Source organism: Giraffa tippelskirchi, chromosome 1 (genome assembly GCF_054371585.1).
Source record: "Giraffa tippelskirchi isolate mGirTip1 chromosome 1, T2T-mGirTip1v1.2.pri, whole genome shotgun sequence".
NCBI lineage: Eukaryota > Metazoa > Chordata > Mammalia > Artiodactyla > Giraffidae > Giraffa > Giraffa tippelskirchi.
In genome coordinates, this window is record NC_137275.1 from 84,925,501 (window position 1) to 85,502,216 (window position 576,716).

The 576,716-nt window shown below is 39.4% G+C and overlaps 9 protein-coding genes, 4 long non-coding RNA genes and 1 other non-coding gene across 44 annotated transcripts; 7 read left to right on the forward strand and 7 right to left on the reverse strand.

The window, feature by feature from the left end:
• Positions 1–819: 819 nt before the first annotated feature.
• Positions 820–24,023, forward strand: C1H4orf17 (chromosome 1 C4orf17 homolog). 2 transcript variants are annotated; one of them, XM_081596799.1, is made up of 9 exons: positions 820–1,077; positions 5,631–5,849; positions 7,286–7,495; positions 10,142–10,206; positions 15,309–15,452; positions 18,049–18,130; positions 19,735–19,924; positions 20,950–21,039; positions 23,655–24,023. In XM_081596799.1, the coding sequence occupies exons 2-8, from the start codon at positions 5,741–5,743 to the stop codon at positions 20,996–20,998; spliced, it is 849 nt and encodes a 282-aa protein (XP_081452925.1). In that variant the 5' UTR covers positions 820–1,077; positions 5,631–5,740; the 3' UTR covers positions 20,999–21,039; positions 23,655–24,023. The 2 variants fall into 2 exon arrangements, with proteins under 2 accessions (XP_081452925.1, XP_081452915.1); XM_081596789.1 differs by having other exon boundaries at positions 20,950–20,993.
• A 13,600-nt stretch (positions 24,024–37,623) lies between these two features.
• On the reverse strand, positions 37,624–65,014 carry TRMT10A (tRNA methyltransferase 10A). Of its 9 annotated transcripts, none has more exons than XM_081596740.1 (10): positions 64,404–64,609; positions 61,467–62,573; positions 58,068–58,264; positions 51,183–51,345; positions 46,738–46,809; positions 45,617–45,691; positions 43,246–43,395; positions 40,944–41,049; positions 39,536–39,780; positions 37,624–38,596 (listed from the first exon to the last, which is right to left on the reverse strand). In XM_081596740.1, the coding sequence occupies exons 3-10, from the start codon at positions 58,250–58,252 to the stop codon at positions 38,570–38,572; spliced, it is 1,023 nt and encodes a 340-aa protein (XP_081452866.1). In that variant the 5' UTR covers positions 58,253–58,264; positions 61,467–62,573; positions 64,404–64,609; the 3' UTR covers positions 37,624–38,569. The 9 variants fall into 9 exon arrangements, with proteins under 9 accessions (XP_081452866.1, XP_081452831.1, XP_081452860.1 ...); XM_081596705.1 differs by lacking the exon at positions 61,467–62,573 and adding an exon at positions 58,707–59,473 and having other exon boundaries at positions 64,390–64,609; XM_081596734.1 differs by having other exon boundaries at positions 64,390–64,609.
• On the forward strand, positions 56,171–63,763 carry LOC145547433 (uncharacterized). Its single transcript, XR_014083833.1, has 2 exons — positions 56,171–56,799; positions 60,158–63,763. It is a non-coding gene; the product is annotated as an uncharacterized LOC145547433 (long non-coding RNA).
• MTTP (microsomal triglyceride transfer protein) lies at positions 64,794–133,240 on the forward strand. Of its 14 annotated transcripts, none has more exons than XM_081596530.1 (21): positions 64,794–65,045; positions 66,528–66,626; positions 66,881–66,935; positions 67,474–67,599; positions 81,621–81,808; positions 85,723–85,866; positions 92,104–92,211; positions 94,591–94,707; positions 94,998–95,137; positions 97,155–97,305; positions 99,646–99,803; positions 104,136–104,304; positions 105,278–105,385; positions 108,609–108,821; positions 111,433–111,644; positions 115,368–115,465; positions 115,567–115,688; positions 117,040–117,267; positions 126,912–127,036; positions 129,811–129,981; positions 131,753–133,240. In XM_081596530.1, exons 6-21 carry the CDS (start codon positions 85,723–85,725, stop codon positions 131,922–131,924), a joined length of 2,436 nt encoding a protein of 811 aa, XP_081452656.1. In that variant the 5' UTR covers positions 64,794–65,045; positions 66,528–66,626; positions 66,881–66,935; positions 67,474–67,599; positions 81,621–81,808; the 3' UTR covers positions 131,925–133,240. The 14 variants fall into 14 exon arrangements, with proteins under 14 accessions (XP_081452656.1, XP_081452679.1, XP_081452634.1 ...); XM_081596553.1 differs by having other exon boundaries at positions 66,538–66,626; XM_081596508.1 differs by having other exon boundaries at positions 64,794–64,973; positions 66,499–66,626.
• Positions 133,241–142,432: 9,192 nt separating this feature from the next.
• On the reverse strand, positions 142,433–163,286 carry C1H4orf54 (chromosome 1 C4orf54 homolog). The gene is made up of 2 exons (XM_081596452.1): positions 154,961–163,286; positions 142,433–147,101 (listed from the first exon to the last, which is right to left on the reverse strand). Exon 1 carries the CDS (start codon positions 160,377–160,379, stop codon positions 154,998–155,000), a length of 5,382 nt encoding a protein of 1,793 aa, XP_081452578.1. The 5' UTR covers positions 160,380–163,286; the 3' UTR covers positions 142,433–147,101; positions 154,961–154,997.
• On the forward strand, positions 151,359–179,975 carry LOC145547431 (uncharacterized). The gene is made up of 4 exons (XR_014083832.1): positions 151,359–151,425; positions 173,352–173,438; positions 174,270–174,482; positions 176,297–179,975. It is a non-coding gene; the product is annotated as an uncharacterized LOC145547431 (long non-coding RNA).
• LOC145547419 (uncharacterized) lies at positions 158,544–166,252 on the forward strand. Its single transcript, XR_014083822.1, has 6 exons — positions 158,544–158,597; positions 159,107–159,272; positions 159,552–159,741; positions 159,957–160,167; positions 160,273–160,419; positions 163,319–166,252. It is a non-coding gene; the product is annotated as an uncharacterized LOC145547419 (long non-coding RNA).
• A 5,001-nt stretch (positions 179,976–184,976) lies between the features above and the next one.
• LOC145547424 (uncharacterized) lies at positions 184,977–279,208 on the reverse strand. Its single transcript, XR_014083831.1, has 6 exons — positions 279,014–279,208; positions 275,552–275,655; positions 210,784–210,911; positions 189,749–189,988; positions 186,106–186,212; positions 184,977–185,326 (listed from the first exon to the last, which is right to left on the reverse strand). It is a non-coding gene; the product is annotated as an uncharacterized LOC145547424 (long non-coding RNA).
• DAPP1 (dual adaptor of phosphotyrosine and 3-phosphoinositides 1) lies at positions 253,559–374,399 on the forward strand. 6 transcript variants are annotated; one of them, XM_081596856.1, is made up of 9 exons: positions 253,559–253,774; positions 275,383–275,505; positions 277,883–278,016; positions 295,878–296,008; positions 300,731–300,778; positions 302,341–302,403; positions 303,082–303,167; positions 306,275–306,362; positions 374,299–374,399. In XM_081596856.1, the coding sequence occupies exons 1-9, from the start codon at positions 253,674–253,676 to the stop codon at positions 374,326–374,328; spliced, it is 804 nt and encodes a 267-aa protein (XP_081452982.1). In that variant the 5' UTR covers positions 253,559–253,673; the 3' UTR covers positions 374,329–374,399. The 6 variants fall into 6 exon arrangements, with proteins under 6 accessions (XP_081452982.1, XP_081452955.1, XP_081452991.1 ...); XM_081596829.1 differs by lacking the exon at positions 374,299–374,399 and adding an exon at positions 350,068–350,278; XM_081596865.1 differs by lacking the exon at positions 374,299–374,399 and adding an exon at positions 307,664–308,314.
• On the reverse strand, positions 313,484–324,537 carry LAMTOR3 (late endosomal/lysosomal adaptor, MAPK and MTOR activator 3). Its single transcript, XM_081596919.1, has 7 exons — positions 324,430–324,537; positions 324,082–324,127; positions 321,421–321,455; positions 319,100–319,158; positions 317,431–317,564; positions 316,107–316,170; positions 313,484–314,497 (listed from the first exon to the last, which is right to left on the reverse strand). Exons 2-7 carry the CDS (start codon positions 324,088–324,090, stop codon positions 314,424–314,426), a joined length of 375 nt encoding a protein of 124 aa, XP_081453045.1. The 5' UTR covers positions 324,091–324,127; positions 324,430–324,537; the 3' UTR covers positions 313,484–314,423.
• DNAJB14 (DnaJ heat shock protein family (Hsp40) member B14) lies at positions 334,203–375,618 on the reverse strand. 4 transcript variants are annotated; one of them, XR_014083753.1, is made up of 9 exons: positions 375,462–375,618; positions 357,041–357,212; positions 351,754–351,899; positions 350,011–350,118; positions 344,066–344,251; positions 342,418–342,512; positions 340,742–340,851; positions 339,727–339,899; positions 334,203–334,775 (listed from the first exon to the last, which is right to left on the reverse strand). XR_014083753.1 is itself a non-coding variant. In XM_081596619.1 (8 exons), exons 1-8 carry the CDS (start codon positions 375,592–375,594, stop codon positions 334,651–334,653), a joined length of 1,140 nt encoding a protein of 379 aa, XP_081452745.1. In that variant the 5' UTR covers positions 375,595–375,618; the 3' UTR covers positions 334,203–334,650. The 4 variants fall into 4 exon arrangements, 3 of the variants coding, with proteins under 3 accessions (XP_081452745.1, XP_081452753.1, XP_081452761.1); XM_081596619.1 differs by lacking the exon at positions 350,011–350,118; XM_081596627.1 differs by lacking the exons at positions 350,011–350,118; positions 375,462–375,618 and adding an exon at positions 374,024–374,086.
• A 1,399-nt stretch (positions 375,619–377,017) lies between these two features.
• On the reverse strand, positions 377,018–379,408 carry H2AZ1 (H2A.Z variant histone 1). Its single transcript, XM_081596909.1, has 5 exons — positions 379,301–379,408; positions 378,784–378,861; positions 378,386–378,499; positions 377,905–378,034; positions 377,018–377,650 (listed from the first exon to the last, which is right to left on the reverse strand). The coding sequence occupies exons 1-5, from the start codon at positions 379,301–379,303 to the stop codon at positions 377,589–377,591; spliced, it is 387 nt and encodes a 128-aa protein (XP_081453035.1). The 5' UTR covers positions 379,304–379,408; the 3' UTR covers positions 377,018–377,588.
• A 19,655-nt stretch (positions 379,409–399,063) lies between these two features.
• Positions 399,064–399,136, reverse strand: TRNAG-ACC (transfer RNA glycine (anticodon ACC)). The gene has a single exon. It is a non-coding gene; the product is annotated as a tRNA-Gly (tRNA).
• Positions 399,137–418,597: 19,461 nt separating this feature from the next.
• LOC145547441 (uncharacterized) lies at positions 418,598–439,402 on the forward strand. Its single transcript, XM_081596968.1, has 5 exons — positions 418,598–419,430; positions 434,251–434,392; positions 434,553–434,598; positions 437,914–438,000; positions 439,248–439,402. Exons 1-5 carry the CDS (start codon positions 419,308–419,310, stop codon positions 439,378–439,380), a joined length of 531 nt encoding a protein of 176 aa, XP_081453094.1. The 5' UTR covers positions 418,598–419,307; the 3' UTR covers positions 439,381–439,402.
• The last annotated feature ends 137,314 nt before the right edge of the window (positions 439,403–576,716 follow it).

Here is a 576,716-nt window from a genome sequence, read left to right on the forward strand (position 1 = left end):
TAACTGGTAGAAAGTATAGAAAGAAAATCTCAAAATGCAGAAATGATCTTGGAAAATCCTTTAAACCCCCCATAAATAATATCTAAGTCCTGAATGGGTTATAGGTGCAGAGAGATGCTGAGCCTTTAATTCTTGGGGCCAGTCAAGAAAATAAGATTGTATTAAATTCTATCCTTGTATTGTTGTAAATTAAGTGTTTGCCCTTCAGGAATTAGCCACATTGCTTTCAGAGACAGTAAGTCAGCTATCAAAAGTCATGTGTGGTCTGAAAAGAAAAATACTGGGAAACACCAGTATATATAATCCTGACAGTTGACATCAACATATATGTTTGTACATTTGTGTGTGTGCATGGTAATTCCATCTTTAATTTTCATAGAGAACTTTATGACTTTAATTGTATTACTTAACATATAGCTTTATGATTTTTAACTAATATTTCAATTCTTTTTCAAGGTTGTTGAAGTCATCAGCATGGTCATCCTGATTACTGGAGCAGGATGACTGGGATTCTTTAAAGTCATTCACACTTTCTCCCTACGTTTTTGATGAGCTAAGTTTGATTACATCTGCATGGCACATGTTCTTTAAGCAAAATTTTGCAGAGAATTATGTACATGATTGAAATTCTTCCCTTCACTCTCTGTTGTTCTTTCTCTTGCATTTGATTCAGCTCTATTTTAAATTCAAAGATGAGAAAAGTCACTGCTGCCGAGTGGCTCGGTCAAGCTGTGGGTAGGTAGAGCTCTAAGAAGAATGACAAGTGGAGAGGTTCTGGAACTCAGATCTCCCCAAGGAATGTTACCATGTTGCTAAGCTATATAGAATATCTTAACAACCAGGGAGCCACATAGGGCTCCTTGGAGCAAGAGTGGGGAGACACTGGAGGGAGACAGTTACATTCATTTGGAAGCCTTAGACATTAGGCTGTCTCTGCCAATTAAGGATTCCCAGCTCAAGTACAAAGATTTCAGGAAATCAATGACAACTCAAGATAGACCCATTACAAGGCTTGAAGGGTATCACAAGCCTTGAGTTCCTGTCAGCCAGATCACCTTCCTTTAAAATTGACCTCAGGTATAATTTTAAATTCATCATTAAAATAATTTTTTAAAGTTTTAGGTTTGATTTAGTTGATGGACCACAGTTAAGTTGACCTTTTCAAGACTACATAAAAACCAATTAACTCTGTTTTGAGGAAATGGGGCATTACCTTTTAAAGTAAACCTCCTATTTTTGAGAGATCAACAAATAAAAAATGCTGAATTTGTGGGATAAGAACATTTATTCTTTGAAAAGGTTTACTTAATAAATATTTATTGAGCATAAACTATGTGACAGGTAGAAAACTGGACTAGATGCCTGCCTGCTTGATACATCCTATTGAGAGAAGCAAAAGATAAACACAGAAATGTAAAAAGTCAGAGTGACATACATTATGAGTTATGAAAACAGGTTAAAGAGGGTTGAGGGAAAGAGAATGGGATGATGGTGAAAACGACTTTGGAGAGAGGCAGGAAGCCCTTGGAGAAGGAAATGGCAACCCATTCCAGTATTCTTGCCTGGAAAATTCCATGGACAAAGGAGCCTGATGGGCTACAGTCCATGGGGTTGCAAAGAGTTGGACATGACTGAGCACACACACATACACAGGAAGCCTTTTGGAGAAAGTGTTACTAGACAAAGCCATGAACAAGGTGAGGGAGGAAGCGATGGGAAGATCTGAGTGGCCAGGGGCTCTGCAAATGTAAAATGGTTCTACATTTATCACCTAAATAACAGTCTTCACATCTCAAGGAATTCATAGTAACTTAGCTGCTCATTGATCAGCTATTGTCTCCTTTTGTAAGCATACATTTTGCCTATGTGCTATTTCGGACTAAATTAAATCTGTATTTAATACACATCTGCATGGTATTTTCCAAGTAAACAGCCAGGACTAGATTGATTAATAATGTTTTTAAAACTACCTATTCTGAGGATTTTGTCATGTGGTCTAGATAAAATTCAATAATTTACTAATATATAGATAGATTTTAGAGGCTTTAGAAAAGGAAATATTTTTCCTAGTACTTACATGATTCTGAGTGGTGAATGGTAATTTTAATTAGATTTTCCCACAGAGTTACCTGTATACAGGTTTTTCTTCTGTTCTTCAGGATGAAAGCACAGTTTTAGCATTACAGTTAAAATAGAATTATAAACAGAACTTGGCTACTTTGACTCAGCAAATCTTTTGGATGTATCCTCTTAGGACATTTCAGCCTAGGTTTTATAATAAGTCAGTCAGGCTAGTGGTGATGGAATTCCTGTTGAGGTGAAGGAAGTCCAGTTGAGCTGTTTCAAATCCTAAATGATGATGCTGTGGAAGTGCTGCGCTCAATATGCCAGCAAATTTGGAAAACTCAGCAGTGGCCACAGGACTGGAAAAGGTCAGTTTTCATTGCAATCCCAAAGAAAGGCAATGCCAAAGAATGCTCAAACTACCGCATAATTGCACTCATCTCACACACTAGTAAAGCAATGCTCAAAATTCTCCAAGCCAGGCTTCAACAGTATACGAACCATGAAACTTCCAGATGTTCAAGCTGGTTTTAGAAAAGGCAGAGGAACCAGAGATCAAATTGCCAACATCTGCTGGATCATTGAAAAAGCTAGAGAGTTCCAGAAAAACATCTACTTCTGCTTTATTGACAATGCCAAAGCCTTTGACTGTGTGGATCATAACAAACTGTGGGAAATTCTGGAGTGGGTAGCCTATCCCTTCTCCAGTGGATCTTCCCAACCCAGGAATTTGATCCCTAGTAAATAATCCATGGCAAATTTGTAGAAGTAACTATAGCTGATTGAATCCATCCATCATATATATGTTTTCCATTGATGGATTTCTCTAATACTGGTTTAGGGAAACTTTTAGTCACTTCATCACAAAATCACTGAGATTTCTGTTTCTCTAATAAAGATAATATTTATGAGTAACTAAGTTATATATTTCCTGGTCTCTACATCTATTAATTCCTTACTTTAGTAATATATTCTTCTCATATTTCTCCTGTTTTGGGGTGAAAAGACTCGACCCTTTATGAGAATGAATGATCGTTTCTTCTGGATTTATGTCTTAAAAAGTTACAGTCCAAAATCAATACTTGTTATAATGAGAAATCTTTAATAGATAAATATTATTCCAAGCCAATTAATGAACTTGAAAGCTATCCGTTAAAATCACTGAGCAATGAATTATCAGTCAATTAAAAAGTGCTGAAATCAATATAGGCAATAGGAGGGAGAGTAAGATGTGGACCATTATTAATAGCAACAAAATGTCACTAGTTTGAAGTGGTGGTGGTTTAGTCACTAAGTCATGTCTGACTGTGAGTGACCCTATGGACTATAGCCTGCCAGGCTCCTCTGTCCATGGGAATCTCCAGGCAAGTGTACTGGAGTGGGTTGCCTTTTCCTTCTTCAGGGGACCTTCCTGACTCAGGGATTGAACCTGCATCTCTTGGGTCTCCTGCACTGCAGGCAGATTCTTTTTTTTTTTTTTTTCCTTTACAACATTGTATTGGTTTTTATCATACATTAACATGAATCCACCATGGGTGTACATGTGTTTGCAGATTCTTTACCGACTGATCCACCAGGGAAGCTCTAGTGAGGTAGTTGTTTTTCAATTGCTAATATTTTTAGAGCAGTTTTTAAGCTTATGGAAAAACTGAGCAGAAAGTACAGGGAGTTCCATATCCCTCTGCCCAGCTTCTCCTATTATTAATCTTGCAGTAGTGTGGTACAACTGATGAACCAATACTGTACATTAACTAAAGTCTATAGTTTAGAGTTCACTCTCTGTTGTATAGTTCTATGGGTTTTGACAAAATACATAACATCATGTATCCATTATCATGGTATTGAACAGTATAGAGGTTTCACTGCTCCCCAAATCCCCTATGCTCTACCTATTCATTATTCCTCCACTTCCCCTCTGGAACCCCTGGGAACTGCTGATCTTTTTATAATCTCTAGTTATTCTTTTTCTGGAATGTAACATATTTAAAATTACACAGTATGTGGCATTTTCAAATTGGTCTCACTTAGTAATATGTGCTTGCTGTGCTGTGCTTAGTAGCTCAGTTGTGTCCAACTCTCTGAGACTCCATGGACCGTAGTCCACCAGGCTCCTCTGTCCATGGGGATTCTCCAGGGAAGAATACTGGAGTCAGTAGGCTATCCCTTCTCCAGGGGGAACTTCCCAACCCAGAAATTGAACCGGGGTCTCCTGCATTGTAGGTGGATTCTTAACCAACTGATCTACCTGGGAAGCCTGTTTAAGTTTCCTTAAACATGTCTTTCAGGGCTTGAAAACTCATTTATTTTTAGCACTGAATAGTGTTCCAATGCATGGAGGTACACACTTTGTTTATCCATTCCTACTGAAGGATACCTTAATTACTTCCAATTTTTGGCAATTATGAATAAACATTATTTGTAGGTTTCTGTGTGGATGTGTTTTCAACTCTCTGAGTAAACTTGGAATGCTATTGCTGGATCCTGTGGTAAGAGTATATTTAGCTTTGTAAGAAACTTCTAAACTGTTGTCTAAAGTGGCTGAATCATTTTGCATTCCCATCAATGATGAATGGGCATTCCTGTTGCTCTACATCCTCACCAGCATTTGCTGTTGTCAATGTTTGGATTCTAGCCATTTTTAATAGGTGTAGCAGTATCATATTGTTGTTTCAACTTGCAATTCTCTAATGACAAATGATGTTGAGTATCTTTTCATATGAATGCTTATTTGCCATCTGATAATCTTTGATGGGCTTTCCTGGTGGCTCAGATGGTAAAGAATCTGCCTGCAATGAAGGAGACCTAGGTTTGATCCCCGGGTCGGGAAGACCCCTGAAGAAAGGAATGGCAACCCACTCTCCTTGCCTGGAGAATCCCATGGACAGAATCTTATTTGATGAGGTGTTCAGATCTTTTGCCCAGTTTTTAATTGGGCTATTTATTTATCTTTTACCTCTTAGGCCTATGACACCGGGTCTAATAAACAACTGTTGAGTGGTTGAAGAAAAATCATTAAATATTACTGAATACACAAATAACAACATGCCCCAAACTCTCCAGTTTATTATCTGTAGATGTAATATCTTTTGCTATTGGATTTTTTTTTCTCCTTCAAGTTTTACCATCCTCTCAGAAGATACAAATTTAAGATGCTGGTTTTCTTAAGAGTACAATATGAAAAGTCCTCATTTAAAGAAAACTGAATGTAAAGCACATTTGTGGGTGTTGTATTTTAAAGCTAACATTTTATGTCAAAATTGATTGATAACCATGTCATATATTTTATGTTGGTAATGTTTAACGTTTCTCATAAGTGCTTTGATTTTTCCAGGGAAAAATTTTTATCTGTTCCACTTATGTCTATCTTGATTTTAATGTTTACAAAACTTTGGTCTTAAAGTAAAATTAGCCTCACATTAACAAATAACATTCTTATCATTTATTTGTTGTCTCTCTTCTGACATGAGGGACAACTCAGGGCAAAAAAAAGACAATGGAGAAACGTTTGATGTGCAAGAAAATGTCTAGAACCCCTTGTCTGAATGACTGTCATGCTGTGATTTCAGGGTCTGAGCACCTCTGGAAGTGAGGTTAACAAGGTACACTCCGAGACCTTTTGTGGCAAGAGTGGAGAGGAGGAAACCAATACTCCGTGAACACGAGCCTCAAATCCCCGATGTCTGCTCCTCAGTTTGAGAGCAAAGGCAGCCATGTTTCAGCTAGAAACGGAAGCTGTTTTCTAGTCAGGCACACTCCTCATCCCAGAAGGGTCTGCCACATCAAAGGTGAGGTAACTCAGAGTCCTAGAATGTCTCTCTCTCCTCTATGTTTGGACTACTTGATGATTCTAGTGGGTAAACACAGGGGTGTTATTCAAAATATTGAACCACTGGTGAGGCACAGGCACTGACTGTTGGGACCAGATGCCAGCACTGGAGCTAGGGCAGAAGAGGCCTGCAGACAACCCCTGTGCAGGCACTTACCCCTGGATTACTTGATTGATAGGAAAGGGTCCTGGAGAGGTGCCAAAGGGGCTACTCAGGAAGCTCAGGGTAGCAACTGACCCAGTGGTATGAAAGTATCTCAGTTTTTAACAACCTGTACAGTCGTCCTAACATCTACATGTTAAATACCAGCCTGGAGAACAATGCATGTCATTCACTCTTTCATTCTCTCTCAATCCTCTCTTCTTCCTCCTCTCCCTCCCTTTCCCCCTTTCCTTCCTCTCTCCACCTTTCCCTCTCTTTCTTCCTCTCTCATTTGAAAATTTAGTTTTGGTCACACCATATACTCCTAAAATTTTTTCCCTATTCCTGTAGTTTCTTTTTTTTTTTTTTTTTTTAATTCTGCAGGAAATGTTGGAATCCCTTCACAGGTAAGTCCTTGGCCATTTTCTCTTTTTAGTCTATACCATAATCCTAGTCAAATTTACTAATTCCCACTGCAAAACATTATCCAGAAGCTTCTTGTGCAATTTCTTGGGAAACAAAGCAGCCATCTATTACTGTCTCTCATAATTCACTTATTAACAGAGCTGTGTCCTGCACACATACGCTTCCTAAGCTGCCCAGTTTTATATAACACAGCATTGATACTAAAAAGAGGGCTTGGATATAATTCAATATTTGAGCCAAAAGCAAATAGCTATTATAGGAGAATGAATGAACCCAGAAGGCTCTGAGGAAGGAGGTTCCTTTTTTCTAGGTTTTCCTTCCTTCCTTCCCATACAACTTACCTTGTCTTGCCTCCTGTTTCTCACTCTAATGATTCTTTCTCTTCTGCTAGCACAGAAGAGCCAATGTACGTCTTTTACCGTGCCTTGTTACGTTGAGACATTCTGGATCCTTTCAAAAATCTAAACCTGATATTCCTGAAGAGGGCTAACATAGTCCCTCTTAGTCATTATTAAGACATGGGAAATGAGAGGTCTGGGATAGCAGCAGATCTACTCCACTTAACTCCCAGACCAAAGATCAAAGATGTGGGCCTTGGTTCTCAAAGCTAACAAGATGGCAGGACATTTTAAGAAGGGATGTGTTGCAAACATAATTTGCTATACTGACTTTTAAAGATTGTCCAACCAGCACTGGTTCATAAAATCTGAAGTCTGACATCTTTACATACATTTTATAATATCTGGTTGGAAAATTGCTGAGCATTCAAAGAAAACCTGCCAAAAACCTAATCTGGTGGTTTGTTCTTCTCATCTGTACTCACTTAGGTTTGAATAACATTCCAATCTGTAATGTGAATGATGATGATAACTCATTCAGAACATTGTGGGGTGTTGGCCAGTCCCACCACTCACAGAAAGATGAGATACCATATGCCAGATGCAGCTACCCACCCAGTGCTGTAGCCGTGGACAGCCCTGTCAGAGGAGTCTCGCCAGTCCTTAACGGGGTCAAAGTGCCCCCACGGCCTCATTCTGGTGAGTTCCTCTCAATTCATGAAATCTTTCCTGAGGCTTCCTGCCAACTATCAAGAGGGAAAATATCTATATAATTGCTCACATAGCTGCAGTCATTTTCAAATAGTCATGAAATTTTCCCACTGTGAAATAGTTATTCATTATAAAAATTTCCACTCACCTAATCTCAATTCAGTTCAATACTATTAATAAATATGATTTAAAATTATCATTATTATTAATTGTGCCCAAGCCAAATTTGGCATGGTTCTAGTCTCTAAGCCCTACTAAGTAGCTAAGAGAGATCAAAAATGAATGTTAGCCAACATTGGTAGAGAAACTACTCCAGACCATAACTGAGTCAGGGAAATGCAGTAAGGATGGAATGTTGTGTTTACCTTTTCCTCACTGGACGGTCACCTCCTTAAAGTCAGGGCCCAGTTTTACTTTCTCCCAGGTCCTAGAACAGGACCTGATCTTTAGCAAACATTTAATTCAATTAATTAATGCTTATTAAGTTAAATTTAAAATGATTACTCAAAAGTACAGCATGATGACTGTAGTTAGTAATACTAGATCATATATTTGAAAGTTAACACAGTAGATTTTAAAATTTCTCATTACAAGAAAAAATATCCAACTAAAAATATCCAACTAAAAAAAATATGTCAACTAAATGATAATCATTTTACAATATACATATATCAAATCATTATGTCATACAAGGAGTTCTAGATGGTAGAAATTATATCCAGTACTTTTCCCTCTGCCCTTTATAATTACAAACTATTACTAACATTTTCAGGGCACATGACAATTATTTTGGTATAATGTGGTAAAACACCTATATCTTCTAAAAGGTAACAGTAAGAGGAATAGATTTCATTCTAGAGTCTTCACATGAGTTAACTCATTTCATCCTTTTCACCAGCAATGAAGCATTAAAACCCACTTATTCCACCATCTTTCTAGTGTCCCTTCTTGTACTGTAGAACCTAGAAACCTACAAATTACTTTTGCAAGAGTCCCTTGATGAGAATGAGTCTTACCAGTTGCCATCTGGTAAGACTTATACTGCAGACGTAGGGCTAAAGTCATCTTTTTGGCTGCTGTCTGCTATCAAGTGTGGCTGGAGACATGGATTTTTCCTAAGACAGCCTCTCAGTGTTCAGATACTGGCTTTCTGGGTGTTAAAAGGCAAAATCAGCAGATGTGGTGACTTTCTGATTGTAACAGTGATCCAATGCCTAAGATTTAGCTTCATGGATATTGTGACAGCAATTGACATGGCCATGGCCTCCCGAGTCTCCTTCCTCCAATTGTGATAAAGACTGTGCCTGCCTTGGTGGGTCAGGTGCATGATGTTGTTCTTGAACTGATTTGTGAAGATCAAGACAGAGTTCACTTTCACCTTCCCCCGCTGTGTCCATAAGTCTATTCTCTACTAGCATGGACATATATACACTATTATGTGTAAAACAGATAGTGAGAAGTTGCTATATAACACAGGGAGCCCAGCCTGGTGCTTTGTGCTGACCTAAAGGGGTGGGAAGTGGGGAGGGGAGGGAGGCTCAAGAAGAAGGGGATATACATATATAATAATTTATATATATAATATATAATATGTATATATATTAATATGACCATGCTGTTGTGACTACATGGGGATATATATATTTATATAAAAGGGGATATATATAATTTTTATATATGTAATAATTTATATGTATATAATTATGACAATTCACATTGTTGTACAGCAGAAACCAACACAATGTTGTAAAGCAATTTTCCACCAATTAAGAAAAATCTATATAAAAAGAGTTCACTGCTCCAACTCTTCTAATGATATTACAAACAGCTAAATTCTATGTATTATTTACATTTTTGCTTAAAATAAATGAGTGATTTCTGTTTCCCACAAGTGGATACTAAGCAGAATCACTACCCATAACTTCCTTCTCACTACTTGGAGAGAGGTAACTTTACACTTAAAAAAAAAAATCTTTCCTCAGCTAGAACTAATGAATTCAGTTACTACTGTATATATGCACAAAATCTTTTCAGCTTTTAAAAAATTGTTTTGTTAACTATCGCTTCAGTGAGGAAAAAAAAACAACAGCATCACACAGAATGTATCTTTAAATGAATGCAAAAGGAAATTAAGCAAATATTTAAGTGTAATTAAGGGTAATTTAATTAGATAGCTATGTGAAATTGGCAGGGTTGCAAGACAGATGAAGTACGTAGAATAAAGAATGTAATTATAACTCAACACACATCTCTTTTTGTCTACAAGGCAAAGAGTACACATGTAATTTTAGTTAGAGAAAGTGACGGTCATATGGACGGAAAACAAAGAAAACACGTCTTAAACTGAAATACATAGTTTTTAAGAACCAGTTTGCCCAGATCAAGGGAGCTCTTGTAGTATTTCTTTATCTCTTCTTCCTGGGCATAGAATTAGTTTTATAAATTCACTTTTATTATGTTGTTAAAGTACAATTCTACCTGCAGGTTTTCTAGTATTTATAAACAGATCCCTGAGTTGACTTTAACTGAAATTCAGATGTATTCTCATCCATTTCAGCAAGTGACGAATGTATCATGTGGTAGAAATTATTTTTCAGTTTTATCTAAATAAATATATTTTTCCTGTCATTTCAGAGCCCTGTCGAAAAGTCAAGGAGTGCTTCAAAACTTCCAGTGATAATCCCTTAGTAATTAAAAAGGTAAAGAAACAACTATTTACAGCTACCTATTTGGTTTTGACTTCTATCATTTCCTCTCCTTTTCTTCACATATCTTTCTGGAAAAGAGTTTTTCACAGTTTTTTTTTTTTTTTTTTTTACAGCTTTAAGTATAATTAACATGATATAAAATGCACATTTTTAAAGAGTTCAGTTTGATGAATTTTGACATATATATTCACAGACTGAAATCAAGAGAATAAAAACTCCCCGAAGTTTTCTCATGACCCTGGCCCTCCCACAGGCAAACATTTATCTGCTGTCACTAAAGATTACCATGCATTTTTTAGGATTTTAGATAAATGAAATTTACATTGATCTTTTAAAAAACTTGGTTTCTTTAACTCAGCATGTTTAAGACTCATTCATCTTGTTATGTATATCATTCCTTTTTTTATTGCTGAGTAGTATTCAATTACATTGGTATCTCACAATTTGTTTATATGTTCATTTGTTGATGGATTTACATTGTTTCATTTTTAACAAAGCTGATATGAACGTTTGTGTACCAGTCTTTGTATGGATATGTATTTTCTTTTCTCTTGGGTACATAAGTAGGAGTGGAATGACTGGGTCTTACAGTAGTGTGTGTGTGTTAGTCACTCAGTCGTGTCTGACTCTTTGCAATCCCATGGACCGTAGTCCGCCAGGCTCCCCTGTCCAGAGGATTCTCCAGGCAAGAATACCGGAGTGGATTGCCATTTCCTCCTCCAGGGGATCTTCCCAACCCGGGGATCAAACCCGGGTCTCCTGCATTGCAGGCAGATTCTTTACCGTCTGAACCACCAGGGAGGCCGGGTCTTATAGCAAATGTATGTTTAAATTTTTAAGAAACTGCCAAAGTTTCCAAAGTGGTTGTAGGATTTTACATTCTCACCAGTTATAATGGTTTCCTTTCCTGCATATCCTGTTAAAACTTAATATGACCAATATTTTTAATTTTGGCCAATCTAGTAGGTGTGCAACGGTATCTCACTGTGGTCTTACTTTACATTTGTCCAATGACATGTTTTCATGTTCTTATTCACCATCCATGTATTTTTTTATGTAAGTATATGTTCAAATATTTTGTCAGTTTTTTCAATTGGGGTGTTGGTCTCTTTACCATGAAGTTTTAAACATTTGTTATATATTCTAGATACAATTCTTTTGTCACACATACATTTTGCAAATGTTTTCTTCCAATTGAGGCTTTTTTTTTTTTTTGGTAAGTGTCTTTTGAAGAATCAAAATGTACAATTTTTATAAATTCCAAATTAAAAATTTTTCTCCTATAGTTTCAAATGCACATGTTGTTTATCTGTTTCTTGTGCCTTACTGCAATGGCTAACCTCTAGCACAATGTTGAGTTAAAGTGAGGACAGCAGACATTCTTGCCTTGTACCTAATCACAGGGGGAAAACATTCAGACTTTTACCATTGTGATATTAGTTTACTTTATCCAAAGGTGCCCTTTACATGGCTGAAGAAGTTTCTATTTCCAGTGTTCTGAGAGTTTTTATCAGAAATGGGGGTAGGATTTTGCCAAATGCTTTTTCAGCATCTATTTGAAATGATCATGTGATTTTTCTGTTTTAGTCTGTTAATAATGGTGAATTGCATTGGTTAACCAAATGTTAAACTAGACTGCACTGCTGGGAGAAAACTCCACTTGATTATGATGTATTATTCTTTTTATATATTTAATTTCATAAAACAGTGTTTACCATTTTTGTGTCTATGTTCATAAGGGATATTTGTAGTTTACTGGTAATGAATGTCTTTCCTGGTTTTGGTAAATGGCTTCATAAAATCAGTTGGAAACTTCTTAATAGTCTAGGAAATTTTATGTAGAATTAGTATTATTTTTTTTTTTAAAGTTTAGTAGAATTCTTCAGTGAAGCCATCTGAAGCTGGGGTTTTCTTTAAATCAAGGTTTTGGTTATGTTGTTCAAAAAATTTGTCCATTTCATCTAAGTTGTTGAATTTACTGATAAGAAGCCATTCATAAAATATTCTTTAAATTATTATATAATCTGCAGATGGTCCGTCTCTCATTCTTGATATCAGCATGTAACTTGTCTTTTTTTTCCTGATGCTTCTAGTTAGAGGTTTATTAGTTTTATTGATTCTTAAAGAATCGGCTTTTCATTTCATTGATGATCTCTATCTTCTGTTTCTATTTCATTGACTTGGGTTTTCACGTCTTTATATAAGATGAAAACTTATGTGCTGAACTGAGACATTTTCCCTTTCTAATATAGACATATATTACTATAATTTTTCTACAAACACTGCTTTGGCTGCATCCTCCAAATTTTACTTGCTGAGTTTTCCTTTTCATTCTGCTCAACATACTACTACCTGGAGAAGGAAATGGCAACCCACTCCAGTGTTCTTGCCTGGAGAATCCCAGGGATGGCGGAGCCTGGTGGGCTGCTGTCTATGGGTGTCACACAGAGTCGGACACAACTGAAGCAACTTAGCAGCAGCAGCAGCAGCAACATACTACCTAATTTCTTTTAAACATCTTGACTCATGGGTTACTTAAAATTACATTAATTTCCAAATATTTGGGGATTTTAAAGTTATCTTTATGTGATTGATTTCCAATTTAACTCCATTATGGTCAGAGAACATCCTTTACTTTGAAACTTTTTATTTATTGAGATGTTATATGGTCCAGAATATGCCCAACCTCGATAAATTTTCCATATGTCTATAAAAAGAATGTTCATTCTGTTGGTTCTTGGGAGAGTGTTATATAAATATCAATTAGGTCAGGTTGGTTAATAATGTCACTCAAGTCTTTGATAACTTTACTGATTTGCTTTTTTCCAACACATTATGGTTTTTATTTTTTAAATTTACTTTTTAATTGGAGTATAATTCCTTTACAATGTTGTGTTAGTTTCTGCTGTAAAACAACATGAATCAGCTATAAGTGTAATAACCTCACCCTCTTAACCCTCCCTCCCATTGAGCCCCTCCCCCTACACACACACGATCCCACCCACCCTTCTAGGCTGTCTCCTTTTTCTATCAGTTATTGCTTTTTTCCCTGGGTCCTGATGCACACTAGACCTTGTATGTACCCTCCAAGAGTAGATTTTCTGTTTTCCCCAGTCCTGTGGAATTTTTGCAATCAAATACCACTGGCCTTCCAAGCCAGATTCTCTGGAGCCTTCTCCTACTGTTGCCAGAACCCCAGGCTGGGAAGCCTGATGTGGGGCTCAGGACTTTCACTCTTGTGGGAGAACTTCTGTGGTATAATTATTTTCCAGTTTGTGGATGATCCACCTTGTGGATATGAGATTTGGTTTTATCGCATGTGTCCCTCCTACCGTATTGTTGTGGTTTCTTCTTCTTTGTCTTTACGTATAGGGTATCTTTTTTGGTACATCCTACTTTTTTTTTTTCTTCTTTTTTGATAGTTGTTCAGCAGTTAGTTGTGATTCTGGTGTTTTTGTAAGAAGGAGCCATCTTGATGACAAGTCCTTTTTCTAACTCATATTATAATTTCTTCTTTGACTCATGATTTAATTGTTAGACATTATGTGTGAAAATCATTTGTAGGAATCTGAAGATCATGATAAACGCACTTTCTTCCAGAGAATTGGTGTTTGCTTCTGTAGGAACCCTGAGGCCCTACCAGCCTCGACCAATTTACCCAAGTTCAAGCCTTGATCTAAGGCTATATTTCTTCAAGGACTTTGCATTTCTAGGTCACCTTGACCTTGAGGGTGTATACCTTTGTTGGCCTTTACTTGGGTCCTGTCTTTCAGGAACTTTAAGACTGTCAAAAGGAAAGTTTTCATTTTCTGGAGTAAAACAATGATCTCAGGGAAAAAATGGCTACTGTACACCCTACACCTCAAGTGTCTCATTTCTATTTTATTTTTTGACCCATTAATTCCTAAGTTATTCATGCCTCGACAGTTTAAACTTAAAAAATATTTTAATCTACCATTTTAGTTGTGTTCAGTGGCAGGGTTGATCATAAATATATACATGCACACACACACATATATACATTATGTAAATATGTGTGGGTATATATATATATATACACACACACACACACATATATATATGTTGCTATTCCCCTAAATAAGAAGTCTGCATAATAAACCTTAACAGAAGAGTGCATATATAATATGTATATATAATACAGCTTTATTTTCTCTTGTGTTGTTGTTTAATTGCTCAATCATGTCCAACTCTTTTGTGACCCTGTGGACTGTAGCCCATCAGGCTCCTCTGTCCATGGGATTTTCTAGGCAAGAATACTGGAATGGGTTGCCGTTTCCTTCTCCAGGGGATCTTCCCAACTCATGGATCAAATCTATGTCTCCTGCTTGGCAGATGGATTTTTTTTTTTACCACTGAGCCACCTGGGAAGCCCTTATTTTCATTAAACATCAACAATTAAATACTGTTCTAGAGATTGTAATCATTGCAGTCCCTGGCTGACACACACAGCTACCAGCTTCTGTGTACCTTTATGTATCGCTCACTTCTGAAGATTAAAAAGCCTTTCCTGGAATAGACAATACAATTTTTTTTAAAAAACTGCAAACAGTATATTCACCTCCCAGAACAAAAAATAGCCTTTCTATTTCCTTTTCCAACTAACCAAGGGAAGTAACTGAGTTTACTCCTCTAATTCTCCAGCTCTTAGCTATCATTTAGCAGAGCCAGGAAGCAGTGGTTCATACCATGTAGTTTCTTCACAGATAGCATAAAAACTTTTGACTGACTTTCTCCAGTCATAAAAGAAAAATCTCAATAGAAAATCTCAGGTGTCATGAGTTGGCTGTTACCAGAAGCAGCAAGATAAATGACAGCTGCACATTAAACATTATAGAATTATCTTTTAAACCAAAGGTTTAAAATGGTTTAATAAAAAGTAAATAACATATCACTAATTTGTTCCTTCAAATGTAAATATTTGATAATGAGCTTTTTTAATGGAGGATTAAAACTAACCTCTTCTTACTTTCATGTATGTGTCTCAGTTACAACATTTCTCATTCATTTTACATTCAATTTTCATAGAAAATATAAGTGGATGCAAATGCATACTGATTATACCTATGATTTAGGATGAAATGAAGGTAAAAAATCCACCATCGACTCCAAAGCCATGCTCTACTGCTGGTTCTTCTTCTTCAGAGGTGACGAGTACCAAGACTGCCATCAAAGAGGACACCATCTGCATACCAAACTATCTGGATCAGGAAATCAAAGTAAGAGGAAGGTTTATTAAATCCATAACTTGGGAACAGCATGAATATACAAAAAAATCACATCACTAGCATTCTTAAAACTCTTTAATGGTTCCCACTGACAACTGAATTGAGTTAAAACTACTCAGCCTGAAATCCAAGGCCTGCTCTTGTTTTTTACTTGCAGATTTCTTCCTGGGACACATTCCTAAATCACGGCACAGAGAAGTGGAGGCCAAAAAGGGAGTAAGAGCTTCACTAGGTAGAGAGAAGAGAGTTTAGAGTTTGGGGATGCTGAAGTGGCTGGAATTTGCAAGTTAAGATACTGAAGAAGTACCTGTGCAGAGAATGAGCTTCAGAAATCTGTGCAAGGTTGCCTGAGTCTCTAGCCCAATACAGACTGCACCTGCATAGGATGGGAGTCTGAGGCCTGCCAGAAGAGAGCTAATGGGAGGGAGCATGCTGCTTAAAGATACTGGAGTTGTGATCTGCTAGAGTGGAGAGACCTTGCTGAACATACCAAGGATACAGCTGAGACACCAGAAAGGTCACACCTTAGAAAAAGAATAGGGGGCTCTGGCCCACAGTTGTGGCTACTCTAGATCTACAACTCTCAAATCTGAAAATCAAATTTCAGTACATCAAACTCACCCACTTTATTTATCATCACTTATTATAACTGCTTTCCAGAATAAAAATGAAGAGAAAGCAGGGTTCTGAGGAAGGCATCTATTTTCTTTCACTGAAATGATTAATTACATTCTTTCAGAGCTGATCAGTAAATGACCTATGAGTTAGAAGAAGCCGGGGGTGATGTGCAATCACTATATTGATGACAAAACCATGAGAGACAGAGTGGCCTGGAGAATACCACAGGGCTATTCTACTTTGCCATTTCCATTGATGTGTCATGAAATTAGAAACAAATTTAACATGTTTTCTTCTAGGATAAGGCATCAAGGACAGGAATCTTAATAAAAAAAACAAAGCTGAATACAGGACAGCGGATTTTTCTGCTCTTTAAATTCTGTATCTCCAGCACCTAAATCAATGATAGACACAAATATTGATATCTGTTGAATTAATAGTATTTTAATAAAAGTTTTCAGGCAGAAAGTCTAGGAAAAAATATGTTTCAGTAGCTCAAGCAAGAATTGATGATGGTTTACACTGTGTCAAGCAAGGCTGTGGGGATAAAGAGAAATGGAGATTTGAGACATATTTACAAGAAAGAATTTACTGAACTTGTTTGGCAGTATGACATAGAAGAAGACAAGGGAGTCATTTAGGGTGAATCCCAGGGTCTTGCTTGGACATACATTCAACGTATGCAGGTGCCGTCCACTGAGATGGGGAACCAGGAGGGACAGCAAGTTTGGAGCAGGTTTTATAAAGAAAAAGATGGGTGCAGTTTTAGGTATTTAGGGTTCAAATTACCTATAGTATGTCCATGGTCACAGATGGACTGAAGTTCAGGAGACAGGTTTAAATTTCAGGTTATGTCTAAATTCCAAAAGCAGATACAATTTAGGGTAAATCTAGAAACATTACATGTGCTTAATATTTTGGACTTTTAATATTATAGTCCATTTTTGGAGAAGGCAATGGCAACCCACTCCAGTACTCTTACCTGGAAAATCCCATGGACAGAGGAGCCTGGTAGGTTGCAGTCCATGGGGTCTCGAAGAGTCGGACACGACTGAGTGACTTCACTTTCACTTTTCACTTTCATGCACTGGAGAAGGAAATGGCAACCCACTCCAGTGTTCTTGCCTGGAGAATCCCAGGGACGGGGGAGCCTGGTGGGCTGCCGTCTATGGGGTCGCACAGAGTTGGACACAACTGAAGCAACTTAGCAGCAGCAGCAGCAGTCCATTTGTATTAATTTATTTCCTCTATCACCAACACAGCAGTTAGCTTCCAAATGAAAAGAGTCAATGAAGGATTCTGATTGACTAAAGAGAATTATATTCCCATCCAATTGTGCCAATCACTGTGTTCTGGGGCCTGCGGAACAATGATGAATCCAGGTAGGTTCACTCACTACAGAGAGGAGCAAAACGGATGGGGCAGTTGTGTGACCAGAGAATCCCATGGTGCAGTAGGAAAGGATCAGTTCCCAAAGAGAAGAAAAGTGAATCACTCCTCCATAAGATGTTGGTACTGAACAGACAAAACAAGAGAAAACTGCATGGCTTAACCCAAACTATTGCAGTTGATCCTTGAACAATACGAGTTTGAACTGCATGGATCCACTTATACATGAATTTTTTTCAGTAGTAACTATGACAGTGCTACATGATCCATGGTTGGTTGCATCCATGGATGTGGAATTTAGAATATGGGGGAGCCACCTATACAGACGGCTGACACCAAGTTATAGTTGGGTTTTTGACTGCCTGGAGGGTTGGCAGTAGACTAACCTTGCCTTGTTCAGGAGTCAACTGTATTTGTACTGAATATGTTTTTTTCCTATCTGAAATCTGGCTTCCAAGTTAAAATCCCAGTTGACTTGAATACTATGTACAGAGTGACATTTGGGAAGACAAGATTGTGGAGAGAGTAAAGGAAACCTTATATACTTTGCTCACTATGTAACTCTAATATTCTCTGTCAGATTCTGGAAAAGCTCTGTAACATTTTACGCACTGATTCTCTGGCAGAAGTTCTACAGTGGCTGCTTCATGCAAGTTCAAAAGGTGAGAGTACGTATTTGTGAACACTGAGCTCAGTTTATGGCCAGAAACTAGGAAATGTGCCAATGTCTGAAGTTTTCTACTTTGGATTTGCAAAGACAATGTTGCAATTTTATTTCCCTAGTGTCTAGCATCAGAGTCCTGTACATCCAACTGCACACAAGCTGGTCATGTCCCAAACTGAACTTCTGTAGGTGATGTGAAACACTTGTGTCCAGAGCTGGTTTGTGCTTCTCCTCCCGAGCCCATGCACCCAGGCTCTCCCTGAGCATATCTCTGGCCTACTGGGAGACCTCAACACAGCCTGTTTCCCCTCTTCAATGTGGATGGCAGGAGCACAGCCTTCCAAGTTCCAGTTTCTAACACCTCTGCCAGTTCTTCACTAAAACCATCAAGTCAGTCATCTCCCAGCCTCCTTTAGGCTCTTTCTGGTCTGTTCCATGAAAAATATATGCCAGTCCCAAGTGGGATAACCATAAATAACACAGAGCAGCTATCCTCAAACCTAGCTGGTCATCTGACTGAGGCAAAACTTCTGAGGTGGGTGGGGCCTGAAATACGCGTTTCTAACAAGTTCCCAGGTGATGCTGATAAGCCTGGTCTCGGGAGCACCCTTTGAAAATCACTGTAGTAATCAGAATTAGGAGATACCCATGTGTTAGGGACAGATTAATAATTTTAAATGGAGAGCATTTGGAATACCTTACCTCAGGAATTCAAGATTACTTGGCAGGCAACTGAGAAATATTTGGGGGTAAGGAGTTTTTACTTTTTTTTTTCCTTTTTAAGAATATAACTTTTAAAAATTTACATAAACAATGAGTGCTTACTGTTGGGCAAAAAAAAGGTGAGCCAGACCAAAAAAAAGAACAAAAATAAAATTATCACAGACATCATTTTAGTAATGCTTTGATATGTATCTTTTCAGAGATGCTTATAACTATTTAAATATTAGTTTTAATTTTCATGAGCTCATACTGTACTTGGTATTTTTTATAGTTATCTTTGTTTTTATTTGGCACTGGCCTGTAACGCTGGATTCTGTACTCAATATTTAAAATCTATTCCACTGCCACTCCGGAGAAGGCAATGGCACCCCACTCCAGTACTCTTGCCTGGAAAATCCCATGGATGGAGGAGCCTGGTAGGCTGCAGTCCATGGGGTCTCGAAGAGTCAGACATGACTGAGCAACTTCACTTTCACTTATCACTTTCATGCATTGGAGAAGGAAATGGCAACCCACTCCAGTGTTCTTGCCTGGAGAATCCCAGGGACGGGGGAGCCTGGTGGGCTGCCGTCTATGGGGTCGCACAGAGTCGGACATGACTGAAGTGACTTAGCAGCAGCAGCAGCAGCAGCAGCCACTGCCACTTAGGGACAAGTATTCCCATGAGTTAATTATTCTGAGTAGTCTGCAATATCACAGGTGGACAGAAACTAGGTTGCTGTGAACCACCTTTTCTACACAAACCTTAACTTACACAAAGGTGCCTACCTAGAAAACAGGTTACCTTTCACACTGGAGTGCTGGGTAAAAGAACTAATCCTGTGTTTCTAGCCAACGTGATAAGTACAACCTTCATGACCCCTCTCTTTTTTAAATCAGAAAAGGAGTGGGTCTCAGCTTTGATTCATGCTGAACTGGCCGAGATAAACTTGTTACCTCGCCTCAGAAGAAACACCTCAGCTGAACCAGCAGCAGAGACTGAGAGGCCACCCAAAGTTAAGTCACCCTCAAATTCATCAGCAAAATCAAAGGTGCTAACCAGTTCTAGGGAAGGACATCAACAGAGGAGGTAATTAGGCCTGATGGCCAGTTACAGGGCATGTGGTTCATAAAGACTTTGAATTCCCTTTTGGTTATCTTTCAAAACACTAAAATTGCTGAAGTTTTAAGTATCCTCCTTATTCAGTAAATGACAACAATGTACTTGTTTTCTCATATTACATTTATGAAAATGAAAGAAATCATTCTAAATTCTACTATTTAGAGCATGTTGGCAGAGGCCATGTCTTCCTTACCCAACGATCTATCTATCTTTTTGAGAAAAGTTCCCTTTCCACTCAGAGGAGCCACCCAGAAATCTAAGAAACTGTAGTGGTTCTCAGTTTACTGGAAAACAGAAGCAATAAAGAAAACCAAAACGTCATTGTTATTGTATACTTTGCAAGAATACATATCATATAGTTATCGCTTTTTCTTTCTGTCTAGAACAATGCAAGATTAAAATAAATTGCTTAACCTAATTTCCCCTGACAAATGCCTGGGGGCTACCAGAGGGTAAAACAACTATTAAGGGAATTAGCAATTATTTCAGCAGAAACTTTTCTCGAGCCTTGTAATTTTAATGACAGAATAAAATACATATTTATGTGTAACATCATAGTGAAAGAACGTGGTAAGATGTTATTTAAGCTGGGAGAGAAAATCATTTTACTTTAAAAGCAAAAATTGGGTAAATCTTAAATTTGGAGAAAATAAATATTCAAAACAAGTAATATGTCACTTTAAAAAGCATTAAGATGGAGGAGAATTTTACATTGCAAATGTAAAGTTGCCACCTTGAAGTTTCCATACAACTGGAGACTGGGAGATAGGGTCAGTTTCTCTACCCTAGTGAGTAATATCTGATGTACTGTTCATATGTTTACTCCAAGTCAGAAGAATTTTTCATCAGAAAGTACATTTAATGCTATCTGCATCAAAAAACAAAGATGCTTATTTAAGAAACATACGTTTCTTAGCTTGTTGATGATAGTTCAGTCTATAGAAAATATTTGTATCTGTGAATTTCATTTTCTCTTTCTCCAATTGATTTAGAGAGTCAAGTCAAGGATCTGAAGAAAATAAGGAAGTACTGAAAGGTTAAGTACAGTTTGTGATAAATACTGAATTGATATAAGGAAACCAGTAAGTATCTAACTAGTTGGAGACACAGGTATTACGGATCTATGGTTTTAAAGGGAGTATAATGCAATAGTGATTTACACCTACTCTTAAGGGACAGCATCTGCTGAATTTCTCGTAGAGATAAATCTGACCTACATTTGACTTTGTTTTGAAAGGCAAAGTGCCTCATCACACTATTTGAGAAGCAAGACAGCAGGAACTCTAGGTTCGGTCATTTCAATCCAGTGACCGGAGAAGACCTGCACTGACCTAACAAAAAAAACAAGGATATCAGTTTTGTTTTTTCACAGCTTAACTGTCATTGAACTAAATGATTTTCACTTGAAACAAAGTCAGCCCAAGAAAACAGTACCATTCTGGTAATCAGCCACAACATATGCCCGAGACACAGCTTGAATACAGTGGCAGTAGAGTAGCAGCTTTGTGTCCCTGTCAGAAGTCCAGCCCCAGCCTGCGATTGGGACCAAGACATATCAAGAATTGTGGAAAGCCATAGTTTGGTCCAAAACAGCCCACTAGGAACATCCCTGTGGGTTTGGCAACTCCTAGCTTTAAAACAAACACAGCAACAATGACTACAGAGCAGCCACTATGAAGCAAGTCTGCTGCTGCTGCTGCTGCTAAGTCGCTTCAGTCGTGTCCGACTCTGTGCGACCCCATAGACGGTAGCCCACCAGGCTCCGCCGTCCCTGGGATTCTCCAGGCAAGAATACTGGAGTGGGTTGCCAGTTCCTTCTCCAGTGCATGAAAGGGAAAAGTGAAAGTGATGTCGCTCAGTCGTGTCCGACTCTTAGCGACCCCATGGACTGTAGCCTACCAGGCTCCTCCGTCCATGGTATTTTCCAGGCAAGAGTACTGGAGTGGGGTGCCATTGCCTTCTCCGTGAAGCAAGTCTACAAGCCTCAAATTGTCTTCCAAGGTCTCTTACACCGGAATGATACAGCAATCAATTAAGAGATCCATGAGGTCACTCTAGACCCCAACGGTTTCTGTTGGGGTTAATCAAACCCAAAAGAAGTGCTATTTGCTAATATGAGGCAATAATAAATATAGTTTAGAAATTAGAAAACATTCGCTTATTCTGACACTCCAAGGATGGTCTATTGTATCTGACTCCTCCAAAAAACATTCTTTACCCTAGGACCATAAAATCCTCACAGTGATGACTTTTATTATTCAATTTTATGTCTTATCTGTAGGTCTCAAATATATTTTACCCTGTCTAGATACTTATATACAAACCCCCAAATCATACCCCTTAGTCTTTGGTGTAGGTATTCAGTTCAGCCGCTCAGTCGTGTCCAACTGTTTGCGACCCCATGAACTGCAGCATGCCAGGCTTCCCTATCACCAACTCCCGGAGTTTACTCAAACTCATGTCCATTGAGTTGGTGATGCCATCCAACCATCTCATCCTCTGTCGTCCCCTTCTCCCACCTTCAATCTTTCCCAGCATCAGGGTCTTTTCAAACGAGTCAGTTCTTCACATCAGGTGGCCAAAGTATTGGAGTTTCAGCTTCAGTACTTCCAATGAATATTCAGGAGTGATTTCCTCTAGGATGGACTGGTTGGATCTACTTGCAGTCCAAGGGACTCTCAAGAGTCTTCTCCAGCACCGCAGTTCAAAAGCATCAATTCTTTGGTGCTCAGCTTTCTTTACAGTCCAACTCTCACATCCATACATGACTACGGAAAAACTACAGCTTTGATGAGACGGACCTTTGTTGGCAAAGTAATGTCTCTGTTTTTTAATAAGCTGTCTAGGTTGGTCATAACTTTTCTTCCAAGGAGTAAACGTCTTTTAATTTCATGGCTGCAGTCACCATCTGCAGTGATTTTGGAGTCTCAAAAAATAAAGTCACTGTTTCCACTGTTTCCCCATCTATTTCCCATGAAGTGATGGGACCACACGCCATGATCTTAGTTTTCTGAATGTTGAGCTTTAAGCCAACTTGTTCACTCTCCTCTTTCACTTTCATCAAGAGGCTCTTTCGTTCTTCTTTGCTGTCTGCCATAAGGGTGGTGTCATCTGCATATCTGAGGTTATTGATATTGCTCCTGGCAATCCTGATTCCAGCTTGTGCTTCATCCAGTCCAGCATTTCTCATGATGTACTCTGCATATAAGTTAAATAAGCAGGGTGACAACATACAGCCTTGATGTACTCCTTTCCCAATCTGGTATTCAGTGTCTCCCCAAATCCTTCTTTCTGCTTGGGTGTAGCTAATGCAGGCCTTGGGAAGGTCTTATCAGTGCAGTTGTTTTAACGTGCTTGTCTACTTTTTTTTTTTTGTCTGTCAGGACTGTAGATCCTTCACCTTTCTCTCACTGGTCCCATCCTTTGCCCATCACCAGCTCTAAATGGTTCCTACCAAAATAATGTTTGACTCTAAGACTGAAAGAACATATCCTGCATGTTGGAGTACAAATAGCTCATTAAAGATGAGCAGGTGGTAATAAAAATGAGAATAAATAATTTTATGAATTTTGGGTGTATGTGAATCACCTAAACTTCATATAGTTTTTTTTGTATGTCATTTACTACTAAGACATGGCAGACGCTACTATATTTGGATGTCTCAACTATGGTCTTATTGAGACTTTTTCTATTTCAGAGGGCAAGCCTCCATTGTTTATCAGAAGAAATCACATGAAAATACCTGTTGCAGAATATTTCAGCAAGCCAAAATCTCCTCCCAGGCCTAAAACTCAGGAGAGCACATCAACAAAGCCAGTGTCAGCAAGGAGTATACAACAAGGATACAATCTCTCTGCCCAAAGAGCATTTTATCCTGTAACATACCAAAGGTAGAAATGGTAGACTGAGCTAAACCTTTCAGAAACACGAGTTTCACTTTGTTATGACATCAATTACGAAAAACACATTTTTGGTATGGAGGAATCAACAGCTCCTCTATATGGTGGTACATGTAAATCTCAAAGCAACTGTATATAAAGCTACTAAATAAATATTAATGGAAAAATTTCTATTTGTAGTTAATTAGTACCTTGTGTAAAAGAAATATTTGTTTATATACTACATTTCTAGTCTTGGGCTACTATTAATATTAATACATAAGCATTGGACTCTGATACTAGAAAAATCATCCATAATCAGAATTTAGGCAATTTCAATTCAACACTACCCCAAACTCTGATAGAAAATCAATGACAATAATAAACAAACTGAATTTTAACATGAGCTACTTCTTGCAATGTACTGTGTTCAATAATGTAGGACTATTGAAAAAAGACTCTGATGCTGGGAAGGATTGGAGGCAGGAGGAGAAGGGGACGACAGAGGATGAGATGGCTGGATGGCATCGTCGACTTGATGGACATGAGTTTGGGTAAACTCCGGGAATTGGTGATGGACAGGGAGGCCTGGAGTGCTGCGATTCATAGGGTCACAAAGAGTCGGACACAACTGAGCGACTGAACTGAACTGATTGAAAAAACCATTTGTTAAACAGTTGTAACAAATGTCATAAATTAGGAATAATTTTTCTTTTTGTGAGGAGGTGAGCATTTTTCTGTAGACCAACTTATGAGTCAGAAAGGAACTACTGCTGCTAGCTCCTTTCTATTCACTGCTAATTGTGAATGATATTAACATGTTTCCTAATATTGAACTTTTGGTATTTTTAAAATAAACCACTCTAGGGCCATGCTGACCTGCCTCTTGAGAAATCTATATGCAGGTCAAGAAGCAACAGTTAGAACTGGACATGGAACAACAGACTGGTTCCAAATAGGAAAACGAGTAAAAAAAAAAAAAAAAAAAAATAGAAAACGAGTACATCAAGGCTGTATATTGTCACCCTGCTTATTTAACTTATATGCAGAGTATATCATGAGAAACGCTAGGCTGGAAGAAGCACAAGCTGGAATCAAGATTGCCGGGAGAAATATCAATAACCTCAGATATGCAGATGACACCACCCTTACGGCAGAAAGTGAAGAGGAATTAAAAAGCCTCTTGATGAAAGTGAGAGAAGAGAGTGAACAAGTTGGCTTAAAGCTCAACATTCAGAAAACTAAGATCATGGCATGTGGTCCCATCACTTCATGGGAAATAGATGGGGAAACAGTGGAAAGAGTGGCTGACTTTATTTTTTGGGGCTCCAAAATCACTGCAGATGGTGACTGCAGCCATAAAATTAAAAGATGCTTAACTCCTTGAAAGGATAGTTATGACCAACCTAGACAGCATATTAAAAAGCAGAGACATTACTTTGCCAACAAAGGTCCGTGTAGTCAAGGCTATGGTTTTTCCAGTAGTCACATATGGATGTGAGAGTTGGACTATAAAGAAAGCGGAGTGCCAAAGAATTGATGCTTTTGAACTGTGGTGTTGGAGAAGACTCTTGAGGGTCCCTTGGACTGCAAGGAGATCCAACCCGTCCATCCTAAAGGAGATCAGTCCTGGGTGTTCACTGGAAGGACTGATGAAGCTGAAACTCCAATACTTTGGCCACTTGATGCAAAGAGCAGAGGCATTTGAAAAGACTGTGATGCTGGGAAAGATTGAGGGCAGGAGGAAAAGGGGACAACAGAGGATGAGATGGTTGGATGGACTCACTGACTCAATGGACATGGGTTTGGATAAATTCCAGGAGCTGGTGATGGACAGGGAGGCCTGGTGTGCTGCAGTCCATGGGGTCACAAAGAGTCAGACATGAGCAACTGAACTGAGGGCCATGCTATATTCTTCTTTCAGTGTATTGCTGAATTCTACCTACCAATTAGCCAATCTTTTGTTCAGAATGTTTGCAGTGATATTTAAAACAAAAAATATTCTTACAAATTTTGTGTGTGTATGCGTGCATGCACACAATCTTAATACTAAGCCATACCACACTTACTGTGTGTCAGGAATCATTCTAAACACTTTAGTTATAGTAACTTATTTAATTTTCACAGTAACTATTTGAGGTAGCTATTATTGATATCCTCACTTTTTTTTTTTTTTTTTAAAGAAAACTAAGGCTCTGAGAGTTGTACTTACTGGGATGAGACAGAACAGTTGTAACAAATGTCATCATTCAAATACAACAGAGGTTTTTTTGCACATAAGTGTCTGACATGTGTGTTTTCAACCAGCAGATGACTTCACTTGACTTGGTGATTCACAGGCCCTTGATCCTTCCATCCTGTGGCCCTACCATCATCAACGTTTCACTGGTAACTTCACCTTCCTGGCAGGAGAGGAAAAAGTAAAAATGGAAGAAAGTATTAACTTCCAATAGCTGCTATAACAAATTACCACAAATTTAACTGGCTTAAGCCAACACATATTTAAATTCTTAAAATTCCTGGGTTGAGGTCCAAAATAAATCTCCTTGGACTAAAACCAAGGTGTTGGCAGGGCTTCACTTCTTTTGGAGGCTTTAGGGGGGAATCTGTTTCCTTGCTTTTTCCAACCTCTAGGGGGTACCCACACTCTTTGGCTCATGACTCCCTCTGTCTTTGAAGCCAGCAGGGGCTGGTTGAGTCTTTCTAGTAACACATCACTGATACTGACTCTTCAGCCCCTCCCTTTTCCACTGTTAAGGATCCTATGATTACACAGAGCCTGTCTGCTATCCAGGTTATCCAAGATAATCTTAAGGTCAAATGATTAGCAATTTAATTCCCCTTTACCATGTAACACCATAGGTTCTAGGAATTAGGATCTTTGGGGGAACATTATTCTGCTTCCACAGGGAGGGGACATCTGCTTCAAGTCTTGGTCTTGAAGTGGGAATTGTCATTTCTAGTCACCTTCAATGGTTGAGACTTAGTCTAGCTGAAAGGAGGCTGAGAAATTATTAAGCAGGAATTGTATTTCTAGCTACAACTAACTCTGACACAAAAGTGACTGGTTTAAAGTGTAGCTGGAATCTATTTGCTTAACCACTAGGCAGTACTAATAAGTATCAAGACTATGCTCCTTCATTAAATTCGTTTTAAAGCTTGCTCTCTCTCTCTCTTTTTCCTATCAGGGAGAGGTTGCAATAGCATTGTAGATTCCTTTTCCTTGCAAACTTAAGTAAAATTCGGGCTTCCCTGGTGGCTCAGAGGGTAAAGAATCTGCCTGCAATGTAGATGTGGGTTCGATCCCTCAGTCAAGAAGATCCTCTGGAGGAGGAAATGGCAACCCACTACAGTATTCTTACCTGGAGAATTCCATGGACAGAAGAGCCTGGTGGGCTACAGCCCATGGGGTCACAAAGAAGCAGACACAACTTAGTGAGTAATACTTTCACACTTTAGTAAAATTCACCTATCAGACCATGTAGGTTTGGTGTCTTGGGAGTGGTAGTCCTTTGATAATTTTATTTCTTCTGTGATAACTGGTCAGTTTATATTTTCTGTATTTTGGAGAATCAATGTAATACAGCACATTAACAAAATCAAGGACAAAAATCATACCATTATTTCAATCAACGCAGAAAAAAATCTAACAAAATTCAACACCTTTTCATGATCAAAACATGCAACAAGCAAGGAATTCAAGGAAAGCTACCTCAACATAACAGAAGCCATATGTGAAAAGCCCATAGCTAACAGGGAATTCAACAAGGGAAAGACTGACAGCTTTTCCTTGAAGATCAGGACCAAAGCAAAGATGTCCATTCTCACTACTTCTATTCAACACAGTCCTGGAAAATTCTAACCAGAGCAATCCAGACAAGAGGTAAAAGGTATACAAATTGGAAAAGAAGAAGGGGAAGAATACAATTAAAATGATTTATTTGCAGATGATATGGTCTTATATGTAAAAAACCTTAAAGATTCCACATACAAAAAAATCCCCTTTAGAATTAACAAATTCAGTAAAGTTGAAGATTCAAAATCAACACTTAAAAATCAGTTGCATTCTGATACACTATAATGCCCAAATCAAAAAGAAAATTAAGGGAAAAAAATCCCACGTCCTGTAGCATTAGAAAGGATAAAATACTTAGAAAAAAAATTAACCAAGGCGGTGAAAGACATACACTGAAAGCTAAAAGACAATGCTAGGAGAGATTAAAGAAGAAAGGAAAAAATGGAAAGACATTCCACATGCATTGACTGAAAGACAATAATGTTAAACTGTCCGTACTACTCAAAGAGATCAACAGATTCAGTGCAATTTCTATCAAACTCTCAATGACACTTCTTATAGAAATAGAAGAAAAATTGTAAAATTCATATGGAATTTTAAAGGACCCCGAATAACCAGAACAATCTTACAAAAAAAAAGGCAGCAAGCCTCACACTCTTTGATTTCAAAACATATTACAAAGCCACAGTAGTTAAAACTGAGTAATAATGGCATAAAGACAGGCATACAGACCAATAGAAAAGTATAGAGGGCCCAGAAATAAACTTTTGCATACATGGCCAAATGATTTTCACAAAGGTGCTGAGACTATACAATGGGGAGAGGACATTCAACAAATGATGTTGGGGAAAACCAGATATCTATATGCAAAGGTATAAAGTTACCTTATACTTTATAAAAAATTAACTCATTTAATTAAAGACCTAAATGTTAGACCTAAAACTACTAAGCTCCTAGAAGAAAACAGGGGAAAAACTTTAGGACATTCAATTCAGCAGTGACTTCTTGGATATGATACATAAAACATAGGCAATAAAATTAAAGATAAATGGGACTCCATCAAATTTTAGAACTCCATGGCACAAGAACAACATAGTGAAAAGGCAACCTATGGGATGGGAGAAAATATTTCCAAATAATATATTTGATAAGGGATCAATATCTAGAAAATGTAAGGAAATTTTATCACTCAATGAGAGAAAACAAACCAATTTTAAAATAAGCAAAGGACCTGATTAGACATTTCTCTAAATAAGATTTTACAAATGGCCAATAAGTATGTGAAAAAATGTTCAACATCACTAATGATTAGAGATGATCACAATGAGATATCCCTTCATACCCATCAGGATGGCCACTATCAGAAGAACAGAAAATAAGTTTTGGTGGGATACAGAGAAGTTGGAATGCTTACACATTGTTGATGGGAATGTAAAATGGTATGGCTATCATGGAAAACAGCATAGATTCCTCGAAAAATGGAATTAACATACAGTTCACTAATCCCATTTGTGGGCATATATGGAAAAGAAATGAAAGCAGGATTCAAAGAGACAGATGTACACTCATGTTCATCACAGCATTATTCAAAATAGCCAAGAGGTGGAAGCAATCCAAATATTCATGAACAGATGAATGATAAAGAAAATGTAGTACAATGGAATACTGGGCAGCCTAAGAAAGAAATTCTGTCACATACTATAACTTGCATGAACCTTGAGGACATTATGCTAAGTGAAGTAACCAGTCATAAAAGGACAATATTGTATGATTCTACCATATGAAGTATCTAAAGTAGTCAAAATAATAGAAAGATAGTTACCAAGGACTGGTGGGAAGGAGGAAGGGAAATCTATGTTTAATGAGTATAGAGTTTCAGTGTTGCATGATGAATATGTTCTAGAAAGCTGTTTCCCAACAATGTGACTGTACTGGGTTGGCCAAAAAGCTCACTAGGGTTTTTCTATACAATCTCACTAAACCATACACTTAAAAATAGTTCAGAAGGTAAATTCAATGTTATGTATTTATCATAACAAAAACCAAAAGTGGAAAATGTATGACTTGAACAGCATAGTTAACAAACTTCATAAAATGAGTGTTCCCTCATTTTTAGTTCTCTACAAAGAATCTGTGTAAAATAAGTATTTGCTTTGGTATGTCTCACAGATACGCCCATAAAACATTTGGTCCTAGATTTTAAAATACAAAATCAAATTACTTAGAATTATAAAATTCTTTGGGGTACTAAATATCTTTTGGTGATTTTAATTTTTATAAGTCATTTCACATAAACTTTCATATGTATTGACACAAAGTAATTTATAATTCCCATTTGTTTACAATTTAATATCTCCATCATTTCTATATTATCTTGTCTCCTTAAAGTTTTCTTCTTTAAAAGACTATTATTTTTTTCAAAGAATTGTTGCCTTCAGCCTCTTAACTATGTTTGTTTTATTTTTAATGCTGATTTTATCTTCATTGTTTCCCTCTTTCAACTTTGAATTTTATTCTGTTCTTTTTTAACTTGTTAAATTAAATGCATGGCTCAATGCTAGTCCTTCTTTTTCTAACTTAATGGGCTATAAATTTTCCTCTAAACTGTTTTACTACATTCTACAAGTTTTAATACAATTGTTTCATTAAATTTACTTCTAAATATTTTCTAATTTTTTTCTTCTGTAACCCATAAGCTGTTTTGATAATCCTTTTCAAAAAAATTTTCCCAAACATATGCTTTTTAAACTTGTTGTATTTTTTAAATGATTTATAATTTAATTGCATTGTGATCAAATAATGTGATAGGCAAAAATGATCCACAATAATTTTCTTGTGGGTAGTTTTGAGGGTTAGATATGGTGAATTTTATAAATGTTTCATATGACTTAAAAATAATGTGAATTTTAAAGTTGTTAGACACACAGGTATATCCATTAAACCAAGCTTGTTAATTGTGCTGTTCAAATCTTACATATCCCATCTAATTTTTCCCTTCATGCTTATTTTCTAACTATTATGGTAGATGATGTAGCTCTGTGGTCTTTGTAATTTTGTTCACTTTGACTCACGTATTTTGAAATTATGTGTAAATGTACTTGAGAATTTTATAATTAAGTTATAAGAAACTATCTCTAATATTGTTTTTTATGGTTCTAGGTTCAAGCCTTTCCTCTTGTCCCACAAGTTTATTTTCTACTTTTATTGTTATTAGAGAAGTTGCCTATATTATTTCTACTTTTTTTTTTTTATTTCTACTTTTAAATTACTTTCCTTTGTGATTTAACAGATACTTTTATGAATGTCCCTTATGCACTGGAAAACTTTTCACCTATAGAACTGGATATATATCAATTATATCTCTTATTAATTCTAGCATTTACATCTTCCATAAATTTATCCTTTGTCCACCTTAGCTATCATGTATTGAAAAGAATGAATTAAATTCTCCTTATACTACTGCATTTCTTAGTATTTCATATAATTCTCAGTTTTCTTTCAATGAATTTGAATACTACACTACCTGGTGCACAGATATTCGTAACTATGATATGTTTACTAAGGATTACATTCTTGCACACTACAACATGTCTTTCTTTTCCTTGTTTCACTGTAAAGTATCGAACCTTGCCCCCAATGTTAAAACTGTGAATTCTGTCTTCCTTTTTATTATTAGCCTGATACACTTCTATTTTAACATTGCTGAGTAAACTTACTTAAATACAGCATAAGTTTAGGTTTTGAGTTTTTAAATCTAATCTGAGTAACTTTAGACTATATCTGGTGATAGGACAGACAGATATTGTCTTGTGTGGTCACTGTTTTATGTTAGTACTGTTTGTTCAATATTTCCTAAAGGAACTCTGATTTCCATACTTTGATAAATGTTCATTCTAATAATTTAGAAAGTTTGAATATTTAGAATCTTATCTAATTCACAATCCTTAAAGCAAAGCCTAAAACAAACGGTTATAAATTATTCCTTTTGGGGGGCAGGCAATGTCAAAAAGGAAGAGTGAGAAATGAAGAAAATGAGACAAGAAATGAAGGAATGTCAATATGAGAAAGTAGTATCAAGTTAGCTGCTGTTTGGTTTCAAACCAGTTGACTGCTCAACCCTAAGGGATAGGCTAAATGGGATAACATTCCCATTTTATAAATGAGGACTCTTCAGGTATGACCTAAATCAAATCCCTTATAATTATACAGTGGAAGTGACAAATAGATTTAAGGGACTAGATCTGATAGACAGAGTGCCTGATGAACTATGGACGGAGGTTCGTGACATTGTACAGGAGACAGAGATCAAGACCATCCCCAAGAAAAAGAAATGCAAAAAAGCAAAATGGCTGTCTGAGAAGGCCTTACAAATAGCTGTGAAAAGAAGAGAAGCAAAAAGCAAAGGAGAAAAGGAAAGATAGTCCCATCTGAATGCAGAGTTCCAAAGAATAGCAAGGAGAGATAAGAAAGCCTTCCTCAGCGATCAATGCAAAGAAATAAGAGGAAAACAGTAGAATAGGAAAGACTAGAGATCTCTTCAAAAAAATTAGAGCTACCAAGGGAACATTTCATGCAAAGATGGGCTCGATAAAGGACAGAAATGGTAGGGACCTAACAGAAGCAGAAGATATTAAGAAGAGGTGGCAAGAATACACAGGAGAACTGTACAAAAAAGATCTTCACGACCCAGATAATCACGATGCTGTGATCACTCACCTAGAGCCAGACATCTTGGAATGTGAAGTCCAGTGGGCCTTAGAAAGCATCACTACAAACAAAGCTAGTGGAGGTGATGGAATTCCAGTTGAGCTATTTCAAGTCCTGAATGATGCTGTGAAAGTGCTGCACTCGATATGCCAGCAAATTTGGAAAACTCAGCAGTGGCCACAGGACTGGAAAAGGTCAGTTTTCATTCCAATCCCAAAAGAAGGAAATGCCAAAGAATGCTCAAACTACTGCACAATTGCACTCATCTCATATGCTAGTAAAGTAATGCTCAAAATTCTCCAAGCCAGTCTTCAGCAATATGTGAACCATGAACTTCCAGATGTTCAAGCTGGTTTTAGAAAAGGCAGAGGAACCAGAGATCAAATTGCCAATATCCGCTGGATCATCGAAAAAGCAAGAGAGTTCCAGAAAAACATCTATTTCTGCTTTATTGACTATGCCAAAGCCTTTGACTGTATGGATCACAATAAACTGTGGAAAATTTTGAAAGAGATGGGAATACCAGACCACCTGACCTGTCTCTGAGAAACCTGTATGCAGGTCAAGAAGCAAGTTAGAACTGGACATGGAACAACAGACTGGTTCCAAATAGGAAAACGAGTACATCAAGGCTGTATATTGTCACCCTGCTTATTTAACTTATATGCAGAGTACATCATGAGAAATGCTGGGCTGGAAGAAGCACAAGCTGAAATCAAGATTGCCGGGAGAAATATCAATAACCTCAGATATGCAGATGACACCACCCTTACGGCAGAAAGTGAAGAGGAACTACAAGGCCTCTTGATGAAAGTGAAAGAGGAGAGTGAAAAAGTTGGCTTAAAGCTCAACATTCAGAAAACTAAGATCATGGCAGCTGGTCCCATCACTTCATGGGAAATAGATGGGGAAACAGTGGAAACAGTGTCAGACGTTATTTTGCGGGGCTCCAAAATCACTGCAGATGGTGATTGCAGCCATGAAATTAAAAGACGCTTACTTCTTGGAAGGAAAGTTATGACCAACCTAGACAGCATATTAAAAAGCAGAGACATTACTTTGCCAACAAAGGTCCGTGTAGTCAAGGCTATGGTTTTTCCAGTAGCCAAGTATGGATGTGAGAGTTGGACTATAAAGAAAGCTGAGTGCCGAAGAATTGATGCTTTTGAACTGTGGTGTTGGAGAAGACTCTTGAGAGTCCTTTGGACTGCAAGCACATCCAACCAGTCCATCCTAAAGGAGATCAGCCCTGGGTGTTCGTTGGAAGGACTGATGTTGAAGCTGAAATTCCAATACTTTGCCCACCTGATGCGAGGAGTTGACTCGTTGGAAAAGACCCTGATGCTGGAAAGGATTGGGGGCAGGAGGAGAAGCGGACGACAGAGGATGAGATGGCTGGATGGTATCACCGACTCGATGGACATAAGTTTGGGTAAGCTCCGGGAGTTGGTGATGGACAGGGAGGCCTGGTGTGCTGTAATTTATGGGGTCGCAAAGAGTCGGACACATTTGAGCGACTGAACTAAACTGAGACCTAAAAAGGTTGAATAACTCGTCCAGAGTCACACAACTATCATGTGGCAGTAGGGAGATTTAAACCAACTCTTTCCACTAACTGTATTATGTCTTGATTCTGTCACTGGTTCTCCCCTTCCTATTTAAGTGCCTACTGTATGTGTCTAGCAAGAAGTCAAGAAACCAGAGATAAACATCTCTATGCTAACTGCAAGAAATTTCAATGAGTGTTCTAGAACACTGCTGTCATTAATTCTAATTCCTGCCATTCTTTTTTCTTTTTATTCACTTTTTACAACAGTTGTCTGTACTATTCTTGGCGCTCTATGGACAATTCTTGCCTTCTATCTATATCATCTCAGTGACCTTTCCCAACTATAAGGTGAAATAATACATCATTTTACCTTCCTATTATAGTTGGTGGGTTTCATAATTGTTCATTCACCTCATAAAGTATTCCTAAAAGGAATTTTCAGAATTGCTTCCTTTTGGCTTTTCCAAGTATTTTCAAATTCTCCAGAGTGCAAACACTCTGATCTCTGGAGAAACAGTCTCAACAATGTCCTTTCCTTTAAAAAGGAGCTTGCTTTATAAAGACCATGTGTTTTTAAAGAAATGAAATGAGAAAGCAGCCAAGATGGCAGAGTAGAAAGACCTTGAGCTCACCTCTTCTTAGGAGCACACCAAAATCACATCTACAGAACAGTCACTGATGAAAAAGACTGAAAGCTACCAGAACTAAAAACATCAAGAAGGAACCACAAGAGGGGCAGAAGGCGCAGACTCACAATATAATCAAATCCCATACCCCCCAGGTGGGTGACCCACAAACTGGAGAATAATTAGGCTGTAGAGGTTCTCACACAGGAGTGAGAGTTCTGAGCCCCACATCAGACTCCTCAGCCTGGGGTCTGGCACTGGGAAGGTGAGTTCCCTGAACATCTGGCTTTGAAGAACGAGCAGGGCATACTGTCAAGAGCCTCATAGGACTGGGGGAAACAGAGACTTTACTCCTAAAAGGCAGATACAAAGTCTTAAGTACACTGGGACCCAGAGCAAAAGCAGCAATTTGATAGGAGCCTGGGCCAGACCAACCTGCTGGTTTCAGACAGTCTCCCGGAGAGGCAGGGGTGGCTGTGGCTCACACTGGGGGCACAGACACTGGTGATGGACACACTGGGGAACATCCAGCCTGGTGAACACTGTTGCTGTTGATGGTTAACATCTTGGCTCATTAGCATCAAGACCATCAGACCCATCCAACAGCCTATGGACTTCAGTGCTAAGATGCCTCAGGTCAAACAACAAACTGGGCAGGGACACAGCCCCACCCATCACAAATCGGCTGCTTAGAGAATAGTGAGCCCAAGCCTCTGGACTCACCTGTTGACACTGCCCAGCCCACCAGAGGGCCAAGACAAATCAAAATCAAACAAAAAACACCCAGTCAAAAATGTACTGCTGTCGCTGCTGCTAAGTTACTTCAGTCATGTCCAACTCTGTGCGACTCCATAGACGGCAGCCCACCAGGCTCCCCTGTCCCTGGGATTCTCCAGGCAAGAACATTGGAGTGGGTTGCCATTTCCTTCTCCAATGCATGAAAGGGAAAAGTGAAAGTGAAGTCACTCAGTCGTGTCTGACTCTTCACAACCCCATAGACTGCAGCCTACCAGGCTCCTCCGTTCATGGGATTCTCCAGGCAAGAGTACTGGAGTGGGGTGCCATCACCTTCTCCGCAAAAATGTACAGATGTCTAAATAAACATGTCTCCAAAGAATATATACAACGGCCAATAGGCACGTGAAGAGATGTTCACATTGCTAATTATTAGAGAAAAGCAGATCAAAACTACAATAAGCTATCACCTCACATCAGGCAAAATGGCCATCATCAAAAAGTCAACAAATAAACGCTGGAGAGCATGTGGAGAAAAGAGAACCCTCCTACACTGTAGCTGGGAATGTAAATTGGTGCAGCTCACTATGGAGAACAGTATGGAGGTTTCTTAAAAAACTAAAAATAGTTACCTTAGAACTCACCAATCACACTCCTGGGCATATTTCCAGAAAAGACGAAAACTCTTAATTCAAAAAGATACACGCACTCCAGTGTTCGCTACAGCACTGTTTACAACAGTTAGTACACACATGCAACCTACATGACCACTGACAAATGAACAAAGAAAATGTGGGGTGTGTATATATACACACTGCTGCTGCTGCTGCTAAGTCGCTTCAGTCGTGTCCGACTCTGTGCGACCCCATTGACGGCAGCCCACCAGGCTCCTCCATCCATGGGATTTTCCAGGCAAGAGTACTGGAGTGGGGTGCCATTGCCTTCTCTGATATATACACACACAATGGAATGTTAAGGAAGAATGAAACAATGCCGTTTGTAGCAACACTGATGGACTCAGAGATTACCATACTAAGTCAAGTAAATTAGATAAAGACAAATATCACATCACTTACATGTGAAATCTATAAAAAGTTATACAAATGAATTTATTTATGAAACAGAAACAGACACACAGACACAGAAAGCAAACTTAAGTTACCAAAGGGCAAAGTGGGGGATGAGATACATTAGGAATTTGAGATTAACAGATACACACTACTCCATACAAAATAGATAAACAAGGACTTACTATGTAGCATAGGGAACGATATTCAGTATCTTCTAATCACCTATAATGGAAAAGAACCTGAAAAAGAATAAATATATATTTTATAAATATAGTGTGTATGCATAACCAGATCACTTTGTGATACACCCAAAATCTTATAAATCAACTAAACTTCAATAAACTTTTAAAAATTAAAAAAAAAATGAGAGAAAATCCTATTATTTCAGCAGACGTATCTCCTTTTGATGCATTTAAGTACTAACTAAATTCTCCAGCTTTACTATGTTCCAATACAAGTGACTTTAATATTACTTAAGTTTTTAAATAAGGTACTTCTGATAAACCAAAACAATTTTCAGAACATAGTAAAATAAGAAAAAAATTACAATTATTTAAAGAAAAACAAAATTTTAAATACCTCAGAAATTAGTCATTTCTAGTTGTCATCTTCGCCTTCTTGTCATCAGCAATCCAAATTAGACATGGACTTGGAGTGAATAGGATTGTATCCACCCAAACGGTATGTTCAAGTCCTAATATATGGTACCTGTGGATGTGAACTTATTTGAAAATAGTCTTTGTAGATAAAATCAAGTTAAAATAAAGTCACAGTGGATAATGGTGAACCCTAATCCAATCATTGGTATCCTTAAAAGGACACAATACAAGCACAAAAGACAGAGGGCAGAAGTCCATGTGATGACAAAGATTAAAGTGATGCAGTTTCAAGCCAAGGAACGCCAAGGATTGCTGGCATCCACCGACAGCTAGAAGAAGCCAGGAAGGAATCTTCACTAGCCTTCTGAGGGAGTATGAGCCGACCAACACCCTGATTCTGGACTATCAGTCTCCAGAACTATAAGAGTACATTTCTGTTGTTTTGAGAATAAACTTCTGTTGTTTTAAACTACTGGTTTGCAGTATTTTGTTATGGCAGCCCTGGAAACAAATATAGGGCTTATATAATTAGTGAAAATTAAACTACATGGTGCTTGTAATGACCTTTCCCCACTTTTCAATATTAAACTGAGCTTTATTCCATATGGAATGATTTAAATAAAAAGCCTAACATTCCATGCTACTAACTATACTTACTCAGAAAAACCTGTAACTTTGAAAAACACAACTTAAAACACAAGCTCTGTTCTTCTACAACTGTGGGGGCTTTTCTTTATTTACTTACGTTGCTCACAGACCTTTAAATGGATAACTGTAATAGATTACTAAGAATAAAGCAACAAAAGAGACAGTGAACATCAATATTAAATTCAGTGAATTTTCGATCAAATATGTATATAATCTGAGATGCCAATAAGTAAAAAGAACAGAAACTTTACTTATCCAAATTTAGTAACTAAGGCTTCTGAAATGTTACTTTAGCTGTGACAAAGAATAATCACATTAAATATAACTGCTCTACATTTACTGGCAGGAACTAAAACATCTACTAGCTCCACCATCCTTTGCCAATGCCCTCATATAAATGTTTAGTTATGGATTTTTACATTTTACGAAATTTAAATTCCTTAGTGTTTTTCAGCACATTCACACAAATAATATAGACATGGCAACTCAATCCTATTATCAATAACAGAATCATACATGATGTGGACAGACATATATACAATTATATGCATATTTTCATACATGCTTATATTATTTACAGAAACATATTTACATTAGCTTAAATATTATTATACAATAGACAGATGCACATATAAAGTTAACTTTATTTGCTTAAGAACAAACAGTATTTTAAAGAAGTACATATGGAAAGAAAAGGATAGCTGCTAAGGGCTACTTTTTTAAGAGCTGTTTCTTTTAAAATTTGGGTAATGATAAAAATGGATCCGTCTACACCTTTTTTAAAAATAAGTTTATTTATTTATATTTGATCCGGCTGGGTCTTCATTGCTGCGTGTGGTCTTTCTCTAGTTGCTGTGCATGGGTTTCTCATTGCAGTGGCTTCTCTTATGGAGCACAGGCTCTAGACCACGTGGGCTTCAGCAGCTGCAGCTTGAGGGCTCTGGAGCGCAGGCACAGTAGTCATAGTGCATATGCTTAGTCACCCCACGGCATGTGGAATTTTCTCAGACCAGGGATCGAACCTGTGTCTCCTGCATTGGAAGGTGGATTCTTAACCACTGGACCACCAGGGAAATCCCTCAACAGCTTTTTAAAATAATCTAGCCTGAAAAATGGGCTTCCCTGGTGGCTGAAAAATTAATTTTGTAATCAAAATAATTTACCATCATTATTTAAATTAAGAAAATATATTATAGTCTTAAGTTCTCAGCGCTTGCCTTAGAACCACAAAGGCATCACATACACACAAAAAAGAGGATAGAGATGGGTCCATAGTCCAAAAGACATCAATTTTTGAATTTATCAATCCAATCCAAGAATACTGGAATGGGTTGCCTTTTCCTTCTCCGGGTATCTTCCTGACCCAGGGATTGAACTCATGTCTTCTGCATTGGCAGGTGGATTCTTTACCACTGAGCCACCACAGAAACCCCTTATCAATCCAATACGTCTTTCTTCCTAAAATCACTATATTCCTTTGAAATAATGAAACTGAATATAAAAGCTGCAAATAGAAGGTAACCTCCCATTCAGAAAATTTTGTTAGACTTAAAGGAGATTTAGGATACTTGCCTCCATAAATCAGCAGGCAATAAATTGGAAAGATACTGATATAAACATACAGTAATAAAACTGAAAGTTCAGAAGGCACATTCTGAAGAACACAATCTTGTAAATAAAAGAATACAGATTTACTAATAGGGTAATATTCTCAAGTAATGCTTATTTGAGGCTAAGAAAATTATTTTTCATTTTACGTATTTAACTCTTATGTAAAAACAAAAAATGCTTTCTTATGAGTACTTTTTATCACTTAGTTCTAAAAAAAAAAGTTTAAAAAAATTCACAACAGAAATGAAAATGAAATTTCCTTCTAATTCAACTATTCTATGAAACACCTCACTTTCTCCTGATTTTTCCTTAAACTTAAGAAAAAAAAAAAGATGATATTAGTGTGGTACAGAGCTCACTGTAGATTCGGCGCTATTTTCTTTATCCTGCTTTTCTTCCTCCAGTGGTGAATCTAGTTCATGCCTATTTTCCTCCTCACTGGAATCACTGTTTAATCCACCTTCAACTCTGGCGAATTTCTTGTCATGTGAACAACTTTCACAGGCTTGGTCTGTGGGAACAGCACCTTTCCTTTGGGGTAAAATAGTGAAAAATGCTTCTTGCCAGTCTCTTGTCTCCAGGTATTCCAGAATAATCTCAAACACTGCAACAAAGACAAACTCCATGTGTTTCTTAGCCTAGCTCATCACAATGCTGTATACTTTAAAATACATTGCTTTTGTGTTAAGAGTGCTAGTATGTCCTAATAACTGCTTTGTTCTTATTACTTTCTTCTCCTGTATTAGCTGTCAGAGCTAATATGTCCCAAGGCTCTCAAGGCTGCTACTTTGTAGCTTTTCCTCATATCCTTTCTTAGGTACTCAGAGGTTCACCATTATCCATTGTCAATTATAATTAATAGACAGAGGACCCTTCTTTTGTTTCCTTCTTATTCTTTATTCCTTCCACATCTTTATCCTAGATATGCTAACAAAAAACCAAAAAAAAAAAGGGGGGGGAGCTACCATTAATTTAAATTTCTTCTAGCTTTCCACTCACTCTGGGGAGTGTCTTGCCTCCTTTTTTTTTTAAATACTGTCCCGCCAAGTTCCTCTCACTTTAACACACTGATGAAAGGGTAAATTGGATTACTTTATGATAGAAAAGGAATCCATTATATATCAAAAGTCTTGGAAGAGGTTCATTCCTTGAATCAATAAATTCATTTCTATAACTCCCCAGAGCCTGTACAGAGAAATTTAAAAAACCCAATTAATAATTGTGTACTAACAAAAATCTACTAAAAACAAATTTCAAAAAGCAAAACACCAGGCAAAGACTTAAGCCTGAGGATATCTATTATAATATTTACAATACTAAAAAGAAAAACATATCAACAACAGAAGAATGGCTGTATTACTGTATTGATATATTCAGATGAAGAAAAAGTTACACAGCCATTAACAATGATTCAATAAATATAAATGGAGGGAAAACACCCCACATATATAACATTTTATGTAATAGAGTAAGAATCCAATTATATAATAAAGGATATGTATGCATAGGAAAAGAACTTGGAGAAACACCAAAAAGTTACTATGAAGTATTTCTGGGTAGTGAAATAACACCTACTTATTTTTATTTATACTTTTTTATACCTTCAAAACTTTCTAAAGTATGCATGTATCAGTCAAACAAATCATAAATGACTACATTTTAATTTTCCAAAGGTATATATTTTCTACTTTTCCAAAATGTAAATAGAAGGTTATTTTTCACAGTGTTCACTCAGGTAAATTTTTAGCTTATAAGCTTATAGCTTACCATGATTAACTGCCAAAACTTTTCTACTATTCATCTTCACAAAATTCCCAAGGGGAAGCTGTGCATGATCAATTCCATGATCTGATGCTTGTTTATATGTGAGTCCCTAAAACAAAGACATCATCACCTAGATTAGAACATTACATTATATTTATGTAAGGTAATGACAGAATGAATAATTGACAGAATAAATATGACAGAATAAATAATTTTTAGGAAAGACTTTAGTTCAGAGAATATAATCTGAATTTGTGTCTGTATATTTAACAGCTAATTTGAAAACATTCTCTTGATAATAAGTATAGTCAGAATGTTGCTGGTATTATTTTAACCAAACGAGGAAACCAAAGACATTATGCTCTCTATTCTGTCACAAAGTTCGTCAGTGGCAGAACCAAAGGAAAAACCCGGCTCATGCCTCCTGACACAAGCAGCTTCTCATCACTCCACACTGCCTTTTTCTCAGCTTAAAGTATTCCAACTGAATTCTTATAGAAGCATCATCACTCTTCTCATGAATCTGAAAGACAGAACTGTTTCAATTATATAGCACTAAGAGGCACAAGTGGCAAAAACTAATGAAATACAAACCTGAATGAAAAAAATATCCTATTGTCCATAAATTTTATTTTTCCATTTCTGTCAATTAAAGGAATGCTGAATTATGGGAAAAAAACCCAAACCCAAAACCCAACCTTAGCATGGTAGAATAAAAAGCTTTAGAAAGGAAACTACTACAATATTGTAAAGTAATTAGCCCCCAACTAAAACAAATAAATTAAAAAAAAAAAAAAAAAGGAAATCAACTTAAATTTTGTCTTAGGACTTTGCTTTAATGAAATGTAAACATTTTAGAAATTCTATTCATGTTACACTTAATTTATGTGTGAGAAACACAAAAATAAACAAATAATACAACTTTCAGTGGAATAATACTTATTGGATGCATGAATTTCAACTTAAAAAAAAAGAATGCTGAATATGAATTTTCTTCTCAAAATTAAAATCCTTAAAGCCTGGGTCTAATCAGGACTAAAAGAGCCCAAAGACAAAACACAGGAGGAAAAAGAGCTAAATTTCTTAACTAATAGTTTGTGTTTTCAAAAAATAATTATTCATCTATTGGCCACTCCACGCTGCACAGCTTGTGGGATCTTATAGTTCCCCAAACACAGATTAAACCCAGGCCCTCGGCAGCAAGAGCACAGAGTCCTAACCACAGGACTGCCAGAGGAATTACCAATAGTCTGCATATTTTAGAGGCCAATATTTGATAATAGATCAAGTCAGGTCTTTTTGAAAACAAAATTGTTTTAGTTCAGAGAAACATACAACATGAAAGAAAAAAACTAGTTCTACAGAAATAAGAAAATAGAATTTTTCTACTAAGAAAAAAATAAAAAGGCTAAAGATCATTCTGATAAAATTCCCTATGATGCTATAGAGCTGTACTGTCCAACTGTAGCCACATGTGACTACCCAAACTTATAATTTTTAAAAACTCAATTTCTCAACCATACTATGTACAACTCCTGTGCTCAACAACCAATGGGTTACCATATTGAACACGATGATATAAATACTTCCAACAATGCAAAAAATTCTCCTGCACAGTGGTGCTATATGAAAATAATGAATTACTGTGTATTATTCTGCTGACAACATTTCAGCAAATACTTAACTAAATAAGCTGAGCTTCATTTAGCACAATACAACATAGCTGGCAAAACACAAAATAATGTTTTCTTTTAGAAAGTATATTTGTGTAATTTTTCATTTGAATGAGGGTAAGGAGGTGGGAAGAGACAAAAGTACAAATTAAAGATAGAAAACACATCCCATATAATCACATATTTGAAAATGGGCATAAGTTTACCAGTTTGGATATAAATTTTGCTATAAATTAATATAAATTTTACCAGCAGGCTAGAAATTGATTAGCAGAAGCAGCATTTATCAGTACAGAAAATCATCTAAGCACATGGGCTCCAGAGCAATCTGGAGTTTCAAGTGTCTACTACCTATTATTATTGATTTTAGATTTAATTATGTGCCTCTGGTTCCTCATCTGTAAACTGTGCATACTAACAGCACTGACTTCACTGGGTCGCAGTAAGGATAAAGCAAACTAACATATGTGAAATGCTTTGCTTAGCCAGAAAGGTGACTGAAATATCGCGGTCCTCAGTGAACACAAGCTCTCAGTATTTACTATCAAGAAAATTAACATTACTATCAAGAACACTGGTACAGCAATTTTAAGTATGAGCAAAAGCAAAAATAAAAACTTAATAGTATGTACCTTGTGATGGTTGTGATCTACTAATCCTCCAATCACATAGGCTTTTGATTCATCTAATTCCTTTAATACATTAGGTGAATCTGATGTAAGATAAATCAGGTCTTCTTTCTGTATGAATTCACTATAGTGCTCTGGTTTGATGTGGATATCCTTTAAAACACAAAGGGAAAGATGCTATTAATTAATAGGATTTTGTGAAAATTGGCTAAAAATGATTATTTTCTTTTCCCTAGACAAACCTACCCAAAAAATATATGACAGGAAGTCTGAAAAAATATTATAACAATGTATTATTTAGAACCTATCACTTCAACATCTTTTCACCTCACATCTCAATTATTTAAGTAGCCTCCTGATGCTATTTCCGCCTCTAGCCTCAGAGCCCTCCAATTTACTTCCTCACATGGCTGGGGGACTCGTTTTCTGAAAACACTACTCTCAATGTTTCATATTTATCTGTAGGTTAAAATTCAAGCTCCTTAATTTAGTAACTCTCACCTAAATACAGCACCAATTTATCTTTCTAACTTTCTGTTCCAACAAAACAAATGCATTTTTATTATATATTTGTTCACACTGTTCTCCAGCCAAAGAATGCCTTCTCAATTACTTCCTTCTCCATTTACATGAATCATCAAAAAGAAAGGGCTTACAGATTTAATAATTTTCATGTATCTACTTCCACAAAAATAGACATTTGAAATCTTCTTTACCAAAACTATTAGGTCAGAGGTACAAGGCTGAACAACAGTAGGCAGAATTTTGCAAATTGCACCAAAAGAAAAAAGGAAGATACATCACAAGGTTTAGATGGCACTTCTCAATAATTTTTGTGGAAATAAAAAAATGAAGCAGGAGACCTCTCACCTAAGTGTATATAGCCTATTGATTAATAAGCAGCCATTTTTCTGGAAAATGATATATGATAAATATGATGTCTATGCTTAATAAAGGCCCCAAGAGGAATGTGCATAATTAGAAACTAGTGAACTCATATGTCTGTGGAAAACTGGTGGTATAAAATAATAAATTTTACAAGCCATTAAATAACCTAAAGTATGCCTACTCTAACTCATTACAGTATTTCTCAGGAAAACAGGCATGAACATAAAACTTGGTAAATATACTATACTTTAAAACTTAAAAAGACTTTTGAAAATGTTTTATGCTATAGACTATTAATAAAATAAAAAATGCAGTCATTATAGGATTAATGAGTGAGACAGGGAAAGTGTGTCACAGTGAGAACTGGCTTAGAGAAAGGGAAAAAGTGTAAGAATAACCCACCACTTCTCTGAATAGAATAGGATTAAGGTTCCTTAGGGATTGGTACTAAAGCCAATCTATTAGTTATCTTTGCAAATGACAGAGTAGTTTAGTTCAACAGAAAAAAAAAAAAAATGTGAGCCACATACGTAATTTGAATCCTTCTAGTAGCCACATTAAAAAACAAATGACAAGGGGCTTCCCTGGTGGTCCCATGGTTAAGAATCCACCTTGCGATGCAGGGTACATAAGTTTGATCCCTGGTCTGGGAAGATCCCACATGCTGTGGAACAGCTAAGCCCATGCACCATGACTATTGAGCCCCAAAGCTGCAACTACCAAAGCCCTAGTGCCTAGAGCCTGTGCTCTGCAACAAGAGAAGCCACTGTAATGAGAAGCCTGCACACTGCAACTAGAGAGGAGCCCCCGCTCACCACAACTAGAGAAAGTCCGGGCACAGCAACGAAGACTCAGCACAGCCAAAAATAAATAAATAAAAAAATTTAAAAAGTGACAAGAAATGGGTGAAATTAATTTTAACAATACATTGTATTCAACACAAAATACCTTAAATGTTATCATTTCAACTTATAATAAATGTCTTTTTTTCATTTTAAGCAGATCTTTTACATTCTTTCTCTTTTTTGTACTATCTTTGAAATGCAATGTTTATTTGACATTTATAGCACATCTCAAATCAGACCAGTCACACTTCAAGAGTTCAATAGCCATGTGTGGATAGTGGACATCAGAGGATATAGGACAGATTTAGAAGAAAACAAGCACATTTCCAAATTTTAGAGTGACTTCACTCTTATAAATAATGTGTAGCCAGTATTCTGGGTTGAGATTGCATATAGACTGTTAAATTCTTTCCTTTTTTAAAAAATATGTTTTAAAGTTGGCAGTAAAATAGCAAGTGAGATTTCATGCGTGTCTCAAGTAGCTTCTCTCCTTGGTAAACTTAGACTTAGGTACAGTGATACATAGGGTTTGGAGCTGCTAACTCATATTTATTAGCACTATGTAGAACTCGGGTAAAAAAGGTAGACCTTTAAGCCTAAAAATACCTTGTATTACACAAGAGTTAAGCGATTTTAGTTACCTTCCAGTTGACCCATCCTTTGTCATTTTCATCCATGTTCTTTTTCAGCTGGCCTCCATGGCTTGTCAAATAAAACTGATAAAGAGATTGGCAGGCATAGAAAGAGAGACTGAAAGACTATTAAAGTCAATATTTTATTTCCTCACACACTAATTTGACTATCAATGAAACACAAAATATTTTCATTCTGGAAAAAAATTAATTTATGATATGCTTTAAACATGAAAAGATTTATCTTTGGTAGAAATGTGTATTTTTGTCCATCTCCTAACCCACTAACTTCTGTATTCCACCTACATTTTAATTCCATTTTCTAAGCAGCTATAATCTGCCTCTTATTTAATGATCACTTTTCTATAAAATTCCTGCTTCCACGTCAAGTTTCCCTTCCCCTTCTTTTGCAACTACTGTTATTTTTTACTAGTCCAAAGTCTTCATAACTTTGTTTTGACTTTAAACCCTGAAACCTATTTGAAATCTAATCAAGGGTGAAAACAATATCAAATGTAAAAATACGATATTACTATCACTTGATAAAAAGAAAATATCTAACCAAAATTTTAACAAGATTTTCTAGTTTTTAACATCAGTGAGCCAGAGTTAATTTTTAGGCCACTTACAGTTAAAACAATAAGGAAAATGACCCTACTCTTAAGAATCCAGGCAACTAGTCTCACAAATCACTTCCTCAATCCTTCAAAATTATCAGTGACTCAAAATCCTTTAAGTAGAGAAAATCTGGCCAACAGGCACAATGGCACGTATCAGCCTGGGGCAGTTCCCCTACTCCCCAGAAAGGAAGGATTGAGAGCTGAGAAACTGGTATGAAAATATGCTTGTGTCCTTTAATGAAGATGTTCAACTACACAACAATGAACAGGTCAAGGTGTATAGGACTGATGATGACTGGGTATAGTGTGTCTGAGAATAATGTATGAAAAATGTTTAAAATATTCTACTTTTGTAGAAAAATAGAACATTTTCCCAAAGAGACATTTAGCTCATTAAAAAAGATTACCTGTAAGACTCCTTCTTGTAAAGGCAATCAGAATTATCTATGCCTTTTCTGAAGGAAGATATAAAAGGAAACTGGATGTTTGTTTTAAACTCCTCAAACATACCTGCACAGGATGCAGTGCTCGTCGGTTTTCTGCATAACATCGTTGAATCTGCTTATGAAGTTTCTTAATGTCCTATAAAAGAGTGCAATTTTTAAAGCAATATTTTCAAAATTACCTATGGCCATTTCATAATCTGAGTGGAACAGAATAAGCAGGAAGGATAACTAGACAGGTACATTTCTTCTTTAGAAATACAAGTCCTTTCTGATTAATTTCCATTCAATTTCCTTACATACTATTTAAATAATTAATAAAGTCAATACTCTGTAAGTGACCCATGATTTCATATTTTGTATCCACTTAAAATATAAATTCATGAAAACTCTCACTCTTCTTAGGAGAAAACAAAAGAAAAAAATAAAATTCTTAGAGACATAGTATTAAAATTTTCACAACTTACAAAAGTTTAGAAAGTAATTAAAACATAGTAGCATTGTTTAAACAACCAAGTTTCTCAAACTATTAAATAATCCTCTTAAGCCAATCATATTTTTTTCCCCTCCTTTCAGTTAGGATTAATAACAAAACCCCCACAGCTCTTTATGATTAATATGCAGTTACTGAGTTTCATAACCTATTACAATACTTGTCTTTCCTTCTGTCTATACATATACATATAAATAAAAGCAACTTATTAGCTATTTAATATTTTAATTTAGGGCCACAGATTTTGAAAAGCTTAATTTAGGATGCATTTTTTTTCAGGAAAAAATTTTTTTAATTTTTAAAACAATCTAAAATTTATTATTTTTTTCTGGCCACTCTATGCAGCATGTGGGACCTTAGCTCCCTGAGCAGGGATCAAACCTGTCCCCCCCGCATTGGAAGTGAGGAGTTTTAACTACTGGACCACCAGGGAAGTCCCAACTTAGGATGCATTAAAGCTAGTTTGGTGGTGCTGACTTCTCTTAGCTTTTGATGTCTGTAAAGCTTTTGATTTCTCTGCTGAATCTGAATGAGAGCCTTACTGAGTAGAATACACATTCCTATACTCTAACAACAGAAGATGAGAAAGAGAAATCAAGGAAACAGTTCCATTTACCATCTCATCAAAAAGAATAAAATACCAGGAATTAACCTACCCAAGGAGGCAAAAGACCTGGATGCAGAAAATGAGAAGATACTGATGACAGAAATCAAAGATGTGTGACACAAACAGATGAAGAGATAATATACCATGTTCTTTGATTGGAAGAATCCATACTGTGAAAATGACTACACTCCCCAAAGTAATCTACAAATTCAGTGCAATCCCTATCAAATTATCAATGGCATTTTTCACAGAATTACCACCAAAAAGTTTTACAATTTGTATGGAAAAACAAAAGATTGTGGAGAGCCAAAACAATCTTGAGAAGGAAAAACAGAGCTGGTGGAATCAGGCTCCCTGACTTCAGGTTATACTACAAAGGTACAGTCATCAAAACAGTATACTGCTGCTGCTGCTGCTGCTGCTAAGCTGCTTCAGTCGTGTCTGACTCTGTGTGACCCCATAGACGGAAGCCCACCAGGCTCCCCCGTCCCTGGGATTCTCCAGGCAAGAACACTGGAGTGGGTTGCCATTTCCTTCTTCAATGCATGAAAGTGAAAAGTGAAAGTGAAGTCACTCAGTCGTTTCCAACTCTTTGCGACCCCATGGACTGCAGCCTACCAGACTCCTCCATCCATGGGATTTTCCAGGCAAGAGTACTAGAGTGGGTTGCCATTGCCTTCTCCGCAAAACAGTATGACACTGGCACAAAGACAGACATAGTGATCAATGGGACAGGACAGAAAGCCCATAAATAAACCCATGCACCTATCATCAATTCATCTATGACAAAGGAAGCAAGAGTGTATGATGGAGGAAAGACAGTCCCTTCAATATGTGGTGCTGGGAAAACTGAATAGCTACAAGAAAAAGAATGAAATAGAACACTTCCTAAAAACATACACAAAAATAAACTCAAAATGGATTAAAGATCTAAATGTAAGGCCAGGTAGTATAAAACTCCTAGAGGAAAATATTGACAGAACACTCTTTGACATAAATCACAGCAAGATCTTTTCCAATCCACCTCCTGGAGTAATGAAAATAGAAACAAAAATAAACAAACAGGACCTAAGCAAACTTAAATGCTTTTGCACAGCAAAGGAAACCATAAACAAAACAGGCAACCCTCAGAATGGGAGAAAATATTTGCAAAAGAAGCAATTGACGAGGGATTAATCTCCAAAAAAATACAACAGCTCTTGCAGCTCAATATCAAAACAAAGAACTCAAAAGATGGGCAGAAGATCTAAGACATTTTTCCAAAAAAGACATACAGATGGCTAAAAAGCACATGAAAAGATGCTCAACATCACTAATTATTAGAGAAATGCAAATCAAAACTACAAAGAGGTATCATCTCACATCTGTCAGAATGGCCATCATCAAAAAATCTACAAACAATAAATGCTGGAGAGGATGTAGAGAAAAAGAAATCCTCCTACACTGTTGGTGGGAATGTAAAATGGAATAGCTACTATGGAGAATAGCATGGAGGTTCCTTAAAAAACTAAAAATAGAATTACCATATGATCCAGCAATCCCATTCCTGGGCATACATTCAGAGAAAACCATAATTCAAAAATATACATGCATCCCAATGTTCACTGCAGCACTATTTACAATAGGACATGCAAGCAACATAAATGGATAAAGAAGTGTGGTACATACATACAATGGAATGTTACTCAGCCATAATAGGAAAGAAATTGGGTCATCTGTAGTGATGTGGATGAACCTAGAGTGTCATACAGAGTGAAGTAAGAGAAAGAGAAAAACAAATATTGTATGTTAATGCATATATATGGAATCTAGAAAAATAGCACTGATGAACCTATCTGCAGGGCAGGAGTAGAAGACACAGATATAAAAACTGGACTTGTGGACACAGGGGGACGGAGAGGGTGGGACAAACTAAAAGAGTAGCACTGACATATACACACTACCACATGTAAAATGGATACCTAGTGGGAAGCTGTTGTGTAACAAAGGGAGCTCAGCCTGGTGTTCTGTGATGACCTAGACAGGTGGGATGGACGGTTCAAGAGGGAGGGGATATACATATACATATAGCTAATTCACACTGTTGTACAGTAGAAACTAACACATTTTAAAGCAATTATACTCCAGTTTAGAAAAAAAAGAAGACATCGTATATTTATATAATGGAATACTACTCAGTCATAAAAAAGAAATAATGCTATTTACAGCAGCATGGATGGGCTTAAGAGATTATCATATTAAGTGAAGTGAGTCAGAAAGACAAATGTGTGTTACTTATATGTGAATCTAAAAATATGACATAAATGGACTTATCCACAAAACAGAAACAGACTGACAGAGAATAGACTTGTGGTTGCCAAGAGGTGAGAGAGAGGTAATTGGGAATCTGGGATTTAGCACATGCAAACTACTACACATAGAATGGATAACAAGGTACAACTGTATAGCACAGGTAACTATATTCAATATCTTGTAATAAATCATAATGGAAAAGAATATGAAAAAGGATAAAAGTGTACGTGTATATATATATACACATATATATATATAAATGCACAACTGAGTCACTTTACTGTACAACAGAAACTAACACAACACTGTAAATCAACTAGACTTCAATAAAATAGTTTAAAAAACACACACACAAGAAACCAACAAAATAGCCTAGAGATGGAAGCAACATAAATGTCCACTGACAAAAGATGAATGAATAAACAAGAAGTGGTCTATATATACACTAAAATAGTATTCAACCTTAAAACATAAGGGAATTCTGACACACACTACAATGCAGGGGCTTCTTAAGTAGTGCAGTGGTAAAGAATCTGCCAGTCAATGTGGGAGACATGGGTTCCATCCTCGGGTCAGGAAGATCCCCTGGAGTAAGAAATGGCCACCCACTCCATTATTCTTGCCTGGGAAATCCCACGGACAGAGGAGCCTGGTGGGCTACAGTCCACGGGGTTACGGAGAGTTAGACATGACTGAACAACTGAGCACAGCACAGTGAAGACATAATGCTCAGTGAAAAAAATCTGTCACAAAAGTAGGATTCCACTTATATAAGATACATAGAGTAGTCAAATTCACAGAGACAGAAAGTAGAATGGTGATGCCAAGGGCTGGGGGAGGGAGAAGGGACATGGTTGTTCAATGGGTATAGAGTTTTAGTTTTGCAAGATGAAAAAGAGTTCTGGAAATTGGCTGCACAATATAAATGTACTTAGCACTATTGAACTGTACACTTAAAAATGGTTAAGATGGTAAACTTTGTTATGTACATTAAAACCACAGTTAAAAAGAAAAAAGATGCATTTTAGTACAAATTATATCAAAGTAATATTACATATTAAAGCAAGAATTATCCATCCTAGTTCAGCTACAGGCTTTTTCTGACAATGATTCATGATACCTTTAATACCATCAAGCTGTCAAAACTGCAGTCAATGATAAGGCGGAGTGGGCTGTGAACAACGTCTCTTCGAACACGTTTTCTGTCACTTCCATCTGAATTTGACTCAGGTTGACATTGTCGCTCTAATTGCTTTCTCTTGCGTTTTTCCTTCCGCTTTTGTCTAAAATTAGTAATTGAAAACAACTTTTTGTTATTTGGATATTTACAAAACTTTTCTAAACAAAGAAAAAATTATTTTAAAATCAGTAGGCTAAATCATAAAAAACTGCCACTTCTGTGGATCAAAAATTGTCAAATACCAGCAATTTTACATACATAAAAGCTTAACATAATAAATGAGTTTGCAAAAGCAAAATATTTTTTACACAGATCTGAACTATAAGTTCATTTATTATTGGTAGTATGTTATATGGGGCTTCCCTGGTAACTCAGCTGGTAAAGAATCCACCTGCAATGCAGGAGACCCTGGTTCAATGACTGGGTCAGAAAGATCCCACTGAGATGGGATAGGCTACCCAGTCCAGTATTCATGGGCTTCCCTAATGATTCAGATGGTAAAGAATCCGCCTGCAATGTGGGAGACCTGGGTTCAAAGTTCGATCCCTAGGCTGGGAAGATCCCCTGAAGGAGGGCATGGCAACCCACTCTAGTATTCTTGTCTGGAAAGTTCCAATGTCAGAGGAGCCTGGTGGGCTACAGTTCATGGGGTCACAAAGAGTCAGACACAACTGAGTGACTAAGTACAGCATAGCACACAGCCAATTGTATGTACTTAGAAAACTTTAAAAATACTGAGTTTGAGAGTTATAAAAAATTTTACTTTTATCATTCCCCTACATGATTTTCAAGGAACAATTATAACCATATATTAAAAAAAGTAAAATTGTTATTCAACATAGATTCGGACATCCTAGCCACAGCAGGCAGAAAGAAAAAGAAATAAAATGAATCCAAATTGGAAAAGAAGTAAACTGTCATTGTTTGCAGATAACACAATGTTGTATACAGAAAATCCTAAGGATGCTAAAAGAAAATTACTAGAGCTCAACAATGAATTTGGTAAAGTTGTAGGATACAAAATTAATACACAAGAAATCTATTGCATTTCTACACACAACAAAATATCAAAAAGAGAAATTAAGGAAACAGTCCCATTTACCATCTCATCAAAAAGAATAAAATGCCAGGAATAAACCAACCTAAGGAGACAAAAGACCTATACTCTGAAAACTATAAAACACTGGTGAAAGAAATTGAAGGTAACACAAACAGATGCAAAGATATACTGTGTTCTTGAATTAGAAGAATTAATATTGTGAAAATGACCATATTATGCAAGCAATCTACAGATTCGGTGCAATTCCTACCAAAATATCAATGGCATTTTTCAAAGAACTAGAACAAAACTTTTTGAAGCTTGTATGGAAACACAGAAGACCCTGAATAGCCAAATAATCCTGAGAAAAAAGGATGAAACTGGAGGAATCATCTTCCCTGACTCCAGACTATATTACAAAGCTAAGTCATCAAAATAGTATCACACTGGCACAAAAACAGAGGCACATATATCAATGAAACAGATAGAAAGCCCAGAAACATATCAATTAATTAATATCAATTCATCTATGACAAAGGAAGAAAAGAATACAGGAAGGAGGAAAGACAGTCGCTTCAGTAAGTGGTCTTGGGAAAACCGAATAGCTACAAGGAAAAGAATGAAACTAGAACATTCCCTAACACCATATACAAATATAAATTCAAAATGGATTAAAGACCTAAATGGAAGGCCAGACACTATAAAGCTCTTAGAGAAAAATATAGGCAGAATACTCTGACATACATCACAGCAAGATCTTTTCTGATCCACCTCCTAGAGTAACAAAAGTAAAAACAAAAATAAAAGCTTTTGCACAGGAAAAGAAACCATCAACAAAATTAAAATACAACATATGGACAGGGAGTAAATATTTGCAAATGATGTAACTAACAAGGATTTGCTTCCAAAATAAACAAAAAGCTCATACAGCTTAATATTAAAACAAAACAAAACTGAACCACCCAAACGAAAACTGAGCAGAAGACCTAAACAGACATTTCTCCAAAGAAAACATACAGATGGCCAATAGGCACATGAAAGGAGCTCAATGTTGCTTTGGAGAAATGCAAATCAAAACTACAATGAACTATCTTATCACCTCACACTAGTCAGTATGGCCATCATCAAAATGTCTATGAATAACAACTGCTGGAGAGGATGAAGAGAAAAGGGAGCCATCCTACATTGCTGGTGAGAATGTGAATTTGTGCAGCCACTATAGAAAACAGTACAGAGATTCCTTAAAAAACTGAAAACAGAGTTACCATATGGTCTAGCAATCCCACTGCTGGGCATACAGCCAGAGAAAACTCTAATTAAAAAAGATACATACACCCCAACATTCACAGAAGCACTGTTTACAAAAACCAAGACACAGAAGAACCTAAATATTCACTGACAAATGAATGGAGAAAGAAGATGTGGTATATATACACAATGCAATGTTACTCAGCTATAAGCAACAATGAAATAATGCCATTTGCAGCAGCATGGATGGATCTAGAGATTATCATAGTAAATGAAGTAACTCAGACAAATATGATATCACTGTACATGTGGAATCTAAAAAAAAGTGATATAAATAAAGTTATTTACAAAACAGCAGTAGACACACAGACACAGAAAAGAAACTTACGGTTACAAGAGTGGATAGTAAGGGAGTGGGAAGATAAGTTAGGAGTCTGGGATTAACATACACATTCTGGGCTCAGTCACTTCAGTTGTGTCCAACTCATTGCAACCCTAAGGACTGTAGCCCGCCAGGCTCCTCTGTCCATGGGATTCTTCAGGCAAGAATACTGGAGCGGGTTTCCATGCCCTTCTCCAGGGGATCTTCCCAACCAAGGGATCAAACCCGTGTCTTTTACATGTTTTGCATTAGCAGGAGGGCTCTTTACCACTAGTGCCATCAACAAGGACCTACTGTATCACACAGGGAACCATATTCAATGTTGTGAAATCATCTATAATGAAAAAGAATCTGAAAAAGTATGTCAGTTCAGTTCAGTCGCTCAGAAGTGTCCGACTCTTTGCGACCCCATGAATCGCAGCATGCCAGGCCTTCCTGTCCATCACCAACTCTCGGAGTTTACCAAACCCATGTCCATCGAGTCGGTGATGCCATCCAACCATCTCATCCTCTGTCGTCCCCTTCTCCTCCTGCCCTCAATCCTTCCCAGCATTAGGGTCTTTTCCAATGAGTCGACTCTTCATATGAGGTGGTCAAAGTATTGGAGTTTCAGCTTCAACATCAGTCCTTCCAATGAACACCCAGGATTGATCTCCTTTAGGATGGACTGGTTGGATCTCCTTGCAGGCCAAGGGACTCTCAAGAGTCTTCTCTGACACCACAGTTCAAAAGCATCAATTCTTTGGTGCTCAGCTTTCTTCACCGTCCAACTCTCATATTCATACATGACCACTGAAAAAACCATACCCTTGACTAGACGGACCTTTGTTGGCAAAGTAATGTCTCTGCTTTTCAATATGCTATCTAGGTTGCTCAAAACCTTCCTTCCAAAGAGTAAGCGTCTTTTAATTTCATGGCTGCAATCACCATCTGCAGTGATTTTGGAGCCCCCCAAAATAAAGTCAGCCACTGTTTCCACTGTTTCCCCATCTATTTCCCATGAAGTGATGGGACCAGATGCCATGATCTTCGTTTTCTGAACGTTGAGCTTTAAGCCAACTTTTTCACTTTCCTCTTTCACTTTCTTCAAGAGGCTCTTTAGTTCTTCTTTGCTTTTTGCCATAAACGTGGTGTCATCCGCATATCTGAGGTTATTGATATTTCTCCCAGCAATCTGGATTTTAGCTTGTGTTTCTTTCAGCCCAGCGTTTCTCATGATGTACTCTGCATATAAGTTAAATAAGCAGGGTGACAATATACAGCCTTGACGTACTCCTTTTCCTGTTTGGAACCAGTCTCTTGTTCCATGTCCAATTCTAACTGTAGCTTCCTGACCTGCGTACAGGTTTCTCAAGAGACAGGTCAGGTGGTCTGGTATTCCCAACTCTTTCAGAATTTTCCACAGTTTATTGTGATCCACACAGTCAAAGGCTTTGGCATAGTCAATAAAGGAGAAGTAGATGTTTTTCTGAAACTCTCTTGCTTTTTCAATGATCAACCGGATGTTGGCAATTTGATCTCTGGTTCCTCTGCCTTTTCTAAAACCAGCTTGAACATCTGGAAGTTCATGGTTCACATACTGCTGAAGCCTGGCTTGGAGAATTTTGAGCATTACTTTACTAGCATGTGAGATGAGTGCAATTGTGCAGTAGTTTGAGCATTCTTTGGCATTGCCTTTCTTTGGGATTGGAACGAAAACTGACCTTTTCCAGTCCTGTGGCCACTGCTGAGTTTTCCAGATTTGCTGGCATATTGAGTGCAGCACTTTCACAGCATCATCTTTCAGGATTTGAAATAGCTCAACTGGAATTCCATCACTTCCACTAGCTTTGTTCGTAGTGATGCTTTCCAAGGCCCACTTGACTTCACATTCCAGGATGTCTGGCTCTAGGTGAGTGCTCACACCATCGTGATTATCTGGGTCGTCAAGATCTTTTTTGTACAGTTCTTCTGTGTATTCTTGCCACCTCTTCTTAATATCTTCTGCTTCTGTTAGGTTCATACCATTTCTGTCCTTTATCGAGCCCATCTTTGCATGAAATGTTCCCTTGGTATCTCTAATTTTCTTGAAGAGATCTCTAGTCTTTCCCATTCTGTTGTTTTCCTCTATTTCTTCGCACTGATCGCTGAGGAAGGCTTTCTTATCTTTCCTTGCTATTCTTTGGAACTCTGCATTCAGATGGGAATATGTTTCCTTTTCTCCTTTGCTTTTTGCTTCTCTTCTTTTCACAGCTATTTGTAAGGTCTCCTCAGACAGCCATTTTGCTTTTTTGCATTTCTTTTCCATGGGGATGGTCTTGATCCCTGTCTCCTGTACAATGTCACGAACCTCTGTCCATAGTTCATCAGGCACTCTGTCTATCAGATCTAGTCCCTTAAATCTATTTGTCACTTCCACTGTAAAATCATAAGAGATTTGATTTAGGTCATACCTGAATGGTCTAGTGGTTTTCCCTACTTTCTTCATTTTAAGTCTGAATTTGGCAATAAGGAGCTCATGATCTGAGCCACAGTCTGCTACCGGTCTTGTTTTTGCTGACTGTATAGAGCTTCTCCATCTTTGGCTGCAAAGAATATAATCAATCTGATTTCGGTGTTGACCATCTGGTGATGTCCATGTGTAGAGTCTTCTCTTGTGTTGTTGGAAGAGGGTGTTTGCTATGACCAGTGTATTCTCTTGGCAAAACTCTATTAGCCTTTGCCCTGCTTCATTCTGTACTCCAAGGCCAAATTTGCCTGTTACGCCTGGCATTTCCTGACTTCCTACTTTTGCATTCCAGTCCCCTGTTCTGAAAAGGACATCTTTTTTGGGTGTTAGTTCTAGAAGGTCTTGAAGGTCTTCATAGAACTGTTCTAGTATATATGGGGCTTCCCTGGTGGCTCAGATGGTAAAGAATCTGCCCACAATATGGGAGACCCAGGTTTGATCCCTGGGTCGGGAAGATCCCCTGGATAAGGAAATGCAACTCACTCCAGTACTCTTGCCTGGAGAATTCCATGGACAGAGGAGCCTGGCGGACTACAGTCCACAGGGTTGCAGAGTTGGATACAACTGAGCAACTAACATTTTCACTTTCACATATACATACATATATGACTGAATCACTCCCGTACACCTAAAACTAACACAACATTGTGAATTAACTATGAAACATAAAGTGTTAGTTGCTCAGTCATGTCTGACTCTTTGTGACCCCACAGACTGTAGTGTGCCAGGTTTCTCTGTTCGTCGAATTCCTCCAGTCAAGAATACTAGAGTGGGTAGCCATTCCCTCCTTCAGGGGCTTTTCCTAACCCAGGGATCAAACCCAGGTCTCCTGCATTGCAGGTGGATTCTTTACCCTCTGAGCTACCAGGGAAGCCCATAAAAATAAAATGAAGAAAAAAGTGTCAGTTACTCAGTAGTGTCTGACTCTTTGCAACCCCATGGACTGCAGCCCACCAGACTCCTCTGTCCATGGAATTCTCCAGGCAAGAACACTGGAGTGGGTAGCCATTCCCTTCTCCAGGGAATCTTCCCAACCCAGGGATCAAACCCAGGTCTCCCCCATTGCAGGCAGATTCTTTATCATCTGAGCCACCAGGGAAGCCCTTCAATAAAAATAAAAGTTCTTTTTAAAGAAAAAGCTGCTCCCATTTTTTTTTAAGTAAAATTATGAAAAAAAACCCTCACATTTTTCTCTCATCTACATCAACAATTAATTTTCTAATAAATTTTGTCTTTCTACAATAACAGCTTAAGCCTAACTGCTCTTACCAAAACCTGCAATAGTTCTAGCAAAATCAATGTTAGGCCCAAATTTGACCTTTCTGAGATGATTATTTTTGTTCCATATCTAGGACATGGATGCTAATTATATCCTTTTTATAAATAACTTATTTTAGAAATTGAGGTGCTACTCACTCACAATAGGTGTGGGTGAGAAAAGTGTACTGTGTAAATTCAGCAACACTGCTTAAAAAAAAAAAACTTAAAATAGTTTTAGTAGTCAACTGACAAAGTGAGCTAACAATATGTACAGTCCCAATTTAATTAACATAATTACTATTGCATAATTATGTAATTGCATAATTACTATTAACATAATCACTATACAGAAGGTCCAACATTCCATATCTCTAAATAGGGGTAGAATATATACATTTTGATACATACTTGCGGAGTTCTCGTTGTTCTTCCCATTGTTTCTGTTTCATTAGCTTCTTCATTTGCCGTTTAGATATTGGTTGAAACCTTTCACTTGATCCTGGCTTCTGATTTTCCTCTCCGTCTTCACTTAAGTCTTGCTGTCTTTCAACATTACAAGTCTCACTAAATGCTGGTAACATTTCTGATGACATTATTTGATGCCTCTGAAAAATTGAAAAGCAATTCTTACCTGAACAGATGATTTAAAACCGAAAAAAAAAAAGTAAAAAAAAAAAGATCAAGGGATGTGATTAAAATGAAACCATATTAGTAATGAAAAAAGTGCAAATTTAGGCAATCAATCGTCATTTCCTGGCAAAGATCATTTGATGAAATGGGATATTTTCTATTATTTATTTTAGTTGGAGGCTAATTACAATATTGTAGTGGTTTTTGCCATACATTGACATGAATCAGCCATGGGTTTACATGTGTTCCCCATCCTGAACCCCCCTCCCACCTCCCTCCCCATCCCATCCCTCTGGGTCATCCCATTGCACCAGCCCTGAGCACTTGTCTCATGCATCGAACCTAGACTGGTGTTCTGTTTCACATATGATAATATACACGTTTCAATGCTATTCTCTCAGATTGTCCCACCCTCACCTTCTCCCAAAGAGTCCATAAGACTGTTCTATGCATCTGTGTCTCTTATTCTGTCTCACATACAGGGTTATCGTTACCATCTTTCAAATTCCATATATATGCATTAGAATACTGTATTGGTGTTTTTCTTTCTGGCTTACTTCACCCTGTATAATGGGCTCCAGTTTCATCCATCTAAATATAACAGATTCAAATGTATTCTTTTTAATGGCTGAGTAATATTCCATTGTGTATATGTACCACAGCTTCCTTATCCATCCATCTGCTGATGGACATCTAGGTTGCTTCCTTGTCCTGGCTATTATAAACAGTGCCGCGATGAACATTGGGGTACATGTATCTCTTTCAATTCTGGTTTCCTCGGTGTGTATGCCCAGCAGTGGGATTGCTGGGTCATATGGCAGTTCTATTTCCAGTTTTTTAAGGAATCTCCACACTGTTCTCCATAGTGGCTGTACTAGTTTGCATTCCCACCAACAGTGTAAGAGGGTTCCCTTTTCTCCACACCCTCTCCAGCATTTATTGCTTGTAGACGTTTGGATAGCAGCCATTCTGACTGGTGTGAAATGGTACCTCATTGTGGTTTTGATTTGCATTTCTGTAATAATGAGTGATGTTGAGCATCTTTTCATGTGTTGAAATGGGATATTTTCATACACTATTGGCAGCATAGCACAACTTTCCCAGAAGGCTACTCAGACCTTTATGTTTGAAGAAATTTAAAATGTTGATACTCTTTCTTACAATAATTTATTTCCTTAGAACTCCTGTAAATTAATTAGAAATATAAACAAAATTAATGGGAAAGAATACATGTATTACTGCTATTTTTAACAATAAAAAATTAGAATGTCAGCAAATGGGGACTAAATATTAATTACAGTTCATCTATAACACTGGATTGGAATACTAAGCAGCTAAGAAAAATTTCTCAATATTATTTAGTGATAAAGGGAAATAATTTTGTTAAATAAGAAAATCAAAACAAAAAATGTTCAATTTTGTTTTGAAATATATATGTATACAAACATTTTAATTCTGACCCACCCATGGTTTTCTGCATTTTCCAAATTTTATATAATGAAAATATAGTTTTATAAAAGAAAAACACATTATTTTTTAAAGAGATGGAAAGCACCTTTTTGTACTTGTCTTTAATATTGTCATACAGGAAAAGTTCTAATTTCACTATCTGGGTGGACACTCAACAATTTTTGATAAAAGGTATGCTATACATTTCTACATTTTGGACAGTACAGAAAACAAATTGAGTTGCTCCTCAACGTATTTCATTATAAATATGTAATTATTAATTTTTCACTTAAGTCACAGCTGAAAAATAAAATATGTAAACTGACTCTGTAATCAGTTGTGGAATACTCAGGGCCATCTAAAACATCTTATTTAGATTTAACCACCCACATCGTTAAGGGTCTTCTCTGGTAACTCAGTTGGTAAAGAATCTACCTGCAGTGCAGGAGACTCAGGTTTGATCTGTGTGTCGGGAAGAGACCCTGGAGATGGAAATGGCAACCCACTCCAGTATTCTTGCCTGGAAAGTCCCACAGACAGAGGATTCTGGCAGGCCACAGTCCATGGGGTCGCAAGAGTCAGACACGACTTAGCAACTAAACCACAACCCACATCTTTATCCACTGTCTAGAGCTAAACTAGCCTTTAGAGCAGGGAAAAGGATAGAAATACTGAGATATCTTTTCTCTTTAATTATCAACACCATACATAGCTTATGAATATGTGTTCTTTATCTCTATCAAAGACTAAGCATGAAATCTGCAAATATTCTATCGGTCTTACACAAAAATGTGTAATTCTTCCCTTTCACAGAGATAGCTAACAAGTCTGTGCAGAGAAGCCAACATCTAAAAGGAAAAAGAACAATCCCCACCAATTCAGAGAATGGAAAGAAAAAAACTTCACAGAACATAATTTGAGCAGCGGTTTTATTATATGGCTCTTGCCTTCTTTAAACATGCAATGATGTAATAGCACATATGGGGTACCTAAGAAAACTTAGAAAGTTTACCAAATCTTGACTGCAAGACAAGAAATTTTAAGATGCATGATTTAGGGGCTAGAGCAAAGCCCTAACATTTTACTACACTGCAAAATTACTAAGAGGGGAAAGAATCATCTAGTAATACAAGTAAGTTCACAAGTTTTCTTTATGCCACCAACCAAACACTTCTTTTAAGGGAGAACATCTCCTAGAAATGACAACTCAACTTTGACTCTCCACTGGAAACTCCACTGGGCGGGGCTAATGTCTTCTTCTGCCCAACATTACATTGGCAACACTAACACAGTGCCGAGCACTTAGTAGATACTTATTAGGTATTGGTAGAACAAATAGATGAGCGAATATGATATTATAAAGGACTTCTAAAAGTAATGAAAATTGTAACATCAAACATTTATTAATTCTTACTATAGTTAATAAAAAAGTTATTATCTAATTTACTCTTAAAAAATCCTAAGGGGTAGTAATATATGCCTACTTTGCAAAGGAAGAGGTACAAAGATTACTTGCCCAAAGTTACAAAGCTATTATATAATTCCTAAGAAACAAGGCACCTACAGCAAATGTTGCACAAAGTAGCTCCTCAAAATACTTGTTGAATGAAGTAATGCAGCGAAGAATCAAACCCACATCCAACTCTACTGTCTTCTAGAAATCCAAAGTCTTACTTAGAAAATGGGTATTTCCAAAGAATGTTAAAGAGCTGTGTTGCTTTCACCCACCTGCTGTTGAAAGGCCTGGAGAAGACCTGTGTCACCAAAAGATAACAGAGGGAAAAAATCCTTTGTTCCTACTTGTATGCCAATGCACCAAAAAAAAAAAAAAAAATTGGGAAACTTCCTAGAGATCACTGCCAAAAGTTTATGTCTGTGACATCCTGCCTTCCAAGCTTGCAACACAAGACAATGGCAGATAAAATATTAAAAGAGGAAACAAAAAAGGTATAGCCTTTCTCAAAATCAAAATTAAGAACAGGGTCTGGTGTGTAAAGACAGCTGAGAGTTTTCCTATCTTTAAAGAGAAAAATAATAATACAAGACAGAAGACGGGTGATAGATGGGAGGCAGTTTAAGACGAACCCCTAAACTGGTGTTAGGGGTGAGACTCCTCTTTCCAAGAAAAAAGCCTAACAACAGGTAAAATTAAAGATAGCTTTTACAAAGCTGACTACTTGGAGGAAACAGACATCAGCCTCTTGGCTACAACCTGGGCCCAGCTATGAGGTGATGTATGAATGTACAATAATATGACTGAAATTCTCAACCACATACATAGGCTCTGCTATTGGTCTGAAGCACTGAAAAGGGTCATGGGTGGAAGAAACCACAAAATCAGTAGTAGACAGGTAGTTTGGAAAGGAAAGCTACTATTCCATTCCAGATGAGAAGCAAAATTATAAAAGGACAGAAATGGGGGGGGGAGTTAATGAAGAGTAATAACCATAAAAGCAAAAATTGGGAAATTGGGACACAAAAACAGGCATAAAAATAGCAAAACAAGAATTCATTAAAAAAACAAAAAAGAACCAATTTGGAAACCAGGGAGTGAAGTCATAAAAATTTCAACATATGAGGCAAACTCCAGATTACCTGGAGGCCAAGAGGTAATTGATGACAACCTCACAATCTGATTCAGACAGAAAAATAAAATGAAAAAATCGTATGTCTGAGTATTTCAAAAATGTGAGTAACAGCTTGAGAGAAACATAGGCCAAAAAGGTAACTGGAGGTAAATGTAGAACCTTGAGTTTTTTCATTAATTTTTTTTAATCTAGAAAATAAGGTTACTATTCAATTTAAGAAACAGGAGACAGAGGAAACACAGTAAGCCTGAAAAGATAAGAAAAATTTTAAACAAACATTCTGATTCCTAGGATCACTTTTATTTCCTTTCCATAAATAAACACATGAATAAAAATTAGCAATGAATATATCCAAAACAATATAGAAAACATAAGCTAAACCTGCCCATTAAGCTAAATGTGCGGGCTTCCCAGGTGGCGCTAGTGGTAAAAAAAAAAAACCTGCCGGCCAATGCACGTGGGTTCCACCCCTGGGTCAGGAAGATTCCCTAAAGCAGTGCATGGCAACCCACTCCAGTATCCTTGCCTGGAGAATCTTCATACAGAGGAAAACTGGGCTACAGTCCACAGGGTTGAAAATTGTCGGACATAACTGAAGCGACTTGGCATGCAGGAACGCAAGCCAAACGTGCAGACTTTAAGGCACAATTAAAAATCAGAGGAAACAAATTACTCTCTTCATGAAATTGATTAATATTCTAGGAGAGAATATTTCTATCATCAGTGGCATCGTTTTTCACTAGTTTCCTACGATGGTCAAAAGAGCAACTGTTGATTGGCTCTAGACTGTGAAAATTTTAATATAACAAAAGTACAGCAAAATTTTACAACTCATGCACACCAGGGGGAGCTTTCACCTTTCCCAACAAGTCCAAGTTAAATTTAATTTGCTTATCATTGCATACTAATATTTTTTAAAAGCTTATCAAATACAAAGAAAGGTCATGAGCTTGTCAGTGCCATTATCACTGCTATTTTAAAAGTTATTTCCAATTAAGAAAAAGGAATGTAATAAAAGAAAATTTTTAAAGCTTTGAATAAGCTAGATACATTGCACGGAATGATGCAATGATCAAGCATCAAACGATGCTAGATTGAGATCCTTTCATTACTGCTTTCAACACACTTTACAAAGACATGTACCAATTCCTACTGCCTGTAACATACAGTAAGCATTTAACTATGCACTAGTTTGTTCAGATTAACCTGTTAAGCAAAACATAAACACCATGGCAGAGTTTGCATTCGTCCCTCACATGCAGTGCTATTCACAACACATTTTAATTCATTCACCAGGTTCAACCAACTTTGTAGCAGTTACAGAAATAATTGTGCCAAATTTAGTTTACTTGAGCACCGAGTTTTTTTTAAATGGTTCGTTTAGTTAGATATAGATTATCTAGTGGTCTTATGAAACCAACTATGGATAAAGATGACTAAGGCAATTTGGTGTGGGACAGATAAATAAAAAAATTGTATCTCCATTATCCTTGTAGTTCCACTTCTTAGCACAACCCCTGGCAGGGAGAACACACATCATGAGTGTGACTGGCCAAAAGTTAAAAACAAAAAATTCATGGCTTATACTGATTGGGCTAAAGTCTTAATAATTTATAACAGCCTCCCTTCCAGAAACATCCAAAGGAATGTCGAAGTAAGCGCAGAACGGAATTAAATGACCTAACGGTGGTAAAGAAGGAATATCCTTTTTTAAAACGCGCGGGCCAGATTTGCAATAACGACTCGGTTCAGCTGTGAGGTCCCTTAGGGAGAGGCCTGGGCCATGATGGGGAAAGGCGGAGAATTTATAACAAACAAAAAAGCGAGAAATATGCCGTTGCTATCCTCTGTGTAGCTCTAGAAAAAATTCTGAATTTTAACACAAAATGTTTCAGGGAAATTCAGTAACACCTCGGACTTCTTTAAATAGTCCTCAGCTCACCACGGTGGGGACTAACAGCACCGGCAGCAACTTTCCCCTGGCCTCTCCCCACATTTCACAGTGCTCAGAGACAACAGCCCTCGTAAGAAAAAATGAGGTTTAAAGACGAAAAGCGACTTGCCCACGGTCACTTGCCAAGAAGTGGCAGAACCACAACTCGTTTTCCGGCCCTTCAGAGTCCAGATTTCCCTCTCCCTTCATTCTTGGGAAGCGAACACACGTCACATACTAGAACCCGTATCTCGACCCCCAAACAAAAGTCGACAGCAAGAGGATCTATACTAGTGGGCAGAGCCGAGCCCGAGTCTCGCCTCCATGTCACCCACGCGCGGACGCACTCCAGAGGCGGGGTTAATTTGCAGCCGACGAATCAGAAAGCTGTTTGGCGAGCCGAAGGGGGCGCGCTGTCTCTGACGTCACTTCCTTCCGGAGCTGGGTCTTTGCTACCCTTTTCCATTATCCCACTTCTCTCTCCCCCGGAAGCCCTATTGCTAGCGGAAGGCGGGACCGGCACGCGCTCCCTTTGCTCCAGGATTATATCAAAGGGTAGACGAGCGCTAGCCTCCGCGCCAAGAGACTTACCGAACAGAGGAGTTGTCGGGGAATCTGAGAACTTCTCAGAAAGCTTTTCGTAGTGGTCTTTCCCACTCGAGAAGGTCCTCTTTCGGAAACTTCAACTCCCAGAGGCAGAGCCGGTAGCTACACGTAGGAGGCTACGGAGGTTACGTCTTTCGTCAGCCCACTGCGCCAACTCCGGACCCGCAGTGGGGGAAAGGGGTGGGGTTTGTGTGGGGCGGGGTCTGGGGTTAGAGTTTCTGGAGTGGGAGGTGTTTGAGTAATACTTGTTTTTCCGATTCAAGGCAGGCGTACCCCTCTAGGCATTTATTCATATATCCTCGTGGGGATGGCGAGGGATGTTAAGACATTGCTCCTCTTAAAAATGACTAACACTAATAAAGGGCTTATAATTCTTCCGTGTTTGAGATGAAAGCATCTCTTGCCTAAATTATTTGTATTTATAATAGAGGAGGTTTTCAGTATCACATAATTTTACACAACTCAAGTGGGAAATTAGATTTTAAAAGTGAATCAAGCTCCCAATAAGATGTAATTAAATCTAGAATGTTGACGCCTTTTCTTCCTTAGAACCATAGGTCTTACTCTCCATTCATTCCTTGAGCTATTTTTCGTATACTGTTTTGTAAGACATCGGGTGACGTTTCATTTTTTATAATGCCTGACTTTACTATGTAACCTTTTTGCTATATATAGATCAAGTCACCTGAGGGAGAGCTGTAACATAATCCGGTTGATGGTCATTTTCTATTTAGTTTTTAATTTGGTCCTACTTCTAATAAGTGATTATTGCAGAATTCGAAGATAAGAATGATTTTGAATCAGTGAATAGAAGACTGCGCTCTCAGTATGGAAGGAATTCTGGAGTGATTTATACTTGATATTTGAAAACATTCTAACATGTTTAAAGGTTTCTGTGACTAGGAAATTAAATTCCAGATTTGACTTTTCTGAAAGAATTGAAATTTCTGTAAATTTAGTTACAAAACTGAAGTCACTCTTGCTTTAAACCGTCGAATTTTACTTGAAAAACTGTCACTGCAACATGGTTGTAGGCCACTCTCTGTTTCCTCATTATGTCAAGTCCAAAAGATCTTTTAACTAAGAATTGGCAAGAAAGTCTGGATCCACTTCTGATCTGTTAGTAGGGCATCTTTTTTCAGCTACCTCCATATCAGGCCAAAGAGTAGCTGAGGGAGGATTAGTAATTGGATATTTAGCCCTTCACATGTAGGTCATTAAGCTCAGGCTGGCATAGTGATGCGCCAAAACTTTCAACAGCTGTTCAGTTGCCCCTCAGGGATCTGTTTTATGAATAATTATATATTTTTCAGTGCTAATACCTAATACCCTTATTAAAACAAAAATTTTAAGTTACTTTAAAAACTCTCATATGTTTTCTTTTGACGTAGCCATTTAACTTTATAGTCATAGGGTGTGAAATTTAAAATGATTCTAGTATCATCCAAAGCAAGCACTAGCAAAAAATGGACAATTTAACCAAAGATATAGAAAGCATATAGAAAATACAGGAAGGCAAAAACCATGATATGAAACAGTATTGTTTTCATTAATTTGTAAAACTCATGTATTTATTTATTTGACATACTTACTGGGTCCCATTTTTTTTTGTCTTAATATTGTTGATACAAAGATAACTAAATCGTGATCTTTGTTCTTGAGGAATCCTTAGTCTAGTGGGACAGCTGATGTTAAATATCATACAACATAATGTACTTGAGATGCCTATACATGGAAAGGAGCAACTAAATGTTCCTGGAGGTGAGTGACATAGTTTCAGAAATTGAATAATTTGTTCTACCTTGGAAAGTAAATAGAAGTTCTCCAGATATCAAGAAGGAAAAAGTATTTTAAATATTGGAAACAGTGAAAGCAAAGGCATGGCATAGTTTGGGACATGACTGATAAGCTGTGGGTAGGATGAGAAAAGAGAAGGAAAGACTGACCCTAAGGGTTTTTCTAATTTGGACAACTGTATTAGCCACTCAGTCATGTCTGACTCTTTGTGACCCCAGGGACTGCAGCCTGCCAGGATCCTCTGCCCTTGGGATTTTCCAGGAAAGAATATCGGTGGGTTGCCATTTCCTTTTCCAGGGGGTTTTCCCATGCAGGGATTGAACCTGGGTCTCCTGCACTGCAGGCAGATTCTTTACCATCTGAGTTCTAATTTGGACAACTGTAGGAATGTAATTCTGTTAACTGAATCATTTGGCAAATAGTAGAAGAAAATTTAGGTTTTGAAAAGATTAGTTTGGTTTTGAATATGTGGGTTCTGGGGAGTCTGCAGAACATCTAAGTAGAAACAGAGATCTAGAAGTTATCAGCACATATTTGGTATTTTAAGCCAACATCAGAGGTTGAAATCAGAGATGCTAGACCATAGGTTACAAACCTATAATGTCTATTATGACTAGAAGGTAAATGGCACAAGCTGTCTAGAAGAAAAGTGCCACAAACCTGAGAGCATATTCTCTGTTTAATCAAGGAACAAGTTCCAAGTAGTGAGCCTAATGCCATCAGAGCTCAATTTTTTAAGAGCAGCCAGAGGTCTGGTTTTCTATGTGAAATCTCATTTTTAAGTGCTGGCAACTATTTTGTTTGTTTTTAGGTACTAAGCAAAGCATGTCTTGGACCACATTTAGACAGCAGCCAGTTTGTTAAATTGGACTGTAGATCACGGGTCACCAACTCTCAGGGCCATGGACCAGTTAGGAACCAGGCTGCACAGCAGGAGGTGAGTGGTGTTAGCAAGCAAAGCTCATGTACGGCGCCCAGTGGCTCACATTACCACCTGAACCAGTTCCCCCTCAGCCCCCTCCCACCACCGCCATCCATGGAAAACTGGTCTTCCATGAAACTGGTCTTTGGCACCAAATAGGTTGGAGACTGCTGCTATAGATTGTAGAGAAGAGGGGTACAGATAAAATCAGAATGTTAGGACACAAATATGGTAATAAATAAAGTGATGAGCTCCTCCAAGATGCTTGGCCTGAAAACATAGGGCAGTCATCACAAATAATTTTAAGCCTAGTTCTGATGTTTTATAAGTATGAAAGTACTCTTCAGCAAGTTGGGGAGGTATGGGAATCGAGTTACACTTGTAGGTATATTAATTTGAGGCTAAGCAAAAAAAAGCCTAATTTATTTTAAATGACATGAAATGTATCTAAAAGGCAGAATCAACCTATCATCTATAATCATTTCAACTTGCATTTGGACTGCCTTCAAAAATATAGAAAAAGCTTGTAAAAATGTTTTTAAAAATACCTTATCCCCCACCAGCCTGAGTAATATGTGAATATTGAAGACTCTAGGAAGATGACTGTGGAGACAGTGTAGTCTGAATCTCCTCAGAAAACAGATAGAGCATCTAGGATAGCAAAACGACAGTAATTCCAAGAACAAATCATGGCTACAACAAGAAAGAATCCTTTTAAACTTCAAAATGTGAACAGATGGGAGCAAACCTCCAACTTAATTTCAGAATCTGCGTAAGAGGAAATAGTGGGAAGACAACAGAGCAGCTAAACGCCGTGAGAACCTCTGACTGCCAACAGGTATTTGCTGAAAAGCAAGGGAGATCAATATGAAATTAGCAGCAAAACTGACAGACTCTTTATTTCAGAGTGAATACAGATGGGTGAGGAGGAAGGTCTGAAGGTGCTCAAGGGGTGTGGGGTCTATGAATTCTCAAAACTTAATAAGCCTGAGCTCCCTTCTTGGAAAAGAGCCCAACACTAAGGGGAAACTTCTGGGAGTAGAATTCCAAATTAGATTAGAGACAATGCTGCTGCTAAGCTGCTAAGTCACTTCAGTCGTGTCCAACTCTGTGTGACCTCATAGACAGCAGCCCACCAGGCTCCCCTGTCCCTGGGATTTTCCAGGCAAGAACACTGGAGTGGGTTGCCATTTCCTTCTCCAATGCATGAAAGTGAAAAGTGAAAGTGAAGTCGCTCAGTACTGTCCGACTCTTCATGACCGCATGGACTGCAGCCTACCAGGCTCCTCCGTCCATGGTATTTTCCAGGCAAGAGTACTGGAGTGGGGTGCCATTGCCTTCTCCGTTAGAGACAACAGAAGCAGAGGAAAAAAGTCCAGATGAAAGTGGGAGAAGAGAAGACAGAGCTAAGAAATGACCAGGATATAAAAGCGTCATTTTATGAAAACATCAGAAAAGGAAGCTCTGGAAGCTAGAAAATCTATTCTACAAACGTCTGTCTCTTAAAAGTATAGAATAGCTTATTTAAACTAAAAACGTACCGTGAAAAGAATTATAGTTGAATTCTATGTAAAGCTGTTATAATAAAAATATGAAACAGCAAAAAAGATGAAAACTGTAACCCAGTATTTCAAAACAAGGGAAATTTTTTAAATGATAGAAGATAGAACAACATAAACCAGAAAAACTCAGAAATAATGTGATTGGAGAAAAGATTTGAAGAGGAGTAACAACTCAGAAAATATGAAATATGAAAAGTACATAACATACTGAAAGTGCGAACAAATATAATAAGAAAAGGAAATAGAAGTAAAACTGTTCTCAGGTGACCTGATTGTCTATGAAAAACATCCCCCCAAAACAAAAACTACTCATGGAATTAATAATTGATTATAGCAAGGTCACAGATGATGAGGTTAATTTGGGAAAGTTCCTGTCTACCAGCGATGAACAATTGGAACTTAAAATTCAAGAAAACATTAGCACCAAAACAAAGGTATGCATCTAACAAAATATACAGGATCTATATGAGTGAAACTACAAAACTCTGATGAAAGAAAGATCTAAATAAATATAAGATTCTGAGTACATGGATTAAAAGACAATATTGTAGGGACAAGCTCAGGTCTTGCTTTCCCATGCCATTTTTCAATAAAAGGGACCAGAGCTCCTTGGAGAGAGGGCTGATTCTAGGATTGGGGTAAAAACATACAACATGAGCTTGGAGCATTTTGTAGGACCAGAAATGAAATGCTTGAACACGCACACACATACAAAGATGAGATATGTCAAAGGAACATAGGAGCCAACTGAATGAGCTCCCGATGGCTAAAGCTGGAACAATTTTAGAAATAAATTTAAAAGCCATATTGGATTATAACCCCAAATATAAAATAGTTGTGCTTATGCTGTTATAAATCATAAATAAATAGGGAAGAAGAGATAAATCTCTCATGCAGAGAAACTCCAAATAATTTATATAGATGCTCCATCCTCAAAGAGGAGGAATATAACTCCTTAATCTTTAGATATGAGCTGCCCATAGCACTTGTTCCAGAGAGTACAGTATGGAAGAGAAGGTTTTAAAAAAGGTAACTTTACAGTGGAGAAGTCTGACAACATTTGTCAGCCAGATGATGAAAGTCAACATCAACAGTGATAAATCATACCTTTGATATAGTGTGATGAAAATGGCACCTCTGTGGTTTTCCTCTAAACCTACAAGCCCACTCGTCATAAGAAAAAATATTCCATGAAACTAATAAAGGAGCATTTTATAAAACACCTGGCCTGATCCTGCAAAACACGTCAAAGCTGTCAATGCCATCAAAAATGGGGGAAATTATTATATGTGGAATCAAAAAAAGAAACGGGGCAAAGGAACTTACCTATAAAATAGAATTAGGGTTACAGATAGAGAAAACAAACATATGGTTACTAGGGGGTGAGGGGGACAGGGAAAAACTGGAGGATTGGGATTGACGTGCACACTATTATATATAAAATAAAGAACTAACAAGGACCAGCTGTGTAGCACCGGGAACTCAACTCAGTACTCTGTAATGGTCTATTTGGGAAGAGAATCTGAAAAAGACTGGATACATGTGTAACAGACTCACTTTGCTATGCACTGGAAACTAACACAACATTGTAAATGCTATAGTCCAATAAGTTTTTTTTTTTTTTAAACTGAAGAAAATTAGAGAAACTCATAGCTAAGAAGTACCTAAAGGTACATGACAACTAATTTTAATGTAACCTGGATAGATTCTTGGAATAGAAAAAAGCATTAGATTAAAACTAAGGAAATCTAAATAGAGTATGGACTTTAGTTACTATGTCAATTAATAATAAATACACCAGGCAATGGCACCCCACTCCAGTACTCTTGCCTGGAAAATCCCATGGACGGAGGAGCCTGGTAGGCTTCAGTCCATGGGGTTGCTAAGAGTCGGACACGACTGAGCAACTTCATTTTCACTTTTCCCTTTCATGCACTGGAGAAGGAAATGGCAACCCACTCCAGTATTCTTGCCTGGAGAATCCCAGGGACAGCGGAGCCTGGTGGGCTGCCGTCTATGGGGTCGCACAGAGTCGGACACGACTGAAGCAACTTAGCGGCAGCGGCGACACCACATTAGTGTAAGATATTAATAATGACAACTGGGTACAGTGTATATGGGAAATCTCTGAAATGTCTTAGTAAATAAAATGATTCTGATCAAAATTTAAGCTTTGTTTTCTTTACAATAGTTCATTGAAAGAAAGCCATCAGTTTTCTTCCTAAATGCTAGAAATTCGGTTTTGTGCCACCAAAAATAAAGTTAGACTCCTCTTAGGGTGAGTATTATTGACCCACAAGGAGTTTTTGGTTGTTGTCAAATACGTGTGTGTGGAGGTGTGGGACGTAGAGGTAAAGTTTGGTTAATAACTCCATTATGCGAAAATGATTATCCTTTTTGGCGAGTCTTAGATTCCATATATTTCAAACCTGTCTCATTTATTCTTTTTAAGGAAAAGCATTTTCCTTAGTGCATTTTTCTTTTCTCAAGGAGAATTCTTAAACAATACCTTTAAAAATAGTGTATGTATTCTTATATAATTTTTGCTTAGTATAAAAGAGAACATCACTTTATGAGAATATAGTCCCTAAATTAGGACTGGAATTGACATATAAACATTACTATATATAAAATAGTTAGCTAATAAGGACCTACTGTATAAAACAGAATTCTACTCAATAATCTATAATGGTCTATATGGGAGAAAGGTCTAAAAAAGAGTAGATATGTGTATATGTGTAACTGATTCACTTTGATGTACACCTGAAATTACAATGTTGTAAATCAACACTACTCCAATAAAAATTTATAAACAGACAAATTGAGAAAGTGTTAACTGACAAAAGGCAAAGACAAAAACTACAGTCCTCTCTCAGTATCTGTGTGGGATTGGTTCCAGGATCCCCACAGTCAGCAAACTCTGTAGATGTTCAAGTCCCTTACAGTTGTCCCTCCTGGGTATGCCCTGGTTCCTCATGTGCTGATGCAAATGGTGGACTGTATTCCTTACCTACCAAGAATATTTTTTGCAGGATTCCTTGAGAATGTTAATTCCCTCATTGAATTGAAAATACTAGTAGAATGTGTTATGACTACTGTGGAGAAGGCAATGGCACCCCACTCCAGTACTCTTGCCTGGGAAACCCCATGGATGGAGGAGCCTGGTAGGCTGCAGTCCATGGGGTCGGGAAGAGTCGGACACGGCTGAGCAACTTCACTTTCACTTTTCCCTTTCATGCACTGGAGAAGGAAATGGCAACCCACTCCAGTATTCTTGCCTGTAGAATCCCAGGGACGGAGGAGCTTGGTGGGCTGCCATCTATGGGGTTGCACAGAGTCGGACATGACTGACGCGACTTAACAGTAGCAGCAGCAGCAGCAGGGATAACTTGAAGAGTCCCTCTAAAAAGTTTTTTTCGTTAGTGTCTTGCTTCTTTCTAGGACAGAGTAAAGTGTTCTGACGTCATAATGCCTTTATTCCCTCCATAGATAGCTATCATACATTCTGACTTAACTATATCTAGAAGGGTAATACATTTCCTTCCAGCCTTTAGTGGGGTGAAGTTCATTCATCTTCTAATCTAGGAAGTGAGTTAATTCCTAGCAACCTCTGATACTTAACAGAAACACAACTGTACTTTGGAATTAGTTAGCCGTCTTTATTTCATAGTCTCTTATTATCACTGCCAAATAGAATAGCAGATATTCCACAGTGCCATGTACTTACAAATGGATTTCATTGCAATAGCATTGTTTAAAAATCTATTACTTGATTGTGACCTGACTAGCACAGATCTGTTTTTTCCCTGGAACAATCTGTTCAATCTGGAACATCTAACCACAGCAATTAAGCTACCTGTTAGCCTTCACACAAAAGTGTGATGGACTTATTAAAAGACAGTCCGAATTGATAATTCTATGTCATACCTAAAAAATCCATTTTTTCCACTTCCTATCTCTAATATTGTTGAAGTAAAGGAGAATATTGGATCTAGGTTTCAATGTTTGTTTTTCTATGATCCTTAAATCATTTTACTAAATTGATCTGAATGTCATTTTGCTAACATGTGAAATAATGGTTGTTAGGCTAAACTACAAAATGTTCAGTGCCTAGCATAGTGTATTAACCTAGTAATTGTACCATATATGGCAAGCTCTTATTTTTGTATCATGCTGTGCTTCTGTATTGCTTCATATGCTGTGTTTACACATCATAAGATTTGGAGGTATCTCCCACATTATTGTAAAATGTCACTTTGCTTGGTCAACAAAGTAACCAAGGAGAATGCCTCTCCTTTGGTACACAGAATTCACTGGATATGAAAAGGCTTTGGCATTCTTATTTCATCTCTGAAACTATCTTAAGAAGTCTTTCAAATATCTTTGTAAAAAGTTAAGGATGTTGGTTTTTATTACCAATAGAAGTAGCCTTATTTGAACATCCTATACTTAAATGACTACTTAATACAATGACTCATAGGTGCTTTCTAGTGGAAAGCAAATGCTCAAATGAAACAGATTTTGTTAGGCAATAGTGATATGCTTTTTATTGGTTAGACTCTGGTAAACACCTGACAACGAATAGTAGTTTAACAGAATAGACACGTATCATGCACCACATAGTCGAACCACAAGCATGTAGCTGTAAACCTCAAATGAAAACAAAAGGCAGTTCTCATAAAATTTAAAATAGTCTTTAATCTAAACAAAAAAGTTTGTAAAGTTTAAGTGACTATAGTGGCTTCATATCACTATGTATGCAATGCAGAAATTGTGGGACTACATTGAAATCTATTCAAATGTAAAGCAATAAAGCACTTTCACATTATCTTGTATTTATAATACCTACCTTGTTTTTAATTCATAAAAACTTAACTTCTTCAACAGTTATTTTTCTAAGAGGACAACTTACTATTTTCTATTTACCCCAGGACAACTTATTATTTATAACTTTAAAGTGAAAGTAATAACCAAATATTTTATTTTTGTATAGGTACTTTAGCCATGATTTATATATAAAACTTGATAGCAAATGAAGTTCTAATCTCAATAGATGATAAAGACAAACAATTTTCACATTTCAGTTCTTTATAAAAATATACATATTTCAAAAGGAAGTATGCTTAACTTTGAGATTTTATATTTTATATTTCATCTTGTGGCCCTGTCTATCAAGCTGACTATCTTTTACCTGTGTTGTCGAGAAGATTCAAGCTTAAGGTTAGGATTCTAGAAAAGGGTTTGGAGAGAGATCAGGTTAGATTTAAGAACCCGTTATGCTTAAACATGGCCATACTGCTGCTGTTTAGTTGCTGAGTCATGTCTGATTCTGTGACCCCATAGACTGTAGCCCATCAGGCTCCTCTGTCCATGAAATTTCCCAGGCAAGAATACTGGAATGGGTTGCCATTTCCTTCTCCAGGGGATCTTTCTGACCCAGGGATTGAACCCAGGTCTCTGGCTTGGCCAAGAGGTGATTTCTTTACCATTGAGCCTGCAGGGAAGCCCCAAACATGGCCATAAGTATTTTCGATTTTATTTGAAAAATCCCTTTACCAACACATTATTCCTTCCTTTGCCAAAGCATCCCCACATGGTTTGCAAATCACCTCATTTTAGTAGGTTTTATTCATAGCAAGTTTTTCTTGCAGAAGTTTACAATGGCAGAGCTGGTTTAGTTAGTGTAGTCTTAGCCATTCTAGGGTATTCACTTTAATTCTAGAGAAGTGTCCTAATTAATTTTCTGTTGCAAAAGTGGTAAGGACTGGAATCCCCTTTCTGAATTTCTGCCTAGAACTGGGATTCAGAAAGCACAGGGAAATCCAGCCAGCCAGTCTGAGGATCCAGACAATTGTTTATTGTCATAGCTATAGCTAGAAGTCTACTATGATAAACTCAGTTGTCTGCTAGTGTGTTAATGGTAGGCAATGCTGATTCACACATAAGAAGAATCATCTAGTTTTCGGAAATGAATGTTGTATCTATTCTAACATTATTTTGAAGTGATTGGTGGTGGTACAAGTTAAAATTTTAAAATTCAAATTCTAAAATTCAGAGTGATTTTTTAATAATAGCATACACATGGTATAAAAAATTTCAGATGACCATACAAGAGAATAAAATTCCATTAAGTTTACCTGAGTTCGCAAATCGTCACCACCCTCCCACATCAAATGGTAAATGTGAAGACAGGCATTTAATGTTATAGGCATGTTGATGATCATGTGCTGAGCAGAGAAGTATCATCCCCAGTTTTCCTTGATTGCCCCTCTGTACTTCTGAATTTACAGGATGGTAACTTGTTTAGTTTAGTGCTCAAAAGTGAAAATTTTCTTAATTTTTCTTATTGAGTAAAAAAGTAAAAGAGTGAGAGACTGAAAACTATAGCCCACCTAAGTTTAATCATTAATAGTGAGCCCTTCTGTGAACTTAGGTCCTGATTTTGGAGTTTGGAATCTGACCTTTCTCCCAAAGATAAACACTGTTGCAGGTTCTGAGAAGGGTCACTCCCTTGCTGCCATTGAACGAGTCCACTTCTCAGTGACTTCTAGCTGGGAACTGGATGCATTAGAGGGTAGATTAATCAATATGATTCTTCTCGCTGTGCTTTTTCTCTGCTTCATTTCCTCATATTCAGCTTCTGTTAAAGGTAAGTTTGTGTTGCCTTCTGCTAAACTTTAATTTTAATCGTTGAGGGGGAAAAGTGAGTGTATGTGTACTGAAAGAATTCTTAACTAAGTGATCTTCAAACCCATGTAACTTTAGAATGCTGGTGAAGGCATGACTGGGTTGGAATGAAAACTAAATTCGAATTCCTACATACATTAAGAAAACAGAGGTTCCTTTTAGTTTCAGTCCTTCAGACTAGCATGCTTCTTGCTTCATTCTCTCATTCATGGTTTATTTTTAAAAGTGAGAAAAAAGATGCCAGCTATTGTTACTCGCTGCTGTTGGTCACTCAATGAATGCAGCTCCTTCATTTGAATTGTAAAAGTAGATTTAAAAAAAAACAGTTCTTAAATTTCCTTCTAGTTGCCTAGCAATGTGACATCAAAAAGAATTAGACTCAATGAAAAAGGCATTTAACTTACCAAAGGATTATGAATGAAATGGTAAAGCCTGTATTTAATTCTATCACCATTCAAAAAAGATAAGATTATCATAGTTGGTACATTATAGAAAATAAAACTACATGACATAGATTTAAGAGATAACATTTATCTTTGTAAAATTAGTGTTGCTCATTATAGTTTCTATTTTAAGATAATATCGATTTAAAAACATATGAATTGATAACTTTCAGAGCAAACAATGATTTCAAAAAGCTGTATGAAATATATTAATATGTAATCTTGTTTTAAATCAGCTAATTTATGCATGCCTTGAATTTCTAAATATTGCACCTGTAAAATGATCGCTTTTTAGAATCTCTTAAGAGGACTCGCCGTCAAAGTCAGTTGACCTATTATAAAACCACATGATAGTGTCCAATTTTAATAACTGTGTACTCTAAGCAATTGATATAAAACAATTCACTTGTAAGCTTCTAAAATCCTCTTGGGATAACTGTGGCTTTTTTTTAATAAGGTAAAGTTTGTCTCAAAATTTTTTGCATGGAAAATTTCCACATGAAGAAAAGAGACAATTTTTGCCATTGGAACAATAAATGGGGAGGGGTACTAAATTATTTCACCTAAGCAAATTACACTTCAGATTCTTGAACTAAAGATTATATATATATTTATATGCATATATATATATATTAACATTTTCTAAAATGTTTGGTAAAGATACAGCCCTTACTTGGATGAAAGAAAATTTTAATGAGAAAAAATAAAGGTTTGTGGATTATATCTGACAGAGAATTGTGAAAGAGCTTGCATTTCATCTGTCAAATACTGCTAAATATTCATAATATGACCGATTCACACCCCATGAGATCAAACCTAATACCATGATTATTTTGAGAAAAATAATTGAGATATTGTGGGCTTCTATTTTTTCCTTTTCCTACATAGAATATTGGATAACTTGATGTTTTCAAATCATGCATTTGTAAAGATTTAAATACTCATATATACACACACAGAAATGACATACAGGGAAATATGACTGAGAACATAATAGATAGCTAGAGTTTGTTGTAAGTTCAGTGACAAGTCCAGGATTTTAGACACTGAAGCTTATACAATTTAGGGTCCATTTTTGAGGGAAGAAAAAAATCTGCATTTTCACAAAAAATATCTTACTTTTGCAAATATTACTGAAAAAAGATATGACATGTATGCATAACACTAGGGTCCCCTTCTAAGATCTTGGAAAAGGCCTGGGCAAGTAGGGGCTTCAAAGCTTAAATGTTATTAGTGTTGTGATATAAGCTGCTTGTGCCAAATATCATGAATAAAAAATATAGGACTTGGCAACTTTCTCTTACCTAGGTGGGGTAACTTATATTATGGTGCTTTGTTTACTCAGTTGTGTCTGATTCTTTGCAACCCCATAGACTGTAGCCCACCAGGCACCTCTGTCCATGGGATTTCCCAGGCAAGGAAACTGCAGTGGGGTACCATTACCTTTTCCAGGGGATCTTCCCGACCTAGGAATTGAACTCTAGTCTCTTGTGTCTCCTGCACTGGCAGGTGGATTTTTTACCACTAGCACCACCTGGGAACCCATGTATTACAGTATCATGGTTTAATCATAGATTCCTTGTCCTTTGAAATGACTGACATTTAATAAGCGAACTAGTTGTGAAGAGTTTACTTTAAAATCAGGCCATTATAAATTTGGGATGTTATGCATCAGTTCAAAACTTATCTCAAAGTTAATTAGCAATGCCATTATTTAGCAAATCTCCAGATCTTGGTGGATGTTGAGAGCAGATTGGACTGTAAAGAGAATGGAGAAGGAGTTAGTATAGAGAAGAGAGATGCTGGCTCAATGTTTGGGAGACTCATGTTTCCTCTACTTTTTCTAAATCATATTTTGTAATGGTGGGTCTATTCTCAGTGCCTTCTTTGGGTTTTCTTCATAATGCTTTTCCTTTCAATAATCCACCCATACGTGTACTTTCTATTTAATCTTGTTACCTCTAAACCTCTTGTTTCACTGGTGTGAACTGTTCCTTCACACCAGTCTTTCTTTCATTTTCTGGCTTGACTATACTTTTCAGTCCATTCACAACAAACATCTTCCATTTTTTCCCTCCCTTATCCTTCATCCTACTCTTTTCCTTCCAGCCTTCTGGGTTTCTGTTGGATTCCTAAGTCCCCTTATCTTTCATCCTTATCATCACTGCACCTCTCTTCAAGCCTCACCTTTACTAGCTTATTTCTATTTTGTCTTTTTGCTTAAGTAAATTAACTATTATATTGATCTGAGTTTAATAAAAGAATATTTTAAAATATTTTTTAAAAAGTTCAAAATTAAAAGCTTTTTTTCTTTTGTGGTAGTAAAAAAAAAATCCCTCAAAGGAACACATTGAAAAGGTACAAACTCCTTTGGGGGCAAAAATTGATTTGCTCATTTAATCTACCATCAATTCCTGTTGCCCTTCTGCATACTCTACAGAGCAACACCCGAAGACAGAAATTTAGTCAAGATATATAAATGGAACATGCCCCCACTTGTCAGTATTGCAAGTGGATCTCTGAGTAACATAAACAGAGAAATACTTATCAAAGAGGAAGGGACAGCAGGGACAACACTTCGGCACCATCCACTTATTTAAAGGATGTATCTTTAAATCCTTTTTAGGATGTATCTCCTATTGAAAGAGGTGGGAAAAGTTGTAGAACAAAGCCCTTCTTTCCTCTACTTTATCACTTCCAAGTCATCATCGGGAACTGAAATATATTGTCCCTTTTCACGTTCTTTTGACCAGTCAAGTAAAACCAAACAAACAAACAAAAAACCCCAACATGACAGTTTGGAAGGCTTTGGCATTAAAGAGAAACTTTTCCTAGTTATTTTAATCAGAAGCCACCTTCAGGTTGTCCACAAAACTTGAATTTTAGTATATTCCGACATCAAATTCTGCATTGTATCTGCTACATTGAATTAAATGTGGAGTCAGCTTTTCTCTACTGTCCTATACTGCTTACTTATCAGAATTGCTGTGAGGGTTAGATAAGGCAAAAAGTATTTCCTTTTTGCCCTTTGTGGAATTTGATAGGTGTCATAAAAAACAAGGCCTCTTTAACCAAAATATCTTCCTGGTCAGAAAGCCGGTGTTTGAACCTGCAGCAGTATCCCCAATTTGGGGAGGCTGGAGGAACCCACAGACTTTGTCTCCTTCAAGGTTTATCCTGCCTTTGTCTGCCTTCCTTATCTCATACCTGAGGTTCTGCCTGACTTGGTGTTTGGACACAGCCTATTTTCATGTACACATTTGGGTACCCACTCCATTACTTCCTTCTTCTGGCTTTTCTTGATTCCTGTTAAAATCCTCATCCCCTTTCATTGAAGTTTTGTCAGATCATGTAACTTCACCACCCAAAACTCTTCAGCAGTTTTTCATCTCACTCATCGAATTCTAAGTCTATGCAGATACCTTCCCCCCTCACCCACCATCTCCCAGCCACTCATGGGTGCCTATTTGACCTCATCTTTCTCAGCTTTGTATTTCACCCAATCCCAGAGTCTTTGGCCTCTCTGTTGTTCCTCCATTACTCCTCTGGGAACTCTCCTCAGGGTCTTTGAACTTGTTCTCCCTTCTGTGGAGGGATGGAGGAGAGTGTGGTGGTGGGGAATGGGAGGAAGGAGGGGTAGGGAGTGTCCTCTCCACAGATACCCAAGTGACTAGCCTAAAATCCTTGCCTAGAATATTGCCTTCTCATAAAGATTTTTCCCTCAGCATCCCCATTTCCTTTCCTATTTCATTTTTCTTCATTAGAACTTCTAATATTCTTTATAATTTACTTATGTACTCCTTGCTTTTTTATTGCCCATCCCCCCTCATTTAAATGTAAATGCCACAAAGGTAGATATGTTGTCTGCTTGTTAACTGGTATAGCCCCAGAACCTAGAAAAGTGCTGACTACCCAGTAGTTGCTCAGTACATCCTTGTAGAATGAATGAATGAATTCCTAGCTCACTCCCCAGGAATGGAAGAGGTCAACCTAAAGGTTTATATGTGTATAGTGTAGGTAAGAACATGGTCTCTGGATCCAGAGAGGGTGTTAGAGGCTTCACCACTAATTTCCTGAGTGATCTTAGGTAAATTGTATAATCTCTGTGTCTCTTGATTTCCTCATCTATAAAATCAAGCTAATAATAGTACCTACCCCATTAGATTTTTGTGAGGATTAAATAAGTTAATACATATGAAACACTTAGAACAGATAGTAAGGAAGTTTTCTTAATTTTTGACCTTTCACGTAATTTTACTTCCTTTCTCAGCAGCCTCACTTCTCTCCTAGTCATCTCAGCCTCCTTTTCTGTCCCTCCCCCATATGCATATTTCCTGTGGGGGAAAAAAGACATGGTTGCCTGTTATAGTTAACTAGGCAATTCTGCCCTGTTAGCCCTGAGGAAAAATGCATACTGAAATCTTTTTTTACTCTCTCCTGAGAGCTATGAATAGAAGATATATCAAAAGACTTTGTATGACTATAAACTTCAGTTCATCTTTGGGAAAGACTTGATGCTACTCTTTTATGTATTCTTTGGGTTAAGATATACTGACTGAAAAGTGTATGAACTCCATATATCATTTTTTTTTTTGGTTATGATGCTGACTTGCATACTATTTGACATTAAGCATTAAATTGTCCCTTCCAAATTAAAACCTGTGCTGGATTTTATATAGGAAAACATTTTATTCAGGAACAGCTAATTTAAATTTACATATATGTTGCCTTGAAATGTACTCTCATACTGTAAGTTTGCTAATTTAGTTAATAGGATAAATTACCTTAGAGGGATATTGTTTAAATGTTCAAAATATCCAATGTAAGGGACTACCACCTAACTGCTGAAATTACTTTGGCTTTGACCTGTTGTATTTTAAATATGTTAATTGCAAATTATCAAGCAATCTCTGGCTGAACTTCTACTTGAAATCAAATTGTATTATTTGATTTTAAAGAAAGTTGGGCAGGGAGAGGGGAAGAAATAATATACATGTAAGTTAAAGCAATACAATGATATTTATTTTAAAATATTCTATAGTTCAACTAAGGCAATGTTTAGATAATCTGATTATTATTTAAAGATACAAACTAAGCTTTCTGAAGTGGAAGCTTATTTCTTTGTTAGTTGTTGCTTTTGTTGTTGTTCAACCAATAATTTCAGCGGATGAAGAAGCAGAACCGTGTTTCACTTAGCAAAGATTTACTCCCGTTAGCAAATATAAGCTCCCACTGGATACCACTGTGCTGGGAGAAGGAATGCATTGATGGCAAGATAGCATAGTCCCTGGCCTGCTGGGTGCCTTATAACTAAGACTTGACTTGTATCACTGTCTTTTTACAGGTCACACAACTGGTCTCTCATTAAATAATGACCGACTATACAAACTCACATACTCCACTGAAGTTTTTCTTGATCGGGGCAAAGGAAACCTCCAAGACAGTGTGGGCTACCGAATTTCATCCAATGTGGATGTCGTCTTACTGTGGAGGAGTCCTGATGGTGATGATAACCAACTGATCCAAATTACGGTGGGTATTTTCTACCAGAGAGATGCAAATATTAGATGTTAGCAAAGTCTTTGAGAAGTGTACCATTCAATAGCACTTGTTTGTGCTGTTGGTCATATGTTCATTGAGTGTTATCCATCACTAAATTAAGTAGATATACAGTTTTGAAGTTTTTGGTAATCAAAAATTATCTGATCTTTCCAAATTATTGAAGCAGACAAATGAAGGTGTCTACTGATAACTGAAGTATTATGTTCAGTTCTATATGTCATATTTTGTTGTTGTTCAGTAGCTCAGTTGTGTCTGACTGTGATCCCATGGAATGCAGCATGCCAGGCTATTAATATGTCATGTTAATAGGTAGAATAAACTAGAATCCATTTGAAATGTTCTGCATGTAAGGAGTGTGGAATCCATGTCATATGAAAAGCAATTGAAACCACTCTAAGTGAAGGAGGAGATAAATTGTGACCTTCTAGCTTTCCTGAGTTCCTTGATCTGACAGGTGGAATCACCAATGAGGGAGTAACCTATTCTGCATTCTTCCTGAGGACAGAACCAGGTGCTTCCTTGAATGGCAGTGTTTGGTCAGTTATGATGCTTTAGATTTATGTGTTGACAAAGAAGGTCAAATTAGATGGCCTTTGGGACCTGTTCCAACTTTAATATATGATTCCACATTTGCTTTTCAAGGACCTAAAAGCAATAGATTTCTTTAGTAAAGTCAGTTCCCCTACATGTCAGTGTGAAACAGGTACCAGGACCAAGATTTTCCTCATTGTAACTGGTAAGTAGTTGGTAATATACTTTATAATGAGGTATCATTGCAATACATTTATCAAGTGATCTTTACTTCTTTGGTTGTCTCTAATAGCTGTGTGTGTTTTCCAAGTTGGATCAAAACTTTATCTTCCAGCTCCCCATTTCTCAGTAGAACAGTATTCTGCAGAAAACATTCTGTACCTCTTTGTTCAGTAATCAGATTGTTAATCCTTAATTTTGTATGTATAGATGAGGTACAATGGGGCAGGATACATATCAAACAGATGGTACAGAAAGTGAAGAGAGCAGGCAGACAGCAACAGTTCAAAACAAATGAAGAGAGTGAAACGACATTAAAGAGCCATATTCCAGCCACAGTTACTGTAAAGCTGAAGTCACAGATTCCTTTAATGTCAGTATTTTTCAGTTCAGTTCAGTCGCTCAGTCATGTCCGACTCTTTGCGACGCCATGAATTGCAGCACACCAGGCCTCCCTGTCCATCACCAACTCCCGGAGTTTACCCAAACCCATGTCCATCGAGTCAGTGATGCCATCCAACCATCTCATCCTCTGTCTTCCCCTTCTCCTCCTGCCCCCAATCCTACCCAGCATCAGGGTTTTTTCCAATGAGTCAACTCTTCACATGAGGTGGCCAAAGTATTGGAGTTTCAGCTTCAACATCAGTCCTTCCAATGAACACCCAGGACTGATTTCCTTTAGGATGGATTGATTGGATCTCTTTGCAGTCCAAGGGACTCTCAAGAGTCTTCTCCAACACCACAGTTCAAAAGCATCAATTCTGCAGCCCTCAGCTTTGTTCACCGTCCAACTCACATATACATGACCACTGGAAAAACCATAGCCTTGACTAGACGGACTTTTGTTGGCAAAGTAATGTCTCTGCTTTTCAATATGCTATCTAGGTTGGCCATAACCTTCCTTCCAAGGAGTAAGTGTCTTTTAATTTCATGTCTGCAATCACCATCAGCAGTGATTTTGGAGCCCCCAAAAATAAAGTCAGCCACTGTTTCCACTGTTTCCCCATCTATTTCCCATGAAGTGATGGGACCAGATGCCATGATCTTAGTTTTCTGAACGTTGAGCTTTTTTTTTTTTTTTTTGAATCTCGTTCATCCATGAACGTTGAGCTTTAAGCCAACTTTTTCGCTCTCCTCTTTCACTTTCATCAAGAGGCTCTTTAGTTCTTCTTCACTTTCTGCCATAAGGGTGGTGTCAATAATGGTGGTGACCATCTATGGTGGTCTCATATCTGAGGTGATTGATATTTCTCCCAGCAATCTTGATTCCAGCTTGTGTTTCTTCCAGCCCAGTGTTTCTCATGATGTACTCTGCATATAAGTTAAATAAGCCGGGTGACAATATACAGCCTTGACGTACTCCTTTTCCTATTTGGAACCAGTCTGTTGTGCCATGTCCAGTTCTAACTGTTGCTTCCTGACCTGCATACAGGTTTTTCAAGAGACAGGTCATATGGTCTGGTGTTCCCATCTCTTTCAGAATTTTCCACAGTTTATTGTGATCCACACAGTCAAAGGCTTTGGCATAGTCAATAAAGCAGAAATAGATGTTTTTCTGGAACTCTCTTGCTTTTTCGATGGTCCAGCGGATATTGGCAATTTGATCTCTGGTTCCTCTGCCTTTTCTAAAACCAGCTTGAACATCTGGAAGTTCACAGTTCACGTATTGCTGAAGCATGGCTTGGAGAATTTTGAGCACTACTTTACTAGCATGTGAGATGAGTGCAATTGTGTGGTAGTTTGAGCATTCTTTGGCATTGCCTTTCTTTGGGATTGGAATGAAAACTGACCTTTTCCAGTCCTGTGGCCACTGCTGAGTTTTCCAGATTTGCTGGCATATCGAGTGCAGCACTTTCATAGCAACATCTTTCTTTCTTATCTCTCCTTGCTATTCTTTGGAACTCTGCATTCAGATGGGAATATCTTTCCTTTTCTCCTTTGCTTTTAGCTTCTCTTCTCTTCCCAGCTATCTGTAAGACCTCCTCAGGCAGCCATTTTGCTTTTTTGCATTTCTTTTCCATGGGGATTGTCTTGATCCCTGTCTCCCGTACAATGTCACGAACCTCTGTCCATAGTTCATCAGGCACTCTGTCTATCAGATCTAGTCCCTTAAATCTATTTGTCACTTCTACTGTATACTCATAAGGGATTTGATCTAGGTCATACCTGAATGGACTAGTGGTTTTCCCTACTTTCTTCAATTTAAGTCTGAATTTGGCAATAAGGAGTTCATGATCTGAGCCACAGTCTGCTCCCGGTCTTGTTTTTGCTGACTGTATAGAGCTTCTCCATCTTTGGCTGCAAAGAATATAATCAATCTGATTTCTGTGTTGACCATCTGGTGATGTCTACGTGTAGAGTCTTCTCTTGTGTTGTTGGAAGAGGGTGTTTGCTATGACCAGTGCGTTCTCTTGGCAAAACTCTATTAGCCTTTGCCCTGCTTCATTCTGTACTCCAAGGCCAAATTTGCCTGTTACGCCAGGTGTTTCCTGACTTCCTACTTTTGTATTCCAGTCCCCTATGATGAAAAGGACATCTTTTTTGGGTGTTAGTCCTAGAAGGTCTTGTAGGTCTTCATAGAACCGTTCAACTTCAGCTTCTTCTGCGTTACTGGTCGGGGCATAGACTTGGATTACTGTGATATTGAGTGGTTTGCCTTGGAAACGAACAGAGATCATTCTATCGTTTTTGAGGTTACATCCAAGTACTGCATTTCGGACTCTTTTTGTTGACCATGATGGCTACTACACTAAGGGATTCTTGCCGACAGTAGTAGATATAATGGCCATCTGAGTTAAATTCACCCATTCCAGTCCATCTTAGCTCGCTGATTCCTAGAATGTCGACGTTCACTCTTGCCATCTCCTGTTTGACCACTTCCAATTTGCCTTGATTCATGGACCTAGCATTCCAGGTTCCTATGCAATATTGCTCTTACCTAATTCAAAAATCTAATTTTTGAATACCTTCTCCTTTCTTTTAAAGATGATGGCTAGGTACTGTGAATCATATATTGAATGACAGAAGAAATTATGGCCAACCCTGTTTTTTGCTTTACCATTTGATTTTCTAGGAAACTCTGATGGAAACAGATATAGGAAGTTTTTCTAATAGGTTTCTTTCCATTATTCCAGATGAAAGATGTAAATGTTGAAAATGTGAATCAACAGAGAGGAGAGAAGAGCATTTTCAAAGGAAAAAAGTCATCTCAAATCATAAGAAAGGAAAACTTGGAAGCAATGCAAAGACCTGTGCTCCTTCATCTAATTCATGGAAAGGTAAAAGAGATTTTTGGAGTTCCATGTCTTTTTTTCCCCCAACTTCATATTTTTATTCCTTGGGTAGAAATTAATATTATTTTAGGTGATCATGGTGTCACTACTTTTGTGAAAAGTGGAGCTTTTTTTAAAGAACTAATAAATAGAAATCACAAATTAAATGTTTCAGAAGTAAATCAAGGCATTGGATTCACTTATATTACTTAGCCATTTATGTTCCCTATTTTTATGAAAAATCTTTATAGTAAAATCAAGTATTTGTTTATTGATGAGAGGCAGTATTAAAAGGTACATTCCTCATTAAATTAGAAAAGATTAAAAAGCTACTGTAACACAATAGGTCATCATGGATGAATGGATAAATTCAGGAAAGTAGACAAATTATAAGAATGAAATGATCTAAATTAGATAAGTGATATAAACTTGTCATAAGAGTATCAATAACTGGCTCAAGTACAAAACTGAAGCTTTTGAAGGGACATGGCATTTCTAAGATAGAGTTGATTTAAAAAGAATTTAGAGATTATTTTAAAGTTATGACTTTGAAAAGCATTTTATATACTAAAGTAATGAATGAGCTCTATATGTTGGAAATTTGCTCTGAAAATTCTGTAAATGTGATTACTTATAATTTGAGTCTCATCTCTTAAAATGGTCTTAGTATGTTTGGAATTGAAACACAATTGTGATCTGTGAATTTTCAGGCATTAAATATATGGATTTATGAAGAGTATAGATGTTACATTGACATGTAAAAAACATACTATATTAGTAAAGATGAAAGCTTACGTTCAGGAATTAATGTAGAAAAACAGAAAGGGATCATTAAAACTTCAAATCTCTAAAATTTCTCTAGATCAAAAATTTCTAGATTCAAACTAAAAATGAAAACAAATACTTTAAAATATAAATTTAAGACATGTAATATGTTGCTATTCCTGATGCTCATTTTTAGTAAAGTACTAAAAAGGGATTCTCAAGAAGGATTATTGTATCATCACTTTCTTACAACCAAATATGAATCACCATTTCAGGAATGCTTCTCTCCCTTCTCTACTTGTGAAAATATTAATACTTACTCTGCTTCAAGCTTTGCTTACAGGCCCTTTCTTTTGTAAAGTTCACACTCTTTTAACCAGCTGGAAATAACTATCCCTCTTTAGAACCTTCTTAGCACATTATAGCTCACTCATAGCCCTTATCACTTTCCTTTTGGTCATTTGCGTTTATTGCTAGATGATGCGTTTTGGTGAAGAAAATTGTTCTTCCCCTTTATATTCTAGCCCTTCTACTCTCTTCCTGCGCAAAACAGTCAGAACCAAGTCTTGCACTGACTGATTCAGTATTCTGGAAGCCTTTCCTAAACCCCATGCTCCCCTGAGCCTACCCAGGTATTGCCAGTGGTAAAGAACCTGCCTGTTAATGCAGGAGACATAAGTGGGTTCGATCCCTGTGTCAGGAAGATCCCCTGGAGGACAGCATGGCAACCCACTCCAGTATTCTTGCCTGGGTAATTTTATGGACAGAGGAGCCTGACAGGCTACAGTCCATGGGGTCACAAAAGAGTCAGATACAATTTAGCTAAAACATACTTAATGCTTAATACTTGCACTGACTGAAGGTATTACATGAATTCTCTCTTCTATCTCCATAACAGCCCTGGGAAGCAGGTGCTGCTTTTTCATCCTCTTGTAATAGATGAGGAAACCAAAGTTAAGAGAAGGAAAGAAACTTGCCTAGGGTCACACAATTAGCAAGTGGCGGAGCTGGGACTTAAAAGAGAGGGTGTGTGGAAACTTCTATGTTTTTACTGTCTTTTCTAGCTGGAAAGCATTTGGTGGGGGGGGAACCATGTCTCTGGTTGCTTTGCAGTCTTCTTGTCATTCTTCACTGTATCTATTAACTCAGTTGATTTTCATGTGGCCCAACTTTGTAAACAACAGGAAATACTGTTATTTTTTCCTTTGGCATTCCACTGTGGCAACATGCTTGAGCCATAACATATTAATTGCATTTATAATCTAAGTGTGAAATGTTAGTCACTCAGTTGTGTCCAATTCTTTGTGACCCCATGGATTGTAGCCCACCAGGCTCCTCTGTCAATGGAATTCTCCAGGCAAGAATCCTGGAGTGGGTAGCTGTTCCCTTCTCAAGGGGTTTTTCTCAACCAGATCAAACCCAAGACTCCCACTTTGCAGGTGATTCTTTACCATCTGAGCCACCAGGGAAGCCCAAACCAGTCAGTACTAAAGGAAAGCAACCTTTCCTTTCATTGAAAGGACTGATGCTGAAGCTGAAGCTCCAATACTTGGGCTAAACCACAACCAATCATTTTATAGCCCTGTGGGTGGCAGTTGAGTACAAAGTCTTTGGTTACACATACAAAAGAACTCAGTGTCCTCCCTGTACAAAGGCTGGGATGGAGCTGCCACATCATTATTTCAGTGACCCCAACGTGTTGTTTCTGCGGGAGCTGTTTCTTGTGATGATTTACCGTAGTCACAAGTTAAAGTACATTGTGGTATCTTTCATTTATGTGATAAAGTACTTGTTGGAAAAAACATGACCCTGGAGATAAAGAAGCCACGTGGAATTTTCAGCCACTTCACTGTCAGAAATACCATTATTTTAACTATCACATCATCTTACTATGGGAGAAATTATAAAAGGAAAGTCTGTACTGCTGATTGGCAGTTTTCTCAGAGAGTATTTTCTATCCCAGACTCAATTTAAGTTTTACTCCCTGAAATTTCTGTGATCTCAAGGATACTCACCAGCATGTATTTTTGTCTTCTCAGAGTCCAAATTTACATTATAAAAGATATCCCATGAATATACATAGATGCATGTTTATTGCACATATGTTTTTTTCATCTCCCCCTACTTAAATGTTTGGGTATGATTAATTTATTTACAAATTCACGAATTAAGTTGGAAACATGACAGTTTTCTACTTAAGACTGACATGAAAAAGATGCCTCGTTACCACATGGATTCTTTTTTGGCCTGAAATGCTAATCCAACTAACTGGAATATTACTAGATTTCTATTTCTGGTTTTCACTCAGTATTGATTGAATTAATCATGTGGCTGCTGAGTCTGCCCTTTCATTTTGTTGTCCCTAGGCATTGATTTGCTCTCTGAATCTGGCAGCGTGGCTCCTGTACCCACACCCTACCTCCAAAAGAAAAGTGACACCTTGAAAGCCTCCTAATTCTTTGTGTATTTCTTCACTTGTCTGTTTTACAAGGTACCATTTCCTAGCTATGCTCTTTCTTAGGTACATATGAAAGAGACATACAAAGCTTCAGCTAAGTAGACTAAAGAAAGTGACTATCATCTGTTTGCTGTGATCCTGTTTGTTTAGTTTTGATCTTTGGCCAGTTAATGAAATTTTGCTTTCTCTTTTTCATAATGAATGTGTAAATTGAGGGAATGTATAGAAGCATTTTTTTCTTTAAAAAATATGAATAATCCCTACTGATTTCTAGGGGAAATTGGCCCTCAAAATTTGGTCAGAAGAAGCACTGCATCTCCTTCGTCACAACCCACACTTATCCCTCCGTGTTTCGTTTCTTTGGGTTGACAGCTTACTTTGTGACTAGGCTATGCCGCTCTTTGGAAGCTTCAGGGACTGTGAGTTTAGATAAGAGTCCTGTGCTCTTGGATATTCAGAGCTCATTTCAAAACTGAATGAAGTAATCAGGTTTATGGCCTGAATATAATAAAACTTACTCAGTTCCTGTTGTGAAATAATGAATTTAAGATTGTGTTAGCCACGTGGATTAAACTTCAAAGTTCTGATTTTATTATTTTCTTAATTATCAAAAGTCCACTTTATTCTAACAGTTTTGACATTTAGCTAGTATGGACACAAGTGCTGTCTTCCCTCTGGGTCTCAGTGGTCTGCAACTAAAGGGAGGGAATTTAGGCCCCAAAGGTTAGCAGGCATACAAAAGGAAAAAGAGACTTGTCCACTTTTCTAGTTCTATGGAGACAATAAAAACTAATAAGAGGAATGAAAAAGAATTTTCTGTCTCACAGTTTGTGTTGTTCAGCCTGCCAGAAAAAAAAATTTGTCACACCGTTTTCTTAGGGATATAACAGTCAAGATCAGAAGAAGAAGTAAGAGGAGAATATTTAACCTTATATATGAAAATTAAATCTGTCAACTGGGTTTATTAAATTTTAGGTAAAAATTTGTAAGCAATTCAGGCATATTTTATAGCTCGGAAAAAAAGTGAGGGTACTGATCTGATGATAGTACAAGTATTTTTCCTACTTAATGGATCCTCTCACTTTCTGAGGTATTTAAGGCTCAAGCCATAAATGTCCCAGACCGTAGGCATGTGCATATTGCTACCAAGTGAGCCCTTCTGACCATGTATGGGCTCAAGAAATCCAGTTAGGAGCCTTTAATAGTCCTGATATTTGGAGATTAAGTTCTCCCAAATATTTGCAAGGAAAGTTACACTCTAATTCCTCAAAGGTAAGAAGACCTAGTTTACAAAATAGAACATCAGAAACTCAACCTTAGTTCTGAGAAATTGTCAGTGATTTGTTTGAGAATATGATACCGTGGATTTCCAGACGTTGAGGTCACTATTCCAGTTCCCTTTTAACCTGGACAAACACAATCCCAACATTTATAGGTTCATCCAGTGTAATGACTAAAATTGATTGCCAGATAAAGTACCCAGTAAATCTGTCCCTAGGCAGAATATATGTAGAAAATAAAAATAGAAAATTTGAGGTACTTTGAATTATCAGGCAAAGTATTTTCATCTAAGGTATCAGGGAGTTTTCATGTACACTAAATTGTTCAGATTGGCATTAATTGAATTTATTGCACAATGACTGAGCTTTCAGTTTTACTTGAGAAGTCATGGTTGGTTTTAAAGAGAAATAGGAAGGCATTCAGGATATTTCTGGTAGACATGCATCTATAATTACCATAAACCTTGGGAATTTTTATAGGGAAGCTATATCCATCCTCTCCATTTCTAAATCATGTGATGTGTTTGAAGTCAATACAGGGTAAGAAATGACAGCCTGCTTTCCAGAAAATTCTTTGTATTTTTATCCTTGTTTCTTAAACATGAGCTAAATGGTCAAAATGGTATGAGACATAGTTATCATCTCTGTGCCTGTAAATGTCAAGGATGAAACAAAGCTAAGATAAGCCATTTACTATTGCAGCCAAATCACAGTCCCCTTCCTCATTCTAGCCTTTTACCTGCTTTCTGAAGAGAAACTCAAAGCAGTGCCTGTGGCAGGCCATGCAGTGTTAACACCCTAAACCTCAAATCTTCCAACCTTCTGTGTCTCCTCATACCCAAGGCCAACAGGAATGCTCTGGAGGGCCAAAGAACATCAGTCTTGTGGAATTTTGTCCATGGGCATTTTGGCCGCGTGTGGGCCCTTATCATAGCCCTTAGAGGCCGTGCTGTCTCGGGATTCTCAAGCATGATGACTGCCATTCTCTACAAGAATCTATTTCTGTGATGTTACTTTGAAACTTGATTAGTTTTTTAAAATTCTACTTATATATTGTTGACCGTGATGAAGACTTGATTTTTGTCTTCACTGCTGTGTGCGGGAATTCTCTAGTTGCAGGGGCTCTTCTTCCTTGAGGTCCAGGTTCCTCATTATGGTGGCTTCTCTTGCTGCGGAGCACGGGCTTTAGGGGCACAGGTTTCAATAGTTGTAGCATGTGAGCTCAGTAGTTGTGGCACTCCAGCTTAGTTATTCTGTGGCATGTGGGATCTTCTTGGACCAGGAATCAAACCCATGTCCCCTGCATTGGCAGGCAGGTTCTTAACCACTGGACCACCAGGGAAGTCCAAACACTGGTTAATTTTTGTTCCAAGCAGAATTACAGGTAGGGAATATATCGACATGCTTGAAGAGAATGTTCCTGATTTCTCTTTCTTGGGCAATCCTTGTTTTCACAGAAACCCCATCCTGTATCAGTGCTCTTTTTCCTTTCCTATGTTATTCCCATCACGTCCAAAGCCTTCATTATCAGCCTCCTGAAATGTCATATTTTGGTGGTCTAGCTTTTTGAAATGTAAATGGCTTCTTTTCACAAAAAAATAAGTCCCAGCTTTGAACTAACAGATCTCTTTCTCCCAGGATTGATAGGGGTGAGAATCTAACCTTTCCTGCTATTTATTTAACCAAGTCTTGTAAATGATCCATTTCTGCTCTATTTATGTTTGTTCTTTTTTCACCTAGATCAAAGAGTTCTACTCATATCAAAATGAACCAGCAGCCATATTAAATCTCAAGAGAGGCCTGGCTAGCCTATTTCAGATGCAGTTAAGCTCCGGAACTACCAATGAGGTACTTAGTAATATTATTAAGCATCTAAAATCTTATTTGTTAATATAGTTACTAAAATTGTTTATATGGGTTTCTATTTGGAGAGATTCAGTAAAAAAAAAAAAAAAAAAAAAATTTACTCCTATGGTAATGATTAGAAAAAGTGAGTTGGGTAGTTGTCTTATTTACATATGAAACAAATTGTCCTTTACCCCAATTTGTATTTGAATACAGGGGAAAGGAAATTAGAATCAGTTATACTAAGGAGACCTATAAAAGGACTGAATGATCAGTTCAGTTCAGTCGCTCAGTCATGTCTGACTCTTTGCGACCCCATGGACTGCAGCATGCCAGGCTTCCCTGTCCATCACCAACTCCTGGAGATTACTCAAACTCATGTCCATTGAGTTGGTGATGCCATCCAACCATCTCATCCTCTGTCGTCCCCTTCTCCTCCCGCCTTCAATCTTTCCCAGCATCATGGTCCCCTTCTCCTCCCGCCTTCAATCTTTCCCAGCATCAGGGTCTTTTCAAATGAGTCAGTTCTTCACATCAGGTGGCCAAAGTATTACAGTTTCAGCTTCAGCATCAGTCCTTCCAATGAATATTCAGGACTGATTTCCTTTAGGATGGACTGATTGGATCTCCTTGCTGTCCAAGGGACTCTTAAGAGTCTTCTCCAACACCACAGTTCAGAAGCATCAATTCTTCAGCGCTCAGTTTTCTTTGTAGTCCAACTCTCACATGCATACATGACTACTGGAAAAGCCTTAGCTTTGAGTGGACAGACCTTTGTTGGCAAATTAATGTCTCTGCTTTTTAATATGCTGTCTGGATTAGTCATAACTTTTCTTCCAAGGAGCAAGCATCTTTTAATTTCATGATTGAATGATAGAGACCCAAAAAACCTTGGAAAACATTCCAGTGACCTCACTGTGCATCCCTATGCCATAGGGAGGTTATAAAAATAAAGATTCCCTGGAGTCACTGCAGAGATTCTGGTTCAGTAGATTAGCATCTGTATTTTAATAGTTTTCTCAGCTAATGTAGTTGCATTGTCAGTTTGAGGAACCACTGGTCTATATGAACCCTTCCATTTAATAGATGAAAACTATGGTTGAACGACAGAGTTTAGTGGCTTCGCAAGTATTATATCTAAAGCAGAGCTGAGGACAAGTTTTCTTGTCTGAATTCAGCCAGTTCATGAGCTGGTAAGAAAATCTGATGGCAAGGCTGGGCCAAGGGAATGCTGGTTAGCTTGCTGGAAAGACTGAGGGTAGAAAGACTGGCTTGTAGAGGCCAAAGGGACACCTCAGAGAAGCTATACAGAGTCAGCATTGAGATGTATTTGCCTACATTCAAATTACTGATGTGCCTTATGGGGAGATGAATTAATCCCACAGGTTTTAAAGGATTTAGCTCATCAAAGCATATGTGTGTTTGCATGTACACACACACACACACACAGCCTATACAAAGTATTAAAAGTCAACTCCCCTCACCCCATAATTACCCATTTGAGAGATATGGATTATGACTAGGTCATTTTTTTGGGTTCCAAAATCACTGCAGATGGTGACTGCAGCCATGAAATTAAAAGACACTTGCTTCTTGGAAGAAAAGTTATGACCAACCTAGAGCATATTAAAAAGCAGAGACATTACTTTGCCAACAAGGTATGTCTAGCCAAAGCTATGATTTTTTCCAGTAGTCATGTATGGATGTGAGAGTTGGGCTGTAAAGAAAGCTGAGCATCGAAGAATTGATGCTTTTGAACTGTGGTGTAGGAGAAGACTCTTAAGAGTCCCTTGGACAGCAAGGAGATCCAACCAGTCCATCCTAGAGGAAGTCAGTCCTGGATATTCATTGGAAGGACTGCTGAAACTGTAACACTTCGGCCACCTGATGCGAAGAACTGACTCATTTGAAAAGACCCTGATGCTGGGAAAGATTGAAGGCGGGAGGATAAGGGGATGACAGAGGATGAGATGGTTGGATGGCATCACCATCTCAATGGACATGAGTCTGAGTAACCTTCAGGAGTTGGTGATGGACAGGGAAGCCTGGTGTGCTGCAGTCCATGGGGTTGCAAAGAGTTGAATATGACTGAGCGACTGAACTGAACTGAACTGAGGCCATTTGTCCAATTCCTATTAGGCATTAGAGAGAAGTAGGAAATCATCCTGGGACAATAAGAATGTGCTCATAAGACTCGAAGAAGATGGAAAGGAATCCACATGCTGTAGGAAACACTGAATTCTTCTGTCTTCCTAGCTTGTTAGAGAAAGGAGTCCTGCATGATGTATTAGAACCCCAATTTTTAAGCTACTTGCCACTGGAATTCAAATGGTTCATGTGAGAATCCCATCTGAAACATTGTATTTTGGCTTTTCTTTTTAGGTAGACATCTCTGGAGATTGTAAAGTGACCTACCAGGCTCATCAAGACCAAGTGACCAAAATTAAGGCTTTGGATTCATGCAAAATAGAGAGGCCTGGATTTACAACCCCACATCAGGTATGCTCACTATCACTTTCTTTGAGGCAATCAAGTTCTTCTTGTAGAAACGATTCAAAAGTAATAGGTGAAAAAAGTAGCAATATAATTTGGGAACACTTGTAATTTTTAGTTTAGGGTATAGTATTATATAATATCAAATGAATGGATTTATTTTAATATATTGTAGGTTTGTGTGTTGAAGGAATATGAAGGGGGTGTTCTTGTGAAGATGAAAAGATAATTTTCTATTTGGCTTGATTCAAAGATAAAAAGCTGATTGCTTGTTACAACCACATTGATTTATTTAGGTCTTGGGTGTCACTTCGAAAGCCACATCTGTCACTACCTATAAGATAGAAGATAGCTTTGTTGTAGCTGTGCTCTCAGAAGAGATACATGCTTTGAGGCTGAATTTTCTACAATCAATAGCAGGCAAAATAGTATCAAGGTAAGATAATGCTTAAATTTTCTTTACTGTTCTTTAATATATTATTAAAATTAAAAAATATATATGCATATATATATACATGCACATGAATTAATATATTTATTGCTTCCTCATTTTGACTGTGAGCTCCTTTAAAACAATGATTATGCCTTGTTCATCTTGATTTTTCATATTATCTATAATATGTGGCATGAAATAAATACTTAATGTTTTAAAATAGGACTTAATAAAAAACAAATTGTTTATTGAATAGAATTTAAATTTTAAAAAGGCAAACACCTTGATTCATTCTTATTTATTTTCTGATTTCTCTATCAAATACTTTTAATGTTAAGATAAAAAAAGTGGCATTTGTGTGTTCTCAAGATTATTTTTTTGTCATTGTTGTTAATAAACACAAAAATGTTCCATAGTAAAGCGATATGACAGAATTTTTGCTGTGATTTATAGTACTTACATATTCCAGACTGTTATTTCAATTTGAGAAAATTTCTCTGGTCAGAATAGTTCTCACAGGCCAAAGGACTAGAATTTCAAATATAAGAGTATGTCTTATTTTCAGATTTTAATTTAGAATAACACATCCTAGCATGAAATGTAAGTTATATCTTCTGCTATTATTTCTCAAATATTTCTTCTGAAGTAACCCTAATGTCAAAGGTAAATGGTTGCCAAATCTTGGTAGAAATGCCTCAAACCACAAATGCTTGAAATTTTATTGAAGTCTCCTCTGGATTAGAACCTTGCATTCTACTTTGTACTACATCTGTTTTGTTTTCATATAAAATTAATATTTTAAATTTAGGTTTATCAAGATTCCATTGTTCTATAACACACCACTCCAAAATTAGTAGTATAAAAAGCAGCAATCACTTTATTGTTTTCTCTCATAATCGTGACGCTTGCCTTGATCCTGCTAGGCACGCCTTGCTTGGTGTGTGTTGTGCAGTTGCAGAGCTGGTTCACAGGCTGTTCCCTCACCTATCTAGTATCTGGGCTGGAGATTCACACTACTTAGGCTCCTCATGCATCTCTCTTTATCTCCATGTGGCCTCTCAACATGGTAGCTTCAGTAGCCAGACTTCTTACATGGTAGGAAGGTATATACTGCTAGCATGCCAGATGAAAGCTGAATTCCCTTTTGTGACTTAGCCTTGTTGTTGTTGTTCAGTCACCCAGTCGTGTCCGACTCTTTGCAACCCCATTGACTGCAGTGCACCAGGCCCCTCTGTCCCTCACCATCTCCCGAAGTTTGCCCAAGTTCATGTCCATTGCATCAGTGATGCCATCCAGCTATCTCATCCTCTGACGCCCTCTTCTCCTTCTGGCCTCAATCTTTCTCAGCATCAGGGACTTTAGGGATGAATCAGCTGTTCACACAGATGACCAAAATACTGGAGTTTCAGCTTCAGCATCTATCTTTCCAATGAGTATTCAGGGTTGATTTTCCTTAAGATTGACTGGTTTGATCTTGCAATCCAAGGAACTCTCAGGAGTCTTCTCTAACATAAAAGGACTTAGCCTTACAAGCCATATATTGAAACTTCTACTGTTTTCTACAAGTCCTGGCAGTCACAGAGTCCTGCCCAGGTTTAAGGAGAGGGATATAGACTCCACTTTTTGAAGGGAGAGAGGCAAGCTACTGAAAGAGCATATCAGATTATTGAGGCCATGTTTGGAAAACAAGATTTCCTAATTGTCTTAGTAAGTGACATGTGGTTGTCCTGAAGATATCATTTTTCAGGGAGCTGGGCTAAAGCTCAAAGAGGTGATATCATATATCTTGCTCAGCATCCAGGCAAATTTTCTTTCCTGTAATCTTTTGTCATAATATTTTGAAATCCCAGACTTAAACTTTGAAACCTTTGAATAAAATTGTTGCTCCAGAAAATTTTCATAATTATCTTGAGGTTTCTGTTACTTCTGGAGATCTTGTTTGCCAAAAGAGTGACAATTAATAGCTTGTTCACTCAGAAGAAGGCCGCTGATGTGGTATGTCTCTTCCTTGGTTATGCAGGCAGAAACTGGAGCTGAAAACCACAGAAGCAGGCCTGAGACTGAAGCCGGGAAAGCAGGTTGCAGCCATCATTAAAGCAGTCGATTCGAAGTACACGGCCATTCCCATTGTGGGTCAGATCTTCCAGAGCAAGTGCAAAGGATGCCCTTCTGTAAGTGTGAGCCACAGCGTTGTGTGGCCAAATCATGGAATAATCATGGCCTACAATTCTGTTTTCCTTTTGTCTCCAATGGAAGCTTCAGTTAATTTATAAGGAAAGTTTACAAAGAACTTCCAGCCACCACTGAGTTATAATGGCAGTAGCCTAATAATATGCAATAATAATTAACAAATGACTACCACATCCACTTATTTCAAATAAAAAATGTTATGACTTGAAGGCAACTTCCTCAAAGCAGACCTCAGAATGCAGTGGGGATAAGGGCCTGATGAAGTTAGGGGAAGCATACAGCATTGAGAGCATAGACAGTGGCCTGAATCCTAAAAGTTCTGCCTCTTGGGAGTAATATGTCCAGACTTCCCAGGTGGCTCAGTGGGTAAAGGATCCACCTGCAATACAGAAGATGCAAGAGATATGAGTTGGATCACTGGGTCCGGAAGATCCCTTGGAGGAGGACATGGCAACCCACTCCAGTATTCATGCCTGGGAAATCCCACGGAGAGAGAAGCCTGGTAGACAAAAGTCCATGGGGTTGCAAAGAGTAGGACACAACTGAGCACACACACAGTAATACGTCCACAGGTGAAATGTTTTACTGAGCTCAGAGTCCTGAGAGCTGCTAGGAGGACTAGAAATGGATACCAAGCGCTTCACCTCAATCGGGAACAATTATTTACCACACCCCAACCTCCCCTACTGTTACAGCCAGAAATGAGCACACCCCCAAGGCTAAGTGTGTGAGTGTGTGTGTGTGTGTGCATGTTTGAGCATATCTGTATGTATCTGCGAGTGTGTAATATTTTTAATCTAATAAAGAATAATTTCTTTTGTTGCATAAATCAGTTGTGATGTATGGCCACAGATATGAGTCTGGGTTCCAGCATTTCCTAATACTTAACCCTTGGCTTCAGGCTCTGTTTGTAGCTACCAGAAGATGCCCTTCCCCTGGCCATTATTAGTGTTCAGAAAAGTGGAATCATCAAGAACCAATACCAGAATTTGCTTGAAGTGCAAGGCACTAATTACTTATTAGTTTCTCAAATATATCAAAATTGAGTGAAGGGGAAAACAAAATGAGACAAAAATAATTGTTCTCCAGCCTTGTTTCTTTTTTTTCCCCATAAATTATCTAATGTTCCAGTGTCATTTCTAATGTCATATGAGATGGAAATTATTTAGAAAGGTGACTAATGAAACCAATGATCTTTTCTTATTCTGTCAATTTCTCTCCCCATAGTTATCAAATATTATGAGCCATCTAAGTTTTCTCAAAACTATTTCTTCATTATTATAGGAAAGGTTTATATCTTTGGAATTTGCTTATTCAATGTCAGTATAATGTCACCATTGCAACTCTTTAAAGAAAAAAATTCTGACTTAACACTGATATGATCTCTGCCCTCAGAAATGACCCAGTAAATCTTTAGCTAAGTACAACTGGAATATTTTTTTGGACTATCCTCTTAAGATTAGATAACCAAAAGGGATTTGAAGAAGAGCAAAATATATATCTGTTGTTATTGGAAGGAATGAATAATTTAAAAACTGGTAGTATGCAGATTATGCAGAGTTAAGAGAGAAGTCACTAATGGGATTTAACACATTTTTTTACAACTAGGGGAGGTGTGGGAAACTATGAAAAATAAGGTTTTGGAGTTTTTTCTAAGCCAAAAGATGTTATTTATTAGAACTATTTATGATTTTTAAAACCACAGCAGCATAACAGTAGTGTATATGAGGATTACCTTTATCTAAATACTACTCTACTTAACACGGATATATGAAATGAACAGTTCAGATCTCAGCAAGATGTTTTACTATTACCAGTATTTCATACAAACCGTAAAATAAAGAGAATAGGGAGATCAAATTATTATAAAAACTGGTTTTCAATAAGGTTTCAGTTCATAAGAAACATGACACAATTCTTCAGCAGTTCTGATGATGCTTCCCCTCCAAAATATCCTGTTGTTAATGAAAATTCGACATAATTTTACTATGGTAGTCAAAGCCTGGCCTCAGATGTAATTCCCTTGTATAACCATGGAATGACCTATATGCCCAGAATCTTGAGGTCATTTGAGCTAAGTACTAATCGACAAAAACTGTCCTCTTGAGGAGGACTTATGCACTGGTCAGCAAGCCTCTGTATTTGCCCCTGAGAGTCACAAGAACGTGATAGGGGCAGGGGCAATCAGGTATATTGAGGTAAGATACAAAGAGCTTCTTTTGCTTGTCAGATACAAGGAAAAATTTATTTCTGGAGAGAACATTCTTTGTAAACACAGATGTGTTATGAGTGTGGTTTGGGCCTGCGGCCGTGTTTTGCAGCTCTCAGAGCACTGGCAGTCCATCCGAAAGCACCTGCAGCCTGACAGCCTCTCCAAAGCTGAGGCTGTCAGAAGCTTCCTGGCCTTCATCAAGCACCTCAGGACTGCAAAGAAAGAAGAGATCCTCCAAATTCTAAAGGCAGAAAACAAGGAAGTACTGTAAGTTCTCTGAACATTTCCTGGGGTTGTCTATAAGAAAGTGTTTCTGGGTTGCTGTTTATTAAGCAGGTAAGATCCCTTTTTAATCAACTGCCTCACCTTCAAATCAGTTGTTTTGCTATTTCGCATTTGCATTGAACAGTTATACCTCAGGGCAGTAACTCAATGGTTAATTGGCCAGAAATACAAGTTTTCAGCAGTGACTCAGGGTGAACATTTTATTTTGAACATTTTGTTCATGAGTGTAAATCAGATCTAGATTGGTACATAGATAGGAGGACGGTAGGACTTTGATGTGATACCATGGTGCAGGCGCTGCCACACTCTGGTGAAATTGTGTTCCCAGAGCTATTAATTTACACTCAAAAAGAGTTCAGAATTCATTATAAAAACAAACAAAAAAAAAACCAGTATGATTTTTTCTGTTGAAAATGAGCTTTCATTAAAGATACAATGATGATCCTCATCGAAGCCTTGTTTTGAAAAGAAAACTGAGAACTGAGATAAACGGCCAAAAGAACCCAGAGAAAAGAAATAAGTACATCATTTGAGTAGTCAGTGGAAGAGTGACTTATTTTACATCCACAATAAAGAGAGATGACAATTCTCAAACTTACTTTGTAAATACCAATACAAATATACTTTCTAAATAGAAGTGTTTTGGTCTGTAAAACAAAATTTATCTACAACTACAAATTCAACTGTTTAACACTAATTATCCTAATTGATGATATAGAACTTGGCTCAATTAGCTTGACAAACAGTGGAAACTAGCCATTAAGATAGTCAAAAGTATAAAATGTTACACCCCTTCCCACACACACCCCTTCCCACACACACACAACACACACAGCAACAGTGGTCACTGAGTTCAAAGGACTTGATTACTCAAGAATAAGAGAATTTAGCTTTTTTCCTAAGAAGATTGTTTATTCTTGATTGTATTGTTATTGACTTGACTTAGGGCATTAAAAAATTGATATGAATTCCATACGACTAACTACAAGTTAGTTGGATACTGTCTTCAAAAATAAATATTTAAACTGAGTTAAATATATGCAAAATTATAAATTCTCAGACTGTTTTAATCATAGAACTTAAGGATATATTTTAGAGTGACTTATCTTTTTGTCAAAAAAAAATACTGACAGAAACAGTGCAAAATTTGGCTGTTAACTTAGAACAGAGATTACATTAAACCTTAGCTTTATTTGTATCCTAAAAATCTTATTGTGGCAATAATTTGTATGATTGCATAATGTATTTTCTAAACCAGGTTATTTACCTGATAATATTTTCAATATTGTATCATATGATAGGAAATAGACATGTAACATAGTATAGTAGAAAAGACGTTAGGATGAACTAAAATCAGAAGACCTAGTTTTAAATTCTGACTTCCAACATTATGTAACCGTTAAGTAAGTCATTTACATTTAGTCTTCCTGAGCCTCATTTTCAACATTCATAAAATACAGAGAATTCCTTCTGTTTATTGTAGTATAGTGAAAGTCAGGATGGTGGAACATAACATTTCCCAGCTTTATTATGTGTATCCTATGACTTTCAGGTTATTAACCAAGTATGCCAAGAGGAAAGGCTCCTGTGAGCAACTGAGTTTGAAAAACTCTGGGAAAAACCAAGTCAAATAGTTCTCTTTATTGTGGAAATATCTGGCATCTTTCATCTGATAATATTACATATAAGTTTCCTTAAATATATTCCAAACTTACATGACCTTGAAAATCCCTCTTCTTAAAGCATTTTGTAGGATTAGTATTACATGAAAACACTTTAGAAAACACTGTAATTAAGACCCATGTATTCCAGAGTCAGAAAAAACTGAGTTCCAATCCTAGCTCTATTTTTACTAGCTATGGGACCTTGAACAAATAATTTGATATTTCTGAGTCTGTTTCCTTATGTATATGGAGAATATTAGTATTAAACTGATAGAGATGTTCAGTGAGCTGATGGTATTAATAACAACATATATTTATTGAGCATTTACAATGTGCCAAGCACTATTCTTAGTGTTTTACATAGATCATGTGATTTAATCCTCCTGACAACCCTAAAATAACTGCTCTTTATAGCCCCACGTTACAGATGAAGAAGTTAAAGCAAAAAGAGGTTCAGTTCAATTCAATCGCTCAGTCATGTCTGACTCTTTGCGACCCCATGGACTGCTGCATGCCAGGCTTCCCTGTCCTTCACCATCTACCAGAGCTTGCTCAAACTCATGTCCACTGAGTTGATGATGCCATCCGCCATCCAACCATCTCATTCTCTGTCATCCCCTTCTCTTCCTGCCTTCAATCTTTCCCAGCATCAGAGTCTTTTCCAAGGAGTCAGTTCTTCTGGAATTTCCAGGTGGCCAAAGTATTGGAGTTTCAGCTTCAGCATCAGTCCTTCCAATGAATATTCAGGAGCGATTTCCTTTAGGATGTACTGGTTGGATCTCCTTGCAGTCCAAGGGACTCTCACGAGTCTTCTCCAATACCACAATTCAAAAGCATCAATTTTTCAGCGCTCAGCTTTCTTTATGGTCCAACTCTCACATCCGTAGACGACTACTGGAAAAGCCATAGCTTTGACTAGATGGACCTTTGTTGACAAAGTAATGTTTCTGCTTTTTAATATGCTATTTAGGTTGGTCATAGCTTTTCTTCCAAGGGGCAAGAGTCTTTTAATTTCATAACTGCACTCACCATCTGCAGTGATTTTGGAGCCCCCCAAAATAAAGTCGGTTACTGTTTCCATTGCTTCCCCATCTGTTTGCCATGAAGTGATGGGACCAGATGCCATGATCTCAGTTTTTTGAATGTCAAGTTCTAAGCCAACTTTTTTACTATCCTCTTTCACTTTCATCAAGAGGCTCTTTAGTTCTTCTTCGCTGTCTGCCATAAGGGTGGTGTCATCTGCATATCTGAGGTTATTGATATTTCTCCCAGTAATCTTGATTCCAGCTTGTGCTTCATCCAGCCCAGCATTTCTCATGATGTACTCTGCATATAAGTTAAACAAGCAGGTTGACAATATACAGCCTCGATGTACTCCTTTTCCAATTTGGAAAAGAGGTTGCATACCTAAAATTTCTAGTGCAGTGTTTGCAGTAATAACACTTAATTATCTCTCTCTCAGTCTGCTTCATTCCATGAGGTTTTGTTAGGACCAAAATGGTGTAGTACAAGAATATCTTTTTTAAAGTATGTATATATATATATAATGCATTAAATACATGTATGGTATGTTATGTAGATGTGGATTGAAATATATACAGACATCTTATGTTCATTAGTATGGCAACTAGTTTCAGAAATTTTATCATCCCAAGATTCAACTAGTCAGAGATTCTTGATGGGTAGAATATGTAATTAGCACTTTCGTGCAGGAGTTTCACTCTGCTCACAACTAATTGTTGTGATTGAACTTGAACTATGCTTGCTAAGTCACCTCAGTCGTGTCCAACTCTTAGCGACCCCATGGACTGCAGCCTACCAGGCTCCTCCATCCATGGGATTTTCCAGGCAAGAGTACTGGAGTGGGATGCCATTGGCTTCTCCGGAACTATGCTTGTGTGCATGCTAAGTCACTTGTTGTGTCTGACACTTTGTGATTCTGTGGACCATGGCCCACCACGCTCCTCTGTCCATGGGATTCTCCAGGCAGAAATGCTGGGGTGAGTTGCCATACCCTCCTCCAGGGGATCTTCCTGAACCAAGGATTGAACACGCCTCTCTTACTTCCTGCATTGGCAGGCAGCTTCTTTACCACTAGCACCACCTGGGAAGTCTGAACTTGAACTATACAATGGTGCTTTTTATTTTTTAAAAAAATCAGCCGAAATTTCTTTCTTGGATATAAATGAAAGTTAAAAGAATGTCCTATCTTTCCACTGAATGATACTACCTTAGTTATGCATTTAAGAAATGTAGATAGTTGCAAAGCTAATTAGAAAAATAATTGATTTGGGAGACCACAGCTTTTATATATTACTTATGGAGAAAAGAATTTGAACCTAATTTGTAATATTATTTATATAATTTTATTTAAAAACCTCCAAATTATACTTGGCTTAGAGTAATACAGTAAAATTAATCTGTATATTCTGAGGGTACATTAAGTGAGAAAGAAGGGAGTTAAGAGAGAGGCTTAAAATAAAATGGGGTAGTGTCTTTCAGAGAAAGCCATCACTTTTCTTTTGTTTAAATAAAAAATTTTCACTTCTTTAGGAAACTCAAACCAATGGGGTCTATGAGTGGTAGAAATTCAAAATAATTTATTAAGCACCCTAAACTTTGATATCTATGACTGTATTTTCTGTTGTAGACCCCAGCTAGTGGATGCCGTCACCTCTGCTCAGACACCAGACTCATTAGATGCCATTTTGGACTTTCTGGATTTCAAAAGCGCCAAGAGCGTTATCCTCCAGGAAAGGTTTCTCTATGCCTGTGCATTTGCCTCACATCCTGATGAAGAACTCCTGAGAGCCCTCATTGTAAGTCAGATGGACACTGCCAAAATTAAAGCTCTCAGCTAATCTTTGGAATCTAAGCAGTAATTAAATGTTGCCAGCATCAGAATAAAGGCTGAAACTAGAGCCTTCTGATTATTCATATTCAAATTCTGTTAGAGTGTTTTCTTTTCATTAATCATTAACTGTACAGTAGATTATTTCACAAAGTAGAATATTTCACACTGTCTTCTTTGCAATTCCTCTAGATAACTTAAGCTATGTTTTATGGAAATTTAAAGATTATATTCACCTATCATGTAATGTGACATAGGACAAAATTTCAATTTCAATCTTGGTTATGCTTCACAATTTGACTCTAAAAGATTTATTTTGACTTCAAAAATCTTCATGCTATTTAATGTACAGTACATTGTATAACATATAATCATTATATGGATGCATTGGGTTGGCCAAAAAGTTCCTTTGGGATTTTCAATACATTATTACTGAAAAACCCTAATGAACTGTTTCACCAACCCAATACATATAATTCTTCTGATACTGAAAAATTATATTCGAAACAAAAGCTAGAGTTCTCTTGGACCCAAGGTTTAAAAACAGAAAGTGCACTTACTTATGATTTAGGGGAATAACTCATAATCTTTTTGGAAAATGGGCTTGTTTGAAAATCTGATAGCATCAGTGAAGCCCCTCATTACCCACACATACAATTTTACAGACCATATTTTGGATTCACTGACACAGTGAATATAATCCATAAACCTCTCAGGAATTCACAGATCTATGTTAAAATTACCTAGAAAGACTCTACCAACTCTTCAGTTCAAAGCTAGATAGTGAATTTATGTGTTCCCAAAGCAAAATTCAGAGTTTGCAATCTAGAAATATGGAAACAGTTTCTTTAGGCTTTGGCTACTTTGTTTCTTACTGAAAAATATTCCATGGAAATGTTTAAATGTTTTGGTAATCTATTTTACCCCTGTTTGGCTAATAGAGTAAGTTCAAAGGTTCTTTTGGAAGCAATGACATCAGAGAATCTGTTATGATCATCATCGGGGCCCTTGTCAGGAAGTTGTGTCAGAACGAAGGCTGCAAACTGAAAGTAAGTTCAAATCCAATCTCAGTCACTGCATATATAGCTCCAAACCATCCTATTTAACACTCACGTACTGTCCACGACTGGTGTTCCTAATTCCCTTCACCCTACTCTATTTTCACTACTTGCATGGCAATTATTGCTGTTGAACATACTTTATAATTCAGTTGTTTATTACATGGATTATTTATTCTGTCTCCCACTGAAATATAAGTTCACTGCAGAAATGGATCTCTGTTTATTCCACACCAGTTGCTTAAAATGGTGCCTGGTACATAGGTAATGTTCAATAAACGCTTGCTGAAAGTGAATAGTCCAAGAATCCCCCATCAAGATATATTTATTGAGTACCCACTGTCTACTGTACTTAACTTTGAATGATGTATATATGTGTATATGGTGAAGTTCTTGTTCTTCGATATTAGACTCTAGGGCTACCTCCTAGAGCAGACTATTATCTATAATAAGTATGGTTTGCAGTTTTTGAGTTTTTATGGTAGAAATTTAGTTACTTCTAACTACTTTAGAACTTTATATTTTATTTTTAATTTCAGTTCCTCAAAGCTTCTCCACTGGCCTGAGTGGACTATCAATTTTAGCATCTTTCTCATTAAATTATAACAAAACACTCACTTTTAAGCACAACTAAATATGGAAAATCTAAATGAATTAATATCCAACACAACTCATCTTTCTGTAAGGTAAATAGGTTAAAGATATTAAATATATACAAATATAGTCTTTTTTCCATCCATGTTTATTATATAACCAGCTTTCAGTCAGCATGTTACTTCTATTTCCGTTTCCTATTAATATTTGTTTTTGCTTACATTTTTATCTCACTGCATCCTAATCTTTTTCTCCCCCAAATTTATATTTGGAAAAAAATTCAGACCTATGGAAAAGTTGTGAGAGTAGCACAATTCCATGAATATTTGTATACCTGATTCATCTAGATTTGACAGTTGTTAATGTATTGTCCTATTTGCATTATCTTATTTCATTTTATATTATTTTGGTTGAACCCTTTGAGAGTAAGATGCACGCATCTGACATTTTACCCCTAAAGACTTGTACTTCTCATTACTTGAAGGCCATTGCATCTAGGTTCTTACAACGGACAAAATACATGTATTTATATTTATTAAACTGTGAGTTCATACTGCTACCTCTAATTCTAATCCAGTTCTATAGGATTCTTTCTCTCCTTCCATCATTCCATAATTATATCTCCCTTCTCCCATAGTGAGAACCTTGGTTCTCAAGAACATCGATACTGTGATTCATTTGCTCAGTCCTAAAACATGCACAAAATAGCTTTGGAATTGTTACACAAATATCACTACAAAAAACAAAGTAAAGTTCAAGTAAAGTTCAAGACTTCACAATCTTTTTGTCTTTAGAATATATTACACTAAAGGTATACAGAGTACTATGCTCAAACATTACTTGGATTAATTCTTTTTTATTCTCTTTTGTTTAGTTATGTTATTAATCTGATACTTATTGATGTTCATTAGATTTTGTTTGAATTCAATTTTAGCATCCTTTCATCCTTGTTAACTTCATTTTATTTCTTGAATATATGAAATAGGAACATGATTTGAAAGTCAAAACTTGATTTTAAAAATATTCTCAAACAGGTCTCATTCCCTTTCCTACCCTTCCACCCATTCTTACCTACTTTTTCTATGTAAGCATTATCATTAGTTTTGGGTTCTCTTTCTTGTTTCTTTTTGCAACAGTAAGCAGGTGTACACACACATTCTTATCCCTTTTTTCTTACACAAACTATAAACTTCTGTATACCTTTTCTTGTATCTTATTTTTTCCACTTAACAACATGTTCTGGAAATCAGCCCATACTGGTTCACAGAGCTCTTTCCCCTTCCTTTTACAGGTGCCAAGTACTCCATTGTGTGTTAAACTGAGGCACCACAGTTTTTTCTCCCATGTATGGTCATTAGGTGATGTCCAGTATTTTTGCTGTTACAAATAATATTTAAATGGATAATCTTGGGCACATTTTCTCTTATTTTTGGAGCTATAGCTTCAGGGCTAGGGTACTGGATCAAAATGCAGATCTGTTAGCTTTTGCCAAATTATCTTCCATGGGAATTGTAACATTTTAGGCTCCCACTAGGATGCCTATTTCCCAATAGGCTCAATAACAATGTGTGTTATCAAACTTTTGGATTTTTAAAGTTCAGTCTGATAGTTGAGAAATAGAACTTCTTCATTACATTTTAACTTTAGCATCTTTATTCTATTTGAGGGTCTTTTATGTCTTCACTACCCCCATCTCTCCCACTGTGTGTATGTGTGTGTGTGTGTGTGTGTGTGTGTGTGTACCTGAAGCCCCTAAAACATACCTAGTAACAAAGGTAAAATAGAGCCTATTTCTAATTTACTTTTCCATTAAACTATTAACTTACTAGTTACTAGTTTCTAGGCCAGAAAACAAAAGGCCTTTCCTCATTAAAGAATATGTTTGCAAAGTACCTGCTATACAGAAGGCATTCAAGAAAAGTTTTTTGAACAGTATGTCAGCATTAATGAAATTTGGAATTGAGTGGAAATGAGCACTCTTTTTTTTTGTTTTGTTTTGTTTGTTTGTTTGTTTTTTATAAATTTATTTATTTTAGTTGGGGGCTAATTACTTTACAATATTGTAATAGTTTTTGCCATACATTGACATGAATCAGCCATGGGTTTACATGTGTTCCCCTTCCTGGACCCCCCACCCACCTCCCTCCCCATCCCATCCTTCTGGAGCACTCTTTAAACATTAAGAACAAGACCTTACAGTTAAGTCCTAAGTGCTTTCACCATAGTTATTACAAAAGAAAAGGTGAGTACCACCAGTTAGGTACCTTCTAACCATTATTTTAGAATTTCAATGAATGGGTAATCCTAGGAATAATCGATCACAAGGGAATTTTAAAAATGACTTTATACATTCAGGATGTGTTCAAAAGTAAATATGCCCATTGTTCATTATACTCATTGCTTCTCGCAGATATGTTAATATATGTATTTAAAAAATAACAACAATACCTTTATCAAGCTTTACTTTTTCATTTTCATTGCGTGCCTCAGTCAAGCAACCAGTGCAAAAAGTTGTGAAACTTTAGGCTATTGTCTTGGACACAAGAGTGAAGCCGATCTTACCCAAGCTTTGTTTCATGTATGGTTACACATAAGTCTGTTGTAGAATGTGTTCTTTTAGGGAGTGATAGAAGCCAAGAAGTTAATTTTGGGAGGACTTGAAAAAGCAGAGAAAAAAGAGGACATCATGATGTACCTGCTGGCTCTGAAGAATGCCCGGCTTCCAGAAGGCATCCCACTCCTTCTGAAGTACACAGAGACTGGAGAAGGGCCCATCAGCCACCTCGCCGCCACCACACTCCAGAGATATGATGTCCCTTTCATAACTGATGAGGTAAGTTCTCCAAGAATATTCACAACCTTCATAAAAGGAAAAAAAAAAAGCATGCCTAATCATGAGTCAAATGCAAACTTCTCTGAAGTCACCCTATTTCCCCCCCCAAACTAAGAATCTCCTTTTCCTGTTTAGAAATAACTTGAATTGGATTTAAGGCTGTTCTGAAGTAGCCTCACATTTTGAGTAGAAAATGTCCTATATCCTGAAGCATAAATATTGAAGCACCTTCTCTTACTTTAAGAAACAAATTCTTCTCTGAAATATCTTTATTTCCCTGGTGGCTCAGACAGTAAAGAATCTGCCTGCAATGCAGGAGACCCAGGTTCGATCCCTGGGTAGGGAAGATCCCCCTGGAGAAGGAAATGGCTACCCACTCCAGTCGTCTTGCCTGGGAAATCTCACAGACAGAGGAACCTGATGGGCTACAGTCCATGGGGTCACATAATCAGACATGACTGAGTGATTAACACACACACACACACACACACACACACACACCTCACAAGTTTTAAGATGCTCTTAGATTGTTTGACATGGGAATAACCTGGCTTAAGTGTGACCATTCAGGAAGTCATCCAAATTAAAAGAATTTTTAGGACAAAAAAATGTTTACAAAGTATAAGATAAACAGCCTGCCGAGAATGATGTTCTCAGTTTGCAGCTACGTTTTCTATCAAAGTTAATAGGCTGTGAAGTGTGATAATTAGGGTTATGAGTTTTTGAGACAGACAGACTTAGAGATAGATTCTTTAGATTCTGGCTCAGTCTCTTCTTAGTTGTTTTTCTTTTGATGAGTTTCTTAATTCCTATATACCTGAGAACAAGGTCAACATTTGAGAGAGAGAACAAGGCAGAGGAGAGTAGAATTGAAAGAAATATTTATAAATACCTAGTTTAGAACCCAAAACATTGCCTATTGTTAGGCGAAGCTAGTGACTAATAAATTAGTTGTTGCCACAGAATGTAATTATTTTGATGAATTTTCTTCAGTATTCAGTTCAGTTCAGTCATTCAGTCGTGTCCGACTCTTTGCGACCCCATGAATTGCAGCACACCAGGCCTCCCTGTCCATCACCAACTCCCGGAGTCTGCCCAAACCCATGTCCATCGAGTCAGTGATGCCATCCAACCATCTCATCCTCTGTCATCCCCTTCTCCTCCTGCCCCCAATCCTACCCAGCATTAGGGTCTTTTCCAATGAGTCAACTCTTCACATGAGGTGGCCAAAGTATTGGAGTTTCAGCTTCAACATCAGTCCTTCCAATGAACACCCAGGACTGATCTCCTTTAGGATGGATTGATTGGATCTCCTTGCAGTCCAAGGGACTCTCAAGAGTCTTCTCCAACACCACAGTTCAAAAGCATCAATTCTGCAGCTCTCAGCTTTCTTCACCATCCAACTCTCACAATCATACATGACCACTGGAAAAACCATAGCCTTGACTAGACGGACTTTTGTTGGCAAAGTAATGTCTCTGCTTTTAAATATGCTATCTAGGTTGGCCATAACCTTCCTTCCAAGGAGTAAGCATCTTTTAATTTCATGGCTGCAATCACCATCAGCAGTGATTTTGGAGCCCAAAAAAATAAAGTCTGACACTGTTTCCACTGTTTCCCCATCTATTTCCCATGAAGTGATGGGACCAGATGCCATGATCTTAGTTTTCTGAACGTTGAGCTTTAAGCCAACTTTTTCACTCTCCTCTTTCACTTTCATCAAGAGGCTCTTTAGTTCTTCTTCACTTTCTGCCATAAGGGTGGTATCATCCGCATATCTGATGTTATTGATATTTCTCCTGGCAATCTTGATTCCAGCTTGTGTTTCTTCCAGCCCAGCATTTCTCATGATGTACTCTGCATATAAGTTAACATTTTGTAAAAAAAAAAAAAAGAAAAGAAAAGAAAATCCTCTAATATAACCTATGGACTTTGGGTGATAATGATGTATCAGTATAGGTTCATCAACATCAAATGTAATACACGTATCACTGAGATGCAGGATATTGATAGAGGGGAGATTGTGTGGGAGGGGGAGTGGAAAGGGATGGAGATCAGGAGGATATAGGAATGCTATACTTACAGCTCAATTTTTCTGTGAACCTAAAATTTCTCTAAAAAATAGTCTATTAATTTTATGGAAGATTCTGAGGCACTTCATTGTAAGGAATATAGGTTCATATAGCCATCTCTCTCCAGAGGCCCTTTGCCATATAGCAGGAGTACCTTTGAAAAACCTGTGTTTGTTAGGTAATACTATGATATACTGCATAAAAATCAAGACTCAAAAATCTCAGTTTCTCACATCTCAGCTTCTCATCCATGCTATGGCTAATCCATGCTAAGGGAAAATGTGGCCATGAACTCACTATAGTAGTAGACGAAAGAGAGGGATAAGATATATTAGCTCTTAGCTGCCTCAGCCCAGAAGTCACCCATAGAAATTCTGCTTACGGTCTGTTAGCCAGGACTATAGCCCCACCCGAAGTGCAAAGAAATGTGGGAAATATAGAGGCACATGTCTATTTTTATGAGCATGAACTCTTCCTGCCACAGTATCAATTCATGAAATGAGATGTGCGCTAACCAAGCTTGAACCTCTTGTGTACAGGTAAAGAAGACTATGAACAGAATATACCACCAGAATCGTAAAATACATGAAAAAACTGTGCGCACTACTGCAGCTGCCATCATTTTAAAAAACAACCCATCCTACATGGAAGTAAAAAACATCCTGCTCTCTATCGGGGAACTTCCCAAAGAAATGAATAAGTACATGCTCTCCATTGTCCAAGACATCCTACGTTTTGAAATGCCTGCAAGGTAGGGAATAGCACCCCTCTCTCTGCTTATCTGAGCTTGTTTGTATAATGATGTGATACATATGTGGCTAATAATAATGGTGTGGTCTTTATGCTGGGTTATGTTGTGTAAAACCAAAGAGTTTGGCAAATTTCCCATAAGAGAACTATTTAGCAGGCCAGGTTAAACTTTGCCTTGGCACTATGATTTGGAACTCTGGATATGGTTTTTTTCACTTTAGGTCTCCTGCTCGGTCTGGTAATATCATATTGCCAAATGTTAGTAATGTTTTCAAATCCAACTACATTTTCAATAGGACTATTTTTATAATTAGCATCATAAAATTATGTAAGTTCCCACCAAATGGTCTTTCATCTTAACTTTCCAAATGGTAGGGATCTTCAAATCTCATTTATCACAGATCAAATGAATTTACCCTTTGAGTTTAAAACCTTAGACATGACCCATGTTTTAGGGTTATTCAAAGCATAAAGAATGGGATCATTGCCTTCATTGCTCTCAATTACTTAATGGATTCATCTTCTTTCAAGTTCCCAAGTCTCTTTTCCCAAATTCACTGATGTCCCTTCTCCTCACTGAAATCAGAGGACCAGGGAAGGAATCTCTGTTTCCCCTGAGTTACATGCTAAGTACTGCCTTCGGGAAAGCTTATGTTTGAGTGTTCCCAGTTGAAAAGGGAAACAGACATGGGGAGGAAGGATGGGAAATAGATAAGGAGAAAGGAAATGGAGAAAAAGGCAGTAAGAGATTGAAGGGAACAGAATCAAAGAATAACACTGAAGGGAGAAGAAACGGGAGGAACAAGTAGAGACAAAAGAACAAGGCAGATAAGGAAGGAGGAAAGAACAGATGAGTGATGGAGAAGGAAACAAATTCTCTCTGCAACCATGTTTTCCTTTCAAATGGCTTTGATTTCTCCCTAGTTCTATTGCTTTGCTTTTGTGAGACTCTGTGAAAGAGGTCCTGGATGTATTTGCTGCCCTTGTCTTGTGAACCTAGTGATTCAGGGGCACTTAGGAGGAAGCGGTGGGGTGGAGAGCGGCCTGGGAAACACGAGGAAGCCATGGCAAACCTGAGCATCACACTCTCAGAACTGAAAACATCAGAGTTGGAAGAGACATGAAAGGCCCCTCGCTGGCTATCTTTCTGCAATGTGGGGAGTCTAGTCTCCTGGCAGGTGGTGTCCAGACTTTGCTCTCCAGGGGCGGAAAGTTCACCACCTTTGAGGAAACATGTTCCTTCGTTCAGAGCCTCTCACCATTACTGCTCTGAATAACTGAAATCTTCTCTCGGCCTGACTTCATCCCTGGAACAAAGCAGAAGAGAGCTAATCACTCACTCACATGCAGTCCCTGTGAATATTTGAGGACTGCTCTTTACGTTTTCTTCTCCAGGCTACAATCATATCACCTAGTGATACTGGGGTGAACCTTGTAAGGCAACATTCTTCTTCTCCCTCTCAATAATGTTCTACATCAGACATAGGTGCAGATTTCTTTGGTGGATTACTTTAATTTCTTTTTTGCTGTGCTGTTTAAATTTTATTATTACTAATGGGATTAATGTTAAGTAGTCAGGAATAGCAATATCTCAACACTAATTATATGAGTAAATAAGATAAAGAAAAAAAAATGAAAGTATCTCGGTTGTGTCCAACTCTTTGGGACACCATGGACTATACAGTCCATGGAATTTTCCAGACCAGAAAACTGGAGTGGGTAGCCTTTCCCTTCTCCAGGGGATCTTCCCAACCCAGGGATTGAACCCACGTCTCCCGCATTGCAGGCGGATTTTTTTACCAGCTGAGCCACAGGGAAGCCCAAGAATACTGAAGTTGGTAGCCTATCCCTTAGAGGGGTAAGGTTTAAGACTTACTTAGGAAGAGACTCTCAGGTTTCCCAGGGGGCACTAGTGGTAAAGAACCTGCTTGCCAATGCAAGAGATGGAAGAGACATGGTTTCAATCCCTGGATTGGGAAAATCCCCTGGAGAAGGGCATGGCAACCCACTCCAATGTTCTTGCCTGGAGAATTCCATGGACAGAGGAGCCTGGTGTGCTATAGTCCATAGAGTTGCAAAGAGTCAGACACAACTGAAGTAACTTAGCATGCACATTGGGTTTTCAGTTCAGTTCAGTCACTCAGTAGTGTCCGACTCTTTGCGACCCCATGAATTGCAGCACACCAGGCCTCTCTGTCTATCACCAACTCCCGGAGTCTACCCAAACCCATGTCCATCGAGTCGGTGATGCCATCCAACCATCTCATCCTCTGTCATCCCCTTCTCCTCCTGCCCCCAATCCTACCCAGCATTGGGGTCTTTTCCAATGAGTCAACTCTGCATGAGGTGGCCAAAGTATTGGAGTTTCAGCTTCAACATCAGTCCTTCCAATGAACACCCAGGATTGATCTCTTTTAAGATGGATTGATTGGATCTCCTTGCAGTCCAAGGGACTCTCAAGAGTCTTCTTCAACACCACAGTTCAAAAGCATCAATTCTGTGGCGCTCAGCTTTCTTCATCATCCAACTCTCACATCCATACATGACCACTGGAAAAACCATAGCCTTGACTAGACAGACTTTTGTTGGCAAAGTAATGTCTCTGCTTTTAAATATGCTATCTAGGTTGGCCATAACCTTCCTTCCAAGGGGTAAGCATCTTTTAATTTCATGGCTGCAATCACCATCAGCAGTGATTTTGGAGCCCAAAAAAATAAAGTCTGACACTGTTTCCACTGTTTCCCCATCTATTTCCCATGAAGTGATGGGACCAGATGCCATGATCTTAGTTTTCTGAACGTTGAGCTTTAAGCCAATTTTTTCACTCTTCTCTTTCACTTTCATCAAGAGGCTCTTTAGTTCTTCTTCACTTTCTGCCATAAGGGTGGTATCATCCGCATATCTGATGTTATTGATATTTCTCCTGGCAATCTTGATTCCAGCTTGTGTTTCTTCCAGCCCAGCGTTTCTCATGAGGTACTCTGCATGTAAGTTAAATAAGCAGGGTGGCAATATACAGCCTTGACGTACTCCTTTTCCTATTTGGAACCAGTGTGTTGTTCCATGTCTAGTTCTAACTGTTGCTTCCTGACCTGCATACAGGTTTCTCAAGAGACAGGTCAGATGGTCATTGGGTTTTACTGAGATTTTTTTTTTTTCTTTTTTATGGCTATGCTGAGTGGTTTGTGAGATCTTAGTTTCCTGACCAGGTTTGAACCCATGTCCCTCATGGTGGAAGCTCGTAAAGTCCTAACTGTTGCACCACCAGGGAAGTCCCTTGTCAAGTGTCCCTTTAATTGAACATTGGACAACTCTAGAGAGTATAAGAAAACATTTAAAGAAAAATTGGGCAGCCTCTCCAGTTTTGTACAATCTTCCTTAAAAGTATATACTATTTGACAATAGAACCACAATGATTCAAAGAACGTGTTGTTTTCCACGTTGTGTGTTCCTGAGTTGTGTCCATCACTCAGCTTCAACCATCTCAGGGCTTGGAGTCCTCACCTTGCTGTCATTTTGATACCGTACTAAACTTCAGATATCTGAAGAATGAAGGGGAAAACCCTCATCCTGTTGCTGGCACTCCAGCTGGCACCTCCCTAGTCTTGGAGTGGCATGAGGAAAATTTGGCCCCTTCTTTTTTCCACTGAGGAGTTGGGTTCCTTCCAAATTTGACTTGGAAAACAGCCATCACAATGCAGCTTTTTCCTATTTTGTGTTACAGCAAAATGGTCCGTCAAGTTCTGAAGGAAATGGTCGCTCATAATTATGATCGTTTCTCCAAGAGTGGCTCCTCCTCTGCATATACTGGCTACGTAGAACGTACGTAACCCAGAAAAGGGTTCTCCCTCCCTGCCCCATGCCCTGCTCAGTGTTGCTGTGACTGTTGTTAAATTCAGGGATTTTTTTGTTGGTGTCATTAGGGACTTCCCATTCCGCATCTACTTACAGCCTTGACATTCTTTACTCTGGTTCCGGCATTCTAAGGAGAAGTAACCTGAACATCTTTCAGTTCATTGAGAAAACTCCTCTTCATGGTATCCAGGTATCTCATTTTTCATTAATTTTGCTTATTTGACTATGTAAGCAGTTAGTGTGAAGTAGGATAAAATATATACTAATGATAACACTATAGAATGTGTAAATTAATCACGGACCCATCATGGCACCCTGATTCCATCATCTGCAAGAGGCTGTGTGGTTTATGGTCCCAGAGAGTTTCAAATATGCAAACATCCATATTTTTTCAAAGGTACACATGTTCACAAAATTGAAATTATGCCAGTATTTCTCACGTATGTTTTGTAAAAATATTTTATTTTTACTCATAGATATATTCCTTGGAGCTCCAGATATTTAATTCTAGAATGTATTTCATTCTCTTGGTGTTTCTATGGAGGGATTGATTCCTCATAAGGAAAGCTCTCATAATAGAATATGGTTCTCCAAAGAGTCGATCTAATTTTTCCAATACTTCTAAGTCAGCAAAGAATAAAGTGTAGGCATTTGACAACTGGCTGACTTTCATCCCTTTAGTTTTACCCCAAATTTAAAGGCTTCCTAATTTCAAAATATACTCTCTTTTTAGTTTTTGTGCATATAAAACTATATCCTTCTAAATAAACTCATTTTATCTTTAGAAATGATCTAGTGTTCTATAAATTTGAGTTCTTATCAATATTGTATTACTATACCGTTTGACAGGACTCTAGTCGTAAACCATGCCTCTGTCCTGAGGAATCACCATCTGTTTTCTGATATGTGCTCTGAAATGCCAAACGCCCCTGGCTAGGGCCCTGGGTGTGGAGGACAGAGAATATGTAGGATTCCTGTGTGTGGTAGAGCTCAGGATGTGAGCCTGCTCTCGATGTTCAACATCTCTTCTTTTACTGGAAGAGGTTTTATGTGGAAGGGTGTGAGTCATGGCTTAGAGAGTTGCACACCCTCTCATAGCACAGACTAGGGCCAACTGTGCCAACATCTCTCCACCTCATTTTTAGGGGCTCCCCAAGACAGGCAATCCACTGTGTACGACAATTCTGCAGAGACTGTGTATCTAGGATGACGCCATTAAATGGAAAGTTCATGGTCTTTGCAGTCAGACAGAAGAGGTTTGAGACCTATCTGAGACCTATCTGAGTCTACCATCTGAGTTTTTTTTCAGGCTTCATCTACAAAATGGATACAATCACGTGTACCTCAAAGTGTGACTGTGAGAATTAAATGAGGAGAACAAACTCATATTCAGGCATAGAGCTGTTTTTGTTTTATTTTTTGCCTATTTTTGCAGCTGCAGGCAACTTTTGGAATGCCAGGAAAGTTGTAGGTGTAGCTCATCCTCTCGTACAGAACAGGCAGGGAACTAATGTCATGAATGCTATATCCATTTTCCCTAGGTGGTCATCGAAGCCCAAGGACTAGAGGCGTTAATTGCAGCCACTCCTGATGAGGGGGAAGAGAACCTTGACTCCTATGCTGGCTTGTCAGCTCTCCTCTTTGATGTTCAGCTCAGACCTGTCACTTTTTTCAATGGATATAGTGATTTGATGTCCAAAATGCTATCAGCATCTAGCGACCCTATGAGTGTGGTGAAAGGACTTCTTCTGCTAATAGATCATTCCCAGGTAATTCAGTCTGTACGTGAATATTGAATATACTAGTCATATTTTATACACATGGAGGATACAAGATAAAGTTCCACTCACCTTGGAAAGCTCACATTCTAAGCATTCGACCCTCTTGGCATTATTGCCCTTTCTCCTTCCCTACAGGAAAATGGGTTTTCTTTTGCCTGTATTATCTGATTAAGATGTCTTCTCACTGTTGAGGCAAAAGAGGAACTACTCAACATGAGTATAATATAATGTCATTTATATCTCAGAAAAACTAAAAGTAGAGGAAGGAAACTAATGTGAACAGAAAAAAGAAACTATGGAGAAAATAACTTAGGATTCAACAGAGGAGAGATGGCCTTATTTATTTCACTTGGCTTTCTTGGGTACTTAGATGATATTTTTTTCTGAACACAAGCACTAAACCACAAGGTTTCATAAGTTACTTATGACATTTAACATGACAACAGTGGTAAAGATTCAAGTAGTGCATCATCCCTACCATATCAGTAGAGGCACAAGCAATCAATGACACCAACCACATGTTTAATGGACACTCTTTGCCCCACATTCTCATGTTCACAGAACCTTACAAAGGCCCATTCATTGTTAAAGAATAAGAGTACTTTCATTCACTTGACCTTCATTCTTCAGAATAGTTTTCAATTTTCTTCACTCCTAAATCTTACATTACTGTACTAAGATATGACAATAGTATATTCTGTGTTAAGATTTAGGTGACCAGGTTACTGTACGGTGGGAGTGGTCTGTCTCATGGAATTTTCTCAGAAACAGAAGAGGTTAATCTGAATAACCTTTGAGTTTGAATGTGTTTGATGCTTAATTTTTTTTCTTTAATGACTTGACATTTCCTGCCTTACTAAGCATAGCAATATAAAAATGGAATATTTGCTAAAAAGAAGATCTTATGAAAAATCCTTAAAGTGATCACTTGCACTCTAACTTGTATTTTTGATGTTGAAGATGTATGAGGAGATTGGATTAAAATGTACAGATTATAGGACTTTCTGGGGAAGTTTGCTTTTGTGGTTTATTCAGAAGTAATAGCCTAGGTCTGACTTTTGCCTCCACTAGTTACCTTCTGGAATGGATGAATTTAACTCAGATAACCATTCTATCTACTACTGTGGGCAAGAATCCCTTAGAAGATATGGAGTAGCCATCATAGTCAACAAAAGAGTCCAAAATGCAGTATTTGGATGCAATCTCAAAAACAACAAAATGATCTCTGTTCTTTTCCAAGGCAAGCCATTCAATATCACAGTAATCCAAGTCTATGCCCCTACCAGTACTGCTGAAGAAATTGAAGTTGAATGGTTCTGTGAAGACCTACAAGACCTTCTAGAACTAACACCCAAAAAAGATACCTTTTTCATTATAGGGGACTGCAATGCAAAACTAGGAAGTCAAGAAATAGCTGGAGTAACAGGCAAATTTGCCCTTGGAGTGCAGAATGAAGCAGGGCAAAGGCTAATAGAGTTTTGCCAAGAGAACGCACTGGTCATAGCAAACACCCTCTTCTAACAACACAAGAGAAGACTACACATGGACATCACCAGATGGTCAACACCGAAATCAGATTGATTATATTCTTTGCAGCCAAAGATGGAGAAGGTCTATACAGTCAGCAAAAACAAGATTTGGAGCTGACTGTGGCTCAGATCATGAACTCCTTATTGCCAAATTCAGACTTAAATTGAAGAAAGTAGGGAAAACCACTAGATCATTCTGCTAAGCTGCTGCTAAGTCACTTCAGTCGTGTCCGACTCTGTGCGACCCCATAGACGGCAGCCCACCAGGCTCCGCCGTCCCTGGGATTCTCCAGGCAAGAATACTGGAGTGGGTTGCCATTTCCTTCTCCAAGATCATTCAGGTATGGCCTAAATCAAATCCCTGATGATTATACAGTGGAAGTAAGAAATAGATTCAAGGGATTAGATCTGATAGACAGAGTGCCTGAAGAATTATGGATGGAGGTTTGTGAAATTATACAGAAGGCAGTGATCAAGACCATCCCCAAGAAAAAGAAATGCAAAAAAGGCAAAATGGTTGTCTGAGGAGGCCTTACAAATAGCTGTGAAAAGAAGAGAAGTGAAAGGCAAAGGAAAAAAGGAAAGATATACTCATTTGAATGCAGAGTTCCAAAGAACAGCAAGGAGAGATAAGAAAGCCTTCCTCAGTGATCAATGCAAAGAAATAGAGGAAAACAATAGAATGGGAAAGACTAGAGATCTCTTCAAGAAAATTAGAGATACCAAGGGAATATTTCATGTGAAGATGGGCACAATAAAGGACAGAAATGGTATGGACCTAACAGAAGCAGAAGATATTAAGAAGAGGTGGCAAAATACACAGAAGAACTATACAAAAAAGATCTTCATGACCCAGATAATCATGATGGTGTGATCACTCACCGAGAGCCAGACATCCTGGAATGTGAAGTCAAGTGGGCCTTCGGAAGCATCACTACGAACAAAGCTAGTGGAGGTGATAGAACTCCAGTTGAAGTATTTCAGATCCTCAAAGATGATGCTGTGAAAGTGTTGCACTGAATATGCCAGCAAATTTGGAAAACTCAGCCGTGGCCACAGGACCGGAAAACGTCCGTTTTCATTCCAATCCCAAAGAAAGGCAATGCCAAAGAAAGCTCAAACTACTGCACAATTACACTGATCTCACATGCTAGCAAAGTAACGCTCAAAATTCTTCAAGCCAGGCTTCAACAGTATGTGAACTGTGAACTTCCAGATGTTCAAGCTGGTTTTAAAAAAGGCAGAGGAACCAGAGATCAAATTGCCAACATCCGTTGGATCATCAAAAAAGAGAGTTCAGAAAAACATCTACTTCTGCTTTATTGACTATGCCAAAGCCTTTGACTGTGTGGATCACAATAATCTGTGGAAAATTCTGAAAGAAGTGGGAATACCAGACCAGCTGACCTGCCTCCTGAGAAATCTGTATGCAGATCAAGAAGCAATTAGAACTGGACAGGGAACAACGGACTGGTTCTAAATAGGAAAAGGCATACATCAAGGCTGTATATTGTCACCGAACTTATTTAACTTATATGCAGAGTACATCATGAGAAACACTGGGCTAGAAGAAACACAAGCTGGAATCAAGATTGCTGGGAGAAATATCAATAACCTCAGATGTGCAGATGACACCACCCTTATGGCAGAAAGCGAAGAAGAGCTAAAGAGCCTCTTGATGAAACTGAAAGAGGAGAGTGAAAAAGTTGCCTTAAAACTCAACATTCAGAAAACTAAGATCATGGCATCTGGTCCCATCACTTCATGACAAATAGATGGGGAAACAGTGGAAACAGTGATAGACTTTATTTTGAGGGGCAAAATAAAGTCACTGCAAAATAAAGTCAAAATCACTGCAGATGGTGACTGCAGCCATGAAATTAAAAGATGCTTACTCCTCAAAAGGAAAGTTATGACCAACCTAGACAGCATATTAAAAAGCAGAGACATTACTTTGCCAACAAAGGTCCATGTAGTCAAAGCTATGGTTTTTCCAGTGGTCATGTATGGATGTGAGAGTTGGACCCTAAAGAAAGCTGAGCACTGAAGAATTGATGCTTTTGAACTGTGGTGTCAGAGAAGATTCTTGAGAGTCCCTTGGACAGCAAGGAGATCCAACCAGTCCATCCTAAAGGAAATCAGTCCTGAATATTCATTGGAAGGACTAATGCTAAAGCTGAAACTCCAATTCTTTGGCCACCTGATGTGAATAACTGACTCATTTGAAAAGACCCTGATGCTTGGAAAGATTGAAGGCGGGACAGAGAATGAGATGACAGAGGATGACATCACCAACTCGATGGGCATGAGTTTGAGTAAACTCCAGGAGTTGGAGATGGAGAGGGAAGCCTGGTGTGCTGGAGTTCATGGGGTTACAAAGAATTGGACATGACTGAGCAACTGAACTGAACTGAATTGAACTGAGTTACCTTCTGTGTACTCTTGGGCAGTTACTTCATAGCTTTATACCAGGAATTCCTACACATAAAGTGAGACATTTGGAACAGATAAGTTTTTATTAGCTTTGTTCTTTGCTGGATAACTCAAGGATTTTGATTTGTTGGGTTTTGCTTATGAAATCAAAGATTTTAATACCTGGAAGTGACCTGAAGTATCAGATTTACTAAAAATCCACCCAAACGTCATTGGTTGCAACTAGAAATTAATTCCTTTTCTGTATTATTCTTCATAACAGTTCAGGATAGCTATATATAACAACAACAAAAAACTTAATTTAGGGTAGTTTGACCAAATAGTTTGATTTTTATCATGTAAAAGATATTTAGAAGTAGATAGTCCGGGGTTGATATGGCAACCCTAGGTATTATTAGGATGCAGGCTCTTTTTTCATCTTTACTTGTGGCTTTTAACCTCATCTTGCCACCTCATGATTATCAAATGGCTGTTGTACTTCCAGCACTAATTTCTCATTCCAGGAAGGAAGAGGGAAGGGTAAGGGGCAGCAGAGTCTGACTCTTTTCAAGAACTATCCTACAAGCCCTGTCTATTTCTAAAAAAGAAAAGCATCTGCAAATGGAAGTCCTTTGTTGTGACCCAAACTGTGTCATATGGCTCTCTCTAGCTGCAAGAGAAGCTGGTAAATATAATTTTTTGGTGGTTTTACCGACACTCTGAACAAAACTGTGTTTCTGTTACTGTAAATGAAAAGAAGGAAATCAGCAATGCCTCTAATACCCCTTAATTCTCAAATTCACACATGAAAATCGTTCTCAAATTAATCAGAGAACTGTACATCGTTACACTGCACATTTCCATTAAAGTATTATCTCTGGGAGATGCATCTTTTTTTTTCAAGTCGGGGAGTTGTGGTGGGTCTTCGTTGCTGCACATGGGCTTTCTCTAGGTGTGTGGGCTTCTCACTGTGGTGGCTTCTCTTGTTGTGGAGTGCAGCAAGACTAGGCACACAGACTTCAACAGTTGCAGCATGTGGGCTCAGTAGTTGTGGTTCATGGGCTTAGTTGCTCCACAGCGTGTGGGATTTTCCCAGACCAGAGATCAAACTGGTGTCCCCAGCATTGCAAGGTGGATTCTTAACCACTGGACCACCAGGGAAGTGCTGGGGAAATGCATTCTTAATGAAAGAATCTCTGAAGAAGTCCCAAGAGTGCTGAGAAAGTAGTCCACAATTTAAGATGCAGGAATAATAACAGTTCAATATCATCTATATGTACTCACCTTCCCATCAGCAATGCTTAATGTCTGAATCAGATATTAAACTTGATGCAAACATAAACAGTAATCTAGACCAGGATTGGGAAACAATTTATGTAAAGGGAAAAAATTAAATAGTTCAGGTTCTGTGAGACATATGGCCTCTGCCAATGTAGAGTGACAATAGCTATAAATGATATATTAACATATGATTGCGACAGTGTTCCAATAAACTTTTATTTACAGAAGTAGTCAGTGGGCCATGTCTGCCTGCAGTCCATAGTTTGCCAACCCCTGATCTAGATTATCTTTATGGTTTTTCTTTTTTAAAAACAATTTTTTTTTATTGAAGTATAGTTGATTTAAAATGTTGTATAAGTTTCTACCATACAGCAAAGTGATTAAGTTATTGTATTTTTTTTTTATTAATTAAGCTAGGGCACACAGGCATATTCTAAGAGAAAGATATTCAGTTAGCTATTAAACGTGGCCCAGTGGCAGTGTATTTTAAATTGAAGTATTTGGCAGATCACAATTTATTATAGAAATGAGCTGTTTGAGTCTCCTTGGCTCTACAGAGAGCTCCAGTAATGCAATTCCAGCTTGAGAGGCACATACCACTCTAGGTCAAGTGCTGACATTGAAGGAAATTTTGGCAGTTGAGGGACTGTCACAGCCACCAGGGCAGATGGAATTACTCTGTACTCTCTCTCTCTCTCTTTTGGCTAATTGGATTACTCTTCAGAGAAGGATGTTTGATAAAGTCAGATTAATAGGGGGATCCTCTTTAGCCAGCAAAGAACAAACTTTCCTGAATGGAAACAATGGGATGAGTTGTCAAAATACAGGTGTCTGAGCTATAAGAGACACCTTTAGGACCAAAAGTAAAAGATCAAAGGGGTCCCATTAGCTACAAATACAAAGCTCCAGTATCTTGTTTTTCTAGTTCATGGACAAGAATTAAATATGCACTCTGAGTCAAACAGGACATAAACCTATTGCTGTTTTAGTTACTAAATAGTGTCTTTTGTGATGCCATGGTCTGTAGCCAACCAGGCTCTTCAGTCCATGGGGTTTCCCAGGCAAGAATACTGGAGTGGTTTGCCATTGCCTATTCCAAGGGGTCTTCCTGACCCAGAGATTGAACCCAAGTCTTCTGCCTTGGCAGGCGGGTGCTTGACTGCTGAGCCACCAGGGAAACCCATAAGCCTGTACTTTATCTTTTTTTTGCAATATCTCTTAGAACAGGCCTCCTTGCACAGTAGGAGACAAGTGAGAGTTATGATTTTGTGATAGTCATCTATGGTAGTAGAAAAGTCTACTCACTAGAGACCATCTGGATCTTCAGTCTAGCTCCACAGGTAACCTACAAGCCTCATTTTTCTTTTCAATCTTCAGATATAATGCCAACTATGGAAGACTTGTATGGAAATTAAATGAGATACGAAATATAGAGCTTCAAGGGACACAGTAGATACTCAAAAACCATTAGTTCTACTTGTTTTATATCCCTCAAATTTTAGAACCACAGTGCTGTGTGATTTAGTCCCTTTCATGAAGGAAAGAGTGGTTTGTCCTTCTACTGGGGTCAGTGGTCTATCCTGAACATATTCCTCTGTGATTATACGTAAGAATTCTTCTTTGATCCCTTTGCGTGAGATGGAATCTTCCCAGAAAGCCAAGGCTCTCCTCAAAACCCACACTGCAGTGAAAGTGCTCTCTCCCCACAAAAGGCACATTAGACAATAGCCGTGAAATGTTCCTTCCCATGGTGCTTGGTGTGTTTTGACATCCACATAATGTATGGTCAGTGGGAAAACCAAAGTCTACATCATAGACCTCTGCTGAGTTGAGTGGACTAACAAGATTATAGCTTTCAAATTGGGAACATAGACTATGGTCCAAAGAAAGAAATACTTCTGAGGCAGGGCACACAGTAGGGCCCATTTGGAAGCAGTCACCATCACGGTACAAATGCAGAATTTGTATTTTGGTTCTGCAGTTCATAGGCATGGGTTACAATTTGAACATGATTATTTGGGTTTTTTTCAGGATAATTTGTGTTCCTTTATACTAGTTATAACGCCCGAGACAACCCCTGCATCCTCCCACAACCACATTTTGTTCTAGACTTAATGTAGCAGTAGGTCCTTAGGGCTGTCTCCTAATGTGTCCCGAGCTCTGTGTCAAGAATCTCATGTTTTCATCTGAATGTCTTTCAGACCAAAGGTAGTTTCATGCCACAATCAAACTTCTTTAGTAAACCAAGTTCTATGACTGAGATTCTTGCCACTCTTTTTGGAAAGTTGGAGAAAATCCAGGGAGATCAATGACCAACACAATCCTCTCTAGAAATTAAAATTGCAATGTTAATAGTTGATGAAAGCATGGTTTGTTTGGTCTGAGTAGGGCAGTTACAGAAAGAAGTTAGTCATGTTGCCAGTTGCCATGAACCTAAGATCTTTCAGTTCAGTTCAGTTCAGTCGCTCAGTAGTGTCCGACTCTTTGCGACCCCATGAATTGTAGCACGCCAGGCCTCTCCCATCACCAACTCCCGGAGTCTACCCAAACCCATGTCCATCGAGTCGGTGATGCCATCCAACCATCTCATCCTCTGTCGTCCCCTTCTCCTCCTGCCCCCAATCCTACCCAGCATTAGGGTCTTTTCCAATGAGTCAACCCTTCGCATGAGGTGGCTAAAGTATTGGAGTTTCAGCTTCAACATCAGTCCTTCCAATGAACACCCAGGATTGATCTCTTTTAGGATGGATTGATTGGATCTCCTTGCAGTCCAAGGGACTCTCAAGAGTCTTCTCCAACACCACAGTTCAAAAGCATCAATTTTTCGGTGCTCAGCTTTCTTCACCGTCCAACTCTCACATCCATACATGATCATTGGGAAAAACCATAGCCTTGACTAGACGGACTTTTGTTGGCAAAGTAATGTCTCTGCTTTTAAATATGCTATCTAGGTTGGCCATAACCTTCCTTCCAAGGAGTAAGCATCTTTTAATTTCATGGCTGTAATCACCATCAGCAGTGATTTTGGAGCCCAAAAAAATAAAGTCTGACACTGTTTCCACTGTTTCCCCATCTATTTCCCATGAAGTGATGGGACCAGATGCCATGATCTTACTTTTCTGAACGTTGAGCTTGAAGCTAACTTTTTCACTCTCCTCTTTCACTTTCATCAAGAGGCTCTTTAGTTCTTCTTCACTTTCTGCCATAAGGATGGTGTCATCTGCATATCTGAGGTTATTGATATTTCTCCCAGCAATCTTGATTCCAGCTTGTGTTTCTTCCAGCCCAGCATTTCTCATGATGTACTCTGCATACAAGTTAAATAAGCAGGGTGATATAAGATCTTTGGAGGAATATAAAAATTAAGGGTACTGAGCCTTTTTCACAAAACTGTTGCATTTCCAACATTGTTCCTGGGCAGTCTGATTCCAACCCAGCTGAAGAAGTTTTCAGCCAACATCACTTCGTCTAGTGTACACAGAAATTGCAAGACTTAAAAGGTATATGCTGGCAGTCAGTATAAAGCAATGGGCTTCAGACAACTACAAAGTTGCTGAGGATGGACTATGTTTGTACATGATTACTGTCACTCTGGAATATGCTGTGGGGTTCATGTTGATCTTTTTTGTTATTTTGATGTCATTCCAAATGTCAAACAATAGGGTATTAAGGCTTAGTTAAGTTACCCTGTCTTTCTTTCCCAGCTTTCCTTTCCTAGGCAATTTGTAGAATTTGTATATTGCACCAGCAGTTTTTATCTTTCCTTACATTTGCCAACAAAATGCAGTTTACTTTATTTGACACAGCACATAACTACAGAAGTGCTAAAGGACTTCTGGAAATCATTTATCCCAGCCCTCATCTCCACCCCAGAGCCAATGCTGGATTTCCGATGGAGATGGCTTCATTTTTCCTAGTCTGGTGGCTCTCAAATTTGGGTGCATCAGAATCACATGAGGGCTTGTTAAAACACAGATTCCTGGGCACCACCCTCAGAGTTTCTAATTCAGTAGATAGGGAGCTTGCATTACTAACAAGTTCCATGGATGCTCCTGTTACTCATCAGAGAACCACACTTTGAGAACCATATTCCTCCCAAAGTGAGGCAAAGATTGAAAGAAAGCACCCTTCTCAACTGACACTTTACTTCTTTAGTATTTTAAATGATTAAATAATGTAGCATATCAATAATCTACTTCCAGTGATCAAGATTAGACTGTGTTTCCCAGCCTAGAGAAAGACTTCAACATTAACATAACTCAAATGGTATTACAGGAGGAATGTGCTATTAGAAAGGGGCTGGCTAAATTGTGCTGCTGCTTCTCCTCCCCCTCTCCCTTCACCTTCCCCTTTCCCCTCTTTCTCCTTCCCTTTCTCCTTCTAACTATTATTACATGTTTTTGTTTCTAGGAGCTTCAGCTGCAATCTGGACTTAAGGCCAATATGGATGTTCAGGGTGGTCTAGCTATTGATATTACAGGTGCCATGGAGTTTAGTCTGTGGTATCGTGAATCTAAAACCCGAGTGAAAAATCGGTAAGCATATGTATGGTACTCTATGAAAAGGACCACAGAGATTTCTTTTTTAATTTTATTGAAGTATAGTTGATTTACAGCATTGTGTTAATTTCTGCTGTAAAGCAAAATGATTTGGTTTTATTGATATATATATAGGTTCTTTTTCATATTCTTTTCCGTTATGGTTTATCATAGAATATTGAATATAGTTCCCTGAGCTATACAATAGGACCTTGTTATTTATCCATTCTATATATAATAGTTTGCAACTTCTAATAGCAAACTCCCAACCCTTCCCTTCCCCACCCTACTCCCCCTTGGCAACCACAAGTCTGTTCTCTATATGCAGAGATATGTTTTTGGAATTCTTTAACCTTCCAACCCCTCAGAATCTATGCTTTCTATTTGTAATCATTAAATCATAGAATAGGGAGTAACCATAGGAAGTCATTCTTACCATAGATCCTTATGAGCAGGTAGGTGTCTAATACAACTTAGAGAAGGATCTTTTTGCTTTTAAAGACATCCATGGACAGCTTGCCCAGTGGGTGAGACATCCATCTTCTCTTGGTATTCCACTTTCAGTTCAGTTCAGTCATTCAATCGTGTCCAAATCTTTGCGACCCCATGGACTGCAGCACGCCAGGCTTCCCTGTCCATCACCAACTCCTGGAGCTTGCTCAAACTCATGTCCATTGAGTCAGTGATGGCATCCAACCATCTCATTCTCTGTCATCCCCTTCTCCTGCCTTCAGTCTTTCCCAGAATCAGGGTCTTTTCCAAGGAGTCAGTTCTTCGCATAAGGGGGACAAAGTATTGGAGCTTCAGCATCAGTCCTTCCAATGAATATTCAGGACTGATTTCCTTTAGGATTGACTGGTTTGATCTCCTTGCAGTCCAAGGGACTCTCAAGGGTCTTCTCCAACACCACAGTTTAAAAGCATCAATTCTTCAGTGCTCAGCTCTCTTTATGGTCCAACTCTCACATCCATACATGACTACTGGAAAAACCGTAGCTTTAACTAGACAGACCTTTGTTTTGCTTTTTAATATGCTGTCTAGGTTGGTCATAGCTTTTCTTCCAAGGAGCAAGTGTCTTTTAATTTCATGGCTGCAGTCATGAAATAAGCAGAGTGACAAAATATTCCACTTTAGTAATTGACAGTGCTGTCAAAAAACTTTACTTTTAAGCAAATTATTTTAGCTTATCCCTCTTGTTGAGATTTAAAATCTTTCTTCTTTTGCTGTCTTCAGTGGAGAAAATAAAAAGATGATCACTTTTGTGCTGAATCTAAGTCTTAAATATTCCGAGTCCTTTAAGTGTATTTATCAGTGTTCATTTTTCTAAACAGAATTTTCTCAGGTCCTTTAGCTTTTTTAATTGACCCATCAGATCAAATGAAAGCACTTTATTTTGACCTTAAAGCATCTTTGAACCAGCATTATAATCAAAAGAATTATTCTTCTGTTTGTTATAGTACTGAAGGAAAGAAAATGAAAATGAAATTGATTTTTACATTTTTGGATATTTAAAAATACAGTGGGGCAGAAGTGAGATAGGAGTGCTAAAATTGAATTTGAACAATGGATGAAAGAATTGAGAAAAATCAAAAGGTAGCACATTTAACATGAAAGATGACCCTCAGGGTTACTAAAAGGAACCAAAGAATGAGAAATGGGAGAAGCTTTCAGAGGGATAAGCAATATAATTTAGGACTTCCCACCAAATCAGTCATCTTTCTCCTCTTTCTGATTTATTTTCTGGATAGAAGTTTTCCCAAATTAAACTGAATTGAATTATTTACGGAAGGAAGTCAACAACAGCAATGCCAAAAAAAATCTGGCTTTTTAAAAGGGACATAGTATCCCTAAATGTCTGCCAGTGTCCACATTATAGCCAATTCATCTTCAATTTTCCATTTGCTCATTTAAAGATGATCTAAGCCTTTGTTGAGTGTAAGATGTGAGAAGCTATGGTAAAGGATTCAGGGATTTAAATGATACCACCTCTGACCTACTTTTCACTGGCAATGGCAGCAAGTGTGCTGTGAGTAGGATAGCAAACATTAGTAGGTCTGTCAAAAGAGTGTAATGTACAACTTAGATTTCATCTGAAGTCTGCAATTAAATTAGAGTAGTCCTAGAGGTAAGCCTTCTACTAGAATTGCTTATCCTCTTCATTTTCCTCCAAGCCTTTATCCTACTCAGTCCAGTCTGTCTAGGTGATCATTGGAGAACCTATGATATCTGTCTTTTCTGAGGCATGCAATGTACATGCTGTAGGAATTGTTCTTCATGATACTATATTTTTTAAAATATCTTGGCAACCATAGACTTATGTCACCAAAGACCTTTTAGAGAAAGTAATGAAATGAATTAAAATAGCTACATAGAAGCCAAAAGAGATCATTACCAAGAAAATTGTAAACATCAGCTGTCTTCTGGGTGAGCTTAGATTTTAAGATAATCAGGTATTTCTGACTTTCTGAAAGGACCAGATCCCAGGCATCTTTTCCTTTTGGCTCTTGATATGCCCATATCAAACATTAATACCACATAGACATTTCATTCTCACATTTAGAACTGAAGGCTGGGAGAGGACTCAGAGGTAAGGCAAATTTTCACTGCCCAATTCCGAGAACTATCCAGGCCCTAGTACCAACAGAATTCTAAGCAAATTTAGGTCATCTCTTAGTCCCTTTCCAGTTATCAACATCAGAAATTCAGACCCCATGGTCTGTTAGTTCAGCTCAGTTAAATGTGATTCATGGATTATTTTGCTCAATTTTTAGGGTAAGTGTGTTAATAACTGGTGACATCACGGTGGACTCCTCTTTTGTGAAAGCTGGCTTGGAAATTGGTGCAGAAACAGAAGCAGGCTTGGAATTTATCTCCACGGTGCAGTTTTCTCAGTACCCATTTTTAGTCTGTCTGCAGATGGACAAGGAAGATGTTCCATACAGGTAAGAAACAGGACTTATGGAATGTACCAGGGCCATTCAACAGTTCACCAGGAACTTGCACCCAATTTCGAGCATTCCACAGAAATTAAAGGAAAATGGTAAAACCCAGTGAGACATGAATTTTCTTTAAATGAGTAAAGAATAATTGATAAGACTAAAAAAAAAATTCAGTTTCTAACATGCCAAGAAACTATAATGACAAGTTCATTTGATTCTGGAGATAATATCATATTCTAGCCCAGAAATAATTTATCAAGGCAACAAAGAGATTTGATTTAGTGTAAGTTTCCACATAGTTTCAGCAAAAACACTAGATGCATGTTTACTATCAGCTGTTTTCACAGTATTTTCTCTAGGCAAGAACACTGGAGTGGGTTGCCATTTCCTTCTCCAATGCGGGAAAGTGAAAAGTGAAAATGAAGTCGCTCAGTCGTGTCCGACCCTTAGCGACTCCATGGACTGCAGCCCACCAGGCTCCTCCATCCATGGGATTTTCCAGGCAAGAGTACTGGAGTGGGGTGCCATTGCCTTCTCTGTTCTCGTGGATAGAAAGCTCAAAACAGAACATCTGAAAATCATTTACCATGGCTTAAAACCCCAAATGAATTCACAAATTTTATGTAATCCATATAACAGCAACTTGACCTGGTTTAAGTTTTGGCTTAAGCTTAAGTGTTGGGGATTTTGAGTTTTAAAAAACATGCTTTTATTAGAGTACTTGTGTGTGTATGCTCAGTCTCTCAGTTGTGTTCAACTCTTTGCGACCCCATGAACTATACAGCCTGCTAGGCTCCTCTGTCTGTGGAATTCTCCAGGCAAGAACACTGGAATGGGTTGACATTGCCTTCTCCTGGGGATCTTCCCAATCCAGGGATCAAACCCAGGTCTTTTGCATTACAGGCAGATTCTTTACCATCTGAGCCACCAGGGAAGCTTCCCTGAGGCTATTAAGCAGTTGCTAATTTATATTAACTTATGTCTAGAATGTACTTCCCTGGTGGCTCAGACGATAAAGAATCCGCCTGCCAATGCGGTAGACCTGGGTTCAATCCCTGGGTCAGGAAGATCCCCTGGAGAAGGGAAAGGCTACCCTCTCTAGTGTTCTTGCGTGGAAGATCCAGTGGACAGAGGAGCCTGGCAGGGTACAGTCCATAGGATCATGAAGAGTTGGACATGAATGAGCAACTAACACACACACACACGCACACACACACACACACACACACACACACACACGTCTCGAATAAACCTCCATTAACACATTAAGAAGAAAATCAACCTTCCAGTGGTCAAAATGCAGTGACCAGCAGCCCAGGCACAAGGCTAACTGATCTGGTTCCACATTTCCCTTGGCCCAGAGCTCTGGGGGTGTTTCTCTGTCAGCTTTGTTGGCTTAAACCCAGATGGATTTGCTCGTTACTGAAAGGGGAGTACTCCAAAGGCAGGGCCCCTGGAATGAGGGATGGGGACATAGCAAGGCCTGCAAAGCTTAGCAGCATCTCCAAAAATCTGAGAGGCATTTGGTCTTTCATTCCAGAAAAATGAGTGGCAGGACTCTTATATCCCAGGCCTGTGAAGTCTATCTGTTAGTGGAAAAAGAAACAGGAGGAAAAAAATCACCCCACTCGTGGGAATGAAAGCTTTGGTACTGATGTCCTTTCTCAAATGGCTTTGACTCAGAAGCTTGAAGTGTTCATTCAATAACTGGGCTCTGATGGGTGTGGTGTGACTTTAATATGTGTGTGATTTTGTTATTGTTGTTGTTATGCAGGCAATTTGAGACAAAGTATGAAAGGCTGTCCACAGGCAGAGGTTATGTTTCTCGGAAGAGAAAAGAAAGCCTAATAGGAGGATGTGAATTCCCGCTGCACCAAGAGAACTCTGACATGTGCAAGGTGGTGTTTGCTCCTCAACCAGAGAGTAGTTCCAGTGGTTGGTTTTGAAACTGATGGGGGCTGTTTCACTAGACTCCATCTCACCGGAAGGGATATGATGTGACATGCCTAAGTATTGCTTTCTGAGAGCACAGTGTTTACATATTTACCTGTATTTAAGAGTTTTGTAAAACATGATGAAAAACCTCACATAGCTAAGTTTGGGCCTGAATTATTTGATACTACCTACAGTGTCATTCTGAGCCAATCTATGTGATACTTTTAGCAGCATTCTTAGTTTTCCTGCATCTCTCTCAAATCACATTTACTGCTGTGAAACTAGTTCTGCCCTAAGAAGAAACTTGTTTAAAAAAAAAGACATACACACACTCGGGGGAGCACAATTTTGTTTCAAAAATGTTCAATCAGTGTATGAAGTCCTTGGTAAAATCTTACATGGGTTGTCTCTACCAAACATGCTCAATCAGGAAAGTAGACCTTTTGTTGCTGTTTTTCGGGAGCATGAGGGAAAAGGGACATGACTCTTAAAGGCTTCTGTCAACTATGTTCAAGAATTAATATTTATCTCTTCTATTGTTAGTTTTATTGAGCATTGAGGTAGGAGGCACACAGAATTGACACATACCATCTCATCTCTCTGCTGGCCACACAGATTGCTAGAAGAAAGCCTGTCAGTCCTCTGCCTTCTGCCTTACAAAAATGTCAGACTGAGCATATCAGAATTAGAAATACTGACTTCAAGAACTTCATTTGACTTTTCTTCTGCTGTGTCTCTTTGAGACTTCAGTGTGGTCCACTGTCCTTTATAAGGAAAATCCTCAAATATTCATCATTTTTTTACTTTTCAATCAATTGTTGTGTGGTGGAAGTTCCAGTCTGTTGGACTACAATCTACAAAAGCTGGGAGAACTTAATAATACTTTAAGAAACTGATGGATTTGAATTCTAAAATATGAACTCAAGAAAAGTATGTCTTTATTTGTACAAATTAAAAGAGACATTAAAAGAGACATCTCTTAATGTCTCCTGTATTGGCAAGTGGGTTCTTTACTACCAGCGATCAGTACTTTACTCTTTTTACGGTTGAGTAACATCCCAGTATATAAATATGCCATTTAACAGTTGATGGACATTTGGATAGTTTTCACCTTTTCATATGTTAACCATTTTCAAGTATTTACTAATAAAACAGACACATGTGTTAATAGTGACAGGACCCAAACAGATAACAGGTGCTCACTTGTCCATGAAACACACGCACACACACACACACACACACACACACACACAATGGAAGTAGCCCACCATTAGTTGTAAATTTAAGATGATGTGTGATGAAATAAATATGTGGAATTCCTACTGAATTGCCTTTGTCTTCTATTACTTAGTTGTTGTCATTCAGTCATTAAGTCATGTCCAGCTCTTTGCAGTCCCGTGGACCACAGCATGCCAGGCTTCCCTGTCTTTACTATCTCCAGGAGTTTGTTCAGACTAGTGTCCATTGAGTCAGTGATGCCATTCAGCCACCCATTACTTTGAGCCCCATATTTGTCTGTTACTGTCACTTTCTGAGCACAAACACATATACAACTGAGCCTCTACAGCTCTACAGAATAGGCCAGATGCTCTAACAAGTGGTCATAATCCTTTGGAAAATACACTGGTGAAAACAGCAGCAGTCAGAAGCTCTCAAAAACAGGCTCTAAGCCCAGTTTTTTAAAGCTTTGGACCAGCACACTTATTGTGTTATTGGGAAAAGAAAAAGGACTAAAATGCAGGAGGGTTTATGGCGGGGGGTACTGGTAGTGGTGGTGGCATTGGCCTTGGAGGAAGCATTCTATAGAGATACTGTTGTTACAGCAGAAGCAAGTTGATGCAGAGCACAGAACTCAAGAGGTTGTGAGCTAAGAAACCTCGGCCATGTGATGCTTAGCAAATCCTAGCTACTTCTGTGATAACAGCCTGTGTGGTGTGTGTGTGTGCGTGCTCAGTCATGTCCAACTCTTTGCGATCCTATGTACTGTAGCCTGCCAGGCTCTTCTGTCCATGGGATTTTTCAGGCAAAAATACTGGAGTGGGTTGCCATGCCCTCCTCCAGGGGATCTTCCCGATCCTGGGATCGAACCCACATCTCTTACATCTCCTACATTGGCAGGTGGGTTCTTTACCACTAGTGATCAGTACTTTACTTTTTTGTGGTTGAATAATATTCCATTATATAAATATACTATTTAAAAGTTGATGAACATTTGGGTAGTTTTCACCTTTGGTTATTATGAATAATTCTGTTATGAACTTTTGTGTACAAATTTTTGTGTGAGCATATGTTTTTATTTCTCTTGGGTATATGCCTCATAGAATTGCTGGGTCAAATAGCAATTCTATGTTTAGACTTTTAAGAATTACCAAATTGTTTTTAAAGTGACTACATCATTTTACATTTCCACCAGTGGTGTATAAGGTTTCCTATATCTCCCTATCTTCAACAACAATCTTACTGCCCTTTTCAAATTACAGCCATCCTAGTGGATGTGAGGCGGTACCTCACTATTATTTTGTTTTGTGTTTCCCTAATGACTAATGACATTGAGCATTCTTCAATGTACTTATTAGCCATTGCATATTATTACATCTTGTTTGGAGAAATGTTTATTCAGATCCTTTGCCCTTTAAAAAATTGGATTATTTGTCTTTACTATTGAGCAGTAAGAATTCCTTGTATATTTGGGGTGTAAGTCCCTTGTCAGATAAATAAGTTCTGAATATTTTTTCCGTTCTGTGCGATGTCTTTTCACTCTCTTGATAATGTTCTTTGAAACACAAGAGTTTTTAATTGTAGTGAAACCCAAGTGATCTATTTTTTCCTTTGTTGCTTGTACTTTTGGTCACATCCAAGAAACCACTGGAAATCCAAGGTCAAAAAGATTTACCCCTATGTTTTCTTCTAGGAGTTTCATAGTTAGCTCTAAATTAAATATTTGATCTAGTTTGAATTAATCTTTATATATGATGTACAGTAGGGTGTCCAAATTCATTCTTTTGTTATGTGTACACCTGGTTGTCCCAACAGCATTTGTTGAAAGATGTTTATTTTTTCCCACTAAATTGTCTTGACATCCTTGTTGAAAATCAATTGACTGTAAGTGTAAAGGCTCACTTCTCGATTGTCAGTTTTATTCCACTAATCTGCATGTTATCTTTATTCCAATAGGATACTCTTTTGATTGTTGTTGCTTTATGGTAAGATTTGAAATTGGGACCTGTGAGTCCACCTACTTTGTTCTTTCTCAAGATTGTTGTGGCTATCCTGAGCCCCTTGAGTGTCCATATGAATTTTAGGATTTAGCTTGTCAATTTCTACAAACACAGCTGGGATTCTAATAAGGATTATATTGAATCTGTGCATTAGTTCAAGAAGTATTACCATCTTAACAATATTAGATCTCCTGATCCATGAATGTAAGAACCTTTCTACTGAAATCTTTTAAAATTTCTTTCAACAATGTTTTGTAATTTTCAGAGTATAAGTTTTGCACTTCTTTTGTCAAATTTATTCCAAGTGTTCTATTATTTTTGATGCTATTGTGAAGGGAATTGTTTTCTTACTTTCATTTTCTAATTTTTCATTGCAAGTGTATAGAAATGCAACTTTTTATATTCGATCATGTATCCTGCAACCCTGCTGAACTCACTTATCAGTTTTAATATCTTATGATAGATTCCTAGAGATTTTCTATATAAAAGACCATATCGGCTGTAAATAAAGACTGTTTTACTTCTTCCTTTCCAATATAAATTGCTTTAATTTTCTTATTGCTTAAATGCCCTGGCTAGAACTTGGAGGCTGAACATTGAATGGAAGTAGTGAGTGTGGACATAGCAAAGATGGTGGTGCTAGTGACGGTGGTGGGGGTGAGAGCAGTGAGGGATGATAATAACCCCAGAACATGGAAGGAAGGCTCAGATCACGTGGTAATGCTCCAGTTATATTTTCACTAATTAATTTACTTTAAAATTCATAAAAACTTATTTGAAAGCTTAAAACATATTAAAAATAGTCTAAATGTGCTCCTGTACAGGGAGGAGGTACAGAATTCAAGATGTTTATCCTGTTATTGGGCTTCCCACGTGTTTCGGCTGGCTCCTGACATTAAGAGTCTGGACGAAGGTTGATCAAATATTTGCTGCACTTTCTGCATTAATTTAGTTGTCAATTGAGACAGTGGGGACAGCAGATGGGTAGAACCGGCAGGTTGTGGCTTGAAATTCCAGGTCTACAATCTGTTGGTTGAATGATTTGGGGCATATGACTCTATTTGTCCTCTTTAGAATAGGTATGATAATCCTATTTCACTGGGTTGTTTGAAGAATTCCTTGAGATAATGAATATATATAATGCTGAGCACAAAGTGCTGTCCTTAGTCACTCAGTCGTATCTGACTCTTTGTGACCCCATGGACTGTATGTAGCCCACCAGGCTCCTCTGTCCATGGGATTTCCCAAGCAGGAATACTGGAGTGGATTACCATTTCCTTCTCCAGGGGATCTTCCCAACCCAGGGATCAAACCCAAGTCTCCCACATTGCAGGCTGATTGTTTACTGACTGCGCCACCAGAGCACACAGTAGCATCTGATAAATATTATTTTCCACTTTAATTAATGTTGTTTTTAGTATTAGAGATGTTATGAGCAATGTTCTTAGTCATTAATGATCAGTTTCAACAAAATGATATTTGTTTATACTTTCTACCTCTACCTTCCAACTAGTGAGATAGCCCAGTGGTCACACTTCTCTAACTCTCAGGGTTTGGTGCAGTATGGCCAGGATATCTGAGCCTCTCACATGCAGCATCCAGGAGAGTGGGAAGCAGGGGAGGACAGTAGTGAGGGCGATTTAGAATAAGACCACATGATTTCTTTACCTTTCTTCAGCTACTACTTAGCCAGGATTGGCTTCTCTTGTGTATCGGATTCCTTTACTATCCAGGACATCTAAAACCCCCAGATGGAGTCAGGTCTGTTTGCAGCTTGAGTGTGCAGACAAGCAGTTCACACTCTTAGAGCCTACTACATGATTGCATATTCTATTTGATGAGGTTAGAGAAGAGCATAAAAGTTGATATCAATAAAAAGTCCACCATTGGAGGTACATTAACTAATCATTTACCTTCCATAGTGGGATTAACATTAATCTAGAATGAGTTAGTAATCCTTTGCTACCCTCCTATTAATAAAAGTTTAATTTATTCACAGTTGACTTGGAACGTCACATAAACCTGTATGCTATTTTCATCCTTCTATTTTTACTAAAAAGATTCCTGCCATAATCTTCTAGGATTACATGTAAAAGTTTGGACCTTCTCTTTCCAGAATAGGCTTTAGATTATATTACCTGATTCCTTTGTTGGTGAAAGTGAGTCACCTCCATTCTGTTTTGGGTTACCTATCCCCACTTTTTTAAACTTCTCCCACTCAATTTGTTTGAAGATCAACCATGTAAAACAATCATAAGTAAGATTTCCGTGTGAGATGAATTAAATTATTGAGATACGAAGCGATGTTTATGAGTGAAGATGTTCTAATATATTCCCCAATTAGGGAAGAAGACGTCAGCTTTTCAATAAAATCTGAGAGGACCTTGGTGAATCCAAAGCACTTATGGGATGATCTGATGGTTCCTAAGACTTAATTATTTGTACTTCACCAAAGTCTTCCACAGTCTCTCAGTTACCTTTATGATTCATCATTTTATACAGAACCTCTTAGGCACCATGTACTGCTCTAGGCACTTCATAGTTCAGTTCAGTTCAGTCGCTCAGTCATGTCCAACTCTTTGCCACCCCATGAACCACAGCATGCCAGGCCTCCCTGTCCATCACCAACTCCCAGAGTTCACCCAAACCCATGTCCATTGAGTCGATGATGCCATCCAACCATCTCATCCTCTGTTGTCCCCTTCTCCTCCTGCCTTCAGTCTTTCCCAGCATCAGGGTCTTTTCAAATGAGTCACATCAGGTGGCCAAAGTATTGGAGTTTCAGCTTCAACATCAGTCCTTCCAATGAACACCCAGGACTGATCTCCTTTAGGATGGACTGGTTGGATCTCCTTGCAGTCCAAGGGACTCTCAAGAGTCTTCTCCAACACCACAGTTCAAAAGCATCAATTCTTCGGTGCTCAGCTTTCTTTATAGTCCAACTCTCGCATCCATACATAACCACTGGAAAAACCATAGCCTTGACTAGACAGACCTTTGTTGACAAAGTAATGTCTCTGCTTTTTAATATGCTATCTAGGTTGGTCATAACTTTTCTTCCAAGGAGCAAGCATCTTTTAATTTCATGGCTGTAATTACCATCTGCAGTGATTTTGGAACCCCAAAAAATAGAGTCAGCCACTGTTTCCCCATCTATTTGCCTTCATAGGTGGCCTATAATTTCATTCTCAAAATAATCCTCTAAGGTAGAAACTGTAATTATACACCTTTTCTGTATGGAGAACTGAAGTACAGAGAGACTCAGGGCCTTGTGTAAGATCTCATAACCAGTAGAGAACACAGGATTAATCCATGAGCCTCCCTCTAGCGTTCAAGCACATAATCATTGTCCTCTGCTACCTAGCCAGGATTCAGTCTGAGCTCCTAAATCTGGAAGTCAGTTTCCTCACCACACTCAAATTCAACATTTCATTCCAGCTTCAACCACATGACTCTTCACAAACAGCACCCCTCGTGTTCCTGCCACATACACTCTCGAAACACACCAACATTCGGCTGTTCCAGTTCATCGTCTCTCACCCTTCCTTCTGCCCAAACGAATCTCCCCAAGCACAGCTTCCATCATATCTCCTGTGCGTAGAAGCTGCCAATGACTGAGCCACCAACTTGCAGGTACACTTAGTACGTCTACCACCCACTTGGGAATTATAAAGGGTGAGCTTCTAAGCTTAGATCCACACTTGGAGAGCCTTGCCCTAGAGAAGAAGAAGATACTTAAAGTCATAAGAAGACTCCCAGTTTCTTCTATAGTTTGCAAACTGTGTGTGAGTGTGTTTAGAAAGTGGGGTTGTTGGGCAGGAGGGTTGAAAGCAAGTGTTTGTATTTTAGCAGTGAATGTGTATTTCAGCAAATCACAAGGCGCTTCTCATCCCTCAGTCTTCAGGATAATTTTATACAAGTGAAGTGCTAAAATATGAAGTTTCTAAATAAGGTATTTGCATGTTTTGGGGTGAATGGTAGGGAGATATCTGTCAAAAGTTTTAAGATTGTTCAAGACCTTTTATTAGAGGACTTTGTCTCAAAGAAATCATCAGAGATGCTTGTGTTCAAAGATGTTCATGGCAGCATTATTTTCACAGCCCCAAACCATAAGAACTAAGTGCTTAAAATATGAGATTAAGTAAACATGAAATAAGATACAAATGTTAAAAAACATTCCTTTAAAAATATTGGAAGTTAAGGAGGTAGGCTTATAAATTTATGGAAAAAATATACTACAAAATAGCATGCAAAGTATCAAACACACTTGCAAGTAATAATATTAATTTCTGGAGATATTTTGCTTAGTGATTAAGAATTTTCCCTACTTTTTAGTTTTTAGTCTATTTTTACATTTGTAAACTTTCTTCAAAGAACATGTACTATTTTTGTAAACAGAAGCTATCCCAGTAAGTGGTTTGAACATTTTTAAGCAACCTGTATAGGAGTGAACTTGACTTTTTCAGTAGCAAATGTGCTACAATGGAGAGGTATATTGTAGTCGTTTATATTTCTTTTTTTTGTTAGTAGTTAATATTTATTGAAGGCAACTACAGGCTAGGAGTAATATGCATTATCTCACAATTCTCTCTTTATAATAATATATAATATGCCACATATTATATGTATATTATAATGTTATTCTATAATGCTCTATCTAGTGTTTGTTCCTATGGAATATACATACGTGTATAATAAAACCTGTTTTCACTCTGTCCAGTAGTACTGAAGGTATATAAGCCTTCAGGGATGATTATACCCAAGGGGCAATCTGTTGATTGGGACAGAAAAAATATATGTAAGTTTTTGCTGTGTCTTTGATGACTATCTTTTCATATCACTTCTGTTGGATAAACTTCCTGTCAAAGGGCTTGGGCCATGCTACTGCCCACATGCTCCTCTCCTTACTGCCCTTCAACAGCTCCCTGCCCTCTGCACAACTAAACAGCTGCTTCACTTTCAGTCTCTTGCTATTGCGCCGGTTTTCTACTTCTCTTCACACCTAGCCCTCTTTGTGCCATGCCTGCCCCATGCTGGGTCGCTGGCATGGATCTCCTTTTTGCGGCTGTTTGCCAGTTTCCTCTTTCAATCTCCATGCCTTCGACAAGGCTTAGACTAAAGAGCTTCATCAGCGCATCAGGCATTCTCACCATGTTTAGAGGCTTCCTGAAATGCTAACCTCTTTCTGAATCAGAATGCCTGGCATATAGCAGACATTCATTCATTCCTAAAGAACATTAATTCCCTCCACGCTAGAAATACACCAGTGAGATTCTGCCCTCCGAGATTCCAGCATACACCCAACACAGACATAAAGCACACCCAACAAATCTTTTTTTTTTTAATTGGAGTATAATTGCTTTCCAATGTTGTGTTAGTTTCTGCTGTACAACAGTGTGAATCAGCTATACGTACACATATATCCTTCTTGAACCTCCCTCCCTTCCACATCCTACCCCTCTAGGTCATTATAGAGCACTGACCTGAGCTCCTGGTGCTATACAGCAGTTTCCCACTAGCTATCTATTTTACACATGATAGTGTATAGTGTATACATGTCAATGAACAAATCTTGTATAGACCATTCTCATTCTAGATTTTTTCTAGAATCTTTGACCTAACCTACACTAGTCTAAGAACTAACTTAAAAATTTCTTCTTTAAAAAGTATCTGTTTAAAAGCATTCCTTAATTAGGATGGTGGTTAAAACAAGTTCCCAAATTATTTGACACTTTCCACTGAGAGGTGGGACTATGTTTCTGCCCACTGAAATCCAGGCTCTGTGAATGCACATCAGATAGAGTAAAAGTGATGCTGTCTCACTCTGAACTAGGCCTTGAGAAATGGGCAGTGTCTGTTCCTGTCTGTTGGATACTCACTTTTGGAACCCAGCCACCATGTTTTGAGGAAGCCCAAGTAGTCTAGGGTTCGATCCCTGGGTTGGGAAGATCCCCTGGAGAAGGGAAAGGCTACCCACTCCAGTATTCTGGCCTGGAGAATTCCATGGACTGTATAGTCCATGGGGTCGCCAAGAGTCAGACACAACTGAGCGACTTTCACTTCCACTTTCTGATCACTTTTCAAGCTGTCCATGGAGAGGCCCAGCTGAAGAGGAACTGAGGCTCTTGACTGGCTCCAACTGAACTCCCAGCTGACAGCTATTATCAGCTTTCCAGTCATAGGAATGGGCTGTTGTGGAAGTAGATTCTCCCTAGAAGTTGAGCTGGTGTGAAAAGCAGAGCCAAACCTTCCATGCTGAGCTCTGCCCAAATTGCAGACTCACAAGTTAAACACATGAGTTTTGTAGTTTTTAAGCCACTAAGTTTTAGGGTGGATTGTTACTCAGTAATACACAATGAGAACAATGGTTCTGGACATACTGCAGTGGATCTGCTTTAGTAGGGCTTTGTTAGGTGGTTAAATTGCTCTGTGTAAGAAATAATAGGAAAATAAGAGCATTCTGAGCCAGCAAGCTAAGGAGCAGAGGATGAAGAGAGGGAGAGGGCTCCAGCCATACAGAGGATGGGTAAATGAACTCAAAAGCCAGCAAAATGATCTAGTGCTAGAGATGGCAGGGGTCTATTCGGAACAGGGGTGCTAGTGCTCAGGTTAAAGATGTTTGCTGACACAGCTGGCTGCAGGGATGGGGCACCTGCTAATCTCTGTGCCATTACCGTAAGCATTCAACATAACCCTGCCACATGTATACAGTCTCGAGTCTGGAATACTCAGGACAGGATGGGTATACTGCAATGAAGCTTAGTGGAATAACACAATGCAGTTATTAAGGTTTATAGTAACTTCAGTGTTAGAGCTGATCCTTCCTGCCCTGTCTCTAAATGTGTGCCTCATTTATTTTGGTTTTGAAGAGGATGACCACATATACTTTGCTGGGCCTCAGTGTGAACCCTTGGGGACATTCGTTGTCTGGGCTGCTCTTTGGTGTCAGCGGAGCATCTCATACCTTGGTAGGTGCCCCTCACAATGCTACTTAATAATGCAAGCAGGTAGATGCCTTAGATACCCTGATTAAGTGAAATACTCTAGGTCCAAGGAAAGACCATATCAGACTCTGACGTCAAGAACCATAAAATAAAAAATTCATGTTACCTGAAGCCACTATTTCCAGTGGCTTAAGCCACTAAGTTTGTGGTTACCACAAGAGAAAACTAATACAACCTGGATGTGAAACATTATAATAGAGTGTTTTAAGTTAAAGGAAAGATTTGTTAGAAAACAGAAAAAAAGGAAAATGTCCAAAGCTTGTTTCTTGAGTTAAAAGAAAGACAAAACAATGCACATTTTCTTTGCATTTACTTTTACTGGGAAAAAAAAAAAAACAAGAAAACATTTTTTTTTTCAAAAGAATCAAAAGACCATTACACAAGATTGCACAATCACTTATAAATGCTGTCAATTAAAGGTAAGTAGGCTAGTCTCACAGAGTCCTTGTCTAAGTAGTTTTCTCCGTATGCAATACACTGACAAAGTAATTCTCAGAGGTGTTGGGCTGGATTCACAGTCCCACTGGGCATGCTCACTGCATTCCATAATTGAATCACATCAGATCTCAAGTAGGAACTCTTCCACCAAGATTTCTATCATGAGAGCAGTTTAAATAGTCACCTTCTTTCCATTTCCCACTGGCTTTTTTCATAGTCAGGGGTATAGTTCAGCGTTATCCAATGTCTTTCTCCGTTTACCACTCAATTTACTCTCCTTTGTTTGGGACCTAACTTCCTCAGTCTTCACATTCTTTTCAACCACCACTGTCTTTACTGTACAATAAGATGAGTTCAGTGTAAATATAGAAACCAACATCTTCAAAGGGGGAGAAAAAGAAAGGACCACTTGCTAGAAAAAGGATACAGGGATGATAGGTAATTTCAGGAAGCCCTGGTAAGGACTTTTTGCCATTAACATTAGCTTGTAAAAAGCAAGTATGAAACTTAAAAAAAGAAATCAAATTTGATGTGTTGTGTGTGTGTTTTATTTTGCACCATTATGAATCAAACACGAATATAACTAATAATATGCTCTAAGTTGCAACATGAAACAAGAATGGTAACAGCTTACAAATGCTGTGAACATTCAGTTCTCTTCTGAGACATGGGGTATATCAATACTCCAGTTTTCAGAATCCTCCCCTGGGCCTTGTAATCACACATGCCACAGATGGACATGTGTTTTTATTTTTCCCCCAGAGGACCAGAGGCTGCAATTCTTATTAGATTCAAACTCAAGGTACAACTTAGCAAATGCTACATGCTTTATTAATGATTTTATGCACCTGTGAGGTCTACTTAGGACCCAGAAATTAGTTAAGAATATAGAAACAGTCTCTTGAAAATATATATCATATCTCTACATATACCTCTTTAAGAATTATGTAAAAGCCTAACATATTCTGTGAATTTGATTTTTATAAGTAGTTTTCTAAAACAAACCTACACATAATTTTTCCCCTCAACAGTACTGATAAAATACAGGGCACCTTTTTCTTTCAAGTATTTGGGTAAAATAGCATACCCTGAGAATTTGGGGTGCAAACCTACACCTTGTAAACTGTAGAATGAAACTCCTCAAGCACCACATAGGAAAATGTGTACCGTGATGGTTTTAAAACACAGAGACTATTACTGAATGTGTCTTCTCATGCACGTATAATATATACTTATCATGAGATTATAGTCAGTCTACTTAAGAATCAACACTGTCCTGCAGTCCAAAGTATTATTTCAGGTAGCATGAGCATTGAATTTGTAGCAAACACAGACTTTCATTTCTATGAAATATGAAAATAATTTAAATGCATTAAATCTCTTTAAGAGGCAAGAATGATGAAATCAAATCTGAAATTAAAAAGATTTATATAGCTACATATTTCTGAGTGACATAAGGATGGTTTTGAAGTGCATGTTAACATTTAGATTCATCATAAAGATGTCAAAATGTAATTTGTTTTAGCTTATTTGTTCAATGATATCCAGAGAGCCATACACATACAGACATAACGTAGATGCAGACAGACATACAGAGAGCCAATGTGTTAAGTCATTAACTGCATATTTGGGCTTCATTTCATCCTGAGGCCAATTTCAGAGAGTGTTTTTCAAGAAAATATATTCTGGTGAATTAAATTGTTGTACTGGTTACAAATTTGTTCAGTTTTCCAAAAACAATTCAAAAGGAGCATATTTCAACCTGACCTTTTGACCAACAGGGAAAAAGGGGAAATGGGTCAAGATTTCTACACAAAATGCCCTGTAGTTATCTGGAAAACTACATTTCACATGTAACCCCAAGAAGAGATGGCAAAAGCCAGACTCTGCAATTCTAATTAGGTTCAAGCTCCAGGCACCCTATAGGAAATGTTACATGCTTTATTAATGGTTTTGTGTATTTAAACAATAAAAAGGTAGCTTGGTAGCTGAAAGGACATTGTTAGGGTGATGGTTTTATGGGCCAGAAGGTTTCATATACCCTTGGCTTTTTCTACTTAGCTTTGGTTGAATAAGGAAGGACACAACTACTTCATTCAAATATCAACGCAACCTCAAGAAATAAAACAATGAAAAGTGAGGATTTAGATTTACCTCATGTTTTTAAAAATGTTCCCCTCTATCATTTGAGGTGGTAAATGGCCTGGAAGCTTTGCTTTTTATGGCTTGATGAAATAGAGAACCATGAAATTATCACAGATGATATGGTGTTCATAGAACACCACTTTAAAATCACTTTTTTAACCACTTGGACATTTACTGCAACCAAAGCAGCTTCTCAGAGGACATAGCCTCTCCGATAGTGCCAACAAATGAAAAGTTCTTTCTTTCCTAGTTTACCTCAATGTGAAAATTTGAGGCTCAGATCTGTTAGGGAAAAATAATGCTAAATAGTGATAAGTAGCTTATGGGATCCCCAGACCCTTGGTAGGTAAGACTCCACCACATTCTCTAGGAAAGGAGATGTCTCTCTTTTTGGAGACATGGAAGTAGTTGACTACTTAACACCAGCACTGGGTTTTCCTAAAAGTCACATGTAGTTTTGAAACAGTCTTGTCAATTCTTGTTCTATCTATGAAATTCTATCTGAGTTTCACAGGATGTGTTCAATACTTGAGATTTCAGTGTTCTGAAAGCATTATAAGTTATTTGAGTATTATGTTTGAGATCTTTAACTGATTCTACATTCTTGTTTCAGTATTAAGTGACCCAGACCCAGCACATCTCTACTGAATATAAGGAAGGGCTGATGCTATGAGAGACACTTCCTAGTAATAAAAAATTAAGTTCTGGGGTGAATCTGTTGATGGAGTTGAGTAAGATGACGTCTATAACCAAGGAATAACACTTCCCCAAATTATGGCACAAGGGCATCTTTTCCAAATACAGAGACTATTTCATATTTCATGCTTCGTATCTCATAGAGGCAGTCTCATCATTTCATAGCTCATTAGCCCAATGATTGATTGAATTGTGACCAGAGCTGACTATTCCTGTCTCAAACCCTTCCTTTTACCCAAAAGAACTTTTCAGAGTAAGATCCCTTTAAGGAAGGCCCTGAATATTAAATTGAGTTTTTTTTTAAAGAGTACTACTGAGATGGCAGCATAACACACATCTTCAGTCATGAACAGTATAAAATTCTGTGGTTTTAAGATGCAATTTTAAGCAAAAATCAATATTAATGATCATTAAAATAAAAATAAGGCTTAAAAAATTACCAGAACGCTTTATCTTTGAAAAAATAAGTAAATAAGAGGAGGTTCCTTTTTAAAAAGCCCAGGAGAACTTTCAAGTTATTCTTTTTAAAAGTAAGAAATATTTCAATGTAACATTTGTTGAATATATAATATATTGACTCACTTGTAAATTATGATGAGCTAAATATTTATTTGTTCAATCAGCTTTTCAAAACTTACCATGAACACTCACTAAAATAACCTTTAGAAGTGGGCTACAACTGAGGCAGTATTGAATGTCAATGAAAGATTCTATGATTTGCATTCTCGACATCTCTTAAAACCATAAGGAGCAAGTGATATAAACCTAGATCACTGCTCTTGGTATGGTGAGGGCTAGAGAGAATCAGAGCCACCAAATCAGGGTTCGCTTTCTACTCCACTACCCCAAACAGGTCACACTTCAGACTCCAAACAATCCGTGAGAGAGAGGAGTATGCAACTATGGAGGGAATCATTAAAGAAGAATATAATCCTCCACACTCATAGCAAAGCTTGGATTCTAGAGAGAAATAGATATTTTATACCTTTCTGAAACTAAGACCTTAATCTTAAATGCAGCCACTGGCTCTCCAGTCTTTCAAACCATTCTATTTTAAGGCAACAAATATTGTCATGGCATTGTACCAATGGGAAAGTTAAAACAAGGCACAAAAGTTAAAACTACTGTTTTTCACAATCACATTTGAAATCATGCTAAACCCAATAAAAGGACATGTAAAACATAACCAAGAGAATGACTAGGCTTGGCTGGTCTATGATTCAAAACACAGACCCATCATATTTAAACCCAGACAAATGCTACAACTCTGCCAGCCAGTCCTGATATATTCCAAGAATCTGTAGGGAGATTTGTGATCCAAATGACTGATTTGCTAGTTTGGTTTACAACCAAACCAATCTTATTCTGTTGTATGTTTTGACTGAACTACAAGAACACATAAGAGATTGTTTGCCTAGTCACAAATGCAGGAAGGAAAGATGAAGGGAAAGCTTATATTAAAGTACAAAAGGAAATAATTTTACATAGGAAAAAACACAACCATTCAATCAGCAATAACACAAAGTGTCTTAACAGGGTTATTCAGAAAAATATAGAAACTTACACACTTGTTTATAAGAAGCAAAAACTAAGAATAACATATCTAGAGGAAGTTTTTCAGGTGATTCTTAGTGTTGTTACAATGAAGCCTTCAGATTTAAGGTTTGTCCATCTTTCTTTCTTGCTCCTATAAACAAACATAGTCAAAGAAAAGACTGTTAGTTCTAAAAGTAAATCTCACTCTTAAAGAAGCAAGAAAAATGCCAAGATACATTTTATTTAACTATTAATTTAACTATTTAATTTCAGTGTGAATAACGCTGAAGTTCACATTTTAAAATTGGAGAATGTGTTTCTGAACCTACTAGACATCCTACTGACTTCAAGAAATTGCCCCAAATGGGACATCTTTTTGAAACTTGAATTAAATACAGTCAACCCATTCAAAAATTATTTTAGGGTTAAATATTTAGTCTTACTGAAATCATCCGTAACAGAAAATAGTATAACAGATATGTTCTTAAAACATACAAAAATGATATTTAAACTAAGTTGAAACATTTGAAATTTATCATGAGTTATTAATTTAGTTAAATGAATAAACTCTATACTCTAAAGTGAATGGTCACCACTTAAATTATGTGGAATTTCATACTGTGCATTTTGTTTGAAATGAGATATACTGGTTAGAGTCTATAACTTATTTCAATCAATTCTAAGACAAGCATCAACGTGTTCAAAATCTTACTGAAAATTAGCCATTTCTTTCTGTCAATCTCTCTATATATTGTATATCTAATAGAACTTTGCCTAAAGAACTTTTTAAAATTAACCTTTGGGAGTTGAAATTTGAACATAATATTATGAAGACAGAAATAGAGTGGCCTACAGGTAATATTTTTTTAAGGATTAGACGACTCTATCATGTGAAAAACAACCTTCAAGAAGTATCAAATAACAGCTATCTAATCAATTTATATGCAATCAGAGTAGTGTGGCAAAGGATATTTTAATCCTGCCATCTAGAAACTGACCTGTGTTAAATATATGCTTAAGGAAAAAGAAGTCTATAAGATTAATTATAGGTTTAGAGCTCATATGTATATATTTCAAGTTTGTTGATTTTACTCTTATGTACTTTATATCAAGAAATGACTTTCAAGAGAAAAGGGACTGTTGTGAGTCTGGAAACTTCTCATTTGCTAAAGTTTTTCTACCTTAGGACACACAGAACAGGAAAAGAAAACATAATTACAAGGGGAGGAAAAGATAATAGGAGACCAAGAGGAAAAATGTCAGTGTGGATCTAAGGACAACTCAGTCTGAGTCCCATCATGAAGCAAAGTTTGCAAGGACTCCTTGCAGAGTCCTTGCAGAGCAGAGAGGGGAGAGAGACAGAGAGAAACAGTGAGAGAGAGAGAGAGAGAGAATGGAAACACCCCAGGATGGGGAGAGCAAGCTGAGGAATGGAGGAGAAATCTGTTTCTACCAATTGCTGGGATCATTTTCAGGGACTTGTAGTCTAGATAACGTCTTTTTGCTCATTTGTGGGATATTGCTTCTGCTAATATATATTAACTTTAGAGGAACTGTGTTTAAAATCTTGAAAGTAGTAAGGTTGCTCCAGTTCCTATTAAGGCTGAAATAACTATTGCCAGTTGAACCTGGCAAAGGGTCATGACGAAGTCAGGGAAGGGAGGGGGTGACTGTACTGTCACCAGGCAGTCTGGCCTGGATGACTTCCCATGATTTTAGAACGCAACACATGACCGAGTTCAGCAGGGATGTTGGGTCAGATTCTCCCTTTCTGCACACAGGCCTGTGCCCAGAGAGAGGGGAAAATCACCACATGCAGCTGGCACCCTATGCCCAGAGCTGTATAACATGCTGAAAAGCGTGGGGGATACTAGAGGACACTGACCACAGTCAACACCTGCCCCAGGGGGTCAGGCAGCACAAAGGGGACTGCAGAGTTGTGAGCATGACCTCCAGTTTGGATAAATATCAAGAAATCCTGTGTATGGGCCCCCTGGTGCTGCCCTGAGAGTACGCAGGAAGAAGGGCTGACTTTCTGCCTTGGTGGAGGCCCCAGAGAGATGAGGGGCTTCTGAGGCATTGATGAGCTTCTAGTCTCCAAGCAAGATTGAACTCTTATGACAGGGCATGGACTGTGTGCCATGTCCTTTGCAGTGATTTTATGATTCAATCTTCACAATGCTCCCGCAAGGTATCCCTACTTTACCCTTCAGGAAATTGAGGTCCAGAGAGGGCAAGTCATTTGTCTGGAGAAAGATTTTGAGCCAGGGCTGCCTGACTTCAAGGCACACATACCTGGGTTTTAGTCAAAGCCACCCAACTTCCTTTGGACTGAAATGCATGTACCCATCGGCATTTAGCAGACCCTGCTTTCAGATGACATCCCACACCTGCCCACCACCCCCGAGTTACCTATCCCTCCCCATACACACACAGATTACCCCCACTCCACCCCACCCACACAAATGCTGGCAGCCACAGCCCCTAGAAGTGCTGAAACTGTTTTCCTTTAGGATGTACAGTGTTCTAATGACTAACGAGAGCTAATTTTTAATCAAAACAGAAACACACATGGGAGCTTAATATATGCTAGACATTGCCAGATTCAGGATCAGTTTCTTACCTTATTCTCTCCCCTTTTCCCAGTTAAGAAAGAGGGACAATTCACAAGGAACTGAGATGTGCAGGGCAGAGAGGGAGAAAGTGGGCAACCCATGGCCACTGAGCTCAAAGGGCCTGGATTTCAGCTCGTCTCTTGATCTGGGACAAATTATTTTTTCATTTGTCAAATGTGGATAAGAAAGTACCCACAGGCTTAAAGAATCAAGCAGCATGATGTTAAATCTTGGAATATAATAAATGAATACACATTAGCTATTAATTTTCCTTTCTTATTAATTTTATAGAGGTTTGAGGAAAATATAATGACAAAAAAAAAACCTGTAGAGAAAAGCACAAAATAATAAGAATGAGGAGAGCTACAATCCAAGGAAAGAGAAAGGGAGAAAAGAAATGGCACAAAAAAAGACAAGAGGAAGATAATACAACAGCAGCCATGTATAATCATCAGGAGAGGAAGCCACAATCAAGGTAGGAAAAAGCAGATATAAATGAATTGATTCAGGAATGTGATCATGGGATGAGCTGAAAAATGAAATGTCGAGCGTGCTGCCTGCAGCCCGCCATCTGACTTCATGCGCGAGGCTGTCCAGAACACACGTGAGGGAGCCACCACTTCAGGCCCACCCTTGAAGCCGTCTAGTCGGTGATGACAACAGACTCCAAACAGCAAAGGGAGGAGAAGGGAAGGAGCAACTAAATCAACTTCAAGGGAATGGGAAAGAAGAAACTACAATAAGGAACAAAAAAGAAATTATCAAAAAATAGAAAGCAAATTCTCAAACAAATGGAAAGAGAAGAAAAGAGGGAAAGTAAGGTGTGGGCCTGACCCCAGGATGGAGAAGCAGAAGGCAGAGTGGGAGAAAAAGAGAAGGGGACTGAGCAGCATTAAGAAAGAAGCAAATGGAAATAGACTCTGGTCTGGGATAATTCAGTTTTGAGTCCCAATTCTGCCCTAGATGGACACTCTGACTTAAGAAGGGTTAGCCTCAATTTTCTCCCACAATTTTTACATAAGGGGACAGGGTTTGATGATCTAAGGACCCCATGGGGCCCCTTTAGAGAACCCTATGAAAATAGTTTCCCCTGAATCCGCTCCCTTTCTCTTTCCTCTTCAGTTGCTGGTGTTTGGGGCTCTACTCAGGAGGTAGAAATAACTCTGAAGAAGTGAGGAGAAAAAGGAAGAACGATGACACAAGAACAGTGTAAGGCACACTCAGAAATGAAGAAGCAAATGGGTCAAGTATTAAAAAAAGAAAAGACATTCAAAGGAAACAAAATAATTGCCGACCCCACTGGGTGGCAGGCATGGTGCCAATGAAAGTTTTCTGTTGTTATTATTACATATTTATCTTTATGCCCTTGTAAATGGTATTTAGTATCAAGTCTCAGATACGATTTTAAAGCAAAAATACAGCATGTAAGTGGGTGAGCAGGAGAAAGCATGAGACTGAATATGTTAGGGAAGGAAAAATATAGCTACATGCCTCAAATGACAGAAAACTAAAACAAAAATAATCTCATCAGAAAAGGCATCAAAGATACTGTGGAGAAGGGACTTCCAAAACAAACCTCAACAAACAACAAAGGCCTAAAACAGAAAAGGCCTAACAAAAAAGGAGAGAGCTGGGAAGTTTTGAACTCGTATGCCCAGCACACTGGTGTGTTCCCAGTGGGTTTCTGTTGTAACTCTCTGGCCACCAGCTGGGAACAATTTGGTCCATTTATCACACTGTGTGTTGTCATTACTAAATACAAATAAAATACATAATATTACTACTTAGCCTCTGAGATGGGTTGTGACCTGGCAAAGATTGAGGAGCACTGCAATTCTGTTCACAGGAAGAAGAGAAACAGTAAGTACACACCTATAAAAGCGAAACTAGAGGAAAATTCATAACAGAATGATCTGAGAGGAGCAGCAGCTAGGTATACTCAAATCTATATGGGGGAGAAAGTAAGCCTCCTGGTTACAACGTGCAGCTAAAAATAGATGATGAAATACTTATTATTTGAGCTGGAAGGAATCTTAAAGGTTAAGACAGGATTTGTACACTGTTTTTGCAGTTCTGTGTGTACAGCTTGTGTCTTCCAGCTGGAGTGCAGGCTCCTGGCTTGTATTAATAGGATGGTCACATGTGGGTTCATAGCCTCACAACAGAGTTCACCGTGGCTGATGGAGTATAAACGTGTAATTCATGCTTGTGGAATGAATGAAGGAATTAGTGCATTTTATTAGACATTCATTTTACAAAAGTCAAGAGAATCAGAGCAGGTCCGAGGTGTCCCGCCTGCCAGTCCCGGGCTCATCAGGCTCCTCTGCCATCCTTTTTTGGTTTCATGACTCCTACCAAAAAACAAACAGCACACTGTGTGGTCCAGGAGCCAGGAGCCAGCCCCATGGGTCCTGGTTCTCTCCCTCTCTGGGGACCTCAGCAAAACCACTTCTTTCTAAAGCCCCAGTTTTCTTCTTATGAAATGCTGTGTTTGGATCAAGTCATTTATGTGACTTCTTAGTTGAGAGGAACACATAAAACCCTACTCTACCTCAAGAAAAAAATCTGGAATAAGTCTGGTTTTCAAAGGAAATCTTAAACTGAAACTAGCTTCCAGGACTTCTCACACTGACTGTCCGTACAAACACCAGCAGATGAACGGGGGTATACCATGTAATTTTTGCTATATCTGAACCATGTTTAAACTTTTTCACACAAGGAAAAGAACTATACATTTCCTTTTTTTTTTAACCTGACTTTTCTTTGGCAAGTGGCATAAAACTTTCAGGATGCTGAGTCTTGAAGGATTTTAGTTATTATCTGAATTTGGGTAATTAGATTGTCACCTGTACACAGAAAGCTAATCATTAACTCTTCTGTGTGTGTATGTATTTGTGTGTGTATGTGTATTAATTGCTCAGTTGTGTCTGACTCTGTGAAACACCATGGACTGTAGCCCGCCAGGCTCCTCTGTCGATGGAGTTCTCCAGGCAAGAATCCTGGAGTCAGTTGCCATTTCCTTCTCTAGGGGATCTTCCCGACCCAGGAATTGAACCTGGGTCTCTGCATTGCAGGCAGATTCTTTATCTTCTGAGCCACCAGGGAAGCCCCAGTTATTTCCTTGACTAGCCTTAAATCTTGAAGCCAGCTCTTGCCTGTCTGTCTTTAGAGTTGTGGAGTAAAATAAATGTTAAAGAAGGGAAAAGCTTTCAAAGAAATCACTGTTCAAATCTCTAGTACAAAAAACTCGGGTTTGTATTTGTGTCTGATGGAAATCACTCCAGCCTAATCTCTCTAGACTCAGCAGATGGGAGAAGGGCCAGAGGCAGCTGCTACAGGACACAAAGCTAGCCTGTGCCGCTTCCTCCCTCCTCGGGGCCCTGTCCTCCTTTCCCCTTGCCCTGCACCTCCATAACTCACACAAAGGCCTCCCAGGATTAGCTGCTCCCAAACAGCCTTAGGTAAACATCCCACCTGTCCAGAAAATGAAAACATTTTTGTCTAGACGCTACTCCTTTCCTTCTGCAAAGCTATCTCTAAATTGAGGCCTCTTCCACGTGCATATTTCTTTATTTTCTACATTGAACAACAGTTGCATTATTTATCTTTAATCTTTCCCTCCCTTCTTTATTTGTGTTCATTACATACGGCCCATTGCAAATTCTTGGAAAGGAAGAATTTGAATCATCTGTTTCTAGATTAGAAGTGAAATGAGGGTTGTGCTTTTACCTGAATTTTTAGAGGAAGATCCAAGGATTATTGAACAGTGGTCTATTGGTTGTTTGCAGCCTAGTAAATATAACACATAGTAAAATCCCTTAATTTGGAAAGCTTTTATATTTTGCAACAACTGTTACATGATCTGACATTCACACAAATGTTGAGCAGTAGAAATCACTGACACACAGTTGTCATGGGTCCTAGAGAATTTGCATGCCCCAGAACACACAACTGGTGAGAAGATGCTGGCACGCTGATCCTACTTCCTAATTTCAGGTTTTTTCATTGAAGAAAGAAACAATGTTCCTCTCTTTTCAGTACAGAGAAGATGGGAATGGTTTATTTTTTTCATGTAAGCATAGAAAGGGTTCCTCTCCTCTCCCTCTCCTTTCTCAGTTCAGTATGCTCTTACCAAGGTATGAAACCCCTTAGAAGCATTTATGCTATCAACCCTTCCTCATGTGAACACAGCAGGAGAAGGAGAGGACAAATCTGTCCCCCCAGTGCTGGCAGTTTCCTGCTGAAGGGTGTGTGTGTGTATGTGTGTGTGTGTGTATGTGTGTGTGTTGAGTTGCTCAATCATGTCCAACTCTTACAACTCCATGGACTGTAGCTCACCAGGCTCCTCTGTCTGCGGAATTCTCCAGGCAAGAATACTGCAGTGGATTGCCAGTTCCTTCTCCAGGGGATCTTTCCAACCCAGGAATTGAACCTGCATCTCCCTTTCACCACTGAGCCACCAGGGAAGGCTTTCTGAAGGTTGCCCCTGCCTTATGTGCTTGACCTAAAGTGTCCTGGTTCAGAAAAACCAGGCTCCCCTTCCTATCAAGTTCCATGGACTGTAGTTACAGTAAGGATTCCCACCGATGAATCTGGATGGACTCCGGTGTCAGAATCCACATCTACTTCATTTAGAGAGGGGAACAAGGGGGGATTGATTCTTTTCTGATGGGAGAGAATGCAGATAGGAAAGGGTGCCTTGTAGGCACTGGATCAAACACAGCAGCTTCATCCCAGTAGCCACTGCAGCTTGGGAATCTCCCATCCCATAGGGGTCAAGCCGTGTGTGTGTGTGTGTAAAATACCTTAAAGACTTTGTAAAGACTTTGGACTTGCCTAAACAAAGTATTCTGATTGTCTAAAAGCAAAAACAAGAGCTTAAAAATAGTCTCTTTGTATAAGAAACTTCAAGAGAAAGATGTGGTGGACAGACAGAAGCCATTCTGCAGATTTTAGAAAATCTCTTAACAAGAAAATGTCAATCTTTGACTCTCCTTACTCTGAGGAGCAACCAGAGTAATGGTGCTTCCAAAGATGTCCTGTGCCTCTGTCACTGGGGCTGCAAGGAATAAAGCTCACTCCACAAAATCCAGACCAGGTTTTCATTTCTTCCCCCTGCCAATCTTCACCCAAGGCTAAGCCTGATAGATCCCTCCTACTCACTGTGGGAAAAACACTCAGGCAATTTGAAAAGGTTAAAGGGAAAAGGCGAGCTGTGGGGCTGAGGAGTTGGGAGAGAAGAAAGCTTGGCAGGAAAATTAGCTCCTTAATAACTTGAATGGGGTTCTATTCTTCCGAAAATACCTTCTCTGCTATAAACCTGCCACTTCAAACACAAAGCATTAGGACTGCTCTTAATCTCTTAAACATGATTATCAAAGTGATGGTCACTCACCAGCAGCTGCTCCCTTCGGCTTTCTGGTGACCACTCATCATCTGTGTTCCACCACAAAGCTCATGGTGGTGCCGTCAAAGGAGGGAGGTGCGATGATCCGCGGCCCCAGGGGCTGTGAGGTGATGCTGATGACAGGCTTGCCATGCAGCTGGGCAAAGCCCTTGGCCCCCACGAGATGGGAGGTGGCTGCCAGGGCAGAGGACGAAGAGGAGGCTGGAGACTGACCAGAGGCCATGAAGTAGGGGGCCTCGGTGAATGCTGCAGCTGCCTCTTTGCTGGGGGGCTCTGCTGTCAGAGGGGAGAGCTCACCGCCCCCTGGAGTGCGAGCAATTGGCGTGGGCTGCAGGGCGTTGGCGGGCAGCACCGTGGGCAGAAACCCGGGGTAGATCATGTAAGTGGGTCCATAGGCCCCAGGACTCAGGGCCAGGGGAGGCACAGGGAGGGACATGGGAGCCACTGCCTGCTGCTGGGAGGTTATAGGCACGTCCACATACTGCCCCGTCTCGGGGTCAAACAGTCTCCGGGTCATGGGCTGTACTGGTGTGTCCACCAGATAGTACTGGCCAGTGGTCACATCCAGGAGCATCTTGCGCTGGGTCTGCTGATGTGGGGGCTGCTGGAAGGGGTCTGTGGGGAGGGGAGCTGGGCCGGCAGGTGCTGGGGCCGGCATGCCTGGCGGGGAGAAGCAGAGGAGCTGGGGCTGGGCGCTCTGTAGGGTGAAGGGCAGTGGCTGCTGGTGGTAGATGGCAGTGGGGGGATGCTCAGGGCTCTGGGGCCCCGCGGGGGCAGCTACTGTCTCCCGGGGGTGGTCAGGTTTGGTGCGCCAAGCTGGCCGGCTGGTTCCACTGACCTGAGAGCCCTTGGGACTAGTGGGGACCTGACTGCGGGCACTCAGGGGGGGCAAGCTGCAGAGAGTGGCAGCAGCTGAAGAAGCTGGGGGTCCCTCCCTCCCTGCCCCAGGCCTGCCTGGAAGCTCTCCAGTGGCAGAGCTTCCTTTAAGAGGGATGGTCAGGTAATTCTCACAGTCACTATTGCTCTTTTCCAAATTGCTGCCGATTTTCCTGTTGGTCACCTCTTCCAGAGGTGCCCGGGTGGCCGGAGAGATCTTGAGGGACCGGAGTCCCTGCGATTTGACTCCCTTGGCGGCCGCCGAGGGACTCTCTGGAGAAGGGCCTTGCGGGAACTTGCCAGCAACTCCCCCAGTTTTCTGGGTGCTGCTGGCACTCACTGTGAAGACGTTCCGTTGGCTGGGGAGAGGGGGCAGGGGCTGGGTTCTGTCCACATCCTTGTGCACTGGGGGAATATAGAGGGACCGGGGCCGCTCCCTGGCCAGGTTCTCAAAGGCGGCCGCACGGGCAGACACGCTCTCGGTGCTGGGGTTGGAGTTTCTCCGCTGTAGACGCTCTGGGCCCCCTCGCAGGACCACCCCGCCTTTGTTCCCAACGCCCCGCTGCTCCTCCGCCTCACCCAGCCGTCTGGCCAACTTGTCAGGGTCAGCGCCCCCAGCCCCTTCCCTCTCCTCGCTGGCTATGAGCGACAGGACGTGACTGTCGGTCAGCAGAGGCAGGGGGTCGCTTTTCCGCTTCCACTCGTTCCTGTTGAAGCTGTACAGCTCTTCCATGGACCTCACGGCGGCCGTCAGCTTCTCCAGGGCATTCCGGGATGTCTTGGGGCCTTTCCCTTCCTCCTTGACCTCCTCCTCCTTGACCTTCTCTGGGGTCTTCTGAGCTTTGGAGACGATCTTGAGCACAGGCAGGTAGGAGCCCTGTTCAGGCTTATTGGGGGCGATGGTAGCTACTGGCAGCCTACCAGATGCCCTGTGCACCAAGACTGTCCCTTCTGGTGAGGAAGAGTTCAAGACCCTGCCACCTCCCTTGCCCATGTTCTCCCTGGGCTCTCGGTCGGTGCTGTCCTCCCTGGGGTTCACCACGGCCTGGCACGTGATCACCATGGGGGACAAGGATCCGGATCCCCCAGCGGCAGGAGCCAGCTGCCTGGGTTTGGGCCCAGTCAGCCCCTGCTCTGGCGTAACGCTGCCCTTGTCACTGCTGTCCCCTGACCCCTTGATTAGTTTCCGGACATCTCTCACCTGATGGAGGGGGCCTTGGGCCTTGGACTTGTCCCTGACGTCTCTCACCTGGAACTGGGGCACTTTTTCCAGGTTGTCCCCCCGGAAGAGCTTCTGCTGGGCCCTGCTGTTGTCCTCAATGGTCTTGAAGAGGTTCGAGGCACTGCTGCTGGCCAGTTTGGGCGTGAGCAACTTGGCAATGTTGAAGTCAGAGCTCGGCTGTTGCACGCTCCCCAGGCGGATCTTGATTTCAGGAGCCTTGGGTCGGATCACCGCCGTGGAGGTGGCCTGAGCAGCAGGATACTTGGTGGCCTGCTTCCCCGGCTGCTTATCCTTGGGTGTCTGCTGGATGTTGGGGACAAAGAGGCGAGACATGATGGTGGACTTGCTGGCAGAGATCTCTCCCAAGTCGGCCCTCCAGTCACCCCCCTTGGGGAGTTTCAGCTTCCCAACAGGGGCTCTTTCTTCTCTCTTCTCAGCCTCTTTCTCCTTCCACGACCGGAATGCACTGTTCTGACTGCGGAGGAAGATGCCCTTGACAGTCTCTGAGGCAGTCTTTTTAATTTCACACACTTCCGGGAGTCCATCGGCAAAATGACGGCCGGAGCCTGCGAGGCTCTCCCGAGGGGCGCTGGCTTTGAAGATGGGGGATTTAGACCCAGCTACGACCCCCTCCCCACCGGCATCAGACATGCTGACCACCGTGTACTCGGAGCCGGCCTCCGAGTGCCGAGAACTCTGCCTCTGCAGGCCCCTCTCGCGCTGCTTCTCAGCCCCGGGGGGAGGGCCCTCCGTCTCCTTGGAGGTGCTGGAGAGGTGATGGTGGGATGTGTCGCTGAGTTCTCCCCTCTCCATTTTGAACTCGTGTTCCCGCTGCATCTTCTTGGAGATGACATTTTTGAGCAGGCTGGAAGCAAACTTGGACTTCTGGGGGCCATCAGCGCGGGAGGCAGGCTTGCCGCTCTCGGGGGTCTCTGAGCCATCATCCGTGTACACTGACCCGGGGCCCTTGCTGGGGCCTTTGGTGGCCTTGCAGGGCCCCGCGGCAGAGCTGGCTTTGCTCTCACTGCGTAAATTCAGAGGCTCGAGAAGAGTGACCACGCGCGGACCCGACTGGACCTGCTTCTGGAAACACAGAGGTGTCTCCACGTGTTTGATCTCGCCCTCGACTTTGCTGACCACGAACTCCAAGGCCTTGGTCTGGGACTTCTTGGATTGGATGTAGAGCTGGTCTGCCGTGGTCCTGGCCCCACCGCCCTTCCTCAGCCCTGCAGCCACTGAGGCCGCGCTGCTTCTCAGGAGGCTCTGTTCCACCCTGGCTCCAACACCTCCACATTTTAAGTCCAGGAAGGTCGACCAGCGCCCAAAGCCAACTTCGGAGAGCGCGGAGGACTCCCGGGAGCTGATGTTCAGAGCCTCAAAGTAGGGGTAAGCGAGGCTCCGGAAGGCCCGGGAGGTCAGGTTACGCACCTCTTTGTCCGCATCGTCCAGCTCGCTCACGGCACTGGAGGCTCCACTGGAGTAGTCCACCAGCTCCTTCGCCCGGATAGCCCCGCACCGGGTCTGCAGGCGAGCAGGGACGGCGATGAATTTCTTTGCATGGTCCTGAGCCACGGCTGCAGCCGGGTCTTGCTTCAGCGAACTGGAATTGTGTTCAGCAGCTGTAGAGATGCGGAGGCTCATGTCGCCTTCATGCTTGGCAGCATAAATAATGTTTTGCTTTGCACACACGTTGCTAGGCTCATTTATAGCCCGGGAAGTCGGTTTGATTGATAGGAGGATCTGGCTTGCTGCGTTCCCACAGCTGCTGGCGGCGGTGGCTGCTGCTGCCCCTGAAGCCGCCTCCGGGGCCTCGGGCAAGGGCTCCCGCGGGGCGGCCGTGCCAGGCCCCGTGGGTGGGGGAGTGGGGTCACCGTCCGAGGGGCCGCTGCCCACTTCCGTGCTGCTGGTGACGCCGCCGCCGCCGCCGTTGCCCGCGCTGTGACGGGCGGGGTCGCTGCTGGTGGGGCTGGGTGTCCGGGAGGCGTTGGTGCTGGGAGTGGTGCTGAGGTAGCAGCTGTTGTCGTCGTCCTCTTCAGTCAGTGTGGTGACATCCTCTGGGGTCTCGTCGCTGCCACCGAAGGAAGCATAGTCCACAAATGAGTAGATCACGTTGTTGTCCTCGAAATCCCAGCGGGAGGCCAGGCCCACGTCGAAGTCCATGTCCTGCTCCACCTCGCTCAGCTGGATCTCGTGGGTGGTGATGTAATGGGCCTCCTGATTTCTGGGGGGGTCCCGGCTGCCCTGAAACTTGGCAATAATGTCTCTGCACTCTGTGGCTTCTCCTTCCCCACATCTCCCTTTTCCTGCCCCTCCTCGTCCTCCTGCTTTTCCCCCTTCTTCTCCTTTGGGCTGGCAGCTCACCGCGTTCTCACCACTGTCACTCTCGAAGCCTAAGGATGAGGAGGAGGTGGCCAGAGCCCCTGTGGATGCGGTGGTGCCATCCATCTTGGACAGGCCACCTTCTTCTGCTCCGTCCACCAGGGAGGAGGAAGAGGAGGAAGAGAAGGGGTTGCTGCCCTCATCGGTACCGGAGAGCTGGGATCTGGAGAGTTCCAAGGGGACAGAATTCTTCAGGGGGCATGGAGCTTCCCGCTCTTGACTGCTGACTTCATCTTGGGCTTTCTCCTGGGGACTCTTCGGGCCCCTCTGATCCCCCTGGTGCTGCTCCCGAGTGAGTCTCATGGTCCGGGGACTGTCCCTCGGGACTCCAGCTGAAGCGCACATCTCCACATATTTTGCTTCTCGCAGGGAGGAGGCTGATGGCTTGGGAAGCGGCTGCAGCTGCTGCTTTAGCTCCTGGCTATCTTGAGCTCTGCTCACCCCGTCCCCCACCTCCTTGGATCTGGCCTGCAGATTCAGTTCAGGAGGGGTGCCTTCCATTCTGAGCCCTCGCCTAGGTGTCAGCGACAGGAGGAGACAGTGGTGAGCGACAGGGCTGTCCTGGGTCCTTCCCTGGCCCTGGAGGGGCTGCAGAGTAGCCCGAAGCAGGGTCCCACGTGCCTGGACTGGCCCCAAGGCTGCAGGCACCCTTGCCACTGCTGCCACCACCTCCCAGTTCTTCAGCCCCTGTGGCGGGGCCCAGGCCAACCTGAGGGAGGTAGGAAGGCTCCTGGGTGGGGTGGCAGAGGTGGTCTGTGGCCAGGGGGCTGCTGCTCTGGCCGAGACCGTGGCCAGCTTCCAGCAGCCAAGCTGTTCTGTCCAGTTGTTGGCCTGACGCTGTCGGCAGCTAGGAGTCTGAATGCCATCGACCACGGAAGAAGCAGCATCTGTAGGTTGACTCCGGGACTTCCAGAAATGAAAGGAAAGCATGTGCTGTTTCTTGTGGAGCCTTGTCCCTTTCCTGGATGGGGTAAGAGTGGGTCACGTCATTCCAGAAATATTTTTAGTGTCTGTTCCCTAGTCATACTGAAACCACACTTGAGTGTAGAGAGAAGGGGCTCTGAGATGAAGAGAGAATGCGGGGGGTAGAGAAGACGTGTGGGTTCTAATTGAAATCAACCAAATGTCCTATGTAATCTATTATGGGGATGTCTAGCAAGTGTGAAATTATTCTTTACTCACTGATGTCTTTCATCCCCAAGTCCGATTAAATGTGCCCCCCCTTGTTCTTAAATAAATCTGAATTCAGCAGTGCATTTCAAATCAATTAAGGACAGCCCAGAAAGACTTCAAAATCTCCTTTGGACATATGGCAGCTTTATGTTTGCCTGAAAATCTATGCCTTTTCTTTCTCTTTCATCTTAAATCACTTGAGTTCTGGTAATACTACCTTTCTTAGGAATAAAACACTCTATCCCTCCTTCCCCAAAGTTCCACTTTATGAAACATAATCTGTTTGTTTAAAAATAGGAAGAACTCCTCCAGCCCTCACTGTTGACTAAAGTGTAAAAGGGCAATTTTCAGAGATTTGAAACTTAACACTTGAAATAAACTTTTAATTAGAGTCACTAAAAAGCACCACGTGGTTCCAAACTGACACTACTTCAAATCCCTACAATCTCAAAAATTTCCCTAAACTTCCAAAACCATGGCAAGACAATAAACCTCCAATTATATATAGCCTGAGCTGCAGCCTCCTGGTTCAGTTACACTGGCTGGATTCCAGACCTGCAGGGCACCGAGTCAGAAGGCACGGAAGAACAACAAATACACTTACCCTTCCTGAGTACAGTGCGGCTTGGAGGGAGGTTCAGAGAGGAAATGTGACCCACTGGCATGCCCCATGGCACTGAAGCCAGAATCCTAGGTCACTGGCTCTGAGATCCTTTCATTTCAAACAATTCAGGAGTTGGGCAAGTGCATTTGCCAGGCAACCCCAGATGGGGGTTCTGTGCCGGCTGTCCTCAGAGCAGATCCCTTGGGTCTATCAGTGGAGAACCACAACTCTTGGTTTGGTGAGATCTGGCTCCCATCACCTGCCAGGCCCAGTTCCACCTCTATACATAGTCTATGTGTCACTTATGCCGATTGAATAAAGCACTATTTTAAACATTCACATTTGTGGGAAACAAAAATAACACCATCAGCCATCCCCTTCCAACATGAAGGCCACCCCCACACTGAAAAATGTTCCTTCCTCTGGCTGACTGTGCGGGGAGGTATGGAGTGGGAGCCCCTAGCAACTGAGGCATCCACCTTCTCATCCTTGGGATGTGGACAGTGCAGCCCTGCCATTCTCCCAGGACAAGTCTCTCCTGCCCACATCACTGCCATTGAAAACATGACATAGGGAAGGCTGGAAATATCAAGTATCATATCAAGTATCACAATGTGGATGGAGAGCCAGAGCGCTAGAGGCAGAGAGTAAAAGAGAGAAGGAAATGGAAACAGAGAGGGAGAGAATGAAAGAACCAAAGAGTGAGAGAGAAAGAGGGGCCTTGCTAAATTTGTGATCAAATTTTTGATTATGGAGAACCAGGTGTAAAGGCACAAAATCCTAGATTCTTAACGATAATAAAAAAAATTGTGAATTGCAATAGTTACAACTAAGAGTTACACAGTGTTTACTATGTGTGAGGCATTATCTGAGGCACTTTTAGATGTGTCTGTATTTATTTATTTAATTCTCATCACAGCGTGTTAAGTTAGGTACAATAATTGTAGTGAATTTACAGATGGAAAAGCTGAAGCTCAGAGATGTTAAGAAATTATAGAGCAGAATTCAAACCCAGGCTGTCTGGTTCTAGAGCTTGCCCCTTCACGTGGCTACACTGCCTTGGTGACTTCCATGCTCAAATACTCTCTGCTACACCCAGATGCCCAATTAGACTGGAGCAGTACGTCCTAGGCTATTTCATCTGAATGACTACAAATAAGCCATGTAACCATTTCTTGGTTTTGTTTTGTTTATGTCATCAGCCTGCGTTCACATTATGTATTCGGGGATTAAGGAACATGAGCCTATATATAAAATGAAATAAAATATATTTGTCTCCTCCAGGCAAGCAGAATACTTCCAAAGCCCCATTTTAATTTTGCTTCGAAGCCTTGGATGAGAAACCCTGAATACTGCCTCAAACACTGTGGGCCATACACACTCCTCAGCTGATTAGAAAACAGAGTTGCTGCCCATCAAGGCAATTATATGCTAAGAAAAAATCTTTCCAGCACTTTCCATATGGCCCTGTCTGTCATGACAACTCAACAGATTTTAGCAGTTTTGTCTTGCAGTTGGCAAAGCACGGAATTGGAAGGTCAGATGCCCTGGATGTAGGTTAAGCATAATTATTTAATATCCTGAGTTCTAGAAGCTTACTTCCAGAGTTTTCTTCTTCCAGAGAGTACAACCCTAGCCCAAACTCCCCACAAAGAGAGAAGGATAACGTAAGATAGGCACTTACCTCCAAAATACCTGTGTGGCTCCTTTTCTCTATTCTAAGTCAATGCCAGCATAGGAAAAAATTTGTAGAAAAAAAAATTGACCTTTTTCAAGTGAGGTCAATTTCCAAAAATGGAGTTTAATTCAAACCACAAGTTCTATTTAGAAATCAAAAAAGCAGAAAATTTGGAGTAGGAAGACTCTCTTAAAATATTTTTTTTAAAAAGAAACTCATAAATGAAAAAACAAGGACCAATCATAGAGTAAAGTAAGACAAAAGCACCAAACTTCTGCTTTGGCATTTCCAGAGCTCTAGATTAGTATATGTACTGTGAAATAATTTCAATTTTGATGAGATAATTTTTTGTCATTCATTAGCCATAGAGCCATTTATTCTTAACATGACTACAGTCATGTTTTTTTTTTACAGATGAACTCAGTGATTGCCTACCTGATCTCAGCTCTTGAGCAATTAACAGTGACTAATATCACCAGCATTAACCCATGCTAAGCAAGCATACTTGCCAGACTAGGCAAGGTATACTCAGTAGATAACTTTATATGGGAATTCAAAGAGCAACAAAGGAAATGACTCATGTCATTATATTTATCTCTGAAGAGAAAGTTTCTTAGCATTCCCTGAAAGTCTTATGCGATGTATCACAGTGAAGAAAACTTTAACATGATTAAAGAAGAATGATGGCCAAGATATCCAACAACCAGTGAAAGGGGATGGTTATATTTCAGGCCTCTGACAGTGGCATAGTTTGATAGACAAATACCTCATTCAAAAGCAAAACAGTTATCCAATGTAGACTACAAGACCAGAAATGAAGAGACGGGTTTAAACTCTGACTCAAACTAGACAAAGGATTTTTCAAACACAGGCATTTTCAGGATTCTCTGAGGTGCAATAGGGGAGAGACAGTTTCTGATTACTTTAAATTTGGAGTAAGGCTTCCCATTGCTTTTAAGTTGTGGTGCTGGAGAAGACTCTTGAGAGTCCCCTGGACTGCAAGGAGATCAAACCAGTCAATCCTAAATGAAAAACCCTGAATATTCATTGGAAGGACAGATGCTGAAGCTGAAGCTGAAGCTCAAATATTTTGGCCACCTGATGTGAAGGGTCGATTGATTGGAAAAGATCCTGATGCTGGGAAAGATTGAGGGCAGGAGGAGAAGGGGGCGACAGAGGATGAGATGGTTGGATACATCACATTCATTCAACTCAGTGAAAATGAATTTGAGAAAACTCTGGGAGATAGTGGAGGATGGAGGAGCCTGGTGTGCTGCAGTCCATGGGGTTGCAAAGAGTCGGACATGACTTAGTAACTGAACAATAATAAAGGCTTCCCGCAAACCTCTTTGCACACACTGATGTGAAAGAGGCTTTTCTGTTGGCCACTGCTTAATGTCCAGAGAGTGGCCAACTGTTTCTCCTCCTAGCCAAGGTTGAAACACCTAAGAATTACATCTGAAAGAAAAGCATCATTTTTGTTTGTTTGGTTGGTTGGTTTTTTGGCTGGTGGTGCCAAAGAGCGAAGACAGGTAACCTGGATGACTTTTTATAACTACTAAGTGCTGGAGCCCTTGGCTCTGAGAGACTCAAACCCACACTCAGTTGATGACTGAGCTTTCAGTTCATGAGGTGGAGGTCACAGGCTCTTTCCCAGTGCTGGCCAGTAGGCTATTCCACAGCCTCCACCAGCTGCCTGCACGTGGGAGCAGCTGGTCACCATGGAGTCCAAGGAAACGGAGTGGCAGGATTAGTGTGAAACTATCTCTGTGAATAGAAAACAGCGTGCCCCATGAGGATGAATAAGTAGCACTCTCTTCTTGTGCAAAGGGCACGTTATCATAGAAGCGTGCCATGCACATCGGAGATGCAACCTCTTAGCTATGCCCTTAAAACTTGGAAGGACAGAAAGGGGCAGTTCATCACCAGAAATAAAATATTCATAGACACTCAAGCCTGCACACAGAGGACAGAGGTGGTGCAAAAAGTCCTTCGCTTATCCCCTTGAGTCAGGCTATGTATCTGGGGTTGCTCCTCTTGTGTCCATCCCCACCCCACCACTCCTCTGGGTTTCCTAGACATTTTGCACCAATCCCCCCTTGCCCCAAACCCATGCCCCTTCTTCTTCCTTTTGGCCCCTGACAATAGTTTCTATCTTGTTGTCTCTTGAGGGAGTAGAGTAGTTTTTGATGTTTCAGATCTTACGGGATAAAGAAAAATTGTCCCTTCCACATCAACCTCAAAGTGAAACATTGACAGGACAAATAAGTCTTCCTCTTCAAAGACCACTTTGAAGAGCCTAACTGTCAATGTCTGTCCATCTCACCCAAGTCTGTCTGTTATCCTAGACTGTAGGAGGCGGAAGCCTGAGAAGGGTGCTGCTAAGGTTATCTCCTTGGTCTGAGAAAGCAGGTCAAGGAAGAGGCCTCCTTAGGGTTACACAAGTTAAAGTAAGTTTTTTCCAGTTGGTAATGAAACAGAATTTACATCATCAGTCAGCTCAGCTGCCTGTCTATAGAATAACATGAATAACTTATTTCTAAGACTTTAGAAAGGAATCTTTTTTTTTTTGCCTTTTAATTCTTGATATTGCATTGGGAGGGCTAAAAATCATGTTTCTGTTTTGTATTACTTTGGTAAATATTTTTTCTCCCCACATTTCTGATTTCAGACTGTGGTGATTTCAAACAAGAGCCTCTACAAATACACTCAGTATTTTATTTTTCAGCTTTCTATTTTCTATGAATATTTGGATCATTATGAAAATTAAGATCTCATGTCTCTCTTTACTTCAAATCTGTTCAAAACTCAAGTACTGAGATGCAAATTAAGCAACTTTTGGGAAAATAATGTGACAGCTTCTGTCTATCATACGTAATACAACCATTAGAGTTCAATAATATATATACAGGAATGTTTATTGCAGTGTGTTTTGATAGCAAAACAAATGGAAATCACATAAATATAAACCGGTAGAGGATGATTGATTGATTACAGAGCACACATACTCTGACTCATTGTGCAGACACTAAATAAATAGAAACATACATTCCAATCTTTGAAGAATTGCCATGAAAAGACAATTACAGAGTAAAAATGTACTAGTATGACTCTGTTTCAGATACAACAATAATAAAACTCAGTAAGTGAACATAGTTCATGTAGTTCATAGTTGAATCAACAGAAGATAGGTAGAAGCATAACACCAAACTAACATTATTTTTGTATATGTAGGAAGATAAGATTGAACAATTATGATTAAATTTTCCTTCATGCAGCTCAGTATTGTTTGAATGGTTACAACAAATACATTTTTCTTGTATAATAAAAAAAATTATTTTGGAAAAATTTCACTTCTCTATAAACATTCCTTGAGCCCAAGCAGCTTAGAATGGAAACAAAGACAACTCATGCTGCAGTAGACCAAAGAGATTTTTCAGTTTTACTTCCTTACTTGATTTAATTAATTCATTTATTTAAATTTTGGTTGTGCTGGATCTTCATTGCTTTCTCTAGTTGTGGTGAACGGGGGCCACTCCTCGTTGCAGTGCACAGGCTTCTCATTGCGGTGGCTTCTCCTGTCTTGGAGCCGGGACACATGTCATGGGCTCTAGACACATGGATTTTAGTAGTTGCATCACAAGGGCCCCACAGTTGCAGTGTGCAGGCTCTAGGGTGTGAGGGCTCCAGTAGTTGTGACACATAGGCTTTAACTGCTCCACAGCATGTGGAATCTTCCCAAACCAGGGATCAAATGCATGTCCCCTGCATTGGCAGGCAGATTCTTATCCACTGAACCACCAGCTAAGTCCTTACTTCCTTATTTTATTAATGTAGGAAATGAAGTTAAGAGACTGTAAGAGACTTGCCCAAGGTCACACAGTGATGAGTAGCAGAGAAAGAGTAGAATCCATTTCTTCTGACTCCAAATTCAGGGCTTGTTCCTGTGTTGATTAAACTTTGTCCTCAAAGTGACCAAAGGGAATAGGAAACCAAATCCCATTCTCAAACAATTGGAGTATATTCCCTAAGAACAAATAATTTTATTGTGGAGTTATCTTTTACCTTCAAAATCAGTGTTGGTTAGATAAACAAACCATTGCCACATGGAGCAATACAGATGTACCTCACAAACGTAATGTTAGGAAAAGAAGTTAGATGTAAAGAGAATATACTAGATGATTCTATTTTTTAAAAAATCTGAAACAGGACAAATTGAATCACTGGTGTTGGAAGTCAGTCTGGATGGCTGTGACCTTTGGGGACAGTGTCAGAGAAAGGCCAGTGAGGGTCTGGAGTGCTGTAACTTCTATTTTTCAATCCACATGCTGATCACATGGATGTGTTTACTTTGTGAAAGTATATTGAGCTGTATGCTTATGATTGTTCACTTTTCTGTACACATTTTAGACAATATATTCATTAAAATTTTTAAAATTATTTTACTTTTATTTTGGGGCCATGCCCTTGGCATGCGGGATCTTAGTTTGCTGACCAGAGATTGAACACACACCCTCCTTCACTGGAAGTGCAGTCTTAACCACTGGACTACCAAGGAAGTCCTATGTTCATCAAAAAATTGATGTGATGTTTACAACCATAGTATACTCATATATAATTTCATATATGTATTTTCGAATCTTGAAAAAAATTGTGATAGTTTGTCAAAACATGCACTATTTGTCCCTTCACATACCCCTTGTCAAACTCCAGGGTGTCTCCAGAGGCATGGGCACCCAGGTATTGATGAGAAGTGAGGCATCGTGGCCATCTCTGGCTGCAGGAAGGAGTCAGGATATTTTAGGCCAAGCAACAGAGTGTTCCAAAGCTTGGGTACTGGAGTTACACTGCCTGAGTTTGAATAATGGCTCCACCTCTCTTAGCAGTACAACTGAGGACAAGTAATTTAACTTCCCTTTACCCCAGTAGGGTACACGTCAACAGAGCTGTGAGAATCAAATTGGATAATCCACTTAAAGCACTTAGCACAGGGCCTGGCCTGTTGAAGGCAGGGATAAATGTTAATTATTGCCAACTCTTGTTATACTGTGTGGAAATTTTAACCCTTCCCTACCTACATGTGTATCTCCCATGTCTACCTCCCAACCAGATCACCACATACTGCTTTATACATATCAGATGCTCAATATTCCTGAATTGAATCCAATGCTTCCCCTTGGTCTATAGGAGAAAGTCCAATATCCTACTTTTCATTTAATATTGTTCCTCATTTCATCCCCATATATTTTCCAGCTGCAGTTTCTTCACTCTTCCATATTAATCCCCTGTCCCAATCATACAAGTCTACAACCATTCCCAGCTATGCCTTACACTTTTGTATCTCAGAATGTTTCATTGCTTATGTAAACTTGCACTTTCCCCACTTCCCAAAACATCCTTCCTGCTCCTCTGTACCTTCTATAATTTAATCAGTTTTTTAAGGCCCAGATTAAGTTGATCTCCTATAGCAATACTTCTAATCTTTTCTGTTTTATAAAACCCTTTGAGAATTTGACAATTGCAATTTGACAGTTTCTCTCTTTTAGGAAAAAAATATATGCATACATACAAACAATCTGATTCTGGGGGTTTGTTATCCCCCTGAACCCTGGTCCAGCCCCCAATCTGTGGTCCTTGGACTCCAACACCATTACAAAGTGACTCTTGTTCTCAATACCCATAGCAATCCTTATCTGAACTAATAAATGATCCCTTCTTTTGACATTTATTTTCACTTTCTTGCATGTTTTTTCTCATACTCAGAACGTCATTTTTTTGAGGAGAAAGAGTTTGTCTCACACATCTGTTTGCCCACAATGACTAGGCAATATGCCTTGTATATGGTGAGTCCACAGTAAAAATGTGTTGACTAACTGGTCACTTATCATCTGCTATTATTATCCTCTTCTAAGATGATCTCATCCTGGCCCATGGCCTTAAATGCTTTACATTTGGGACTTCCCTTGTGGTCCAGTGGTTAAGAATCTGCCTTCCAATGCAAGGGATGTGGGTTTGATCCCACATGCCATGGGGCAACTAGGCCCATGCACCTTAACTAGAGAATCCAGTCCACATGCTGCAACTAAGACCTGAGGCAGCCAAAAATAAAAATAAATAAATGTGCTACATTTGTTGGTGACCATCAGTATTATGCCTTCAGCCTAGACATCATCCCTAAATTCCAGATTCACATACCCTGAAGTCTCCTTGAATGTCCAGTAGGCATTACAGATGTAAAATGTCAAGAAGGGAACTTTTGGTTATTCACACCACCCTTCCCTTTCCCCAGATATTTCCATCCCAGGATTTGCCATCTCAATAGTGGTACTTCCATCAGTTGAGAGCTGGGCCATCCCTTTTACTCTGTTCATCTCTACCCATTCTTATAGTATTAGTCACTCAGTCGTGTCTGACTCTTTGTGACCCCATGGACTGTAGCCATCAGGCTCCTCTGTCCATGGAATTCTCCAGGCAAGAATACTGGAGTGGGTTGCCATTTCCTTCTCCACTACCCATTCTTAAGTCCTCTTAAATCAATCTCCGAAATATATGCCAAAGCCGTTCCCTACTCTCAGTCTCTAGAGCCGCCACCATGGCCCAACCCTGCACCATTCTTACATGGCTCCCAAACTGCTCTCCTTGCTCCCTCTTTGCCCTCTGAAATTCATTCTCAAGCTGCCAGAATGAATTTTTGCAAATACAAATCAGTGCTTCTGCTTCCTCTCTTAAAACCTTTCCATTGTTCTTAGAATAAAGTCTAGCATACAAATCTGTGTTTCCAGGGCAGCTCCCTCAGTGCTCCTCTATAAGCAAACTAACTCTTTCCTGCCTTGGGCTGTCATTTTGTCTGACAAACCCTTTTTCCTTCATCCTGGAGCTTGACTACCTGGCTTCTCCTTATCCCTTATTTTAGCTCAGTCTTCATTTTCTTATGAAATCTTCCCTGACCATCACATTTAAAGTGGGCATCTGCAGGCTGGTTGGGAGGGAAGTTTGGGGGAGAATGGATACACATATATGTACGGCTGAGTCTCTCTGCTGTGCATCTGAAACTATTTACAACATTATTAATCGACTATGTGCTGTGCTGTGCTCAGTCACTCAGTTGTGTCCAACACTTTGCCATGCCACGGACTGTAGCCTGCCAGGCTACTCTGTCTATGGGACTTTCTAGGCAAGAATACTGGAGTGGGTTGCCATTTCCTCCACCAGGTGATCTTCCTGATCCAGGAATTGAACCCACGTCTATTCATGTCTCCTGCATTGAAGGCGGATTCTTTACTGCTGAGCCATCAGGGAAGCCCATTAATCAGCTATACTCCAATATCAAATAAAAATTAAAAACATAAAGTGGGCCTCAGAATGACCACAGATCTCATCACTTTGTATATTCCATTTTACTCCAATCCAGTTACCTTTATAAAATGTATGTCTGTATTTATGGCTCATCTTTTCCATCAGAATTTAAACACTTTGCAGGCAGGAGTCATGTCTGACTTGTTTGTTGCTTCAAATCCAACATCTTGGAAAATATAAGCTCCATAGTTCAGTTCAGTTCAGTTCAGTCACTCAGTCATGTCTGACTCTTTGAGACCCCATGAACCACAGCATGCCAGGCCTCCCTGTCCATCACTAACTCCCAGAGTACACCCAAACCCATGTCCATTGTGTCAGTGATGCCATCCAACCATCTCATCCTCTGTCGTCCCCTTCTCTTCCTGCCCTCAATCTTTCCCAGCATCAGGGTCTTTTCAAATGAGTCAGCTCTCCACATCAGGTGGTCAAAGTATTGGAGTTTCAGCTTCAACATCAGTCCTTCCAATGAGCACCCAGGAGTGATCTCCTTTAGGATGGACTGGTTGGATTTCCTTGCAGTCCAAGGGACTCTCAAGAGTCTTCTCCAACACCACAGTTCAAAAACATCAATTCTTCGGCGTTCAGCTTTCTTTATAGTCCAACTTTCACATCCATACATGACTACTGGAAAAATCATAGCCTTGACTAGACGGACCTTTGGGCTTAGATTTTCCTTTCATTTTTACTTTTTTGTTCTCTGATATTGTCCCTGGTGCCTAAAAAAGTCCTGCCACATGGTAAGCACACAACAAATCTTTGTTGACTGCTGAATGAAGAGTAGGGCCTCAGTAAATGCTGTTTTGTCTATATTATTGAATCAATCAATCAATGGATTAATTATTACTTCAGGGTAGTTGGAGAAAAGCTAGCAACATTATTTAGGAAAAAATCCTCCTTAAATGAATAGCTAAAAATGATTCATAATAAATGCATCAGAACACTATGATCTCTGGGTATTATTAATACATTGTTTACAAACAGTTGCATCCAAAGTCCTTAGAAACACTCAGTACTCAAAAGCAAGTAAACAATTCCCTCATTATCTTGTTTGCCTTACAACTTTGCATTGTAAAAAAAGTTTCTAGATAAAGCAACATAGATTTATAAATAGAAGGTTATCAAATAATACATATTTAGAATGAATATTTGGAGAAGGAAATGGCAACCCACTCCAGTGTTCTTGCCTGGAGAATCCCAGGGACGGAGGAGCCTGGTGGGCTGCCCTCTATGGGGTTGCACAGAGTCGGACACGACTGAAGCCACTTAGCAGCAGCAGCAGCAGCAGAATGAATATTCAGAATGAATTGATCCTAACATAATGACTTTTACATATAACTCAGCTCAGCAGTTGATCAGGTAAATCCAGAAGAGGCTTCTTTGGAGTACTTCATAGCCCTTCATTAAATCAGTCACTGCCTCCAGCAAAATTCTCTGCTCTCTGTAGACTGGCCCTTTATATCATGCAGGAGCCTCCTGGGTCAAAAGAGAGCCCTGAACACATTGTCTTTAAAAGGTCAGGGGCCATTCATCAAGAAGGACTGTTTACTTTAAACTCAGAAAGCTGACCATCTTCTGCCAGAGGCCATGGGTGATGAAGAGTGCAAGGAGATCTTTCACTGCTGAGCATCTAGGCTTAGTGGGATTACAAAGGAAGGAGAAATCAGCCAGATACATTTCAGGCCTGCAGACCCTTCTTGTATTTATAACAACATGTTTTCCTAGTAACAGTTTATTTTGCTGAAAACATTTAATAAAAACTTTCAGAGCCTCTTATGAGAAGATGGTTTCACATTCCCTAGTCAAGCACCTGCCTGACTTTAATGTGCTACTATTTTAGGTGCTGGAAACATATACCCCCTTCCATAAGACTCAAGCTGGTCTCTTTATAATTACCAAGCTCACAGTCCCTAAGAATAGAAATAGGTGCAGAGGCTTTTTCTGGATAACTCTGGTGAACTGTCCTCTCTCAAGCCCTTAGCAGCTGGGGAAGCAAACTCATGGGAAAGAATACCACTTCTAACACAACAAGCTTTAAAAAAAACAATTATTTTATTTAAGTACAGTTGATTTACAGTGTTGTGTTAATTTCTATTGTGTGATACAGATATATAAATGTATATATACATATATATTATTTTTCATATTCTTTCCCATTATACTTTATCACAGGATATTGAATGTAGTTCCCTGTACTATACGATTGGACCTTGTTTATCCATTCTGTATATAATAGTTTGCACCTGCTAATCCCAAACTTCCAATCCATCCCTTCTACCTCCCCAAACTCAGCAATCACAAGTCTGTTCTCTGTATCTGTGAGTCTGTTTCTGTTTCATATATAAAGTTCATTTGTCAACACAACACAATTTTAAAACAACAGTTTACAAAACATTTTTTCGCTGATTTTGACACATGTTCTCCTGGTTTTGAAAGTTGTTCTCACCTGAGTTTTCTCCCAACTATCTTGAAGCAACCTCTGTGCAGTTCTGGATAAGCTCTAACAGATTGATCAAACATACAGAGGGATTTGGATTGGAACTTGGGATCAGGGGACATCCATCCCTTGGGCTTTCTCATTCTCTAAATTGCCATTTTAATTCACAGTAGTGTCACAGGCTGGTTGGGCTTCTAAGATTGTATTTAAGGTAAAAAGATGTGCGTGGTGCTCAATCACTCAGCCGTGCCTAACTCTGTGCGACCCCAGGGGCTGTGGCCCGCCAGGCTCCTCTGTCCATGGAATTCCCCTGGCAAGACTACTGGAGTGGGTAGCCATTTCCTTCTGCAGGGGATTTTCTCTACCCAGGGATTGAACCTGCATCTCCTGCGTCTCCTGCATTGGCAGGCAAATCCTTTACCATTGAGCCACCTGGGAAGCCCCGAGGTAAAAAGACATAAGTTAAAAATTACCCTTGGAAATCCCTTAAATTGTCCATAAATTCTGATTTTTGGTTTTGAGTATACAATCCTGTGTAACATAATATGTGAATCTGCATGATTATGTACAATAGATAATTTATAAGTGCACGTGTTTATTCAGTATGTAATAAGAAGATATATGCAGAATAACATTTGATAACATTTTATTTTCCAGCCTCCCACCCCCACAAACAGAATGGTTGAATTTGCATAAATTAAATTTACTTGAATTGAAGATGGATCTCTACTGCAGCAATCAGAGGTACTATTTGCCCTCTAAGTTCTAACCTGAAGCCTTGATTTCTGTTCCGTGCTTGAAACAAGCCCATTTGGAACCAACTATGTACCTGAGATGGAGAAGGCAATGGCACCCCGCTCCAGTACTCTTGCCTGGGAAACCCCATGAACGGAGGAGCCTGGTAGGCTGCAGCCCATGGGGTCGCGAAGAGTCAGACACGACTGAGGGACTTCACTTTCACTTTTCACTTTCATGCACTGGAGGAGGAAATGGCAACCCACTCCAGTATTCTTGCCTGGAGAATCCCAGGGACGGAGGAGCCTGGTGTGGGCTGCTCTCTATGGGGTCGCACAGAGTCAGACACGACTGACGTGACTTAGCAACAGCATGTACCTGAGATAATTTTCCGAAGGGAAGTTTTCAGGAATATTAACGACCTTACTTAGACAAACAAAATAGTCACAAGAAACTCTTACTTGGGCCGTCTGATTATCTAGAAAGGCAAGCAGTTTTTCTTTCTCAACCAGAGCCATGATCTTTCCAAATTCCTATCCTACTTTTCTTCCATAAAACGATTCATTCATTTGATGGACTTTAGATGTAGTACTTGAATTTTTAAAAAAGCCATTAAATGTAAAACATGTTCCATTTCTAATATTGTAATAATTAATCAAATTTGAATTATTTTAAATGGCTGAAGTGAATGCTTTGAGGTTGTGTATATCTGTGTGTATATCTGTAAGTGGAGGGAGGGGAGGACTGGATTGCACAACCTCTAAGCAGAGTTATACCTCTCAGAATACACTTCTAGACCACATATTTACCCTTTTGCTGAGAATGGATGTGTTTCCTCAGTTCTCACTTTGCGGAGCTGCACTTTCTAAAGTTGAACTCCCATTGCTACTGGCATAAAGACCAGGCTGAGGACTCCACAGAGAAAATAAGAATGCTCTCCTCTACCCAGTGTCTGAGGAGTGGAGAATGTAGAATCCTCGTAATGAAACACCAGGTAACTCGGAAAAACTGGGATAACCATCGCTAACATGCCGAGGAAGAGGATCAGAGGAGGTAAAGCATGAATGTGTGAAGTACTTAAAATATTGTCTGCATACGGGGAGTCCTGCATTGTCGTTAGTGTGGCTTCTATTGCTCGTCTCATGACAACAGGCATCCTGGGAGTGAGTTTGAATTTTTTGGAACCATCTAGTGAAGGTTTTAGCATTCACTGATCCAAGATACTCCAAAGGCTGGTAGAGTTCACTTTTAATATGAGATATCCATTTGCAACAAAGACTCAGCCAAGCCTTTGATCTTTTATAGCCTTTGGTGGGAAACAGAAGTAGGTTGTGATTTCTCAGAGAATGAGTAGAAACTTGGAGGAAGAGTGACTCTATACGTTATTTAGTTCAACCTACTTAGTGTAAAACTGATAAAATTGAGAATAAGAGAAGCACCAATGTAACTGACACTTGTCACTATGAGTATCTATCCTATAAGTGGGTCTTCTTTCTTCATTTGTCCAATTCCAAGGAAAAAGGAAAGCCAAAATCACATTTAACCATGAGACTGAAACACAGCCCAATCTTCTTTAAAGAATGTGACCTCCATGTGTCTTTTTCAATTAGTCCTACTATGAAGATTTAGCTAAACCCACAAAGCTATCAGACACGTGACCAAAGCCATAGTTATACATCTCTATAAAGAGTTGAATAGTAGTTTAGTCACTAAGTCGTGTCCAACTCTTGCAGCCCCATGGATTGTAGCCCACTGGGCTCTTCTGTCCATGGGATTCTCCAGACAAAGATACTGGAGTGGGTTGCCATTTCCTTCTCCAGGGGATCTTCCTGATCCAGGAATTGAACCTGGGTCTCCTGCATTGCAGGCAGATTTTTTACGGACTGAGCTACAAGAGAAGCCCAAAGAGTTGAATGGTTGAACAAAGTATGCATTTTCATTATCTATAATAATAGGCAACCTACCTGTAAAAAGAGCAATCAATATGAATATAAATAAATACCAAAATTAGATTTATTGCTAAAATTTTGCCTTAATTGACTTAGTAATATGATGCTTCTATCATGAGAATACCTGCAAAATGCTTGCTATATTGTGGGTTATAAAAAAGGCTGTGAAAAAACTAGAAAAACAGGCAAGTTGTAAAATTAAATAATGATTATTATAGATGTAACTACACATGGGCAAGAAGAAGTATAGCATAATAACTGAGATGACTATAATATAGAAATGAAAAAGTTCTACTTTAACCTTGTAAGGAGTTTACCTGCAAGTTGAAAACAATGACATTTTTGCCTCTACATCGTCCTCATCATCACATTGTCACCACCACCATTGTCATCATTAACATCATTAGCAGCAGCATCAATGCCATTTACTGAGCAGTTTTTAGGAGCCAGCAATGTGCTAAGTGTTTTACATGTGTTATCTAATTAATTCTTATATCAGTCTTCTGGGTTAAGTTCTTTATATAATCATGATGCTGACAGAAAAACTGATGCACATCTTTCCTAAGGTCATATTGCTAGTAAGTGGTATCAGAACAGTGATTTAATTGAACTCTGTTAATTCCAAAGCCTAATTTCTGAATAACTAAGCTCTATTGCTAAATTGTGGTAAATCTCAAAGTAAAGGGGTAAAAAGTCCAGAACTCAGAAAATATTTTCAAATGGGAATTCAACTGTACATGAGAGACGAGACAAATTAAAGTTGATGACTTATTAGCACTCTAGGATTCGAAGGAGGATTATACCTTCAAGTTCTAGGTGACACTGTGTTCATTATCAATTGTGGAATAACATATTCTGCCACAACTTAAGGGCTTAAAACAATACATGGTTATTATTTCTACCATTTCTGTGTGTTAGGAATTTGAAAGTTGCTGAGTCCAAGCGTTCTGACTGAGGATCGCTCATGAGGTTGCAGTGAAGATGTTGGAGAGAGCTGAAGATGCACGAGGCTGAGCTGGGGCTGGAGAATCCACTTCCAAATGGCTTACTCACCCATTGGGAAAGAAATCTAGCTTCTCACTGGTGGTTGTTAGGAGGCCTTAGTACCTGACCACATGGACCTCTCCTTAAGCTGCTTGAGCATCTTCCTAACATGGCACATGGCTACCCCAGAGCAAGTGATCTGAGAGCAAGAGAACCAGGCAGAAGCCAGGATGTCTTTTATGACCTGGCTTTGGCAATCACATACTGTCACTTCTGCCTCATTCTATTGATTACAATGTGGGAGACGACTTATCAAGAGTGTGAATTCTAGGAGAGAGGGATGGCTGGGGACCACAGACTTCTTCCAAAATTCCCCATCACTGTCAACTTAAGTAAATAGTGAATTTTACACACAGTTTCTATTAAGATGTTTAACCTAAACACCATGAACATTCTCAGCTATTATTGTGTTTACTTTTAGGAAGCTTTTGTAAAATATTTGGACTAAAGTTCATGAACAAAGAGAACTCATTTGAATGTCTTCTCTGGATATCCTTTAGCAGTCATTATTCAACAACCTTCCATTCTTAATGTATTATTCCTTTATTTTTCAAGGGTATTTAGATCCTGGGATCTACTGCCAGCATTATCATTATGGTCTTATCTTGGTATTGAATGAAACTATAATAAACATAAAGGCCAACATAAGACACCAGGAATTACTCTTTATCACGCTTTTTTGGATGACAAATATCTATGAGGACTCCTCTTGCCATTCTTTTCACTTCTGTGTCCCTGGCATTACAGTATAGTCTGCCACATAGTGATGCAAATAAGATATAAGATAGAGCTGATCTTGGTGACAAGAACTTTGTGGATGTTCTTATATGAGATAATCTTTGAAAGAGCAAGTTCCAAATTAGCTTCAAAGATATTCACAGGAAGATAGGCTACTAAGGGTATAGTACTCTCCATGGAAGTCATATGACCATGAAGAGAAGCTAGGCCTTGTGCCAGCTCAAGTCATGAAGGGTCCCAACTTCTTGGAAAGGTTGGGCCAACTATTACATCTGGGTTGGTGAGTCTCAGGAAAAATGGAACAGACTGAGTTGAAGAAAAAAAAAGGAGTGTGATATGATTCATGAACCAGGGAACCTTTGCCAACAGTCCAGTCTATGGTAAGCTCTTTCATGCTTGTACAAAACCAGGACAATTCCAGTAGTAATAAATCATGAGGATAATGTCAGAGTAGAAAGGGTCAGGGTCAGAGAGCTGGGAGAGATTTGTATTTGAGGCTTCTAGAGGCAATGTCCTGAAGGAGGAAATGGCAACCTACTCCAGTATTCTTGCCTAGAAAATTCCATGGACAGGAGTCTGGCAGGCATCACAAAGAGTTGGACACTACTGAGCGACTGAGCACAGAGGCAGTGTGGCAGGGACACATAGTCATGGTTTAAAGGAGTCAAAATTGTAACCATAGAAATGGAGCCAGGCACAAAGCCCAAACTTGATACGAAGACAGAAATGAGAGAACAGCAAGGTAGACCAGCGGAAGAATAAGGTGCAAGGCAGAAACAGGAATAGTTTGGGGAACTTGGTTCTGAAACAGAGACTGCGAATGATTTGCTCCGATCAAACTTTACAGTCACCACTCCATCAGAACTGCTCTTGTAAGAATCAGCAGTGAGTCCTTGGCTTTAACATTAAGCTTCACATGGTTAAATACAAAGATCAGCGCTCTGCTTTTTTCAGCCACATTGGACAGAGTTGACTATCATTTCTCCCTTGATGATATTGATAACTTTCTTCATTTGGCTTCCAGGAAACTGTATTACTTGGCATACCTCCTACCTCGTTGATCACTCCTTCTAAGTGTTTGTTACATTTTTTTTCTCAGTGCTTGGTCTTTTCTTCTCCATATATACACATTCACTTGTGATTTTACCCAGTATGATTCAGGACTTTCAGTATGATTTATATACCAATGATTTCCAAATTAATATCTCCATCCTAACTTCTCTTGTGAACTCAGATTCATGTCTCTGCTGAGGTGTCTAATAGACAGCTCAAACTTCATACATCCCAGATGGAGCTCCTTATCTTATTCTCAAATCTGTTTTACGTGCAACTTTTCCCGTTTCAGCTGATGGAAACTCCATCCTTCCAGATGCTCAGGTCAAAATCCTTAGTGTCATCTTGGAATCCTCTCATTCTCTCACCTTATGGCCAAATCCATCAGCAAATCCTATGGCTCTTCCCTCAAAGTATATCCAGAACCCTACCTCTCTCACCACTTTCCTTGCTTATTCCCTTCCTCTTGGCTTCCAACATCTCCTCCCTGGATGACTGAAGCAGTCTCCTAAGCATTCATCCTGTTTCAATCTCCCCATTCCCACCTTTGCCTGCAATCTATCCCCAACACAGCAACCAGATGGTTTCTTTTAAGTCAGAGCAGGTCATTCCTTTGCTCAAAACCCATTTCCAAAAAGAGTAAAAGCCAGATTCCTTATAATACCCAAATAGACCCTTATGAGCTGATCTCTCCCTTATTTTTCTGACTTATCTTTATTTCTCTCTCCCTTACTCTCTGTTCCAGCCATAATGGCATCTTTACTGTTTTTCAAAAATGTGAGGTACTTTGCACTGTTGTGGATCACATTGGCTGTTCCCTCTGCCTGTCACCCTCTTCCCCAACATGGTTAGTTCCCTCTCCTTCTTCAAGTTTTCGCTTAAGTGTCAGTTTCTCAAGGTCTGACACTTGAGGTCTGCCCTGGCCATCCTAGTTAAAACGTAAACCTGCTCGATCTCTTTCATCCCTGATGACCTTTCACTGTTCACATTATTAAATAGTACTTACTACTTTCTAATACACTCGAAATTTACTTATTTATACTTATTTATTGTGTTCTTCTTTGTCTGCTCCATAGCGAGATGGAGAGAGAGCAGGGGTGTCTGGCTGTTTAGCTGGCCCACATTCCCAAGCATTTAGCAGAGCATCTGATGTGCAGTAGGTACTCTGTAAATGTGTTAAGGAAATAAATGATTTTACATATTAAAGGGATGAGTTTTGGTGCACTGTGGAGGGGAGACTTCTGAAGAAGAGTGAGAGGTGAAGAAGACCAAGTAAGAGCCTAGCATTCCAGTTCAGGTGAGAGGTGACAGCAGTCGGGTAATCCAGTTTCTGGCCCAGTCGTCTTGTCTGAACAGAGCTGGCCTCACTGGGAGTGATTGCTGTACACTGTGTCCTCATTTGGTCCTGGCCTTACTCTTAAATCTTGATGGATACTATCTCTTTAAAGTCTGGCTTAAATGTTAATATCTATGTGAAGCCACAATCAACTTCTGCCCTACCCCACGCCAAATTCATTACTGCTTCACTTGTTTTCACAACATCATGCCCACCCCTTTTATATAACACTAGCTGCACTATATGAAAATTTGAATACATGCCTTTACATAGCCGTGACTGAATGCTTTTCCTGCCAGACTGTGAAGCTCTAGAGAAAAAGTGATTACTTTTTTTATTTTTTGGTCTTTATCTTTGTAACTAACCTGAGATTAATACCTGACCATTGTAACTTGTCAGGAAATAAATGACAATTATTTTCAACCCAGCTGAATTAATTTCATTTTAAAGACAAATGTCTTTTTGTCTTAAATAGTATTAGTGTAATCATGCAGTAGCAATAGATGCAAAACGATTCTGAAAGAAGTTATGCAGTTTTACAATTTTTAAAATAATTTTTTAAGTGAATGAGAGGGACTACAATTTAAAAAAAAAAAATTAAATGTATAATAGTTCAAGCGTAATAGTTTGTGTTTGGTTTTGTTATTTTGCCAGGAAAAAAAAAATAAGAATTTCAGGTGATCGCTCATTAAGTCCCAAGTTTCTGCTCTGGAAGGTGAAGCATGTCTTCAGCTACAAAGAATCAGATTAAACCAGTTGTGCTATTAGCTTGAAGCATTTGGAAGCTGGCCAGAACTGCCTAAGATTTTTTTTCCCTTCTTATTCTCTTCCTTTCTGCCAGGCTCACTCAGTGAATCCATTTGCAGAATCAAATGAAAATCAATCCCTTTTATGCAAACCTTCCTGAAGCAACAGGGCTATGTTTGGTCACAAGAGTGGAGGTTCGTGCGGTGAAGGCCCTTGTGGTGATTTCTCCCCACTCAGGGCTTGCCAAGGTCCACTCCACCACGTAGTGATGAAAGGGAGGATCAAGCAGCTTTCTCAAAGCCCAGCTCCATCAGACAGGCCTTTTCTAAATATAGCAGACTTCAGTAAACACCACTGTGAATGTGCAGTGCGCTTGCTGGAGAATATATCTACCTCCATCAAAATTTTATGCAAGCATGTACATATCTAGATCTTGTTGGGTCCTTTTTTATCAATTAAGATGCTAAGTAAATTCTCTTTTTGTTTTAAAAATTGACATTTGATCAGTTTCTGCTCAGCACTTTAGATCAATTAACTTGAGGGAAAGGGCTCTGAATGAGGGAAGGTTGACTAAATGAAGCTTAGCCACAGACAAAGCTGAGGTCTCTGAGATTCTTGAAAGTATCACCATAGACCAGGTTACTGTGTCCAGGATATGAGACTTCCGCCAGTCAAAAGAGGATTGGGTTAATCAAATTAAGACATTGCATTGCTATAGACAGATTCTCCTGAGCAGTGACTCTGATATAGTTATAAAAATGTGTTTTGTTTTATTGTCTGAAGCCCCCAATGGTGAAGGTGCCGTCCTCATTTTTGGTTTGTGTTCACCTTTGATCCTGATGGAAATTACAGATCTTTGTTCTGGAGCCAGCACCTGATCCTTGGGCTTCAGTTCACTCTCACCTGAAAAAAGATCAGTAGAGAAAGCATACCAAGTGTGTAGAGCTCAACAATGGTTTAGAACAGGCACCAAGAACATGATCTCCAAGGGATCCCTGGGGATCACCACCGGAGGATGTGAAGGTTCAGACTGACTTTGGCCCATGAAGCCTGCATGCAGGTGGGAGAGACATGGAAATCTGAGAGGTGACACTCTCTGATATCAGCTTCCCTCACCATTGAGCTCAATCACTTTAGTTTTTACATAAAAGAAAGTTCAAAACCTCAGTGATTCAAGACTCCTTTCATCTACTGTTTTTAATACTTGTGATTTGGCGGTGGGAGATTTTCCATATACACCAATTTCTACTTTATTCATCTATCAAGTCAACCCAGAAAATTAGGATCCCAGTTTTAGAAAACAAACTTTTCAGTTTTGAACCAGGTAAAAAAGGAAATAAAACATTAGATAGTGCTACCAAATATGAGAGAGGTAGATTCTGATAGACAGGACTAAAGAGGAAAAGTTAAGAAGTTTAATTTCTTTTTTTTGTGCTCTGCTTTTATCTTTTTTTCCTTTTTGCGCCTACCAACTATTTGTGTAAACTTTATGTGCTTCAGTTACTCCATCTTCAAAAAGAGTGCAAAGTACAGATTTATGCATTTACAAGATGAGAGATCCATTCTAGGAAAATCCAAAATAACACCTAAAAAAATAGCTGACAATATATACATTAATCTTGGTTTTCTTCTTTACAAAAGGATTCCTCAGTAGGTTCCTTTAAATCAGAATTACACAGACCAGAGCTTTTATGCACAGCTGTTAGCAGTGGAAAGAATCAAGAGACCTCAGTTAGAGTCCCAGCTACACCATTTATTAGCTGTGTGACCTTGAGCACTTAAGCCAGTTAACCTTTTTGAGCTTCTGTCTTCTCTTCTGTAAACGGAAATAACGACACCTACTTCACAGACTGGTTAGGATCAGATGAGATAATTTTTGTAGAAGCACTTGGTTAACATCACTCATTTATCTGTGAGTTCAGTGAACATTTAGGGAGCAGGTACCACGTGCCAGGCACCATTAGGCACCGATATTGTGATCAACAGTGTGTGGCACTTTCATTTGCAATTTTCATCTCTTACAGACTTCTGACTTGATTTGTATGTAGTAAAACCCCAGCTTCTCAGAATTATATCAACTGGGTAAAGTGAAAGATAATTACACGTATTCATTTACTTCCTTGTATATTTCATATGCACCATGAATTTATGAACCAGAGACCTACTTCTAGAAGACTTATCGTCTTGATTGGCTAATGTGAAATATGAGAAGGTGTGGGATCCTCAGCTTTTCCCAAACAGAATGGAAAGGCAATACCTCTGGGTATGTGGGTGCAGATGTTGCTAAAGGGCTGGCCTTCCGGAAACTCTTTCAAGTTTCTCCATGGCTCATATCTGGGGCCCTGGAATTGGGCACTATGGCAAGATGCCCTTGTTTGGGCTGGTTCCTATGTGCCAGAGCCAGGGTGTATTGATGGAGTGCTCCCTCAGTCTATTCTCATGCCAATTGCCTCGTACCACCTCCTTTTGTCCTTCTTCAACCACCTGAGGGCCCATTGCCATATGCCCTCCTCTTCTCTCTCAGCTCCTGTGTGAAGCAAGGACTGTTTCAGTCTTGCATTAGAGCCTAAGAGCAACCATCTGGAATCTTGCCTTACCTTCACCTCTTCTATTTAGTAGGACTTATATAGTATTCTCAAGCAGCTGTGTAGACTAGCTCTAGAAACGTTTGTTTGCACAGCCATAAGGAGCAGAAAGGTAGCACTGCACAACTTCAAGAGCCTTTAAACACATTGTGATCTATATCAGCAGCATCTCCTGGAATTGCTCAGTGCACAGCCTATCAGCCACATCTGGTAGGCTTGATAGGAAAATTTGAAGCTTGGGAAGAGTCACTGAAATTGAATCTGAAGCTTGATCACATGTGAGGGCCACATTCTTTCATGCCCCCCAAATTGTTTTGACCACTTCAATCTAGCTTTCTAGTCAGCAGTCATGACCTGTCTAAGTATAGACATGCTTAGTGTCTTGGAATCTATCTCCTCCACTCCATCCAAATTGTCACCACCTCAGTGCAGGTCTTCTGTCATCTCTCACTTGAATTCCTATGGCCACCTCTTCTCTGGTCTCTCTGCTTTCTGTTGCCTCTCCCACCACCATCCATTTACTAGTGTTGACAGGGTGACCCATCTCAATCACAAGTCTCATTTTGTCATGGCCCCTGTTTGCAATCCTTTAATACCTTTCCATCACCCTCATGATAAAGCCCAGAGTCCTTGGCATGGATACAGAACCCTTCATGATTCTAGCTCCTGTTCTAGTTTTCTGCTTCTGAAACACTGTACTGGCCCAAGTCAAGTCTAGGCCTTTGTGTCTAACATCTGCTCTGCCTAGAAGGCCCTTCCATCCCCCGCCCCCTCCTCCTGACAAAACCCAGCTCAGTGTTGAAGACAGAAGCAGGGACTGTGCATTTAACAATGGAAATATCTCTTAAGCCCCAAAAGTGTGGAACCTTGAGGAAAGGTCAGGAAGAAAATCATGGCCACACCTGCTAGTTCACAGGGGTTAGATGCTGGTGGCAGGAAGTTCAGAGAGCCCTGCGGAGAGCAAGTCCATGCTGAGTCTATTGCTCTCCATTCCTTCCTGGCCTCTGGGCCACCATACAAAGATAACCAGATGGCGAAAAGGCCCCATGAGTGGCAGCCTCAAGTTGGCTGGGAAATAAGTCAGAAAATGCAGCAGAAAAAGTTCAAGCTCAGGAACCAGAAAGACTGAGTTCTGGTCACAGTATCTTTAGATCTCAGCTTATCATTTTATTGTGAAAGGACTGGACTCTGTGGGATGTTTTCATATTTTGCTTCATAGAGCCCTAGGGGTTCCAGATGCTTTTCAAGGGCCACCTCAGGGGAAGAGAAGGGATGTTGAGAAGGAGGAGGCAAGCCCCTGAGAGCATCCCCCCTCTTGTCTTTCATTCTCTTCTTCTGTGTAAGAGTGCCTCTGAAAGAAGGGTTATGCTGCTTAAAATGCATTGGAAAGCCCGAAAAGAGGTGAATGAACAGCTGACATTCCATGAGCCAACCTTTGCTTGAGCTTCTCCCAGGGTTAAGGTGGACTTGTTGACTGATGCGGTCAGTGGGAACTAGGCAGTGCTTGTGACTACTCCCCAAGCCACCTACCCCCTCTGCTAGCTTCAGCTGGGCTGCTTATGGTTCAAGGATCAGTTGGATTTTGTCCCCAAACCAGTCAGCACCAATTATACTTGTTATTTTGATTGTACATTTTTCAGTTCAGTTCAGTTCTGTTGCTCAGTTGTGTCCAACTTTTTGCATCTCTATGGACTGCAGCACACCAGGCTTCCCTGTCCATCACCAACTTCTGGAGCTTGCTCAAACTCCTGTCCAATGAGTCAGTGATGCCATCCAACATCTCATCCTCTGTCGTCCCCTTCTCCTCCAGCCTTCAATCTTTCTCAGCATCAGGGTATCTTCCAATGAGTCAGTTCTTCGCATCAGGTGGCCAAAGTATTGGAGCTTCAGGTTCAGCATCAGTCCTTCCAATGAATATTCAGGGTTGATTTCCTTTAGGATTGACTGGTTTGATCTCCTTGCAGTCCAAGGGACTCTCAAGAGTCTTCTCCAACACCACAGTTCAAAAGCATCAATTCTTCGACACTCAGCTTTCTTTATGGTCCAACTCTCACATCCATACATAGTGGAAAAACCATAGCTTTGACTATACACACCATTATATTCTTTTAATTGCACATTATACAAGCCAGCAAAATACAGTGAAATGAGTTTCATGAGTATTTCTGTGAATACTAAGGAGAATGATTTGGAAAGACTTTTTTAAAAGTCACTAATGGTATTGCTATGAAATCACATGTAGACAAGTTAATTCTTTGTAAACATCTAGATGGAATATACTCTCAGATGGTTTAAGTCACTTGGAGATCCAATTCCACTCTAAAGAAATTCAGCCTGGGAATTGTGCATGGTGCATTGGAAAGTGAGTTTCACCCATAAGAGGCAGCAACACAACTCCAAACAGTGTGTCCGCACTCAAAACAGGACCTGGCCTTCCATTAGACACTGGAAAATAAATAGACATATATGTTTTAAGACAACACATTTATATATATGCTTATTATTTTTGTCATTCTTCCCTTTGACTTTTTCCATTGGCTGCTAGCCCAACCACCTATGTGCATATGTGTGAGTGTGTGTGTGTGTTTATCTAGAGGCAGACTAGAAAATATTATTTCTGCAAAAACAAACAAACACAAAAACAAAACCAGAGCAACAGCCCCGGATCTGAAGTTCTGTTGGCATTTTTTCCTCCAAACAGAGAAGACACTTGTATTGAAGTGGACCCTGACTGGCCTTGCATTTGTGCAGCTGCCAGTCTCGGTGGCCACTACAACACAGACAACACGGTCGTTTCCAACTACAACAGGTGTCCCTGATTTTCAGTCTCTCTTAAATTTCAGCAGAGACTGCAGTATGATCATGGAAAAAAAAAAATAGTTGGACGAGAGGAAGAAAGATAGTCGAGGGTGCGAAGTGTATGGTGTGCCCTGGGGGCCTCTCTAACTGGTTAGTACATTTGTGGTGCCAGAGGTCTCTGCTCGATGAGTTCAATATTAGGAAGATTTACTGATTCTGCTTTCAACTGTGATCAGTCACTGAATGGCTTAGCTCATTTGGGTCAGGTAGTGACAGCACATTGACCACACAAAGCCGTCTTTGCCCAGTGATAATTGTAACTGTTTACAGCAAAATTAGCATTACTAAAGGTCAATAGAAATGTGCCAGCTGGGTGGGCATTGACCTAAAATGAGTAATACATTAGTTTGAGAAAGATGCCTTACCTCTGTTGGTGGAGGTATAGATACTCTGAAATCTGAGTGCGGATCCCTGGTGTGCAAAGCAGTTTTGTGAAAGACTAATAATTTATTTTATAAGGAGTCTCTATGACCTGTAATTAAATTACAACCTTTAGTAAACAAATCAAGAACTTAGTTTCTTAAATTATAAATATGACAGGAGCTTTCAGAGTGGCAGGGCTTCCCTGGTATCTCAGGTGGTAAAGAATCTGCCTGCAATCCAGGAGACCTGGATTCAATCCTTGGGTCAGGAAGATCCCCTGAAGAAGGGAATGGCAACCTACTCCCATATTCTTGCTTGGAGAATTCCATGGACAGAGGAGCCTGGAGGGCTACAGTCCTTTGGGTCGCAAAGAGTTGAATATCACTGAGTGACTAACACTTTCAGAGTGGCATCTTGGCCCACGTAGAATTTCACCTAGGAAAGTAGACTAGATCTTTTAAAACCTCCGAAAAGTAAATATCTCCTACATCCAACAACTCTCCCACCTCCTCAGCCTCTCTTCCTCATGAGGGCCATTATCTCAGTCCAGACAGATTTTATGTATATTAAATTGTATTTTCTTTTTATAACACAGTTGAAATCACATCTTATATACTGTTCCACGACTTGCTCTACGCATCTTATTTTTAAAGCTATGCCACAGTGGATAGTTCTCTGAATAATCATAAATTATTTAGCTAGCTAGCTCATGTCATACTTTAGAGAGGGAATATGGGCATAAAGAAAAAAAAAAAACATGGATACAACACAGAAGGATATAATTTTTTCAAAAACTGCTGACAATGTGGGAAATACAAGGGGATAGGGAAGGAGCTGACATCTGAGGGTTAGACATACATTTTAAGAGCAAAAATAGGCCTACTGTGATGAATGGTACCACCATCTATAAATTCAGAGCTAACTTCAGTCTCAGTGAGAATGTTTAATTTTCCAGGGGGAAATCTGTAGAACAGAACTTGAGTAATATCAGGACAAGCCCTTTGCATTGTCATTATCCCTAACTGATCTCTGCTAGCTTATAGCAATTCAACTAAGGTACTAATTAAGTAGGAGTCAGAGTTTTTGAAAGCCAGCCTTTCTGGTGGAGGAGAGTCAAGCTGTTACAAGGGCTCTTTATTCCTTTGGTTAATATTTTTCCTTTTATCCAGGACTGTGCTTACTCTTTGAAGGTAAGTTGAGTGAGCTTAATGGAGTTCTCTAAATTAAAGGAGCCAACTGGAGCACAGTTCTTGGGGGATGAAGAGTCGTGGTAGTCTACAGCTTCCATCAGTAGGATGTAGTCCTTGAGTTCCTCAAGAAGGGCACTGGGTTTGAAGTCAAGTGCTGAGTTCAAATCCAGGATCTACTATGTACCATCCATGTGACCTAGGCATGACTCAACCCTCAGGCCTCTATTTATTCATGTGTAAGATGAGGTATGTTCACCCCTCCATTACAGGGCTGTTGGGAGAAGTCACTAAGATAACATTCTCATAAGCAAGATCCCTGTGCACACTGTGTCAGGCACCATGCTAGATTTAGAGAGACGGGATACATGCTAAGCATGTGGTGGGCAGTCATTAGAGACTTGTTGAGCTGACATGATCCCCTAAAGTTATAGGGAGACTCAAAAATAATCAAAACATAAGACAGTCATGTTTGGAATTGTGCTGCAAGGTAATAGATTAAGTAACTCTTTCCACATAAGCTCCATAGGTCTTGTTCCCCAGAAACAGAAATGGAGAGAAAAAGCAGGGAGAATAAAAGTAAGATGTTTCTTGAAGCTAAAAGTAAGATCCATAGAACTAATATTTAATATATCCACTGCAGCATAATTATTAATGAAAAATTATGTTGTGAAAGGTCACAGCTTAAGCTCAGTTGTGTCCCACTCTTTGCAACCCCATGGACTGTAGCCTACCAAGCTCCTCTGTTCACAGGGATTCTCCTGGCAAGAATACCGGAGTGCATTGCCATGTCCTCCTCCAGGGGATCTTCCCAACCCAGGGATCAAACCCAGGTCAACCACATTGCAGGCAGATTTTTTATCATCTGAGCCACCAGGGAAGATAGTAAACCCTGGCCCTATATCTCTGATGCAGATATTAGATCTGTATTTCTCAACCTCGGCATTATTGACATTTGGGGATAGATAATGCTTTGTTGTGCGGAGCTGTCTCTTGCATTTTAATGTGTTTAGCAGCATCCCCAACTTCTGCCCTCTAAATGCCAGTAACACCCTCCACCGCATTGTGACAACAAAAAATGTCTCCAGACACTGCCAAATATCCAATGGGGAATAAAACTGCTCCCACCTGAGAACCACTGCTTTAGGGTCTATTTGACAAAAAATCTTAAGATAATGTTCCCAAAATATATCCCCAATGAGGAGCCTCAGTACTCAGACTTAGCTCTACATCAGCACCTCAGTTGCTGGGACACTTCTGAGTGCAGATGCTTCTGCCACCTAGCTTTGATCTCCAGTCCAGCTGCATATTTGTGCCCAAAGGGCAAAAGGACTATAAAAACAGAAAGATCTGCTTTCACTGAAGTCTCTCTGAGACACTGAGATATATCCCTTCTTGTTACTTCCTCTTCCTTCCTCTTCCTATAACCACTTTGCCCCTTTGAGGCCACAGTGTCAAAGTAGTACTGTAGTGATCATATCTTTTACTCTGTACTTTGGATGCTTTGGCATCTTGGAGCTTGCTGGCCTTGGAGGGACTCCTATCCCAGGTGTAGACAGTTTCTAGAGGTATCAAACAGCTTGTATGAGTGTACCTTTCAAATGTAAATCAATCATCCCAGAGCTCAAACTACCAACCACCTCCTTGTACATGCAGGGTTACTATTTCCCAGCAGTAACCATCTCAGTACCAGGTACCAGACAAGCAGGGACAGCCCCCGTTGCCCAGAGCCCACTATTGGGCTAAGCTATTCAAACCAGCCAATTCTAGGCTGCATACCCTTCTTGCCCATTCCTTCCCACAGAAACCATGACAAAGGCTCTTGCCCACTTTCCTCCCTGGCTCCCTCAGCTTCTGACCCTATGCTTCCCCATGTGCCCCATCCTCTTGGAATCTGTGAGTGTAAGAAATGATCTTTTTAATGGCAATTGTCTCCTGACCTGTCAGCTCCTCCACACCTGGAAAATAAAATCCATAGTTTAAAAAGTGAAAGTGTTAGTTGCTCAGTCGTGTCTGACTCTTTGTGACCCCACAGACTGTAGGCCTCCAATCTCCTCTGTTCATGGGATTCTCCAGGCAAGAATACTGGAGTGGGTTGCCATTCCCCTCTCCAGGGCATCTTCCCGGACCAGGGTCTGAATCCAGGTCTCCTGTATTGCAGGCAGATTCTTTACCACCTGAGTCACCAGGGAAACTGTGTAAGATTGAGGGTAGGAGGAGAAGGGGTGACAGAGGATGAGATGGTTGGATGACATCACCAACTCAATGGAAATAAGTTTGAGCAACTCTAGGAGATAGGGAAGGACAAGGAAGCCTTGCACACTGAAGTCCACGGGGTCACAAAGAGTCGGACATGACTTAGCCACTGAACAACAGCTTTAAAAGACATCATATGGCAAAGAACACTCAGCCTCAGGGGCTTTCTTCAGTTCATCAAGCATGCTGAGGCCCTTCCTACCTTGCCATTCCTTCTGCCAGAGATGATCCTCTTGCTTCAGAAAGACTTTCTCCCAGATCTAGAGAGCTTTTGCACATCCAAATCTCATCTCAAAGGGATTTTCCTCAGAGACCCTACCTGAGCCCCAGCCTGGGTCAAATCCCTTTGCCATTGTTCTCAGGGCTCTCTACTTTTTCTTCATGGCACTTCACATAGCATGCATTTGATTCCCTGGTGATTATACAATTAAGGTTTGGTTTCCTGCAAAAGATTGAAAACACCAACAGAAATGCAGTTATGCCTGTTTTTCCTCACTACTGTATCCTTAGGGCATTGCCTGGTACATGCTATGTGTTCAATATTTGTTGAGTGAATGAATAGATGAATTCCTTGGGGCCTCCTAGAAATGAGAGATGGAGTTTTTGGAGAGAGCCTGAAGCCCAGCAAAAGAAAGTTGGTAGAGAGTCAGAGACACATATTTTATTACTGCTAACATGGCTTCATTTTCCCCAGGCAGCATACAGCTGGCAACATAAGGTGTCAAATAAACTGTGGAATATCATACAACCATTAGAAATCATCTTTGTAATCCAAGTGTTTCATACATATGTCGTAGTATATAAAAAAAAAACACTATGTAGTTATTCAAATTATATTGCAGTTTGATGTTTGTTAACATATGAAAAGGATCCTGATATATTATTTGCTTTTTTAAGAAAGCAGATTTTAGAACAATTTGTAGAGATTGAAATTGCTTGGTTTAAAATTAGTATAAGGTTATATGTACATGCTTTTTATGTGCCAGACACTATGAGAAACATTTTATCTTTATATGAAGTATCTTATAACAGCCCTGTAAGAAAAATGTTATCATTAGTGAAGATTTTGAAGATAAAAAAATGATGTTTTTAGAGGTAGAACACTTGTCTATGGCTCAGAGCCAACTAGATTAAAAGTTCTCTTCTCTGGTTAGTTAGGACTGTTTATTCTATATTTGCTAAATTTTTTACAAATAGGCATGGGTTAATTTAATTTTGCAATAAGACATATTTAATTTCAAAATATATTTAAATGTTTTTAATTGCAAAAAAATGTTCCTTTTTATTTTTCAAGTTGAGCATATGGGATCTTTAGTTGCAGCATAAGAACTCTTAGTTGAGACATATGGGTCTAGTTCCCTGACCAGTGACCAAACCCAGGACCCCTGCACTGGGAGCATGGGCCCTTAGCCATTGGACCACCAAGGAAGTCCCAGAAAAAAAATGTTCTTCATGCAGTGTTTATTGTCAGATAAGATAGTAAGACAAGTATATATATATATGGTATACTTTCAGTTATATTTTCTAAAATGCTGAAAGAACATACTGGAAGGAAATGGATACAAATGTTACAAATGAGTCTTTCTTTTTCTCTTTATCTAAGCTTTTTTATTTCCCAAATTTCTAACAATAACTTTGCATTTGCCTTCATTATTAAGCAGTTTACCAAAGTTGCCTGCTGTATAGCAGTGAGCCCTGACATACTACAACTTCAGACCAAATCCCCAGAAAGTATCTGAACCAATTTCAACTCTCCTCCCACAATGTCAGGTATGCAAGAAAGAGATTTAAAATGTTTTCCTGTAGCAATGTTAATTTTTATTTCAAATCTTCATTTTCCAAGAATGGAAAATCTTTATCTCAGTACACTTTACTCTCCTTCCTTCCCCAGCCCACCTCTTCCTTCACCCCTGTCCATGCTCCCATCATAAGGATTTACCACTGTGTTTTAGTGCATCTTAAGTATCAGGGAAAGAGTACATATGTTAATATCTCAGAAATATTATCCCCCCCTCACATCAGTGGTGCTGAAGCACTGAAACAAGCAATCTGATCCCAAACAGACCAAGCTGGATTTACCCGTCTGAGTGACTGGCCTTTGCAAGGCGGACTAGGTTGTAAAATCCATCCTCCTGTGACTTCAAGTTAGCCAGGCTGACAGAAGCTCTCTTTCCTCAGGTTGAGGATTTATTGTCAAATGGAGATAGAATCCTCTTTACCTAGAAAGGGTGGTCACCCCAGGTCATCCTGGAGGGAACTGAGAGAGTACACTGAAGCCTCAGCTGGCAGCTGCTTTTGCCTGGTAAGTAGTCTCTCTGCTCTAGAGCAGATGGCGTTGGCCATGCCACCTAAGTCACTCTGGAAAGTCACAAACACATTTAAATGCTGGCTTTGATTTTCCACATTGAATGTCCTTTGAGCTTATGCATTCATTTAAAAAATATATCTTTTTAAGTTTACATATCTATATCTTTTGAGTTTGATATATGCATGATATTATATGCACATATCACTAGCATTTATGTGATGTTTACTTGACAGGCTGGTCTGCCAGTGAATTTTCAAAACCTACCTAACTCAGCGCTTGACACCTCCTGCCTGTGTGCTAAGTTGCTTCAGTCATGTCCAACTCTGTGCAACCCTATGGACCATAACCTGCCGGGCTCCTCTGTCTATAGGATTCTCCAGGCAAGAATACCGGAGTGGGTAGCCATTCCCTTCTCCAGGGGGTCTTCCCAACTCGACCCAGGGACTAAAACTGGGTCTCTTATGTCTCCTGCATCGGCAGGCGCTTTATTTACCATAGCGCCACCTGGGAAGCCCCCTGGCACCTCTTAGGCACTCACCTCTCTGTTGTACTGATGATAAATAAATGAGCGGTTAATGAGTCCACCCTTTCACAAACAGGAAATATCCACAGATAACATGCACACTGCTATGACACAATTCAAAAATATTTTATCAATAAAAATGATACCTGGGAGTTTTAGGGATAAGAGTGTAACTAGCTGCTTTCCTCGGAGCTCCAGAGCTGGAGCAGACTCATCTGGCTGTGGGGATCCATCTGGAGCAGAAAATACGTAGAGCTGAGCCATGCTGAGTGTGAGGAGGAGGGAGATCCTTCTTCATCCTCAGGTGTACTAGGTTCAGACCTGAATAGAGGCATGCCAGGGAACCTGCAGAGAGTCAGCCTCAAGCTTAGCTTCTCTCACAACTCAGGAAGGCCTCAGGTAGAAGAGCATCCTTAGGTATCCAGGACCAGCCAGGCGTACACAGGTGGCGACTCTTCATAGTGGCCGTAGAGTATGGAATCAGCCAAGAACCCAATCTCAAATACAGATCTCATAAGAAGTTTGGGAATTTGTAACTTGGTGCCTTTGGACGACAGCCTCTGTTTTTATTATCATTGTCATGATCATTAACTTTCCAATTACATTTCTTTGAATACCTACACGCCAGGCACTGTACCAAGTACTCTGTTTCTAATCATTGCAACCTCTCGGGAAGCTTTTATTATCTCCACATGACAAAGGAGAAAATGAATCCCAGAGAGGGCTCATAGCTAGGAAAAAGCTTGCCTTCTCAGCTCAAAAATCCATTACTGACTCCTCATTACCTGAAGTTCCCGTTTGTATGTATATTTCAAAGAATCCTAGAGGGTGCCACGGAGGCATTTCCAGAGCCATCTCAAGGCAAGTTACAGAGTTCTGCCCTGAAGCACACATTTGATGAAGCTTTCCTGATTTCATCTATTTTCAATAATAAGCAGTCACACAAGATTTAATTTCATTTCTTTAGGGCTCTATTCTGATATTTGAAAAAAAAAGAAAAACAGAAAGAAAGAAAGGAAGAGATTGAAGTAGGAAGGGAGGGATGGAAAGATTAAAAACCTCCAGCCTAAACAAAGAAGAAAATCTAATCTTAATTTTGGCATTTCTAGACCTTCAAAAAATTTCCCCAGGATATCATTCCTTAAGGAATCACAATCTCTATTCTTGAACACTTTACTCCCATTATAAAAACTGTAAAGTGAAAAGAACTTTGAAGTTTGAAGAAGAGCAGGTAAGAGAGAGGGTTTAAATTCAGTGTCCTGTCTGATCTTCTACAGATCATGCCCTTTATTTTCAGTTACAATCAGTTTGATTCATCCCACACTGTTTCCTGAGAAAATCCAAATGTTAAACCAAGGTAGGCAGTCATGTTTCCTGTAAAATTTAAGGACCGTTCTGCTGGTATTGCCAAGAAGCTATTACCTGTTGATGCAGAAATAAGAGAGCTACTCATGTTATTTACCATTAGAAAGAATCCCTTAACCATTTGCATGCCACACATTTCCTTTGACTACCACTGCACTGCACACATGCTCAGGGCTGCTCTCATCACAGCTGACACTGGTGGACACAGAATAATTTCTGGCTGGCTAATTGGCTATGTTGACTCCTCAAAATATGGAGCCTCTAATCTTTTTTAAGAAGATAATGTGGCAATACAGAATGTTCTTCAATTAAAACAATTGCAAAAACATAAACAACCATAGAAATAAATTTTCCGAAAGAAAATAAATCTTAGAATTATAGATCACGCTTGTGGGTAAATTAAAACTCATACACTAAATAGATGCAATGTCTAAGTGATGCCAACAGTGTGTGCCAGAGGTCAAATCTATTCTAAAATAGATCTTACTTTTCCTGAATCATTCCTTTTGCTGTTGTAACACAGTGGGGGTTAGAGGATTCCAGAAAATGACATCTCAGAATTTCCTCAGTGATAAGTCACCCAGCAGAACCTGGGGCAGTGAGTGGAGCTGTTTACATGAGTCTGGCCACTCACTGAGAGCCTGTCTTTTCTGATAAGCTAAGATTTAAAGGCCTCTTTAAGAAAGGAAATAGGGAATTTAGTGGAGACCCAGATGAGAAAAGAAAAAACAGAGATTCTGCTTTTCGTAGTGATAAGTAACTGATAGAGATTTGAAACGAGGATAGATGGGAGCAGTCCTTAAAGGCTGAAAGATGATACTATGAGGACCTGATGCTAACTTGGGATAGTAGGTGAGGAAGATAAGCTTATTTTGAGGGTGAAATGAATCCTAGCATATCACTGTCTAGTGAATGTGTATCAAGTAAATCGTTCAAGTTCGAGAGAATGGATGAGGGCTTGAGGTGGAACATCTAGGGCCCCAAGGTCACAGAGCCCTTTCTGAGTGGAGTTGATGTAGCGGTGATGGCACAAGACAGAGTGCCTGAGGGCACACAGCCCCACCACCCCAGGGGCCGGCGAGAAGGCAGGACCGGGGACAGGACCATTGAGCTGCCGGGGACTCAAACCTGGGGATGCCATTTGGAATCAACTGTGGGTGAGACCATCACCACATTTTAATAGGGCTCATCCAAATGTGTGTAGTTTACCCTAGCCAACTCGGAGTGGGATCAGTGACAACAAGAAAAAGATGAGGGCTTCCCTGGTGGTTTAGTGATGAAGAATCGGCCTGCCAGTGCAGGAGACACGGGTTCAAACCCTGAGCTGGGAAGATCCCACATGCCACGGAGCAATTAAGCCCATGCACCACAACTATTGAATGTGTGCTCCAGAGCCAGGGGGCCACAACTACCGAAGGCCAGGTGCCCTAGAGTCCGTGCTCTGCAATGACAAGCCACCACAACGAGAAGCCTGCACATCACAACTCGGGAGTATGCCCCGCTCGCCGCAACTAGAGAAAAGCCCACGCAACAGCAAAGACCCAGTGCAGTCAAAAACAATAAATCGAATTGTTTTAAAAAATAAAAATAATAAAAATTTTAAAAGTTGGATTATCTAGCTAAGATATATGGGATTCGCTTTAGTCAGATTAAGGGAAGAAATCTCCACTTTCTGTGTCAGCCAATTCTATGCTAGAGTCAAAGAGGACCCCTACCTCAGATGGACGAAAAGATGAGGTCATTTTCCAACTTGGTGACAGTGAGGATGAGGAGAGGAGTGTGCCGTGTGCTGGGGATGCTCTGTGCAGGTGACAGGGGCCATCCTAGACAGGAGGCTGGAAAGAGACAGCAGGATAGCAACAGGAAAGGTGAAGTACAGGAGGGAAAGAATTAGGACTGCTTGAGGATGTTCACCCTTGCCCAGTCTGGAACTTTCCCTGTAGACATGTTGATGTATTTGATCTGGTCAGTCAGTAGCTGGTGGGAAGTGTGAAAGTTCCCAGAGAATTCCAGTGATTACCTCTACCATCACCCACCAATGATGAAAAGAGAATTTATATAAGCAACAACTTTGTGAACAGAACACTGGCCCACAGTAATACTCTTCTTAACTCTTCCTCAAGCCTCATAAAAGATATACAGATCTAATTTATGATAGAAATCTTGAAACAGGACGATGTCTTGAGCAGAAGGATGAGTGATACACAAAGTCCTGCTTAACTGCCTCCTATTTAGCTAGGGCCCCTTTCCTGGGATAGTTTTCCAAACCCAATCTGAGTTTTTCCTTTTTCAGTAAGGATCAAATGTCATTTTTTCAGATAAAACCCTTGTTGAGATTGTTGCTATGGGCCAGTTTTATACACGTTAAGTGAAGCCATAACCACAGATGTTTTTGAATGAAATAATCCTTTATGTATAAGTTATGCTTTGTATCACATGACAGTATTTACATGAGTACAACTAACTGGTCAAGGGCAGGCCTTTGAGCTAAAGGCAGTCATCTATAGTCTGATCAGCAGCTTATGAGTTGGGTGGAGCCAAAATGATGCATGATAAGGTTGTTCCCTAGGTGTTCCATGCACACAGCAGTCAGTTGCTCTCTCTCAGGGACTTTAACTTAAAGAGAGATGGAAAGGAAGAGAACTTGAAGGATGCAGAAGTAAAGCGGTACATAGAAGCCTAAGACCTCAGGATGGTAGAGGCTGTCGGTGGCAGCAGAGACAAAATGCTGAGTCACCAAAATGGTGGAATGCTGGGATAGACAGCGAGAGATGTGTCCTCTTGATGGAATGTGGACATATCCAAAGGACAACAAAATGAGAGCAAGCAAAGAGTATTTACTCTGAGTGTGCTATAGCAAAGGAGTTTGCCACTGTCACTTGCATTTTGACAGATACTCAAAGGCAGGCAGAGGAGTGGGAAAGCTTCACAGTGGAAAAAAAGAAAGCCTTCAGCTGGCTCTGATTGGAGGCTATAGCATGGGGAAGCTGTAGGCGGGTTAACTATTCATAGAAGTGGGCCATCCAACCAGTGTGACTGGTTAGGAGTGCACACTTGACTTTCTCTAATTGGTTCTAAGTTGGAAGCAGGGACAAAAATTAGGGAAGTTGTCAGTTATTAATTAGATTCCGGGCATGTTGGGCCGATTGTTACAAAGGTTATCGTTTAGCTTCCTAAACTGTTGCTGGAGATAGCAACAGGCTTCCTGCAAGTGTGATTTTTAGCAGGTGGGTTTCCTGGGTTGTTTATTGCAGACAAGGGGTTGGTTTCCTGGGCAGGTTGCTGCAGGTTGTGGGTCATGGGTCTGTTTTAATAGGTGGTCTGGCCATTGTCCATTTATGTTCCATCTCTTAGGAAATCTTTAGCATTTGTGTCTGAACAGATAATCCGGTTCTCTATAGTATCTGACTCTATGGTTGCTGAGACTGTTCCCTGTATTTTCTGTTTCTGAAATGCTTTCTGTTTCCAAAACTGGGGCTGTCTCAAGTTTCACATGAATTCTAGGAAAGCCCTTAGTTCCAGGCAAACCAGGATGGTAGGTTACCTACCTGTATATACTCTTTCAACAGCCCTAATTAACTGAGTTAATAAGCAAAGCATTGATGGTTTTTAAGTTCTCATCATACTAATATTTCTATCCCTTGAAAAATAAAACAGCCTAGCTAATGCAAGGCAAAATGATATCCTCATGTTGAATAATCAGAATGGTGAAAAGTGCGTTAGTCTAATATCATTTGCATGTGAGTGTGACAGCACATGGCCCTGGAAATTAGGAGCCCGAATTTGCTGCCAACCAGCTCTGTGATCTTGGACACATCACAGAGGAGCATAATGTTCACCTGTGCATGTCTGGACACAATGTACAGATTTGGTTTTGACAATTCATTTCCTATACCTTAGGAAAATGTTTGAGCCCATATTTTCTCATTTGTTAAATAGAGATTCTAACAATCTAGATTTAAGATCATTGTGAGAAGTCTATGAAAAATGTATCTAAAACAGCTGTCCCATTGCCTGGCATATAATATGCTTTAATACACTCTTGCACATTGTGAATATATGTTCTTGCTAATACCTCCTGTTATGGACTGAGTTGTGCCCCACCACCAACCCTCCCCAATTCATATGTTGAAGTTTTAACCCCCACCCCCATAACTCAGAAGGAGACTATCTGAAGATAAAATATTGAAAGATGATTAAATAAAAATGAGGCCATAAGGGGTGCAGCCTCATCCACTAAGACTGGTGTCCTTATAGGAAGAGATTAGGATACACACAACTACAGAGGGAAGGTGATGTGAAGACCGGGGAGAAGATGGCCACCTACAAGCCAAGGGGAGAGGAAACCAATTCTGTTGACACTTTGAATGCATGCTCACAACCTCCAGAATCATGGGGAAATTCACTGTTTTAGCCACCTAGTCCATGTTACTTTGTTATGGCCATCATAGCAATATAATATACCTCCTGAAGATGATACCATCCTGATTCAAATAAACAACTTAAGATAGAGTAGCAACATATCATAATCTGCTATTTGGTTGATTATTGTCTGATCTGATCCATCAGATCCATCCATTTGTACATCACAAGAAAATATAATGCAAAATGTTTCTATTCAAGAGATCTCTGTAGCAAGCAAATGTTTGAATGTCTCAGAATGACTGGGTTTCTAACCATGTTGACTGAAATTGCATTAATTTTGTGCTATATAAATCTTTAAATCATCTCTTCCGATGCAGATTTCAATTTTTTCATGAATACTTGATTCTTAATCTCAATAAATGAGAAAATCTATGTTTCAAAGAGCTGTCTACACACTCCATGACAAAGTAGAGTGTCCGCATCACCAGAGGCAGTAAGATGCCTCTAGAAGAGATGGCTGCTGTCAAGAAGGATTCCCTCTTCCCTATCTGACACCCTCTGTTGCCAGGACCATAGCCTGGCCTGGTGTAGTCTTATGAATCTTTAGGTACTGATGAGCTCAAGTGCATGAACAACCAACCACATGGTGGGGTCCTTCCTCCAGGGACTGCTGGAGAGAGCCAGGGGTGACCCCTGTCCTGAATCTGTCACCCCTGCGATAGATTAGCTTCTGATTAAGCAACCAGTTAAAGGAGGGCTTAGCTGGCAGCTCATATGGTAAAGAATCTACCCACAATGTGGGAGACCCAAATTTGATCCCTGGGTCAGGGATCCCTTGGAGAAAGGAATGGCAACCACTCCAGTATTCTTACCTGGAGAATTCCATGGACAGAGGAGCCTGGTGGGCTATAGTCCAAGGGGTTGTACAAGTCGGACACAACTGAGTGATTAACACTTTAAGGGAGGGCAGACTATTTCAGTGATTCCAAATAAAAAGTCAAGGCTGCAACTTCATTAGACTTTTCAACCTAAAAGACTTGAATCCTTTTCTTGCACAGGTTATCTGGAAATACCTGACTGGTTTTCAGAGAGACTAGGGCTGCTCCATTTCCTACATTCCCAGAGGAGAGTATGAGCTACTCTCACTGAGGAAACAGCTATTTGCCTGACTTGGGTGTCAATTTCCTTCAAAAAGACAGGACCAGAGCAAGAGGATAAAATAAAATTGAATTAAACATAAAAAAAAACCAGGCCATACTACGTCGTAACCACAACTAAAGCAAAGTAATACCACAGCAAGTATACTGTAAAACACAGCAGGCACACCCTCTTAAGAAAAAGACATGGTAATTTGATGCCTCTCATTTGGAACACACCAGAGCTTTGAAAAACAAAACAACCCTGAAGAATCCAAACTAATGGAAGTTTTTAAAAAAATAAAACAACAACATAGAGTGTCTAGAAAGGATTTCCCAGGCAAGAATATGGGAGTGGGTTGCCATTTCCCTCTCCAGGGGGCCTTCCCAACCCAGGGATTGGCAGGCAGATTCTTTACCACCAAGCCACCGGGAAAGCCCATCTAGGAAGGAAGAAAATGTCAAACTAGTATACGCAGAGTGCCAAAGCACCCCATTGATTTGAAACTCCAATTTACTCGGTCACCTACAACCATATGGGATGCCTTGACTGACTACAGTTTGGGATATTTGTAAGATCCACCTCTATGTGACTTCTGAGCTCCATTACCTTCTGTTCCCCTGATGCTAGCTGAGGAAAAGGAATGACAGTTGAGGCTGGAGGGAGCCTGAATTTCTTCTCAGGCTGCCAGAGAAACAGCTCTTCCCTCCTAGCAGGGACTGGATTTCAGTCTGAAAATTTTTTTCACAGTGCTCTTTGCCTTTTTTCCAGCCTTTCAAATTTGAATTCTATAAACATTTGGCTGTTTTTAATTACTATAGAAAATAGCTACGCTGACTTACTTTTTAAAAATTTTAATTGGAGAGTAATTGCTTTACAATATTTGTGTTGGTTTCTGCCATACAACAATGTGAATCATCTATAAGTATATATATGTTCCCTCCCTCTTGAACCTCCTGCCCCTCTGGGTTGTCACAGAGTACTGCATTGAAATCCCTGTGTTATACAGCAACTTCCCATTAGCTATCTGTTTTACATACGGTAATGTATACGTTTTAATGCTACTCTGTCAATTAGTCCCACCCTCTCTAACCCCCTCTGCCCTCGAGTGTGATTTATTTTTAAATAGCCTTTCAAATATTTTGAAATCACTTAGTGCTATACTCTGAAAATCCTTAGTTTGGGAGATGTTCTGTTCTCCAAGGAGCCAAATGGCAGTTCCCAACCCACCATTACAAAGTTAAGGGAAAGTTGCCTGTGACTTTGAACTCCCCAATTTTTTCTCAAATGAAAAGAAAAGTCAGGAGGAAAAAAGGTTTAACTCTTTGGTCTTTAGAATGTCCACGCAGCCTACAAAATCCCGACCAGTCTTTTTCCTTTTTCCAGGGACTGTGGCAGTGAAGTGCCAGAATGATACTCTGTGAGCGGCAGCTGTGGGTCTCTCCACTCTTCTAAGCATAACTATAACTTAGAACAGTTTTAATAACCTTCTCCAAAGGTATAAAATTAATTCAAATTCAAACTTCTGCTCTTCCAAACACTGAGTCTTTCACGCTTAATTTCTTTCTTGCCTTGTGCATATTGTAATTATTTTAATATAAACCAAGGGCAAAAGGATAGAATTTTCAACCACATCCCTCTACTTGATAAAGTCCTACTCTACACCCAACTCAGAGCCCTCTAACAGCCTTGAAGAACCTTCTCCAGGGGGATCTAGGTCCGTCCTCTCAAGTGTCTTACAGCACCATGTTTGTTCATCTGTAATAGCACTCAACACATCAGAAATGTCTGTCAACACTGGGTTACACAGCATATGATTGAGAAGAGAATCATATACTTGAGAAGAGAAACAGTATATGATTCTTCTGTGCATTCTCAGAGCCAAGCACAGTCCCTGGAATACAGGGGAAGTGACTCCTTATTGAGTTGAAATTTCAAGACTCTATTGAAGTCAAAGACACCTTTGGACACCTCTGTTTTATGAAAACTCTTCCATGATCAAGATCTAAAAAATAAAGACAGTCCCAAGATACTGCTAACAGTTAATATTCTGTCTTTGTGACAATTTTCTTTAAAATTACAGAAACAGTCTCAGATCTGTTTGTACGTCCATGGGATTTCCCAGACAAAAATACTGGAGGGGGTTGCCATTTCTTCCTCCATGGAATCTTCCCAACCCAGGATTGAACCCACATCTCCTGCATTAGCAGGTGGATTATTTACCACTGAACCACCTGGGAGGCTTATCAGAGTCATTGTCCTTGGGATTCATAAAAATTATTGAGGGAAGAGCTGATGTCAAGATCCTTGCAACTCTGAGAGTTACAGTTATTAAAGGGAGAGCTGAAGTATGTTAAGGACCTTCTGAGTTCTCTTTCCATTTCATCAAGAAGGGCAAGATTCAAAAAGAATTAAATCAATTTTTGCATTGTATGCTTAGCTCCATGATCATGAAATTTTCACAGTCACAAATATTAGTGACACTTGAAAAGAGTTTATTATTTTAGAGTTAGACCATGCCTTTTCTTAACATATTAAGACCTCATTCAATAAAAATGTACAATTTACTGTCTTCTGGGCACAGTGATAGACGCTGAGATTGCAGCCGTCACTAATCTTGTCCTACTCAAAATCCAGTTGTCTTGCCCCTTACTTCCTTATTAATTTTGTTCAAGGTAACAATGTGCTGGGGTTTCCCTGGTGGCTCAGTGGTAAAGAATCCACCTGCCAATGCAGGAGATGCGGGTTCAATCCCTGGGTCAAGAAGATCCCCTGAAGAAGGAAATAGCAACCCACTCCAGTATTCTTGCCTGGAGAATTCCATGGACAGAGCCTGGTGGGTTATAGTCCATGGGGTTGCAAAGAGTCAGACGCAGCTGAGTGACTAAACAACAACAACAACATGTTGAACTGAAAGTCTCAGCTTTTTGGAGTTTCAGAATTAAGGGTGACAGAGCCACACCATCATGGACAATAAAATATAAACTAAAGGTTTCTGGTAGATCATCTTTATGCTCTTAAGTCATTTGGGGGCCAATTCTTTGTTACGTGCAGCTGAGTGAAGTTCTAACAATACAGCCAGGCGAGCCGAGATGAGGAGTGGCAGTTATCTGCCGGAAGAATGATGGGGCTTAAATGTTGATGTCTCATATCCTGAGCCTTTTATCTCCCGACCGACCTGAAATCTTCTCTGTGGGTGGATGAATGAGAAGAATTGAGGAAATACACCTTCCTCTGTTTTAGGGAAGGAAGAGGATTATGGGCCCATATGATTACCATTAGACCAGAGACACAGTGTGGGTGTTCATTGCAAAGTAGCCTGTGTGTGAATGAATCCATTTGGGGGTGTGTTCTGGGGAGGGGTAAAGAAATGAAGTTCAAAATGAAGGTCAGTTCCCATTGTGCTATGAAACACCTCCAGGGCAGCAATCTGGCCCTTCCCAGGGAGGCAATATGATCATTACAGGAGGATGTGTGTGTTTGTAGTTGCTCAGTCATGTCTGACACTTTGCAACGCTATAAACTGTAGCCCTCCAGGCTCCTCTGTCCATGGAATTCTCCAGGCAAGAATACTGGAGTGGGTTGCCATTCCCTTCTCCAGGGGATCTTCCCAGTCCAGTCATCGAACTCAGCTCTCCTTCATTGCTGGCAGATTCTTTACCATCTGAGCCACCAGGGAAATCCACAGGAGGATACAGAAGGCATTTATTTCTTATTTCTCTAAATCCAGATTTCCTTACAGACACTGTCACCGATGCCCTTGGAGAGAAGGTGGTCTGGGACAAGAATTGCCTTCTTAGCAAACAAATAGTAGCTGAAAGTCAAAACCCCTGGTAGAGGAGTACTGGATTAGAGGAGGGGATTGATGTTAAATGAAGTGAAATGGAGTGACATGACTACATTTCCTGCCTCTCCTTTGAAGTCACCTCAGTCCTTAGATCATCTTTGTAACAATCATTTACTTTTGCCTGGAGAAGCAAAGTCCCATTCTTACAGGTAAATATAGAAAGACACTGAAAACGCAGGCCTTTGAGGAGCCAGGATCCTCTATAGGCAGCCACCTCATTCCAATGACAAAGAGATAATAAAGCGACTCCAGCTGGCCTGATGGGTGTTTAGGAACTCAAACAGCTGCTTCCGGATGGAGCGTTCCCACCTTTTACAGTCTTTCAGCGGAAATAGTTATTGGCTCACTCGTGGGATAGAAAGTCTTTCCAATTAAGCATAAAGGCACAAGATGAGAGCTGGCAAAGTCTCCCGGAGGGGTCCACCTCACATGGCAACCTGAGTCCATGCTGAGGACAAGGGTGCTTCTACGCACATCAGATGCTGTGGTCGTAGACAAGAGACCAAGTTGCTGAGGATGGAGTCCTGCTCATTTTTTCTGTATTATGTCATTTCTGGTGTTGGAGTCTTTAATTTATTCAATCATGACCATAAATCCTTTCTGAGCAGCTATGTGTGTGTGTGTGTGTGTGTGTGTGTGTGTGCATTTGTCCTGTATGTTTGGAGAGAAAGGAAAATGAGAGGAAAGAAAAAGCCTCCTTCTCCCTGGAGACTGACATATTTGCAATCATGCAAGATGTTTATAAATAAATATATTTACAGTATTTTCTGAATGGCTCAGATATAAGAAACATAAGGAAGAAAAGATTGGACTAAATAAAAAGTCTTAGGAAAGGGTCTTGCTACTTACAGAGCAGGCTTTTTTTTTCTCTACATCACCTGCCTACCCGGTCTGGCCAATTCATGTTGCCAAGGCCAGTGACTCAGCAGAGAGTGCCTCCAGCAGCTACTGAATGACACCCTGCAAGCTGCAGCTGTGGGTCTCTCCACTCTTCTAAGCAACAGAGCGACTGACAAGCGTTGTGTCTTTGTTCTTCCTGTTTCCGTCTTGACATGCATGTCCACCGCTGTGTGCATTTCTGTATGTTTCTACGTTGCCTCCTTATTATAAAGTAACCCAGTAAAGTGCTGCTAGAGAGACCTCCTGCAGTCTTTAGTCTCAAGTCTGCAATTTTCTGATCTGACTTGGCCTTTAGAACAGCTGGATAGCTCCAACCCCTGGCAAACATTGCTTGGAGCTGCGCACTGGGGGTGTGTTGCTTTATGACACAGTTAAGTGAAAGCATATGCTTTCCTCTCGTGTTGGCTTTCTCCGTGCTCAGAGCAGCAATCACCCAATCAGGCTGACCCTGATGAAGCAGATGAGAAAACCCAAGGCTTCTTATTGTTACTGAGAAAAGCTCACGCTCAGTTTCCTTGAACTCTTTCGGGGAGTTTACCCTTTATCAGAGACCAGGAATTTCCCTCCATGTTGAAAATCACAAATTTGCCATTAGATGGAGCTCAATGAAAGAAAGAATAGAGAGTGGGCTATTTCTGGGTTAGAAAGGTTTTTCCTAGGAATAGTATTAGAAGTGTGAAGGGGGCAAGTTTCACTCTGGTATATGGTTTTACAGGGAAAACCTCCTCAGTGATGTAAACTCAGCAGACATCTGTCTGCCATTAATGTCCTCAGTGCAAGCCCACGAGCATGAACATCAGAGAGAAAATTGTTAAGTGTGAAATATAAGGCCCTAGGAAATGATATCAAACCTAATAGAATAATCTAGTTTATATGACAGGGTGTAGTGTATGTGAGCAAACACCAAGTCCTCATAATTTATGAAGTGAGATCTATCTACACGTGTGTTCATGTTCAGTCGTGTCCGACTCTCTGTGACCCCATGAACTGTAGCTTGCCAGGCTCCTTTGTCTATGGAATTTTCCAGGCAAGAATACTGGCATGGTTTGCCATTTCTTGCTCCAGGGGATTTTTCCAACCCAGGGATCGAACCCACGACTTTTTCATCTCCTGCATTGGCAGGTGGATTCTTTACCCCTGTGCCACCATCTAGCTCATCCCACTTCCATGCTTCTCAGTTAACCACACTACCTACCATCTCCCAAATGGAGAAAACTAGAGTCAAAGAGACATGCAGCCTGAAAAGAGAAAGGTCACTGAATGTTTACGGTTAAAAGGCAGGTTCCAGTCTGGCTCTGTGTGATAGGGGCATGATGGCTGAGCCAACTGCTCAACCAGGAAAGACTGTTCTCTTTGCTTTGTGGGTGGGGCCAAATCAAGATGTACAGGATCCTATGTAATAAGGAAAATGTGTATGTCATGGGAAAAATACAGTGCTTCTGAGTGACACGGCGTAAAAAAAACCTTGAAGGATTTTCTTAATACCAAGCCAGTAATATAATTTAGTTGTATCATAACCATTTATATTCCACTGAGTGACACTGGGAATTTGTGAAGGACATTTCATCTAAATACCTTTGTGTGATGAGATTTTATATTACCATGAGCTTAAAACTCCAAGGGAAAGAAAATAAAAATAAATCATGTCACTGCATTTATTTGTACCCACACTAAACCATCCTACTATAAGCATTTCAAAGGTGAATTAAGTTCTATGAACTGATCAGTTTTTGAAAAAAGTCAGTTTCCTTCTCTTTTCTCATATACACAGGTACAATTCTTCTCTTCATGCAGGGATGGACCATTTGTCCTTTTCTTTCTTCCTATATGTGTCACTTGACATGTCATAAGAGATGTGCCTTTAAAACTTTTACAAATCAAAATATGTTTTAATTGCTATGAGATAGTCTACTACGCTTTGGAGAAGGGAATGGCAATCCACTCCAGTGTTCTTCCCTGGAGAATCCCATGGACAGAGAAGCCTGGCGGGCTGTAGTCCATGTGTCACAAAGAGTTGGACACGACTGAGCAACTAATGCAACGCAAGTCTACTATGCTTTGGACTTCCCTGGTAGCTCAGCTGGCAAAGAATCTGCCTACAGTGCAGGAGACCCTGGTTCGATTCCTGGGTTGGGAAGATTGGCTGGAGAAGGGATAGGCTACCCACTCCAGTATTCTTGGCCTTCCCTGGTGGCTAGCTGGAAAAGAATCCGCCTGCAATGAGGGAGACCTGGGTTTGATTACACTATTAGGAATAATTTCAGAGAAAAAAAAACATCTTTCAGGAGGTAAGTAATTAAACTGTTGTAAATCTTTTCTCATAAAAAGTTCATACATGTTGTGCATAATATTAACTGTTCTACACAGTGTAATAGATTGTGGTGCTCTCTTCACGTATGGCAGGTGTTCCCAGCTTGGCCAATTAGCTCTTGTTTTCTAGAAAGTTGTCTGAGAGGTCCTCAAAGATTCCAAATGTCTAACCTCTTTTACTAGACTTCCAATGACAACCTCACACGCCTTCATTTACCTCCTGATTTCCACTCTACGAGTCTCCAGCAAGATATTTTCTTCCAAAGAATCAGGGAAGAAATCTCAAGGGGCTGAAAACAAGATGCAAGATTAAGAAGAAGACAAAAAAGCATAATTCAGTGTCATGGCACTAGTCTATGATTCAACACTAGGTTTATCAGTGAGTACCTGGATTAATTCTATTCCTGCATTTACCCCCTTTAAAAAAGAAAAAACAAAAAAAACAAAAAACACATAGATGCCCCAGGACTCAGTGACTGACTAGGAAATGAGAGGGGAAAAAGGGATCAGAAGGATGCGGGGTTCCTGATGTGGATCACCAGTGGGTAATGGGCCCTTCACTGAGCTCACGATGGGCATTTCTACAAGTTCGGTGCTAGGCTGGTAAGTGCAGAACACATCTGTCTGCACTGGGTAAAAGACAGTGTTATAAAGAATGGCAGGACTAAGGCTATATTTCTATAATGTTTCGTAGTTCTCAAAGTATTTTCAAAAACACTATCTCTTCTGACACGCAATCTGACAAAGTACGCAGGTTAGTAGTTATCAATAGCCTTGTTTTAGAGATAAGAAAACTGAGGCCCCAAATGCTAAATGATTTTCCGAAGGTCACAGGGGAAATTGGTGGTGGGGTGGGGCTTGACCTTTAGTCTGCTGACTCTAAATCTTCAGGGCACTGAATTTAGTGTTTAATTATTTTTTCACAACTTCATGAATGTTAGGTTGCTGGTTTGCAATTAGAGTATAAATTCTCGGAAGCAGAGGATAATAGTGTATATGTAGTCCTGGAGTTTCTTGATCTCAGCCACAGGTTGTCCTGTGCGTTGTAGGGTGTTAGGTAGCAACCGTGGCCTCTACCCACTAGACCACTAAGGCCAGCAGTGTTCTCCAAGTTGTGGAAAGTAAATATGCAAGTAGTCATCCCAAATATTCCCTGGAGGGCAGATCATCCCAGTTGAAAATCAGTGATTTAGTCACTTCTCAGTCCTAGGCACAGAGGAGAAACCCAGTAAATTCCTGGTGATTGACTGAAAGCTTCCGTGCATTCTGAAATGCTTTTAAAAGAAACCAGTCAGACAGTGAAGTTAAAATGGTATGTAAGGTCAAGGACATTGCCTGTTTTAGAGTTTGGAATGGTGCCTAGCAAATCAGGAAGGTTGTGATGGTGACTGTGCTTGTGCTGATTAGCAGATTAGTTTTATAGGGATCAATTTGGGAAGAGAAGAGGGACATTGTTTCTTTCATACATAGGTATGTGCAAAATCCTGTGTCTCCCTGCACATGGCAATAGCGAGTCTTGAGTACAGGATGCACTCATGTATATTTCATTTGTTTAGAAATCCCAGTCACCACAGAGGAGCTCATTAAAGGGCTGTGAGTAGAAGGAGCCCAGGATTTGAGCACCTTGGAAGTGGAGTCTATTTCTATCTCCGCTGCTAACCGAGTAGTAAGACCTTTGGCAGATCACTGCCAGTCTCCAAACTCAGAGTCCTCATTCACAAACTGAGGTTGGAATGTATTATCTCATAGCCTTCCCAGGTGGTGCACTGGTAAAAATCCGCCTGCTGATGCAGGAGACACAAGAGCTTCAGGTTCGATCCTGAGTTGGGAAGATCCCCTGGAGAAGGAAATGGCAACCCACTCCAGTATTCCTGCCTGGAGAATTCCATGGACAAAGGCGGCTGGTGGGCTGCAGTCGTGGGGTCATAAAGAGTTGGACACAACTGAGCAACTGAGCACCCATGCACCTTCCAATGTGGACATTTACTGATGATTCCATGATAACAGGTTCTTGATCTTCTATCTGCAAACCTGGAGGTTGCATGTGTTTCTGAATTCAAGCGTTTCTGTCTTTCAAAGGTAATAAAGTGCATAAAACGTTTTAAATAACACTTTCAAGGGGGCTGAGGCAGCACTCTCAAATCAAACACATTAATGTTTCTCCAGTAAAATGTTTGGCTGTTCACACTTGGTGAAATAAATGAATATAATGAACAGCCTTACATCAGTTCAGGTAAGATTTTGTTGTCAAATGAGTTTGCCACAAATGCAAACAAACAAAAACCCTTTTGGTTTTTACACCACTTTTAACGTCAGAATTGTGGGTATGTAATCATGTGAGTGCAAGTCGCTCAATTGTGTCTGACTCTTTGTGATCTCATGGACTATACAGTCCATGAAATTCTCCAGGTCAGAATACTGGAGTGGGTAGCCTTTCCCTTCTACAGGGGATCTTCCCAACCCAGGAATCGAACCCAGGTCTCCCATGTTGCAGGCGAATCCTTTACCAGCTGAGCCACAAGGGAAGACTGTGTAATCATGTGTGTGTACTCAATTCTGATTAATGATAATTCATTAATAAATCAAGTTATATGTAAGTAAAATCTGCTAAATAAGCATAGGAATATTTTTTAACTCTTTGGGAGATATTTTATAACAAAAAATAAAAGGTCTTTTCTTAATATTTATTCTTCTGGCTTCCGAATTTCAAAGTTAACACAATAGGCTTTTTTTTCAGGCCTCAATTTTGATTCTAACATTTAATTATAATACAAAAAATTATTATACCAAGTAATGTGTATGAGAAAAACATAAATGAAAATGAAATGAATTCCTTCTTTCCCTTAGTTTTACATATAATGAATTTCACGAAAAGAATAACTGAACGAAAACTTCTCAAAATAAAGACAACACAATTTAACAAATAAAATACATAAAATATTTTTGTTTTATTTATATTAATTAGGGTCATGCCAACCTGCAGCTTGGCAAAACGAAAAGGGAACAGAATTCAGTGACTATCATTCCCGTGGCAGTGCTACGAGAAGGCTCAGGTGGGCTGGACATGAGTCTCACCCCATGGAGCTCTGTTTCCCAAATGACCATGAATAGTGCTGCCAACCACGGCACCTTCCTTCCCCCACTCAGCACTTTCTGTCATGCATTAATAGCACTCCACAACAGGAAAAACACCTCTGAACTAAATACACCGAGAAGTACCAAGTAGAGCATGCGTGCTCATGACACTGAAAGGGAAACTAAGGGAGTTGGAAGTGAAAGACAGGGAGACAGAGAATATTCCAGACCATGAGTATAGCACAGGGAACAGAGATGAGCCGGCAGTAAAATCATGCAGTCTTTCCATTGGGAGCTGAGAGCAGAACACAAGTGTCCTGCACTTTCTGTGAGCAGACAAGTTTGAAGCTGAAACTTGACACATTTCAAGCCATAGAGAAATAAAAGACGGAACGTGTTGGGGAAGGGACAGAGGGAGGAAGACGAAGAGGGAGGGAAGAGTTTGTGAAGCAGTGTTGGTTATGGAAAATTTCCATGAAACATCTGCCGTTTAAGTCGTCCATTTCATCACATTTATGACTCTGCTGCTGATGCTGATAAACGTCAGTCAGTGTGCGAGGCATGGGGAGTACAGTGAGGAACAAGACGTTTGAAACTTAGAGCTTGGTGATGTAAACAGACAACAAACAAGTAAGAGAAAAGGTTTCAGATAAATGCTGTGAAAGAGAACAATTGTGTAATCAAATGGAACTTAACCTGTATGGGATACTTCTGATGGGATTTTTTGGTAGAGGCTTTCAAGGAGGTGTTAGAAGGAGGAGAATAAGTCAGCCCTGGGAGTCACTCCCAGTGCCAAAGCCAGGACACGGGAGCACAGGAAAGTGCATGGAAGAGACGAGAGGTGGGGGGTGAAGTGGAAGAAGAGGCAGGATCCAGGCTGCAGGACCTGTAAGTCACAGTGAGGAGGCTGTGCTTTACGGCAGGGACAAGGAGAAGGCCCTGAAGGGCTTCAGCAAAGGACAGATGATCTGGTTTATATTTTCAAAGAAACATGTCAGCTGTCTTGAAAAGGGGCATGGGTGAAAGTGAGAGCACTAGTTAGCAGGCTAATGTGGATGAGGATATTGCAAGAATTTAAGAACGCTCTAATACCCTAAGACTAAGGGCTAGTTAATGAGAGGATGAGATATTACCTTTTCACATCATTGTCTTCCACGCTTATAATTTGTGTAAGTTTTACATGTATCTATTTATGTTGTCGACTTGAAACACCTATATGATTAAAAAACATTTATTTCTCGGTGTGGATGCTTTTTTTACACTCTAAATATGGACAAGACATCCACAAAGACCATCTTGTTAAAGACCTAAGCATTCATACTATCATCAGATGAACAATTCCTCTTTAACTTGTCCAGCTCCCGTAGGATATTAAAGACTTACATTATATTTCCTTTCAACCCTTACCTTCCTACGTTGAGAAATATCTGATTCATATAAACGCCCCTTTATTATTGTAGCTATTTTCAGTCCTCTTGCCTCTTTTTTTCCAATTGACTAGTGGATTTTCTTGAGGTGTAGAATTAGCACTGCATCTGAAAAGCCAAACATGAATCCTGTGTTTTATTGTGTTTCCTTTAGAGCAAAATTTTACCTTGTTTTGGCATTTGTATTATGCTTCAGTGAGTCAGAAGTTTGTTCCAGCTCAGAACCGTGAAAGGTAAGGGGATCAGCTCTATTCAGTATAACCCAGGCATGAGTGCCAGGAGATGAGAGTCATTGAGGGCCATCTTGGAGGCCTCCTACCACAGGACAGTAAACTAGAACAGGGAGGGGAATGGGGGGAGGAGTACATTATGGAACCAAACACACGACAAGGAGACTAACTGTTGTCCTTTAGGGACAATCACTGCCTGCTGATATTTACACCATTGAATAATCCCCTCCACCTGCATGTGGCCTGGGCTTGGCAACTCCCTTTGAATGAATAGAATAACATATAGTAAATAGAATATAGCATATGGGTTGAAAATCACTTCTGTGATTAGGCTACAAAAAAGACTGGTTTCCATCTTGCTTGCCCTTTCTTGCTCTCTCTCACACTAGTTTTGATGGATGCTGGCTGCCAGGTTATGAGCTGCCCTATGGAAAGGCTCTTGGGCTTCCCTGGTGGCTCAGAGGTAAACAAACTGTCTGCAGTGCAGGAGATGCTGGTTTGATCCCTGGGTCAGGAAAATCCCCTGGAGAAGGGCATGACAACCCACTCCAGTATTCTTCCCTGGAGAATCCCATGGACCGAGGAGACTGGAGGGCTACCGCCCATGGGGCCACAGAGTCAACATGACTTAGCAACCAAAACAAGAACAACAACAATGGAAAGGCTCACAGAGGTGGGGAAAAAAAGGAGGTTTCTGTGCCAATGGCATCAAGGAACTGAGATTCCCAGTCCACATGCCTATGAAGAGCTGAATCCTGCCTATAACTCCATCCAGATTTCTGAGCTACAGAAACTATGAGATAAAGAACACTTGCTCGTTTAAGATGCTATATTTTGAGATAATCCATCATGTAGGAAGAGAGAGCCAGTACCCAAGCCAGGAATAGCATTGTTAGTTTTTCTGCTGCCAAATTAAACTTTCTGAAATAAAGGTCTGATTCTGTCATTCCCGTGTTCAAAACCATTCAATAATTCCTCATTTGCCTCTAGAATATACCTAAGCCTCTCAACTTGGCAATGATGGTGCTTTATCACCAAGTCCCAGTATACCAGTTAATAATTGATTAGAGATTAGTTGAAGGCAACAATGTATAATTCAGATATCAACTGAGGCTGCTCTGTTCCCTTAAAAGCTGAATAAGATTGACTGCAACAACTACTACACAACTTTGTGAAAGATTCAGCATCCTTCCCAAGATTCCTACCAATTCTTGGTGGGTTTTTGTTCCCACAGTTACCTCTGGCTTCGTTTCACCTTTGCTGAAATAAGTCAGGGTAAGTGTTTAACTCTTTGCGACTCATGTCCAACTGTTTGCAACTCTATGGACTCTAGCCTGCCAGTCTCCTCTGTCCATGAAATTCTTCTGGCAAGAATACTGGAGTGGGTTTCCATTCCCTTCTCCAGGGGATCTTCCCAACCCAGGGATCTAACCCAGGTCTCCTGCATTGCAGGCAGATTCTTTACCATTTGAGCCACAGGGAAGCCCCATGGATTACCTCTCTATCCCTCACCTATTACTGTTCCACATCATGTCAGCCCAGATGTGGAACTCAGTCCTTTTCTTTGACACACACACAAAACCACACCCTTATACAACACTGTTGTGTGAAGCAGAGTTTACCAAATTTCAAGAATTTGCTTCACAGCTCAAATAACTTGAATATTAGACATCACTATTAAAATATATTTGGAGGGCAGAAAATAAAATATAAATTAATTTTGGTTTATATTTGCATAAACACAGAGAAGGCAATGGCAACCCACTCCAGTACTCTTGCCTGGAAAATCCCATGGACAGATGAGCCTGGTAGGCTGCAGTCCATGGGGTCGCTAAGAGTCAGACACGACTGAGTGACTTCACTTTCACTTTTCACTTTCACGCATTGGAGAAGGAAATGGCAACCCACTCCAGTATCCTTGCCTGGAGAATCCCAGGGACGGGGGAGGCTGGTGGGCTGCCGTCTATGGGGTCACACAGAGTCGGACAGGACTGAAGCGACTTAGCAGCAGCAGAAACACTGGAAAGAAACACTAGGAAGTAAAAAAGGAATCACCTAGTGGGAATGGTAGGAGTGGGGTGGTGGTTGCATAGGGACAAAAGTTGAACTAAGACATTTCACTATGTCTTAGTGACATAGACTGTCCTCTACGTCATTTTGATTTATGAATTATGTAAATGGTTTTATTTTTCAGAAAATTAGAATTTAAAAATTAAATTAAGAAATCATTAAGATGCCCTCCATTGGGAATTTCTCAGCGGCTGGATTCTGAACGGCCCTCTCCCCTCCCATTTCTTCTCCCATTTACACTCCCTCCAGAATTGAGTCCTTTTACTGCTCTAATCTAGATTTTTCTCACTCTTAATTCAAGCAAACTCTCTTTTATCCCTACTCTCCAATTCAGCTCAAGGCCCACTTTTCCACATTAAAAGTCTCACAAAAGTGCTCAGATGAACAAAGTAAGAACAGAGACCTAGGAGTGATACTTTTAAATTCAATTCCTTCCCCACTCCCTTCCATTAGGATACAGAATAAGGGAGGGGACAGGGGAAGAGGTGTCAATGGGGCTGTGATAGCACAGAGAAATTGGAAGGGAGGAAACCCCAGTGGGTGAGGCTTTTGGAAGGATCTCAAAGGGAATCTGAGCTTAGTAAACAATTTTGCTTGTGTCCAGACCCATTCAGAATACCTCTGCTTTCAGCAAACTCTCCTCGGGTTCATCCTGTTGGATACCATCTCCCTCTCCTCTGACATCCTGGCATACTTAATCTATATGTCTCTTGTGGCAAGAGCATCCTCTACCTTACATTTTAATTATTTGTTTTCATTTTGCCTATTTCAGGCTCAGCTCTTTTGAGAGAAAAGTAGTTACATTGCTTAAACGTACTCTGTCCATCAGAGATGATTATGAAGAACTTGTTGAACTAATTAATTCATTTAAGAATGTTAATAGTATCAAAGCATATCTTACATCACAAAAGAAATCTAATATTAGAAAATTAATATTGAAACACCTGAATCAAATGATCAAGAGGTTATTATTTTATAGCTCAATATGTTTCTGCATCAAGGTTTGTCATATAAGTTAAATGGACTGAGTCTGATAATTACTATCCCATGGGGCTTTAATCTGGGAAAAGGGAAGTCGCTCAGTCGTGTCCGACTCTTTGTGACCCCGTGGATTCTAGCCTACCAGGCTCCTCCGTCCATGGGATTCTCCAGGCAAGAATACTGGAGTGGTTTGCCATTTCCTTCTCCAGGGGATCTTCCCGACCCAGGGATCAATTAATCTGGAGAGGACTGTAAATATCTGTCTGAGAAAGTGTGCATTCATGTCTGAGATGAACCCACACTCCCTTCCTAAGTAGTGCAGCAGGGATGTGGAAGAAGGGCTGACTCTATTTGTCTCAGGTTGGTCTTTTTCTCTCTCTGGCCTCTTGTGTGTAACAGATGCAAAAGAAAGGCTTTGCAGAGTTATAGCTAAGCCAGCAGAACCATCTCCAGGGAGGATTCAGTTAACCTTCAATAGGCTGCACTCCATGGGGTCGCTAAGAGTCGGAAACAACTTCACTTTCACTTTTCACTTTCATGCATTGGAGAAGGAAATGGCAACCCATTCCAGTGTTCCTGCATGGGGAATCCCAGGGACGGCGGAGTCTGGTGACTGCCGTCTGTGGGGTCGCACAGAGTCGGACACGACTGAAGCGACTTAGCAGCAGCAGAAGCAGCAGCAGTTCATCTTTGGCAAGTTGTTGCTAAATTAAGTTCTGTAGATTAGTGGATTTCAGTCTTTCCACGCACCAAGCAGACTGTTCTTGCTCCTGTGAGTAAGCCCTCAGGAAGTTATAGCCATGATGATCCATGTGGGGGTGAGAACTAAAACTCAAGACTGGAGAAGTTTTCAGGGTAATAGTTTTTTTTTCTTTTTCTTTTTAATGTTAGAATGTAACAATACGTAGAATGCTAGCAGGTACTGAAACTTGCAGGTATGTTTTAAACAAGAACCTTTACCAAATGATTTACAAAGAAAAGACAGGTGTGTCTGTTGCATTTGTAAAGAAATGATGACATATGGTAATCAAAGACTAGGGAGTAGGTGAGACCCTTCTTCCCCCTTTTTCACAGATTTCACTGTACCTGGGAAGATAAATGTCAGACCTCTTATTCTAGGGGGAGTTTCTTTGATTTACAGCAGAACTTTATCTTGTCTTGAATCACATTTAACATTGTCAAGGAAGAAAAATGATATATACTCAGATATGTTTTGCTGAATTTCTTAAAAAGCATCTCAATTTTGAGTTTAGCCTCATTGGAAAATAATATGAAAATAGGTACTCAAAGTTTTAAAATATGCCTGTGATTCAACTAAGAAACTTCACTTCTGGAAATTTAACCTAAAGAAACAGTTAAAGCTTTGTTCTAAATACATACCTCTAAGAATATTTGTGTGAGAACTATTTGTAAGTATAAAGAGTCAGAAATAACCTAAATGCCCAACAATAGAGGATTGGTTAAATCAATTATAGTCCAGCCATATGCTTTACTATTATCCAACTCTTCAGAGGGAAGTCATAGAAAAAGTAGCATTGAAATTAAAAGATATTCACTACACATGCTTAACTTTAAAAATAATATATGTTACACACTATTAAAGAAAAACTCAACAGCTAAACTGTGTTGTGTTTATATATACTAATATTACCATGCATCTTCTGTATCTAAAACAGTTTTGTATTTAAATTGTTTTTAAAAAGTTTTGTATTTTGTATTTGTATTTAAATAGCAAACTGTATTTAAAACAGTTTTATCAAGTCGATATTACTGTTACTTTCACTTTACAAATGATGAATGTTCTCAAGGTCATAGGGGTAGTAAACGGCAGAACCACAGAAAAGACAGTGAGGGAGAGAAAGGGAGAGTTCAGAAGATAGAGATAGATGTATACTACACCACTTTGTTGGACAGCAGAAGCTATCACAACACTGTAAAGCAATTATGCTCCAATAAAAAAGAAAATAAACAGTAAAAATGGGCAAAATATTTTGACAAAAAAATTATCTGCTGCAAGATGTTAAAAGCTGTTCTTTCCATTTGTATGGGTTTGTGAATTTTGTTGTTTTCTTCTTTTTGTCCAGATCATCTGTAATTTTTTTCTCTAATGAGTCTGAGTTGATTTCATAATTAGGATTGCTTAGTCTCTCTAGTGTCTTTTCTTTTCTTTGGTCATTTTCAAGATAGCCTCACATTTATGGGAGGGCACTCTGGCTCACATGATCTTACGGTTGAAGGGATGGTGGGTAAGACATGAATCTATGCAGAATTCTCTAGATCTTGCTATGTTCTGCTGCAGAGTGGCTGGTCTCAGGTGTTTCTTGACCCCTGAGGTGCAATGAGTCTTATCTGACTTTTTGAATAAAGTCTTCCATTGCCAGTGACTACATAGTCTTTGGCCACTGGGGTCCTCATTCTCAGAGGACTCTTCTTCCCAATCCTAGCCTCTACAGATCAGTGATGCTCTAAGAACAGCTGTGCTGCTATAAGTCAGCACCTGGGCACATCTGCACCCCATGAAAAATCTATGTAGACTCAAGTATTACCTCCTTTTTTTTTATTGTGTTTTTGTTGGTTAGTCACTCAGTCGTGTCCAACACTCTGTGACACCATGGACTAGCCTACCAGGCTCCTCTGTCCATGGAATTTTCCAGGCAAGATTACTGGAGTGGGTTGCTGTTTTCTTCTCCATTTATTGTGTTAAGAGCAGATAACAAAAGTCCGTGAAGACAACTCAGATGTAAGAGGAACTAAAAGAGATGACAGTGGAGAACCACATGTCACCATTTGCCATGAAAGCTGTCAAGTAGAAGTAGCCTGAGCTTCGAGGTCACACAGAACATAAATTATAATGCAGCTTTGCTAGTTACTGAGGATAAGATGACCGGAAGTGACCAAATCTCTCTCATCATTAGTTTCCTCATCTGAAAGGTGGAGACGGTTACACCTATTAAATAAGATGTCCAGAGAATAAAAATCAGATAATGAGTAAATGAGAATAAATAATGTGTAAATGGCATAGAATAGATGTTCAGTAAACAGTGGCTAAACAAAACAGACCATCATCATTATCAACATCACCACTACCATCATTAGAAAAGGCATTGTATGAAAAACTAGAAAGCCGCTCCTGGTCCAGGCCTAGAGGAAGCTGTTAGAGGTCATTACATAGATAATGAGTGAGAGCCAGAAAAGAAGATGGGAGATAGATCAATCAGACACTTAAGGAAATTTTGCGTGCATGCGTGCTCAGTTGCTCAGTCATGTGTGACTCTATGGACCGTAGCCTGCCAGGTTCCTCTATCCATGGGATTCTCCAGGCAAGAATACTGTAGTGGGTTGCCATTTTCTCTTCCAGGGGATCTTCCCAACCCAGGGACCGAACTTGCATCTTCTGAGTCTCGTCCATTGCTGGAGGATTCTTTACCGCTTAGCCACCGTTTTCCTTCACCAAGGAACTTGGGGGGAAGGAAAATGAGGGTGTGTATGGGATCACTATAGATATGGAACCTGGCATGGTAGTAAAATCAAACTCCATGAAGCTGAATTTAGAAAGATCATCCTGTTTCCTCTGATGAGCCACACACAAGCAACAGGGAAAGAGGGGGAGGAAGAGGAGAAAAAATAACATCCACTATATTTAGACTTTCCCCTGATGGTGGTAAGGGCCATGAATCCTACAAGCATCCTCCACAGAAGTGGCTTCAGTATCCAGGCACAAAGCCCCCTCTGATCACAGAATATGTTGCAGCCTAGGTGTTCTCATGCTGCTTTTGCACAAGGCCTCACTTCTTCCTTCCCTCTTCTTCCTGTGCAAGGCCCTTTTAACTATTGAGAAACTTTTACTAACTGCTATGGCTGGCGTTGTGCTGGAGACAAGACTCCAGACACACATAGGTGAGCAAGATGGCTTACCACTCAGGATGGACATTTCAAGGAAAGGTGAGATGCCACAGTGAGGCTTTCTCTGGGCAAGCGGTCTATCCTGTATAGGATCTAGGAGAGGTGTTCGATATTTGTCCCGTTTAAGCCTGCTCTTGTTGCTGTTGTTGCTATTTCACTGTAGTTCTTTGAATTTATGGAGCTGTCATTTGTTTCTAGCCCACAGTGTGGCAGATCCCAGCCCCCATGATGAGTGCATGGGTGGAAGGCTCCATTGGTCTCTGGACTGTCCTCTCCAGGAACCCTACACAACTATCTGACCGATGAGCAGACATGTCTGCAGGCTAGATTGTTGTCTACTTCTCTGCCAGGCAGGAGAGCTCTATTGGGGAACATTCTATCCTGGAGTGAGTAAAATATTACTTATCTCCTCCAACAGACCAATTATATATGTCTGTGCCCACACCGCTTGCAGTTTCACAGCTGGGTTGTTGTAATGATAACAGAGAATCATTTTTGATTTAAATTAACATTACTATTTGCCTACAATCTCTTCTTAGAAGCTTTTTTTTTTTTAAGAAAAGGGAGCTGAAATATCTCATCTTAATCTATGCATATCTGATGTACAGAGATTCAGGAAAAAGCAATTTTGCCCCTTCAGAGAACTTGAAAATGAAAGTTTGCATTATTTATACCATAGAAATGCTTTTCTTCCATAATACAACTCCAGAAATCCTTTATTCAGATCATCTACTCTGATATAAATATTATGACCAAAAGTACAAGCCTTTGGCTTATTCTTTCCTCCAAGTCTTAAAAGTATCTGTTCATTTAATTAATGAGTCAGTCTCAAATCACATTTATTAGCATATGAAAACACTGGCCAGGCTGAAATCCCCAAAGTCTTCTGAAACTCAAACACATTAAAATCCAAAGTCAGCTTAATTGGTAGGTTATCATTATTTTTTAAGGACCTGTTAGTTTTGTTCCATTGCACTCAGTTCAACAAGTGGAATGTGCTGAGCCAGGCAGAGGGGAGAAAAAGATGCTCTCAAACACTTGAAAGTCTCCTAGGGCAACCACATCATTTCAACTGGATGCCTCACACTGGTTGCCATGGGAACTCAGAAAGGGAACAAGACAAGAGAGTGAAAAAGCTGGCTTAAAACTCAACATTCAATAAATGAAGATTATGGCATCCGGTCCCATCACTTCATGGCAAATAGATAGGGAAACAATGGAAACAGTGACAGATTTTATTTTCTTTGGCTCCAAAATCACTGCAGATGGTGACTGCAGCCATGAAATTAAAAGACACTTGCTCCTTGGAAGAAAAGCTATGACCAAACTAGACAGCATATTAGAAAGCAGAGACATTACTTTGCCAATAAAGGTCTGTCTAGTCAAAGCTATGGTTTTTCCAGTAGTCATGTACCGATGTGAGAGTTGGACCATAAAGAAAGCTGAGTGCTGAAGAACTGATACTTTTGAACTGTGGTGTTGGAGAAGACTCTTGAGAGTCCCTTGGGCTGCAAGGAGATCAAACCAGTTCATCCTAAAGGAAATCATTTCTGAATATTCACTGGAAGGACTGATGTTGAAGCTGAAGCTCCAATACTTTGGCTACCTGATGTGAAGAACTGACTCATTGGAAAAGACCCTGATGCTGGGAAAGATTGAAGGCAGGAGAAGAAGGGGATCCAGAGGATGAGATGGTTGGATGGCATCACCAACTCGATGGACATGAGTTTGAGCAAGCTCAGGGAGTTGATGATGGACAGGGAAGCCTAAAGTGCTGCAGTCCATGGGGTTGCAAAGAGTTGGACATGGCTGAGCAACTGAACTGAACAGTTTAGAGATATCTGGAGGGAGTGTTTACCAGACTTAAAATGTGAAAGATGTGTAGAAATTGAACTGGCCAGGGGAGAAAGTGGACGTCTACATTCTGGCAAAGTAATTTACTCATGTGTGACATGTGAGTTGGGCTTCCCAGGTGGCTTAGATGGTAAACAATCTGCTTGCAACGCAGGAGACCCAGATTCGATCCCTGGGTCGGAAGATCCCCTGGAGAAGCGCATGGCAACCCACTCCGGTTTTCTTGCTTGGAGAACTCTGTGGACAGAGGAGCCTGGCAGGCTACATTCTGTGGGATCTCAAAGAGTCGGACATGAGGGAATGACAGCAGGTAAGGACAGAGAAGTTTTAGATTAATCATAAAACATTGCTAGAGTCAAGCATTTTGGTCTACAGAAATGACAATTTCATATGGTTCCACCAACGATCAAGAGAGTCAGTTTCAGACAACTTTGAACTAATTCCAGGTGGAAGAATTTGCACTTCATCTTGCTTGGGGTGGGAAAGTAGTGAAGAATTGTAACTAGGTGAGTTTCCAGCTCAGATTTTAGATAGACTATTCTCACAGATGAAGAGGGTGGCCAGGACCACTTTACCCCTCATCTCCAGCTTCTCTTATTTTCTCCCATCTGGTCATAGCCTAGATAACAGATAGCAGAGGCCTTGACTAAGACTGAGGTACTAGTGCAGAGGAGCAAACATGTAATCACTAGAGAAAATCTGTTGGAGTCAGTGACTAATTTTCAGTGGAGAACATGAGAGAGAAGAAAGTCCCAGGTTTCTGGTTTGCTTCACAGGAGGGAATTTGGAGCCATGGGTGTTGACATTCAGCCACTAAGTCATGTCAGACTTTTTGCAACCCCATGGACTGCAACACACCTGACTTCCCTGTCCTTCACTATCTCGTGAAGTTTGCTCAAACTCATGCCCATTGAGTTGGTGATGCCATCCAACCATCTCATCCTGCCCTCAATCTTGCCCAGCATTGGGGTCTTTTCCAATGCTGTAAGGGATTGAACCTGGGTTTCCTGCAATGCAGGCAGATTCTTTACCATCTGAGCCACGAGGGAAGCCTGTTGGAGCCATTAACTCATACAGAAAAAAAAAAAGAGAGAGAGAGAAAAGGAGAAGGTCTGGGATGAAAATAATGAGTTTTGGATATTTGGGTTATGAGGTACTTGAGATAGTTATAGAGAAGGAAATTGAGTATAGGAGTGTAATCCAGGAAGGATTCTGATTTGGAATTGGAGATCTGGAAATTGTCAGATCATCAGGGGTCAGGGTGTCAGATAAGGCGGGGGATTCAGAACATGAGAGAGGACACTACTTAGAAGCATGCAGGTTTCCTGGGACTATAGAGATCTTCTGTTTTCTTTAAATGCTTTTTAACTGAGGAGGCTTTAAAAATAATCTTACTTGGAAGGCCAGCATATGAAAAAGAGTTGCTCTGGCTGAAATGGGGGTGAAAGCTGCAGAATCTCGCTTGCTCAGCCTCCCCACTTCTTTTTGTTTCCTTGAGATGGTCCCAGAAATCTCTGAGAAACACTTGGAAAATGATTGACCAGTGGTCAAAAAATACCTCCTGTGGGTCATATCCCACCCCACCACCTGCTTTTGGATAAAGTTATATTGGAGTATAGCTACACACACTCATTGTCTGCATTCACGCTATAGCAGTAGAGTTAAGTTGTGACATGGATTATGGAGACATCAGAGAGAAAATATTTCCTATCTGGTCCTTTACAGAAGTTTGCTCAACTCTGATCTAGTTGTTGTTTAGTCACTCAGTCGTGCCCAACTCTTTGCAACCCCATGGACTGTAGCCCACCAGGTTCCTCTGTCCATGGGATTCTCCAGGAAAGAATACTGGAGTGGGTTGCCATTTCCTTCTCCAGGGCCTCTGATCTAGACTAAACTCTTTATTTCACAAATGAGAAAGCTGAAATCTGGAGAATTTAAATGACACTTGAAAAGCTGCTTAGGCTAGAATCCAAATCTTGAGATACAGCCTGCATCGTCTTTTAAAAAGAGAAAAGCAATCCATTTAAAAGAGAATTAGCAATCAACTTGCCAAAGAATGAAATGGATACATTGCCACAGTAATTCTAAATAATAATAATTCTAAACAATAGCAATAAAAACAGCAATAAAAAAATAAAAAATAAAAAAAAAACAGCAATAGCTCTGAACTTCCTTTCACTCACTGTTGAATAAAATAGTTTTTAGCATTTTGCTGTTGTTATTATCTCTGAAATAAATTCCCTTTGTCCTATATTACTAACTAATTATTCTTCCTTAATTCAATGACTAACTTTATGTTAAAATGTGAAATACTGTGTAAATATTTTCCTACAGTAAATGAATTGCTTGCATGCTAAATTGCTTCAGTCGTGTCCGATTCTTTGAGACCCCATGGACTGTAGTCTACCAGGCTTCTATATCCATCGGATTCTCCAGACGAGAATACTGGAGTGGGTTGCCATTCCCTTCTCCAGGGGATCTTCCCGCCTCCAGGGGGTCAAATCCACATCTCTTCTGTCTCCTGCATCAGCAGGTAGGTTCTTTACCACTTGCGCCACCTACAGTAAGTACTAGTAGTAGTGTTAGTCGCTCAGTTGTGTCTGACTCTGTGACCCAGTGGACTGTAGCCCACTGGGCTCCTCTGTCCATGGGATTCTCCAGACGAGAATACTGGAGTGAATAGCCATGCCCTCCTCCAGGGAATCTTCCTGACCCAGGTAGACTGGGTATTGCAGGTAGACTCTTTACTATCTGAGTTATAGGAAAGTCCCACACAGTAGTAACATGGTTTTCCAAGATAGAGTCACTATGATTGATTCACAGAGGTGGGACACCTGCTTATTTATGCACCCTCCTTATACCCCAGGACGTGCCTGGGTCCCCCATCTCTCCTCCACGCCGCTTTCACCCTTTCCCTCATCTCCTGCCTTTCACGCATTCAGACACAAGCTAAGGGATAAGGGTGCAGAACCTTCAGAGCTGAAGATGTGAGGAGACAGGCAGGGGAAGATGCCCTGGGACCTGCCATCCAGATAGGGGTGGGCGGGACGGTCCTGCCTCTGCATCCCTCCTCCTCCTTCGGTCCAGCTCTTCCGGGTTTGGTTAGAGGAGGAGCACAAGGTGAGAGGCCCAGGCTGCAGAGTCTAAAGGCAGTTCAGGCAGCACCAGCTGAGAAGGAAAATGTTTCCCGCAGCTCACCAGAAAGATTTTAATGGAGTCATTTAGAGATCTGGAGTTCAAGAGACCTTTATTTGGTCTCGGGTCATCCACTGACAAAGCAATATTGCAAAACAGACCACTTTCTTCCATTTGTATCCTGTATTTCTAGAACAATGAAGTAAATATAGATACATGAATGGTAACTTTATGATGAGGTTTCTTTTAAGAATGAGGAGGGGGAAGATATCTGTCACAAATGAAAAGAAAATGGTTACTTCTGTAGATATATAAGCACTGAGATGTTTAAAAGTCTCAGAATAAAATTCCCATTGTGTTCAGTTAAGACCTTAATAGGTCATACCAAGTGGAGAAGAGAATGTGAAGGAGGAGCATAGCATAAGGATCATTATGAAAAAATGAGGCATTTAGCTCTTTTTGTAAGTGTACCAACCCCCTTAACATACCCATCTTCACTGGTTTTGTAAACCATGAGTTCTATTTCATATCATTAGCCAAGTTGATTTCAAATATAATGAAGAAAAGCATATGTAGGGTTAAATTCAGCCCTTGAGAGCTGACATTTTAGTATCATGCATTTATTTATTAACTATTTATGGAGTTGTTTACTATGTGCCAGGAACTGTTTTAAGAGCTTCATAAATACTGACTCGGAGAGTTACAGAGTATATCTGAAAAAGAACTGAACATGCATGTATAAAAATTGGTTCAGAAAAAAAGAAAAATATTAGAAGCACAGTTCAGGAAAAAGGGAAGCAATGTGTTGACAATTGGCACTTCATTTTATTATTATTCTCCTTCTACAGAGCCCCTCCTTTCCTGAGTACCTTGTTGTTTCACTTGGAGTATTTCTGTGAGAAAGATAATCCATGCCTAAAGGCGGCTCGGCCTGCAAGGGCACTTCATCTCCTTCTGAGGGTGCTCACATTAACGATAGGTTTTTTGTGCTACTGGGATTTAAAAGAAAAACAAAAATTGCTTACATTTCTGTTCTTTAAGTTATTCTACATACATCTTTACACAGATTTAAATATGTAACTTGTATTTAAATTTGAATTAAATTACACTATAATTACAGATTTAAATATGAAAACTGTGATACCAAAAAATTTATTTAATGACAATATTTGTACATTTCCCAATTACCAAGAACTTTCCATAGGTGTATAATAACCATTTCCTATAGCCACAGTGTCCTCAAGATTCCATTATTTTCCTTTCCTTTTTAGTTCATCTGAAAAGTGCTGTCCCATTCTTCCAGTTGGCTCTTCTGGATCTTTACAAATCTCCGACTTAGGCATTTCCACTAGATTTACAACCTCATTCATGCAAATGTGACTCTGTGTGTGTCCTTTTCTCCTTCAGTTTGCTCACATCTAACCAACTTTTATTCTCAGAATTCAGAGGCCTTGCATGGTCATCTTTCCTCCAGCCCCCTCCATCTTTTGGTCAGTGTGCTATTGGCCCTGAAGGCCTTGTTGCCTGAAGCCAGCAAACGGGTACATGAGTTTTCCATGTATTTCTGCTGTCTGAGCCCATCTATTTCCTGAGCTCATGCCTCATCCTCAAGTCCACTCCCTTCTAAGGCTCTGCTTCATATTATATAAAATAGGTATTTGAATCTCCTTTCATTCATTCATCTGACAAATTCTGTTTGTTGAGCTTATAGTATGTGCCAGGCACAGGTGTGTTATCTCTGTGTATCCAATGATGAGCAAAACAGACATCATCCCAGTCCTCATGGAGCTGGAGGAAGTAAACAAATGTTCTTGCAGTTGGGTTAAGTGCCTGGGAGGAAATAATGAAGGATCATTGAGGAGACTAAAACAGCAGACCTACTAAAAGTGGTCAAGAAAGGCTTCTTAGTAAAATGTCATGATAGCTGGGATCCTAATGCTTTTTCTATGATACATTTCCCTGATTTTCTCTTTAGGGACTTTCACCCTTGTCTTTCTTTCATCTTCTAGGATCCTTTCATAGAAGTTCCTTTCTCTGTTAGCAGAGCTCCTAGATTAACACACACCTTTGTGAGGAACTTTAAAAACTTGCTTTCTTTGTTGTCATCTGTTGCCTTAGAAATAAAAGAGTGCTATCATCTGGTGACCTACACATGGGTACATGAGCCACCAACTGTCCTCTACTATGGGGTCAAAATAAGATGCCCTCTGTAGATCATGGTCCTTGCAACCCAGCCAAACTTGGCCACTGGGAGAGAGATGTGGCTCCAGGGATAACATGACCAACTTTATCTTGTTTCCTGAAAATGCTTCTGATCAGCCTCTTTCTTCCCCAGGATATTTTTCTCAGGTTTTGATTTCTGAATTTCTTCCATTGCCTTCATCTCCTCTGAATGCCATATCAATATTCTCTAAACCATCCTCCACGTGTACAGCCTTAATGACTTGAAGCTCCTTTATTCCCTGGACTCTTTGCTTTGGGAGGCAGGAGAGCACAGTGGTTAAGCACACAGCCATACACTTGAACCCACACTTTACCACTTTCTAGCAGTGAGGTCTTAAACAATTTACTGACTTCTTAGATTCCACTTTACTCATACGTAGAGTGAGAACAGGTCATCTGTACTAATTTTCTATTGCCATGTAACAAATCACCACAAACTTAGTGGCTTAGAACAGCATGTGTGTATTATTATCTCACAGTTTCTGCAGGTTAGGAGTCCAGATAGAGCTTAGCCCGGCTCAGAGGAGCTCAAGTCCTCACCAGGCTGCAGTCAGGGCATCGACTGGGCTGCATTTTCATTTAGAGACTTGATAGGGGAAGAATCTGCTTCCAAACTCCCTTAGTTTGTTGGAAGAAGTTTTTTCCTTGCAGCAACAGGACTGTGGACCTCAGCTTCTTACTGGCTGTTGACTGGAGTCTGCCTTCAGATCTAAGATGTCGGTTCCTTGACTCATGGCTTCTTCCAACAAGGCTACTTACTTCTGTAAGCAGGAGAGTCTCTAGCTCAGGTCTGCCAAATAGGAGTCTTAAATGATGTAACACAATCACGTGACTTTCACTGCATCATGGAACCTAATCAAAGGGGTGACATCCTGTCACGTTTGCCACATTCTATTGTTTGAAGCAAGTCACACATTTGATCTGCATTCTGAGGATAATAATGGGTGTGGCACCAAGAGGCAGAGACCATTGGCTTCTTTTAACAGCTCTGTTATGTCCCCACAGTTATCTTTGACTTGCTCTTCAAATTTTTTCTATTTTTTCACTTCTGTGTTTGGAAGTTGGGGAAATATTTGTTTTTAGAATTGTCTGCACCAAAGGGTCACTACTGATTCTTTTACTTGAGAAAATTTTGGCATGTTTTAAAGTATCAGTCTCTGATATTTAGAAAAACTAATTCAGAATTCTCTCCATTGACCTTGTCTCTTATAGTAATAGCTTATATAGTACATATATCTCTTTCCAGGTGGTGCAGTGGTAAAGAATCTGCCTGCCAATGCAGGAGACACAAGTGATGTGGGTTTGATCCCTGAGTTGGGAAGATCCCCTGGAGGAGGGCATGAGAACCCACTCCAGTATTCTTGCCTGGAAAATTCAATGGACAGAGGAGCTACAGTGCATTGGGTCGCAAAGAGTCGGACATGACTGACCATGTGTGCATGTCATCATAGTATGTATGGTGTTTTAGGCACTGTTCTAGATACTTTCTCTATATTAAGCTAACTCAATTACTATACAGAAACATTTGATGAGATATCTACTATTATTATACACATTTTAAAGATGGAAATGAGGTATGGAGGAAAGAGGAAACTGAGGCACAGAGGGGAAACTTAGACACTTGTCTAAGGCCACATAGCTAATAAGAGATGGAACTAATATTCAGACTACAAAGTCCATCCTCTTGAGTATTTTGTTATGTTCCCTCTCATATTTTCATACCTTCTTGTTCCAACATTTTTCTTAACTTACAATAAATTTTTTCCCTCTCTCATTTCCCTTGTCCAAATGACCACTTTTTGAGAAACTCTGCTGGTTGGATGGCATCACTGACTCGATGGACACGAGTCTGAGCAAGCTCTGGGAGTTGGTGATGGACGGTAAAGCCTGGCCTGCTGCAGTCTATGGGTTGCAAAGACTCAGACAAGACTCAGTGACTGAACTGACTGATGCTGTGCTTAGTTCCTCAGTCGTGTACGACTCTTTGCAACCCCATGGACTGTAGCCCGCCAGGCTCCTCTGTCCATGGGATTCTCCAGGCAAGAATACTGGAGTGGGTTGTCATGCCCTTCTCCCAGGGGATCTTCCCAACCTAGGGATCAAACCCAGGTCTCCCACCTTGCAGGTGGATTCTTCACCACCTGAGCCACCAAGGAAGCCCTTTGAGAACCTAATTTCTTCTATTAGTACAGCAGGATCAGAAAAAGAAAGTACAGCGTCTCTCATAATCTCTATTCTTCTAGGCACATAAATGCCACGAACCTTAATGATGATTACTCTTTTTTGGAAGAATATTCTTGTTTACTGCTATATTCTTCAATTCTCTATTTATGCAAGTTGATCTGAAGTATTTGATTTCCAGTCACCTTTTAGTTATATCTGATCTCATTTGAATGTTTTCTGTAACATAGTTAAGTCCTATTATATCATAAACAGGACAAACACTATACTCCAAAGTCAAACTCACTTCTACACTTATTTTAGAGAAGGAGAAAGGAAATTAAAGCTTATCAATTGGCTCTTAGGCCAGAAGAAAGGGTGCTTTTTCAAATGTCTTATTTAACCTTCACAATGAAGCTATGAGGCATGTGGTTCCATCCTTATTTTACAAGTGAGAAGTGAGCCCTCAAAAGGATAGTTACTTCTCCCATAATTACTGATGGCTTGCTTTGATCCATCACTCTGTTTCCATATATTATCTTATTTAATATTTGGAGCAACCAAACCAGGTGGTATCACTTATGTCCATTTATAGACAAGGTTAAATAAATTCCCTAAGATCATACAGGAAACCTGGTTTATCTGACTTTAAAGACTATTTCCTTTTCTCTTTGCCACATCTTAGCTCCAGTTTCTGTTGGAGAATCTGTTACTATGTTCTTTAATCCTTCTTTATATGAATTTCTCAAAATTAGGGTAAATTCAAATGTCTACAGGACCAAGCAGGTGAAGAAAAGGGACTGAGACATGCTATGTGTCAGAAACACAACGGTGCAAACTACAATGCATGGAAGTGGCCACGGGTCCTAGACCGCATTGTTCTAGGGGCGCATGCACTGTACGAGCTTGAGGCTGGTCTGTGCAGAGTACAGGTTTAGAAGCGCTGCATCATTAAGTGATGGAGTCTCTCTGAGGGCTCAAGGGCCCATACTTCCATGTGGGAACACGCGTTAGGCTCCAGATCTTCAGATTTTTTAAGGTGAGACAGAAAGTTATACTTTTAAATTATACTTCCTGATTTACAATGACAGCAATTAATTCAGCTCTTTCCTCTTGAGCCTCCAGTAAAATTTCTAAATGCTCTCATGTTCCCTCTGGTTCACTTTACTTTCCTCCTTCTTTTCACATAATTTCATGGAATTTATTTTCCTTATTTCCTATATAATTTTTTTTAGTATATTTGCTTTACAATGTTGTTAGTTTCTGCTGTGCAATGAAGTGAATCAGCTACATGTATACATATATGCCTTCCCTCTTGGACCTCCCTCCCACTTCCACCATCCCACCCCTCTACGTATTCACAGCACCGAGATGAGCTCCCTCTGCCATACAAATACAATGGAATATTACTCAGCCATTAAAAAGAATGAGATTGGGTCATTTGTAGAGATGTGGATATACCTAGAGTCTGTCACAGAGAGTGAAGTAAGTCAGAAAGAGAAAAACAAATATCATATATTAACATATATATGTGGAATCCTATATAACCATCTCTAACTTTTCATATGACCTTTATTACACAGGGAAAAGACAACCTTCTTTGAACCAAGTTGAGAGGCTTAGAACAGATTCTTCCCTCACAGCTCTCAGAAAGAACCAACTGTGTTGCCACCTTAGTCTCAGATTTCTAGTCTCAAAAACAGTGAGAAATAAATTTCTGTTGTTTAAGCCAACCAATCTGTATGCTTTGTTACAGCAGCCTGAGGGGACTCATATGCCCTCTTTCACTTTGTTCAAGAGAGCAGCAGGGTAACCCTGTGACAACGTGAGTCTGTTGGGATATGGAAAAAGAAAGAAAGGAAAATAAAAGGAAATAGAAACTGTAATTGAATTCTAAAAAACAAACAAAAAACCCTTGAGTCTGTTGGGAGGGGGATTTCTACCCCTTGTGAGTTCTTATGGTGGCACTAATAACAAAATCGATGCAAGAAAGATGAACAGAAAAAAAAGAAATTTTAATTCATGTCACAGAGGTCTCACAGAAATGGGACTTGAGAGGTGGCCAAAGCAGGAAACTTCTGTATTTTTTGGATGAAGAAACAATACTTGTGAGGAATTGAGGGACCAAGAGACTTAGGTTTGCAGCGCCCAATTAGTGAAGAATGCAGACAGAGCATGGGCTTGAGGTCATACATTAAAGAAATTTCAAGGCTGATTTGGACTTCGCAGGTGGTGCTAATGGTAAAGAACTCACCTCCCACTGCAGGAGACATAAAAGACATGGGTTTGATCCCTAGGTTGGAAAGATCCCTTGGAGGAGGGTGTGGCAACCCAATCCAGTATTCTTGCCTGGAGAATCCCATGTATGGAGGAGCCTGGTAGGCTACAGTCCACGGGGTCGCAACGAGTCAGAGACAACTGAGCGACTTCACTTTCACTCCAAGGATATGGAGGAGGGTCAGAATGTCCCTCTTGCACTGGCCGTTTCTTAAATAACTTTAAGTCATAATAATCAATATGCCATTGTGGTGTACCAGGGGGCTGCCTGCCCTGGGCCCCAAGAAGTTGAATCACATCTCTTCTCTATTAAAACGCCCCATCGCCAGAGTGATCCACACTCCCTCCCGTCTTCCCAGCATCCTGTCTGCAGCCCTCCACTCACTCCCACTCTGGCCTCCCCTGTACTGCTGGGCCTTCTGCCTCGAGCGCTCTTCCCAGGCTCTTCACTCGGCTCAGGTACAGCCTTTCCAGTGGCCCTTCCTGGCCATTTGATTTAAATTTACAACTCCTCACATCCTACTTTCTATCGGCCTTGGCTGCATTCTCATGCTCTATAGCCCATGCTACTCTCCAACATAAGATATTTTAATTTTAATATTGTCTGTCACCCTGCTAGAATAAGTTCTACTCAAGGCAAGGGATTTTGACTACTTTAGTCACTCCTTTATCTATAGTTCCTAATACATAACTGGTACTCAGTAATTAGTTTTTGAATGAATAACTGAATTCATGAATGAAGAAAATTTTAATATAAATTAGAATATTTCTTTCTTCCTAAATCAATCTTCAGTGATACGATTGACTTCATCCTTCCCTTTCCACAGTTTACAGCACATTGTCATGTAAAACTTTGTCTGATAGTTTTACTGGTGCTATTAACTTTTCACACTATATTTAACCACAGATTAATACCATTTAAAACTTCAAATCAGGGGTTAGGGGGCGGGAGGGAGGGCCAAGAAGTGGGGGATATATGTATACTTACAGCTGATTCACGTTGCTACACAGCAGAAACTAACACAATGTAAAGCAATTATCCCCCCCAAAAAAAAAATCCTTATCAGTTTTGAAAGAGGATGATAATTTTTTTTTCCTTTGTAACTATCAATAGCTCTTTTTATTATCCCTTTTCCTTGATAAAATAAATCTAATAAATCTAAAACAAATCTAGTTTCTTTGCTGTTCAGGAGTTCCCCATTCACAATGTTTATTCTGGCCATAAAGTTCTATTCTCCTGCACGTTTATTCTTTCTTCACATAATTTTGAATTGCTCCAACCATATTCCTTGGTTTTATCTCAATGGAACTAGTAATCAAAGTTCTCACTGCCTTGCTGTGGCCAATGTACAATGTCTACTTCCCTAGTAAATCCATAGAGTCATGTTTTCTACATGAAATTCCAAACAATACTAAAACCATTATACTTTAATAAGCTGCTAAGGATAAATAGTAAGAGATTTCTTAATCTCTGAAGGTTGAACCATATTCTAAACTTGATGAGAGTTAGAAAGGCTGTATTGAAAAAAAAAATGGCCTGGAAAAGTTTCAGAATGATTTTAAGCATTCAACATCTTCAATATATCCTAGAAGTCCCTGAGCTCATCCTGCTCTTAGTGAAAAAAAAAATTCTTTATTTATTTTTGGTTGCATGGGTTACTTGCTTGCACAGCTTTCTCTAGTTGTAGTGAGCAGGGGCTTCTCTTTGTTGCGGTGAGCAGTCTTCTCTTGTTGTGGAGGACGGGCTCTAGGCACACAGAGTTCAGTAGTAGCAACATGTGGGTTCACTAGTTGTGGCTCGTGGGCTCTAGAACCTAAGCTCATTAGTTGTGGCACAGGATTAGTTGCTCCACAGCATGTGGAATCTTCCCAGACCAGGGATCAAACATGTGTCCCCTGCACTGGCAGGTGAATTGCTACCTACTGCGCCACCAGGGAAGTCCTCTTTCTGCCCTTTTTGAAGGACTTCTCTGATGGCTACTTTTCTCTCCATCATGTGACTCGCAAGATTAAAAACTGTATCTTCCCTAAAGTCTCTCCCATCGAGAGTCTATGACTGTTACTCACGTTGGGTAAGGAACTGCCTGCAAATTATTTAAGCTGTCATTGGTATAAGAGTCATTGTTGAAATATTTTTGGTCTTTAAGTAAATATGTTTTTAAGCAACAATTCAGCTTTCTTTTCCGTTTCTAAAGGATTTTTAGGAATCAGAGTTATCAAGAGACTGTTCTAGCCATTGAAGCTTCTGACTTAATTTCACTTGATTTCAGTGGCTTCTGACAAGTATTTGCCAAGTGAGACCATGGTGGGAGGCAGAAGAGATGCATAATCTCAGCCTTAAAAATGCTTGCCTTCTGGCAGGGAAGATCAGATGAATTAACATCTTTAAAACAGTGAGAGGCCAAAAATGCAAATTGGGTGGTACTGATGAGAAGTGTAAGAGCAGTTCAGAGAAAAGACAGAAGTGTGGTCTGCACGATCAGGGTAGGCCTCAGGGAATGAGGCAGCATTTTAGATTGAATTCAGAAGTGCTAGGGTTGATGAGGTAGGCAAGAGTGAACCAGGAGGGAAGGGGGCAAGGGCACAACCTTTGAAAAGGATGACATAGCCTGAGAACACAACATAAACTGATTAGAATCAAATGGGTCCAGGGTGGCAGATACATCCACTTCGGCTAGTTCATGATCCTCAGTATATGCTTATTGTAACACTTATTTAGCAAGCTAAATGACACAGCCACAGGTGCCATGACAGTTCCAAGGCCAACCATCAAAGACCAAAAAGTACACTGTGGACCAATTCCTGGAAATCTCCGCCTCTTCCCCAAAATGGTTGGAATAATCCTCCCACTCATTTGCTTTTTGAAATTACCCAGCCCGTAAAAGCTAACCACACCACATTTCGAGGCCACACGCCGCTCTCTGTGATGGCCCATATTTGTCTGTGAAATGTATTTCTCTCTGAAGAAATCCACTTCTTATCTATCACTATCTCTCTCTGAATTCTTTCTGCAATGAGACATTAAGAACCAGAGCTTCATTAGGTCCTGAAACCAGGTCTGTGATCTCAGTTGAAAGAGCGTGGGTTTGGCTGGGTTTGAGTCCCGGCCATGTGGATTCAAATCCCAAGCACAGTTTTGGCCAAGTTTAAGTCCTGGCCTTGTTGGTTCAAGTCCCAAACTGGGTTTTGATTGGATTTGAGTCCTGCAGGTGGTTTCAAGTGTCAATCTCAGGTAAATGGTTTCAGGAGGGCATTATAGTCAAGCAAAACAGCCCAGGCAAAGCATGGACATCTTTCCTGGAAATCTCAATGGAGAAGAAAAATCTCCAGCCTCCTGTCCTTTCCTCCCTCCCTCCAAGATGTCTGGGTGCCTGCCCCATGAGTTTCTAAAAACACACGAAGACTTCAGCCCACGTGTGTCAAGTGAGAGAAGAAATTTGATGTCTATCCCCAGAATAGCTATGAGTAGTCTCTTGACTTTTCCATTAGATTTTGAAGAAAATAAATGAGCAAATGTCAGATTCAAATAGATCCCCCAAGAAGGATAATTTTAGTTGACTCTTTGGAACTGGAAGCCTGTCTGGGCACGTACAAGCACACAGATATCAGTTACCTTTGGTTACTGAGGAGAAGCAGGTGTCTAAACAAAGCTTCTGCTAGCCAAACTGATTTAAAATGGCACAGCCCTCCTCTGCAACCCCAGGGATTAGAGAGCATGCGGCAGGCCCAAGATCATCTTCTCTACAGATGGCTTCTGAGGACACCTGTACTTAATGAACTGTCACAGCCTACGGCTACATTTAACCCTGACATTCTGTCCCCAAAGGAACACAGAGTTATAATACCATGACACCGGTGAGTGTAGGGCCTGGAGAAAGTGACTCCAGACTATCTGTCCTGGGTTCAGTGACTTCTGGAACAACGCTGGGTCTCTCTGAGCTCCCATGTAACTCGAAGTCAGGCAAAGGTGTAACTTACTTCTGCGTTATTACTTTTTCAATTTGTCCAAACATGTTTACTGAGCATTTACTCTGTGCAAGGCTCCCTGCCAAATGTTTGAGAGAAAAACTGAGTGCAAAAAAAAGGTGAATGAGGCAACTTATATCTTCACACAGTGTAAAATCTTTGTTAGCTCTTTAGGGGAGAGTAAGTCTCAAAACTTTGCATAAATCTTTATTGTTTGTATATAGAAAAAAAATTCTATCTCCTTAGCCTGGCATTCAACTTCCATTCAACTTCTGGCACAGAATATGCCAAGAGGAGACAGGGAGTGGCAAGATTAATTTTGAGGGAAATTTTCTGGACTATCACCTCGTGAGTATCTTTTGACTTGTATTTGCCAAAACAGACAATATTCTGATTGGGAAGAGAAACATTCTACCGTAACAGAAGTGTGTAGACAAAGGTACAGGAATATGCAAACACACGGTGTATTTGAAAAGAATCAGTAACCCAGTGTGGTTAGAAGGGCTATAATGTAAAATATGTTTTTAAAAGTGGGTTGAAGCTAGATGATGGGGAAGTTGATGAAGGACATAGATTTTTAATATATATATATACAAATAATAAAGAGTTAACAAAAGTTTTGAGCAGGAAAATATAGCAAGCTGATGTGTAAATATTAGTGTATGAAAGATAGCAGCATAGGTTACCCCAAAATAGGTCACTTTAGCATATGGGTTGTTTTGAACTGAAGGTAATTGAGAAAGAGCAGATGTGAGAAAAACTCCCCACCCTCTCATTATTTGGCAGTCTAATTTAAGGGCCCCATTCAACAGACTTAAGATGGGAGGAAAGAACTAACTTTTCCCTACCCTACATGTGCTACACGGAGCAGTGATGATGGACTGGAGATAAAAAAAGCCAGTTAGGACCAGCGATCACCTTATTACTTAGTGAGATGATGGAGTCCTGACCTGGTCCAGAGAGAGTGAGAAGGCCTAAAAAAGAGGCTGGTTCACAATGTGGGCCAAGGTCCAGAGAGGAAGAGAACATGACTCTGAATCCACCTGGAGTTGATGTCTGAATGCCATCCTCCACCACACTTTTCATATCTCTATATTTGGGACCTCAACCTAGTCACAAGTAAAGAAACGTAAACTTACAGACCTTCTAGAGTTTCCCAGACCGCAACAAGTGATGAGTAGATGAAGGTTGGCCAAAGATCTGACTTCAAATCCAGGAACTGGGAGAATAACATAGTTGTAAATGAGGAGGAGGAAAATCTCAAGAACCAGGTCATGAAAGAAGACACTGAAGGACACACTCAGTCTTCAGCTGCCAGGTGGCCATCAGGGTAGTGACCTTCCAGTGTTGATTAGAAATGCTCACTTATTCTCTCACAGCATTTCATAGAGGTGTTGCTATTGTTCAGTTGCTCAGTCGTGTCCAACTCTTTGCGACCTCATGGATTGCAGCACGCCAGGCGCTCAATATGCCGGCAAATTTGGAAAACTCAGCAATGGCCACAGGTCTGGAAAAGGTCCGTTTTCATTCCAATTCCAAAGAAGGGCAATGCCCTCACACAATTGCACTCATTTCACATGCTAGCAAAGTAATGCTCAAAATTCTCCATGCCAGGTTTCAACAGTACATGAACCAAGAACTTCCAGATATACAAGCTGGATTTAGAAAAGGCAGAGGATCCAGAGATCAAATTGCCTGGGGAATTCAGTTCAAGATGGCGTAGTACAAGGACCTGATAGAGGTGATGGCTGCTATTTCAGAAATTTTCAGAACGTTTAGAGTGATTTTTTTTTTCATTCATTTATTTGTTTGAAAAGTCAACTGTGTAAGAAATATAAATATATTTATAAATATGTTTATATTTATAAATGTAAATTTCATTTCTGGTGAATCTCCCAAACTAAAAACAAGAAGAAAGAAAATATTCTGAGGTCAAATCTCTTCTGGAAAACTTCAGCAGAGTGTAGAAGCAAACATTATGGGAAATCTTATTAACAGAGCTACAAAGGTCATAATTGTTTGTCTTTGAAGAGGGGAGACCAGGACTTTGGCCTGAAGGCACAGGATGAGGTTCATTTATTTTAATTCCATCTGCTAAGACCCTTATCTACATAAGCAATTGTCTTTGGCCAGTTATCATGGGTTACTCCTTTCCTGAATCAAATCCTAGAACTTCCTCTTTCCCAAAGATCCTGAGGAGGAGAACTCTGTTCTTGGGAGCTCCAAAGAGGTGGTCCCCCAGGAACACACCTGTGTTCTGAGTAACCTGCAGGCCTCGCCTCAGGAACAGAAGGAGAAGCCACCCTTTGACCAAAGAGCTTATTCAGGAGCAGCAGGAAGTAAAGCAGTTTGATAGAATTCATGCAGAAGAGTTTCAGATTCCTCTGAGAGTAATGTCAATGTGCTCCAGTACTTCCACAGCAATTATTAAAGTTTTTATTGGTTGAAAACTTTGGAAAGATTCAGATTACTAGCATTAATACCTTGAAATTATCTTGCTCAGCATCTAGATAATTATCTTAACTTCAGTAATAACAGTTGCTTTCATTTCTTTCAAAACACTTTTGTAACACATGGTTTGGAAAACACATTCCTGAATGACAAAAGCAAAAATACAAAGCAAATTTGGTACCCAGATGTGAGCATTTCGATAAGTTCATTCATAGTTATAATTTAACAGTGTGTTGGTGCAATTGACATTTATGATTGTTGTTGCCTGCAAAGGAGTATTCAAAGCCTTGGATTTCAAAGTAATTGTGAGTGTGTGTATATATGCATATGTGTGTATGTTTGAGGTTTGCCTCAACTTACAGAAGAAAAATTGTATAAATTAGTCATATGGGAAACAATCTTTGCCCCAAAAGAATTCTTGATTCCTGTCCTGTATCATTACCTTACAGTTTGAGGAAGATGAAAATGTCATCTAAAAGGGAAAATGTGCTTAGGAAATTCACTGTGCCTCTTTTTGATTTTTAGGTAGTTTCCACAAAGCTGACATGGGATTTTTTTCTTTGTGTTTCTCTTACAAAAGAAAGAGACATATATATAATCAAGAAGATGTTTTTTTAACAAGAGTGAGTTTTACCCCTTATTTGGTCCTAAAACCAAACATTCTCAAGATACAAACTTCCCTAGCAAGGGAAAACAGATGATAACATTCTTTGTAACAATGCCATCTTGTCACTAATGAATTTGCTGATTATAGCTAGCCATGACGCAAGTTCCCATGGTGCAGGGGCTGTGTGATATAAGGAATGGAAGATGCAGGCCGGTTCTCAGAGCCTTGGATACCCTCTCAGATCCAGTCCTCTCTGCCCCAGGCCTCCTCCTGGCTCATTCCTAGCCGTGGCCTCTCATGTGGAACCTTGTGGAACCTTGTCTAAATCTGCCAGCCCCACCAGGTCCTATGCTCGGTGGAAACTTAGCATCTGCGTATGTTATTTCCCATCTTCCCTGCTGGAAGACGCTCCTGACATGTAATACTCCAGTCTTCCAGAGTCACTTGCCAGGAATTCACTATTTTTCATGGCAGTGGTCCATGAGTCACTCTACTCTATAGATGGCCAGGCTGAGTCCCCAGGATTGAATGACTTGCAGTCTGAAAATCCCTCACAGAGCAGTGGCAGAGCCAGGTTCAGAGGACAGGAGGGCCCCCAAAGAAATAGGTCACCCCAAAGGCAAAATCTGGAAGTGAAAATGTAGCCTCGGGCTCCGTGGCAGGGGAGAACTTTGAGTCAGGCTAAATATAGTGACCTGAACTGGAGGACAGCCAGTGCCCAGGCTGCCAGACTCATAGGAGCATTCTAGGATCCTTAATTGCCACAGGTGGGCTGCATAGTTCTTTTAAAGCTCTCCTAAAAATAAACCTTCAATGAGTCTAACTCCAAGGGTTGATTGTATTATCATTAGAAAAGTCAGCATGAAAAGAGGTAGTGGTGAGGAGGAGGAAGAAGAGGTGGGTTATTCTTGGGAAATTGGAGGAGGTACATGCCATGAGTTGCTGGGGAGGGATGTTGAAAGTTGAATTTTTTTCTTTTTCTAAAAAATGTCTTAACAGGCAACTATGTCATTTACTCTTTCTGTCGACCTGTTATTCCTCACTCTTGCCTGGGCTCTGAGTTTCAGTCCATCTGACCCATGAAGTTGTCTGTGTGCATCCTCGGGTGTCAGTCCCATGCAGGGCCAAGTGAGCCCACTCCTGGGCCAGCAAGGTGCCTTCTCCACTCCCTGGGGAGGTCCAACCTCCTTGGGTACAGCGGGGTGATGGAACAGGGTGGGGATGAAGAAGGGCTTTGGAGCCAGAGAGACCCGGAGTTGGAACCAGGGTTTCCCTCGCACTGCCGTTTCCAGAAGCAAGCCTCAGATTATTTGTTTCTACCTCAGAAATAATACCAGCCTTCAAACAGAGGCCATGAGATCAGCAGGGTGATTTCCAGAGGGTCTGGCTAGTCATACCATCAGTCTGCCTTCAGGAGTCCTTGCTTAGTATCTAAATAATCACCTTGAACAATTTAGGTCATCGCAGTTGCTTTCAGTGCAACGAAAACCCTTTTGTAAAACATGGTCTGGTACTGGCAATAGAGTATTGGGGACAGCCTTAGTTTTACATGGCAGTGGTTCCATGGGGTAACACCCAGAGAATAACTTAATGACTACCAGAAACACAGGGAAGAGACGCTCTTCTGCATTGGTATTTCAAGTGTCCTCTTTTATTTTTTGACTCCCAACTTACATGAATTTCCTTCCTTGCTGGAAGGTTAAGAGCACCGGGGCCCAGCTGTACCGAACCGGCTCCTTGTGTATGTTTGCCACTGGAGGCCCTGCGTATTTTCCCGTGCATGTTCCCCTTTCCCCAAAGCAGAAGCCATGTTCTCTGCTTCCCCAACCTACTGACTCCCCAGTTTTCTGTGAACTCTTACTTTCTGTGAACTCAACACTGGACTCAGTGGGACCAGTTTTTGCTGAGGGATTTCTCCAGAGACACAACCTACAAGCCGAGTCCCCCAGTTCCTCAAAGCCACTCTCACCTCCCACACTCCTGCTTTTAAACACAATCTGCAGTAAACAAATAGCCTTTTTTTTGCCACGAGTTGGCCCCTTTTCTGTTTGACTGTTATTTCCATCCAAGTCGACTCCTTTGTGTTTTCTTCCTATAAATTCTTATTTTTGTTTTTTAAAAAAAGCTTTCACTATGAGACTTTGCGCTTTTCTGAAGCTAGGGGGGTGGGGTGGGCAGACATCTTTGGCTTGAATTTTGTTGATGTGCTTTAAAAAATTCTAATTATAACTCTCTGGGGAGTTGCTCTGCACAGGGCTATAGAAGAGCTGGATGAGTGGCCAGACACACTGGCAGGGATTAAACAGACATGTCACTTTGGGGCTGGACGCAGCTGCCACAGCTAGCGCCCCAACCAACAACCCTGGGGGCAAAAGTTTACTAGGATACATTGTTGTGTTTTCCTGGGTGCTTGGAAGGAGAGCTGTGCAAGGAAGGAGATGGCAGGACCATTGATTTGGGGCAAGTTGGCTGCCTCTCCCAGCAGATTTAGGGGCACCAAAGAGTCCCCTGAAATAATTCCCTTACCTCCTTCTCTGAAAATGGTCCAAGCCTTTCATTCCATAATTAAAAGGTCAAGTGTAGAATCTAAACACCCCTGCTAAAGTCACAGTGTGTGCTTTGCACTTTAAAGTCAGAGCCTGACCCGACTGATCAGGGGACTGTCATCGGAGACAGCACGGTCTTAGAAGCCCCCTTAGAAGGAAAAGTTTTGGAGAAGGGAATTTATGAATGTGTTTTTCCTGGGCCAGATCAATGAAGTTAAAATAGATTTTCTCATCAAGAACATCCATGGAGGAGTCTCAGGATAGTTACTCCTGCTGTTCAACTCCCACCACCCCTGCTTTACAATCCACCAAGAACACCCAGCCCTTTGGGATAAGAATTGTCTCTTTCCCTCAGTGTATATTTTCGGTTGTTGTTTGTAAATGCAGGGGCTTACGGGGAGGCGAGGAGAACACCAGATTGCTTGTATCTTCACTTCACAAACTTCGGCTGAGTACTGGCAACATCAGCATCACATGGGAGGCTGATGACAAATGAAATATTGATGATTCGGAATTACAGTCTGAATTTTAACAAGATCCACAGAGAACAAAACTGCATATTCAAGTTTAAGAAGCACTGACTCACACCTTATTGTAGACTTACTTATTCTAGGTTCGCAGGTCGGAAAGGTAACAGACTGTTTCTGGATGTTGAAAGGTGATATGAGGACATGAGAAAGTGGACCTCATTCTATCCCCTGGTAGATTTACCTGAATGTCTCTATGGTCCATCAGCTTGGCCGTCCTAGGCAAAACTCTTTCCCGGTTTGTCCTTGTGCCTGCTGGATCCACATCCTCCACCTGTCAGTATCGGGGTCCCAGTCACTCCTCATTCTCGTGTCTGTCTTGAGGGTCCTGGAAAGGAAAGGGGTTCCCTCACAGACACTCTGCCTGCCACTCCAGCTGCTGCTTGGCTCCTGAGTAGCCTTTGTGTCCAATCCCTGAAGCTTTAACGCTGCTGCAGACATGTCTCCAACCAGCCTCAGAGAAAGCGGAGGTGTTCTGGACCTCTGAGCCCAGAGCGGCTGCACTGTGTTCTACTGTCACCTGGAGTGCCTTACCACCTGCTTTGTGGTCTCAGATACTCAGCTCTTTTTCAGATTAAGAACATCTTCCTCCAAGTGGCCACCTTTTTTTCTGGAGAGGAGGCCAGGGACTGAGAAGGGTGGGAGAAGAAAGGAGCCTCGTGCAAGATGGTGGAGAATCTGGCTAAGCTCAGCCCCAGGTGATGCTCTGGAGTGGTGCTGAAGAAGACATTCAGCATAGACTTGAGTTCAGCATGAAGGTATTTTTCCTGAGCCAGGCCATAGTATGAGCCTCCCTCCATTTCTCCAAGCAAATCTTTGTTAAAGTCTTCTGTCTCCAGCTCTTTGTCAGGAGAGCTGAGGTTTGAAGGATCATGTATAGACAGAGGTCGGGGGTGGGGGGTGGGGGGTGGGTATAGACAGAGGTCGGGGGTGGGGGTGGGAGTGGTGTTGAGAGGAGGTGTCACTGGCCTGAGAAAGCAGAAGAGATGAACACTTCAGTGGAAGCCAAAGAGCACAGTAATTATGAAAGTGTCAGCACTCCAAATTCATGGAAATCTTGGGAATATCACTGGATTTGTCACTGAATAGGGGGTGGGAGCACTGAAAAACTGATGCTTTCAAACTGTGGTGTTGGAGAAGACTCTTGAGAGTCCCTTGGACTACAAGGAGATCAAACCAGCCAATCCTGAAAGAGATCAACCCTGAATATTCACTGGAAGGACTGATGCTAAAGCTGAAGCTCCAACACTTTGGCAACCTGATAGAAAGAGCCGACTCATTGGAAAAGACCCTGATGCTGGGAAAGATTGAAGGCAGGATGAGAAGGGGATGACAGAGGATGAGATGGTTGGATGGCATCAGTGGACATGAACTTGGGCAAACTCCGGGAGATGGTGATGGACAGGGAAGCCAGGCATGCTGCAGTCCATGGGATTGCAAAGCATTGGACACAACTTGGCAACTGAACAACAACAATGGAATGGGAAAGCCTGGAACAATCACTTTTTTAATTAAAGGAATGAGTGTCCCCCAAACAGACTTGGATCACCTAGGAAGCAGTTACACACTGAGTATCCCTGTGCCCTTTCCTTCCAGGACACAAAGGGGCAGGAGAGTCAGAGAGATTAGGTTGCGTTGAGGCCAAGAAAAGCCACAGCTACCTGCCGGCATCTGCCCTTGAGGACCCCCTTTCTCACGCTCTGAAACTCGGCTTCTGCCCCTGCCAGGCATTGTGTGTCTGAACCCTGAGTCCGGATAAAGTTCAAATTCATTCTCATGGATCTTCAGGGCCCAAGAATTATCAGTGACACTGAGTAACCCCTGACCCATAGGAAGGCTTGGAGCACATGCGGAAGATCTCTATGGGGAGGCAACCCGTCCTGACACCTGCAGAATTCAGCTGCGCTGCGGCCGAGAGACCTGGGCACAAGAGACCTTGGGTTCATGTTAGCTGCCACCAAGAAAACAGGACTGGCCTTTTCTGCTTCTGAAAGTTCTTCTTTCTCCTCATCCCCAGCTCACTGCCAGCCAGCACAAACAGATGTTTCCAGGGAATGACTGAGCCTTCCTTGGTGCAGTGTTGACCCATGTAAACCCGGACAGGAGGTTAGGTCACACCATGGCCAGTCACTTTGGCTCAGGCTTATGGCATGCATCCTTTACCCAGAAGTCCCCAAATCTCTTGTCATATCACTCTTGGTCTGCAGGCTTGTCCATCATCTCCAAGTGTCCTCAACATTTGGAGGGTGTATGAATCACCAGGGGTGAAAGTCAAGGATGCAGGTGTGGGTGTGGGTTCTTAGGTGTGGACACCCTGGGAGAAGCCCAGCTCTAGCGCTTGGTCTTGGTTATCCAGTGTGCGAGCACCAAGCTCTCCACCCTCCAGGGTCTTCTGGAGGGAGCCATTCAGTTTTCCTTCTACATGGCCTTCGGCTCCTTAAATTCCCTTCAGGTTCCTCTCTTTTGCTTCTGGTATTTTATTGTTTGGGGCTTCCCTGGTGGCTCAGTGGTAAAGAACTGGTCTGCTAATGCAGGAGACACAAGTTCGATCCTGGGGTGGGGAAGATCCCCTAGAGAAGGGAATGGCAACCCATTCTGGTATTCTTGCCTGGAGAATCCCATGGACAGAGGAGCCTGGCAGGTACAGTACACAGGGTCACAAAGAGTTGCACGTGACTGAACAACTAAACTTTATTTCATCAGCTTAGCCAGGGCCCTCTTCTTTAGTTTCCCTGATCCCTTCATTTTTTTTTTCCCCCTAAAACCCTCTTCTAGTTCCTCATAATTCCACCCTTCCTCCTGCTTCCTCTCTCCACTTAACCTTCTAGAAAAAATTCACCTTCATAATAGTCCCCTTAATATAGACCCCAAAAAGCCAAAAAAACCACAAAATAACACAAAACACAATTACATTTTAAAGGAAACTTCTCTTTGTATCATTAGAATTTTTAAAATATCAAAAACTCCGTATTTATATGATTAACTTATGGGCCAGGAAGGAGCAGTGACACATAATCTAGTTCAGAATTGTTGCTGTGGCCAAACCATGTTCTCTGTCAGGGCGGGGGTTGGCGGTTGGCGCTAGAGCTGGGGTTGGGGGGGTACTGCTCTCAAATTGCTCTCATTGTGAGACTAAGAACCTTAAAGGTGTTGTCACTGTTCTCAGTTACTGATGGTGACTGGAAATGAAATGAGATTTCACTCAGTGAAGAAAGGAAATGTTTTGAAGATTTATAATTACTAAATGAAATTTCATTCGGTGAAAGGACTCTGCTCTAATAGTTTAACAGTTAACATGTAATAAAAAAAAAAGATTTCTGCTTTAGCAGTTTGTCACCTACATGCTTTATTTTAAATGAAAAATGAAATGTTTTGAAGATTTGTACTTACTAAGTGAGGGGGGAAGTAAGTTCTTAAAATATCTTGTAATCGCAGGGACAAAAATCATTTTGAGATAAAAACTGAAATTTTAGATTCAAATCACTTTTTGCTCATTCAGATCCTTTTGGTAACGGTCAGAAAGCTTTAAAGGGAAGGAGAGCAGAATTAAGAATTCGACCATTTAAAGCTTGGTGAGACAGACAGTGAATGATACTTGAATCATTTAACAGTTTGTAATAATCTACAAATGAGATGTTGGGAAGTAGTCCTTAAATTCAGCTTCTTTAATAAAGAGCTATACCTGCTTTTTCTACTTTCTTTCTTTATACCTGCTTTTATAGATGAGGGAAAGCAATGGAGCTAATCTCCACTCTGGATAAAGTAGCAGAGCCCCCTAACTAGAGCTTCCCTGGTGGCTCAGATGGTAAAGCATCTGCCTGCAATGCGGAAGACCCGGGTTTGATCCCTGGGCCGGGAAGATCCCCTGAAGAAGGAAAGGGCAACTCACTCCAGTACTCTTGCCTGGAAAACTCCACGGACGGAGGCACCTGTTAGGCTGCAGTCCATGGGGTCGCAAAGACACGACTGAGCGACTTCCCTTTTTTTCCCTTAACAGTGCGGTATGACTGCCACCTAGTGGCAGAATATCCTCATCACAGGCCTCCTGCCAAGGGGACGGCGAGGAGTTGGGTGCTGAAAGCTCCAGGACTGCAGGGCTGATCTGCAAGCTAAAAGCATCAGGTGACTACAGTAAAGTTAAACTTTCTACCATGGCAACTCTTACAGCTTCTATTTTAAGGTCTATTTTAAGAAATACATCTTTATTGATATAGTTTTAAAGGGAGTTATGTAAGGACATGTAAACCTTGATTTTCACTCTTAGGGAGTTTATCTTATTTCATACAGACTCCAAATGGACAAATAATATATATGAAATATACATATGTGTGTGTGTGTAATATATACATTTCTAAAATATAAATCCTTATGAATTTAATTCTAGCCCAGAAGGCACTTTGTGACTTAAAAAGAGCCCTGAAGTTTGCTGACTTTTGTATGCCTGGAATGGATAAGGAGAGAACTATGAGCTAAGTCAGATCCACTCAGCTCCACCACTGACCTCAGGCTGGACTTAGGCAAGACTGCTCAGGTCTGACTGCTGGACCTCAGGCAAGAACTTTATGATGTGCCAACCCACTTGCCCAGCCTGTTAAACAGGGGAGTTGAAATAGACTCTCTCCTAAGATGCTCTCCATGAAATTTTTAAGACCTCTCCTGTTGATTCATTTCCTCCCTAAGTGGGACCAAACATTTTGAAATTTTAGCTGACCTGCTCCATTCCCTCTGCATGCTCCACCCTCATCTTATTATGGGTGATTTCAAGGCTGACCCATTTTTATAACCTAGTTCTATCCTGGAGCCTCCAGGGAAACGAGAATATCTCAGATATATCTCAGCTGGCCAGCTGGTTCAACAATTTTTCCTCTTTGTTATTTGTACCTATTGGTTCATATAGCAATCTTTTCAAGTAAACTCAGACCAAGAAGACAAAAAAGGATTAAAATAAGGCCCACACGATCTGAAGGTGTGTAACCTGACATGGTTTCATTTTGTTGAGTTAGCAGCTAATTTTGCAAACTGAAAAACAAAAGCTGGTATGTTCAAGGTTTCATTTCAGTTGTGCTTTCACTATTCAGCAATCAATGGAAAGACAATTAAGCATGACCTTTCTGTACAGATGGCACCACTCTTCACAAGCAAATAGCACCATCACATTAACCCTCAAATGCAGATGTTTGCTTATTTTTGAGACTTTAATAAGGTACAATGAGTGCTGAAGTAAAGGCATTGCAGAATAAAGCTTAATATCATTTAATCTGCCTGTATCACTTGTGAAAAAGATCGTACTGCAATTCTAGGAAATCAGGAGACACGCAAAACAAAGCACTATTCTTAAACCACACGGACATGTGCTTTCTTCAAATTATTACAAACACCGCTCTATCTGAAGGCATGTTGATCCCTGTGATAAGCAGTGTTTGGTTCAATGCAATGGTCCCCGACTTCAATGCAAAGCATGATATGTACTGTGCGTGGGCAGGAGAGCTTCAGCAACTCTGTGGGACTGTGGGAAAGTCACAAAATCTCAAAGTTCAAAGGAATCTTAAAAATGATTTCCTCCAAACATTAAGAATCGTTTTATCAGTAGCTACAAAGTCAGAGCAAAGGAGAGAGTGAGAGCGATCTAACCCCAAGGATAAGAATTGAGAAACAGTGATAAACCCGAGCGACAGACTTTATTTTTGGGGGCTCCAAAATCACTGCCGATGGTGACTGCAGCCATGAAATTAAAAGACACTTGCTCCTTGGAAGAAAAGCTATGACCAACCTAGACAGCATATTAAAAAGCAGAAACATTACTTTGCTAACAAGGTTTGTCTAGTCAAAGCTATGGTTTTTCCACTAGTCATGTATGGATGTGAGAGTTGGACCATCAAGAAAGCTGAGCACCAAAGAATTGATGCTTTTGAACTGTGGTGTTGGAGAAGACTCTTGAGAGTCCCTCGGACTGCAAGGAGATCCAACCAGTCAATCCTAAAGGAAATCAGTCCTGATTATTCATTGGAAGGACTGATCTGAAGCTGAAACTCCGATACTTTGGCCACCTGATGCGATTAGAACTGACTCCTTGGAAAAGACCCTAGTGCTGGGAAAGATTTAAGACAGGAGGAGAAGGGGACCACAGAGGATCAGATGGTTGGATGGCATCACTGACTCGATGGACAGAAGTTTGAGCAAGCTTCAGGAATTGGTGATGGACAGGGAAGCCTGGGGTGCTGCAGTCCATGGGGTCACAAAGAGTCAGACACGACTGAGCAACTGAACTGAACTGAAGAGCACATGCATGCCTGCTCGGTCACTAAGTCATCTGACTCTTTGTGACCCCGTGGAGTGTAGCCCACCAGGCGCCTCTGTCCATGGGATTCTCCAGGAAAGAATACTGGAGTGGGTTGCTACTTCCTCCTCCAGGGGATCTTCCTGATCCAGGGGTGGACGCTCTGTCTCCTGCTTGGCAGGAGGATTCTTTACCACTGAGCCACCAGGGAAGTCCGACTAAGAGCACACTTCTTTCTAATTTGTTAAAAATGGGCTTTCTACTTCATATCTCCTAATTATTAGAGTGATATTTTATATCTTAGAAGATATACAGACAATATTAAGAAGGATTTAAGAAAGTGTATATAATTTCACATATTCATAGCTGTTTCCAGCCTACCTTTTGGAAAATTTCCTACATTTCCTTCTGTCGAGTTTTTCTTTAAATGATTAGTATTATTTGTATATCTAGTCTAAAGACTTCCTGGAAAACTGTATTTTTAAAGACTATATAAAAATCCTCTCTATGGCTGGGCCATACATTTCTTAACTGTTCTGTTAATAATAGGCATTTAGGTTCTTTCCAGCCTGTCAGTCTTATAAGATGAAGATTACTGTATTATTATTGTATTTGTCTATTTTGGTCTATGTGGTAATAACCACATAGACCAAATTTTAGTTGGACCAAATTTTCAACCATTATTTGGGTTGAAATGCCTAGAAATGGAGATACTAGGTCAAAGATTAAGAAATTTTTGCAAAACTTCCCCAATGGCTTCCCCAGTGGCTCAGTGGTTAAAGAATCTGACTTCAGGGACTTCTGTGGTGGACCAAGTGGTTAAGAATCCACCTTGTCATGCAGATGATGCCAGTTGGATCCCTGGTTGGGGAACTAAGATCCCACATGCTACAGGGCAGCTAAGCCCTCTCGCTGCAACTACTGAGTCTGCATGCCACAACTAGAGAGTCCGTGTGCCACAGCGAGAGATCCTGCATGACCCGAGGAAGATACTGTGAGCTACAACTAACACCCGACACAGTCAAATAAATAAACAGATATTCAGTTCAATTCAGTCGCTAACAATAACAACAAAAAAGAATCCACATGCAATTCAGGAGACACAGGAGCCTTGGAATAAGTATAATTTTCTTGCCTGGAGAATCCCATGGACAGAGGAGCCTGGTGGGCTACAGTCCATGGGGTCACAAAGAGTCTGACATGACTGAGCAACTAAGCACACACACACAGACTGTAGCCCACCAGGCTCCTCTGTCCATGGGGATTCTCCAGGCAAGAAAACTGGAGTGGGTTGCCATGCCCTCCTCCAGGGGATCTTCCCAACCCAGGGGTTGAACCCAGGTCTCCAGCATTGCAGGTGGATTCTTTATCGTCTGAGCCACCAGTGAAGCCAAGAATATTGGAGTGGGTAACCTACCCCTTCTCCAGGGGATCTTCCCGACCCAGGAGTTGAACCAGGGTCTCCTGTGTTGCAGGCAGATTCTTTACCGGCTGAGCTTGGAAATTAAAAATAAACTGCTAAATGGCCAGTTTGCTTACCCAGAGCAGTGCATAAAAATGTTTGTTTATACCATACCTCACTGACATTGAACACTGGCTTCCTGTAACCATGCAGAGCTGATGAAACACCAGGAATGGGCTTGGGCACAGACCACATGGTAGACACGAAGGAAGAGTGACTGTAGTATCCCGGGTTAGTGCTCCCTGACATCTACTCACTTGTAGTCACTCACTCAGGCTCTTCCTAGAAGAGGCGGGGCCTTAGCCTTTATCCCTCACATCCTCTACAGTTATTTCTCACTTTCCAGAAACATCGGCTTACATGTGCAAAACCAAGTCTGCTGCTCTGCTCTTGGTGCCAAGGGTTTTGCCAAAGCCCCTTAGCCCTCGTCCTCCTTAAGGTTGCTCTATGTAGCACAGGACTCCACCTGTTCCCCAGAACACTATTTTCGGCTAAGCCAGTCTGGCTCTTTGGAGGCAGTTAGTAAAGTGGACAGAAGCAGATGAGAAGGGCTGGCTTTTGGCTGCATTCCAGCTCTCTTGTTAGGTAAGTGACTTTGCATAACTACCTTCAGTGGATCTGTGGTATCATTGTTTACAGGATACTCTTGGTGTGAGAAAAAAATGAGCTTGAGGTGGACCAGATGGACCCTTTTGATGTTTTGGTGAAACAATACTTTGTTGTGTGTTTTGTGTGTGTGTGTGTGGGGGGTGTCTGATGCTCACTAAATGCCAGTAGCTCCCCAAATTGTGAAACCAAACCGTCTCTAGATGCTGCCAAGCTGGATGGCAAAATTGCCCCTGTTGAGAACCATAGTTTTAAGGCCTATAGACACTGTTTTAGGATTCTCCAGAGAAGCAGAGTCAATAGCATATGTATGTATATATCTATATATCTGTCTATATCTGTATCTATTTATCTATCTACCTATCTATATATATAAAGAGATTTACTTTAAGGAATTGGCTCACTTGATATTGGAGGCTAGAAAATCAAGTCTGTAGGATGAGCTGGCAGGCTGGAGACTCAGGAAAATTGATGTTCCAGTTTGAGTTTGAAGATTGTCTGCTGTGGAATCAGGGAGAATGATGTTATGATGAAGTCTGAGGGCAGTCAGCTGGAGAATTGTCTTGCTTTTGTTCTGTGCAGACCGTCAACTGATTAGATGAGGCCTGCCAAATTCTGAAAAGCATTTTACTTTATTCAAAATCCACCAATTTAAACGTTAATCTCACTAAAAAAAAATGCACTCACTGAAATACTCAGAATAATATTTGACCAAATATCTGAGCAACTTGTTGCCCAGTCATGCTGACACATGAAATTAACCATCATAGATATATAGCTCACATGCATATGAATACAGAGATCACATTCTGGGCAGTGACCCAGAGGGTAAACAAGTGTTTCAGTTATTGATCACTGGGTAACACATCACCCCAAACTCTGTGATTTAAAACAGTAGCCATCTTATCATGTGTGTGTGTTCCTTAGATCTGAAATTCAAACAGGGAGTGGGGGGGAGGGTTGATCTCTGCTCTTCAGTGTCTGGGACACAGATCCCTGGGACTGACAGTTGGATGGAGGCTGGGGCCATCTGGAGGTTCTTCAATCTTGTTTGGAACTGGGACTGAGATAACTTGAGCTGGATCTCCTGGGACTATAAACAGAACACGGTCAGGAAGCATTTGGGCTTCCTCACTCAGGTTTCTTCCAGTGTTACTGCTGGGTTCCACAAGGGAACACTCTGGAAGGAATGTCTGGAGAATGGGTGTTTGAAGAGACCAGGCTGAAGCTGCAAGGCTTCTTATGACCTCCCCTCGAAAGTCATGAGGTGTCACCCCCTCTTCACTTAACTGCTTTGTAATTCTCAACAACTAAAATTTATCTCTGTGTAATATTTCCTAGGCAACTTGGAGCCCACCCCATGGGTCTGCTGATCTTATTTTTTCAGAGTTTTAAGTTATCCAGGAAACCATGTTTTCTCTAGGAGTACACTAGGAAAGTAAAATCCAACGTGTTTGTATTCTTCCTTTCCCTTTCAAGAGAAAGCTCCTTTTATTTGTTTCCAGTTTCCTGCTCTCCTGAGAAAGGAAAGGGATAGAGTGAATTTTATACCTTGATGTTGGTGAGTTATGGTCACATGCATGGGTGTGTGCTCAGTCATGTCAGTAGTATCTGACTCTTTGTGACCCCATGGACTATAGCTTGCCAGGCTCCTATGTCGATGGGGATTCTCCAGGCAAGACTACTGAATTAGGTTGCCATGCCCTCCTCCAGGGGATCTTCCTGACCCAGGGATCGAATCCATGTCTCCTATGCCTCATGCACTGAGGTGGTGCTGAACCAGCAGGGAAGCCCGAGTTATAGCCACTTACAGACAGCTTTATCCAACTAAGAATCTAGTACTGCTTATCTAGACAAGAGAAGAAAATGAAAGGGTGCCAGTTAATTCACATGACCTTTGATATTGTATTGATATTGTATTGTATTGTATTGATAAGTGATCACACAATTGTGGCAGAGAACACAGAGATGGTGGCTTGAAATAAAACTCCAACAGACATAGTTTTAAAAGCAACATGGCAACTCTGAGCTTGCCACAGGGTTAGAAAGAGAGTGAGAAGCCTTCCCTTTGGAAAGCTGGCCTGCAGCCGAAAAACAATGGTTAGTTCTTTCTTCCTCTGCTGTTCCTCTCTTCCAATTTTATATGAAATGATAATTTCTTCTTTTTCATGAGTGGGAAGAACAGTCAGTAAGAAATAGAGTTAGAGTCCCTCAAGCCCAAGCTATGGTAACCTCAGTCCATGGTAATCCCATATATTGTCTCCTTTTCCAGAATGTGTTATTTATTTCCCACCAACATAAATGATGGAGAAGAAGAGATCATGCTTATGTAACAGGTAATCAACCAAAGGAACCAAAGGACCATTCCCCTTGCACTCTGAAAAGCATGGGTAGAGTTGCCATTGCCAGGTAACCAGGTGCAAAGCAGCTTTGTGACATTTGAGCTTTCCGTAGAGAAAAATAGATTAGGAAAAGATTTAAAAGTTTCTTCAACCACATGGAGTCGTTTCTTTTGAAAAACTTCTTAGAGTAGTCCCAAATGTTAGAAACCTATTTTTCTAATAAATAAATTCAAATCTGGACAAAATAACTCTCCCTGAATCCTCTTAATGAGAGTATTGATGATTTGAATGTGATAGTCATCCCGACAAAAGTTGATACAGAAAATAATTTTCCGTCAAAGAATAAGATGTTCCAAAATTGCCAAAACAGCTCACTACTGTTTGTGCCCATTTCTATGTCCAATACAGTGTGGGAAGAATTCAGTTCTATGAACCAGCCTCACTGAAAAGAGAATAATGAAATAAATATGAAGTGAGCTATGTGCTTTTAAAAAATATTCTTTGTGCCTGTTTGGAAGGTGTTTGAAAGCAAAAGTTACAGTTTCTTTAATAAATATATATGCATGTTGTTGCTATTATTTAGTTGCTAAATCGTATCTAACTCTTTTGTGACCCTATGGACTGTAGCCCGTCAGGCTCCTTGTCCGTGGGATTTCCCAGGCAAGAATGCGGGAGTGGGTTGCCATTTTCTTCTGCAGGAGATCTTCCCAACCCAGGGAGTGAGCCCATGTCTCCTGCATTGGCAGGCTGATTCTTTACCACTGAGCCACCAGGGAAGCCCAAATATATATTATATATTATCAATATATATATAAATATACAAATATATGTAAGCCTATATATATATATGGCATGTGACCAATTTAATATAAAAAATTACAAATATTTTATGACTGTTCAGCATTTTGTTGAAACCATCTAGTAATGCTGTGGGAACTGCAATGCTTAATGCCAATTCAGTGGAGCATGGGGACAGTAGGGATGAGAGGGGTTCTGGAGAACATGGGATACGTGACCAAAAAAAGTATGACATCAAAGGCAAGAGCAATGGATGGGACAGCAAGATGAGAAAGGGAGAGGGGAAGGAAGAGTGAAAAGGGGAAGACAGTCATCTTAGTGAATGCTGCTACTTTCCTAAAAATTAAAAAAAAAAAAAAAAAAATCTTAAGCAAAAGGAAAACCAGAATTTTCTAAAATGGGAACAGAATAGATACTAAAACCCTGAACAAAGAGCAGTAGAAAGGGAACAGGAACTCTGCCCGACTGTTCCCTCTCTGCAATGTTCACATTCAGTGTCTCCCTGGCCAGGGCTGGCCTCTGTTCCGAGTGGACACTGTGCTTCTCTCTGGACAAACTGTAGCTAAAAGAATTTTAAATATAGATGTACTACTCATTCCTGTGTGTTATCAGAGCTTAGTCTCCCCCAGGCCATCTCTAGACACACAGAAATCCCTCCCCAGAAGGCAGGGTAAGTCAAGCTCTCAGACAACAGGGATGAGTAGAGGCCAGAGGGAAGGCCTGGGGGGAAAAGCTAGAATACTGTCAGGTGCAGACCGACCTCTTCTTGCTGGTGGTGGTTTAGTCACTCAGTTGTGTCCGACTCTTTACGACTCATGGACTCCTCTGTCCATGAAATTTTCCAGGCAAGAATCCTGGAGTGGGTTGTCATGCCCTCTCCAGGGGATCTTTTCAACCCAGGGATGGAACCTGGGTCTCCTGCATTGCAGGTAGATTCTTTTTTTTTTTAAATAATTTAATTCTTTATTTATGGCTGTGCAGGGTCTTTGTTGCTGCATGGGCTTTCTCTAGTTGTAGTGAGTGGGGGCTACTCTAGTTGTGGTGCACTTCTTATTGCAGCAGCTTCTCTTGTTGTGCAGCACAGGCTGTAGGATGCTAGGGCTTCAGTAGTCGCGGTGCATGGGCTTTGTTGGTCTGCAGCATGTGGGATTTTCCTGGATCAAGGATTGAACCTGCCTCTCCTTACATTGGCAAGTGGATTCTTTACCACTGAGCAACCAGGAAAGCCCCTGAAGGCAGATTCTTTACCAACTGAGCCACCAGGGAAGCCCTTCTTGCTATCTTGGTTTCCTGTAAAGCAGTCTTCTCAAACTTTAAGGCCCTCCAGAGTCAGCTTAGGGATATTGTTCACATGTAGATACTGGTTCAGAACCACTGGGATCAACCCAAATGCTACATTCTAACAAGCTTCTGGTGATGCTGCTGGTCTTCAGATAGCACTGGGAGGAGTGATTTATAGAGCACCCTGATGAACCCTAATTGAGTCGGGTGTCACAAGAGGAGCACAGAGAATGAGAGAGAGACTTTCCTGCAGGTACCTATAGAGAGAATGCGGGAAGCAACGTATGTTCTTCATTCCCTTATTACAGTACTTTGTCCCCTTCCGCAGGATTCAGAGTGATGACAGTTTCCCTTTAGAACTTTTAGGCAGCTGGCATTCTCTACCCATGATATTGGACACAGAGCAATACCAGATGTGAGTCACCCAGGGAAGGAAGCGGAACTCAAAGATTCCAGGAGCTCTAACCTGCACTCTTAGCTGGGCACCTGGCTAGCCCCTTGCAGCTTTTCTACTTTGTTCTCACTTAATCCTTCTTCCATGGAGGAAGAATAATTATCTCTGAATCACGCTGAACCTGAACATCGAGTGTATGTTGGAAAGCTTGAATGATGGAAGAAGAAATATTGAGAAAGTGATGAAACTCAGACTTCAGGACAGAGACTAGTGGTGTGAGTCTGATTTCTTTACCCCCTTGAAAGATGTTTCTGATCTAGAAGCTACCTCCGTGCTCCTTGTGTGTGAGACAGAAGGCAGGGGTGATGAGAAAACGCATCCCCTACAAACCAGAGGCAAACAGCATTAAGAAAAACGATGGCTTGGCCTCCAGAGGAGAGTTGGAGTTAATAGTCAATCTCTGTTGGAGTACTTTCATCTTTATTTCCTTTGACAGAAACTGCGTGTTGCGTGAGGCAGTGTGGGTGTCCTCAGAGGTGGCTACCTAACTTTGCATGTTTCCTGACTGACACAACACTCCTGCCAGTGCTTCGGGGCCGGGGTGGTGAGTGTCAGTGGGAGGAGTAACCAAGTTTCACTTCCTTGCTGGTTGGAGACTTGCAGCTACAGCCGGCTTGGGTCTCATCAAGGAGGGGAGACTGTGAGGAACAGCAGAGCCGTCCCTCTCTGCCTCTTACCCAGAGCACCTTGGCAGAGGCTTCGTGGACGTGAGGGGCGTGAATGGGCAGAGCAGAATCTCTAGAAGGGAAGATGAGCACCCAGGATCCTTCAGATCTGTGGAGCAGGTCGGATGGAGAAGCGGAGCTGCTCCAGGACTTGGGGTAAGAGGGCAGGTCCCCTTCTCCAAGCGCTTCTTAGGTGAACCTTAACTCACTGCTCCTACCTGAATGCTCAGCTTCATGAGTGATTATCCTTAGTACTGTCTCTCTCTGCCTCCCCAATCTTCTATCCTTTTTACTCCACTGTGAAAGCATGTATCATCTTTGCAGATATAAAAATAAGTAGGTGGAGAAAATGGGACAAAAATAAAATATTGGACATTCTTTGAGATTATGGACAGAATTGGGGTGTGGTCACTGATGTTGCTGTTGATGTTGCTGGTCACTCTTGTTGCTATTGATCTGGTTTATAAATAAATGTGCTGTTAAACAGTTCTGAGCTCCAAGCTGTGAAATAAACAGAAAGCCTAGACCCTGCCATAAGGGAGAGGGACTTTTTCAAAAGAGAAAGAATGAGGAAGTGTATGCAGCCGTGTCCCATATGTGTTTCTTTCTCCCAACACTGCACTTGTGACTTCTTTTATGCATGCATGTCTGGAAGGGCAACTTTGAGCCTTTCAAATACTGACAAGTCAGGAAGGGGATAAACTTTCTGCTCCAAACAGGCTGTACATATAGGTAGGTGAAGTCATCGTAGTCCTGTCTTTAGAAAGGGACCAGATGAGACAGTTCATCAGGATACTTAATAAAAGAAGCTAGTATTGCACAAGAGAAGGGTGGGGGATTTCCTAGAGAAACTGTTCCTTTCCCCAGATGCACCAGGAATAGACTGGCGAGGCTGGTTTTGACACCTGTGATTCTGGAGAGGCAAGCCCTGCATCTGCTGTCCTACTAAACAGCTCTGATCTTCACAAACACCCAAGAACAGAGGACCTTTGCTCATCTCCATCTTACAAAGGAAGTCAAGCACCAAAGGGACTGAATAAGTTCCAGTGGTCACCGGTCAATTACGAGTCAGGTTTCCAATTTGCCAGGTCTATGTTCTTAATCAGAGAAAAACTAAAGTAGGGATGAACTCTCTCTCCATGAAGACCACAGAGATTGTATCTTTTGGAGTTGTATTACTATAAGAGTTCTCAACAAGTCCTGTCTTTATTAATAGATTTTGACCTTGAGGTCTCAGAATTGAACTTTATCTTCATAAGGTAAATCAGACATAACAGCTAGACTTTTCAGTAAAGTAAACTTCCCTATGGGGAATGGAGTCAGAGCTCTAGTCCTAGTCCTAGCCTCTTGGACCTAATCCCCAAATAGGAGAGGTAAAATGCCCCCTGAGCATCCAAAACAGTCATCACAAAGCCCAAGCACAAAAGCTGGAAGCTGGGCTCTCACTTAGATCTTTATTAACTTATTAAACTATCATTCTTTATGCAATGGGTTATCTAGATTCCCAGCCCATGATTGGTAGGAAGCCCCAAAGGAGAAGAGACAAAGAAAATACTCAGCTCTGCTCCCTTAATTCAACAATCCTTGAACCTAGGCTCTGTGATTGAGTACCCTTGGCACTCACTTCAATGACAAAGATGAGCTAATGCTGTCTCTTCTCCCCACCTTAGTGCCCATAGCAGGAAATGACTACAGGTAAAACCCACAAGGAAACAGGTGTCTTTCCTCTACGTGTGGAGATGGACATCCACTACAACCCACAATTACCCCTAAAAGGTGCTTTTATGTTCAGACCTCTCTATTTCAGGAGGCCTGGAAATGTCTTAAACATTGGAGAATGGTTTCTGTAACAACAGGCCAGCTACAGTTGTCTAGGGAAATTGCCCTACAGTTGTATTCCTTAACCTTGGCCATGAACTAGAATAACCTAAGGAGTTTAAAAAAATTCCCTGCCCAGGCCACCCACCAGACAAATGACATCAGTGTCTTGGGAGGTGAGCATTTTCTTTGTAAAGTTTCCAGGTGATTCCAGAGGGACACTGAAGTTGAGAATCACTGCACAGAACAGAAATCCGTCAGAAGCACTGAGTCAATGTGCCTTTATTTTTCATTTGTTGAGTATGTACATGAGGAATCTTAAAGCTATGAATAAATAGATACTGACATTTCATTTGTGGGTTTGGGAGCATTTTGTTTACCAATTTTTTACAGATATATTTAACAGATCATAGAGTTCACTCATTTCTAGTGTAGAGTTCCATAATTAGTAGAGTGCTACAACCATCACCATAAACTAATAACATTTTCATCATCCTGATAAGAAACCACAAGAGCATTTTTTTAATACTCAGTGTTGGGTTAATAAATCACCTGGCTGATGTATGGCCCTGTTTCTCAGGTATAAATACTCTGATCATGGGCATTTTCAAGCTGCCAAAGGTTTAACAACTAGCTTACAAAATCTCTGAGAATTTAATAATGGACTTGAGCTCTTGTCCCTCTAGAACAATCCTGATACACTTCTTGTAGGTCATAGCCTCTGAGAAAACTTGAAAATGACTTGTTGTCTCTGGCAGAATTCTGAACAAAGTGAAACTTCTTCTTTGAACCTATAAGCTACTGGTTAGGTAGAATCTACCCCCAAGTGGAATGTGGAGGCTCGGTGATGTCTGACTCTTTGCAACTCCATGGACTATAGCCCACCAGACTCTTCTGTCCATGGAATTTTCCAGGCAAGAATACTGGAGCGGGTTGCCATATATTACTCCAAGGGATCTTCCTGACTCAAGAATCGACCTAACCTGTGTCTCTTGCATCACCTACATCGGCAGGCAGATTCTTTCCTACTGTGCCACCTGGGAATCCAGCTACCCTTAAACTTCTAATTAATTCAGTTTTTCAAATGCTCCCTAAAAACAAAATGATTAAATGCAGTTGATAGATAAAAAGGGGCTGATTTTATTGCCTTCGTTTTAAGGTTGTTTTTAAAAGGATTATTTGAGTAGTTAGGTAGATTCTTAACGTTTGTATTTTTGATATAGACGAACAGATAAGGTGATGGTTAAATGGAAGAGATGTCATGCATCTTTGTTCTTCGGTCCCTATTTTCCTCCGGGCTCTGAAATCTGTCAGCTCTGCAAATTAAACCCTGAATTGCAGCAGCTCCATCCCCTGCCTTTCTAGGACACACACGACTTGCACAGAAGACACGTTTATTCTCTCTAAAGTACCTAAATCAAGCAACTTGGATGCAGTTTGGCGTCTGCATCTCATTTGTCGAGTGTCAGCCTACAAACATTTTTTTCTTCATCCTAAACATATTCACGCGGCCAGAAGCAAAGGGGAAAAAGCACCATCTGCAATGGTTGCTCAGCTTCACTTACATACCGGCCAAATGGGGGTGGGGGAGGGTGGGCAGGGAGGGGCAGGGGCTGTGGAGGATAGTCCGGTGGAGAAGGTGGGCAGGGAACAGAGGGCAGGCTGTGTGAAGCTTTCAAAATTAAGTGATGGGGAAATGAAACAAATAATGACTATCTGAGACACCACCTAAGGAACAAACTCGGCTGCAATTGCTAATCAGTTTCATGGTGTCCAACTCTTTGGGACCCCATGGACTGTAGGCCTGCCAGGCACCTCTGTCTGTGGGATTTTCCAGGCAAGAACACCAGAGTGAGTATTCCCTTCTCCAGGGGATCTTCCCCATTTAAGGGCTTCCCTGGTGGTTCAGACGGTAAAGAATCTGCCTTCAGTGCCTGAAACCCGGGATCGATCCCTGGGTCTGGAAGATCCCCTGGAGAAGGGAATGGCAGCCCACTCCAGTATTCTTGCCTGGAGAATTCCAAGGACAGAGGAGGAGCCTGGTGGACTACAGTCCATGGGGTCTCAATGAGTCAGACAAACAAAGCGATGAACAGTTTCACTTTCATTTTAACCATTTAAAATTCCAGCAGTTCTTTTATTATAACAAAAGTTCCTACAAAACAGTGTAGGAATGGTGTAGGTTATGTAGTTTGTTTAAGGATGCTCCCTTGCAAACAGTATAACTATAGACACAAAAGGGATACGATGAAATAAAAATATTCTAGGATATTTTAAAACTAAATATTCATGGGGACTTCCCTGGTCGTCCAGAGATTACAAGGGACGTGAGTTCAATCCCTGGTTGCAGAACTAAGATCCCACATGCTGTGGGGCCAAAATGTAAAAAAGAAAAGAAAAAATTATTCAAATTATCTAGTCACACATATTCCTTCAAGTGAGAAATATAGTAAGTATTCCTTTAAAAAATATTCTGTTTTTATATATACTTTCCCAAGTCTCAAATTTGATAAGAAAGTATCTGTGTTTGGCTGTGTTGGTCAAAGTCAAGAAAGTAGATTCTAAGCTCTGGATATTAAAATAAATTCATTAAAAAGTCTCTCACTTCTCACCTCTAAGAGAAGGTTAGACCAGAAGGTTAGACCAGATGAAGGTCAGCAAACATTTTTGTCAAAACCCAGGTTATAAATATTTTAGACTTTGGAGGCTTTATGACTTATGCTTCAGCTACTCACATCTGCCCCTGTGGGGTAAAAACAGCCATAGATAACACAAAGACAAATGACTGTGATGGTGTGCAAACACAATGTTATTTAAGGACCTACCCTAAAATTTGAATTTCATATAATTTTCATGAGTCACAAAATATTCTTCTTCTTTTTTCCCCTAACTGTTTAAGCATAAAACTCCACTTGGCTCACAGTCGAAACAAAAACTTGTACCTTGGCAGGAATTTGCCCTCGGATAATGACATGCTGACCTAGGGAATGAGTAATAATAACTAAAGCAAGCTCTTATGGCAAGGCAGGCATTTTGCATACACTTGCTCTGGTCTTTGAATGATACTGATGTTCCAGCTGTACATCCAAGGAGACTCATCAGCTGAGCAATCAGACTGCCTGGTGTCCTAGAGAATCTCAGTCCCCAGTCCATGCTTATCCCATGGAACCAGGTTGTTCTCCTGTTCTAAGAGTCATGTGCCAGCCCCAGGCCATTCACATCATTTGACCTTCACAATACCACCATCAGCACAGAGTGATTATGCTCATTTCATAAATACAGGAGGTGACTTCAAGTCAGTCAAGTGAACTGTCTCTAGGTCACAGACCTCATGGTTGGTGCCTTGACAGTGCCTAGGAACTTGCTCCAAAGCTGCCACTCCTTCCAAGAGATGAAAGAAGGTAAATGTTCTAAGAATGGCAATTGTCATTGCTGCATGCTCACCATATACCAGGCATTATTTTAAGCCCTTTGCTTGTGTGACTTATTAAACTCACACATCACTGTGGATAGATACTACCACTTATGTCATTCTTGTTTGCAAACAGAGAAATGAAGGCCAGAGCTTTCATTAATATCACATGCCCAAGTTTACAAGCTCACAAAACTTGGAATCCAGGAGTTTGCCTCTAGAGCACACATTTTTCTCCACTAATATAACTTCCTAATTTCTGTCAAACTTCTCTCTTCTTATTATACCTGCGCTATTAGTGGTAGTGAGAACTGAGGGGAAAAAAAAGTTCCGTGATGACTACCACCAAAACATTTTTTTTTCACATTATTCTTTCACATTCTTCGTATAATAAATATGCACACAAAGCCAGATCAATACCCTAATTCATCAGAACTTTTAAAAACTGAGGGTAGATTCCTTTCTCTAGACTAGACAAATTGAGTAGGCTAAGAAAAACATGGTAGAGTCAAAGCTTTAAAGGAACCTGTTTACTTGATACCAAGGAGAGCAATGAAGCTTGTTCCTCTTCTGGCACAGTTCTGTAATCTTGGACTCTAAAAATGAGGGTGATTCTCTGTGGCTGAGCAAGAGTACGTAACTTGCAGTGCACAGTTCGATCTCTGCTTGAAGCAATCGAATTTCCTCTCCAGTCATTGCGTTTCTGTTCCTCTATGGGTAACGGTGACTTCCTCCTACTTACATGTGGAAGTCTGGCCACACACATTCTCCACACTGAGTGGGGTCACTTGGTTTCATTCACTCTCCCTTCTGTTCCTTCATAGATCCGTCTGTTGAATGAAGACATTATGCAAGGCAGTGTGGGAGATGCTGGCAGTAGGAAGCGGCTCTCCCCTGGAGGAGCTGACAGGGCAGAGGACAGGGAGCGCAGGTGTGGGTGGCGTTAGAAGGCAGGGTAGAGGGGCGCGGGGTTATCACTGTGTCTACATAAGGCACACGGCAGATGGCCGGAAGGAAGGAGAGCCATAGGATTGCTGTCAGTTGAAAGCAGAGAGAGAGACATTTTCTAAAGAGAAAATGGCATGAATAACACCGTAGAAGTGGAAAAACATGTGAATATTCAGAAAATGAAAACCGTCCACACGGACTCAGTCCCTTCCAGCCCCTGGGACCCAATCATTACTCAGCGCTCAGCCTGACTCTGGCCTTCACCTCTGAGAGACCCCGCCTTCAGCTACGTTCTGTGAGAACACTTCCACCTGGCCGTCCGCTTCTGGTTTCTAGTGTCATAACCTTACCCTTTTTATTTTTCCAAAGCTGGGTTAATTTCTTGTTCCCACCAACTCCCTCCCCACGACTCTCCCACCAGCTAGGATAAATTCCTGGTCTAAGCCCACACACTCTGGCTCCTGCTCCCTGATCTGGGCCCGTATCTGACCCCAGCCGCAGCTGGGGAGCTGAGTCTCAGCTGTCTCTTGGTCACCTCCAGGCTCCCTGTAGTCCTGTGCCCTCAACTCCCTGCCCGCTAGTGGCTGCTCCCATTGTCTCTTGTTAGAACTGCTTTCTTTAAAAATCTTTAAAGTTTAAAAAGCATAAAGGCAAGAGTTCAATTTGTTTTGAGAAAAATATAGCTATGTCAGACGAGGTTCCTTTTTGGAAGCACCTGCCGAATTACTTAAGATTTAAGTGCTCTGATATCTGTAATTTACTTTCAAATGTTCACCCAAAAACATAGGAAGAAAATATGGCAAAAAGTTAAAAATTATTTTACCTAAAATATGGATATTATTTAAATATGTGGGCATTATATATACTATTTTTCTACTTTCTTATATATCTGATATTATTCATCACAGTTGAAAATAATAATAAATGCATTAATTATTGAAAATTTGGGAAACAAAGAAAGGCACCCCAAATGACGTATTATTCAACTTCTCTCCAGTCTTTTAAGAGCAGTTTTCTGTAAACGCACACAGATGGAATTGCGGTCATATCATGTACATAATTTTGCTCTGGCTTTCTGGTACTGTGTATCTTCTTCATCTATTTCTTCTTCTTTCTCAAAGTGGCTTCTGGGTCTGGTCTTTCCTCAGGCAGCCTGTTTCTCTATTTTAAAATCTGAATATTTAGACTGGTCCAAATTCCAGAAAGCCTTAAATAGATTAGGAGTTTGGTCTTCCGTCAAACTTCATTTGACAATATGGAAATATTGAAGATTTACAGGAACATGGAATTGTGTGGCCACCATGCTTTGTTTTGGGATAGATTAATCTGGGAGTTGAGCATGATGCATAGCGATGAGTTCAGAGCCCAGAAAGCTAACGAGTGAGGGAGTTTACAGATCTGTGAATAAGAAACTAGAGTGAGGACCTCGGAATAGTAAGGGAGGAACAGCGGTGGAAGCCAGTAATTCCACTGAGCTAAAAACATAAGGAATTCTTATCCAAATAAGAATGAGTTCTGCTTTTGTATAGTTTTTCAAAATGACATCAAAAAAATTTTTGACAATGTTAATGTCATGAATGTCTTCTAATTCATCCATTGTTTGCTCTATCATTATAAAAATCTAAAGTTGCCTAGGTCTCTTACTGCTCGTAGGATTTTGACTCACTACCAGTTTTGTCTATGTTTTGGATGAATTCTCCACATAGTCTTAGAACCATTTCCAGATGTCAGTCCTAAGGCCCTAAGAGGTTTGGACACCTGCTCCAGGCTGAGCACTGAGTACTCTTTTTGACAATGAACAGCCTAGGGGTAGGGCTGTAGGTTGCACATCTTTGTCTATTCCATCCAGGCCCAGCACTTGACAAAGAGCAGATGTCTAAATATCTGAATTGTCTCAAGTTGGGTCAAAACCAAGACAAGAACTCAAGGTCCCTGACTTCAGTTTTCCACACCAACACTGGTGATGTATATATTACCCTCAGACTCACTCAGTCCTCTTAACAAATGCTTTATCTGCTGGGAAAAACTGACCTCAGTTGGAGGCATCATCTAAAAAATGAAATAGACAGGAGATAATGAAACAAGGATCTTTCTTTTTTACATTCCCCCAAAGTTTGGGACTTTTTCCCTATAGATGTAGCTTCCTGAAAGTGGCCGTCTCTGTCTCCTGTCCCAGCCCACAATGGTAGGTTGTCAATGGCAACTACAGTCTGAGGACAATTACCCACCCTGAAGCAGCATTTCATGATGTTTAGGTTGTAAGAGTAACCGGACTAAGTGCAGAGTCGAGCTTGCTTCCACTCAGATATGAGCCTTCTTGAGAGAGCCTCTGGTTTGGGATGTCTGCCCAGTCATTAGTCCCCCTCAAGCTCTTATCCATGAAATCGTTTTTCTAGTCAGTCTCTGAAATTTGGTTCCCAGTCCAAATCACACATTCCCTGATCCCCAGCCATGCGGAGAACAATGATGCGCTTTCGGTTTTACAGCCGTTTGTGCACACTGCTGGCGGACCTGGGGGCTGAACAGGATCTCCGCTGGGATGAGATGCACTTTGCCCTCATTCCCCACCCTCCCCATTCCTGGTGGCTCTGCCCTAGGGTCTCACATGTCTCTGACCTTCCTGGGTCCACTGACCCAAGTCAGGCTTTGTGGATCTGCATCCTTCTGTCACTTGGGGTTCTCTACTTCTGTGTCCTGGATCACTGTCCTGTGTCCTGGATCACTCTGGTTGGGTCTCTGTTAGTCCCTATGTGTCTCTGGCTACCTGTGTGAGCCTCTAAGTGTGCCTTTCTCGGTCTCCAGGTCTCTATATCTCTCTTTCTACAGTTCTTGGCTTATATGTCTCTGACCCTTTGTGTCCCTCTGCGTCTCTGGATTTCTGAGTCTCTGTCTCTCTTTCTGTGTTTCCATCTCTCAGAACTTCTTGTCTCACTCCTCAGGCTCCTTCAAGAACAGGTTTAGCCTGGTTTCCAACTCCCACAGAATTATCACACCCCTTCAGTCTGCAACACTTGAGGCCCCACCTTTAGTGCATTGTGTGACCAGATACATACTCTGGCTCCGTCATCACTCAGGTATGCTTCCTAAAGCCTGGGGCAGCTGGCCGCCCCATTTAGCTCTGCTACTATCATTTGTAAATGTGGGTATTTAGAATGGCAATGGACAGTGCCTCGGACCAGCTGGTTCCATCACAGAAACATCCTGATTGGAAAGACTGTGGTGAGTCTTTCTACAACTGCCCCATGTATCACACTATGATACATAGAGCTTTCAAACTTCTTTGCCAAGCCTCTGCTTGGTTTTCTTTATTTGGACGGAATCCTTTGCTATGATCAATGGAAAGATGAGCCCACGACTGTGAACAGCAGGCTTAACATGCTCATGTGGACAATACCACATTGTCACATAAAATATGCCACAGCCTGACTATGGTACCAATTTCACTACTGACATCTTCTGAGCTGATAAGACATTTCCTTTTCCTTAACCCATGATTTCTGATGGCCAAGTGCTTCATTTTTTCAGGAAATCAAAATATCTAGCACTAACCCTATGAAAAAATGAATACAAAAACAATCCCATGGAGTGACTCAAGCACAGAGGACGAAGTAGCCTAAGATGGCTTAGGTTGAGATTGCCTAATAGATTCATTTTTTTTGTTGCTCTATCATCATTGTGTTCAGAAGGATTCTGAGGCCAAGCATAAGCTTAGCAAAGAAGAAGACAGATCAATGAGCTATGTTATCCATGGCCTTAAGAAAAGGAAAGTGCAGAGACTTCCCTGGTGGTCCTGTGGCTAAGACTCCATGCTCCCAATGCAGGGGGCTGGCTCTATTCCTGGTCAGGCAATACATGCTACAACTAAGAGTTTGTGCACTTCACTAGAGATTTCAGATCCTGCAATGAAGACTGAAATCCTGAGGGCCTCAACTAAGACCTGCACAGCCAAATAAATTTAAAAAAAGAAAGAAAGAAAAGGAGAGTGCATCATATGTTATGAATTTGCCATCTTTGGTCTAGAGAGTTCAGAAAGTATGTCAGTGCCATTCAAAAGTGAGAATAATTTTCAGAACTGTTTCTTTTGCATTCTAAAGCTTCTCAAATATAATATATTTAAGTTTTTGATTAAGAAGGCTTGCCATCTTACTTTTTGTCTTTTGTCTAAAAAAAAAAATGCTTGCCATGAACACGAAAAAAAGTGAGCGTAATTTTGAAAATGAATAAAAAGTGAAAATTCTCTAAAGAAGAGTGCTTTTGTTGGCTGCTCAACTCCAGAGCCTATAAGCTGTTTTCATACAAGCAGGAATTTCTGTTATTGTTTTGGGTTAAAATATATGTCCTCATAAGTCTGAAGGGACAGAATCTTATTTCTGTGTCACTTTGCTTTGGCAGGAAGGGGGAAAATAGGTATTTAAATATATGAATAATCTGTAGACGTGAGTTAGGAAGAAATTTTCTCCCCAAGATGTATATAATCAAAACCGGATGTATGGCTCATGTTTTAACATGCAAGACTAGTTTCTGTGTCCGCTTGTTCTTCCAGTGTTATTTTGCATTATTCCCCAATACAGACCCTCTGTTCCAGGTAGGCATTGTGTTTTCTGTAGACCCATGCATATGTCAACCCCAGTGCCTTTGCTTACGCTACTGCTCCTGTTGGAATGCTCTTTTCTCTTACACTTAATGAATTCTGCATCTATTCTTCAAGTTCTAACTCACGGTCTTCCTCCTCCATGAAGCTTTCCTTGATCATTTCATTTCCTCAGGAGCTCCCCCTTCTATATCATTTACTGTCCATATCACTAAGATAGCAGCTATCTGGGGATTTTTTTTAAATTAAATTAGCCACACACCCTTCTCTTTTCTTCCCAAGTACTGTAAAGCCACTTAGTATACTCTTTGCTCTCTTTGTCTCTCTCTTTAATACTACATACAGTACACTCAAACCATCAAGATTGTCAAAGTGAATTAAAGTTTTTAGGACCAAGAGTCCTTCAACTCTGTGCTTCTCAAACTCTAAACTCATAACAATCATATAGAGCTCGTGATGAAAACAGATTATAATTCAGGGGGTCTAGGAATGTGAATGTGCTAATGTGAATTCCTAACAAAATCTCAGGGTTATGAGTGACAAAAGACTTCACATTGTTTTTCAAACATCAGGTACAACCCAAGCATATCCTTAAAGTTAATTTAGTGGATCACAATCAATATTTGTTAAAAACAAATAGAAAAGAAAATAGTAAATAGCATTTAAAAGGATAGTATTGTTACCTATAACACCTTTTGGGTTTTTTGTGTGTATGTTTATAATGTAACTGTGTATATACACACACACACATATAGAGAGAGAGATACAAAATGTATTTTATGCTGTTGGCTAATTCAAAGAGCTTGAAAGCATCTCTTTCAAAGGACAGAGCAGAATGAGAAATAATTGTATCAACAAATTAAGTTAAGACAATTAAACTCAAAGGGATAAGAAACCGTGAAGACTCCAGTACGGTGGGGCAGTTTCCCAGAAGGTTCTAGCACAAAGGGGACTGGAATGAGAGAGGCGGGACTGAGGATGGGGTTTCTGGATGGAGCGCATCTGTTTTGTCTGTGGTTGAGCTTATTTCCTGTATCTCACTGAGAGGCAGCTATGAAAAGTCTTTAGTGGGTGGATGTTTCCTAATTTGTTAATGTATCATGGAAGGGATAAGGCCACAGTTTCCTTCAAGGCCAGCTGCGGGTTTGATAAGCTAGTAAGCCCAGTACAAATATTCTTTGGAAGTGTGATAAGCTTTGGTTGACTCTATTACCCTTGAGCCATTTATGACAACGTGTGGACCTTGGGAGAAAAGAAAATACAACGTTGGTTCAAATGTGTTGTTGTCAAGAGTAGTTTCTGGCTCTTTTTCACTTCTTCAGGGACAATGAGACTAAAAACTTTTTTTTTTAAGTTTCTGGAAAATGAACCTTATCCCAAACAGCAGAGAAGTTGTAGTCCCAGCAACCAACACAATGTCTAGAATATTCACAACTGTTGTTTTTCAGTCACTCAATTTTGTCTGACTCTTCGCAACCCTATGGACTGTAGCCCTCCAGGCTCCTCTGGCCATGGGATTTTCTAGGCAAGAATACTGGAGTAGATTACCATTTTCTTCTCCAGGGGATCTTATGGACCCAGGGATCTAAACCTGCGCCCCCTGCATTGGCAGGTGGATTCTTTACCACTAAGCCACCAAGGAAGCCCTATGTATGTTGTGTAAATTGTAGAGATTGTATCTTGCTCTCTTCTGCAAAAGTTAAAGAATCATATAAGAGGTTTATTAAAGAAGTCAATGTTTCAGCATGAAAATAAGAGAGTTTTCCTACCAGGTGTTATTATTAGTCCCCTTAACAGATGAGAAAGATGGAGGTTGCTACTTGCATGGGGTCACAGCCAATGTGTCAGAAGTCACTGGGGCAGATGGACTCATCACTGAGGAAATGAGTGGAGAAAAAGGCGTACTCTTGCCTGACAAAATTTTTACGGCTACTGCATGGGTATTTGTGAGCCAGGTTGACTGCTTATTAGCATTCTTTTTCGCTTGGCAGTTCCCAGCAGTAAAAAGGTTTTTTATTGCACTTAATTTTAAAAACGTCATCTAATGCAGCTGGCAGAGATGTGGGAGAACCACAGACGAACATGACTTACTTTTGGGTTTTAATCAGCAGCAGGTCCAGCGTGAATCAGCAGTGTGATGCAACTATTAAGAAACGAATGCAATCTTGGGTTGCCTTGCAATGTACCTGACAGCTGGAATAGGGAGATCCTCTGGGCTTTTGGTTTTGCACATCAAATCTTACCTTGAAGATAGATTTTAAATATTTGGAAAGTATTCAGAGGAGATAAATTCTCTGGGTGATCAAGGGACTGAAAGTCTGTCATAAAAGGAGAAGTTGAAGATGATGAAAACAATAGTGAGAACATTTTAAATACTTTTAACTATTTGTATAAGTGACATCTATATAACTCCAAGAAGTAGCTTTGAGACCATCTGTTGAAAGCTGTACAGCAGGAAACAGTAAACTGATGTAGGCAAGGGTTTTCTGGCCATAAATCACAGAAGTATGTACAGGTTTGCCTGTAGAAGTAGTGAGTTCCCTGTTACTAGCAATATGTAAGCAGAGATTGGATGAGAATCTTATTAGGGTTTAGACTTTTCTCACACATTTTACAAAAATTAGAAATATAAACCAAGCTGTTGGCGATTAGGGATTAAATGTAGCTTTTATTTACTAAGTCAAACATTTTAATTGTTTACTCTAAAAAAAAAAAAAGAGCAGATATGACTTCTATAATCACCAGAAGTGAGTTTACTGTGAAGCCAATGAAGCTTCAGCTTCAGGGCCTCTGTCTTGCACAGACCCTAGTGATGTAGTTAAAATAAATGAATCAATTAGAAAAATATTTAAGATAAGTCCCTGAGCATTAAAATTTTAAATATCCTTACAGCTCATTTATGAAAGAAACTTGATAGAGGTTCTCAAATTTTTCAACAATCCTAAAAACTTCTTTATCAACATCACATTATGAAGTTGAAAATAATTTTTCTCTGTTATCAACAACTAAAAAAATTATAGGTGAAAGACTGAGTTATTCTGTTCTCTCTATAGAAGATTATAGTAAAACATTGTTTTATATGAAAAAATAACTAAAGATGATATGGATAAAAGTGTAGAGAAAAAAGTATGGGGGTATGTCAAACAGGTATTTAATGAATATAGTTGTTTTCTCAGTTTGTCAGCTTTTTATTTTTTTCATTTGTGATATAATTGACATATAACATATTTGTTTCAGGAGTACAACATAATGATTCGATAGTTATGCATATTGCAAAATGACCACCACAATAAGTTCAGTTAACATCCATTACCACATGGGTAACAAAACATTTTGTCTTGTGATAAGAATTTTCAAGAGGAAATTTGTACCTTTTGATATTCTTTATTCATTTTACTACCCCCTCAACATGCATCTCCAGCATCCACCAGTCTGTTCTCTATATTTGTGAACTTGATGCTTTGTTTGGTTTTTTGTTGTTGTTGTATTATTTTTTCTTATTTTTCATAGTTAAATGTTGGTGTATTTCATTCTTTTTTAATTGAAATATAGGTGGCACAGTGCTAAAGAATCCGCCTGCCAACGCTCAGTCCCTGGGTTGGGAAGATCCCCTGGAGTAGGAAATGGCACCCTTTATTCTCCACTATTGTTGCCTGGAAGATTCCGTGGACAGAGGAGCCTGGAAGATTCCATGGACAGAGGAGCTTGGAAGATTTCATGGACAGAGGAGTTTGGCAGGCTATGGTCCATGGGGTCACAAAGAGTTGGACATGACTGAGCGACTGAACACACACACACATATAGTTGACATACACTATTATGTTAGTTTCAGGAGTACTACATAGTGACTTGATATTTGTATACATTATGAAATGATCACCACAATAAGTCTAGTAACCATCTGTCCCCTACAAAGTTCTTACAATATTATCACCAATATTCCTTATGCTGTATATTATATCCCTGTGGCTTATTTATTTTATAACCAGAGGTTAGTTCCCTTTAATAGCCTACACATGATTCACACACAATCCTTTCCTTTCTGGAAACTATACATTTGTTTTCTGGATTTATGAATCTGTTTTTTTCTGTTTGGTTGGTTGTTTTGTATTTTAGATTTCCCATATAAGTGATATCATACAGTATTTGTCTTTTTTCTGTCTGACATTTTGTTTAGCTCAAGGCCCTCAAGGTCCACTCATGTTGAAAATGGCCAGATTTAACTCTTTATGGCTTAATAACATTTCCCTTATCCATTCATCCATCAATGGACATTTAGGTTATTTCTGCATCTTGTCTACTATAAATAATGCAGCAATGAACATGGGTTTTTTTTTTAAACATATATGTTTTCTAATTAGTGCTTTAATTTTCTTCAGATAAATACCCAAGAGTAGAATTGCTGGGTCATATAGCAGGCCTATTTTTAAGTTTTTGAGAAACCTCCAATCTGTTTTATATAGTGGTTGCATCAATTTACATTCCCACCAACCTTTTTTTCCACATCCTCACCAACACTGGTTAGTTCTTGTCTGTTTGATGACAGCCATTCTAACAGGTGTGAGGTGATAGCTCATTGTGGTTTTGATTTGCATTTCCCTGATTAGTGATGTTGAGCATCTTTTCATATATCTGTTGGCCATCTGTCTTCTTTGGAAAATGTGTATTCAAATCTTCAGTCCATTTTAATATAGGATTGCTTTGGATTTTTTTTTTTTGCTATTGAGTTCTTTATCTAGTCTGAATATTAACCCCTTATTGGATATATGATTTGCAAATATTTTCTCCCATTCAGCAGGTTGCCTTTTCATTTTGTTGATGTCAGCTTTTAAAATTTGCAATCTATTATGATCTCTTACTCTAAATAATTTTTCTCTTTTGATAATTTAATATTAGTTTTTCTTAAAGAGACTTCCAAATTTTACAAGCTTCAAGTCCCTTAAAATTTGAATCTTCCATCTAAAGTCAGACTAACAAAATAAAAACACTTTAAACACAGCCCCAGTTACAGGAATTTTGGCCCAGGCAATTAGTACTCTATGTAATGAGCTGTTGTGTATGCATTTTACGTCATAAAAAGCTCTGTAGACATCAGCCAAGGAACAGTCAGCATCCAGAGCCAAGTATAAGATAGCATCAATATCCTCCCAGCTTCATATCACCATGCTTGGCTGCTGCCCTTGGGCACTCACCTGAATATTGCCCACCCCACTATGCAGGGCTCTGACCTGGGACATACCTGGTATCTGCTCGCTTCCTGGCCTTTGCTCCTGTTACTCCCTTTGCACAGATAGCTCCCTGAACAATCGTCGCTCTAAATTCCACCAGACTTTAAATAGAGAAAAAGTTTCTCTCTCCCCCTCTCCATTCAAGTACTGGATCACTTCCAGAATTCAATAAACAGTAGTTGAATAGGTAAATAAAATAAAATAATTAAATACAATAAGCATTAACAGGGCCCTGGAAGTTGGATTAAGGTAGAAATACTGTTTTCTCTTTTTCAAATTTTAGTTACTCAATTAATAATATATGTATGTATTTTTTTTATTAGAACAAGCTAAATTAGAAAAATTTAATCAAACTGAGGACTCTTAACAATACTCTCAATCATGGTTCTTTCCATTAAGGACCATTCTTATGAATTTGGAGTATATTTTATCAGCTTCCTATTTTGTGCTTTTATGTACTTTTATATGTGTATGTGTTGTATTATTTGGAGGAGATGAGAGAGATTTTTCTTTAAGTGGTTTCATACTGTACCTGATAGTACGTTTTGGAATCTGTCAGCTCTGACGTGTGTGGACATAAGCATTCAGTGTTTTCCCATGCGGGTGCAACTAGCATTCTGAGCGTGCCAATTCTCAGTTGTTCAGAACTACATCAGTCTTCACAGGGTGGTAAGCATTTTGACATTCCCTCATGAAGTTCTGGTTGCACTTGACCTTCTGCCCCAAGCATTTGGTGACCAACATGCTCTCACCTTATTAAATTCTGATTAAGTTATTTTTTTTCATAGCTTTAAAAAAAAAAAAAACTGCAGGATAATTGCTTTACAACGTTGTGCTACTTTCTGCTGTACAACAGTGTGAAACAGCTATAAGGATGCATATATCCCCTCTCTCTCGAGCTCCCACCCCTCTAGGTCATCACAGAGTACCAGGCTGAGCTCCCTGTGCTATACAGCAGCTTCCCACTAGCTATCTATTTTATACATGATAGTGCATATATGTCAGTGCTAATCTCTCAATTTATCCCACCCTCCCCTTCCCCACTGTGTCCACCAGTCCATTCTCTATGTCTGCATCTCTATTCCTGCCCTACAAATAGGTTCATCAGTACCATTTTTCTAGATTTCATATATATGTGTTAATATTAGATGTCTGTTTTTTTCTTTCTGACTTACTTCATTTCATGTGACAGACTCTAGATTCATCCACATCACTACAAATGACCCAGTTTCGTTCCTTATCTGATTAACTTATAACAAAATCTCATCCTCTGAACATTCAATTTTATCATCTCACTGTTGGTGGAAAATTAGTATGGCTTCTAATTTTTATTCTCACAAATGCTCTACAGCAAACATCTGCATTCACACTTCCTTCTGTGTACTTGTGAATGTTTCACTAATCAGACATCAGAAGTGGAGTCACTGGTCATGTGGGCATGTCCAGTTATAACTAGATATGTAAGTTCCCCTCCAACTTAAACACCTGCCAACAGTAGATGATAATATCCTTTGCCCCTAAATTCTCCAATACTTAATAGTAACCAGTCTGGTGGATTAAAAAAAAATACTACATTATTGTTTTAGTTTGCATTTCTCTGATTAATAGTGAGACTATTTATTTGAAATACATATTTCCTCTTCTGTAAATGACTTTCATTTCCTCTTCTGTATATGTACATATTTTAATTCTTACTACATATGCTTGTTACCAGAAAAAAAGCACAGTTTTAAAATAACTTGTGTGTTCTTCAAGGCCTGCTTAGATGTTGGACCTTTCAAAAAATGGCCTTGATCTTTCTTCCTGGAACCCCCACTAGATGCTTTACTCTTTCTTGGGTGTAGTTCACAAAGTACTTCTCTTACCCTATTCACTAGATTAATGGTTTCTTGAAGCCCAGCCTGGGTTTTTATTCCCTTTGACCTGCCTAACACAATGCCTTGCACAGATTTGTACTCAACAGATAAAGATTTATAAAGTTGAATGATAGAAAGTAGAAAAGGTTAACTATGGGAAAACTACCAACTGACCAAGACTGTATTTTCAATCTTTTGATCTTTTTTTTAAAAATTGTTATTTATTTATTTGTCTGTTTTTGGCTGTGCTGGGTCTTCATTGCTGTACATGGGTTTTTTCTAGTTGCGGCGAGCAGGAGCTGCTCTCTAGTTGCAGTACACAGGCTTCTCTTTGCAGTGGCTTCTCTTGTTGTGGGGCTCAGGCTCCAGGGTGCATGGGCTTCAGTAGTTGCAGCACACAGGCTTAGTTGCCCCACAGCATGTGGAATCTCCCTGGACCAAGGATCAAACCCACATCCCCTGTGTTGGCAGGTGGATTCTTAACCACTGGACACCAGGAAAGTCCCCAACCTTTCACTCTTTATGAACACAATCTTGAACCATCCTTACCAAAGATGGACATATTCCTACAAAGGATATGTAATGCTGTTTGGCTTTATAGTCACTTCCCTGAAAGATAACCTGATCTAAAGTTTCTAGGAAATGATGCTTAACTCAATGAAGACAGGAAGTTTAGGCATTTGTGGAAGAGTTGTTTGGGAAATGAAGATCCTCATTGCCATGCAGACATGGTGAAGTGTAGGTGGCTGCCTGGCAGGCTCTGTCTTAGGGCTCTGTCTTAGGTTTTCCCGGGCCCAGGACTCCATGAAACCTGTGATGGCCACGTTGACTCTACCCAGCTGCTACCAAGAAATTAACAAGTCTACCAAGAAATTAACAATTCCTGAGATGTTCCAAATTAGAGCACAGTGTAATGCTTTATATTCAAGGATTTCTTGTGTGCTTATGATATATAGTTACTGTTTAAAAGATTACCATAAAAAAGTTCTCAACTGGGACTCCTCTGGTGGTCCAGTGGTTAAGAGTCCATGTTGCCAATGCAAGGGATGAAGGTTGGAATCCTGGTCAGTGAACTAAGATCCCGCATGCCTTGCAGCACAACCAAGGGATTAAAAAAAAAAAAAATTCTCAATAAAAACTGCTGTCAAGCTGTAATTATCAGAATTCCATAATGCTTTAAACAGACATCATTAGATCTTGTTGAAAAGAATTCCAATGTCCAAATTCTTTACATTTTAGAATTTTGTTGCTTCAGATAAGTAATCTATTGACTTAAACTGAAATGTCCATTCAAAATATAATTATTTGCAACATACATTTAAGAACTTGTGACCTCATAAAGATTTCATTTATCAAAAAAGTTAGTATTCTGCCTGTAACCAAACCTGAAGTTTTTGATAGCTTCACTTTTAGCTCCTCCAATTTCCCTTTTTTTGTTTGTTTTTTTTTTTAATTCAAGTATCATTGACATACAACATATTAGTGTTAGGCTCCAACATTTAAAGAATTTGGTGCTGAGAAGATTTGAGCACATTTGGGAATTAGTCCAATGAAGGGGTAAATGACTCAATGGGATTTCTTATAAAAATGCTTTTCCTTGCCATTGTTTTTAGTTAGCAAGTACATTTCTAACTCAGGACAGAGGCATCTCTTCCCCAAAGAAATGTGCTAAAGAAGCAGACATTAGGACATGCTGATTTAGAAAACAGATAGCTCAGAGACCTATGTAGAAACTTCCTCTGCCTTTAGTCTTATGTTTAATTTTTATTATCAGGCTAAAATATCATAGCACAGGACATCCCAGCAGATCCATCACTCTCAGAGCAGAGCACTTTCAAGTGATGGATCTGCTGGGATGTCCTGTGCTATGATATTTTAGCCTGATAATAAAAATTAAACATAAGACCAAAGGCAGAGGAAGTTTCTACATAGGTCTCTGAGTCCACTGACATGATCAACAACATTTGTGTAGCTGCTCCTGTCTCCTTCCTCTTCACTGCCCTGCACTGTAGCTCCTGACAGCAGCTGCTACCCACCACGACCTAGCTTCCCATATCTGAAAGAAGCTGAAAGTAATCCACAAGTATATTTGAGAATATACAAGAAAATCACACCTCAGAGGCAACATCACAAGTTATGGCTTTGGGGATCTCAACGGCTTCATGACAACTAATGTGTTTTGAGCTCAACTGTTTGCCGAGACTGTTTTGATCATTTTGTGTGTGTTACAGCAAGCAGAACTTATTGCTGGCCCTGAGGTACCGCTGTTATTAATTCTATTTTAGAGGTGAGAAAACTGAGGCTTAGGTTGGTTATATAACTTGCCCAAGGTGTTACAGCTATAAGAGGTTTCACGTGGATCAGGACTCTGGCAAACTGATGCCAGAGACCACAGTCCTCACCACCACACTGAACTGTCTCTATTGACTCATTAAAAAAGAATGGGAAAGGAAAAAGGAGTGAGGTGCAGAACAGGGTGCCTGGGATGCTCTTGTCTCCATAGAGCTGGGATTGGGGACATGCCTGGATGCCTCTGGACACAAAGGATTCCTCTCAGGAGGAAGCACAGAAAATGGGTAACATTGGGGTCCTCTGAGGAAAGGAACAGGGGTGATGTGGATTAAAGGGGAGAAAAAAGCTTCATTTTCATTATGCCTTCTTTTGAACTATATAGATTTTTTTTTTCTACCATAGATATATGTTACCTTTTCTAATGTGTTTTTGGAGTTTATTTATTTATTTATTTTAAACACATACATTAGTCTGAATATCCTTGGGACTTCCTCAACTCTGCAGGTATTTGTGAGTTTTAAACAATATTGAACGGGGCTTGCTTTATCTCTGTATAAAATGTCTGAATTCCTCGTGTTCAGCTTCATTTCCCTCATGACAATGGACTCTGGTATAACAGCTCAGTGCTTTTACACATTACAAAACATGGTACCACACTTTTAAAGGTGAGAGTGATAGATCAAAAGAAAGAGAGAAAATTGGCCCAAGCCTATTCTTATGGTTATTTTTGACTTGAAATTTTAAAACTCTTTCTGTCTACAAAGTAATGTGTGTTTGTTTGCTAGGACTTGCATGAGTAAGTACCACAAAATGGCGGCTTAAACAGAGGAAACTGACTGTCTCATGTTCTGGAGATTAGAAGCCCCAAATCAAGGTGTCAACCCCAAGTAGGGTTGGTTCCTTCTGAGGGCTATGAGGGGGGATCTGCTCCAGCTCACCCTCCTTGACTTACAGATGGCCATCTTTAGGGAGTGTGTTCACAAGGCACTCTCCTTGTGTTACTTCAGAGAAGTAATCTCCAAAAGTCCCCTTTTTATGAGAAGACACTGGTCCTATTGAATTAGGACCCACCTTGAAAATGGAAGTGTTAGTCACTCAGTCGTGTGTGGCTCTTTATGACCCCGTGGACTATAGCCCACCAGGCTACTCTGTCCAAGGGATTCTCCATGCAAAAATACTGGAGTGGGTTGCCATTCACTTCTTCAGGGGATCTTCCCAACCCAGGCATCGAACCCAGGTCTCCTCAACTGCAGGCAGATTCTTTACCATCTGAGCCACCAAGGAAGACCCCTAGGACCCACCTTAAGAACCTCATTATAACTAGCTAAAGACCCTGTCTCCAAATAAGGAAGCATTCTGAGGTACTACAGCTCAGCATTTCAACATAAGAGTGTTCAGAACACAATTCAACCCATAACACTCTGGGATAAGGCAAATCCCTCCTTTCCCCTTCAGCCTCATCCAACAATTTCCTTTTCTTGATGTCATGGCTCAGAGTTTGGTCTCAGGGCTACCAGGGTGGAGAATATTGCTGAGGTAATCTCTGAGAGGAAATCCCAGGGCAGGAAGAGTCCCTCTGTAGTTTACTCTGAGTGAAAGTGCTGCTCTTTCCTCCCCAGGTGGTACCATGGCAACCTCACCCGCCATGCAGCTGAGGCACTGCTCCTCTCCAATGGATGTGATGGGAGCTACCTTCTGCGGGACAGCAATGACAGGATTGGGCTCTACTCTCTCTCTGTGAGGTAGGTAGAACTCTATGAATTTAGTGGGGTCCCATCTCTTACTTACATGGGCACTGACTTCAGCATCACATGCAGATTGCCAGAAAATGGAATTCTCTTGATTCTCGTTAGATCAGCAGGTCCAAGGATGCCAAGCTCTGAGTGGTGAGACTGCAAAAAAGACATGCCTGCTCATTCCATTAGCAGGGAAAATATTATTAGAGCGGGGACCAAAAAAAAAATGTTAAAGCTGAAGGAGATTTTATGAATCATTTAATCCAAAACTCTTGCTTGACTGATGAAGAAACTGAAGCCCGAAGTGGTAAAGTGTCTTCCACCCAATAAAACAGTGCCAGAAACAGCACCAGAATCCTCATCCCTGGGGCCTGGCCCAGTACCCTTCTCACTGTTCTTTGCTTCCTCTGGAAAATCAAAATGACTTATGGCTATGCAACTTTTGTAACCACAAACTCAAGCAGGCAGCATGCAACTTTTAATTTTTTTCTATAAATTGAATTTCTCAAAGTTCCATTTCCCCCAAATGTTAAGAAAGTTGATCTAGTCCCCACCAGATATGCCTGGCTTGAAACAGTGATTTGGCCAGTCCTTTCAGGGTTTCTCTCCCACACTTTCTCCTGGCCGACTTCCCTGTCAGAGAGGGTGACATAGCCACCTGATAATCAGGGGGAGTCATTGGTTATCTGTTAGCATCTGTCACCTTGGCTTCCACTGACCTATAGCAAGTCTCACTGGGTTCACAGGCAGTTGCTACGATATGAGGACTCCATGAAATTGCCCTCGGCCACCCACCCATTAACCTCAAACCATTATTGTTTTCTTTTGTTTATAAATTTTCTAAACAACATTTATGGGAAAATTATTAATCAAAAGTGGAATTCTGCTTGAAGTAGGAATTCATTTCTGGGTTGAAGCAGGAATTGTGCTTTCTTGAATCAACAGCAAATGTTAAAATTATATTAAATGGTTGGATTGTTGATCCTTTATTGCATGGATCACTCCAAAATCTCGGACAAACCTGTGGAATTCTTGGCTCAAAGAAAGTTAACTTTTCACTTTTACATGTTTCATAAGCCTTACAAAGAGATAACACATATATTACATCTATATACAAATTTAAAATATAAATTGTTAATTTCCATTACAAGCACTTGGAAATGCTTTAAAAATTAATAACCACCAGCAATAGTAAGAACCACAGACCAGCTCAGGAGAATGGTTGTTTTTATTCACTTGTTCATTCACTTCCTTAATAATATTTCAGAGCACCCACTCTGTGCCTACCACTTTGATAAGTGTTGTAGGAGATTCAAAGACCTTGTCTTCAGGAAGTCTAGCCTCACAGGGGCAATAAGGCCATATATAAATACCTTACTACAAAGGAGAGTGCTGTAAATGACGTGAAAGACAGCAAAGTAAGTGTGTGGATTGTTGAGAAGAGAAAAAACAAGTAACTCAAGCTGGAATATCATGCAATATTTGATAGAGTAAGTGGCATTTGAACCAACACAATCAAAAACAAAGTGGAAGAAGTCACAGGTGAAGGGAACTGTACAAGCTAAGGGACAAAAGCAGAAGCTCCTAGGAGAATAATACAGCTGGTTGGACTATGGCAGTTGCCAAGATGTGGTCCCCAGACCAGTATCATCACTTCAGAGCATGTTAAGAATACAAGTTTTGGGCCCAGCCCCAGACCTACTGAATCAGGAATACAGGGGGTAAGGCCCAGAAATGTGCACCCTCTAGGTGATTCTGACTTCTGATTTTTGCTAAAGGTGGAAAGTTACCTGAAAGAGAAGAATAGTGGAAGTGAGGCCATGTGTGTATGTGTGTATGTGTATGGTTATATATATATATAAATTTTAATTTTCTGCCTTATTCCAAAAATGGCAATGTAGGAAAGTTGGTATTTTGTTTAGCAGGGAGAGGAACAGGTGTGGGAGGCAAAGGACTGGTCTCACATAACTGATTAAATGAAATAAAGCAGAATTTGTACTTACTCCCAAATAAGGGAGGAGGACCAGGCACAGAGGAGAATCTGGGGAGAGGGTGACCTGCCATTTCTATCACCTCTCTTCCCGCCTCTCTTACACTTATGCCCCAGCAAAATACAAACAACCCAGCTGAAAAATGAGCAGAAGACCTTAATAAACGTTTCTCCAAAAAAGACATACAGATAAGAGCATGAAAAGATGCTCAACATTACTAATTATTAGAGGAGTGCTGTTCTTTAAATGCCAGTGGCTTTGGTAAGTGTGTCATAACTCTGTTTTGAGAAGGGTTTCATGGTGATACTAACGCCTAAAGTTACATTTCTCTTCAAAAAATATGCTTGTTTCTTAAATAACATTAAGGTTTTTTTCCCCTTTTTTTCTTTTAGAGCCAAAGACTCTGTCAAACACTTTCATGTTGAATATACTGGATATTCATTTAAATTTGGCTTTAATGAATTCTCATCTTTGAAGGATTTTGTCAAGCATTTTGCAAATCAGCCTTTGATTGGAAGTGAGACAGGTAAGCTATGCACATATAGTTGACCTGAGAGATATTGTTTCAGAAGGGCGGCGGGACAAAATGGATTTCAAGTAAATGGTTGTCACTTCTGTTGGATTATGTGCATACTATATACAATTGGGTATGTTTAGAAACATATTTTTTCAACTACTGTGCTATATGCTACGTAAATAAATTATATATATAATATACATTTCAGTATTATCTTTAGGAGAAAACAACGTGCTTTGTACAAAATAGGTATTTTTCTCAGGATATATTATTTGGTGGATTGACTAAAAGCACACATTTTTAAAAAAATGGACTAATGATGTATACAATAAACAAAGAACAGAGGAAAGAACAACTTTTTGATTCATCAGAAGTTAGGTATGGGCAGTTTGCATATCTGGGAGACACAAAATGGTCATTTTGAACAGTTTTTGAGTATTTTTTAAAATGAAATTTACACTTAAATTTCCCAAAGGTCATTGAATAGTGAAAATACTGACTAAAAATTGTTCTCCTGAGTCTTGGTTTCTTGTAAATTTTTAAATGGGGCTTAAGTATGCCTGAAAAAGTTTGAAATTTCCTTTTTGGGTGGTTAGAGTTAAACCAGAAAATTCAAATTAAAAACAAAGCACATTATCTTGATTTTTTAATTATCTAACTCATTTGTCTATGCTATTTAAAGTAAGTAAAAGATTTCCTTTTTATTTATGTTAACAGAATCACAATTTTATATGTCCTAAATGATGATAATTCTCAGTTAGTCAAAAGTTGGACAATTCCAAGAACCAAGCACAAAAGGAATTCAAGCGTTAATAACACAGTCAGTTGCTGAGAATTTGTACACACTCATGTTCATGGTAAACTTGGTTAGCGGGCTTTTTGTTAACCACTCTGGGGAGAGATACGATTGCCTTTTCCTCTTCTGCTATTTCTGTGGCCTGAACAGACCCTGATATGAATCATACAGTGTTGAGCAGAGACGGAAACCACAAAATACTTGCCTTACCTTATACTGACCGTACAAGGTCTTTAATAGAATATTCCAAACCTAAGACTGAAGCGCTCATCTTTTTTTTTCTTTTTTCTGGTGGAAATTCTAATCAAACCTGAAAATTACCATTTAACCAGCAGTAGTTTTCATAAATAAAGGGCAAGTGGGGATTAATTTATTTCCGTTGCTACCTTGGCCCTGTTGTTGTTCAGTTGCTAAGTTGTGTCTGACTCTTTGTGACCTCATGGGACTACAGCACGCCAGGCTCCCCTGTCTTTCACTATCTCCCAGAATTAGCTCAAATTCATGTCCACTGAGTCAGTGATGTTATCTAATCATCTCACCCTCTGTCATCCCCTTCTCCTTTTGCCTTCGATCTTTCCCAGCATCAGGGTCTTTTCCAATGAGTCGGCTCTTCCCATCAGGTGGCCAAAGTATTGGAGCTTCAGCTTCAGTATCAGTCCTTCCAATGAATATTCAGGGTTGATTTCCTTTAAGACTGACTGGTTTGATCTCCTTGCAGTCCAAGAGACTCTCAAGAGTCTTCTCCAGCACACTACAGTTCAAAAGCATCAGTTCTTTGATGCTCAGCCATCTTTATGGGCCAACTCTCACATCCCTATATGACTACTGGAAAAACCATAGCTTTGACTAGACGGACCTTTGTCAGCAAAGTAATGTGTCTGCTTTTTAATATGCTGTCTAGATTTGTCATAGCTTTCCTTCCAAGAAGCAAGAGTCTTTTAATTTTATGGCTGTAGTCACCATCTGCAGTGATTTTGAAGCCCAAGAAAATAAAATCTTTCACTGTTTCCACTTATTTCTCCTTCTATTTGCCATGAAGTAACAGGACTGGATGCCATGATCTTAGCTTTTTGAATGTCGAGTTTTAAGCCAGCCTTTTCACTCTCCTCTTTCACCCTCTTCAAGAGGCTCTTTGCTGCTGCTGCTAAGTCGCTTCAGTCGTGTCCGACTCTGTGCGACCCCATAGACGGCAGCCCACCAGGCTCCGCCGTCCCTGGGATTCTCCAGGCAAGAACACTGGAGTGGTTTGCCATTTCCCTCTCCAGTGCATGAAAGGGAAAAGTGAAAGTGAAGTTGCTCAGTCGTGTCCGACTCTTAGCGACCCCATGGACTGTAGCCTACCAGGCTCCTCCATCCATGGGATTTTCCAGGCAAGAGTACTGGAGTGGGGTGCCATTGCCTTCTCCACAAGAGGCTCTTTAGTTCCTGTTTAATTTCTGCCATTAGAGTAGTATCATCTCCATATCTGAGGTTGTTGATATTTCTCCTGGCAATCATGATTCCAAGTTGTGATCCATCCAGCCCAGCATTTCTCTTGATGTACTCTGCTTATAAGTTAAATACACAGGGTAACAATATACAGCCTTGATGTAATCCTTTCCCAATTTGGAACCAGTCTGTTGTTCTATGTCCAGTTCTAACTGTTGCTTCTTGTCCTGCATACAGGTTTCTCAGAAGACAGGTATAGTGATCTGGTATTCCCATTTCTTTAAGAATTGTCCACAGTTTGTTGTGATCCACACAGTCAAAGGCTTTAGAGTAGTCAATAGAGCAGAAGTTTTTCTGGAATTGCCTTGCTTTTTCTATGATCCAATGGATGTTGGCAATTTGATCTCTGGTTCCTCTGCCATTTCTAAATCCAGCTTGTACATCTGGAACTTCTTGGTTCATGTACTGCTGAAACCTAGCTGAAGGATTTTGAGCATTACCTTGTTAGCTTGTGAAATGAGTGCAATTGTGTGGTAGTTTGAACATTCTTTGGCAATGACTTTCTTTGGGATTGGAATTGAAAACTGACCTTTTCCAGTCCTGTGGCCACTGCTGAGTTTTCTAAATTTGCTGGCATATTGAGGGCAGCACTTTCACAGCATCATCTTTTAGTCTTTGAAATAACTCAGCTGGAATTCCATCACCTCCAGTAGTTTTGTTAGTAGTAATGCTTCTTAAATTCCATTTGACTTGACTTCACACTCCAGGATGTCCAGCTCTACGTGAGTGACCACACCATGGCAGTTATCAGGGTCATTAGGACATTTTTTGTACAGTTCTTCTGTGTATTCTTACCACCTCTTCTTAATCTCTTCTGCTTCTTAGGTCCTTACCATTTCTTTTCTTTATCATGCCCATCCTTGCATGAAGTATTCCCTAAATATCTTCAATTTTCTTGAAAAGATTTCTAGTCTTTCCCATTTCCTCATTCAATTGTTTTCCTCTATTTCTTTGCATTGTTCACTTAAGAAGGCCTTCTTATCTCTCTTTGCTATTCTTTGAAACTCTGCATTCAGATGGGTTTATCTTTCCCTTTCTTCCTTGCTTTTTGCTTCTCTTCTTTTCTCAGCTATTTGTAAACCCTCTTCAGACAACCACTTTGCCTTTTTGCGTTTCTTTTCTGGGGGGATGGTTTTAGTCACCGCCACCTGTACAATGTTACAAACCTCCATCCATAGTTCTTCAGGCACTCTATCAGATCTAATCCCTTGAATCTATTTGTCACTTCCACTGTATAATCATAAGGGATTTGATTTAGGTCATACCTGAATGGTCTAGTGGTTTTCCCTACTTCCTTCAATTTAAGTCTGAATTTGACAATAAGGAGTTCATGATCTGAGCCACAGTCATCTCCCAGTCTTGTTTTTGCTGACTATATAGAGCTTCTTCATCTTCGGCTGCAAATAATATAATCAATCTGATTTTGGTATTGGCCATTTGGTACTATACATGTGTGCAGTTGTCTCTTGTGTTATTGAAACAGGGTGTTTGCTATGACCATTGCTTTCTCTTGGCAAAACTGTTAGCCTTCATCCTGCTTCATTTTGTACTCCAAGGCCAAACTTGCCTGTAACTCCAGGTATCTCTTGACTTCCTACTTTTGCATTACAATCCCCTATGATGAAAAGGACATCTTTTTTTTTTTCTTCTCTTTTTATATTAGTTCTAGAAGGTCTTGAAAGTCTTCATAAAAACCATTCAACTTCAATTTCTTTGGCATTAGTGGTTGGGGCATAGATTTGGATTACTATAATGTTGAATGGTTTGCATTGGAAACAAACCGAGATCATTCTGTCAGTTTTGAGATTGCATCCAACTACTGCATTTTGGACTCTTCTGTTGACTATGAGGCCTACTCCATTTCTTCTAAGGGATTCTTGCCCACAGTAGTAGGTATAATGATCATCTGAACTAAATTTGCCCATTCTTGTCTATTTTAGTTCACTGATTTCTAAAATGTTGGTGTTCATTCTTGCCATCTCCTGAAAAGTTTTTAAATTTCTTAAATCTCTTCCCTTCAGGTTTATTTCCTACTTGTGTCCCAACCTACACTTATTTTTGTTCAATTCTTGGACACTGGCAGTGGAGAGTAGATGTTGAAGCTAAGGACTCGGTTTCACCCACTTTGATTTTTGTCCTTTTCTGTGTCTCCCAGGTGCTGGGACAGTGAGTGATACTTTGGGTGAGTGAATGAGTGAGTGAATGAATGATGACTATGAGCTGCAGCTCTTTGTGTCCTTCAAAGCCAGTATCATTGTTACTTTCAGCCTTCTTTTCTCTCCCCAAGCAAAGCTGACTCCCTTCTTTAAAACTCTCCCCCTAGATTCTATTTTCAATCCCTTTGGTCGTTCTCCATGCTCCTGTCTGGATTTTCTCCAAGTTAGGAAAAGGTACATATTCTGCGTACCAGCAGATTTCAAAAATCATTTAAGTTTTGTTTTTTTAATTGAAGTGTAGTTGATGGATAATACTATATGTGTACATACAGTGATTCACAATTTTAAAGTTTTACTCTGTTTATAGTATTATAAAATATTGGTTATATTCCCTGTTTTATACAATTATCCATGAAACTTATTTTTATACATATAGTTTATACCTCTTAATCACCTACCCCTATGCTGACCCTCCCCTTTCTCTCTCCCCACTGATAACCACTAGTTTGTTCTCAATATTTGTGAGTCTGCTTCTTTTTTATTTTATTCACTGTGGTGGTGATTTAGTCGCTAAGTCGTGTCCAACTCTTGTGACCCCATGGACTGTAACCTGCCAGGCTCCTCTGTCCATGGGATTTTCCAGGCAAGAATACTGGAGTGGGTTGCCATTTTCTTCTCCAGGGGATCTTCCCGACCCAGGAATCAAACCCGGGTCTCCTGAATTGCAGGCAGATTCACTAGTTTGTTCTATTTTTTAGATTCCACGTATAAGTGGTATACGGTATTTATATTTCTCTGTCTGACTTACTTCACTTAGCATTATGCCCTCCATCCATATTGCTGCAAATGGCAAGATTTCATTTTTTATGGCTAAGTAGTATTTCATTGTGTGCATATATGTGTGTCTTATTTGAAATGAATGTGTTGCAGTACTTTCTGGCTGAACCTTCCTGGCACTGATCCAATCACTAGGTGAAAGGGTCACCTTGGGACAATGTTAACCTTTTACAGCAAATACATTCATCTGAATAAATGTCTGTGGCTAATACAATAGGAATTATAAAGATTTGTAACCCAGACTCCTATAGTAGATTTCTCCAAATCTAAAGCTTGCTGTATCTCTTATCATTACTATAATGTTTATTTTATTTATTGCAATAAAACTTGAGAAACTGAGATTTTCATCCTCTCCATTGCCTCTCCTCTCTTCTATTCATTACCAAATTGGGAATTTGCTGCTATTTAAACCTCTGCTATAGACTCCAGGTGGTGATAGATATGCACTTGACAGTCTGGCTTCCAACCCTTGAGTTATATTCCAGTAAATAAGCTCTTAAACCCAGATGATCCTTGGAAGTCACAGAGTCAGCACTGTGACCTATGAACAACAGTGAACAGAAACTGGGATTCCATCTCCTAAAAACCAAACTCTTGTTGTTCATTTAAGAGTTGGTTCCTGCAAAATTGTAATTCAAGAAGATACATGTACCCTACATTCATAGCAGCACTATTCACATAGCCAAAACGTGGAAACAACCTACATGTCCATTGGCAGATGAATGGATAAAGATGTGATATACATGTATCTCTCTCTCTCTCTCTCTCTCTCTCTCTCTCTCACACACACACACACACACACACACACAATGGAATACTACTAAGTCACAAAAATGAGACAATGCCATTTGCAGCAACAAAGATGCAACTAGAGATCATCATACCAAGTGAAATAAGTCAAAAAAACAAGATAAATACCATGTGATGTCACTTACATGGAGTCCAAAATATGGCACAAATGAACCTATCTATGAAACAGCAACTGACTCACATAGGGAACAGACTTGTGGTTGCCAAAGGCAGGGGGCAGTGGAAGAAGGGTGAATTGGGAATTTGGGGTTAGCAGATGAAAGCTATTATATATGGAATGGATGGGCAACAAGGTCTTACTCTATAGCACAGGGAATCAATATTCCATGTCCTGTGATGAACCATAATGGAAAAGAATATAAAAAGAATATAGAACCATAATGGAAAAGAATATAGAACCATAATGGAAAAGAATATATATATATACACATACATAAATATGGCTGAATCACTTTGCTGTGCAGCAAAAATTAATACAAATTGTAAATCAACTATACTTCAATAAAAATTTTAAAATTAATAAAAAAGAATTGGCTTCCCGTGATCAAGAGACCTCCAGCTAATGATTCCTTGCTCACTATCAGATGAAGTGCAAATTCTTATTAAAATTTTTGCTTGGGTAAGGATCACCTGGGGAATCATTTTCCTGCAGCATGGATGAGACCCTGTCAGGGTCCTGACATCCAGATCTCTGGAATAGGAAGGACTAGAGCTGGATATTTCAGGCCTCTCAGCCCAGAGCCCACTCAGGCCAGCCTCACTCCGTAGGGCTTGGGAGTGAGTTTATTTAAGAGAGACTTTATCTTTGAGGGCAATGGGAAAGATAATCAAATAACCAACAACTGTAAGCTTTTGCTTTACAGTTTTCTGACTATATAATATCTTTGGTAGAGTGAAACCAGAATGCTTGGTTCTGGGTCATCAGAAAATATTTACACTCAAGATAGGTAAAAGTGTTAACCTATAGGGATATATACTCTTTTAAGATTATTTCCCCTATTTTATTCTTATTTTATTTTCTTTAAACTCCCAGGATTTCTGTTTCCTTAATAAAGAATGACGATTCTTGTGAACAAGATCTAACCCACCTAATAACTTCAGAATTCTATTATTCTTAATTCTCCTTTTCCCTTGTTGTAATCTCTCTAATCTCCATTAAAGTTTCTGTTCACTGTAATTTCTTCTTATTTCACTCTTAAGATACTTCTCCTTCTCAAAACCCAATCATCTCCCAAGTAGATCATAGAGATATACAATGTACGCATTTGCTTTTACTGTATTCAATAGCCCTTTTACCTTTTAACATATTTTTATAAGATATTTTAATTGTTTGATGTGGAACATTTTTTAAGTCTTTATTGAATTTGCTACAGTATTGTTTCCATTTTATGTTTTGGCCACAAGGCATGTGGGATCTTAGGTTCCCAACCAAGGATTGAACCCACACCCCCTGCATTGAAAGGTGAAGTTTTAATCACTGGACTGTGAGGGAAGTCCCTAACTATTTTTAACCCATTTATTTTTTAAACATCTTCACACTCATATATTGGAGAAGGCAATGGCAACCCACTCCAGTACTCTTGCTTGGAAAATCCCATGGACAGAGGAGCCTGGTGGGCTGCAGTCCATGGGGTCGCTAAGAGTCTGACACTACTGAGCGACTTCACTTTCATTTCTCACTTTCATGCTTTGGAGAAGGAAATGGCAACCCACCCCAGTGTTCTTGCCGGGAGAATCCCAGGGACAGGAGAGCCTGGTGGGCTGCCGTCTATGGGGTCGCACAGAGTTGGACACGACTGACGCGACTTAGCAGCAACAGCAGCACACTCACATATAAATTCTATGAGAAGAAGGATTCTCGTCATTTTTTTCCCCTGTTGTATCCCATCACCTAAAAGAATAAATGCTAATCATGATCCATATCATTCCATGGAGAGTATACCAATACCGACATCCACACTGCAGCTTTTGGGGTAACGTAACAACTAGCAAGCTGCTGGCAATTTTTGCTTCCAAAATACGTACAAAGCATAATTTGAAAATGATTTGTGTTGTATGTATGCTCAGTAATTATTAAATTCGACTCTATCTTTCATTTGTAATAGTAAAGTGAAGTGGCTCAGTGGTGTCCGACTCTTTGCAACCGCATGGACTGTAGCCCACCAGGCTTCTCTGCCCATGGGATTTTCCAGGCAAGAATACTGGAGTGGGTTGCCATTTCCTTCTCCAGGGGATCTTCCCAATCCAGGGATTGAACCTGGGTCTCCTGCACTGCAGGTAGACTCCAGTACCATCTGAGCCACCAGAGAAGCCCTATAATAGAAAGATGTTATGTAAATCTTCTACTCATATTTGTACATGGCTTCTAAATTCAACTCAAATAGATTTGAAAATATGAGAGTTTTTTTATGTATGGACATGTTTGTTTCATTATTAATTTTTAATGAATCCTCTTGTATTTGACTAAGATTTGTCTTGGAAAATGTACCCAGCACTTATCTTTATGCTTACATGTCCAAATAGTATTAAAATAAAAATTGCCTTTTCCATTACCTTTTCTCTATATTGCAATATTTTGTACATGAAATTGTCATGTACAATTTATTATAGAAATTACTGTGTTGTGACTTTAATCACCTAACTAGCATGAAAAAAAGAATAAGTGCTGTGTTTGTGCTTACCCTTTATAGTGATTGGTTCTCAGTTTTGAAGATCCTATCTGGTTTTTTGTTAAATGTCAAATTTCCACTTCTCTTTTTGTTCTGATGTGGGGATTCCCAACCTTTTGATAACTGCTAGTTATTATTATTTTATTTTGTGACTCTAGCCATTTCATCCAGGTGACATTTTAACATAATTAAGTTAAAATTAATTTTAATTTGAGAATTATGTGACACTTCCCTGATGGCTTAGAGGGTAAAGCGTCTGCCTGCAATGCGGGAGACCCGAGTTCAATCCCTGAGTCAGGAAGATCCCCTGGAGAAGGAAATGACAACCCAATCCAGTACTCTTGCCTGGAAAATCCCATGGATGGAGGAGCCTGGGTGGCTGCAGTCCATGGGGTCACAAAGAGTCGGACACGACTGAGTGATTTCACTTCACTTCACTTCTGAAAATAATTGCTGATAACTTGGAATGTTGTCAAACCAAAACCAGGAGTCACTTCTTCTTTTTTTTTTTTTTTATATACTTTTATTTATTTATTTATCTTTGGCTATGCTGGGTCTCCATTGCTGCTTGGGCTACGCTCTAGTTGCAGGGCGTGGGCTTCTCAGTGCAGTGGTTTCTCTTGCTGCAGAGCACAGGCTCTAGGGCATATGGGCTTTAGCAGGTGCAGCATGGGTGGGCTCAGTAGTTGCTTACTCCTGAGCTCTAGAGCACAAACTCAATAGTTGTGTGCACAGGCTGCTTCAAGGATGTAGGATCTTCTTGGATCATGGATCAAACTGGTGTCTCCTGCATTGACATGTGAATTCTTTACCGCAGAGCCACCAGGGAAGCCCAGAAGTCACTTCTTTAGATTATGTTTGCCAAAAATACAAATCTTCATTTGTAGATGAGGTGTGTTTGGAAAAGTAAAAAGTGGGCAAGGAAGAGAATGAAACAAATCTTTGCGGCGTTTTACTAAGTTCCAGGCATGCTATTAGATATTTTCCTACGTACCAAATTATTTAATCTTCTGGACCACCTACAATAATGGGTAAAGTGGTCCTATTTTCAGATTAAGAAATAAAAACTCAGAGATTTTAATTTATTTGCCCAAGTTGCAAACATAGAAAACATTAGTGCTGAGATTGGAACCCAGGCTAACCTGGTTTTAAAGCCTGTGTGTTTTCCATTCACTTTGTGTTCTCCTAAAACCGGTGTCCCAGTGACACTACAGGCAATATTGCCACAGCACAGCATGGCTTTGAATGGATTAGGATGGAGAGAGTCCATGCCACGTGATGCAAAAAATGCTTGTAGCATATGGCAGGCCTACAGTACATGGTTTAGGCCGCCGTTTCCTTAAAGCCTATAATAATATTTCTGATATGATATAAAACCCTTGTTCTAAAGAATATGACTCAATTTGAACTTTGTGTTTATTGTTATTCTTAATTTCTTAACATAAATTTTTACAGGAGAAATTATTCTAGAAAATCATAAAACACAAAAAAAGTTGACTAGGGTTTCCCTGGTGGTCCAGTGGTTAAGGATACACTTTGCAAGGCAGGGGACATGGATTCGATCCCTGGTCGGGGAACTAAGATCCCACATGCCGTGGGGCAACTAAGCCCGCATGCCACAACTACTGATCCCATGCACCCTAGAGTTCATGCTCCACAACAAGAGATGCCACAGCAAGGAGAAGCCTGCCCTAGCAACTAGAGAACTAACAATAAAGACCCAGTGCAACCAAAAATAAAATAATCAAATACATTAAAAAAAAAATAGTTGACTAGGACACATCCCTCAAATACTTAGCCCCATCTCACACATGCCTCTCCAGAAAGGATATAAAACAGCCTATGTAACTACAATAAAGTAAAATAAAATTTAAAGTTTGAAGAGAAGGAGGAGGAAAAGAAAAATGAGAGGCAAAAATAAAATGACATCAGGAATGAAGTGTATCAGATGAATATTGCACATTTACTGAAACAGGATAAACATTTGATTACTACACATCCTAATATTTCTTCACCTTCAGTTGTGCTTGTGTAGTTAACTAGATTTACGCAATGTTGGAATTGGAAGGGAGCTCAGAGACCATTTAATTACTCCTTTACAAATGAAGAAACTGAGGTCTGGTGAGAAACGTTGAAGTAAAAACTCTCATTTTCTTTCCTTAAGCTGCTTCTTGAAGAATCCATTTCATCAAATTTTGATTGATACACGTGATTCTCTTGCCCACAATTGCCAAAGTACATTTCACATGCATAGAGAGTTTCCATGGTGGTGATTATCACCAAGGCTAAGAAAAATGGATGGTATGATGTGTAAACATGTGAACCTCAGGTCTAACTCCAGCCTTTGCTATGTACCAGCTGTGTGTCTTCAGGCAAATTATGTAACCTCGCTGAGCTTCAGTTTCATCATCTTATAAAATTGAGCTGATAAAAAAAAAGATGACAAAAAAAATTTGAGCTGATAGTAATAGTTGATACCTTAATGACTTGCTGTGAAGACTGAATGAGATTAGGCATGTAAGATAGTGATATTTATAATAATTCTTAGCATGGCAGAAATAATCATTATTGATGTTACTTTAAGAAGACCTTTTATGGTAATTCATTCCAATAATTATATGCTAGAGCTATATATTTTTGACATATTATGAAGCATTGGTTTAGGGACAATTGGATTAGTGTTTTTATTAAATCTTTGTGACATCTTCTTCAAATTTAAGTCGGTTCCACAGTGCACTCATGTGAAAGGTAGAATCAAGTACTCCAAAAAAGTGACCTGATTTGACTTGGATATTATAACAGAATCTTCTCTTGCCCTGGCTGTGAGGTCTGCTTTTCTTAACTCAGTGTATTTCTCCCTATGAGACTAGAAATCAAATATTAAAACTCCTTCATGTGTAAACAAATATGATTTTACTAGCACAATTTTATGATGAGTTCAAGTCCATTTGCAGAGCAGGTAGCAAAGAAGAAAACAGAAAGATCTTCAATATTCTTGTAGCTCCCCTAGGAAGTTACCCTGTATTAGCAGGAAGAGATGGAGGAATCTACCATGCATATGCAGTAGGAAAGCTTGTTTTCTGAACCTGAGGGCAATAATAAAACATGGATGGGTATGATCTTATTTTAATTTAATTCATAGTTAATAGTCTGTATTGAGAACCAGTTATGAGCTGGGCACTGCTGGCCACTGATAATATGGTGATGAAACAGGTGTCATCCTTGCCCTCCAGCCATCATACAGTCTAGGTGGGGAACCTGGTGGCAGCACTCACTTCAGTGCAAAAAAGAAATATTCTAAACAAAAGTTTCCTTTTTAGGAGCTATGTGTGCCCTGCACTATGCTCTAGTTTAGATATCAAACCAGTGCCTGAGGCTTGAGACTGTCCTTACTTATTTTCTGAATTCCTGCTGGAATATAAGATGAGGAGTCTTTCAATGCAATCTCATAATACTATACACTAAGTAGGTGTCTGTAAGTTACAGCTCAAAAATATTCCCCCACCAAGAGTTTCTGATACCAGGTTTTATGTCAAAGGCAGGAAACAACAATCTCCTCATGTAGTTCAGAAACTGAAGTGAAACACAGCCCGGGTTCCAACCTGTAGTTGCAGATCTTTCTTCTCCTTCTACCAGCCCCTGTCTCCTATTTGTTGCCTTTTGTCAGAATCTTCTAACCAAGTCCTGGAGTTTGTTTGGTCTGAATATCACTAACCCAGAGTTCTTTCTAATGGAGTCAGCATGCTGTCATGAACCTTGAACCTTCTAACTTAATAATAAGTCTGTGGTGTTTGCATTAGATAAGTTTCTTTCAATTGCCAATGACAGAAACTAACCCTAGCCAGTTGAACTTTAAAAAAAAAAAGATACGGGGAGAAAAGTGGGAAATTTTTGGAAAGATATTCGTATTCCCATTCAGAATTTAAGGGCAAGAGAAACAGAAAGAGACAACAAGGAATCAGCCAAGGAATCATGAGGCTCCTCTGAAGCTTTCAGCACATTGAAATACCTGCCTTCCTCACGCTCAGATCAACTCAATACTGTGCCTTCATGGAGTTGTTTCTGAAACCAGCTTTCATGTCAAAGGCAGGAAACAACAGTTTCCTTCGTGAACTCAGAAACTGAAGTTAGTGAACCGTCTCTCCAGAGAAGTGACTAAGCAGATCCCTGGGTCGGTCCAATGAGTGAGTCGAGGTTAGGTGTTTGTGGGGGAGGGCTAGGATCTCTGGGGGTCTACCTCTGTATAAGGGGATGGGATGGTGTTTAGAAAAGAGGAAATCATTGTAAGCCTAGCAGCCATGCCAAGAAGTCCATATATTGGCCCTTCCTTGGGCAGAATGGTTGGCTAAGGAGACATGTCTCTCAGGAGACCAGATTTTTATCAGTGGAAGTTAGCATTTTATAAGTAGCTTGTTATTTTCTTCATGACAGCATTCAAACTAGCCTCACGCATGGTCTTAGTAGTTAAAATTAATACGTCAGTTCTGCTTTCCTGGTTGACTCAGTATCATTTACCTTAGTTTAACTATTTATTGATTAAACTTCAGAGGAAGTTTTCAAAATAGAATTTGAATGCTTCCAATGGAGATATGGGGCTTCCCTGGTAGCTCAGCTGGTAAAGAATCCACCTGCAATGCAGGAGACCCCAGTTCGATTCCTGGGTTGGAAAGATCCCCTGGAGAAGGGATAAGCTACCCACTCCAGTGTTCTTGGGCTTCCCTGGTGGCTCAGTTAGTAAAGAATCTGCCTGCAATACAGGAGACCTGGGTTCAGTCCCTGGGTTGGGAAGATCCCCTGGTGGAGGGCATGGCAACCCACTCCAGTATTCTTGCCTAGAGAATCCCCATGGACAGAGGAGCCTGGTGGGTTATAGTCCATGGGGTCACAAAGAGTCAGACATGACTGAGCAACTAAGCACAGCACAGTGGAAATTTGGAGAGCTGAACTTGGGTTTGTTGTCCTGTCCTGTCCTTGCCCTGGCTAAGGTAACTGTGGACCTGAAAGCCTGGTTCATTTCATGTTCTTCCCTGCCTTACACCTGAATTACTGTGGCATTTGTTCATTCATTCATTCACTCATTAAGCCTTCCCTATGTCAGAAACTATCAGGAGATAGGAATACAAAGATAAATTTGACACCATACCTGCTCTGAAAGGACTCACAGGGCTTGGAAACGTGTGTGTTGGAAAGGCAACGGCTTTATGGTCCCAAGTGATTACAGCGCTGCAGGCTCAGGCAGCAACCCTGGCCCAGAGATCCTTGCACTGCAGCACAACGGACCCCTATGGCTAAGCTTACCACCTAGAAACTGATACTGTAGTAAACAGAATAATGACCCCTCCCCACTTCAACGGTGTTCATATCCCTCCCTGGAAGTGTAAATGCTATGTTACATGGCAAAAAGGAATTAGGTTTGCTGATAGAATTAAGGCTACTAATTATCTGACTTTGAGATGCACAGCTTATCCTGGATTGCCCAGGAGCATCCACTATGATCACAATGGTCCTTATAAGATGGAAGCAGGAGAAGGAGACCTGGAGAGACAGCAGCATGAGAAGGACCTGACTCACTGCTTCTGGCTTTAAAGATGGAGGAACAGAGCCGCCAGTCAAGGAATGTGGGCAGCCTACAGAAGCTAGAAAAGGCAAGGGAATGGATGGTCTCCCAGAGCCTCCAAAAGGAAAGTAGTTCTGCCAATACCTTCCCTTGAGATTCATGAGACCCACTTCAGACTTCTGAACTCCAGAACTGTAGGATAATCAAGTCAAGTTAAGTCACTATGTTTGTGATGATTTGTTACAGCAGCAATAGGAAACTAGTATAGGCAAGTATATACCTGGGTGATGCTTGGTTCTGTGCAAAAGGACAGAGGATTGACCAGGGGCATCTTTCTAGGGCATCATTTAAAATATTATTTTCATATTAAACATATGCATAGGATGATAATTCAGCATCAACTTTGAATTTGAATGGCAACCCACTCCAGTATTCTTGCCTGGAAAATCCCATGGACAGAGGAGCTTGGCAGTCTACAGTCTGTGGTGTTGCAAAGAGTCGGACACAACTGAGTGATTAACACTTCACTTCACTTGAAGATGAAGCACAAGATTTCACATTTTTTTTCTAATTTGTGAGCTGCATTGAGCCCTGAGCTCTGGTCTTCTTCTCCTCCACTGTCAGACGGAAGTGTTAAGAGGCACCTGTCTATCTGAGTGCTATAATCAGTGACTATCTAGACTACTGCCATTGTTATTCTTAGCACATAGTTACATTTAGGTCTTTTTTACCTAATTTTAAAATCCATGTTCCCAAAGATGGCACTCACTGGAATTTTCACTTAAGAATTTAAAAATATATCCGAACGTAACAACATCTGACATTTTTATAATCCTTTCACAAGCACTTCTTTATTTGGTGCTTAAAACAGCTTCATGAAGAAAGGGTAATCATTCTCACTTGTCAGAGGAAGAAAGAGAAGCTTGGAATAGAATGTCCAAAGTAACGGCTGAGTGGCCATGGTGGCTCTTTCCACAAAGCCAGGGTGACTGCCAGAAAGTGTTTCTCTCAGGTAGGTCACTGAGTAACCAGTCCCAAATTCACCAAGCATCTGCCATGTCTCAGCTGCATCCATACGGCCCCTGGGCCTGCACAACGGTTACTCTTGGTTTAGGTGTTGCTGCTTTCATTATGACTGTAAACCTGTAATCGGCCCCTTGTCCCAATATGACTGGATCTGTTCTCATGAAAGAATCGCCTCAACAAAAGGCAGTGCAGGCAGTGTGCAAGAGCAGGACTGGGCCTTCTGAGAACTGCAAAAGCCATTTTTCACTGTGATTCCAGTGCTCCTGAGATGAGTTGGGTGCAGAGCGAGGAGGAAGCCACTGTTTGGGGACCAAGATGAGTGCCCCTTTCTGACTGTTCTCAGTGCCCCTTTTCACTTTCCAGCAGGGCGTTATCTGGGCCCCTGTGTCAGAAGGCACTGTTCTGTTTTTGCAGGCAGTTCATTGTCTATACTGGAACCTCATAGAAAGATTTTGCTTTGTTTGTAGGTTTATCATTATTATTATGGTTTTTTTTTTTAACTGCAGAGGAGGTATTTTCTTTTCCTCATTGCCTCTTTTTCACTCCAATTCAAAGTCTATACTTTCTATGAGCTTTCTGTCACCCCATCAAAGAAGATTTCCCTGACCTGATATAAATACCACGCTACCCAGACCCCTTTCTCTTTTCACTCTTCATTCCTTCACTTTGCTTTGTTAGTGTTTTCATAACAATTCTCTCACCTGACTTTTCTTTTTTTCCAAAATGTTTCTGTCTCTGTGGCCATGAGAGTGAATGCTACATCTCCTTGGTCTACTGCTATATCCCCTGGGCCTAGACAAGTGCCTGGCACTCAGGAGAGCTCAGGAAATATGTGTTGAATCAACTACTGAAATCTTTGCATCACCCCCAGTGTCTGGTACAATCTTAGACCTTCCATATGAAAGACCCAAGTGAAATTAAAAAAAAAAACAAGAAGCCAGAGCAAAGGGAAGACAACCCTTAACTTACTCTTTTTGTAGTCACTTTCTACTTTCTGATTGACTGACTGATTAGGGGAAGGGAAGGATGCAGAAGGGGGAAATATCAGTGTTGAGTTGAAAGCTCTCAGCCCCCATTGTCTGGTCGCCCCAGACCAGGAGTGGGGTGGGCCTTTTCTGCCTGGACCACCTCCTTCACATGGAAGTGAAGGTAAATTACACAGTGGCCTCAGCCTATTCAGTTCATATCCACCAAAGAAAAGCAAAGCCTTCTTTTCCTTCAGCTGTCAATGGGGTGGTAGGAGATAATAGGGAAAATGCTATGAGCTCATATTTTTTAGGTCTATGGATTTGTTACAAGTTGTTCTGAAAATAGTACAAAGTAGAACAGTGGAATAAATCCTCCTATACCTGGTACATTGTATGGTTTTGTTTGCACAACTTTTGTAAATCCCACCTGGAAAACCAATAGTTATTGCTAAGGTCTAATGGAGGCTAATGGTGTTGCCTCCCCTAGGAAAACATTTCTAAAGCACTCCATAGAACTGCACTTCTTTTTTTTTTTTTTTTTTTAATAAATTTATTTATTTTAGTTGGGGGCTAATTACTTTACAATATTGTAATAGTTTTTGCCATACATTGACATGAATCAGCCATGGGTTTACATGTGTTCCCCTTCCTGGACCCCCCACCCACCTCCCTCCCCATCCCATCCCTCTGGGTCATCCCATTGCCCCGGCCCTGAGCCCTTGTCTCATGCATCGAACATGGAATGGTGTTCTGTTTCACATACGATAATATACATGATTCAATGCTATTCTCCCAGAACGTCCCACCCTCACCTTCTCCCTCAGAGTCCATAAAATTGTTCCATGCATCTGTGTCTCTTATTCTGACTCGCATATAGGGTTATCGTTACCATCTTTCAAATTCCATATATATGCATTAGTATACTGTATTGTTGTTTTTCTTTCTGGCTTACTTCACTCTGTATAATGGGCTCCAGTTTCATCCATCTCAGTAGAACCGATTCAAATGTATTTTTTTTTAATGGCTGAGTAATATTCCATTGTGTATATGTACCACAGCTTCCTTATCCACTCGTCTGCTGATGGACATCTTGGTTGCTTCCATGTCCTGGCTGTTGTAAACAGTGCTGCGATGAACATTGGGGTACACGTGTCAGAACTGCACTTCTTATGCATGATCTTTTTGTCTCTGTGGTACATTTTATACCCTGCCACCTACAGACATCTCTCCTAGAAAGCAGAGTTACCACATGCACAACCAGCATGCTTGGTTCACGCTGCTGACAGAGGTCTCATCACCCTGTTCAGTTAAATGACTATATTCATGGCTAATTCTGTCCCAGACTAAGAGGGCAGAAATTATCTCACAATGCTTTCTATCTCCAGTGTCCAGTTTAAGAGCCTGGAATGTAGTTTGTACTCAATAAATGTTGAGACAATGAATCAGTGAATCCATGAAAAACAAGAAACTTTATGATCCAGGCACAGTGATCTGGTGTTGGCATTTGAACTCTCTTTCTGGGGCTTATATTTGACTTTTTTTTTTTTTTTTGTCTACATTCAGGCACTCTGATTGTTCTGAAACACCCCTATCCCAAAAAAGTGGAAGAACCATCCATTTATGAATCCGTCCGGGTTCACACAGCAATGCAGACGGGAAGAACAGAAAACGACCTGGTGCCCACTGCCCCTTCTGTAAGTGGCCATCCATCTGCCCACCAGGCTCACTGTCTAAAAGCAATAACAGCAATAAATGTGTGTAACAGTAAGTTACACACATTTTACAGCACATTTGTTCACATAAAATTCTACCTTGGGATATAAAACTGGAAAACGAATGTAAAGTTCTAAGCCTATGGCTCATCTGGTCCAGGATAAATTGTAAAAAAAAAAAAAAAAAAATTACAAAATGCGATAGTGATGGATTTTAGAGACTTCAGAAATGGCACTTAAATCCTGTCCTTACTTCACCAAACAAGCTCATGGTAGAATGTGCAAAAGATGTTTATGGTCACACAGTTGTCTAAAGAGTTATTCTACATTCTCTGGAAGAGAAAGCTTCTTCACCTTTACTATAAATTCTCAGGATATTATTTTTTTCCCTGGCCTTTTTATTATTTATGTTTTTCCTCCATTGAATGAAGGGTCCAGACAGATGACATTTGGACTCCTTTGCAGCATGTGAGCCACTGTTCACTTTCAGTGCAACGGGGGCTTTCATTGCTCTCCTTGGAGTCCACTGACATTTTTTCTGTGAGCTGTGACCCTGCAAAGATTCCTCTCCAGCACCTTCTTCCCTTCATTGTGCCCAGGGCACCCTGATTCTTTTCCTCTTTCTCATTGGCTACATGCTTTCCTATAAAGTATCTGGCTGTGTCCTCATGATAAAGAGGATCACACCTAAGTGAAATGTCAAGCACTAGTTCTAGATAGCAATCATTATACTTGAAGATATTTAGCTACCAATTAAATAAAAACGTGCATGACCTTTGTGTCTCTGCGGCCATACTTTTTCTACCCTGCCACCAGAGACATCTCTCCTGAGAAGCAGATTTACCATGACCTGCAGCTTACCAGCTTTCGGCAGATGCCCACTGTCTTCATCTGCCTGGATCCTGCTCCTCTCCCTGGCCTGACCTTATGCTTCTCCCACACTCACGCTGGAGGACCCCGCCTTTCTGAATGCTCCTCCCCTCCTCCCTGCATCTGAAACCCTGCCAACATCTCTACTGTTCCCTCATCCTTAGATCCTTGCATCTGGGATCAGTCTCTTCCAGGAAGCCTTCTTGGCCCCTTCTAGCTTCCTCTAAGACCCCCGTCCTCTGTGCTTGCTCTGCTCACCTTTATCCTGGAATCATCGGACAGGAGGCTGGCTATCTGCATGGAGTCCGCCCTTCCCAGGAGCCTGACACTTTTCCCGGGACTGGAATCATAATCAGTAGTTTTATAGGCTAACCAGGTTCACGACACATTACATTGTTACTACGCTACGTCCACTCAAAAATAAAAATCTAGAAATTGGCTGAGGAAGATGTTTTAGCTTTGTTTCAGAGGGAAGTAGAAGACCTCTGAACTAGAGAAACTTAGGAACGCAAGACAGTAAATAGTCTCAAGTCAAAACAGACCAGAGAACACATCAAGATCTAACCAAGTCTTTGTTTTCCTGTCGACTGTACTCTTCCTGCCCTTCCTCTTTACCATCCTACCCCACCACCAATCACTTCACCATCATTTTCATTTGTACTCTCAGTTTTACTTTACATTCTTCTCTGTTACCTTCCCCTAAAGATCTCCACTCGAAGTCCATCAAACCAGACCCTACTGCGTGCATCCTTTTTCAATAGAAGAATGCAGATAAGACTGAACTCGTGGAGTTGGTGCGAGCATGAGACACGGCATACTTAGGTAGAAACAGCCTTCTTGGGATCAAATTCTGCAAGCTTTATTGCTTGCCTTCTTTGCCCACTCCAGGTGTCAGATGGATTCACCTGCCCAAGCATCCAACAATGAACGTAGAAGGGTCTGCATAATGGCATTTTAAAAACAGTGGTGGAATTCCCTGGGGGTGCAGTAGCTTGGGGGTTCAGTAGTCAGGACTCAGCCGTTTTCATTGCCCAGGCTGAGTTCAATTCCTGATCAAGCAACTAAGATTCTGCAAGCCAGGGACAAGGCCAAGATTAATTAATTAAAAAAAAAATGAAACAATGGTGAGTGGATAAGTTGAAAATGTCTTCACTCACACTGTATAATGAGAAGTCCATGATATTTATTGTGCATTGATATGGACAGAAAACTAGAAAGGTTTTCTAGTGGATTGTTGTGTCACAGTACTCCTTACTACGGAATGGACGGACCAGCCAGCTGGGGGAAAGTTACCGTCTTATCAGGGGCTCTCCTCCCCTGGCTGAGCACAGGAGTTCACAGCTTTGATTGAGGGCTTCTGGGCTTCTGCCTTCTCTTGTGGAGATGCCCTTCTTGCACAAGTACTGGCAGTGGAGGAAGGGGATTAAGTACTATTTACAGGAAAAAGAACTTCCTGCTTGAAGTGAAAATGAAAATAGGTGTTGTATCACCCAGAAATATAGATGCTTCTGTAAAACTGTTTACCATCCTTTGGCAACTGCATTTGGGGAAATGATGGTTTATATATTTCATACACAACATAGGATTGGGATTCTGAGATAGGATGAATTTAATTAATTCATTTGCTTAGCAAACTTTTTAAAAAAGTGCCTACAAGGCGCCAAGGACTGTTTTAGGCACTAGAGGGTTGGCAATAAATTAGGCAAATGCTCTGCCCTCATTGAGCTCACACTGTAGTAGGTGAATGATGACAATCATCAACAGAAGAATAAAAACCCAGATTCTAATAGGAAATCCACCCAGAGACATTCAAATTAGGAAATTAACATTGATGCAGCGCCACACTCCCATCCGCAGATCTCATTTAGGCATCAGTCATCAGTTTTCTTAGCAAGGCTCCTTAGAGCAAAAGGATGCAATCCAAAATCACAAGTTGCCTTTATCTGTCCTGCCTCTTGAGTAGTCTTCATTCTGGAACACTTCCTCAGTTTATCCCACCTGATGACTTTTGACTAAACTTAAGGCAGGCAGGGCTTCCCAGGTCATGCTAGTGGTGAAGAACCTGCCTGACAATGCAGGAGACACAGAGATGCTGGTTCGATCCCTAAATCAGGGAAGATCCCCCAGAGTAGGAAATGGCTACCCACTCCAGTATTCTTGCCTGGAAAATTCCATGGACAGAGGAGCCTGGAGGGCTACAGTCCATAGGGCTGCGAAGAGTTGGACATGACTGGCATGAGCACACACAAGGTAGGCAGATGGAAAGGATGATAGGCAGGCTAACCCTTTAATTTTAAAATATTTAGGTTGTTTCCAATTTGGGGCTATTAACTCTCTTCTTCTAGATGAGAAGACTTAAAAAATAAATCTGCTGCTGTATAGACATTTCCATTCTTACCTCCTGAGACCATGAATAAAACTGGTATTCTCAGCTCTTTTCTCTGCAGCCTTCCACTTATCTATCAAAATCTTAGAAAAATACTAGATTTATCATATATTGTTTGGATGGAGGTAAGATGGAGTCAGTAGCATGATTCTTAGTGCGATTTTAATTCTATCAGTATCTTCTACAAAATAACTTACCTTTACTTTATTTTGCCTCTGTAGACTCAATAATCCAAAATGGTAATTTTTTCTTTTTCCATAATATAATATCCAAACTCAATTCAGTCAGTTCAATTTCTTTTAATGTCAAAATGAATCAAATTGATTATTCAATATCAAATTCACCAATGCTATTAAACATTATTTAAATGAATACCTGGGAATTTCATTGCTACTTCTATGCCCTAAGAATTTTAAAGGAAGTGCTCATAATCATATGTTATTTCTGGCTTTAAATCTTTATTTTGATGGTTGCTGTTCCTCTTTTTCTTTGGTAGGAAGAATTCATCTCAGGAACAAATACTGTGGAAACTCCCAAGAAAAAACATTGACATCAACCTAATCATTTCCCAGTTTTTTTATTCATTTTTTTCTTACTAATATAAGATGTATTATGACATCATAGAACAAAATAGCCTACCACAAGTCTAATTTCTTCAGGAATGTATGAATTTTGAAATTTTTTCACCTGAGGGTCCTGGTTTTATACATATTGCTATTCATACTGTTTCCCACCATTCCTTATACTTCATAGGTGCCAGCTATGCGTCATATTGTTACCCTCGAATTATTGATGGGTGAGATAAAAGGAATGACTCATTCTCACTTTAAATCCCTTCTGGATGAATCAAGTCTAAATAGATATGCACTCTTGAGAGTTTATCCCATGGAATATAGGTCTCAAGAGACAGTCTGTGAAAAAACAAAGAGGTGGGGTTGGAGAATTATATGATAAATTGTAGAAAATGCAATTTCTAATTCACAAAGCAGTTTAGCAGAATACAGACTCTGGGAAGTACAGAAATCCCTCTTCTTTGCTTTATCCAAAGCTGCCCATGTATTGACCTTATGGCAGCGTGTGTGGCCATGTTTATGTACATAACACCCCAGCAACAATCCGAGCAGCTGGGAAGCACAGACGCCCTTTGCCCAATGCAGGCTCTTATAAGTGGTATAACTTATATAACCTGGTTGACTGCAAAGTGCTAACTTACGTTAGCGGAGAATCTGTGCGCTGTCGTCTGTTGCTGCAAAATCACACCGGACAATCTAGTCTGAAAACAGTCTCCAGCACGTGGGAAGGATTTTCAAGTGCCTCGATGAAGAAGGAAAGGCAATTACTTAAAGATCAAAGGCAAATTCTTGTTTCATTTTAAAACAGGACAGAAACAGACAAAGTTCAAGTTGTGATAGTCCTGGGCGTCACTCGAGTGCTTCTTTCTTTTTCAGCTGGGTACCAAAGAAGGCTACCTCACCAAGCAGGGCGGACTGGTCAAGGTGAGGAAGCGCGCGGCCTCCAGCACCAGCCGCAAGGAGAGAGAATGCATCCTGGCGGCTCAGTCCTCCTTTTGACTTTGAAAAAGCAGAACCGTCTACCCATTTTGACCCAGTTATAATGTTTGTTTATAGAGTTCATCTTGGTGGCTAATGTTAGTCAAAATTCTATACAATCACTTGACTGTTCTTTGGCAAAGTGACATGTATGAGAATAGCCTACCTATCATTAATACTCAAAACTTAAAAGCCTTTTGATGCAAATTGAGGATTAAAGTAGCAAATTAACTCTAGCACTTATCTTTTTTTTTATTCAATAACTTTTTTACCATCTTAATCGTTTTTTAAACCTTTAATCTTATATTGGGATATAGCCAATTAACAATGTCATGGTAGTCTCAGGTGAACAGCGAAGGAACTCAGCCATTCATATACATGTATCCATTCTCCCCCAAACTCCCCTCCCATCCAGGCTGTCGTATAACATTGAGCAGAGTTCCATGTCTAGTACATACCTTTGCTTTTTAAGATTTTTTAGTAAAAAAAAGTCAAAGTTTTATGAAATATTTACCTAACAGTAGACAAAAGAAAAAAAACCCAACCATCTCACTGGTACTAATGTAACTATCTTATAAAATCCCAAAGAGAACAAAATTTAGGACTTTACTAGTTGGGAGATATCCAACTGTTTTCTGTTTATGTGACTGTACTTTTAAAGTCACTCAATTTCATATTCATGGGCTAAGAAGACCTTGTGGAGTGTCTGTTCTTTCTCATTTAAAGTGTCAGGGCACTGAATCTCTCAAGGGTACTGGCCTGCTTGAATTTAACCTAAATATTTAGTTATTTTGTCCTGACTCAAGTGGATTATTCCTGGGAAGAGGAAGTACTCGTGTTCATAGCATTATTTTTAAATCCACTGTTACTTCCCTTAACTGGGAACATTGCCACCAAAGAAGATGAGTGTTCAGTTAGTACATAAGAAGGAGACCAAAAAAAAGGAGACAGTGGGTAACAAGACAGCAGGTAATATTTTTTCACCAATGCCCTGGAATTGCTAGGCAAGGTTTAGAATAGCGTATGGTTTGAGGTTCCTAAACCTCAGTTTGTTTGTTTGTAAAACAAGAATAATAATATTTGGCACGGTATGAGGACTGTCTATAATGTATATAAACCTTCAAGGATAGCATGACGTTTTCAATAGGTGCTCAAAAATTATTCTTACCATAGTTTTATTAAGATTATTAAGTCTTACTAAGATGGAAATTTTAGTGGTTTATTGTAATGCAAATCACCTTGAATATTTATGATAGGTTATTTCTTTTTACTTGCTTAAAAATGTTAGTGATATCTTGTCTCTGTTATGAGCTTAAGGCATGGAATCATTTTAATTTTTTAAATTTTAAAATTTTAAGTTTCACTTTGAAAGTTTTTTTCTCAGAAATAACACCACAAGGATATTTCATTGTATCTATCTTTTAGGTACTTTTACAACAAAAGGAAATTATCCTGTCCAAATATAGTCTTGCATGCAAAGCCTACATGTTTCAATTTTTTGTTTTCAGACCTGGAAGACGAGGTGGTTTACTTTGCACAGGAATGAACTGAAATACTTCAAAGACCAGATGGTAAGAAACATGATCATATATTTTCCCTTTAAAAATGAGCTCTCTAAATGAAAGGAATATCTACCTTTAAAATCCCTGAAATTTATAGGAAACATCTATAAATGACTGGAGATAATTGTTCTTGATTCCTGATATGAGCAGAGCTTTCTTGCATAAATGAGACCTGTATAGCAGACACTGTTCTCAGTCTAGCTAACCTCTATCTCTCTGGGGCATGCTACCCCCTATGTTTAGAGTGGTGGAATTGTTCTCTTACCACATTGGGTGGACAGTCTCTGCAGCAGTGTTTTCCTCTATTAAAAATATGTCCATTTATCAGGTCTAACTCATTAAGCACATTTAAAATTATTTCATCTCTTCTCATTTTTCCTACACAAAATTTCTGAGAAAGTGGATGTCTAAAAACACAAGAGAAAAAATATGACTCCCTTCCATGTGTTAAAAATCCATCTCCACCAAATTTGAATTGACAACGAAACTATCTTCCTAATATCCAGTTTCATGAAAAGCTAATCCCCAGACAAGCATGTGGCTTCCCTTAGGAAGTTTTTCTATTATCAATTCCTGTAGTGGAAGTAAACAGTCATTCATAGTGGAAACTTGTTTGGGGAATAAGTGATGAACAGAGGTGTGTGTGTGTGTATTTTAAGATGACATAATTTGTCTTTTTGTTTTAAGTCACCAGAACCAATTCGGATCCTAGATTTGACTGAATGTTCAGCTGTTCAATTTGATTATTCTCAGGAAAGGGTAAACTGCTTTTGGTAAGTTGTTTTATAGAGGAAATGTTTTTTAAAATCTTCTTGCCAGACACTTATTTTAGCAGAATAAAAAATTGTATGTCTAATGCATACAGATGTTTTGATCTCAGGTGGTACATGCATATTAGAAGTCCTTTCAGCTGAATGTGACATAAAATCTCATTTGTTGTTGTTTAGTCGCTAAGCTGGGCTTCCCAGGTGGCACAGTGGTAAAGAATCTTCCTGCCATGCAGGAGACGTAAGAGACAGGGGTTCGATCCCTGGGTTGGGAAAATCGCCAAGTCATATCTGACTTTTTTGTAACCCCATGAACTGTACCCGGCAGGCTCCTCTGTCCATGGGATTTCCCAAGCAAGAATACTGGAGGGGGTTGCCATTCCCTTCTCCAGGGGATCTTCCCAACCCAGGGATCAAACCCACGTCTCCTGCATTGGCAGGCAGATTCTTTACTACTGAGCCACATAGAAGCCCTATACTCATTTAAAGTGGTACAAACAAATAAGCAGTTCTGCTGGGTTTGATTCTTTATGTTGTAAACTGCAACAAGTATGATGCACAGGACAGGGTGCCAGTCACATGTTAGACAGCTTTCATTCCTTTGAGATGTTTTGTTCAATTTTAGTTATAACTTTGTTGACTCCAAGAATGAGTGATTTGTGTAATTATGACAATTCTTGCTGATGGCACAAAAGTGTTTTATTCTAACAGAGTCAGTGTATCATGATAATTTTCTAACTGGGAAGAGTAAAGTGTCTTGAGAAAAAAGTGTTTTATTCCCCATCAACATTTATTTTAAAGTTTTTAAACATATAAAATTTGAGAGACTTACATGGGCCTCTGCTCAATGTTGTGTGCCAGTCTGGATGGGAGAGGGGTTTGGGGGAGAATGGATATATGTACATATATGACTGAGTCTCTTTGCTCTTCATCTGAAACTATTATAAAATTATTAATCAACTATAATCCAATACAAAATAAAAAGTTTGAAAAAAAATTTAAAAAGTTGGAAGACTTATATACCCATTCACCCTTCACCTAGATGCATCAATCATTAACATTTTGCATATTTGCTTTATCTCTATCTATTCACTTTCTTTTGCTAGACCAATTGAAAGTAAGTTGCAGACATCATGGCACTTCCCCCATGAGTATTTAAATATGTATCTACTAAGAATAAAAATATCACCTATAGAACAATATCATTGTCCCACCTAAGAAAATTAACATCAACTATTGCTAATTAATGATTGGATAGTATCAGCCAATGATGGAAATCTTTTTTAAATTTACATAAAGGTACCATATACACTAACAGGGGTTTATATTTCTCATATGACAAGCAATCAGGAGGCAGGCAGCTACACTGACAAGGTCACGTCCAATGTCTATACAGTTCTTTTGGTCTTTTCCTCATGCTTACTACTTCAGGGTCCAAAAGAGCTAGTACAACTGTAGTTCTTATATTTTGATGTAAGCCATGAAGGAAGATGCTGGGATGGGATAAGCCAGGTCTGCCCTTTTTATCAGGAAAGCAAACATTTTCTCAGAAACTCTTCTATCAGATTTTCCCTCCTATCTCATTGGCCAAGACTGTGTTCCACGGCCATTGGCAGCAGCAAGGGAGGCTAGAAAAGGGTACTAGTATGATCATGATTGGGTTTCCCAGGTGGCTCAAGAATCTGCCTGCCAATGCAGGAGACATGGGTTCAATTCCTGGGTGGGGACGATCCCCTGGAGGGGGGTGCAGCAACCCTTCCCAGTATTCTTGCCTGGAGAATCCCATGGACAGAGGAGCCTGGTGGGCTGCAGTCCATGGGGTCGCAAAGAGTAAGACATGACTGAGTGATTGAGCATGCACCCATGATTATAATTGGCTCCAACTAATCGTAATTTATTGCCTGGGGTTCTATTAGCAAGAAGAAAGGAAAAATGATCTATATTAACAGGCAATTAATCATGTCTCTCACAAGGAGTACCAAACAATGACAATTCCAGCAATCAGTTTTGTACAGTGTGTGCACAATACCACACCCTCTCCCCAACTTCCCCTCTGTCTACTAATTGCCCAACAGGACTTCACATCAAGGTTTACCTTTCATACATAGAGACTTACCTCTTGTCTACTCAACATTATTTACTGGTGTAAACAAGATATGCCGCTTTGGTTTTAGGATATAGAAACCCTTCTGGTTTCAGCTCAAGGCTTTTTATTTTTTCCACGAAAAGAACAAAAAAATTTTTTTTAGTGTTTTGTGTCTCAACTGTTAGGACAGGAGGTATGGGCAAGATATAAATCAGATGATTTTTAAGTTAATTAATTAATTAGACTGCATCAGGTCTCATTTGTGGCATGTGGGATCTTTTAGCTGCTGTGTTCGAACTCTTAGTTGCAGCATGTGGGATTGAACCTGGGCCCCACTGCGCTGGGAGCTGGGAGTTTTAGCCACTGGACCACCAGGGAAGTCCATAAGTCAAATGATTTTGACTCTATAACCCGAGACACAGTCAAAGGAGGAGTTAATCCTATTCCTAGAACAGTCTTTCATGCCAGTAGGCAAGTTTGTCTTCCCTTCAGCAAAGATTAACTCATGGCAAGAAGGAGGCAAAGTGAATAGTTGAAGAGATTTATTGTCTCCTTTGCCTGCTCTGAGAAGTTAAAACTGCCTTTATTCACAGAGGCCACTGTCTTCCTTGTTGCAGCCAGGTAACACAAATGAATTCCTTCAGCAAACTCTTTCGTGTTGCTTGTTTGAATCAGCATAAGTTCTGAGTCATATAACAAATCAGCAGAATAAACACATGTGTGTATTCAGCCTAGATCATGAACAATAAAAGGATCTGGGTTTGACCTGGACCTCTTCCCCACCCCCATCTCTCCCTTTGGACTCATTAAAATATATAAGTCTGCCTGTAAAAATAATAACGTGAATCTACCACATCCTCAACATTTCTGCAGTTTGCTGGCAGGACTAGCTATATATACCAACTCCTGAGATTCTTACCCAGGTTCTATGTCAATTCTTTTTCCACTTGGAATACTTTAATTAGTGCTCAATTAATAGATGTTCAACCATCTGGAACATCCTACATTCTTTCTTTTGTCTTATCAGCTTAGTATTTCCATTCCGGACATTTTACCTCTGTGCAAAGACAGGAGTAGAAGCTGACGAGTGGATCAAGATATTACGCTGGAAGTTGGTGAGTTATCCATGTCTCTGAATGCCTCGTACTCACAAATCACATGTTGATGATTTCAAATTTATTTCTACTGGAAGAGTCAGGGAACCCCTGAAAACCTATGGGAAGTTTACATGCAGGCTTGTGGAAGAGTCTGTTCATTCTTCTCGAACATGGAAGGGTTGAAGGAGTAAAGACAGAAGAATGAGGCTGCACTGGGGTCTCATTGCCAGAGCCTAGCCTAGTGTCTATCAGACTTCTGATGTCTATCAGACTTCCTGTTAGTGTGTGGGTGGTCCAAGTTGGCCTGGAGGAGGACGTGTGGTACCAGAAGGACAGATAGAGGAACGCTGACATACCTCTATAGTAAAAAATCCTTTTACATTGTCAGAGAAGGTAGATTTGCCAGAAAGACTTAGCTTAGTGTCCTGTATAATCGTTACTTTGTGCAGGTCAAGGACAAAAGGTATTTTAATTTATCTGCTTTCCATACACCTCCCAGGAGGAAGACAAAGTGCTTATAAGAACATACTAGTCTCATGTAATTTTTGTGCACGTGTGTGTTTGCAAGTTAGTCAGTTGTTAGCCAAGAACTTGTCAAAGCTTTCTCAAGTTTCATATAAATACCATCTTGAATCCCTTGATGTTTTCAGTTATAGACAGTAATCTCCAATTCTCAAAATGAAATTAGCTTATATTTAGAATCTTACTGAATAGTCCTTTCTAAATACTGGGATTTTTGCTTTTGGTTGTCTTTTCAGTTTTAGATCCAAAGAACTATAGCCCTCCTTTTGAGATAGTTCCAATGTATTTGATATTCAGTGGGGAAATACTTTGCCATATGAAGTCTTTGCTCAAATGTGAATTTTTATAGCTTCTATTTCATAACTTTGAAAGTGACACATAATCATTATAGAAAATTTAAAGTAAAAACAGCAAATGAACATTTCAGATTTCTCCCTTTGCACATAAACATTTAAAACAAAATTGAATCATTCTGTAGTGTTCTTTATATGCTCACTTCACTTAATATATCATGAACATTTTTCCATATCAATAAATTTAGATTTATATCTTCATTTTGATTCATTAAATAGTGTTGCTATTACTAAAAGTGCTAGGCCAGTTCCCAATTTGTGCATGTTTTAGCAACCACTTTATAGTATTTCTCCTGAGAAAAAAACAGAAAATAAGAATAAAACTTGGGGAAGAGGGGACATGATAATTACTTGTTGTTGCATAGTTTTCTTACCAGTCAGCATTTCTTATTTAATATTTGTTAAAAGCCAAAGTTTGTTAAAGTTGCTCAATAGTCTATACAGGTGGGTGTGCTTTCTTACAGTCTCAAATAAGAAAACAGCTCAATCAAGGGGAAGGCACAGTCCGATCTCGGTCATTCATCTTTCAATAGACAGATCTTCCTCGGTGAGGGAGACCCTGACTCAGGAGCAGGGTGGAATGCTCCCAATGCTGGGATCCACAGCACACTTCACATGAAAACTGACTGAAAGTTTTTCTGTAGAAACAAATCAAAAGCAGATGCAGACTTGGACTGTTCAGAAGACACCACATTTGCTGACTCGTGGAAAACTGCTGCCCTTCAGGATTCTGCCATCTCCCTGAGAATACTGAGGCATCCTTGTTCTGATGGGAATGGACAGACCTGCAACCAGGCGTGCTGGCTCTTAGAACATGCAGTAGGAGATGGTTCTGTATTGCCTCATTGTTGTCCCCAAGCTGGCTGACATTAGTTACCTGGAGTCCCACTCTGCATCATAGTCAGCTCATCTGAGTTCCAGATTGTGCTATTAACCAGAAAGGAAATGGCTATATATGTAGCCTGAAGCTTAAGACTGCTTCTTCAGGAAGTATATTGGGATAGCAAACGTCCAAGATTGGTGGGAGGGCAGTGTTGATTTTTTTAAATTTTTCCCTCGTTTATACAAAAAACAAAGCAATTTCCAAAACAAAAATGGAAAATATTTGTAATATTTCTCTTCGTAAACAGCTCAGATATCTACTGGGTCCTGTCTTCCCTTCTAATGATAAACCCGTGAGAACTGAATCTCCTGTGGGCTATGAGGCAGAATGATAAAGATAATGGGAGGTACAATCTTAAAAAATTATCTCTTTTAGTCATTTTGGGGGAAATGTTAGAAGGAATGAGAAAACAGAGGAAGAGTGATAAAGTCGTAGGTAATTTCTAGTTTAATAATAATAATAATGATAATTATTATTGTAACAATAAGAGAGGACTTATAAGCCCTAAGTTACCTTCATCCCACACTTCTCAAACAGCCTGAAAGAGGCTTCTCAAGGAGAGTGTGTTTTAACAATGCCTTCCAAAAAATGAGCGGTAGGTACTGGCCCAAGAGAAATAAGATGTATCCTGCACTGCAAGGAGCATCCTACGCCTTATTCAAGAGCAACTTCTTTTGCCTACTGAGGGAGCAACACTAATCCACACATGGAGTGTAATGATGTGTTTGTTACACAGCATTTTCAAGCCAGAATAAGGGGGTTGAATTTGGGAGATAAGATACCATCATCCAGAGCTCCTAAGTAGATTCTAAATCCTTCTAGAATCTTTATTAATAATGCTTTAATAGGCTTAAGTTTGAAAGGAGATTAAAGTGTAGGAAGAAACGAAATAAAAATGTTGTGGAGCAAAGCTATAACATGACATTGCTCTTGCAGTGCAAAGGGCAACCTTGTTGATTGAATACATTTCTTCTGTTAATTGAACATCTAAGACTCAGAAGTTACATTTTATATGTTTCAACAAAGGTTTTAATGTATTTTATAATGTTTGTATCATATGAGATAGAGCAAATGTCAAGTTAAAATGTATTGTGTCAAGTTCCCAAAGTAAGAAGTTAGACATAAATGTTCACCGAGATGTAGTTACACGTTTTGTTGTTTTTAGATCCAAACATGTTTGTGTAGGTAGCATTGTTTCTATTTTTTGTAAAATGTGTTGTTTATTTATATCCTTCAGTTGTATCAAAAAGAGCATGATTTTGCTGTGTCTGTAATATTTTGCTATTAAAGTGTTTTTAGTATCTTAATTTAAAAGAAATACAATTGATTAATATCATAAATAGCAATGAAGAATCCACTTTGGTTAGACTACCAGTTACTAAGGATTGAAGGATTCAGAATTGAAGAAATAGTCCCCGTCCTCAAGGAGTTTTTAGTTGAATATGGGCAAGGTAAGAAATACATGCATAATAATGCATAAAAGTAAACACGATAAATGCTGAAAGTGAGGCAAAGCTAGATGATGGGGTGTGCTCTAGCAGGACTGTTGTTGTTCAGTCACTAAGTCATGTCTGACTCTTTGCGACCCCATGGACTGCAGCACGTCAGGCTTCCCTGTCCTTCACCATCTCCAGGAGCTTGTTCAAACTGCGGTCCATTGAGTCGGTGATGCCATCCAGCCATCTCATCCTGTCGTCCCTTTCTCCTCCTGCCTTCTATCTTTCCCAGCATCAGGGTCTTTTCCAATGAGTCAGCTCTTTGAATCAGGTGTTCAAAGTATTAGAGCTTTAGCTTTAGCATCAGTCCTTCCAATGAATATTCAGGATTGATTTCCTTTAGGATTCAGCATAGAGGAAATCATTCTTTGGGAGGCTTTTGACAGGAAAAGAGCAGTCTAACACACACTATGTAATTAGTACTACCCCAGATGCTTTACCTGCTCTCAACAGCCCTGGAAAGTGGTCGTGATTTCACCTCCTGAAAGAGCTCAAGAAAAGGGCCTCGAACAAGAGAGGATGTTTCGTGCCAACGGCAGACAAGTGGGGTTGTTTGAGATAATAGCTGTCTGGGTCAAGCTCTGTCACTAATAGTACGTGCTCATTGTAAAGGAAGTACCTCAAGACCTGGCTGAAGTATCAGCAGTTGTTCTCAGAATTCCCCCAGGGAAAATCTTGCCCCACAGAAGCACTGTTGCCTCTGGATGAGGAGAGCCCCCTCAACGATGGGAATGGCTGGAACTGCCTCCAGGGAAATCTGCCCTTATCCCAGGGCCGCTGGGCAGAACGCTTAGTGCTCAAAGCCCTCTCATCCAGCCAGATGGCACCCACGAGTGGACTCTTTGATCCTCTCCTCTCACTCACGCTGGGAGTGCAGCTTAGGGAGTTACACTGTCGGTTTCAGGAAAGAGCAAGAGAATTATTACAGGGTGAATATAAAGTCTGCTCCCTTTCTATACTGCTACTTCAGGTCAACTGCAACAAACCTGTATTTCTGCCTGTCTTTCCAGCCACATCCAGCCTTACACACTGCTTACCACAGATTCAGGAGCTTCTTAAATTATCTGTGGAAAAGGGCCAGATTTTTTTTTTTTTACATTTACGATCACTGAGATTTTGTAAAATCTAGTTAAGTTACTAGAAAACTGAAGAAAAAAATACACCTATCACAATCCCATTTTTTAAATTAAATTCAATAGACTTGGGACTTCCGTGATAGTCCAGTGGCTAAGACTCTGAGCTCCCAATGCAGGCGGGCCAGGTTCAATCCCTGATCAGGGAACTAGATCCTACATGCCGCAACCAAGTTGGAAGATTCTGTGGGCCACACCTAAGACCCAGTGCAGCCAAATACATAGATAAAATATTTTTAAAAATTCAATACACACAGTGTATCTGCAGTTTTTTATACCCTTGACTCCCAACTTCTGTAACTTGTCATGTACTAACAAACAGAACAGCCCAGTCTGTGGACTACATTTCAAGTAGCTCTGGCTAGTGGACTGCCAAGTAAAATAGACCAGAGCCTTCTTGAGGAAGAATTCATCTTGATGTTGCTATGAATGTGCTTAATAACATCTGCTGCTGCTAAGTCGCTTCAGTCGTGTCCGACTCTGTGCGACCCCATAGATGGCAGCCCACCAGGCTCCGCCATCCCTGGGATTCTCCAGGCAAGAATACTGGAGTGGGTTGCCATTTCCTTCTCCAGTGCCTGAAAGGGAAAAGTGAAAGTGAAGTTGCTCAGTCGTGTCCGACTCTTGGTGACCCCATGGACTGTAGCCTACCAGGCTCCTCCGTCCATGGGATTTTCCAGGCAAGAGTACTGGAGTAGGGTGCCATTGCCTTCTCCATAATAACATCTACAGTCCCCTGAATTTATATAAAAGAGGTTATCCTCCATAACATGGGTGGGCCTCATTCAAGCAGTTCAAAGACCTTAAGAGCAAAACTGGGGTTTCCATGAAGAAATTTCCCCTTTAGATGGTGGGCTCAGCTCCTGCCTGAGATTTTCCAGCTTTCTGGCCTGCCCTACAGATTTGAGGTTTGCCGATTTCCAAAATCAGGTAACCAGTTCCTTGAAATTAATCTAGTTCATCTATATCCTACAGGTTGTTTCTTTGGTGACTCCCAAGTGATACAACTTCCTTTCCCAAATACCTCATCATCATTTTATTATATATTGTATTGTTTGCTAAAATATTTTATTTTTGAATAGTTAAAAAATTTAAGAAGTGCAATAAAGTTTACAGTGAAAAGGGTCATTCCTGGGATCTGTTCCCCAAGTACCCAGTTCCACTCCATGGAGGTTATCAATGACACCCTATTCTGTGTATCTCCATGGACACCATCATATCAATACAAGCAAGTATCAACATGCACACATATTTTTTCTTCCTATACATAAATTGCAGCATTGCACAGTTTCACTGAACACTATTTTTTGTTGAACATTATGTTTTGGAGATCATTTCATCTCAGTACCTAGTGTCTTCATTCTTTTTTTCCATTGAGCCAATGTAGAAATTTCTCTAACCAATCCTCTATATTAGGGTGAACATATAATTTATCTAAAGTGGGACACTTGAGAGTTGAAAGGAATACTAATGATCACACCAAGAACAGCAGGTATAAACTGACATTGTTTAAAAATAAAGTCACCTTATCTGATAGATACTTCAGCTGTTTCTAATCCTTTAATGTTACTAAATTGCAACAAATACACTTGTAACTAGACACTTTTCACACGTCCATATGGACTGGCAACGTAAATATCTAGAAGTGGAACTGGGGGCTTTTGTGTCAACTTCACCAGTCATGGGGTGCCCAAATTAAACATTTTGTGCCTGTGGGTTCTGTTTCTCTGGAGAATCTTAATACAATGTGTCAAAGGTTATGTGCATTTGTGCTTGGTATAGATTGCCAAATTGTCCGATTTAAAAGGGTATAACAATTCACATTTCCATCAGTGGGGAATAAAAACTGTCTGTGCTTTTTGAATCTTTCCCCATTGACTTATGATGTCATCTTTACAATTTTTTATGTCTTCTATGTATGTACTAAAGTCTGTTTCTGGGTTATTCTGTTCTACTGATCTGTCTATTCATACGTCTGATGTAGGTTTATACTATCTTTAAAAATAATCTAGTTTTATATTACCTTTTCAAAAATTCCTTTAGAGTTTTACCTTCCAGATGAACTATAGAATAATTTATCTATTATACCTCTTAAAATGCAAATTTTAATAGTAGTACTATTGACTATGCAAAGGTTTAAGTATCTCCATTTATTAGTTCTCTTTCCTGGGGGCGGGGTGTGTGTATGTATGCACATTGAGTTTATGTGTATGTGTATAAAATATATAATATATAGATAAATAAAATCACAATTTTGGTCACTTCATTTATAAAAGACTTTCTTGTTTCACGCATCACTGCACTGGTAAAAACTTCCTGGACACTATTAAATAAAAATCGGAATAGGAATTCTAGATTTTTATCGATGTGTCTAATGCTTCATTAGGTTGTAACAACTAACTGTTTACAGCCTGCTGCAGGTAAAACATTTCTCTTGTCCTTATTTCTTTGTAAAGACTGTTTTCTCTGCTAAATTTAATGCCTCATACTGTTTTCTATAGCATCCTGTGCACAGCTTCATCGCAATAATTCCTATGCCTGTTTCGTTTACTGAGCTGTACATTCTTTAACGATAGGTACCACAATTTAGTCTCTTATTTGTAGAGGATGGGAGGAGAGTGGGAGGGAAGAAGGGAAGGAGGGAGGAAGAAGGAAGGAGGCAGGCACAGTGCCTAACCAATCTCACAGCACTGCATTCCTAAAAATGAAAAGCACATGCTAGAACTGTGATACCAATTACACAGACATTAAATTAGGCTCCTGGATAAGGTTTATTTTCCAGCTGACAACTTATATTAGGTAAAACAGTCTCCAAACTAGACAAGAAACACTTATTTATGTGGTTGAAAGAGTGAATTAAATTACAGAGTTTAAACACTTGGAAACAGTCTGGGGGGAAAAAACCTATATAGTGCTCAAACTGTACTTTTAAAAATACTATTTTATTTGTCCTCATGTATGAAAAAAGGGGTATACTACCATTTGTACATACATACCAATATTGGAAACAGAATTCAATAATGAATCACACCTAAATTTTACAAAGAATAAACAAACATTAAAAAAACACTGATTGGTTATAGAAAGCAGAGTGGAAGAAAAAACCATTAGCTATCATCTTCATTTCCATTAAAGAGCAGCACCCTCTGAGAAGAAACAAATTAGTTAGTAAGACTCACCTACAGTGCACAATAATATATACAAATGAAAGTTAGTGATTGTACTGGTTTTATTCACTTCTCCTAAGCCACTTTACCTTCCTCACACTCAATGCAAAGAAAATAATATGAAGAAAAATATGTCCTCATTATTCACAATAAAAAGAGTCTGCCTCATTCTGCAGGCCTGGCATATGGTATAAAAGGGAGCACTTCATGGCTCAAGGAGATCAAAGTATCATTTTGATTCTGAGCCACCAAACAGGTTCTCATGCATATTTGGTGACTGGACTAACTCCACAGGAGCTGTGATAGACTGAACCATTTCTGTGGTATCCCCAGATCTCACTGAATAAGAAACAGCCCTACACAAAAAAAAGATAACCATCAACCTGTCCATAAATTCTATCTGTAAGGCTCTTTTTCTAGAGTTCGGTGGAAAATAGGGTCCTTGAGTACATGGATACAAGTGGTGCTGTGGCCTAAAGATTGCTGGATTGATATTGTGTCTGATATGATGAAGAAAATTCCAGATTAAGAAACTTCCACAACTTGTCTCAATTCTTCAAATAATGGAGCAAGTTCCTTTTCCAGGCTGACAATTAGTCCTAAAGCAAAGAGATTAAGAAATTTGAAATTAGGAAAGTGCTTATCAAAATTTGTATACTAAAAAGTAAATGAGACATAGTTCATTCTCCATAACCACACTTAAAACAAAATACTGTAATGCTGAACAAAATAATTGAAAACCCACTTATTATGAAGTTTACTTTCATCATCTATTATTAATGTAAATAAATGAAACTATTTATATGTATTAGAAGATGTAAAATGAATTATATTTGTGCTATAATTTGCTGGAGTTTTATGAAAAACTTTAATTCATTTTTATCTCATTATTTCAAAATTTGTACCAATTCAGGAATAATACACATGGTTTTTACTAAAAAAAAAAAAAAAAGACTTTTTCCCTGAGCTAATTTTAATGAACTTTATCAAAAGATAGGTAGATAGCAAAGGAATAATCAAATATTTATTATATAAATTCAATAAAGCTAAGGCACAAATGGATATTTCAAAGGCAAAAAAGTAATTTTAAAGATGCCTCATAGGACTATAAAACACACACTGAAAGAAATAAGCTAATCTAGAAATCAGCACATCCAGCTTATTAGTTTCCTAGGGTAGAAGGCTATATATCTTAAATACTGCTTGTTTTTTGCTCAGTTGAAGATCTTCCTGTCTGACAGCATCCCATCCCACACCTGGGATTCACAAGGAAATGTTCTACGTACTAGAATACAACTCTGGAGATTATCATAATTTATAACAACTGATGATTTTAGAGTATGATAGTGATTTACTACAACTGAGGTTTAACATATTTAAAATACTGACACCACTACTATCCTATACAATTTACATAGAGTTTTCACATACAGTATTTTATGGCTTGAAACATTTAGAAATGAAAGACATCCAACATTTCATTAAATCTAAACCCCTCATTTTAAAGATGAGCAATCTAAATACAGGCTTCAGTGACATCGTTGGAAACAAAACTGGCTCAAACATCTTGGAAAGAAAAAAACAGAAAAGGAAAGTAAAGCAGTTCTAACAGTGGTGAAATCTGGAGATAGACCTTTAAAAAATTCCACTTACATCAAAAGAGAGTAAAAAAATTGTAATTCAACTGAATACTGTTATGATTTTACACAAAAATAGCCAGTGAAGAACACTGGATATAATGAGATCTTACAATGCCCTCTAGAAAGTACAGCTTCCAAGTGTTTGTCCTCAAATTCTTCCACTGTGAAAAAGAATTGAGTATATTCATCCCAGTCACACTCTTTAAATTCCCAAACACATTTACCTTGCCCACTATTGTTCAAGATTTTATAGATTGGTCTTTATGGAACTGAATTCATCCGTGATCATTTTTATGTTATCTATACATCATCTCATCTGAACTAAAAAATAATAGCACAAGATCGAGAAAGCAGTTCTTAGCTCCATTATACAGATATATATATGTGTGTGTATATATATATATAAACAATTCAGAGAAGTTATATTTCCAGAAAACAAGGAATAGATGGTAGAGCTGGGCCATGCATTACGGTTTTCTTACTCTAAATCTGTATTCTTATCATATTAGACTGTTCAGATCTGGTATTATAAAGATTAAAAGCTGTATTTAAAGTAATTAAAACATACCTGTATTAGCATTGCTGCTGGCTATGAAACTCACTACCAAAGGTAAACGATTGAATTGAACCACCTAAAAAGAGAACAAGATCTAAAGTATATTGTTACATAGTGAAAAGGTGGTATAATTCAAATCAAATATCTTAATCTTTCTAAAAACTTTAAATGTGTAAGATACTAGCTTGACATCATGGTATTATGTCATGAAAGGTGAAAGAGCTGAAAATAAGTATATCTGTAAAACAGACTTACTAATTATCTCTTAGAGACATTAATACCTCTTAGCCTGAGTTTCTAAAGTGGAGCTGTGTCTTCCTCATCTTTTTTATCTTCTAAAGCCCTGCAGAGTGTCAATTACTTAGTAGGGGCTCAATAAATATTTGATAATTAAGGAGCTAAAGGCATTATTTCTCAGTCATTCAAGTGGTTATAACTTCATGATCTTTTGCCTCCTCTGTACTACAATAATTTAAATTAATTTACATTTAAGTTAACTTTAAATCAGCTATCTTTTTAAAAAATTCAGCTTCAACCTAACCTTTACTGACTAAATTAAAGGTCAGATGAGCTGGTTATCTTCTGCCTAACAGACACTAAAATATATAACTTTTAAAATAAAAAATATCACATATGTATCATTGGTAGTGCATGACTTACACCCTGGGAAACACTGCTCTAAAGCAGTGCATGTGCTCAGTTGCTCAATACTGGAATGGGTTGCCATGTCCTACTCCAGGGGATCTTCCGGAGCCAGGGATTGAAACAGTATCTCTTGTGTCTCCAGCACTGGTAGGCAGACTCTTTACTACTGTGAAGAAGTTACTGATTTATTCTAAAGAAAATACAGCTGGAGATCAAGAGATCTGTAGCAACTCATTTCTTTCCCACAAATAATCACCTCATTTATTTTATATATTTATATAGTTCAAGCCAAATGATAGGATTAGTAGCAAGAAAAAATGTAAATAACTATCATTTGACTTTCAAGGAAAATCCTGTATCTGTCACAACAACAAGTGTGACATTTGAGAAATCACAGTTGTTAAATAAGCTAAGGGCACCATCTACTGGAGGTATTAATAACAGTGACCTGACTTACCCTTTTCAGGATAACATATTTTACTATTTAATCTAATTTTTCATATTAATTAATTCCTGAAGTAAAATGTGAAAAAAAATCACTACAGTTTAACATAACCATTTGAAGGTTAAGATGTTAAAATTCCATCACTTTGGAAACCAAAATTTAGAATTTTAAATACAAACTATTCTACACAGAAGAGATAATAATAGTCAAAATCATCAGCAAACCATTTGATAATTATGAACTTACCTGGTAGGTGTTATAGTAACAGATGATACTTTTATTTTTTGAAAGTCCAAGTTTGCTCCCTTGGTCTGTTGCAAGGGCAAAAGTTGATAAGAAACCGGGTCTCAAAGCATGCTCTGGAGCGTTATCATTGGCCACTGGAAATACAAGTGATTTAAGTAAAAATTATGCAGGATATACAGTGGGAAGAGATTTACAGCAGTTTTTTTTTTTTAAAAAAACAAAAACATAAACTTGTAGAAAAAAAAACAAGCACAGGAGTTACGCTTCGCAACACTGAAGTTCATAATACTAATTGGGTCTCATCAATTTAGGTGAGAAAAACCATTCAATCAGAAGTTGAGTGATTACAACTAAGGGAATAAATGCTGGTTCTCACAATTTTTCAAAAAATTTCAAATGAATACTAAATGTTTCTATTTTCTTAATATCTAAATTAAAACAGGTTATGATTATCAGTACAATTAACAAATTGAATATTCTGGTTAACTATGAGCAAAGCAATACCGAAAAAAGGCTTCAAAAACCTTTGCTCTTACAAAACCCACAGAAGCATCAATTGTAGATGATAATAATTCTACACGTGGCCACTGATTTAAGTTTTTTTACACTCACTGAAAGGTCTAGGTGGAGTTGGTTGTACCATAAGTGCTGAGCTTAAGATTTTAACACAGAGATCCTAAAAAAGAACACTGGAGCTGGAAAATCTGAGGTTATTTTGTTCAAAGCCCTCATTATGGAACTGAGAAAAGGAAGTGATTTGCCTATGGCTACCTCAGTTCTGTGCTGGGTTAGGAAGCACACTGGATCAGATATCAGAAGATGATGGGTTCTATGACTATCTTGTCACTGACTCATGAACAACTTGGAGCTGACAATGTACTCTTTGCACCTGACCATTTTCATTAATAAAATGAAAGAACCACATTAGCTAATTTCTAAACTTTGGTTGAATTCTAAAGTCTGAAATTATCTGACATATATGATAACCCCAGGTGGAGAATATATTGTAAACAAAATATGCAGAACATTATTTAAGCTTTCTGTCGTATCACATATACTTAAAAAAAAAGAGCTAAACCTTAGGCAAAAAGAAACCTTTTCTTTCCTTTTTTTAGGTTAACAAACTTTTCTTTAGGCAAAAATTCTTGCTAGATTCTGGTTAACTAAAGTAACTGTGAAGTTAAAAGTTTTTCAAAATCTTATTTCCAATAAGGAAGAACAAGAAAGAATAAATAAAACAATAAATTTATGTTAATTCAAATGTACGGCTGTTTATCCTAAAACCACCAGCAATACTGATGAAAAATATACACTGGGGGAGTCCGTGGGTATAATATGTCTAACTGCATATATGCTCATTCTCATCACTCAGATTTACTAATCGTTTACACTATACATAAAATGTCTTTAATGGGAAACTGGGCCTTTGATAAATCCTTGCTTAAACTCTGCATGCTATCATGACATAGTTGATATATAATAAGTTAAGATTTCAACCTAGCTTTCAACACACAAAATCAAACATTTTCTTCCAAACTAAGACTATGTCCTGAATGTATTGACATGGGTTTTTTTTTTTTTTTTTTGCTTGCTTTCTGTATTACTCAGATATAAATACATTTTTATTCAAAAGCAAACATGGCACTGACATGTAATTGCTGCATTTTACCTTTGATGACAGGCACTCCATCTCTATCTGACACAACAATAGCATGGAGCCCCTCAACACTAGAAAGAAAAAGTTAATATATTATAAAACACTGTCTCAAAATATGTACCTTCAAAATCATAATGATAATTCTCATGTATATTTCTGAAAAACCATGAGAACTCAATCACTGATATAAGCTCTTATAACATGTTTGCAAAACTCTTCCACCATAAGAAGCAAAAAGTTGCTGCCTTCACACAACTTACAATCTAAAAGGAGAGTAGCTATCATTTAGATTACCTCACACAAATGTAAAACAACAACTGTGAGAAGTGCCATTAAGAGATGTGAGGGGCTACGAAAGAGCTTATAAAAGGAGGCACAGATTGAGATAGGTGGGTCAGGGAAGGCTTCCCGGAGGAAGTGGTACCTCAGCTGAGATGTTTCAGTAATAAGAAAAGTGGAGTGGGGAGATCATTGTAAGCTGAGAGAACAGGACAGAAAGAATGGAGGTCACAGGGCAATCCTTTCAACCACACCTACACAAGAAGTAAACATAATGGTCAAGCCCATGGCTCTGAAGTAAGAAAGATCTGAGTTCCTGTTCAGGCTCTGGTGCTTACTGTTTATGCTACCTTGCATCAGTTACAAAACCTCGCTAAGCCTCAGTTAATATGAAAATGGGGATACTTGTACTCATTTGTGTGTGTAAGTCGCTTCAGTCGTGTTCAACTCTCTGTGATCCCATGGATTGTAGCCCGCCAGGCTCCTCTGTCCATGGGATTCTCCAGACAGGAATACTGGAGTGGGTTGCCATGCCCTCCTCCAGGGGATCTTCCTGACCCAGGGTCTCCTGCATTGCAGGCAGATTCTTTACTGCATTGCAGGCAGATTCTTTACTGCTGAGCCTTTGGCTACTGTGAAATTTAATACAATGATGCATGTAAAGTGGAGGGTGGTTGGCACACAATTAATATTCAAAAATATGAATTAACATCAACGTTGTCATATGTACACACTGAGAATAACATAATTTGTCCCTGCAATTTAAATATGAAATTATTAGTGAGAATCCCTAGAGCCCAAACATGTTAAAAATTATAATGGAGAAACATTCAAATCATCATCACTTATACCGGGCTTCCACATGGTACAGTGGTAAAGAATCCACCTGCTAATGCAGGAGACATTGCCACAGTCACCCCGATTTTTAGCAACCACTTCCCAGACTGGTCAGCAGCCATGAATACTGAGGCAAGATCCTCCACCGGGAAAAACATTAAGACTCATTAAAGGCTCAGATGATGGTTAGCACTTGTTAGCAACAAAGTATTTTTTACCTAACAATGTACATTGTTTTTTTAGATATCATGTTATTACACACTTAACAAACTACAGTAGAGTGTAAACATAACTTTTATATGCAACAGGAAACAAAAAACACTGTGACTCACTTTACCTCAATATTCACTTTACTGCAGTGGTCTGGAACCAAACCCACAACCTCTCTGAGGCATGCCTGTATCTTAAGTATCTGCAAACTGCAACCTTTGCTGTTCCTACTATATCCCTGACTAATGGATAATTGTTATTGGCTTAGGAAAGAGAAGTATTAACTTAATATTTTAGCTTAGGAATGAGGAGTATTACTATTAACTTAATGTGAAGGTACATAAAATATCTCTGAAGGTAACAATGGATGTCTCTGAGATAGGAATTATGTGGCTGGAGGACAGGGATAAGAAGCTCCTCACTCTGTATCCTTCAATTAACTTTTGAATCTTGAACTTTATAAACATATTGCCTACTCAAAACATGGTAGTGTTAGTCGCAAAGTTGCATCCAACTTTCTGTGACTCCATGGACTGTAGCCATGGAGTGGGTAGGCATTTCCTTCTCCAAAGGATCTTTCTGACCCAGGGATTGAACTTGGGTCTCCTGCATTGCAAAAAAATTGTGAATCACTATACTGTATACCCCCATGTAGATGCAGCAATTAGGTCTTAAAAGCAGTATTAAAAATAAAGGCAAGTTCCTAGGTTTTTTAATCCAGTAAACTGCTATGAAAGAACTCTAAAGTGGCAAGAAATCTGGGTTCTAGCCCTTCACCATTCACTAGCTGTTTAATCTGAGACAAGTCATGTAACTTCTCTGGGGTTCATGTTGTTTATCTGCAAACTCAAATCGTATCACCTGTGCTCCCTAAGATTATGTTAGGTATTTGAAAGTGCTAAATAACAGCAGAACATAATAGTAGTCTAAGATAAACAGAAACAAAATACTAAACAAAATCAACATGTTAAGCAGAATTTATTTAATAACAAATTAGTCATTTTTACCTCGGTAATTTTTTATACAGGAATCGTTTTAGATCCTGAAAGAGAGTATAAAAATTATATTATAATAATATGCCTTGTACTGGTTCTCTAGACACTGTCGTATCCACATCTCAGGTACCTTAAGTATTCATTCACAACCATTCTTGCTTGTGCTTTGTCTTTCTCATTCTGCTTTTGATGCTTTAAGGAGTGGTGTAACTTGCAACAACTAATCTTTTCCTCTAAGCCTCAGTTTCATTATTTGTTGAGTAAGCATAATTAAAGAACCTACATTATAAGATTGTTACTAAAGTTTATTGAGAACACTCATATCAAGCGATTAGCATATCCAGCAGTGGAAACACAAATACATATTAGCTATAATATTAGATCATACTTCTCATACTACTGTACATCTTGTTGCTAATTTTGAGTTCACTTGAGAATATATTATGAATATTTTTCCACACCCATAGACTTTTTAACATCACTTTAAGATCCAAGGTAAGTTGACTAACTTCGTGAAGCTCAGTTTTCTTACATGACTAAAGACAAATGACAATGTGTGTCAAGTATTCAGCATGGAACATAATTATGACTTAAAAAAAACCCAGAAGACTACTATGTCTCATTACATTCTCTCATCTGGGGAATTTCACTGACAATCCAGACAGCAATCATGAGTTCTCCACAGATAAATCAGATACATGTTGTTTTGACCCTCTAATTCCTACTACTCTCCAAACCTGAATGTTCATTTTATTTCATGCTATCACCACCAGCTTACCTTTGCTCTCATCTTAAACACAAAATCACAAAACTCAACTCATCATTTTTCATCCAAAATCTATATTTCTCCAATCTCTTCCTGTGTCCACTAATGGCACTACTATTCCTTGTTACTCAGCTTTGAAACTTAAGTAATATAATAACTCTAAACTCATATATGTCACTTTAAAAACCACTTGTGAAGTCATGTATTTTTAAACTGATGTTCTCCTCTCCTTTTCAGATGACATTACAATTTAGGTTCATTTTAATATTTATGACTTACACCAGCCTCCCAACTGGTATGATGGCCTACCACTTCTATCTCACACATTTCTACACAATGCCAATAATCATATAATTCTCCTCTAGATGGACAGTTGCAGTGACTCTCAACCCTGGCTATAGAAAACACTTGGAGAGTATAAAAAGAACTCTGATACCTGTATTGGAAATGCACCCCAGAGGAATCCCTGTGCAGCCAAGATCAAGAACAAATGTTTGAATGGCTCTCCACTGTTTACTCAATTATGTACAAATCCTGTAGATATTTGAGGCTCTCTACAATATGGATGGTCTACAACTCATTTTATAGTCCTGCTTCCTACCACTCCCTCATACATTTCCTTAGCCCCAGATGAAATGGACTCTTCACAGCTCTGCAACACACATCTTTCTGTTTCCTATCTTTAACTTTGCTCATCCTTTCATTCTATTAATAGTAATACCCTCTGGATCTTACTTAAAAAAAATTGCTACTCATCAATTAGAGCTAATCTCAACCACCAAATACTCCAAAAAAGCTTCCCTGATAAAGACAAACTGATGTAATCCCTCTCTTCTCTGAATTTTCACACAATAATGTATGCATATCTATGGTCACTTGCCTACTGTACTTTTTTTTTTAACCTTTAAAAATTCTTAAGGAGAGAAATTATACCTTAGTTATCTTTATTTCTCCCACAGCCCTTATTAGAACAATCTTTTCAAGGGAGATGCTCAAAAGAATTTAGTGATTTGATTCTGCCTGGAGAATCAGGTCTCAAAAATATACTGGAAGACACCCAAAAATGGAGTGATCAAGACATAAAAAGTTGCTAAATGTTGAAACACAATCCTGCAACCTAAAAGAAAAATCAGATTCAGATTGTTGAATAATCATTTAGTGTAGTTAAGAGCATAGATTCTGGAGCCAGTCTGCCTGGGTTAGTATCCTGACTCAGCAACAAACTAGCTGTGTAATCTGAGGAAGTTACTTCATCTTTCTGTGACTTAGCATCTTCATCTATTAACACAGTGATAATAATAACAGTACATATCTCATGATAGATATTGTAATAATTAAATATGTTCAATGTTCCAAAGAATATTTAGTGTGTATATAAGCAAAATAACAGTATGCAAAAATATAACAGTATGTAAAATATAAACAAATATAAACATTAATAATATTAATTCCCTGTTGTTTCCAGAAACTAGTACAATTAAGTTTCCTAAATTTAGAATTTTAGTCGTATTGCTGTGTTAAAAAGGCAATGGTTATAAATCATCTGAAATTGCTACAGTGAACCCAAAGAGACATAACTGGAAAAAGATTCAGAAGAGCAAACCATCATTTTGAGACTGAAATGGTAAATATGCAGAATTTGTCTTGTGCCCGCAGAACTGGGGCGTGGGAAAAAGAAAACTGTCTCAATCTCAGGCACCTTTAGTGTCTTCCACCCCCATTCCAGGCAGAAACTCAGGGCCCTGAAAATGACTATTAGTCTCTGACTTCAGATCCTAGACAAAATCATTGGAGGGAAGCGGTAAAACGAAACAAATTTGTATTTGGGAAGCGCTACCTCTCCCCAACCAGTAGCCTCAACCTGCTCTCCACTCTCTCCTTCCTCTTATGTGGGGGTGTTAACTCACATCCGCCATGATGAACCCCTTTCTCCCGCAGGATCAATCTCCACGCCTGAAAGAGAAACTCCGGGTGACTCTCCCCTCAAGACTTCCTCTCCCTCCCCACCCCCAACCTAATAAGCAGTGTCAGCTCTCCGCGGGGTCAGGCAAGGATCCGCGGCTCCAGCCAGGGAGGCTGCATGGAGTTGGAGTTCCCAAATACTCAGGCGGGTAACCGAGATGCCTGACAGCCCACTCCACCCTCTAACCCCTAAGATCCAAGCCCAAGCGGGAGGCGAAATTGGCGTCTTCTCTTCCGTCTCACCGCCCGCGCCAATTGCGGCCTAAGCCACCGGGCAAAGTGGCTGCAGTTACCTGGGTCTCTGGGCTGCCTGGTTCTCTGAACTGTCACTTCAGGGACAACTTCTAGGACAGGTTCCTCTAAAAGCCGCCGTCACATGATTTGTGACCGCTTCTGTGCTCCCGGAAGTACTTCCCAAGTCTCCGACTCTAGGTGACGCGAGATTTCCGGGGAGGTACTTCGATAAGGGAGCGCGCATTTGCGCGATAAGCTCCGGCCCGGTCACCGCGGGTGCTTTTTGCGTCTGTGCGGAGTTCCTGCAGTCCCAGACGTCTGCACTTGAGTAGAGGTTGCTTTGACATCGCGGAACCCTGAAGATTCCCAGAAAATGCAAGCAAGAAAACGTATTTGTTTGGAGAAGGTGCATAAATTTCATTAGTTGTTTTTTTTTTTAGGGTCCGTTATCTTAAAACTAATTCTTATAGATGAATAAATTTAAAGGGGGTGGTGTTACATACTGAACAGCAAGCCCCAGATTGCCTGTGATTAGAAGCCCCAGGTCCGTCGGTCTCTTATCGTAATTTAGTGATCTTTTGGCTTTCCCATGGGAGCTACCCTCGTACTGTGACTTGTCTGGATTGAATGAAGGATCCTTGAGCTTTCTGGAGATATCATTTATGTGTGTACCTCAAGCTTCTACATATGCAGACATTGGCTCTTGATTCAGAAGGCAGTACTTTTACGGACTGTCTATAATTTTTTACTTGGTGCATTGCTTGTCTGCACATTGAAGGAAAACCTACAGTAAGTGGTAGGAAAATGAGGTCTAGGGGAACTTCTTTTCCACAGATCATCAAGTTCAGTTCAGTTGCTCAGTCCTGTCCCAGTCTTTGCGACCCCATGGACTGCAGCACGCCAGGCTTCCCTGTCCTTCACCAATTCCCAGAACTTGCTCAAATTCATGTCCATCCAGTTGTTGATGTCATCCAACCATCTCATCCTCTGTCGTTACATTCAGTCTTTCTCAGCATCAAAGTCTTTTCTAATAAGTCACCTTCGCATCAGGTGGCCAAAGTATTGGAGCTTCAGCATCAGCATCAATCCTTCCAATGAAAATTCAGAGTTGATTTCCTTTAGGATTGACTGATTTGAGCTCCTTGAAATCCAAGGGATCCCTGAAAATAGAAGTGCAAAAGGAACAAGCTATAGACCAAGGTGTGGTGGAAAGATACTAATTTGCTAGTTACCCTTAAGAGGATGAAATGGTAAGTTACAAAGCACCTAGATGTTACAAATGATCTCCTTGTCATTATAAGAGAACTTGACAGTTCCATAGCAATTGACATCATTGAAGACCACTTCCTTTTCCTTCCTTTGATTTCTTAGCCTCTAGAACACTGTACTTATTTTAGTTCCTCACCCAGTCTCCTCACTCTTAAAGCTTGTCTTCGATTCTTCTGCTGTTTTTCTTTCCACAGTATCCTGAGAATGTGATTCCTAAACCTGCACCTTTCCTCTGAGTTCGAGGTTCACATTTTCAGCTGCTTGTTGGATACTGGATATTTCTGGATATTTCAGTTCTAACCCAAAGGTACTAAAAACTACAGTAAACCTGTTTCCTGATCTATGTCCTTGTTGGTTCCATGATTCTGTTAGGTATCATGTTTGCTCTTTCCTTTCTCATGTCCTTTTCTCACTTAACAATGATTTTTTACATCTATATTTTTTTCAGCTCTTCATTTAACCCTTAGTGTATTCAGCAAGACTATATCAATAGCCACTTAAGGAAGCCCAGTTAAACCTTTCTAAAACAATGTACATTATTGCCGACCAAACAAAGTTTTAGTGACATACCATTGCAAACAATAGTTGACAGTCTTTAATCATTTTACTTGTAAATGCAGTCTAGTGTGAATCCTATTTTTCAGCCAAATTGATTATCTCACCCTTCCATCAAAATGACTCTTATTATCCTAGGCAGTTGTGGAGGTTCCTGAATCTGAAATGTTTATTTCTCCTGGAGGAGAGGAAAAACTTCCTTATACCTTATTAGATTTTGTGGCTGGGGCTAACAATGAAATTAACAGATTGACAGGAGCAAAACATACAAATTCATTTACTATTTTTACATGTACATGAGTCTTCAGAAGAAAAATGAAGATCCAAAACTTCATTAGGCCCGAAAATTTATATGCCGTTTTACACAAAGAACAATACACTGTGAAGATGAGACAAAACAAGGGGCTTAGGCTAAGAGCAGTAAATTGTATGACAGTGACTATTAAACATATGGAATAAACTAATGGAAGATAAGGGTTATTTTAGTAGGTTTGTTTATACAGGTCCATTTCAGTGTCAGTCCCATCTCTGGTGATAAGAATGTTCTTCTCTTCCTGGTAGAAAGAGGGCACATTTCTCATGGGAAGTTTTATGACAAGCCTTTAAGTGAAGGTGGGAGGTCAGAGAGCCTTTCATGCATTTGCTATGGCATATTTCAGGGCGGCATGTTCTAAACCCCTTCATTTTCTACCTTAGCTATTTAGATCTTGTTTCCTTATAACACCTTCTCATCCATCACATTCCGGAGAAGGCAATGGGAACCCACTCCAGTATTCTTGCCTGGAAAATCCCATGGACGGAGGAGCCCGGTAGGTTGCAGTCCATGGGGTCGCTAAGAGTCAGACACAACTGAAGCAACTTAGCAGCAGCAGCAGCATCCATCACATTCTCTTGAATGCTCCTATTTATTACCAAGAATAGCTGATATTTATTTGTGCATAATTATGTGTCATAGCTTTAATTTGCTTACCCAATGAGACCATAAGGTCTAGGAGGGGTCATGGTTTCAATTTTTTTTCAGTTTCTTACAATGCCTGTTTCTTGCACTCTGTAGGTACGCATTCAACATTTGTAGGATGAAAGTGATTACACGAAGTCATTAGTCTTGACCCTGACTAAAACTCATTTCTCATTTCCCCCATTTCTCCCCTCCATTTGCCCCTAAGTTTGGAGGCAAGTAAAAATATGAACTCTAGCAAGACTTCTAATTTCTGAAAGCATTACTTTTCATTTTAACAAAATTATCCATCTTAATGACATTATTACATAGTAGTTTACCTGGAAAACATTGTTGATTTTTTTCTTCCTCTTGAGTGGCAAAAGGAGAGAACAGCTTCCCAAGATCTTCAGATACCAAATACCACCACTAATGTCTGCAAATTGAAAAATCTAGTAACAAGAGTTTTAATTTCCAAGCATGGTGGTTTCTAAATTATGGGACGCCAGTAGAGTTCCTTATGTACTCAGAGTAATCTGTTTGCATTTACCCATCAATAACACTGCTGTTGGTCCAGGACTAAGGGAAATATTTACTGACCTAAAAGATTACTATCAGCACGATGTGCCAGTTCTCCAAAGTGGGATGTAACAGATGATTGCTGAGGTTCAGAAAGAAGCAGACATTGTATGCATGCCTATGCACATAAAATTTTTATCTCATTATACAAACTTGCTGTTTTGTTTTACTATGTGCACAGCATAATAGTTCATTATATAGCTAACAAACATACACATGCTCTGACTTTGTTATATCAGAGCCTTTGTTTTTGCTTCTCTTTAGCTTAAATTTCTCTCAGCTGTTGAATACAGCTTTAAAAAAATTTTTTTTAATTCTCATTTTTTTTTTAAAATTCTGGTTTCCTATCAAAAAATAAACAATCATCTGAATTTAGGCTGGTTCCACTGTCTTTGTAAAAATTCTAGCTGGTATGCAAACTCAAATGGGAAGGAGAGGCTTGCTGATTCTCCAACATACAAAAATGAAAATTTTATAACTTACACTGGCCGAGTTGTAAAATGTCTTATAAATTTTGATTTTGTCTGTGGTTTGGAATTTGGTCCATGGAAAATACAATTTAAGATTTATACAATAACTTTCTCTTCTGTACTATCACCCATTGTTGTCACACCCTGGACTTAATGCAGTCACTTCAGAAATCACTCATTCCCTTATCTCTGGCTTACATCTAATAGTGAAATGACTCACTTGTCAACATCTTAGGCACCCCTGCCATCTTTCCTGCCTGACATAACCTCAAATTTGGATGAACTAATAAGTGTATTCTCCACGTTTATGCCAAGGCTGCTGAGTTAAGCTGGAAAAAATATACAATGTTTAACAGACTGTAAATTCTGTCACTGGTGTGGTAGCCACAGAAATCCTCCTTTTCACTAGTCAGCTGACTCAGTGAGAATGATTCCTTTAAACTGTCTTCATTCTGATTGTCTGTTTATCATCCTTCCCAATCCCCAATTTTACATAAATTGCTTATTTCATTAAGAAAATACAAACCATAACATTGAGCCACTAATGCTACCAATCTGCTTTTGCACTCATCCTCTGTATATTCCTTTCTGAAAGAATGCTGGTGGTGTCACATAGCTAAAGTAACGATTCCATCTTTGCAATGGCTCCAACATCCTCTGGAGTATCAGATACTTAGCTATTATCCTTCTTTTTCTCCTTCTTCTTTCACCTTATACTTGCCCCTTTCCATCAGAATACAAAGAATTAGTAAAGTCTCTCATGTAATAGTAAGTTTACATGTAATAAATAGTAATTGAAAAAATAAAAGCCTTCTTAGAAACTGTATCTTCTTCCAGCTACCACCCTTTTTCTCTACTTCTGTTCACAGCCAGATTTTTACAAAGTTTTTTAATTGCTGCCTCCATTTATCCCAAATCTAATCAATCAAATAATTCTCGATTCTACATCCTATCTCAAAATCAATCACTATGTATATTTCTACTCTGGTGCAAGCCATCGTCATCTCTCCCTGACAATACTTCCTATCATTCCTACATTCACTTTTGCCCTCCAGTCCTCTCTGCACAGCAACTAAAATGTTATTTTAAAAACGCAAATCTCATCATATTAACTCCTTCATTAAAAAACTCAAAGGTTTTCTTTGAACATACATCCATATATATATATATATATATATATATATATATATATATATAGCCTCATGGGATTTGGCCCTTACCTTAATTCTCTAACTTGGTCTCGCTCCCTATGTCATAATCTTACAAGTTTATTTTCACTTCTGTAAATTTTCTATGACCTTATCGACTTAGCACACTCTGCCTGAAATACTTATCTAGCATTCACCTCACTGACTTATCTCATCTTATGGGTTTCAGCTTAAACTCACTTTCTCAGAGAAAACTTCCCTAACCTCCCAGAGTAGTTTTCTAGATACATGCTTTCATTGTATCTTGCAATTTTCTTTGTAGCATTTATCATAATTATAAGTAGTTATTTACTTGACATTTATTTCCCTTGCTAGATGTAAACTTCATGAGGATTTTTGTCTTGTTCAGTGATTAATTCCCACATTACTTCCTGGGTCATAGCAAATATTCATACGTTTGTTAACTGATTGAATGAAAGAAAAGTCACAGTAAGAATATAAAACATGATAAGAACAAATCCTTTACAGTGAGAACAGACCTTCTTTTTATTCATATATTGAGATAAACTGCAAAGACTGAAAGACAAAAATTTATCATAAATCATTCAGCAGAACATTCATTAAAAATCAAATGCATTTTCTTTAACAGAGTTCTCACACAAAAAATTTCATTTTATGTAAGTCTGATACAACATTAAATATTTTACAAATCAGACATTCATTTTTAAATCTAACTGTATAATCTTGAATGCACTATAGACAAATAAAATAAGATATTTACCAATTTCACTTCATTTAACTTATACAAGGCTTCCATTAAAATTCCATCACACCTTGAAAATTACCTGCAGCTTTTAAAAAACACATGATCTAAACTTTATATGGAAAGAAAAGTCTTATGTAGCAATCCAAAAACTGAGAAAAACAAAAAAGGTAAGAAGCATTTCTTAATACAAATAAATTACAAAAATATCATTTATGTGTGAGTTTCTTTCTTTTCACTGATACAGTCATCCATCCAGAGTCCAAAACAATTCATTTTAAAATTGATACTTAAAATACTCCGATGTCACTGAAAAATCTATTATTTTAGTGGTACTATTAAATGGCAAAGTAGAATATCAGATTAGAATGTCCTAACTCCTGCACTGAAGTGAATGAGATATTCACATTCATACCAGATGTCATCTGTTATGCAGTTACCAGACGGTTTGGCAATCAATTATCCCAATTTTTAATGAAAACTTACTAAAACATTGCATGAAACACTTCTTACCCCTACATATTTCCAGACTGCTATAGAAAATACAATTATATTTGAAGTATGGGCCTTATAGTAGGAATCTCTGTTTAAATATGGAAAAGATCAACAAAAGGAACCCACACCAATGAAATTCTATGGACTGATTTTCAAAGTTAGAAATAAGAAAATCCACTGCTAATGGAAGCCCTGCATTGTGCAAATATAGTGTGGTATATATTAAACAATCACACATTTGAGGTATTAGCTGGAAAATATATTTATATATATATATATCTATATATATACACCTATACATGGACACATCCACAGAATATTCACAAATCTATTGGCCCCAAAACCAGCAGATAATAAAATTAAATGAAAAGAAATTACATACCAACAGGAAAGTTACAAGGAATTTACAAAAGATGTGGTTACATAATCCTTAATATAAGGAATATGTTCTGAACTAGTGTTTTGAGGGAAAATGTTTCCATTTATATGAAACTATCTATTTAATAGTAATAAAACCAAAAAGGAAGCCTGAATTCGAGGACTATATTGCCTGCCAGATTATTAAAGGGATGTACAAGAGTTCTTAAAGATGCTCATTCTACGCACTTTTTCTTTAAAATGGAAAAAAAACACCCCAAAACCTTTGAAGTTATTATGAGACTATATAGAGAATTTTATGAACTTTAAGCAGTAGTCCAATGTGGCCAAGAGACAAGGTCTTTCAGCTATCTAGTACAGATTAAAATTAAGATCTACTGTTCATTTTCAGAAGGTTTTCTGTTTAAAAAAAAGATTATAAATGCCCTTTCAGTTGGTTCACTCAGTATGAAGACAGACAACAGTATAGTAATACTGAACACAAGCTTCATATGGGGAAGCTAAGTAAGTGCACAAATTCTCCTTTTGAATCTTTTGGTCTTTACATAATTCTTACTTAACTAAAAAGACGGCTTATTGGTCCTCAGGCCAACATCATGGTATATTTCACTGCCTTCACACAGGTGGGAGATTTTTTTTAAATGAAATCTGTTGAATGCATTATTAAGTAATATTAACATGTCACATCTGTTAAATAACACCTGCATTTAAAAATATTACAGATCAACAAAGGGAAGTCAAGAGGTTAATCATTTCTCTCAGTATCTATTTTACATACTAGTGTAACTAAAGATGCAACAGGAATAACACTTAAGCGTGAAAGTGCAGTTAAAATAAAGGGCTGGAATTCTATCTTCCTGTTCTTAACAATAAACCCTGAGGTGACATACAAGCAGAGAGGCCTAATGCACTGGCACATATGTACCTTAAGGATTTACTTTTCTCTACCAAATCTTTGTAGATCATAAATAAGAATGGAATGATTATGAGACACTTATTTAAGCATTCAAATGCAGTGTGTTCCCAAAACATACTGTTTTGCTTATTATTTCTCATTGTTGAGAATTAAATTCTCAGATTTGCTCACAATAAATTCCAAAACTTACAAATGACTAGCACCTGTTGGGAAACAAAAAAATCAAAAGAGGAGGAGAAAAGGTACTATTTACTTTCCCTCAAATTCCTGCAAGAAAACTGATGTCTATGTGTATGTTTAAAAGGGATAAAAATGTAAAGCATTAATAAATATAATTGCTTCCAAACTTCTAAAATACCAGTCAGAGAAGCTAATAAAGCAATATTCAAAGACTGAGAGCATTTAGGCAATGATTAAAATGAAGAGCACAAATTATCAAATTAAATTGGAGAGCTCAGGTAGCTAAATATGATGGCAAAACATTGGGATTTTTGTTAGAAGAGAAGAAAAAGTGAGAATCTTATATTTCAAGATAGCTGACACTGAAAATCAACTATACTTCGATTATAGAAACAAACAAACATAGATTAGGTTATTTTACTTTGTAGAATTAATCCAAAATTCTAAGACACTTACTTGGATGGGCCTTTACATCATGACATAGGTGACATTAAGGACTTAATCTTTACTTGCATACTTTACATGTAGCTTAAATTGTCAGGCACTCGATCAGTCCTTTACCAAAGTCGTTTGAACATTTTATCAAACATATTTTATGAAATTTATGTAATGCAACTGAAATATAATACTGTCCAAAAGCCATGTATGACTTCGTAATATATAACTTCACTTAACATGATAACTTCACCTGTTCCTTTAAAATCATGATTAAGGGGAAAACAATCAGTCAACACGAGTTCAATTCACATAAACATCAATCATAATAATGTAAATTTCCCATTAAAACCAGAAAATTAATGGATAGAATTTTTTCATTTAAATTTTTATAAGTTTTTTGGTGCATATAAACTTTCAGTTAATTAGAATGCTATAACTTTATTTTTTTAGAAACTCATTCTATAGGCTGAAGAAAACGTTTTAGATTATATTTTCTTTTAAGCACACTATTTTTTTTTTAAGGTTACATTTCTAAAGAAAGTTGGTTAAGCTGTCCAGTTTTTCTAGGACAGTATCTTGTTTAGTTAAACGACTAATTCAATCAAGGCATTTCTATTGATTTACCTGGGATATAAGAGAATATTTAAAAAAGAATGGTCATTTCAGAAGTTCTATTCGACAGATGCTATACAAATTATACTCAGGAAAAAAACTTTAAATAAAAGAACACCTCACTCTAACTAGCATTCTTCCACACACAGAAAAAACCAAAGATGTGTTTATGATCTGTTAAAAGTATGAAAGCAAAATCATTTAAATACTACAACTTGTTAAAACATAGAAGACTAGAAATCAAATAGCTTCATATCCAATATATAGGCACCAAAAACTTCAATTTCCAGCTGATTTTTCTAATTTACATTTTTTGATGTAATTGTAAGGAGCTTATTCCTATAGGATTAATTGAATTACTTAATGGTGAATAAATTTGAGCTCAAATTTTTGTAAAGATAACCTGCTATAAATCACTATTCTACCTGCTGCTATATTTCTGCTCACTGTTGCATATGGCCAAAGAGATCATGTTCTGATCAAGTAACTGTGCTGTAATCTACGTATATGTTTAATAAGAGTTGGCAATCAGGTTAAAAGGCACAAGCTTCATTTTAGTAGTAATTTTTCTTATTACTTAGACAATAGTAAGAACCCATTTACTTTTGGATCCTGCTTAAATGATCACTAAGAAGAAATTGCAGATTTCCATGGGGTAGGGGTAAAACAGGTAGGTCCTCTTCTTCATAAATTTTAGCAGCCTTCAAAGATGTACATGTGAACATTTGGGGCCTTTTAGTTATTGGAATTGCAAATGACGTAACTGCAATTTACTGCTAAAGACCCTTTTTGGTTAATATTTATATAGCCATTTCCTCATATTTTCTTTAAAATCTATCGGTATAGCATTTCATTTCTATGCATGGCTTAGCAATTCATAAAACTAAATAAATAGCAAACTGATACTTTACACCAGTTCGTTTACCTCAATATATATTTTAGAATATAATGGCAATATTAAAAATATCAATTTTCTCTAAGCTGATAATGCTACAAGATTTTACACAAGTTAAATAGCTTTTGTTTTTTTCTTCTCTTTTTGATAAAGTTTCATTGTAAACTCCACACATTTGACATCTGACAAGAAAAATGTAATTTTGTCATAAAACATTTATTCCATCAATTTAAACTAAAGTGTCTCACGGAGTTAAACCCAAAAGAATTTAAATAAAAAGGCAATAAACTGTATATACACAAAATGATCATTCCATAAATATTTACATGACAAGGGAAAAAATTGGAGGATCTAAAAACCAGAAATTGCTACAGGTATGATAATCCTTTCTCAAGACATTTTTAGTTAGGAATCATATAAGCTTTTAAAGTAAAAATAATTACAGAAGCATAACTAAAAATAATAATTTTAGTTTTCAGTTTCTTACTATTTAAAGGAGCCAGTAGATCATAAACAGTCCAAGATTTCAGGATCAACTATTCAGTTTAGTTTTCAATATCAAATCTTTTTCTTTAGCTCTCATGATGAAACTAAACTTACAGAAAAAATAGAAAGTACTCTAAAAGGTATAAATAAAATTCCCATTCATCCTCCTTTATAAATACTGGTCAGCCGCTCCAACTCTTTACAGTTGTCCATGCTTAAGGCTTCTGCCTTCCTTCTGAGTCGTTCATCATGGTAAACTTTTGCTGCATACTGCATATCTGTTTCTGTTAACAAACAAAAATATTTTTCTAAGTAAATAATTTAGATCAACTAGTTGTTTAAACTCATGATGCTTCATAGAAGCCCTTCAATATATTTCTATTAACTGTTTTTTATTTTTAAATTTATTTGGCTATGCCAGATCTTAGCTGCAGCACACAGGATCTTCAACCTTCACTGTAGCATGTGGAATCTTTAATTTTGGCATGTGAACTCTTAGTTGCGGCATGTAGGATCTAATTTCCTGACCAAGGATAGAACCAGGGACCCCTGCATTAGGAGCTCAGAGTCCTAGACACTGGGCCACCAGGGAAGTCTCTTACTAGCTGTTTTTTTGGTTTTTTTTTAAAGAAATCCAAGTACTAGACCTAAAAGCCATGTGGAGTCTTAGCATATAAAATAAATATGAGTCGCTCTAGAAAGGAAATAAGGATAGTATTGTATCTACCCTTTCCCTCCTCCACTCCTGTCCCCAAAGGTTTAAAAACAACTGCTCTAAAGCATCCTCTTGATCTCTTTCCCCAAAGATATCATATGCTATTCAATACTGTCAGTGGTTGTTTTTGCTGTGACCTTTATTAAAGTTCCAGATTAATTAATTATGCTGAGATCTGAGTAGAAAAATTTACAATCTTGTTCTGAGTTTATCTGAATTAATGCAGGGGCCCAGGTTTGATCCTTTCATGCCACAGCTAAAGATCCAAATGCTACAACTAAGATCTGGCACAGCCAAACAAACCAATAACTTTTAAAAACCATATATACTAAACTTATTGAAGGAACACAAAAAAGGAAAAAAAAAACCTTGCTATACAATCAGAGTCATAGTATTTAGCAAATAAGTGCTTTTGAGCCTTCCTTCAATATGTAGGTAACATTAGTAAAGAAATATAGACTAGAAATCAAACATTCTTCATGGAACTTATTCCTTGTCATTTTCCTGGTAGTCTCAGCCATTTCACTATTAACACTTTTAAAGGGTGGGAGCAGTTTAGATAAGATGTAACCAAAAACAGTGACTAAATTAGAAGACATCAATCAGGACCATATTCAAAATAAACTCACAGATAAGAGTATACTCTATTTGTAAAAATCTTCAGAAATGATCAATCAGGTTAGGATTTAACCAATCAATCAAAATCATTCCACTGCTTTTATTTACAAATGCTGCTGCTGCGCTGCTAAGTTGCTTCAGTTGTGTCTGACTCTGTGTGACCCCATAGACAGCAGCCCACTAGGCTCCCCTGTCCCTGGGATTCTCCAGGCAAGAACCTGGAGTAGGTTGCCATTTCCTTCTCCAATGCATGAAAGTGAAAAGTGAAAGTGAAGTCACTCAGTTGTGTCCGACCCCCAGTGATCCCATGGACTGCAGCCCACCAGGCTCCTCTGTCCATGGGATTCTCCAGACAAGAGTACCGGAGTGGGTTGCCATTGCCTTCTCCATTTACAAATGAGGCGCTTGTAAAATCCATCTGCAGATGATTCTTTTCAAGTGAGGTAGATAAGCCAAAGTTCACAGAGCTAGTAAATGGCAGAATCTAGATGTCAATTCAAATCTTTACCTCCTAGCCTCATATTCTTTTCATTACCTCAAATTACTGCTTGTATTTTATAAAACACCCATTTTACCAATCTAGACCTCTGACAATATTAGAAGTGACTTCAAAACAGAAAAATGCTGGCAAAAGAGTATCCAAGCCTTTAACCTATAGATGTGCTGAATTTGCTAAATTTTATTTTAAAAATTTCAAATATACACAAGTTAAAGAGCACCACAATGAACACTCTAAAGCCCTTTACCTTGATTGGCTAATTTTTCACATTCTGTCAAATCTGCTTTAGCATTCTACAATAAAGGCTGCTATTATTGTGGTGGTAGTGATTATTTTGTAGAACTTTTTGAGAGTAAGTTACAGGCATCATGACCTTTCATTCCTAATACTTCAGCAAGTTTCTCCTAAGAACAAGGGCATTCTCTTATATAACCACAATACAATTTTCAAATCCATAAATTTAGCAATGACATAATTCTATTAGACATAATACTATTATCTAATACATAGTCCATATTCAGATTCCACCAATGGTCCCAGTGATGTCCTTGATAACTGTTTCCTCCCCACCCAGGATTCAATTTAGGATCACATACTGTATTCAGTTGTCCTGTCTCTTTGTCTTTAAGAGCTTTGTCTTGTTTCATTGATATTTTTTAACATAAGCAAGTTGTTTTACAAATAATGACATTAAAACAGATTTAGCTAAAACTTCTGATTAGTTTAGTTTAGTTTAGTTTAGTCGCTCAGTCGTGTCCGACTCTTTGCGACCCCATGGACTGTAGCCTACCAGGCTCCTCCGTCCATGGGATTTCCCAGGCAAGAATATTGGAGTGGGTTGCCATTTCCTTCTCCAGAGGATATTCCCGACCCAGGGATTGAACCCGGGTCTCCCTCGTTGTATGCAGACGCTTTACCGTCTGAGCCACCAAGGAAGTAAACTTCTGATAGTAACTTTAAAAGACACATGTTAATGTGTATTATATAGCTGTAGACAATGTGGTATAGTGGACAGAAGATGGACTGTGGGGTCCATGAAACCAATTGATAGTGATCTTGTTGAACTGTTAAGAGATTAAATTATGCCAAGAAAAACCACTTGGCTCATGCTAGGGAAGGAGTAAAACAAAATTATAATAAATAATAATATAGAATACATATGGGTACAAGGCATTATGTTAAGTATTAACAAATATTGTCTGTTCTGGTCCATATTTTAATGATAAAATAACTGAAATTTAGAGAGGTTAAGTAACTTGGCCTAGGTAGCTGTGTTGCTGAAGCCAGGATCTTGCAAGGGATTCCCAGAGCCAACACTTTAAACATAACATTACACTTTCATCCATAAATGTGAGTATCTTTCCTTCTTTCTATTTATGCAGTCACTTCCCTATTATCTAAGGTATTAGAATGTAAGCAAGCAAAACACAAAAATCACCCGTTTTTGGCTGGGGACTAGAACTTGTATTTGAAAGTGATATATCTAATGTGCTCATCATTCTTTCAGCACAAAATAAGTAGGTGTTTCATTCATTCATGTGTGTGTGAGTATTAGTTGCTCAGTTGTGTCTGACTCTTTGCGACCCCATGGACTGTAGTTCACCAGGCTCCTCTGTCCGTGGAATTCTCTGAGCAAGAATACTGGAGTGAGTTGCCATTCCCTTCTCCAGGGCATCATCCTAACCCAGGGATTGAACCCAGGTCTCCCACATTGCAGGGAGATTCTTTACCATCTGAGACACCAGAGCCCTGTCATTCATTCATACGAATCCATTACTCATTCATCCAACAATTGTGTAAGGTACTACAGATAAAAAAATTAAGTGAAATAAAATTAAATAAATAAAATTTGGTAAATACTTCTCTTAAGACATTTGGCTAATGCACAGTTTCTCAACCTCAACAATACTGGCATTTAGTGCCAGATAATTTTTGTTGTGGAGGCTGTCCTGTGCACTGCAGAATGTTTCAGCAGCATCCCTGGCCTTAACCCATTTAGATGCTAGAAGCAATCTCTTCTACCTCAACCCCGTGTTGATGCACATAAAGTTTCCAGACATTATCAAATATCCACTGGGAGGTGGGAGCAAATCATTGCCAGTTGAAAACCGCTAGTCTACGGTAACCTTCTCCATACTGAGAACATACTGATACACAAACTCAGAGACTCCGAAACCAATGAGGTTTCTACTCTTAACTATCAGTATACAGATGAAGAAACCAAAGCTAGAGATAAGAACTCTCTGAGAAGTATATAAAGGTAATGTTTTATCAAATTTTCCCTAGTAGATAAGAGATAATATTAACTGCTTCCATTTTCTGAGTATTTACTGCATGTGAAACACTTCAGCTATTCCCTGATTTAATTTTCATAACAAACCCATAAAGTTAGGTATTAATGAGAAGACTGTAGAGCACACTGCCTAGATTCTGAAAGCAAATAGGTTTTGAATCACAGATTACCTTAATGACCTTGGCAAGTTACTACTTAATCTCTCTTTGGCACAGTTTCCTCATATGCAAATTGGGTATATTAACCTCACAGTGTTGTTGTAGATTTTAAATAAGTTAATATATATAAAGTGCTTGGGACAATGACTGAGAAAATAGGTATTATATAAACTATAGTTATTCCTCTTCCCACTCATCATTATCATCCATCTTATACACAAGGTTAGAATATTTGGTACTAATCACTCAGCTAAAAATTTCAGAGCTAGGATTCAATTTCAGTCTATTTAATTCCAAAGTCTATACTATACAATCTACGTTATGACTTGGAACAGCAAGAAAAACAAAAAACTATAATAAACAGTTCACAAGGAACATCTCAGCAGATTCTTATGGTCAATCTTCATAGATACAATTACTTAAATTAAGGAAGCTGAGGCTGGAAGATGCTAAACAATTAAGTGTTCACAAGAATTTGTCTACATACAAAACAAGTAAAGGAAAATGAATTGCCAACAAAATTCATTGTACACTAACAGTGCTACCTGTTGAAGCTAAATTAATGAAGAGTTTCAAAGTTCATTCTGAAACAGGATGTATATTAAAACTGATGACATAGTTTATGCCAGGACTTTCTTTCTTAGTGGTCATAAAATAATGATGCATGTTACAACCATCAACATCTTAAATACAATGAAATTTGATACTATGTACTTATTCCACCTATAGTTACTAAGAACAACAATAACACAAATACCATTGTCTTTGCCATGTGCCAAATATTGTTCGAAGGCCGCAAGTACATTAAAACACATTATCTCACTTAAGTACCGGGCTCCGGGTAGGTGCCAGGCAACTTTAGAACATCCCTTGAGTAAGGAAATCTTCAGTAATCAATTCCAAAGACTCTGAGTAAGTTTTTAAATGTTTAACATTTAAAATGTAAACTTACTTTGTTGTCTTTCTTTCCAGCAATTATTTCGAATATTAGTCACATAATCTTCTTCCACACTCTTTTCTACCTTTTGTAGTAACATTCCTTTATATTCATTTTTAAAGTCTTTGTTGACATAATAGATGACACCCAAGTTTTCTGTCTGCATTTTAATTGTTTGTCCTGATCCACTGTAAAAGAAATGTTTGATTATTATTTTTTAATTAAAATTGTACATTCTGATCTGCTTCTACAAACCAAGCTAACAAAAACAATTAAAAATAATTTAAAAGTTACTATTTGTAATCAAGCATTTATATAATTTCAAATTACCTAAAGCAACTTTTTTATGTCATAAAAAAGTAATCATATTTTAATACATTATGTTCTTATAAGTTCTCTCAAATTTTAGTTAGCAAAAATCTTATTTGGAAGAAATAAATTACTTGTAAATCAATCATTTTAATACTATAAATGAACTGGTGATATGGTTTTACAAAGTTTCCTTTATCTTCATTGTATTACACTAAAGATTTTTAGAATATATACTGCATTAAATTTGCTTTGTCCCGATCGCTTATATATAGAGTACAATATACTGTGGAAACATACATAAAAATTAATATTTGCTTTTATTTAATCAATATTTTATAAACAGAAGAGTAACATCATTTCCACTTTAATGACACAAATCTATGTAGCATCAATCACAATTCTACTTTTGTCTTTAAAGTATTTTTGTCTTCTGAAGGTTTTTGTCTTTGATGTCAACCCATTACCTATTACATTAAATTGCTATCAAGTTCGAATATAACACTTCTGTCCTTATCCACAATAAAACAGAAATGTAAACTAATATAATACAAAGTTACTGCTTAGGTAAACTATCTTTAAAATTAAAGATTTTTAAATGGTACACATGAAGCAACAGAAGACTTGTCACTTAAAAGTTTATAAGTGCACAAGGCCCTTTAAAGTTATCTAAGCAAAAAACAACAATTTTTGAGGGGTAAAACTTCACTTAGCTACTTACGATCTGGGATATAAGGAGTAAGGAGGATTAGAGACCATCAACTGGCTTAATAATGATACGAGGATCAATACGATAATGGGCATCAGCTGGATAAACACAGAAAAACCTCCCTGTAAAAAATCATCAGAGAATAACAAATTGCAATATAACTGTAGTTGTCAATAATCCAACAGTTGTCAAACATTTTTAGAGGCAGAAATGACATTAGAGATCATCTGATTCAGTGCTTCCAAATCTGCCTGATGAAACCAACTTCCTGGAATGATTCTTAAAAATACAACTTTTTAGGTGCTTCACCAAGAGATCCTGACGCTGATCTGGAAAACACTGATATAACCTTTTCATGGGGTTCTCAAGGCAAGAGTACTGAAGTGGTTTGCCATTCCCTTCTCCAGTAGACCACGTTTTGTCAGAACTCTCCACATGACCCGTCCATCTTGGGGGGCCCTACATGACATGGCTCATAGTTTCATTGAATTAGAGAAGGCTGTGGTCCATGTGATCAGTTTGGTTAGTTTTCTGTAATTGTGCCTTTCATTCTGTTTTTTCTTCCTTGGAAGAAAAGCTATGACCAACCTAGACAGCATATTAAAAAGCAGAGACATTACTTTGCCAACAAAGGTCTGTCTAGTCAAAGCTATGGTTTTTCCAGTAGTCATGTGTGGATGTGAGAGTTGGACTATAAATAAAGCTGAGCGCCAAAGAACTGATGCTTTTGAACTGTGGTGTTGGAGAAGACTCTTGAGAGTCCCTTGGACTGCAAGGAGATCCAACCAGTGCATCCTCAAGGAAATCAACCCTGAATATTCATTGGAAGGACTGTTGCTGAAGCTGAAACTCCAATACTTTGGCCACTTGATGTGAAGAACTAACTCATTTGAAAAGACCCTGATGCTAGGAAAGACAGAAGGCGGGAGGAGAAGCGGACAACAGAGTATGAGATGGTTGGATGGCATTACTGACTCGATGGACATGAGTTTGAGTCAGCTCCGGGAGCTGGTGATGGACAGGGAAGCCTGGCGTGCCGCAGTCCGTGGGGTTACAAATAGTTGGACACGACTGAGCGACTGAACTGAACTGAACTGATATAACCTGATCTCATTTTACAGATGAGGAAGTTCTCTGTCTCCCTCTTTTTTTTTCCCCCATACAGAGACTCTATCAATATGCAGCAGGTTGCAAAACTATTTTTACCTTGGATTTGAGGGTGGAATGTGGACACTGATGAAAATGGCAGAGCTGGGACCCAGACCTTTTCATTTCTAGTCTAGCACTCTTTCCATTTACCTTTCTCCTTCGTGTAATTTAACTGCTATATGCAATGAAGTATAACTGCATTAGAACAAGGAAAGTTACTTCTAATTTAAGTTTTTCAGTATTAATTCTAAATTCTTTAGACCCAATAATAAGAATTTACCTTAGGAACATGAACACTTGAGGTTTATCTTCATTAGAATCATAGAATATCAAATGTGAAGGTGTCAGATTGCCCAACCACCTGCCACCCTGACTTCTTCTCCTGGTCCCCCAATATCCCTAGTCTATATTGAACACTTCTGGCAAAAGAAAACTCATTACTTCCTTTTAAAACAACGTGATCTATTTTCAGACAACTCTATCCTTTCCCTGAGCTGAAATTTGCCATTTTCTGATTTCTAATCATATCATAAACATACATCTCCTCTTTCTTCTTCTCTTTCATGTCCACTATGTCGATGCTGATGTTGATTGCTATAACCAGCTCGTCCATTTGAAAATGAATGTACACTACCTAGAAAATTAAAAGCAAGGTTAAATTAGGGAGAAAAATTATGATCAGAAAAATTATATTTTCCTTTATAGTTTTATTTTTTTTAATTACTAAAATAATGCGCATTTGAGTAATGAACTCTTATTGCCCTCCTGTGAATGACGAGTGACAAAACCTGGAATGATTCTTCTTTGCTTCCCTTAAAGTAAAGGAGAAACTCTTTCTTGATGAAAACTTGAGTAAGAATTCCTCTCTAATACTGCATACAAAGAGAGAGGACCTTTGTTGTGGTTGGTTGATTTTACAAACCTGGGATCATTAATCTGAAACTCTGCCTTCTGCATTTATCAACGAATCACAAGTACCTCTAGAAATCAAACGATACTACTTTCATTCATTTAAAAAAAAACCCAGCTGTATAATATACTATGGTACAGGTGGACCACAACTTTCCAACATTTTCTTGTTGATGACATTCAAGCTGTTTTCAAAAAAAGGTGACCAATGAACAATGGCTGTCATTGATAAAGTAAACTATGTTAAGACAAGCAAAAAAACTGCAAATCAACTATCAGAAGGTCACTATTTTCTGAAAGTTTTCTAATTGTTCCTAGCATATTTTTAGTCAAAATTATTGGTCTGAATAATTTTTCTATGAGAGGGAATTACATATCCTAATATGTCAAGGTTATATTTTCACTCATTAATTTGTTCTACATATCCTCTTTCTTTCAAGGATGTTTGACAAAATACCTTATCAATGACCACAATGTTTCTCAATAATATTCAGACAGTGCTACCAGGCCAAATTATACAGCTACCTTCATAAAGACTCTTCTAATTTTGAATAGGATGTTTAACTCAGCACCTTTTTAAACTGTGGTAAACAAGACTAGAGCTACAATTTTAAACACCTTAGAGAAACTACTCTTAAAAAGATTAATTTCCACACAAGCAACTCACAGTAAATGTAAGTAAAACTCAATACTACACATGCTGGTACTATAAAGTCTATTTATTTAGTAATACTTCTATAGTACTTTACTTTGATAGCCTAGTTCAAGTAATTATTTCTATCTTAATGTAATATAAGTTTTTAAAACCCACTTACTGTATATATATAACCAATGATTCAGACATTTTAATATTTCAATGGAAAGTATCTCCACATGTATTCATATTAATATATCTATAATGTTATTAATGAAATATCTGTGAAGATCTTCAAAGAACCCATGTCAAATAGTCCTCCAAGAGACAGATTACTTCCTATAGTTGTAACAGCATTTAACTAAGACACTGCCACTGAATTTCCTACTTATAGATCCTTTCTTCAGCTTTATGTAAAATACAGAACATCTTTCTAAAATTAAAATATATTCTGGGAAAAAGACAGACTTACAGTAAAGTTAATAAGTCTACATTTTTTCTCCTATTTTTATGAAGAACTATCACAGGATCATAATACTATAAGAAATGTCAGGGAGAAGGTACATAAATCTCTAAACAGCCTAATTGGTGGTGAGGATCTCTAGCTTCATAAAATATAATATTTATAATTAACACTAAAATACCTGAAGGAAATCCGCCACCAAAGAATATATTAAACAAATCTTCTGGAGTTATATCAGCTTCACAACCTCTATGGAAATTAAATCTACCATTGTTCTGCTGATTACATGCTTGTTCTTCATTGCCTGTGAGGTCATACTGCTTTCGTTTTTCTGGATTGCTTAAAACAGCATAAGCATTCCCAATCTCTGAAAAAGTAATATGAAGTTGATAAGAAAAGTTTTTACATTATAAAAAAGACTGTACCATATAAAAGCTACTTGTCAAACAACAACAAAAAATACTTGAGGCTAATCAGAAAAAAAACACAACAGTAACAATTTCTTTTAAAGGTATTATATACATTGCTTATAATTATATGTATTATCTCCCAATACAATTTTTTATGCTGTACAGTCTCCCTACTGCCTTGAACATAAAGGAATGTCCATCTTGCTTTCTTACTACTGTGCTCTATCCCCTAATAGCCTGCTATTATTTCCTTTTTGAGTATCCTAATCTAGTCACTCACTAGTGCCCTTCAAACCAGTAACAGCAATAGCTACCAACTGCCAGGCTCTGAACCCAAATATCTTATTACATTATCCATTATTATCCCCACTTTACAGATGAGGTCCCCGAGTTTCAAAAAGGTTAGGAAACTTGTTCAAGATCAAATTTATTTTAGCATAGTGAGTTAACTCTCTGCAACCTACACCATAAAACTTTTTTTGTACACGCCAGCCCAGAGTGAGCTATTCTTTGTTCTATTCCTGAACAATTTATTTCTCTTAAACTGTCAACTCCATGAAGGTAGGAACTGTGTGTTTCATTGCAATATCCCCATGGTCTAGCATAAAGTCTGAATTTTTAAAAAAATGAATCCATTCCATGTTCGATGCATGAGACAAGGGCTCAGGGCCGGGGCAATGGGATGACCCAGAGGGATGGGATGGGGAGGGAGGTGGGTGGGGGGTCCAGGAAGGGGAACACATGTAAACCCATGGCTGATTCATGTCAATGTATGGCAAAAACTATTACAATATTGTAAAGTAATTAGCCCCCAACTAAAATAAATAAATTTATAAAAAAAAAAAAAAGAAGAAAACCTATGGCTAAAAAAAAAAAAAAAAAAAAAGAATCCATATTTTGTGATATTCATAAAGAATTCAATTTCCTATCTTACATTTCTATGTCCAAAAGAGCACATTAATTACCCAAATGTCTTCTTGAGGCAATTTACAAAAACTGTACTGCTTTAATCTAATAGCAGGAATTACCCTATTCTTGTTCTGAAACTTCTAATGACTAATCATTTCATAAATACAACTTGCTTCTCAAACTAGATCATAAGCCTCTTGCATATGGGATTATTTTAAAAATACTTTCTGGATCCCATGTGGTGGTTGTCATAGGTACTGAGCAAGCAAATAGATGCTCGTTAGGTAGTTGTTTCTGGATTACTACATATCACGGTGAAATTAATTACATGCAGATACTCTGGAACTTTTTTATGATTCAGAGATAGCTTTCCAGTCATCTGTGAACACTGCTGCTGCTGCTGCTGCTAAGTCGCTGGAGTGAAAATTTAGGTGGATAGTCCATTTATCTTGAGGAGATAGCCCAAAACTTTCTTCAGATTTCCAAATAGATCTATGACTCAGAAATATAGCAATCATTTATAATGTTGATCCAATGGGAAAGCATAATCAGAGATCCAAGTAATGTACCTTGGGTATGCAAAGTACATACCCAAAAAAGAAGCATATCTATCAATATCTGCCAAAGTTGTACTTCCAGTATTAATAACAGTTTTAGGATTCTTAACCTCTATACACTGAACCTATTTCAGGTTCATAATGCTATTACTTTTTAAACTATTAATATATTGGCAACTCAATTCTACTTCTAAGGCTTTGCTATAAAAGTAACTTCCAAATGCTATGATATTTTAGAAGATATTTGTGAAAAATTGTCATAATTCATAATTGTATATGTAAGAAAATTTAGTCTATCTACTGTGACTAATTTACTATTTATTTACCTTGTGCTATACCTATAATCAAGACTTTTTTTCAGCTCTTTATTATCTTAAGAATTAAAACCAAAATTCATTTTGGTATTCAGAGCTTCACAAAATACATTTCCATCTCAGTGTTGTTTACTTCACAAAAAGATACATTCCACTTTATTCATTTTCCTTTAATTACACTGTTTATTTTGAGGTTAACTTTAGATTCACATGAAGTTGTAAAGAGTAATATAGGTAGGCTCTTCTACCCATTACCTAAATTTCCCTCATGGTAATATCTTATAAAATTATTATATCAAGGATACTGACATTGATAACAGTCAGGATATAAAACATTTCCAGCACCATCTCAGGTTGCCCTTTTATACCCACACCTACTTCCTTCTCCTCTTTCCCCTTTTAACTCCCCACAACTACTGCCTTGTCTTCTCTATTTCTATAATTTTGACATTACAAAAATGTTAAATCAATGGAATAATACAGTATATACATGGGATGAAATCTCCTGGATTGACTTTTTTCAATCAGCATAATTCTTTGGAGAGTGATCCAAGCTGTTATGTAAGTCATTCACTCCTTTTATTGCTGATTAGTTCTCCATGGTATGGATGTATCACTGTTTCACTCATCACCCAGTGAACAACATTTGGGTTGTTTCTAGGTTTTGGTTATTACAAATAAAACTGCTATGTACATTCATGAACAGGTTTATGTGTAAATATGTATTTTTATTTCTAGGATAAATTTGTAGAAATGCAATTGCTGGGTTGTCTGTTAGTTAAATACTTAGTTTTGTGAGAAACTGCCAAACTGTTTTACAGAGTGACTGTGTCATCTCATAACCCATCAGCAATGTGTAAGTGATCCGTTACTCTGCATATGTACCAGTATTTGGTGTTCCTACTTTTTTTTATTTTAACCATTCTGATAGGTGTGCAGTAGAATCTCATTTTGGTCTTACTTTGCAATGTCTCTAATGGCTAATGAATGATGTCAAAAACTTTTTCACATGCATAGTTGCCCTGTGTATATAACGTTTAGCACAATGTCTCTTCATGTCTCGTATCCATTTTCTAAAAGAGTTGTCTGTTTTTTTTAATTGGGAGTTTGGGGGAGTTGTTTATATATTCTGGACACTAGTCCTTTGTCAGACAGGTACGTGCTTGGCAAATATTTTCTCCTTCCTTGTTTCTTGTCTTTTCTTCTACTTCATAGCATCTTTGCAAAGCAAACAAAAAAAAATTTTGATCAAGTCCAACTTATCTACTTTTTGTGTTATAAACTGTCTAGTGTTAAGTCTTAAGAAGTCATTGCATAGCCTAAGATCCTAAAAATTTGCTCCCATGATTTTTTGCTAAAAGTTGAAGTGTTGTTTTATACTTTATAAGATTTATGTTGCACTCACTCTTATATAAAGTGTGAGACTTATTTCAAGGTTAAATTTTGTTGTTTTGCCTATGAATGTCCAGTTGCTCCAAAACTATTTTGTTGAAAAGGCTATCTTTCCTCCACTGAATTGATTTTGCACCTCTGTCGTATCTCTATGGGTTCCCATCCTGTTCCACTGATCTATGTGTCTCTCCTTCTGCCAATTCTATACTATTTTGCTAACCATAGCTATAAAGTAAGTCCTAAAATCAGGTACACTTATTACTCTTACTCCTTTAATGAATCATTTACTGAGGTTCTTTGTATTTCCATATGACTTTTAGAATAAACTTCTTTTTATCTACAAAGAAGTCTTAAGATTTTGACAGGAACTGTATTAAATGTGTGTATCAACTTGGGGAGTCTTGACATCTTTATTACTATGTCTTTCAATTTATAAAGATGATATATCATTCCATTTATTTAGATCCTCTGATTTCTTTCATTAATATTATACAGTTTTCAGCATACAAATCTTACACAAGTTTTGTTAAATTTACACCTAAGTATTTCTTGTTTGTGTGTGTGATTATAAATAGTAACGCATTTTTTAATTTCAGTGTCTACATGTTCACTATTAGTATGCAGAAATACACTAAATAGTAATCGATCTTTTTATGTTTATCTTATACCTTGAAATCTTGCAGGATTCACTTATTAGTTCTAGGATTTTTTTTCTTTTTGGTACATTTCTTAGATATTTTATACATGATCATGTTATTTGCAAATAGGGACAGTTTGTGTGCCTTTCATTTCTTTCTCTCACCTAAATGCACTGATTAGAATTTCCAACACTATGTTGAATAACTTATATTTGTTTTGTTTTATAAATAATTTTCAGTTGCACTTTAGTGTGAATAACAGGGAAAAGTCTTCCTGAAAGTGGAAGTCCTCACTGACTTTTAAATCACTTTCCTCATTCTCATACTCAAGTTTCTGCCATCTTTTCTAACCAAAGAAATCATACTCATCTTGAGAATACATAATTCTCACCTATAATATGAAGGCTTCTCCAATTACTCTGATTATAACTCTAATGTATCTTTCTGGCTTTTCTTTGGATATCTTTATTCTATGTTTTGAACTTTAATTACATTCAGTCTTCTAGGAGATCCTGGGTCAGTTAATCTCTTTGAGACCCAAATTTTCTTTGCAAAGAGATGACACTGGTTCCTGTTTACTTCAGAAGATTTTTAATAGCATTAAAGTTTTAAAAATGGGAATAAAAAACTATAAAACGCTTGTTGAATGTTAGGTATTACTATTATTCCAAATGTTCTGTGTGAAATTTGTCTCCTCTTCATAAATTACAAATTCATTTAATAAGAGGATATCTCATATTTTCTTCTTGTATTTCTCTAGAAGAACTAGCCCATGAAGTAGACTGACTTCTCTATTCTCAGAAATTCACTCTAGATGTTAAGAATACTGAGGGGCTTCCCTTGTGGCTCAGTTGTAAAGAATCCACCTGCCAGTGCAGATGACACAGGTTCAATCCCTGGTCCAGGAAGATCCCACCACGTCTCGGATCACCTAAGCCCGTGAGCCACAACTATTGAGCCTATGCTCGAGAGCCCGGGAACCACAACAACTGAAGCTCATGTGCCCTAGAGCCTGGCTCTGCAACAGTAGAAGCCACCACAATGAGAAGCCTACACACCATAACTAGAGAGTAGCCCCTGCTTGCCACAACTAGAGAAAAGCCCGTGCAACAATGAAGATCCAGCACAGTCAAAAAGAAAGAAAGAAAAAAAAGAATACTGAACTACCAAACCTGCCATAGGCAGTAGTATCTGATCCATTATTATTTAACAAGCAAACATACAAACAGCTAATCAATGGCCTTTGTAATCAGATTCATGTGTATGTCAACAGGCACATGTACTATTCAAACAGTCTATGAAATACTTGGAGTCTTTGAAGATAATGCAGACAGAGCATGTTTTGAAAATATCCACATTATAGAGAAGGAAAGGGATCCATTTCAAATATTTTTAAAGGTGTGTTTATATATATTATGCAAGTAATTGTCTAGATGTAAATAAAATATTCCCTGCCTGGAGAAATTCACAAACCTAATTAAAGAACAAAGAGCTACACAACCTTAAGAGTTCCCTTAATCTACCCTCTTTGATGGTAAGCTTTTATTTTTAAAGTTTTACAAAACACACAATGAAAATATCTCTTCTATCTAATCTCATTCCTTAACTAATTGTCTCTTTTTCTATTCTTGAAGGAAATAAAAAAAAAAAATCAAATGGTTTCCATCTTCTGTATTTTAGCAATTACAGAGCAATAAATCTATACTTACCTCTTATACAAACAAAAAACTATAGTCTTTATTTAGACTAAATAGCTTGGTATCCCAGACACAGAAGTTAAAACCAATTGATTGAAGAGAAAATAAGATGATTCAGAAAGTCATGAAAAGATCCTATGTGCTGAATGAAGGAAACTTGCCAATTCTCTGCGATGACACACTAGCAGTAATACTGTCTGATTAACTACCTTTGTTCACCAATCTTCTGTGGCTTACAGTCTGGGTTTTCTTTTATTTCTTTATAGCCGCCCCATGTGGCATTCAGGATTCTCCATCCAGGGATTGAACCTATGTCCCTTGAAATGGAAGCGCAGAGTCGTAACTACTGGATCACCAGGGAAGTTCTAACAATCTGGGTTTTCTATGTAGTTTCTACTCAGTGAAAAATGGGTTCATCAGCCACCACCCTATTATGATCCTCTTTGGAATTAATAAATTGGCATTCTGATTTACAAATAACCTTCTGCGTATTGAATAATGTGCACCTTTCCTCTACAGATGAGTCACCACCCAGCATGTTGATAAAATATTGTTTCTACTTTTGCAAATCAGAGCATTAGACTCTGAAATATACCAAATCAAAGTAGCATCACCTTTGTAAAACTTCTCTGAGTGTCTGTGTGGGGTGACATTTATACTGCTCATCTCTTCAAAACACAACACAAACTGTAAAAATATTGGTAGATCCACTCACTGTTATTCTAAGACCAATAATGCTATTAATAACACAACTTCAATACAGAAATGGGAGAAAGAAGCATGTTCTTAGCATTAATGAAGAATTAATATGAAATCATCTAACAGATCACAGACATGCAAATAATTCACTGCCAAACATTTTAAACATCTTAAAAACACAAAAAATTTTAAATTAAATGATTTTAATTCAGAATGTGAAAAAATGTTTTTTAACTTTGTGGGGGGAATATATGGTAAAAGTTAGTGTTTTTGAGTAAAGAAGCTTTTCCTGTACTTTCAATATGCTACTTTTAATTTAAGGAGACAATCAGAGAAGGTTCTCACTGTCACAGTGATATTTTAATTTCACCAGTACCACTTTGGCAGCTGCTTTTATTGAACTATAATAATCCCCAAATGTATGTTGATTAGCAACTTCCTTTAAGAAATAAAACCATTCTGGAAACAATTTTAACGGTATTTTATTGAATGACCAATTGAGTCATCTATTTTTTAGGAAAATTAAAAAAATTAGTATCTCCTTCCTGTTATTCCAAGACCCCAATATTTCACCGTAAACATCATACATTGGCTCTATGAATGCCAAATTCACAAAACAAATAATTACAAATTTAAGCATTTTCTTATTAACCAGAAAATAACTCTTATGAATAAATTGTAATAAACATGAAATTATAAAATCAGTTCTCTCACGCTTATTTACTAAATTGACAAAAAAAACTGAAATAATAAAGAAAATGAAGAAAAATGAATAGTAGCCAAGAGGAAAGAAACATTCTTGAAAAAAAAAATCAGGTTCGAATTGTCTGGAGTTAATAGAAATAGAACACTGGACAAACAGTGATTCTAAGTAATTTTCCAATTCTAGACAGTCTCTAATGTTTTAAAAACTCACAGAAAATATATTTTGCTTTTAATTCCTTTAGAACCAGCTGGTAATATGCTAGAAGCTCATGCATAGTCATCACACTACTTGTGTGGTAAATTAGAAGCCTGCTTTGGTATCTAGAAAAGTCACTTTGAAATTTGCCAAAACTGACACGATGCCTTTGTGAAGCCCAACAGCATTTGTTTGGCTCTTGGTATAACAAGTTAAGTTTTAAAGGATTTTGAGGACCCATGCTTATGCTGGTCTTAAATGCACCAGTCTAAAGGTAGGACTTACTATCTGAAATACTGTAAAGTGAATTCTAAAAAGAGTTTAGAAAATTTCTTTAAAAGGTTTACTTTACTTTTAAAAGCATCTGTTGCTCCAGGTGCATGGTTTTTGTCTGGATGAAACTTCAAAGCAAGCTTTCTATAAGCTTTTTTCAAATCTTCATCACCAGCGTCTTTGGTTACTCCAAGTACTTCATAGTAATTTTTACATTTGTTTATGCTGTGAACAAAAAGAGTGTGTTATAAGTAAATTTCAAGGAAGAACTTCGAGCAATACTTCTAATTTTTTATTGATTAGAATAGTATAAAGAACTATTCGTGGATTGTTTTCTCAATATCAAATGATAGTTTATCTATTAAGGGTCATTGCTTCATTCTCTTTTCAACCACAGACCATTTTTCCAACCTCTCTTTAACTCTAAGAAGAATTGACCATGAGAATGTCCTTGTATAATTTATCACAACTACAGAGAAGTAAAGCAAAGCTCATAACAAATGTGGATGGAGGACAGAGCACATACTAAAATGAGAGAGTAAGGACAATTTTATAGTACTCTTAAATTCGTAAGAAATCCCAAAACTCCTCTCAAGATGTCACAGCTAAGGATTAACAGACATTGCATTTCAAGAGTTCTGTTGTTGCATAATGCAAACCTAACCAAATATCAGAGCAACAGTTTAGTGCATATAAAACAAATACTGTATCCTATGGCTTAAATGTCAAAGCAAGTGAATTCAGCTAGGCAATGTTAAAGAGAGTTCATGTGTGTCACTCTCTATGAAAGATAAAATCTCATAATAAAATACATTAAGGGACTCAAAAATATTTGTTACGCCTGATTTTCCTTTTGATGAACATACTCTTAAAAGACTACTTACATAGTTTATAACCCTAAATATGTGACGTTTAAGCCCAGAGTCTTTGAAGTAGGTTAGAAAAGAAGTACTGTGAATGGAGCAAAGAACACTAATCCTTTTGGATGCTTACATTTTCTCATGACCTAATAATGTTCCTTCACCAAAATACAGATATATTTTACATATTTTTTGGTGTGTACTTTATGATTTTAAATGTGTTCCATGTATGAGTGGCTTGATGACAGGTAGTAAGAGGTTAATGTAGCTGAGGCACAATTGTTCATTGACAGCTAGAGGACTGCAAAGGCTGACTCCAAGTGTTCAAAGAAAAGAGAAAAGATTGATCTCTTTTCACTACTAAACCTATTAGTCATCACACTACTTGGTACATGAGGGGTTCTCAGTAAATATTTATGGAATAAATGAACTTTAGCTCTCCTTTCATAATGAAAGCATTCATCATTTGTTATATGAACAAGGGGAAAAAGAGAACACACTGAAAAGATTATAGAATTCTTTTATAATCACATCAACAAAAATCTGTTAGACAGTCTTTTTCATAATAATAATAAAATTAGACTTTCCTACTTTAGATAATAAATACTGACACAAGTCAATTTTATTTGATAAGCATGGCATTTCCTTTATTTAGGAAATAATATTTATTGATTCATTATTGAGTCAATAATATTTATATCCCAGGGTTCTTGAGATCAGTTAGTGAACAAAACAGAAAATGATTACTCTACCTTGATAGAGACTCATTTTCCCAGATATGTTAAACTATGTGACAGAAATAAAGGGAAGAAGGACATGTACAGAACACCTACTGTGTGTCCAGAAGAGGAGAAATTCTTTGAGAAGCCAGTAGAGAGGTATAAAGTCAATGTCACCAATGGACAAACTGTAGACTACATATTTCAAATAATGCTAAAAATATACTCATTTACTTAACTTTCCACACCTAAATAAGAAATTACCATTCATGTTTAATTTTAATCCATATATTATTCATCATACTTCTTTCACCAGCTAAATGCATTTGTCACACTTTTTATAGTTTGCTCCTTCTTCTCTATCCTCATCAAAGAATTAAAAAAGAAGGAAAGGAAGGAAGGAAAAAGAAAATAAATTAAAAGAGGCAAACTGTCACCTGCACTGGAAGGAAATATTGTGGACAAAGGCCAGAAAGATTTGTCTGGGAGCTCAACAAGGGAGAAGTATGCATGGCTCAACTTTTATGTCTTCCTTTATGTGCTAGAAAGCATATTGGCTGGGGCAGGGAGGCCTTGTTCTATTCTTTTTTCATATTTATAGATGACTTTTTGTTGTTGTTGTTATAGATGATTTTTAAATATACTCCAAATTTAATTGGTATTTAGGAAAGTAATTCTTTATTCCTGAGACAAAAGATTATTTATTTTATAAATTTAGCAAAATCATTTGTTTCCATTTAAAGAACTATAGCTTAAAACCAATCCTAATGAAATTTCCATAATTCAAATAATTTTAACAGTTATACGGAAGTGTTCCTAACTGATAAATATAATGATGGCCAGTTAATGATTTCATACAGATCTAATATTTTTAAAACAAAAAGATGGGTTTTTTCCCAATGAGATATTAAAAATCTCTTCAAATAAGATCTAGGACACCTTTTGCACTGTGATTTTTCAACACATTTCAACACTCAAAGACAATAAACAGTGCTTAGTTACACAGAATATGAGTTTTACAAAGTTACACACTTTTTGTTCAGTCTTACTGTATGCTAGCTCTTACTTATGCAATGGATGCAGTATTATTGCATGGCCTCTCCCTTTGAGCCAAAATGTCACTGAGCAACTTGTTTGCATAATCATGCTAACCAACAAGATAACATGGCTTTCTTCAGAAAAATCCCCTGTGTACAGGTAAAACAAAAACACACAGCATGTAAGTGTTTGCTGGTAATCTGCTACCTCACTAAAGCAACACTTATGAAGGCTAATATGATGAATAAGTGTTACATGATTAGCTAAAGCTAAGCAACTCTTATATTAGGTAGCAAATGAAATACTCTGAATAACTCAGGGATTCTATTAAAGAATGTTCTGATCATATTAATCCCCCCAAAAACTACATTTATGTGATAGAATAAAAAGGTATGCTAAAATTGACCAGAGAAACAATCTGTAAACACAGGCATAAAACTAAGCTAATTCTCGTAACGCACTAAGAATTCAGTCTGAAACTTGGCTGGTTCCTCGGTGCTAGTCAGCAATCCTCCCTTCCTGTCGGCAAGTATTCCATACTTTCACCATTCTTCTCAAGCTTTCAATCTCATCTCTTTTCTTCTAACCTCAGAGGATAACTTAATCTCCAATTTCACAGAGAATACAGATCCAACAGACAGGATCTCTCTCAACATTTTATTTCCATCGGCCCAATTCTGGCCACATACAAAAGTGGATCTGCACCCACCATCATATTTCATTCTTCCATCCTCAAAATGTCCCCCTGCCTGGCTACTAAAATAGAGAGGAAAACAAAACATTGCTCTTCTTTCTTTCTTTCCACCATACCTTGAGCTACTCCTCTTTTCCTTTCAAAGCTAGAGTAGAAGAAATGAAGAAAAGAGATTTTTTAAAAATAATATCAGATTTAGGAGATTCCTATTCTCCAAAATTTCAATTATTTGGGGGAGGGGGTATATTTTCCAATATATAGGTGATTCTATAGGTCTTTCTTTAAAAACAAATTATAAAATAATTCTAAATAAAAATCACATATAACAAAAGTCACGCTAGGTCTTTTACTGAGAATATGTTCTCCTAGTAAAAAACAATTTCTACCAGAAATTGGTAGAAAATTGGTTTTTGGAGAGATATGGCTTCCTGGAACACATTTCAGCACACTGTTTAGTAGAAGCTTTTCCTTAAAGGAATTCAAAAGCAAGTCTCTCATTTATTCACTTATCTCACTTATTCAGCCTCCGACACAACACTACAGTTATAAAAGTGGTCACCAACATTATTTATAATTCTTAAAGGCCTTCATTACCATTCAGGCCAATCGAATACCCTTTATCATGACTTCATCATAATTAGGGAGTCTTTATTCTTATTGTGGTCACACACAGATAAAATGTTACATTTAAGCTTTAGCATATGTATGAAGAAAAGTAAAATATAAATACATTGATACTTGATTTAAAAATAACTTCAATTCCAAATAATGCTGTTAAAAAGAACTAACTAAAAATAAGAATGGAGAAAAAAAGGAAAAAATAAAAGGAAGTAAAGTTAAAAGAGGATAAGAAAGGGCAAAAGAGAAAGAAAACTAACTTTACCTACTCTTCACTTAAGCTAGTTCACTGCTATTCACTCTCCAAGTTGAAATATCCGACTAATCACTGTTCAGAGTCCTTCACCCTTATACTTTAGATTCCCTAGAGAGCAATTTTAGTACAACATCAATGCCTCCTAAAGTTGTAGGAGGAAATAACAACAGTGTTTTTTCTAGTGGTTCATAGTTCATTTTCTTTCCAGAAAACATTTTCTTATTTACAAAATTAATAAAGTTAAATCTCCAAAACCCAGTTCATAATTTACCAATTCTACGTAATTTTTCTTCTTTAAGTAGAGATGTATCATGAAGTAAAAATAAAACACTGAAGCAGAATAATGAGAGTAAGAAAAAATATTAAAAGGAGAAGACATTATAGTATCTGCTATATATAAAGACAGCCTTAAAGAAAGAATATAAATAGAAAAAAAATATCCTTCATTAATATAAGTAGAAAATTGAAATGCTTTGCAATTGCCCTCAATATTCTCCTCATATGAAATTTCTCCTTCATACATATATATATACATACATTTGTTGTTGTTGTTTAGTTGCTAAGTTGTATCTGTCTCTTTTGCGACCCCCTGAACTATAGCCCATCAGGCTCCTCTGTCCATGGGATTTCCCAGGCAAGAATACTGGAGTTGAGTTGCCATTCCCTTCTCCAGGGGATCTTCCAGACTCAGGGATAAAACCCACGTCTCCTTCATTGGCAAGGGGATTCTCTACGACTGAGCCATTAGGGAAGGTTTCACTGTACTGTCGGAGAAGGTAATGGCACCCCACTCCAGTACTCTTGCCTGGAAAATCCCATGGATGGAGAAGTCTGGTAGGCCACAGTCCATGGGGTCGCACAGAGTCGGGCACGACTGAAGCGACTTAGCAGCAGCAGCAGCAGCACTGTACTGTGTTAAAAAAATTGAAGCAATTTTCCTAAAAAAATTTTTTTCTGTTATTAGTTTTGTGGCTTATATTTAAAAGATGGAAATTTCAATAGAATTGGTAATTTACACTTCTTTATAAAGAATATAAATCATAAGACACCAAGAGTTCAACTCTTCAACGTCTGTCCTTCTATTGAATTGTAATTAAAACCCATTTTTTAGGTGTTACAACATTAAACTTACATTAGTATCAACTACAATTGACATACATATAAGTCATATTCATTCTTACCTGAGAACTCCATCTACTTGGTCTTTGGTGTAGCCTTTTCCACTTTCACCACTACCAGATGAGCTGTCCTTTGTGCAGTTAGGTTTGCTTTGATCACCACTACCTGATGGTTTTCGGCAATGAGGGCTATTTCCAGCAGTGCTTCCATTTTTCATGATTATTTCCAACAGTGCTATAGAAAGATATGGAAAGCATAGTCCATGGTCTTGAGAAGAAAGTTACAAAGCTGACAAAATGTGTACTCCAGAAAGATACACCACAGGGCCTTTTTAAATAGACAGTAAGCATTGGCTTATGTTCTTAGCTGTTCACAGATCACTAATCACTATTTAGAAGTAGAATATTAAGTTTAATGTTAATAACTCAAAATTACTATTACCTAAGTTCTTATGACACACTTTATTTGTAATATCATAGTGAAACTGCAGAATACCAAAGAAAACGATAATCCTTAAAGTAGTTGATGAGATTATCTACAAAGAAACAGAAGTTAGACTTCCTGCTTATTTCACAACAGCAACAATGGCAGCTAAATTGAGTAATAGCTTCAAAATGCTCAGGGAGAATAACTGTCAACTTGAGTTCTGCACTAATTTTTTGGAAATTATATAAGATTAAAAACATTTTCAAACAAACAAAGACTGAGAAAATTATCACTAAGATTTCACTAGAAGATATTTACTACCTTGAGATATCACTTTACATCCACTAGGATGACTATAATCAACAAGGTGGAGAATAACATGTTGACAAGGATGTATTACTAGGAAAATGGGAACACTCACATATTGCTAGTGGTAATAGGAAATGAGGGTGCTTGCTTTGAAAAAAGATCTGGTAGTTCTTTAAAAGACTAAACATATAGTTATTATCTGACCCAATAATCCTATCTCTCGGTGTATATCCATGAGAAATAAAAACACACATGTATACAAAAACTGGTTCACATATGTTCATAACAGTATTGTTCATAATAGGAAAAAAGTGGAAAAAGCTGAAATGTCCATCAACTGATGAGTAGATGAGTAAAATGTGAAATGTCCATACAATGGAATACTACAACAACCAAAAAAAAGTGAAGTACTGATATATGCTGCAATATGTCTGAACCTTGAAAACATACTAAGTGAAAAAAGTCAGTCACAAGAGACAATATACTGTATGATACCATTTATACAAAATGTATAGAATAGGCAAATCTAGACACAGAAAGATCAGTTGTTGCCAAGGGCTACTGAGGAGGGAAGGATGAAATTTGGGAGAAGTAAGAAGTGATTGCTAATGAGTATGAGGTTTCTTTCTGTGATAAAAAAAATGTTCTAAAATTAATGGTTGGAATGGCTGCACAACTTTGTGAACCCACTGAATGGTATACTCTGCATGAGCTCTGAGATATGTGAATTACATCTTAATAAAGCTGCTATATATCTTCCCTTGTAGCTCAGTCGGTAAAGAGTCTGCCTGCAATGCTGGAGACCCAGGTTTGATCCCTGGGTCAGGAAGATCCCCTGGAGAAGGGAATGGCAACCCACTCCAGTATTCTTGCCTGGAGAATCCCATGGACAGAGGGCCCTGGCATGGAGCCATGGAGTCCATGGAGTTGCAAGAGTCAGACACGACTTAGTGACTAAACCACCACCACCAAAGCTGCTATATAGATATTAAAAAATATCCAGCAGTCACTGCCACACAGCCTGTGGGATCTGAGTTCCCTGACCAGGTACTGAACCCAGGTCATGGTAATGAAAGTGCTGAATCCTAACCAGTAGATCACCAGAGAACTCTCAATAATTATTTTTAATAGTCCAGAAAAACATCTGCTGCATTGAATACGCTAAAGCCTTTGACTGTGTGAATCACAACAAACTTTGGAGAATTCTTAAAGAGATGGGAATACTAGACCACCTTACCTGCCTTCTGAGAAATGTGTATGCAGGACAAGAAGCAACAGTAAGAACTAGACATGGAACAACAGACTGGTTCCAAATTGGGAAAGGAGTACGTCAAGGCTGTATACTGTCACCCTGCTTATTTAACTTCTATGCAGAGTACACCATGTGAAATACCACTCTGGATGAAGCAGAAGCTGGAATCAAGATTGCTGGGAGAAATATCAATAACCTCATATATACCACCTTATGGCAGAAAGCGAATAACTAAAGAGCCTCTTGATGAAAGTGAAAGGGGAGAGTGAAAAAGTTGGCTTAAAGCTCAACATTCAGAAAACTAAGATCATGGCATCTGGTCCCATCACTTCATGGCAAATAGATGGGGAAACAATGGAAACAGTGACAGATTTTTATTTTCTTGGGCTCCAAAATCACTGCAGATGGTGACTGCAACCATGAAATTAAAAGATGCTTGCTTCTTGGAAGAAAAGCTATGACCAACCTAGACAGCATATTAGAAAGCAGAGACATTACTTTGTTAACAAAGGTCCATCTAGTCAAAGCTATGGTTTTTCAGTAGTCATGTAGGGATGTGAGAGGTGGACTATAAAGAAAGCCGAGCATTGAAGAATTGGTGCTTTTGAACTGCGGTGTTGGAGAAGACTCTTGAAAGTCCCTTGGACTGCAAGGAGATCCAACCAGGCAATCCTCAAGGAAATCAGTCCTGAATATTCATTGGAAGGACTGTTGCTGAAGCTGAAACTCCAATACTTTGGCCACCTGATGAGAAATGACTCACTGGAAAAGACTCGGATGCTGGGTAAGATTGAAGGCAGGAGAGAAGGGGGAGACAGAGGATGAGATGGTTGGATGGCATCACTGACTCGATGGACATGAATTTGAGCAAGCTTCCAGAGTTGGTGAAGGACAGGGAAGCCTGGCATGCTGCAGTTCATGGGGTTGCAAAGAGTTGGACACAACTGAGTGATTGAACTGAACTGAACATACAAGAGAACTTTCTTCCAAATCTTTTTCATAGCTCATGAATTCAAGAGGTCACCAAAGACATACAATATTTAATTTTTATAACAATTTAGTTGTAGATGGTACAGAAGGGCTCTTAATTAGGTAGCCATCTAGTAGTTTAATAAGATAATAACATATAGTTTATTTTTAACTATAATTCACATTTAATGCAATCACATTGACCTTGACAGTAGAAGCCCACATGGTCTAGGGGGTAGTAGTTCACAACTTTCTAATATGAAAAGTTTTGTGGAAATTCTGCGAAGGCAGAAGCTTAAATTTTTAATCTCATAAAATCAGAGCAACTAGATAACAAAATCAAAACATCATGTACAAAATCCCAAAATACAAGAAGCTGGGACAAACCACCAATAGTGGCAAGATCTATGTGGGTATGAATAATCTGTGTGGGGAAATACAGAGGATATTAACAGGACATTTTACTAGCCCATAGAACAAAATAACTCCAAAAGAGCCAGCAAGGACTCTCTATGGAACACAGCAGGCAAAAATGAGAAAAGGGAATAAAAAGAAATGGGTTTTGCTCACTACAGTAGCATGTGATTGAAGAATCTACAATAAAGTCTTAAGGGCATAGAATACTCCAGTCACTAGAACTCTTAAAATTAATCAGTCAAAGCTCTTCTCTAGAGCAAAGCCACATCAAGAAGAAATTTCTAGGAACAGGATCCAAACTGAAGAGGATAGGGGAATGGAAAAAAGAAAATAGAAATTTCAGGTCAAGTGAGGAAGGAGAGAGTGAAGAGATCTTATATATCAAGGTGACATATTTTCAAACACTACACAGAAACTGGAGATCTCTATGTATTTCAACAGGCTAACTTCACATAAAAATAAATAAAATGATAAAAGTTAAATCTGATGCAAAGTTACAAAAGATAAAAGAAAACAGGACAGATCCCCAAACACAATGAAAGCACACCACAAAGACTTGCCAACAAAACAGGTAAACGCTATAACCTACTATTTCAAAACAAGCTGAAAAGACTTTTTAAAATTATACATTATACGAAAGAACAACATAAATTAGAACGAAAACAACCCCCCAAATTATCTACCCACTGTCTAACTGATAAAACTCAGGGGGGTGGGTAATAAAAGGAAGAATCAATTCAAAAAAGAACTAAACTAGAAGAAACAGAGTTAATAAACACAACAGATAATGTAGTCTAAGTAAAAAAGAACATAAAAAGGAAGGAAAACTTTAAATGAAAAAGACAAAAAATTAGAAAGAAATGGCAAATATTGAAGATAGTTAAAGAAGATCCAACATACATAGGAGTCCTGAAAAAGAAAATTAAAGGAAATAAAACCAACAAAACAATAACTGAAGAAAACTTTTCTGATATAAAACTAAAATATCTGAAACCAAATAATGAAAGGGCAAATCACATATCTAAGAATACTGATGCAGAAAAACCAACATTAAGATATATTCCAGTAAAATTAATTGGGCATCTAGCCAAAAAGATTAAATGGCTTATATAGGAAAGAATATTAGATTGACAGTCTTTGCTCATCAGTGACGTGACGTGAAGTCGCTCAGTCGTGTCCGACTCTGCGACCCCATGGACTGTAGCCTACAAGGCTCCTCTGTCTATGGAATTTTCCAGGAAAGAGTACTGGAGTGGGTTGCCATTTCCTTCCCCAGGGGATCTTCCCAGCCCAGGGATCGAACCTGAGTTTCCGGCATTACAGGCAGACGCTTTACCGGCGGAGACACCAGGGAAGCCCATCAGTAGTACTTGTATAAAACAATAGAACAATATATTTATATATCCAAAGAAAGAAAATTTGAGCCAAAGATTTTGTATCCATCACTAACTTCAAGTATTAAGACCCACAAATGAACTGTTTTCAACATTCCCCAGAACTTAGGGAACACAGTTCCCACAAGGCCTTCCTAGAAATATACTATAGGCTTTAGGAATCCAAAATAAATAGATATACAATGACAAAAGGACTGATGGTAAGCATTAAATGTACAGTGACCTATTGAATTAAGACTGAATAACAACTAAAAGAGAGAGTACATAGTGTGTAGTGATAATGTGCTCTGACACTGTAGATAGGTTTAATAATTTTTAAATGGTAGGCTTCCTCTGTCTTTCCTTTAACAAGCAGGGGGGTGGGGGGGGTGGGGGGGGTGGGGCCAGAAACTGTCTTCTCTTCCTTTTTCATTTGGCAGCTGAGGCCTGGACTAAGACAACTTACTGGGGCCAAGGTAACACTCAAAGTCTAAAGCATGACTGAACTTGATAGGGAATGTACCAATGAGGTAAAAAAGGCAACTCATTACATATAGGGGGAAATGAACAAATAAGTAAACTGATGATAACAAGAGCCACATTTCTTGGCTGTCAGAGAATGGAATTACAAATATGAAAATGCAGAAGGCAAGAATGAACCCTGTGGACTTCAGAGGGAGGTGTGTGAATCTTTGCACAGACTGTGAAATTAATATAGAGTAAATTACTACAGGTATGTGTATATCCACAAACGCATATAACACACAGATACACATACACATATATTCATGCATCATGCATATATATATTTCTTAGCTCTGTCTACTAAGAGGATCTAGAGGCAATGACACACTTGTAGCAGTGAGCTTATCAAGTGTCTGTATCTTAGTTTCCAAGTATCATTATCCACTAAAAAGAATCAGGACTCCTAGGGAAAGAATTGATTCCTAGGGCAGAGAAAATGAGCTTGAAAACTTCTTTGTGTTTGAAAGTAAAGAAATTCAAAGAATGATGAGGACATGTCATAAGACATAGGAGACAGCTTGAAGGGGCTTCTACTGATTAAATCTGAGGCAATCTGAGCATCAAAATGAACAGTGATAATAATGGATTAAATAGGAATCCATGAATCCATATTAATAAATAAGATTGAGTGTCAACTAATAAACTGTAGAAGGAATAATGGAATAAGAAAGCCAACATTTGGCAACCATCAGAAATTTATTCCGGAAAGAATCATCAATGGATGCTAAAAGGAGCTGGTGGAAGTTTGTTGTAGAATAGGACATTCAGAGTTTTAAAGTATTTTCCCACAAAATATTTATTAATTACAAGAGAGAAAAAAAAGTAAGTTTAGAGTAGACAAACCTGGTAACACCAGCTTCACCAAGTGATCAAAGTTAACCTCACCAGTAAGGACCAAATCAACACGTTCCCTGATACGTTACACAAGAATGCAACATCACTTCTATGGTATGCCTGCCAAAAATTCATAAGGAAATGTCAGCCAAACCTAAATTGAGGGAAAATCTATAAAATAGCTGGCCTGCATTCATCAAAAACACAAAGATCAAGAAAGAAAAGAGACTGAGTGCAAATTGGTACAGCCACTATGAAAAACCATATGGAGGTTCCTTAAGAAATTAAAAACACAGCTACCAGCAATTCCACTCTTAAGCATATGTCCAGAGAAAAAAATGGTTCAAAATGATACATACACCCCAGTGTTCCCTGAAACATGGTTTACAATAGCCAAGACATGGAAACAACCTAGTCCATCAACAGATGAGTGGATAAAGAAGATGTGGCACATATACACAATGGGGTATTACTAAGCCATTAAAAAGAATGAAATAATGCCATTTGCAGCAACATGAATGGACCTTGAGATTATCATACTAAGTGAAGTAAGTCAGAGAAAGACAAATATCTTATGATATCACTTATAAGTGGAATCTTAAAAAAATGATACAAATATACTTATTTATAAAACAGAAAGACTTGCAGACTTAAGAGAAGGAACAGTTGCGGGGGGAAGAGTAGGGGAGAGGGATAAACTGGGAGTTTGAGACTGACATATACACACTGCTGTATTTAAAACAGATAAATCAACAAGGATCTCTCTGTGCAAATGGGAAAACAATTTATTAAATAGATACATGTATAACTGAATCACCTTGCTGTACACCTAAAACTAACACAATATTGCTAATCAACTATACTCCAATATAAAATAAAAATTAAAAAAGGAAAAGAGAAAAGATGGTATCTAGATAACAAAATATGCCAAATGCAACGTAACAAGGAGAACTGGCAGAACCTGAATGAGGTACTTGCATTAATTTCATGAATCTGACAGCTATATTGTTGTTATGTATGAGTGCCCTAATCTTAAAAAACATACACTGAATTACTTAGGTGTAATAGGATATCATGTCTACAACTTACTCTTGATTGGTTCTGGAAAAAATATAAGAACAAACTGTATACCTGTGGGGGTGGAAGAGAGATAGCAGGGAGAAAGAAAGGGCATGATAAAGCAAATGCAGTAAAATTTTATCAAATATGAAGCACTGAGTGAAATGTATATAGGAAGTGTACACTACTTTTAAGACTTTCCTATAAGCTTCAAAGTATTTCAGAATTTTTAAAACGCTAAAATGAAGAGGGAAAATGGAGAAAGTATATGCAAAGAAAATTTAACTGTTTCCAGTAATTTTATCAGTGAGGTAGAACTGGTAATGTTACACTGAAACTATTACATATATCATGTGGCATAAAGCAAATAAATAATCATGACATATTCTACGATTTGCCATGGCCTTGAAAACCAGGATTACTACTGTAGAAGGAAAAAGACAGAAATATATGCAAGAAAAGTTTAAAGACCCCAAAGTACTTAACTTAAATTTCACTTACTAGTATAAATGTATAAGCTGTTTAAACTTAAAAAAAAAAAAAAATTCCCTGGTCTGTACACCGAAAAGGCCCAGCAACAATGAACAATCTATTAACCACAGCATTGCTAGTACTAGACTATGACACTAAAACACCATTTTCCACTAAAAGAAACCAGGGCTTATGGGAGATATGGTTGATTCAAGATCTAGTACAGGGGATGTATAAGAGAAACCTGAAACTTTGTTTTACCAAAGAGAAAGAAAATTATTAAAGACTATTAGTAATGTGTCTATGGGACTCAGGAGGAAACCTAAGGATGTTCCACTGGCCACATCTAAAAAATAATGTTATCTGCTTTTGGAAAACAGAAGTCAATTCCTTTTCTTGAAAACTGATAAAAGCAGTCAAGCACTTATCATATCTTGCTTTTCCTATGTGAACTGCACCACTGTGTAACCCTAAGATAGGTGAAGGGAAGTGTCTCTTTATAGAAGTATTTCAGCCAATAAAAGAAGAAATTATTTTGAAAAAATTGTGAAACCAGATGGGAAAGTGGTTATGTGTGTTTATATTTACAGGTGGCCACAAAGTCCCTATGCATGTTAGTTAGAAGTTATCTGTACATTCCCTTTCATTCTTTGCACAAACACATTCTCTCAGTTTTTCTGGACATCTTCCATGCTAACAGCTAGATGCTGGATATTGCTAAAGCAAGATCATATACTTGTTTTAAATTTTCAAGTTATTATGATACTGAAAATCTTTCTACAGTGCATAGGGGTTCTGCCTAACAATGGCTAGGTATATACATGCACTCACACCTAGCACTTTGGCTCCAAACAGTGAAAATTTGAACAAGTTCCATTACCTCTGTGTCTCAATATCCAGTTTTATCATCTTAAAAATGGAATCAGCAAGGTTTTCTGTATTAACAATTACTGGAACCAATGCCTGAGAAGGTAGTGTGGTTCAGTTCAAGTACTGTCAGAATTTGTAACTCACAAGCTTTTTCTGATTTATTAAATGTCTTAGCTATTATATGAGATGACATTTACAATGCACAGTATCACAAACATTAGTTGGACAGATATAAGATATCTGGTTATAAACCAGATTACTTTTGGTTTTAAAAATATCCAACCTTATTTTGTATGTTCACTTTCCAGACATACAGCTTTGATTGTATGTCTTAATGTAATCTGTTTGGTTTTAATGTAATCTGTACTTAATTTACACATATCCCATATTAAGGACCAGTGAAAAAGTAAACATAGTATTAAAAATGTTTATGTGGATAATCCAAAAGTGAAGAACCAAGATATGTTTTTATTTCATAAGGTTCTGCTGCACACCTACTATTATATAATACCCATCATTAACAAAACCTAAAATAAGAATATATGATTTGGAAAACAGTTCACTCCAGGCAAACTGAAAATAGCTTTTATTTGTGTGATTATAAAAGTAATGTTGTTCAGTTCATTAAAAAAAGATATAACAAAGTAAAGATCTCTTTTAAATCACACACAAGAAAAAAAAGTCACTCAACCATTGTGGTATATTTAACTCTAGTTACTCTAGTTGGCCAGCTGTCTAGCTTTTTACATATTTTGAAACAAGACTAGAATAATCTACATACGTTGGTAGCCTGCCCTTAATAGGTTTATAATTCAATGTATGTATCATTTTATAGCAATAAATCTAGGTACACATCATCTTTATTTTTTAAGACCTTATTCAGGGCTATTGCAATAGGGGAGTGATAGCAGGCTGAACTATGAATTCAGTAAAGACAACTGGGAACTTATAGTCAATAGGCAGGGTAAGGTGGGTCACTGAATAGAAAATTACTGAGGCACACCATCATTTTTAAGTGCACAGTATATGTAGGCAATGCAATTTATTTAATCAATTCCCAATGATGGACTCTTTCCAAATTTTTGCTACAATGACAACCCTTACATACATTTTTCCATACTTGTCTATTGTGGGAAAATTTCATTTGTGAATATATTAACATGAAAAGCCTTACAGCTATAACTTTTTCATTTATTTAGGAACAAATTGTCTTCACTGATAAGAGATAAAACTATCTAAACAGGTATCATTCCAGAAAACCAGGATTTACAGATGCCACAAGTATATGCAAAAGACTGGTAGACACCACAACAGTAGAAAAGATGATAACATTAAAATAGTTTCTGACAGCAGAGGAATCTTTAATCTAGGAGAGGAAGAGGTATACACATAAATAATACAAGGAATAAATGCAAAGCAGGGAGAACTACATATTAACTAAGAATGGAATGAGTACCTAAATTCACATGGAGATTAATCCTAACTTAAGGCAATTTTTTTATGTTAAACAGGTAAATAAAAAATGACAAAAAAGAAACAAATAATATATAGGTAACTCCAAGGAATCACCCAAATACTTTTTCCATAGTACTAATACATAAAATTCTTATAGCACTTAATAAAATAACCTCCTAATAATCCTATGAGGAAGGCTTTCTTATCTCTCCTCGCTATTCTTTGGAACTCTGCATTCAAATGGGTATATCTTTGCTTTTCTCCTTTGCTGTTAGCTTCTCTTGTTTCTCAGCTATTTGTAAGGCCTACTCAGATAGCCATTTTGTTTTTTTTTGCATTTCTTTACCATGGAGATGGTCTTGATCCCTGTCTCCTGTACAATGTCATGAGCTTCCATCTATAGTTCATCAGGCACTCTATCAGATCTAGTCCTTTAAATCTATTTCACACTTCCACTGTATAATCATAAGGGATTTGATTTAGGTCATACCTGAATGGTCTAGTGGTTTTCCCTACTTTCTTCAATTTAAGTCTGAATTTAGAAATAAGGAGTTCATGATCTGAGCCACAGTCTGCTCCCAGTCTTGTTTTTGCCAACGGTATAGAGCTTCTCCATCTTTGGCTGCAAAGAATATAATCAATCTGATTTCGGTGTCAACTATCTGGTGATGTCCATGTGTAGGGTCTTCTCTTATGTTGTTGGAAGAGGGTGTTTGCTATTACCAGTGCGTTCTCTTGGCAAAACTATTAGCCTTTGTCCTGCTTCATTCTGTACTCCAAGGCCAAATTTGCCTGTTACTCCAGGTGTTTCTTGACTTCCTACTTTTGCATTCCAGTCCCCTATAATGAAAAGGACATCTTTTGGGGGTGTTAGTTCTAAAAGGCCTTGTACGTCTTCATAGAACTGTTCAACTTCAGGTTCTTCAGCATTACTGGTTGGGGCATAGGCTTGGATTACCGTGATATTGAATGGCTTGCCTTAGAAACGAACAGAGATCATGAGAGATAAGAAAGCCTTCCTCAGCGATCAATGCAAAGAAACAGAGGATAACAACAGAATTCGAAAGACTAGAGATCTCTTCAAGAAAATTAGAGGTACCAAGGGAACATTTCATGCGACGATGGGCTCAATAAAGGACAGAAATGGTATGGATCTAATAGAAGCAGAAGATATTAAGAAGAGGTGGCAAGAATACACAGAAGAACAGTACAAAAAAGATCTTCACGACCCAGATAATCACGATGGTGTGATCACTCACCTAGAGCCAGACATCCTGGAATGTGAAGTCAAGTGGGCCTTAGAAAGCATCATTACAAAAAAAGCTAGTGGAGGTGATGGAATTCCAGTTGAGCTATTTCAAATCCTAAAAGATGATGCTGTCAAAGTGCTGCACTCAATATGCCAGCAAATTTGGAAAACTCAGCAGTGGCCACAGGACTGGAAAAGGTCAGTTTTCATTGCAATCCTAAAGAAAGGAAATGCCAAAGAATGCTCAAACTACCACACAATTGCACTCATCTCACACGCTTGTAAAGTAATGCTCAAAATTCTCCAAGCCAGGCTTCAGCAATACGTGAACCTTGAACTTCCAGATGTTCAAGCTGGTTTTAGAAAAGGCAGAGGAACCAGAGATCAAATTGCCACCATCCGCTGGATCATCAAAAAAGCAAGAGAGTTCCAGAAGAACATCTATTTCTGCTTTATTGACTATGCCAAAGCCTTTGACGGTGTGGATCACAATAAACTGTGGAAAATTCTGAAAGAGATGGGAATACCAGACCACCTGGCCTGCCTCTTGAGAAACCTGTATGCAGGTCAGGAAGCAACAGTTAGAACTGGACATGGAAGAACAGACTGGTTCCAAATAGGAAAAGGAGTACGTCAAGGCTGTATATTGTCACCCTGCTTATTTAACTTATATGCAGAGTACATCATGAGAAACACTGGGCTGGAAGAAGCACAAGCTGGAATCAAGATTGCTGGGAGGAATATCAATAACCTCAGATATGCAGATGACACCACCCTTATGGCAGAAAGTGAAGAGGAACTAAAAAGCCTCTTGATGAAAGTGAAAGTGGAGAGTGAAAAAGTTGGCTTAAAGCTCAACATTCAGAAAACTAAGATCATGGCAACTGGTCCCATCACTTCATGGGAAGTAGATGGGCAAACAGTGGAAACAGGCTGACTTTATTATTCTGGGCTCCAAAATCACTGCAGATGGTGATTGCAGCCATGAAATTAAAAGACACTTATTCCTTGGAAGGAAAGTTATGACTAACCTAAATGGCACATTAAAAAGCATAGACATTACTTTGCCAACAAAGGTCCGTCTAGTCAAGGCTATGGTTTTTCCAGTAGTCACGTATGGATGTGAGAGTTGGACTATAAAGACAGCTGAGTGCAGAAGAATTGATGCTTTTGAACTGTGGTGTTGGAGAAGACTTTTGAGAGTCCCTTGGACTGCAAGGAGATCCAACCAGTCCATCCTAAAGGAGATCAGTCCTGGATGTTCATTGGAGGGACTGACGTTGAAGCTGAAACTCCAATACTTTGGCCACCTCGTGAGAAGAGTTGACTCATTGGAAAAGACCCTGATGCTGGGAAGGATTAGGGGCAGGAGGAGAAGGAGACTACAGAGGATGAGATGGCTGGATGGCATCACCGACTCGATGGACATGAGTTTGGGTAAACTCCGGGAGTTGGTGATGGACGGGGAGGCCTGGTGTGCTGGGATTCGTGGGGTTGCAAAGAGCTGGACACCACTGAGTGACTGAACTGAACTGAACTGAATCCTGTGAAGACTATAGATGAGAAAACTGTGGCTCAGGAAAGGAAAAGGGAATGATATGAACTGAACCATTTTTGTGTCTAGCAGAGATTTCCTATTTCATTCCTCTAAAATGTAAGCTCCAAGAGGACAAGACTGTCTTATCGATCATTGACTCCCTAGTTCTGAATACAGTGCCTGCCACCAAGAAGCTTGGATTCAGTAAATATCTGTTGAATAAATATATTCCCATCGTACAGATGTCGAAATTGAGGCTCAGAAAGACAGCTATGGATATAACACATATAACCATTAAATTAGAGTTCAAAACTAAGTTTAGTATTCTTTCTTCAACTATAATGTTTGAAACAGTTTGGTTATTAGCTGAAATGTGGAAATCATTTTATAATATTTAACTAGTGCTACTAAAGGAGAAGGCGATGGTACCCCACTCCAGTACTCTTGCCTGGAAAATCCCATGGACGAAGGAGCCTGCTGGGCTGCAGTCTATGGGGTCGCGAAGAGTTGGACACAACTGAGTGACTTCACTTTCACTTTTCACTTTCATGCATTGGAGGAGGAAATGGCAACCCACTCCAGTGTTCTTGCCTGGAGAATCCCAGGGACGAGGGAGCCTGGTGGGCTGCCATCTATGGGGTCGCACAGATTCGGACATGACTGAAGTAACTTAGCAGCAGCAGCAGCAGCAGTGCTACCAAAATAACTGTTTTGAATGTATAATTAACACTCGTCACTAAATTTTGATTAAGTCAGAAACAAAGAAAATGGTATTGTCTTCAAAGGAATAGGCTGGATAATACTCCATATGTGAAATGACAGTTTTAAGTGTTTTATTTTATCATTTTAAGTGAGACTAAAGGGCACAGAACTTTGAACTTTTTATTAGGTTTAAATTTTAAAATAAAGTAGCAAAAAAGGGAAGAAAAATCTATACACATAGCTCTCACCTGAGGGGAAAAAATAATAGGAGGACTATTTTAATTTGCTGTTGTACAGATAGATACTGAAAATTATATGAGTTATCCATTCATTAAAGTAGACACAGGATGGCCTTTTTTGAAGCTGTAGACTGCCATTTGGTTCAAATTACTATGAAACTTGAAAATAATTAAAATGTTTTTCTCTGAAAAAAATCTATACTTCAAACAGCCTGACAATTAGAATTAAACACTAAAGTATTAAAATAGCAATGTAAAAAAAAAAAAAGCAATGTAAAGCATTAAAACTGCAAAGCTGTATCTCTCTGTAAAAATCTAAAACATATCAATAATCCAGTAAACATAAAGTTTAAGAAATCAAAATGCAATTTACTTCCTCTTGCTGATATTTTCCCAGTTTATATTTCCTATGTAGCATCATATACATATATTTATCCTTTCAAACATAAACCAAACTCATAATATGAAAATATTTGAAAGTTATAAAACCAATTTGCTATAAGTCCATCTAAATAAACTGTAAAATAATATTCTCAACTAAATACTTAGAAAGCAACAATGTCCTAGATTCTTTTGAGGATGCAATTTTTCCTTAAGGAAAACTCTTGCCAATTTTTGTAAGTGGTTTATCAATCAGATTCTTACTTAGCAAGATGTAAAATGTAAAGGGGACAAAAACTCTGGAATTTAGCTAGAATACAGTCTCACATTTTTGCATTCACTATATAAAAATAAGAGAAATCAAAATGCAATGTTTTATTTTGCCTACCTTAGCATGAAAACACATCCAAGAGGAATATTTAACCAAAGCTCTAAGTTATAAAGATGTGAAAGTGGTCTAGAATACATGAAATTCAGGGATAAAAATTTTAAATTTCATTTTAAACAATAGCTTCAATTCCCTTCTACACTAAATATTTTATCAGGAGCTTACACAAATGTTCTAGACCTTTTTTCCTCCTCCTCTGGATTCTTAAATTATTCCAGTAAACACCTGAGAACATGCTATGTAAAATACACTTTGTTAAGTATTTGCAGATTATCTACTTCACCTAACATCAACCCTGTGATGAAATCCTCATTTTACACATAACTAAACAAGGCTTGGCAATGATAAGTAATTCATCCCTGTCAGAGTAACTCAAATCTGTCAGAGGCAAAGTCCACATATGAATAAGGTCTTCAGACTACACCACAACTGTACCTAATCACTTTATGTCGTAATCACATGTTGCCTTACAATACACTGTACTATTAACTTTCACTGTTACTGTCTTAATTTTCCCTATGTTCATGTCTTTAAGAGCAAAAGCTGTATTGATATCTTACAGTATCTTTAGTATATTGATTCAAGTTGCTTGTTTCATAGAAGAATTACAGACTATAGGTTTAAAAACTCTGTCTCACACTTGTTAAATGGAAATGACACCAAAATAATCAAGCGCTATTAAATGCTTCCCATGTATTAACTCACTTAATCCTCATACCAACCCTATGAAATTAGTACATTATTGTCCTGTTTTGCAGAGAGAAAAGCTACAAGCTAGATAGGTTATCTAACTTGCCCAAGATTAAGGTTACAAGCTAGCTATGGGCAAGGCTTCAAAGCTATGGCCAAGGTATTCCATCTGGAGTGGTTATATGCTTAAAGTTAACACGTCCCTCAAGTCTGTGCGTGCATGTGTGCTAAGATACTTCAGTTGTGTCCGATTCTTTGCAACCCGCCAGGCCCCTCTGTCCATGAGATTCTCCAGGCAAGAAGATTGGAATGGGTTGCCTTGCCCTCCTCCACAGAATCTTTCCAACCCAGGGACTGAACCTGTATCTCTTTCATCTCCAGCATTGGCAGGCGGGTTCTTTACCACTAGCGAATCTGGGAAGCACCCCCTAAGACTACATAATGACTAAATGAAATCATGCATTAATACAGTAGAAAAATTCAAAAAGTTTAAACTCTTGGCAATGATTTCTTGAATATGAAACCAAAGTGAAGTGAAGTTGCTCAGTCGTGTCCGACTCTATGTGACCCCATGGACTGTAGCCTATCAGGCTCCTCCGTCCATGGAATTTTCCAGGCAAGAGCACTGGAGTGGGTTGCCATTTCCTCCTCCAGGGGGATCTTCCCGACCCAGGGATCAAACCGGGTCTACAGCATTGCAGGCAGACACTTTACCATCTGAGCCACCAGGGAAGCTCTAATGAAACCAAAAGCATAGGCAATAAAAGCAAAAATAGACAAATGGGCCTATATCAAAATAAAAAAACTCCTGTGTAGCAAAGGAAACAACTGAATAAAAGACAACCTACAGAATGGGAGGAAAAAAATCTTCAAATCAGACATCTGGTAAGAGTTTCCTAGGTGGCGTGAGTGGTAAAAAACAAAAAACAAAAAACCCACCTGCTAATGCAGGAGATGTAAGAGATGTGGGTTCAGTCTCTGGGTTGAGAAGATTCCCTGGAGGAGGGCATGGCAACCCACTCCAGTAATCTTACCTGCAGAATCCCATGGACAGAGGAGCCTGGCAGGCTATGGTCCATAGGGTCACAAAGAGTCAGACAAGACTGAAGCGATTTAGCACACAGGCATAACTCAACAACTAAAAATAACCTAATTTAAAAATGGGTAAAGGACTTGAATATTTCTCAAAAAATGATACAAAAATGGCTAACAAGCAAATAAAAAGATCCTCAACATCACTAATCATGAGAGAAATGCAAAGCAAAACCACAATAAGGTATCACCTCACACTTGCCAGGATGGGTACTGTCAAAAACCAACAAAGAATCAAACAGAAAATAACAAGTGTTGATGAGGATGTGGAGAAACAAGAACTCCTGCCAACTGTTAGTAGGAATGTAAAATTGTGTAACTCTTATGGAAAACAGTATGGCAATTCCTCAAAAAATATGAAAATAAAATTACCAATATGATCTAACAATTCCATTTCTGCTGCTGCTAAGTCGCATCAGTCATGTCCCACTCTGTGTGACCCCATAGACGGCAGCCTACCAGGCTCTTCCGTCCATGGGATTTTCCAGGCAAGAGTCTGGAGTGGGCTGCCATTATATCAAAAACAATTAAAGCAGTATCACAAAGAGGCATTTGTACACCCATGTTCTTAGTAGCCTTATTCACAATATAGACTGTGATGGGTTTCCAAGATATAGAAACTATCAATACAATCTATTCATAGATGGTGAATGGAAATTGAAAATGTGGTATATGCACACAATGGAATACTATGAAGCCTTCAAAAAGGAACTATCATTTATGCTACAAGATGAATAAACTTCAGGGACATTATGCTAAATTAAATAAGCCAGTGAAAAAAGGCAAATACTAAATAATTTCACTTACTATGAAATAAGTATCCAAAGTAGCCACATTTTTAAAAGAGAGTACAGTGGTGGTTACCAGGGGCTGGGTGGAAAGGGAAAACGGGGAATTGTTTAATTGGCATAAAGTTTTAGTTTTGTTAAGACAAAAAATTCTGTAGATCTGTTGTACTACAATGTGAAAATGTTTAACGTTATTGAACTGTACACTTAAAAATGGTTAAATTGATAAGCTTCTGTTTTTGCCACATTAAGAAAAAAAAATCATTCACTTATTTTCTTTCATTTCTTCAACAGCAGGGAAATGAAAAGGACAAAGAAAAGTAAAGAAATTCAAGGACTTCAATAAGTAGAAAAAAAACTAAGAAAACAACAATAAAACGAAACAGGTAACCCCACACTCTTACTGACTTATTGATAATTTTCTTCTTAACGTGGAAATACCCTGAACCTCAAGTGAAACTGTATCCTATGGACCAGATAATGGAATGTCGTGGTTAAAGGCCTTTTGGAGCTGGAGAGCTCAAATACTATTCTGACTTTGCTACAAATTACTGTGTGACCTTGGGTAAGGCATTTTCATTCATTCACTCATTCATCATTCATTCACTCATCAAAAGGTCTGTTTCCATATGAGTGAGCCTGGTCAAATGAATCCTAGGGTCGATCTGAGAAATAAATGAAATAAGTCATATAAAACAGTAGGTACTTTACAAGCACTCACTAAGTGCTGGCTGTAATACTTTAGAGCTTAGAGAGCAAGAGAAGAGCAGGATTTCGACTAAAGGAAGTCCAGTGCTCTGTTCCTAAAGATGTGCCTCATTTGTCGATAATTATGGTGCTATCAAATCGGATACTATTTAGCCTTAATGACTCTATCATTCTTGTGGTCCTCTCTTCTAAAGAACTCTCTCCTAGGCAAAAGCAATGTCATCTCAGGTGTTCGAAAATGTTTGCTTTGGGAACAGCGTTTTCTACCCCAGAGGCGGTGGAATCAGGGACCTGTACATTAACCACTGAGTTCCCTGTTCCTCTCACTTCACTAGGGACCTAGGCCTTTATTCGCGGATGAGGATGAGGAGGGAGGGGGGCACATAACCACACATCCAGATATAAAGCCCCATCTGGTAAGACAGGACCAGATGAATCTCCTGGCAGAATGACAGCTGGACATTCATGAAAACCGGTAGGGTAACCGGCAACTCTAGCCCGGTGGCTCAGAGCCGGCATCTCGCAGGTAGGCCGGTGAGGAGGGAGTCTCGGGGAGCCCACGGCCAGCCCAGCCCGGATGTTCAGGGCCCGAGCGGGGGTGTGTCGGCGAGGAGCGTTCTAGGGGTCCGACCGGCGGGGTCGGGCGGGTGGGGAGCTCCGCGGCTCCCTGAGGGGCGAGGGTGGGAGCGGGTGCGGGCTGCGCGGCGGCCCGGGGACAGGGCGGGGAGGAAAGGGACCAAGGGCCTCACCGCGGGCCGAGGGCAGTGGGTACAGCTTCTCGGCCTTCTGAAGGAAGCGCTGGGCCTTCTCGCGGTTGCCGGCGTTCAGGGCCTCCCGGGCGATCTCTACACATTTCTCCGCCTCATCCCGGTTCCCCTCCATGGCTTGCGCCTTCTTCCGTTTCCTGCGGGAGCTCAGCAACGAGGGGCGGAAGCCGCCGCCGCCGCTGCCGCCGCTAAGGAGGCAAGGCCGGCCGGGGCTGGGGGCGTGCGAAGGCGAGCGGGGAGGAGCGCAGGCGACCGCGGCGCCGGGGCCCGGGCGCACTGGCGGACTCGCAGCTCCGCCTCCTCACGGCGGCCTCCCCGCCCCCCGCGGGTCGCTACGGCGCGAGCCGCATCCCTCTAGCCCCCGGACTGGGCTCCACTGCCGGGCCGTTAGAACCGGCTCGGCGGTCCTTGCCGGCGCGGACAGGCTCTGGGCCGACCGACCTGGAGGGTGAGGGGCGTGCTGGCGATACCAGGCCGGCTGGCCGCCGGAGGGGCTCCTCTGAAGGGGTTCCGTCGCGGCGTGGACCTGGCCGCCAGCCTCAGCAACGCGGTGCCCTCCAACCCCCAGCCCCCGGCCCGCGAAGGCGGCGGCCCGCCTTCTTAGAGACCGGGCAACGAGTGGGGGTGGGAACATTCGTTTTCAGGAAAATTCCCAGGGATCGAAGGCCACGCCCCCGGCCCCCTCAGCCTAGGTCAGCCTAGGGGAGAGTTTGGTCAGGTGAGGACCCGGCTGCCGGTCCCTGGGCACCGCTTCCGGCACAGCTGTTCAGGAATCCAGTAGGGCGTCCTTTGACCCTAATTCCTGTTTCATTGCCTTATTTCATTCATACTCCATTTTTCCGACTCAGGGCCATTAAACTGTCTCTTAGTACATCCCAAGTGGTACAAAGCAAACACTTAATTTGTAGTTTGCACTTATTCTGGTGAAAACCAAAAAGCTAGTAACCATAACCAAAACAAAGCAGGAATCAGCTCGTTGGCAATGTATTACCTCACATAGGTAAACTTGGTTTTCTCCCTTCTCCCATTTTAATCATCACCCTTGTGAAATACTTGCCATGTTGGTATCCTCAGTGAAGGCAAAGGGCCCACTTTTTGCTTGTTATTAAGAACTTGCCAGAAACTAAGTGTCAAAATGATCCACTTAACCTAATTACAAAGTAACTATTTTCACATCGTTCGGTAAAGATATTGTCTGCCATAGCAGCAGATATGGTAACTCGGCACTTTCAAAGAAATCTTGATTCTTCTGTTAAATGTGTTAAATGGGAACAGTATGTTCCCCAAAGATGTTACCATATATTGAACAATTTAATGCAAGTAACCTTCAAAACAGCGTGTAGCACACAGAAAACATCAGTCTAAACAAAAGTTCCTTCTGTGTAGGTAGCTACATATAGGACTTTCCTACCTGGCCTCTGCTCCCCATCCCCACCCAAGTCCCCACAGTGCTCTGGTGTAGTGCTGCTATCACAAACAGCAAACAAAGCTAATGAATTGAGATGGTTAAACTGAACCTAAAAAACATCAACTTGTGCTGAAGTTTTAAAATCTTTTAATAGTTCATTACACAGTATTCAAAAAAAAATACTTGGGCCTTTTAATTTTGTTGATCTACAGACAGAATTAACAGTAATTTCAAGGGAAGAGATGTGCTTAAGTTATTGCTAGGTAAGATACATATTCAAAACAAAGCTGTTCCTACTATAATCAAGCAAATTTTATACACAACTAGTTTGGGATATGACCTTTATTGAGCTTATCCACCAGAGTGGAAATAATGTCTGTACAAAACCAAATGTTTGTTACTATAACTTCTGCATCACAATTAAAATCCAAACAGTTTTTTAAAAACAGTCAACTCAATCAAAACCCACTACTTCAGAATCAATAGCTTCTTTGAAGCCACAGTAACACTTAAATATGGTTAAGACTCAAATGCAGAAATTTGGTTGGCTGGAAAGCTAATTAAACCTCCAACTTGCTCAAATAGAATTACAAAAAGGCAAAATTGTGTTTTTCACAGAGATACAGTCCACTGGAATCACCAACACTGGACAGCTGTTAGAGTATTTAGAGTCCTGAGATAATAAGGAATCCAGGCATCCTTTAGACAGTCTTCTGTTGTCCTTTCTTCCCAATCAGAGATTTGTGGATGTGTGGAATGACACCTACAAGAGGGATAAAATAACACAGTACTTTAAAACCAAAAGTTTAATGTTCAACTTGGAAGATGTCTTTCAATGTGAGGTTAAGTGCAGAGTAAAAATTCAGAAATACATAGAGAAATCAAATTTCATGATGCAACCATACTACAGATCAGTGAAAATATACTGTGTCCCCTTCTAGACTGAAAATTACTAGAGGGAAAATTTAAAAGCAAATTCTTTTCTCTAGAAAAACTTATAAGCTAATATTTACATACCACCACCAGCAATTGTAGCCTTGATAAGAGAGTCCAATTCTTCATCTCCACGAATAGCAAGTTGCAAATGACGAGGGGTAATACGTTTTACCTTCAAGTCTTTCGATGCATTTCCTGCCAATTCAAGTACCTAGAAGGCAGAATGCAATCAATCTCCTTCCAACTTTCATTAATGTCAAGATCCAGACAACAATCAAACCTTCATGATGAACGCATATCTACCAATTGTCATCTCCCCCACTACCTGAATGGCAGGATAAGCAAAAGCCATAAAGTGGGCACGCAATTTTATTCCCTAAAGCCGCAAACTCAAGCTCAGGAGGATCCCCATCATGATCACCAGCCCCCCCTAGCGTTGTCGGAAGCCTCTCGCTGCGTTCAGAGCCTGGGAGTTTTCTTGCATCACTTTCCTCCTTCCCTCTCGCCGCCTCCCCCCACCCCCTCCCAACCTTTTCCACATTATAGGCGTACACCCATTTACCTCTGCGGTGAGGTACTCCAGGATGGCTGCGCTGTACACAGCAGCAGTCGCGCCCACACGTCCATGGCTGGTCGTCCTAGATTTCAGGTGTCGATGTATACGGCCCACCGGGAACTTCGTTTGTAGCATACACAAACATAAATGCACAAAGATACACAAGTCAAAGATGGTAAAATTATACGCGCGCCAAAGGCAGGGGCAGGGACGCTGGTGCAGCAACGCGCCCCAGCACAAACACACGTGATCGGCCCCCCCCCCGATATTTATTGCATCGGTAAACCAAGTCGCGACACTATCACCCACGCAAAGACGAAACGCTCATCCAGAGCGATAATAAACAAGAGAGGAAAAAGAAAGAAAAACGCCACGATTCCCAGAATGCACGAACCACCACTGACCTGCAAACCGGCTCTCTGCGAGCGGGAAACCGCCTTTGTCTTGGCCTTTCCGGAGTCCTTCCCAGCCTTACCGCCAGCCTGCGGCGCGCACACGCCCGCGAGCGAAGGAGGAACGCAGAATATAGGATTACCAGAGCAGCGCGCCCTTCCCCCACCGCGCCGCGGCTCGGGCGCGAGCGCGGCCCCGTCCCCAGCCGGGGTCTCCGGCCCGCCGCGCGCCGCAAGGGCGACCCCGCCCGCCCCCCGCCGCGCGCCCGCCGCGGCCGCGCGCCTCGGTCCGCCCGCTCGCCGCCCGCCGGCCCCCAGCGGCGCTGCGCGCGCCACCCAACCGTCACCGCCCGCCGCGAGATCCGAGGCTGCTCCGCTCGCCGCCGACAAAACACCTCCCCCTGCTCTTCCAAATTCTGTCTCCGCGCGTTCCCAACCGTCGCCGCTTCACCCCCATCTCCGTGTGTAACGGGTTTTTCTCCCGCCGGCAAAAACCCGCGGAGTATTCGAACGTCTCCACCAAGTTTACCATTTCGAATTCTGCTGAAGCTCAAACAAGCAAGGCAGAGAAAGGACTAGTCAGACACCCAGCGAGAACCAGCCGCCTACTCGTTCGTCGCACCGCGATTCAAACTGCGCTGTCTCCCGCCTTCCCCGCTCCCTTTATACTGCAGAATGTTCCCTCATCCGGGAACTCGGATTGCTCATCCCACCAATGGCTGCCACCCGCCCTCGGGACGCGTCCTTGAAGCTTCAGCCAATGAGAAGGCGAAGAAAAGGGCGGAGGGGCGGGCGCTTCGCGGCTCGAATCCCTATTGGAGCGTGCGGAAGGAGGTGGGGGAGGGCGGAGGGATTGGAACTGGGGAGAAGAAGGGCACGGCGGCGGGAGGGAAGAAACAGAGCGAGCTGTGCTGCGGCAGCTAGGGGACCCCCCCCCACCCGCCCCGGCTGTGGTCACGTGTCCGAGAGGCGGAGTTGAGAGGCTCAAGGGAGGGGCACGCAGTATCGCGCACCCCAGCATCACCAGTTCGCCTTCGTCTCCTAGCCTGATTCCGGAGACCACGTGAAGTCTCCGCGGGGTCTAGCGCGCCCCACTTCCCGCCCTCCCCTTCCAAACGAGCACCTCGAAGGCAGAGACCCACCAGTCTACAGCCTTCTTTCGAGGCCCGGGGTACTCTTTTCCCTGGTACCTTCAGCATCCCCCAGCTTTTTCAGTCTGACAGGTTGGCGCGAACGCGTCCAGTGAGAGGAGCCCCAACTCCTTCCCTAACCACAGCCTTGATAGTGATTCCAGTCTTCTAACCCCCCTGGGCGAGTCTCGAGACTGATCATGACCCACTGCTCCCACGTCAGTTTCAGTTCTAACTCCCTCTTCTTTCCTCACCATTTTTGAATGCCCTACCCCCACCCCCACCCCCAGTGGGATACTTGCACGGGAAAAACGGTGATGAAAGCCCCCTTGCTGGTCAGAAAAGACACTTTGGTCTACCCTAGAGGGCTTGGAGTGAGACGATATTCTTTAATCAAATCATAAGTCATATCTTTCTGGAGATTACACATCAATGGGTAGTACCTATAGCCTGGTGTCTAAAGTTGATTTAATGAAACCTCAAAGCTATTCTGTGTCAACTTTTCTATGCTAAACAGTTTGCTACATGACAAATGTTCGGTAAATGTCAGTGGGGTAACTTCTAACGTGATTCAAAGACAGTTACAGATGGTCCATGTAATCAATTGCAAATGGTGGGCTTAAAAAATGGTACTGTACACACAGTACTATCATAATGCCAGCTATTTAATCTTCCAACTAATAGATTAATAACACCTGTGTACATGTCCAGCTGCTTGAAGACAGTAGTGATCTAAATATTTTATATTTACAACATTTAATAGTGTATTACATTTTAAATATAATTCAATATTTCTGATGTCAAAAAGTTTTAATATATGTATTCTTAAGTACTGTAGTTTGAGTTTCAGTTTGAAAGATTTTATCAAATTAGAGGACCCTTCTGTATCTGGTGGATAAGTAAGTTCCAGTGAAGAAGTTCCCAACAATTTGACAGAAAGTCTTGTTATTTTCTTCCCCTTACAAATGAGGAATTTTTACAGTGTAACCAGTAGCAAGAGTTAATCAGTTCTCCCACTGAATTGTTACAATGACATTTTAAAACTGTGAAAACTGATGTAATAGTTAATCTGAGCTCTGCTGAGGCTTCCTGATGTGTAATTTAGAAGCCAACATTAATACCTTTTCCAGTTTGGACAATATGTACTCTGTGCTGTGAGGTCCAGCTAAAGGAGTTCACTGTTGCCTCAACTGAACAGTGGTTGAGAGAATGTGCTCTGGAGCAAGTAGACAAGAACTCTGCTCTGCTTCCTTCTCAATGTGTCATCTTAGTTACTTTTTGGAGCTTCAAGTTTCTCTTCTATGAAAAGAGTACAGTAACACCTATTCTCAGGTAGTTGTTGAAAGATTAAAGGAGAAGGTATGCAATGTACGCTCCAACATGTGTTTATCACATAGCAGCAGCAGATATGATGATGTCCTCTATATTGGATGCTTGGGAAGGATGAAATAAAGTATCTTTGATTCCTAAATCTTTTCCCTTGTCTAGCACACTGTCTTCCTTTGACATGAAAGTAAAAAGCCACAATGCAAGCCTGAAACCTACCTAGGCGCCCTGCATTGGGAGAGCAGAGTCTTAGCCACTGGACCACCAGGGAAGTCCCCACTTTAATTTTGGATTGCCTATCACTTGCTGAAATGGATCTTAATCGTTATAGTAAGTCAACACCCTGAATCTTGGGGGAAAGAAAGCACATTTTACCCTGAAGCACTGAGAAACCCATCAGTATTTCTGAGAAGGGGAGAATATAGTGTTCCTCAATTTTAAGGTACTAATCTAGCATGGGGTAGAAGCCAAATCATAAAAGAGAAAATTTTTGTGAGGAGACTGTTAAAGCTGATGTTCGTCATTTAGGTATAAACCCTGAAACCATGTAACACTGAAATCAAGACAAGGATGTAAGATCTTGAAGGAAGACTCAGTAATATTTAGTAACTGGGTGTGACATTTAAGAAAGTGTAGGAAGGATATGGATAAATGAGAGACGGCATACAAGAAGATACATAGGTTTTTTAGATTGATGGTTTAGGATATGAAGTAGCATCTATAGAAATGAAAATGCCAAAAGGGTAGACATGGATGAGCAGAGGAGAAAAGAAAGAAGAAAGTCAGGAACGTTATTAAAAGTTTAAGCTGACATTCGGGGAATTCAAGTGGAATTTTCTAGTAAGTATGTTGGCAATGAGGGCAAGAGTTTGTGAAAGAAAAATGTTCAAAGATATATCCTAAGAAGCATCCCTAATAAAAAAAAACTTTAGGTGATGATGTCAGCACTGTTAGAAGATAGCGTGAGGCATATTTAACAGTTTATGTGAGGAAAAATTGGTTGGATCCACTTTTAAATTAAGTGAGCCATTTTAAAATTTGTAATTCAATAAAGTGGTGGCTCAGATGGTAAAGAATCTGCCTGCAATGCAGGAGACCCAGGTTTGATCCCTGGGTCAGGAAGATCCCCTGGAGTAGGAAATGGCAACCCACTCCAGTATTCTTGGCTGGAGAATCCCATGGACAGAGGAACCTGGTGGGCTATAGTCCATGGGGTCACAAAGAGTTGGATATGACTGAGTAACTAACATTTACTTAAAGTTTCTTGTTATTAAACATGTAAAAAAAATCATCGATTAAAAGTGTAAAAAAGCAATCAATTGGAATTGGCAGTGCCAAGCTGGAAGTAGTTAGAGGCCCTCCACCAGCAGGAGCTGGGGGGGAAGACTTCTTTAGAGAAGGTCTGGAAGCAAAGAAAGGAAATTATTTGATTGGCTTAAAAAGATTTGATTAACTTAAAAATAATTGGTCATCTCTAGGTTTTGATCTCATAGCCTTGAGGCATTCACAGGTGTAGATTTTAGGCTATTTTCATAGTATTAGAGCCACCTCAGTCTAATAACCTCCTTGTTTAATTAATTTGACACCACAGATGCCAATACCAAGGAAAAGAGTGAATGTAACTGAAAGCTGAAGAGCAGTCAAAAAGATCTAGAGAAGTAAAATGTAGTGTCTCACTAGATGTAATGATTTCCATACTAAACTAGGAAACTGTAGTTACTACATCTAGTAAGATGATGTTCACCACATGTATATTGCTCACTCTAGGTAAAGAACAATCTGTGTTTGGTCTTTACTACTCTCTTCTGTTTACCAAAGATGATGATGCTGCCATAAGTTCTGAGACTAAATGGTTTTATCAAAAGTCTTGGTTATTAAGTAAATATTTTATGTCCAATGTTATAAGGTAATGAGAAAAGTCCATTTGGTAAATTCTGTAAATCAGAAATTCCACAAGGCTATCTTAGTACTGTTGGGAATCCAAATGCCACTTTCATCCTGAGAAGTTAAGGGAGCACCACAAAAAAAGGCAAGAGTTTAAAGCCATTCAGTTTATACTGCACAGTCCTCTATAGACTCAGCCCCAGGGGAAAACCATATAAAAGGTATGACCATCACACCTATTGTTAAAACCTTACACAGATAAGTGTGACTCCTTAGGCCTATCAATAGGATAGACATGGCTCAGAGAAGAAGCTGAAGGTTTTTCCATATCCTAAGACTTTCCCACCTTTATTTTGTGTAGGTGCTATGTGTGTGTGTGTGTAGGAATGGGAGTGGTCGCTTGGAACTATTTGTCAGTATAGAGTAACCTAGTGAAAGCTAACTAATCCAACCAACAATCTATCTGAGAATCATCTTGTTTACTTTTGTAACTGCTTTAAGTTTTCCCCAGTTTGCTATAGAATTACTTTCATTGAGATTTCACATTGTCTGGGCCCAGGCAGAGAATGAAAGAGCAATGCTTTTGTTCATAGGAATAGATAAGGCTATCAGATCATGATTAATGAGTCACTAGGTTTAGGATATTTGATGCATGATATTAAGCAAGATCAATTGCTCAAAATACTTTTTGAGCCTTGTAAATTCTGTACATTTATAAGGCATTTTATGAGTTTTCTATGGAATTTGACCTAGAGGTCAAATTTCAACCTAAACATGTCTGAGGTAGACGTGATCATGGCTTATCTTCATTTTAAAAGATGAAGAAATAGACAGGGGACATCCAGGGATAAATGAGATCTGATGTACCTTCTCCGTGCTCTTTTATAGTTTCATACTTCTGAGTTAAAAACCTTGGAAGAAGATTTGATTAGTGCCCATGACTATATATACCTGTGATCTTCTCTGTCTTAAGTGAAATAGATGCAATCTCTCACTGAACAATTTTGAAGACATCAATGTTATTCTTTCTAGATGAATACCATTTTCATTATCTTCTAGTGTCCTGATGTTTTGTGAAATAAGTTATTAATTTCTTTGATAAGCCTTCTCTACTGCTCAGAACCTCAGCAGGAAGCAGCCTGAGATGAACTCTTCCTCCATTAATAGATTATTCCAACAAGTCTAGGCAAGAGCTGGCCAGGTCGTTTATCATATTTCACCACAGGATATGGAAATTTACATGCTGGCTCTTTGTTTAGATTTTTATTTCCTGTTTTAAAAGTAAAACAGTGTACTCATTTTAATTCTCAAAAATGAAACAAGTCACTTTTTCTCCAAACTTAGCTGACAATTCAGGAATTTTATAAAAATCTGAAGAAGAGAGAAAAGAGTTACTATATATTATTATAATGTAGAACCTGTTTCACAACAATGATTTTGTAATAAAACTTTACTAATTTTACAGAAAGTGCTGTTTCAAATTAACGAATATTATAAATTACAGAGCACTTGATAAATAAATATATATGATATGTATAAAAATAAACGTATAGCAAATGTATAATACTTTTACATATCAGTTCAGTTCAGTCGCTCAGTTGTGTCCGACTCTTTGTGACTCCATGAACCGCAGTACGCCAGGCCTCCCTGTCCATCACCAACTCCCGGAGTCTACCCAAACCCATGTCCATCGAGTCAGTGATACTATCCAACCATCTCATCCTCTGTCGTTCCCTTCTCCTCCTGCCCCCAATGGATATACATAAAACTCCAAGTGACCAGTAAATAGTTTTGCCAAGAACAAATACAGTCATCTCCAACTCTTTGCAACCCTGTACTGTAGCCCGCCAGGCTCCTCTGTCCATGGGATTCCCCAGGCAAGAATACTGGAGTGGGTTGCGATTTCCTTCTGCAGGGGATCTTTGCGACCCAGGAATCGAACCCATGTCTCTTACATCTCCTGCTTTGGCAGGTGGATTCTTTACCATTAGCGCCACCTAGGAAGATCATATATAACACTCCAAGTGACCAGAAAATAGTTTTACCAAGAACAATACTAGTAGATTTGCTTTAAAAAAAAATTGTAAAAGCATTAATGATTTATAAATGTATCAAAGATCAAGAACTTTTATAATATATATTTGGAAATTTCTGTATTTTGTGTTCTCTATTAAGTAGGTTTACAAACATTCTTTGTGGCTGATTTAAACCATAGTTCAGTGTCTGTTTCCAATGACATATTAAAAATTCTCAAAGAATAGGATCCAAAATATTGAGGCTCTACTCTTGGTTGTCTGTGGCAATCTGATTGGATCCCAAAAGTGGGGGACATGACTTGAGACTGCATTTACAAAGCATCACAATTTTATTCAGACTGCTTATTTTGGAGGTAGGTCAAATCTCCCCAAGTCACTGCTAGGTGCTGAAACTTTGCATTGAATGATACCTCATGTAAAAATACAGACATATGGAAAACTGCACCTGTCATGGCTCTTTTGTTCCATTTGCTTTACACACATCCAAAGGCTATTTTGCAAGTGGGACACAGCACCTTTTCACTGCCATGATCTTTTTATGGGTTACAGATTTCTATAGAAACATTGGAGCAAATATATTGAAGAATACGAAGCAGATAACCAGAGCCTTAAATGACCAAGACTGGCTCACTGTTCATCAAACCCATTTTTCCTTCCTGAGCTTTCCACCAGAACTCCTGCTCCATGCAGGAGAGGTGGCCATGTGACTGTTTCTTGTCAAGATGTGTGGAACTGGTGTGTATCATTTCAATATCAAGGCTTTTGAAAAGTAAGTGTGCCTTCTCCACCCTCTTTTTCTCTACTGAGAGTTGGACGCAAAGAAGGAGACTTCCAAGTAAGATAGGAAATTAAAACCATGAGATCAATCTCACAAAAGCCACCCGCCAAGAAGAAACACCAGGCAAATACTTGTATTGTGTTTAGTCCCCACAATTTTTTTGTTTGTTACAGCAGTTAGCCCTCCCTAACTAATTACCTAGCTTACAGACACAAAACAGTGAAGGCAGAGGTGTTTCTGAGAGACCTATGTATGTATAATCTATTATTATTAGCACGCTGGTTTCATTTGCCAATACTGTAAAATAGAAGGATAAGTTTTGGCAAACATTCCCTACTAAAGAATCCTTGTTTTCATTATTCCCTACTTTTAAAAAATTAATTAATTTGGCTGCATTGGGTCTTATTGCTGCATGTAGGATCTTCGATCTTTGTTGAGGCATGCAGGATCTTTATTTTCAGCATGCAGGTTCTTTAGTTGAGAACATGAACTCTTAGTTGCATGTGGGATCTAGTCTCCAGGGATCCAGTTTAGGCCCCCTGCATTGTGAGTGCAGAGTCTTAGCCACTGGACACAAGGGAAGTCCCCATTATACCATACTTTTAAAAAGACTGTTCTTTGTAAATAAAGTAACTTATTTATAACTTTATAAAGTAACTTACGCACAGGTTTACTTTCCATGGCAGTATTTGTAAGCGCAAAAGACTGGAAATAACTCAGATGATCGTTGATCAGTTCAGATCAGTCACTCAGTCATGTCCAACTCTTTGCGATCCCATGGACTGTAGCATGCCAGCCTTCCCTGTCCATCACCAACTCGTGGAGCTTGCCCAAACTCATGTCCACTCAGTGGGTGATGCCATTCAACCATCTCATCCTCTGTCATCCCCTTCTCCGGCTTTCAATCTTTCCCAGCATCAGGGTCTTTTCCAGTGAGTCAACTCTTCACATGAGGTGGCCAAACTATTGGAGTTTCAGCTTCAACATCAGTCCTTCCAATGAACACCCAAGACTGATCTCCTTTAGGATGGACTGTTTGGATCTCATTGCAGTCCAAGGGACTCTCAAAAGTCTTCTCCAACACCACAGTTCAAAAGCATCAATTCTTCTGTGCTCACCTTTCTTTATAGTCCAACTCTCACATCCATACATGACTACTCGAAAAACCATAACTTTAATTAGACGGACCTTTGTTGGCAAAAAGTCTCTGCTTTTTACTGTGCTGTCTAGGTTGGTCATAACTTTCCTTCCAAGGAGCGAGCGTCTTTTAATTTCATGACTGCAGTCACCATCTGCAGGGATTTTGGAGCCCAAAAAATAAAGTCTGCCACTGTTTCCCCATCTATTTGACATGAAGTGATGGGACCAGATGCCATGATCTTAGTTTTCTGAATGTTGAGCTTTAAGCCAACTTTTTCACTCTCCTCTTTCACTTTCATCAAGAGGCTCTTTAGTTCTTCTTCGCTTTCTGCCATAAGGGTGGTGTCATCTGTGTATATGAGGTTATTGATATTTCTCCCAGCAATCTTGATTCCAGCTTGTGCTTCATCCAGTCTGGCATTTTGCATGATGTACTCTGCATTTAAGTTAAATAAACAGGGTGACCAGAGAAGGCAATGACAACTCACTCCAGTACTCTTGCCTGGAAAATCCCATGGATGGAGGAGCCTGGTAGGCTGCAGTCCATGGGGTCGTGAAGAGTCAGAGACGACTGAGCAACTTCACTTTCAGTTTTCACTTTCATGCATTGGAGAAGGAAATGGCAACCCACTCCAGTGTTCTTGCCTGGAGAATCACAGGGACGAGGGAGCCTGGTGGGTGGCCGTCTATGAGGTCGCACAGAGTCAGACACGACTGAAGCGACTTAGCAGCAGCAGCAAACAGGGTGACAATATACAGCCTTGACGTGCTCTTATCCCTGTTTGGAACCAGTCTGTTTTCCATGTCCAGTTCTAACTGTTGCATCTTGACCTGCATACAGTTTTCTCAGGAGGCAGGTAAAGTGGTCTGGTATCTCTTTAAGAATTTTCCATGGTTTGTTGTCATCCACCTAGTCAGAAGGGTTTGGTGTAGTCAATAAAGCAGATGTTTTTCTGGAACTCTTTTGCTTTTTCTATGATCCAGCAGAAGTTGACAGTTTGATCTCTGGTTCCTCTGCCTTTGCTAAATCCAGCTTGAACATCTGGAAGTTCATATACTGTTGAAGCCTAGTGTGGAGAATTTTGAGCATTACTTTGCTAGCATGTGAGATGAGTGCAATTGTGTGGTAGTTTGAACATTCTTTGGCATTGCCTTTCTTTGAGATTGGAATGAAAACAGACCTTTTCCAGTCCTGTGGCCACTGCTGAGTATTCCAAATTTGCTGGCATATTGAGTACAGCACTTTCACAGCATCATCTTATAGGATTTGAAATAGCTCAACTGGAATTCCATCACCTCCACTAGTTTTGTTCATGGTGATGCTTCCTAAGGCCCACTTGAGTTTGCATTCCAGGATGTCTGGCTCTAGGTGAGTGATCACACCATCAAAGTTTTCTGGGTTGTGAAGATCTTTTTTGTATACTTCTTTTGTGTATTCTTACCACGTTTTCTTAGTATCTTCTGCTGCTGTTAGGTCCATACCATTTCTGTCCTTTATGGTGCCCATCTTTGCATGAAATGCTCCCTTGGTATATCTAATTTTCTTGAAGTGATCTCTAGTCTTTCCCATTCATTGTTTCCCTCTATTTCTTCGCATTGATCACTGAGGAAGGCTTTCTTATCTCTCCTTACTTTTCTTTGGAACTCTGCATTCAAATGAATATATCTTTCCTTTTCTCCTTTGCCTTTAGCTTCTCTTCTTTTCTCAGCTATTTGTAAGGTCTCCTCAGACAACCATTTTGCCTTTTTGCATTTCTTTTTCTTGGGGATGATCTTGAACACTGCCTCCTGTACAATTTCACAGACCTCCATCCATAGTTCTTCAGGCACTCTGTCTATCAGATCTAATCCCTTGAATCTATTTGTAACTTCCACTGTATAATTGTAAGGGCTTTGATTTAGGTTATACCTGAATGGTCTAGTGGTTTTCCCTACTTTCTTCAATTTAAGCCTGAATTTGGCAATAAAGATTTCATGATCATCGAAAAAGCAAGAGAGTTCCAGAAAAACATCTATTTCGCTTTATTGACGATGCCAAAGCCTTTGACTGTATGGATCACAATAAACTGTGGAAAATTCTGAAAGAGATGGGTGTACCAGACCACCTGACCTGCCTCTTGAGAAATCTGTATGCAGGTCAGGAAGCAACAGTTAGAACTGGACATGGAACAACAGACTGGTTCCAAATAGGGAAAGGAATACTTCAAGGCTGTATACTGTCACCTGCTTCTTTAACTTGTATGCAGAGTACATCATGAGAAACGCTGGGCTGGAAGAAACACAAGCTGGAATCAAGATTGCCGGGAGAAATTCAATAACCTCAGATATGCAGATGACACCACCCTTATGGCAGAAAGTGAAGAAGAACTAAAGAACTTCTTGATGAAAGTGAAAGAGGAGAGTGGAAAAAGTTGGCTTAAAGCTCAACATTCAGAAAACTAAGATCATGGCATTCGGTCTCATCACTTCATGTCAAATAGATGGGGAAACAGTGGAAACAGTGTCAGACTTTATTTTTCTTGGGCTCCAAAATCACTGCAGATGGTGACTGCAGTCATGAAATTAAAATACGCTCACTCCTTTGAAGTAAAGTTATGACAAACCTAGACAGCATATTAAAAAGCAGAGACATTACTTTGCCAACAAAGGTCTGTCTAGTCAAGGCTATGGTTTTTCGAGTAGTCATGTATGGATGTGAGAGTTGGAGTATAAAGAAAGGTGAGCATGGAATAACTGATGCTTTTGAACTGTGGTGTTGGAGAAGACTCTTGAGAGTCACTTGGACAGCAAGGAGATCCCACCAGTTTATCTTCAAGGAAATCAATCTTGAATATTCATTGGAAGGGCTGATGTTGAAGCTGAAATTCCAATACTTTGGCCACATGATGCAAAGATCTGACTCATTGGAAAAGACCCTGATGCTGGGAAAGATTGAAGGCAGGAGAAGGGGACGACAGAGGATGAGATGGTTGGATGGCATCACCGACTCAATGGACAAGAGTTTGAGTAAACTCTGGAAATTGGTGATGGATGGGGAATCCTGGCATGCTGCAGTCCATGGGGTCACAAAGAGTCAGACACGACTGAGTGACTAAACTGAAGTTCATGATCTGAGCCATAGTCAGCTCCCGGTCTTGTTTTTGCTGACTGTACAGAGCTTCTCCATCTTTGGCTGCAAAGAATATAATCAATCTGATTTCAACATTGACCATCTGGTGATGTTCATGTGTAGAATCTTCTCTTGTGTTGTTGGAAGAGGGTGTTTGTTATGACCAGTGTGTTCTCTTGGCAAAATTCTGTTAGCCTGTACCCTACTTCATTTTGTACTCCAAGGCCAAATTTGCCTGTTACTCCAAGTATCTCTTGACTTCCTACTTTTGCATTCCAGTCCCCTATAATGAAAAAGACATCTTTTTTGGGTGTTAGTTCTAGAAGGTCTTGTAGGTTTTCACAGAACCGTTCAACTTCAGCTTCTTCAGCATTACTGGTCGGGGCATAGACTTGGATTACTGTGATATTGAATGGTTTGCCTTGGAAATGAACAAAGATCATGCTGTCATTTTTGAGACTGCACCCAAGTACTGCATTTCAGAATCTTTTGTTGACTATGATGGCTACTCCATTTCTTCAAAGGGATTCTTGCCCACAGTAGTAGATAAAATGGTCATCTGAGTTAAATTCACCCATTCCAGTCCATTTTAGTTTGCTGATTCCTAAAATGTCAGTGTTCACTCTTGCCATCTCCTATTTGACCACTTCCAATTTACCTTGATTAATGGACCTAACATTCCAGGTCCCTATGCAATATTGTCTTTACAGCATCAGACTTTGCTTCTATCACCTGTCACATCCACAGCTGTGTGTTGTTTTTGCTTGGCTCCATCTCTCAATTCTTTCTGGAGTTATTTTCTACTCTTCTCCAGTAGCCTATTGGACACCTACTGACCTGGGGAGTTAATATTTCAGTGTCATATTTTTTGCCTTTCATACTGTTCATGGGGTTCTCACGGCAAGAGTACTGAAGAGGTTTGCCATTCCCTTCTCCAGTGGACCACGTTTTTCAGAACTCTCCACCATGACCCGTCGGTCTTGGCTGGCCCTACATGGCATGGCTCATAATTTCATTGGGTTAGACAAGGCTGTGGTCCATGTGATCAGTTTGATTAGTTTTCTGTGACTGTGGTTTTCATTTTGTCTGTCCTCTGATGGATAAAGATAAGAGGCTTATGGAAGCTTCCTGATGGGAAAGACTCTGGGGGAAACTGGGTCTTGCTCTGATGGGTGGGGCCATGCTTAGTAAAGCTTTGATCCAATTTTCTATTGAAGGAGGTCGCCATTATCTTCATTACCTCCATCAGAGTTTGGTCTCAGATCAAACAACAGGGAGGGAACACAGCCCTGCCCATCAACAGAAAATTGGATTAAAGATTTACTGAGCATAGCCCCACCCATCAGAAGAAGATCATTAATAGAGAAAAGTGAAAAGTGAAAGTGAAGTCAATCCGTTGTGTCTGACTCTTTGGGACCCCATGGACTGTACCTGCCAGGCTCCTCTATCCATGGGATTTTCCAGGCAAGATTACTGGAGTGGGTTGCCATTTCCTTCTCCAAGGGATCTTCCCAACCCAAGGATTGAACCTGGGTCTCCTGCATTGCAGGCAGACTCTTTACCGTCTGAGCCACAAGGAGGCTTCATTAATAGAGAACTTATTAATAAACTATGTTTCATCAACATAATGAAATAAGATGAAGCTGTAATGGGAAATTATATGAAAGAAAGAAAGTATGTAATAGGTTATCTAGCATGCTGTGTTTTGTACTGCATATTTGGTAATATTTGCAAAAAGAAACAATAGTGGGTTGATAAGCCAAAATTAATAAAAAATTATGTTAGTAAGAGGGAGGGTAAAGAGAACAGGGACGGAAGCAAAATTTGTTTCACAGGTTTTACCTTGGTGTGTTTTAAATTTTTTTATATAATTAAAAAACAAAACTTAATAAGTAGTCTGTAAAGATTAAAAGCAAACTGAACTAAATAAATCTGCCTGGATATTAAGTTAATGCCATTTTCTAACAGAGAGAAGAAAGTATACCCAAGTAAACTTAGAAGTAGTAGTACTCTTAATCTTCAGTGGAATATATTATTGTTGTTGTTAAGTCGCTAAGTGGTATTTGACTCTTTGAGACCCCATGGACTGCAGCACACCAAGCTCCTCTGTCCTCCACTATCTCCTGGAGTTTGCTCAAATTCATGTCCATTGAGTTGGTGATGCTATCTAACCATCTCATCCTCTGCTGCCCCCTTCTCCTTTTGCCTTCAATCTTTCCCAGCATTAGGGTTTTTTCCAATGAGTTGGAATATACTATAAAGACAAAGAAAAAAAAAGAAGATACCAAGAAGTCTTATAACTGTTTAAATAGTCCATGTTGGGAATAATATCAGTATTGTTACTTTTAAAATTATTACAAGTATATAATAGGATAAAGAAGTATGTTAATTTTCTTAAGTATCAGTAATTTAGCATAAGGGGAAAAAGAGATATGAATAAAAAACCAAAAAAAGACCCTGTAATCTTATATTTGAAAGGGAATATCAGTGAAAACATATAAATTTTCCTTGGCTCTTTAAAAAACAAAAAAGCAAAGCTCTGTATCTTAAATCTCTCTAAAGAAAAGCCTTAGAAGCAATGGCAAGCTACTAGTAGTAAATAACGGCAAGATCCCTGTCTCTAAATACCATTTCCTACTAAAAGCAGTCTTTGGAGAAGTGACTGACTCCAGGGCTGGGGCAAAAAATGTACGTGATGGGTTTGCGATATTGTAATATTATATTGTCCCAGAAAGTAAGGACACTATCAAAGATTGTGGAATCTTGCATAAAGGACATAGAAAAAAGTTTGAAGATTCTCCCACTGGCCAAAATGGGGTAATTTGAACATTGAAATAATACTTGTAAATGTAGGTCCAACACAGTGAAATGAGAAAAAGCAATGAGTTCAAATTAGACAGAGAAGAGGGGAGGAAATGGGACAGTGGAGAGGAAAGGGAAAGGGAGGAAGGAAGGGATAGAAGGGGGGAAGGAGAAAGAGAAGCAGAAAAGAAAATCCATTGAATGCCATTGGAAGTGTCCACAGTACCAACTCATTACTCTAAAAACTGACAGTTATGGGGGAGAAGTGAACAGTACATCTTATCTCTATGGAATGAACTGTATTTCATTTTGAAGTGAACAGTGAATGTGCTAGTCTCTCATTCATGTATGACTCTGCCCCTACCATGGACTGTAGCCCACTAGGCTCCTTGTCCATGGGATTCTCCAGGGAAAAATACTGAAATGGGTTGCCATTCCCTTCTCTGGAGGATCTTCCCGACCCAGGGATCGAACCTAGGTCTCCCACAATGCAGGTGGTTTCTTTACCATCTGACCCACCAAGGAAGCCCATATTTCAGTTTATACTGAATTAATTAATGAGGAAAATTTCTTCTAAACAAAAGAGTTCCAGTTAATAAATACAGAAGAAATAATAAAATTAGAAAAAAAAATCCCATTTTGCAACTTTCACATGAATCACTTAAAGTTCATAAATCTATGGTAAAACCACTTTTTCTTTATAGTATATTCCACTGAAGATTGAAAGAAAAATATTTCTAAGTATACATGGAATAATCTTTTTTAAAGAATATTTATAGATGGGGCTGTGTAGTTTATTTCGTATCTATTTGAGTCTTTAGGACTAATTTCTTGGCTATTGGAAATAAAGGACACCAGACAGGCAATGCAAAGGACAACTATTAGCCACATATATGAAGTGGAAAATTGACCTGGTTTTCCCAATAAGGAAATAGCAGTGAGAAGAGAAGGGGAAGAGAGAGGGAGAGATTGAGAGATAGAGAGAGAAAGAGAGAGAGAACTCTGTTCTAGATGGAGAAATTTTAAAAAGAATTAAGAGACAGTACAATCCAAAAATATGTGTGAACCTTCTTTGGAAGCTGATGTTTTGTCGCTAGTTTTTGTTTTTCTTTTGTTTAGATAATTGGAGAAAGTTGGATATGAACTTAGCATTAGATAATATTAATGAATTATCATTAATGTTATTAGATAAATTAATAGCATTTAGTTATATAAAGAAGTGTTCCTTATTTTATTATTTGTAAAGAGACACACTAAAATATTTAGGGTAACATATTTCTATTCAAAAATACTCAAAAATATTTATGAAAACATGTTTGGAATTTGCTTTAAAACGTTTCAATCAAAATAAGAAATTTTTTTTAATGCAGGAAAGATAAACTGGCAAAATGTTGATGATTGTTGAAATTGGGTATTTATATTTTGAAAATTTCAGGCAAAGTTCAAAAAAAATTTTTTTGAAGATGATGAAACTGCTACAAATGATATCTTCATGGTGGGGAAGGAAAAAAATTGTAAACTTTGCTCTGTAGTCTTGCAAAGCTTAAGTTCAACACACTTGGCCCCTCCTTTGTTGGGTCTGAAACTGTTTTACATCATGGTTTGCCCTTTAATTTTTTTTTTTTTGTAAAGAGTAACCCCAATATCTGATTTGTACAAACCAGGATGGCTCCTCAGCCACTCTGGTTTCACCACATGAAGGATCTTTTATTGTTTGATATTGTGCTAGCTGTCTTTAACAGACAAGTTTATCTCTCTAAATGTTTTTATTGTTAATTTTGTTTTGCTTTGGGTATACAAACATAATATACAGGGAATTTGTACAAGAGTTTACAGTGTACCAATGTGAATCACAAAAGATAAGGAGCAATAAGACAGAAGTAGAATAAAAGGAAAATTGAATTCAGACAATGTGGATCTGACGTTGATACTGCCCAGCTAGGAGACATTGGTCACCTCAATCTCTGTGAATACTGCACTTCTCTTGGGCAAGATGGGAAGGGTAACATGGTTATTGTAAAGACTGCATGAGCTATGTGAGGTACTTTTTCAACTTTAAACCCTTATAACATTATTAGCATGAAAAATGAATACTGGTAATATTTCATATGACTATTTTTACTTTCCAAAAGTGAAAAGTTTTCTAAATTAATTTTTAAAAATAAAGCAAATAAGCACACCAAAGTTTTCCATTAAAAGATGCTAGAGTAAAGAAATGATAATTTCATAATGTACCTGTTTCGCTGTTTTATGCTTTTCTTTAATATATCAAGTCTTGGTGTTGGCTTTACTTCAGCACCTAATACAGTTCCACCTATTCAAAAACTTATAGGTAAATTTAGTACCATACTGAAGGGCAACAGGTAACATTGACTGTGGCTTAACTTGTTTTCAGTAATTTATAATTTCAATTTGCAGTCAATACTTAGTGCTGTTATGCCTTTGAACTAAACTTTTCTCTAAATTGTTTAAGGCACTTAAACATATTGCATTAATGAAAAATTGTTTTACAATATAACTGTGAATCATGAAAAGAGAATTGAAGAGAAAACATATAACCTTTTGCCCTATCGTCTCTGCCAATGCAGGAGATGCAAGATCCTTGGCTAGGGAAGATCCTCTGGAGGAGGAAATGGCAACCCACTGCAGTATTCTTGCCTGGAGCATCCCAAGGACAGTGGAGCCTGGTGGACTACAGTCCATGGGGTCACAAAGGGTAGGACACGACTGAGTGACTGAGAGTAAGCACCAGCACGCTGCGGCAGAAGAGACCACGTGAAAGAACATGAGTATCTCTTTAAAGTAATTAATGACTTAAGGGCTGCAAATACTATAAAACAAGCAAACAAACAAACAAAAGATTTTTTTTCCTAATGAATAGCAATAAGAAACACATTTCATCTGATTCTACATTTTCTATCAGTAGAAGGATTAGATGAGCTCATCAAATACAGAGCTCCACACTGGCTGTTTGCTTGGTGCCTGCCAAGCCTCATTTCACTACAGTGATGCTAGACCTTGTGTACTTAAACTATTATTCTGTTTCTTCAGGTGACAGGATAGAGAAAACCGACTATATTCCTTTGGATACTGTTAGCACCTCTAGTACATTTATCAACTGGCTCTTTCATATTTCATGACCCTCACTTTTTACTATTCTTGTTTTTCAATCCAGACTGATCTTTTTAGATAAAAAATTACCTACATATCTACCTACCTGTTTTTGAAGGGGTTAAATGTTTACACGTTTCAACAGTTTAAAAGGCTAAAAAAAGAGATATATAGTAAAAATTCTCTCTCCCATCCCTGTACCCCAATTATCCAGAAATATGTTCCCCTATATTTTTTTGATCACCTGCTTTCGTTCACATTGCCGTCTTTATCTGAAATGCCCTTCAGACATCTTTCATTTTTTTTCCGTTCACTTCTTCAGAATGTAGCTCATTATTCTCCTATAACAAGCATTCCTTGAACCATCAACTCTAAAATTGATTCCTTATTTCCCTTATTCTGCATAATTGAATACGACTTATACCTTGCTTTCTTTAATATATTTAAAATGCGAATATACCCAAATTATTTTCAGATTTCCTGAACAGAAGATTTCTGAATGGCTTATGGATTTGTAGGTTCCTTGAAAGCAAGAAATGATCCCTATTTCTTTTGTTTTCATGTAACAGGCAGTCTGGACTTGATGCCTAATATGTTCTCTATCCTCAAACATCTTACCTGGTGATTCTCAACATTTGCTGCTATTAGAATAAGCTGGGAAGATGTAGAAACTCATAATCCCCTGCCTTCACCCCATTTCAATTACATCAGACTTTCTGGGGGTGTGATCTACACATAAGGATTATTTAAAACTTGCCACATAACTTAGCTTCCAGTGTGAAGCTAAGTTTAAGAATTGGTAACTTAACTCACCTGCATGCCCTCCGTCTCACTCCTTGACCGCATTTCATGAAACCATGCTCTTCCCATCAGTATCAGACATGCCCGCTCCCTGCACTCACAGCCAGCTTTCCTGCTTTTCTCCGGTTGCAGGTGAAAAAGTGTTCCTCTTCCTCCCATAGACCTTCTTCCAGCGGCCACATTTTCTTTGTTCCCCTTCTCTGAAAACCTCTGGTAAGGGTTTGCTATGTAGATGGTTGTCATTCTTTTCCTCCTCCAAGTCTCTCTTCAACCCACTTATATCTGGCTCTCATTCCCATCAGGCCTCAAAAATGTCCTTGTCCATGTCACTTGTCATGTTGCCAAACCCAAGGGCCAGTTTCCTGCCTCCTCCCTACCTCTCAGCAGCATGACCATTCTATGCTCCAAACACTGTCTTTCTTGATTTGATGAATCCGTGTGGTTGCTCCTTCTCCTCTCCCTCTGTCCCCTCGTTATTGACTCTTTGCCACCTGATTGCAGGATGGCAGGTTCCTAGGGCTTTATCCTAAGCCCTCTGCTTTCTCCACACATTTCTATGTACAACTTGTGCATAGAGATGATTTCAGATAGCAAATGATTTGAAAAAATTTTTACCTTAATTTCTTTTCAGTGATATTAGAAAAGACTACAGCCTACAAATCGAACTCACTTTAAGGCTGTAAAGTGAAAGAGGTAAGTTTAATTTACAAAGCACATGACAAACTCCTTAAAACACCCTTTACATATCTTGGTTCTTTCCTTAAATTTCTCCAGACCACAGCTACCTTTGTTCCTTCCAAAATCCTCCCATCAACTGCTAGGTTTCCCTTTTTCTTTAGCCTTCCCCTCAAGCATCCTTTCCATTCTTCCCCACTCATCTCTAGCAGAAACATCTTGATGCACTCCTGTATGCTCTAATTTGAAACTGCTTGTGCAATGGAGCATGTAGTGTAGTGCACGTGTTAATCGCTCAGTCGTGTCCGACTCTTTGCCACCCCATGGAGTCAGGTTCCTCTGTCCATGCAATTCTCCAGGCAAGAATAGTGGAGACAGTTGCCATTCCCTTCTCCAGGGAATCTTCCAGACCAAGGGATCGAACCTGCGTTTCCTGCACTGCAGACAGATTCTTTATCATCTGAGCCACCACAGAAGCCCGAAGGGCTCACCTAGTAGAGAAATCTTTAAAATGGGAAATGTATACATTGCCAGGAAGCCACAGAAAAGTTGCTTGATGTAGAAGAGATATTCTGGGGAAGAAAGAGATGTAGCAATAAAACGATAATATACATATATTTCAATAATAAAATCTGTATCAAATATGTTTCTGGTATCTAAGTGTCTAGAATTGTTCACATTTAGAAATGTTGGTATACTTTAGAAACAGGGAGTCTCAAAAGCACCTGAGTCAAGATCAAGGACCTCATCTTCATCACCAGTTTATTTAAATATTTAATGAGACTGAGCATTGTCAATATATAACTCTATCTAATTATTATTAATAGATTTGCATCTCTAAGATTTTAATAGAATAGCTATAATAAATCTTTTTTCTAATAGTTCTGTTAGAATCTCTTAAGCTCATAATAATAATTTCTGACATGATATATATAACAATTCTATTAGTATCTATAGTGAAGTGAAGTCACTCAGATGTGTCCGACTCTTTGTGACCCCATGGACTGTAGCCCACCAGGCTCCTCCATCCATGGGATTCTCCAGGCAAGAATACTGGAGTGGGTTGCCATTTCCTTCTCCAGGGGATCTTCCCCACCCAGGGATTGAAGCCGGGTCTCCTGCATTGGAGGCAGACGCTTTAACCTCTGAGCCACCAGGGAAGCCTTAGTATCTAAGGTTACATTTATTAGTTCACAATAAAGCACATGAAGTATACTGTCTTTGTAGGACTGGAAATAAAACAATACAGAAGTCAATGTCTTAGTGAAAGTGAAAGTCGCTCAGTCGTGTCTGACTCTTTGTGACCCCATGGACTGTATAGTCCATGGACTTCTCCAAGCCAGGATACTGGAGTGTGTAGCCTTTCCTTTCTCCAGGGGATCTTCCCAACCCAGGGATTGAACCCAGGCCTCTCTCATTGCAGGCGGATTCTTTACCAGTTGAGCCACCAGGGAAGCCTGAGAATACAGGAGTGGGTAGCCTATCCCTTCTCCAGCGGATCTTCCTGACCCAGGAATTGAACCGGGGTCTCCTGCATGGTAGGCAGGTTCTTTACCAACTGAGTTATCAGGAAAGCCCATCAATGTCTTAATGAGCAACCAATTTCTATTATTATCCTATTACTGCATTTTTTTTCATTTAAAGTATTTTGTTTTATTTCTTCAGACAGGAAGGCTACAAAGTTAAAAGCTTCATAACCAAAATTTAATATAATAATTCATGTTTCAAAGCAGCCACAAGCTTTTCAACTCTGGACATCCAGGTTACACAACAACCCAAACCTTCATGCTTTCTCTGTAAATGTACATCTTTCTCAAGAGGCCTTGCATTCTGACTCCACAGCTTAAATTCCTGTTACAGGACTGAACCAAACTGAAATCAGGCTGCAGTCAACCTACGTAGGCCCTGATGTACACAGGGCTCTGGTCCAATTCTCTCCCAATCCTGGATCTATCATGGTCCATTCAATGTCTGTTTACTGCCAACAGTGAGCTCCAGAGGTCAGGAAACTGAAGGTTGTGCATATCTACACGTGGTTCCCTTGGAGCCCCAGCAGGGACTCCTCCTCCAAGATTCATTCTGTACCATCTGATCACGCAAATAGTAGTAAACTCTGATTCCCGGGCTGAGACAACATCGGATGAGACACAGACAACCGATGATGAAGAGAAAGCGTCGTAGATACAAAAAAAGCCTATTACTGCATTTTGCCTTTGTTTGTTTTGTAATCTTCAGTGGGGTTGTTTAGTATGGGTGGTATCCTTTTTCAGCATCACAAACTATAAAAACTAATAAACTGTAAATGAGGTGGGTAAATAATGTATAAATACTTGGGAATGAAACAATACTTTATATATTTATGTAATGACTTTTAATAAATTAGCCCTAGCATTTGTGGGGGTTCATACACTATATTCCTGAATGTTTACATGTTAAAAATGAAGCTAACATTGCTAAATATCTTTTATCTCCCTACACTGAAGAAATTACATTTATAATAACAAAAATTTTTAAATGTGAGAAACTATATTACTGTTTTATAACTCAAAGTCAGAAAATGTAAAGGATGGCTGATTTTAATTATGGTTGGCATGTCTGGCCTTTTGTTGATGAACCAGTGATATTTGGATAATATAAAGGAATATGGAACTAATAAATTAGTATATATTTATTTCATAATAATTGTTACTCTTCCTTTCATTTAGAAATGTCATTAATTATGCTATGATTAATATTTTAATGCAACATATGTTGACAGTATGCCAAATTAGACAATATATTTTGATTAAGTAGAACTTTTTGATAGTTTTTAAAAATGCTTTAATGAACCAGTGTGCATTTTATTTTATTTTTTAATCTTTTGCCACACAGTGCAGCATGTGGGATGTTACTTTCACCACCTGGGATCAAATCTTTGTCTCCTGCCTTGGGAACACAGAGTTCTAACCACTGGATCACCAGGGAAGTCCTGATAGTTTTCAAAATTAATTTTAATTGGGTAAAACTTTGCTGAGGCAATACCATCAGATTTTTAATATAATTCTTAATGCAATACTTAGATCTGGTAATGAATCATGAATTTTACATATCAAGTGTTGTAGTAGGTTTGCATATCATAAATTATTGTTCAGTTTAGTTCAGTCACTCAGTCGTGTCCGACTCTTTGCAACCCCATGAATTGCAACACGCCAGCCCTCTCTGTCCATTGCCAACTCCCGGAGTCTACCCAAACCCATGTCCATCGAGTCGGTGATGCCATCCAACCATCTCATCCTCTGTCGTCCCCTTCTCCTCCTGCCCCCAATCCTACCCAGCATTAGGGTCTTTTCCAATGAGTCAACTCTTCTCATGAGGTGGCCAAAGTATTGGAGTTTCAGCTTCAACATCAGTCCTCCCAATGAACACCCAGGATTGATCTCTTTTAGGATGGATTGACTGGATCTCCTTACAGTCCAAGGGACTCTCAAGAGTCTTCTCCAACACCACAGTCCAAAAGCATCAATTCTGCGGAGCTTATCTTTCTTCACCGTCCAACTCTCACATGCATACATGACCACTGGGAAAACCATAGCCTTGACTAGACAGACTTTTGTTGGCAAAATAATGTCTCTGCTTTTAAATATGCTATCTATGTTGGCCATAACCTTCCTTCCAAGGAGTAAGCGTCTTTTAATTTCATGGCTGCAATCACCATCATCAGTGATTTTGGAGCCCCCAAAAATAAAGTCTGACACTGTTTCCCCATCTATTTCCCATGAAGTGATGGGACCAGATGCCATGATCTTAGTTTTCTGAATGTTGAGCTTTAAGACAACTTTTTCACTCTCCTCTTTCACTTTCATCAAGAGGCTCTTTAGTTCTTCTTCACTTTCTGCTATAAGGGTGGTGTCATCTGCATATCTGAGGTTATTGATATTTCTCCCAGCAATCTTGATTCCAGCTTGTGTTTCTTCCAGCCCAGCGTTTCTCATGATGTACTCTGCATATAAGTTAAATAAGCAGGGTGACAATATACAGCCTTGACGTACTCCTTTTCCTATTTGGAACCAGTCTGTTGTTCCATGTCCAGTTCTAACTGTTGCTTCCTGACCTGCATACAGGTTTCTCAAGAGACAGGTCAGATGATCTGGTATTCCCATCTCTTTCAGAATTTTCCACAGTTTATTGTGATCCACACCATCAAAGGCTTTGGCATAGTCAATAAAGCAGAAATAGATGTTTTTCTAGAACTCTCTTGCTTTTTCAATGATCCATTGGATATTGGCAATTTGATCTCTGGTTCCTCTGCCTTTTCTAAAACCAGCTTGAAAATCTGGAAGTTCACGGTTCACGTATTGCTGAAGCCTGGCTTGGAGAATTTTGAGCATTACTTTACTAGCATGTGAGATGAATGCAATTGTGTGGTATTTTGAGCATTCTTTGGTATTGCCTTTCTTTGGGATTGGAACGAAAACTGACCTTTTCCAATCCTGTGGCCACTGCTGAGTTTTCCAAATTTGCTGGCATATTGAGTGCAGCACTTTGACAGCATCATCTTTTAGGATTTGAAATAGCTCAACTGGAATTCCATCACCTCCACTAGCTTTGTTTGTAGTGATGCTTTCTAAGGCCCACTTGACTTCACATTCCAGGATGTCTGGCTCTAGGTGAGTGATCACACCATCGTGATTATCTGGGTCAGGAAGATCTTTTTTGTACAGTTCTTCTGTATATTCTTGCCACCTCTTCTTAATAGCTTATGCTTCTGTTAGGTCCCTACAATTTCTGTCCTTTATCAAGCCTATCTTTGCATGAAATGTTCCTTTGGTATCTCTAATTTTCTTGAAGAGATCTCTAGTCTTTCCCAATCTGTTGTTTTCCTCTATTTCTTTGCATTGATCTCTGAGGAAGGCTTTCTTATCTCTCTTTGCTATTCTTTGGAACTCTGCATTCAGATGGGAATATCTTTCCTTTTCTCCTTTGCTTTTCACTTCTCTTCTCTTCCCAGCTATCTGTAAGGCCTCCTCAGACAGCCATTTTGCTTTTTTGCATTTCTTTTCCATGGGGATGGTCTTGATCCCTGTCTCCTGGACAATGTCACGAACCTCTGTCCATAGTTCATCAGGCACTCTGTCTATCAGATCTAGTCCCTTAAATCCATTTGTCACTTCTACTGTATACTCATAAGGGATTTGATCTAGGTCATACCTGAATGGACTAGTGGTTTTCCCTACTTTCTTCAATTTAAGTCTGAATTTGGCAATAAGCAGTTCATGACCTGAGCTACAGTCTGCTCCTGGTCTTGTTTTTGCTGCCTGTGTAGAGCTTGTCCATCTTTGGCTGCAAAGAATATAATCAATCTGATTTCAGTGTTGACCATCTGGTGATGTCCACATGTAGTCTTCTCTTGTGTTGTTGGAAGAGGGTGTTTGCTATGACCAGTGTATTCTCTTGGTAAAACTCTATTAGCCTTTGCCCTGCTTCATTCTGTACTCCAAGGCCAAATTTGCCTGTTATGCCAGGTGTTTCCTGACTTCCTACTTTTGCATTCCAGTTCCCTATAATGAAAAGGACATCTTTTTTGGGTGTTAGTTCTAGAAGGTCTTGTAGGTCTTCATAGAACCATTCAACTTCAGCTTCTTCGGTGTAAATTATTGTTACCCTATAAGATTTTACAAAATATTTAAAATTTCATTGGCATCATCTTTATTGGAATTTATGCTGTCTCTTAAGGCAATATCTAAATCTGTATAGTAATGTAAAGAATTGATAGCACACGACTGATGCCATATCTAGATTTACATGCTCAATTATAATATGAATGACAATATTGAAAATTGATTCTTGGCTACTATGTGCAATTATGGTGATTATCATGTTAATTTATGAGCAGTTTTAGAACCACAAACAGAACATACATGAATAAATGGACACTACGCACTACTGGAAAATAATATTTCCTTACCCAAGAAACTACTGCATTGCCCTGGATTTAGAATTGCCTTATAGATGTGCAGTGTTATCAATAAGTAGCCCTACTTCTAAATAAAGATGCGTATTTCTAGGACATAAAAAGTCAAATCTCTATTTTGTTAGAGTTGTGTAGTGATGGGGGAGATGCAGATGTTTCAAAATGTCATTGGTATTTGAGTATATGTGCTGCCAAAGTGAGCACTGTCACTGATATTTGAGAAAGTGAATTAAAAATACATACCTACCAACCAACAAAGTTTAAAGTTGATGTAAATTATTGATGTTAATTTGTAATTAAGTGACAATTTTTAGGATGTTACTCAAAGCAAGCTTAAATATGCATAATGCTGCTAAATTTCTGAGTCAATATAATATTCAACAGCCATTTCAATACACGTGAAATCCATAAATATTAGAAAGGTAAAATTTTGATTTAATGAAGAGTGGTCTGTGGACTACTAAGAAATAAATATTCAAGAAGTAGTATATATCAAGAACTGTGTGACAAAAATCTAAATATAAACAAGGTATATATTTTTAAAAATACTTTTAGTTTTACTTTATTATGGCAAGAACGTGTAACATGTGATCTGTCCTCTTAACATATGTTTAAGTGTGTAATACAATATTGTTAACTACAAGCACAATATTGTACACCAGATTTCTAAACTTTATTTATTTTGAATAACTGAAACTCTATTCCTATTGATTAGCAATTCCTTGTTTCCCCCTGCCTCCTACCCGTGGTAACCAGTGCTCTGATCTCTGCATCTATGAGTGTGACTATGTTTGATGCCCTCTGTAAGTGAATTGTGCAGTATTTGTCCTTCTGTGACTGGTTTATTTCACACAGTGTAATATCCTTCAACTTCATGCATGTTGTTGCAAATAACAGAATTTCTTTCCCTTTTTAAGGCTGAGTAATATTCCATTCTATGTATATATCACATTTTCTTTATCCATTCATCCATCCATGTACAAGATATGGATGATCTTAAATGAACCACATGTTAATATGTGAAACAGAGCAATAAATTTTATTACAAGCTTGTGAGATCTATTTAATTGCTTTTCTAGAACTGTATTTTTAGTTAGAAGTTGGGATGAGAAAATTGAGTTCTAAGAACCCTTAATCCCCTACCTTATTTAACATATTTAGACCATTTTGTTTGGAACGAAATGCTTTCTGGGTTTTTTATGATCAAAAAAGTCATCAGTTTATAAAATAAACAACCAACTATATTCAGTAACTTAATAAGTTTTTATTAAATACCCACTCTATACTAGCTATTGTTCTAGACACTAGTTTATAACAGTGAACAAAAACAGAGTCCTGCCTTCAAGGAACATACATTCTATAATGGGATAGAGTGGGGTAAAGATACAGATAGAGAACAAATGAGTAAATTATATAAATGTTGAGGATCAATATTATGAAGAAAACAAGTCAGTATGGGGTATAGAGAGTGCTGAGCAGAGGTTGCAGTTTTAAAGGGATTGTCATGGAAGATTTCACCGAGAAGGTGATCTTTGAGTCAGGAAGAGGTAAGTTTTAAAATACACAAACATAGTTTTAAAAAATCTCAAACTTAAAGAAAAATTACAAAGAACTCATTTGGAGACTTACAGACTTAGAGAACAAACTTATGGTTGCAGGGAGTGGGGGACAGATTGGGAGAAGGGATAGTAGGGAGTTAGGAATGGACAGCTACACAAGGCTGTATACACACCAACAAGGACCTCTTGTATAGCACATGGAACTCTGTTTAGTGTTCTGTGACAGCCTGGATGGGAGGGGAGTTTGGGGGAGAATGGATACATGTCCATGTATGACTGAGTCCCTTTGCTTCCCAGGTGATGTAGTGGTAAAAGTATAGGAAGGCCTGCCAATGCAGGAGACCTGGGTTTGATCCCTGGTTTGGGAAGATGCCCTGGAAGTGGTAACCATTCTAGTGTTCGTTTGCCTGAGAAATCCCATGGACAGAGAAAACTGGCAGACTACAGTTCATGACAACAACAAACAACAAAGAATATGATAGCCAAAGTGCAGAACCAATCCACTAACAAATATTTTTAGAGCTTCTACTGAGACACAGAGAATCACTGCTGACCAAACTTTTCATATGTCCAATAGTCTTTTAAGATTTCCATTTACAATAACCCAGTAATTAACAATCATAATGCTGAAAGAGGCATTATGAAAGGCAAAGTGAAGTTCCATTTACTTTGTCTTTAAAGGCAGGAAAATATGAAATATACACATTAGGACAGATTTCAGAAAAACGGCTGACAATTATTTAGTCCTTAAGTTTTAGATATCTGAAAAATTTGTGTGTGGAGAAAACTCCATTTTATTTATGAGAATCATTAGAAAATAAAATGCTAATGTTTGTCTTCAGTTCAGTTCAGTTCAGTTCAGTCGCTCAGTCGTGTCCGACTCTCTGCGACCCCATGAATTGCAGCACGCCAGGCCTCTCTGTCCATCACCAACTCCTGGAGTCTACCCAAACCCATATTCATCGAGTCGGTGATGCCATCCAACCATCTCATCCTCTGTCGTCCCCTTCTCCTCCCGCCCCCAATCCTACCCAGCATTAGGGTCTTTTCCAGTGAGTCAACCCTTCGCATGAGATGGCCAAAGTATTGGAGCTTCAGCTTCAACATCAGACCTTCCAATGAACACCCAGGATTGATCTCCTTTAGGATGGATTGATTGGATCTCCTTGCAGTCCAAGGGACTCTCAAGAGTCTTCTCCAACACCACAGCTCAAAAGCATCACTTCTGTGGCGCTCAGCTTTCTTCACCGTCCAACTCTCACATCCATACGTGACCACTGGAAAAACCATAGCCTTGACTAGACGGACTTTTGTTGGCAAAGTAATGTCTCTGCTTTTAAACATGCTATCTATGTTGGCCATAACCTTCCTTCCAAGGAGTAAGCGTCTTTTAATTTCATGGCTGCAGTCACCATCAGCAGTGATTCTGGAGCCCAAAAAAGTAAAGTCTGACACTGTTTCCACTGTTTCCCCATCTATTTCCCATGGAGTGATGGGACCAGATGCCATGATCTTAGTTTTCTGAACGTTGAGCTTTAAGCCAACTTTTTCACTCTCCTCCTTCACCTTCATCAAGAGGCTCTTTAGTTCTTCTTCACTTTCTGCCATAAGGGTGGTGTCATCTGCATATCTGAGGTTATTGATATTTCTCCCGGCAATCTTGATTCCAGCTTGTGTTTCTTCCAGCCCAGCGTTTCTCATGAACACAGGGTCCTACACTCACTGCCTTCAGCCAGCTGTTGTATCTTAGAGTAGTCACTGAACCTCTTAGGACCTTTTTCTTCCTCAGCTATAAAATAGGAAAAAGAAAAGAAAGTGAAAGTGTTAGTTGCTCAGTTGTGTCTGACTCTTTGCTATCCCGTGGACTGTAACCCGCTGGGCTCCTCTGTCCATGGAATTTTCCAGGCAAGAATCTGGGAGTGGGTTGCCATTTCCTACTCTAGAGGATCTTCCCGACCCAGAGATCTTGCTTCTCCTGCATTGGCAGGTGGATTCTTTACCACTAGGGCCAACTGGGAAACCCTAATAAAATAAGAAGGTGGTCTAAAGTAACTCAAAGATAATGACCAACTCTAAAATTCTATATCTTAAAGAAGATTATGAGTTTCTTTTTCAATCTCTTAGAAAGAGCTTCAAGTGTATACTTTAAGCTTAAAATATATACAAGTCAATAAAGGATAAAGTATTTTATGTTGGGACTTGCCCGATGGGGCAAAAGAGACTGGTTAGAAATGAAGTCTTCACTCACAAGATACCGCACAAGTCTAAGAATAAGATCTGGTTTTCTCTCAACTGGTAGAAAAATTTAAATAATGGCATACGGAATCCATAAGTAACTAATTTACTGTTTATGACTTACATTAGAGATCAGTTGTTGGAATTTCCCAGAAGGTAATTTCCCACTGTGGCTTGTCTTTCCTGATATATGGACCATTGGAAGGCACCTAGACTACAAATCAGAACAGTGACTAATATTTGGTTTGTATGGAGCTTCCGCAGTAAGGACTTCTCCCATTTCCCCTTCTTTCTTAAAGTCCATGTCCTCAGTCTGACTTCTCAAGGCATAGCTTTAATGTCTTTGGGTATATTTCCCCCTAACTTAGACCAATTATATTTCCTCACTTGGGATGTTGAACTAGAGAATGTTAATACTGATTTATATATAAGGGAAATTGAAAAAGAAAGACCATACCAGGCAATCCCAAGAGGGGAGCTGGAAAGTGACAGCCCACATGTCTGCTCAGATTATTGGGTACAGAAAAAGTGAAAAGGTTAAGGAGAGTGGAGAAAGGAAATGAGCACGGAAGAGCAAAGACACAGCTTTCACAGCTTCTGTGAGGTAATGTCATATTTTTACAATGAACTGCAATTTACAAATTAAAAGACTAATACTCAGAAGGGAATGAATGACTTTCCAAAGGTCACATGACTAATTACTACCACAGTTATTTTGGAACCTCACTTTTTTGACCTCTAAACTTGTTCTCTTCTTACTACACTCAACTAACAGTACTGGCTCTGCCATTGGCCTTGTGACTTTGGAAAAGTCAGTTAATCTCTCTGAGTCTCAGTTTCCAGGTTAGTAAAGTGGAGTTAAAACACAAGCTTTGCCCTACTTCATAGGGTTGTTTTAATACTACATAAATATTTTAATTCTTATCATGTTTTAGAGTTTATAAAGGGACAATGATGCGTGATTTCATACTGTCCAATTCCTACAAAGATGCTGTAAAAATCAAATAAGAATGTATGCAAAAGCAGTTGCATGTAATTATCACATGCTTCTACTTCCATATACTACTTCCCATCTCTGAAGCTGTTGAAATTCTTGAGATACATTAATGAATTAAAGGTTGTCCAGTGAGACTGATCTAACAGATACTATAGCCTGTTTGATAATGCTTAGAATAAAACAGAGGCATAATGAGAATTTTATAACTTGTAATGTCCAAATTCTTCAAACAGACTTTCAGGGCTATTAATAATCTGTCCACCACAACTTACAATATTCTTGTGAATATCCTCCAACTTTATTATTCCCAATGTTAAATGTTAAGTAAATTCTTTCTCCATGTAGATCTCTTTGGGGGTTCATTTAGTATTCCTTTTCTTTTTAGCTAGACAAGATATGTTAGTGAAAAGAACTTGCTATAAATAGACCTTTAGCAATATGGTGGCCAGCTATTGGGGTAGGGATGTGTTCTACAGCCCTATGGTTGGGTCTTAGTCTTTTAGTGAGCCTGTGTCTCATTTAATAACCCATCTTGATCATTTAAGTTTACATTGAATGGAAAGAACTAGGTATTGCTTGAACATTATCCTCATTTTCTAGGATCTTTGGCAAGTCATTTTGTCTCTCTAAGCCTGTTTCCTGGTGATAGTAATAGTTACCTTGTAGAAATGTTTCCAAAATAAAATAATTCATGTAAGAGCATTTTGTGAACTCAAGGGCTACACCAGAGTACAGGGTTAAAAATTTGCTATTTTGCAAACAGGTCCATGTATTAACATTTTAATGCCTACAAAGAAGTGTCAAAATTTCCCAACATTCTGCTATTTGTTAAAGAATGCCATCTAAGTTGTAAAAAAATTTCCCCAATGGAATTAAAAAAAACTACTTTGAGATAAAAAAAAAATGTAACCTATGAGTTTTTTCCCTCCATACTGGGCCATGTGCTAAAAAGACTTGATAAGCATATGGGTACCCATCCAGCTTGCACATGACCCCTCTGACACTGAATGTCACCCACCACAGACTATTCCATTTTCACAGTTTCCACTAATCAATCCTAGTTCCTCAAAGCCTCACAGAATATTCCTAACTAACTGCCCCTCAAATATTTGACAAGAACAGTAAATTCCTCTTGCTAGGTTTTTAAATTTTTACCAATCTGACCACTGTGCATTAGATATTTTCAGTTTTTCTATTTTTCTCATGGTGTCTAGAATAGAGAAGAGTATTCCAGATATGGTATGAATTATAAGAAAAAAAATCACTTTCCTTATTCTAGGTCCTGTACTTCTATTAATGTGTCCTTGTGTGTATGTGTGCTAAGTCACCTCAGTTGTGTCTGACTCTTTGCCACCCCATGGACTGTAGCCTGCCAGGCTTCTCTGTCCATGGGATTCTCTAGGCAAGAATACTGAAGTGGGTTGCTGTGCCCTCCTCCAGGGGATCTTCCTGAGCCAGGGATTGAACTCGCATCTCTTACATCTCCTGCATCAGCAGGTGGGTTCTTTACCATTAGTGCCACCTGGGAAGCCCTAACATATCCTTAGTTCATATTTAAGTCTTAGTTAAAATCTTGACTTTTCCTTTTTTTTTTTTGCAATAGCTGGTGGCTGAGCTATACTTCCCCCGTTCTGTTTCCCCCAATGGCTTTTTAAGGTTCAACTGCAGGAATTTAATCTATTCTTTGCAGATTTTGTCCTGTCAGATGCAAAAGTGAAAGTGTATAGAAAACATTTTTGTTTCCCAACTTTTCATTTCACATGAAATCTGTCCTAACTTCTTCCCTGTCCTTAGACTATGTAAAAACCAAGAACAGTGCTCCGGTATCGCCAGTATTGGCTTTCTTTGTACTTGAACTAACGCGAGTGGGTTTCTGGTCTTTGCACCCAAAACAGCTGTTGCTAGAACATGGCCTTAACCCGACTAGGGCTAACTTTACTCATCCCAAGTCTGCGGACTGGAGGCCAGAATAAGGAGCTGTCTCAAACTGAAAGATCAAGAATTGTGGAAGCATTGACTACACAATTTCTGGAATGGAAGAAAGTACTGCAATTTTCTCTCTCTTGTACTGAGAATAGAAGCAGCTGTGTGTAAAAGGATCAAGTATGGGGAGGCAGGGAATGAATGAAGGTGGGGGTGCGGGGAAGCAACTCCACTGGCCTTGGAGTTGGGGAACGTTGATTATTATCTTAATTCTGCTGCATTCAGAGTGTGTGACACTGAGCTAGTCACAGCCTTCTCAGCCTTTGGTTTTTTCATATGTAAAATTTAAAGAGTTATATGGATTACATGTGATATCTAATGTCTTTTCAGCTTGAAATGGCACCTTTCGGTATAGCTCTGCACCACTTTGCCATTGCCCGTAGCAGCCCTCTTTATCCTTGCTTTTCTTTCTTTATCTGAAAGACATTTTTCCCCAAGTCTTGGAGACAGCCAGGACTGTCACAGTGTGTGACTGTGGTTCCTAGATTTAAGACCTTTCTTCTCCCTCTCTAATCGTGTCATGTACAGGTACAAGCCAGAACATGTGCAAGCCTTTTTTGTTCTTTGGCTTTGGACAAGTCCATTTCTGCTTTCTCAAATCTTCCCAGGCCTAAAGAGAAATCTAGTGTCAGAGGGAAAGATGTATGGAGGGAACTTGTCAGCAGAAAACAACAGACTTGAGTTATTCAATCAGAAACAAGCTTAAGGAGATTTTTTGGCATGAATCCAATTCTTGATGATTGAGTAGGGCTTCCTTGGTGGCTCAGATGACAAAAATCTGCCTGCAGTGCAGGAGACCCAGGTTCGATCCCTGGGTTGGGAAGTTCCCCTGGAGAAGGGAATGGCTACCCACTCCAGTATTCTTGACTGGAGAATTCCATGGAAAGAGGAGCTTGGTGTGCTACAGTCCGTGAGGTCACAAAGAGTCAGATACAACTGAGCGACTAACATTTCACTTCATTTTCATTTCTTAATTGGTGGCTCAGTGATAAACAATCCGCCTGCCAATGCATGAGACACAGGTTCGATCCCTGGGTGGGTAACAACCCCTGGAGTAGGAAATGGCAACCCACTCCAGTACTCTTGCCTAGGAAATTCCATGGACAGAGGAGCCTGGCGGGCTATAGTCCATGGGGTTGCAAAAGAGTCAGACAGGATTTAGTGACTAAACAACAAAAACAAAATTCTTGATAAAGTACTTGTTTTTGATTTTTTTGTTTATTTTTATGGTTTTGATCTTTTTATACTTAGACTTCTTTATAGTTAAGCAAAAATGACTTACTATCTTTTATATATATATTCATGTATATGCTTTAGTATTTTTACATAATTTTAAAATAGATTAATACAGAAACAGATTATCAAATTCAGAAGATACAAGAATGCATACATACCATTTCATCTACAGTTCACTGTTTTCTGGATGTTTATTTTCCCTTCTAGGAAGGAATCACTACTTACATTAGCGTTTTAACAATTTATTTATTTATTTGGCGTGCTGAGTCTTAGTTGCTCCATGTGGGATCTAGTTCCCTGACCAGAGATTGAGCCCAGACCCTCTACTTTAGGAGTGAGGAGTCTTAACTGCTGGACCATCAGGGAGGTTCCACAGTTTTTTCTTTTATTTTTTATTTATTTATTTTTTTAATAAATTTATTTATTTTAGTTGGGGGCTAATTACTTTACAATATTGTAATAGTTTTTGCCATACATTGACATGAATCAGCCATGGGTTTACATGTGTTCCCCTTCCTGGATTTCTTTTATTTTTAATGAGACCTTCTAGAGATATTTTTATCCATGCACAATCACACATGAATTCATGCACACATGAATATAGTCATAAATATAAAGACTGCTATAATTATTAAATTGTTATAATTATTTTCCCCCTATGGCAACATATTATGTAATAAAGCATTTTCACCCACTTACCAATAAGTCTTGGCTCTGATTGCTATAGCAGCATTTAGAGAGCTTCCTGGTTTATTTAACCAGCTTTATAGTATTTCATTATCTGGGCATAGTAGAATTGGCTTACTTAGTTTTCTATTGTAGTTGCAAATAATATTCTTTTACCTTTGTTGATTTGTGCATGTATATATCCATCCTTAGGACTGGTTTCTAGAGATAGACTTGCTGGGTCAAAGGGCAGGTGTATGTGTGATCTTGATGGATGCTTCTAAATTTCACCCCCCAAAATAATGGTTACTTTTATTTATATTCCCACAGGCAACATGAAAGGGCCTATTCCTCTACACTCATTCCAACACAGTGAATTATCAAACTTTTGGGTTTTGCCAATTTGATAGACGAAAGACAGTATCTCATCGTTGTTTTAAATTTAATTCTCTTACTGTGAGTGCAGTTGGCTATCTTTTCATGTGTTTAAGGGCTATTCGTCTTTCTGTTTTTATTAAGTATCTGTTAATATAATTTGCCAATATTTCTATATAGGTATCGTAAAGACAAGTTTGATCAGGTTATTTTGAATTCTGTAAAATAAAAGCCAAGTAATGGTCAGAAGTCAAAACAGAAGGTTTTTAATCTTAAAATAATTAAGGAGAAAAGATTTAAAAGAATTTCTACTCATCATCTTCCCTTTGGCATTTCATTCTCTGTCTTCTTTTTCCTGTTCACCTCTGTTCCTTCTCTCTCTTAACTGTTTGTAAGATTTTAAGTATATGTGGTATATCTATTTATTGAGCACAGTTTTGTGATCTGTTTCCTTATTGGGTAAAAAGAAAAAATAATTAGGTGATTCTACATTTATTAAAGGATAAATTAAATATACATTTTTTGTGTGTGTGTCAGAAACAATGGATAATTTGAACACAAATGTAACAGCTCTAGACTCTGTGGCAGGCATTTAACTAGGCTACTGACCTGTGAATAGTGGTTTGAGTCAAGTCACAGAACTGTGAGTCTATCACAGTCATTGAGCATGGCTTGATCACTACTGATAATAGACCCTGGGGGCTGCTGCTAGGTACCGCTCCTCCTTTACCCTAGAAGATGGATGTGGCTAATACTGGCTTCTCTAGCTTAAATTTAGAGCACTCCTTGCATCTTTGGAACCGTAGCATCTGATGTAGTTTGTCTAAGCTTTGTTTGGTCTGTGATCTGGTTGTGGTGTCTGTGTTCTAACTAGAGAGAAGCTATGGAAGCCAGTATCAGGCATGCTCACCTTCTGTAGTCAAAGCCAGGCTCATATAATAAAATGGGGGAGGCTCCATCACTGGAAAGTTGTTTAGATTCTGTATGGCCAAAAAGATTGACAGCTATCAGCAATTCTCACCTGCTTTTCTCCTCTGGGCAGAGGTCTTCAAAAGATGACCACTTGAAAATCAATCTGATACACTATTTCTTCTCTTGGCCTGAAATATTGAGGGCTAAGGAGGAAAATAATTAGTCTCTTCTTTGCATAGCTTGATTAGAGTTTGGCTGAGAAAGGAAAGAGGAGGTTACAGGTGAAGAAATAGCTGCCAAAGCCAAAATTTATGCAAAGCCAGAGTTTATGCCTGAAAGTACCAATTTTTAATACTTTCTTCACAACACTCTGATATTAAAATTATACAGTCTCTTTCCATCTGCTTACTTTTCCTCAAAAATGATTTAATACATTTACAATTCTCCATGAAAATAACAAATGTATCGTTTTTTCTATCTTCTGGAATTTCAACAACTAAGTTACGGCTAGCCATAAAGATACACATGGCCTAAAAAGTGAATATAATTCATTTTCCTCAGGCTAATTGCACTAGTTTGTTAGAGCTGCTACAAGCAAGTACCACAAACTGGGTGGCTTAAACAACGGATCTGAACCTCTTGCAATCCAGGAGACTAGAAGTCCAAGTTCTCTAGAAGTCCAAGGTCAAGGCATCTGCGGGGTTGGTTCTTTCTGTGGGCTGAGAGGGAAGGCTCTGTTCCAGGCTTCTCTCCTTGGCTTGTAGACGGCTGTCTTCTCTTGGTGTCTACACTTCGTCTTCCTCTGTTGGTGTCTCTGCATCCACATTTATCATTTTTATAAGGACAACAGTTATACTGGAATAGGGCCCATTCAAATGACCTCATTTAACTCGCTTATCTCTATAAAGATCATATTTCCAAATATGGCCGTATTTGGAGTGCTACAGATGCATTTTGAGAGGGACACAATCAACATTAATCCCGTTGCTAATCTTAATAAAATTTTGTGTGTAAGAGAGGAGGGAAGGAGACTGTAAAAGACTCTTTTGGCCGTATAGGCTTCTAATTTGAGAAGATAGTAGTGCCAAAGCCCAGGAGTCTGAGATAATGGCATTTCGAAACATGAGCAAGCCTGAGAAGACCTCGCAGTATGCAATCTATGGGAATGATGTTTTAAAAGAATAATTTGCAGACATGATCTAGGCAATTACATATATGTAGAATTTGGGAGGTATGTGTCCTGTGTATGCAGCACTAGAAACATTTTGTGTGTGTGAGAGACTTAAAAGCACAACTTCTCTAATTTGCTCTAGGTGCTAAAACTTATTCTGGAGACAATTTGACAATATTACGATAGAACCTAATCCTACTATTTTTATTGAATTTTCCTTCAATTATTGGAAATCATAGATCAATACAAAATCTCAAAACATACCGGTATTTTCATACGGATCCATCCAATTGAAAAACCAACTTTTTGGAGCACCTAAATTTAAAGCAAAATGCAGTAAAGAAATGTACTAAAGCCGGAAAATTTTGATGGAATCTTCTCTAATTTTTCTGTCTTATCTATCTCATAGGACACAAAAACAATAGTATAAACTACATAAAGCTCTACAAGTCCAAGGTATTTTAACCAAACTATGAGTAAAGCTTTGCTTTTGCTTTTAGGTTACTGAGACATCTGGCAAATACTCAGAAATAAAATGAGGATGATTGCTGAGATATTGCAAAGAATTAATAGTGTAAACAATTAATGTCAAATTTTATTAAATAGCTTTATTAAAATTACGGCCTTAAGGTTTTAAAATAGATTGTAGTTTAAGACAGTTGACTCTCACCTGAGTCTCCTTTGCACTTTGTCTAAGTTTTTCAGGTTCCTACCATATTCCATCTTGGACTTTGGCAAATTGCATGTATATTTCACATCTTTGGCAAGTTATGCCTATTTTATGCCATACTCTGCACTAAGCTCATGGGAAGAATGTGTTCTATTCATTTTCATTTTCTTTGAGGGCTTCCTGCTTTACATGTTGCTGAATAAAGGAGTCACTGTAAACATTGTCTTGGAAACATTTGAATGTGAATGAGCAAAGTAACCACATGATGGCAGTATGTTAAAGGAATAAAGAGTCCTTCACTTCAAGCCATCGTTTTAAAAACATCTATATGATCAAAGGAAACAACCTCAAATCTACCTACTTAGTGAACCCTTTATCCTAGTTGATTTTTACAGATGCAGGAACTGAGGGTAAATGACGGTTTCCAGATTTCAAAAACAGCAAGGATTAAGAAAGCTCTGAGTTCCGAGATTTTAAACTAAAACCAGACAATCAGGCTGTGACTCATCCTTCAAACTGAACGATTTTGGGTAACAAGTAAGGGAATTATTTGGCTAATTGTACAAAGAAGAATAATTTATGGATCGTGCCTAATTTTACTTTCTAGTAGTTATACAAGACATTTGGGGTTGCTCTGCTGATTAAATTGAAAACCCTTTCAGTTACATACATGCGTTACTTTTGAATGAATAGCCAAAACATTGCAATGATGAATTTGAGCAACATTTTTGCCTTGTAGTCCGTGACTAAGGATTTTTGTTTCATTAGCAAACAGATTAGTCAACATTTGAAAACCTCCAACTGCTTGATATTCCCTAGGAATGAGAGAGAGCCAGAGGCAGGTTCTTATGTTGGAAAAGTCTAGGTGTGATTAACAATGTCATCAGACAAGTCTTTCAAACTCTTGGTTCTCTTTTCTTTTTCATTGGCTTTGTTTGCAGCCAGGATTTCTTTTGTGATGGTGAACATCACTCCAGGTTGCATTTAGTTGGAGGTTTAGCTAGTTCAAAAAGAAAGGTGTCTTTCCCATAGTTTCAGCAAAATCTCTGGGGCTGGCTCCCATTGGCTGGCCTTGGATACTTACAAATTCCTGAACCAATCACAGTGTCAGGGAGGAATGGGATGCTCTGACTTGCTAGTTCAGTCATAGGCACTCAACTGGACCCAGAGTGGAGCCACTTTCCTCTGCACGAACAAGACCTGAGAATGCAAGAATAGAGGTTTCCCAAAGGAAAATCAGGATTCTGTTACCAAAATAAATGGGAAGGGATATTAGGCAGATTGTTGTTTAGTCGCTCAGTCACGTCTAACTCTTTGCAACCCCATGGACTGTAACCCACCAGGCTCCTCTGTGCCTGGGATTTTCCAGGCAAGAACATTGGAGTGGCTTGCCATTTTCTTCCCCAGAGGATCTTCCTGATCCAGTCTCCTGCAAGTCTCCTGCTTTGTAGGCTGATTCTTTACCGCTGAGCCACTGGGGAAGATAAACAATAGCTGTTCACTAAACGAAATTTAAAAGACGCAGTCCCTGCTCTCAAGAACCCTACACACTTGAAAAGAATCATGAACTGAAGAAGTATGATCATCAACATTATGTTTAAAGTCGCTTTAGAGTTTTGGAAATACTTATTTCTTGTAATCCTTATAAGAAGTGTTTCAGGTCAGTCCTGTTTTGTGATTAAGGACAAAGAGAAACATAAACATTAAATTATTTAGCTGCTGCTTAGCATGTCCAACATAGAACTTATATCAAAGTTGAAACATATTTATATTTTCCCAGATGACAGTAGCTCTACCTGTGTATAACACTAGGGCATGCTTGTGTGTGTGTGTGCTTAGTCGCTCAGTCGTGTCCGATTCTTTGCGATGATATGGACTGTAGCCTGCCAGTCTCCTCTGTCCATGGGGATTCTCCAGGCAAGAATACTGGAGTGGGTTGCCATGCCCTCCTCCAGGGGATCTTCCAGTCTCATTATGGGTAATTATTTGTGAGTAGAAAATACGTTCATACTATAGGATCTGTTTGCATGTGCCCAGTTGTGACCCCATGGAGTGTAGCCCACTAGGCTCTTCTGTCAATGGAATTTTTCAGACAAGAATACTGGAGCGTGTTGCCAGGAACCCAGGGATTGAACATACATTTCCTACGTTGGCAGTCAGATTATCACTGTGCCACCTGGGAAGCTCCCCTACATTATGATCTAATATGCAATAATCAAGCTGTGTTTGACATAAGAAATACCACCTAGCACAGTGTTTTCTCAAATTGTGGTCTGCCTACAGAGTAATTTCCTTGAGTGTTTGTTATAAATACAAATTCAAGGGCTTCATCCTTCAGCCTTCTTGAATCAGAACCTCTAGAGATGAGGTCCTAAAAATTAATGTTTTTAAGCCAGAGGCTCACATGAGTTTTATGCACCATGATGTTTAGGAATTTCTGACTTAACACATTTAATTGCACACAGCCTTAGTGATCTAATAGTTATAGAAATGAAATCAGAGATCTGCAGGATTCCACTCAGTCCCTCCTTTAGGTTTTGCCTTAGTCTGGTCATATTTTCCTTTTTATTCTCTTCCCGCTAAATTAAAATACTCATAAATTAGAGAGATTAAGAATTATGCCATCATGTCATCTAATTTGTGATATTCCAAATTAATCAGTGAATGAGTATCAGTTTTTGTAGCAAATACTGTAAAATAAAAACTTAGAATTGGAAAGGAAATTAGCTGAGTGGCTCTTAGGCTCAGATAAGGAAACCCATTTCCAGGAAACTAAAGTGACTTGCTTAGCTAGGCAGTTGGTATGGATGGTCCTTTTGAAACTACTCATTTTTAAATGACTGTCTCATTTGGGGACATGGTCATAAAATTCAGTTAGCATTTAGAATTAAAACCCAGCTTTAGTTACATTTAATTGTGTGCGCACTAGAGCATAGAATTCAATTTCAGAATCCCGAACCATATTTTATGACTTGTCTTTATGAATAGTTAATGGGCATTTGCTATTCCTATGCAAGTATTCCTCATATATGCCCACAGAGATAGGAGTAAGTACTTGTATTCCCATTTGATAAATGAGGAAGCTGAGGCATGTATAGATTAGAAGTAGGAACTAGGAAACAGGAGGTCAAGGATTTCCTGGTAAGGCCAGCAGGCCCTGTTTTCTAAGATGAGCTAGTTAAGCTGAGTTGGAGATGGAAGACAATGACTGGTGTATGTTAGTTTTCTTGACAGGGTTTTCCATAAGTGCAGTATAGCTTAGGTTTAGATTTGTGATGTTGGCCTGGCCACTGTGGTGGCCTCCATTTTGTGAGTCCAGAAGTACAGGTTAACTTTATCAATATCATATAACCACGTACTACTTTTGCTTCATTATTTTTAGCTTACCTTACCTTGCTTTTCATTTTCCTGAGTGTTCCTACAGTTTATTTTCTTTTGCTTCATCTTTTCATCCTATACTTTCTTTTAGAGCAAAATCATTTCCTTTTTATTATACTACTCTAATTTTAACAGTTACTAAAAATGAGGAAGATTCAAGTTAGTCACTTTTTATATTGTATTACTTTGGCAAAAACAGCTTTTTCCCTGTTTTATTTTTCTTCAGATTGAGGCAGTTTGACTAACTTGGTTTGTTCAAACTGAGGGACAAGAGGAAATAAATCTGGGTGTTCAGCAAAAAAGAGCTAATGATAAAGACGTTTTTAGGGACAGGGGCTTTTTGTCTTTCCTAGGTTATTCTTCATGTCTTTTTGATATCTCTGTTCTCTGGTTCTTATCTTTAAAAGACAGCTGCTTTACCCCAGGCATAAATCAGAAGAGAAAAGCCAGTTACCCAGCCAAGCTGGGCCTGGAGGGAGGATGAAAGGGAATAAGCCTCCAGAGAAGGAGAAAGGAAGAATAAAGGACCCCTGGAGAGTCTACTGGGCCAAACACAACAAACACAGCCGGTGAGCACAGACAGAACAGAGGCACTGACTAGGGAAGAAAAAGATGGCGCCTTTGATGCCTCATAACCAGAAAAGAAGATCCCAGGCGAGTGACACATATGCCTTGGGAACAATTCTGTCCCGGAAGTACAAGACGCACACCCAGGATTCATGGAATACATGGGAGGTAAGGGCTCAATTCCCAGGCACGAGACCAAACAGGAAAAGAGGGAGAAATGTGCTAATTGTAAATCATGATTACATAACATAGGAACCACACTGTATTTTTCCACAATGCTGCAGTTAAGAATTAATACAGGAAATATTTGTTTTCTTGAAGAATATATTGAAGACAGATTTATTCAAGATTATTTGCATAAAAATTTTCAAAATTTATGTGTACACACAAATTTGGACTTCCTGACTTAACCAGCTAGTTTATTTAAAACCTGTAAACAAAGAACTCATAAAACACTCATTAAAGTTTAGCTGATTATTTGACACCAGATAGCTAGCCTTGCATTTTTCCATTTTTTAGTCAGCTGATAGAAATCATATAAACACAGTTTAATTTATACAAACCTAGCTGAAAAGTTGGAGGACTAATATCAATTTCAGTTAATGTTTTTATGTTTTGAAAGTTTGTTTGGTATCAAACAGAGCTTTTAAAAAGTTGAAACTCTGTGTGAGAAAAATGAGACTGGCTTGCTATTACTGTTATCAGCTCACTCATATTTTAACATCCTCTTACCCTAAGGTATTAGAAACTGGATCATTTTTATGCAGGTAAATAAAGGTGATGGGGGCTGCAGAGGTGGTGGAGGGGGGATGCCAGCGGTTTTGTGATGGCAAAGAAAATGTATTTATGAACTAATGAAAAAGTACACATTTTTAGACATTTATTACAGCTAGAAATACAACTTTAGGTACTTTAACGGTACTGATCTTGATATGTACTGCTTCTCACAACTCCCCTTAAATCTACCACTTTATCTCTGTGCATTTCTTTTCTCTTAGTTGATGACTAATGGACATTGCACACCTGATAATCCCCAAAGAAATGAAACTAGAAGCACCTTTAAGGAGCATAAAAATTCAGTTCTGAGCTGTGAACACACACACACACACACACACACACACACACACACACACACACACACACACACACACACACACACACACAGAAACCAAAGGAATTTAGGGAGAAGCTGTGATGTACGCATAAGAAAAAAAGCTATGGAATATACTAAGGTAGAACTTAGTTTTACAGAATATTCTTGAACAGAAGCTATTGTACTGCCATGCTATCAGGAAATACTGAGTCTGAATAACAGCAATTATATGAATATTTTAAGACTGTAGATACTTCCTTATGTATAAGGTTTTAAAAAAATTAGTTTAAAAAAACTTTTGAACCATATGAATACAGTGCAATATTCAAGAATTATAGTAAGAGGAAGCCACTAATCCCCTATCACAAACTCCTACTTTATCCTTTTTAACCTTCACCCACCAAACTCTCCCCCTTGGAAGCAACTACAGTTAAGATATCTTGTGTATTGTCCAGAGATGTTGTGTGGAAGATTTCAAATGCTCTCTTTTGTCTCTTGGCTGAAACTTAAGAACTTCAGTTTTCCATTGACTTAAAACAGCAAAGTGGAAGTCTAGTCTTTGGTTCTGACAGGGAAATGACTTCCATATCAGTCCAGACAACTGAGAGTTTGCTGATTATGCCAGGCATGGTCCCCATTCTGCCTTAGAGAGAGTTCTTTTCTCTCTCAACAAGATAAATAGACAACTCCTAGGAAGCTGTCCTCCATTAATGGACCCTATTTCATTAGTTCATTGCCAAGAAATTACAGCTGATCCAAACGAAAATGTAAAATGAATGTGATTTACTTGTATAGTTTGAATGATATGGGTGACCTGGACTGTGAAAAGAGACAGACTACTCTTTGTTTTTTATTGTTATAACCAAGCTTTCCTATCTGTTTTGGGTGAATTATCACCAGCCACCTGAAAATACACTGATTAAAAAAAAAAGAAAACATAACAGGGAGAAGCTATGCATCTTCCTCCTTGCAGAGTGCTGATAAATTTATAGTATAAATTTATACTATCTTATCTATATAAAATACCTATTATTAATAATTCAGCAATAGACCTTTCTCTTTAAAAAATTGATGATTTCACCACAATAGCTATAATTTGTAACTATTTAAAACTTACTAAGAAGGTATGGCAGAAAGTCCTTATCAAAATATCCATGGTTCCTATAATGCCAAAGTTTTGTTTTGATATTTATAGCGGATAAATGGCAGCACTGTGTTAGCTCTCATTGCAATAAATGTGAGATTAAATTTGAATGACAAACAAGCTATGATGACAGTTAATGATGGAAACAATCTCTTGTATTCCCTGCTGCCATCTAAATTGGTTCTCATAGCAGTCCGACAGGTGGGTTGCTGGGTGCAAATTGTTGTTATTGTTTAGTCACTGAGTCCTGTCCGATACTTTTACGATCCCATGGACTTTAGCCTGCCAGACTCCTGTGTCCATGGAATTCTCAAGGAAAGAATACTGGAGGGGGTTGCCATTTACTTCTCCAGGGGATCTTCCCTACCCAGGGATCAAACCTGTGTCTCTTGCATTGGCAGGTGGATTCTTTACTACTGAGCCACCTGGGAAGAAAGACTGCTGGGTGCAAATAGGATCATTCAAATTTGGCAGAACAGTTATACGGTGATGGTATTCAAGATGAGAATCTCATACTTCAGAAAGTATCCTAATGTTATTGCTAGTTATGAATCATTATGTCCTTAGTATTTGCCAGCAGGAAGTCACAAGAGTCTAAACCTGTTCAATACTTATTTTCCTAGGTCAACCATCATTAAAATGTTCATTTTTCATTATTTATAAATTAAATTCGAGTCTCTGGGGATAAAAGTCTTTTTTCTACCTTCTAAATTAAAATTTTAACACTATAAACAGACGTAATTTTTTTTAAAAAATCAAGTATTTCACAAGGTTTATCATTTAAAAACAGCAGTCTTCTCCTCCTTCCTTCTCCTGATTATTGTTGCTCAAAAACTACTTTCAACTTTTAGATCTTTGTAGTACTATTTTGTTCAATTTATTACTATTGATAAATTCTTATTTCTAACCTTTGCACACCTGTCCTTCAAACACGAAGTTACCTTTCTTCGTTCTTGTATAGCTACAGCTTCCTCTTTGCTAAACTAATATTCAATGTTTATTATTATGCCCATTTAAATATCATTTACAGCTCACCCATGTAGTATATTATAGGGGAGGAAAAATGTTTTCCTTGACCCTTTTGATTGAGTCTGAAAATTAAACTGACAAAGACAGATTAATAGGAGGAGGAAAGCATACACATTTATTTAACATGTTTTTGCATGACATGGGGACCTTCATAAAGAAATGAAGATCTGAAGAAGTGGTTAAACCTGAATGTTTTTGCTAGGTCTGATGAAGAATGGGCAGCTGTGGAGAAATGTGATAGGACAAAGGGTGTGAAGTCAGTGAAGTGACAGGGAAAACTTGGCAAGACCTATTCATCTGGATTCTGGGTCCTAGAGATAAGGGTGTTCCTTTCCTATAGGTATAGGGAGGGTACCTCTCAAGTAAGGATCATGTGACCTGCTTCAGGGGAAATGAGCAGGGGAAGGTCAAAGAGACCCTCTTGCTTATTCAGTTTTCTCAGACTCTTTCAACTTAAAATATTAAATATGCCAAGGTGCCATATTTTGGGGTCTCCTGAGCTCCATCAACACAATGATTACAATTACTTTCTTCTATAATTTTGTTGCCTAGATAGTTATAATTTCATCTTTTTATTTTTTTGGCTTAATTTTCCATATGCTTATGTCTAATTCATCCTGTGTTGCTTTACAAAGCATTGCCTTCCTCTTAATATATTCTAACACTTTGGATAATCTCAAATTTCCCTTTTCTCTTGAAGACACACTTTCCCTCCTACTGCCCCAATCTGGAAATTTGTTCTCACCACCTGCTTCTCAGGAGCCTTCCTGGAATGTCCATCACAGCATCCCAGAAATCCCCTTTGCCCTCCTCCTGTACTGGATCCCTCATCCTTGGGTCCTGAGATGTACCTCTTCTCGGTTTACTCTCCTTTCCTGATGGAGTGCATCCTCTAATAATTTCCTACAAGACTGCGTGAGAGGTAGATGTGGAGACATTTCTGTATCTGAACAGGAAAATGTCCTAAGTCTACCATTAACTTATGTGATAGTTAGACTGGGTGTCTAGAATTCTAGATTTCAAGGGCTTGATTCTTAAAATTTGAAGAGTTTGTTTTACTATGCTCCAGGTAGCAGCTTTGAGGTGGAGATATCTGGAGTATTCTGATTCATCCTTCTTGGTATGAGATTTCCCTTTCCTTTTCCCTCTTCTCTTCTCATCCCCCACCCTTAGGAGCTTTTAGAATCCCTTTTCTTTAGCCAGTGCTCTGAAGTGTCTCAGTGATATTCATTTATGTGATTTGTTTCCTTCCTGTAGTGCTGGACATCACCTTCAGTTATGGTGTGACCTTTTAGTCTGGAAATTCCTGTCCTTTAGTTCTGGGAAATTTTCTTAAATTGATTGATAATTTTCTCCTCTTCGTTTTTACTCATTTCTTTATGGAACTCTTATATTTGGAAATCAGATTTCCTGGAAAGATGCTCTAATTCTCTTTTATCTTTTTGTTTTGCTGTTCTCTCTCTCTCTCTCTCTCCCACTGCCCCACCTCTCTCATTGGTTTCCTGTCAATTTAGTGAGGTTTCAGAAGGGAATATACATGAATAATATTTATTGCATGACATTTAATCACAAGTCTGACAATTGTGAAAAACTGAAGTTTTGCAGTAAACTAACTGTTCCCTAAGAGCTAGTGGCTAAGCCCTGCTGCTGCCTCTGCTAAGTCGCGTCAGTCATGTCCGACTCTGTGCGATCCCATAGATGGCAGCCCACCAGGCTCCTCGATCCTTGGGATTCTCCAGGCAAGAACATTGGAGTGGGTTGCCATTTCCTTCTCCAGGCTAAGCCCTAGTGGCCAGTATTAAACTGGTGGTTGATATGGCATTATCCTTTTTATTTTTCAAATATGAAATCACCTTACATGAAAACTTTTATGAAGATGCCTGACTAATTACCTATTAACTAGTCTAGAAATGCATCCAACAAAGTTTAGGATAGGGAAATTATTCCCAAGTAGGAGAAAAAAAAAATCCTTTGAATGAAATCTTTATCTTATCCATAACTTTATGCTGGTCCCAAACATCAGTGGCACTCTCTTGGCCATATTAACACCCAACACTCAAAATACAAACATGTCATTTTTACTACTGATCTGAAATACTACTACTGAAAAATAGTAGTGTATACAACTACTAAATACTACTACTACTAAAAAATACTACAGTTGCTTAATTTATATATAGGAGAAGAAAAGGCCAGATTTTATCCTAGTTTGAGCTTATATTTTTAGCCTTCTACGCAGATAATTATGATTCAAGGGACATTCAAGAATGCATGCTCCTATAACTGATTATTGTGGTTCTCTTTTAGCTAACAGTGATTTTCAATATTCCTTATATGTTCTCCAAGCTTTCACTCCCCTATTGTTAACCAGGACTAGTTTTTTCTGCAGCACGGACATACATGTGGATTGCAGGCCCTGCTACCAGCTTCCCCTCCAATATAAGGACCAGATCTATCATTCAGGAAATAGGTGCAGAGATTATTCCTGGGCTAAACACTCACAGGAAGGGTGAATACGTAGGATGGCATAGGAGACATGTAGCAACCATGAGAGAAAAGTCACGCACTTAATTGGAGAAGCCATAAGTTTTATTATCTTTTTTTTCCTCTCAGGTTTTATTTTCTTGTAATTTATTTGAGAGTATCTTTTCCCTCCCAGTTTACCTTGTTGTTGTTTAGTTGCTAAGTCATGTCAGGCTCTTTGCGACCTCATGGACTATAGCTCGCCAGGTTCCTCTGTCCATGGGATTTCCCAGGCAAGAATACTGGAAGGGGTAGCCTTTCCCTGCTCCAGGGGATCTTCCCATCCCAGGGATCGAACCTGCATCTCCTGCATTGGATTTTTACTAAGCCATTGGGGAATCCCCCTTCCCCCCCACCACAGTTTACCTGTTGATCAGTTATTTATTGAAACTGAGGGCATGAAAGGGTAGTAGGCCATGAGGAAAAGGTCAACAGCAGGTTTGGGCTGATCCAGGCCTGCCTTGGAATGTCTCCTCACGGTACTGTTTCCTTGGCCACAGCAGAGTGAAGATAAAATGTGGGATGTTGTGTCTCTCTTGATTTATTTACCCTTGGTCTGTGCAGCTGGGGTGTAGTGAGTGGTGATGCAGGCCTTAGGCTGACCCGACTGGAACGGTTTAAAACACAGGTGGAAAGCTGAGGGTGGCTTCACGGAGGCCGGAGGCCCAGGGACCGCACACGCCTGCTCTGTGGCCGCCCTGCAAGCTGTGGCTGAGGGGTGGCTTCCAGGACCCCGGATGAATGCAAAGGTTATACCACCTGTATTTCCTGTCCCTTTTCCCTCCATAAAGCTGAGCAAACAGACTGTTAGATTGGAGCCTATTTGTGGCTTGTGAGCCTGGCTGTCAAGTTGGACTAGTAACAACCACTGAGGTACTGTAAAGGCAAATTCAAAACTGTTATCTCAGGTTCTTTTTTTTTTTTTTGTAATTAAAGCTATTTTCATTTTGTAAATTACCAGGGTATTTTATGCTTTCCTATTTCTCAATAAATGAATATCCTCAATGGGTTTTCCCTAACTGAAGCTAAGGACAAGCTAGAGATAACCAGTAAATGTTGTAAATTAAGTTCAAGTTCTGCTCCACTTAGACTCATTCATTGAACTCTTAAAGGTGCTACAGTGTATGAGGCAGGTAGCTGGGTATACAAAGAAAAATGAGAATAAGCAGAACAGCCTTTCTTTTGTGGAACCTATAAAATGCGGGTTTATGTGTGAGTGGGGGTGGGAGTGGTATCACTCATACTGTGACAGAGGTGAGTGCCCATCGCTATGGAAGAAAAGGAGGATCCTCTAACCGTCCTGAAGAGTTCAGGTGAGATGGTGGTGGTTAAAGTGAGTCTACAACAGTGGGGAAGGAGAAGAGTGAACATATGAGAGACCTTAGGTGTCTGACTACACAGAGCTTGGAATTGATTGAATGTAAGGGAAGGGGTTTTCCCAGGTGGCTCAGTGGTAAGGAATCTGCTTGCTAAGCAGGAGACGCGAGTTCAATCCCTGGGTTGGGAAGATCTCCTGGAGAAGAAAATGGCAACCCACTCCAGTATTCTTGCCTGGAGAATCCCATGGACAGAGGAGCCTGGCAGGCTGTAGTCCATGGGGCCGCAAAGAGTCAGACAGGACTTAGAGACTGAGCACAGATGCAAGGGAAGTGAGGAAGGGGTGAGTTGTGAGGGAGAAGATAGGGAATTTAATTTTGGACAAGTACCATCCTCTTCTCTCCCCTGGAACTATGTACACTCTGCATCTTTATAAAAGAGCTTATCATTCTGTTTTGCAACTTGCTGATATCTCTGCCCACAACTTTGAAATGCTTGAAATCAAGGCCCAGGTCATATGTTTATCTTTGTAACCACAGAACGTAGCACAAATTATGTCCTCAGATTTGTAGAACTGACTATAGCCAGGGACTGAAATACTAATTTTAGTCTTTTATCACAAAGGATGCACTTAAAACTCTTTTTTCTCTTAATGAATTTTGTGTTTTAATAAATTTCTACTAAGCAAATTACAATGTAAAAATAATCTCTGGCTTATGATCCTTGTTGATATAAACACACACCATAATCCTTAAAAAATTCCAAACAAAAGTAAAGCAACTTGAGTTTTGGTTAGTTTTAGCAATGCTACGGTAGTTAAATATTGTGTGTGTGTTTTCTCAGTCACTCAGTCCTGTCTTATGAAATACTGAAATAGCTTGGAATTTCCTTTTTTCCCTTTATGCTGATTTTTAGGATTAATGCTTGGTGATGTAGCTAACTTTAGTTCATTCTTGCTTAAAAATTCAGCACAATGGTTGAACTTTTAATGCTGGCTTAGTTGTTACTTCTATGAGAAGAGAGGGTAAGAGATGAGAATGAATGTGTTTTTATTTTTACAGTGCTTTAATTCTTTAAAAAAAATCTGGAGTGAATATGGCAAAATATAAACCTACCAAATATGGCTGGTGGGTACATGGGAATCAAATTTATTTTCTGTATGTTTTAAAATTTCATACTTTAAAAAGTGAAATGGCTGATTTAAAATGCCTTTTAAAAACAAATACTCATTAAAAAGTCGTTAACACGTTTACTCATGATAAAAAAAATACTGTTAAATACTCTTCTAAATACCGATTGAAAACATCTGCCCTTAACTTTAGAAAGGATAACTTTAAAAACATCAGAGTAAATACAGAATTTCAATTATTGACAACAAGGTAAGATAGATCATAAATGATACGAGAATTTTTAAAATTGAAATTTGGATATTTAAAATTAAGATTTCATTAAAGCCTATCAAACCTAAATTATCACCTTTATTCAGATGACTCAGACGTCTAGACATCTGTAAAATTCCAAATACCCATAGCCAGCAGCCTGCTGTACCACCCTTCTTGAGCCCAATGAGATCCAAACAAAAGTCAGCCACCTCTGCCCGCTCTCCTATTCAGTGCATCCTAATCTGGCCCTCTGAATTCAGTGATTGGAGTCACTGCAAGTTAGAAGCCCAGGGCAATTTTTTGGTCATTTTTGGTCATTTGTTTCAATGTTAGCATTCACTTCATCCCAGGCTTCTTTACAGGAGTCTTTTTAAAATTGTGTCCACTTTATGTGTCCACTTTATCAAGATTGTAAGTAAACTAGCATTAGTCCATGACTTCAAACATACACAAACTGAGACATAGCCAATGAGTGAAAACATGTGAATGAATGAGGGTTCCCAGGCAACGCTGTGGAACAGTCTTGTTATCCTGGGCTTATCTCTACTCCACCAAGTGACATATGATTATCTGACACACAGACTAAATGAATCCCTGGGCTAAATATCAGTAGAGCTTAAAATTTTTAATATATTATGTTCACAGAAGTTCAAATATTTTCCTGGTCCCCAGTGGAACATCTTGCGTACTTCACTTTGACAGCTGTGGCTTTATATTGTGATCAGAGTGATAGTTTCGAAACTCAAAATGATCGTGTTCCTCCCTAACTCATGTCCCCCTCCCTCTCCCATATACATGAACACTCCAGAGATTACCTATCGCTCTTAGAATAAGACCAAAATCCTAACATAGCCTTTGATCAAAGCTTTTCTTTATTTTCCCACTGTCTCCTCCAGCTTCATCTTCCCCAAACTAACCCTTGCTCTTTGATACAAAGAAATGAAAAGTTGAACTTCCTTATTATACAGTTTCATTCTAGTGCTTACACAGTTGTAATTTTACTTACATATTTTACTATTAGTATTTATCTCTCATATCATAAGCTATATGTGTTTTCGTTCTTGTTTTTGTTTTGATCGCTACCTAGTATCTAGCAAAGTCCCTGGCTCATTTCTTTTTAATGAACAAATGGTCCAAAGAGAAAGAAGATAAAGCATTCTCTCAAAAGATTGATATTTACATAATGCATTTGCCTATGAACCCAGATAAAAGGAGGATATGTGAAAAAAATTCAAGCATCACTCAATAAAGGGGAAATATAAGTAAGTAATATTTATGAGCTTATAGGAAAAAAATGGGAGAAGGCAATGGCACCCTACTCCAGTACTCTTGCCTGGGAAACCCTATGGACGGAGGAGCCTGGTGGGCTGCAGCCCATGGCGTCGCGAAGTGTCGGACACGACTGAGCAACTTCACTTTCACGCACTGGAGGAGGAAATGGCAACCCACTCCAGTATTCTTGCCTGGAGAATCCCAGGAACGGAGGAGCCTGGTGGGCTGCCGTCTATGGGGTCGCACAGAGTCGGACATGACTGACGCGACTTGGCAGCAGCAGCAGCAGCAGCAGCAGCAGCAGCAGCAGCAGCAGGAAGAAAATGGAAGCTCCTTAAAACTGGAAAAGAATAAAAATGGTTTTAGATTTGGGGGAAAGCATAGACTCACTGCTTTGAGCTGATGGCATAAAATTATAGATGACAGCAACAAATTTGACTTGTACTTTTTTATCAGTATTGCCATTTGTGGAAATGGCAGATTGTGGAAAATGGCCTAGATGTTCTTAATAAGTTAGCCTAAATATATTTTTTTTTCTAAATGAATTATATACTTAGAATAGAAGAAACTTGCAGATGGAATTAATAAACTGTATTATGTGGATGTGTATACATACATGCAAGCTAAGTTGCTTCAGTCATGTCTGACTCTTTGCGACCCTATAGGATTGTAGCCCTCCAGGCTCCTCTGTCCATGGGATTCTCCAGGCAAGAAAACTGGAATGGGTTGCCGTGCCCTCCTCCTGGGGATCTATCTGACCCAGAGACTGAACCCATGTCTCTTAAGTCTCCTGCATTGGCAGGTGGGTTCTTTACCATTAGCGCCACCTGAGAAGCCCTGAAAGTAAGCCCTATTGGCTTTCAAAACCAAATGCCCAGAGGGTGGAATCAGGTGAGCCAGGTGACAATTCACATACAGCAGGTTGAATTACATCACAGGAACCCTGATTTGGGGGAATCCTCATCTTTTATATAAGACAGTAAGCCTGACTAACCTTTGCTTTGGAGGGTGTGTTTATTTCCTAGGTAACAAAAATACCACAAACTGCTGAAAACCACAGAAACTTATTTTCTCACAGTTCAGGAGGCCAGAAATCTGAGGTCAAGTTATTGGCAGGTTTGGTTATTTCTGGAGGCTCTGTTCCATACTTTTCTCCCAGCTTCTAGTGGCTCCAGAAATCCTTGATGTGAGTGAGGCTCTCCACATACAACTCAAGTACAACTCCTTGAATGCAATATCTGTTTACCTGTGACCCATGAGACTAAAGAGACAAGTCATCTGACTCCACACACCCAACATACAATGTTGGAACTAGCATAAGAAAACTGCCATAGACATTTCAACTCAAAAATGGGGGGAAGTGGGAGTCACAAAGGAGTTCTCAGTCTAGAGCGGTTCTGGGGTCCCCCCAGACAAAGACTGGAAGTTCCTTGATTGGATTCCAAGGTCTGGAATGAATCCAGACCTTCTCCATGACTTGGCTCCATCCTCTGAGCCCTTAGATTCACTCTCTGATTCATCCTTCCTTTCTTCATCATAAGAAGCATGTTTTGCAGGTGAGTTTTCTTAGCTTGCTTCCTGTAAGTAGAAAATCAGGGGCTCAATGACCTCTTTTTATTTTGCACCATCTCTGTCCCTATGAGTATCTTTGCTGATATAATTCTCTCACATCTTTCTGGACATTCTGTGATGCTCATTGGAGTTCGCTCCGTTACACACAGCCACCATCACACATCACTTTCTACTTTTCTTTGCCCATTGTTTTCATCCATCCTTTTGAAATGTGTACCTCTTGCTTCACACTATTCCCTATTATCCTCCTGTTCTTTCTCTATAGCATTTATTATCATCCAATATAAATTTTACTTTTTTAAAAATTTGTTGTCTGTTGGAGAAGGCAATGGCACCCCACTCCAGTCCTCTTGCCTGCAAAATCCCATGGACAGAGGAGCCTGGTGGGCTACAGTCCATGGGGTCGCTAAGAGTCGGACACGACTGAGCGACTTCACTTTCACTTTTCCCTTTCATGCACTGGAGAGGGAAATGGCAACCCACTCCAGTATCCTTGCCTGGAGAATCCCAGGGACGGTGGAGCCTGGTGGGCTGCCGTCTATGGGGTCGCACAGAGTCAGACACGACTGAAGCAACTTAGCAGCAGCAGCAGCATTGTCTGTTCACTCATTTTCTACCCCAACTATAATTTAAGCTACAATTGGTCAGTGAATTTTTCTTATTTTGTTCATAGTGATTAGAACAGTGTCTGACATATACAACATAAGTACTGAATAAATGACACAATTTCAAAAAGGATTTGAAGAGTTTCAAAACAGACATTCATCTTCTGCGAAACCTTGTGACATATAGAAATATGTGAAAGAGCATTCGTTCAGGAAGCAGAATCAATAGAGATGACTTCGGATGCCCTAATAGGATTAAAAAATTAAAATCTCCTCCAATGCACACACATCTGCACACAGACCAAAAAAAAAAAACTTCAACAATAAGGAACACCACTACTGTCACAAATGCACTCACACGAAGACTGAAACATAGATTTTTCAATACATTATTATGAATAACCAACAACTCCCTAAAGAGGAAAGAGATATGTTATCAAAGTTGAAGTTACATTATAGAAATTAGAGTAATATATAACCTACTGTGTAAGTATCGGTTCAGTTCAGTTCAGTCACTCAGTCGTGTCCGACTCTTTGCAATCCCATGAATCGCAGCACGCCAGGCCTCCTTGTCTATCACCAACTCCCGGAGTTTACCCAAACCCATGTCCATCAAGTCAGTGATGCCATCCAACCATCTCATCTTCTGTCGTCCCCTTCTCCTCCTGCCCCCAATCCTTCCCAGCATTAGGGTCTTTTCCAATGAGTCAACTCTTCTCATGAGGTGGCCAAACTATTGGAGTTTCAGCTTCAACATCAGTCCTTCCAATGAACATCCAGGACTGATCTCCTTTAGGATGGACTGGTTAGATCTCTTTGCAGTCCAAGGGACTCTCAAGAGTCTTCTCCAACACCACAGTTCAAAAGCATCAATTCTTCAGCACTCAGCTGTCTTCACCGTCCAATTCTCACATCCATACATGACCACTGGAAAAACCATAGCCTTGACTAGATGGACCTTTGTTGGCAAAGTAATGTCTCTGCTTTTCAATATGCTATCTAGGTTTGTCATAACCTTCCTTCCAAGGAGTAAGCATCTTTTAATTTCATGGCTGCAATCACCATCAGCAGTGATTTTGGAGCCCTCAAAAATAAAGTCTGACACTGTTCCCACTGTTTCCCCATCTATTTCCCATGAAGTGATGGGACCAGATGCCATGATCTTAGTTTTCTGAACGTTGAGTTTTAAGCCAACTTTTTGGACTATGCTAATTATTTTTTCTCTGGTGTATCTTCAATATGACCATTAAATATATTTAATGATCTTTGTTTTGTGCTTATAAAGATTCTAAATGAAAGTCTGTAAAACACCATCTCTTGTTCTCCAAGTTTTCCATTCCTAATTGATTTGTTTGGTTAAAAGACTTGAGTTAAAAAGTCTATTTTTAAGTTCTTGATCTTGGAATCAGTAATAGATATTAGCTTTCATGGCAGCTATAGAGAATTGAGTTTTTAAGTTTGAAGCTACATTTTCTTTCTTCTCCTAGAAGAAAAATCATACCTGAGAGGGAAGATGTAAATCACACAGTATTTTTCTCAGAGTCTGAGGCCTTCCTCAGAATCTAGCTAGGTGAGGGTAAGAGAAGGGTATGGGGCCCTGAGCTGTCCATGCCAGTGAAGCTCTTCATGGTCTTGCTGCATTTCAACACTGCCCCACAGGACTGAGTTCCCTCTCAGCCACTGATGTCTGCACGAATCAACATCTCAGAAGGTGTTTGCTGTATTTCTGAAAACAGTAATGGGCACATTGATTCGGTTGATAGATAATATAAACTTGTTTGGGCATCAACCCATGGCTGAAGTACAAGCTTCTCATGGGAAAGAACTTCACTTAGTAGAGCTTCCTGAAGGGAACTTACAGGCATGTTCAAGTTGCTAGAGAAGATTGATGTTGGGAGTTCCCTGGTGGCCTAGTGGATAGGATTTAGGCTTTTACTGCCATGGCCCAGGTTTGATCCCTGGTCAGAGAACTGAGATTCTGCAAGCAATACAGCATGGCCAAAAAAAGAAAAAACAAAATTGATATCAAAGCTCCTGCTACTCCCCCAGTTCTTTTAGGAAGTATCCTCCACTGTCAGATGAGGCTATTGGTATAGGCTGAATTTTGTCCTCCACCAACTTCATACGCTAAAGTCTTAACCTCCCCACCCGCCCCATACCTCAGAATGTGACTGTATCTGGAGACAGGCTCTTTACAGAGGTAATTATGTTAAAATAAGGTCATTAATATGGGCTTTAATCAATATGACTGATGTCCTCATAAGAGGAGGAAATTTGGTCACAGACATGTACAGAGGACAGATGAGGCAGTTATAGGGAGAAGACAGTCATTTATAAGTCAAGGAGAAAGGCCTAGAAAAAACCAATCCTGCTGACACCTTGATCTGGAACATCTGGTTATAGATGGTGAGAAAATTCATTTCTGTTGTGTAAGCCACCCAGTTTGTCATATTTGGTTATGTCAGCCCTAGCAGGCTGTGAGATTTCTCAGCTTCTCTCATCTTCTGGAGACCCACTGGCTCACCTGGACCTCTTTAGGGAGGAAGCTGAAAGTGCCATCTGAAAGTCTTTTATTTCTGTAGTTGTACCCAAAAGTGTCAGAGAAGGAGACCAGGGCTGTGGTTTCTCCAGACTGGCAGAACAGGGCAGGAACCTCCCTCCCACCTTAGCTTCACCACCATATTTCTGCCCAAACAGCAAACATATTAATTCTCTTTTCTGCTTCCTCTTTTGTTTCTGCCTTCATTTTTTTCCCTTTTATAAACAGCTAAAATCCTATTGGTCAGTATCCAATCCTAAGTAGTTACCAAAGCCAGTTATATTACATCACCCCGAAAATTAAAAATATATCACCCAGAATGATTAAAAATAAAAGACTAGTGATAATAAAATTTTCCCCTATAAACAGAGACCTATGAGGAACATCCTTTATCTGTAAATCATATGAATCTCATCCTGAAATGCCTTTCTTATAGAATATACTCATTTCTCCCACATCTTAACCGTAAGTATACCCCACACTTCTCTTCTTGTTCCTTTTTATTTTTGTAGCTCCTAGTCATATCAGGAAGCATGGTCTCTCTGCTTTACATCTGGCTGTATTCCCAGAGCTTCCATTTCCATGTGGCACATCTTTATGCTCACTTGGGGTACCCCAGTGCCCAGTATATTGTTGGCCAGAGATGCCTGAAAGGTAACTCCTTTGCTCATCTTGTGCTCATTTTACTAGGGGAAAGGGAAGGGGAGGCGTTTTGCTGGTTAGAATTTATTTATGTATCTCTAGGTTTATAGAAGATTTTAGTTAATGATTGACTGAGTCCCTTTTTTCTGTGATACCTTTTGGTTTCACCCAGGAGCTGGTGTGGTGAAGGATCAAGAGATGGCAATGCACTGGTTTAGGTAAGAAAAACAACCCCTACCAAAAGTGAAACTCTAGAGCTGTCACTTCAGGAAGTGCTGAGATATAAAACCTTATGAGTTTTGTGCTTCTTCCCTAGAACAAAAATAAGGTACACTTTCTTACAGTGTTGGTCATTTCTTTTCCACTCAGCAGTGAGGTAGGAGTAGTGACAGAAGTGATGTGTCTGATGCATTTAAAAACAGTCTACACAATGTAAGCAAACAACAGATTAGCTTTAAAAGAGCTAAACTGGAGAATATGTACCATTCTAGATCAAGATCCAGAACATCAATAATTTTATTAACAGCACTGTATTAGCATTACCTTGTTTATTAAAGTTTTGAACTCTTGACAATTAAAGACACATTCATTTGAATTTAAAAGTAGAAATACATTTATCTATTGTTTATTCTATTTTGGGCCTAAATTCCATTCAATATACAAATTTTTCCACCGGCAGCTTTTATAATTCTGATTGTATAGCATTGGTATGACGAGTCCTCACAGAAAAATATATATTATATTTGCAGTTTGAGAAAGTAATAATAACTTTGGAAACAAAGACTTGAATGCTTCACCTGACATTCTAAAGGTTAGACAACAGGAATAAATAGGCTCTGAGATGTTAGCCATTCTACATGGAGACTGCGGTAGAAAACAAGGACAAGTTAAGACTAAGGTTAAAGTTACTTGATATAGAGAACTGGCTTGGAGTTCATGAAGTCTCAATTTATTCAAAAGTAAAAACCCCTGAAAGTGGAATTTGGCCATAGTATTCTTTAAAGTGGTATTGCCCAATATGGCAGTGACTAGCCACATAGGCCACTGAGTCCTTGAAGTGTGGTTAGTGTGAACGGAGATATGCTGTACATGTAAAGCACACACAAGGCTACTAAGATTTCATATGAAGAAAGGAATATAAAATATCTCACTAACAATTCTTTGTATATATGTTGGATATATAGGATTAAATAAAATATATTATTTAATTTAACTTATTCCTTTTAAAACTTTTGATGTGGCTATCAGGACATTTAAAATTACCATGGCATGCATTTTATTTCTATAGGGTAATGTTGATGATCAAAGTCTTCTGTGATCCAGAGAAGTGTTCGGTTATCTGAGTGAGCAGTGAGCACAGCCATGGCTTTGCCATTACCCTTGTATTGATGAGATCATCCTTGTCAGATGATTTTTGTCTTCTTGCTAGAATAGTGGGTAACAAGCCTGGCTACATATTAGAGTCCCCTGGGGAGCTTTTGAAACATACTAATGCCCAACTCCAGATTGACAGAGTTGTGCTGAAAAGCATCCTGGGTAGCTGTAATGCGTAGGGAGGTCGAACCACTGCTCTAGAAGTCCGCATTGATTTATAAAGTAAAAACGAACCAGCAGAGGAAGCCATTTCAGTAACACATTTCAACATGAAGTTTAAAGTGGATATTCTGACCAAATTCACCTGCCAACAGAAGTACCTTTGAGAATCAGGAAGGGAATGACATGGCTCTGGAATGGCTAAGCATGGTTGGTGTTTAACTCTACTTGGCTGGAACCCTTGCTACTGAGACCTAGGCCACACACCAGCAGCACTAGTATCACCAGGCAGGTACTTGTTAGAAATGCAGCATTTGAGGCCCTAACCCAGCCCTACTGAAACATTATAACAAGATTCATTTGTTATGATGAATGATGAGTCATAATCTTCATTATAACAAGATTCTGGGGTGGCTAGTGTGTGGATTAAAATTTTAGAAATGTTGCCCTAAATAATATTTTGTAAACCAGACCTTCCTTACATGGGACATACAGTTAAAAGCCAATTTCAAAAACCTTTCCATTTTTCAGTGATGGAGTCCATGTCAGGAATGGGATGGGAAAAGCATTACAAAGACAAGATTTCTCCCAGCATATTTTAAAAATATCTTTTATGGTTCATGACTCATTAAATTTGTTTATTAAATAAGTGCCTCATTAAATTTTTCTTTTTGTCAATTGTGAAGCTTTCTTATCTAAATGTCTGGTGGCTCAGATGGTAAAGAATCCACTCGCAATGCAGGAGACCCAGGTTCAATCCCTGGATTGGAAAGATCCCCTGGAGAAGGGAATGTCAGTCCACTCCAGTATTCTTGCCTGGAGAATTCCATGGAGGGAGAAGCCTGGTGAGCTACAGTCCATGGGGTCACAAAGAGATGGACACGACTGAGTGACTAAGCACACACAGCACGTTGTAATTTTAATATTTTTTTTTTCCTGTGAAAAGTCTATTCATGCAGTCTGCTCACTTTCCCACTGGATGTTGTTATTTTCCTGCTTACTTTTCAAAATGCTTATGCATTAGAGATAGAAAACTTTTGTACATTTCCCTGTATTTTGGACTTTCGCCCCTAATCATAAATAATTGAAAAGAACTGCAAAGTAGCAAGGCAATAATTATATAAACTGTACTCTCCAATATGATGGCCATTAACCACATGTGGTCATTTAAATTTAAATGAACTAAAAAACTTCAGTTTCTCAGTTGCACTATCTACATTTCAAGTATTCAATACTCACACATGGCTAATGGTTACTATAGTGGAAAGCACAGACGCCAAACATTTTCATCTTTGTAGAAATTTCTGTTGGAAAATATTGGCACATTACATATTTTAACAACTGGAAATAGTGCTTAAGAATCAGGTTACATGCTACTGAATTCCTAATATTCCCAGATGGTCCTTTCCTATATTTTGATTTCCTATATATTTTGGAGAGAAGATTGTAATTATTTTAATGTTTGGAGAAGCTGATGAATGAGTTCGGAACAAATAAGTGATCGAAATATTCTTGCAACATCATTTTTTTTTTTAAATGCTTTACTTGTTTCAAAGAAGAGTTGTTTTGTTTTTTTTTAATGAAAGAGGTTTATTAACATTTGTCCCAATGTAAAAGACAGAAGTAATGGTTTTTCATAGTGTCCTTCAGTCATGCCCGACTCTGCGGCCCTATGGACTGTAGCCCTCCAGGCTCCTCTGTCTATGGGATTCTCCAGGCGATACTATTGGAGTGGGTTGCCATGTCTTCCTCCAGGGTATCTTCCTGACCCAGGGATCAAACCTGCCTCTCTTATGTCACCTGCATTGGGAGGCAGGTTCTTTACCGCTAGTGCCACCTAGGAAGCCCCACGATTTCCAGTAATGGTTACATATTTGTATTAGCAGTGCCTTTGGTTGTATTAAAGGAATCCATTTTTGCAGTGTTGTTTCCTTGTTTTTTATTGCATGTTCCTCTCCAACCTGATTTCCACTTCCGTTTTCTTTTCCTCTCTTTTTCAGACGAGCCTCCCAGCAGGACCATCCTCATAGTTCCTTTAACCTTGCAGTAGGAAAACTGAAAAACATGACTGGATCCATGGCAGTAGGGTAATGAAAATTAGCAGTCTTTTCCCTTCCAGCTGAGATGTCATTCCTTCTAAACCTGCCCCCATACATTACCTGCAATTGACAGATGAAAGCATTTTATATATAGTGCACTTCCCACTCTTGCCTTTTTATCTACTTACAGTGCTATAAGTTATGATAAAAGTCACAAAGTAAAAGAATCTAAGATTCGTATATGTGCATAGAGCCCATGGAATAAATTCGTAAGGTATCTGATGAGTCCAAAATGAAAGGCCAGGTTATTTCATGATCCTAAGAGTCTCCTGTGAATTTTTAAGGTTCCTAGGAGCCCCATCTTTACAGCTGTATAGCATTTTCTCATAAACAGAGCAGAACATAGAAGAGTATAAGGTAGAAAGCTCTTTTGGGACACAAATTCTGTTTGTGTTTATGAGATGAATCCCCTTTTGATTACTCACAGTCCCAAGAAAAATACTACTATTTTCTCTGGAGAAGTTTTTCTTAAAGTTTTTGAGTAGTTCATAATCTGTGATATTTTCATGCAGAGATTCTGAGTCAGAAACATCATCATAGGCCTCCCCCAAATAAACTGTTCAATTTTCAGCTTGTTTTAAGAAATGCAACTGACATGTATTCTATTACCACGTTCTGTGTGTAATCCCCACCCCCCAATTGTAGACCTTAATCCAGCTCAGGCTGATGAGTAGATGAGGTTCAGAAAGAGGGAGTCTCTGTGAGAGCCTGAAGGATGAGGTGGGTCTAGGGACTTGGTGTAACACTTAAGGATACTGGTTTCACGCATTACTTGGTAATGAAATTTTGAAATGACCAATGGGAGGCAGTCAAATCATATGGTGCAGTCAGTGTTCTCTTTTACAACTGCTGGTGGGCAGTTTTACAACTGACTGATGAGCAGGTTGATTGGAGCCCCTCTCCAGTTACCACTCTCAAACCAAAATATAGAATTTACTTGCAAGAAAGGGGTGTCTCAGACATTACCTAAGAGTCTTGGCTGGAAAAATTTTCCTAAATAGGGCAAAAGCATCCAGCTGGACTCTGATGTTGTAAGACTGTTTCTTTGAGTAGTTTTTGATTTTATTATGAAGACACTCATGAAGAAATCCAGATGAAATGGCAAGTGTTTCACTCAGTACCTTAGAATGAGTCTGAACAGGTGTTAACCTGGCCCTTAGCCTAAACACTTGGACATGCAGGTTCTTTGAATTCACTCTTTCTTTGTGATGCTACTATGTAACTCTCTCTCCTAGGGACATAGAGATGCTCCTTCATGTTGCTGCAAGACAGGGGATCCAAGAGGCCCAGGAACTTCTGGAGAATATTATTTGGACTAAAAGCAAGCCCTTGCCAACAAAAGAGTGGGGAGTTTTTTATAAACATTAGCACATGTCATGCATGCTTTTTCTGAAGCAGGGTCTGTGTGTCTCACTCATCAACTGTGACCTTGCAGTGTTTTGTGGAACTGTCAGTGGAAGTGGCTTTTACTTACAGTTTTATGTGCTGCTACTGCTACTGCTGCTAAGTCGCTTCAGTCGTGTCCGACTCTGTGCGACCTCATAGACGGCAGCCCACCAGGCTCCCCCGTCCCTGGGATTCTCCAGGCAAGAATGTGCTACTGCACCTTCAATTTTGGAGAAGGAAATGGCAACCCACTCCAGTGTTCTTGCCTGGAGAATCCCAGGGACAGGGGAGCCTGGTGCACTGCCGTCTATGGGGTCGCACAGAGTCGGACACAACTGAAGCGATTTAGCAGCAGCAGCACCTTCAATTTGCTGTTCCAAGTCCTTTAAGGCAGCAGTACCCAACCTTTTTGGCACCAGAAATTGGTTTCATGGAAGACAATTTTTTCCATAGACCAGGGGATGGACGGGGGATGGTTTCGGGAAGATTCAAGCACATTACATTGATTGTGTGCTTTATTTCTTTCATTATTACATCAGTTCCACCTAGATCACCAGACATTAGATCTCAAGGCTGGGTATTCCTGCTTTAAAGCAAGGTGTTGCCTATATGTTTTCCTGGGGTCGGAGTTTGACCTCTTCTGAATGGAGAGGTATTTTCTTTTGCTTGCATGACTGCTCACCTCGGTTAAGTTTCAAGTCAGTGAGCATTGTACACAGTGGTGGGAGGGAAGGAAGAAACCTGTCACACTAGAGACTTGGCTTCTGGGATGTGTGAGTTGGCACCCACACATCCATGGTGAAGGAGCTAAACTCTTCATTAGCCTAATCTAGGACATGTGGTGTTCTGCTTAAAATAAACTTGTTTTCATCTCTACATTTCAATTTTCTGCTCGATTAGGTTTCTATGGTATTTTATTGTATTCACTTTTTGTATTATAAAAAGGCCTTTATGGGGAAAAATAAGAAGGCCGTGACTGTTGTCACTAGGAGGGAAAAGGCTAAAGTAGAAGAATTCAGTCATTGAGCTCCTGACATGTGTATGGTTTTTCCTAGCTGCTTTCAAGTACATTAGTATTAACTTGGATAAAAGCCTTATGAGGTGGGTAGTATTATCATTCCCATTTTATAAATGTAGAAACAGGTGTAGAGAAGTAATATGTGCAGAGTCAGAGTGTGACTGGTAAAATAGGTCTGAATTTCTTAACTAGTTTGACTAACATTTCTCCCTTAAATTATTAACATCTCATTCCTAAGAAATTCAAAGATGCTCCAAGAGCAGGTACATGATTATATTACTAGTACACAATGAGAACTTACCTTAGCCAATGACTCAGTCATGTTTTCTAACCATATTATTTGAGCACAAGCCACATATTCATATTCTTTTAAAGTAGTATTTTTAATCTTCAATATAGCTGGCTGCATTTATTGCATTTAGATTATAGTATGACTCTCTCCTGAGAATTTAAATTCAGAAACATGATGTAAGAATGATAAAAGTGTTAAAATAGAATTCAATAACATAATTAAGCTTTGTATAAGATACTTGTTTTGCCTTTAAGTTCAAGCGTCAAGTTTATACTATGTGCACGTTCAAGATGACTGAATCTCAGACAGTCTCTTTGTCCAGACTTGAACATATAAACATTTAAAGGATGAAGATAAAAATGATCAAAGGTTTTCTTTTTTCCTGCTTTTCATTATTTTACAAGCACTTTAAAACTCTTCAATGTAGAAAATCCAAAATTCATAAACTAAGTTCTTCACTTGAACCTCTGTTAAGTATTTCTGTCATCCCTAGAAACACTTCGAGTTTTCTTTACATTTTTCCAGAGGACGCAGTCTTCACTTCAATCTATGTTGTTTCAGGTATATTAATAACTCTGAAAATTTTATCCTGAGCCATGAATTCCATTTGCATAATACTAGGACAATAATTTCAACCATCTTGTAAATGTGCATTTTTTTTTTACCTTCACAATGATACCCACTTTCTGTGTGCTCAGCTGATAAGTCGTGTCCAACTCTTTGTTACTCCATGGACTGTGGCCTTCCAGGCTCCTCTGTCCATGGGATTTTTCAGGCAAAAATACTGGGATGGGTTGCCATTTTCTTCTCCATGGGATCTTCCCAACCCAGGGATCCAAGTCTCATCTCCTGTGTCTCCTGCATTGGTAGGCAGATTCTTTACCACTGAGCCACCTGGGAGGCTCTGATACCCACTTTAGTGTATTTCATTTTAAAGTCGTATTTCAAAGACATATAAGTATTTCTTATAGTGACAACCAAAACCGGCCATTGTGAGGATATACCATAGAAATAACCACTAACTGGTGTTAAGTTTATTTTTAAGAAATTCATTCAGGTGACTTCTATAAGCATCTCCAGCTAATACTGATTTTGTTTGCATTAGGGTGAAGATATTGTCTTTTTAATAGTTCATTGTTGCTGAAATAAAGTAATAAACTAATTGAAAAGGCATAACTACAATTAGAAAGACTAAGTACGTACTCATTTTAAAACTCCTTCACGTTTGACCTTTATACTAGAGCGTTAAATAGAGCATGACCTGCCAATCGTCTAGGGCTGAAGCTAAATCCCTCATGCAAAACCAGAGAGAAGGATCAGGAATCCCCTGAAGCCAAAGCAATATTTCTACCTTTCCTTCCTAGAGTTGGAGAAAGAGTCAAGTGAGAAATGCAAGAAATAAAGAGGGAGAGGGGAAGAGGAACAGAGAGAACTTGTTTGTGTCCGTTGAATCTGGATTTAGAAATGGAAACAATGTATTTTAAAGTTTATTAAAAAGTAATATTTGGCATTCAGATGGGACTATCTTTCCTTTTCTCCTTTGCTTTTCGCTTCTCTTCTTTTCACAGCTATTTGTAAGGCCTCCTCAGACAGCCATTTTGCTTTTTTGCATTTCTTTTCCACGGGGATGGTCTTGATCCCTGTCTTCTGGACAATGTCACGAACCTCTGTCCATAGTTCATCAGGCACTCTATCTATCAGATCTAGTCCCTTAAATCTATTTGTCACTTCCACTGTATAATCATAAGGGATTTGATTTAGGTCATACCTGAATGGTCTAGTGGCTTTCCCTACTTTCTTCAATTTAAGTCTGAATTTGGCAATAAGGAGTTCATGATCTGAGCCACAGTCCGCTCCCAGTCTTGTTTTTGCTGCCTGTATAGAGCTTGTCCATCTTTGGCTGCAAAGGATACAATCAATCTGATTTCGGTGTTGACCAACTGGTGATGTCCATGTGTAGAGTCTTCTCTTGTGTTGTTGGAAGAGGGTGTTTGCTATGACCAGTGCGTTCTCTTGGCAAAACTCTATTGACCTTTGCCCTGCTTCATTCTGTACTCCAAGGCCAAATTTGCCTGTTACACCAGGTGTTTCCTGACTTCCTACTTTTGCATTCCAATCCCCTACTCCCATCTGAATGCAGAGTTCCAAAGAATAGCAAGGAGAGTTAAGAAAGCCTTCCTCAGCGATGAATGCAAAGAAATAGAGGAAAACAACAGAATGGGAAAGACTAGAGATCTCTTCAAGAAAATTAGACATACCAAGGGAACATTTCATGCAAAGATGGGCTCGATAAAGGACAGAAATGGTATGGACCTAACAGAAGCAGAAGATATTAAGAAGAGGTGGCAAGAATACAGAAGAACTGTACAAAAAAGATCTTCAAGACCCAGATAATCACGATGGTGTGATCACTCGCCTAGAGCCAGATATCCTGGAATGTGAAGTCAAGTGGGCCTTAGAAAGCATCACTACGAACAAAGCTAGTGGAGGTGATGGAATTCCAGTTGAGCTATTTCAAATCCTGAAAGATGATGCTGTGAAAGTGCTGCACTCGATATGCCAGCAAATCTGGAAAACTCAGCAGTGGCCACAGGACTGGAAAAGGTCAGTTTTCATTCTAATCCCAAAGAAAGGTAATGCCAAAGAATGCTCAAACTACTGCACAATTACACGCATCTCACATGCTAGTAAAGTAATGCTCAAAATTCTCCAAGCCAGGCTTCAACAATATGTGAACTGTGAACTTCCAGATGTTCAAGCTGGTTTTAGAAAAGGCAGAGGAACCAGAGATCAAATTGTCAACATCCACTGGATCATCGATAAAGCAAGAGAGTTCCAGAAGAACATCTATTTCTGCTTTATTGACTATGCCAAAGCCTTTGACTGTGTGTATAAACAGCTTATGGTGATTGCAGCCATGAAATTAAAAGAAGCTTACTCCTTGGAAGGAAGGTTATGACCAACCTAGATAGCATATTGAAAAGCAGAGACATTACTCTGTCGACAAAGGTCCGTCTAGTCAAGGCTATGGTTTTTCCAGTAGTCATGTATGGATGTGAGAGTTGGATGGTGAAGAAAGCTGAGTGCAGAAGAATTGATGCTTTTGAACTGTGGTGCTGGAGAAGACTCTTGAGAGTCCCTTGGACTGTAAGGAGATCCAATCAATCCATCCTAAAGGAGATCAATCCTGGGTGTTCATTGGAAGGACTGATGTTGAAACTGAAACTCCAATAGTTTGGCCACCTCATGAGAAGAGTTGACTCATTGGAAAAGACCCTAATGCTGGGAAGGATTGGGGGCAGGAGGAGAAGGGGACGACAGAGGATGAGATGGCTGGATGGCATCACTGACTCGATGAACATGGGTTTGGGTAAACTCCGGGAGTTGGTGATGGACAGGGAGGCCTGGTGTGCCGCGATTCATGGGGTCGCAAAGAGTCGGACACGACTGAGTGACTGAACTGAACTGAACTGAATATTTGGCATATCTTAAAAACTGAATTAAACTGTTGGTGAATTGCTCACCCAGGTAATCCAAAGGCAGTACTAATATCTGAATAAACTTTTTCACCTAGGATGCAACTTACTGCAAGAACTATTGATGCGTTTTAAATTCTTAATATAACTTTGAAATTTATGCATGTTCTTTTTGTGCCAAAGTAAACATACTAAGTCCTCCTCTTGTTCTTTTTTCACTCTAAATTCATGCTGTTCTATCAAGGAGGCAGGAGACCACATGTGTGTGCACCAGCTTTGGGAACAATTGCATGAGTTTTGTAGTCTTGAACATGTGGATTTACCTTTCGAAGTTGCCTCAGCTGTGCAATATCAACTACCCCATAGAGTCACGGTGAGGATTAAATGAGCTAATGTTTAACAAGCACAACGCTTTGCGTAAAGTAAGCAACTGAATTGAAGATGGGTATAAACGTTGTCTGGTATGAGAAAATGAGAGAGTAGTCGTTTTCTGTCAGAGTGAAGCAAATGAAACTAAGCCTCAGGTCCTCACTTGCAGGAACCCTTCTCAAATGTGCTCAAAATAAGATATTTTAACCCCAGTTGACTTGGATCACTTTCGCTTCTCATTTTGACTTCTTCTCTATCACATTTGCTCTGGCATAACCCAGCATTGAAGGACTGCAGGCATTTCTGGATTTCAGTTGTGGGAAGTTGTGAGAATATGTTTAATTTGGGTTAGTGCTTCCCTGTTGGCTCAGACGTAAAGAATCTGTCTGCAATGCAGCTGACTCTGTTTTGATCCTGGGTTGGGAAGATCCCCTGGAGAAGCAGTGGCTACCCACTCCAGTATTCTTGCCTGGAGAATTCCATGGACAGAGAAGCCTGGTGGACTACAGTCGATGGGGTCACAAAGAGTCGGACACAACTGAGTGACTAACAATTCCTTACTTACTTAGTTTGGGTTTGGGGGATATATCTCATACTTCCATGTATAGTTGAGTTACTGCTAGCTGTCTTGGTGTTGCAGTAGCTTCTGGAAAACTTCCAACTGCTCACTGTGATTTGTGCAGATGCAAAACCAGAGGTGTGGTCAAGCTCTTGAATATTTGTACAGGATCCAGTGTCAGAAATACGTGGGTGGTGGAGGAGGACATAGCTTGATATGCAGCCATAGAAACTAGATGCAACTAGTAGAAAATTCTTTTAAACCTTAGGGCTCATGTTATATAAATTTGGTAAAAGCCTTTCCAGTATTGATCATAATCCCAAAATTTCATGTGAAGTTGCCAATAATGAGCTGTGAAAATTAAAGTTCTCCTAAATTATCAATAAAATAAAATTTGCAAACCCTGCTAACAGAGATACCAAAGTCCTTCTATTCTCTCTATAGAAATTATAAAATAATTGTCCTATGAAAAAGTATTCAAAAAGCTTGAAGTCTAAAACATAGGAAAAAGAGGCTAATAGGAGTATGTCAGGAAGTTAACACCATTGTTATTTCTTTCTGGATGCTCACAGTATGTGTCAGTTTTTAGTTTATTTGTTGTGATTTCTTTTTTTTTTTTAATTCTCTGATACATCTGTACTCAATTTTGGATTCACAAGTTTGGGATTCTTTTTCTAAAGGGAGCCCTCAAATTGTACAGGCTTCTGAGGCACACTACTTGAATTTGATCCCTTTGGTGATTGTCTGCCAAATGGCCCAAAAGGACCTTGATAAACACACCTCTGTTTGTTACTTTCCTTGTCTGTGAGTTCTAAAGTAGTGTAAAACTGACAAACCTAAATATAAGTCAGCACTCTATCATGGTTTCTGTATCCATGGATTCTCCCTTGACAAGGAAACCTGATTGTCAGGGAAGCCTAGTGTGCTGCAGTCCATGGGGCTGCGAAGTTGGACACGACTGAGTGACTGAGCTGAGCTGATGTAAAGGACGAGCATCTGTGGACTGCGGTGTCTGTGGGGATGGGAGTCCTGGAATCAACTCCAGTGGATACTGGAGGGATGACTGTATTTATAGTGATGGGATTTTTAAAAAAGCTTTTTATTTTATATTAGAGTATAACCAACTAACAAAGTTGTGATAGTTTCAGGTGAACAGCCAAGGGACTCAGCCACACATATACATGTATCCATTCTTCCCCAAACTCCCCTCCCCCGAGGCTGCCACATAACATTGAGCAGAGTCCCCTGTGCTATACAGAAGGCCCTTGTTGGTTATCCATTACAAATATAGCAGTGTGTACATGTCCATCCCAAACTCCCTGACTACCCTTCTCCTGGGATGAGATTTTTTTAAAATTTCATTCCACTCTTCCCATTGGTTCAGTTCCTTTTAGCAAGCCAAGCATTGGCTTTGCATTTCTGAGGGAGAAAATGGGGTTCTTAGTCCCCTTCTTTCCTTGCATAATCAAACAGAAGACTCTGAAGCTACAGATTCCTGACCATACATAATGAGATAACAAACTCTACCATGCCCCAGAATTAAACTGGAGAGAATTACTTTCTGGGAGAAAAAATTGATGCTGAAGGAGGTCCATCTGATTTATCAAGGACACAGAGATTGGCATTAAACCCAACTAACGATTGGATTAACTAATCTGTGTAATTCCTTGCTACCTTGCTAAAGGACTCACTTCAAAAGCCAGAGGAAGAAAGATTTACCTTGAATGTACTTTGATATAGATGTTTCCTTGGCAACCGGTTCTAAGTCAAAAGCAAAACAGTGATTGAAAATATGCACTTTTGTTAAAAAATTGTGGGCTCTGAAGCAGCAGTCTCAGAAACTCTTTCCCATCCTTTGTTACTTGAAAAGAGAAGTTCTTTCTTTCAGATGCTGTTATGCAGCCATTATTTTAGAAAAATCTATCTTCTAGACATTAAAATAGGAGGCCATTTTCCTCCCCCCCTTTATCTCCCTCTGCTTTGGCCTTTTTTAACTTCCTTGGACTCACTCAGAGTCGTGTGTGTAATTAGCATTCACCACCCCCCTCCCCCACACCATTGACATCTTGTCATCAGTACCTGTCTCTAGTTGAAATGATCAGTTATAATTTTGTTGGCAACTAAAGGTAGATTACTCTGAGCATAAGGTATGTGTATTATTAATAGAATACCTATTTTTTCTCTATATACTTTAAATTCTTGGGTTAGGATAAATCACTCCAGTATTACATACCTTGTATAGATTTGTTTTTAAAAAGAGATGCTTTGGGACTTCTCTGGCAGTCCAGTGGTTAAGACTCTGCACTGCCAATGCAGGGGGCATAGGTTTGATTCCTAAGATCCCACAGGCCACACAACCAGAAGATGAAAAAAAAAATCATCTCTAATAAATTTCAAAAGCAAAATTTAAAAATTACTGAAAAAAGAAAGAAACTTTTACTGAAATACTTTGTTTTAGGCCATCCCTTTCCTTAGAAAAACTCTGTAAGATAGAACCCCTCGACTCTGTTAGGATATTGTTCCCTAGAGCTTTGCCAGCCACTCTGTGGTCTGAGCCAGCAGCATTAATGTCTCCTGGGAGCTCGGGAGAAATGCAGAATTTCAAGCCCCATCCCAGATCTACTGAATCTGAAACTGTATTTTAAGATCCCTGGGTGCTTTATATGCACGTTGAAGTTTGAAATGGACTGTTCTTCACTGCTTGGTTTATTTTCTTTAGGACTTACATGAACAATTTGTTTTTGATATACCTTAGTGGTTATATTCCTAGGCTTGAGGAAGGCAAGGAGTTTGCTTGATTGGAGGTTGCCAGCCTTTACTGGTGAGCTGATTTTGGGAAATTCACTTAGCTTCCCTAAGCCCCAATTTTTTTCTCTGTAAAATGAAGACTATAATAGTACTCATCTATGGGGTTATTGTGACCACTAAACAAGAAAATACACATAAATTAATCAAGCCCCATATTATAGGTGTACATGATAACTGATAAACACTAGCCATCATCATTATTACTCCTACCACTAGAAGTTAATTTTTATTTTTTTAATTGAGTGGTTTATTTTGTCTTATGGGACCATATAACTGAGGATTTTTGTTGTTGTTATTGTTGGGGGTAAGTTTTGACTGCTAGGAAGTATAGAGCCAAATTTAAGCCCTTTCCAGCAGGTATTTGACCTTATTATTGACCTTACCCAAGTTTCATCTTACTTTATATATTTATTTTTCTTCACTACAATTTCCTCAGATTGTTACATTTGATTTTGTTCACCATGATATCTTTGTAAGCCACTTCAAAATAATTTTATACTGAGATATGACATAAAAATTGTCATCACAATTACAAATGTATTAGTCAACAGCTTCCACTCCAAATTATTTTGACAGCCTTGTCTTACTTTTTTTCTCTACCATCTTCTTGCTATAGTTATATCGGTTGACCTAGTAACCTTGTAAGGCAGGGATACTTAAAACAATTTTCAAAGAATGTTTCCCTCTCTTTACCCTTTTATTCACCACTGTATCTTCAGCATGGTACCTTACACATGATAGGTGTATAAGACATATTGAGTGGTTAATCACGTACAGATTTACATCTTACATCACTTAAGATTTACATCTCTTCACGTTTGCTATTAAATTCAAACTTGGAATGGGCTTTCTTCATCTTTTAACCCATCCAGTAGATTGGACTCAGATCAAGTGCCACCCTTGCTGGGAAGACTTCCTTGACCCTTCAGGCTGGACAGATGAGGGCTCCTTCTTCCCAGAACTATGGAATTGGGTGCCACTTGCCATTCCTTCTTACGTTGGTTACTTGTTTGACAGCATAAGCTTTGGAATCAAAAAGTCATAGGTTTAATCCTATCTGGGCCACACACCAACTGTGTGACTTTAGAAACATTACTCAGCTTCTTTAGGACTGTCATCTGATCTGTAAAATGGGAAAATTTCAGTGTTATATCACTACCATAGATAATGTAATGTATTGATTATAGATAATGATCATTGATTATAGATACTGTGTGTGATTAGCATATTACTAGAGATACTTCATAATCTGTCTTTTTTGCCAAGTTAGATTCACTAATCTCTTGTGGAATCAGCAAGAAAATATTACGGGGCTATGAGTGAAGTCATGTTCCTATAACTCTTGAGGATTCTTTTTGACTCAGGCTTCCAGGACTGACAGAGGCTGCTGGAGTTATGTCTATTGATGATTTGTGGTGAATGTAGTTGTGATTCAGTATTTTCTAGGTTTCATGACTCATCAGTGGTGGTGCAGGAGGAAGGTAGGAAATATTTACTGTTACCCAGAGATTGCTACAAAACAGTTTCAAACTCTCTTTGGATTTCTTTTTGCTGTTTCTCTTTATTTCTCCTGTTTTCGTTCTGTAGCATTATTTCTCTTTTTTGCATTTTTCTTCCTAAGAATACATTATAGATATCAGAGTTAATTTATTCCAAGGGAGTGCTGTGTTTTTTGCTTTTTCCCGTTTGGAACTTCCCTTTAAAATAACCTCCAGCCTCTTTTAGCTCTATGCAGGGGCATATTTTCAAGGTTCTGGAATGCAAAATGCATGAGAATCAAACAAACACATCTTTCAGTCTCAGAATTCTGAGAAAGAGATTCATTGAAACAATTCTCTTATTAGAGACTATACAAAGTTACATGAGATGCTTTTTCTACCCACAAAATCCTTGGAGACATGGATATATTTTACTATAAAGCTGATATGTATATTTTCAGAATTTTTTCTTATGAATACATATTGAATCAAAGTTCTTTGAGCAACAAAGCGACTAGCGCATCAGAATAGTATGCTCATTATACATTTGTAGTGGGCCTCTAACTATGCTAGTTCTTTCTCCATATGACAGTTGAGGATACATTTCATATCAAATCTGATCATCTTGCTTTCTAATTAAAGTCCCACTGGCTCCCTGCTGCCTACAATATTAAATCCAGGATGAAAGCCTTTGCTTATTCTGGCTCCAAATAACCTCCCCTGCCTCAGCTTCGGCCCCTGGAGCTTGCACTCACCCCCGGAGCTACAGCCACAAAGACCTTCTTACCCTCACTGCCTACAGGTGGCGCTCTTTCCTAGTTGGGCCTCTGCACAGGCTGTATTTTCCTGCTGCTTGTCAAGAATCAGTCCAAATGCCCTTTGCACTAGGAAGCTTCATTGGAGTTCCCCAAACAATTATTCGTTACTCTTGGGTCCCATAACAATTCATAGGCAACATTTACATAGCACTTATTATGCTGGGTAATCGTGTTTCCATTTACAAATCTCTAATTAGCTTCTGGGCTAGTTGAAGGAGGGTGGGTTGCCTGCTTTATTTGTATCACCTACAACATCCATTCCAATGTCTACCACATAGAAAATACCCAATACAAGTTAGTTATTCATGGACACATTCATGTACACATATATTTTAGGGAACACAATGCATGTTGCTTCTATCAGTTCAATTTAATTTTGTTGATCTTATACATATGAAATGAATATTACAGCAAATATTAATACAATCCCTTATTTAAAAAAAATAAGCCCAAGTTCACACTGACTTGCACAATTATGAATATTGGAAAACATTCAAATTGTTTTTCCTTGTGTGGACCTATTATTTGAAGGCATATATCAGCTCCCAGGTGCCACAATTTGCCTGAGTTCCTCTTCTGTGATCAGCGTGTCAGCACAGCTACAGTTCAGATTCCCTGTTGGTCACTTGGCTGATCTTTTTGGTTGGTAAGAGACCAAGACTTCTCACAGAACTCTGTAACCATGGTGATAAGATGCCCTATTTTAACTTTTCAACAAAAAAGATGAGATGCTCTAGCACTTCTGGGCCTGTGGTTCCCAGTGGTATTTGGGGAGCCATTCAAGCATTTAAGCTATAGAATCAGGCCTTGAACTGATAACTACTTTTCCATTTATACTAGATACCTTTTAAATTAAGGATGGTGACTGATAGCACATACATTCCATGACCAGGCAAATGTGAGGTCTAGGGCAAACCTGGGTGGCTTGTCATTTATATAATATACTGGCTTGAAAAAAGCTCCTTTAAGCTAAGGATTTTGTATTTTAAATAAAATTAGAGTACTCACCAAAATAAAGTACTCACTGTATGCTTTTTCACGAGTGATGAAATAAACCTGTTATGGAAGATGGATGTGATTCTTGTGGAAAATCAAAGTATTTGGTTAGACTGTGTTTTCCAACAAGAATAGTCTTAGACCTTGTTAGAAGGGCAGGTGTGTACACCTGAGATTTAGGGTGCTCAGGGAAGGTACAGTGTTCAATCTACTCCTTTTCTTTTAGTCTAAAAGTCTATCTTGCCAGAATTTTTTCCTTTAAAGGTTTACAAGCATTATAGTATAAGCATTTCTGGGAAAGGCATCACAGTAAGAGAGAGGCTGAAATTTAGTGGCCTGTGAAATAAAACTGGTTGTAGCCACATTTGTTTGGTCTAAAGAGTTGTTTTTTTTTTAATATAGTGGTTTGAACCAACATTTAATCATGAATAAGAGACTTCACAGAAAAAAAGTCTGTTACCATTAAACAAAAGAAGATGTGGCAAAACTAAATTCTTACAAGGTTGGGCTCAGATCACTATTGTCCTATTTAAGGGAGCTAGATTTGTCTCTAATTTGTCAGTCTCTACTCCTCCCAACTTATAGTCAGATACAATTCTTTAGGCCTTCCTCACTCATTTACTTACACTCCTGGATCCCGTTGGTAAAGATAATAGAGTAGCTTCAATAAATGTGACAATTTGGGAGTTGAGAGTAAAGCATTTGCTTCAGGTTTGGCCTAGGATTGCCTTCATCTCCGAGAGATCTGGGGGTTTCCCAGGTGGGGCAGTAGTAAAGAATCCGCCTGCCAATGCAGGAGACACAGGAGTCTCAGGTTCAATCCCTGGGTCAAGAAGAGGAAATGGCAACCTCCTCCAGTATTCTTGCCTGAGAAATCCCATGGACAGAGGAGCCTGGCAGGCTACAGCCCATGGGGTCGCGAAAGAGTCGGACACGACTTAGTGACTAAGCACATATGCACACCAAGAGAGCTAGAATACTAAGACGTTGCCATGCCTCTTGTGGTGTTCCTGCCTGCTGCAGACTGAATGTTGTGTCCCTCCTAACATATATGTTGAGACCCTAACTGCCACTGTGATGGTTTTTGGAGACGGGGATCTTAGGGACGTACTTAGGTACAGACGAAGGTGGGGCCCCCTTATGGGATTAGTGTGCTTAAGAGAAGAGCCCAGAGAGCTTGTTCCCTCTCTTTTTTTACAAGAAGACACAGCAAGAATGTGGCTGTGTCTATAAGCCAGGAAGAAGGTCCTCACCAAGAACTCTATCCTGCTCTCAGGCTTCCAGCCTCTAGAACTGTGAGAAATAAATGCTTATTGTTTAAGCCATTCAGTCTATGGTACTCTGTTATCACAGCCATAAATAGTTAACAACTGTCCCCATTCTCCCCTTGGGATATTCTCAGAAAACCAACAAACCAAAGAAAAAAAGCAACATGTGTGTTTTTAATACATTTCCCTTCAAGCATTCATTCAAAAATTCTTATTATTTAAATTTCTAGCACAAATACATACATACATACCACATATGTACATAAATATGCCAGAGAAATTCAGCTTTTACTTGAGACTGAGTTAATTTGACTGAGTTTTCTGAAGTTGTTGTTTAGTATCACCTCAATTGGGAACATATTTCACTAGTACCTGATAAATACAGCAAATTGGAGTTAAAGCAGGGACCTTATTCTGTGAATTTAATGGGTGTGAAATAAAAAAAGAAAAAAGTTGACCAATCTATTCCCAAACCCATCTTCCACAGGAGAGGTGCTGTTTAGGTAAGAGGTTTACTTGATCCTATTGTGTAAAGAGGAGTTTGAGAAGAGCAGATTCCTTGGGCATAGTCCAGAGATGCTTCAAGACTGGGAAGGGAAGCACATGCAGAATGCTTTCATTCTTCCTTGGAAGACTTTACAGTCTTACAAATTGATCAAAGCCTCTAATTTCCTCTGTCCAGATTTCTTACATATTCAGTGATTTCTGAAATACAATGTTTATTTTATAATTTACATTAAGCTCAAAATGCAGATATGTGCGCGGGAGTTTATATGCAAACATTCTTAGGAGCAGAAACACTTTGAATTATATTCATACTGTTATATTGACATTAAGCTCTATATGGTGGCCGTGGAGGTGCACAACTCCAATGTCCCTTTAAGAGATCTGCATCAGGGAACATAGAGAACTGATAGCCCAGCTGTTACACCTTTGCATCTGCTGTGGCAAGATGTGAGGCCACACTTCCCCCGGGTTGCTGTCCACAAATCACTGATCACAGAGCCAGCTCAGATTCAGAGTGGGGACACCCCATTGGCTAGCTGAGACTTTGCTTCTATCTGAGGCTCTTCCTCTTTCTCTATGCAAATATCAGACATATATCAGAGTCTGAAGGCTCTCTGCCTTCTCTTGCTTTTTTCTCGTTGCAGACATTTCCTCTAATAAATCCCTTGCACTCTTTCTTGTTCCATTCGGCATCTGCTTCTCAGAGCATCCAAACTGACACATTGTAAGTGACTAATTCTTATTGGCATAGTCAAGAGGAGTTAAAGAACAATATCACGCAAGAACTCGAGGAGGACTGTGTGGGTGCCTTATAAAGAGCACAAAATGATCAAAAAGGACAAACTTTCCTATCAATCAGCATGGGTTTTATGGCTGTAGATACTGTAAGGATGCAAATAAATTTGAGAACAAGATGTTGGTTACTGCTGTTTGGAAGGGGTGCATGGGTACACGCTCAGTCGCTCAGTCCTTTCCGACTTTGTGACCTATGGACTGTAGCCCACCAGATTCTGTCCATGGGATTCTCCAGGCAAGAATACTGAAGTGGGTTGTCATTTCCTACTCCAGGAAGGGGTAGCAGAGATCAAATCTAGTATAAGCCAGGCATTAACTTATTAAATTATTAAAGCAGATAATATGAAAAGAAGTATAAAAGACCCTGATGCTGGGAAAGATTGAAGGCAAGAGGTGAAGGGGAGGACAGAGGATGAGATTGTTGGATGACATCACCGACTCAATGCACATGAGTAAGCAAAGCTTTGTGAGATAGTGAAGGACAGGGAAGCCTGGAGTGCTGCAACTTGGCCTTGGCGGGCCTGGGTCCATGGGGTTGCAAAGAGTCCTACACAACTGAGCAACTGAACAACAACAAGATAATGTAATAAACTGAAAAAGTTTCAATGGTGAATTGCCAACTGTTATAGTCGATAAATACTCTGAGTTCAGAGAGAGGAAGGAGAGACCACCTGGGACTTTAGAACTTTGGGAGGAATATTATAGGATAAACCTCTCTAAAAGCTGGCTATTGCAACTGGATAAGGCTTGGTTACTTTCATCACTGAGGAAGTGATAACGGAGGAGACTGAAAGAAGGTCATGTGAGTATTAGGGAAGCTAGTCACCCAGCAATATTTTAGAGCTGTATTTCCCCACAAAGTCATTGTTATCTAATAAGAAACTGAAAAATGTTTTCATTTTGATGCTAGTATAAAAAATAGTATTTGAGATCCCCTAAATCATCTTCTAATTGAAGTCTAACTCAATTTCTTTGCCTCCTTTTGTATTTATGTTCATAATTATGTTGGCCCCAAACATTATCACTTTTATCATCACAAAGTGGTGAGAAAAAACAGAAGTAGACTTAATATGTAAATGAAGTCAAGTGAAGACCAAGTTGGCATTCTTGCAGAAATAATTGTTTTGCAGGACTTACCTTGTGGTCCTATGCAGGGGGCACGGGTTTGATCCCTGGTCAGGGATACTAACATCCTGCATACCTCAAAGTGATGCTTCTACAAATAATGATAATAATAGGTCTGCAGAACTGTAGTTTGAATACTGAATTGTGGTGACAAAACTAAATCCTCAGCTAGTACAGAATTATATACATCACAAATTCAAAGCCATTGTGTGCTGATAGGTATGATATGGCAGATTCAGCAAAACACTTTTAATTGTCACATTAAGTGAATGTGATAAATTTGGACATATTTCTTTTTAGTGTTTAAAATAGAATTTATAAGTTTAATTTGGCTTTAGTATCACATAAAATCTATAAGTGTAAGGAGTCTATACTCAGTTTTGTGTACAATTCACTCGTGAGTATTCTCTGCCTTCCTCCTGTCTCATCCCCAAAAGGGAGAACTGTATGCTCACTTACCTCTGCTCCCTCACCCACACTCCAGAGGAGGGGCTGCTTCTGAGCAGATAATTGGTAAAGAACCCCATGGCAGGTGGAAGCCCCACTGACTTGGGTGCGATGAGTGGAGTCCAAATTTGAAATCCGCGCCTGCTGTAGAACTTGAGCTGGTACTCTCACGTGGTATACAGATTCCACTCCATTAAACAGACTTAATATGTAAATGAAATGTTTTAGTCAAGTGAAGGCCAAGTTGGCATTCTTGAGGCACGTTCAACAGGATAGTTAAAAAGAGAGGGGTCGGATTCTTAGTGAGAGAAGCAAAGTATATATAACAAAGAGCAGAGAAACTAAAAAAGATCACATGAGTGGAGAGTTTAAAGAGAGTTTGGAGGAATTTGGGTAAGAAAGAAAGTGTAGGTTGAGAAGGCTAGGAAACGCGGGAGCAAAGCCAATCTGAGAAACATTTCTGGGGGTTACAAATAAGATGCTCATAGTGTCTTTCCTGGAGTCACACGTAAAGACTGGAACTCCTTTTTCAGAACTGTGGGGAGGAAGACCTATCTAAGCTTAAGGACAGGAAGGAATCCTCTTTCAATATCCCCTTAGTTGCAGACTGCTGACATGCTGGTTGCTCTAATTATATGAACCAATAAGTTCAGCAGGAAACTTCTCAAGGACAGATGTTTCATTTCAAGGGAGATATTGAGAAAGGAAATAGTCTCTCAAGTAAAAAGACACCCAGCCCCATCCAAGTCTGAGCTGCTCCTCTTTTCTGAAGTAGGGGAATTAGCATTTGATTCCATTCCTTCTTTGCCTGGAGGCTTACCAGAATAATAGAGGGGACACTGAAGTCTTGAGGAGCTCCAGGTTCATACATTCTTTAGGATCACAGTTCTCTTGGCATTAGCTAAATGGAGTTTCACTTTCTGTAGGAAGAAACCTATGTCAGAGAGGGTGCCCAGCGGCCAGGTAAAATGCAGTTAGCTCAGCACATAATATAATCAGCATCCTGTCAACTGTCCATGGGGCTTCCCAGGTGGCACAGTGATAAAAGAATCCACATGTCAATGCAGCAGACTCAAGAGATTCGAGTTTGATCCCCTGGAGTAGGAAATGACAACCCACCCCAGTATTCTTTCCTGGGACATCCCATGGACAGAGAAGCATGGTGGGCTACAGTCCCTGGGGTCACAGAGTTGGACATGACCGAGCACTAGCATGCACTGTACATTGTACAACTGTACATCTTCAAGAGCTCTTGCAGCTGCCCATTCCTCTCCATCTCTCCTCTCTTTGATCTCTTGCATTGTTGTAACAGTTTTTAATAGTAACCCGTGCTTCCAGGAGTTGTGTTTTCTTCCACGTGTTTATGTCTGTTCAGAGCTTACTGTGTGTCATCCATGCCCCTGTGGGCTGCTCCCATGTTAGATGCTGCAGTGAGGTCCCTCAGACAGTCTCTGCCTCTGTTGGTTATAGCCTAGTGGTAACAGAGTCTTTAAATGAGAAATAATTCAAATGTTCAGCATGATAAGGGCTTCCAGGATTTCATTCCCGGGGAAGGGAAAGTGGGAGCTCAGAGAAAGGGAGCCCAAGATGCCCAGAGGGTCTTTTACCTGCGAACAGAAAGATGAGGAGAAATTCGCCAAGCAGAGGGCAAGCAGAGGGCCAGCAGAGGGCAGAGGAACAAGAAGGTTCCTAGGACAGCCAGGGAGAGGCTAAACAGCACCCAGGAGAAAGGAGAGGACTGGCATTTTGGGGATTAAGTGAGTTAGGTGGGAGTCACCTAACTCAGTGAGGTCTGGTCTCAGTCTCAAATCTAGAAGGACCCTGTAAACCAGGGGAAGATTTGGTGTTTTATTCTCAGGGCTACTGGAAGGCAATCAAGGTTTGTAGCATGCAGAATTCATTCCAAATGGCAGCTAATTTGTGAGCGCAGTCTGATGACATCACTCTTGTTTTAAAAGTTTTAGTGACTTCTTAATGGTATCTGAATGACATCTAAATTTTTAATAAGGTGTGCAAGGCCCTGCTTGAACTGAATCCTGCTACTTTTTCAGGCTCATCTGAGATTCACTGTCCCCATCTCCCTGCTGCGCTCTCTTTCTCACCCCAGACTCCTTCTCCCCTGCTGTAGCCTAGGGCCTTTGATGCCTTTGTGACCTTAACCCAGTAAATAATTTTCAGTATTTTACACTGTGATCAAGTATACAGACATGCACATGTAGACAGGATATAACAGAGAAAATTTTATGGAAAAAAATGGAAGATATACACTAAATATTTCCCCTTATTTTTTCTTTTCTTCCTTAACAACGTGGGGTAGTTTGGGTGGTGTGCTAAGTTTGTCTGACTCTTTGTGACACCATGGACTGTAGCCTGCCAGGCTCCTCTGTCCATGGGATTCTCCAGGCAAGAATAATGGAATGGATTGCCATGCCCTCCTCCAGGGGGTCTTCTCTTGGAAGAGGGTCCTTCCCAAGGATCAAACCCTTGTCTCTTATGTTTCTTGCATTGGTAGACAGGTTCTTTACCATTAGTGCCACCCGGGAAGCCCATATTAATACATACTCAATTAATTTTATGACCCCTAGTTCCTCCATGAGCCAGATTCTCCCTCTTGCTGTGGGACTTCGGACATGTACTTTCTCTTCGACACTGTTCCCTGGGGGTATTGACCTTCCCATCTCAACCTAACTAGAAGGGCTTGGGGAATCTTGGCTGATTTAGCAAGTCCAGTCCCCTCTTTTTTTCACAAATATTTAATGAAAGCCTACTGGATGCCAGGCACTGTTTAAGGCATGGGTCAGAGTGGCTTCATAAGTTCTGAGTTCAGCAGAGTCCCACATTTGGCTGAAGGCCCTGCTGTTGCTGTTTCGAAATTCTTAACATTTTTTTTTATAAACAAGAAGCCCCATATTTTCATTTTGTACTGGGCCTCATAAATCATGCTGCCATTCCTGCACTGAGGTAATGAACAAAACTGACCCAAATCCTCACTTTCACAGAGTTCAGCTTCTAGTGCTTTAGTGCTTACTGTGTATTGACTTCCAACCTCAGCAGTGGTCACCTGCATGGCACCTGCCTATTTGTCTGTCTGTTGGCCCAACTAGACTGTAAGTTCCTTGAGGGCAATGTCTATCTCCTGCTATGATATCCAGCACATATTATACTGCCTGGTACCTTGCACACATGAACAGATTTATGTAAAACAAATTAATGAATATGCATGATGCTACCAACCTTTGTCCCATAATGCATGATTCTCTTAATCAAGGTTATCCTTGATATTCCTTTAACATTTTTAAAGTTATGTTTTTATTTAATATATAAAATATTATAGTTTCTATTTCAATATATAAAATATCAAGACATTTTACATTCATTTTTTTCCATACTAAATCTTTGAAATCCAGAATGTGTTTTACACATACAACATATACTTGATATTCCTTTGATGAGACTTCACTTGTATTAGAACTCCTTCATTGGCTATTTGCCCATTCACTTTGAAGTGATAGCTGTAGAAGAGTTAAAATTGGAAGTATTTTAGTGAGTTCTATTTACATTTATGAGTGTGAAGAATTCACCAAGAAGATCATTGAAAACAAGATTTTGAATTCAAGAATCATTTTCAAAGTGAACAGAAAAAGTGAAAGTGAAAGTCACTCAGTCATGTCCCACTCTGCGACACCATGGACTATACGGTCCATGGAATTCTCCAGGCCCGAATACTGGAGTGGGTAGCCTTTCCCTTCTCCAGGGGCTCTTCCCAACTCAGTGATCGAACCCAGGTCTCCCGCATTGCAGGTGGATGCTTTACCAGCTGAGTCACAAGGGAAGTCCTTAAAAATATTTTTTGAGATGATCAATGACTTTGATTGGAAATGAGATAAGGGCAGAGGGAGAGTATCAAGCAATGAGAACTCAAGGGAAACCAGGATGGAAATCTTGCCTTATGCTTATGAATGTCCTTTAAAATATAACTGAATTACTTTATAATTTATTTGTAATAATAATAGCTCACACTTGAAGACAGAGGTATAGAAGGCACAGTATCTATGTGATGTCATGATCATAAATTGGGCAAATAAAATGTTACTTGAGGAAACAAATTTTAGTCAAAGAACTCCAGTATTTAGGTTATTTTTGTTTGTTTGTATATCCAGTTTTGATAATAGTTTACAGGTTATATTCAGACACTGGAAGTTTTATATATCTTTAAAGCACCTGATGTGAAGAGCTGACTCATTTGAAAAGACCCTGATGCTGGGAAAGATTGAGGGCAGGAGGAGAAGGGGACGAAAGAGGATGAGATGGTTGGATGGAATCACTGACTCAATGGACGTGGGATTGGGTGGACTCCAGAAGTTGGTGATGGACAGGGAGGCCTGGCGTGCTGCGGTTCATGGGGTTGCAAAGAGTCGGACACAATTGAGTGACTGAACTGAACTGAAAACACTTTTAAGGGCTGCTGCTAAGGGTAGGTAAAATACATGGCTTAGCCTTATCTCTTACCTTTTACTGCCATCCTGTGGCCATTTCATTTTCTGGATTTGCAAAAATACATTTCAAAACCTTATTTTCCATCTTTATCATTGATTATGGTTTCAGATTTTATAAGTCCTCAATTAACATAGATAAACTACAGTACACAGAGTTAGTAGCATTTTGCTACATTAAGATGTTCCATTATACAGTAGTATATAAACATTGTGGAATTTTAATTCTGAGCAAGCGTCCATGAAATATTTTCCAAAAACACTGTCGTCAAACATCTCCTGGTTTCTTTTCATCCCTCCTCCCTAACCTGGCTTTTTGATGGCTACTTAGGCAGTAGCAGTTTATTGTTGTCTCAAGGACACTCCCTGGATTGTCTCTCTCTATTTGAAATGCAGATACATTCTTCTGGAATCCAGGTTTGGATTTCTTTTCTTGGAGGTCCCGTCTTCTGATCATCTAGATTTCTACTAAGTCCCAGTGCCCTAAATCAATTTGCCCAAAGTCATATAGCTCAAGTCAGTATCCAGCAGAGCCAACATATATGTAATAAATATTAATTGCACTCTGAGTCTGTCATCTCATCTTCCAGGCCTCTGGATCTGACTGCCTTTTTTGCCTCTCTCTGCACAGAGACCTTTCCCGGGAGCTAACACCACTGCCTGTCTCTTTGAGTCATGAGATTCGTTTTCTCCTTCCCCTTTAAAGCATCTTAACTTTCCCTAAAGATTAGGACCCTCTGGCTCAAAACCTCTCACTTTATCTTTTTTATTTCTAACTTTTAATTATAAAATTTATTACATACAGGAGTATATATTTTGTGCAATTGAATAATATTAATGAAATGAATACTCATGTACCCACCATATATCTTAGAAAAAAGAACATACCAGTGACTCAGAAGTCTCCTGTGTGCCCCTCCTTAATGGTGTCCTGCCCCTACGCACCCACCCACCAGGTATCCCTCCTTAATGCTGTGCTCCCACTATGCACCCACCCACCAAGAGGACACCAGTATCTTAAATTCTGTGTAAGGTGTCTCCGTGCTTGCCTGGATAGTTTTTCGCTCTATCAGTTAGGGTCTTGTCAGGAAAGCAGAGCCACTGTGAGTGATGTGAGATGAGGGGTTTCTTATAGGAATTATACCTGAGATCTTTCAGTGAAGATCTGCAGGGGCCATGGGAGAAATGCAGGAAAAAACACTAGGCAGCCTCCTGAGGCACCGTGGGCTTGGATGAGACAGATCTGCAGGGGAATCTAAGTCTCTAAACATGTTCCCCAGCCATAGAAAGCATGTTAGTCACTCAGTCGTGTCCGACTCTTAGTGACCCCATGGACTGTAGCCCACCAGGCTCCTCTGTCCATGGGATTCTCTAGGCAACAGTACTGGAGTGGGTTGTCATGCCCTTCTCCAGGGGATCTTCCCGACCCAACAATTGAACCCTGGTCTCCTGCATTGCAGGCAGATTCTTTACCATTTTTCTGAGCCGCCAGGGAAGCCCTTCCAGCAGTGGGGTGGGGCCACAGAGAGGGAGCTGAAGGGGACTGTGGAAGTGACTGCCTCTGCACTGCTGCCCCTCTGAGGGCCACTGCCCACTGTCTTGGTCCAGGGCCAGCAGTGGGGAAAAGGGGCTGAGGGATGAGGTGAGGAAGTTCAGCTGGTACTCCTTGGCACCTCTCTATACACAATGGATACTACTCAGCCATTAAAAAAAAGCATGAAGTCTTGCCATTTGCAGAAACACAGATGGACTTCGAGGGCATTATGCTAAGTGAAGTAAGTCAGACAAAGACAAATACTGTATGATATCACTTATATGTGAAATCTAAAAAATACAACAAAGTAGTGAATAACAAAAAATATATAGACTCATAAATATAGAGAACATACTAGTGGGGTTATCAGAGGGGAGTAGTAGGGGTCTGGGGAGATGCAATATAGGGGAGAAGGAGTGAAAGGCACAAATTATTGTCTATAAGATAGGCTACAAGGGGATATAGCCAATATTTTGTAATAATAACAGTAAATGGAGTGTAACCTTCAAAAATTGTAAAACACACACACACACACAAAATGGCTGCAAATAAACTTTACAAGGAGCATTAAAAAAAAAGAAAATATCTGCAGCTTCACCTCTGCCTCTAATATATTGCTCAAATTCTTCTTTTAACCAAATCTAACCTCAAACCATAGAAGGAAGGAAACTCTGGGACTTGTAGTTCCTAGCTTCAGTCAAGTTGGCGACAGAATAAACTCCTAAGACAATATGCTGTTTGGCTTGGGCTATATTTTTATCATAATAGAAATCACGCCATATTTTTTTTATGACTTGCTTTGTCTTTTTGTTATTATTAATGTGGTTAACATCATTTTTTGAGATTTCTTTCCGTTGAGTCATTCACTTTTAAGTACTGTATATAGAATTCCAAAATATGAAAGTATAATTTATTTATTCACTTAAATATTGTTTAGATATTTATTTTTTCCCTACCATTTGCTCTTATGAGCAATATTTCTATGAATATTGTATATATGGCTCCTCATGACTTTCTCTAATGCACGGACCTAGGAGGGAAATTGCTGGGGTAGAGAGTGTGCCGTATGCAACTTTATTATGCTTGGCCAAATTGTTTTCCACAAGGGTTGTGCTCCTACTGATAATGGATAACTCTTTCTGATGCTAAATACCCTCACTCTGAAGACATTTGGCATTTAAGATACTTTAATATTTGTAAGATCAAGGAGGCATAAAATGCCATCTGGGTTCAATTTTTTCCTCTTATTATGAGTGAGTCTGGACATCATTTTATATATTTATTCATCACAAGTATTTCCCTTTCTCTGAAATGCTTTTTTCATTTTTTCTTTGTAGTAGTTGTTCATGAATTCCAGTTAATATTCTTTTATTAGTTATTTGCATTACAGAAATTCCCTTCCAGTTTATGGTTCTTTGGCCAGTTTTAGCCACTTCTGCCTTGCTGTTCTATTCTTGTCATGTAATTACTGATTCCTCTCCCCTTTTCACACTGGTTCACCTTATTGTGCTCTCTATAGTGTCTTTCGATGAACAGAAGTTCCACATTTTAGTATAGCCAAATGTAGCATTTTCTCCCTGCTTATGGTAACTTTGGGTCTTACACAAGAGACCCTTATTTTCTTCCAGATTGTAAGGATATTCTCTACTGCCTTGTAGAATTGTTTTGCCTTTCACATTGAAGTCTTTAGTCCTTCATTTTCCACAGATATAGAATACACACTAATTTATAACTGAGTTTCAACCCGTGTGTAGGTTTGTTTATGGCTTCTAGTCCATTCTATTTGTCTTGACATCTTCAAGGGCAGGTGTTCCTAGCTTGCTTTTCTTTAGCTTGGGACTTCCCTGGTGGTTCAGATGGTAAAGAATCTGCCTGCAATGCAGGAGACCTGGGTTCAATTTCTGGGTTAGGAAGATCCCCTGGAGAAGGAAATGGCTACCTACTCCAGTATTCTTGTCTGGAGAATTCCATGATAGAGGAGCCTGGTGGGCTACAGTCCATGGGGTCGCAAAGAGTTGGACACAACTAAGCAACTAACACACACACACACACACACACAAGCTTATGGCTGCAACTGAAGACTCTCACCTTTTTTGGTGGTTAGATTTAGTCATGTGTAGTAGAGTTCTTGCAGACTGTTTGTAATGATTCTCTTTGCTGCTTCCATACTCTTTGCAATGTGACTTTGTTGCTTCTGGCGGTGGCAAGAGGAATTACCCAAGGCCCAAGGTAAGAGAAACCCAAGTAAGACGGTAAGTGTTGCGAGAGGGCATCAGAGGGCAGACACACTAAAATTAAAACTACAGAAAACTAGCTAATCTGATCACACGGACCACAGCCTTGTCTATCTCAATGAAACTAAGCCATGCCGTGTGGGGCCACCCAAGACGGATGGGTCATGGTGGAGAGGTCTGACAGATTGTGGTCCACTGGAGAAGGGCATGGCAAACCACTTCAGTATTCTTGCCTTGAGAACCCCATGAACAGTATGAAAAGGCAAAAGGATAGGACACTGAAAGATGAACTCCCCAGGTCAGTAGGTGCCCAACATGCTAATGGAGATCAGTGGGGAAATAACTCCAGAAAGAATGATGGGATGGAGCCAAAGCAAAAACGATACCCAACTGTGGATGTGACTGGTGATAGACGCAAAGTCCGATGCTGTAAAGAGCAATATTGCATAGGAACCTGGAATGTTAGGTCCATGAATCAAGGCAAACTGGAAGTGGTCAAACAGGAGATGGCAAGAGTGAACGTTGACATTCTAGGAATCAGCGAACTAAGATGGACTGGAATGGGTGAATTTAACTCAGATGACCATTATATCTACTACTGTGGGCAAGAATCCCTTAGAAGAAATGGAGTAGACATCATGGTCAACAAAAGAGTCGGAAATGCAGTACTTGGATGCAATCTCAAAAACGACAGAATGATCTCTGTTCGTTTCCAAGGCAAACCATTCAATATCACGGTAATCCAAGTCTATGCCCCGACCAATAACGCCGAAGAAGCTGAAGTTGAACGGTTCTATGAAGACCTACAAGACCTTCTAGAACTAACACCCAAAAAAGATGTCTTTTTCATTATAGGGGACTGGAATGCAAAAGTAGGAAGTCAAGAAAAACCTGGCGTAACAGGCAAGTTTGGCCTTGGAGTACAGAATGAAGCAGGGCAAAGGCTAATAGAGTTTTGCCACGAGAACGCACTGGTAATAGAGAACACCCTATTCCAACAACACGAGAGAAGACTCTACACGTGGACATCACCAGATGGTCAACACCGAAATCAGATTGATTATATTCTTTGCAGCCAAAGATGGAGAAGCTCTACACAGGCAGCAAAAACAAGACCGGGAGCAGACTGTGGCTCAGATCATGAACTGCTTATTGCCAAATTCAGACTTAAATTGGAGAAAGTAGGGAAAACCACTAGACCATTCAGGTATGACCTAGATCAAATCCCTTATGAGTATACAGTGGAAGTGACAAATAGATTTAAGGGACTAGACGTGATAGACAGAGTGCCTGATGAGCTATGGACAGAGATCCGTGACATTGTATAGGAGACAGGGATCAAGAAAATCCCCATGGAAAAGAAATGCAAAAAAGCAAAATGGCTGTCTGAGGAGGCCTTACAGATAGCTGGGAAGAGAAGAGAAGCGAAAAGCAAAGGAGAAAAGGAAAGATATTCTCATCTGAATGCAGAGTTCCAAAGAATAGCAAGGAGAGATAAGAAAGCCTTCCTCAGCAATCAGTGCAAACAAATAGAGGAAAACAACAGATTGGGAAAGACTAGAGACCTCTTCAAGAAAATTAGAGATACCAAAGGAACATTTCATGCAAAGATGGGCTCGATAAAGGACAGAAATGGTATGGACCTAACAGAAGCAGAAGATATTAAGAAGAGGTGGCAAGAATACACAGAAGAACGGTACAAAAAAGATCTTCATGACCCAGATAATCACGATGGTGTGATCACTCACCTAGAGCCAGACATCCTGGAATGTGAAGTCAAGTGGGCCTTAGAAAGCATCACTACGAACAACGCTAGTGGAAGTGATGGAATTCCAGTTGAGCTATTTCAAATCCTCAAAGGTGATGCTGTGAAAGTGCTGCACTCGATATGTCAGCAAATTTGGAAAACTCAGCAGTGGCCACAGGACTGGAAAAGGTCAGTTTTCGTTCCAATCCCAAAGAAAGGCAATGCCAAAGAATGCTCAAACTACCGCACAATTGCACGCATCTCACATGCTAGTAAAGTAATGCTCAAAATTCTCCAAGCCAGGCTTCAGCAATACGTGAACCGTGAGCTTCCAGATGTTCAAGCTGGTTTTAGAAAAGGCAGAGGAACCAGAGATCAAATTGCCAATATCCGCTGGATCATCGCAAAAGCAAGAGAGTTCTAGAAAAACATCTATTTCTGCTTTATTGACTATGCCAAAGCCTTTGACGGTGTGGATCACAATAAACTGTGGAAAATTCTGAAAGAGATGGGAATACCAGACCGTCTGACCTGTCTCTTGAGAAACCTGTATGCAGGTCAAGAAGCAACAGTTAGAACTGGACATGGAACAACAGACTGGTTCCAAATAGGCAAAGGAGTACGTCAAGGCTGTATATTGTCACCCTGCTTATTTAACTTATATGCAGAGTACATCATGAGAAACACTGGGCTGGAAGAAACACAAACTGGAATCAAGATTGCCGGGAGAAATATCAATAACCTCAGATATGCGGATGACACCACCCTTATGGCAGAAAGTGAAGAAGAACTAAAGAGCCTCTTGATGACGGTGAAGAAGGAGAGTGAAAAAGTTGGCTTAAAGCTCAACGTTCAGAAAACTAAGATCATGGCATCTGGTCCCATCACTCCATGGGAAATAGATGGGGAAACAGTGAAAACAGTGTCAGACTTTACTTTTTTGGGCTCCAGAATCACTGCTGATGGTGACTGCAGCCATGAAATTAAAAGACGCTTACTCCTTGGAAGGAAGGTTATGGCCAACCTAGATAGCATGTTTAAAAGCAGAGACATTACTTTGCCAACAAAAGTCCGTCTAGTCAAGGCTATGGTTTTTCCAGTGGTCATGTATGGATGTGAGAGTTGGACGGTGAAGAAAGCTGAGCGCCGCAGAATTGATGCTTTTGAACTGTGGTGTTGGAGAAGACTCTTGAGAGTCCCTTGGACTGCAAGGAGATCCAATCAATCCATCCTAAAGGAGATCAATCCTGGGTGTTCATTGGAAGGTCTGATGTTGAAGCTGAAACTCCAATACTTTGGGCACCTCATGCGAAGGGTTGACTCATTGGAAAAGACCCTAATGCTGGGTAGGATTGGGGGCAGGAGGAGAAGGGGACGACAGAGGATGAGATGGTTGGATGGCATCACTGACTCGATGAATATGGGTTTGGGTAGACTCCGGGAGTTGGTGATGGACAGAGAGACCTGGCGTGCTGCAATTCATGGGGTCGCCGAGAGTCGGACACGACTGAGCGACTGAACTGAACTTTGCAATATGTAGAGTCTATTTCTCCACCCTTTGAGTATGAGCTGGCCTTATGACTTGCTTTGGTTAATAGAATGCAGTGGGTATGATATTTTTCAGTTCATCACTCGGTCTTAGAATTTTACTGCTGTCTGTGAACAAGCCTGGGCTAGCATGCTGAATGGTGAATGACACATGACTTGTCACATCATCCCTTCACATGGCAGTCAGCAAATTTCCGGTAGCAAAACTGCCTAGCTGACCTGAAACTGACCAAAAAATGCATGAGAAATTCCAACAGAGAACAGAAGAGCTACCCAACGAGTCTAGCCTAAATTATCAACCAACAGGGATTGGGTGGTTACTCAGAAATAACTAATGGGGACTTCCTTGGTGGCCCATTGGCTAAGACTCCACACTCCCAATGCAGGGGGCCTTGGTTTCATCCCTGGCTAGGGAACTAGATCCCACATGCTGCAACTAAGAGTTTGTATACTGCAGCTAAAGTTCCTGCATACCACAACTAGAAGATCGAAGATCCTGTGTGCCACAGCTAAGGCCCAGCACAGTCAAATAAATAAATAAAAATAAGCATTAAAAAAGAAATAGCTAATGAACACCAAGTGACCAAGTTCTTGCCAATATCTTGTGAGCAGAAGTGACACCTACATGTTTGGCATGACTAGCTTTCTCCTTAAAGAGGCTGACTATAGAGGTCACCTAACCTGGATGGCAACCCACTCCAGTATTCTTGCCTGGAAAACCCCATGGACAGAGGAGCCTGGCAGGCTGCAGTCCATGGGATCACAAAGAGTCAGACACGACTGAGCGACTTCACTTTACTTTACACTTTTTAACCTGGACCATGCAGATGTAGAGAGAATTCCAGGACAGCAGACTCCTGAGAGTCTCCAAGATACTCTTCAGGGTCTGAGAGGTAAAAACTATTTTAACAATAATATTCAGTTGTTATTTGTCTTTTTCACTATGTTGACATTTACACTGATGCTGCAAAGCTGATTGTGGATAAAGCTGCTGTTACTTTTGCTCACTATATTGGCAAAGCAGGAGAAACACCTTAGAACTGGCTCATTTGAATGACTTTGGGGGGTTTGAAGCTACAGGGATGGCCCCTTGTTGTCTGGCATCTGGTCCTGGGATTTCTATTTTTTATTTTTGCTGTGCAGCACAGCATGTAGGTTCTTAGTTCCCCCCTCCAGGGATTGAACCCATGCCTGTTGCAATGGAAGTGTGGAATCTTAACCGCTGGACCACTAAGAAAGTCACTGGCCCTGGGATTTTTAAGGTAGAGGAACATTGCCTCCTGGGGTGTACCGATACTTCACATCTTTGCCAGTATCTGGTGCTGTCAGTGTTTAGTGTTTTCATGGGTTCTCAGTGATTTTTAAGAGTATAAAGGGAATAAAAGAACAAACTGTATTATTTCCATATCTTAGACCATGAAATTTTTGCACCTTGTTTTATGTCCTTGGATATGTTCCCGTATCTCCTAGTTTATAGTCTATGGGAACTTGAATAGAATTTATATCTCACTGTTGTGTGAAAATTGTATAAATCTTAATTATGTTGAATTGGTTCATAGTGCTTTTCAGGTCTACTATACCCTTCTACTTTTCTGTATATTCATTCTAATAATTTTTGAGAGTTTGCTATTGAAACTCCAACTGAAAGACTTAACTTATCTACTTAAAAAAATAATTCTAATATATAGTGAAACTATAGGTAACTTTGTTCTGCATTTTCCAAGTCTCCTGTAAATAAATGTGTTATCATACTTTCATAATTAAAAAATGAAAAAGAGGAAAAAAAGAGTATGAAGGGGTTCTGAGACAACAGGTTTGAGAACCACTATCCTAGAGGATCCCCAGCATCAAGATGGCAAGAACTTGAGTCCTAAATTATTAATAGTTAATCAAACCAGTCAATCCTAAAGGAAATCAACCTTGAATATTCATTGGAAGGACTGATGCTGAAGCTGAAGCTCCAATAATTTGGCCACCTGATGCAAAGAGCCGACTCATTGGAAAAGCGTCTGATGCTGGGAAAGATTGAGGGCAAGAGGAGAAGGGGGCAACAGAGGATGAGATGGTTGGATGGCATCACAGACTCAATAGACAGGAGTTTGAGCAAACTCTGGAAGTTGGTGTAGGACAGGGAAGCCTGGCATGCTGCAGTCCAAAGAGCTGGACACGACTAGTGACTGAACGACAACAAAAAAATGAGAAAGTTAGTGAAACCAAACATGTGGGTGTCAGTTCTGCTCACATAATACTGGTGAGAACTTGGTCACTCGGTATTCATTATCTATTTCTGAGTAAACATCCAACCCCCAATGGTTGACAACTTAGACTAGACTCGTTGGGTAGCTCTTCTGATTTCTGCTGAAATCTCTCATGCATTTTTGGTCAGTTTCAGGTCAGCTAGGCAGTTTTGCTACTCGGGATTGGCTGACTGCCAAATAAATAGCTGGTGCCTGTCTTCTGTTTGAGGAGCTAAGGGAGCCATGCCCTGGGGTCTGATTCTTGCCCAGAGAGTCTGGAGAGGGGATGAGGGCCAATGAATCGCTTTGGTGGTAGTGGCTCCTGCTTTTCGGCTTGGCCTGTCTCCAAACCATTGTTAGCGTGGGGGTGCCTGAGGGTCTCCCTAGATGCGGGTTGCAGGTCAACAATCCAGTGGGATTTCCACATCTGTCCGATAGGCCTCTTGATTGACATGAGGAGGAGTCCTTAGCAGAAGGAGCCTGGAGGAGTCATAAGCGACTACCAGGAAGACAAATGAATCCTCTGGGTCAGGGGAATGGAAGGAGGTAGGGGCATGATCATAAAGTATTGAGGAATCCACTAAAGCCCCACCACCCCAGAGAGGGGGCACTGCATTGCCTGCCTGGACCAGGGGCTAGCCTGCCGTGAGTTAGTCCCTTCTTTCCCCTTCCCTTCCTCCCTCCTCTGAACCAGGCCCAGAAAGCCAGGAGCCTGTCATCTGGCAGGCAGGGAAGTAACAGGAACAAATCAAAAAGAAGTGACCCAGGTGACTTGCTCATTGCAGACATCCAGCCTGAAGCCAGAACTGGGGGAAGAAGAATTAACAAAAAATTATTTGGAAACTGATTAAACTTTGGAGTTCTAACTACTATATGAGACTGGATATTTAACATTTAGCTCAGCTGAATGTGTTTTAAAGAGAGGATGGGGACCCAAAAGTAAAGTTGCATTTTAACTATGTCGTTTTCCATGCATATATTTTCAACATACTCAATATTAAAATAATCTGTTTTGGGACTTCCCTCATGGTCCAGTGATTAAGACTCTGAGCTTCCACAGCAGGGGGCAAGGATTTGATCCCTGGTCAGGAAACTAAGATCTCACATGCATGCTGAGGGGTGAGACCAAATGAATAAATAGAAAATAAAAAATAAAATAATCTGTTTTGCATCTCCATATTTTGATTTTTAAGGTGTCTTTAAAGAGGGTGCATTGGTAACAATAAATAAAAGTTAAGAAAATAACTCTAACGATTTGCAGGTTTGTGGGAAAGGTAATGAGTTTTGTTTGGAAATGTTGTCTTTGTGTTGTCTGACCGGTGGACAGAAAGACAGGGTGCTTTTTATACAAAGTCTTGTAACAATGTTGAACAGATAGTAAATACTGTGTAATTTTTAGCTATGATAAGAATTATTACTTTGGATTTGAATATCTGATATAAACCTATTCACTTCTTTGTCCTTAGATGTGATGGTCATATCTAATGATTTAAAAGAGGAACAAAGTAAGCAAACCAAAAATACCACTTTTCTTAACTGTAGCAGAGTGTTTTCTCATTTTTTTTCCCACCTGGATCTGAAACATTAGATTATAGATCCTTTGAGACTATAAATCCTTGCTGTATTTCTGATTTCTACATGTCAATCACTGTTCAGAATACTATTCCGGCAATTAGTAGAGCTTTCTGCCCAGCAAATTGTAATCTAGTTCAGTTTATAATAAGTATACTTTGGTGTCAGTGATATTATGTAAATTATAACTTTATTAACTTAATATATTTTAACTGTGGTGGTACTGCAAATTAGAGATGATTTAAATGTTTTTAAAAAAATTTTTAGACTGTACTTTCACTGAATACTAAATCATGCAAAATGCATTTGAAACAGATCAGTGAATAAAAGTGTAGTTATCTCCATTTTGTTTATGTTAATTGAACTTTATTTTCTGGAAAACATCTTCATATTTTGATTGAATTTTCTTTAAAAACAAGTTTAGCAAAAACAAAGGCAGTTAATTTTGATGGAATATCATTTTTATTTGCAAATTTTATATGTAGTACTTAAAAGCACTCAACAATTCTTGAGTAGCTATGTAATAAAACAATCCAGAGTTGAAGTTCCAAATCTTAAAAAAAAAGTAGCATTAACTTTGGTTTAATTAATCCATACTATTTTATAAAATCACCATATACTTACCCATTATTAATTATCCCCTATAAACTATCTGTATGGGAAAAAAGTGTCTTTTCTGTTTTGATAAGCAGGTTCCTGGAAGAGTATGAGATTAGGTTAGTTTGTTAAGTCATTCATCTACTCAGTCACAGCTCATAAAGTACTGACTGTGGGCTAGGTGCTTGTCAAGATACTGGACTTATTAAAAACAACGACATTGACCAACAAGCCACCTTCATGGACTTCATGTTCTTGCAAGGTAAACATAAAAACTGTGTAAATGAACAAATCAATAATATGATTTCTAGAGAGTGGTAGTGCTATGAAGAAAATAAGATACGGCAATAGGACAAAGAACAACTCTTCCATTATTAAGATGACAATTTTTCTTTTATTTCAATTGGAAAGACTTATATCTCCTATTCTTATCATCTGTCTTGATATTCATTAATAATTTGATAATACTTATTGAGTATTCAATTTGTACTAGGCACTCTGTTAAGCAGATAACTCTGTTATCTGCATTATCTCATTTAACTGTCAACATTCCCCAAAGAGTGAGTGTCATTAATGTTTGCATTTTCTACCTGAAGACTCTGAAAGCTTAGAAAGTTTTATTGTTTTCCCTCAGGTTACATGGATTATAAAAAGGCACAACTGGGATTCGAACATAAGTCAACATGACTCTAGAATTGGGATGTCTAATATGGTAACAAATAAGCATATGTGGCTATTTACATTTAAATTAATTAAAATTTAAAGTTCAGCTCCTTAATCACATTAACTATATTTTAAGTGGCCACTAGCCACATGTGGCCAGGGGCCACCACATTGGATTGCACAGCTATATACCATAATCCATAATCTTCCATAATCACAGAAGGTTGTACTGGACAACACTGCCTAAAGCCTGGCTCTCAACCATGTGACTAAAAGCCTCCCTTTCAGTACATTTTTCTTAAATGTAAGAAAAGTGAGGGCTTCCTGATGGCTCAGTGGGTAAAAGAATCTGCCTGCAGTGCAGGAGACACAGGAGATGCAGGTTCGATCCCTGGGTCAGGAAGATACCCTGGGGAAGGGAATGGCAACCCACTCCAGTATTCTTGCCTGGGAAATCCCATGGGCAGAGGAGCCTGGTGGCTGCAGTCCGTGGGGTCACAAAAGAGTCAGACATAACTGATTGACTAAGCACACATACACATAGAGAAAGTGTCTAAGTTTTTAGACTTTGACTTTCATAAAAATAGTAGAAATATTTCTTTAGGGTTTTGCATTAGTACCAAACATTTATTGAATAAATGTCTCAATGGTATTTTTCTTATATCCAATCTTTCTTTCTTAGGCTGTTGTGCTTTCTTTTCCTTTGGGGAAATCTGAAATTTTGGTATTACGCTATTGTTTAGACATCTGCCTTAGAATACTCCTCCCATGAATTTAGTGCATTGATAACACCTCTATGGTTGTGAGAGCTGGACTGTAAAGAAGGCGGAGCGCTGAAGAATTGATGCCTTCATACTATGGTGGTGAAGAAGACTCCTGAGAGTCCCTTGGACAGCAAGATCAAACCAGTCAATCTTAAGGGAAATCAACCCTGAATACTCATTGAAAGGACTGATGCTGAAGCTTAAACTCCAGTATTTTGGTCATCTGATGTGAACAGCTGACTCTTTGGAAAAGTCCCTGATGTTTCGAAAGATTGAACACAGAAGGAGAAGAGGGCGTTAGAGGATGAGATGGCTGGATGGCATTACTGATGCAATGGACATGAACTTGGGCAAATTTTGGGAGATGGTGAGAGACAGAGGCCTGGTGTGCTGAAGTCCACAGGGTTACAAGAAGTTGGACACGGCTGGGTGACTGAACAACACCTCTGCGCTGGAGCCCAGCATAGAGGGAGGAACAAACTCATTTCCTCTAACAACTCTTAATTTAGCATTCCTAAAACATTACATGAGATTGAGAATTTCTTTTTTTCTTTCTACTCTTGTTAAACTTGAAGGTTAGTTATTTTATATTTACATATCAGAGTTTGAAGCTAAAAGCTCTCTTAAAAATCATCACACAATCTCTTTTCTTTTTTAAAAAAAGTTTGCCTTGTCATGTTTAAAAACAACTGGACTATAGGATGATCTTTTACTTTTATCTAGTTTCATATTTTCTATTTCATATTCAGTGCTCCCATTTAATTTAGTTTATGTTTTCCAATTTCTCCATCTCTTCTGTTTTTTTAAAATGTTCTTTCTAAAGCCTTTATCAACCATAGTAGAAAAGCTTTTGTCTACATATGTACAAATAATAAGTATAGTATATATATTAGAAAAGTTATCAATTTTTGCCTAACTAAAAAGTTTATGACATTTTGATTCCATTTGTTTGACTTAGTGTGAACTGAATGATAGATTTCTAATTTAAAAAATAGATGTGCAACAAGCAACAAAGGTTTACTGTATAGAATAGAGAACCATAGTCAATACCTCATAACAACCTACAATGGAAAATAACTGCAAAAATAGTATACATGTATATGTATAAATGAATCACCTTTTTGTGTACCTGAAACATTGTAAGTCAACTATACTTCAATAAAATATATATATATATTTTAAAAAGTTTGCCTTATTATTTATAAATTTTATTTTTGTCAGCTTCATTGAGGTTTAATATGAAATTGTAAGACACCTAAAGTATACATCAAGGTGATTTAATATACATGTATACATTGTGAAAGGATTCCCCCCATCGAGTTAATTAATACATCTATCACCCTTCAGAGAACATTTAAGTTTTATTCTCTTAGCAGTTTTCAGTTATACAATACAGTGTTATCTACATCAGTCTTCATGCTTTTCACTAGATCTTCGGGCCTTATTCATCTTATAGCGCAGTTTGTACCTTTCACTAACTTCTCTCCTATTTTTCTCCCCTTCCTTCTCCCCAGTCCCTGGCAATTACTTTTCTACTTTCTGTTGAATGAATTTTGACTTCATTATTTTAGATTCCACGTGCAAGTGATACCATGCAATATCTATCTTATTCTGACTTATTTCACTTAGCATATTACCCTCAAGGTCCATCCATGTTGTCCCAAGTGGGAGGATTTCCTTCTTCCTCACAGTTGAATAATATTTCACTGTGTATATACAACAAATCTTCTTTATCCATTCATCTGTCGATTTACATTTAGGTTGTTTCCATATCCAGAACTATTGTGAGTAATGCTGCCGTGGAAATGGGAATGCAGTGAGGTTAGGTGGGTCTGAATCACAGGGTGAAGGCAGAGGGAATTACAAAGTTGAAGAGACCCTTCAGCTCAGCGGTGTTTTGCCTTGACTCTCAGAAGGAAGATTCTCAAAATGTCAGCACCACCCGATCAACCTTAGCTGCTAGAGGATGGCTCGCCTACCCTCAGAGTGTTTTACTTTTTATTTTTAGATCATGTTTCCATAAAAACTATCCTTTTAAAAACAAGCTTTACTACCCTCTCCTCAGCCCCTGGCCTGTGCAACGTCTCAGGGAAAGCTTACCTTTGGGGGAGGTGGTGGATGTAGTTGTGGGGTGAGGTGGGCTCTGGTTCCCTTGTGGGGAGAAGCCCAGCAGACATGAGTTTCTGTCCTAACAGTCCCCTAGGAAAATGGCAGGCCTGCTGATTCCTTTACTGGCCCAACTATACAGTCAACAACACCTTCCAAAAACAAACATTAATTTTATTCTGAGAGACAGTAAAGTCTGAACTGATACTGAGGGAGGAACAGTAGTGAGAAGCCTGCCCTGACTGGCCCTGGGAGTCAATAACTGACAGTGGAAGGCCAAACGGTGACTTTTTTGTCACTGAGAGATGGGAGCATCAGCAGTGGAGTTTCCTCTGACTGGGGACTACGGGTATGGGGACAGGGTGACTTTTATGTGGCCTCCAGCCACATAAAGATGAAGGACATGGTCGGTACTCCCAGCTTAATGAGAAGTCAAGCAACAGCTATCCACACTATGGGATGAGCTCTGTAACAGTCAGGCAAGAGTACCCTGGGGGGACAGAAGGAACATTCTTAATCATTGTGTGCTGTTACATGAGGAGCTTCAGGGAAAGTTTTACCAGAAAGTGACATTTCAGCTCAATCCTGAAGAATGAGTACATGTTTGCCTCAAAGACTAAGAGGGGCAATGGTGGGAGGGGAATAGCACCGAGTCATCAAGAAATAAAGTCTGAGGAAGTTTTCTCAGTTTATTAGGATTTCTTTTACTTAGGCACGTGTCTTCCTTGGCTTTGAATCTGATATTTAAAAAGAGAAATATAAAATAGTACAGAATAACCCATTTGCCACCTACTTTTTTATTTTTTTAAATCAATTGCCTCTTTCTCCTTCCAGTTTCCAAAAATATGTATAAAGTGCCTACTATGAACAAAACTACCAAGCACATGGATTGGAGTTATGGCATTGCAGGTGGGCATTGCTGCCTATTAGCTGTCTGATCTTGATCAAGATGTGTCAACTTCCTCATTCCAGCACAGGGATCATAATAACATCTGCCCAGAAGTGTTGCTGTAAGAATTAAATGATTAACACATGGAAAGGACTTAGAAGAGGGCCTAACACATAATAAAGACTCTCTGAGGATTAGATATCATCATTATGACCCAAAAGATTACACATATTGGGCAGATATGGAAAATAACAACCTAACTTGCCTAGAATATAGAGCATGGATAAGTTGAGAAGAAGGGGCTTGGAAGTTAGGAAGGAGCAAGATTGTGCATAGCCTTGAATGTCAGCCTCAAACACACAGGTTCTTATGGATTTACAGATATTAGGGCACCACTGAAAGTTTGGAGCAGTTAAGAAGCATGATCAGTCTATCCATTGCTTTGGATAAACTCTCACATTAAAAAGTCTACCATATACATCTACACAATGGAATATTACACAGCTATAAAAAGGAATGCATTTGAATCAGTCCTAACGAGGTGGATGAAACTGGAGCATATACAGCGTGAAGCAAGTCAGAAAGAGAAAGACAGATACTGTATATAAGTGCATATATATGGAATTTAGAAACATAGTAACGACGATCCTACATGCCGGCAGCAAAGGAGACACAGATGTAAAGAACAGACTTTTGGACTCAGTGGAAGAAGGTGAGAATGGGATGATTTGAAGGAATAACACTGAGACATGTATATTATCATATATAAAATAGATGACCAGTGCAAGTTCGATGCATGAAGCAGGGCACGCAGAGCCAGTGCTCTGGGACAACCTAGAGGGATGGGGTGGGGAAGGAGGTGGGAGGGGGCTTCAGGATGGGGGAGACACATGTATGCCTGTGGCTGATTCATGTTGGTTGATGTATGGCAAAAACCATCACAGTATTGTGAAGTAATTATCCTCCAACTAAAATAAATTAATTAAAAAATAAAAAGTCTACCACAATTTTTCCAATATTTCCATAAGTTACTTATTAAAGATACATTTGATGGAAAGAAAACTTGAAGTGTTTATTTATTTTTGGATTTGTGTAGGTGAATGTGTTTGTTTACATTCATGTAGGTAACAGTTGCTTTTGCAATAAAAGCAGAAGAATCTGTGAGGCAGAATGTTTATGCTTGAGAACTGGGCTACTTAAAGCTGGTCCTTAAGCTATGTTGAAGGCATATCTCCTTAGTCATTGCCTGGAACTGAGCTAAATAGTCGATGTCCTTATTTTAATATGTATACATATATACATATGTACATATATATTTGACAGATATTTATTTTATCTGCATTTTGTGAAAAATAAAGCAAATAGAAGACTGTTTTAAAGCTTGTAGTCCATTGGAAAATACAGAAAAATAAAGTGAACTTTTATAATGTAGTTTGATTAATGTTATACAATAGGAGCACCTGTTGCATATCTGGATTTAGAGAGATGTGAAAATTGAGATCTGATGGATGGTTTAGAATTTTCTAGGCAGAACGAAGTTGTGGGTTTCAGACAGAGGAAGCAGAGTGTATAGGGGCCTGAAGACAAGAGAAAACATGGGAAAGGTTTTACTAATAAGTATATATTGGTGGGAATATCATTTATCAATAGCAATATTTTTGCTTCTTATCTTGAAATTATATTATGGACAGAGTCACAACGCCAGTGGGCTGCAAAAAGCTAGCAGCTGTGGGTTGCTTACAGTGTATTAGATTCTTACCTAATCAACCTTTGGGAGGGAAATACAGTTAAGAAACAAATCACTGGAAACCTAAGGAAGTAGCTTAATTATCTGAAACCCAAGTGAAGAGAGAGGGTATCAATGATGATATTTGTCAAGATTTGAATGTGGAAATAAAGCACTCAAGCAAAAGGCTTATGAGTTGAATCTTTAACCAACTTATGGGTAGAGTATTCTGCATACTGTTTGTAAATACACATCTACTTCTAGACACAGTGAATTTCAAACACAGTGGGCTCTGCTGTATTTAGTTTTATGTTGTTAGATTAACCTACTGTTTTGCCTGGCATATAGTAAACATTCAATAAATATGAGCTACTACTATCATTTCAACATTGTAAGAATAACATGTGATACAAAGTCATTTAACAATGGAGTCATGTAGAGGGTGATAATTAGAAAACACTGCTGATACAGTTGATGTGATTCTTTTTTCTCTCATAGCCATTTCCTTTTCCATGGCTATTTCTAGCCAAGGAGATACAGAAAGATATGACTGAATTCTGCGACAGATTAGTGTTGGGAGTTGTGCAACCTTGATTCCCTGAATCAATTCCACCTCAACTCTTAAGCAGAGAGTGCTAGTGAGCGCACCCCAGGGGATTTTTTCAATAAAGCTGCAGATAGGGGACTGTTCAAGGTAGAGAACCAAAACTGCCATCTATATCATTAAAATTAGATCCGATTGGCTCAAATACTAAAGCAAGGCTGTTACTACAATCAGAGTATATTCAAGAAATAAAGTCAAGGATGAATCAATGCAAAAATGTAAAGCTGGCTACACATAAACTTGGGAGTGACTGAGAGAATAACCGGGCCTCAAGCTGTCAGGAAAACTGAAAAAATAGAAATAAAATAACACTCTCCACTCTCCCACCCCTAAATTCACCAATATAAATACCATTCTCCCCAAATGACGTGGACTTCCCAGATTATAAAGAAAGAAAAATTTATGTTTTATTTTTATTTTGTATAAAACCATCATTTAGGCAGGTGTAATGGAAAAAAAGTTTATAATTAATAATATATGCTGTCTGTAGCATAGTTTTTCAGGAACACTCACACCATGTTTGTAAAGCAGAAAATTTTAAAGGCATTAACTCTTATTTATTGGGCATCTTCTAAGTACTGATAATAAGCAAGAGACACTGGGAATACTAGGGTAAAGAGTGAACAATAGACAAACTGACTTACTTTCTAAAGGGGGAGCTAACCATGAATCAAATAGTCACACAAAAAATGTCAAAATGTCAATTTGCACACACTCCTCTGAGATTGTGTAGTGGCGCACTGGATCCTGACTGGGGCTGGGAGTGTTGGTTCAAGTCAGACCTGAAGAATAAAGGAAAATTGAATAGGTTAGAAGAATTGATGCTTTTGAACTGTGGTGTTGGAGAAGACTCTTGAGAGTCCCTTGGACTGCAAGGAGAGCCAACCAGTCTATCCTAAAGGAAATCAGTCCTGAATATTCATTGGAAGGACTGATGCTGAAGCTGAAACTCCAATACTTTGGCCACCTGATGTGAAGAATTGACTCATTTAAAAAGACCCCGATGCTGGGAAAGATGAAGGTGGGAGGAGAAAGGGATAACAGAGGATGAGATGGTTGGATGGCATCACTGACTCAATGGGCATGAGGTTGAGTAAACTCCAGGAGTTGGTGATGGACAGGGAGGCCTGGCATGCTACAGTCCATGGGATAGCAAAGAGTCGGACACAACTGAACGGAACTGAATAGGTTAGAAGAGTGGGATGTGCAGGTGGAGAGTGATCCAGAGAAGAGCACATGAAAAACCTTAGGTTGAAAGGGACTTGAATCTGTTCAAGGACTAGGAGCAGGTCCATGAAGCAGAGCTCAGAGGGAGAGGGGGTGAGCACAGAGCAATGGGAGGCTACAGAGGTAGGAAGAGGGCAGCAATAAAAATCCCACCTTTTAAGTTGGTATATTACCACTTGGGAAAAAGACTGTATTTCTCAGCTTTCTTGTGGCTAAGTTTTGGCCAAGGGGATATAAAAAGAAGTACTGACTGCAACTTCCAAGAGGTTTCTTTAAAATGAAAAAGACATGTTCTTTCCTCCCATTTTGTCTTTCCTATGGATAGAAATGTGGATAAAGTAGCCATTCTGAAACATGAAGTGACCTTGCGATAGAAGTCCTATGTATAGCAGAGCTACAAGATGGAAGGAACTTGAGTACCTAATACTTCTGAGCATCACACTAGACTTAGCTTGATGACCTAGACTCTTGGGGAGAGAAAAAAAAAATACCCTTTTCTCTTGTGTAAGCCACTGTTATTCAGTTTTATTTCCTGTTAATCACAGATGATATGATTGTAAAGATAGCTTCAGGGTTTCAGAAGTCTAGAACTGGCCTAGCTAAATCCATAGTTTTTCAGTTTTTGTGTACTCTACTGCCATTTATGCCTTTATGACTGGCTAGAGAGGGAAGAGATTTCTAGCTAACAGGAAATTCATCTGGTTGCCCCTGGCTTCATTTTAGCACTGCTGTGAAGTATCTCACCAGGGTAAGATCCTTAGAAATACTTAGGCAAAGTGTGAAGACTGAACCATGGTATGATGAAGTTTAAAAATATTTCACATAATTGATATATGTCTTTCAGTTAAGTAAAACCTCCTTTCCTGAGAAGGAAATAGAGTATTTTAGAGGAATGTATGTCAATCAAAAGGGAGACAGAACCTGAGAGAATGAAGAGGAAGTTTGATTTGCTTAGTGTAGATAGATCTCACTGAACTACCGGCTGTACTTTAGAAGGTAGAAAGCTCTGGACAAAGCATATGGTACACAGTATAAGTTCATGTTCACTAGCTATACCAGCTTGAGGCAGTGTTTTTCAGATTTTCTATAAGCCATGGAACCCTTTATTATTAATATTATTATTTTTGAATTGTATAGCTGGTTTACAATGATTCACGTATACAGCTAACTGTGTATATATGTGTATATATATATATATATATACACACACACATATATATCTGAATATATATATATATTTATATATATATTCTCTTTCAGATTGTTTTCTGTTATAGGTTATTACAAGATATTGAGTATAGTTCCCTGTGCTATACAGTAGGATCTTCTTGCTTATTTATTTTATCTATAGTTGTTTATATCTGTTAATCCCAAATTTCCCATTTGCCCCTCCCTGACTTTCCACTTTGGTAATCATAAGTTTGTTTTCTCTATCTGTGAGTCTATTTATGTTTTGTAAATAAGTTCATTTTTATCATTTTATTAGATTTCACATGTAAGTGATACCATATGGTATTTTTGTTTTTGTCTGACTTACTTCACTAAAGTTTAATATTCTCTAGGCCCATCTTTGCATGCATTCTTAGTCTCTCAGTGGTGTCCGACTCTTCACAACCCCATGAATTATAGCCTACCAGACTCCTCTGTCCATGGGATTTTTCAGGCAAGAATACTGGTGTGGGTTGCCATTTCCTCCACCAGGGAATCTTCCCAACTCAAGGATCAAACCCATGTCCCCTATGTCTCCTGCACTGGCAGGTAGATTCTTTTCCCTTTCTCTCTCTCTTTTTTTTTAATAATTCAGTTCTAATTTATTATATACTTTTTTGCTAAGTTCCAAAATAAATAATTTTCTTAGTTATATTTAAATCCTTAAAATAGTCAAATCATGTTGCTTTGATTTAAATTTTTAATATTTAGTAATCAAATTTTTTTATCAATTTAGGCAGGTAGATTCTTAACTACTGAACCACTTGGGAAACCCTCTAGGTCCATCCATCTTGCTGCAAATAGCATTATTTCATTCTTTATTATGGCTAAGTAATAGTCCATTATATACATACACCACATCTTCTTTATCCATTTATCTGTGGAAAGGAAAGGAAAAGGAAAATGAAGTCACTCAGTCGTGTCTGACTCTTTGCAACCCCGTGGACTGTAGCATATCAGGCTCCTCCATCCATGGGATTTTCCAGGCAAGGGTACTGGAGTGGGTTGCCATTTCCTTCTCCAGCGGATCTTCCTGACCCAGGGACCAAACCCAGGTTTCCCACATTGCAGGCAGACGCTTTACTTTATCAAATAAAAGCTTACTTGGAGGTCATATGTATATCAAGTTGGCCCCACACAGCTGTTCTTATTGGCAGGGACATCAGAGATAGACAATTCTGCCTGAATCCCTTCCAAATCTCCCTCCAGTTGTGACTCCAAGAGGAGTTTTAACAGAACACCTTAGAGCTCCAAGCAGTGATGTTGGAAGAGCAATTTGGGGGAAAATGGGGCACAATAACAGTTATAAAATAACATTTTTCTGGCTCCATTCTGACTTTTTCTGGAAAAATTTCAGCGCCATTCTGATTCTTTCTTTTTCTGGACATTTTTGAATGTCATCAGCTAAAATGTCACCTTCTAAAAAGACCTTCCCTAATTATGCAGTCTGGTAAAGAGTAGCACCCCTCAAGTACTCTTTACCGTATCACCATATTTGACATTTATTTGTAGGACATTTTATTCTCAGAAATTTCCTTGTTTCATTCACCAGTGTCTTATCTTTTTCCTCCTTGTAAGACAAACTCTATGAGAGCAATGTCTGTTTTGTTTACTGCTATGTCCCCAGTACGTGGCATGGTGTTTGGCACAGTGAATGTGCTCAGTAAATATTTTTTTTTGCAAATGTATTAGTTCCCAGAATTGCCTTTAAAAATGACCACAAATTGGGTGGCTTAAAGCAGCAGAAATTTATTCTTTCACAATTCTGGAGGCCACAAGTCTGAAATAAAAGTGTTGGAGGAGCTCTGCTCCCTCAGAAGGGTCTGGGAGAGGCGGCCCTCAGCGTTCCCTGCCTCATTGCTGCCTAACTCCTTGTTGTTGCTAATCTCTGTCTGTCTTCACACGGCCTGCTCCTTGCTCTCTATGTCTATGTCTCTTCTAAGGAGGCTTCTCTTTGGATTTAGGGCCCACTCAGATAATCCAAGATGATCTCATCTTGAGATCTTTAACTTAATTACATCTGCAAAGACCTTTTCCTGAATAAGATCACATTCAGAGGTTTGGGGGGGTTGGATGCAGACACATATCTGGGGGACCACTATTCAACCCACTACAGCATCGCACTCGAGGGAGGCATAAATGAACAAGCTAACCAGCCCTTTGGCTGCCTGTGGTGTCTGCCATTTTCCTCTTCTGCTCTGGCTGTTGGGGTCTTGTTTCCTGTCACCGCTGATGCCCAGAATGACGGCTGTCATCCCCTTGACTATGGTCAGGGACGTCAGCAAGACAGCCAGAGACACAAAGGTTGCAGGTGTCTATAGATGTGGACCTTGTTGGCTGTGCCCAGGCGGCTGTCTCCGCACACTGCTGAAGCTGTAGTGACTTGTCTCTTGGCAGATGCCAAGCCTGGTGACTCTTTATCTCCTCTTACTGGGGTGGGCTGCCATTCCCTTCTCCAAGGGATCTTCCTGACCCAGGGATCAAACCCAGGTCTCCTGCATTGCAGGTGGATTCTTCACTGTCTGAGCCACCAGAGAAACCTCTAACTGCTGCAGGAGGAGTCAGTTTGGGGACTCATTGTTGCAAGAAAAGAACTGAAGCTGGAAGGCTGAGTTGGAGATGTATCAGAGTGACAAAAACTATGATGTGTTCAAAATTACACTCCTACCTCTCTTTGAATCTTTGAAACAAGCTTGTCTTTATTCCCCCAGTCTTTCCCCCAAAGGATAAGTTCCTACCTAGGAGTGTCTTGGTACTTCATGTAAACAAATCCCTGTTGGTCCATCTCTGTTCTCCAGATATGCCTGGAGTGCAGGCTGAATCATTCATTATTTATTCCCCAGCATTATAAAAGCTTTACTGCTTATTTGCAACAGAACTAGAGGAATAAAGATTCAAGAAGCAGAAATGCACAAGCTACAGCAGTTTGTTTAACAGCAGGACAGCTCTACTGTTGCCTATTTCTTCCCTAGTGTCTGCCGGAATGGCTCTAAGAAGGACCCTCGCCTGTGGGCTCAGTGAAGTGGTCCTCAGGAAAGAAGGGCGGAGCTGCTGTTTCCTTCATCCCCCACCTGCTTGCCCTCTCTCCTGCTTTCCCTGCTGAGGATGAAAAAGAATGGTCCATATCTCTCTCCCAATTCGAAGCCCTCTTTTGATGTCCATGCCAAGCAGAACTCCAATTTCTAAACCGGAGGCCCCAAGGCATTTGCTTTCTCACCACTAATTTCCCTGGAATAAACCCTGATCCCTGGGGAGAGATGAAGACAAACACGTAATTGAAGCTCAGGTATTTTCCCCAAGGCCACAGGCTTTCTTTTTGCAGAGACACTTATGACTCCTAATGACCACTGGGGGTCCCCAGCGGGCTTTTCCAACCACCAGAGGCGCCGCATCCCTCACCCTCCCATCCCTTCCCAAGATGCCCAGAAGCCCCAGTCAAAAACTTCACTAAGCTGTGACGTCAGCCAGCCTGGAAGCTGCACTGTGGTTGAGCCCATAGGTATGGCTAAGCCTCAAAGGAGAGTGGGGCCTCGTGCTTTCGCTGTCAGCCGAGTTTTCAGCTTAAATCATTTTCTAATGTTATTTTACTGTGCTTTGGGGCCTTGGTGGGTAGACTAGGTGGCAGGGGAACAGCATTTAATTTCCTTTGGAGTTTGTAATATGCTTGACACATCTTGAATACTTGGGTGAATAAGACACAGTTTATAATCCTTGAAGTGATGAGCAACATCGGGCACCTTTTTTCATGTCAAAGTTAAATGTTTGCGAGGGGAGAAGAAAAAAGGAAACAAACACTTATAAAATATCTAATATATAGTACATGGTTTTTAAATTCATCGGGGCTTCCCTGGTGGCTCAGATAGTAAAGAATTTGCCTGCAATGCAGGAGACATGGGTTTGATCTCTGGGATGGGAAGATCCCCTGGGGAAGGGAATGGCAACCCACTCCAGTATTCTTGCCTGGAGAATCCCGTGGACAGACAAGTCAGGCGAGCTACAGTCCATGGGGTCACAAAGGGTTGGACACGACTGAGAGGCTAACACTTTCATTTACATTCATTATATTATTTAATCTTCAAAATGACCTCATGAGGTTGAAATTATTGTTCCAAACATGCAGATCAGGGAGGTGACATTTAGAGAGATTAGCTTGTCTACAGTTCTATTGCTAATCAACTGTCTATTGGCACTGCCCTTCTGGTCCATCTGGATGCAAATTGTGTGCTGGGCTCTTTGTCCCATATCCCCCAGCTTTCTGGTTTTACCATTTTACTGAGCAAAGGCCTCCATTAACATTTCTACCTGAAGCTTTCAAAGTACATAACCAAATCCAAAAGGCGAAGTTGCCCTTTTTTTTTAGATAATAAAATTCAACTTCAAATTTAATCAAGCAAATGCATAGTAAATACCTTTTATCCACCAGGCCTTATGGCTACTGGAGGTTCAATTGAGGGTCTCATTGGCTACATTCAGGATAAGAAAGAAAGCAGTACTGCTAGGGAAAAGTGTTATTTTGACCAGAATGACATGGACTGGCTGTGTCTGCAAGTCAATCAAGGGAAGAGGAGAGGGTGATCTGATGAATTACTGCAGAAGAGAAATTCATGATTCCTTACCACACCGCAAATGAAGGGTAATGTGACAAAAACAGAAAAATGACCAGGTTCACAGCAAGGGGCCAAGTGTGTCAATCCACAGAAGATTTAGCAACAGGGAAAACACATAAGGTCTCTTTTAATCAGCTCCATCACAGGGCCCAGCCCAAGGCCTGCAACAGAGTAGACTCCAGAACTGCTGATCCCAAGTTCAATGATGTTTTTTAAAGTGTATCTGGGCCCACAGTGGGTGGCCCACAGTCCCCTCAGCACACATCACACTCAAGTGGACTCCATTCAGTCTGCCCTCCAAAGGAAAGCTTAAAATGAGAAAGCAGGAGGCGGGGCTAAGATGGCGGAGGAATAGGACGGGGGGACCACTCTCTCCCCCACAAATTTATCGAAAGAACATCTGAACGCTGAGCAAACTTCACAAAACTACTTCTGAACGCTGGCAGAGGATGTCAGGCATCCAGAAAGACAGTGCATTATCTTCGAAAGGAGGTAGGAGAAATTATAAAAGATAAAAAGAGAGACAAACAGTTAGGGACGGAGACCCGTCCCGGGGAGAGAGTCGTAAAAGAGGAGAAATTTCCAAGCACCAGGAAACCCTCTCACCGGCGGGTTTGGGGGAAGATTTCGAATCTCGGAGGGCAACATAACTGGGAGAAAAAATAAATAAAACCTACAGATTACGTGCCTAAAGGCAACTCCCAGCAAAGAACCCCAGACGCTCACATCCGCCACCAGCAAGTGGGGGCTGAACGGAGAGGAGCGGGCGGCACTGCTTAGGGTAAGGACGGGGCCGACCGCCCTGAGGGCAATCTGAGGGAGCTAACGTGAGATAGTAACCTAAACTGTGGGACAGCCAGAGAGAGAGAACTATCCCGCAAAAAGCTCAAATCTAAGGCACTGCCGGCCCGCTCACAGAACAAAGGACTGAGCGATACCAGAGGAGAGCTAGCTGGCTGCGGACCGCCCCATCCCCCGCCAGACACAGCAGGCAGGCGGGGCCAGTCAGAGCTGGAAAGGGGCAAACTCTGCCCCAGAGAGGGCATCCCCTACCAATCTGCAAACAGGCTCCCAGTTTCTAAGCAAAGACTGCCTGAGATCCCAGAGGGTCGACAGCCGCCGGGAGGGTTGCAGCCAGAGACCAGCTCCCCAGAACCAACACAAAGCACACCGGAGCTGGGCACGCCCGTAAACCGAGGCTGGGACCAGGGAGGTGAATAGCCACACCTCCCCAACAGGGGAGAGTGCGCTCGCCAAACTCCTGGCTGCCTGAGCTGCTCCGACCGGGAACGGCACAAACCGCGGGCGCAACCGAGTCTGCGCCTTTGTGGAGTACCCGGGAACCTGAACCTGAGCGGCTTAGACCTGGGAAGTGCACGCATCTCAGGGCCCACTCCCCGGCCGAGTAACCTGAAGCCCGAGCAGGGTAGACTGGGGAAGCAAACACGCCGTGAGCGGGGGCGAACCCAGTGCAGCTGAGACACTGCGAGCTCTCCACACACACGCCAGTGATATAGGTTTGCAGTGTTCCTCCCTCCCCACAGCACGACTGAACAAGCGAACCTAAAGAGACCACCTCCGCCCCTTTGTGGCAGGGCGGAAATTAGACACTGAAGAGACCTCCACACAGAAGCCAAATAAACAGAGGGAAGTGCGTCGGAAGTGACAGGCCAACAGATTAAAATCCCTGTAGTTAACACCGACTGCATTGAAAGGGGCCTGTAGATCTTGAAAAGTATAAGCAGGAACAAGGATCTATCTGAAACTGAACAGACCTCACACTGCTCACAACAGCTCCAGAGAAAGTCCAGGAGATATATTTTTATATTATCATTTTTTTTTAATTTTTCTTTCTTTTTTCTTTAAGTCCTCTATTACACCTTTAATTTTCATTTTCATAACCCACTATTACCTTGCAAAAAAAAACCCCTATTTTTAAAGCAAACTGGATACATATATCTTATACTGTTTGTGTTTTCTTTTTTTACTGTTTTTTTCCCGTTTTACTTTTTTTACTGTTTCTTTTTTTACTGTTTTACTGTTTTTTTTCTTTTTATACTGTTTTCTTTTTTCTTTTTTTTATATTGTATTTTTATAAGAGTCTAACCTCTACTCTAGATTTTTAATCTTTGTTTTACATATTTGATATCAATTTTGTACATTTAAGAATACAATCTTTAGTACCCACTTTTACTCAGGAGTGTGATTACTGGCTTGATTACTCTCTCCCTCTATTGACGCTCTTTCTTCTCCCCCAGGGAACCTCTATCTCCCACCCTCCTCCTTCTCTTCTCAACCCAATTCTGTGAATCTCTGAGGGTGTTCTGGGTACCAGAGAACACTTCGGGAACAGAATACTGCCCAGATCTCTCTCTCCCCTCTTGATTCCTCCCTTTCTACTCATGCTCACCTCTGTTACCTTCCTCCCCCCTCTCTATGTATCTCTGTGAACCGCTCTGAGGGTTCCAGACTGTGGAGAGCACAGAGGGAAGTGCTTACTGGCTAGACTGCTCTCTCCACATTTGAGTCCCCCTCTTCTTCTCCTGGTCACCTCAACTACCCCCCTGCCCCCACCCTTCACCTTTCCATGTAACTCAGTGAACCTCTCTGGGTATTGCTCACTGTGGAGAATCTTTTCACCATTAACCTAAAAGTTTTATTATTGATGCTGTATGGATGGAGAAGTCTTGAGGCTACTGCAAGAATAAGACTGAAAGCCAGAGGAAACATTAATTAATAAGGGATCATCCAATAGCCTCCACATATACACTGAAACCAAGCTCCACCCAAGAGCCAATAAGTTCCAGAGCAAGACATACCACGCAAATTCTCCAGCAACGCAGGAACATAGACCTGAGCATCAATATACAGGCTGCCCAGAGGCACACCAAATCCATAGACATCTCAAAACTCAATACTGGACACTCCATCACACTCTAGAGAGAAGAAATCCAGCTCCACCCACCAGAACACTGACACAAGCTCCCCCAACCAGGAAACCTTGACAAGCCACCCGTCCAACCCCACCCACAGTGAGGAACCTCCACAATAAAGAGGAACTTCAAACTACCAGAATACAGAAACGCCACACCTAACACAGCAATCTAAACAAGATGAAAAGGCAGAGAAATACTCAGCAAGTAAAGGAAAATGAGAAATGCCCACCAAACCAAACAAAAGAGGAGGAGATAGGGAATCTATCTGAAAAAGAATTTAGAATAATGATAATAAAAATGATCCAAAATCTTGAAAGCAAAATGGAGTTACAGATAAATAGCCTGGAGACAAGGATTGAGAAGATGTAAGAAATGTTTATCAAGGACCTAGAATAAATAAAAAGGAGTCAATATATAATGAATAATGAAATAAAGGAGATAAAAGACACTCTGGAGGGAACCAACAGTAGAATAACGGAGGCAGAAGATAGGATAAGTGAGGTAGAAGATAGAATGGTGGAAATAAATGAAGCAGAGCAGAAAAAAGAAAAAAGAATCAAAAGAAATGAGGAAAACCTCAGGGACTTCTGGGACAATATGAAATGCCCCAACATTCGAATCAGGAGTCCCAGAAGAAGAAGATAAAAGGAAAGGCCATGAAAAAATACTTGAGGTGATAATAGTTGAAATTTTCCCTAAAATGAGGAAGGAAATAGTCACAGAAGTCCAAGAAACCCAGAGAGTCCCAAACAGGATAAACCCAAGGCGAAACACTCCAAGACACATATTAATCAAATTAACAAAGATCAAACACAAAGAACAAATATTAAAAGCAGCAAGGGAAAAACAACAAATAACACACAAGGGGATCCCCATAAGGATAACAGCTGATCTTTCAATAGAAACTCTTCAGGCTAGAAGGGAATGGCAGGACATACTTAAAGTAATGAAAGAGAATAATCTACAACCCAGATTACTGTACCCAGCAAGGATCTCATTCAGATATGAAGGAGAATCAAAAGCTTTACAGACAAGCAAGAGCTGAGGGAATTCAGCACCACCAAACCAGCTCTCCAACAAATGCTAAAGGATCTTCTCTAAACAGGAAACACAGAAAGGATGTTTAAACACGAACTCAAAACAACAAAGTAAATGGCAATGGGACCATACTTATCAACAATTACCTTAAATGTAAATGGGTTGAATGCCCCAACCAAAAGACAAAGACTGGCTGAATGGATACAAAAACAAGACCCCTATATATGCTGTCTACAAGAGACCCACCTCAAAACTAGGGACACATACAGGCTGAAAGTGAAGGGATGGAAAAACATATTTCATGCAAACAGAGACCAAAAGAAAGCAGGAGTCGCAATACTCATTTCAGATAAAATAGACTTTAAAATAAAGGCTGTGAAAAGGGACAAAGAAGGACACTACATAATGATCAAAGGATTAATCCAAGAAGAAGATGTAACAATTATAAATATATATGCACCCAACATAGGAGCACCACAATATATAAAGCAAATACTAACAAGTATGAAAGGGGAAATTAACAATAACACAATAATGAAGTGAAGTTGCTCAGTTGTGTCCAACTCTTTGCGACCCCATGGACTGTAGCCTACCAGGCTCTTCCATCCATGGGGTTTTCCAGGCAAGAGTACTGGAGTGGATTGCCATTTCCTTCTCCAGGGGATCTTCCCAATCCAAGGATCGAACTGGGTCTCTCGCATTGTAGGCAGACGCTTTTACCATCTGAGCCACCAGGGAAGTCCTAGTGGGAGACTTTAATAGGGAGACTTTAATACTCCACTCACACATATGGATAGATCAACTAAACAGAAAATTAACAAGGAAACACAAACTTTAAATGATACAGTAGACAAGTAAGATTTAATTGATATTTACAGGACTTTCCACCACAAAACAATCAATTTCACCTGTTTCTCAAGTGCACATGGAACTTTCTCCAAAATAGATCACATCCCGGGCCATAAATCTAGCCTTGGTAAATTTCAAAAAACTGAAATCATCCCAGCCATCTTCTCTGACCACAATGCAGTAAGATTAGACCTCAATTACAGGAAAAAAAACTGTTAAAAATTCCAACATATGGAGGCTAAACAACACACTTCTGAATAATCAACAAATCATAGAAGAAATCCGAAAAGAAATCAAAATATGCATAGAAACGAGTGAAAATGAAAACACAACAACCCAAAACCTATGGGATACTGTGAAAGCAATGCTAAGGGGAAGGTTCATAGCAATACAGGCATACCTCAAGAAACAAGAAAAAGATCAAATAAATAACCTAACTCTACACCTAAAGCAACTACAGAAGGAAGAAATGAAGAACCCCAGGGTTAGTAGAAGGAAAGAAATCTTAAAAATTAGGGCAGAAATAAATGCAAAAGAAACAAAAGAGACCATAGCAAAAATCAACAAAACTAAAAGCTGGTTTTTCGAGAAGATAAACAAAATTGACAAGCCATTAGCCAGACTCATCAAGAAACAAAGGAAGAAGAATCAGATCAACTAAATTAGAAATGAAAATGGAGAGATCACAACAGACTACACAAAAATACAAAGGATCGGAGAGTGTTTATCGAGACAGAATAAGAGACACAGATGCATGGAACAATTTTATGGACTCTGAGGGAGAAGGTGAGAGTGGGACGTTCTGGGAGAATAGCATTGAAACATGTATATTATCATATGTGAAACAGAACACCATTCCATGTTCGATGCATGTGACAAGGGCTCAGGGCCGGGGCAATGGGATGATCCAGAAGGATGGGATGGGGAGGGAGGTGGGTGGGGGGTCCAGGAAGGGGAACACATGTAAACCCATGGCTGATTCATGTCAATGTATGGCAAAAACTATTACAATATTGTAAAGTAATTAGCCCCCAACTAAAATAAATAAATTTATAAAAAAAAAAAAAATACAAAGGATCATAAGAGACTACTACCAACAGCTATATTCCAATAAAATGGACAACTTGGAAGAAATGGACAAATTCTTAGAAAAGTATAACTTTCCAAAACTGAACCAGGAAGAAATAGAAGATCTTAACAGACCCATTACAAGCACGGAAATTGAAACTGTAATCAGAAATCTTCCAGTAAACAAAAGCCCAGGACCAGACGGCTTCACAGCGGAATTCTACCAAAAATTTAGAGAAGACCTACACCTATCCTACTCAAACTCTTCCAGAAAATTTCAGAAGATGGTAAACTTCCAAACTCATTCTATGAGGCCACCATCACCCTAATTCCAAAACCAGACAAAGATGACACAAAAAAAGAAAACTACAGGCCAATATCACTGATGAACATAAATGCAAAAATGCTTAATAAAATTCTAGCAAACAGAATCCAACATCATATTAAAAAGATCATACATCATGACCAAGTGGGCTTTATCCCAGGAATGCAAGGTTTCTTTAACATCCGCAAATCAATCAATGTAATACACCACATTAACAAATTGAAAGATAGAAACCATATGATTATCTCAATAGATGCAGAAAAAGCCTTTGACAAAATTCAACATCCATTTATGATAAAAACCCTCCAGAAAGCAGGAATAGAAGGAACATACCTCAACATAATAAAAGCTATATATGACAAACCCACAGCAAACATTATCCTCAATGGTGAAAAATTGAAAGCATTTCCCCGAAAGTCAGGAACAAGGCAAGGATGCCCACTTTCACCACTACTATTCAACATAGTTTTGGAAGTTTTGGCCACAGCAATCAGAGCTGAAAAAGAAATAAAAGGAATACAGATAGGAAAAGAAGAAGTAAAACTCTCACTGTTTGCAGATGACATGATCCTCTACATAGAAAACCCTAAAGATTCTACCAGAAAATTACTAGAGCTAATCAGTGAATATAGTAAAGTTGCAGGATATAAAATTAACACACAGAAGTCCCTTGCATTCCTATACTCCAATAATGAGAAAACAGAAAGAGAAATGAAGGAAACAATACCATTCACCATTGCAACAAAAAGAATAAAATACTTAGGAATATATCTACCTAAAAATGAGAAAGCAAATCTGGACACTTCAAACTCACAGCACTCTCTTAGATTCCTCCCAAGTTACTAACAGAGAAATGTATTTGTCTATTAGTAGTCATTCAACACTTATATATTTACAGGAAATATGCCTCATTCCCAAGTATTACATCCTCTAGTTTTATCATGAAAAGATCCTAAAGATTTGTAAAATGACTCTGATGTCCCTCAGTTCAGTTCAGTCACTCAGCCGTGTCTGACTCTTTGCGACCTCATGGACTGCAGCACACCAAGCCTCCATGTCCATCACCAACTCCTGGAAGTTACCCAAACTCATGTCCGTCGAGTTGGTGATGCCATCCAACCATCTCATCCTCTGTCGTCCCCTTCTCCTCCTGCCCTCAATCTTTCCCAGCATCAGGGTCTTTCCCATTGAGTCAGTTCTTCGCATCAGGTGGCCAAAGTATTGGAGTTTCAGCTTCAACATCAGTCCTTCCAATGAACACCCAGGACTGATCTCCTTTAGGATGGACTGGTTGGATCTCCTTGCAGTCCAAGGGACTCTCAATTGTTTTCTCCAACACCACAGTTCAAAAGCATCAATTCTTCGGTGCTTAGCTTTCTTTATAGTCCAACAATCACATCCATACATGATCACTGGAAAAACCATAAACTTGACTAGACGGACCTTTGTTGACAAAGGTTGTCTCTGTGTTTTAATATCCTATCTAGAGTGGTCATAACTTTCCTTTCAAGGAGTATGTGTCTTTTAATTTCATGGCTGCAATCACCATCTGCAGTGATGTGGGAGCCCCCCAAAAATAAAGTCAGCCACTATTTCCACTGTTTGCCCATCTATCTGCCATGAAGTGATGGGACAGGATGCCATGATCTTAGTTTTCTGAACGTTGAGCTTTCAGCCAACTTTTTCACTCTCCCCTTTAAATTAAATCAAGAGGCTCTTTAGTGCTTCTTCACTTTCTGCCATAAGGGTGGTGTCATCTGCATATCTGAAGTTATTGATATTTCTCCCGGCAAACTTGATTCCAGCTTGTGCTTTATCCAGCCCAACGTTTCTCATGATGTTAAATAAGCATATAAGTTAAATAATCAGGGTGACAATATACAGCCTTGACGTACTCCTTTTCCTACTTGGAACCAGTCTGTTACTCCATGTCCAGTTCTAACTGTTGCTTCTTGACCTGCATACAGGTTTTTCAAGAGGCAGGTCCGGTGGTCTGGTATTCCCATCTCTTTCAGAATTTTCCACAGTTTTTTGTGATCCACACAGTCAAAGGCTTTGGCATAGTCAATAAAGCAGAAAAAGATGTTCTTCTGGAACTCTCTTGCTTTTTCGATGATCCAGCGGATGTTGGCAATTTGATCTCTGGTTCCTCTGCCTTTTCTAAAACCAGCTTGAACATCTGGAAGTTCATGGTTCACTTATTGCTGAATCCTGGCTTGGAGAATTCTGAGTATTACTTTACTAGCGTGTGAGATGAGTGAAATTGTGCAGTATTTTGAGCATTCTTTGGCATTACCTTTCTTTGGGATTGGAATGAAAACTCACCTTTTCCAGTCCTGTGGTCACTGCTGAGTTTTCCAAATTTGCTGACATATTGACTGCAACATTTTCACAGCATCATCTTTTAGGATTTGAAATAGCTCAACTGGAATTCCATCACCTCCACTATTTTTGTTCATAGTGATGTTTCCTAAGGCCCACTTGACTTCACATTCCAGGATGTCTGGCTCTAGGTGAGTGATCACACCATTGTGATTATCTGGGTCGTGAAGATCTTTTTTATTCAGTTCTTCTGTGTATTCTTTCCACCTCTTCTTAATATCTTCTGCTTCTGTTAGGTCCATACCATTGCTGTCCTTTATTGAGCCCATCTTTGCATGAAATATTTCTTTGGTATGTCTAATTTTCTTGAAGAGATCTCTAGTCTTTCCCAATCTGTTGTTTTCCTCTATTTCTTTGCACTGATCACCGAGGAAGGCTTTCTTACCCCTCCTTGCTATTCTTTGGAACTCTGCATTCAAATGGGTATATCTTTCCTTTTCTCCTTTGCTTTTCACTTCTCTTCCTTTTGAAACTATTTGTAGGCCTCCTCAGAGAGCCGTTTTGCTATTTAGCATTTCTTTTTCTTGGTGATAGTCTTGCTCCCTGTCTCGTGTACAATGTCATGAACCTCCATCCATAGTTCATCAGGCACTCTGTCTATCAGATCTAGTCCCTTAAATCTATTTCTCACTTCCACTGTATAATCATAAGGGATTTGATTTAGGTCATATCTAAATGGTCTAGTGGTTTTCTCCACTTTCTTCAATTTAAGTCTGAATTTGGCAATAAGGAGTTCATGATCTGAGCCACAGTCAGCTCCGGGTCTTGTTTTTGCTGACTGTATAGAGCTTCTCCATCTTTGGCTGCAAAGAATATAATCAATCTGATTTTGGTGTTGGCCATCTGGTGATGTCCATGTTTAGAGTCTTCTCTTGTGTTGTTGGAAGAGGGTGTTTGCTATGACCAGTGCGTTCTTTTGGCAAAACTCTATTGACCTTTGCACTGCTTCATTCTGTGCTCTAAGACCAAATTTGCCTGTTACTTCAGGTGTTTCTTGACTTCTTACTTTTGCATTCCAGTCCCCTATAATGCAAAGGACATCTTTTTTGGGTGTTAGTTCTAAAAGGTCTTGTAGGTCTTCATAGAACCATTCAACTTCAGCTTCTTCAGTGAGATGAGGCATCTTAAATGGCCCAACTCTTCTTCAATCTGAGGGAGAAGAGCGAGGGTCGGAAAGACAAAAATACATGCTGTATAATTTTAAGTCACTTGCCCATGACTGAAAGCTTAATAAGCATGTTCATCTTAAGAGAAAATGTCAATGATGAAATTTCTTTGTGCTTATGTTACCATCTCCCCAGCAAAGACCTTAAAATTAACTCTCAATAATGCCTATAAAATTGATAAAACCAGTAGAACTCTTCGTAAAAATGTTGATGCCTCCTTTGTGAAAGTAAAAGTGTGGAAAAGAAAAAGATCTGGGAAGGAAAATTCAAATGCAAAATTAATTTCATTAATTAATTTCATCTGGGCTCATGGGTGATAGGAAGTGATAACATTTGGTAAGTAAGATGCTTGGAAAGTCAGAATTTTTAAAATAGCAGTATTCAATTTTTCAGTTTATAAAAAGGCAATAGGTATTAAAAAAAAAAAAGCTTTCACCATTTATTGGGTGCTATGTGCCAGGCATTGATCTGACCTAAACTCTAAAATAACAATTTCTCTTAATGCTTTGACTTTATTAACCCCGTGTGTATGAGGGACACATTTAGAGCAGTCAAGTGCCTTTGCCTATCATCTGACAGCCAGATAGTTTTGATGGTTCCTTAAGGTGTTGGGAAGGTTTGTTCACACAGGTGGTCTCACTGTGCTTTTTCACTGGGGTACATGGTTATGTTAAATAGTTGACGTTGGCCTAGTGTTGGCAAAAGTAATTTATTGAAATTTATAATAAATTTATAATTTATTGAAAGTCTACTGTGAACCAGTATCTTCTCATATTGTTGCTATAGTTCAGTCACTAAGTCGTGTCAAGCTCTTTGTGACCACATGAACTGTAGCCCAGCAGCCTCCTCTGTCCATGGGATTCTCCAGGCAAGAGTACTAGAGTGGGTTGCAATTTCCTTCTCCAGGGGATCTTCCTGGACTGGGGATCAAACTCTTGTCTCCTGTACTGGCAGACGTTTTCTTTACTGTCTGAGCCACCAGGGCAGCTGCATCTTCTCTTATATCATCTGTTAATTTTCACTAAAATATCTGCCAGAAAGGCTTTATCTTTTCCTTTTCAAAGAGGAGGAAACGGAGGCTTATATTGCTGGAAAGTGTTGGAACCAGGAGTCAAACCTAACTTTGGCCTCAAAGCTTGTTCCTCCTACGTTCCAGGGCCAAGTTCCTCATGCGTATCATGCTAAATGCCTGACCTGCTTGCACAGGACAGGCTCCCCTAGTTGAAGGTACACAGTCAATGCCCTTGGCATGAGACCCCCAGCCTTCTTGGTTTCAAGAGAGCCCTCAGTCCTAGTTTCTTACTTACTTTTTTTTTTTTTTTTGGTCATCTTCTGATCCTTAGCCAGAGACCCTAAAGTTGCATCTTCTATTTATGACTCTCTATTTTTCTGTTTTGCTCATTATTAATAAAAATAACTGACAAAACAAACAGTAGGACAACCCACAAAATACGAGCAGACAACACATACCCACAGCCTCTCCTTTTTTTGTTTTATTCCATTTTCTTTCCCATTTTAGACACCCTGGGTGGTTAACAAAATCTACCAGAATATATCTTACTTGTTTTCAGGATCTGTCAGAAAACTGTTATGTTGTTTTGGATCTTGAGTCTGCTTCCTAGCCCACATCCTTGTTTGCATGAGGTGAGCCCAAGAATAAGAGAATCAGCAGTTGCTTGGATGCTATTTCCATACAGAGGAAGTGGTTAGACATCACTCTAACGGAGAAGCTCTCCTCCTTAATCCGGGATGACCAAGGATGCTGGTGTTCTCTGTTCAGCTCTGGAGCCAGAAGCCTGCCTCCTCTCCCTGCCTTTAGTTCCCTGCTTCTTGCCTTAACACAATGAGCTTATTTGTTTACTGTTTTTCTCTCCTATTACACAGTGAGCTTTATGACAATGGGGACCAAGGTTCCAGTTTTAATTTCTTTCTAGCAACAATTGGTTTTCAGCCAAAGGTAGTGGGAAAAATATTAAGAAGATAAATAAGTTGTATGACTTGACAAGGAATTTGGACTTTATCTTATGGTCCAGTGGTTCTCAACTTTTCCCCCTACACTACACATAAAGATTGTGATCCACTCCTACTAGTAATTCTTATTCTCTTCTTGAGTACATGTTGGGGAGAATGGTGAGTGAGCAGGCAGAGAGCAGTCATGTACTTAGTATCTCCAAACAGGCATTTTCAGAAAAAAATCTCTCAGTGAATTGTGAAAACTATTTTCCCAGCCACCACCAGGGGCAGTGAAGAGAAGGAAGAGTCCATGAAATTTTTGACTGGGAGCAGAGAAATAGGAAGAAGCCTTTTTGGAATTACCTTGTTCAAGCCTCCTGGATTAGGATGGGCATGAAATCAGAGACAGAAGGAGATTGCAGTCAGCTTGTTTAAATGCTATAAAAATCTGGGCTATATTGTTGATAGAGTCCCAAGGAGGAAAGGTGAAAATGAGAAATACTTTGAAGGAAAAATTGATAGGAGGAAGAAAAGAAAAATGACTACTACATTTAGAGAATTTGAGCTTTGCTGACTGAGGAAGAATAATTCTACTAACAGAAATAGGGTAGGAGAAGGAAGATGCTCATTTAGGGCAAAGGGACATTGAATTTTCCCTTACTTTCTTAAGTTGGCACCAGTAGAATTAACTATTGTTGAATTTTCATTTTTGCAAAAAGTCTTGGAGTCAAGTGTTCCTCCTTACAAATATTTAGTTTTGAGAGTGTTTAATTTGCTAGGTTTGTGAAAAGCCAACTCATTGGAAAAGACCCAGATGCTGGGAGAGAATGAAGGCAAAAGGAGAAGGGGGAGTGACAGAGGATAAGATGGTTAGATAGCATCAGTGACTCAATGGACTTGCTGCTGCTGCTGCTACTAAGTCGCTTCAGTCGTGTCCGACTCTTAGCGACCCCATGGGCTGCAGCCTACCAGGCTCCTCCGTCCATGGGATTTTCCAGGCAAGAGTACTAGAGTGGGGTGCCATTGCCTTCTCCACAATGGACTTGAATCTTAGCAAACTTGGGGAGGCAGTAGAGGAACCTGGCATGCCTCAGTCCATGGGGCAGCAAAGAGATGGACACAACTTAACAACTAAACAACAACAAAAGTTTGCTAGATATAGATAATTTGATGGCACCAAAACCCATCTCTTTACACAAATTTGTTCCTCTGTGAACTAAGACCATTTTATTTACCATGTAATCTTTCTTTGTTGATGTTAGCATACGAAAGGTTATACTTAATCAAAATACTTGTAAGTAATGACAGGTGGACTTGGTCAAATTCCCTTAAGGTCAGATTCCTGTCTATAGATCAGTTTTTATAACTCAGATCACCATCCTTTCTTTTATGGGGAAGATAGTCCATGGCTTACTGTGGCAGATACTCTTCAAAGACAGCTGTCAACAAATCCTCCCTTTATCTATGCACATGCCACTTTTTCCATCAAGAGGTGGATTTTATTTCCCTTCCCCTGAATCTTGACTGGCTTTGTGCAGGCTTCAACCAATAGGTTTAGGGGCAGAAATGATGCATGGCCTGTTCTGGGCTTCACCCTTTACAGCAAGGTAGCTTCTGCTTTTTCTGTCTTGGAATCCAGCTGGCATGCTGTAAGGAACCCTAGACTATTCTGCTTAAGAGGAAGGTCTTGAGGAAAGGCTGTCGATGATCAGAAACCATGCAGAAAGAAAAGGCATGTGAAGGAGAACCAAAATGCCCCATCAAGAGCGGGCACCACAGCCAACCCCTACATACAAGAGGAAGGGTTTCTTGGAACTTCCAGCCCAGCAGCTCCACCTGCTGGTAGTTACCTGAGTGACTTGGCCAGTATCACACGGAGCAGAGGCACTTCCTAGTAAATTGACAAAATTGTCAGCGAGAATAGATCACTGTTTAACTCACTAAATGTTAGGGTGGTTTGTTACACAGCAATCAATAACATGCACTTACATACCTGAAGTTTCTTTTTATCATGTAAAACTAAACAGATAAAAATAAATATTAAAATATAAGTCATAATGTATAAGGGAGGTAAAGTTTCTCCTCTACATTCTTTTGGTTTCCAGCTGGGACTGACATGAGCCAGATTAACAGAAGGAAAGCATACACGTTTTATCACATTTTACATGTGCATGGTGCCCCCGCAGGAAAATGAAGACTCAAAGATGTGGCTGGTAGGTGCTTATATACTAGGTTGAATGAACAAAGAGTGGTGATTGTGGAAAAGTAACTACAAAGCCTGGGGAGACTAAAAGAAGATAAGAATTATTTTAACAAGGTCTGTTTGTAGCCATTTCTCTTGGCCTTGATTCCTCATCTCTTTCCTCTTGGTGTAGGGACAGCATCCTTCATATGGGAATTTCATATCCTGCTACTGGGAAGGAAAAAGGAAAGTCAAAGCACCCTTCTTATGTCTGATGTTTTTCAATTTCCTCTAAATCAAAATAATCAATATGCCAAAGCAGCATATTTTGGGGTTGTGTGTTTTGAATCTCTTCAAATGCACAATAATAAAGCAAGCACTTAGTGAACCTGCCACATTATAGCTAGAACATTTTCAAGTCATTGGAGCTAAATCTGTTACCCAATCAGAGGTAATCACTATCCTCAATTCTGTATTGATTATCTCTTTGCTTTAAAAAAAAAAATAGCATTATCAGGATTTCCCTGGTGGAGCAGTGGATAAGAATCTGCCTGCCAATGCAGAGGACACAGGTTCAATCCCTGGTCTGGGAAGATTCCACATGCCATGGAACAACTAACCCATATGCCACAACTACTAAGCTGTGCTCTAGAGCCCATTCTCTGCAATAAGAGAAGCCATCACAATGAGAAACCCATGCACCACAACAAAGAGTAGCCCCTGCTCGCAACAACTAGAGAAAGCCCGTGCCCAGCAGTGAAGACCCCGGCTGTCTCTGTCCTCCACTCCCTGCTGCTCAGAGTGTGGTCCCCAGAGCAGTAGCAGTAGCACTCCTTGGGAGCTTATTAAAAGTGCTAAAATTCAGGCTCCACCCTGACTTATTGAATCACCCACATATTAACAAGATCTCCAGGTGATATACAGGCACACTGGAGTTTGAGGTCAGCTAAGCTGGGGTTCACGAATCTGTGGGTGTGTGTCGGGGGGGAAGCTTTCTGGGAATGAGAAAAATGAACCGTCAGGGGTTCATTTTTAGCAAGGAAAGCCTTTCTCACTGAACACATCGTAGAGGGGAAGTTGGACGTAAAAGTAGAGCAGAATTTTATTTATCCTTCATGTTATGAGAGAGAGTTCATGTTGTGTTTGTTCAGATTACCAAGGGCTGGCATGTTTATTTCCTTCCTTTCTATTTTTAGAAAAAGGTGTTCCTCAAAGCATGACCTGCTTCAGAATCACCCAGGCTGCTTGTGTTCCACAGCTGATGAACTGGGGGTGTATTTTTAATAAGCACCCTAGGGGTCCCCTTTGGACACTAACATTTAAGATGACTCACTGAGCATTCCCCAAGTCCCCAAACTTTGCCCTGATGCTGCTATTTCTTTCTCATGATGCTTCCTTATCATTATCCAGAAGCTGGTCACATCAGAGAGCAGTGGAGAGGGTGGACGGAAGACCGATGTGGGAGGAAAAGTGAAAGTGAAGGTTGTTCAGTCGTGTTCAACTCTTTGTGACCCCATGGACTATATGGTCCATGGAATTCTCCAGGTCAGTGGGTAGCCTTTCCCTTCTCCAGGGGATCTTTCCAACACAGTGATTGAACCCAAGTCTCTCTTATTGCAGGTGGACGCTTTACCAGCTGAGCCACAAGGGAAGCCTGATGTGGGAGAAGGGGACGGTAAATTCTATACTATTGCTGAATAAGACCATTCCCTTCTCTTCCTACTCTTTCCATCTTTTGCTTTGCACACAGGTGTCTCAGTAGTAAAGAATCCACCTGCCAATGCAAGAGACGTAGGAGACACAGATTTGATCCCTGGGTTGGGAAGATCCCCTGGAGAAGGAAATGACAACCCACTCCAGTATTCTTCCTTGGGGAAGTCCATGGACAGAGGAGCCTGGTGGGCTACAGTCCATGAGGTGGCAAAGAGTCAGACATGCCTGAGTGACTAACACTTTCACTTTTTCAGTTATATTTTATATGAAGTCTGTGGGCCAATCTGAGAAGAGTGACATTGATAATGGCATTTAATAGAAAATTTGTTAGAGCTTGACTTGTTAAACTGGGATGTAACCCATTTGTACACTGAGGGCTGCTTAAGTCACTGTTTGTCTAGGCTGGCAGATAAGAATGCCTTCACTCGTAGACTTCTTGGCAGGTGATAACTGACTTTCCAAACAAAAGAATCTTACAGACATTTCAATAACACCAGAAGATGCCTTAGTCACCAGCATATGACTACCCCAAATATTATCTCTTGTATTGTGTGCTTAGTTACTCAGTTGCGTCTGACTCTTTGCAACCCCGTGGGCTGTAGCCAGCCAGGCTTCTCTGTTCATGGAATTTTCCAGGAAAGAATACTGGCGTGGGTAGCCATTCCCTTCTCCAAGGGATCTTCCTGACCCAGGGATTGAACCTGGGTATCCTGCATTGCAGGTAGATTCTTTACCATCTAAGTCACCAGAGAAGCCCACCTCTTATATTAGGTCCTTCAGAAAGACCAGCTTGTCTTTTAGGTTTCAAGTGCAATACTGATTTTTAAATAGGATTCCAAAGCCAAATGCCTTTCAAAATTTTGTTTCTAAGACAGGCTTTGTGATATTTCTTGGGCTGTAGAAGAGCTGAGAAGAAGAAAGAGGGTAATGATTAGGCAGAAAGCCCTGTCAGGGTGGTGCCTGAGCTCCTTCTGGGACAAATTTAACTAGAGAATTAGACTCCACAGGCTGCATGTTTCCAAGGGATTTCTGTAAACCTGGCTGCTATCAGGGACAAAGCAAAAGGCAGAGTAGTGTTGAAGCCCTGTTGCCCAGAATGTCTTGTTGCAGACATGAAATAAAAATTACAAAGAAGGAAAATGTCATTTTCACAAACTTACAACAGGTCTTGAGAGGCTTCCTTGGTGTCTTTTAAGTTTTTTTTTAATAAGCAACTTACATTCACAGGAAGAGAAGACTATTTTCTCTAAAGACACTGGAAAAAGAATTGTTTGTCAATGAAGGTTTATTCACATATCCTACAGGCAATCTTGTACGGAATTTGGGAAGAAGCAATTTGGAAATCTTGATTTTGGAAACTGCAGCAGTTCTCACATGTAATAGAATCACAGATACTGAATCTTAACAGGACCGTGTATTGCATAGACAAATGTCACATACTGTGCTTATATATTTGTAAATTTTTTCACTAAAGCAATGTGGTTTAGTGGAAGAAATATGCATTTTAGAATCAGACAGAGATAGGTACAAACCCTAATTTGCCCACTTAAGTGTTCTTGGGCAAAGCATTGGGAATCTATTATATCAGTGTTTTTCACCTAAAAAATGAAAATAGAAATAGCTAACTCTCAGGGCTTTTGTGAGCATGCAATGATGTCACAGGATCTAACACATGCCTGCACACAGTAGGGGCTCAATAATGTTTGTTTCATAAATTAGATATTTCACTTTCCAAGCTGATACATTTTCATGTATATAGTAGGTTAAAAGTATATTTTTTAACTGAAATCAATTGTGATAACAATATTATGAATGTTTAAAATAAGTGCAGAATTTATGATGGTGACTTACTTTAATGAGTTAAGTAAGTATGTTTAGTCTTTTCTGCTAACTTCCTTTCTTGTTTGACTACTCTCCATGGAATGAAAAGTCATGTTAAGATATGAAAGAATAAGTAAAAATTTATATACCATAAATTGTATGTAAATCTAAAACTAAATATGATGAAAAGGAATAAGAAATACTAGATTGAATGAAAGATTGGCTGGTTGGTTGATTGATTGCTCCCAGCCCTCTTTTCCTCCTTCAAATAAAACCAATTGAACTGTTTCCATTCTGAGGAATTTATTGTTAATCTGTACAGAAAAATAAGAGGAAATAAACAACAACAACAGAGATGAGTTGATGAAGCTTGGGACATGGTAGAGTTAGTTCTTTACACCAGGATCTTTACACCCAAGTCTATATATCCTGACTCCCTGATGAGATGGTCAGTGAAAACCTATTTTCTCTCTGTTTCTAGTTTGGGGAGTATTTTGAAACTTACTAAATTTTCCAGTGTCTCCGTTTTGTGTCCATCTGACCACCTTTGCCAACTGTCACACAGACTAATTCCTCCTCAATGGCTCTTCTCTCCAGTCCAGAAGACACCAACAGGGCAGAACAATAGGAAAAGGTTCCTGGTCTCAGGGGCTGAACATTTAGTGTTGGTTATAACCATACCATTGCAGGCTTCCTGGGAAGCTCAAACAGTAAAGAATCTACCCGTCATGCAGGAGACCTGGGTTTGATCCCTGGGTCAGGAAGATCCCCTGAAGAGCATGGCAACCCACTCCAGTATTCTTGCCTGGAGAATGCTATGGACAGAGGAGACTGGCAGGCTATATAGTCCATGGACTCCCAAAGATTCAGACATAACTGAGCAACTAACACACACACTGCCATGTCAAGTTTCTGCCCTAGATATCCATATGAACCTCATACTTGTTCATTTTTCACTTCAAAATAATTATATGATGAAATATATTAAATTTATTCAAGAAAAAGTTATTAAGTGTCTATGAAATTAAAAGATGCTTACTCCTTGGAAGGAAAGTTATGACCAACCTAGACAGCATATTAAAAAGCAGAGACATTACTTTGCCAACAAAGGTCTGTCTAGTCAAGGTTATGGTTTTTCCAGTGGTCATGTATGGATGTGAGAGTTGGACTATAAAGAAAGCTAAGTGCTGAAGAATTGATGCTTTTGAACTATGGTATTGGAGAAGACTCTTGAGAGTCCCTTGGACTACAAGGAGATCCAATCAATCCATCCTAAAGGAGATCAATCCTGGGTGTTCATTGGAAGGACTGATGTTGAAGCTGAAACTCCAATACTTTGGCCACCTGATGCGAACAGCTGACTCAGTGGAAAAGACCCTGATGCTGGGAAAGATTGAGGGCAGGAGGAGAAGGGGATGACAGAGGATGAGATGGCTGGATGGCATCACTGACTCAATGGACATGAGTTTGGGTGGACTTAGAGAGTTAGTGATGGACAGGGAGGCCTGGCGTGCTGCGATTCATGGGGTCGCAAAGAGTCGGACACAACTGAGCGACTGAACTGAACTGAACTTAATATATAGGCACTTCATATATGGGTACTTGGTACTGTGTCAGCTTTACTAAACTGAAACTAGTTTCCAGAATTCTCTTGTACGTGGGTTTCAGGGTTAGACTTGTCCATGGTGTTTGGAAGACAAAAAAGAAGCACAACCATTTTTTTTTGTCTTAGTGCTCTGAAATTTGGTGCAGGGTGCCAGGCACTGCGGCAGCCTTTGAATGTTGTCACAGATCTGCTTGCTTACCTTGGTGGCCAGGTGGGCTGCACCTGGGCTTGCAGCTTCTCCAGCGCTAGCTGGGTCATCTCCTGTAGCGACTCTGTTCCCTGGGTAAGGGCACGTGTGGCTTTGTGGCAACAGCCTTGGCTTCTCCTGTAGATAACCTGCGTCACTGAGGCTGGAGGTAATGAAAGACAGATGCGGGCTCCTGTTTATCCTCTCTCTTCCCTGCTTTCCTTCTTGCTGTTCTTCTTAACTACTATTCCAGCTTACCTATTGCAGCTTCAGGCTCCACATCTGATGCAGACAACGAGTGCCTTCATTATACATCACTCATCATGGGTCTGCTTCTCTGGGGCACTCACCACCGATACAGTCTGTATGTACCAAACACTGGGCTGGGCTTTAGAGACAAAACGGGGAGCCAGGGAAGTATTGACCTTCTTTCCAAAGTTTAAATTCTAGTTTAGTATATTATTATTATAATACAAAAGAAGTTAGACATAGTGTTTTTAATTTTCAATCAGGCTGAGGATTCTTAATGATATACTGTTATGCATGCTAAGTTGTTTTAGTCATGTCTGACTCTTTGCAACGCTATGGTCTGCAGCCCTCCAGGTTCCTCTGTCCATGGGATTCTCCAGGCAAGAATACTGGAGTGGGTTGGCATACCCTCCTCCAGGAGAGCTTCCCGACGAATATACTGTTACAGCATTTAAAATTTTTTCAAAAGTTTTCTTTTTATTTAATCACTGTCACAACAAATATAAATGCAAAGAAGACTAAGAGAGGATTTAAAGCTTTCCTCAGGCTAAGCAGGGATTTCAGGCAACTCTTACCCAAAGATCATACAGTGTGTGAGTGGCAGATATTTAATCTTCAGATTCATATTCCAGCGCTTGTTTAAATGTAATAGTTATGAAAATTTTTTAGTTGCACGGAGCAAATATTACTATCAGTTGTGTCTCTGCATGACCAAAATACTTATCAATCCAGAAAATTACGCATATAATAGCAGACTTGGCACCACTCAGAAAGCCACAGGGGATTTTTCAGCTTTTAAATAGCTACTTGATGTTCAGTAGATATGCCCATAGAAATATGAACAAATAAAATGTCAGTCATCTGCGTGCCCTTTCTTTTGATGCTAAGCTTCACAGAATAGGTACCTACAAGTTTCCTTTTTAGATCATGCCTTCCCATGGAGTTGCAGGAGAGATGGAGAGGTTTGCCCTGAAGCTTGGAGGTGATTAACTCCAATATATCCACACAGGGGCAGAGCTAGAGTGGCAGACACCTCTAACAGTTATGCCTCCGAGATGGAATCTGACAAAAAGTGATCATCACAATAGTGATTCTGTAACAGGAGGGAAAGGGGCAGGGCACAGCTTTTGAAAGAATGACATAGCCCAAGGACACAACATAAACCAATTAGAATCAAATGGAACCAAGATGGCAGACAAGACTAGACCTTGATCCTCAATCAGCAAGTGAAATGACACACCCAGCGGCGCCATGACAGTTCACTGTTGGAAGACCAAGGAGTGGGCGGTGGCCCAAATCCTGGAAATCTGCCAAAAATAGTTGGAATAATCCTCCCACTCATTAGCATATGAAATTACCCAGCTTGTAAAAACTAATCATGCCACATATCGCAGGCTGCACTCGCCCTCTGTGATGGCCCACACTCTGTCTATGGAGTGTGCTTCTCTCTGAATCTTAATAAAACCACTTCTTACCTATCACTTTGTTTCTCACTGAATTCTTTCTGCAATGTAACATCAAGAACCCGAGCTTCATTATGTCCTAAAACCAGTACTGTGGGTTTTGGCTGAGTTTGAGTCCCAGCCACATGGGTTCAAGTCCAAAGCAGGGTTTTGGCTGAGCCTGAGTCCCAGCCATGTGAGTTCAAGTCCCAAGCAGGGTTTTCACTGGGTTTCAGTCCCAGCCACGTGGGTTCAAGTCCCTATCTGAGGTAAATGGTTTCAATTCCTCCAGAGCCCTAACAACTGCTAAGTGGGTCAGGCCAGTAATTCAACCAGCAAGGTATTCTATCTCTCAAGAGTAGGGCCTTTGACCTCTGTGATGTGATTCTTTAAGAGTTGAGGCATATATTCATCATCTTTAACCTATTTTTAAATTTTTTATGATAAAATTAATATTTGCTGGTTTGTAAAATTAAATTCTGAAGAAGTATGTGGAGAAAAAAAGAAGTCTCCTGTCCCTCACCTTCCCACCCCCTCTATCTTACTCACCGGAGTTCTATTCTCAAAAAGTGACACATACATATTTAACAAATATCAATATTTATTGAATGCTTTTTAATTATTAATTAAATAATAGGCACTATTCTTGGTCTTGGAATTATGGCAATGAAAAACACTGACCAAAAAGATCATTCATTTAGTTTACATCTTAGTCTGTTCAGTCTGCTGTGACAAATTACCGTTGACTGGACATCTTAAATAACAAACATTTGTTTTTCACAGTTCTGGGGGCTGTGAAGTCCAAGTTCAAGGCACAGCAGATTCGGTATCTGGTGAAGGCCAACTTTGTGTCCTTCTAAAGTGAAAAGAACTAGGGAGCTAGTTTCCTCTCTCATAAGCACACTAATCTTATTCATGAGGGCTCCACCCTCATGACCTAATCACTTCCCACAGGTTCCATCCCTAATACCAACACATGAGTGTTAAGATTTCTATATATGAATTTGGGGGAATAGAAACATTCACTCCATAACAGTTTACCTTTAGTCCATGGTATTATGATGTATACATGTGTTAGTTAAGTTACAGCAATACTTGTGACACATAGATGCCAAATATTTAATAGCTCCAAATTAGAAAAATTTATTTCCTGCATATGTAACGTGACTGCAAACAGTCACTCAGGCACTTAGGATGGTGGAGGCTCTACGCCATCTAAGACATGCATTTCAAATTTGCAGAACAGTGGTCTTTCAGTTCAGTTTAGTCGCTCAGTCATGTATGACCCTTTGCCATCCCATGGACTGCAGCACTCCAGGCCTCCCTGTCCATCACCAACTCCCAGAGTTTACTCAAACTCATGTCCATTGAGTCAGTGATGCCACCCAACCATCTCATTCTCTGTCATCCCCTTCTCCTCCCGCCTTCACTCTTTCCTGGCATCAGGGTCTATTCCAATGAGTCAGTTCTTTGCATCAAGTGGCCAAAGTATTGGAGTTTCAGCTTCAGCATCAGTTCTTCCAATGTATATTCAGGACTGAACCTGTGGGAAGTGATATTAGGATGGACTTGTTGGATCTCCTTGCAGTCCAAGGGACTCTCAAGAGTCTTCTCCAACACCACAATTCAAAAGCATCAATTCTTCAGCACTCAGCTTTCTTTATAGTCCAACTCTCACATCCATACATGACTACTGGAAAAACCATAGCCTTAACTAGGTGAACCTTTGTTGGCAGAGTTAATGTCTGTGCTTTTTAATATGCTGTCTAGGTTGGTCATAACTTTTCTTCCAAGGAACAAGTGTGTTTTAATTTCACAGCTGCAATCATCATTTGCAGTGATTTTGGAGCCCCCCAAAATAAAGTCTGTCACTGTTTTCATTGTTTCCCCATATATTTGCTATGAAGTGATGGGACCAGATGCCATGATCTTAGTTTTCTGAATGTTGGTGTTCAAACCAACTTTTTCACTCCCCTCTTTCACTTTCATCAAGAGGCTCTTTAGTTCTTCTTCGCTTTCAGCCATAAGAGTGGTATCATCTGCATATCTGAGGTTAATGATATTTCTCCTGGCAATCTTGGTTACAGCTTGTGCTTCATCCAGCCCAACGTTTCTCATGATGTCCTCTGCATATAAGTTAAGTAAGCACGGTGACAATATTCAGCCTTGAAGTACTCCTTTCCCAATTTGGAACCAGTTTGTTGTTTCATGTCCAGTTCTAACTGTTGCTTCTTGACCTGCATACAGATTTCTCAGGAGGCAGATAAGGTGGTCTGGTATTCCCATCTCTTTAAGAATTTTCTGCAGTTTGTTGTGATCCACACAGTCAAAGACTTTGGCATAGTCAATAAATCAGAAATAGATGTTTTTCTTGAACTCTCTTGCTTTTTGATGACCTAGAGGATGTTGGCAATTTGATCTCTGGTTCCTCTGCCTTTTCTAAATCCAGCTTGCACATCTGGAAGTTCACGGTTCACATTTGCTGAAGCCTGGCTTGGAGAATTTTGAGTATTACTTTGCTAGAGAGATGAGTGTAATTGCGTGTTAGTTTGAACATTCTTTGGCATTGCCTTTCTTTGGGATTGGAATGAAAACTGACCTTTTCCAGTCCTGTGGCCACTGCTGAGTTTTCCAAATTTGCTGGCATATTGGGTGCAGCACTTTGACAGCATCATCTTTTAGGATTTTAAGTAGCTCAACTGGAATTCCATCACCTCCACTAGCTTTGTTCATAGTGATGCTTCCTAAGGCCCACTTGATTTCACATTCCAGGATGTCTGCCTCTAGGTGAGTGATCACACCATCGTGATTATCTGGGTTGTGAAGATCTTTTTTGCATAGTTCTTCTGTGTATTCTTGCCACCTCTTCTTAATATCTTCTGCTTCTATTAGGTCCATACTATTTCTGTCCTTTATTGAGCCCATCTTTGCATGAAATGTTCCCTTGGTATCTCTAATTTTCTTGAAGAGTTCTCTAGTCTTTCCCATTCTATTGTTTTCCTCTATTTCTTTGCACTGATCACTGAGGAAGGCTTTCTTACCTCTCCTTGCTATTCTTTGTAACTCTGCATTCAAATGGGAATATCTTTCCTTTTCTCCTTTGCCTTTTGCCTCCCTTCTTTGCACAGCTCTATGTAAGACCTCTTCAGACAACCATTTTGCATTTTTGCACTTATTTTTCTTGGGGATGGTCTTGATCACTGCCTTCTGTATAATGTCACCAACTTCCATTCATAGTTCTTCAGGCACTCTGTCTATCAGATCTAATCCCTTGAATCTATTTCTCACTTCCACTGTATAATCATAAGGGATTTGATTAAGGTCATACCTGAATGGTCTAGTGGTTTTCCCTGCTTTCTTCAATTTAAGTCTGAATTTGGCAATAAGGAGTTCATGATCTGCGCCACAGTCAGTTCCCAGTCTTGTTTTTGCTGACTGTATAGAGCATCTCCATCTTTGGCTGCAAAGAATATAATCAATCTGATTTTGGTGTTGGCCATCTGGTGATGTCCATGTTTAGAGCCTTCTCTTGTGTTGTTGGAAGAGAGTGTCTGCTATGACCAGTGCATTCTCTTGGCCAAACTCTATTAGCCTTTGCCTTGTTACGTTCTGTACTCTAAGGCCAAATTTGCCTGTTACTCCAGCTATTTCTTGACTTCCTACTTTTGCATTCCAGTCCCCTATAATGCAAAGGACATCTTTTTTGGGTGTTAGTTCTAAAAGGTCTTGTAGGTTTCATAGAACCGTTCAACTTCAGCTTCTTCAGCATTACTGGTTGGGGCATAGACTTGGATTACTGTGATATTGAATGGTTTGCCTTGGAAATGAGCAAAGATCATCCTGTTGTTGAGATTGCACCCAAGTACTGCATTTCCGACTCTTTTGTTGACTGTGATGGCTACTCCATTTCTTCGAAGGGATTCTTGCCCACAGTAGTAGATAAAATGGTTATCTGAGTTAAATTCACCCATTCCAGTCCATTTTAGTTTGCTGATTCCTAAAATGTCAATGTTCTCTCTTGCCGTCTCCTGTGTGACCACTTCCAATTTGCCTTGTATCATAGACCTAACATTCCATGTTCCTATGCAGTGTTGCTCTTTACAGATTGGATTTTACTTCCATCACCAGTCACATCCACAACTGTGTGTTGTTTTTTCTTTGGGTCTGTCTTTTCATTCTTTCTGGAGTTATTTCTCCACTGATGTCCAGTAGCATATTGGGCACCAATCAACCTGCAGAGTTCTTCATTCAGTGTCCTTTTTGTCTTTTCATACTGTTCATGGGGTTCTGAAGGCAAGAATACTGAAGTGGTTTGCCATTTCTTTCTCCAGTGGGCCACATTTTGTCAGAACTCTCTACCATGACCCGTCTGTCCATTTTGGGTGGCCCTACATGGCATGGCTCATAGTTTCACTGAGTTAGACAAGGCTGTGGTCCATGTAATCAGATTGGTTAGTTTTCTGTGATTGTGGTTTTCTGTCTGTCTGCCCTCTGATGGAGAAGGATAAGAGGCTTATGGAATCTTCCTGATGGGAGGAATGATTGAGGGGGAAACTGGGTCTTGTTCATGCTCAATAAATCTTTAACCCAATTTTCTGTTGATGGGAGGGGCTGTGTTCCCTTTCTGTTATTTGACCTGAGGCCAAACTATAGTGGTGGTAATGAAGATAATGGCGACCTCCTTCAAAAGGTCCCATGCACACACTGCTACCCTCAGTGCCCCCAACCCTGCAGCAGGCCACTGCCAACCCACACCTCTGCCAGAGACTCCTGGACACTCACGGGCAAGTCTGGGTCAGTCTCTCGTGAGGCCACTGCTCCTTTTTCTTGGGTCCTGGTGCACACAAGGCTTTTTTGGTGCCCTCCAAGAGACTGTTTCCCCAGTCCTGTGTAAGTTCTGGTGGCTCTATGATGGGGTTAATGGTAACCTCCTCCAAGAAGGCTTATGCCATAGCCTAGTCTACTGCACACAGAGCCCCTGCCCCTGCAGCAGTCCACTGCTGACCCTTATCTCCTCAGGAGACACTCAAACACAGTTCTGTCTCAGTCTCTGTGTGGTTTCTGGGTCCTGGTGCACACAGCTACATTTGAGCCCTCTGAGCATCTCTGGCAGGTATGGTCTTTAGCCAGGTCAACTGGATAGGGTCATAGAGGAGACAATGAGGAAAGATTTTTATAGGCTTTGCTTGGGAGTAGAGGACCACACCTCTGTTCACATTTCACTGGCTAGAACTATATGACCTTACTACACCATTCACTACCTGGGTGACCTTGGGAAACTTATTTAACATCTCTGTGCCTCAGGTTCCTCATGCATAAAATACAGATGATGAGTAACTATTCCTAGGGCTGTTTATTAACTAAATTGTATAAAACATAGAAAGCCTTTTGAACAGCTCCAGGAAGAAGAAGGGAATAAACATTTTAGTGAGAAGTTTGTTGTTCTTGCTCAATAGGTCTAACCTTTTCCCTGTACACAAACAGGATTCAATTTAACTACTCTTCTGAAACATATTTAAAATTTAATGTGTTCCAAATATTATTTCATATTAGAATTATAAATCTACCTACCATTTTAACAACTATTCAGTATTTTCCCCCATTCTCTGTGGACATAGCACTGGAAAAGTTCCAATCCCAAGGAAAGACAATGCCAAAGAATCTTCAAACTACTGTACAATTGTGCTCTTTTCACATGCTAGCAAGGCTATGCTTAAAATCTTTCAAGCTTGGATTCAGCAGTATGTAAACGGAGAACTTCCATATGTACAAGCTGGGTTTAGAAAAGGCAGAGGAACCAGAGATCAAATTGCCAACAAACATTGGATCATGGAGAAAGAAGGGAATTCCAGAAAAACATCTACTTCTGCTTCATTGCTTATGCCAAAGACTTTGACTGTGTGGATCACAACAAACTGTGGAAAATTCTTCAAGAGATGGGAGTTCCAAACCATCTTACCTGCCTCCTGAGAAATCTGTATGCAGGTCAAGAAGCAACAGTTAGAGCAGGACATGGAACAACAAGACTGGTTCCAAATCGGAAAAGGAGTATGTCAAGGCTATACATTGTCACCCTGCTTATTTAACTTATATGCAGAGTACATCCAGCAAAATGCCAGGCTGGATGAAGCACAAGCTGGAATTAAAACATCAGGGAGAAATATCAATGATCTCAGATATGCAGATGACACCACCCTTATGGCAGAAAGAGAAGAGAAACTAAAGAGCCTCTTATGAAGGCTAAAGAGGAGAGTGAAAAAATTGGCTTAAAACATTAAAATAAAAACTAAGATCATGGCATCTGGTCCCATTGTTTTATAGGGAAAAAGTGGAAAAGTGACAGACTTCATTTTCTTGGGCTCCAAAATCACTGCAAATAGTGACTGCAGCCATGAAATTAAAAGATGCTTGCTCCTTGGAAGGAAAACTATGGCAAACCTAGACAGCATATTAGAAAGCAGAGATATCACTTTGCCGACAAATGTCCGTCTAGTCAAAGCTATTTTTTTTCCAGTAGTCATGTATAGATATGAGAATTTGACCATAAAGAGGGCTGAGTGCTTTCGAATTGTGGTGCTGGAGAAGACTCTTGAGAGTCTCTTGGACTGAAAGGAGATCAAACTAGTCAATCCTAAAGGAAATCAATGCTGAATAGTCACTGGAAGAACTGATGCTGAAGCTCCAATACTTTGGTCACATGATGCAAAGAGTTGACTCATTGGAAAAGACCCTGATGCCGGGAAAAACTGAAGCTAAAAGGAGAAGGGAGTAGCAGAGGATGAAGTGGTTAGATACTCTAACCGACTGAAGGGATGTGAGTTTGAGCAAACTCCAAGAGATAGTGGAGGACAGGAACATGGCATATTGCAGTTCATGAGGTCAAAAAGAGTTGACATGACCTAGTGACTGAAAAACAACAACAACAACAATTCTGCAAGCATATATAATGTATTTAACTCTTTGATGAATATTTTTGCTTACCAACTGTGCATATCCATGCGGTGTGCCACAAATGCTTGGCAGTGAAATTCCTACCTTGTGCTGTAGCACTCCATGTATGTTAAAACACTCAGCTATCAAATGCAGGAGAATCACTCTAGGACAATTTAGAAGACTTCTTTTTGGTTCAGGAGATCCTACCAGAGGAAGAAACATAGGACCTGCCTGCCAGCCTTTCATTTTTCCTTGCCCTGTCCTTAGTGGTAGTGGAGCCTGGATGCTGTTACCCATGTAAAAGGAAAGGTTTAAAGTGGCATCCTTTGGGCTTTTACCAGAACATGTTGCTGAACACCAAGCCTTTCAAGATGGTCCCCCTGAGCATCCTTAGAATCCTAAGGATTGTGGAATCTTCTCATGGTTTTGAATTATAAGTTCAGTCTTATCATTATTACATTGTGTATTATAAGCCAAAATATTTTAACTGTTAAATGTTAAAATTGTTTTAAAAAGAGACAAAAATATTTTTCTCTCTTTTTTTATAGAAAAATAATTAAATTTATGAGGAAATAATATTAACAATAGCTGTCTTTTATTTCTGATTCTTATAATTGTTGAGTCAGTTTTTTCCTCAGTTTTTGCAGCAAAGATTTGAAGAGACAGACCAGAGTTACACCTCAAACAGGCAGAATTTTATTAAGCAGGCAGGAATAATACAACCCCAAGACATGAGAGTGGGCAGACTCTGTAGGAGTGGCCTTGATCCATCTTGACTTCTGTGTTTATACTTCTTGTCTCCTCTTCCTGGAGCCTGATTGTATGTGCTTGCCCCATCATCAGTCGTGTCCGACTCTTTGCCACCCTATGGACTGCAGCCCGTCAGGCTTCTCTGTCCATGGGATTCTCCAGGCAAGAATACTGTAGTATTGCCATTTCCTCCTCCAGCAATCTTCCTGACTCAAGAGATAGAACCTGTGTCTTCTGCGTCTCTTGCATTGGCAGGAAGATTCTTTACCATTAGTGCCACCTGGGAAGCGTTGTTTTTCTGCCCTATGTAAAATAGGGCTTGTACCCACTACCGATCAGGAATGGAGCATATTTGGGTATGTTTTTTCCTCTGGAGGTTCCCATTCCTGTCCCGGGATTTTCTTCCTTTGTTTCTTTTCTCAATCTTTTTCCTTTCTTTGTCTGCCTTCTAGGCCCCACTTTCTCTACCATTTTTGACACCTTTTTCTTATTCTAACTACAGGAGGTGACAGAGGATGAGATGGTTAGATAGCATTATCAACTCAACGGATGTGAATGTGAGCGAACTCTAGGAGATAGTGAAGGACAGGGAAGCCTAGTCTGCTGCAGTACATGGAGTCACAAGGAGTAGGACACAACTTAGCAACTGAATGACAATAGCAACTACCTAATATAATGATCTTCTAAGAAACATCATGTCCATTTAAGAGATGAAGAAACTAAGAATCAGAGAATATAAGTAAATTGTCTCCAGCCAATTTTGTGGGAGAAGTTTATGCAACTTGGATTTAGTTAAGCCTAATTCCAAAGTTCCTCTTCCATATGAGTCAGTCCCCAAAAGAGCAGAGTCATTATTTCTTGAGACTCATTCTGCCAGTAAATGGGATTAGAGCTTGAACTGAAAGGCTGAGTCTTAGCTGTGGTTGTAACTGAGCAAGACCCTAAGGGGCCTTCTCAGAACAGGTGTTCCCCCATATCCTCTGCTTCGGCTCCTCCCTGAAGTACCTAGATAATAGTGAGTGAAAGTATTTGATGCAAATTTCTTGGGTTGTTTTACAGATGTGAAAACCACCCCCATCAAATGGAAGAACTACTTGATGACTGTGAGCACATATTCCCAGGCCTCCTGGACCCTAAGGTTGATAATGTTAATCTCTGTGACACCACCCTGCTGCCTCTGGGATATATTGTGTGTGAGTTAATCTTGTACCCTGCAGCCTCCCCACCACCTGCCCTTTTAAAAAAAATGTTTTGCTGAAACCATTCTTGGAGCTCAAAGATTTTCAGAGCATGAACCACTTCATTTCTTTACATGGCCCTGCAATAAACCTTTCTTTGTTTCAAACTCCAACATTTCAGTTTGTTTGGTCTCACTGTGTGTTAGGCACATGAACTTGTGTTAACACAGCCTCAAGTCCTTTGTTCTTCTTACCTTCTCCCCAGCTGGGCTGGGACACCTGTTCTATGCTAGGCCAGCAGTCAGCATAGGGGGCTTATCCCCATTGTAGTGAGAAATGGAGTATTTCCTACCATATCAATAAACAAGTATGTCACAGTCATCAGTGATTCCAGCCTTCCAGGGCAACCAGGAAGGAGAACAATACCTTCTATCTGGCAATCATCAGGCTGCAGCCACTCCCTAAGGTGAGCACTGAGGAAAATGCAGGATACTGGTCCCAGATAGCTGAGATGCCTATGAAAGAAATGATTTCAGTGAGCCCAGAGTCTTGCATCTTCCCACACATAGAAAAGCACTAAATTCCTTAGCTTGAGATATCTGGTTTTCTTTAATTCACAAAAATACTTTTGATGGTCAGACTACCTGCCCTTCATTGCAAACTTCTCTAAAACTTTCCCACTGAATAAAACAACTCTCAGTTTTTAGGTTGTGACTATTTTTTAAGTCAGCAGTAGTATCTTTCCCACTCTCCTCACATGGCCTCTGTCTTTGTCTCATTCACCATAACTGGGTTCCTCTATGAGTAGTCTATAGAGAACTTGTATGGAAATTACTTGGGATACTGGTTTAAAAGATACTTTCTTGGCTTTGGGGATTGGACCTAGTAATCTGCGCTTTAAACCAACTCCCTAGGTATTTTCATGCACAGTGAGATTTAAGAACAACTTTACTTTTTGCAGGAAAGAAACAGCTTTATGCAGGGAAGGACTGTCTTATTCATTGTTGTTTCTAGGGGGCCTGATAATCATTAAGCACTCTAATTATTTCTTAAGAAAACTAATGAACCAGGCTGTAGTTCCTAAACTAATGCAGGTCCATGGTGTTTATCTCTGTAGCCTTGGCACCTAGCACGTGTTTGGAACATTATATTAATAGGAGTTCAATGGATGTTATAAATGAAGTTTCAAAGGAATAATTAAAGGTCAAAGAATTGAAGTCTAATTATAATTTGTTGTGTGCTGATTCTCTGGCTTTGGGCAATTCACAAACCTCTTTTAACCCAAATTTCCACATAAATTGGAAAATGATATTCATCCATATTTCTCACAACTCATTGTGGATACCAAATCTGTAAGTGAAATTTCATGTAGAAACCACTTAATGCTATATCTGGCACAGAGCAACTGTTGAATAAAATGGTGTCCACTGTAATGATAGTAATAATAATAATGCCTGTAAAAATGCTCTGTAAAGAACCATGCAGTTACCAAGTACTATAATTATTCTCATCGTGAACTTAATCAAGCAGTCTGTGTATACAATTAAACTTTGCTCTGCTTATAAAATAGGAACAGTAGCAGAAGGTGTTTGATGTGTAGAAAGGTCCAGAGAAAGACAAGAGGTGAGTTGCAGCCTCCAGCTACTTGCTTCCTGTGTGGTCCAGTGGAGAAGGCTGTGCATCAGGACAATATCTGGTCCATCTGATATTGCGTTAGCAACCTTTCTTGAAGGAGTAGCTGTCTTTTAAGGTACTGTTGAAGGAGTAGCTGTCTTTTCAGGTGCTCAGGTCTGGAAGGGAAGGATCTGATGAAAGCCCACAAGACCTGACAAGTAATCTCCATCAGCTGATTGCTCTAAAGTCAAAATAAAACACAAATGTTACATGTGAAGCAGTCAATTTCAGGCCATGCTTTTTGGTATTTTTCCAGTTTAGGGGTTTTATCACCCTTCCGTTGACAAATTAAGTTTTGATCCACTTCAAAGGGCTTTTCCATTAAAGTAACACTAGCCAGAGCTTAAGGGAAGCCCTGCGTCTGCTACACACTTGCTAGGTTGCTGTGTCCATCTGCACGGAAGATGTCAAGTCTAATGGATTTCATTTCTCTTTAAGTAAGACACATGTTTTGAGGGTAATATTTAGAGGCTTGGGAAGATGACAAAATTGTCTAAAGGAAGGAAATGGCAATCAGCCTATTTCAGCTGTAAGTGGAGTCCTATAGCTGAGCAGATGCTTTCCAATCAAAATTAGTGGGAAAAATGACCATCTACAGGGAAAAAAGAAATCAGTCATCAAAATAGTTAAACAAATTCCTATAATCATGCAACACAATCATCAAAGGAGTAAATATTAATTTGTTGAAATACTAACTATATTTCAGGGCACCAACTAACTGTATTTCAGGGCCTGCATGTTTTCTTGGGAAATTTAGCCTCTATAAACTCAGCAGTTTATGGTCATGTTTTATGGCATAGGCCACTGTCCCAAAAGTCAAGTGTAATGCGAGGAGGAATGGGGACCCTGTCCCAGAAAGATCTTCATGTAGACTGTCAGTGACCTACCACAGGCATGGCCTGTCTGAAGGACATGAGCTAGCCAATCAATTCTTAACCTTGACCTAAAACATCCTAACAAGAATTCACTGAAAGTGGGTAGAGCCACACAGAAACTTTGGTGTTTCCTCTCCCCACCTCTGTCTCTAGAATTCATTTAAGGTAGCAGTTCTCAAACATTACTATGGATCAGAATTACCTGGAAAGTTGGTTAAAACACAGCTTGCTGAGCCCTTCCCTCAGGGGGGATCCTAGGGCATTTGTACTTCTAACAAACTGTATTTCTAACAAATGCTGTTGCTTCCGGCTCAGGGACTGGTATATTTTAAAAATCACTCATCCAGACCACAGTCTGATTATTGCTTCCTATTCCACGGACTCTATTTGTCTCCAAATTTGAGTTCTGGGAATTCACTTAAGGTATCATTAGTTTTGAAGGCTTTCTGTTTGTGCTACTCTTGATCAACCCTAGCATTTCCACTGATATTAGTCCTATGGCTTAATGTGTGTCCACGTATTTTGAACACTTACCTTACATGGGAAGAAAGATGGAACATTTTTCAGTTGAATTTTTCTTTTAAGCTAAGGAGAGCATTATGGTATTGGCAACCAACAGTGATTGAAGACTTGCCTGTTAATAAAACAAAGTAAAGCAAAACAAAAACCCTTCCTCTGTTTAACTTTTCAGATTGTCTTCCAGAAGTCATCTTTTAGAAAAAGAATCACATGGTAACATCTGGAACCACCACTTACCATGGAGATATATATATATATATATACACACACACAAATATATTTGTATGTATAAGTGTATAAATGTAAGAGACATATACATATCTTACATATAAGATATATAAATTGGGCTTCCCTGTTGGCTCAGGGGTAAACAATTTGCCTGTAATTCAGGAGACCCGGGTTTGATTCCTGGGTCAGGAAGATCCCCTGGAGAAGAAAACGGCAACCCACTCCAGTATTCTTGCCTGGAGAATACCATGGACAGAGGAACCTGGCAGAGGAACCTATCTTACAATTAATTTTCTCTGCTAATAATGGAGAGTTCTTTTGGAAGGAAAAGGGCACTTTTTAATGAATTTTTCTTCCACATAAGACTAGGCACATACATTAAATATATATTGATCACACAAGGACTCCACTGACTCAAATGCCACTGAGGTTTTAAAGTATCTCAGATTGTACAATTTCTAAGTTAATTTCTTTCATATCAGAAGGCCAGGTCTCTCATTTTGCTCAGTCACTCTGCTCACTGATCCATCACTCCAAATCCAGATGATGCATACCCATGCATAAGCATGCTTTCTAACAGGTAAGAGTTCTTGCTCCATTTAAGGCTTGCATACTATCAGTGTATGTTATTGACATATAGAAACTACATAAAGATGACCAGTTGTGGTAGCACTGCAAATACATTTCTACAATTATTTTTACAGATGAAACATGCAATCACAAAAGAGGAGAGCATTTGTTTTTAAAGCATAGGAGGTATGTTCGAAAAGCTATCTTCCTTAAAACACAAACTTGACAAACTTTGATGTCAGATCTTGGCATGTACTCTTTTTTTCCTCTCTTCAAGGAAGAATTTTATTTTTAGTTTTCCGTTTCTCTTTTCATGTTCAGTACGTTTCTTTTCTTCTTTAATGAACTGCTTATGAGAATTAGCTTGAAGATGGTTCAACTGCTTATAGCCAATGCCTGCCTATTTCATCTGCTTCTTCTTCCCTCTCTTCTCTCCTGATACAATAGGTCATCAAGGTTCTAAGTGTAGCCACCTTGGAAGATTCTCAGTGCTATACAAGAAGATGCTTACACAGCATTTTAAGACTCCTGGTTTAAGATTTTATCCATTTGCTTACTGTGGTTTGCTCTGTGAAGTAAAGTTCCTTAAAAATAATGAAGTTAAGGTTTACTAGAATCTAATTCCATTTAGTCTCCCTTCTACCTTTCCTTAGTCTTTTTTGTTAAAATAAAATATTGCTATATTAATTATCATAAGTTGAATTTTTAGAGAAATTCTGGCATGATCTTCGTTAAGTACAAATCCCATCAATTTCATAAGACAGTAAAAGTAATTTTATCACAAACACTACCCAGTTAGTTAAAAAGTTGTATAAATTCTAAGATAATTTTTTCCTAAAAACTTTATTTCCTCTTCATGCCTTGTAAATGTGTTATCCTTGCTTTCAAGTTACTTCCCATATAACAGAAACCTCTGTCAAGTATCCTATTCAGAGGCCCCAAATACAACCACGAAAAGCTTTTGAGAGCCCTTGCTCTCAGGCTGAGTCAATACGAAATAAGATTTTACAGTCGTCTAAGAGCCTCTTAGCTTCCCCTAACTCCTCTGCTCTCTCATCTCTCCTCCTCCAGTGACATTCTGAACGTTATAGCTTTTCCAGGCCACCTAGCTAATATCTTTGTGCAGAAAATATTACTTAAGGGAAAAATAAATTAAAATCCTTGTGTCTAATCTCCAAGAAGGAATCTATAATAAAATATTAGACATATTTACATACATATTACCTTCTTCTTAGATATTCCAACACTGGAAGACACTGGCAGATAGAAGTAATATAGGTAGATTTATGACCTAGGAAAATTCCAGAACTGCTCTTGGGGCAGTCAAAGGTAGTTTCCTCCATAGTCTTGTAAAAGAGCAAATTTTTTTTGGAACAAGACTCACTTATTCTTCTGTTTACTTTTAGCATGTAATATCTTTGATATCTTTTCTTCTATATCAGATAGTATTAAAGATGTGTTTCAGGGTGCCTGCCATAGCAATCATTTATTGAACTAGAAATGGATAAAGGACCCAAAAGCCATTAAGTCACAAACTGCTCAGTATCCTGCGAGGTCTAGCTCTAACACAGGAGCCTGACCAAGTCTCCCTGGTGAGATTTGTGTGTTAAGACACTAGGTGACAACATAAACCAGCTACAGGGTTTGAGCTGAAAAGTCACACAGAGCCGGGGTTAGGATAATTGTTTAGAGCCTACTTATGAGATGGTTAAACAAAGGAAGCAGAGAGAGAATGGTGCAGTTTCACAGAAAGAGGCAAAAGAGAGAAAACCACGAGTCCTGGAGAGAGAAAGAAGAGAACAGAGACAGTGAATTTGAACCTTGAGTTTTTTTGTTGTTGACATTTCAAGAAGCTCAACTCTTTTTTGCCGATTTTCTTTTTTTTCAGTTTTAATTTTGGCTGTGCTGGGTCTTCATTACTGCATGCAGGCTTTCTGTAGTTGCAGCAAAGGAGGCTACTCTCGTTGCAGTATGTGGACTTCTTTTTGCAGTGGCTTCTCTTGTTGTGGAGCACAAGCTCTAGAGCACAGGCTCAGTAGTCTTGGCACATGGGCTTAGTTGCTTCTCCGCATGTGGAATCTTCCCAGACCAAGGATCAAACCAGAGTCCACTGCATTGGTAGGCAGATTCTCAACCACTGGAGCACCAAGGAAGTCCTCTTTTGCTTCTTGATATTGAAGTCCATGAAATCCCTGTATCCTAAAAGTAAGCTACTTTCTTTTCCCGTCTTACTTATTAATTTGAGTGGGTTTTCAGTCTTGTGTAGCGGGGTAATATTTTGACATAGTCATGGAGGTGTCGTTTTTTGCTCAGGACCTCTTATTCTTTCTCCCTATTTAGGCAGCGGGGAGGGCCACATTCCATATCCATAGGATAGGGTTTCACTGTCAGAATCTAAAGGAGGAAAAACATTCAAGTCTTAGTGTTTGAACTTATCAAGTAGAATTTCACAAATGCAAGGCAGAGATAATCACTTGAGAGAAAAGACTTTTCAGGAATCAAAAGCCAAGATCCCAGGATGTCTGGACCACAGACAAGGACATGAGGACAGATGGAACCTCAAAGGACTGAGATTTGCTAAGACCTTGATTTGACTAATACATCGAGGAATTTGTCTGAGTTTTATCTAAAAGTGAGTGAATTAAGTTTTCTGCCATCAGGGGAAAGTTGGGGACTGAGAAATAAGTAAATCTATCTATAGAAAAATTTAAAGTCAATTTAAAAGAGAGAGTTATGTTTTCCTCTCTGAGTTTATATCCTATGAAAATAGTACCCTGAATATCAATCCATAAGAAAACACAGTGATTCAGAAGGGAAGTTACACAAAGAAATAAAAATAACATATTTCTTCTTTCAACATGCAGACATGACAGCCTGGGATGGACACTCTCACATAAAATCCTATGGGGAGGGGTCTTCATGCATCAAGGAATAGAATACTAGACTGAATGCTTGTCACTACTGAACTATGAAATGAGCATTAAACTCCAGATTATCTCATTTAAACTACAGCTACCACTTGGCCACAGGCTTATTATCATCCCCATGTTATATATGAAGAAACTGAGCCCTAAAGAGATCAGTGCCTGTGGTTTCAAAGCTATCATGTCAAACTCTGCTACAAATACATTGCCAGCTCCACTAGGACAATGAACTCCCTGAGCAAAGTCTGAGAACCAGTAGGACTATTCAAGAACTACTTGTCTTCATAGTCTTTGGGAAGCACTTTGGTATCATGGAATGATCATGGACTTTGGAATCAAGCTTAGGTTTTAAGTCTGTGTTAGATTAAACATCCTGGCCATTAGACTGAGGTTGCTCTAATGCTATGGCAGCCTGTAAGCAACTCCAAAAAACTAAGCTTGTAAATGCCTCAAGGTTATTAGATGGAAATCTAAGGACAACCAATCACAATCTGCCAACTTGGCTTTAAGCTATAGCACACCATATAATTTTTTTTCTTTGCTTCCACACCTTCTCTAGATAAGCCTCTCCCCAAGCTCATGTTGATGGAGTGCTCCTAACCACTTCTAGTTTGGGGCTGCCCTGTTAGAATCAGTTTTTGCTCAAATAAACACTTAACATTTTAAATGTGTCTCAGTTTACCTTTTAACACCTGGCTCCTGTGCTTCCCAGGTGACTCAGTGGTAAAGAGTCCGTCTGCCAGTGCAGGAGATGTGGGTTCCATCCTTGGGTTGGAAAGATCCTTTGGAGAAGGAAATGGTAACCCACTCCGGTATTCTTGTCTGGGGAATCCCATGGACAGAGGAGCCTAGTGGGCTATGGGGTCACAAAAAGTGAAGAGCCTAGTGGACTATGGGGTCACAGAGAGTTGGACATGACTTAGAGACTAAGCCAATAACAATCACCAGTAAACATAAGCATGAGAATGTGGAGAAGTTAAACCTCTCTGAGCCTCACTTTCCTCATCTATAAAGAGGAACTATTATGTCTCACTTGCAAGCTGTCATAATAGTTAAATAACATAATGTATATAATGAGTGCATAGCATGTGTTTATTTGATGGGAGCTTTATTTACCCAATGCCTGGCTCATCCAGGATACTCAGCAAAAGCTTGTTGAGTAAACGGGGCAGAAGAATCACCCTCTAAGTACTAAGGACTATTATTTAGAAAATGTATTATTTGTTCCATAAAATAAGGATATTGATTTGAAGAAATAATATTTTTGCGAAAAGAATGTTCTTTTTACTGAATTGGGAGAAAAATGAATATTTCAACCTTTTATTGTCTGTTGATTCCTACCCATGATTTATTTGGAAAATATGCCTGTACAGAGGATACCCCCGTGGTAAAGCATTAACAAATTAAGCCAAATGTCATTAAGCCTGTCTCATTTCTCATTCATGAGGAACTTCAGTAGATCACAGAAGCCGGCATGCTAATTCTCTGTGCTCTATATTTTTCCATTTTTCAATTGCTCTCTACTTTGCCCTGCTTATTTAATTAAGGATTGGCTACTTATCAGGCTGCAGAAGATTCCTTTTTGGCTGCCTTCCATTTTACAAAGTTTAAGGAGGGAAGTGTCTCATTTGGATTGTGCAGACACCTCTGACTTCGCTCATCCATATTCATGAGTCCCCCTGGTTGTGTTTTCTCTGTGTGAATTGCTCTTAACAGATCATTCTCCCTCAAACTCTTTGCATTCACACAAAGATGCTTCTATAACCCACAGGGACATTCACAGCAGGTGAAATCTCCATTACTGGTGGGTAGACAGGAATGTTAATTGATTTCAAATATTAACATTATTTCCTCTAAACTTCTCCTCTAGATATTTTGCTTACAGCTATTTGAATTTTGGACTTTCTAAAGGCAAGAATGCTTCAATCTGAATAGAAGCCTTGTAGTAGTAGGTGAAGCAAAGACAGCTGTGATAGTCTAACAAGCCTAAAAATTACTCCAGGGTCAATGCAGGCATGACTGAGAAGAAACTTTTAAATTTCCTCCCTCACTCTTAATTTTTCTAGTTCATTCTGTGCTTGTGGCTTATGTTTCCTGGATTTTAGTAGTGCTATTTAAGAAGGTGACTAGATAGAATTAAAACCCTTTTAGAATGGGTCTTAGAACCTAAATATTAATAGACGTTTCTCCAAAAAAGACAGATGGCCAATCGGCACATGAAAAGATGCTCAACATCACTAATTATTTGAGAAATGCAAAGCAAAACTACAACAAGGTACCACCTCATACTAGTCAAAATGTATATAATGTAATATTGCGTGCATGCTAGGTCACTTCAGTCAAGTCCAATTTTTTGCGACCCTCGCTAAGAGTCGGACACGACTGAGCGACTTCACTTTCACTTTTCACTTTCATGCATTGGAGAAGGAACTGGCAACCCACTCCAGTGTTCTTGCCTGGAGAATCCCAGGGACGGCGGGGCCTGGTGGGCTGCCGTCTATGGGGTCGCACAGAGTTGGACACGACTGAAGCGACTTAGCAGCAGCAGCAGCTGGACTGTAGCCCACCAGGCTCCTCTGTCCATGGGATTCTCCAGGAAAGAAAACTGGAGTGATTGTCATTCCCTCCTCCAGGGGATCTTCCCAACCCAGGGATCGAAACTGCATCTCCTGCAATGCCTGCATTGCAGGCAGATTCTTTACCACTGAGCCACTGGGGAAGCCTAATGGAATATTACTCAGCCATAAAAAGAGTAAATAATGCCATCTGAAGCTACATGGATGGACCTAGAGATTATCATACTAAGTGAAATAAGTCAGATAGAGAAAGACAAATACTATATGATATCACTTATATGTGGAATCTAAAATATGACAAATGAATTTATCTATGAAACAGAAATAGACTTATAGACATAGAGAACAGACTTGTGGTTGACAAGGGGGATGGGGGGGCAAGGAAGGGTTGAACCGGGAGTTTGGGTTAGCAGATGCAAACTAGTATATGTAGGATGAATAACCAATAAGATCCTACTGTATAGCACAGGGAACTATACTCAATATCCTGTAATAAACCACAATCAAAAAGACTATGAAAAAGAATGTATGTAACTGGGTCACTTTGCTGTATACCAGAAACTAACACAACATTGTAAATCAACTATACTTCAATTAAAAAAGAAATAGGTCTTAGAAATGATTTTCTTCTCCAAACTTCCTCTATTTAAATGGAGATTCAAAGAAGAGATTTGACCAGCAGTACACTCCTAACGAATGTTACAGCTGCACCTAATGCGCAAGGCTCCTTGAGTCCTCTACTAGCTACAGCATGGAGTATAATCTTCATGAAGTCGGGGGACAGTCTAACAGGAAGCATTAGGTAGGCTTAAAGTGTATTTAACACAAGGCAGTGTCTGACTTCCCAGGTGGGACTAATGGTAAAGGACCTGCCTGCCAATGCAGGAGACGGAAGAGATGCGGGTCTGATCCCTGGGTCGTGAAGATTCCCTGGAGGAGGGCATGGCAACCCACTCCAGTATTCTTTTCTGGAGAATCCCATGGACAGAGGATCCTGGAGGGCTACAGTCAAAAGAGTCAGACGTGACTAAAGCGACTTAGCACACACAGTGTCTGATTTAACTTCACCCATGGGGTTTGTAAGTTTCCTTTTGAATGGACATCTGGGAGTGCTCCTAGCTGGGCCTGTGTCTCAGCACCCTCTTTGCAGATTCCCTCCTGGCAGCCTGAGATACTTTCCTCTCCTTGCACTTTCCCTCCCACTTTCTCCAAAATTAACTGGCTCAGGACAGAGGAACACCCATTTTCTTGCTCAAAAGGGAACTGGTTGGGGATAGATAGAATCCACATTTTGCTTTAGGGCAACAGAGGTGATGGGTTCTTGGCATCTCCCCTGGGGACCCAGGATACCTTGTCTTAGAAACATGACATACAGTCGGTGGGTTGCAGGCAGGACCAACCAGTGGTTAAAATGATGGGTTTCTGCATTTGAAAGGCCTGTCTTGGGACCTTTCACTAAGAATTAGTAGTTCAAGCTTGAGTTTTCCCACCTGTTAGAGTTGGTACTGCTGCTAATAACAATAGTAAGTACTTAACTCATGGTATTGTTGTGAAGATTAAATGTGGTAATAATGAGCATATATTCCATGTTTGAAACATGTCAACTATTATTTTTAATTTTATGATAAACTAGCAACACATTCAAGTTCAAATTAGTCTAAAAAAAAAGCCTCTGTGTATTTGCCTAGAAGTCAATGTATATTATAAGTTAAATAAGCCGGATGACAATATACAGCCTTGATGTACCCCTTTACCTATTTGGAACCAGTCTGTTGTTCCATGTCCAGTTCTAACTGTTCTTTCCTGACCTGCATACAGGCTTCTCAAGAGACAGGTCAGGTGGTCTGGTATTCCCATCTCTTTCAGAATTTTCCAGTTTATTGTGATACACACAGTCAAAGACTTTGGCATAGTCAATAAAGCAGAAATAGATATTTTTCTGGAACTCTCTTGCTTTTTCGATGATCCAGCAGATGTTGACAATTTGATCTCTGGTTCCTCTGCCTTTTCTAAAATCAGCTTGAACATCTGGAAGTTCACGGTTCATGTATTGCTGAAGCTTGGTTTGGAGAATTTTGAGCATTACCTTACTAGCGTGTGAGATGAGTGCAATTGTGCAGTAGTTTGAGCATTCTTTGGCATTTCCTTTCTTTGGGATTGAAATGAAAACTGATCTTTTCCAGTCCTGTGGCCACTGCTGAGTTTTCCAAATTTGCTGACACATTGAGTGCAGCACTTTGACAGCATCATCTTTTAGGATTTGAAATAGCTCAACTGGAATTCTATCACCTCCACTAGCTTTGTTCGTAGTGATGCTTCCTAAGGCCCACTTGACTTCACATTCGAGGATGTCTGGCTCTAGGTGAGTGATCACACCATCGTGATTATCTGGGTCATGAAGATCTTTTTTGTACAGTTTCTCTGTGGATTCTTGCCACCTCTTCTTAATGTCTTCTGCTTCTGTTAGGTCCATACTATTTCTGTCCTTTATTGAACCCATCTTTGCATGAAATTTTCCCTTGATATATCTAATTTTTCTTGAAGAGATCTCTAGTCTTTCCCATTCTATTGTTTTCCTCTATTTCTTTGCACTGATCGCTGAGAAAGGCTTTCTTTTCTCTCCTTGCTATTCTTCGGAACTCTGCATTCAGATGCTTACATCTTTCCTTTTCTCATTTGATTTTCGCTTCTCTTCTTTTCCCAGCTATTTGTAATGCCTCCTCAGACAGCCATTTTGCTTTTTTGCATTTCTTTTTCTTGGGGATGGTCTTGTTCTCTGTCTCCTGTACAATGTCACGAACCTCCGTCCATACTTCATCAGGCACTCTGTCTATCAGATCTAGTCCCTTAAATCTATTTCTCACTTCCACTGTATAATCATAAGGAAGCAACAGTTAGAACTGGACATGGAAAAGCAGACTGGTTCCAAATAGGAAAAGGAGTACGTCAAGGCTGTATATTGTCACCCTGCTTATTTAACTTATATGCAGAGTATATATATCATGAGAAACGCTGGGCTGGAGGAAGCACAAGCTGAACTCAAGATTGCCGGGAGAAATATCAATAACCTCAGATATGCAGATGACACCACCCTTGTGGCAGAAAGTGAAGAAGAACTAAAGAGCCTCTTGATGAAAGTGAAAGAGGAGAGTGAAAACGTTGGCTTAAAGCTCAACGTTCAGAAAACTAACATCATGGCATCTGGTCCCATCACTTCATGGAAAATAGATGGAGAAACAGTGGAAACAGTGGCTGACTTTATTTTTTTGGGCTCCAAAATCACTGCAGATGGTGATTGCAGCCATGAAATTAAAAGACGCTTACTCTTTGGAAGGAAACTTATGACCAACCTAGATAGCATATTAAAAAGCAGAAACATTACTTTGCCAACAAAGGTCTGTCTAGTCAAGGCTATGGTTTTTCCAGTAGTCATGTATGGATGTGAGAGTTGGACGGTGAAGAAAGCTGAGTGCCGAAGAATTGATGCTTTTGAACTGTGGCATTGGAGAAGACTCTGGAGAGTCCCTTGAACTGCAAGGAGACCCAACCAGTCCATCCTAAAGGAGATCAGTCCTGGGTGTTCATTGGAAGGAGTAATGTTGAAGCTGAAACTCCTATATCTGGCCATCTGATGCGAAGAGCTGACTCATTGGAAAAGACCCTGATGCTGGGAAAGATTGAGGGCAGGAAGAGAAGGGGACCACAGAGGATGAGATAATTGGATGGCATCACCGAGTCAATGGACATGAGTTTGGGTAGACTCCGGGAGTTGTTGTTGGACAGGGAGGCCTGGCGTGCTGCAGCTCTTGGGGTCACAAAGAATTGGACATGACTGAGTGACTGAACTGAACTGAACATATACATTAAAGAAATTATTTGGTTTGGTTCTTCATGTAGAACAAAGGGTGGGGTGGCCAATATCTTATTCATTTGCTTTATAGCTATAACCCAGTGCACACTCTCCATGTTTTTGTGTACTTGGCATCTGTTGACTTGGCCATGAGAGGTGTGGGCTGATGCCTTGAAGGAACTGAGCACTGATGAGTGTGCTTAAAACCCCAAACACATTTGAAGGCCCCTGAGCAATTTTAGGGAGCATAAAATGGCAACCCACTCCAGTTTTCTTGCCTAAAGAATCCCATGGACAGAGGAGCCTGGTGGGCTGCTGTCCATGGGGTTGCACAGAGTCGGTCATGAACTGAACTGACTTAGCATGCACGCATGCATTGGAGAAGGAAATGGCAACCCACTCCAGTATTCTTGCCTGGAGAATCCCGAGAACAGAGGAGCCTGGTGAGCTGCCGTCTATCGGGTCGCACAGAGGTGGACATGACTTGACTTCCCTGGTGGCTCAGAGGTTAAAGCGCCTGCCTCCAACGTGGGAGACCTGGGTTCGATTCCTGAGTCGGGAAGATCTCCTGGAGAAGGAAATGGCAACCCACTCCAGTATTCTTGTCTGGAGGAGCCTGGTAGGCTACAGTCCATGGAGTCACAAAGAGTCGGACACAACTGAGCAACTTCACTTTCACTTTTCACTTTAAGTGACTTAGCAGCAGCAGCAGAGAAATTTTAGAGGCTATTTTTGAGAAACTACTTTTGAATGATAAAATGTTTTAATCATAACATCTTGAAGAAAGGAAAAAAAAAAAAGAAGCCCAGTGAGGATGTCCTTTTTTTGTTATCTTTTTTCACTGGATGTATGATCCCTATTGGGATATAATTTTGCTCAGAAAGCATTAATTTTTCCTTGTACAAGTCAAAATATACAAAGATCTATAGGCTCAACCAAGCCATTTCTTTTTCTTACACACAGAAACTGTTAGAATCCACATCTGTATGTATGGAAACTAGCCTGGGGATAGGATGGGAAGAAAGAAGTTTCCTGGAAGAAGAGTGAAAGCGCACCTAATTCAGAGAGAACTCCATCACTTACTGTGTTGGGGAGAAAATTAGGTGGGACTCAGTGCAAATTTCATAAAGGTTTAGTGTTAGAGGAAACAATAAAGTGAGATAGAACCATATGGAATTATCTGAATTCTTTCTGTTTTTTAAAGGTATGGTTAATGCTGAAAATTATTTAGAATTCAGTAGAGTGTTTAAAAAACAAGATACTTATGAAAAAGTAGGAAAGCAGAGTATTAAACAGAAATTGAATCACATTTCCTAGGGTGTGAGAGAAATAGTTACTTCTAGTAAAAGGGCCAAGGGTAGGGGATACAAGCAAAGAAGCGGATTGTAGTCCCCTCTCATCCCCTCCCCTACTCACAAGGGTCCCAGTGCAGGCTGAGAACACAGTAGAGACTTAGAAGATACTTGAATGATCGGGGACTGAAAAGGGGCTCAGTGGTGGTTTCATGAGAAGAAAAATTAACCTGTCAATTTTATTCCACATTTGAGCAGCTCTAATCATTAGGCATTTCCTCCTAATACTGAAATAAAACCTGCCTGTGCATACCTTTGTTCACTACTTCTAGTTCTGCTTTCTGGTGTGGTATAGAATAATCATGTGTTTCCTCTGAGTGACAACTCTTCAAATATCTAAAGACAGCCAAGTTACATCTCTATGGCCTCCAGTCCATTCTTACCTGTCCCAAGGCATCTTTAATTTTACTCTTCATCTATTCTTCGTATGACCTGTTTTATAGATACTTTATTCTCTTGGCTTCTGGAGGCATTACAGTTGGTCAATAAGCTTTTGAAAACACTGGCCAGAACAAAATATTTCCGATTTAGGAAGCCACTTCAAAATAGTGAGGGACCATCCTTGTCTTGGATGCTGTGCTTTGAATAAAGAGAAACAAGCTTTCCCTCGAAGTTTGATAGCCACATCTCATCATCAGCTCAATCTGAACTTTCATTCAGTTAAATACCTAGGTCTTTTTCATGCTGACTTTGTTAAGAAAACCTCCTTCATCCCATTCTTCTGTGGTTAATTGAAAAGTATTATCTTGAAACCTTATTCTGACCCCTATTAAAACTCATTTTATTTGTTCAGCTTAGTGTTCCAGCATGATTTTAGCTTTTTGAATCTTAATTTTTGCCATCAAAAGCATATTTTCTTACAATTGTGGCAGATGTTGATATGATAAACATGCCTTCTGTGCTTAATAGAAATGTCAATTGAATTAATGAGGCTGCATTTTACATATTAAATTAGAAAAAAGTAAAAGAATGAGACAGGTGTCAGAGCAAGAGCCATTTTCATAAAGTATTAGTAAGTGTATAAACTGATGAAAATATCCTAGAAAGCAATTTAACAATAGGTAGCAAAATGCCAAAGAATGCACATTCATTTCTGAAGTGTAATTTCTCTTCTCAGAAAGAATGCAAAGGAATTAATCTGATCAGAGCAAATAGGATATATATTATTTCAACACAATTTAGAATACTGAAAAATTAGAGAATTCTAAATGTATCAGTAGAAGGCTGAGTTATATTCTATGTAAGCCATAAAATGAAATATTAAACAAGCAGCAAAAGTGATATTTTTATTTAGCTAAATGGGGAAAGAACAGAATATATATCATATATATATATATATTTTTAAGAGAAGTATGTGTGTGTGTGATGAGACCACGGTGAAATATCTGTAAGGCTATTTTAACAATGATTTTATATTGGTGGTAGAATCACAGGTAATTTTTACATTCTTGTTTATGCTATATTATGTAAATTTTCTAAAATAAACAAGTCTTAGTTTTATAATTAGAAGAAATTCAATTTTGGACTTGGTGGTGGAGGAAGTATAAGTGAATCCCAGTTCTCCTAACAGCATACGACAGGAAGTGCCTCTCCAGGGTGACACAAATGTTTACGAAATTGTCAGATCTGCATCAGAGTTGCTACTTGCAATAACCGTGTTACTCTAGCCAAAGCCTCTTTGTGTTCTGTAAAGTGGAGTCAATGCCCCTTCGTTTTTATTTTTTACCCTATTGATTATGTCTGAGGTTGGGTTTCCTGGAAATACAATCTGAGATGGAGGTTTGGCTGCCAAGGTTGATTGCTGAGCACTCTCCTTTGGATACACTTGTATGGAGTGTATACAGGACTGAGCAGAGGCAGAGGTTGAACAGCAATGCTGTTGCCACCGAGGTCTTCTGTCAATCCTCTGAGGATCTCAGGTGCTGAGACAGACATTCAGATATGTCCTGTGCTGAGACAAGGGATCAGGCGGTGTTCTTTGTCGTTGTTGTTTTTTTATTTTTAAAGTTTTTATGCAATTTTAAAAGGTTACTTTCCATTTACAGTTATTACAAAATATCAGTCATATTCCCTGTGTTATACAATGCATGCTTCAGCTTATCTTACACTCAAGAATTTGTGCCTCTCACTCCCCTGCTGTTATTGTGTCCCCACCCCGCCCAACCACTAGTTTGTTCTCTGTAGCTGTGAGGTGCTCTGGTCTTGACTAGTCATTGGATGTGGGCTGCCTCACAGGGAACACAAACTTCTGTGAGTTAGCTCCCTTTGACTGAGGTCAGTTCTCAAGGAAAGATTCATCTGTAAGTCACCAGCTAACATTCTCAGTGGTTGGAGAGGGGAGTGCCTTTATCCTGAAGGAGAGAATCTGGGTGACGCCCCACAGGATCTACTGCAGAAGGGTACTAGTACACTCCTGCCCTTTGCTTGCATTATCTTATTTTTTTTTTAATGAAAATAATTCTATATTTCCCCTCACAATCCCTTCCTCCTCTATGTCTCCACTTACAGATTCCCATAGTTAAAGCACCTTGATTCAAATATGATTTTTTGAAGAGTTGATTGAAGAGTCATTCATTAATTCATTATTTATATTTAATGAGTGTTTTCTACTGTGTCAGGCATTGTTCCACATGCTGAAAACACTGCAGGGAACAAAATCCCTTTCTCATAGGTCTTCTACTCACTCTTGACCATACTTAAATTTTCATGTCCCCCATCATCGCCAAGGCTTTGTCAACGGGCCAGGCTGACAGACTCTACTTGCATGGTGAATCTCCTCCCTATAAGAAGTGCATTAGTCAGATGTGGATATAGATTTCTGACTGCTTTCCTTAAGAATCAGTGTTTCAAATGTGTCCAGAAACTTTTGAATCCTAGCTGTGGGTTCAACTTTTAGTACACACAAACAAGTAAATGATAAGCAAACAAACTAAAAGTAACTGCTTAACTCTGTGCTGGTGAAATAGGCAGTTTTCTGAGGACTATTTCCTTGCTTTATAGCATCATTTAAATACAACCTAAAATCTCTTAGATTACTTCCAGGGATGCTTTTCCTGAATGAACAGACTTTAAAATAGCTTTCTTGACTCCTATTTGCTTGGTATCTCTCCTAGATAAGTACGATTTGCTTTCAAGTTTCAGTTTTACAATGACATTGGGCAAGTAACTTTGGACTGAACTTTGTTCAGTCTTTGAAAAGTGGGGAAGATTAAAGAAAATTAGTAAGATGATTTCTCTCAGTGGAACAATTCTCACATTTTGAGAAGTAAGGCTATACTATTTTGGATGTGATGAAGAAATAATCTGCCTAGCTATTTAAAAAAAAAATCCTGTGTGGGAGAAATGAAACCAAGTGGATAGAATGGGAAAGTCATATTTTTTTCTAGACTTCTTTTTTTTCTTAAAGACATAGTAAGTAGTTAACCACAGAAACTAAATTACGTTTTTAAGCTTGTAGTTATTTATTTGTGGATTTTCTTTTGTTGCTTTTAAATAAAAGTTTAGTGATTGAATTCAAATTTTTAAAAACTAACACTGCAGTGTTTATTCTTTCATATAAAGGTGGATAAGGATAATTGGTGTAACTGACAGATATAATTTTGTTGACCATTATCCCTACATTCAGGGTTACAATCTGATTAAGCTCTTGTGAATATTTTGAAAATGACTGAGATACTTAGCAAAATGTTCATGCATTCATAGCAATTTTCTCTTAAAAACCAAGCGAAAGTTAATTATGTAGATTTATATCCTGACCCACTTTTGTTGATTCAGATTAAAGGCCCTACATGAAACAAAGCATGGTCACAAATCAGGTACTGTTTCTTCTTTTCAATGGAAAATTGTACTTCCACACTGGTAAAAATCCAAGGCTGGGAATGGTGCCATAAAATATTAAAATAATCAACAATAAAAGATACACAGCCAATTACATAAATTTATCAAGGTTAAATCTCCCAACTAATCCTCATCCTGAAGTGAAAATTCCATTTAAATTCATTGACCAATATTTTACAAAATCAGTCATTTCCATGCAAGAATATTTGGTATAGAACTAATAATGGGGTTGTTAGCACTTAGATTTATTTGTTCTGGTCATTCTTCAGCTTATCAGCGCTTTCCCCCCAGATACTAACAAGAAATACATCAAGAAAATACCATAGAGACTTAAATTTTTAGCCACCCACATTATCATTATCATCTTTATTGTACCACCATCATTATCAATTCCATCAAAGCAGTGCAAAATTCTTCAATAAAAGTGACATTTTGGGAATTTCTTACTGAAATAAGTGTTTTTTTGAAACACAAATCAGTTCCAAATCACTCGAATTAAAAGTATTTTTTTGTTTATTCAGTATCTTTTTACATTTGTTATATTATTTCAAGAGTTTGTGACTAAGATATTAAAAGAAGAATGTTCTTATTAGCGTGGATGAAAAATAATATTAACTGGAAGAATGCCCCTTCAAACTTCTACTTAAAAGCTGGTTCGATCAGTTTCCTGGATATTAGTGAGGGTTCTCTAAGGTGACAAAGAGAAGCTATTAATAATCAGCTTGGGGGAGGATGGGGCAGGAGGCTCAAGAGGGATGGGATATATGTGTATGTAAAGCTGATTCACATTATTACACAGCAGAAACCAACACAACACTGTAAAGCAATTATCCTCCAATTAAAAATAAATTTTAAAAAATTACCTTGACAGATGTATAGAAGCTATCAAAAACTGGTAATTGCCTCAGTCCTTCCAGGCTTCCATAACAAAATACCACAGACTGGTGACTTACAAACAACAAACATTTTTCACAGTCTGGAGACTGGAAATTCAGAATCAGGGTGTCTACATGGTAGGGTTCTTGTTTCTACACCTGTTTAGTAGACAAAGCTAAGAAATACACAACACTCACACACATGTGCACACATAAACACATACACACTAGTGTTAAAAAAAACCTTACGAGTTCAAAGATTTCAGGGCTTAAATTAAAAGCTATAGTGCTTTTAATTTAACCTCTTCTGTTTTATGTTGATATTTCCCTTTCTTCCACCATCAAAATCCCTAGTTCTCAAGGACACAGGGAATAATAGAATTTGAAGATCCCACAATTATTCATTTACTTTATTTCACATAGTGGTCTCAGAATAACAATAATATTACCACAGCAATGTAATTACTAAGTGCAGTTATTTTGAATATGTTTTCTCCTTATCACTCCCTTTATGAGTTGTACCTTTTCTCCATTTTTTAAATCATATGGCCATTACATACAATATTACCTCCTTGTTTCCCTTCATTTTTGCCATAGTTCTATAAACAGTTAACTTTAACCTTATCCACCAGTTCTTATGTTGATTTCTCTAGTTATTTTAGTTTTTTGAAGCCTGTTTTCTAGTAGATTCCTTAGGAATGACCCATGAGAATAGTCTCTGAGCTCTTGAATGTTGATAATTCCTCTGTATCTTTTTTGAAAATCTATTTTCTCTGGGTAAAATATCTGTACCTCATATTTTCTTTCCTTAATAATCTTAAACATGTTATTCCATTTTTTTTCTGGCATAAAGTGTTGCTTTTGAAAAAGGTCTATTTTTCTTTTGCTTATAAGTCATTTATTCTTTTTGCCTAGATGCTCAAAGGATTATTTCCTTGTTTTTAATGTTCTGTAACTTTACTAAAGTGTGTTTTGGGGTGATTGCTTTAATATTATAAAATGTATGGTATGCACTTTCAAAATATAATTTAAACTAACCTCTATTTTATTTCTGTTACTGAATTACAGTTTTCTGTATTTATTTAGTCTCCCTCCCCCCTTTTTTAGGCACTCTATCATCACTGCAGATGGTGATTGCAGCCATGAAATTAAAAGACACTTACTCCTTGGAAGGAAAGTTATGACCAACCTAGATAGCATATTAAAAAGCAGAGACATTACTTTGCCAACAAAGGTCTGTCTAGTCAAAGCTATGGTTTTTCCGGTAGTCATGTATGGACATTAGAGTTGGACCGTAAAGAAAGCTGAGTGCAGAAGAATTGATGCTTTTGAACTGTGGTGTTGGAGAAGACTCTTGAGAGTCCCTTGGACTGCAAGCCGATCCAACCAGTCAATCCTAAAGGAAATTGGAAGGACTGATGCTGAAGCTGAAACTCCAATACTTCGGACATCTGATGTGAAGAACTGACTCATGTGAAAAGACCCTGATGCTGGGAAAGATTGAAGTTGGGAGGAGAAGGGGTTGACAGAGGATGAAATGCCTGGATGGCATCACCGACTCGATGGACATAACTCCGGGAGTTGGTGATGGACAGGGAGGCCTGTCATGCTGTGGTCCAGGGTGTCGCAAAGAGTTGGACACGACTGAGCAACTGAACTGAACTGATTCTCACTGTGACTTTTTTGTCTAACTTCAGTATTTGCCATTTTCTTTTGAATCATTTTGTCTTTCTTTATATCATTTAAAAATATTTATGTATCTTTTATGGCTGCACCAGGTCTTTGTTGCTGCCCTTGGCTTTTCCTAGTTACAGTGAGAGGGGGCTGCTGTCTAGCTGTGGTGCTCAGGCCTCTCCTTGTGGTGGCTTCTCTTGTTGCGGAGCATGGGCTCTAGGGCATGCTGGCTTTAGTATTTGTGGATTAGTTGTTCCATGGCACATGGAATCTTCCCAGACCAGGGGCTGAACCTGTGCTCCCTGCATTGGCAGGCAGATTCCTAACCACTGTACCATCAGGGAAGTCCCGCTTTACTCTTTTGACTTTAAAACTTTTCCTATTTTTATCTTCTATTACTCTTAAGGCATTCATTACTATGTGCATTCATTCTTATAACCCTTATTTAGTCATTATTTCTGAATTAATTTTTGCTTTTCTTTTAAATTTTTTCCTTCTAAGTTCTATCTCAGCTTTTCTAATGCTGATTTTCATTGTTTTTTCACATCTCTAATCACTGTTATAAAGCTGGTGGGTGTGTGCTAAGTCACTTCAGTCATGTCTGACTTTGCAACTACATGAACTGTAGTACATCAGGCTCCCCTGTCCATGGGATTCTTCAGGAAAGAATACTGGAGTGGGTTGCCGTTTCTTTTCCAGGGGATCTTCCAAACCCAGGGATTGAACCTGTGTCTTTTCTATCTCATGCATTGACAGGCAGGTTCTTTACCACTAGCTCCACCTGTGGTATGTTCAAGTCTTGTGAGAATACTCATTGATTTGGATGTCTTCTTCCAATCACTGTTTCTGGGATGAGAATTCCTTTTCTTTGGGAATTGATTCTACAACTCGTCAGTCATGCTTTCTTGGGAGCTGCTGTATGTACTTATTTCTGGCACTAGTTCAGGCACTTGACTCAAACTGAGTTCATCTCTGTGGCTTTTGATGTCCTTGAATTTGATGTCTTTCTCATGACTATAGGGAGCCAAATTTTCTGCCACATGAAGAAAGTTTTTCTGCACTCTGTGAGAACAGAGCCCAAAATACTAAGAGACACAGACATGAGGATGGAGAAGGAATTCTGACTGCATTCGAGGTTATAGTTATTCCTGATGTCCAGATAGTTCCATGATTTCTCCCATCTTGGTTATTCTGCTTGATACCTAAGTAAATATCTTAATGCTAACTCTCCTTATCTACATAGGTATATTTGAGTAGGAATCTGTTAACAGAAAGAATATATCTTAGAATACTTTTGCATGGCTTTTTATACAAGCAATAATCAAGCCTGTAACATAATAAACATCTTCAAACCCTGTAAGAACCATTTATTTTTCTTCATTTCTGCAGCATTTTTCAGTGTCTTAATGCTTTATCTTAGGGTATCCTCATTTAAGCTTCTTTCACTCAGAGTGTTCTCATTTCTGCTTCACAGACAACTTTAAATCTTGGAATGGATACACTTTCTCTTCTGCATATATATATATATATATATATATATATATATATATATATACTTTTTTCCCCTGATGTTTAATCTCTTTGTGTTTTCCTTCTATGTCCTACCTGGGCTTTTCAAATTTGTTATTCCACATAATTTTCTTAATTCTCTGCAGTGTCTATTCTGCTCTTTACTGTGCCCAAAGCCAATTTTCGTTTTTGCTATTGCATTATTTTCTTATTTCAGCCAACACCCTAGGTAAATCTGCCTTTATGTCAGCGTTTTTGTTTGTAGAGATGCCTGCTCTGGTTTTATAGCCTCTGAGATCTTTGCAAGGACACTGAGACCAAAGTTCTTATGTAACTTTGAAGAAAAGAATTTTCAGAGCCATGACCTCCTTGGGTCTTTAAGGAAATCTTTCCTTCTCTTCCAAATGTTTTCTTTCGCTTATGCTTTATTAGGCTTCATTGTTTATTTTGCTGACTGGCTGGGGAAGAGCTATCTAGGATGGCATTTTTCAACCAACTTTGCTCTCCTTTGTCTCCTTTGTTCACTCCTTTCTTCACTTGGTTCAGGCAACTTTCCTCTTCTCAATCTAAGCCTGAAGGTCAGAATGCAGCATTTTACTTTTCTTCTGTTTGTAGTGCCTGATGGGTATTTATCACATATGCTAGGACTGAAGTGACGCTGTGTTGTGGCTGCACTGGGCAACCAACTGAAGTTCTCTGAATCATGTCGTATACAAAGAAACCCACCCATCTCAACAGTCCCAGCTCTCTTCTGTCTCTTTCAATTTTTGTATTTTTTTCCTTTTTCAAATACAAAACATCCCTTGCATGCAATCTTAATGTTCCTCTCTCAGTTCAGTTCAGTTGAGTCGCTCAGTTGTGTCCGACTCTTTGTGACCCCATGAATTGCAGCATGCCAGGCCTCCCTGTCCATCACCAACTCCTGGAGTCTACCCAAACCCATGTCCATCGAGTCAGTGATGCCATCCAACCATCTCATCCTCTGTCGTCCCCTTCTCCTCCTGCCCCCAATCCTTCCCAGCATCAGGGTCTTTTCCATTGAGTCAACTCTTCGCATGAGGTGGCCAAAGTATTGGAGTTTCAGCTTCAACATCAGTCCTTCCAATGAACAATCAGGACTGACCTCCTTTAGGATGGACTGGTTGGATCTTCTTGCAGTCCAAGGGACTCTCAAGAGTCTTCTCCAACACCACAATTCAAAAGCATCAATTCTTCAGCACTCAGCTTTCTTCACCGTCCAACTCTCACATCCATACATGACCACTGGAAAAACCATAGCCTTGACTAGATGGACCTTTGTTGGCAGAGTAATGTCTCTGCTTGTAAATATGCTATCTAGGCTGGTCATAACCTTCCTTCCAAGGATTAAGCATCTTTTAATTTCATGGCTGCAATCACCATCAACAGTGATTTTGGAGCCCCCAAAAATAAAGTCTGACACTGTTTCCACTGTTTTCCCATCTACTTCCCATGAAGTGATGGGACCAGATGCCATGATCTTAGTTTTCTGAACGTTGAGCTTTAAGCAAACTTTTTCACTCTTCTCTTTCACTTTCATCAAGAGGCTCTTTAGTTCTTCCTCACTTTCTGCCATAAGGGTGGTGTCATGTGCACATCTGAGGTTATTGATATTTCTCCCGGCAATCTTGATTCCAGCTTGTGTTTCTTCCAGCCCAGCATTTCTCATGATATACTCTGCATATAAGTTAAATAAGCAGGGTGACAGTATACAGCCTTGATGTACTCCTTCTCCTATTTGGAACCAGTCTGTTGTTCCATGTCCAGTTCTAACTGTTGCTTCTTGACCTGCATACAGGTTTCCCAAGAGACAGGTCAGATGGTTTGGTATTCCCATCTGTTTCAGAATTTTCCACAGTTTATTGTGATCCACACAGTCAAAGGCTTTGGCATAGTCAATAAAGCAGAAATAGATGTTTTTCTGGAACTCTCTTGCTTTTTTGATGATCCATTGGATGTTGACAATTTGATCTCTGGTTCCTCTGCCTTTTCCAAAACCAGCTTGAACATCTGGAAGTTCACGGTTCATGTATTGCTGAAGCCTGGCTTGGAGAATTTTGAGCATTACTTTACTTTTCATTATAGGGGACTGGAATGTAAAAGTAGGAAGTCAGGAAACACCTGGCCTAACAGGCAAATTTGGCCTTGGAGTACAGAATGAAGCAGGGCAAAGGCTAATAGAGTTTTGCCAAGAGAACGCACTGGTCATAGCAAACACCCTCTTCCAACAACACAAGAGAAGACTCTACACATGGACATCACCAGATGGTCAACACCGAAATCAGATTGATTATATTCTTTGCAGACAAAGATGGAGAAGCTCTACACAGTCAGCAAAAACAAGACCGGGAGCAGACTGTGGCTCATATCATGAACTTCTTATTGCCAAATTCAGACTTAAATTGAAGAAAGTAGGGAAAACCACTAGACCATTCAGGTATGACCTAAATCAAATCCCTTATGATCATACAGTTGAAGTGACAAATAGATTTAAGGGACTAGATCTGATAGACAAAGTGCCTGATGAACTATGGACAGAGGTTCGTGACATTGTGCAGGAGACAGGGATCAAGACCATCCCCATGGAAAAGAAATGCAAAAAAGCCAAATGGCTGTCTGAGGAGGCTTTACAAATAGCTGTGAAAAGAAGAGAAGCGAAAAGCAAAGGAGAAAAGGAAAGATATTCCCATCTGAATGCAGAGTTCCAAAGAATACCAAGGAGAGATAAGAAAGCCTTCCTCAGTGATCAATGCAAAGAAATAGAGGAAAACAACAGAATGGGAAAGACTAGAGATCTCTTCAAGAAAATTAGAGATACCAAGGGAACATTTCATGTAAAGATGGGCTCGATAAAGGACAGAAATTGTAGGGACCTAACAGAAGCAGAAGATATTAAGAAGAGGTGGCAAGAATATACAGAAGAACTGTACAAAAAAGATCTTCAAGACCCAGATAATCACGATGGTGTGATCACTCACCTAGAGCCAGACATCCTGGAATGTGAAGTCAAGTGGGCCTTAGAAAGCATCACTACAAAGAAAGCTAGTGGAGGTGATGGAATTCCAGTTGAGCTATTTCAAATCCTCAAAGATGATGCTGTGAAAGTGTTGCACTTGATATGCCAGCAAATCTGGAAAACTCAGCAGTGGCCACAGGCCTGGAAAAGGTCAGTTTTTATTCCAATCACAAAGAAAGGCAATGCCAAGGGATGCTCAAATGTTCCTCTCTACTTCCTACTAATAGAATGGAAAAATAAAAAGAGAAAAGAGCTGATGAAAGTGATGTAAAAGGATGACAGGTCTATGAAAATAATTACTTGCTTGTTTTCCTACCGAATCTAGCCATCATATTATAGAGTTAGGTATATCAAGGGGAAATGAGTCAGAGATTTTTCCTTTTCTTTTCTTTGGTGAACATCTTCTGCTTTGGGGCCAGATAATTAAGATATAGGGTCTTGTAATTTGCTTTTCAACTTATCCTTATTGACTATGTATTTAGGGGAAATTGTATGGAAAATTTGGTACAATTTTTTTTTCTTTTGCTATTGTCAGTTTTTACCTCCTTTTATCATCATGAATGTTTTAATGGGAGATGGAAAAGTAGAAACATCTCACCTATATTCATCTTCCTTATTAAATCTCATTCAATTTTGAGGAATTGTACTAGTGTTTATGGAGGCCAAAAAAATCTATTAGCAAGTTTATCATGTTTGTATTTTATTGCAAAAGACAAAAAAACAGAGATAGCCTCTGTTCTGGGGCACAGACTCTCTATAGTACAGTGGACATTGGACATTGGAATCATATAGATATAGGTTTAAATTTAGCCAACATCACTTTCTGTGACTTTGGGCTGCTTATTCATCCATTCTTAACTTCATTTTGTCGTGTATGAAATGGATGCAATAGTACTTAATTTATAGGGTTACTGTGAGGAATGTAGTTAGCATTGTGTTTGGTATATCATAAAAACTCAGGAGTTGATAGCCATGATCGATTATTACAAGTATGACAAAAGATATTATCTTTGAATTTCATGGGTGCATGTGAAATTCATAAGCTCTGTAAGCAGGATTATCTTATTCAATACTTTTAGACAATATTTATGATACACATAAACCATTATATGAGCTAACATGTAATTATTTTAACAGTATGCCACAAATACTACCAAAAATAATTTTCCTGTGCTATGCACCTAACCCATATCTGTTAGCATGAAAATATACCCCTAGGTAATTTGTGTAGGAAGTGATTATTTAGTTACTCAATTAGGAAAGTGGCAATTGATTCACACAGAGTAGATGTCTAAAATAAAATTGTTAACTTGCTTTCCCTACAGGCAAAATGGTCTCTTTTAAGAAAACAACAATTTCCCACATAAGAAAGAAAACAAAAAGTTCTCAATAAAAATAGGAAAACAAGTTTGCACTAGTTGTGCAGAGTGTTGTCAGAGTCCAGCTGAGGAAGGTCGGTCAAAACACCACATGAGTGCATCCAAAAGCAGACCAGCAAAATCCCTGCTCATAGCCAGTGGGGCTGAAGGTCATAGAGCTTTGTCCTGCCTTGGCAGGAGAGGCATTATGGATCAAAGAACACAGTTTGCATCCAAACTGGCATAATTCTGGAAACAGAATATACATATATTCTTGTTAATCTCATTAAACCATTTCATATGCCAAGAAAGTTACTAACTGTATCCACCTAAAGCCAATTCTTGATTACACAGGAATGAATTGCATAATTTATCACTTATCTGGCTGTATTGTTGCTTCTCCTTTTCTTCTTCCTCTGCTGCTCAATCCTTCTATAATCTGCTAATTCCTCACCCAGGGAGTTAGCTCTCTTCTATAACTGAAGCTTTACTAGTTCACATCTGATAGCCACTTGTATAAGATATTTGAAAAAGGCGACATTTGAAACAATAATTTTTAACAGAATGTTTAAATTTGTGAATTTCATTTATTTGACTATTTTCCTTAAAAATAGCAGAATGTATTTTTATTTTAAAACATATCCAGCTTCATGCAGTGTATTGAAAAAGAGAGTAAAAGGAAAAAGTTTAGCAAATGCTAAGGATGTGAAATAGAAATGACCATCAATTAGGGAGGAGCTGTTGGTTCAGAGAAAAACTGACTTCTAAGGGGATTCACTGCCTTGGATACAGAGCAAGGTGAACTAGGCAGTTAACACATGGTTTGATATAGATTCATGTCTTCAAGAAATTCAAAATGTCATCTGCTAGGTGCATGACTCTGAAAAAGTCCCTTTTGATATCTTTGAGTCTCAGCATGGTTAATTGTGAGGTGTGGTTCAAATGTAAACTCTATCATGTTTACATAGATTCTTCTAATGAGGAGTCTGAGAAAATGCAGGGATTGAAAGTTCAAAACAGCACAGGAAGTGAGACCTTTGCTTTGAGAAATTAAACACAGTCTTGCAGAACAGGAAAAAGTCTGAGTGAAGGGGACAAGGCAGCATAATGTTATGGATAACAGCTTAAACCCCAGAGCTAGACTATCTGGGTTTGAACCCCAGCTCTGCCAATTACCTCGTGTTAACATTTTTGTTCCTCCGTTTTCTTACCTGTGAAACGGCGATGATAATGATGATGCTTACCTAGTGTGGTTTTAAGGAGTAAATGTGTAAAATGCTTTGTTGTTGTTGTTTAGTAGCTAAGTCATGGCCAACTCTTTGAGACCCCATGGACTGTAGCCCGCCAAGCTCCTCTGTCCATGGGATTTTCCAGGCAAGAATACCAGAGTGGGTAACCATTCCCTTCTTCAGGGGACCTTTCTGACCAGGGATCAAACCCGTGTCTCCTGCATTGCAGGTGGATTCTTTACCACTGAGCCACCAGGGAAGACCCAGCAAAATGCTTAGTGTTAGCCTTAGTATAGCCTTAATACTTATGAAGTAAGTTTTGAGGAGAGAAAAATCAAATTCTTAAATAGCCTTGACAGTTTTGTGCTAAGGGCATTTACTTTATATATGGGCACTTATTAGTTGTCTGTTTGTTACTCTAACTTGGATATTACGTGGTCTGGAGAAGAAGTGAAAATTAATTTAAAAATTCGTGTTTTAATTTGTGTATAGGGTTAAACAATGAAGTGGATTAAAAATAAATCCACTATTGAATCTTCGTACCAGTCATAGGAGATCTATAGGCTGTCACAACAATCCATCTGAGTTTGAACGGCACAACCTTCCCTAAAGTCCCCAAGAAGACCAATAAGAAGAATATTTGGAGGAAGGACATCTGAGTTTCCCATGGTAGGACCAAAACACTCACAAAGTATTGTAAATAGTTGCATACAATTCTGGAAGAGGAAGCTGTAGGGAAGTGTAATATCTAGCTTGAGCTCCTGTGGTGTGAAGAACTGGACTGGATGGATGGGGGACATCACTGCAGCATAGTACTGTGACAGGTAGGTTTATCCCTAGTTGTTTTTTCTCTGTCATGTGCTTTGGCTAGTGAGATGTGAGTGAATATGATAGCTGTCTCACCCAATTGAAGCTTAAACAATTGAGTGCTTCATCTTGAGTCCTTTCTTTCTGCCTTTACCGTAAGGATAGCAGGTCTCAGATAGTGGCATCTGGATTTGGGAATGGGAAGACACGTGAGGCCTGTTGAGTCCATCTGAGTTCAACGGGGCCCAAGTTAACAGGAAGAAAAAGCAGGGGCTTGTCATAAGCCGCTCAGAGATTTGGGCTGTTTGTTCCTGCCACAAAAGTTGACACATACAGTATTGCTTGGTACAGTTTCCTCTTCACAACTCTTTAAGGACATGGTCTAAATGGCCTACGGCAATTTGTGATGCCAAAAAAGCACTTTGGTACATTAGTCAAACTTTAATGTCTTTATTATCATATCCAGGATGCCCTCATGATGTAAAACTAGTAAATCTAAGCATTTGTTCATTGATATTCTAAATTTGGGGCCCTTTTTGTTTATATATTTGAGGGATCAGTAATAGGTTTGGGGGACAAGCGTCTGTTGTCTTTTTCTACTGATGTTGAAGTGCAACATATATTGGTGGCACTTGAATTATAATAATTTATTCGAAGTAGATGGAATGATAATAATACTTACTTTACATTTCTACAGCTTCTTTGGTCTAAGACAGTCAAAGAGCTCTTCAAACAGTGTCTTCCTGATTGCTCTAATTCTTCCACAAGCAGTGAGGTAGCTGTAATTATTGTACAGTGTTTGCAAAGTGGAAACGTGGGAGCTAGTGAAAGATGATGCTAGACAATCAAGTGTCTGGATGCTTGAAGTTACATAGGCAAAGTATCAATGACCAATTACAGTTAAAATAATTTCTATAATGTGCTCAGTCCTATTCATTGTGGCCCCATGGATTGTATGTAGCCCACCAGGTTCCTCTGTCCATGGAATTTTCCAGGCAAGAATACTGGAGTTGGTTGCCACTTTCTACTCCACGGGATTTTCCCAACCCAGGGATAGAACCCAAGTCTCCTGCATTGGCATTTGATTCTTTACCACTAGCACCATCTGGAGCCCCAATTTCTACTGTAAACTAGTATATATTTTACACTATTTTTGGACAAGAGGAGTTCAACTTTATAGTGGAAGAGAGCAGGTTAGCCATCTCATTACAAGATGAAGCATCTGTTTTCAACCCTACTATGAATATTCCGATACATTTCCTTACCTTCCTTGTAATTTCCTTACATTCTCTGTAAAAGTGATATAATTTTCTTTTTTCTCATTTCATTCATTGGTATTTTTAAAAAGATTTCTTTGTGGTTAAGTATATGATTCAGTTACAAACATTTAATAGATTCAAGAGAGCAATGTATAGTCTTGGTTAACATGGTACACAGTTTTAGATATTTCTATCAAAGTAGATTTTTTTTCATTGTGAATTGCATTTCTTTAGACCCTTAATTATGTTTTCTCTGCATGATTTATTAGGTTCTGAAGAGACATATTAAAATCCTTCACCGTGATCATGACTGCTGTCAATGTTCTGTTCAATCCTTTTCCTTCATTGAAGATCTCAGCACTATTCACTACTCCAGTTCTTTTTCTTGATGATTTCAGCATTCCTGTAGATTAACCATTCAACACCTTTTTCTCTTATTATCAATTATTTTTTATTCCACTTGTCCTCATCCACCCTCAGCCTTTATCAATACTTTTAAAAACTGTCATTACTAATAATCAAAATGGTTTCAATTTTAAGCATTCCACATTCTGTCTTACCATTCCTTAACAGCTCATCATTCATCTTGTGTGTTTCTTTTTTTTTTTTCCTACTTCCCCAGCTTCAACTCTGTGGTCCTTTACTGTAATCACTCCTTTGTATAAACCTTCGATTCCTTTGCTCCATTCTCTCCCCATTACATGCTGCTTTAAAATTCCAGCACTGCTTACATCCAACTCTACATACTCCATGCTTACCAGTGAGCGCTGAAACGTGGCTGGAGAAAATACATGAGGTTGGCTGGTTTTACTTTCCATTTGTAACCATGCAAGGAACACTGTCACCTTTTCTACATTCCCCACTCATCTAGGAGACTATTTTTGCAATTCCTTTTTGTTGGTTCCTTTGTAGTATCTTTACTCTCCACTTCCCACTTCCTCATTCTCAGCTAATTACATCACTTTTATTTCACTGAGAAAACAGAAGCTCTCAGAAGACAACTCCCACTCTTGTCACTGCCAGGCCTACCCCCTCACCTGCATGGTACCTGTATATCCTTCCTTGCCTCTCTTAAAATGATGGATCCCTGCTTCTTTCAAGAGCAACCTCTTGCTTTTGTATTCTATCCTTCGTTTACTTTTCTACTCATGGATTTGTTTCCTCTTTTCCAGCAATTCTTTTCTTTTTCCTTCTCTCCAGCATCACTAATCTCTTCCTTTTTACTGATCATTCCTATCCATATACACACAGACTGTAAAACCCCCATAAAAACACAAGCCTTTCTCAGATTCCCTACCTCCCCTGGTCCCCCAGAATACTGTGCCCTTTCTCTCCTGTCTTGAAATATTCATCATGTCCAGTGCTCATTCTACATTTGCTCTTGAATCCATTCTTCTCATCATTCTAGTTCACCAGAACTATTCTTTTAAAATTACTGATGACCTCCATGTTGCCAAATCCAGTGATCGGTTCTTAGTCCCCACCTTGAACTACCTGGCAGCATTTTTATTATAAATAATTGTTCCTTCTTCAAAATACTTCACTTAGCTTCTGGAACACCTCTCCTGATTTTCCTTTACCTCCCTCTCTATACCTATTTGTCTCCTTCTGAGCTCCCTTCTTCTTTTTCATGCCCGAATGATGGAGTGCTCCAGGGCTTGGGGCTATTTATCATCTCTGTATACAAGATTTTCCTGGTTTTCTCAATGGAGCATTGTACAAGTCTTTATATATTGATAACTCCTGAGGTAGTCTCTCAAGTCTTGGCTTTTCCCCTGAGCTGTAGGCTTATAAATCAACTTTCTGCCCTTTAGATGTCTAATAGGTATTTCAAACAGAATTGTTGTTTTTTCTGTTCACATCTGCTACTCTCTTAGTCTTCCATCTCTGTGACACTATCACAACTAATTATCTATGCCAAAAATCCAGGGGATATCTTTGATTTCTCTCTTTTCCTCATACTCCACATTAATTTTTTTTTTTTCACTTTCAATCTGCTTTTAATTTTTTTTCAATTTCTTATACAATTTTTAAAGGTTACTTTCGATTTATATTTATTACAAACTATTGGCTGTGTTCTCTGCGTTGTACAATACATCCCTGGGCCTATCTTACTCCCCACAGTTTGTGCCTCTCATTTCCCCACTGCCCCCTCCTTCCCTCTCCCCACTAGATGGTTCCCAATATCTGTGAGTCTGCTTCTTTCGGTTATATTCACTCATCTGGTGTATTTTTTAGATTCTGCAAATAAGTGATACACAGTATAACTCTTTCTCTGTTCATGACATGTCACTTACCATAATGCCCTCCAAGTCCATCCCTGTGGCTGCAGATGGCAAAACCAATCTCTTGTCTTTAAAATATAACCCAGATTCGGTTACTTCTCAGCACTTCACTGGTCTGAAACACCACCATCTCTCTTTTTGATTCTTACCAACCTCTTGGAACTCCTCTTCTTTGCTTTCACTTTTCTCTCCCTTCAGTCAGTTCTCTAGGACAGCAGTAGGAGTGATCTTTTACAGATAATAACTGCTTAAAATCTTCCAGTGATTTCCAGTTTTCTTAACGAGAAAAGCTTCCCTTCCGTGGCTCAAAAAGCCTCCCTGGTCTGGCCCTGACACCCCTCCAGGCATGTCCTGCCCTGCCCAGCGGTCAGCTCCAGCCACACCACCTTTCTCACTGCTCTTTGAACCCTGAAGGCTTGCTCCTGCCTTAGGGTCTTCATGCTTGCTCCTCACGCCTCCTGCAGTGTGCTGCCTCCAGAGCCCCACACTGCTTTCTAGCTTTATCTGACTCTTTGCTTCAACAGCACTTTTTAAGAGTGAGCCCCCTTCCCCTTTTATAGCTCTTTTTTTAAAATATATATTTTTTTGATGTCAACCATTTTTAAAGTCTGTTGAGTTTGTTACAATATTGATTCTGCTTTATGGTTTTTGGTTTTTTGACATGAGTGAGGCATGTGGGATCTAAGCTCCCCCACCAGGTATTAAACCCTCACTCCCTACATTGGAGGGCAAAGTCTTAACCAGTGGACCTCCAGGGAAGTCCCAAGAGAGACCCTCCACGATAATCATTTCCTAAATAATTTTCAGTACCATCCTCTCATCTCTCATCCTGCTTTATTATATATTTCTTTGTTTATTGACTATTTCCTTCTATGCTGAAATATAAAAAGTTCTAATGATTGTGAGAAATGTGTCCATCATGTGAGAATCAATCTAGTCACTGGTGTCTCTCTACTGAGTAATGCTTAGCAGATTGCAGATACTCAATAGACATTTGTTGAATGACTATATGCATGAATTATTTTTTGACATTGGCATATTAACATCATTGTGTCCTCTTTGTATTGTAAATTTTATAATTTAAAAATAGCCTTTGCTTCAGCTAATGCACTGCTTATGACTTCAATATTATGCTGCCTGTTTTCTTTTTATTTATAGTGAATTACTCAATCTTGGTGCCTCTTTTTATTTATTAACTTTTATTCAAAGTGATATCTCCTATTTCATTGCTGATTTGCCAGGTTCAGATCAGATTGTTCCATGGGAGTAGTGGTTTAGCAGTGGCTAACCTACATCAACAGCTGTAATTCTTTAGATCCAGTGTTTTTCTTGAAGTAAACCTCTTGAGTAAGAGTCTTCTCCTAAGGCCTGGCTGACTGTGGGGTGAAGAAAAAGGCTGTAATCGGTAGGCTCTCCTCATTTGCTTTTGTGAAGTTCAAATATTATTTGTGTACAAGGATCGAGGATGGGTAGAGACGGGACCTTAAGTCACATTGCTGGTAGATGAGCATATTTTTCAGTTGCCAAGTCACGTCCGACTCTTTGCGACCCCATGGACTGCAGCACACCAGACTTCCTTGTCCTTCACCATCTCCTGGAGCTTGATCAAACTCATGTCCATCAAGTTGGTGATGCCATCCAGTCATCTCATCTTTTGCCACCCCCTTCTCCTTTTCCCTTCAATCTTTCCCAGCATCAAGGTCTTTTCCAATGAGTGGGCTCTTTGCATCAGGTGGCCAAAGTACTGGAGCTTCAGCTTCAGCATCAGTTCTTCCAGTGAGTGTTCAGGGTTGATTTCCTTTAGGACTGACTGATTTGATCTCCTTGCAGTCCAAAGGACTGTCAAGAGTCTTCTCCAGTATCATTGATAGTCCTAAAAGGTTGAGCTGAGGGGAACATTATTCACTAAACTCATTTATGAATGGATCCTAGTATTAAATGACAGTACATGGTAGAAGTCGGGTGTAATTTACCCATTCACGATGAATCCTATGGTTGAACTCCTCTCTCAAAATCATTTTCACAGCAGTTATTCTAAGCTGGGACCAAGACCGTCATTTCTCTCTCATTTAAATCCTTAATATTTCTGTCCAAGGCCCATCTGCCCTCATCGCTGAATGGGGAGTGTCAGGCAGCTACAAACAATAGAAGACTACAGTGCATTCATACCCAGCTGGTGACACGTCCAATATGATGATCTTTGAAAACTGCCTCACATGCATACAGTCATGGAGTACTTTCTCACGTCATCAACCCTAAGTCAGTTGCCAATAATCTGAAACCAATTCCTCACTTTTCTAGACAAATGCGTCATTCACCTTAATGTTTTTCTTGACAAAGGCGACTAAGCCGCTAATCTTCCCTGGTCAGGTTAATAAAGCAATGAAAGAAATAAAAATCAGAAGTGGCCAACTGGAGATTTTTTATCCCACTTTAATCTTATTATAAACTTACTACTTGAAAAAACTCAAGTGTAATACATCGGTAGGTAGGGGAATGTCCAATTTTGATCATCAGATCCAATAATGAGAGCAGATTCTGAGATATAACTACAGATTGTATTTATTTAATGAGGGCTGTGTAGGCTCAAGCCTACGAGACACTGAAGCGTGTCTGAGCTTTACTCAATCAATTCAATTTTCTTGAACTTTTATATTTTAGGGAACTTGCTGATTAAGTTACTATTCTCCTCTGTATATTGGGAATAAAAAAAAAAAATCCTCAGATTAAATGAAAGAGCTGGGGAGGACTTCCTGCCCTTGCTCTGATAGTTAGGTTCTCTTCCTGGCCAATTTGTCAACTTTTTGAGCACTTCCTAAATATTCACTCACTTGTTTACCTACTTACTCATTCATTCACTTTTGCTGGGTTACTTCTGTGTGTTAACAACTGTTCTAAGATCTGAGGATAGGTCAGTGAACAAAATAGATACCTTCTTGCCCTATGGAGCATTCCTTTTATTAAGGGGAACCAGTATTTTAAAAATAAGCAAATGGTCATGTACAATAATGTCAGTTTGTGAAAACTGCTACAGGGAAAAATAAAACTAAACTCAGTGGGTAATCCACCTTACTGTAAAAGAGAAGAAACCTTTTGCTCTTCAGCTATGTGATTATTAGTGTGACATCCCACTTAAAAGATATTCCAACTATCATGTTGATAAAATGAAAGCCTTGGTTTCTTTTTTGTTTGTTTGTTTTTCAGGATAATGGTTTCATGAGAGATTACCCAGAATGTCCTGGAGGCTCTTATTAAAAACTCAGATTCCTGGGTGCCACCCATAAAACCATATTAAACAGATTATTAAACCATAATCTCAAAGGATCAGGCCTGAACTTGTGTGCCTTTGAGTGAGAACCCTGGCTAACTGGATATGCTGCCAGGATAAGAGTTACTGCAGCTACATAAGGAATGAAAAGGACATTAGGCACAGTCATTCTCTTTATTTTTGGCACATGGAGGAATCTGTTAGGAGCAAGTATAGACAGTTTGTGGCTTTTATTGACTTTTCCTCATGCTTAGTCTCAGTAGGCAGGAATGGGTCAGAACCAGTTTCATGACCTCAATATAGTCTTAGTTATTGAGGTTCCTGTAGCACCTCAATATTACTTTGAGGTCAAACCAGGCAGGTGTTTTGATGGATCAGGTAGCAATTTACAGCTGGACACGACTGTGATGTGATTTGATCTTCTAACTCTCTGTGCTGGATACACAAGGATTCGACTCTTATATGAGCTGTGTGTGTACCCACGAAACAGAGAATAAAAAGATGATCACTCATATATGTGACATGGCTTTATTGTCAGAACTGTAGTGCCTTAATATACAAGACATGGACCAAAACTTCAAAAAGGACAGGTGATAATAATTTTGTTGGTGGTGTTGCTTTTTAGTTTATTTTTAATTGGGGGATAATTGCTTTACCATATTAGTTTCTGCAATATATCAACATGAATCACTTAGAGGTTTATGTATATCCTCTTCCTCCTGAGCCTCCCTCCCACCTCCCACCACCTCCCACCCCTCTAGGTTGTCACAGAGCACTGGATTTGAGGTCCCTGCATCATGCAGCAAATTCGCAACAGCGGTCTAATTTTACGTATGGTAATGTATATGTTTCAATGCTACTCTCTCAGTTCGTCCCACCCTCTCCCCCACCACCCCCTGCACCCACAATGTCCACATGTTTTTTCTCTATGTTTGCAATCATAATTTTTGACTGATGTTCCTCAATTTTTAATAGGACTTTGGACAATAATCCTGCATAGAGCAAGTAAGTTTGTTAATTACCTAGTGTATTATTTGTGATCAGTAAGCCTCAGAGGACACATCAGGAGGTTATACTGCTTGAGGTTAAAGATTATGTGGGGCTTTTAGTGATTGTGGTTATGTTCTGTGGTGGTGGCTTGCAAATCTGCTTTCATATTGATAAGTTACCTGAGGAGCTTAAGAAAATCTACCTCACCTCCAGATATTCTGAATTGTTTTGAGGCAGAGCCTAGGCAGTTGATTAAAAAAAAAAAGAAAAAAGCTTCATAAGTGATTCTAAAGTGTGGTCCAAGTAGAGGGTTACTCTTCTGTGGTGCCTTGATCTTCATGGATCTTCGCACAGGAGCAGGCCTTGTATGTTCTCATTGATCTCATCTTTTATTCCAGTTTTCACATTTAACCAGAAGCAAAGCACATATTAGCCACACCTAGATATTTGTCAGGGAATGGACCCTTGAATTCGCAACCACTCAGTTATCTATCAGAAGTTTACTTAAAAAATATATTGAAAATTCTTCAATAAAACCTCACTGGGTTTCAGATAAGGGGAAAAAAAAGCCCTCACAAGTATTACTAGAAAACAAATAATCACTAGTACCTAGTTTTTAACCACTAGCAGAACTTCTTATTTATTATAAACTCTCTTGTCTTTTTTATTCAATTCTATGTATTATCTTGCAGTATTAAAATTTTTTTTTGACATACAAAAATCCCCTATCAATACACTTCAATGACAAGCTTTTAAAAACAGGGACTGTATCTTTTATGTCTCTAGTCTTTTATCTTTTTTATTTCCTCAGAATACAAATGGTGCCAGGAATCTAGTAGGTGTTTGATAAATATTTTTAAAAGAATAAATAAACCAGCGAATGATCCTTATGCCTCAGGTGACAATATTAATCGTACCACCAAAGAATAATGAACATCTTAGGAACCTTTTTAAGGAATTTTAAGTACAAAAATAAAAGCAAATACCATAAGCTGTATTAAAAAGTCAAATTAATCCTGCTAATGACATCCCTCCCTAGGTAGAATCTTCTTTGTCTTTTTTCTGCTGAGTATTCTGGGCTCCATACTTTCAGCAAGTGTGTAGCTAAGTGAGAACCTGTGTGCCTGCTTAGCAGAAGTGATGGATGGCAATTTATCAGTTTCTTCCTATACTGGTGGCTGAAACTTATGGCTCTCAGCACTTGCCAGTTGCTGGTGATTGATGGGTTTGTTTACTACTTCTTCCTTTGGTCTGGAGGGAGATACTGAGTGGGGTTTCTGCCAGCACTCGGGAAGGTTTGGCTCAGTCCCAGAGCCAAGAGCTTTGCAGCCCAAGCTGTGTTTATACCACAGAAGCCCTTAGGCTTTTTTGGATTTTAATCACTTTCCTAACAGATGTATTTCTGTTAGGATGGACCAGGCATTGAAACTTGCACTCGGCTCATTAAAACTTAATCTCTGTTCGGTTGTAAGGCAGTGTTTATTTGTTTATTTTTTGCCTCCAACAGAGAAATTAAGTGGAAAATGTTTCATTCAATCTGACTGCTATTTCCACTGTTGTGTTTCTGACCCAAATTAAAGAGACTACTGAACTGTAATGTCAGATTATTAATAACCCCTTTTTGCTTGAACAAGAGGGTTAAATGGAAACAAATATGTAAGATACTAGTAAATTCCCTGTGCACAGCAAGCATATATAAATTAGCATGCTGCTCGCTATCTGTGAGAAAGGAAAATGCGTGTGTGTGCGTGTACGTGAATAATTATGCTTTACACACACAAGCAACATGTCTTTATTTTTCATTATCTGACAAGGTCCATAGTGTGTTAATTGCAAACATGGGCTATCACACAAAAATAGGAGTTACTTTTAATTTCATAGAACTGTCCTGTGAAAAAGGAGGGTGGGAAATCAAGCCAAAATTAATAAAATGATTTCTGTACTTTTTTACTGACAGAGACCATGGTATACACAGTTTGATAATTGACTTACATGGCTTTGTATGCCTGGCAGCCTCTCTGTCTTTATTTCTCCTGTTTTGCTTATTGCCTTCTCTGAAAAGCCCATGGAAACCAGATCTGGTATTTTTATTGTGTTGAAATGATTCTGGTAAAAACAGGTTCTAAATAAACACGACAGGTGTCAAGAAAAGCAGCTGGATCTGGTTTAGATGTCTAACAGATGGGAAAACATTAAACTGGAAATGGAAAGAAAGAACCTTGGACTGTCTGATACAGACACCATTGTGACTGTGAGTTTTTGACCATTTCCAAGAGCTGCTAGCCACCAGCCTTCATCAAACTGTGACATTGAGTTGGAAGTGAAAAATGACAAGAGAATTAAACTGAAGAGCCATGTCCCTTAGAAGGACAGAAGCGGAAGGACAAGGCTATATCTAGTTGAATCAAAATTTTCATTAGAAATATACAGTTCTTTCCTGAATAGCTCTGTGGTGAATAAAGGTTCTTTATAATAAAACTGCCTGTGCTGTAATAAGTAACAAATACAATTCATAAATTGTATAAAGCAATGTTGTTAAGTTTCCTATCCTGTAACTTCTGAGTCTTCAGGCCATATGAGTCAGGACTTGAATACTGGCAACAATAACAAATTATTTCACTAGCTCCAGTCTTTGCAGAATCTCTCGGTATCCCAGTGTTTCTAGAAAAATCCAAGGCCTGTTTTGTCTAAGTTCACCAAGACACCCTTTTTTAGCTTTACCATTCCTTTGGTTTTGCTCTTATCCTTAACTTCTTGCAATGCCTCAGTAATTCTTGTGAGAATGCCCTTCAAGTGCTGCCACTATTTACAGTGTGTGCATGAGTCAATATACTGGGATTCTGTTGGTTTTAAGTGACCGAAACCCAGTTTAATTTCACTTTGATTGATTAGCTGATGAAATTCAATGGCAGGACAGCAGCTGTTTCAGGAGCAAGGGGAGTCAAGGAATCCAACCCTGCCATGAGTCTCCCTCTAGTTTTTCACATTTTTGCCTTCCTTTGCTTTCTTCTTATCTTTAGCCTGGTGGCTCAGCTGGTAAAGAATCCACCTGTAATGCAGGAGACCTGGGTTCGATCCCTGGGTTGGGAAGATTCCCTGGAGAGGGGAATGGGCACCCCACTCCAGTATTCTTGCCTGGAGTATTCCATGGACAGAGGAACCTTGTGGGCTACAGTCCATGGGGTCACAAAGAGTCAGACTCTATTGAGCAACTAACACTTTCATTTTCTTATCTTCAGACTAGATTTCTATTATTCTCCACGTCACATGTTGAGAGTTTCTTATCTTTGTATTTTGTAATCCAGGCACAGCAAAGAGACTGCCGACCTTTTTAATTCTAGAACTACCAAGACTTGGCTCAGTGTGGGTCAGGGACCCTAATCTGGATCAATTAACTGTGGAAATGGAGGAATAATATGATGATGGGCTCAGCTTGAGGTAGGGCCCCATCCCTGGGTCATCAGTGGTGGTCAGGGAGCAAGCTAACACAACTGTTGAACAGCATGTGGTCAGAAGTCTGACTTCCACACTGCTGAATCCGGGGCACTTAGCATAGACCTCCTTACTAGCAGGTATTTTAGAAAATTGTACAATGAATGGATTCTGTGTGTGTGTAGCACAAAGAGGTGGGGAGCAGGGATATGAAAGGGTTTCCCTGACAAGAGATCGACCAAGACAGTGGAGTAGAAAAGCCCTGAGCAAACATCCTATTACAAGCACACCAAAATCACAGCTACCTGCAGAACAACCATCAGCAAAAAAGGCTAGAACCTGCCAGAAAAAATCTACAACTAAAGACATTTGGAAGGAACCACAGCCAGGAGGGTAGGAGGGGCAGAGTTGTGATACAGTTGAGTCTCACATCCTCTGGGGTGGGAGTAGCTGGGGGTTCTGACCCACGGACTGGAGAAAAACCACACTGCAGAAGTTCTCCTGCAGGAATGAGAGTTCCGAGCCTCGTGTCAGGCTCCCTAGTCCAAGGGTCCTGCACCAGGAAGAACATTTGGATTTGAAAGCCAATAGGTCTTATTTTTGGAGCTTCCCAGGTGGTGCTAGTGGTAAAGAACCCGCTTACCAATGCAGGAGACATAAGAGACACAGGTTAGATCCTGGAGCTGGAAAGGTGCCCTGGAGGAGGGCATGCCAACCCTCTGAAACACGACTGAAGCAACTTAATATGCATGCATGCACTTATTTTTAAAAAAATCTGACCTAGTACCAACACAATATCAAAAATCTTGAAAAATAGAGAAAAGATAAAAAATTATAAATGTTCACCATCTTAATGAAAAAATGTTCAATAGTTTGTGTATATAATAATTTCTCTCTGTTTTTTTCCCCTAAACATAGTTTTTAAAAATGACAACAAATATAAAATAGCTTTAATCACTTGGCTACTTTTTAATCTCACTTGTTTTACTTATTCTTGTGTATGCCTTTTATACATCCTGGCAGGGTCTTCATAACCAGTGATACATTATTAACATAAATTAAGTTAGTATTTAATTATGTTTGCACCCAATGACCCAGAACGCTTCCATCTTTGATTTTAACTTCTGGTAATAAAGCTTCTAACAATGAAATCTATTTTTAGAAAAGTCCTCTCTAATAATAGATGTCATGCTGCAGTCAGTTTGGAGCTCAGAGATCCCCTGATAACTGAACAGGGTCATAAGATGGAATAGTTTTGCTGTTTGCAATTGTCCCAAACACTCATCCATCAAAAATTTCAGTTGGATAGTTGTATAATCTAATGAAAGGGAAAAGGAGAGAGGAAACATTGTATTTCATTTAAGATACATAGCTTTAACAATTTATGAATTGAGAGAAAATTTGCTGCTCAGTGGATATTTTGAGGCTTATTTTCATCTCTCCCTCTATTTTTTTTAATGTCTCTTCCTCAAATCTCAAAATATTTAGATAATTTCCTTTTCATTGATCATCTGGGTAGAAAGGACAGCATTTCACAGTCTCGGCATGCAGAAAGTAAATTAGACAATTAAGCCACTTTCCAGGTATTTCAAATTAACTCCCAATCCTAGTTCCCCAAACAAATGAAACCTCTGGAACAATTTCTTACTGTCTCAATTATCTGACTGTTTCAGGTGAATATGGGTTATTTTGACCTGGATTATTTTGCAGTTGCTCTGTTGGTACACATCTATTTGCCTAAGAGACGGAAGTGTATGGATCACTGCAAAGGTCTGAAATGATTACTTTAGAAATATATTGTGGCCTGCAGTAAACGACTGGTTTTCCTAATTGTCTGTTTTGAAAGAATTCTAGAAAACACCATTGAACAGTTCAGTTCAGTTCAGTTGCTCAGTCGTGTCCGACTCTTTGTGACTCCATGAATTGCAGCACGCCAGCCCTCTCTGTCCATCACCAACTCCTGGAGTCTACCCAAACCCATGTCCATCGAGTCAGTGATGCCATCCAACCATCTCATCCTCTGTCGTCCCCTTCTCCTCCTGCCCCCAATCCTACCCAGCATTAGGGTCTTTTCCAATGAGTCAGCTCTTCCCATGAGGTGGCCAAAGTATTGGAGTTTCAGCTTCAACATCAGTCCTTCCAATGAACACCCAGGATTGATCTCCTTTAGGATGGATTGATTGGATCTCCTTGCAGTCCAAGGGACTCTCAAGAGTCTTCTGCAACACCACAGTTCAAAAGCATCAATTCTGCGGCGCTCAGCTTTCTTCACCGTCCAACTCTCACATCCATACATGACCACTGGAAAAACCATAGCCTTGACTAGACGGACTTTTGTTGGCAAAGTAATGTCTCTGCTTTTAAATATGCTGTCTAGGTTGGCCATAACCTGCCTTCCAAGAAGTAAGTATCTTTTAATTTCATGGCTGCAATCACCATCTGCAGTGATTTTGGAGCCCCCAAAAATAAAGTCTGACACTGTTTCCACTGTTTCCCCATCTATTTCCCATGAAGTGATGGGACCAGATGCCATGATCTTAGTTTTCTGAACGTTGAGCTTTAAGCCAATGTTTTCACTCTTCTCTTTCACTTTCATCAAGACGCTCTTTAGTTCTTCTTCACTTTCTGCCACAAGGGTGGTGTCATCTGCATATCTGAGGTTATTGATATTTCTCCCAGCAATCTTGATTCCAGCTTGTGTTTCTTCCAGCCCAGCGTTTCTCATGATATACTCTGCATATAAGTTAAATAAGTAGGGTGACAGTATACAGCCTTGACGTACTCCTTTTCCTATTTGGAACCAGTCTGTTGTTCCATGTCCAGTTCTAACTGTTGCTTCTTGACCTGCATACAGGTTTCTCAAGAGACAGGTCAGATGGTTTGGTATTCCCATCTCTTTCAGAATTTTCCACAGTTTATTGTGATCCACACAGTCAAAGGCTTTGACATAGTCAATAATGCAGAAGTAGATGTTTTTCTGGAACTCTCTAGCTTTTTCAATGATCCAGCAGATGTTGGCAATTTGATCTCGGGTTCCTCTGCCTTTTCTAAAACCAGCTTGAACATCTGGAAGTTCCTGGTTCATGTATTGCTGAAGCTTGGCTTGGAGAATTTTGAGCATTACTTTACTAGTGTGTGAGATGAGTGCAATTGTGTGGTGGTTTGAATACTTACTGTGGGTTAATTCTGGAACTCTGCTTGCTGCAGCTTTAGGTGTGACAAGCATCAGATCTACAGCACAGAACGCCATCCTCCAAAGATGGGGAGGGCCTGATGGGAAACCTCGGGAATATGCTGAACCATATGGGATCAGTCGTAAAGGAAATCAGTCCTGAACATTCACTGGAAGGACTGATGCTGAAGCTGAAGGTCCAGTCCTTTGGCCACCTGATGCAAAGAACTGACTCACTGGAAAAGACCCTGATGCTGGGAAAGATTGAAGGCAGGAGGAGAGGGGATGACAGAGGAAGAGATGGTCGGATTGCCTCCCTGACTCGATGGACATGAGTTTGAGCAAGCTCTGGGACATGGTGAAGGACAGGGAAGCCTGGAGAGCTGCAGTCCATGGGGTTGCAGAGTCTGATATGACTGAGTAACTGAACTAAATTGATGGTCTTAGTCATCTCTGGGTGGCCAGTGTCCCCAGAAAGCAAGGCACAGGCTGTGGAGGAAAACTCTTTGTTTCATTTTTCTTTTTCTGCAATGTGCTCAAAACCTTCAGTATATTAGATGGCAAGTTTATTATATTCTATTTGCATCCATAAACAATTTTAAGGAGAATTTATATGAAACAAGTAATTTGAGAGGCTCACTACTTTGGTTGTGGATCTGATTACTCTTTTGCTTCATTCTACCTACCAAATTAACTTCTAATTTTGTGTGGTAGAGGAGGTTGAGTTGACATTATGTGTTTTGAAGGGTTTCTGTGGTCCTAACAGCTGTAATTGTGTCTTTAGAGGAGGGTCAGAGTGAAAGGAGTGGTGGAACCTCTTGTTATAGGGAGAACTCCATCAAGAAACAGCAAGGGAAGTGTTCCAGTTTCAAATGTGGCCACTTCATGTATCTGGAATGAATATTTTATTTTGTGAATACTTTATATTTAAGTGTCTGAATGCTTGGTGACATTTAAGTCAAGAGTTTCAAACTTTTTGGTCTTAGAACTACTTTACTCTTTTAAAAATTACTGAGATTTTTAAAGAGTTGTTGCCTACATGGCTTATAACTATGAATGTACTGTGCTTAATTGCTCAGTCGTGTTCGACTCTTTGCGACCCCATGGACTGTAGCCCTGCAGGGTTCTCTGTCTATGGGGATTCTCCAGGCAATAAAACTGGACTGGATTGCCATGCCCTCCTCCAGGGGATCTTCCTGACTCAGGATTCGAACCAGGGTCTTCTGCATTGCAGGCAGATTCTTTACCAACTGAGCTATCAGGGAAGCCCTATAAATATGAATATCACTGTTTAGAAATCGAAACTGAGAAATTAGATTCACTTAAGATTCTAAAATAATAAACCAGTTACATGTAATGTAAACAACATTTTTACTAAAATTATTCATCTTTTTAAAAATAAAAAAGGCAATACAGTGAGAAGAGTGACAGTGTTTCACAATTTTGAAATTTCTCATACTTAGTACGTGATGGTTGGGTTTTCAAATCTCCTTCTGAATCCAATCTGTTGCAGTATGTTATTCTGGTTGAAGTATGTATGGATATGTAGTTTGAAAAGGTTGTTTTAACAGCCTTAAAAAAGATCACTATGAGTAATCCTTCTTGATATTACACCACAACTAGGCAATCGGTAGTTCTTAAAGGTTATTACAATGTGGAAGCTGAAGCCGTATCAATGAAATTTTTGCGTGCTGCTGTGTTTGAATCCTTTTGTCTATCTTGCAATGGGACTGAATCTTTTAACTGTATTTGGTTTTATAACATCATGCACTAGTTACTTGGAAAATATTGGTTCACTGAGCTATGCATATTTTCCAAATGTTAACACTTTTTATTTACCATTCTATATGATGAAATCACATTCATTAATATCACCAGAGATCCCATAGAAAGTGAAAATGAAAGGTGTTCGGTCGCGTCCGACTCTTTGCGAGTCCATGGACTATACAGTCTATGGAATTCTCCAGGCCAGGATACTGGAGTGGGTAGCCTTTCCCTTCTCCAGGGGATCTTCCCAACCCAGGGTCAAACCCAGATCTCCCACATTGCAGGTGGATTCTTTACCAGCTGAGCCACAAGAGAAGCCCAAGAATACTGGAGTGGGTAGCCTAACCCTTCTCCAGCAGATCTTCTCAACCCAGGAATTGAACCAGGGTGTCCTGCATTGCAGGCAAATTCTTTACCAACTGAGCAATCAGGGAATCCCTCCCATAGAAAAGTCTTGCAGTATTTTGAAACTGTCAACCTCAGTGTTGGGTCTGAGTTTCTCAAACTGCTAATTTTTGTTGAAAGTTTAAAATCAAGCATTGGCAACAGATTCAATTAGTTGTTTAGTTTACCTTAAAGTAACAGGGCAACATTGTTCTTTTTTGAGAAAATATCTGCCAGCACCAAAGTCTGAATAATCACAATCAGTATTGTCAGCTCATCTTTCAAGTAAAAATAATTTTCTATGAAAAGAGCAGCTATTTCAGGTTACAACTCAAACAATGGCCCAAGTGCTTTTCTTTGAGATCAACATGGTATGCAGCAGAGTGCTTTAAAAATTGGTAAGAGAGTCAATCTTAAAAGTTCTCATCATAAGAAAAAAATTAGTAATTCTGTGTGATGATGGATGTAAAGACTAACTGTGTTGCCCATTTAGCAATTTATGAAAATATTGGCCAATTATGCTGTACACCTAAAACTGATACATGTCACATATATCAAGAAAAAAACAAGGGCTTTAATTGTGTGTCCCATTTCTGCACACAGAATATTACAGATGTGTAACTTAGGGCTTAAATTTTTTTTTAGATTTTTTTATTCCAGTAATTTACTTCTTCCTAATCGTAGATGATGAAATGAGGTTCTGAGGTCACAGCACTGATCAGGGACACAGTCAGGATTTAAATGGAGAACTGATGATTTAGAGCTTCTAGCATCGCCCCTTGTTACCCTCCTCCCTGTGAGAGAGCTGCAGAGACCTGCTCCCCACTTTCTACATTCTCCCAAACTAGGAAACAAGATGTAACAGCTTCACCCAGGTATTTCTAGTCACTTGGCAGAGAATATGCATATTTCTCTAGTCTTCCCAGCCAGCAAGACAACCATCCTGGACCTCACCACCACTGCGGCCATCAACGTGGCCACCACCACAGCTAAGCTCTGAATCCCAGAGGAGGTAAGGAGTTCAGAGGCTTGGCTCCTGAGTAATGAAGCTGTGATCAAGGTGACACTGGCCAGCGCTGTTCTCAAGGTCTTAATTGTGGCACTGATTGCGTACCTCTTGTGGAAGAGAATCAAAGGTAAGTGGTCTGGAACCCCCAACCTCTCCCCAAGATTCCCAGCTGGGTGTTTCTCAGAACTCTCTTGCATCAGAATGTCCAAGGGTACTCAGTAAAAATGCAGAGCCCTGCAGGACCTGAGGTCTGGGCTTGGGAATCTGCATTTTATCTCCTCAGGTGATATTTGTGTGTCATCAGGTTTGGGGACCACTTCTCAAGACCAATCCTTCTCCATAAACCTGATCATCTTCCAGTTCTTGTCTCCTGACTTAATCATTTCTTATGAGTCTCACCTTTGGTTCATGAGGAGGGAGGGCCCGCCCTGGGAAACATAGGCGAGAGCAGAAGGGACAGGAAGGTGGCTCCTCTCAGCAGGCACTGGTTGGACACTCATTTTCCAGGGCCTGGCTTGTAACTGGAGATGCAAAAGTAAATAAAACACAGGCCCTGCCCTCAAGGAACTGGGGGATGGGAGGATGGGGACAAGGGGACGGCTGCCTCAAGGGCTAATGCCTGATGCTGGGAAAGACTGAAGGCAAAAGGAGAAGAGGACAACAGAGGATGAGATGGCTGGATGGCATCACCAACTCAAGAGACATGAGCCTGAGCAAATTCCAGGAGACAGAGAAAGACAGGGAAGCCCAGCTTGCTGCAATCCATGTGGTCGCAAAGAGTCAGTCACGACTCAGCCACTGAACAACAACAATGGTAGGTTGGGCAGAAGAAGGGATAATCAAGGAGGACTTCTCAGAGGAAGTGACACCTGCAAAAACTATCAAAGAATGGAAAATAATTCACCAGCGGGTGAGGGTCATATAGAAGTCACTGTCCTTCCAGGGAAAGGAAAGTATTCTGGGAACTCAAAGTAGCTCGGGACTGTGGAGGAGCCAGGAAATGAGAGAAGACCTTGGAAACCACACCTCAGAGCAGAGAAGTGGTTAAGGCTTGAATATTTTAAAATTAACACTTCTTTTGCTTCATGAAGAGCATCAGTGAGTGAAACTGCCATTCACATTACTATCATCATCATTAGTATTTTTATTTCAAGTACACTATTAGCTCATTGGTGCCATTACCTTGATTTGTGCTTAAGCACTAATGGTTTCTCCTGTTATTGCTTTTCACCATCAATACAAATGCCGATACTATGGGAAAAGACACTAGCATCATAGCATTGCTATGAAAATAGGTCTGATCTCATAGACTCCCTGAAAATATCTCAGGGGTTTCCAGGGGTCTGGGTACCACACTTTTAGAACCACTCATCTAGATCCTCAACTGATTTTTAAAATATTTTTGCATAGTGTATTGGAGAAGGCAATGGCACCCCACTCCAGTACTCTTGCCTGGAGAATCCCATGGACAGAGGAGCCTGGTAGGCTACAGTCCATGAGGTCACTAAGAGTTGGACATGCCAGCGACTTCACTTCCACTTTTCCCTTTCATGCACTGGAGAAGGAAATAGCAACCCACTCCAGTGTTCTTGCCTGGAGAATCCCAGGGACGGCGGAGCCTGGTGGGCTGCCGTCTATGGGGTCGCACAGAATCGGACACGACTGAAGCGACTTAGCAGTAGCAGCAGTGAAAGTAGAGACTAAGTGAAAAAAATGGGGGACATGAAATTTTAATGATTTTACAGATTATAAGTTTTCACAAGAATTTTTATATTATAAGAAATAGCACTATATTTCCTACTGTACAAAAATAACTTTCAGAAGTCAAAAGCAATTTGTTCTCAAATTTATGTTAGAAAATGATTAAAAACTTCAACAAATATTTTAGAATACTATTACTAAGTTATATAGACATGAGAAAGTTTAGAAGTGATAAATATATAGATATACTTTGTTGTTAATTTTAATTTGGTAAATTTATACCCCCTTTGCCCATTTCTCCTGATACAATTTTAGTAAGAAATTTTAATAGCTTAAAATCTGTTATTCATGTGTATGCTTCATAGAGTAAATTTCACTTGTCTATTTAAATGAATATTGACTTTTGATTTTAGGTAGAAGAATCCCGGTATCAAATCAATTCTGTAAGCATGGCCAGTGCTGCTACAAAGTAAGTAGAAATGTTACATGAAACCTACAGCCCTTGCTGTGCAAAGTGCTCTTGCTTTTTTTCCCCCTCTGTTTTCCTTCCTCTCCTTTCTTTTTTTGCCTATTTTCCATTTGTTGTGGAAAGTTTTTTATTTTTTAACTTATCCACAGTGAACTTTCTTCAGTCTGAAAAAAAATAAGCTTTACCTGTTGTTTTTTTTAATTTTCTCTTTTAAAGAAGCATTCTATTCTTGCTAAAATGTATCTCTTGGAATAAAGCTGAAATAACTATCACACATCACTCTGACCTTCCTTTTCACTTGTATTCTTCAGCTTGAGTATCTCTGTGAATGCCTTTCCACGTACAGGAAGGTTATCATTAGATCTCTTCCATATAGCAATTCTAGTATCAGCATAAGGGACAGAGCGCTCTGTTCTTGTGTTCTAGGAAGAGCAGGTAGCAGTTAAGATTTCAGACTCTGGAGGAAAATGGCTTTGGATTCTAATCCTTTATTTCCTCAGCTTGATGAAGTTACTTAACCTCAAAAATTTTGGTTTCTTCATCTGTAAAAATAGACTAACATTAGTGCCTACTACATGAAGTTTAATTGAGATAATACATGCATAGAATTTGGCACAGTGACTGGCACATAGCTCAAAATATGCTTGTCATTACTTTTGATTCTCAGTGTCCTCAGCATTTATGTTACATGACATGTAAAGTTTCCAACAATAAATGCTAATTTCTTTCTGTGTGGGTGACTTTTGTGCTGATAAAATTTCTGAAAACTATTGGTCCTTTTCAAAAAGAAAATCTTTGTAGTACAAAGAGAGTCACAAATTTATATACACAGATGGAAAAAGAATATAGAGTTTATGTTCTCTCTCACTTATTTGATCATTCTTTCAAGGGTCTAATCTACTAAGTTGCAAAGTGGAGCAATTTATTCTAAATTCAATAATTTTAATCTAATCCAATAGTTTTGGACTTGCTTGATGGCTCAGTGGGTAAATTATCTGCCTACAATGCAGAAGACACAAGAGACACAGGTTTGATCCCTAGGTTGGGAAGATCCCCTGGAGAAGGAAATGGCAACCTACTCTGATAGTTTAAGTCTTTAGGCAACCTAATATTTTTGGTCTAAACCTCAGTATTTTGGTCTCCTCCTTCTCTCCAACATGGTGTCTGGGTATACTGGAGGGGGCACCCACTGGTGAACGGAAACAGATGGTCTCTAAGATGAATTTTCAAGACTGTGCACTGTCCTCTGGTCCCTATGGAAATGCTTCTTGCTTACCTACAACTACTGCTTGCTCTGTTAGAGGCTGAGGTTGTTGTCTATTCTCTATACATTTAGGATCAGGGCCAAATGGCTGTTTGGTGATTAGCCTTAAGATCTCTGTCAGTTCAGTTCAGTTCAGTTCATTTCAGTTCAGTCGTTCAGTCATGTCCGACTCTTTGCGACCCCGTGGACTGCAGCACTCCAGGCCTCCCTGTCCATCACTAACTCCTGGAGTTTACTCAAACTCATGACCATTGAGTCTGTGATGCCATCCAACCATCTCATCCTCTGTTGTCCCCATCTCCTCCTGCCTTCAATCTTTCCCAGCATCAGGGTCTTTTCCAATGAGTCAGTTCTTCTCATCAGGTGGCCAAAGTACTGGAGTTTCAGCTTCAGCATCAGTCCTTCCAATGAATAGTCAGGACTGATTTCCTTTAGGATGGACTGGTTGGATCTCTGCAGTCCATAGGACTCTCAAGAGTCTTCAACACCAAAGGTCAAAAGCATCAGTTCTTCAGTGCTCAGCTTTCTTTATAGTCCAACTCTTACATCCATACATGACTACTGGAAAAACCATAGCTTTGACTAGATGAACCTTTGTTGGCAAAGTAATGTCTTTGCTTTTTAATATGCTGTCTAGGTTGGTCATAGCTTTTCTTCCAAGGAGCAAGCGTCTTTTAATTTCATGGCTGCAGTCACCATCTGCAGTGATTTTGGAGTCCAAAAAAATAAAGTCTCTCACTGTTTCCCCATCTATTTGCCATAAAGTGATGGGACCAGATGCCATGATCTTAGTTTTCTGAATGTTGAGTTTTAAGCCAACTTTTTCACTCTCCTCTTTCACTTTCATCAAGAGGCTCCTTAGATCTCTGTGACATCCATTTATTCTCTGGAACGCTTTGCTCCTGCCACTGAATCTGACTCTGAACCAGGTCAGACTATGATCATCTGCGTGCCATGTTGGAGTCAAGTGGGAACATCTATTTTAGGAGAACCCAGCTAAGACCCTTTCTCTGCCTAATCACATGATGCTACAGCTTTTACTTGGTTGCCACCCCTCTCTGCCCCATGTAAAATGCTTGTGTTTTAGGGAGTTTCCTCAATTCAATACCCTGAGATAGGAGAGCAGGACATACATATCTCATATACTTTTGGTTGCTTTTCTTCACCCAGGTTGGGAGGGTAGGCTTCCCACATCCTGAATGGCACATCCTGGGGATCTAGTGCACCAGCCCTGCATCTCCATGTGCTTCAAGTGGTGTGTTGTGAGGTAGACATCTTTCTCTCTCTTTGTCTTGACAGCCTGGCTTTCAGGTCCACTTTCTCCCTTAAACAGTTCAAAAAGCCACCTCTGAGAATCAAAGTTGATCAATACTGTCTTTGTTCTAGGCTTCTTCCTTCCCCATAGCAATAAATCCTAGGCTCAAATTTGTTAAGAAAAGCTGAAAGGACTTAGAGGGGGAAATTAAGAACATTGTTTTAATATTCACAACGTAAGATCCTCTGTTACGTCAATTTACCAATGTTTGTCTAAATACAAAACCCATGCTTTTTCTAATGCACAGTATCTGGCACTGAGTAAGCCCATGGTCTTTCAGGGCAAGAGAGAAAAAAATCAGAAATCAGAGGATATAAAGAGACTTGAAGTAGTTGGAATTTGAAAAGAAGCAGTGAGGAAGGAGAGAGACAGACACATTAAAGATTCTCTGAGAGTGCTCATGCCAAGTATTATTGCTGTAGGAATGGACGTACTCCTGATCATTTCATTAGATTGCCTTTAAGACTTTACATATCCCTATATTAAAGGGTTATTAGTGAAATGATTGTTTGGAGTAAAACACAGATTGGTCTCATCCAATTGTATATCCAAAATATTTAGGTTGTAATCTAAGATATTATTTTTTGGTGGCATTTCTTTGGCATTTGAGATCACCTAAAATGAATTAGGACACCGGAGTCAGTTTATCTGGGTTTGAGTCCTGGACCACACTCACAGGGCATGTGAGAATTTCAGTTTTCTCATCTATAAAATGAGCATTATTATAGACAACATTTATTGTTGTCTATACACCAGGCACTTTTCTAAGCACTTGTGTATTAACTTATGGAATCAATAAATAACCTCAGGATGTATTACTGTAATCTGCTTGGAGATAACACAATTATGTCTCTGAGAAATTAAGTTATTTGTTCATGATTAAATAGTTAAAGGCAAAAGTAGGGTTAGAACCCCAGCAGTATGTCTCTAGTTCTGAATGATACTTATAACAGCCAACACTTTTTTCATTGGAGTATAATTGCTTTACCTGTTGTTAGTTTCCACTGCACAACAAAGCAAATCAACTATGTGTATACATATATCCCCTCCCTTTAAAACTTACCATCCCACCCCTCTAGGTCATCACAGATCACTGAGCTGAGGTCTCTGTGCTATACAGCAGGTTCCCACTAGCTATCTATTTTACACATGGTAATGTATGTATGTCAATCCTACTCTCCCAATTCGTCCCATCTTCCCCTCCCCACCCTGTGGCCATATGTCCAGTCTCTCGGTCTCTATTTCTGCCCAGCAAATTAGTTCATCTGTACAGTTTTTCCAGATTCCATAAATATTGCATTACTATGTGGTATTTGTTTTTCTCTTTCTGACTTACTTCACTCTGCATGATAGACTCTAGCACTCTTTATCCTATGAGACAGAAACAATTTTTATTTAGAAAACTGAGCATAGTGATGTTGAGTATCTTGCTCAAGCTGATGCTACTGATGTGTGGAACCAGGTCTATGTAGTCTGGTTCCAGAGTTTGTACTGTCAACCTTCATGCTGAACTGTCTCAGAGTAATTTCGTGAGCACTACTTGAGAAAATCCATGCGAAATACTTAACACAGTACCAGGCACAGAGAAACAGCTAGATAAATACTAAGTACTTATTAGAAACCAGGAAACCCTATAAATTGGCAAACATGATGGAGATCTGTTAAGCATGGAGTGTTCTGTATAGATAAAGCTTTTGTTATATGTATCATTCTTGTACCTGTCCCCATTATTTGGTTTTATATATTTTATGCATTCATTCATTCAATCAGTCAAGCTTGCCTCATGTTACTTTTAATGTGCTAGCTAGCACTGTGCCAAGTGTTCTGGTATGTGATGGGCAGATACCTCTGAAAAAAGGCTCATGCACTTGTTGCACTGAAGTTAAAGATGCCCTAAACAACTTTTGTAAAAATTCCATACTAGCAGTAGAGCTTCTCTAGCTGATTTCAATTGTTTGGAGGAAATGTGTTCTGGGTTTAGGCGATACCTACCAACACTGTGCCATATAAGTTTTTGTACCAGGCTGTTTTTGCACTTGTCTTGTAACATTTTCACATTGATAGCTTTGATGTGCTCCAGCTCTTAATCTGGAAGCTGTGTGCCAAAACTTTATAGCTTTTCACTTAATATCTTGCTCACTGTTATTTCCTTAAATATTTTAAAAACACAGCCTCTATTCTAAATGCCATTTTGCTTTTATAGAGAGTCTGTATAGCCTAACAAAATACAGGTTTCAGAATTAGAGCATTAGTTCTAAGTCAGTTCTCTTGGCTCTTTGAACTCTCACGTGTTATTTAACTACATTGAACCTCACCTTCCTCGCTTACAACTGGAGATAATAATTTGTACTGTGCAGGACTGCTGGATGATTATGTAATGAAGGACAAAATCTCTTTGTCCCTCCAAGACACTCTACTTGTGCTGCATATTTATACTGAGTTATGATTATTCTAATGTTAAAAAAGCATAATTTCATCTTTCTTAGTCTGAAGTCATAGCCAGTCATTACTTTTCCATAATCCATTTGCTTTTGTATGAATAAATCTTGTTTTGTTTTTTTGTTCCAGTTTTCCCATGGTGATGATAATGATAGAAATGGAGTGGTGAAATGCAATTTTAGGCTGATGAAAATATATATTTTAGGGGGAATAAATTCATATCATTATGGATACCAATATAGTAGGTTAGATAGGGTGATGAGGAAAGAAAGTGACCCAAGTAGAATTTTAATACAATGAAAAGGGGTAAGGTAGAATAAAAAACAGATTTCAAAACTGATTGTGAATAAAGAGAGGAATGAGAACAGTGAGATCCGACTTGACTTTTGCAAGCCAGCATTTGAAATGATAAAACAATAGAATCTTAGAATTTGAAAGGCTCTTAAAAGCCAAAGGGGATCCAGTACCTGCCACAGGAATCTCACCCACAGAATCTCTGCTGGATGGTCACCCACCATTTCTTTCTAGAGAGATTGTCTTTGTAAAGATTTATAAGGCAGTCCTTAGGACTACAAAGTGCTCTGTTAGTCTGACTGACATGCCCTTTCACAAAAAAAATACCATTCTTGGAAAGATCACGTAATTTTTACCTTTTATAGGAAAGTCATTCAAATATTCAAAGAAAGTGCTTTCTTCAAATCAAACAACCTCTTCTCTTAACTGTCCTCTACTGGTTGCCAATGTTTCTTCCAGAATATAGAGCATAGACTAGACATGATTTTTTGTATGATGTTTTCATACAAATTGTTGTTAAGCCAGATCTATTGCCTACTGCCACATGGATTATTTTTTTCAACTGAAAGAAGATTTTACTAATACCTGAATCAGGATTTAAACTGAGACCCAAATAATTTCAAAGGTATGCTTTTACTAGCACCATATTATTCTACTGTAACCTAAATGCTAGGCACAGAAAACTGATTTCCTCCAAATACCCACATTCCTCCCATTACTGTAATTCTCCACCAACTGTCACTTTTGCCTGTAATGGTTCTACTCATTTCAGTCCTTTTAAATTTTTACTCAGCTGTCCATAATTAGAACAACTCTACGTTTTCCTCCTCAGGCTTGACCCTGCCACCCAAGACAGACAGTTCTTTCCTGATGATCTCATATAGCATACTTCTATGTTGAAAAGAAAATAGAGGATCCTGAACTAAGCTTGATTTGAAAATTTGTTAATTGTTTTTAATTTTTATTGAATATAGTTATTGATAATTTACAATGTTGTGTTAGTTTCAAGTGTACAGCAAAGTGATTCAGTTATTATATTTTTAGATTCTTTTAAATTATAGTTATTACAAGATACTGAATATCATTCCCTGTGCTATACAGTAGGTCTTTGTTGGTTATCTATTTTATATATAGCTGTGTGTATATGTTATTCCCAAACTCCTAATTTACCCGTTTTCCCCTTTCACCTTCAGTAGCCATGAGTTTATTTTCTATGTTTGTGGGTCTATTTCTGTTTTATTTATTTATTTATTTTTTATAAATTTATTTATTTTAGTTGGGGGCTAATTACTTTACAATATTGTAATAGTTTTTGCCATACATTGACATGAATCAGCCACGGGTTTACATGTGTTCCCCTTCCTGGACCCTCCCACCCACCTCCCTCCCCATCCCATCCCTCTGGGTCATCCCGTTGCCCCGGCCCTGAGCCCTTGTCTCATGCATCGAACATGGAATGGTGTTCTGTTTCACATATGATAATATACATGTTTCAATGCTATTCTCCCAGAACGTCCCACCCTCACCTTCTCCCTCAGAGTCCATAAAATTGTTCTATGCATCTGTGTCTCTTATTCTGTCTTGCATATAGGGTTATCGTTACCATCTTTCAAATTCCATATATATGCATTAGTATACTGTATTGTTGTTTTTCTTTCTGGCTTACTTCACTCTGTATAATGGGCTCCAGTTTCATCCATCTCAGTAGAACTGATTCAACTGTATTCTTTTTAATGGCTGAGTAATATTCCATTGTGTATATGTACCACAGCTTCCTTATCCATTCGTCTGCTGATGGACATCTAGGTTGCTTCCATGTCCTGGCTATTGTAAACAGTGCTGCGATGAACATTGGGGTACATATTTCTGTTTTATAAATAAGTTCATTTATATAATTTTTTTAGATTCTACATATTAGCAATATTATATGATATTTGTCTTTGTATGACTTACTTCACTCAGTATGATAATCTCTAGGTCCATTCACGTTGCTGTAAATGGCATTGTTTCATACTTTTTTATGGCTGAGTAATATTCCACTGTGTATATAGACTATATTTTCTCTATTCATTCATCTGTTAATGGACACTTAGATTGCTTCCATGTCTTGGCTACTGTAAATAGTATTGCTATGAAATTTAGGGTGTGTGTATCATTTGGAATTACAGCTTTCTCTGACTATATTTCTAGGAGTTGGATCTCTGGATCATATGGTTGTGTTGTTGTTATTTAGTTGCTAAGTCTTGTCTCTTATGCCACTCATGGACTGTAGCCCTCCAGGCTTCTCTGTCCATAGGACTTACCAAGCAAGAATACTGGAGTGGTTCACCATTTCCTTCAGGGGTCTTCCTGACCAAGGAATCGAACCCACATCTCCTGCACTGCAGTTGGATTCTTTATCACTGAGCCAACAGGGAAGCCGGATCATTTGGTAAGGCTAGTTTTTTAAGGAACCTCTGTACTGTTCTCCATAGTGCTGCACCAATTTACATTCCCATCAACAATGTAGGCGGATTCCCTTTTAGCCACACCCTTGTTGTAGACTTTTTAATGATGGCCATGCTGGTTGAACTTGAATTTATTCAAAATAATACAAACTCATAGAGGATTAACCATGTCTGCAATGTCTTTGAATCAAAAATATTTGAATCAGATACTTTTGCAGAATTTACTTATTTAAAATGGAGCTAGAAATATTCCAGGAATAGGTGTTTAGAGGTCTTCAGTCAGGAAACCCCATAAATCTCTCAAAATATTTTAGTTTTCTAAAAGTTTTCAGTAGACTTCAAATCTATTTTTTAAATAATGGAAATAAATAAAATAGGTTGCTTTCAGTGTTAAATGCTTCTGAACATTTTTAAGCAACAGAACATTTTAGCAGCGGATTTTTCACTTTTTAAAAAGCAAGGTAGCTTGCTTTCCATTGAGTCGTATTTTATTTTATATTTTCTTATTGTATATTAATCACAGAAATGAGTATTTTACTTGATAATATTTAGTAGACACGTTTATAAAAACTAACTAATATCTTATTTATTCTGAGAATTTTCCTGAGGATTTTCCTGTTTCTGAGTTTTAAGGACAGTAAGACTGCTTGATACCTAACAACCAAGAGGATCAATTTACATTATATTTAGAAATAACCTCCCACATGTTACTACATCTGAGTGCTAGCCAACAGTTTTAGCTTTTGCTAAAACAGCTTTATTTTCTTTACCTAATACCCACAAACCCTGCCTAGGTTTTATATTTTTGTTTTTGTTTTTAATCACCATTTTATTTTGAGCTATGCTACTGTGAATCTATTTTTTTTCTCATTCATGATAATAGCATATCTGCCTTAACACTTTAATTAAATTCCATTACTTTTGTGATTTTTTTTTTCTGAAGAGTATAAATCAATCAAGTCTGCGGAGTTCTAGGAGGAGGTCTTGATGTAGTAGAATATCAAGAAATTCAATATATTTAATCGCAGTATGTATTGAAGTCATGGGACAGAAGTCATTTAAAAATAGATAGCTATTATGGTAATTGACTCTTCAGCATGCATTTATTGGTCGCAGGAAAGAGTGAAAGAGTTCTTTTGAAGCACTTACATTTCCAGTCCTTATTCTTTAAGTTGCTTTGAAATTTGAGAGACAGAAGCATTGCAGCTGCTGGTCAAAGAGCTACCAAATAGGACTTATGTTTAAAGCAGAGAGTGGTGCTAGATTCTAATTGAAAAGAACACACAGGGCCTGATAGTGTCATAACTAACTGACTAACAACAGTACATGGAGATTGTTGAGTGACTTTTAGACTCAGAAAATTAGAGAATCAGAGAATATTATCAACGAGGGGAATCTTATCAAAGGGGAACTTCCTTTGCATTTATTAAGATGATTATCTGAGATCTTCAATGCTTTTCAGACAGGTGATATAAAGTAGGTCAGGTGGGGACAGTGGCCTCCTGGAATGCATGCCTCCAGCCACAGAAGAGACTTCCACTCAGGGCTGGTGTCTTGTTACTCTGCAGGAATGCAGGCCTTACACACATCGTGGGATTTCTTAAGAGAAGACAGAAATCTGGGTGCTGATGTGAAAGTTTCTGGGCCACTTTGCACCACTGCACAAATTGTGACTGTTCAGCATACACAGTGTATGTAGTATGTCTCTTTGTGAACCAAACAGAAGACAAGCAGAAGACTGCACACAGATAAATTGGTAGGCAGTTTGCAGCCTCTTGTTCAGACTGATAGAAAAGTCTTTTTTATGAACTGAGATCTATCTTTCAGTAGCTTTGATTCCTTGGATATTAGGGTCCTATGAACAAATGTAATCTTTATACACGCACACAACAGTATTTCAAATATTTGAAGCTAATACCTAAATTTAGGAGCTGGTAGGCCAAAGGAATAAATTCTTAGTCTGTTGTGAATGTATGATAGTGAGTGTAGGCTGGCCTCTACTTTTCAATTCTCCCTCTTCTGAATGATAACAATCACTTTAATAACATGCCTGGAATCTTGCCTTAAACCAAACAGCGTGACTCAATTGTTTGGAGGCTCTGTCAGTCTCTGGTCTACCCAGTGAGGAGTTCTAAGGTTTGCCACCTGTGGGCTCCTTCCTGCCAAGTCCCTGAGCCCATGAGAACATGGCTGGCAGGGGATTTGGTGAGTGAGATCCTAAAATAGTTTGTTGTGTCCACACCTGGTGTTGAGGGAATTTAGCCCCTTGGTGACTTTTTGAGCTTTATAGACTATATCCTCTCTCACAAATTCCCTCTGTGTGTGTGGCTGGTCTCTTTTAGACTATAAAGGTCATGCGTAAAATCCAGTGGTACAGACTACATACTGAGTTTGCACTGTGCACAGTTACAAGCACTGCTTTATGTATATTGTCATTAAATACTCTCTATAACTCTTTAAAGTACTAGCATTCTTTATTAGAGACAAAGAAACTGAACACAAGAAACTCAACCATGAACACACAATTAATTAGGAATAAAATAAAGATTCAGACCCAGGGGTTTGGCTTCAGGATGTGTACATCTTCCTTTCTATGGCTCAGCCTAGGTCCCTGGGGTCTTCACTACCAATTAATATTCCTTCACAGACTGGAACTGGACTGTGTAAAATGCCCACTGTGATCTACTCTCTGCCCCTCTCTGGACTGCAGCCAGCCTTATCTCCCCTCTGCTTCACACCATCTCTTTATCAGCTCGCAAAGACAGTGGCCAGTTCTCTTGGATGTCCATGCAATGGCCAAGGAAGTCTTATTGCTCATTTCTGACCCGCCTTGCTCTCCTCCTCTTTTCATCCCATGTTACTTCTAGTCTCTGAAGTCACCATCTACTTTGACTGTACAATTTGGTGTTTGTACTTGGTCCCCTCTACATTTGAACCTTGACCTGATTTGACTTGACTTTCCAGCATTTAATGCCTCATATTGGCCTGGCCCTGCTAAACTTCAAACTTACATGGTTTGCGTTTGGATTCTACAACTTCATGGTTGTAAGACTTTGAACAAATTATGTATCTCTTTGAGGTTTATTGGAGAAGGAAATGGCAACCCACTCCAGTATTCTTGCCTGGAAAATCCCATGGACAGAGGACCCTGGTAGGCTACAGTCCATGCGGTCACAAAGAGTCGGACATGACTGAGCGACTTCACTTTGAGATTTATGCTTAGCAAAATGGAGAAACTGTTCCTTGCTTATAGAATTGTGAGAATTAACAAACAACATATATAAAGTATCTAGTACAGTAGATCACACAAAAGAAGTGTTCAAATGACACTTCTTATCATGACAGTCATCGTTGGGAAGTAGGAACTGAGTAATTCCCAGCCAGGCCTTAAAAATCTCAGCTAAGCCTTTTCACTAAGCCTCAGATGGCTGCTCAGGATAAGATGAAAGTATTTGTTGCAATCTTTAAATAGTTAGCAACTCTAAGTTTAAAAAATCAGGCCCTAAGACGTCTTTATCTTTGAGAGCAATTGATAAGAGGTGAATTTATCAAGAATGATCAGTGGCAATAATCATTTACAGTATATGCAATGAAAGAAACATGTAATAATTTCATTATGCATTTATTTAAGTTACTATTTTATAAAAAAATACTGACAGGATTAAGTTTATGATTATTTTATTATTTTTTTTTAAGCTTTGTTTTACAACCTAGCCTCTGTTAGGTATTGTTTGTTGGCGGTTCAAACAAATTCCACTTAAAAAAATGCGTTTATTGCTTTTTGATCACTAAGAATTATTTGGAAAATAAAAATTACCTATAATTTCATAAGCTGGAGAGTAAATACAGATAACACAGATATGTATCTCTTTGAGGTTTATTGGAGAAGGAAATGGCAACCCACTCCAGTATTCTTGCCTGGGAAATCCCATGGACAGAAGAGCCTCATGGGCTACAGTCCATGTGCTGGCAAGAGTCAGATACAACTAGGCACACACACACATACAGGGTGAAGACCTCAGTATAATGTGGAATTTAGTTTGTGTATAAAACAAACTGAATGCAAGTTATCCTAGCACAAGGAGAGGTAGCAAGCAACAGAAGAGTACAATGCTGTGTGTTGGATCCCTTTCCCTCTTGGGCTTCTTCTAGAATTGATTTGACCACATGCTATGTCTTCAAAGCACATGATGCTTAGTTCTCTGATATTGTGTTATAGTTTTCATCCTCATGGCCATGATTTGACAGTCTAATTCTTCTTTACATACTTTTAATTAAGCTAGCTCTTACATTTTTAAAATGAGAGAATCTTGTATTTACTGTAGTTTTTCTTTAGTGTTGTAGGTTTTTCTTTGTTTAAGTAAGATTGGTACTTTTTTTGTTAGTGCTCTGGCTACAATATTACACAGGTTTTGCATGGCCTTCCTTAAGTCTTATTTTTCTGTAAACTGTTATTTTTAGAGTGCTGTTCAGCAAAAAAGGAAGTTTCTTAGGAATACTATGCTGGGCTAGAGAAGAAGCAAGGGTAATTCCTTCTCTTGCTCAGTCATATCAAATCCCAGAGAGTCTTGTTAAATATGCAGTTTTCAGAATCCACCTCAGATCTGATTCAGAATCTCCAGGGGGGATGGTTCTGGCAATCTGTTAACACGTGACTCAGGTAATTCTTATGTTATACAAGTTAGGAAAGCTTTGTGCCCTAAGCGGGCACAGAATAGTCTTGCTTTCTCCTCTCCCCAACATTAACACAGTATTGCCTTCAGTTAAAAACCCCTTTAAAAATAATTAATTGCAACTATATCACCTTCATGATTTAAATTGTCCTGGTCCATGGGATCCTTCACTGTGTTTGGTATTATTGCAGTGTTCCTTTTAAGGCAAGTCTTCTCAAACTTCATTTTAGCCACTCACACCAATGGTGAACCCAAGCAGCCTGCACAAAGGACCTGCTCTATTTCTATTATAATACGTGAATTATCAAATATGAGATAATAACAAAAGCTTTCTCTTTAAATGATCCAGGCAGGCTAAGTGAATTTTTATACTGCTTTACAAATGCTATGTGCAAATCTTGTGAAGACGGAGGCTCAGACAAAGGACAGGGTATAGATGGTGGGGAAAAGGGTGCTTGTCAATAGAAGCTTTTTATGCTTTTAAGCAGAGAAGTACCTCACATTTAGAAGTCGTTGTTGTTTATTTGTTTGTGTTAGTTTTTGGCTTGCTTTCTTGGTCTAGTCCTGAATATTTTAAAGTGGGGATTTTATTTTGTTTACTTTTCCTGCTTGAGCTAAAGTACAGAAAAGACACATTATAAGACTGTCATAAAAAATTTGTTGTAAACTGTGTAATTTGTGTAATATTCTGTAAACTCAGAGTAATAAAGATAAACCAACCCATAATGGCAGAGCTTAACATCCAGCAATTTTCTTCCATAAAAGCCT

Bases quoted from the DNA above. Each gene is read 5' to 3' on its own strand.
- C1H4orf54 (XM_081596452.1), bottom strand. From the start codon at position 160,379: ATGCTTTCCTTTCATTTCTGGAAGTCCCGGAGTCAACCTACAGATGCT.
- LOC145547441 (XM_081596968.1), top strand. From the start codon at position 419,308: ATGGCGCCTTTGATGCCTCATAACCAGAAAAGAAGATCCCAGGCGAGT. The intron at 434,393-434,552 runs GTAACTCCTTTG...GGTTTCACCCAG, and splicing joins TGGCCAGAGATGCCTGAAAG to GAGCTGGTGTGGTGAAGGAT. The intron at 438,001-439,247 runs GTAATGAAAATT...TCTCTCTCCTAG, and splicing joins ACTGGATCCATGGCAGTAGG to GGACATAGAGATGCTCCTTC.
- DNAJB14 (XM_081596619.1), bottom strand. From the start codon at position 375,594: ATGGAGGGGAACCGGGATGAGGCGGAGAAATGTGTAGAGATCGCCCGG. The intron at 342,513-344,065 runs GTATTTTAGTGT...TTAATTTTCTAG, and splicing joins TGGTGGCGGATTTCCTTCAG to GTAGTGTACATTCATTTTCA. The intron at 340,852-342,417 runs GTATGTTTATGA...GATTTTTTACAG, and splicing joins GAGAAGAAGAAAGAGGAGAT to GGAGGTTTTTCTGTGTTTAT.
- MTTP (XM_081596463.1), top strand. From the start codon at position 75,735: ATGATTCTTCTCGCTGTGCTTTTTCTCTGCTTCATTTCCTCATATTCA. The intron at 94,708-94,997 runs GTATGCTCACTA...TGATTTATTTAG, and splicing joins GATTTACAACCCCACATCAG to GTCTTGGGTGTCACTTCGAA. The intron at 115,466-115,566 runs GTACGTAACCCA...TGGTGTCATTAG, and splicing joins ATATACTGGCTACGTAGAAC to GGACTTCCCATTCCGCATCT.
- TRMT10A (XM_081596685.1), bottom strand. From the start codon at position 64,469: ATGAAGGGAGAGGGAAATCTGGACTCTGAAGGGCCGGAAAACGAGTTG. The intron at 58,265-64,403 runs GCAAGTGACCGT...TCAATTTTTCAG, and splicing joins TGTGGTTCTGCCACTTCTTG to AGGCATCAAATAATGTCATC. The intron at 39,781-40,943 runs GTAAGCTATAAG...TCTTTGTTGCAG, and splicing joins AGTTTTGGCAGTTAATCATG to TGTTTGAGATTATTCTGGAA.
- C1H4orf17 (XM_081596789.1), top strand. From the start codon at position 5,741: ATGTCTGCTCCTCAGTTTGAGAGCAAAGGCAGCCATGTTTCAGCTAGA. The intron at 5,850-7,285 runs GTGAGGTAACTC...GTACTCACTTAG, and splicing joins AAGGGTCTGCCACATCAAAG to GTTTGAATAACATTCCAATC. The intron at 10,207-15,308 runs GTAAAGAAACAA...CCTATGATTTAG, and splicing joins ATCCCTTAGTAATTAAAAAG to GATGAAATGAAGGTAAAAAA.
- LAMTOR3 (XM_081596919.1), bottom strand. The intron at 316,171-317,430 runs GTAAGTTCATAA...TTCTCTTTTTAG, and splicing joins GTTACTATAACACCTACCAG to GTGGTTCAATTCAATCGTTT. The intron at 314,498-316,106 runs GTATGTTTTAAT...TCTTTGCTTTAG, and splicing joins CAGCAGCAATGCTAATACAG to GACTAATTGTCAGCCTGGAA.
- DAPP1 (XM_081596829.1), top strand. From the start codon at position 253,674: ATGGGCAGAGCAGAATCTCTAGAAGGGAAGATGAGCACCCAGGATCCT. The intron at 278,017-295,877 runs GTAAGCTATGCA...GTCTACATTCAG, and splicing joins TTTGATTGGAAGTGAGACAG to GCACTCTGATTGTTCTGAAA. The intron at 302,404-303,081 runs GTAAGAAACATG...TTTTGTTTTAAG, and splicing joins AATACTTCAAAGACCAGATG to TCACCAGAACCAATTCGGAT.
- H2AZ1 (XM_081596909.1), bottom strand. The intron at 378,500-378,783 runs GTCAGTGGTGGT...CTACAAACGAAG, and splicing joins CGCAGAGAGCCGGTTTGCAG to TTCCCGGTGGGCCGTATACA. The intron at 378,035-378,385 runs GTAAATGGGTGT...TCTGCCTTCTAG, and splicing joins TGGAGTACCTCACCGCAGAG to GTACTTGAATTGGCAGGAAA.